At 43.5% G+C, this 469,332-nt stretch overlaps 2 protein-coding genes across 2 annotated transcripts; both read left to right on the forward strand.

Annotated features, from left to right (window-relative positions):
- Positions 1 to 18,500: 18,500 nt before the first annotated feature.
- LOC126249303 (Down syndrome cell adhesion molecule-like protein 1 homolog) lies at positions 18,501 to 132,547 on the forward strand. Its single transcript, XM_049950957.1, has 4 exons — positions 18,501 to 18,609; positions 23,091 to 23,328; positions 124,670 to 124,816; positions 132,348 to 132,547. The coding sequence occupies exons 1-4, from the start codon at positions 18,574 to 18,576 to the stop codon at positions 132,545 to 132,547; spliced, it is 621 nt and encodes a 206-aa protein (XP_049806914.1). The 5' UTR covers positions 18,501 to 18,573.
- Positions 132,548 to 136,744: 4,197 nt separating this feature from the next.
- Positions 136,745 to 289,548, forward strand: LOC126249639 (Down syndrome cell adhesion molecule-like protein Dscam2). The gene is made up of 9 exons (XM_049951316.1): positions 136,745 to 136,824; positions 158,018 to 158,286; positions 175,487 to 175,641; positions 195,485 to 195,583; positions 201,711 to 201,896; positions 235,069 to 235,362; positions 247,899 to 248,072; positions 250,173 to 250,438; positions 288,813 to 289,548. The coding sequence occupies exons 1-9, from the start codon at positions 136,798 to 136,800 to the stop codon at positions 288,924 to 288,926; spliced, it is 1,584 nt and encodes a 527-aa protein (XP_049807273.1). The 5' UTR covers positions 136,745 to 136,797; the 3' UTR covers positions 288,927 to 289,548.
- The last annotated feature ends 179,784 nt before the right edge of the window (positions 289,549 to 469,332 follow it).

Here is a 469,332-nt window from a genome sequence, read left to right on the forward strand (position 1 = left end):
AGGAAAAAGTAAACTGCAGAATTGTAGAGAAGAGTATGCTCTTGCTTCACAGATATAAACTGAAGAAAGTAATAAATACTAATTAAAGATATTCGCCAAAATTACTCATGATTACTCTCGTGTACAAATAGCTTTAGATGCCTAATGTGGCATAAAAAAGTTTGAGATATGGGTTCTACATAGTCGAGCTGAAAGGTGCATTCTTACTTGAATGCTAGTACACATTTTTCAGCATCTGAATGAAGCTCTTCCATAGGTCAAACAAAAATCCATTTGTAATGCCCTTCTTTCTACATGTTTAATACTCCTTTTTTAGTCCTATGTGGCATTGAGAAGTTTTCTAAGATGGAGTGCATGAGCATTTTGTAAGCAATCTCCCTTTTAGACTGATTACATTTTCCCAGTGTCCTGACATTAACCCAAAGCCTGCCACCTACTTTACATATGGCTAAATCCATGTCTGTATTTTTTACATAAGACAGAACAACAGTATAAAATTTTGAATCTCACAATGTGAATATAGCATTGGGCAACAGCCATCTTGTCCAAATGGATATAATGATCAGTACAGCTTCACTCATTGTTAGCTTGATGCTGTAATCAAAGGAATGTTTCAACATATTCAGTCCTGCACAATCAGCTTTGGATTGGATTGATGGCAGGCAGTTGAGACATTGTGTTTGCCATGACTGTTCACAAAGCCTCAAACCACAGCAAATATATGAAAGCAATTGCTGGCATGCTCAAAGGCTGTTTTTATACAAGTTAAATTTCAATCTGTCATGCTGATAATTTCAAATATGTCAGGCACTACCATGGTGAAAGCTTGGTGGGCCACATTGTAGGGCACACATGAAATGTGGTGTTTTGGTGTGCCATTCAATACAACAAGTTACATCAACTCATGTCTTGCAGCCTGTATTAGTAACATCTGATAGTTTGGATAATTTCAGAGCCTGAGGAACTGAAACTTTTTCTGGCATATTCCACTTACTGATGGCAGAGTATGTTTATTGTTTTCTTCACACAGTACTGAGTACTTCTGCTTCCATTGCCTGCATGTTAACTTTTCATGTTACCCATCAAACACATATCAGACACAGTTGGCCAGTAACTTATTTGACATGGTCATATAACAATTACTGTTGATGCTTTGAGGACTTGCATACAGCAAATATGGAGACACCCCCCCAAAAATATACACAAGCCACTTTAATTTCCGACTAGAATGTTTAGTGGCTGTGAGTGTAGCGTGTATGTGTGTCATATCATACAGCATTCTTAGACTTGGTGATTATGTAAAAGATGGAGGCAGACACCACAGAAATATACACAAATCTCTCTGAATCCAAACCAGGATATTAAGTGGCTTTGATTCCAGCCTGTGTGACCTCACAAAATATTTAATTCTCAAACTTGGTGAATATGAGCAGTTATATAATCATTATCAGTTGTGTATTTTTATGATGCTGATGTGTTACATAATTTTCATTTCAATCACACATATTTTCTTTGGTGTTGCAGTTGTCACAAATATTAGTGTATTATATAAGGTGAAATGCCTGTATTTTAAGGTTTTTCAGAACAATAATGTAATGAAAAAGTGTGTCAGTATTATTTTTCCCCATTAAAATAATCTCACATATACTTTGGAACATGAATGATTCATGCCCTGACTGTATTCATTGTATATACCAAGTTCTAAATTCATTTCTCACTATAATAACTCAGAAAAATCAATAAATGAGTTAATAGTTCTATGGAAATGATCATATGTCATAAGCTACTGTTAAATGTAGTACAAATTATGTTGGCTGTTTTGCATCTGAGTGATGTGGTTCATCCATACATTTTACTTTTGAGTGTTTTCTACAGCAAAGCTTCTTATTAAATGATATTAGTGTACATGAAATGTACAGACCATTTGTGACACCACTCTATCACATTGACATTCATTGTGATCCACCCTGCAGACATTTTGCTTCATTTCTGTGTATGAGCTCTGTTTTATAGATTTACGTATGTTATTGTCCTTAAATTCCATCATACTGTGCTGTACTGAGCTCTTCATCACAGGAGTAGTGAACATTAATTAGCTATAGTATGTACACTACATAAAAAATGCAACAATAACACTGTTTTCATCATCCTGTTAAGTAGCTCATCAAAGGGTTTCTTAAGTAATTTCTTGTGCACCAAAGATAAATGAATGTCTATAACTGAGTTCACCATTTGCACTACATTGCCTTATTCTGATAATTTCTGGAGAACTGGCTGTAATGCTTCAATTTTCATACTTTTACACAACTTACGAAATAAATTCTGTGGATTCCAAAACATCCAACCTTTCCTTTCTGTCTGTTAGGATAATAATTTTTTCATAGACAATTTTTGAAGTTTTAGCATCTGCAGAAGGTGTGACAGTGCTGCTACTCAACACGGTTGGTGAGTAAGTAACAATCAGAGAACAGAACCCTGTAAGTGGATCTAACTCACTCTCTGAATGGAAAAGACAGAAGTAGAGTGACCATACCCATGGAAATATGTGCATGGCAATAACTCAGCGTGCAGGTGGCTAACAGTGAAGCACAAAATAACATGTGGCATGAGCTCTAGGCTAGGTGCTCAGTGATCTAACTCCACAGGAAAACTGCCATGCTCTGCTTACTGCCCTTTGTAGGTAAACACTAACATCAGTGTGTCTGCCCATTTTATGCAACGTGTGTGCCCTACATCACAGGTTCCTGAGTGACTCTGCTGTTCTACCCATGCCAGCCCATCTGCCTCCATTTTAATGTCCGCTGGTGGGGATACTAAATCCCTCTCACCTGAACAGATCATGTAGGGCCAAAAATGGCACAGGACCAGAGAGAGTACTGGAGAATCTAGCACTGGACCAACCACTGGAGAAGGCACCACCAGTGCTGCCGGCAGGATGGAAGGTCACGAAGGCTGCAGCAATGATGGGTCCCGTGGTGGCAATGGGGTTGATGACACCTCCATCAACAAAGGGAGAGAGGAGGCAGTAGTGGTGGGGGGCGGGTAGAAATTCATGGGCTACACCACAGCAGATGAAGGCATGAACCACACTGGGTCCCGTGGCTGCAGGTGATGGGGGGAAGAGGGAGCATGCAGAGGAGGTGGCAATGGTAAGGAATGCTGCTGCATGTGGGAGCCCACTCCAGGAACAATATCACAGGCATCCTTGTTTAGCTGACTGGAAGGCCACAGTGACAATGCTCCGATAGGTTGCGGGCACATCTGACTAGCATGATAGTCATCAAGGGAAGAGGCAGAAATGGATTTCCTCATCTGAGTCTTGAATATATGCGCAAAGTGCTCCACCTCCACATTAGAAGCTGGATGAACTGGGGTGGTAGTCAGATGTTGCATACAAATGTGGATGCAAAAATCTTCTAAGTCCCTTGACATTAATTGCCTACCATTATCAGACACAAAGGTCATACCAAATTCCCAATTGCAAAAACAACAAGCAACATGTGAACGATGATGGTCAATGATGTGTAGGACGGCTTGGCTATGTATGGGAAATTTGACAATGCATTGACAACAAACAACCACGTGCTTCCCAAAAATGGACACTTGAAATTGATGTGCACACTTTCCAAGGTTACTCCAGGACTTTCCAAGGAAACAACTGGTGCAGCAGAGCAGCTTGGTTCTGAACACAAGCCCCACAAGCGAATACCAGATGTTTGATGTCATGATTGACCATTGACCAGTAGACATGATGTTGAGCCAACACTTTCAATCAGGTTCAAAAAATGGCTCTGAGCACTATGGGACTTAACTTCTGAGGTCATCTGTCCCCTAGAACTTAGAACTACTTAAACCTAACTAACCTAAGGACACCACACACGTCCATGCCCGAGGCAGGATTTGAACCTGCGACCGCAGCAGTCCTGCGGTTCCAGACTGTAGCGCCTAGAACCGCACGGCCACCCCGGCCAGCTTTCAATCAGGTCATACCCCAGAGTGACGCATGCAACAACTGGAGACTGTGAGAACACAAAGCTGAAGGGGAGGGGGGGACAGCCACTTGATACCATTGCTCTTCTGTAGGAAGCATCAGGATTCTCTGGACAACATGAGTCAATGAGTTGAAGACAGAGGGGAAAAAACTTATGTCACACTGGATATGCACCTCATGAGACATGCTCTGTCTGACCCATCGGGATTGCTGAAACAATGTTCCAGAAAAGCAGGTCAGCAATTGTGGTGGTCATGATATCTTGTGTTGTCAGCGGAATATCCAATAGGATTTGCTGCAAAGTGTCATCCAACGCAAATATGAGAGCCTGTTTCTGGTAGCCATGAAAGCATTGGTATGCTGGGTGGTGAAATGGTAGTGCATGTCATAAGACCAGTCTCTGAGAAAGAGGGCCCACTGCTGCAACCAGTGGGCGGTCTTATCCACCAGCTTGGAATAAGGGCAAATATGGAAACCAACGGCTTGTGATCAGTGATAAGAAGGAATCTCTCTGCATTCAAGAAGACATGAAACTTTTTGATGCTGAAAAATAATAGATTGTGTCTCCTTTTCCACCTGTGAATAGTTCAGTTGTGCAGTGGAAAGTGTCTTTGAAGTGTAACTGAAGACCTGTTTGGTGCCATCCAGGTTCCAATGGCACAGGACAGCACCAATGTCATAATGGGATGCATCAGAGGCCAGGATCAAAGGTTTACCTTGTGTAAAAGAAACCAGACATGGCACAGAGCACAAATGCTGCTTAAGGGACTGTAAAGCCTATTGGTAATCCAAAGACCAGATGAACTTAACTCTCTACTGGCTAAGGCAATTAAGAGGCTGATGCAACCTGTCAAGTTATTTCTATCTGAAATCAGATATTGAAAGCATTCCTTTATGTTTTGTCCATATAAGCAAAATAAATTATATCAATACCAAAAATGGCAGGGGTTTATGTCAGTGGATTTAGGCTAAAGAGTAGCAGTGAATGAAATAATAAACCATATAAAACTAAAAAAACTTTATAGTGAAATAAAAACGGAACAGTAACCATAATTAAGGCAGTCTGTTCAAAATCCTGTGCATATCTTTGCACATATTTGAAATTAAAATTGGGTGCTGGATACATTCAACATCATTTTGCTCCACCCTGTGCATTGTAATATGCTTGGATCCTTCTCCGCATGAGATGGTTGAGACACTACTGCTCAAGCCTATTCCACTCTTCGATGCTGATCCACCTGAGTTCCTCCATTGGTTGAAGAGGGTTCCTAAAATGATGCATGCCAAAGTTTTGCATAATCCCAACCACTGGGATCATGTCAGTAGGTACTGCAGGCAATTCTATTTGAATGCTTTATGCCTTCTGTAGGGATGTTTTCATCAGGTGTGCATCAGTAGTCTTGAAGGACAAACCTGTCATCAAATTGTTTACCGTAGAGATGCACAATTTATTGGAGTACCTTATTCTGCCTCTGTGGTACTTCAAATACTACTGATAGTGATGAGAGTCATCTGATATCCATATATAAATACTGGCCCAAAACGTGGCTGACTTTGTTCCCTGCTGAACTCATGGGACTACATGCCTGAGAAATGTGATGGTACATGTCCACCTCCACACTCTTCTGCAATGTTAATCATGCAACTCACAAATCATAAACTCATCAACAAAGAGAGTTTGAATTAATTGATCCAAGATCTAGTCACTGTATTCACTTTACTGCCTTCTTTATGAGGGGGAGGGGGACTGTAGTACTGTTTACAGTGGTTTTCTAGGGGCCAAATTAACTATGTGGAGACTGTTGCTTTTTGCTGGGTTTTCATGGCCCTCCCAGTTCTCTCCAAAATGGCAGCATTCAGTTTCATTGCATTCTCCTTGGGGTACCTAGGACACATAATTTGTAGGTAGCAGTCACAACTTGGTGTTGTTTCCCAGAAGTGACTACTAAAATGCATTTCTCTGTTGTTTTGCATTTCATGAATGTTGAAATGACATGACTGTTGTTTACAGTTTGTTGGGTGGCATTGTGTGGTGACAACTGTTCTTTCCATAATGTGACATTGTGTGCATTGTCTAAGTGTGAAAAGTCCTAGAGACATGTTAATCTACTGAACATTGTACACAAACTACAATGTCCCATTCATGATTGAATACATGGTGTGTTCTACTGAAATGCACCAAAAAAGGGTTTCCAATAAAAAAACACTACACACACACACACACACACACACACACACACACACAAGCGAACGAACAAGGCAAGTCAACTGTGGGGTGAAAAACTTTTTTTTGACAGTTTATTAATATGCAAAGAACGTTCGAAATCAAAAATTCTTAGTGGCTAAGTACTATTTACATGCACTATATGTGCTTTCGATTTTGCTGTTCTTAGAGGCTTCTGTCTTGTATTGACGGAGTTGGAAGCCCATTTGCATTTAGTTGTTGTTTCATAATAAGTTTTGTTTTGGTAATTAATTATTATGTCATCTTTGTTGTACAGTTAATGAAGGTTAGTAAGTTTTTTACGTAGTAAGCGATGAAACAGGGCACAACACATTTTCGTATGTAGCATATTTTGAATCCAAAACTGGTTTCTTGCCACACTTTCTTTTTAAAGCAAACCATGCATCTATGCATTAGCACACTACACTTGGAGTGTTTCCTTTTAAAAGTGTTCCATACTGTAACACATAATTTTTTTACATAATTTTGCAAATAATTTATTTTAGATCTAATAGTTGCCCGAACTTGTCATCAGTTTTATTTATTTATTTATTTTTAATATATTTTTGAGTTCCATGGATCCTCAATGTGAGTGTCTCACTAGGATGTTGAGTATGTCAAGTTATCACAGTAATAATTGTATGCAGACAGTCATGAGGCTTACAATCTAAATCATATGTAAACAGATACATGAGGTTCAAATATTCAAATAACAACACAGATTATAGTAGTAATGATTGTTACACAAACAAATTATAAGGCTTACATTCTAATTCATATAAAAAGCATTCTGTCAGCAATTGATATGTCAGTGCTGCATAGTCATTTCTTATACAATTACTTAAAATTAAACACATTTCATTAAGTATTACACACTGTCAAAAAATTCCTGTAAAGAATAGAAAGAACAATTCAAAAAATAAAGTTGTAGTTATTTTTTGAGTTTAGTCTTATCTTCAATGACTGATTGAACATGAACTGGAAGTTTATTGTATACTACTTTTATGCTGCACCATGCTGAAAATTTTTTATATCTTTGTGGAGATCATGGAATGCACAAACCAGTGGCAGGAGGGTAATATCATGGCATGTGTAAGTTGGTGTGGTTCCAACCAGAGCGTGAAAGTTCACAGCCTATTGCTAGAGGGCACTCGTGCCCGTCACATGACTATACAGAGGTAGCAATCATCCAATGTTGCCAGTTGCATTGAAAACGGTGACATGGAGGCATCAAAAGATGAGCAAAGTGGTGTTGTTCATTCTCTGACAGTGGAAGGAATAGGAGGAATGGACATTCATCAATGAATGTCACAAGTGTACGGCGAATACTGCATGTCCCTTGCAAGGGTCAAGGCGTGGCACAAGCACTTCAGGGAAGGATGGGTGTTGTTAGCCGATGATGCATGGTCTGGAGCACCACACTGCATTACCGATGATATCATCCAGCTGGTGGATGCACTCATTACCCAGGACTGCCGAGTGACAGTGAAAACCATTGCCGCCATGGTCGGATTGGGCATCGGAAGTGTTCACACCATCATGAAGGAATGACTGCAATTGCACAAAGTTTGTACCCAGTGGGTGCCCACAGTCTTCAACCACACCAGGAAGCATGTCGAATAGCCTACTGTCTTCTGTCTTGCTCGTCTGCAGCACTATGCTCGAGAAGGGAATTTGTTCCTGGCACAAATGGTGGTTGGAGATGAATCATGGTGTCATCACTTTGAACCAGAATCAAAATGACAAAGTCTCCAGTGGTTGCATTCAGGGTCACCACCACCAAAAAAAGCCAAGGACATCCACATGAGTGCAGGAAAGGTTATGCTGACATTCTTCTTTGACCAAGATGGCCCCCTCGTAATTGACTTCCTGCACTATGGGACAACAGTGAATAACCAGCATTACTCACTAACCTTGACCACCCTTCGCCAAGCGATCAAATCAAAGCAACTATGCAATCACACCCATGGGGTCATTCTACTCTACGACAATGTGAAGCCTCATACGGCCAACACAGTCGTGACACTCCTGCAAGATTTCAAATGGGAGGTTCTTGGCCACGCTCCATACAGTCCAGGCCTCTCTTTTCTGTGATTATGCCATTTTTGGTCCCCTTAGAAGGGCTCTGAGGGGCAAATGATTCACCTCGGACGACAACGTCCAGCTGTACATGCGGAACTGGTTAACATCGCAGCCCCGGGAATTTTATGCAACAGCCATTCACCACCTTGTGTGAAAGTGGGACAAGTGTCTCAACAGCCAGGGTCTATACTTCTAACATACATGTACTGGTTTCTGTAATTATGCCTCTGGCTTGTTTCTTTTTGAACGCCCCTTATATATCCTCTCTACATTGGCAATCATCAGTTATTTTGCTGCCCAAATAGCAAAACTCATCTACTACTTTAAGTGTCTTGTTTCCTAATCTAATTCACTTAACATCACCTGATTTAATTCCACTAGTATTAAATATAAGCCTTAATTTAAAGAAGACATTTCTGAGGAAGTATATTTGCATCACAGCATGACAAGTATATGGTAACAAATCATGGACTATAGGAAAACCAGGAAAGAAGAGAACCAAATCATTCAAGATGTGGTGGTATAGAAGGATGTTATAGATTAGGGGGGCTGAACAGATAAGGAATGAAGAGGTTATCTGCAGAATCAGTGAAAAAAGGGACACATGGGAAACACTACCAAGAAGAAGGACAGGATGATAGGACTTATGTTAATACAACAGGGAATAACTTCTGTGGTACTACAGGGAGCTGCATAAGATAAAATCTGCAGGGAAAGACAGAAATGGAAATATATCCAACAAATGATTAGGGAAGTAGGGTCCAAGTGCTACTCTGAGATGAAGGAGTTGGCACAAGAGAGAAATTTGTGACAGGCTGCATCAAACTAGTCAGAAGACTGATTACTCAAAAACATTGTGATTTATTGAATGGTTTCATGAGGCCTTCTGCTGCCATTCTCTTTATTTCATGTACAGTTGTACAATTTTGGCTTTAGGCCACTTTCAAGAATTTTATGGATGATTATTCAGTAGTATATTGTGCCATGTATGTCCTTGCTCCTATGACTGCATATATTGCTCATAAAATAAATTAGAGAGATTTTTTGTTATTTTTGAGCAGTTCCTGCTCAAAAGTAATGTGCTTATAAAATATTGAAAAACTTCTCTAATTTACTTTATGAGCATTGCAAGCAGTCATAGAAGCAAGGACATACAGGACATAATATACTGCTAAAGAATCATCTGTAAAATATTTGTAAATAGTCTAAGGCTGAAATTGTACAATCATACATGAAATAAGAATGGCAGCTGAAGACATCATGATACTATTCAAAAAATTCATCACAGCTGCAGACCTTCTTGCACAGGACATTTGATTTATTTGAAAGAAGTTGCTGGTAGCTGTGTCCAGATATTTTGACCATTTACATTCATTGTGATACTTCAATTTCTTCGCAATGATTTTTGAAAATTCAGTTGAGCAGTGCTATCATACCAGACTTTGAGGAATTACTTCATGGAAGCTACATGTCACAAAACCTATTACCTCACTGCAAAAAAAGCAATGGTTCTGAATTCCAATAAATGTCAGTACTGCTGCAAATAATTTCTAAAAGGAAAACCAAATGTGAGAGTTTCAGTTGCATGAACAAAGCATGATAAAGTAATTATAAGTGAAAAGACTGATATGAAAAGAGACAGTTTGAAGTAATTTTAGTTTGTAGAAGAAGGTGTCTTCTATGTTACATCAGAATGAACTTTTATCATGGGAAAATTTAGGTTATGATGAAGAAAGAGCCTATTGTCTGAAACAAATGATTAGTTGTTGTTCAAGTGCTTGCATCCACTCTTTGATTTATGAAAACACCAGAGAATTCAGTACCATTACATCACATGTGTGTAATACTAAAGTCACAAGTTAGGATGGTCGTGATTCTAAAGTCATCCACAAGTGTGTTTGTTTTGTGCAGTGGTATTTAGATAGTTTAGCCACAGCCTGGGTAAGTGTTTCCAGAATGAATTTCCCACTTTGCAACAGTGTGTGCACTGATATGAAACTTCCTGACAGATTAAAGTCATGTGCTAGACTGGAACTCAAACCCAGGATCTCTTTGCCTTTTGAGAACTAGTGCTCTATCAACTGAGCTACCCAAGTATGACTCAACCCATCCCCACAGCTACACTTCCACCAATAACTCACCTCCTACCTTCTTAACTTCACAGAAATTCTCTTCTGTAACTTGCAAGACTAGCACTCTTGGAAGAAAGGATATTATAGAGTCATATGCACACATTAATGCCTAAATATCACTGGTCCTAGAGCCTTTGTGCAATTTTAGTGACTTCAAATTTTTCTCACTCCCACTGTGTCTGTATCACTCATCTTTGCAGTGGTGCAACTGTTAAAATGCTGCAGTTTTCCTACATTATCCTTTCTAAAGCAATGTTTAAATAGGTGTTCAGCATTCTATAGTACTGGCAGCATTTACATATGGCCAGAATATATTTGGGTTTTCTGGGAGGTACAGTAATTTGATAAGACATTGTGGCCTTTACATATGATCAGAATATATTTTGATTTTATGAGAGTTACAGCATATCAATAAGATCCTGTAGTCGTCATTGAAGGGTTCACACATTGCCCTTTGCCAGTCAAATTTGTCTCCTTTAGCATCTGTTTATAGCCCTATTCTGTCTTATGCCTATTGTGCAGTAGCCAATGTTTCTTTAGAAGCTCTTCTATAGATGGCGTGTTTTATCATGAGTCCCTCCCATCAACAACTGTTCTGTTAGGTAAATACATATCCAATAATTAGTGAATTATTCTCTTAAAATTGGGACTCATTTTTCTACATGCCCAGGTCTCACTGTTTCAATTTCATCCTTCAGAAATGACACTTTTGCCTATTTATGTAGTTTCCTGAACCTGTGACTCTTTCTTGTTGTTTTATTTGCTCTTTGTACTTTGGTAACTGCTGTTACTAAAGCCACCATGTACTCACTGATTAACATATACAGTTTCCAAGAGGCCATGCCTGTTTTTTGCCATTATATCTAATTTTCATCATGAGTACCCTTCTGAACTATTTGTTCTATGTAGTCTTTAGATGTCTACATCCACATCTACATGACTACTCTGCAACTCACAGTTTAGTGCATGGCAGTGGGTTAATCAAACGACCAAGGTGTTTGGGATAATGTAAGATGAAGTCTTGTCACAGATCACAATTATGTTATCCCAATCAGTTGTTGGATGGTTAAAGTCTCTTTCAGTTATGACAGTATGATTGGGAAACATAAGTACTAGAGTGATGAAATTTAACTGTAAGTTTCCAGTTACTTCTGGAGGTCCACAGAAGGATCCAGTTATTGCTTGATGCCCACCCTTGATATTTAATCTTGCCCAAAAAATCCCACCAAGAGCAAAGAAGGTTTGATAATGCTGTCAGGGGCAAAAACGGTGATGAGCATTATGTTCATTCAGATTTATCATCTGCACCTTCTTCAGTCTAGGTGAACTATCAGAGACCCATTCTGTACTTATTGTTTTGCACTAAGTTTGTATTTATAATGCCATGTCTTGCCTCCCATAAATTTGATTACAGCACATTACTTGTAACAACTGTTTTCTGTAGATGTCATTTTGATGGTTTGCTACAGGCTTGCCATCTATTGAAATTGTTTGAAACTTTGGACAGGTGTTGTTTCCAGTTGGTTCAAATGGTTCAAGTGGCTCTGAGCACTATGGGACTTAACTTCTGAAGTCATCAGTCCCCTATAACTTAGAACTACTTAAACCTAACTAACCTAAAGACATCACACACACGCATGCCCAAGGCAGGATTCGAACCTGTGACCATAGTGGTCACGCGGTTCTAGACTGTAGCACCTAGGACCGCTCGGAACCCCGCTGGCTCCAGTTGCTCCCTTAACTACTGCACAGACATTGCTTCTGTGCCAGGAATAAAATCAGTCTTGGAAATTCTTGGACAAACAGTTTAAACATGGCAGCCATTCATCCATCCTCAGTTCATATAAGGATACACACTGGAATTGCCAACACTTAATTCAGCATTTTTGTATGGAAAAATAAAACCCACCATGGCTAGCAGATTCTGCATTCAGCATTTCATGGTATAGCCATTGCACTACTTTCAGAAGAACACAGTCCTCCTAAATTGTATCAGAGAAAGAAAATATTTTCTTCACTAGAGGAGAGGGAGAAAATGTGAAATTTCAAGAAGGGAAAAATGAGATCAACATTACTGTGAAGTTCTCAAAAACTATGGGGGCAACACAGTGCAACATGCCTTCACAAAGCTAAGAATTTTGCATTCCATTTGGCATGCAGCACAATTTGAGAAGATGATGGTTTTGGGAGGTTTCTCACATTCATCTAGTCATATATCAGTCTTGAGCTACACTTTTCCTAATGAGCCACACTAAATGTAGCTCTCAAAATACACTTTGTTCAATTTCACTTAGTACTTCACTAAAAACTAGAACTCCTCAAAATAATCAAATAAATCCATTAACATGAACAGTTTTGAAGTTCTAAAAGCAATAAAGTGTTATAGATGGCTTCAAAGTTGAATAAGTCTTTTTTTTTTTAAGTTTATTCCCTGTGTCTCCACTTCAAGGAATATTAATGTGGCATATTTGTTGACATGCAACTAACTTTTCTCTGTCATTCTGACTTTTCCTATTTCAGGTTTTGAATTTTCAGTTTCAGTCTAACATTGTGAAAGTATTAGTAAATTATTTTTGTGAATATTTTCTAGCTTTATTTCACAACTCATTGGATACCCTGGATTTAATCATATGAGAATGTAATTCCAGATCATTAAATCAAGATGTTATCTATATTTGTATTAATGAAATAAAAAGATGTACTTTGCATATAATATTGAAATATGCTTATCATTTTGGTACCAAAGTAATCTATCAGTATCTTAAAAATACTAAGAAGATAACTATTAATCTTCTTACACCAGTACAAGAAGTTTTGTGTACGCCTGTCAAATTCACCACATTAAATAGGCAACATACAGACTGGCATCCCTTGAATCTTGCCCCTATGGAATACTTTTTACGGAAGCCTATGAACTGAATGGAGGATTTGGACCTGTTCATTGGCTTTTAAAAGCTAGAACTTCAAGGGATTTTTGGGTAGACATTCTACAAGGATCAGACTGAAAATTATTGTGGTCCTTATGCATGACCCATGTGTCGCCATTAGGTTTTCTCTACCAGTTTTCTTATATTCTCTCTCTGGAGTAAGAGTGTAAACAGTCTCTCTTTTCAAAACATTCTCCTTTTCCAAATGCTGATATTAAACTAAGGTGGATGTCCATTACCTTTTATTACCTTACTTGGTCCTTATTGGTTCACTGTGTAATCATTATACCTGTTACATTCTAGATTTTTTTCTCAGCTTTGAAATACAGTGTCTCGAGTTATCTTTCAAGTAGAATGTTGGTGACTTTATATCATATCTACCAAACTCTTCACTGTCATCTCATTCTTTATGAACTTATTGCCTTTTATAACCACTGTTACAATAACTTTATCAAGGTTCCTAATCCCTATCTTGTAAAGAACAGTCTCAGGAAGATGTGGTAATGATCAACACCTGAACTTAAGTTCTCAGGTTCAATCCCTGGTGAGTCCTAGGACTTTTACCTGTCACTTTTTACTTCCAGCACTGTTTGTTAGTGTAAAAAAAATTGAGTTGCACCATGTTTTGGAATACAAATTAAACTGTAGATTCCCATATAACTGGCAGGGTAAATTAGTTCAAAGGCTAGAGGAAGTTAATGGAATAACACATATAGTAGTGCCATGACAAGTAAACTACTGTGGTATTCAAACCAACTGTCAGAAAATTATTGAATAAAAAAGGAAATACTCCACAGATTATTTAAAATTTCTTAGTAAATCCTTACTAACAGATTTTTTTAATAATGCATCACATAATGGATAGTTAGGATACAAGTCTCCAACTGGTAAACAATATGGTGAAGTAGTTACTTAGAGCAGTGCCAGTGAGAAGGTACATTTATGTAGGTGTTAATTAAATCTAACTTGCTTTCTGGGCATCAAATTGAAGAAGGCAGATGGTACTCCTCTCTCCAGTAGGTGCCAAACCACATGACCTCCCACAGATAACAGTGTGATGAGGAAGTTAAAACTAAGGGACTGTAAACTCAGTTTGTTGTGATGTGCCACTGCACTGAGTTGCAGAAATTTCACTATCTACAGAACAAATCTGTGTTTAAACAGTTTATTTCCACTGAAAATAATTTGAAAATGAAAATTAGGTTTAAAAGTTACATTGACATATAAATTAAAACATATACAAAACACATCTTTCTGCTTCTGTTGCAGCAGTACTTCGTTTCTGTTACTGTGCAACTTGGGGATATCATGTTCAGTGAACAGTGCAATGGAGTATTTGAGACCAGTCTTTAAAAATAACTTCAGTAAAATGGAAATGACACTCAATTCTCTCAAAGAAGTAGTATCCATCATAAAATCCTTAAAACCTAAGTATTCTAGTGAGTGTTATAACATATCAATGAGGTCAATCAAAGAGTGCTCATGCAAGTTGAGTTCTTTCTTAAGTTATTTGTGTAATCAATCTCTTATCAGCAGAACATTTCCAGACTGGCTAAAATATGATGAAGTTAAGCCTCTTTACAAGAAGGGTGATAAAGAGATACCATCAAACTATTGGCCAATATCACATTTGCCAGCCTTTCCAAAAGTGTTTGAAAAGGTAGTGTTCAAGCATCTCCTTAAGTATCTGAGTGCAAATAATAAATTGTTCAAGTCACAATTTGGGTTTCTTAAGTTTTCTGATATAGAAAACGGTATTTACACATACAGTGAGAATGTATTTATTTCATTAGATAACAATTTAGAAGCTACTAACATTTTCTACCACCTGTCAAAAGGCTTTGGCTTGTGAATCAGAGCATCTCTAAGTAAATTAGAATATAATGGTGTCACCAACATCGCTGTGAAATGGTTTGAGTCTTATCTAATTAATAGGAAACAAAGTGTTTCATTGCAAAATACCTGTGCAGTAAGTAGTCAGCCTTTATCTGATTGGGAATTAACTACATGTAGTGTTCCTCAAGGTTCCATCTTTATCTTGTGTACATTAATGACCTTTCATCTGTTACATTGCCAGTTGCTAAGTTTGTTTTATTTGCAGATGATACAAACATTGCGATAAGTAGCAAGTCAAGCACAGATTTAGAAATGGCTGCTAATCAAATTTTCATTTACATTAATAAATGGTTTAAAGCTAGTTCACTGCCATCAAACTTTGGAAAGAACCTGTAAGAGATTTCCTTCCAGCATGTGTATAATACATGAAGACATGCAGATCAAAGAGGTTGACAGTGTTAAATTTCTGAGATTACAACTCAACAATAAATTAAGCTAGGAAGAGCATTACACAGAATTGCAGAAGCACCAAAGCAAGTCTGTATTTGCAGTGAGAATTATGTCAGATGTAGGAGCTATAAATATTTAAAAAATTGTGTGCTTTGGTTACTTTCATTCTATAATGTCATATGGGATCATATTCTGGGGCAACTTGTCAAACCGAATAAAAGTTTTTAGCGTGGAAAAGCATACAATAAAATCATTTGTTGTGTAAATTCAAGAACATCATGTAAAAAGCTGTTCAGGGAGCTTTATATTCCAACCACTGTGGTTCTTAGTCTATTTTTTCATTAATGATATTTGTTGCAAGTAATATATCTTTGTTTCCAACCAATACCTCAATACATAGTATCAATTCTAGGAGTAAGAACAATCTGCATAAAGACCTAAAATCACTTACCTTTGTCCAAAAAGGAGTCCAGTATTCAGGAACACACATTTTCAATGAATTGCCAGCAACTATTAAAAACTTGGTTTCAGATAAAGCACATTTGAAATACTTACTCTATAGATTATATCTTAACAGAGACTGTTAGATCAGATTAAGTAAAAATGTCTGTTTGATTTCAGTTTTGACAGCACTTGGTCTCAACAGACAAGATTAGGTATTCTGTGTATGATGAATTTATTGAAAGTGCATAACTAAGTTTCATTCTAACTGTGTATTAATTCTGTAAATATTAGCAGTTCCAGTTTACTGTAATGTATTCACCTGCTTTGGTAACCTCCTGACAAATGATGAGTGTTATATTCAGATGTTTTATGTTTTTTATGTTATACTTTCTGACATGTTCCACACCCACCAGAATCATCTCATTTTTGGGTCCATGGGATGAAAATTGAGACCAATCTAATCTAATGTAATCAGGACTAAACACAACTATAATAACTATGTGAATGGCATAAATCTCTTTGAGCTCTCTCAGAACATTATAGCACTGCAAAATTTTATACTGTTGTTTTTCTTTCTCTCTGGGCAATATTTTTCATGCTACACATTTTCAGAGAATGTACATCTCTCTACATATTTGTTCAATACGCTCAAGAAAGGTATCCTTCTTTTACTCTCTGCAGGAGCTGTCGGCTGCTGAATATATGGCCTGCAACATTGCAATTATCATAATTATGTCATCATTCTGTCCACATTGTAATAACTATTGTTGCAATTGCTACAGATTATTTATCTTTTTGATAAATTCATGCACTGTTTCATTATCAGCAGTGAACATTGTTTCTCTCTGAATAACTGTGTTATGTGAACAATTACCAGGATGGGTTTTCCTTGCCAGCAAAGGATTTCTCAATACAAAGATTTAAGTTTTACTTTATGTTCTTTTATGTGTTAGTGTTATTGAACTGGTACTTCCTTAGCTAATATTTTATACAGCTCTTTAATGGATGCACTATTTTGGCTACTGCCTATACGCTCCTATTTATATTATTTGATGTCAGAATATTCTACTACTGACTATTTTGTTATAAAAGGTTTACTGAGATAAAGTGGCAAATACGTAACAATCATGGCAGTCTGTTAAATACTTTGCAGTTCAGTGTGGTATATCCATGTGGAACTGAGCAGACTCCACTTAAACAGAAGTGTTACTAAGATATCACATGCTCAATCACTGCCAACAGATACAATATTTTAAGATTAATATTACTCAATAAAAACATTGTTGCTTTTCACTCTTTTGTAGTAACTATTTTGGACAGTATTTTTATGTGCACATTGCGAACCACTTAGGGAGATCACGATATGCAACAAGAATTTTTCATGAGAAGTTAATTTAACTGTTATATATTTTATCATTTGAGAGGGTTCTAACACAAACAGGGATCATGACCAGTACAAGCACCAACAACATTAGTGATGCATTAATTTTATAAGTACAAGGAACATTTGTTTCACAATTTAGCATTTATAATTCACATTATCTGATGTTAAGAGTAATGTATAACTTGAGACATCCGTTGCTACCGTGTATATGTATAAAGCTGATATTTGATGTGACCTGTTAAAAGAATATGGTTATTAAATGTTTGTACATAGTAAGGTCCACATAAGCCACTTATCATTCATGTCATTATTTATTCACCTAAGGCTACACTTGATACTCATTATGCCAGCAAACAACTATGCTTTCTTTCAGTGCCTGCAAAATTTTTGAAGCCATTTCAGAATGTGACAGCTATAAAAGGAAATTTTGTAACTATTGACTGCACTGTGGAAGGCGATACACCAATTTCTATAAAGTGGTATCGAGGAGATCTGCAGTTTAGTCCGGTAAATAATTCCAGAATGACTCTCTTAGAAAATGATACAGATAAAGGCATGTTCTCAACTTTGACTTTCAAGAATGTTGACAAAGGTGACACATCATTATTTGTTTGTGTTGCAAAAAATAAATATGGCACTGACCGTTCAGAGGTGTGGTTATATGTACAAGAACCTCCAGAAGCGCCATTACATGTGCATATCAGCAATTACTCAAGTCGTTCAGTGGATCTTATGTGGGAACAACCATACAATGGCAATAGTCCAATCAAGTCTTACATTATTCAGTACAAAAATTCATCAGGTAAGTTGTTTTATTTTTGTAATAAAATAAACACTTTATGACTTACCATACTGACTGAAAAGTACTGTTGCTAGAGCAGTAAATGTGTTTGTTGACAGTTGCTTGGCACAAGAATGTTGCTCAGGTTGTGGTGGATGGGGACACTTTGAATGGGTCTATCAATGACCTAATGCCTGCCCATACCTACAATATCAGAGTGCTTGCTGAAAATTCAGTTGGTATGTCTAATTCAAGTGAGATACTTACTGTCACTACTCTGGAGGAGGTTCCAGAGGCACCACCCAGAGACGTTAAGGTGAAAATGAAAGATTCAACATCTCTTGTTGTCACATGGAAGGTGAGTAAATAATTCATTAACATTTGCTATACTGGCACATATTTTGTGAAAGTATGTAAATAGTGCACGGAATACTGTTGGATAAAGGGAAGAGAAAATGTATAGCTTTTTGGTTTTATTTTCATTCTTATTTAGTCTCATGGTAGTTAAAACTATATTGTACCAGAAATACTTGATCCTCCCAAACAATGAATTGATAGTGGGCCATTATGAAACTGTAGTACACATATAGCAGTATCACAATGGATCTTCTGAAGCACCATCAGTATGAAAGTTTAATTACTACAAATTACTATAAAATCAGGGGACTGCAAGTTACAAAAAGTTTGAAAGTTTTTCATAAAATAGAAGCAAAGGTATCCTTCTTCCTTGTCATTACAGATGAAAACAGAGGAAAATTGATTTCAGGGGATGCAAAAATTAGCCACATAAGGAATAAGTAACTTGAAGTCTCATAAACTGATGTAATTCCTGACTTATCGTTACCTCTATTAGTCAACTGTATACATAAAGTCCTCTATTAGCTTCCCATTTTTCTGAATTTTGATTTGTACTTTTCCCTTGTTACTTCTTGAAGACAAGGGGACAAGACACTGTTTCCTACCCACAAATACAAGTTTTATATTTAAAAAACCTTTCCTGGCATCACCATATTACTGTTGCCAATATCTATTTCCTACTTTCCAAAAGTTACACAATTCCTCCTGCATACCTTGTGGGACAATCAATTCTGGAAGGAAGGATATTGCAGAGAAATGGCTTAAGTAAAGCCATGAGATTGTCTGCAGGAAGGAATCTTTCATTCTGGAAAGGAGTGTGCACTGTGTTGAAACTTCTAGCCACATTAAAACTGTGAGGCAGACAGGTACTCAAACTTGGATCTTGCCTTTGATGGGCAGTTCTATTGCCAGTTGAGTACTACTCATACAGCTCACAACCTACCTTCACATCTTTGCTCCTGCCAGTACCTCTCTCATATTTCCAAACTTCATGATGTTCTGTATACCTCATAAGGCTAGTAGCACTCCTGAAAGAAAGGACGCTGAGCATAAATGGTTTAGCCATAGCCAAGGAGATTGTTTCCTGAAAAAATCCTTCAATTTGCAGCAGAGTGTGCACTTTTTTGAAATCTTCTACCCAATTAAAACTATGTGCTAGAATGAGACTCAAACCTGGTTAGTAACTCTGCAGACTACATATGTGAACTTCAGTAAATGAATGCTGCTGCGATAGCTAACTTGAACTAATGGCACGAAGGCCTTATTTACCAATTGGCAATTGAAAGATGTGAGGCAGGTCAAATTCATATATAAGTGATCAGTGACTAAATGTTCTCGGTGCTGCAACAGCAGTCATTTACTACATCTACATATCTACTCTGAGAGCCACTGTGTAGCAGTTCAGTATCCAGACATTTCAGCAGATGTCAGACAAGGATTATAATATGCAGAATTTACCATTATTTTCTCTTATGCACTCAAAAAATAGAATTTAAATCCCATCTTCAATATGTTACCTGTTGCTGCAGCCATGACGTAGGCGATATCAAGAATACTGTGTGCGAAATGTTTCATGAAGGTGATGATTATGTGATTTTACCAACCATCCATGTACTCCTCCTTTTTTCTACAAGAGAGAACATTCACAATTGGATCAGTGTAATATGATTTCCTTCATGGCTGTGTCCAGTGTTAGTTTACAACATGACAGATAATTTATTTTGATTTAGTAAGAAGCCAGAACTTACCATCCATCAACCATTCACTGAAGAGATGACTTTAGGCAAGATACACAGTTTTCCATGCATTTACACATGGAACTGTGACTCTGCAAGTCAATCTATTGGATGCCATTGATGCTTTTATATGATCTTGTTCTGATTAAGCAAGTGGTGATTTAATCCTACAAATCAATGATACTTGAATAAACAGGACTAATACCACATAACAATATTTAAAACAGAATATATTTTAACAGGAGTAGTCTGCCTGATATCCTGACTTGAACCCCTAGGAGGCATGTTTCTGGTCACAGTCCCAAGCCAGACTGACACAAGTGTTCAAGATGAATTATTTTCAGTTTTTATGAAAGTCATACTTCCATTAACATCACTTATAACTGTATGTGCTCAAGGTACTATGTATTGGTGTTATTTGTGCTCTAAAAAACCTGTGTCGAAACGATCTTTCATGTGTTTTACTCTTCAGCAAAGTCATAACATCAGCACACATTTTTTGAGTTTATTTTTCTGGGTATGCAGTTCCTCTCTACAGTACTGAAATTTATTCCAAAAATTAGAAATTGATTTAATACTTTGTATGCCTTTCTCTTCAATCAATATTTTAATAATTTTAATAAAGTAAGGTTCTCCACTCATATCTCTTACTATCTTATAGGTGTAACTAGAATAGTACTGTGTTTTCCACAATTGTGAATTTTTATATCTACAACAAGTTTTTGATAGTCATCTCATTGGGTGTGTTTAATTTACTGGGAAAAGTGCATTCACTGATAGTGTGGATACAAGGCTTCAGCTTAAATGAAAACAGTGAAATAGTTTGACATTCAGTAACATTCTTGCATTTCTTAGTCATCGGAATCGTTCTATCTATATATTTTCTCCCACTGGCACTAATTTTGCATTTATCTGAGGAGTCTGGAAAAGGAGTACAAATGTTTTGGGGGATACAATTGTTTTACTTGAACCTGTGTAATCAGCTAAGTGACAGTGCTCTATTGGTGCCAGACGTTCACATTCTTCTGCAGTGTCAGAAAGGTTCATTTCTGTGAATATTATACTGAAAAATCAAATACTAATATTACTTCAGCTTTGGAAATAGATTCCTCCACTGCAAAAATTTAGTGCATTATATGCAGCACAGGCAAATAGTATGGCAGTGTTTTTCAATGACTTACATAAATACTAGATTTAATAAACTGTATTATCTGATTTTCAAATAACTCATGCCTGCTAAATTGTGCACCACATGCATAAATTGTAATTATAAATTATAGATAAATAATTTTGCCTTTTTGTCCCAATGATACTATCTTCAGCTTATAACATCCCCTACTTTTACCTATTGGCTGTTCAATTACCTGATTACATTGTTAGTGTTAAAACCAATTCTGTAGTCTGTAACAACCTGTTCAGAAATAACTACAGCTCTTCATGATCTCCAATGTAATGTTGCTTGTACTGAAATACTTTTTAACAATATGATTTACTGATAAGCTTACTATGGATGGTAATCCACATTTCACCACCAATTATTCTTTAGAATTTAGATGATAAGAGTAATCAAGGCTTATACAGAAGAAGACAGACAGTCATTTTTACCTCATTCCATTAGGAAATTGAACAAGAAAGGTAATAACTAGCAGTGGTACAAAGTACCCTACACCATGCACTATATTGTGGCTTGAAGGACATCATCCACCTGCTCAACAGTCTCTCTTTTGGTTATTGACCACTTAATGTCTCAACTATATAATGCATTGATACCTTTAGTCCTTCTGTTATTTATATTCCATCAAGAATTTTTCATTGCCATATTTATAAATTACTGTAAAGGATTTTTAAAACTAGTCTACATCAGTTAAAATCTGCTTTTCATCTAAACCTGTTTCACTCACTGCCATTCCCATTTCTTGCTCTTTGTACATTGATGAAGAAAACATTCACTAGAAACCACAATAAGCAGTTTCTGTCACTTCCTGTTTTTTTGTTTTTGTTGTTGTGAGGCATGAGGCAGTGTTTTGTGCAGCATTTGTAAATATTATGAGTTCTATGTATTTAAGTGCTGCATAATATTTTAAAGCTATTTGGATGATATTGTTCATTTTTCAATTAGACTGTTTTATGGTGAATAGTATTCTGTATAATTTAAAAACTAGTTACATAGCATATTGACAGTTCTGCACACTTCACTGATCATCCATGATCTTGTACCTTGGAACTGAAGAACGTCACCTACTACAGAATACATGATATTTGCAAATTAACAGAGTTTCTTAATGTTTTAAGATTTTGCCTGTCTGAAAAATGGAAATTTGTGTCTGCTGCCAGTAGCTTTTGTTTCAAAATTATTTAAATTTGACACTGTGTTCTGGTAATACTTCTTCTTAATTTCATTTCAGTTACTGATTGTTGGTGTGTAGCAGAATAATAATGTAACACACAGACTACAAAATACAGAATTGGCAAGATTTTCTGGATTGCATCATTTTTAAATTTGAATAGAAAATCTGTTCCTAGGTACATGGGCATAATGTACCTTGGAACAGTTTCTCAAATTTGGAAAAACTTTACTTTTCTGGAGTAGTTTTTGTAATTTCAGAAAAAGACTGCAGTACACATAAAGTGAACACTATCATTTCCAAAATTACAGGCAAAAGTCTGAAAATTGTTCGAAGGTATGACACTTTATCATACCGTATTGTTTTTAAGAGACAATAAAATTAAGATGTGTTTGTTACAGCCTCCTGATTTGTATCTTCAACATGGTGAAATAATAGGTTATTATATTGGATACAAAAAATCAAATTCAACGGAAGCATATCACTATAAAACTTACGATATGCCTCCTGACACGCCTTTGCAATATGTTTTGACAAATCTTCAGAAGTATACCCAGTACACAGTGTTGGTCCAGGCTTATAACAAAATTGGCGCTGGTCCACGAAGTCAAGAGGTTATTGCAGCAACAGATGAAGATGGTGAGTCAAAATATTGTCTTTGAACTGACTTACTAACTCAGTGTTCAGTATAATTTATGTTATTGTTATAAACTCCTTTCATAGTGACATAAATTTAATGGAAACAAGAGACTCTCGAGTCCGACATACTCATTTTGATAAGCATCTTATTGTTTCATTTTGCAAAGAAATTATGTCTAGAGTAGGCACTTATTTTAAGTAAGAGTGAAAAATAAGTTCCATGACGACTATACAAAGTATATTGACAAAACGAGAGATTATTTTTTTCACAGTCTATCATTTTCATTGTCAGTACATTACGCTGAACAAAAATGTCTGTGAATAAATGAATAAGCTCATAATGACAAAATTTTCTGTTGCTTTCATATGGGTGGCTGTATTGAAATTCCATGGTATTTTGGTGAGTTTCACTCTCACACATCTCCCTCCTAAGTCACCAGAAGATGATGAGACTGACTCATTGAAACACAATGGAATGACAGTCCAGTAACCTAGACGAAAGCCTGAGAACATTTCGTCAGCAGTATATGCCGGGAAAGTCAACATTCACATAGACTCATTATTATTCTTAAAAGTTGGTCAGTGTGTTTGGTACTTTAATATGGGCTCATGTTTATTGTAATTGTGCTCTGTCTGATCATCCTCTCCCTTCTATATGTGACAAACAGAGGGCACCTTCTAGACAAATCTAAGACAATTATGTACAGTTGCCATGTTGGTATCTGTGGAGTGGAGCTAGAGAGGGAGGAAGATAGGGGCTTGCATCTCCCCCCCCCCCCCCCCTGAATCTGGAGTACAAGCAGTCTACTGATTACCAGTACTGAATTCCTATACACTTCGGAAAATGATTGTTTATGAGTCCACCAAACCACAAATTTCAGCAATTCTACAATGATGCAGATGAACAGAATGGGAACTTCTACAGATATAACAACCACTGCGTAGGCCTGAGGTACATTTCTGGGATTGCCACATCGTTCAAGGAAACTGCGCCATTCCTTGCAGAGCAACTGCATTTGGACCAGGGTTTCCAACCATAGAACTTTTTTCCTTGCACATAAACAACTAAAACTCTCACACTTTGGTTTTCAAACCTCGTACATTTATCAAGCATTTGAAATTTTATAAAAACAAAAATAAGACATTAAATGAGTGTGCATTTAGAAGGCATTCGTAAATTTAAAATTTTTGAATTCAACAAACAAAATGTTACTGTGGCCATATTTTATAGACCCAAATTCTGGACACATTACTCGTCGCGGCTGTTTGGGCCGTGGGAGAGGGAGGGTGGGAGGAAGGGGCAGTGGCGGTGAGATGAGACGTACTGGAATGCGTGAATGCTTAATATCGATTAACACCTATTATATAATTTTATTTCACTCTCGGAAGTAACAAGCTTTCGCAAAAGCTGGTCGTAGGCTGTGTTCCAAAAATGAACAGCATAGAGACAGAAGTGATGAGACTTTCTGCAGGATCTGACCGTCATTTTGCAGGACAATGCTCAAGCACGCATAGTGCAAGCTGTTACTGATTTCTTTGACTGCTGGGGCTGCTAAGTGCTATACCACCTACTGCACTCCCATGACTTAAGCCCTCATGAGTTCAACTCAATTTCTAAACTGAAGGAAACACTTCGCTGCATTCGCTTCAGAACTGCTACAAATTTGTCGGGCAGTAGACCGCGCCGCTCGAACTGTCAACACAACTGGCACTGCTAAGAGTATCCTACGACCTCCACATCGCTGGCAATGGGCTATACACAATGCTGGTGACTACTTTGAAGATCAGTAAAACTTTGAAACACATATCTATTTTGTACAAGCTGTAAATAAATAGTTGCCACTATTAAAGTTCCAACCCTCGTACCATGTTGCCGTACAATTTTTCCCTAGTTATACGGCTATACATGTCTTTGTCGGTTCAAAATTGATGCAATTTCCAGTATGTGTTGGCACTTTTTACGCTCTCTGCAGCAAGAAATGTCCCTTTCACAATTCCCACAGTTAGCTGGTTTCTTATGTTTATTTCTTATGTCTATTTCAGTAAGGCCAGTGCCTTACTGAAAACTCGCTCGCAGTCAGCATTTGTATGAGGTAGGGACAGTGTGGTTAGAGCAGAAAGAACCAGCTCAGAAAAATGTTCAGTCTTCAGTAAAAGATCCTAAAACTTTTCTGGCTCACTAATTTACTTCAGTCCTTCAGGATATCGAGCTTGTGCATTCGGCAGCCGTCTCCATTGATCGTCTATTATTTGTTTCTTAGCGTGATCATCTGGTGTAATTATAAGCGGAACCACTTAAATAAGAGACATTAGTGTTGGGAAAAGGCTCCTAAAATTGTGAGAGAGTGCTGATTCTTGTTTGAAAACTTGTAACTTTGACAAGACAGGGTGCTCCATGTTGTATCGTTTTTTTTCTAATTTCTGTGGCAGCAACTTTGTGCAAATTTCTGCAACATGAAAATAATTGCTCAATATCTGCAGGATGTATGACCATATCTGTATGTTTTAAGAGCTCGTAAACTTTGACGCCAAGATAGAGTTCAGTGTTACGGAGATGATGTCGCTGACTTTCGGGGTCTATTTCACTTACATTAGGCCCCGTGACGTATTCGCGTTGTAAATAACGTAATAGAATTTTCTGTTAAGTTCACGTATTTTCTCGTGTAAATTGTGAAAAACGACTTTCTAGCTTTGAAATTCCAGACTGAATTTATTAAATAATGGGAGCGACCATTCAAGGAAACAAAAATAAAGTTTGTTTACTGAGCTTCTGAGTTTTTCAGAATTAAATACTGCTCGATTCGCACCTCGGCTTTGGATTTATGTGCACAATTTGTTGCGAAATCGATAAAAAATAGACGTAGGGCTTCCCACTGCTCTAATATTATTTCCGCCACTGCTGACAATGAAAGCCATCTTGTCTGAGATGGCTTACGAATTTTGTGGGGCTGCACTTCAACAAATGACTGGAAGTTACGAAAATCAAACTGGCGTTTATCAAGGTGTTTAAAAAAGTTCTAAATATCACGAGGTAGTTGCTTTACACTTTCAGGTAACTGTTTATATGCTTCGCTGGCACGAAAATGGGCTGAGTGACAAATGCATGTCACTATTGTGATTCCTTTAAAATCACGTTGTTATCTAGTTTTTACGGAGTAGTTTTCACCCATCATGACGTTACACCCACCTGAGCCAAAGCCTATATAACGTTTTTTAGTGGGACATTATAGTTGGTGAATGAATCGATAAGAGATCTGTATAAAATCACGGCACTGGCTGTGGGAATATCATCAGCATCGGTTCTTTTCTTAAAAACCTTGTGCAGCTCCCAAAATGTGCTACATATTTTTTGAGCTTCTGGTCAAAATAGCGTACCACAAGGCAAGCAGTTTGGCCGTAATGTCGGTTGTCTCGACCGTCATGACAGAAGATCTATTTTTTTGTAGTTTTTGGGCTAATTCTGCTTTATGACCTTCTGGAAGAACGTTCTTTACCACAGCTGTTACTTTAGTTCCTTTGAGCTCTATTTCCTTAATTAATTTAGTATCCAGCACAACTTCTTTTAATAAAGGTATCAAAAGGTCAGCAACCGAAAATACAATGTTATGTATGCTCTGCAAAAAAAAAAAAAAAAAAAAAAAAAAAAAAAGCAACAAGTTTAATTTCTGCACGTGCTTTTTCTTTATTTTGTGGAATTGCAGTTTTTTGGAATCCAAGCGATGTTAATGTTTGCGTTTGTACACTAGAACCTGGTTTGTTATTTATATGTTTTTGGTAGTGCCGTGAGTCTTCAAATTAGATATTTCAGCTTCCATCGATGTTCCCAGGCAAAATGCACACTAGGCTTTAGTTGAATTATTGGTGTCTGGCAAAAGCCAGTCCTTAAATGCCGGATCCTTTAACCAATGATGTCTAAAATTTTGTGAGCGATGCTGCAATAATGTGTTACCTTCCTTTTTTTTGTCCAGCCGCCTTTTTTGGGTATTTTCTTGGTCTGCCTTGGTCTTTCTTGGTCTGCCTTTGACACTGTTGGGATGCAGTGTGAACATACGAGGCAAAACATGCTACAGTGCATACATGCATGCAGGCAAATGAAAACCATTTTCAACAGATACTTAACTGTGGCTGCATGGTACAGCACGTGTTAGACTGCAGTCTGTGTAACAAAGCATGATTAAATAAATAGTCTCTGGCATGGAAACCATGCGTTTCCGGACTTAAGTTCACTAGATCTTTTTTTCCGTATCCTCACAGTGAAAATCCCTAGACTTTGGATGTGGTGGAAAAAATCACCCTGTATAGGCCCAGGGACCCGATTCAACATGTTTAAAGAGGCTGTTCCGGTAGCCATTGAGGCAACAAGGTACTATCAACTCTAGACATGTGACTACCCTTAAAAATAAGGTTTTTTTTTACTGAATTCCTTTCTGAGCCACAGACTGCTTTAGTAATTGGTAATGGAGGTCATTTTTCCTTCTAATGTTTTAGGTATTAAGATCACTGCTCTTTTAAAATTGTGATGGATTATGTATGACTTATTTCATTAACCAATATACACTCCTGGAAATTGAAAAAAGAACACATTGACACCGGTGTGTCAGACCCACCATACTTGCTCCGGACACTGCGAGAGGGCTGTACAAGCAATGATCACACGCACGGCACAGCGGACACACCAGGAACCGCGGTGTTGGCCGTCGAAAGGCGCTAGCTGCGCAGCATTTGTGCACCGCCGCCGTCAGTGTCAGCCAGTTTGCCGTGGCGTACGGAGCTCCATCGCAGTCTTTAACACTGGTAGCATGCCGCGACAGCGTGGACGTGAACCGTATGTGCAGTTGACGGACTTTGAGCGAGGGCGTATAGTGGGCATGCGGGAGGCCGGGTGGACGTACCGCCGAATTGCTCAACACGTGGGGCGTGAGGTCTCCACAGTACATCGATGTTGTCGCCAGTGGTCGGCGGAAGGTGCACGTGCCCGTCGACCTGGGACCGGACCGCAGCGACGCACGGATGCACGCCAAGACCGTAGGATCCTACGCAGTGCCGTAGGGGACCGCACCGCCACTTCCCAGCAAATTAGGGACACTGTTGCTCCTGGGGTATCGGCGAGGACCATTCGCAACCGTCTCCATGAAGCTGGGCTACGGTCCCGCACACCGTTAGGCCGTCTTCCGCTCACGCCCCAACATCGTGCAGCCCGCCTCCAGTGGTGTCGCGACAGGCGTGAATGGAGGGACGAATGGAGACGTGTCGTCTTCAGCGATGAGAGTCGCTTCTGCCTTGGTGCCAATGATGGTCGTATGCGTGTTTGGCGCCGTGCAGGTGAGCGCCACAATCAGGACTGCATACGACCGAGGCACACAGGGCCAACACCCGGCATCATGGTGTGGGGAGCGATCTCCTACACTGGCCGTACACCACTGGTGATCGTCGAGGGGACACTGAATAGTGCACGGTACATCCAAACCGTCATCGAACCCATCGTTCTACCATTCCTAGACCGGCAAGAGAACTTGCTGTTCCAACAGGACAATGCACGTCCGCATGTATCCCGTGCCACCCAACGTGCTCTAGAAGGTGTAAGTCAACTACCCTGGCCAGCAAGATCTCCGGATCTGTCCCCCATTGAGCATGTTTGGGACTGGATGAAGCGTCGTCTCACGCGGTCTGCACGTCCAGCACGAACGCTGGTCCAACTGAGGCGCCAGGTGGAAATGGCATGGCAAGCCGTTCCACAGGACTACATCCAGCATCTCTACGATCGTCTCCATGGGAGAATAGCAGCCTGCATTGCTGCGAAAGGTGGATATACACTGTACTAGTGCCGACATTGTGCATGCTCTGTTGCCTGTGTCTATGTGCCTGTGGTTCTGTCAGTGTGATCATGTGATGTATCTGACCCCAGGAATGTGTCAATAAAGTTTCCCCTTCCTGGGAAAATGAATTCACGGTGTTCTTATTTCAATTTCCAGGAGTGTATGTGCTGTGACAGTGTAGTTAAAATGCCTAGCTCCATGAAGACATACCTACGTGATGTCCTTGGGTGATCACCACATATTATTCTTACTACTCGCTTTTATGTAATCAATACATTCTTTCTAAGTGACGAGTTACCCCAGAAGATTGTTCCACAAGAAATTTTTGAGTAGAAATATGACAAATATGTCAGGAGGATAATTCGTTCATTTAGCAATTATACAAAGAGCAAATGTAGCTGAACGTAATTGTTTGAGAAGTTCAGTAATCTGTTGCTACCAGTTCAAGTTTTCCTCAACATCTACGCCCAAAAATTTGGAGCATTCAAAGCAATTTACTGACTCCTGCTCATGTGCTACATCGACTGTAGTGATGTCCATGGAAATGATTGTGCTCATTGGTTCTAAGACGAGTAGAAGATCTGTACCTGAGACTTCAAAGGTTCTATTAAAACTTAGACTGTGATTTTTTGGACTTACGCCATAGGTTTGAAAATTGTATTGTCCCTCTAAAAGGATCAGCGGAGCACTAACATCAGAGGCTGCTATCCTATCCAATTGGCTAACTGTGTGTGGAGTACACACAAGGATCTTTTCACTTAGCGGACCCCCATCTAATCCAGATTATTATAACTGTAGGATACCCCAGAGAGTTGGTGTAAGAGTCAAAGAAATGACCCCTGCAAACGAGAAAATTAAAATCCTTCTTGGCTTTTGTAAAGCATTTGACTCGGTACTACACCAATGTCGACATGTCAGAGAAGTGACACTTCAGCCTCAACAAAAAGGTCTAACATCTAATAGTATAGCGTGTAGGGCATATGAAAAAAGCGTGTGAAGTGCAGCTTGTTTTTTCGTGAGAAGTGCGTGAAACTCAACTTAAATTTTGTAGGTGGAGCGTTTCCTCGGTCATATCGTGTGTTTGAAGGTGACAAACTTGTAGTGTTGATAATGTTAGTGAACAGAGACACTGAAGCTCTTAAAGACGAAATAAAATCCTAGGAAGGAGAAAATGTGAACTAGAAATGTGATAAAAACAGTGAAAAACGTATTTGCAACATCAAGAATAATAACAAGTGATATTATCCATAGACGATCGGAGAACAACAAATATATAGGCAAAATAAACTGCCATGTCAAAGAACGGTGTAATATGCTAGGAACAATATTAGTAGAGCCTAATGAGTTTACACCCACAGATTATTAAATAAAGGATGGCCTGCCTTTGAACAGATTAGGGTCTACAATATTCAGCAGTATATTTATTGATGTGTGCAAAATTCTGAACAGTTAGGGATTGGGGTGACAAGAAATCCTTAAGTAAAGCTGTTCTTAAAACTATATGTAAAAGCAGTAAGCACATTTTTGATGCATTTTAACATAAATGGCATTCACACCAAACATATAAAATGCAGAGAGGAAAAAACTAACGATCAAATATTTTTCTATCAGAAAGAAGAAGTCTGTAAATAAACAGCAGACTGCGTCAATGTCCTTGGTAAGTTTCCTGATGCTTATTAAAAATTGTTTAACGTAGAAGGTGTTGTGGCCTCAACCTTAGGTAAGACAACTAGCCAAAGGGTGTTCAGGCCCAACACTTACGAAATTCTGCAGCTGGGTGCTAAAGTAATGCTGGTGTAATGCTCTGTGACACAGTAATCTCCTGTAGTTGTGAGCTGGGTTAGTACATGTGGTGGCACTACGCTCTGCTTCAGCAGCTGCTTATGTGGTGGGAAGTCGTTTCATGTCACAGAGCACCCAGCCAGAGCGAATATATATGCTCCCAGTCCAGGCATTAGCAGCACATGTTCTTGTCCCTACCAAGGGAGGTGATAGGGGAACACAAGGTGGGAATAGTAACTAGCCATGAAATGGCAATTGGGCAACCAGAGCTACTGCACTAACTGTGAATATTAACGCAGCCAAAATGTGTGCAGTAGTGGAATTTTGCTTAGGTGGCTTAGTGGATGGAAGGAAGGTCAAATTTTTGTTGGAGATGGGTCCGCAGGTGCCCATGGCAATCTTGGATATCATGTGGAAAAGGATGGATGCGACCATGACGATGTATGTTAAACAGAGTGGGTGGGAACCACATGCATTCGGTGTCCAGTGATATTGAGTTTTTGGATTGGGGCGAAAGTTTTCAGGGATTTTGTGGGAGGTTTTCCTCGTATATGTGACGGTTACTGTGCTGTCTTAGGATTAGATTTCTTGCTTAAATATCACACTAAAATTGGCCTTGATCACACATTGTAGAACTCGTCAGGATATTGTTCCACCTGTGGGAAAATGCTGACAGTGTCACACTGCTGTGAAGTTCATTCTCAGTGCAAGGGAAACCACTTAGACTGTGCACATGGCCACCAACGATCAACTTGTGCGATAATCAACCAGAAGGTATGGGAAAGCTATTTTGGGTGAGCATAGGAATTAATTTTCCGGGAAATGTGTTGTGTGTATTAGAATAAATAAAGGAAAACGAGGAGTTACGTAAAGCACAGTGTTTCATATGCAGGAGTGTTGTTTGTGTTCATGAATTAGATGGTGAGCAGGTGGTACCCATTGGGATAGATAAGTTTTTGGTACCATGTCCATGGAATTATCAAAGGGTTGGAGCTTTTATAGGAGGACATTTAGACAGAATGAAAACAGACCCTAAGCTTAAATAAGTCACCAGTTTAGCTGCATGACAGGATAAGGTTGTACACTTGTAAAGAATAGAAAGAATAGCAATGGAAGAGTTATTGTTAGAGTAAAAAGATCTGATTGATCCTCATGGGTCTTTACCAGTGACACAGCATAGAATCCAAACTGGTAATGAACTGCCTGTATATAATAAACCGTACATACTGGAGAGCACCAGTAGTGATAGTTCCAAAGAAAATTATGGACGGGACGAAGGTGAATAATTTTTGTTGTGATTATTGGTGCATTAACAACTGCACAGTTGCAGATGCTTATGCATCCCCAAATACAAAAGGAACTTCGGATAAACTGGGGCAACGTAGATATTTTTCTACCATGGATCTAACCATCAGTTAGAAGTAGCACCTGAGGATCGGTCAAAGACATTATTTACAGCCTCATTAGGACATTAACTGTATCGTTTATGCTGTTTGGATTTAAAAAAGTACCAGCTACTACCTGTCTCTTAGATGGGATTTTGTGGGGACTGAAACCTATATATTGGATAGCGTATTTAGATAACATAGTTGTTGTTGCAAAGGACACGGAAGAGCAGGTGTTACAACTAAGGTAATACTTCAAACAAATGCATACAGTACACACAATACTTCATACTAAGGAAGTACAGCACTTAGGGCATGTAATCAGTTGTGAAGGAGACTTGATAGATCCTAGATTAATAAAAACATTAATGATGTTTCAGTACTGTGTACTGAGGAGGGAATGCAATTTTCTTCGATTATCGTAAATTGGTACCGAAATTTACAGAGATAATAATACCACTCATTCATCTGTTGAAGAAAGAAGTGAATATTCACTCATACTGGCGTGCGAAGAAGCATTCAGTAAGTTCAAAGATTTGTTAACAACTGTACCAATAGGCTTGTTAAGAGTAATAATACCCTTGGCAGTCCGTTGCCTAATCATAACTACAACTGAATCAAGCAGAGAAGAACTATTCTACAATGGTAAATTGAGATGTTGAATCTTATGTCTCATATATGGCGAAATGTTTGAGTGGCAGTCATTAAGTAATGCCATACCCTTTTTTTTTCTAGACAATTTAGAAAAATGAAAAATTTGTTGTGGAACAGCGTGGACTATTCCTGCTTCAGCCCCTGTACTTTCATGAAGTTCTTATAGGGTGGCAGCTCCACAAGCAGTCTTCAAAATGGAGCCTGTAACAGAGGTGCATTCCAAACACAGAGCTGTCATTGAGTTTCTTTTGGCGGAAAACCAGAGCACTGCAGATATTCATAGGCACTTGCAGAGTGTCTAAGAGACCTACCAGTGAACAAAAGCAAGGTGTGTTGTTGGGAAAGGCATTTGTAATCACAACAAGGTTGTTGCAAACCAGTGTGATCTCCAGTGTGATGGCTGGCCACTCACAGCTGTGACTCCTGCAATATTGGAACTTGCAGACACCCTCATTCAGGTTCTGTATGTCTATCCTTTTAACTGTATGTCCTGGGTACCAGGGCCGTTAACTACTGTAAGAAAATGAAACGCCTACAGCCGTCCTTTTGGTCTTATTTATTGTGTCGCTACCAGTTTTGGTGCTTCAGTGCGCCACCTTCAGGCCATAGTTGATGCTGAAGGTATTATCGCGATCCATATATATATATATATATATATATATATATATATATATATATATATATATATATATATATATATATATATGGATTGTGATAATCCCTTCAGCGTCAATGGCCAACATAGCTGGCTTACGCAGATAAACTATGTGATCAAAAGTATGCAGACACCTGGCTGAAAATTACTTACAATTTCTTGGCACCCTCCATCGGTAACGCTGGAAGTCAGTATGGTGTTGGCTCACCCTTAGCCTTGATGACAGTTTCCACTCTCGCAGGCATATGTTCAATCAGCTGCTGGAAGGTTTCTTGGGGAATGGCAGCCCATTCTCCATAGAGTGTTGCACTGAGAAGAGGTATCGATGTCGGTCGGTGAGGCCTGGCACTAAGTCGGTGTTCCAAAACATCCAAAAGGTGTTCTATAGGATTCAGGTCAGGACTCATTGCAGTTCAGTCTATTACACGGATGCTACTGCAGTGTAACCACTATGCCACAGTCCGTAAATTATGAACAGGTGCTCAATCGTGTTGAAAGAAGCAATCACCATCCCTGAAATGCTCTTCAACAGTAGGAAGCAAGAAGGGGCTTAAAAATCAGTGTTGGCCTGTGCTGTGATAGTACCACACAAAACAACAAGAGGTGCAGGCCCCCTCCATGAAAAACATGACCACATCATAACACGACTGCCTCCAAATTTTACTGCTTGCACTACACATGCTGGCAGATGATGTTCACTAGGCATTCCCATACCCACACGCTGCCATCAGATCGCAGCATTGTGCACCATGATTCGTCACTCCACACAACACTTTTCCACTATTCAATCGTCCAATGTTTATGCTCCTTACACGAGGCGAGGCGTCATTTGACATTTACCAGTGTGATGTGTGCCTTATTAGCAGCCGCTCTTACAAGAAATCCAAGTTTTCTCACCTCCTGCCTAACTTTTATGGTACACACAGTGGATCCTGATGCAGTTTGGAATTGCCGTGTGATGATCTGAGTAGTACGACAAAGAGAGCACGGCCTCACATTGGTGGCCTGTAGACTTGGAAACAGCGCATGACATCATCCAAGATGATGGCCGTGACGTAATTCTAGATGGCAGATTTTGGCGAGAAGATAGGACAACTGGGCTACATCCACTAACCTAACAGGGCCCCCCACTCCTCCCTAAGAAAATGGTGGGAAGCTCAAATTCCAACAGGACAATGCGACACACCTCTACTAACCTAAGAAAATGCCAGGAAAATACGTCACTTGAGCTACCTCCACTAACCTAAGTCATCCGACAGCCACCTCATCCCAGGAACTGGTGGGAAGAGGACTCAGCCTCTGCTGGACATGAGACTTTATGTTGCATTCAGTCTTTATTTAAACAATTTGAGGCACTACCGCCATCAAAAGTGTTTGCCACAAGGTCAGGATTCCAACTGACCTAGTACACAATACTGCCACCAGAGGGCGCTGTCATCCATTCTGTGACGTAATCCAAGATGGTGGGTTAAATGGCAGGAAACAGTATGTTCACCAGTGTGTTCTGGCGTAATACACAGTACCACTACCAGAGGGCGCTGTCATCTGTTCCGTGACATAACCCAGGGTGGCTGTCTGGAGGGGAAAATGACTTATCCTGCACTGGGTTGCTGGAGAGAGGAAGGAGTGTACTTCATTTATTTTGGAACACTTTATTTATGGATGGATTTGAGACAGTATATTTATCACACTGATACAAAACACACGCTCTGACATGCTTGGGGTCACGCTACACAGCCTACAACCTGTAAACTACTCGTAAATTACCGAAATAGCGCTCTGCAGACACGCAAACAAATCAGTTACCGAAATAATTTCAGTACACAGCATAAAGACATGCAAACTCCTCCTAAATAATGCAATACACTGATGTGCGGACACAAAATCAACTCTTAAACTGTCCAAATAAAGGATAGCACAGCCTACAGACCTGCTCACAAAATATTGCAACAGACATGCAAACAACATGTGCAGGCACAACCCGTCGCCCCCTGTCCACTGGACTGCACAGGAGGCTACTGCACATGCTCCCAGAAATCAGGATGCACTAGCAGCCCCCGCAAAATGATGCTGCCAACAGCTGCCAAGCCATGCACAAGTGCCCATACGGATCCCTCAAGCATGAGGCAGTAGCATCCCTTTCACACTTGGCACCTGAGAAATTCCTCAAAAATACGTGATCACATAGGCACCATCGCTGACATCACTGGATGGGAGAGAAGACCTATTTGCAGAGTGCAGATGCTACAAGGGCACATGCACATCGATACTGCCACGAGCCACTGCTGGATGCAACCCAGCATGAACCATCTATCTCACACCACTGCCGACAGCATGTCCAAGTCACCCCTACAGGTAAAGTTCTTCGAGAGTTATACTGATGTCACATGTGTATCTAAATAAGCGCCAGGACATCCTCTGGGCAGCACACATGTTTTCACCACTGCTGGTGTGATCCCTCTCTCTACCTGTGGTCCAGCGATGACCTATTTGCCGAGCGACTCACCCTAGCAGATGCTGCAGAAATCCGTTCCAGAATAGCACAGGGTGCATTGTTCCTCGCGATCCTAACGGGACATGTGTGACGTGCATACTGGCATCACAGATTGTGCAATAGAAATGTATTTGACTGCTTGTGATTCTAACGAGACATGCATGATGTGTGGCTGATGCATCACTGCACGTAGCTACATACCACTGCAAGTGCATCTAGCAATGTTCTCAATGTTATACTGAAGTCACATGGCTATCTAAAATAAGAAATAAGTCGAACTCTCGGCCATGTGGGATTAGCTGAGCGGTCTAAGGTGCTGCATTCATGGACTGTGTGGCTGGTCCTGGCGGAGGTTCGAGTCCTCCCTTAGGCATGTGTGTGTGTGTTTGTCCTTAGGATAATTTAGGTTAAGTAGTGTGTAAGCTTAGGGACTGATGACCTTAGCAGTTAAGATTTCAGACACATTTGAACTTTTTTTTTCGAACTCTCAGAAATTGTGTCCCAGAAATACTTAATGTGCCATTTTGTTGGAGCTTTCGTGATGTCTCGGCTTATATGCATGGAAATTCTTCCCCTAACAGAACCTGTTTACGAAAATAGCGTGGGATAAGGCCGAATTCATTCCTCCTGATGGTCCTAACGTGGCATCCTGTCCATCATGTCCTGCCCTTCCTGCTTTAAACATGCACAAACATTCTCACCCCTATATAGAGACTCCTGTATCCCAGCACAAAGGTTGTCTAGTGAATGAATCGAGCACTATGTTTGGCTGTTATCAAATTTTACTGATGCCACCGGTGTAGAAGCACAATCCACTTTTTTTTCTTCTGCAGATGAGACTTTCAGCTGTAAAAAGCTATTTTATACAGATATCCATATTGCACTCACAATTAAACCTTGCAAAGTGCCCTACATATTGTCAAATACTGAGAGACTCTTACTCAATTACACTGCTATCTGACTGAGGACAGGAGCTTGAATATTAGAGCGTGAAACCAATCTCCAACTCTGCAATATATCACTGTGTACTGTGTCGATGTAGTAAACATACAATTTGTATACTGTGCCTTACAAAAATCGCCATGTTTACATCATTCGTATAGCTGCCAGACACTCCCATATATACCACAAACACAGACAGCACCGTATATGCTCCTCACAGCGCTAAATTTTTTCCTGCAGCCCACAGTCACAAGTCATCCACTCCTGACGGATGACCAGAGAGCCCTCAGTGGACCAAAGTCACTCTGAGCTGTTCTACAAATTCGGGCTCATTTCCCCTCGGCACAAACGTGTTACTGTTTCTGGTCCGGACCTGCTTGCTTTTCTACACCCATCTCCACACTCTGGGATTATAAGAACACATGTATTTTTGCATGGTTTCCTATAATATTATACCATTTTCGCGGTACTTCTCGATATCAGGCACACAGCAGTATCCTACCGATCGCCCGCACAATATAATTCCAAAGATATAGAATGGAAAATATTTCTCTACAAATCCCAAATTTTACTGATGTGGAGCGTGCTCTAGAGCACTGAGTAACTAGAAACTTATCCCATCTGTGAAGACCTTTACATGAGAACTCGAAACAAATAGAGGAGAATGACATCTCCACTCGCAAATACAGATGTCAGTGTTGTAACAGATTCCAAATTATCCCTATAATTTACCAAGCCAGCTGACGTTTTCCTCATGTCTAGAGATCCACCAAACATGTCTTCCATGTGCTAGATGCACACACTACAATCGATGTTCTCTCAATTAAATAAAGGCGCGAAATGGGCAGAAACAGTCAACCAAACAATTTACATGGGAGGGAATAATGGTCCAGTACAAACACACGCCCATATTGAATCTTCTCAAATTTCCACACGATCATGAAACCTATCCAACACATACTATTAGGGTCACTCCAAAAGAAATGCACACTATTTTTGTAAAAATACAGTTTTCATTCTACATGTGAGAAAGTTTTACAGTGTGTAGATACATCCTTGCCACTTGTTTTCAAACTTAGTTCAACCTGTTCCCGTGAGTGGCGCCGTCACAGCATGTCTTCAAGATGGCTGTTACACTTGACGTTCGTCAGAAGCAACATGCTGTCATAGAATTCCTGTGCTGTGAAAACGAGACAATGGGAAACATCCACAAGAGGTTGAAAAAGGTGTATGGAGATGCTGCTGCCGATCGCAGTACAGTTAGTCGGTAGGTAAGCAGGTTACGTGATGAAAGCAGGCACGTCAATATTGAGGATTGTCCTTGCAGCGGCAGGCCTCGTACTGCACACACTCCAGACAATGTGCAGAGAGTTCACGAATTTGTGACTGCTGACAGACACATCACAGTGAACGAATTGTCACGCTACGTTGGGATAGGGGAAGGAAGTGTTTGCAGAATACTGAAACTGTTGGCGGTAAAAAAGGTTTGTGCCAGGTGGGTGTCCAGGATGTTGACAGTGGCTCACAAAGAAACAAGAAAAACTGTATGCAGGGAATTTTTGGAACAGTACAAGAATGGTGGAGATGAATTTCTTGGAAGAATTGTGACAGGTGATGAAACATGGCTCCACCATTTTTCACCAGGGACGAAGAGGCAGTCAATAGAGTGGCATCATGCAAATTCACCCAAGGAAAAAAAAATTCAAAACCACACCTTCAGCTGGAAAAGTTAGGGCTACTGCGTTTTTCGATTCTGAAGGACTCTTGCTTGTGGACATCATGCCAAGTGGAGCCACCATAAATTCTGATGCATATGTGAAGACACTGAAGAAACGTCAAGCTCGACTGAGTCGTGTTCGACCACATCGGAAAAAGCAGGATGTTTTCCTGTTGCACGACAATCCACGGCCACATGTCAGTCAAAAAACCATGGAAGCGATCACAAAATTCGGATGGACAACACTGAAACACCCGCCTTACAGTCCTGACCTGGCTCCATGTGACTATCATCTTTTTGGGAAACTGAAAGATTCTCTTCGTGGAACAAAGTTTGAAGATGATGACTCCCTTGTGCGCGCTGCCAAACAGTGGCTCTAACAGGTTGGTCCAGAATTTTACCGAGTGAGTATACAGGCGCTGGTTCCAAGATGGCGTAAGGCAGTTGAGAGGGATGGAAATTATGTGGAGAAATGAAAATATTGTTCCTAAAGGATTAATCTACAGACAGTAAAACTTTCAAACATGTGGAATAAAAGATGAATTTAAAAAAAAATTGTGTGCATTTCTTTTGGAGTGACCCTCCTAAGTATTAGTTCGCTATTCGGCCGTCTAGAGGACAACACAGTTAAGTCAGCTACATTCCTACACTCAAACAGGACTCTCCATTGGATGTCTCTTACCGTTAATGGGAAACGTTAATAATTCCCGCCACAGGTCACCTGCGCTCCACGCTAAACACACATAGACAGAATAGTCCTAAGAAAAAATAACGGTCTCATATATTTTTATACCTGTACTTACAACTAAATGTTACGATTGCGATCTGTTGAATGACATTCAACAATGAGCGAAGTATCGTAAATACACCCTGCTGAAGGCTGTGGCTCTGGAAATAGAAATATCGGTACCATTCTTATGACTTGACATACTCTTCCCTTTGCTATCACAGTGCTCCACGTCAAATCCCTACCTTCCTTACGACTGGACATAATTTTTTCCTTTGCTCTTGTCGGAACACAAATACATACTCTAAAATCCTGATGCTCAAGACAAACCTGTCACGCACCCCCAAAAATCAACCATTGGTGGGCATGTCTCATAAGTTGTTCTTGCGAGTGCTACCACCATGTCTTAGACAGAGAGGCGTAATCCTCTTACAAAACGCTACATGTTTAAAAAAAAAAAAAAAACGCAACCATATTACCATCACAAACAGTCTTGGTACTACAGGTGCACACAAGTATCCATGTTGAAAGCTATACTGGCTTTATAAATCCACGTACAGCATTACCTACGAATGATGTGGTTTTTTTTTCAGACAAATTCCGAGACGGTTGTCGTAGGAGTGTATATTATAAGACCAGCAGTCCAGTTACACGTAACTGACGGTGCACCCTCGTAATAAAATTACCGAATTTCGAAAGTGATTCGACTAAGTAGCATGATATGAAACCGGTATTTGCAACTCCCTCACACTGCCACCACTAGATATTTCTCCAGTATTTGTAATGCATTCTGTCTCGATGCCATGTCAGAGGTTCTTTGATACACCCACTGAGTTATAGGCGATGGTTGGTTGAGAACGATCACAAACAGTAGTAGATGGTGTGATGATTGAGGTCGCAAAAAATGTACACTAGCTTTTCAGATCTGTAGTGCTACGCTTTCGGTAGAAATGATGTCTGCGATTTGGAATCCAGTCTTTCCATTCAACCACACACCTGTGTTGGATCCTATGGACATGTCCTTTAATCGTTACAGCCACTAGTGAATCAATTGTCTAACACTCTCATGTCTTGAAACGAGCCACCTTTCTCGAACCTATCTGCTACAATAAAATTCCAATGTAAGTCGGAACGTAGGAGAAATTGGAGAAAGCTGTATCCACCACCTTTTGCAACCCGTGTAGAAACAGGCATAGCTGAGTTCCTGCGACAGAACTCTGTTTTGACCATTCTAAGGAAACGGAGCCTGCTTCTCCAACATGAGAAAGTATAAAAGGCATAACAGGATATGGGGGAAGCCACCAGCGAATCATATTTCTGACACTCTCATGTGTCGAAACGTGCCAGCTTTCTCGAACCTATCTGCTACAGTAAAATTCCAACATGGTTTTAGGTGGCCCCTATGCATCTTGCAACTACCCCTCAGACTATGCGCTAGCGTCCCTGCAGCTTTTCGCTTGTGATTGTTCCAATGTAAATCTGAACTGAGCAGAAGGCGGAGAAAACTATATCTACCATCTTCTGCAACCTGTGTAGAAACAGGCGAAGCTGAGTTCGGGCAACAGAACTGTGTCTTGACCATTCGATGGAAATGAAGCCTGCTCCTGCAGCATGAGGTAGTGTAAAAGACAGTACGGGAACTGGTGAAAGGACGTGGATTTTCCTACTGCAATGTGGTGCTTATCCAAACTACAAGCAGGTACTACAGATCCAAATCCCTCAGGGCCCATTCATGTCTTTTACCCCAACATTCTATCATCGTTATTCTGTTCTATCCGCCGGAGAAAGATTACGAACTATAAAAGCTCCACTTACTTCATCCGATAGAGAACTCGCTAAGATTTTTATCTCATCCGTCTCCTCCCATATATCGAAAACAAATACCGCATTCGTGCCAGCTTAGAGCACATGTGACAATCCTATTAAGTACATAGGCACAGACCAGTTTAAAGTTTCATCACCTATAATGTAGGAGAATGACCATATCCCACGTACTATACTGTAAGTCGCGAGAGACGCTCCCTGTTACCCTGTGTCGATGTTTGAAACATTAGTTTTTCTGCTGTAACACACTTTGTACATTGCCCTACATTTTGTTTTTCTGTCACAACTTCGAGGTCTGTGTCAGGTCCTATACTGACATTATCACCTTCTGATCCATTGCCTCTCGCAGAAAACTAGACGTCACATGGTGTAACTCATGTTGTTACTGCTCCTACCGTAACACACCACATACGCTGGATGATTTTAAATAAAAGACAGTTACAACATAAGGAAACTGGAAGAGTTTAGCGGCGTTGTGGAGAGTTTCCAAACTGCTGTCCAAAAGTGATTGTCGACCTCTACATTTAAACTCATCTGTCACAGTGACGGAATAGCTGATGGCTCCGTGTTCTGTTTAAACTGATTCCTCATATTACAGTCATGTACCCGATCATTATTTCGATTATATCCGTCCCCAGAAGGTGTTGTCCCTCCACCAAAACTCTTTCTCCAACTCCAACAAGCGATATCAGTGAATCATTATGTGGTAACCAACAGCATAGGAGTGGAGGGATAGGATGGGAAACCCCTGATGTACTGAAATAATAAGCATTTCAGTAGATTATGTGAACAATTTTATCAATTTTACAGCAATTTCAACACCAACCAATAATTTGAGGGCATAATTCCCAATTTCAGTATCATAGCTACACCACCCCCTCACCACTTTGCACGTATCATTGTGAATGTTGTTAATTCTCGAACACATCCATCATCAAAGTATATCAGACTGTGCTCTATATATTTCTAACACTTCGAGCATAGTGCTTAATTTACGATCTACCTCTATGCTGACAGGAGTCATAGAGCATTCTCGCAGTCTTAGGGTATAATTAGGGACAGAAACACCCCCTCAAACCATCATTGACCAACCCTCTCTCCAGCACCGTTACCGATTTAATCTGCAATCCACCAGAAGCAGACCGCTACATTCCACATCTCGTGAATGAATGGAGCTTGTCGAATTCTCTCCCATCCAAGTGAACAAGATTTCTTGAGATCCACCCACGTCGAGGAGGTTGGCACTTCTTATTGATGTATAGTAGCAGATTTGATAGTGTTGTGATGTAACAGCAGACGGTGAAGAGGAACAAGAAACGGGTGATTTTTATGCGTGGTGGAGCTCCAGATGAATGGAGTTCGAAGCACTTTTATGTAAATCAAGTAAGCTATCAATTTTAAAGTAATATTCCAGAGTGTAGCATCAGTACGTGGAAGATATCGGTAAGAGAGAACATAAACACATGCACGCCTAAGGCACTTAAAACAGGCTATAATGTTAGATCGCTTGCGTTTCTTACCTATCAGTCGTATGGAATGTAGCGCTGTTAATACTCCAATGTAAGAAATATATTTCAAGTGCATGACATACATCCTTCTTCCCGGTTTCTCTACGATAAACTATGTTATCGAAACGTAAAACGAAAAAACTGCTTCCTTAAAACATTGTCTCTGTGTGATACGAGCACAATATAGCCTTCCAGAGACGTATAGCGTCCACTGTTCACATCTGATAACGCTTCAGAGATTATACTATGCCTGCATCAGCCCTATATAAAATTATGGTTAGTAACGGGGAATACCTCTTACAAGGCAACAGATAAATGCATAGCAGCAGCGTCCGATGTGTGAAAATTACAAGTCATTCCGCCACTAACTCTGTAAACAGCACATCTGTCATGCAAATGTATACACAGGGATTGCTGTGCCTCACAAGCACCTATTGCGAACTTAGTTATGAAGCTGAAGTCTTGATTTTATACCCTATATGCGACAGGGGGATGGAGTACATCGCATAAATCATAGTTCGTTTAGAGGAATGTGTCCCATTTCATCACACATGAGATGGAAGTCCTCTGACGACCGACAGGTCTACCGTTAAGGATCGCAAATAGACAGTGCTTTAAATCACATACAGAACACGTGGCTGTATAGGAGTAAATTCAGGCTATGTCACGTGACTGATGCATCGTGACAGAAGAGTGCAAAAATCGACCCACAGCAATTTATCCCCAGGTTTGTCTTGTGCATCAGGATTATAGAGTACGTATTTGTGTTCCGACAAGTGCAAAGGAAAAAATTATGTCCAGTCGTAAGGAAGGTAGAGATTTGACGTGGAGTACTGTGATAGCAAAGGGAAGACTATGTCAAGTCATGAGAACGGTACCGGTATTTCTATTTCCAGAGCCACAGCCGTCAGCAGGGTGTATTTACGATACTTCGCTCATTGTTGAATGTCATTCAACTGAGATTGCAATCGTAACATTTAGTTGTAAGTACAGGTATAAAAATATATGAGACCGTTATTTTTTCTTAGGACTATTCTGTCTATGTGTGTTTAGCGTGGAGCGCAGGTGACCTGTGGCGGGAATTATTAACGTTTCCCATTAACGGTAAGAGACGTCCAATGGAGAGTCCTGTTTCAGTGTAGGAATGTAGCTGACTTAACCATGTTATCCTCTAGACGACCGAATAGCGAACTAATACTTGAGCATGTGTTGGATAAGTTTCGTGCTCGTGTGGAAATTTGAGAAGTGTCTAGTAACCACAGTTTAGTCAGCTATCAGCCACCTTTAGTGAATTAGCAGTCTAGTTAAAAGTTGATTAAGTCTCTACAGTAAATTGATTTCATAGGATGGATAGGATGTGTGACTGCTGTGTACGGACGCAGGAGGAGCTGGCCAATGTTCGCGAACAGCTGAAAGTGTTGATGGCCGCGGTCAGCCGTCTTCAGGCTGCTGCCTCGGAGTGTAGCGGCAGTGGGGAGTCTGGTGCGTCGCATGGTACACCCCAGGTGTTACATGCTTCACCCACTGTCCCTGCTGTCGAGACATCGTCGCGGGTACCGGGCGCGGTTGGGCCATCCTCTCCCCAAGAGGAATGCCGGGTTCAGCGGTGTTCGCGGCGCACGAGGCGGAGGGTCGATGTGGAGGCTGGCCGTGTGGCATCGCCCGCTCTGCCTGTGAGTGAACATGTGGCAGCTCCTTCAGCAAGGTCCGAGCTGGCACATGGGGGGAGGGGTTTATTAGTGATTGGGAGCTCCAACGTTAGGCAGGTGATGGAGTCCCTTAGGGAAATAGCTGAAAGGTCGGGGAAGAAGGCCAGTATTCACTCTGTCTGCTTGCGGGGGGTCTCATCCGAGATGTGGAGGAGGCCCTGCTGGCGGCGATAGAGAGCACTGGGTGCACCCGACTGCAAATGTTGCTCATGTCCTGCCGTCTGGATTCAGAGATCATCCTCAGTTCATACAGGCGGTTGGCTGAGTTGGTGTAGGCGGAAAGCCTCGCTCGCGGGGTGGAATCTGAGCTAACTATTTGTAGTATCGTTCCCAGAACCGATCGCGGTCCTCTGGTTTGGAGCCGGGTGGAAGGCTTAAACCAGAGACTCAGACGATTCTGCGGATATCTGGGGTGCAAATTTCTCGACCTTCGCTATCGGGTGGAGAAATGTAGGGTGCCCCTGAATAGGTCAGGCGTGCACTACACGCAGGAAGCGGCTACAAGGGTAGCGGAGTACGTGTGGAGTGCACATGTGGATTTTTTAGGTTGGAGAATTCCCTCCCTAGGCCCGACAAGACGCCTCCTGACACGCGGCAAGGAAGGAGTAGGCAAAATGCAACAGGGAATAACAATATTAATGTGCTAATAGTAAACTGCAGGAGCGTCTATAGAAAGGTCCCAGAACTGCTCTCATTAATAAACGGTCACAATGCCCACATAGTACTAGGGACAGAAAGCTGGCTGAAACCAGATGTAAACAGTAATGAAATTCTAAACTCAGATTGGAATGTATACCGCAGAGACAGGCTGGACAGTGAAGGGGGAGGCGTGTTTATAGCGATAAGAAGTGCAATAGTATCGAAGGAAATTGAAGGAGATCCGAAATGTGAAATAATTTGGGTGAAGGTCACGGTTAAAGCAGGATCAGACATGGTAATTGGATGTCTCTATAGGCCCCCTGGCTCAGAAGCTGTTGTGGCTGAAGGATAATTTGGAAAATATTTCGAGTAGATTTCCTGACCATGTTGTAGTTCTGGGTGGAGATTTTAATATGCCAGATATAGACTGGGAGACTCAAACGTTCATAACGGGTGGCAGAGACAAAGAATCCAGTGAAATTTTTTGAAGTGCTTTATCTGAAAACTACCTTGAGCAGTTAAACACAGAACCGACTCGTGGCGATAACACACTAGACCTTTTGGTGACAAACAGACCCGAACTATTTGAAACAGTTAACGCAGAACAGGGAATCAGCGATCATAAAGCGGTTACTGCATCGATGATATCAGCCGTAAATAGAAATATTAAAAAAGGTAGGAAGATTTTTCGGTTTAGCAAAAGTGACAAAAAGCAGATTTCAGAGTACCTGACGGCTCAAAACAAAAGTTTCGTCTCAAGTACAGATAGTGTTGAGGATCAGTGTGTGGGGCGGCGGTGGAATTTATTTTGTTATTTAAAATGTTTGGTTTGTAATGTAGAAAAGATGCATTTCCCGGCCGATGCACCATTTGTTGGGCGGCGGTGGAATTTGTTGTTGTTGTTTAACGTGTAATGTTATTTATGCTGTCTTTTGCCATTCTCAACACTGGCTCTCTAACTACAATATTGGCAACCAGAAAGTGATTAGCAAAACGTGAAGCCTGTAATTACAATTCCTAGTGCCCACTTCATCTGAGAAACACACTTATAGCTGCAGCTTATAGCTCTGAGAAATTAGGAAATTGTCCGGGATTCATAATCAAAAAACGATTTTCTAAAAATTGTTCAGTATATTCTGAAAGTCACAGATAAAAAAAAAAAAAAAAGGAATCCACACAATCCAGCTGCCAGAGCAGTTCAGAGTCTAATGCGCTGATTGCGACTATAACTGTCCAAATTAAATATTTAAATGAATGCTCGCCATAATTTGATGATAATGTTCATCAAACGCCACGCTAAATAATGGTAGAATGTCTGTCCCGCGACGGCACGTGAAGATACGACATACGCAAACTGAAGATAGATAATTAAAGTCATCCCAGAATTAACACTTCTCTCGAAAATGATTTCATGGTTACGCGTATCCCGAGTAACTTAATACGGCATCCGAGGCTGTTTATAGCAATGTTACCGACGCGACGCGACTGCCGACACAGGTGGTGTGCTATTCAGCGTCTGGAGAGAACTGGGGCCTTTCTTCCTCGCGCAGCGTTCTTATATATAAAGCCGCGGTTCGGATGGCTAAGGGAACGCCTGATCAAATCGGCTCTCCCGACTAGCCGCTGGGCTAGTAATGCGCCACATTAAGTTATTGAATAAATCATAGCTTCTTTTGCTGATGGCCGATGAAGCTCTCAATTTAAATGTGCATTCAGCACACAGGTAAGTAATCACAATAAAAGTTTGACGTGGCTAAGTTAAATATTTTGGGCGAGAGAATTAATTTAATTACACTGCACGCAGTAGACCAGCTCTGAACTTGCCCTTTGAAGATACGCTATCGCTATAGTTTTATAGTTATTCAAATGAAACTTCTCACATCTTTATGGTTATAGCGGATCTCCATTCTACTTAAATATAAACATCCTAGCCTTATTTATTAGCCCACTTAATCTATCGTGCTTCCTTAATTTTTTAAGACAAAAAACAGAGTATCATGAATTTCCACTAAAATTTTAATTTGTGAGATCCAATGTACTGTTTCTATTAAATTATTATGAAAAAGGAATCTAAATATAAATTTTTAAGTCTCTAGCTCTTTTCTGTTGCGCCAATGATTTTTACAGAAAAATGTCCATATTTCGAAAATGGTTAAAGTTATCGAACTGATATTCAACACATATTAATTTAGTATTACTCCTGACATGCTAGAACCGTTTCAGGTTATTTACTTGATTTTTAAAGTATTGCGCAACATTTATGACGTCAGAGCTAGTTACAGCGGACTGGCTGGCACACACTGGAAAGACTGATGTGAATTTACTACGGCGTGAGTAGGCTGCTTCCCTACAAGTGGAAAAATTTCAAAACCATCGTACAGTATGCATCAGATGAGTATGTGCCAAGCAAGATCGTAAGAGATGGAAAAGAGCCACCGTGGTACAACAACCGAGTTAGAAAACTGCTGCAGAACCAAAGGGAACTTCACAGCAAACATAAACATAGCCAAAGCCTTGCAGACAAACAAAAATTACGCGAAGCGAAATGTAGTGTGAGGAGGGCTATGCGAGAGGCGTTCAATGTACTCGAAAGTAAAGTTCTATGTACCGACTTGGCAGAAAATCCAAAGAAATTTTGGTTTTATGTCAAAGCGGTAGGTGGATCAAAACAAAATGTCCAGACACTCTGTGACCAAAATGATACTGAAACGGAGGATGACAGACTAAAGCCGAAATACTAAATGTCTTTTTCCAAAGCTGTTTCACAGAGGAAGAAAAAATGGTTCAAATGGCTCTGAGTACTATGGGACTTAACATCTGTGGTCATCAGTCCCCTAGAACTTAGATCTACTTAAACCTAACTAACCTAAGGACACCACACACATCCATGCCCGAGGCAGGATTCGAACGTGCGACCGCAGCAGTCGCGCGGCTCCGGACTGAGCGCCTAGAACCGCTAGACCACCGCGGCCGGCACAGAGGAAGACTGCACTGTAGTTCCTTCTCTACATTGTCGCACAAATGACACAATGGTAGATATCGAAATAGACGACAGAGGGATAGAGAAACAATTAAAATCGCTCAAAAGAGGAAAGGCCGCTAGACCTGATGGGATACCAGTTCGATTTTACACAGAGTACGCGTAGGAACTTGCCCCCCTTCTTGCAGCGGTGTACCGTAGGTCTCTAGAAGAGCGCAGCGCTCCAAAGGATTGGAAAAGGGCACAGGTCATCCCCGTTTTCAAGAAGGGACGTCGAACAAATGTGTAGAACTATAGACCTATATGTCTAACGTCGATCAGTTGTAGAATTTTGGAACACGTATTATGTTCGAGTATAATGACTTTTCTGGAGACTAGATATCTACTGTGTAGGAATCAGCATGGGTTTCGAAAAAGACGATTGTGTGAAACCCAGCTCGCGCTATTCGTCCACGAGACTCAGAGGGCCATAAACACGGGTTCCCAGGCAGATGCCTTGTTTTTCGACTTCCGCAAGACGTTCGATAGTTCCCCACAGTCGTTTAACGAACAAAGTAAGAGCATATGGACTATCAGACCATTTATGTGATTGGATTGAAGAGTTCCTAGATAACAGAACGCAGCATGTCATTCTCAATGGAGAGAAGTCTTCCGAAGTAAGAGTGATTTCAGGTGTGCCGCAGGGGAGTGTCGTAGGACCGTTGCTATTCACAATATATATAAATGACCTTGTGGATGACATCGGAAGTTCACTGAGGCTTTTTGCGGATGATGCTGTGGTATATCGAGAGGTTGTAACAATGGAAAATTGTATTGAAATGCAGGAGCATCTGCAGCGAATTGACACATGGTGCAGCGAATGGCAATTGAATCTCAATGTAAACAAGTGTAATGTGCTGCGAATACATAGAAAGAAAGATCCCTTATCATTTAGCTACAATACAGCAAGTCAGCAACTGGAAGCAGTTAATTCCATAAATTATCTGGGATTACGCCTTAGGGGTGATTTAAAATGGAATGATCATATAAAGTTAATCGTCGGTAAAGCAGATGCCAGACTGAGATTCATTGGAAGACTCCTAAGGAAATGTAATCCGAAAACAAAGGAAGTAGGATACAGTACGCTTGTTCGCCCACTGCTTGAATACTGCTCACAAGGGAACCCCCCTCAGATTTACTTATAGGTTGGCACAGTGCATAGGCCTTGAAAAACTGAACACAGATCAATCGAGAAAACAGGAAGAAGTTGTGTGGAACTATGAAAAAATAAGCAAAATATACAAAATGAATAGTCCATGTGCATGATATACAACATTAAGGTGAATGTCAGCTCAGCAGTGCCGTGGTCCCGTGGTTAGCGTGAGCAGTTGTGGAGCGAGAGGTCCTTGGTTCAAGTCTTCCCTCTAGTGAAAAGTTTAATTTTTTATTTTCAATTTATGTCACAAACTCTTATGTTTTCATCACTTTTTTGGGAGTGATTATGACATCCAGAAGAAAACCTAAATAGGGCAAGGTAGAAGAATTATTTTACCCATTCGCCAAGTGTACAAGTTAGGTGGGTCGACAACATATTCCTGTCATGTGACGCACTTGCCGTCACCATTGTCGTGTAGAATATATCAGACGTGTTTTCCGGTGGAGGAATCGGTTGACCTATGACCTTGCGATCAAATGTTTTCGGTTCACATTGGAGAGGCACGTCCTTTCGTCTAGTAATCGCACGGTTTTGCGGTGCGGTCGCAAAACACAGACCCTAAACTTATTACAGTGAACAGCGACGTCAAAGAACGAACTGACAGATCATAACTTTGCGAAAATAAAGAAAATAAATTTCTCACTTGAGGGAAGACTTGAACCAAGGACCTCTCGCTCCGTAGCTGCTGAGCTTACACTATCCTTGTTGTTGCCTATCTTGCGCATGGACTACTCAGTTTGTATATTTTCTTTATTTTTCCATAGTTCCACACAACTTCTACCGGTTTTCTCGATTGATCTGTGTTCAGTTTTTCGAGCCCTATCCACTGTACCAACTTATAACTAAATCTGAGGGAGGTGGGATGGGGAGGTTCCCTTGTCAGCAGTGTGTGATCCGTACCAGATAGGGTTGATAGAAGAGATAGAGAAGATCCAACGGAGAGCAGCGCGCTTTGTTAAAGAATCATTTAGTAATCGCGAAAGCGTTACGGAGATGATAGATAAACTCCAGTGGAAGACTCTGCAAGAGACGCTCAGTAGATCGGTACGGGCTTTTGTTGAAGTTTCGAGAACATACCTTCACCGAGCAGTCAAGCAGTATATTGCTCCCTTCTACGTATATCTCGCGAAGAGACCATGAGGATAAAATCAGAGAGATTAGAGCCCACACAGACGCATACCGACAATCCTTATTTCCACGAACAATACGAGACTGGAATAGAAGGGAGAACCGATAGAGGTACTCAAGGTACCCTCCGCCACACACTGTCAGGTGGTTTGCGGAGTATGGATGTAGATGTAGATGTAGATATGGACGTGTGTTTGCACTGGACCGTTATTCCCTTCCATGTAAATTGTTCAGTTGACTGCTTCTTCACATTTCGCGCCTTTATTTAATTGAGGGAACATCGATTGTGGTGTGTGCATCTAGAAGGTGAAAGATACGTTTACTGGTTCTCTAAACATGAGACACACCTTAGTTGACTTTGTTAATTATAGGAATATTTTGGAATCTGTTACATCACCGACATCGGTATTCATGAGCGGAAATATCATTTTCTTCTATTTGTTTCGAGTTCTCACGTAAAGGTCTTCACAGACGGGATAAGTTTCTAGTTACACAGTGATCTAGAGCACGCTCAAACTTGCTAAAGTTTGCGGTTAGTAGAGAAATAATTTCCATTCTATATCTTCGGAATTATGTTGTGCAGGCGATCGGTAGGATACTGCTGTGTGGTTGATATCGAGAAGTACCGTAAAAATGATATAATATTACGGTAAACCATGCGAAAATACAAGCGTTCTTCTAATCCCAGAGTCTGGAGATGGGTGTAGAAAAGCAACCGAGCAGATCCGGACCAGAAACAGTAACGCGTTTGTGCCAAGGTGAAACGAGCCTGAATTTGTAGAACAGTTCTGAGAGTGACTTTGGTCCGCTGAGGGCGCTCTGGTCACCGACTGGGAGTGGATGACTTGGGACCATCGGCTATGGGAAGCTGTCTAGTGCTGCAAGTAGTATATACGGTGCTGTCTATCTTTGTGGTAAATGTATGAGTGTCTAGCGGTCGATAGCTATACGAATTATGTAAAGTAGCCATGTGACTTCAGTATAACATTGAGAACATTGCTAGATGCACTTGTGGTGGTATGTAGCTACGCGCAGCGTTGCGTCAGCCACACATCACGCATGTCTCGTTAGAATCACGAGCGGTCAAACAGGTTTCTATTGCATGATCTGTGACATAAGTATGCATCTAACACATGTCCCATTAGGATCACGAGGAACAATGCATCCTGTGCTATTCTGAAACGGATTTCTGCAGCATCTGCGAGGGTGAGTCGCTTGGCAATTAGATCCTTGCTGGACCCCAGGTAGAGAGAGGGATCATACCAGCAAAAGTGAACACACACGTGCGCAGATCAGACGATGACTTGACGCTTATTCACACATGTGACGTCACTATAACACTCGCAGAACTATAACCGTAAAGTTGACTTTGACATGTCGCCAGCAGTGGCGTGAGAGTGATGCCTCATGCTGGCTGGCATGCATCTGGCAGTGGTTTGCGTAGGTATAGGTACGCGTGAGCCCTTGTAGCATCTGCGCTCTGAAAATAGGTCATTCCTCCCTTCCAGTCATGTCAGCAATGGTGCCTAGGTGATCACGTATTTCGAGAAGAATTTCTCAGTTGTCAAGTATGAAAGGGATGTCACCGCCTCATGCTTGAGGGACCTGTATGGGTACTTGTGCATGGTTTGGCAGCTGACAGCAACATCACTTTGCAGGGCTCCCGGTGCATCCTGACTTCTGGGAGCATGTGCGGTAGCCTCCTGTGCAGTCCAGTGGGCAGAGGGTGGCGGGTGGTGCCTGCCCATGTTGTTTGCATGTCTGTTGCAATATTTTGTGAGCAGAACTGTAGGCTGTGCTATTCATTATTTGGACAGTTTACGAGTTCATTTCATGTTTGCACATCAGTTTACTGCATTATTTAGGAGGAGTTTCCATGTCTGTGTGCTGTATACTGAAATTATTCTGGTAACTGAGTTTCTTGCTTGTCTGCAGACTGTTATTTCGGTAATTTATGAGTAGTTTACGGGTCTGTAGGCTGTGCAGCGTGACCCCAATCATGTCAGAGCGTGTGTTTTGTATTTGTATAATAAATATACTATCCCAAATCCATACATAAATAAATTGTTCCAAAATAAATAAAGTACAGTTCCTCCTCTCTCCAGCAGCCCAGCTCAGGCTGAGTCATTTTCCCCTCCAGACAGCCATCTTGGGTTATGTCCTAGAATGAACGACAGCACCCTCTGGTGGCAGTACTGTGTACTAGGTCAGTTGGACTGCGGACCCCATGGCGACCACAATGGATGGTGGTAATGTCTCAAAGTGTGTAAATAGGGACTGAATGCAAAATAAAGCTTATGTCCAGCACCGGCTGAGTCCTCTTCCTGCCAGTTCCTAGGATGAGGTGGCGGTTGGATGACTTATGTCAGTGGAGGTAGCCCAAGTGACTTATTTTCATGCCATTTTCTTAGGTAAGTAGAAATGTGTTGCATTGTCATGTTGGAATTTGAACTTCCCACCATTTTCTGGGGATGGGGAGAGTAGGGGTGTGGTTAGGTTATTGGAGGTAGCCCAATTGACCATCTTGAATGATGTCACATCCGCCATCTTGGATGACGTCATGTGCTGTTGCCAAGTCTACAGGTCGAGATCTTGGATGACATTATTGCCACTATCTTGAATAAATTTGGCAACAATCAATGTGGCCATGCTCTCTTTGTCCTACTATTGGTCTGGATAGATGTCTGCCTATTACACATTATAACCCTCTTCAAATCTCGGCAGTCTCTGTCAGTCAACAGACAAGGTCGACCTGTATGCTTTTGTGCAGTACGTGGGCCTTCACGTTTCCACTTCACTATCAGATCGGAAACAGTGGACCTTGGGGATGTTTAGGAGTGTGGAAATCTTGCATACAGACTTACGACACAAGTGACGCCCAATCACCTTAGCACATTCGAAGTCCATGAGTTTTGCGGAGTGCCCTATTCTGCTCTCTCATGATGTCTAATGACTACTGAGGTCGCTGATATGGAGCACCTGCCTGTAGGTGGCAGCACAGTGCACCTAATATGAAAAACGTATGTTTTTTGGGGGTGTCCAGATAATTTTGATCATATAGTGTATCCGTAAATGTGGAGTCAGCATTCTAATCATCAACTGCCAACTAACTCTGATGCAGTGTATATATGGATCGTGATAACCCTTTCAGCATCAACTGCGGCCTGAAGATGGAGCATTGAAGTGCCGAAACTTGTTCCTACAAAATAAATATCACCTAAAGGATGACTGCAGGCGTTCCATTTTCTTACAGTTCTCATGCAAGGTGATTGATAGTTTCCAATCAAATACAGTGCTGGACAACTGGACGTCTCTGTTGCTGTTGCAGAAGACCATATTGAGCAACAAATGACCATCTGTGCGGTATTGCATGCTCATTAGGAGGCTGATCATGACAATTTTTTGTCAAATTTTGTCACAGGTGATGAAACATGGGTTCATCACTTTGCGCCAGAAACAAAACAGCAATCCATGGATAGGCACCACACCACCTCCCGTCTCAAGAAAAAGTTCAAGGCCACCCCCTCAGCCAGTAAAGCTTTGGCGACAGTCTTCTCGGACTCTGAAGTCCTGATATCCTCCTTCATGGTGCAATGATCAATTCTGAAATTGTGTACCCTAATTAAACTTACGAAACGACTTCAGCCAGTTCATCACCACAAAAATGTCGACGAACTTCTTCTCAATAAAAACACAAGGCCTCACACAAGTCTGCGTATCCGAGTGGCGCTCACAAAACTTCATTGGACTGTTCTTCCTCAGCCACCCTACTACCTGGATTGGCACCTTTAGTTTCCATCTGTTTGACCTAGTGAATTATGCACTCCACTGGAAGTAGGACATACCTGATAGGGAGGTTACTGATGCAGCAAGACGTTGGTTCTGACGTTGACCAGTAGAGTGGTACCATGCAGGCATATAGGTCGTCCCAGTAAGATGGCGTAAGCCCATAGCATTGAAAGGAGATTGTGTTGAAAAATAGGGTTTTGTAGCCAAAGACTGCTAAATAATATGGTATATTGAAATCGAGAACAAAAACAACCTGCTTCCAGGAAAAAAATGTGTTGCGTTTCTTACTGAACGCTCCTCGAAGTTTCAATGTCATTCATATGGGAGGAAATACAAAATCATATAAGATCATGTACTTTTGAAGTGGCTGTTAGGTTTAAAAGATCCATCAAGTAGCTTATACGCTGGGCAGTAAGAATTTGATCTTTGAGGTAATTCATGAACCAAGCAATATACAGGGAATGCAGATGAACTGAGTCAGAAAGTTAACTTGTTACAATGGGAAGGTTCCACTCCCGCAGAATTTCACACTGTGAAAGCAGCTGATCGCTTCTCACTTATAGCGATCAGCAGTGCTGTGGGGTAATTTATAGCCATCTCTTTTTCGCACATAATTATGTAAAACACACCATCCATTTTTTATGGCAATTGAAAATTCTTATCGAAAAACCAGTAGCTGATCAAAACTTCTACATGTATTTCCCACAGTTCCAAATGTGCATTCCTCCATAAGGACACATTAAATTTTCAGATGTAAAAAATGCCTCAACTCCCACAATAACGTACGACATCACTACCCTGTTATTTGATATTGGGCTTTCCTCTGGAATTCGTAAGTTTTTGTTCGTGAGATTTTCATACAAAACTGATTGCTTAAAAATAGATGAGTGACTACATTTTCTGTACGCTCCAGTATCTATGTAAGAGAACTTATAATCCACATCACTCTGAGGAAGTAAAACAACATAAAACTAATTTTTATAATTGTAGTAAAGTGAGCCTAAATGATGGGGTTTGTATAAATATAACATCATCCACATCCATCTCACGCGGCTGGTCGGTCACAAATGACCGCAGGCTGTTAAAGCTGGCTGCCACTACCTGGCTGCTCAACATTTCGGCGGTCTCTCCCAGCTGCTACAGCCTGGCTGTCCAGTATGTTACAGCCATAACACTGCTAAATAATGATTTGTGAGTCTTTTAGCATTTTTCTGGTTAGCAGGGTAAAAGCTGACTGAAAAAAATACACAAACTCTCAGCAAGGAAGAAGGAACGAAATTAAACCTCTTCTATTAGGTGTACATGTGATTTTATTTCAGAAACTGAAAATCAAGTGAAACGAAAAATGAAACTGGCAGTAAGAGCATACTGCTGGTGCCAGTATGATGTTGTACTACGTAGGGCCTGAACTGAAGCAGAGCCAGTTTAGGTCAGACAAATACACAAGTGAAAGCCATGGAACTATTAAATTCAGCAGTTTCAGCAATCCGTATGCATTCATTGCACACTTTATCACAAGTCAACTGCGGTACGAAAGAGCACTGCCAAACAGTCTTACATCAGAGTACTGAAACTGAATCTCATAGAATTAGAATTTCTGCTTGGTGAGTAAGTGTAACTACGCTGAGTCAGAAGTGAGTTTTGCATTTGTGATATTTTTTCTACATTGTTGAAGTGGATACTCAGTTTTGAACAATTCCCCAAAAGTATGAACTTCAACCACGTTAAATGCTATTGCAACGAAAACAGATGACTTCTGCAATATTTTCGTCCTTATACTACCTGCAGATGGGTAGATCACATAACTAATGAGGAGGTATTGAAATGAATTGGGGTGAAGAGGAGTTTGTGGCACAACTCGACAAAAAGAAGGGACCGGTTGGTAGGACATGTTCTGAGGCATCAAGGGATCACAAATTCAGTATTGGAGGGCAGCGTGGAGGGTAAAAATCGTAGACGGAGACCAAGATATGAATACACTAAGCAGATTCAGAAGGATGTAGGTTGCAGTAAGCACCGGGAGATGAAGACGCTTGCACAGGATAGAGTAGAATGGAGAGCTGCATCAAATCAGTCTCAGGGCTGAAGACCAGAACAACAACACTACCTGCAGTAGCTGACATGAAACATGTCATTTGTAAAGGGTGACCGTGAAATTTAACGGAAGGCGTTAACATCCTTTCGCTTTTGAATTGGCATTTACCGCTAGTTTTAGCATTTGACAAGAGTCTTTGCCAGTAGTACGATAACAAGGACATCAGCACATTTTGTTAGTGTGGGTTCCCTACAGCAGGGGCTGGTATGCATTCAGGGGCAAACCTGTTGTTCTCCTTTGATTGACAGGTCATTAACCTATTGTCCTTTGATTGAAAGGTCCTTAAACTATTGTTCTACTAAAAGGATCCTTCTTTTTAATTGACCAGTCCTTAACCTGGTAGGTCGTTAACCCCCTCCCTCTTCCTCTCCCCTCCCAGCCCTCAGGAAAGCACCAAATCACCCCATCCCCCTCGCTGCTACAGGTACACTTTCAGGTTTGGGTTACTGGAATAGCCTCTCTCACCCTTATCAGTTTGATTGACTACTTAATTAAATTGATCAATTAATTAACCTCTCCCTCTCTGGTAAACCCCCCTCCTGGAAATTGGTTGGAAAAAGACTCAGTTGGTCGGTCATTTGGAGGGAATTTGATTCCAGTTTATGGAATACTGTCTAATCAATTTAGACAATGTGTAGAATATTGCTTAGTTATTTATGGCAGTGTATGGAATATAGTTTATTTATTTAGTTAAAGCATTTCTCAGGAAATCGATTTCAGTGTATGGAATATTGTTTAAAGAATGTACACAACGTGTGCAATATTGTTTATTTAAGCAATTTATGGGATTCAATGTAGTGTATGGAATATATGGAAATTGGTGGCTCTGTGCTGGAGAGGAAGAATCTCATAACAAGAAATTCAAGGATATATTGTTTATTTTTTAAAAATTCCGTTTGCAGGGGTTGGACTTCTCTTTCTCATCGTTCTCTGCTGTTAGGAAAGACGTAAGTCTTGTAAGAAGTAATTACATGGGGCAAACATGTTGCATAACCTAAAGTTCAGCACTGTACTCTCGGTGTCTTCACGTAATGTTTGGCCTTTTGTTGGCACTTAACCTGTTGTTCTGTTAAGTGGTATTCCATGTCACCCCCATCCACTCAAACTACTGTACCGCCCTTGATACCAAATTAAGTAATTAGTTATGTCCTCCCACCATTTTCTGGTGCACTTTCCGATTTTCACACGCTTTTGAACGCCATTTCTGACGCACCCTTCTCTTTCACACACCCCCAACCCCTTAAACTATTGTACCGCATTTTACATAAGAATTATGCAAATTAATTATGCAGATTAACCTAGTGTTCTAAACTTAATCAGCTGTTCTGCTCCATGTCACCCTCCACCCACACCCTACCCTTAACTATTGTACCGCTAATACCACATTGATATAAAAACTTAATGCAAATTAATGAAATGGATATCCTTCACATGTATGGAATAGTTTTTTTTTTTTAATTCCCAGCATCCTATTGGTGAACGAAATCGATGGAATATTGTTTAAACAAAAGATCGATACTAAAAAACACGTCCCGAAGCCCAGTGCCAACGCTGCTGACTCTGCACATGCTGCCAGGAGTCCAGATGCACATGCGAAGTGACGACACGGCCGTCAGCCGCCGAATCACGCGCAGGTGTCAGTTCGGGTCCCACAAGGATGAGGGAGCGGCATGTCTTTCATACATAACGCCAGAAAAATGCCTGTCAAAAAACGTGTTCACCAAAGCACTGTTGCTGGCGCGATGACACACAGCTGCTGTCCAGCGCCGAGAGAGATGTTTGCATAGTGGCTCACCCTCCCAGACAAAACTAAAAAGTTCTCGAAGTTATGCTGACATCACATGCCTATCTAAATAACAGCCAGGTCCCCCTCAGGATGCACTAAAGACATCAGTTGCAATGATTCCCAGAATAACACAGGATACATTTTTTCCAGCGGTCCTCACAGGTCAGCCCCTCCGTCATGTGTAACGTCCTGCTTTCGACATACATCTCAAATTCAAATGGCTCTGAGCACTATGGGACTCAACTGCTGAGGTCATTAGTCCCCTAGAACTTAGAACTAGTTAAACCTAACTAACCTAAGGACATCACAAACATCCATGCCCGAGGCAGGATTCGAACCTGCGACCGTAGCGGTCTTGCGGTTCCAGACTGCAGCGCCTTTAACCGCACGGCCACTTCGGCCGGCACATACATCTCAGAAATAGTAGTTGTTCGCCCTTGTTCTCACCGCTAAAAGGCTTCGTCATGTCTAAGTGTGCTTGCGAAAACACTGTTAATCATAAAATCATTGTTGTTGTTTGGAAAGAGAGCACTGTATAAGCACAGAGGGGAAAATCAGAACAATTACACAAACAGAATTCGCAGGCTACTCTCAGAACTTTCTGTAGGTACCTTGCCCCCATCTTGTTGGAAATGGTCTGTAGAGGCTCCTATGATGCAGCACAAAAAATGTCTTGTGAATGAATGGGGCACTGTGATTGGCTCTTACTGAATTTACCCGCCAACTGCTGCTGCTGCCTGTATGGGAGCACCATCCGCTATTTTTTTTCTACAGACGGGACTTTCAGCAGCAAAACTATGTTGTACAGATCGCCATATTGCACTAGATTAGATTAGATTAGATTAGATTAATACTAGTTCCATGGATCATGAATACGATATTTCGTAATGATGTGGAACGAGTCGAATTTTCCAATACATGACATAATTAGGTTAATTTAACAACATACTTAAGTTAATATAACAACTTTATTTTTTTGTGTTTTTTGTTTTTCTTTATTTTTTATTTTTATTTTTTTAATATTTTTTTCTTTTTTTTCTTAATTTATATCTAAAAATTCCTCTATGGAGTAGAAGGAGTTGTCATTCAGAAATTCTTTTAATTTCTTCTTAAATACTTGTTGGTTATCTGTCAGACTTTTGATACTATTTGGTAAGTGACCAAAGACTTTAGTGCCAGTATAATTCACCCCTTTCTGTGCCAAAGTTAGATTTAATCTTGAATAGTGAAGATCATCCTTTCTCCTAGTATTGTAGTTATGCACACTGCTATTACTTTTGAATTGGGTTTGGTTGTTAATAACAAATTTCATAAGAGAGTATATATACTGAGAAGCTACTGTGAATATCCCTAGATCCTTAAATAAATGTCTGCAGGATGATCTTGGGTGGACTCCAGCTATTATTCTGATTACACGCTTTTGTGCAATAAATACTTTATTCCTCAGTGATGAATTACCCCAAAATATGATGCCATATGCAAGCAATGAGTGAAAATAGGCGTAGTAAGCTAATTTACTAAGATGTTTATCACCAAAATTTGCAATGACCCTTATTGCATAAGTAGCTGAACTCAAACGTTTCAGCAGATCATCAATGTGTTTCTTCCAATTTAATCTCTCATCAATGGACACACCTAAAAATTTGGAATATTCTACCTTAGCTATATGCTTCTGATTAAGGTCTATATTTATTAATGGCGTCATACCATTCACTGTACGGAACTGTATGTACTGTGTCTTATCAAAATTCAGTGAGAGTCCGTTTACAAGGAACCACTTAGTAATTTTCTGAAAGACAGTATTGACAATTTCATCAGTTAATTCTTGTTTGTCAGGTGTGATTACTATACTTGTATCATCAGCAAAGAGAACTAACTTTGCCTCTTCATGAATATAGAATGGCAAGTCATTAATATATAATAAGAACAACAAAGGACCCAAGACTGACCCTTGTGGAACCCCATTCTTGATAGTTCCCCAGTTTGAGGAATGTGCTGATCTTTGCATGTTACGACAACTTCTTATTTCAACTTTCTGCACTCTTCCAGTTAGGTACGAATTAAACCATTTGTGCACTGTCCCACTCATGCCACAATACTTGAGCTTGTCTAGCAGAATTTCATGATTTACACAATCAAAAGCCTTTGAGAGATCACAAAAAATCCCAATGGGTGGTGTTCGGTTATTCAGATCATTCAAAATTTTACTGGTGAAAGCATATATGGCATTTTCTGTTGAAAAACCTTTCTGAAAACCAAACTGACATTTTGTTAGTACTTCATTTTTACAGATATGTGAAGCTACTCTTGAATACATTACTTTCTCAAAAATTTTGGATAAAGCTGTTAGAAGGGAGATTGGACGGTAATTGTTGACATCAGATCTATCCCCCTTTTTATGCAAAGGTATAACAATAGCATATTTCAGTCTATCAGGGAAAATGCCCTGTTCCAGAGAGCTATTACACAGGTGGCTGAGAATCTTACTTATCTGTTGAGAACAAGCTTTTAGTATTTTGCTGGAAATGCCATCAATTCCATGTGAGTTTTTGCTTTTAAGCAAGTTTATTATTTTCCTAATTTCAAAGGGAGAAGTGGGTGAGATTTCAATTGTATCAAATTGCATAGGTATGGCCTCTTCCATTAACAGCCTAGCATCTTCTAATGAACACCTGGATCCTACTATATCCACAACATTTAGAAAATGATTATTAAAAATATTTTCAACTTCTGACTTTTTGTTCGTAAAGTTTTCATTCAATTTGATGGTAATACTGTCTTCCTCTGCTCTTGGTTGACCTGTTTCTCTTTTAATAATATTCCAAATTGTTTTAATTTTATTATCAGAGTTGCTGATTTCAGACATGATACACATACTCCTGGATTTTTTAATAACTTTTCTTAATATAACACAGTAGTTTTTATAATTTTTGATAGTTTCTGGGTCACTACTCTTTCTTGCTGTCAGATACATTTCCCTTTTGCGGTTACAAGATATTTTTATACCCTTAGTAAGCCATGGTTTCTTACAAGGTTTCTTACGAGTATATTTAACTATTTTCTTGGGGAAGCAGTTTTCAAATGCATTTACAAAAATGTCATGAAATAAATTATATTTTAAATTGGCATCAGGTTCACGGTACACCTCATCCCAGTCTAACTGCTGTAGGCTTTCCCTGAAATTTGCAATTGTTAAATCGTTGACTGAACGTACCACTTTGGAGGACTGTTTAGTATTGCTGAATGGAGCTATGTCATATATTGTAACTAGCTGTGCACCATGATCAGAAAGACCATTCTCAACAGGCTGAGCATTTATCTGGTTAAACTTATCTTGGTCTATAAAGAAGTTATCTATCAGTGAGCTGCTATCCTTTACCACCCGAGTAGGAAAATCAATAACGGGTGTCAAATTGAAAGAACCGAGTAATACTTCAAGGTCATTTTTCCTATTACCCTCTTTCAGAGAATCTACATTGAAGTCCCCACAAATAATAATTTGCTTCCCCCTGTCTGACAGATAGCACAACAAGGAGTCCAAATTTTTCAGAAATAGATGAAAATTTCCTGATGGGGACCTATATACAGTTACAACTATAAATGTGCCTTTATTTAATTTAAGCTCACAGGCACATGCTTCTATATGTTTCTCTACACAAAACTTTTTTGTTTCTATACTTTTTGCACAATGATAACTTTTGACATATATGGCAACTCCTCCTTTCTCCATATTTTCTCTCATTACATGTGCAGAGAGCTTATATCCACTTACATTTACCTTATCCATATCAGTAACAATGTGATGCTCAGACAGGCATAGTATATCTATTTCATTCTCAGTTTCTAAATCTTCTAAACAAACCAGAAGCTGATCTACTTTATTCTTTAAACTCCCAATATTTTGATGAAATATACTTACATTATTTTTAATTATACCTTTATGAGAACCTTTCCTTATTCTAACATTTGCAGTACTCTCCTGTCTGAGTTTCTCATTGTGCTTAGGCCTAGTTCCTATACCAGTGGTCACACGGTGTTCAGAGAGGCAGATTATGTCAACTGGGTTGGGTGACTTTAATTCATCAATGCAATTACCTAGGACTGAGCTACAACTTGGTGGAAATAAAATTTCTGGTGATTGGTGAAAATTTATAATTGATAGCTGTGATTGGTGATCCAATGTGCTAGAATTGTGCTGTTTAATTTCTTTCCTAAACTGAAGATTTGTTTCAATCCTGACCTCTCGTAGAACTTGACATCTTTCTGTCTTACCTATCCTAAAAAAGGTGCTGCTCCAACACCTGTAACCACTGGTATTTTACCATTCATGGCAGTGCCTCCCCCCCTTAAATTTCCTGCTATTACCCCAGCCAGTTTCCCCTTCCCTTTCCTGTTGAGATGTAGGCCGTGCCTGGTATAGTCCCACCTACTGAGATAATCAACAGGAACCACACCAATATGAGCCCCCGCACCCGACCCAAGCAGCCGTTCCAACTCCAAATTAACTCTCCCAACAGAAGAGTCCAAATGAGGCCGGTCATGACGTCTCAGGACAGATACAAATTCAACATTGGTGTGTCTCGATGCCGACGCAATCTTTACCAGGTCACACTCTATACTGTACCCAGGATCTCTGTCAATGCTGTTCCCTGGCCCTCCCACAATAACCACGGTGTCTTCCCTGGTAAATCCTTTACAGAGTGAACCTAAATCCTCTGTCACCTGATCCAGACTAGCACTTGGTTTGAAAAAATTTGTGACCTGGTATTCTGGTCCTAATTCCTCCTGCAGAAGTTGGCCTACACCTCTGGCATGAGAACTGCCTAACAACAAAACTTTCTTCCTTTTCGATAACTTTCCTACATTCTTTTTCAATTTCCTATTGAAAGTTTGTTGTGTCCTGTCTACACCTACCTCTGCTTGAGGCTCATCAGTTTCTAACTGAAGCAACAGGTCAAACTTATTTTTGACATTCACCACAAAACTGCCAGACTTAGTTCTAGGCCTGTTCCTTCTGCTACCTGTTGCCACTTCCCACCTCTCTTTGCCCTTCTCCCTCCTTAACCTGTCCAGATCTTCCCTAGCCTGATCTAGCTCAGCCTGAAGGGCAGCAATTTTCCCCTCCTGTTCCACTATCTTCCTATCTCTGCTGCAAATCCTACATAACCACTGATGAGCCTGATCCACTTTCCCAACACCCACGCCACTGCAGTCCCCCCAGTGAAAAAAACTACTACATCCATCACACCAAACCCCGGAACTAACAATTCTACGGCAAGTCAGGCACTTCTCACTCATGGCAAAAATAATACTTTAGCTAGAATAAATCAATTAAATTACCGAAAATCAAAAAAGACGTTACAAGAATTAAGCCTATTCACAAATGTATATAAGCAAGTTTCTGATTTAAAATTCCGCTGTTTTTCTGAGATCTGTATTAAAACAATGAAGGTATACGCTATTTATTATATATTTCACTCGATGGAATGAAAAAAAGGACAATTAAACGAGATACTTTAACTTTGATTCTCCAAAAACGTTACGAGAATTAGGCCTATAAACAAATGTATATAGGCAAGTTTCTGATATAAAGTTACGCTGTTTTTCTGAAATCTGTATTAAAACAATGAAGTTATACGCTATTTGCGGTAGTTTACTTATTTGTTACCGAGAAACTAGTTAAATTACCGTGAAACAAGAAACAAACACGTTTACAAAATTTAAGCCTAAGCGCGACTTCGCGAAGTTACGATCTTTTTGTGTTTTCTGAAAAAATACGCAAAGAAAAGTGAAACCTTTAATGGCAAGACTAAACGATACACTAATGCACGTATTTAATTTGTTGTCGGCGTTAAACTAAATTATATTAGTGTCTAAATCACTTATCTTTCTGGAAATGGTTTCTGGCGTCACTTACTCGGCGGCCATCTTGGAACCACACTAACAGTTAAACTCCACAAAAGTGGTCTACATGTCATCAAATACATCCCACGTACTCACCGTGCAATAGGGCAGCGCCTACGGAAGAAACTGCCTCAGTAAACGCAGCGCTTGACCGCAGCTGCGGAAGCATGTGTCAGCCAGAGAGAGACCAGCCGGCCTTGGACGACCTCCCAACCCAGGAGGACCTGAGTGGTAGGAGTTCGGACGCTACCAACACTCGTCGTATTGAATCTTCTCAAATTCCTGCAGATTATAAACACGACACACGGACCTGAAGGTGACTCACCGCAAACTGTGTATTAGTTCACTATTCATCCTCCAGGGGGAGCCAGGAGCCAAATCGTTACAAGCCAGAAGGTTTCTCGGATTCTCTGAAGTGGTGTACAAAGGCTGGGACGGTTCCCCACAGCAAAAAGGTGTTACTGTTTCTGGACTCTACCTGCTTGCTTGCTTGCTTTCTACGTCTATCTCTAGACTCTGAGATTACATAAACATATGTATTTTCACATGGTTTGCCACAATATCATGCCATTTTCGCTATACTTCTCGATATCAAGCACTTAACAGTATGCTACTGATCACTTACACGCTATAGTTCCGAAGATATAGACTGGAAATTATTTTTCTAGAAACCTGAAACTTCAGCGAGGTGGAGCATACTGTAAACCACTGAGTAACTACAGACTTATTTCGTCTGTGAAGACATTTACGTCAAAACTCGAAAAAAATACGGATGTCGGTGATATAACACATTCCAAATCATCTGTACAATTTACAAAGTCAACCAAGGTCTTCCTTATGTCTAGAGGACCAGCACCATCCGTCTTTCACCTACTAGATACACACAACACGCACCACAGTCGATGTTCTCTCAACTAAATAAAGTCAAGAAATTTGTAGAAGCAGTCAAGCGGTCAATTTACATGGGAGGGAATAATGGTCCAATGCAAACACACGTCCATATTGAAACTTCTCAGATTTCCATGGAGTACACACGCGATCACGAAAGCTGTCCAACACATACTGAGTATTAGTTCACTATTCAGCAGTCTAGAGGACGACACGGTTAGGTTAGCTACATTCCTGCACCCCAACAGGCCTTTTCATTCGACAGCACGTACCGTTACCCGGAAACGTGGATTATTCCCGCCACATGCTGCTGCCGCTGTGTGCCATGCGACCCCAGACGGAATCGTCCTAGAAAACCGGCTACATATGTATTTGGTTGCTATACTTACAATTAAATATTACGATTGTGGTCTTAACTGGACAACATTCGACAATGAGCGAAGTATCGGAAATACCCCCTGCTTATTGTTGTTGCTCTGGAAATAGAAATATCTGTACCATTCTTATGACTTGCCATACTTTGCAAGTAAAAAAAAATCTTCTATTCCCTTTGCTATCACAGTATTCCACGTCAAATCTGTACCTTCCTCACGACTGGACGTAGTCATTTTCTTTGCACATGTGGAAACACACACACATACTTTATAAGCCTGATGCTCAAGGCGAACCTATCACTCATCCCCTACTACTAAGTACAATACTTCGCCAATAACAAATTGCTGGCGATACGAAATAATGCTGACCAAAAATCAGCGATGGGCGAACTTGTGTCATAAGTTTCTCTTGCGAGTGGGACCACTGTGCTTTAGAAAGAGAAATGTAATCGCCTTACAAACCGTCAGATGCTAAAAACCACGATCGCAACTGCTATTGTATGTTACTGTCACAAGCGGTCTTGGTTCTATAGGTGCTCACAAGCATCCATGTTAAAAGCAATACTGGTTTTATACATCGAGGTTTTGCATTACCTCCGAATGAAGTGGTTTTTCTAGACAACTACCACAACACTGAATATAGCAGTGATCGCCAGAGTGTATATTATCAGACCAACAGTGTGGTTACACGTCACCAATGGTGCAACCTCATAAAAAAATTACCAAATTTAGAAAGTGATTCGCCTAAGGAACATAGTATGAAACCAGTATTTGCAACTTCCTCATGCCGCCACTAGATATTTCTGCAGTATTTGTAACGCATTCTGTCTTGATTCCACGTCAGAGGTTTGGTGATACATCCACTGGGTTATAGGTAATGGTTAATTGATAAGGATCACAAACAGTAGTTGGTGTGATGATTGAGGTCGTAAGAAATATGCACTAGCTTTTCAGATTTCTAGTGCTACGCATTCTGGTAGAAATTATGTCTCTGATTTGGAATCAAGTCTTTCCATTCAAACACATACCTGCATTGTATCTGATGGAGAAGTCTTTTAATGACTACAGCCACCAGCGAATCATATTTCTGGCACTCTCATATCTCGAAACGAGTCACCTGTTCCAAACCTATCTGCTCCAGTAAAATTTTAGATAGTCCCTATGCATCTTGCAACTGCTGCCATTTCTGCAGTTTTGTGCATGTGATCGTTCCGATTTAAGTGGGATCTAAGCAGAAGTCGGAGAGAGCTTATAACACTCCTGTCTGCTACTACTGTACCATAACCTCAACTCTAGAACAGGTTGTGACATAAAACTATTTCGTAAAAGCAACTATGGCACAAAGCAACAGAGCTGTGTTACCCTCTGAGAGGAATTTTGTTATGTTGACCGTGTTGTTCCTAACGCAAGTGGCTTATCGGAAATGACAGTCAGAATTACGTAAATATTTGAACAGTACCAAACAAAATTTTTCCTATCTGCACTGTTCAACGGATAAAGAAAACGGCCGCCAGCCTAACTAGGCAAGAGAATGATCAACATTCTCGTTTAAGAAAGTAGGTATAAGTAACTATAACGGACAAACACAACCTAGACTTGGCCACACGCGAGTGCAATGAACTCTGACACACATATGTTTTAAGATTGAAGCTAACAACTGGAGCAGCACAAACTATTTGCTAAATTATAAGAGATACCGAAACACCCTATTACTTTCAGGCTTACATAAAGTGAATGGTCTTTATAATATTACTATTAACATGCACTTCTAATACACAAGATACACAAACACTTAGCAAACATGAATATATAAAGTTTCACAACTGCAGCTTTCTCACTTTTACTACTGCGAAACACAATACTGACCAAATTGCAAGAAACTGACTCACCTTTTAGGATTTATTACAGACAATAATGTGATCATTTGCCTTATAAGTCTCAGTCTTAAGAGCTTTTAATATTGAAGTTAGCAACAGCACTTTAAATAGCAGTTTTAATAGGAAAGTTATTTTGAGCAAATAATATTTACATTAACTCACTCTATTGCCACATTAACTTTAACTTTCTTTTTACTAAGTTCAAGAGACATTAATTAGCAAAACTCTAGGCTTTAACTTCTTTTAGTAAAGGACACTCGGATATCACTTCAGCTCAAACGGAGAGGAACCTAAGAGGTGTTATGATGAGGAGAAAATCAAGGTTGGTACATAAATTTAGATATAAATTACCTTATATTTGAGCACAATAACACATCCATTAAGCTGATCCTTCACTGTACATCATTATCATATTGCTTTACAGTGATTGCGCAACGTGGTGGCAACTGCATGTTGGTAGGTGGAATTGCAGGCAGAATTGCTGGACTCTGTCATTTCTTGGTGGTGATGATAGATACAAATTCCAGGATAGTTTCAGCTATTTATCCATCCATCCGAGGCATTGGAAAATAACAGAAAAGCCTCTCTCGAAACCAGCACTATGCAACTTTTACACGGCAGTGCACGGGCTCATAGCTCATCTCTGGCTGCTGGCTCGTCCCCGACTAACTATCAGTTCCACCTTTTCCACCTAGGCCAACCACAATTTGCGCGCGCTACACAGTTCCGTTCCCGAGGGGAACCACTACACCGTTTACATACAGAATAACTAAGAGCCCTAAGTGGGGACCAGCAGTTTACATAACAGCAAACAAACACATTAAATAAAACAGAACATTTTCACATATTGACACTTCTACAAAAAATTATTCACACAGAATTACAATTATATACAGTAAGTTTTGTTCCCTCCAAATGGGACAAAGTATTTACAGTACAGATACACTACTTTGCATTGAAACAAACTACGACATCAAAGTTTTAACAAAGAAAAGAGTATACAATTTTGTGTTATCTATTCAATCAAAAACATTTACAGGTTCTTAACGATGTAATATTAAATGAAAAAAAAGCAAAATAGATGAGTAGAGCATTAGAGCTATGGTGTTACAGGCTATATCTAACAACTTCTGCAGCACGTGTAGAAACAGAGTGACCTCAGCTAGTGCGACAGGTCTGTGTTTTGATAATTTGGTGGAAATGGCAACATGTTGTGGTAGCTCCGCAAACAGTATACTATGTGTAAGGTCAGAACCAAACAAAGCCTGTTCCTGCAGCATGAGGTAGTATAAAAGACAGTATGAGAATTGGGAGAAAGACGGGGAATTTGCTACTGCATTGTGCTGCATCCCCTAACTACATACAGGTACTGCATTCCAAAGCAGATCCACGTCCCTCAGGTCCCATTTACGTCTATCACCCCAACATACTATCGTCGTTATTCTGTACCATCCAACAGAGAAATATTACGAACTATAAAAGCTCCACTAACATCATCCGACAGAGAACTTGATAAGATTTTTACTGTGTATCTCTCCTCCTATATATCGAAAACAAATACCATCTGCATGCCGACATCGAGCACATGTGACGATCCTATTAAATATGCAGGTATTGATCCATTGCACAGACCAGTGTAACGTTGCATCGCCTGTACTGTAGAAGAATGACTGTATCCCACAAACTACACTATAAGTCGCAAGAGACGCTCTCTGTGACCCTGTGTCGTTGTTTGAAAGATTGTTTTTTTCTGCTTTGTACACTTCCATACATTTTGCTTCTTCCGCCACGACTTCAAGGTCCGTGTCAAGTTCTAAACTGACATTAACACGTTTGGATCCATTGCTTCTCACAGAAAATTAGATGTCACATGGTGTAAATCATGTTGTTACTGCTGCCACCATAACATACCACACACACTGGATGATTTTAAATAAGAGACAGTTACAACATAAGGAAACTGGGAGAGTTTGATGGCGTTGTGGAGCGTTTCCAAACTGCTGTCCGAAGGTGATTGACGACCTCTCTATTTAAATTCACCTGTCACAGTGACAGAATAGCTGATGGCTGTGCGTTCCGTTTTAACCGATTCCTCATATTGCAGTTATGTATGCAATCACTGTTTCGGTGCCAGCCATCGCCAGAAGGTGTTTCCCTTCCACCAAAACTCTTCCTCTATCTCAAACAAGCGATGGCAGTCAAGCATTATGTGGTAACCAACAGTGTACCAGTGGACAGATGGGATGGAAAAGACACCAACGATGTACTGTAATAATAAGCATCACAGTTGATAGTGCGAACAATTTTAGCAATTTTACAGTAATTTCAACACCAACCAATGATGCAACAACATGTTTCCGAATTTCAGTATCGTCACTAAAACGTCCCTTCTCAACTTTGCGAGTATTGTTGCGAATGTAGATAGATGACTCTGCAGTACGCCCATTCATTGTTAATTCTCGAACATACACATCATCAAAGTATACCAGACAGCGATCTACATACTTCTAGCACCTCCAGCATATAGTGTGTAATTTATGATCTGTCTCTATGCAGATGGGAGTCACAGAGCATTGTCGCAGCCTTAGGATAAAATTAGAGACTGAAAGAGCCCCTGGCACTGTCTTTTACGAACCTGCCCTGCAGCACTGTTACTGATTTAATCTGCAGCTGACCGGAAGTAGACCGTTACATTCCGCATCTCGCGAATGAATCACAAGATTTCTCCAGATTCGCCCATGTCGAGGAGATTGGCACCCCTTATCGGTGTATAGTAGTAGATTTGAAAGTGTTGTAATAGCAGACAGTTAAGAAGAACAAGAAATGGGTGGTTTTTATGTATGATGTAGCTCCAGATGGATGCAGTTCGAAGCATTTTACATAAATCAACTACGCTATCAATTTTAAAGTATTGTCTAGTGTCTGGGATGGGTACCAGGAGGGTACTGGTAAGAGAGAACATAAACACATGCACTCCTAAGGCTACATGGTTCTTCACTTATAACAGGCTATAATATTATATCGCTTCAGCTTCTAACCTATTGGTTATGTGGAATGCAGCGCTGTTAATATTCCAATGTACGAAATTCACTACTGGCCATTAAAATTGCTACACCACGAAGATGACGTGCTACAGACGCGAAATTTAACCGACAGGAAGAATATGCTGTGATATGCAAATGATTAGCTTTTCAGAACATTCACACAAGGTTGGCGCCGGTGGCGACACCTACAACGTGCTGACATGACGAAAGTTTCCAACCGATTTCTCATACACAAACAGCAGTTGACCGCCGTTGCCTGGTGAAACGTTGTTGTGACACCTCGTGTAAGGAGGAGAAATGCGTACCATCACGTTTCCGACTTTGATAAAGGTCGGATTTTAGCCTATTGCGATTGCGGTTTATCGTATCGTGACATTGCTGCTCGCGTTGGTCGAGATCCACTGACTGTTAGCAGAATATGGAATCGGTGGGTTCAGGAGGGTAATACGGAACGTCGTGCTGGATCCCAACGGCCTCATATCACTAGCAGTAGAGATGACAGGCATCTTATCCGCATTGCTGTAACGGATCGCCGGCCGGGGTGGCCGAGCGGTTCTAAGCGCTACAGTCTGGAACCGCGCGACCGCTACGGTCGCAGGTTCGAATCCTTCCTCGGGCATGGATGTGTGTGATGTCCTTAGGTTAGTTAGGTTTAAGTAGTTCTAAGTTCTAGGGGGACTGATGACCTTAGAAGTTAAGTCCCATAGTGCTCAGAGCCATTTGAACCATTTGTAACGGATCGTGCAGCCACGTCTCGATCCCTGAGTCAACAGATGGGGACGTTTGCAAGACAACAACCATCTGCACGAACAGTTCGACGACGTATGCAGCAGCATGGACTATCAGCTCGGAGACCAAGGCTGCGGTTACCCTTGACGCTGCATCACAGACAGGAGCGCCTGCGATTGTGTACCCAACGATGAACCTGGGTGCACGAATGGCAAAACGTCATGTTTTCGGGTGAATTCAGGTTCTGTTTACAGCATCATGATGGTCACATCCGTGTTTGGCGACACTGCGGTGAACGCACATTTTAAGCGTGTATTCGTCATCACCATACTGGTGTATCACCCGACGTGATGGTATGGGGTGCCATTGGTTACACGTCTCGGTCACCTCTTGTTCGCATTGATGGCACTTTGAACAGTGGACGTTACATTTCAGAGGTGTTACGACCCATGGCTCTACCCTTCATTTGATCTCTGCAAAACCCTACATTTCAGCAGGATAATGCATGACCGCATGTTGCAGGTCCTGTACGGGCCTTTCTAGATACAGAAAATGTTCGACTGCTGCCCTGACCAGCATATTCTCCTGATCTCTCACCAACTGAAAACGTCTGGTCAATGGTGGCCAAGCAACTGGCTCGTCACAATACGCCAGTCACTACTCTTGATGAACTGTGGTATCGTGTTGAAGCTGCATGGGCAGCTGTTCCTGTACACGCCATCCAAGCTCTGTTTGACTCAATGCCCAGGCATATCAAGGCCGTTGTTACGGCGAGAGGTGGTTGTTCTGGGTACTGGTTTCTCAGAATCTATGCACCCAAATTACATGAAAATGTAATCACATGTCAGTTCTAGTATAATATATTTGTCCAATGAATACCCGCTTATCATCTGCATTTCTTCTTGGTGTAGCAATTTTAATGGCCAGTAGTGTATATTTCCAGCACATGGCATACATTCTTCTTGCAGGATTCTCTAGGATAAAATATGGTAACAAACTGTAAAATGAAAAAACTAGCTCCTTAAAATATCGATTGTGTGTCATACATGCACAATGTAGATTTCCAGAGATATATAGCGTCCACTGTCCACATCCGATCACGGTTCAGAAATTATACTATGCCCTCATCAGTCCTATGTTCAATTGTTCACACACTGCTTAACCTAAATCATCCTAAGGACAAACACACACACCCATGCCCGAGGGAGGACTCGAACCCCCGCCGGAACCAGCCGCTCAGTCCATGACTGCAGCACCTAAGACTTCTCGGCTAATCCCGCGCGGCTCAGTCCTATGTAAAATGATCGATTGTAACAGAGAATACCTCTGACAAGGAAACAGATAAAAGCAAAGAAACGGCGTCCGACATGTGATATTACAAGTCAAACCACACTAACTCTGTAAACAACACATCTATCCAGCAGATGTTTACACGGGGATTGCAGTGTCTCACAAACACCTATCGCTAACTAAGAATCATCTTTGTTGTGAAACTGAAGTCTCTACTTTTTTACCCAAGATGTGACAGGGGAATGAAGTAGATTACATAAATCTTCATTCGTTTAGAGGAATTTTCATCATACATGAGATGGAAGTCATCTGATGACCGAGAGGTTTGCTGTCAACGATCGCAAGTAGACAATGCTCTAAGTCACATACAGAACACGTGGTTCTATACGAGTCGAATGCCGGCTATGTCAGGTGACTGATGCATCCTGACAGAACAGTGGAAAAAATGGTCAAATGACCTGCAGCAACATCTCCCCAGTCTCTAGAATGCATCATCAGTCTGCCATTCAATCATACCTCGTTACAGCTCCATCTCAACTGATCACTCCGTCCATACTCTGTTATCCTTTATCACAGATGCATGTAAGTATAGAGACAGATTGTTCTCTTTTTTCTTGAAAAGCGTCAAATACAGTAGTCAATTCATGTGTATCACTGTTACCTCAATAGATACACAGTAGAATGCTGCCTCGATGGAAAAAAAGGGACCGTTTCGTTGTTTCCCTTCGCTTCCAGGTCGACATTTTCACTGACTCCTCTTGCTGTCGCATACTTGTTCAAATTTACAAATTGTTCTGCGCCAACCAGAAGACATGCAAATAATTCCCCAATTTCCCTGCATTACGGTGTATTTTCCCTCAATTTATACGTATTTTCAGTCATTTTTCACAATTCTATCGATTCTATGTCAGTTTTTTGTCTGTCCAAACCATAGACATCATTTCTACCAGAAAGTGTAGAGATCTGAAAAGCTAGTGCACATATCTTACGACCTCAATCAGCACACCATCTACTGTTTGTGATCCTTCTCAATCAACCATCACCTATAACCCAGCAGATATACCACCGAACCTGTGATGTGATATCAAGACAGAATGCATTACAAATACTGCAGAAATATCTAGTGGCAGCATGAGGGAGTTGCAAATACCATTTTCATACCACGTTCCTTACCCGAATAACGTACAAAAATCGGTAATTTTATTATGAGGTTACACCATCAGCAACGTGTAACCAAGCTGTTGCTCTGATCACCACTATATTCAGTGTCGCGGTATTTGTCTGGAAAAACCACTTCATTCAGAGGTAATGCAATACCTCAATGTATAAGGCCAGTATAGCTTTTAAGATGAATACTTCTGAGCACCTGTAGAACCAAGATCACTTGTGATAGTAACATACAGTAGTTGCGATCGTGTATTTTAGCATCTGGCGGTTTGTAAGATAATTACATTTCTTTTTCCAAGACACAGTGGTCCCACTCGCAAGAAAAACTTATGCGACATGTCACCCATCGCTGATTTTTGGTCAGTATTATTTTGCATCGCCAGTAATCAGTTATTGGCGAAGTATTATACTTAGTAGTAGGGGATGAGTGATAGGTTCGCCTTGAGCATCAGACTTATCAAGTATGTATGTGTGTTCCGACATGTGCAAAGAAAATGAGAATGTCCAGTCGTGAAGAAGGTATGGATTTGACGTGGAATACTGTGATAGCAAAGGGAATAGGAGATATTATTTTACTTAAAAAATATGTTAAGTCATATGAATGGTACAGATATTTCTATTACAGGGCCACAGCCATCAGCAGGGGGTATTTCCGATATTTCGCTCATTGTCGAATGTCGTCCAATTAAGACCATAATCATTATATTTAATTGTAAGTATAGCAGTCAAATACATGTGTAGCTACGTAGTTTCCTAGGACGATTCTGTTGGGGGTGCATGGCACGTGGCGGAAGTGGCATGTGGTGGGAATCATTCATGTTACCGGCTAACAGCAGGAGCTGTCTGAATGGAAACACCTGTTGGGGTGCAGGAATGTAGCTAACATAAGTGTGTCGTCCTCTAGACTGCTGAATAGTGAACTAATACTCAGTATGTGTTGGACAGCTTTCGTGATCGAGTGTGTTCCCCATGGAAATTTGAGAAGATTCAATATGGACATGTGTTTGCGTTGGACCACTATTACCCCCCCCCCCATGTAAAATGACCGGTTGACTGCTTATGCAAATTTTCGGCCTTTGTTTAGTCAAGAGATCATCGATTGTGGTGTGTGTTGTGTGCATCTAGCAGGTGAAAGACGGGTGGTGCTGGTTCTCTAGATACGAGAAACGCCTTAGTCAACTTTGTAAATTATAAGGATGATTATAAGTCCGGAACCGCGCAGGTTCGAATTCTGCCTCGGGCATGGATGTGTGTGATGTCCTTAGGATAATTAGCTTTAAGTAGTTCTAAGTTCTAGGGGACTGATGAGCTCAGATGTTAAGTCCCATAGTGCTCAGAGCCATTTTAACCATTCTGATTTTTTCGTGTTTTGACGTGAAGGTCTTCACAGACGAGATAAGTTTCTAGTTACTCATTGGTTTACAGTACGCTCCACCTCGCTAAAGTTTTGGGTTTCCAGAAAAATAATTTCCAGTCTATATCTTCGGAACTATGATGTGTAAGTAATCAGTAACAATCTGTTAAGTGGTTGATATCCAGAAGTATCGCGAAAATGGTATGATATTACGCAAAGCATGTGAAAATACATATGTTTTTGTAATCCCAGAGTCTATAGATAGATGTAGAAAGCAAGCAAACAAGTAATCAAGCATTCAGGGGCCTGGCTCGCTGCTCCCCATGGAGGGTAAATAGTGAACTAATACACAGTTTGCTGTGAGTCACGTTCGGGTCCCCGTGTTCCATGTGTATACTTTGCGGGAATTTGAGAAGATTCAGTACGATGAGTGTTTTCGATGGGGGCATTGATAGCGTTCGGACTCCTACCACTCAGGTCCTCCTGGATTTGGAGGTCATCCAGGCTGTCTGGCCTCTCTCTGGCTAACATGTGCTTCCATGGCTGTGGTCATGGGCTGCATTCTCGGAGGCAATTTTGTCCGTCGGCGCTGCACTATGGCACGGTGAGTACGTCGGATGTATTTGACGACATGTAGACCACTTTTACAAGTTTTAATTGTTAGTGCAATATGGCGATCTGTACAACATAGTTTTGCCGCTGAAAGTCCCGTCTGCAGAAAAAATGGCGGATGGTGCTCCCACACAGGCAGTAGCAGCAGCTTGGCCGATAAATTCACTAAGAGCCAGTCACAATGCTCCATTCATTCACAAGACATCCTTTATGCTGCAGCATAGGAGCCTCTAAAGCCCGTTTCGAACAAGATGGGGGTAAGGTATCTACAGAAAGTTGTGAGAGTAGCGTGCGAGTTCTGTTAGCATAATTGTTCTGATTTTCCCCTCTGTGCTTATACAGTGCTCTCTTTCCAAACAACAACAATGCTTTTATGATTAACAGTGTTTTCGCAAGCATCCATAGACATGATGAAGGCTTTTATCAGTGAAAACAAGGGCGAAGGATTACCGTTTCTGTGACGTATGTCAAAAGTAGGATGTTACACATGATGATTGGGCTGTCCCGTTAGAATCACTGGGAAGAATGCATCCTGTGTCACTCTGTTTGTAATAATTAAATCGTAGTATAATGCCTATTTCACAGTCTGTATTTTCTTACCTTTTAACCGACAGCTAATTTCTGTGCTACACAAGTGATGGTAAGCCTGCGCGGGCACTTCTTTGTGACAGCACTTGAAATGTAGAAGCATGGCACCATGGCAGTCTCGACACCATATTGGCCGTCTGTGACGTCACACTAGGCTCGCTTGGAACAAATCGGTAGATGCATGCTATAATCTAGGAAGTAATCTACAAAAAGTTGTGTCTTGCTAGGTTAGAGTAGATAATTTTGATGTCATCACATCTATAATAGCAAATAATAATCTTATTATGCATTTGAATATTGGAGGTTTATCAAGTAATCTGGTCAGTAAGCTTAATGACTTAGAAATATTTCTAGAGAGAACAAAATGGTCTTTAAAGGTTATTTGTTTAAGTGAACAAACTAACAGACTATGAAATAGCAGCTAGCTTTCTGTAGAGACAGTGGGTATGGTGGTTCATGTATTCGGTTCATTCATCAGTAAAATACCAAATTAAGCACAATTTCAATAATTTAAGTGAAAAACGCACATTTGAAGGCTCCTGCATAGACCTTTAGGGCTAGAACATGCTGATACTCAGCATACATCGTACCTCTGGTTACTGAATCTCCTGCAGTTTTCTAGTCGAACTTGAACATTTACACTACCAACTGAAAACTGGAGTGCGGTTCTGGCGCTGCAGTCCCGAACCGTGGGACTGCTACGGTCGCAGGTTCGAATCCTGCCTCGGGCATGGGTGTGTGTGATGTCCTTAGGTTAGTTAGGTTTAAGTAGTTCTAAGTTCTAGGGGACTTATGACCTAAGATGTTGAGTCCCATAGTGCTCAGAGCCATTTGAACCATTTTTTTTTTGAAAACTGGAAAGTTATGTACAAAAAATGTTGTTTGTGCTGATTTTAATATTGATGCGAGAAAAATGTCAAATTTGCCTTTAATATGAAGGAGGTGATGACCACCCGTGATTTTATTCTAAATTTTGTAGAAATGACAAGGGTAACTGCTTCATCGGCATCCTGCACAGTTAAAATTGCTAGTAGCTTAAACTACAGAGTAACAGACAAATGTATATTAAGCTTAGGGATGTCAGACTACAGTGCTCTATTAGTGCCATTACCCTGTGTTATCCGAAAACACACAAATAAGAAAATAAGAAATTTTAGACAAGAAAATATAGAAATGTTTGTCAATAAAATCAGCCTCATCTCATGGCCATTTACTACTAAGTCATCAGTAAATGAAAATTTCAATAACTTTCTGGAGGCCTTCTTGATGGTGTTTAATGAATGCTTTCCTTTTATAACTATAAAAACTGACACACCTAACAAGGGTTCATGGATAACAAGGGGTATTCAGATTTCAGCACAAGGAAAAGAGAACTTCATATGGAGGCGAAAGTCAATCAAGACCCAGAATTCTTAAATTATTTAAGGCAATATAAGAAAATCTTTGATAAAGTTGTCAGACAAGCCAAAAAATTGGTGAATAATAATTACATTTCAAACGCTAAAAGTAATTCTAAAGCAATATGGATCATAGTAAAGAATGAAATAGATATGAAAAAGGCAGACAACGGAAACTTGAAGTGGTGGTTGAAGCAGAGACTTCGGGACCCTACACAAACCCGTGAAGATTTTAATAGCCACTTAACAAATCGATGTAAAATTGATGAACTTTCACCGCCAAACGTGTTCCCAGTTTCCAGTTTATGTAACGCCATTAAATTTAAATTCACTCATACATCCTATTCTGAAGTAGCTGATATCGTAAAGTCCTTGAAAAACTTAAATTCTGTAGATTGGGATGATATTCCTACAAAAATAAAAGCAGTCACCCACAATATTGCGCATCCTCTGTCCCTTATAATGAATCAATCTTTCGAGGAAGGATGTTTTCCTGATAGACTGAAGGATGCTGAAATACAACTCATTTACAAAAAAGGCAGACACGATGAAGTGAGTAATTATCCACCAATCTCATTGTTATCAATATTTTCCAAAATATTTGGAAGAGCTGCATGTTACCAAATAGTTAACTATAATAATCTTCATAATATTGACCAGAACAATCAGCATGGTTTCCAAAGAGGACACTGCACTGTGCAAGCCATTAATGAAATTATTAGGAAAATTAGTAGTAGTCTAGATAAAAATATGAATGTATCGGGCATCTTTTGTGACCTAAGTAAAGCCTTCGACACAGTAGATCACAAACTACTACTTTGCAAGTTACACGCATATGATTTTAGTGACAATTCGCTGAGATGGTTGTCATCTTACATATTAAACAGGAAACAAAGAATAGTAATAGAAGAAACTGGTAAGAGATTCTTCTCAAGTTGAAAAAAGAGAGAACAATGTGTGCCACAAGGATCTATCCTTAGGCCAGTATTGTCCTTGGATTTTATAAATGACCTGTCGACTAAAATAAATTCAGACACTATTCTTTATGCGGATGACTCTACAGCAATAGTCTGTTTCGAGAAAAGTGAAAATTTAATTAGTCGTCTTCAGGAGTCTCTGGCTGAAATTGAGGCCTGGGTGAGAAATAATGGTCTGAAATTAAATCTAACAAAGACACAAATCATTCACTTTACCACAAAACAAGCTGTACAGGATATACTGGAAATACCATATGAGGACAATCATCTTGCCACCAAAAACGGTACCAAATTTCTATTTCTACGAGTAATGCTGAACAACAATTTATCCTGGACAGACTATGTAGATGCCATGTGTCACCACCTATATGGTATAATTTTTTGGGGATCAGAGAAAACAAACTTACAAAGAGTCTTTAGGCTACAGAAAAAAAATCATTAGACCCATGGGCAGGTGCAGAAAAAAGACAATCGTACAGAACCCTGTTCAAGGCCCTTGATCTTATGACTGTTCCTGGCCTTTATATCTATAGGACAATTAATTTTTCTAAACAAAACCCACAACTTCTTAAGGATAACCTGTCTAAGCATGATTATGAAACAAGAAACAAATATCAGTATAAGTTACCAACTCATAGGCTAAAACTGCTCGAGAAGACAACTTACTATATGGGTACTGAGGCTGGGAAATAAAGTCTGTGAAAAATTAAAAAATTATGTACCAGAAGAATTTGGACATCACTTAAAAAATACTTAGCAAGTAAATATTATTACAGTTTAGAAGAATTTATGACTGGCTGTCACAAATAACTGTGCCTGATGTTACATTTTATTCTGTTGTGCTAAGAAAGTACTTTAAGTAAATACTTATTCTTAATTTTACTTTATTTACTTTATTTTCAGCATGATTATTTTAAGTTATTTGGTGCTGCTTAAAATTACAAAATACCTGCAATTATTCTGTATACTTACAATTAGAAGTAGCTTTAAACTGACGAGTTGCCTAAGTTCCAATCATCTGATTGTATATGACATGTTGTGTGACAATCAAGTTTCTATTCTATTCTAGTCTCTTCTATGATAATTGTTTCTAATAAACTTTCCACTCACCATTATTCTGTGAAAATTTAGAACTTGTTTAACACAGTCGATCTACCTTCTGTCTTAGCAGTTTGAAGACAGAGGACAAATCTAGAAATTTCATATGGACATTTATATTTACGTGAAAAAGTGATGGGATACCTCCTAATATTGTGCGGACCTCCATTTGCCCGGCGTAGTGCAGCAACTGGGCATGGCGTTGACTCAACAAGTTGTTGGAAGTCTCTGCAAAAGTATTGAGCCATGTTGCCTCTACAGCCATCCACAATAACGAAAGTGTTGCCGCTAAAGGATTTTGCTCACAAACTGACCTCTCGATTATGTCCCTCCGATGGGATTCTGCAGCTTGTACCAACTGAAATCTGGATTCATGTGACCAGGCCACGGTTTTTCAGTCATCTAGGGACCAACCAATATGGTCACAAGCTCAGGAAACTCTGCAGGCGAAGTCGTGCTGTTAGCAAAGGCACTCGTGTCAGTCGTCTGCTGTCGTATCTGGTGGAAAAATTATTCACTCGAATTGTCCAGAATGTTATTCAAACCAACTGCAAACTATTGTGGCCCAGTGACATGGCACATTGTCATCCATAAAAATGCCATCTTTGTTTGGGAGCATGAAGTCTATGAATGGCTACAAATGGTCTCCAAGTAGCCGAACACAACCATTTTCAGTCAATGATTGGTCCTCTGGTCCCTAGTCCATTACACGTAACCACAGCCCACATCATTATGGAGCGATCACCAGCTTGCACAGTGATTGTTGCCAACTGGGTCCGTGGCTTTCCTGGGCCTGTGCTTCGCTGAAACCATACCATCAGCTTGTACCAACTGAAATCTGGATTCATGTGACCAGGCCACGGTTTTTCAGTCATCTAGGGACCAACCAATATGGTCACAAGCTCAGGAAACTCTGCAGGCGAAGTCGTGCTGTTAGCAAAGGCACTCGTGTCAGTCGTCTGCTGTCGTAGCCCATTAACGCCAAATTTCGCCGCACTGTCCTAACGGATATGTTCATCATACGTCCCACGTTGATTTGTGTGGTAATTTCACGCAGTGATGATTGTCTATTAGCACTGACTACGCAAACGCCGCTGCTCTTGGTCGTTAAGTGAAGACAGTTGGCCACTATGTTGTCCGTGGTTAGAGGTAACGACTCAAATTTGGTATTCTCGGCACACTCTTGACACTGGAGATCACGTCCAAAGTCTGTTACTTCGCCTCGTGCGACTATAACACGTCGAAAACTTTTTCACATAAATCACCTGACCACAAGTAACGGCCGCCTGTATATGTGCATATCGCTGTCCCATGACTTTTGTCACCTCAATGTTCTTATATTTGTAACCAAACAGTTTCGTTGTGTGGCAATGGAATATTGTGTAAACTCTTCTGTTGGCCATGCCCTTCTCTCGGAAACGACAAATTTCTTTGGAACAGTAAATATTGTGGTTATCAGATATTAGGGGAACTGTACCTTAGAGTGCGCAGTTAAGGAATAACCTTAAATATCTGGGTTATTAGCAACAGGAAAACAAAATCTTTTTAGGTTTATGTTTATTAACACAAAATCTACATGTTCAGAAAACTCCAGCAGCAGAGACGTAATACTTTTATTGAACTTTTCAAAATTACAAAAAAAAAAGGAAATGCGCATTCTTTCGTTCACCTGCGCTTAAGAGTACGCAAAATATGTCCAAAGAGTACGCATTTGGCAAATGCCACAAAAGAATGCTACATCACCCTCAGAGAAAGAGCACTGTTTGTGCCACCATCTATCAGACTTAATGCACTGGATCCAGTCCACTGGAAACGCCAAAATCGGTGTTCTCTACTCACGGCTTTCAGTCTTTTCCTTAACGCAGACTTAAAGTCCATTGTTCGTGTATTCTGTGTATAAATTACGCAACGGAGTACCAAAACTACATCCAAAAAGCTGAAAAGTGATTCTTACGTGTTTCACTTCGAAAACACAGGATTTCGTTACACAACTTCTACAACATGCTTCTGTTACCATCTACCGTATCTTCCTTCGCCGTCGGCGTTGTCGTTGTTACCGTGAGACACCGTTATACCAAGAGGAAAGGCGCGTCGATCTTAGAGCATGAGATATGATGACCTTAAGCCATTGACAACACACAACGGTCACGGTAGCACCTGATTCCAGAATAGCTGCAGTAGTTAAGATCTACGAACTATCCCCTGTTGACCAGGTCCCCAAAACTTAACTCGTAACGAGATCCCTTCAAAGCAAATTGTCATAACGAACGTCTATAAAGGCTTCGTACAACGAGAAGAAATGTTACGGTTTATGGAATAATAACAGATACGACCAAACTGTCTTGTCTCTTCTGCTTTATTTAACATAACTTCGTTCACAGTTTCATTTCGCATTCACCACTCATTCACCGAAACCCTTTGATGAACAGTTTTGGTTGCTTAACACCAACAGTCAATGATAATGATACAGCTTTTCTCCTTTTTATAAATTGAAGCCCGCTCTCCGTGATATAATAAAAAAAAATACCGGTCTCAATACCGCGTCTCTCGTGAGATGCGAATAGACGTATCCCGGAAATGACCGCCCTGTAGGTGTACTCAATTTAATGACCACACTTCGCTGTCCGCTATTTCGCGTAACTAAATGTCCATTTGTTAGTCTGATTATACACTGTAGCTATTTAAAATTCGCCCCTATATTTTTCACAACGCACAATTAGCTCCTCGTTACTTGTTTTTTTTTTTTTTTTTTTAAGAGTAAACGAAAAAAAGACGCCGTATCATCGGCTTAGTCGACATAAAGCAAAACACCTTAATATGCCCAATTTCACCTCTTCTTATAGGATCGGCTACCTTACTCATTAATTTACTACATATTATTTCCAATAACACTAAACAGGTATCGCCGCTATATTTTAATTGTATTCAAAAGCATATTACTACTATTATGACCAACCAAATCGTCATAATGATAACTTTACGCTATTCAATATCCGTTACAGCTATCTTGACTCGTAATGTTACACGGCCCCCCAGACTGTGATGTCTTGAAGAGGGTTCCAGACAGAACAGGCTTTTTTTTTTTTTTTTTTTTTTTTTTTTTTTTTTTTTTTTTTTTTTTACACACACACAAGTACAGGAGAGGGTATTTGTTTCGGCGAATACACTCACTCTCAGATTCACTCAACAAGTCAGTACATACATTCTACAATATTTAAGTTGAGTTAATGGGCCTAGACAAAATGCCCTTAACTAAATTCCACATTTGTTTATAGGTTGTCTTAGAAACACTTCGCACTAATCACTTCATATTCACACCACATTATTTTTTCCTTGGATGAAGCCCTCAGTTCTTCAACCGACTGTGCAAGGCAGGGATCACAGCCGGGTTCGACGATTGGCATTCTAGGCCAAAACCCTTATCAGGCCACTTGTTTAACCAGAGAGGATTTGGTCCTTTTCTTTTCCTCGTAATTCCACTTTTAAATCATCCATCCTCCCTGTTCGGCGAGAGGATAAATCGTATTTCAGCGTCGTCATTGTTGCTGATACCAAGAAGGTATCTCATGGAAATCGTCGGTACATTCTTTAATTTTCTTTGTAAGTTAGTATAAGTACGTATTTATCCATTGGTGCTTTTATTTAGTCCACTGAGTGTAGTCTTGGTATCATTCAGTGTTTCTTGAATCTATATTTTGCTCATTATTGATAATACTTCTTCAGGTCCATGTGAGGGAACAAGCTTTAATTACATCAGTATCACAATCTGCCAGGAGGTAGCTCCCTTCATGAGGTATTTTCATTATTTTATATGGACCTGTATATAAATATTGCCATTTCTTATTCAGTCTTTTCCTGGTTGATGCTTTTGGGTGATTTCTCAATAAAATTTCTTCCCCTACATCATATGTGACTACTTTCTTCACATTTTTATCAAAACGGGTTTTTCTCAATTGTGCTTGATGCTTCAGGTTTTCGTAGACCTTCTTCACCATATCTTCTTTCTTGGTAATCTTTTGTTCTATCGCAGGTAATTTCTTCATCCATTCTGGCACAATACTTTCACCAAATACTATTTGGTTAGGTGAATAACCTGTCGATAAGTGTGGTAAGTCATTATACACTTTCTCAAATTCATAAATCCAATCGATCCATTTATAATGTTGTTTGGGTATGTACGTCCGTAAAAATCGGTTCAACTCTCGGAAGATTCTTTCAACCGGATTTCCACAAGGGTAAAATCTTGAGATGTAAATGTGCTGGATTCCTTGTTCTTTCATAGTGTCTCTCCATACTTTGCTTGTATAATAAGCAGCGTTGTCTGTCAAGATCATTATAGGTTTGCCAAGCTCAGTTATATACTTGTTGATAAATTTGCGTAACATGGGTCGAACGTGGAGATTTTTCAAAGGATATAATTTCACATATTTTGAAAAGAGATCATAGAAAGCCAATATATATTTGAACCGTCCACGTGTCATGGGACATGGCCCACAGACATCACATGACACCAACATTAAAGGTTGTTGTGGGATGATAGGATGTAATTCTATCTTCCGACAATAGTTTATGGGTTTCGCCTTCTGACATATTTTGCACTTCTTAATAATATTTGTAGCTATACGTCCCAAATTTGGATGATAGCAGTATTGTGCTATTTTGGCTGTACATTTAGCGGAACCAAAATGACCCCAATTCAAGTGAGTGTACCATACTAGTGATTCTAAATATTTATTTGGTACCATACTAGTGATTCTAAATATTTATTTGGAACACAAACTTTCCAAACATCTTCTTCATCCTTCCTCCGATACAATATTCCGGATTTTAATTGATACTGTTCTTGAGAGTGACTTAGCGTTTTGCTTTCAACAGCATGCCTAATGGCTTTCCACAACTTATCATCTTCTTGCAGTTGTGGAAGACTTCGAGATAGCTGTGAAATCTGCCTCTCACAATATTGCCTTGATAAATTCATGACTTTAAAGTCAATAATCCGTTCATGACACTCGTCGTCATTCTTTCTTTTCGGTAGTCTTGAAAGAGCATCGGCTATGATGTTGTCTTTCCCTCTGATGTATTTGAGCGTAATATCACATTCTTGCAGTAGCAAGGCCCACCGGGTTAAACGTGAATGGAACATCCTTCCTGTTAAAATAAAAGATAAAGCTTTGTGGTCGCAGAATACAATGATCTTCTTTCCATATACAAAATAGCGAAACTTTCTAAGGGACCAGACCACGGCCAGTACTTCCAATTCAGTAGTACAATATGCACGTTCACAGCTAGAGAATGTTCTGCTGGCAAACCCAATTATCTTGATGGTACTGATATCTTCTGAATTGTCCATCTGGAAAAGAGTGGCACCCAATCCTGTTTCAGAAGCATCCGCAGCAATATAAAAATCTTGGTCAAGTCTCGGATGATGTAACAGTGGAGCATTAGTCAAAGCATTGCGGATGTTATCAAAAGCTTGCGTGCATTCGGAATTCCACTCCCACATGACATTTTTTCTTAACAGCCGTAACAAACACTCTTGGCTTCCTAACTGATTGGGTAAAAATCGTCGAAAAAATGAAACTAAACCAATAAATGACTTTAATTTCGTCCTATTTTTTGGATAAGCACATCTGTTAATCGCATCCATCTTTTTAGGTTTTGGTTTTATCCCTTCAGGAGTGATTATATGTCCAAGAAATTTCAATTGGTTATGAGCAAACTTGGATTTTCTCAAATTTACAGTAACTCCGTATTCCAAAAATTTCGCAAAAACTCTTCTTAATAAGTCCAAATGTTCCTCCCAAGTTTCAGAAGCAATTAGCAAATCATCCACATATAAAGTAACTTCATTCAAAAGGTCTCTGCCCAGTACGGTATCTAATGTCGATATGAAAACACCACCGCTTATTTTCAACCCAAATGGCATGACAGTAAACTGGTAACTTCGGCCCAGGAAAACGAATGCAGTATATTTTCCAGATTCTTTCGATATTCTAGTTTGCCAATATGAACTACGCATATCCAAAGAAGTTAAGAAGCGGGCACCATAAAACTTTTGTACTAACTCTTCTAGGTTCTCCGGTCGCGTTTGTACAGGTATAATGATCTTATTGATCTCTCTGGCATCCAACACCAATCTGATGTCACCATTGGGTTTAATTACCGCCACAAGAGGGTTACAATATTCAGAATCTGAGGGCTCAATAATACCCCATTCTAACATTTTATTGATTTCCTTTCTTATTACTTCTTTCTTTGTCCATGGGATAGAATAGGAAGTACGACAAAAGGGTTTATGTGCATACGTCTTTATATGGTATTCAAAGTCTTTTATTACACCCAGACGTTTACTAAAAATTGAGTGATATGCTTCCAACAAGTAGTACAGTTCATCCCTTTGGATAACAGATAAATATTCTGATTCTAACACCTTTTCCTGCAATGACATTTTATCCATCATTTCTTCAGAACATTCAATAAGGCATATATCATACACATTTTCATCATCAATACTGACATATTTTACCATTAGATTCATACACAACTGATTTGGAATTACTCGGCCCTTTCTCAGGGTGGCTGTCAAAACATTACCATTGGAATTAAATATACATTCACCTTTCTCTAAATCAATGATTGCACCGGTCTCACATAAAAAATCCAAACCCCAGATACATGGTACTGTCATTTTAGGAACAACCAGGAATGTACTTTCTATTTGAGCCCCCCGTATTGTAACGTCGACACGTACCTGTTTCACAACTTTTTGCATTTTTGCGCTGAACGCGCCAGACACGGTACATTCTGTGATAGGAAAAGTGGGCATTTTTACCCCTCGGCTTATCTGTTTTAAACAGTCCAGCGTCATGACACTAATAGTTGCTCCAGTATCAATTAATATTTTAACATCAACATTATTTATACTTGTTGGAATTATTGCCTGTGAAATTTGTCCACATTTATTAGAAACTTCAGGTTTTTCTTCAATTAATTCATTCCTTATATCCTGATCATTATTGTACCTTAATACTCTCAGTTCAAATTGATGCCTGCCTTCCTTCTCCTTTCCAGTCATCCTAGGAAGGCATTTGGTGACTGGTATTAGTTTAATCTATCTCGTTAAGTCATCGGTGAGGGTTCATGAACTTCCACAATCCGTACAGTATGATCCGAGTTATGGTATTCACCCCGTCGCACATTGGAGGCTCCTTCGCCCATTGGTATAACTCCTTGTGCGGGATGAGGACTCGAGGCATTTGTTCCATCCTGCCGATGAACATTATGCTTCGAATTATCTTCCCAAGGTCGAAAACAATTGGGTTCATCACTTGGGTATCTGTTACTCTTATTAATATCACTACTATGCACATTCGCGTCACCATATCGAGGTTTACCTCTAGCACAGTAAGTATCTCTTCTATATTTATTATAATCATTGTTTTTATTGCAACCATAGGATGAATATTGTCCACGCTCCTGTGATGCGGGTTTGACCTGGTTTTCGGTATTATTATTATCATATGTTAAATTATTATTATAATTATTCGTATTACTATGAGCGTGAGTCGACATTTGATTACTACTCATTTGTCTTGCGTCTTCCATAATCATATCTATAGAGTCAATCACCGACAAGAACTGTTCTACATCGTGGTCAGGAACATTTATTAACTTTTCACGTATATTTATGGGCAACTTTCCCTTCAAAATTCTGATTACTTCCTTGTGAGAAATTGGATCACTCCCATAACGTGTCTTATTTATGTACTTTTCAAAATATTGCCTTAAAGTACTCCTTTTACTGCTAAAATACTCAGGTTGGTAAACCTCTTTTCTTAATTTCTCTTGTTTACTCGACGACCAGTATTTAGCCAAAAAAGTTGTTCAAACTCAGCGCAAGTATGGCAACTTTCACTTACTTCGGCGGCCCATAATGCGGCTTCTCCGGTAATTTTGGATACTATAAATTGAAGTCGGTCGTGTTCTGACCAGCTACGTGGAAATATTATTTTGAAATTATTGATAAAGATTTTCGGATGCAGGTTGTTCTTTTCAGTGGAGAATGTTGGGAATTGTCTACTTTTAAAAATGCTGTTCTGCACCTTTAAAGAAGACAAATATCCTCGCTGACCAAAAGAATCATCATCTTTACCAACTGAATCATCAACTTCCCAATGCAAATTTTCACCACAATTGTACTTCGTATTATCACATGTTCGGTTGTTTTTCGACCTATTCTCCGAACGTTCGTCCTCGGTCAACAAATTTTGTGATGACTTTCGTTCTAACCCCGCCAATTTATGATTGGTTTCCTTTTGCCATGTAGGTAACTCATCAACTATTTTCTCTTTTATTTTCTGAATTTCGCTAGTGAAGAGCTTAATTAATTCATCATTTCTACTTAGGTGCTCATTGATATTTTCATTTGCCTGGGATCCAATTGTAGTCTTAACCTTGTCTACAATTTCATTTCCTTTTATTTCTATCCATTCAGATAGATCTTCGTCAAGTCTTTTAGTTTGATCTCCTAATACTTGTCAATCCCCTTACGAGCATCGGACTCAAACTCGACTATTTGTTTCGAAAGCTCTTCTATCTGTGCGCTAGCATTGAAACAGCTGCTTTCACACTTAACCATCCTATTGGACAGGCCATCATAACTCTTCGAAACTACCTCATATTTCTTTTCTACGTCATGAAGTTTTCCCATTAAATTATTATATTGCCTTTCTAGGGTGTTAGAAAACTCTACATCTAGTTCTCCAAATTTCGCATTTAATTGAGTCTCCCAGTCCGCCTGTAATTCTTTCTTTGTATTTTCCAGTTTATAATCAAGGTGTTCAGTTTGCTTTCCAAAGAATCCATTTTAACTTCTAATGAACCAAATTTGGCCTCAAATTTTTCATTTAACTTTTGATTGTCCTCTTTTAATTGCTTATTATCTTTTTCTAGTGAACCAAGTCTTCCATTCATTACACCCATTTGAGTATTTATTGATACCAGCATATCAAACATTTTTTGATTAATATTTCCATTTTGAGGATCAACTTGCTGATCTACTTCCGAAACCTCAAGATCTTTACGTTCTCCCACGCTGCTTACCTTACTTATCATTGTATTTCAATCTCCTAACGGCTCTAAATCAATAACTGTATTATTATCTGTACATGTCTCCTGTCCCACATTGAGCTCATGGGATGCATCATTCCTATCCTCTTCACTTTCCTCTCTCTCTCTACTTATTACTCTACTCAGCTGCACATTATCATGTATTCTTTTCGTTCGTTTTGACATGATTATTCACTACCAAGACATACACTTATTTTCACTATGTATTTATATATATTTATCTACCTAAATCACAAGTCTCAACTTCCTTTTTTTTATAATTATACAGTTATTTTAATCATACCTGGTAGTATCGCTCACTTTTAGCGATTATTGAAGAATACCTCTTTCATTGGACAGACTCACTGGCTGCTACAATATTTTCCAACTCTAGGGTTCGTGAATCCGGATGACACTCGACTCGATGCAGCAATCCTCCTCGATCGAGCCCCACGTTGGGCGCCACTTCTACCGTATCTTCCTTCGCCGTCGGCGTTGTCGTTGTTACCGTGAGACACCGTTATACCAAGAGGAAAGGCGCGTCGATCTTAGAGCATGAGATATGATGACCTTAAGCCATTGACAACACACAACGGTCACGGTAGCACCTGATTCCAGAATAGCTGCAGTAGTTAAGATCTACGAACTATCCCCTGTTGACCAGGTCCCCAAAACTTAACTCGTAACGAGATCCCTTCAAAGCAAATTGTCATAACGAACGTCTATAAAGGCTTCGTACAACGAGAAGAAATGTTACGGTTTATGGAATAATAACAGATACGACCAAACTGTCTTGTCTCTTCTGCTTTATTTAACATAACTTCGTTCACAGTTTCATTTCGCATTCACCACTCATTCACCGAAACCCTTTGATGAACAGTTTTGGTTGCTTAACACCAACAGTCAATGATAATGACACAGCTTTTCTCCTTTTTATAAATTGAAGCCCGCTCTCCGTGATATAATAAAAAAAATACCGGTCTCAATACCGCGTCTCTCGTGAGATGCGAATAGACGTATCCCGGAATTGACCGCCCTGTAGGTGTACTCAATTTAATGACCACACTTCGCTGTCCGCTATTTCGCGTAACTGAATGTGCATTTGTTAGTCTGATTATACACTGTAGCTATTTAAAATTCGCCCCTATATTTTTCACAACGCACAATTAGCACTTCGTTACTTGTTTTTTTTTTTTTTTTTTCAAGAGTAAACGAAAAAAAAGACGCCGTATCATCGGCTTAGTCGACATAAAGCAAAACACCTTAATATGCCCAATTTCACCTCTTCTTATAGGATCGGCTACCTTACTCATTAATTTACTACATATTATTTCCAATAACACTAAACAGGTATCGCCGTTATATTTTAATTGTATTCAAAAGCATATTACTACTATTATGACCAACCAAATCGTCATTTGCTCATTTTGCACACAAGAACTGGATCACCGTTTTTGGTGCTAGCAACCCCAGAAGTTGCGGTCCGTCAACAAAAATATGTTCCCCAACTCAAACAAGCATTGTCACTCAAGCACTATGTGGTACCCAAAGCACGGATGGGATGGAGAAGACCCCACTGACCTACTGTAATATTATCCATCACAGCTGATATCGCGAAAAATTTTACAGTAAGTCCAACACTGGCCAATCATGTGAGCAATCACCAGAAATGGAACGCAGAGTTATCAACTATTCGGTCTCTGTGACATATGAGTTTAAATGTAGGGGCCATCAATCACTTTTGGGGGGCAGTTTGGAAAGTTGTCACAACGCCGCCAGGCTCTTCTAGTTTCCTTGTGTTGTAGCTGTCCTGTATTTAAAATCATTCAGTATTATGCTGTCGACCATAAGAATATGATTTACAAGGTGCAATGTATAGTTTCCTGTGAGAGGCCGTGCATCAGTCCGTGTTAATGTCTGTTTAAAATCAGACACGGACTTCGAAGTCACGGCAGAAAGACGAAATGTTCGGCAGTGTGCAAAAGCGTGTTAGAAAGCAGTGTTTGAACAAGGGTCAGAGGTACCTTCTCATTCGCTTAGAGTATGGGTGATCAAACTTTAAAGTGGTCTCTGCAGCGTCTGTATATTTAATACGATCTTGTGCACATAGGCAGCTGCAGTTTGAGGTGTCGGACTTGGTGAACTGTTAGGAATTCTTGGATGGCCGCACTCTGAGTTATTTGGGGGGAGTATTGTGAATTCCATTTGTCCACGTTGGAGGTGGATCGCATTGTTGCTTTATCCAAAATTTTTGAGAAAGTAATGAATTCAAGAGTAGTTTCACATATCTGTAGAAATGAAGTACTAACAAAATGTCAGTTTGGTTTCCAGAAAGGTTTTTCAACAGAAAATGCCATATATGCTTTCACCAATCAAATTTTGAATGATCTGAATACCCATTGGGATTTTTTGTGGTCTCTCAAAGGCATTTGATTGTGTAAATCATGAAATTCTGCTAGACAAGCTCAAGTATTGTGGCATGAGTGGGACAGTGCATAAATGGTTTAATTCGTACCTAACTGGAAGAGTGCAGAAAGTTGAAATAAGCAGTTCTCATAATATGCAAAGATCAGCACATTCCTCAAACTGGGGAACTATCAAGAATGGGGTTCCACAAGGGTCGGTCTTAGGTCCTTTGTTGTTCTTAATATATATTAATGACTTGCCATTCTATATTCATGAAGAGGCAAAGTTAGTTCTCTTTGCTGATGATACAAGTATAGTATTCACACTTGACAAACAAGAATTAACTGATGAAATTGTCAATAATGTCTTTCAGAAAATTACTAAGTGGTTCCTTGTAAACGAACTCTCACTGAATTTTGATAAGACACAGTACATACAGTTCCGTACAGTAAATGGTATGACGCTATTAATAAATATAGACCTTAATCAGAAGCATATAGCTAAGGTAGAATATTCAAGATTTTTAGGTGTGTCCATTGATGAGAGATTAAACTGGAAGAAACACATTGATGATCTGCTGAAACGTTTGAGTTCAGCTACTTATGCAATAAGGGTCATTGCAAATTTTGGTGATAAACATCTTAGTAAATTAGCTTACTACGCCTATTTTCACTCATTGCTTGCATATGACATCATATTTTGGGGTAATTCATCACTGAGGAATAAATTATTTATTGCACAAAAGCGTGTAATCAGAATAATAGCTGGAGTCCATCCAAGATCATCCTGCAGACATTTATTTAAGGATCTAGGGATATTCACAGTAGCTTCCCAGTATATATACTCTCTTATGAAATTTGTTATTAACAACCAAACCGAATTCAAAAGTAATAGCGGTGTGCATAACTACAATACTAGGAGAAAGGATAATCTACACTATTCAAGATAAAATCTAACTTTGGCACAGAAAGGGTTGAATTAAACTGCCACTAAAATCTTTCGTCACTTACCAAATAGTATCAAAAGTATGACAGATAACCAACAAGTATTTAAGAAGAAATTGAAAGAATTTCTGAATGACAACTCCTTCTACTCCATAGAGGAATTTTTAGATATAAATTAAGAAAAAAAGAAAAAACCAAACAAAAAATTATATAAAAATTAAAAAAAAAACAAAAAATTGTTAAATTAACTTAATTATGTCATGTATTGGAAAATTTGACTCGTTCCACATCATTACGAAATATCGTATTCATGATCCATGGAACTAGTATTAATCTAATCTAATCTAATCTGACTTGTAAATAGGATTAGCTTTTATAGTTGGCCTTTTTTTTCACTGTTTGATGGAAGAGAATAAAGATGATAGGATGTTGAGGATCTGTTGTACTTGTATCTAGTTTGGGACGTACAACATTGAGCGCATTTCTGGCGAATGGTCAAAACAAGGTCCTGTAACTGACGTCGTTCTGTTTCTAGGCAGGCTGCAGAAGGTAATGGATATGTCTTTCTCCGACTTAAATTGCAGAGATCAGATGTGCAATGATCTGTAAATGGGATCAGCTGCACAATGTGTAGGGTGTGACTAAAGCCAATTTGAAATTGTACTGTAGCATGCAGGTTTGGGAACGGTGACACGTTTTGCACTGGATGCAGCCATCTTGAATAACGGCAATTGCGTAATCAACTAATGTGATGACAGAACGCTCTGGTGGCTGTGATAGGAGCAAAACACAGATGAATTTGGAGCCATTTTTGTTAGGTAAGCGAATTGTATGATCTTTCGCCAAAATTCAAACTCCGCACCAAAATCGGACATCTTGAATGTTGCCCTCTGCTGGTGGCGAGGTGTACTACCCCAGTAGGACTCCAGACCTCGTGACGAACACACGCGCATGATGTAAATAATAATAAATAATAAATTACAATAAGTAATAATAAATGATCATAAATGATAATAAATAACTGGAGCAGCTGTCCGAATGCAGAGACCTGTTGGAGTGTAGCGATCTGTAAGAGTTAACTTTGGTATCCTATAGACGACCAAATAGCAAAGTAAGAGTATGTGTTGGGTGGCTTTGGTGATCAAGTTAGAATTTGAGAAGATGATAGATTTGGGTTGGAGTGTTATTCGATGGGATGTAGATTGTTTGGTTGACTACTCAATTTTGTGGAACAGTTCTGAGAGTGTGTTCGGTCCCCTGATGTAAAAGGGGATATTATAGCTGAGTGTCGAGTGTGCAGAGAGAAAGGGCAGGTTGACGGTGCTTCCCTATGAATGGAGTGCATTGTGGCATACAAACGGTGTAGGAATAGGGTAATTTTTTTCGGGTGCTGTAGAGATATACACGATAAGTGCAATTTTTCCTGTCAAATGTGTATATCTTGTATTGTAAAGTTAATGTGGGTTACAATGTGTTGCCTTTGTATAGATTGCATTGTAAAGTTAATATTGCTTATGTTATGAGATAAGAGGAGATGATGACTGTGTGTGTCATATCTTGAGGGAAGTATAGATTGAGGGGACTGTGGGTGCAATTTAGCTATCTCTGTAAAATAACAACAGAAAGCGCCAGAAAGAAAAGAAAAAGCTGGATAGTACTTCGATACGGGAGTGATCACTAATTCAGTGCTTAAATCAGATACGAGAAAATAAGAATTCGTGATTGACTGTATGATGTGATATAGGAGGGGCCATCTGCATATGTTGAGAGCATGAAGGCTGAAACATTAGGGGCGTTTGAGATGAGGCGTTATGTTGGTAAAGAGATTATGTTATGGGGTGAATTTACATGCATGCAGAAGATGAGATATGTAGAAAGGAAGCGTTACCTATTTGTGGTAGACTACACAATTTCCAAGAGGTTGACTTCGCTGTTTTTTTAGTGAGCAGGTGAGTAGTAACTGTTTCTGAGGCGGCGTTAATTGTGTGTGTCAACGAGCTATGGGTTATTCTGAGAATAGATGTGAAGGCAGGTCCAGACCTGAGACGCCGGCGGTATACATGAGAAGGACAATGCAGCTTTCACATGTGTCAGAGGAGCTGCCCTTTCTGGTCGGCTGTCATGAGCGTGCGGAAGCTGAACTTGGATGGTGGCTCTGGACCCCCCTCCCGCTGACCGCACGCTCGTGCGGTCTCCCTAGGAGCGTAATCATCGGCGCATAGGTGATATGAATTTCTCCGGTGTTAAGCGCGAATGCGACTGTGACGAGGTCATGTTTGGGGGAGGCCGAACAGAGACTTTTGGTCGGTTTGGCAGCTGGGGGCAGGGTATTGAGTGAGGGTGTTTGGGCGTGTCTGTTGCACTATTTTGCGAGCAGGTCTGTGATCTGTGCTGTGCGTTATTTGGAGAGTGTAAGAGAACAGAGTTCGTCTGCGGATACTGTGTACTGTATTATTTAAGAGCAGTTTGTTGTTGTGTGGTGAAATTAGGAGTTGTTTACGTTTTGTGGGCTGTGTCACATGACCACAGGCAGACCAGTGCGGGTGTTTTGTGACTTTGACAAATATACTCCATGCCTAAATAAAAGGGCTCAAAATAAATAGAGTGCAGTCCTTCCTTACTTCCCTGAGCAGCACAGCGCAGTCTGCGTGGTGTTTGCACTATTTTAAAGCAGAGGATCTCGGTTTACATCAAGAAAAGGATGAAAGAGTAGTCTGGTCGTGGGACTGAGTGCTAGACCTAGTGGAGAACACGCTGTTTGCCGACATCATTGATATCTGTACTTGGGTAATGATCTGATGTCAGGGGGGTGTCCTGTGTCTATGGTTCTGTGTACTAAATCATTTGGACTGTGGACTGAGTGGCGAATACAGAGAGTGGTGGTGCTGTCTCTCCATAATTGTTTAAATAAAGACTGGTGTATGGTTCTGAAAAGTTGACGATTAGCAAGGAGGGTATTTTAGATGGATTATTATTTAGACAAATTAAGAGTTTTTCGGTTCTATGGGTGTAAATATTTTGAATTATTTAGATGTGCTTCACATGTCTGTAGGCTGTGCAGTGATTTTTTTGACGGTTTACAATTTGCAGGCTTGTGTGTAGGGCCTCATACATGAGTTATGTAGGAGTAGTTTGCAGGTCTGTATTCTGTGGGATGTCAGAGCGTATATTCTGTGATAAATGTAATTAATCAGTAAATAATGTCCTGGCAAATAAAATAAAGTCCTTCTTCTCTCGATCAGTCTAGTGCAGGCTGAGTCCTTTTACCACTAGTCCCTAGGAGGAGGTGGCGGTCGGGTGACAGGTTAGTGGAGGTGAGCTTTGTTTGCCACAATTTTCTTAAGTTGGTAGTGAAACACAAAGTGACTGCGAAAATTCAAAGTTCACTTATTTCTATAGAGAAAACGTCATATAAGTTAATGTACGTTAGTAAACGTTAATACAGCTCAGTGCATGAACATGGGTTGGTAAGGGGATGTGGCGGTCAGTTGAGGATCGTGGTAGAGTCTTTAACTATTTGATTCAAAGTCCAGGTGGATGTGGCGCTTTCCGCAGCAGCGAGGTTAATTAATTGATCAATTTAATTAAGTAGTGATGTGAACTTTGTGTTAAGTTAAATTGCGGAGGTATGTAGGTTGGGGTGAGCGATGGTTCACGCATATACGCATGTGTTTTCGGAACGAATTTGGATTAGGTAATAGCACTATGTCGATTCTATAATGAGACTCACGTGATCTGTTAACTTGGAGAAGGACTTCGTGGTGAACACATGTGCTGGACCGCCTGTTGTGACATAGGCATCGGGTGGTTCCAGTGTGTCCAGCGAAAACATGTTTACAGGGTCCAGTGGCTAGCGCGGCTCGGGCCTGCGGGCTGGGAAGCCGTGACGGGGACCAGGGGAGTGCGCGCTCGCCGGCAAACGAACAAGTCGACCCCAGCCGGCCAGGTGCAGCCTGCTCTGCTGGCGACGATTTAAACTCATTCAGTTGGAGTCTGGACCTAGTGGTGAGCGCACAGGGTGTGGCCAACTCGAAGATGTGTACTAAGTTTGTAGGAGAACAAGTGATGATGGTACTGCTTGAAATAAAGACTTCAGTCCTTTTTCCCTGCAAAATCATGGGATGTGAATTACGTTAGTACAAGTGCAGTTTATTATTAGACACGATTTTGATAGGTTAACAATGAAAAAAGATAAGTGAAAGTCAAAGTTCATAGGATGTTGACTGTTTCGTACGTGTGATCGATTATGGTGTTGGAATTTCATCTTGTGACATATCTTTGTTATGGATGTAAAATAATAGCTTTCTTTCCGCCGAAAAAGGACATCTTGAATAAATAATAAATGCTAATAATAATAAACAGAAGTACAGTTTTCGAGACATTATCGTGTTGGGATTTTAATTTGGCGCAATTTTCTAGTGGAGGTAGGCCAATAATAATAATAAAATAATAATAAATAATAAATGATAATGAATGTTAATAAATGATAATGAATAGTAATGAATAATAATAAAGACAAGTACGGTTTTGCAGGCATCATCCTGTTGGAAATTTGAATTTGGCGCTAATTTTTCTGTAAGCTTAGGTTAGTGGACATAGTCCAATTGGCCTAGTTTCCCGCCAAAATTCAAATTTCCCGCCATTTTTCTGGAGGGTTAGGTTAGTGGACATAGCACAATTGGCCTATTTTCCCGCCAAGATCCGCCATCTTGAATGGTGTCATGCACTGTTGCCAAGTCTACACGATGCTATCTTGGATGACATCATCGCCGCCATCTTGAATAAATTTGGCAACATTGGAATGTGGGGTGACATTGGCCTTGCCCTACTACTCACTGATATTAAACTTTTTCCATCGTTAGTTAACAGGGAGATAAACGTTTTGATAGGATCCCCTTTTCAGTCCTTACTTGCGATAACGGTACTGGGACTTGTATTCTGTTAATGTTTAGATATCCATAGAGCACTTGCACATGCTAATCGTGCCTTTATTTATTTATTTTTTAACTGGTTAGTTCAACAACCAATTTATGCAAAACCACTCTAGGAGTCCAGATATTGTCTCAAAATCACCAGTACATAAAATGTTTAATTTTACATTAAGATTACTGAATGATTTATAGGATAGAGTTAGATGTCTCAGATGCTAGTGAGTGTTTTACTCTTTTTGAAATATCACATATAGTAATGAAGTAAAGTTTACAACCATTAAGGACTGTCTCATCTCCAGTATGTTGTTTCCTAGTATTGGCAGTATCGTGGTGTTTATTTAAATCTAGATTGCATGCCATGAATATCAATGTTCTCCAGTGGTCTCTCATGGTATCCATTTTGTATAGTTAAATGACAGTACCACAGAGAGATTAGAAAGCCCACAAGGCACCTTTGTTATGTGGTCTCAATAAAAATCAGGCGGAATACAATCCAGTTTGTTTTGTTACTTTTGAGCATGAAAGCAGATAGTGAAGACTGTTCAAAACAATGGCTCTTCATCAGATGAAGGTAATTTCATCAGTCCCATATTCTGCCTAACACTCTAACATATGGCTCTGAAGCACCCACATCTTAGCTCTCCAAGGTACTGTACATGAATCTGATGGCTGGCTGACTTCGAATAGATACCCACACGGCATTCTAAACCACCAGAGCACGTCATTACGTGATGGCCAACTGTCTCTGCAAAGATTCATTGCTGATGCACTGACTCAACAAAGAGTTTGTGAAAGTATCTGAATCGATACGTATTGAAGCTGGTTAATGCAATATTTCAGAGAGAATAAAAATAAATATTACAAACCTTAAAAAAGTAAAATAATTGTGTAAATAAAAGAGCCAGATAACACGCTCCTTTCAACATTTTTGACTTTGTCACATGTTATGATGGCATAAGTTAAGAACAAGCTCGTTAAACCCACAAACAAATGGGAAAAATGGAAGGAGTTCATCTTAATGATGAATACACTGTCACTTTATGTTATTGTGGTTAACAGTTCGAAGAATCATGAGAGTATGGGCCTATCACCATATGAGTTTCTGTGGGGACAGATGAGGCCAACACTATTTGAGATGTTGAAACCTAGGGTGGAGGAAACTGGAGAAACAGTGCAGAATTTCACAAAGACAATATGGATGGTGTGGTAACAAGTGCAGAAAGTGAATACGAAGGCCCTGGAACAACAGGAATGAATGGGGCAACAGAATGCCCATTTACTTAATATTGTGTAGAGCGGTGTGTTATGTTGATGAGTCTATAAACTGCAAAGGGAAAGACTAAGAAGATTTATGCTCATTATTGGGGTCCGTACCAAGTGGTCAAGATGACCATGCCAGTAAATGCGAAACTGCAACTTCCTATTCAAATGATATCCATCCACATCTGGCTATTCGATATATTCAGGGTGTCCTGAGGACTTCATCAAAATTATTAATGTCAGTCTCAAAAAAAGGAGAAATGGGTAGATAAAGAAAAGTGTCACAACAAGATTTAAAGAATTTTGTCCCTAAGTAAGTGTTCTTTATTCCGTTCTCAAAGACGCGACGTCCCCAAAAATTGATAATCTAAATTTTTTCTCTCAAAAGAAATAAATAGTACAGTCGTTTGTATAAATAAACAGTGGCTAATAACAAATTGCATGAAAATTCTTGATGCATTAGAGAGCCATTTTCTAGCCAGTAGTGTTTGTAGAGTTACTGCATACTTATTAAAAGCTCGGAAAGGTGTAGGTTAGATACGATTTTACTTTTCTAAATAATAACATATTTGTAGGTTGTTCTATGGATTTAGAGGGACAAAATATACTAATAACTTTGGTATATACAATCTCAGGTAAACCAGTAACAAAAGGGTAGCTACTTAAACCAAAGAGCTGGTGTAGATCCAGGGTGCAGTTCTTGGGGCGGTTGGGGGTCACAGTTTTTCACTGTTCTGGCGAAACAAGGGCTGTATCATTGGAGAAATACAGAGGCGAGCGAATGTGCCGGGACTTACCCCATTTCACTGCTAGTAGCGCCACATCACCGCAATGCGTCTGTGCGTAGCCCAAGTATTGCACCATAATCTAAGAATGGAATTAAAAGTTGAAGTTGCTCTTCCAATTACTGTAGACTGTCAAATCTCAGAATGATCAGGTCAATATTTTTCCCTAAATACGGTACATCATTTTAAGAAAAAATAAGTGACGCTAAATAATAAAGCTAGAAACCCAAAAATTGGCCATAATGTGCAGATGTATGTCAAAATTAACTGGTACAAGTCTCAACGTGATTGAACAAATATTGTGGTCAGAATCCGCGTTTTTAAGAAAAATTGAAGGCGCTAAATATTATACTTACGAATATCACAATTAGTATGAACCTTAAAAATATTAATTATGTAACCCCACTGAGCTGCCTCTAATACACTCCTGGAAATAGAAATAAGAACACCGTGAATTCATTGTCCCAGGAAGGGGAAACTTTATTGACACATTCCTGGGGTCACATACATCACATGATCACACTGACAGAACCACAGGCACATAGACACAGGCAACAGAGCATGCACAATGTCGGCACTAGTACAGTGTATATCCACCTTTCGCAGCAATGCAGGCTGCTATTCTCCCATGGAGACGATCGTAGAGATGCTGGATGTAGTCCTGTGGAACGGCTTGCCATGCCATTTCCACCTGGCGCCTCAGTTGGACCAGCGTTCGTGCTGGACGTGCAGACCGCGTGAGACGACGCTTCATCCAGTCCCAAACATGCTCAATGGGGGACAGATCCGGAGATCTTGCTGGCCAGGGTAGTTGACTTACACCTTCTAGAGCACGTTGGGTGGCACGGGATACATGCGGACGTGCATTGTCCTGTTGGAACAGCACGTTCCCTTGCCGGTCTAGGAATGGTAGAACGATGGGTTCGATGACGGTTTGGATGTACCGTGCACTATTCAGTGTCCCCTCGACGATCACCAGTGGTGTACGGCCAGTGTAGGAGATCGCTCCCCACACCATGATGGCGGGTGTTGGCCCTGTGTGCCTCGGTCGTATGCCGTCCTGATTGTGGCGCTCACCTGCACGGCGCCAAACACGCATACGACCATCATTGGCACAAAGGCAGAAGCGACTCTCATCGCTGAAGACGACACGTCTCCATTCGTCCCTCCATTCACGCCTGTCGCGACACCACTGGAGGCGGGCTGCACGATGTTGGGGCGTGAGCGGAAGACGGCCTAACGGTGTGCGGGACCGTAGCCCAGCTTCATGGAGACGGTTGCGAATGGACCTCGCCGATACCCCAGGAGCAACAGTGTCCCTAATTTGCTGGGAAGTGGCGGTGCCGTCCCCTACGGCACTGCGTAGGATCCTACGGTCTTGGCGTGCATCCGTGCGTCGCTGCGGTCCGGTCCCAGGTCGACGGGCACGTGCACCTTCCGCCGACCACTGGCGACAACATCGATGTACTGTGGAGACCTCACGCCCCACGTGTTGAGCAATTCGGCGGTACGTCCACCCGGCCTCCCGCATGCCCACTATACGCCCTCGCTCAAAGTCCGTCAACTGCACATACGGTTCACGTCCACGCTGTCGCGGCATGCTACCAGTGTTAAAGACTGCGATGGAGCTCCGTATGCCACGGCAAACTGGCTGACACTGACGGCGGCGGTGCACAAATGCTGCGCAGCTAGCGCCATTCGACGGCCAACACCGCGGTTCCTGGTGTGTCCGCTGTGCCGTGCGTGTGATCATTGCTTGTACAGCCCTCTCGCAGTGTTCGGAGCAAGTATGGTGGGTCTGACAGACCGGTGTCAATGTGTTCTTTTTTCCATTTCCAGGAGTGTAGTTTTCGAGTAATTTGCAGAGATCTAAATTTGGAACCAAAATGTCCTTCTTTGCAGTAGATTAAGTATTTGTTATATTAATGGTACAAAGTTTTGGTTACAGCGTGTGATGAAACCTATTAAATAATAGAGCTTTAACAAGTTTCAAGGCCTGGGTGTAAGTAATAACAAAAACAAGGTCTCTTAACGTTGTTCAAACGGCTCTGAGCACTATGGGACTCAACTGCTGAGGTCATTAGTCCCCTAGAACTTAGAACTAGTTAAACCTAACTAACCTAAGGACATCACAAACATCCATGCCCGAGGCAGGATTCGAACCTGCGACCGTAGCGGTCTTGCGGTTCCAGACTGCAGCGCCTTTAACCGCACGGCCACTTCGGCCGGCTCTTAAAGTTGTACTTCAGAAGTCAGGTTCTACTGTCAGTTCCGCTCCGAATATTCGAGACGGTAAAGTTTAAATAAAGGCGAGCTGAAACTTTTTCTGTGATTTTAAGCAACTTAACTACATGCATACAAAAATTGCGAAGATCCTAAATTAATACACAACAGTGTTATGAAATATTATGCGTCGGCGTAAGCGGCCGTTTAGAGGCTGCTACCGTGGGCATAGGGCGGATGACAAAAGATGTTCCCTTGGCTGTCTGCTGTGCCACGTACATAAATACAGACCGAGAGGAAACGGTAGGCTCGACTTCGCACCCAGCCAGTTTACGATCCGCTTCAGTCAAACGCCGGAGTGAGCACTACCTCGGATGACGTCAAAGACAAGCTGTTACTAAACGCATATTTTCAGTAATAATAGAAAGTGAACTCGCGAGGACTGTACACCGTCCTGGATCGCTTAGTTTTCGCCAAAGTAACTGTTAGTGTGCCGCCCGTAATGTTACCAAAATCTGTGTGGCAAGTGGTGACAATTATTTTCCACTTTTGTGGCGAGCAATTCTTTTGATTATCATAAGTCAGGGCGAAAGACAATATAATACGAACTTACCATAGAGATCGCCTCTGAACTGCTCATAGTGCTGTTTAGGATAGATTTATTGTCATTATTAACATAATGAATATTACAATGATGAGCATGTAAAAGTTTACCAAATATATCTGTCATTTAGAACTCAGAATCATCATTTATAATCATAGTCCTGATCCCACTGAGAAAATAGAGAATAGAAACGTTTCTTTCTGTGGACTGGACAAGAATATGGACTGCCGTGCTGGTACTGCCAACTGCTGAAAGCAAGGGGGAACTACAGTTTTACTGTATGGTTAAATGATGATGACGTCCTCTTGAGTAAGATATTCTGGAGGGAAAATAGTCCCACATTCGCATCTTCCGGCAGGGACTACGCAGGAGGAATTTGTTATCAGGAGAAAGAAAACTTGCATTCTATGGATCAGAGTGTGGAGTATCAGATCCCTTAAATGGGCAGGTAGGTTAGAAAATTTAAAAAGGGAAATGGATAGGTTAAAGTTAGATATAGTGGGAATTAGTGAAGTTCGGTGGCAGGCGGAACAAGACTTCTGGCCAGGTGAATACAGGGTTATAAATACAAAATCAAATAGGGGTAATTCAGGACTAGCTTTAATAATGAATAGGAAAATAGGAATGTGGGTAAGCTACTACAAACAGCATAGTGAATGGATTATCATGGCCAAGATAGATAAGAAGCCCACACCTACCACAGTAGTACAAGTTTATATGCCAACTAGCTCCACAGATGACGAAGAGATTGGTTGGTTGGTTTTGGGGGAAGAGACCAAACAGCGAGGTCATCGGTCTCATCGGATTAGGGAAGGACAGGGAAGGGAGTCGGCCGTGCCCTTTCAGAGGAACCATCCCGGCATTTGCCTGGAGCGATTTAGGGAAATCACGGAAAACCTAAATCACGATGGCCGGACGCGGGATTGAACCGTCGTCCTCCCGAATGCGAGTCCAGTGTGCTAACCACTGCGCCACCTCGCTCGGTACGAAGAGATTGATGAAATGTATGATGAGATAAGAAATTATTCAGATAGTGAAGCAAGACGAAAATTTAATAGTCGTGTGTGGCTGGAACTCGATAGTAGGAAAAGGAAGAGACGGAAACGTAGTAGGTGAATATGGAATGGGAGTAAGAAATGAAAGAGGAAGCCACCTTGTAGAATTTTGCACAGAGTATAACTTAATCATAGCTAACACTTGGTTCAAGAATCATAAAAGAAGATTGTATACATGTAAGAAGCCTGAAGATACTGGAAGGTCTTAGATAGATCATATAATGGTAAGACAGAGATTCAGGAACCAGGTTTTAAATTGTAAAACATTTCCAGGGGCAGATGTGGACTCTGACCACACTCTATTGGTTGTGAACTGTACATTAAAACTGAAGGAAGGTGGGAATTTGAGAAGATGGGACCTGGATAAACTGAAAGAACCAGAGATTGTAGAGAACTTCAGGGAGAGCAATAGGGAATGATTGACAAGCATTGGAGAAAGAAATACAGTAGAAGAAGAATGGGTAGCTTAGAGGGATGAAATAGTGAAGGTAGCAGAGGATCAAGTAGGTAAAAAGACAAGGGCTAATAGGAATCCTTGGGTAACAGAAGAGATATTGAAAGGAGAAAATATAAAAATGCAGTAAATGAAGCAGGCAAAAAGGAATACAAACATCTCAAAAACAAGATTGACAGGAAGCGCAAAATGGCTAAGCAGGGATGGCTAGAGGACAAATGTTAGGATGTAGAGGCATATATCACTAGGGGTAAGATAGATACTGCCTACAGGAAAATTAAAGAGACCTTTGGAGAAAAGAGAACCACTTGTATGAATTTCAAGAGCTCAGATGGGAACCCAGTTCTAAGCAAAGAGGGGAAAGCAGAAAGGTGGAAGGAATATATAGAGGGTCAATACAAGGGTGATGTTCTTGAGAACAATATTATAGAAATGGAAGGGAATGTAGATGAAGATGAAATAGGAGATATGACACTGCGTGAAGAGTTTGACAGAGCACTGAAAGACCTCAGTTGAAACAAGGCCCCGGGAATAGACAACATTCCATTCGAACTACTGACAGTCTTGGGAGAGCCAGGCCTAACAAAACCCTACCATCTAGTGAGCAAGATGTATGAGACAGGCGAAATACCCTCAGACTTCAAGAAGAATATGATAATTCCAATCCCAAAGAAAGCAGGTGTTGACAGATGTGAAAATTACCGAACTATCAGTTTAATAAGCCACGGCTGCAAAATACTAACACGAATTCTTTACAGACAAATGGAAAAACTGGTAGAAGCCGACCTAGGGGAAGATCAGTTTGGATCCCATAGAAATGTTGGAACACGTGAAGCAATACTGACCCTATGACTTATCTTAGAAAATAGATTAAGGATAGGCAAACCTACGTTTCTAGCATTTGCAGACTTAGAGAAAGCTTTTGACAATGTTGACTGGAATACTCTCTTTCAAATTCTGCAGGTGGCAGGGGTAAAATACAGGGACGAAAGGCTATTTACAATTTGTACAGAAACCAGATCGCAGTTATAAGAGTCAAGGGGCATGAAAGGGAAGCAGTGGTTGGGAAGTGAGTGAGACAGGGTTGTAGCCTATCCCTGATGTTATTCAATCTGTATATTGAGCAAGCAGTAAAGGAAACACAAGAAAAATTTGGAGTAGGAATTAAAATCCATGGAGAAGAAATAAAAACTTTGAGGTTCGCCGATGACATTGTAATTCTTTCAGACACAGCTAAGGACCTGGAAGAGCAGCTGAACACAATGGACAGTGTCTTGAAAGGGGGATATAAGATAAACATCAACAAAAGCAAAACGAGGATAATGGAATGCAGTCGAATTAAATCGGGTGATGCTGCAGGAATTAGATTAGGAAATGAGATGCTTAATGTAGTAAATGAGCTTTGCTATTTGGGGAGCAAAATAACTGATGTTGGTCAAAGTAGAGAGGATATAAAATGTAAACTGGCAATGGCAAGGAAAGTGTTTCTGAAGAAGAGAAATTTGTTAACATCGAGTATGGATTTAATTGTCAGGAAGTCGTTTCTGGAAGTATTTGTATGGAGTGTAGCAATGTATGGAAGTGAAATGTGGACGATAAATAGTTTAGACAAGAAGAGAATAGAAGTTTTCGAAATGTGGTGCTACAGGAGAATGCTGAAGATTAGATGGGTAGATCACATAACTAATGAGGAGATACTGAATAGAATTGGAGATAAGAGAAATTTGTGGCACAACTTGACTAGAAGAAGGGATCGGTTGGTAGGGCATATTGTGAGGCATCAAGGGATCACCAATTTAGTATTGGAGGGCAGTGTGGAGTGTAAAAATCGTAGAGGGAGACCAAGAGATGAGTACACTTAACAGATTCAGAAGGATGTAGGTTGCAGTAGGTACTGGGAGATGAAGAAGGTTGCACAGGAGAGAGTAGCATGGAGAGCTGCATCAAACCAGTCTCTGGACTGAAGACCACAACAACAACAGTATCAGTCATCAAAGTTCTACTTTTTCTTAAAGTGGCATTCACTAATTTTGTCATCTATGGACTGGGCATGCTGAAAAGTAATGCCTCCATTTTTTATTCTGTGGTCAGTATTAGCTGAGGATTTACATTTCATGCATATTACTCAGTCGACTTTCCCACATGGCTGACAAATTTGCAACCCCTGCTGCTAAAGGGTTCCAAATTGTAGTGTGTAACATGCCTGTGTGTAACATAACTATCTTGAACTTAAAGAACACCTTTGAGGGCTTCACTTTGATAATGATGAAATGGTACAAGCAGAGATGAGGTTGTGGCTCCATCTAAAAAGTCAATCGTTCTACAGCAACAGTATCAACAAACTGGTCTCTCATTGGGTGAAATGTTTTTGTCACCAGAGTGTCTATATTGAGGAATAAATATGTATACATAAAAAATAAACATGTATAATGTTAATAAAGTTCATTTAATTTAGAATTTTCACATAAAAAATTTGAAAATTTGAATCCATTACTTTTCATCCCACCCTCATACTTTATCAACAATCTCACTCACTACTTGCATACACACTGTTTCATCATCATCAGCCTTATCAGGAACATCCTATTGTAACCTCATTCAGTGTGCCACTATTTACACCCTCATCTTTCTGATCTATTCCAAATTCTGAGCATCAATCTTATTTACATGTTTTGCATCAGAAACAATTTCAGTGTTATCACCATAAGAATAAATACATACTATGTCTGTTAATTCATTCTGACAAGAATCATCAATAGCAAATTTTGTTCCTTATTATGCAGTTTTTCAAGCTTTTCTCTACTAGGCCACACAGTCTGACTCCAAGCATCTAATGTCAATCACATATTATCTCCAAATTTGTCCATTCTACTTCCAATGCTTTTTTGCATCAAATCTAATTTATTACCTACATTACAGAAACCTGATTTCATGTCACATGCAATGCCACTATAGAAGTCAACTATGTTTTCTGTCAAACTATTAATTTCTGACCCCTACTGTGTCAGTAACCTCACTCATAAGTTAATGTTTTCAACTACACAATTTTTGTATATTTTATGCTCAAATGCCTTACCTTCTACCACTTGGTCACTCATTTCTCAGTATCTGTTGAACACTTTTAGAAACAAACACTTTAACCTCGAATTGTCTTGGTGCTGGTTACTGCTGTAGTCAATGTGCTCATAATTGTGCCCATTATTTCCACTTCAGTTTGATTTATTCACATCTGTCCACCTGCTTAGCTCTGTGGTAATGCGCTTGCCTCCCATGCAGCAGGCCTGGGATCGATTCCTATCTGGGTTGGAGATTTTATGCTGTTCTCATCTTCATCAATGTGCAAGTTGCCCATTGTGGCGTCACATGAAATAAGACCTGCAACATGGTGGCCAAACTTCCCCAGACAGGTACTCCTCGCCAACAGTGCCATACAGTCATTTCATTTTTTATTCACATCTGGACCAGCATCTGGCTGGTTCTTCACCAACTGCTGTCCACCAGAACTGTTGTCATCCTCCACATCCTGTCATTGGCTGAAGTGCTTCCAAAGACGGCCACTATTTCTGCCATTAATGCATCTACACGCCATTGATTTTAAACTGGTTTCTTCTGTTATTACACAGTGCACTGTCTCCACAATTATTTCCACTGTTCCTATCTTTCATCATTACTGTGCCATACAAAAGTTTATTTGTACACTGTCCCTCACAGTTCATATGTTTCAGATGTTGATTAAACTTAATGCTACTATTTACTTTTATGAGTTTCTACATTTTTACTTAATATTTTGTGAATCTTTTTGCTGTATTGTTCGTAACTGTCACCTCTGAAACCACAGGGCACCAAGTGGAACATGACCTACCTGCAAATCTTTATTTTCTCTTGGTGCTACATTGTAAAACGTTTTTCAAGTTGCTGTTAAACTGGTATTATGGGAAAACTTCTGGTAAGATGCACCACACAACTTATAATTAGTGTGATTTTTCCATCCTTTATTGTCACTATAAGCAGTACAACGACCAGTTCCAGTTTTCTCATGAAATGGATTTTTGTAGATAAACACTTCCACATTCCTGAAAACCATTTTGACATTGGTAAATACAGTGACAGTGCATTTTTGCATATGAAGTGTCACAGTTGAATAGGTTTCAAATAACACAGATGGTGGACACAGTAAGCTACACTACAGCTGATGATAATACACAGAAATTTATTTAGTTAACACTGAGCAGTTAACACAATACAAGCAGGCAGTAACAATGACGTACTGCATGAATGATGTTCAGGCATGAACTTAACTTTGACCAAAGAGGTTCACCAAGGTATGACATGCAAATTACAATATTTTAAGATTTTGATACTTATGTGTTATGTATATGCTAGATCGCACAGGACTTTCACAGAGATGTTGTGAAGTCTGATTACGGTTTTGATGGACTCAGGTACATATTACACATGTATAGACACTTGAATGAAAAGTTACAAATGAGTAAAAAAAAAATATTTACAAGGTGCAATGAGAGCAGATAGGAGTTTCCAGCTTGCTCTGTTTCATGAGGAGCTGCCATTTTCTGCCCAGTAGCAGCTCCATGTGATGTAAATCCAATAGAGATTTTCCTCTAATAGGCTGTTGCTTTTATTTTCATCTCTATCCATGTATCGAGCATTTATTATGTGACACTCAAACACTATGAAGACACTTTGGGATTCAAAGAGAACAACATCTGACAGGGATAATAAACATGAAGGTTTCATCTCAAAACTGTATTAGGTCTCTGTCCTAGTTATTTGGAAGCCTTACAAACACTTTCCTTGACCATGACATCAAAATTCATCTTCCAAATTAATCTGTTGTGCTTAGCACTGAATGTCATCCCACCCTGAAGGCATTGTAGCAGAAGAGCCATGGTTGAGGCAAAAATATTCTTCATGTGCTTCAATGTTTAAATACTGTGCAGTCCATATACAGTACCACTTTTATTCACCAGAGAGAAGTAACCAAATCATCCTGGACACCATTTACCATTTACCTTAGCAAGAAAAGAAGTGGCATTCTGATGGGTATTTAACAGTGTTGGAATAGAGGAATATGAAATAGCTGGTGAAGTGGTGAATAGTGCTTCTGGGATGCAAACTACAGCTTAGTGTGCCATCTCCTTGTACACAGTTAATTCACCGTTTGAGGCAAAAAGTGATATGACAACAAGAGAAGTCATTCAGATAATTAATGTCTGACTTTCATGCTTCTTCAAGAACTAGTTACCATAATGGAAAAATCAGAGAGATATTAGAATTTCTTTTTTCACTAAGAACTATGGGTTTGTATGCATTTTTCTACACGATTTTAAGTCTATGATAAAAGTGACATCCCACTTCATTGCAGTTGTCACTGTGCCTTCCTTGCTACATGATCCTAAAACCTGCAATTCTGCATGTATGCCTTACTGTTACAATTTGAGAAATGAACTCATTTGTTAATAAGTATATGGATTGTTATTTGTTCAGTCATCATGCCATCAAAGGCATCTGTCTGGATAATACATACCACAGTTTACTTTAGTTTGGTTGTTGTGCAAAGCATGCTAGTAAGTCATGCAGTGAACGAAATAGACAGACAATTTGTGATATTTATTTATTTAGCTATTTGACATATTTCAGTTGAGAACATTGTATCATTACATATAAGACTTGACATTTTGATTATACAATAACAATTACTTAGTGCATTCTAGAACTCAGTGCCTATGTAGCACAATTACAGTATAATATATTTATGATATTTTACAGTGTTTTCAGTTATTTTTCACAGTATGTGACTATTTCCCTTATGTTTCAATTTAGAAAGATACATTTATATTGTTTTTTCTTTTAATTGAATAATGGTTACTATTTCTTTTTTTCAGTCTCATTTTTAGGTTTTCTTTGCAATCATCAGTAAATTCATTTAAGGAATAAAGTGCATTTTTCTTCTGTATTTTTCTGACACTGCCTTTAAAGGTGTTGGAATTGTGTGAACAATATATTTCGTGTGTGACGGAGCAAAGTGCACTGTGTAAAATAGACCTCTTTGACCTCTTTGGCATTGCCTAACACTCTTTGTGTGTGCGGATTCTTGTGTTGTGATCGCTGTAATCTTATTTTGTTCTTGAATGTGCAAATATAGTTATTAGTAAGATGTCTCTTTTCTCCTTAATACTTATTCAGCTGTGCAAACCCCAATAGGTTATGGGCCCAGCGTGCATTTGGAATAAGTATATCAACAAAATAGTAAGGAGAAAATATTGGAAAAGTTCCAATTTACGTGAAAGTGCGAGTGATCCTTACAAGACGATCGCAATTTTTTTCCGCATTATTTTTCGGTGTTCTTTACAGCAATAAAAAGCAAATTACCGTTAAGAATGAGTGCGGCACAAATTCCACAGATTGAAAGACTTAGGTCGCGAAAACTATGCAACCTGGAAGTTCGCAGTAGAAGCGTATTTACGTTTAGACGGCCTATGGGACGTGGTAGATGGGACAATGAAATCCACAGATCAGAATTATTCAAGTAAGGATAGGAAAGCAAAATCAAAATTGATATTGCTGATTGATTCGGTGAATTATGTTCACGTTGAAAAAGCTGCTACAGCGAAAGAAGTCTGGGACAATTTACGAAGTGCATTCGAGGATGGTGGTCTTACGAGAAAAGTAGGTTTATTATGCAAGTTAATTACCACTCGTCTGGACAAATGTAAGAGTGTAGACGAATACGTTAACAAAATATTAACCACGTCGAACCGACTGAGAAACATCGGATTCGAGATCGCTGAAGAATGGATAGGAACATTGCTTTTGGCAGGACTGCCCGAAAGGTATGCACCTATGATTATGGGACTTGAAAGCTCGGGTATACCAATCACAGGCGACAGTGTTAAGGTGAAAATCCTGCAGGATGTAAAGAGTGCTCCAAGCTGTTGTACATTGGAGAAGGAAGGTGCGTCTGCTCTCTACTCAAAAAACAAAAAGAAGAAACCGGTGAGGTGCTATAAATGTCAGAAGATGGGACATATTGTGTCTCAGTGCAAAGAAAAAATAAGCCCAGGAACAGACACTCAGCGAAGGAGGTATGTTACTGATAGCCCAGAGAGAAGGACCAATAACAAAGGTAAAGCACTCTCATGTTTTTATTCTTTTGGTGGGATGAGCAACCGTGATATGGAATGGATGTTAGACTCAGGTGCATCTGTGCATATTGTTAAAGATAAATCACTTCTTTATGACATCAAAGATAAGACTCATATGGGAATATCTACTGTTGATGGCAACAAACTCCAGTGTCACCTGGCTGGGAAACTAGATCTACATGTAAGTGTAAATGGTGAATCAGATATGGTTACAGCACACAATGTTCATTATGTAAAAAATGTGGCAACTAACCTGCTGTCTGTAGGGGAAATCGTCAAGAAAGGAAATACAGTCACCTTTGACATGCAGGGTGCAAGAGTAATCAGTGAAAGTGGTGAAGTTATAGCTACAGCAAGTAACGAAAGGGGTATTTTTAAGTTGGATATCATTGACAGTAAACATAAAAATTTTAGTGATTCAGTATATTCAGCAGAAGGTTTTTTATGGCACCAGAGGCTTGGACATCTAAATAGAAAGAGTATGTCTATAATAAAGGATATGGTAAAGGGAATACAGAATTTTAGTGTGTCCAAGGATCCTTGTGAGACATGTATAAAGGGAAAACAAGCAAGGTTACCCTTCAAGACTAGTAAGAGTAAATCCACAGAAGTCTTACAGTTAATCCACACAGATGTATGTGGTCCGATGGAGTGTGAATCCATAGGTGGGAATAATTATTTTCTTACGTTTATTGATGATTACTCACGATATACTCATGTTTATTTTCTTAGTTCTAAAGACCAAGTGAGTGATATTTTTGAGGAATATTGCAATATGGTTGAAAGATGGACAGGAAAGAAGACCAAGATCATCAGGTCTGATAATGGGAGAGAATATATTAACCAGAAACTGAAGAAACTTCTGACAGAAAAGGGAATCAGGCATCAAACTACCATAAGGTACAGCCCATCTCAAAATGGGGTTGCTGAGAGGGCTAATAGGACCATTGTTGAGAAAGCAAGGAGCATGATGACTGACGCTGAATTATCCAAAGATTTTTGGGCAGAGGCAGTGTCAACAGCTGTATATTTGAATAATAGATCACCTACAAAAGCATTAAAGAGTAGAACCCCTTATGAAATATGGGTAGGAAAGAAACCTGATCTAAGCAATATAAGGGTTTTTGGGTGTGATGCAATGGCACATATTCCAAAACAGCTAAGAGGAAAGTGGGATCCGAAAGCTAAAAAGTATATTTTTGTAGGCTATTGTGAAAATTCAAAGGGCTACCGATTAATGGATCCATTGACTAAAAAGATTGTCACAAGTAGAGATGTAATATTCTTTGAAAATAGAAAGGACTCAGAAGAGAGCAAAACCACTGAGTCAACTGCACCTAGTTCAGAAGGTGAAACCTTGTGTGAGGAAATAGGAAGTGAAGAAGAGGAAGACGACAGCCAAGAACAAATGGAAGCAATTTATGATGACAATGAGTTAGAAGATGAAAAACATGAAGAAACCAATGTAAGGCGTTCTTCTCGTGTACCAAAACTGAAGGAATATCCCGATTTTGAGATGTATACAGCACAGTGTTTTAATGATGAGCCAAGAACAGCAGAAGAAGCAATGAGTGGCCCAAACTCTCAAGAATGGAAAGAAGCGATGAAGAGATAATTAGAATCTTTATATCAAAACGAAACCTTTGAATGGGTAGATATGCCAGGAGATAAGAAACCACTTCAGGCAAGATGGGTATTCAATCTGAAGAACTCTGAAAGCTCATCACCAAAATACAAAGCAAGACTTGTGGTAAAAGGATATTCACAAAAACAAGGGGTAGATTACGAAGAAACTTTTTCACCTGTAGTCAAGTATACATCATTGAGATATCTTTTAGCCTTGGCAGTAAAACGAAATTCAATAATTCATCATATGGATGTTAAAACGGCATATTTAAATGGGAAATTGGAGGAGGAGATATATGTCATTCCACCAAGGGAAGCCATAAAAACCAGGTCAGAAAGTAAAAAAGATTTGGCGTTTGAGAAAAAGTATTTATGGACTTAAACAAAGTGGACGCTGCTGGAATCGATATCTACATGAAACTCTAGTAAATATGAATATGAAGCAATCCAAGGCAGATCCCAGCATTTACTATAAAGGGAGTAAAGGGAGAAAAGAAGAAATAATAATAATGGCGATATGGGTGGACGATTTCTTTATCCTGACTGAAAGTGAAGGCCAAATGAGAATTTTCAAGAAACAGCTGCAAACCAAGTTTAAGGGGCATGATTTGGGAGAAGTTAAACGTTATTTAGGTATGCAAATTACTAAGGATGAAGAAAGACAAGAATTGAGCATAAGTCAATCATCATACACGGAAAAAATATTAAAGAAATTTGGCATGAGTGATTGCAAACCCATAAGTACTCCAATGGAAGTAGGAATGAAGTTAAGTGTAAATGAGACTGATGTGGAATGTGACAAGAATGTTCCTTATTTAGAAGCAGTAGGGAGTCTGTTATATTTGTCTCAAACATCACGACCCGACATTGCTTTTGCCACCAATGCAGTGAGCAGATATTGCAGAGACCCAAAGGAAAAGCACTGGAAAGCTGTAAAGAGGATATTCCGATACCTAAGAGGAACCTCAAACTATGAGCTAAAATACCATAGAGATGGTAACGCAAAACTAGAGGGATATAGCGATGCGGACTGGGGGAGTGAATTGGGAGACAGATACTCCACCACTGGCTGCTGTTTTAAATTAATGGGGGGCCTCACATCATGGTCCTGTCAAAAGCAAAAAACTGTTGCATTGAGCACCGTAGAGGCCGAGTATATGGCACTATCCTACACCACACAGGAAGCATTATAGCTACGAACATTAATAAGTGAAATAGAACCCAATTTAATTGAGGAACCTACAACCATCTTCTGCGACAATAAGGGAGCCATAAACCTAGCTAAAAATGATGTTACTAGTGCTAGGACAAAGCATATTGATATACGGCACCATTTCATTCGGGACCACGTAGAACGACAGAACATTGCCGTGGACTATCTACATACAGAAGACATGTTAGCTGACCTTCTGACCAAACCCTTGGAAAGGGAGAAGTTTGAGAAGATTGTGGGACTATTTGGTTTATCTTGTGGAAGCAACACACAAAATATAAGTTCAAGGAGGGGTGTTGGAATTGTGTGAACAATATATTTTGTGTGTGACGGAGCAAAGTGCACTGTGTAAAATAGACCTCTTTGACCTCTTTGGCATTGCCTAACACTCTTTGTGTGTGCGGATTCTTGTGTTGTGATCACTGTAATCTTGTTTTGTTCTTGAATGTGCAAATATAGTTATTAGTAAGATGTCTCTTTTCTCCTTAATACTTATTCAGCTGTGCAAACCCCAATAAAAGGTATTAATGTTCTTTACTATTTGGAAGGCAATTGAATGGGAACATTCCCAAGTATGCTACAAAACTCTTTTAGTAATTTGTCCTGTGTTGGATTGCTCTCAGGTTCCAATGGTTTCTTGTTTCATGTTGGTGAACCTCTTCATTTTTGCTAAAATTCCTAATGTTCTTCTTGGTGTGTATTAGGGTATTTTATGAGGGTTGGAACTTAAACAGTGGCAACTATTTTTTCACAACCAATACAAAAGAGTTACATGTTTGCACCTGTTACTGTCCTTCAAAGTAGTCACCAGCGTTGTGTAGAACCCGTTGCCAGCAATGTGGAAGGCATAGTATACCATTAGCAGAGCCTGTTCTGTTGATGGTGCAAATGTAGCAGTCTACTGCCTGCCGAATCTCTGGAACAGTTCTGAAGTGAATGCCATGAAGTGGTGCCCTCATCTTCAGAATCAAATCAAAGTCACAAGGACTTCTACATCTACATGACTACTCTGCAATTCACATTTAAGTGCTTGGCAAAGGGTTCATCGAACCACAATCATACTATCTCTCTACCATTCCACTCCCGAACAGCGTGCGGGAAAAACAAACACCTAAACCTTTTTGTTCGAGCTCTGATTTCTCTTATTTTATTTAGATGATCATTCCTACCTATGTAGGTTGGGCTCAACAAAATATTTTCGCATTCGGAAGAGAAAGTTGGTGACTGAAATTTCGTAAATAGATCTCGCCGCGACGAAAAACGTCTTTGCTGTAATGATTCCCATCCCAATTCGCATGTCATATCTGCCACACTCTCTCCCCTACTAGGTGATAAAACAAAATGAGCTGCTCTTTTTTGCACCCTTTCGATGTCCTCCGTCAATCTCACCTGGTAAGGATCCCACACCGTGCAGCAATATTCTAACAGAGGACGAACGAGTGTAGTGTAAGCTGTCTCTTTAGTGGACTTGTTGCATCTTCTAAGTGTCCTGCCAATGAAACGCAACCTTTGGCTCGCCTTCCCCACAATATTATCTATGTGGTCTTTCCAACTGAAGTTGTTCGTAATTTTAACACCCAGGTACTTAGTTGAATTGACAGCCTTGAGAATTGTACTGTTTATCGAGTAATCGAATTCCAACGGATTTCTTTTGGAACTCATGTGGATCACCTCACACTTTTCGTTATTTAGCGTCAACTGCCACCTGCAACACCATATAGCAATCTTTTCTAAATCGCTTTGCAACTGATACTGGTCTTCGGATGACCTTACTAGATGGTAAATTACAGCATCATCTGCGAACAACCTAAGAGAACTGCTCAGATTGTCACCCAGGTCATTTATATAGATCAGGAACAGCAGAGATCCCAGGACGCTTCCCTGGGGAACACCTGATATCACTTCAGTTTTACTCGATGATTTGCCGTCTATTACTATGAACTGCGACCTTCCTGACAGGAAATCACGAATCCAGTCGCACAACTGGGATGATACCCCATAGGCCCGCAGCTTGATTGGAAGTCTCTTGTGAGGAACGGTGTCAAAAGCTTTCCGGAAATCTAGAAATACGGAATCAACTTGAGAGCCCCTGTCGATAGCAGCCATTATTTTGTGCGGAGTTATTGAACGCAGTTTTCTGAAATTCCTTCACCAGGGAAGATGAATGGAATATTTCAGAATTTGAAACACGAACAGCTGCTAGCATGAGTTTCTTAGAAGTAGAAGTGCGTTGCACAAGAACGATGTTTTCTGAAACCATGCTGATTACGTATCAATAGATCGTTCCCTTCGAGGTGATTCGTAATGTTTGAATACAGTATATGCTCCAAAACCCTACTGCAAACAGACGTCAATGATATAGGTCTGTAGTTAGATGGATTACTCCTACTACCCTTCTTAAACACTGGTGCGACCTGCGCAATTTTCCAGTCTGTAGGTACAGATCTACCGGTGAGCGAGCGGTTGTATATGAGTGCTAAGTAGGGAGCTATTGTATCAGCGTAATCTGAAAGGAACCTAATCAGTATACAATCTGGACCTGAAGACTTGCCCGTATCAAGCGATTTGAGTTGCTTCGCAACCCCTAAGGAATCTACTTCTAAGAAACTCATGCTAGCAGCTGTTCGTGTTTCAAATTCTGAAATATTCCATTCATCTTCTCTGGTGAAGGAATTTCAGAAAACTGCGTTCAATAACTCCGCTTTAGCGGCACAGTCGTCGGTAATAGTACCATCGGCACTGCGCAGCTAAGGTATTGACTGCGTCTTGCTGCTTGTGTACTTTACATACGACAAGAATTTCTTTGGATTTTCTACCAAATTTCGAGACAATGTTTCGTTGTGGAACCTATTAAAGGCATCTCGCATTGAAGTCTGTGCCAAATTTTGCATGTCTGTAAATTTTAGCCAGTCTTCGGGATTTCGCGTTCTTCTGAACTTCGCATGCTTTCTCCATTGCCTCTGCAACAGAGTTTGGACCTGTTTTGTGTACCACGGGGGATCAGTTCCATCTATTACCAGTTTATGAGGTATGAATCTCTCAATTGCTGTTGCTACTATATCTTTGAATTTGAGCCACATCTCGTCTACATTTGCATAGTCAGTTCGGAAGGAATGGAGACCGTCTCTTAGGAAGGCTCCTAGTGACACTTTATCCACTTTTTTAAATAAAACTATTTTGCGTTTGTTTCTGGTGGATTTGGAAGAAACGGTATTGAGCCTAGCTACAACGACCTTGTGATCACTAATCCCTGTATCAGTCATGATGCTCTCTATCAGCTCTGGATTGTTTGTGGCTAAGAGGTCAAGTGTGTTTTCGCAACCATTTACAATTCGCGTGGGTTCGTGGACTAACTGCTCGAAATAATTTTCGGAGAAAGCATTTAGGACAATCTCGGAAGAGGTTTTCTGCCTACCACTGGTTTTGAACAAGTATTTTTGCCAACATATCGAGGGAAGGTTGAAGTCCCCACCAACTATAACCGTATGAGTGGGGTATTTATTTGTTACGAGACTCAAATTTTCTCTGAACTCTTCAGCAACTATATCATCGGAGTCTGGGGGTCGGTAGAAGGAGCCAATTATTAACTTAGTTCGGCTCTTAAGTATAACTTTCACCCATACCAATTCGCACGGAGTATCTACTTCGACTTCACTACAAGATAAGTCCGGGGAGTATGGTGGATGGTACAGTACTTCCCAGTCCCATCAACTGAACAGAGGAGCCACAGGTTGCACTGTATGCACCTGCACATTGTCATGCAAAACGATGGGTGGGTTGTGCAGAAAGTGTTTCCTTCTTTCATAAAGCTGGTCACAGGTGGTGCTCCAAAAATGAACAGTAACACTGTACATTGACAGTCTATTGTGGAGGAACGTAATGCATTAGGATAATACCATCACAGTCGTACACAAGAATCACTATTACTTTCACCATACTGGGACTCTGAAGCACTTTCAACTTTCGCGGTGACCCATAATGACACCATTCGTGGGATTGGCATTTCAGTTTTGGCTTGTAAGACATGGCCCACATCTCGTCCAGTGTTACGATATAGCATAAGAAAGCTTCTCCTTCTCATTCATAGTGCTCCAAGTGTGTCTGAGCAGTGTTGTAATGCATCCATTTTTGCATTTCCGTCAAGTCATGAGGAACCCATCGTGATGCAATTTTTTGCATGCCCAGGCGTTCCTTCAGGATGCAAAGCACAGTTGTATGCGCTAATCTGGTTTTGTGGGCGAGCTCACAAATCGTGTGATGTCGATCACTGTCCACTAATGGGGAAACAGCATGCACTTCTTCTTCAGAGATGCTAGGACAACCTGCCCAATGCATGTTTGTCACAGTTTGCCGATCTTCGTTGAGGCTTTTACCCAACGTGCCACTGTTCTGTAGGATAATGCCAATTCCCCGCATGCCTCTTGAAGATCTTGATGACACTGTCATGCTGTATGACCTCTGGTACATTCAATCTTGATCCAGCTCCATTGTTCCTGTTTCGAAAACATAGTAACACCGTTATGTAAGACCACTCACTCACAAGTGACTGTGTTTCCCTCATATGTGCACATGCCGGTGACGTGGGACAGGCGAGTCCATTTGCTCAGAGGTAAGGTAGGTATGTCAACAACGTGTGCTATCAGAGACAATAGTAGATTCCATTGCATAGTGTCTCCATAGCAGTGTTGCCACTATTTAAGTTCCAACCTATATACCGGGTGATCAAAAAGTCAGTATATATTTTAAAACTCAATAAACCACAGAATAATGTAGATAGAGAGGTAAAAACTGACACACATGCTTGGAATGACATGTGGTTTTATTAGAACAAAAAAATAAAAAATAAAAAAACAAAGTTCACAAAATGGACAGCAAAACGTCAGTGACTGCGCATAACAATCGTGTATAAAAGGAGCTGTAATGAGAGAGAGAATCAGATGCGCCAGCAGTCACAGCATGTTGATGTTACCTGAAAAGGCGCTTTTTGTGAAGCTGTATTATCAGAATGGGGAATGTGCTAGTTCAGCGTTACGATACTATCACCATAGGAAGGGGATTTGAACAGGTAAAGGTCTGTTGACAAATGCAGCTGTGGCAAGAATGATTTCAAAGTTCGAAGCCACACATTGTTTAGACGATATACCCTGTAGTGGCCGACCAAGCACAAGGCGTAATGCTGCTGAAACAGTTCAGGAAGAAATGGAGACTGTAGCGGGTTCATCTATGCATGGGGAAGTCAGCGCTCATGCAGTTGCATGTCACAACGGTATTCCATACACTACTGTTTGGTTGGCACTGAGGCGTATCATCCGATGTTATCCGTACAAAATCCATCGGCATCATGAGTTGTTACCTGGCAATTTAGTGAAGCAGAGGGCATTTGCGGTGTGGGCATTTCAAAAGATGGCGGAAGATGACGATTGGTTGAGTAATGTGTTGTGGACCAACGAAGCTCATTTCACACTCCAAGGGTCTGTCAAAACTCACAACTACAGAATTTGGGCTACCGGAAATTCTAGAACTGCCGTGGAAACTCCATTGCATGACGAGAAAGTCATGGTATGGGTTGGATTCACCACATCTACCATTATCGGGCCTATTTTCTTCAAGGAAATGCATGGTTCTGGTTTTGTAACTGCTACCGTGACGGGTGAGAGGTATGCTGATATGTTACGGAATCGCATCCTCCCCAGCCTGGCTGAGAAACACCTGATGGAACATACGATGCATATTTAGGATGGTGCTCCACCCCATATTGCTGGATGTGTGGAAGATCTATTGTGTGCATAGTTTGGTGATGACTGTGTGCTCAGCTGTCACTTTTGTCATGCCTGACCTCCCAGGTCCCCAGACCTCAGTCCGTGCGATTATTGGCTTTGGGGTTACCTGAAGTTGCAAGTGTATCGTGATCGACTGACATCTCTAGGGATGCTGAAAGACAACATCTGGCGCCAATGCCTCACCATAACTCCAAACATGCTTTACAGTGCTGTTCAAAACATTATTCCTCGACTACAGCTATTGTTAAGGAATGATGGTGGACATATTGAGCATTTCCTGTTAAGAACATCATCTTTGCTTTGTCTTACTTTGTTGTGCTGATTATTGCTATTCTGATCAGATGAAGCACCATCTGTCGGACATGTTTTGAACTTTTGTATTTTTTTGGTTCTAATAAAACCCTATGTCATTCCAAGCATGTGTGTCAATTTGTACCTCTCTATCTACATTATTCCGTGATTTATTCAGTTTTCAAATTTAGACTGACCTTTTATATATATTGCTGTTAAGATGTTTAACAGTTTAAATTTCAATCTGCAGCTTGTTCATTGTTTCACATTGGTTATTATGCACATACCCCTTTTATTTATGATGATTACCCTCTTGTATGTACTGAGCTTCCCCATAGTTCTATTTCAAATTACATGGATTCAAAGTGCACAAAGTAAAAAAAAAATTGTGGATTTAAATACTTACAATTTTTGGCTAACTTCCATAGTGCATAGCATCCTGAATTTAATTTACTATTTATACTATTGATTTTTTCTGCCCATGTTAATTTATCATCAAAGTGGAGACTGAGACATTTTACACATGGTACTTGTTCAAGTTTGTTTTCCTTGATTGTTTTTAAGGCTCATGATTTTTTTAATCAGTTTATTATTTCTGAACCAATTTCTTAGTGTGCATAATACACTTTCAGCTCCATGTGTAGCTTCTTATAGATCCATTCTCATGTTTATATCATCTGCAAATATTATTGATTTTTGTTGAATTTCATCCAGTAGGTCCCTAATACATATTAAGAATAGCAGTTGCACTAGGACACTTCCCTGGGGCACACCATTCTGGATCATTACCATGTCTCAGTAGTATTTATTTATCTACTCACCTGTTATTTCTGCTTTTTGATATCTGTTTATTAAGTTGGATTTTCTAAGATTGAATTCATTGCCTCTTGCACATGTGAATTTTAGTTTTTCAATAAGAATGTTGTGATTATCTAGGTCAAAAGCTTTGCATAGATCACAAAATTCACCAGTTATTGATTCCTCCATGTTAACTGTTTGCAGTATATGTTCCACAAGTTCTTGTGTTGCTGAGGTAGTAGATTTATCTTTTTGGAATCTGTGTTGCCTTCTGGCTATGATGTTCTATGATGTGAAGAAGCTTATTAAGCCATTATACAGAATGTGGTCAAAGATATGAGATATTACCAGTATAATACTAACTGGTCTGTAGTTACCAGGTTCTGTACTGTCATCTTCTTCTATAGTGGTAGCATTCTAGCAATTTTTAAACTATCTGGATACAGTCCTTCTGTGATGGGTTCATTAGCCATGTTGGTCAAGGGTTTAACAATGAATTTGGCTGAAAATTTAACAATTTGATTTGAGATACCATAGATGTCCAAGGTCTTTGGGTTTTTCAACTTGTTTATGATTCTCGTTACTTCTTCTTCACATGCTGGGTACATGTATATAGAATTTCATTGTGAATGTCCTCACCCTCAATCCATGGCCTGACCACATTCCTCCAGAACCTGAACAATTTCTCCCCCATTTGCTTCACCTGGTCCTACTCAACCCAACAAGCCACCTTCCTAGATGTTGACCTCTACCTTAAAGATGGCTGTATCACTACCTCTGTCCATATCAAACCTACTAACTACAAGCAATACCTCAATTCCAATAGCTGCCACCTGTTCCATACCAAGAGGTCCCTTTTGTATAAACTAGCCACCCACAGTCGTTGCATCTGCAGTGATGAGCGGTCCCTCTCGATATACCGAAGGTCTCGCTGAAGCCTTCACAGGCTGTAATTATCCTCCCAACCTTGTACAAAAACAAATCTGCAGTGCCTTATCTTTCCAGTCTCCCACCACCTCCCAAAGTCCCACCATCCCTCTCGTAACTCAGTACCACCCAGGACTGGAGCAACTAAGTTACATTCTCTGCCAGGGTTTCAACTACCTTTCATCATGCCCTGAAATGAGAAATGTCCTGCCCGCTATCCTTCCCACCCCTCCCACAGCAGTATTCTGCCATCCACCAAACCTACATAATATAATCAATACTTGTCCATTCTTACACGACTCCTGCTCCCAACCCTGTATCTCATGGCTGATACCTCTGTAATGGACCTAGATGCCAGACCTTTCCCATACGTCCTCACACCACCACTTACTCCAGTCCGGTCGTGAACATCACCTATCCCATCAAAGGCAGGGCTATCTGTGAAACCAGTCATGTGATCTACAAGCTAAGCCACAACCACTGTGCTGCATTCTATGTGGGCCTCACAACCAACAAAAAACAAGTGGACCACCCTGTTGCTGATCACACTGCCAAACATGACATCCTTCATTTCAATGACTCCTTCACAGCCTGTGCCATATGGATCCTTCCCACCAACATCACCTTTTGTGAATTGCTCAGGTAGGAACTTTCCCTGCAGTACCTCCTACATTCCTGTAACCCTCCTGACCTCAACCTTCATTAGTAACTGTCCTCACTCATCCAGTCCCTTCCATGTTCCCATTCCAGCACTATACAGCCATCATTCCACCATCACACTCAGAAATTTTACTTCTCTCATTTTCCACTACCCCCCCCCCCTCCCCACCACTCTCCTGCCCACTGTTAACTCACAGTACTTCAGTATCTACTACGCCCACCACATACTATTCTTCCCCCTCCATGCCCCAGCCTCCTCCTTGCTCCCACCCCATCGTCACTCCCATCATGCACTGGTGCTGCTACTCGCAGTGTGGTTTCACCTGTCTGAGACTGCAGTCATGTGTGTGAGTTGCAGTTGTGTGTGTGTGTGTGTGTGTGTGTGTGTGTGTGTGTGTGTGTGTGTGTGTCTGTTGCTGACGAAGGCCTTAATGGCCAAAAGCCTTATTTGTGACAGACTTTTCATTGTGCCTATCTGCGACGCAGCGTCTCCACTATATGGTGAGTAGCAACTTTCCTTTTCATAATATTGTTAAACATCAAAATACTTTTTTGTGCAATCAATGTATTTCCCACATTTATTTTTGTTAGAGGCTTTTTAAAAGGCACTGGTAAAGTTAGATGCTTATCACTCATGCCATAATTCCTGTACAGTTTATATTGCTTTGTTACTTTTATTTGTGTTGATAAGTCATATCATGGTACTCAAGATAAGAGTAGGTTTCATGAATTTTATTTGTGTCTGTTTTCTTTCAAAGTTTTTTTTTTTTTTCTGTCAACTGCACAAGAAGAGAGAGGAGGAGATTAGTGTTTAACATTTTAACATCTCAACAGCAACAAAGTCATTAGAGACGGTGCAGAAGCTCAGATTATGGAAGGATGGGGAAGGAAATCAGCCATGCCCCTTCAATGGAAACATCCCAGCATTTGCCTGAAGTGATCTAGGGAAATCACGGAAATCTAAATCAGGATGGCTGGACACGGATTTGAACAATCATCCTCCCGAATGCCAGTCCTGTGTTAACTGCACACATACACATTATTACACTTTTATTAGATTATTTCCTTGCTATAACAATTGTAAAATGGATCTCAGGAAGTATAGAAGATTTTTGTAGTTACAATTTATTCCTATATCAGCTTTTCACCAATCCATTGTATATGTTTCTAGACGTTCTTTGACCAGAGAGGCTGATTAAAATCCATTATTGATATATCTTGCACAGTTAACACCCAATGGAAATCACAAGACATTAAAACATATAGGTTCACACTAAAAAAACTGCACCATACTTCAGTTTTGATCAAGGAATTGCAGTGTCTTTTACTTGCCCCACTCACTGAGCATCTTGTCAGCCTGTTCCATCTCAAGCATTTTTATGGCACTGAAGGTGGCCACAATTCATTCTTCTTCTTTTTCGTACAGATTAATTGTCAATAAGAAATATGTCAATTGACATAAAGTGCATTTCTCCTCAGATCAGTTCCTCCTGCAACTTTGATGTGGTTTATCCATTACTACAAACAAAAGCAGATGCTAATATTTTTTTTTTAATTTTAAAGCCAGATAAACATATCTGAACTTGAATAACAGTCTGAATGAACAGTGTTCATTCTTCCCAGATACTGCCAGGGTTATTGGTGAAGTCCAGCACTGTCAAAAACATAAATTTTATTGAAATATAACTTCATTGGAAACTAAAGTTTTCAGCTGTACTGCAATGGGCCAAAGATTACTAATATTTCACCTGAATTCTGAAAGGTGAGATTACAATGAAGCAGTCCTATATCTTGTTACATTGGATTAAAAACAAAAATGATTATTTCATATTGTTTTCAGTAAATGAATTAAATAAATTTTTTCATTTACCACTAATATCACAAGGTATTGTATTAGAATTATCATGAATGATGGAAGATTAGAATCAAGTGTTCTGTCAAAGATAGGTCATCAGAGATAGAAAACACAGTCAGATTTAGGAAGTAAATCAGCTGTGCCATGTAAAATGAACCATCTTGATACTCACCTTAAGCAGTTTAAGGAAATCATGACAAGGTTTTTCATAATTTCCTTTCTGGTCATCCATATTTACCTAAATATGGATGGCCAGAAAGGAATTCAAACCACTGTTTTTCCTAATACAAGTGTGATGTCTTACTATTGTGCCAGCTCACTCAGTCTGAAATATCATTTCAAGATGACCATCTACTAGTCAGCACTTATACTCTGAAGTACAATCCTCAAACACATGTGAAAAGTGATGAAAAAGCCTCTTTTTCTCAACCAGTTAGCCAGAAATGTAAAGAGAAGTTGAAAAAATTACCAGGAAATTGGAACAGAAAATGCCTACACATATTCCAACCAACAACTTGAACTATGAATGGATACTGCATGAATAGGATAGAAATTCAATTGTGCATGTAAAGATGTCCACAGCACACAGGTACATTAGTGCACATAATCAACAGGCATTCACAGCTCTCAGAGGCCAAGCAAATAACACATGTTATCACACCTACAGTGCAGTGGAAAAGGCAAATTGATGCTTGTTAAAATGCCACTGCATCTAGTGAAATGTATCTTGCTGCACCTTAACGCAGTCACAAAAGTCAGAGAGTTAACTGTGGACTAGCAAACCATTTTAAGTAATGGAAGGATAAGTGTACTGCATATTTATATATGCATATTCTGTGTGTTGCAAAATGTAATCCCTGAAACAATTAGCAGAAAATATTAATTTACTATAACCTGGCTGTTTTTCACGTATGTTGCATAATAAATCACTCACCTAAATCTACATATTAAATTTTAACCTTGTGTGGGATGTTTTTTTATCTCAGATGTTTTAAAAAAACTGCTCAACTAAAATTGTAGGTATCCTTGAGTCATTAAATTAGTTGTCAGCTAGTCACATTTATATTAGAAACAGTTAAAGATACTTTTATATAATTATTCATATTATTATTTATATAATTATTATTCATTCAGTTCCAGGTGCACCACCAAATGATGTACAGTGCACATCTCTTACATCACAAAGCATCCTGGTGCTTTGGTCTCCACCACCTGATTCAGAATTCAATGGAATACTAAGAGGCTACAAAGTGCTTTACAAACCTTTATGCTATGGAGAAGGTAATAATGTCCTTTTGTCCTAGAAACAGTTGGAGTTTCGCTTGTTTGATTTTATGGTGACTGTAGAACTGAAATTTTTTCATTAAGAGGAACAGACAAAGCAATAAAGTTTACAGCAGATGATAAGTAGCTTTCTCAGAAAACAGTAAGCCATGGATAAAAGTAGAGCAGTTAGTCATTCCAAGGAAATTTTCTGTATGTAATGAGAGTGGTAAAAAAGGAAATTTTGTAGAAAATATGTCCCAGTAGTAGGCAACTTCAATTATGAATGTATAATGAAACTTACTATAATAATAAATAATAACTAATGAACATTTTATGTTGCTTGGAATAGACTGTCATAATTCTGTATTTCTTTTAGGTCCAGTTGTATGTGCTTCAACTCTGTTCTTTTTGTTTCACTTTTGGAACCACACAGAAGACAATTTTTATACTGACAGTGATCTACTTTTTCTCAGATCACATGTCTTTTTCTAGCATTTTGCAAGCTATATGTTCCACTCTGAGTCATAGCAAATGATGAACAGCTCAGGAAACTCAGCTGGTCTTAGCTGGTTACAGATTTGGAAAAGTCAAAGCTTTAGAGTTGTGAGCAGACCAGTGTTGCCATTTCTCACTCACTCATTCATTCATTCACACACTGTATTTCATAACTCTGGTTTGCAAAGAAAATATTTTGAGAATGTAGAATGGATCACAAAGTAATCTCTGACGTTCTTGTGTGACCACCATATGGTATGACAGAGGAATGTTGTGTGATACAGAAAACATGGCTTTTTCCTTAATTACCCACATCATGGGGTGGTGAAATCCCTAGCCTCAAGGTACATTACATGTCAAAGGGGTGGATGACTGTTGGGTTAAAATAGTCATTAGTGGCAGCCTCAGGGACACCTGCTACACCAAAGATTCATGGATGTGGGGCTCTGCCTGAGGCAGCTTGTAATTTCCTGGTAGGGAATTCAGTTCAAAAGCCTTAATCACTCCATATGTCAGAAAAAATACTTCAGTGACAAAGAGGGCTATTGATAGCACAATGAGATCATCAGCTTTTAAGAAATTTACTACATGTAAAAGGACTTTGCATCCTCTTCATACTATCTTATTCACTATAAAAAAGGAGGAGAGAGATCATTTTAGGAGCTTTATTTATTATCTGCTTGTAACCTTTATTTTGTATGCATGTCATTGTTAACAACATATAATGTTTTTGCAACCACAAATTACAAATATTTTGCTATATGGTATGATTGCTATACTTTTTTAATGGCATTATTTTCCAGTGAAACTTCTCATGTAAATGTTTCATGAGAGAATGCATAACCATTTAATACAAAGGCTTATAATATGTTGGAATACACAAATGTCTCAAGTGGCTCAGAAGTGGAATGCTTTTGGAGGAAATAACTGTTCCCTATCAAACTAAACAGATCTGTCATGCTAAGTAGTTTGAAGAACTCTCAGTATCAATAGAACTGCACAAAATCCTCACTTTCAACAAAGATGTTTTGTCTAGTTGAGGTTTACTGAATACTGGACAGCAGGGAGTGAAAGATGAGTGGAAATTTAAGGAAACAATGTACGTCAAAAACATGATGAAGAGTATAATGCTGAACTCAACAAGATATCTATATTTCTCCATCATTGCCTGAACGTATATTGGAAGGGTTTATTTGCCTTATGTTGGTGCATATGTCTTTAACCTGATGCACTGTTTCAATTGCCAGTACTATAGGCACACCCCCATTGGCTGAAAAGTAGTCTGCTTTCTGATTGAGTGAGGAGTGCTGCTCTGAAATCAGGGACAGGGGTATGGTTCTGCAGACATTTAAGTTCTGATAATGTGAATCATGGGATGATATGGCTTCTGAAATTGGTTTTCAGGAGTATCTTCAACGATGTGAGTAGTATAAAATCCTCATCCATATTGGGGGTTTTGATAGTGACTGTTCTGTGTCTACCACTGCAAGTGGTTCAGCTTCTTCATATTTAAAAATGGATGAAAAACCAGGATGGAAAAATACTTGGTGGGCTGCATATCACTTGGGGACATTTCCCTGATTGAAATCCTGTTGCTGTTTGATTTTACAGGTGCTGGCAGCACTTCCTGAGTCATGCATAAGTGTCAGTACATCATTTGATATTGGTGACAGGTTGGTGTTTGGATGCCCACCATTCTTGCTGTCAACAATGTTATGATAATATTGTGACAGTTCCTTATGGCCATGTCTTTGGTTATCAAAAAGTTCACATCCTGGCTGTGTCCAAAGGTTTAAAGTTGAATTTTTACTGAAGTGTCCAGCCGTTTTTTTGGGAATGAACTTCCTGAAATAAGCCATGATGCTATTGTCCATATTAAATATCATATGGGCTTCTCCCATTTAACAGAGTAGGCATATAAATACCTGATAAATGGTTCAACACTTCTTCCTTTGATCTGGCCAGCATGTGATGTCTAAATACCTTTCCAACCATCCATTCATATCAAAAATATTGAGGTGATATTGGGAAAGCCTGAGAGAGCATTCACAATGACTGTACAAAATAGTCACTGAAATCCACATGATTTTTTAACATGGCCTTGATAGGGTAGGCTACAACGTAAGACTTATGTAGGTGGTGCTTGGTTCTCTGCTTAAATTTCACAGCCCTATGCCAGATACTCAGTTAATTGTTTCATGTGATTGACACCATAATGGTGTAACCAATAAACTTTCATTATTAATGAAGGAGATAGTACTACCCAACACTCACAAAAGATCAATTGCAGTAGGATATTTCTAGTTGCATCACATTGATGACATTGTGACGTGAAGTACTGACTGATGGGTGGATCATTCACATACCTTTTGGTGATGGCTACACCTAACTCATAAACTGTATGATTTCCACAGGACTGGCTCCTGATCTATCTGTGAAGCAATATGAGATACATCCATTGGAAAATCTTACATATTTTATATCAAAGGATGTGTCAGGTCCCACTGACAGAAGGTACAATGTTTCTGCATTTGCATACCATGCTGTAGTGCAATAAAGATGGTTGAAGATGGTGAGCCATCCACTCTGGTGTGTCTCCTAATAGGCAGAAAATGGCAAGCTCAAGTTTGTAATCTATGATGAGGTGTAACTTTATAGCATACAAATGTTGGCGGAAATTTTGTAGGGAAATTAATATAAGTAATGACTCCTTTTTAGCTTAGGAATAACTAAACTATACTTTGTATAACACTTCTGAGGCACTATAAAGTCAGATAGCACACCTGTGTAGTGGCTGTGAGCAGTATCCCTACTATAATATGTACTAAGAATGGACCTGACAGCAGTAATGGCTAAAGTTTTCACGTATAATTTTCACAATCTGCATACCAAATCTACAGAACATCTTCCTGGCAGAGCTCCTCTGATGGATGTGATACTATTTTGCATGTGGGTTAAATTTAATATAATGATTCATCTGGAGATGTTTTAAGTTTTGAGTTGATGGTATCTTGGTTATTTCTTCCATATATGTAGAAGCCAACTGGGTGACCATGCTGTCTAGGATGCTTATCAGGAAGCAATCAGTTTTCCAGTTTGTTCTGTGTACATATAAATGATGTGACAGACAGGACAAGTAGCAATCTGCAAATGCTTGATGACTATATTATAGTATACAGAAGAGTAATGTCATTGAGTAGAAGGATACAGGAGGACTTAGACAGATTTTCTATTTGTTGTGATGAATGACATCTTGTCCTACATGCAGAAAAATGTAAGTTAATGTATACGAGTGGGAAAAACAATCCTGTAATGTTCAAATATAGTATTAGTGGTGGTGTGCTGCTTGACACAATCGTGTTGATTAAATATCTTGTCCTAACACTGCAAATTGCTATGAAATGGAGCACATACATAGGGACTGTAGTATAGAAGATGAATGGTTGACTCGAGTTTATCGGTAAAGTTTTAGGAAGCTGTAACTCATCTAAAAAGGAAATAATATAGAGAAAACTTGTTTGACTTATTCTTAGGATACTCACCAGGTTGGATTAAAGAAAGGCACCAAAGTGATGATGAGGGATGCTGCTTGATTTTTTATTGGTAGGTTTCATCAACACAGAAGTGTCTTGTGAACTGAAATGTGAATCTCTGGAGGGAAAATAATGTTCTTTTCATGACACACAATTTAGATAACAGGAACTCACAGCTGTCTGAAGAACAGTTCTGCTGTCACCAATGTACATTTCACATAAGAACCACAAAGATAATATAAAAAAAAATCAGGGCTCATGCAGAGGCATCTAGTAACTCATCCTTCCCTCACACCATTTGTAAGTGGAATAGGAAAGAAATGGTACCCCCACCATACATAGTATGGTGCCTTGTGGGTTATGTATGTAGATGTAGTTGGACATTTCTGTATCTTCTTCCTTAATGGGCCATATGACACAGGTGCCATTCAGTTAACTCATGCAGGAAGGAACGAAATGGTTTAGCTGTTCAAAGAACCTCTGAAAGGTTGCTGGGGCACTGGATATTCCATATTGATGCTGGTGATATTGATATAAGGTGAACAATTTATTTGCACCATGTACTGCTTGGAAATGTCATCTAATGGTACCTGAAGATAATCATCTGGTAGATCCACTTTTGAAACACAAGAAATCTTGGTTAACAGTTCCTTTGGTCATGGAAACTACATAGGTTTCAATTTCACTTTGAGTATTGATTGTGGTCTTAAAATCATAAAAATTGTGATCGTTTGGTTCTTGAAAGTGTAATCATAATAACACACTAACTCCTTTGATTTGATGAGATATTTCCTAGGACTTCAACTTGTTTTTAACTCTGCCATTTATATCTTGGCATGTGATGCTCTGAGACCCAAGTATTGACCAAGCCATATAATGTAAATCCCAATCCTGTGAAAGCATCTGTTACATATCTGTTGTGTTGTTTCTCTTTGAAATCATTAACTTGCTGAGTCTGCACTTTTGACCTATGATAATTCTGTCCCAAACTGGAATCCTGTTCTTACCAATACCCAAGAAGTTGTATAGCTACCAAGCTGCAGATTTGTAAAGACAGATTTTTGAAAAGTATTATAATTTTTGGTAATCAGTGCATTCACAGAGAATATTCTTAACCAAAAGGACTGCAGTTACATATAACTGCTGTATCAGTGCAAAAACATTGTGCAGGTCATTGTTTAAGCATCCCAAAATTCTGAATTCTGCTATCCACGTACATTTATTTCTGTATGGAATTTGCAGTTAATAATTAGCAAGTCAAGAGGAACTGCTACAGAAAATAGGAGTAGTCCACATCATGGATAGCTATTCACAGTAGGATTTTATAACATATGCTGTGTTCAAGCATCATGAATTACATTAAAGAAGACAGTCTATAAACACATAGTCAGCATGGATTCAGAAAATATCATTCTTGTGAAACACAATTAACTGTCTATTCACATGAATTAATGACTGCTATTGACTGGGGATCTCAAATTGATTTCGTATGTCTAGATTTCCAGACGGCCTTTGACACCATTCATCAAATGAGATTTCTAATGAAATTGTGTGTCTATTGAGTATCATTTCAGTTGTGTGACTGTAGTCATGATTCTGCCAGAAAGGTATGAGTATGCAGTAATAGATGAAAAATCATTAAGTAAAAGAAAAGTGATTCTTATGTTTCCCAAGGAAGTGTTACAAGTTCCCTGCTATTCTTACCTATATAAATGGTTTAGGAGACAATCTGAGCAGCCCTCTTAGATTTTCCGCACATGATGCTGTCATCTAACAACTAGTCAATTGAAGATAAAAACCATTTGCAAAATGACATAGACACAGTATCTGTTTGGTGCAAAGTGTGGCAGTTGACTCTGAATAAGAATATGTGTGAGGTCATCCACATGAGTACTAAAGGAAATCCATTACATTTTGATTACATGATAATTCACACAAACCTAAGGGCTGATAATTCAAATAAATGCATTGGAATTACAATTACAAGCAATACAAATTGAAACTATCATGTAGAAAATGTTGTAGGGAAGACAAACAAAATGACTTTGTTTTATTGGCAGAACAGTAAGAAGATGCAACAGGTTTACTAAAGAGATTGCCTACACACTATGTTTGCTAATCCTCCGCTAGAGTTTTGTTGTACAGTGGTGGATCCTTACTCAGTAGGACTGGAGGTGGACACAAAAAAATTCCAGAGAAGGACGCTTCATTTTGTATTTCCTTGAATCAGGGGAGAGAGTGTCATGGGCATGATAAATGAGTTGGGGTGGAAGTGATTAAAACAAAGGCATTCTTCATTGCCTTGAGACCTCTTCACAAAATTTCAAACACAAACCTTGATTAATGTTTAGTTTGGGTTGAGATACATCAGGTACCTCCACTTTTGCTGAAGTCACATTCCAATTTTTTGTTTAATACATTGCACATGGGATTTATATTGTGCTGTTTTCAAACTTTCAGTACTTTATAGCTATTCACAAGAAAATAAAACTAGTAATAACTCAGCCATGACACATTCATAAAAATAAATCTGATAATATCAGAGTTTATCCCTCAAACACCATCAGCAAGTAACAAAATTCTTAGCAACAAAATGCAACAGGACCTATTTCATGCACTTATTTCACATAGTCATTCATGAAAATCTAGCTAGGTGGTGCCTCTTATGCAAGCATATTCCACTGTGCCCTAGCAAGACATTTGGAAACTTAATATGCCTTTTCTGCAGCAGATAGAATGGCAAAGCCCATGAACAAAAATCTGTCTTCAGTACTATTTGAACATTAATATTTACTATTGATCAATGACATATCAAACCATAATACAAATATACAGAGATAGGGATTTGACAGAGAAGGTTCATCCACTCTGCTGATTGCCTTTTGTTGTAAGCAACAAAATATAGAAAATCATGTGAAGAACACTCTTAGCCTGAAATTCTGAGTCTTCAGGAGACCCACAAGAGCTGTACTCCATAGAAGGCATACCCCTAAAGGACTGCTGTGTGATGCTAACCAGCATTTTAAGGTCCATCCACAATAATAGCCACTACCTGTTCAAAAAACATGAATTGATATCAGCAGTTTCAACAAAGGTGACAAGAGTTTGTTGAGCATTTTAGAGGGACCGTTAGGCAATGATTGATTGAAACTAGGGAAATAAAGACAGCAGAAAATCAGTGGTTAGCTTATAGAGTTGAAACAGTGCAGGTAGCAGAGGCTCAAATAGGATAAAGACAAGGCCTAGTAGATATCCTTGGATATCATAGGATACATTCAGTTTAATTGATGAAAAGACAAAATATAAAATGCAGTAATTAAAGCAAATGAAAGGGAAAAAACACATCTAAAAAAATGAGGATCACAGGAAGTGCCTAACTATGCATGTAGCTTCTATTAATTTAATAAATTGTTACAAATGTACAATAACTGCATAATATATGAAGTTTTTACATCTCAATACATTTAAATTATAAAATTATTATATCCTGCATCTAACTCAATAATAACCTTTTTTAGGGGTGTCCGCTCCTTCAGAACTCATTACAATTGACCAAAAAGTGGAGCTGAAGAAACTTGAGCATTTTTGCAACTACAGTGTACAAGTTCAAGCATTTACAAGTAAAGGTGATGGTGTGAGCAGCCAACCTACCTTCTGCAGGACTCAAGAGGATGGTATGACACATGTTAGTTTCATTCAATTAATTATGGCACTCTGAACAAAAATGGACGAGACTAAGAAATTCAACAAGTATTAATTCAATTCCATGTGTTATTCACACATGTAGACACTGAATATCATCTGAAAGGATTTTAGCTTTAACATAGTACAAAGCTTAATATTTTTGAAAGCTTGACTTAATATCAAGTGAAGATAAATCTGTAAGAACTGAATATTTATTCAGATAATTTCAGTTCCATGTGTTACTCACACATGTGGACAGTGAATATCATCTGAAATGATTTTAGCTTTAACACAGTAAAAATCTTAATATTCTTGAAAGCTAGACATGATGTCAAGTGAAAATACAGACATCAAAAAAAAGTCTTGCATCACCCCAGTTCCCAGAACTCCTGAAGATAGATGTTGACTGTGGATATTGTATCACAGACACAGTCCCTTTGACTGTTCAGAGATGTCACTAAACCCAACCTAAGCCGGCCGGGGTGGCCGAGCGGTTCTAGGCGCTACAGTCTGGAACCGTGCGACCGCTACGGTCGCAGGTTCAACTCCTGCCTCGGGCATGGATGTGTGTGATGTCCTTAGGTTAGTTAGGTTTAAGTAGTTCTAAGTTCTAGGGGACTGATAACCACAGCAGTTAAGTCCCATAGTGCTCAGAGCAATTTGAACCAATTTGAAAGCCACCCAAAGATGTAAACAACCATGCAGGACCAGTGTCTATTAGACGGAGGGGGCCCGACAGCCGATCAGTTCCAGTCATTCCACCAGGAAGGAGGTACATGGCTCATGTTCTCTGTAGTTCAACCGTGCCTAGATGGTCAATACTGCAGTCCGATTGCGTCCGCATTGGTACTCTGTGCCAGGAAGGGCTCTCAACAAGCAAAGTGTCCAGGCATCTCGGAGTGAACCAAAGCGATGTTGTTTGGACATAGAGGAGATACAGAGAGACAGGAACTGTCAATGACATGCCTCACTCAGGCCACCCAAGGGCTACTACTGCAGTGTATGACTGCTACCTATGGATTATAGCTCAGAGGAACCCTGACAGCAATGCCACAATGTTGAATAATGCTTTTTGTGCAGCCACAGGACTGCATGTTACAACTCAAACTGTGTGCAATAGTCTGCATGATGCACAACTTCACCCCCAACGTCCATTGCCAGGTCCATCTTTGCAACCATGACACCATGCAGGGTGGTACAGATGGGCCCAACAACATGCCGAATGAACTGCTCAGGATTGGCATCACGTTCTCTTCACCGATGAGTGTTGCATATGCCTTCAACCAGACAATTGTCACAGATGTGTTTGGAGGCAACCCAGTCAGGCTGAATGCCTTAGACACATTGTCCACTAGTTCAGCAAAGTGGAGGTTCCGTACTGTTTTGGGGTGGCATGTGGGGCAGACGTACGCTGCTGGTGGTCACAGAAGGCACTGTAACGGCTGTACGATACATGAATGACGTCCTCCGACCGATAGTGCAACCATATCGGCAGCATTTTTGCAAGGCATTCGTCTCCATGGACAACAATTCATGCCCCCATCATGCACATCTTGTGAATGATTTCCTTAACAATAATGACATCACTCAGCTAGAGTGTCCAGTATGTTCTGCAGACATGAACCCTATCGAATATGCCTGGGATGGATTGAAAAGGGCTATTTATGGATGACATGACCCACCAACCACTCTGAGGGATCTGCTCCGAATCGCCATTGAGGAGTGGGACAATCTGGACCAACAGTGCCTTGATGAACTTGTGGATAGTATGCCATGATGAATAAAGGGATGCATCAATGCAAGAGGACACGCTACTGAGTATTAGAGATACCAGTGTGTACAGTAATCTGGAGCACCACCTCTGAAGGTCTCACAGTATGGTGGCACAACATGCAATGTGTGGTTTTCATGAGCAATAAAAAGGGCAGAAATTATGTTTATGTTGATCTCTATTCCAATTTTCTGTAAAGGTTCTGGAGCTCTCAGAACGGAGGTGATGAAAAACTTTTTTTGATATACACTCCTGGAAATTGAAATAAGAAGACCATGAATTCATTGTCCCAGGAAGGGGAAACTTTATTGACACATTCCTGGGGTCAGATACATCACATGATCACACTGACAGAACCACAGGCACATAGACACAGGCAACAGAGCATGCACAATGTCGGCACTAGTACAGTGTATATCCACCTTTCGCAGCAATGCAGGCTGCTATTCTCCCATGGAGACGATCGTAGAGATGCTGGATGTAGTCCTGTGGAACGGCTTGCCATGCCATTTCCACCTGGCGCCTCAGTTGGACCAGCGTTCGTGCTGGACGTGCAGACCACGTGAGACGACGCTTCATCCAGTCCCAAACATGCTCAATGGGGGACAGATCCGGAGATCTTGCTGGCCAGGGTAGTTGACTTACACCTTCTAGAGCACGTTGGGCGGCACGAGATACATGCGGACGTGCATTGTCCTGTTGGAACAGCAAGTTCCCTTGCCGGTCTAGGAATGGTAGAACGATGGGTTCGATGACGGTTTGGATGTACCGTGCACTATTCAGTGTCCCCTCGACGATCACCAGTGGTGTATGGCCAGTGTAGGAGATCGCTCCCCACACCATGATGCCGGGTGTTGGCCCTGTGTGCCTCGGTCGTATGCAGTCCTGATTGTGGCGCTCACCTGCATGGCGCCAAACACGCATACGACCATCATTGGCATCAAGGCAGAAGCGACTCTCATCGCTGAAGACGACACGTCTCCATTCGTCCCTCCATTCACGCCTGTCGCGACACCACTGGAGGCGGGCTGCACGATGTTGGGGCGTGAGCGGAAGACGGCCTAACGGTGTGCGGGACCGTAGCCCAGCTTCATGGAGACGGTTGCGAATGGTCCTCGCCGATACCCCAGGAGCAACAGTGTCTCTAATTTGCTGGGAAGTGGCGGTGCGGTCCCCTACGGCACTGCGTAGGATCCTACGGTCTTGGCGTGCATCCGTGCGTCGCTGCGGTCCGGTCCCAGGTCGACGGGCACGTGCACCTTCCGCCGACCACTGGCGACAACATCGATGTACTGTGGAGACCTCACGCCCCACGTGTTGAGCAATTCGGCGGTACGTCCACCCGGCCTCCCACATGCCCACTATACGCCCTCGCTCAAAGTCCGTCAACTGCACATACGGTTCACGTCCACGCTGTCGCGGCATGCTACCAGTGTTAAAGACTGCGATAGAGCTCCGTATGCCACGGCAAACTGGCTGACACTGACGGCGGCGGTGCACAAATGCTGCGCAGCTAGCGCCATTCGACGGCCAACACCGTGGTTCCTGGTGTGTCCGCTGTGCCGTGCGTGTGATCATTGCTTGTACAGCCCTCTCGCAGTGTCCGGAGCAAGTATGGTGGGTCTGACACACCGGTGTCAATGTGTTCTTTTTTCCATTTCGAGGAGTGTATATCAATCTCTGAGAACTGAATTACTAATAATTTTTATTACAGTCTTTACAATGATAACCAATTTCATTCATATTCTGACCATCTTCAGAGTCATTGTCACTACAGAGGAACCTGTGAATCTCACTTACTTTGTAAGTCATAAGTGACTTTTGGAGGCTGCATACAGAACTTAAAACTAATGGGTTACTATGCAACTGCAGGGGATCTGAAGATGTTGAAGATATGAATCAAACTGGTTTTCATTGTAAAAACAAAGACAGCTTTAAACTGTAAGAAAAATTTTTGAATTAACATAGCTTAACATTTATGTGAAATCCAAATGCCTTTAAGTTCTTTACATAATATAAACAATTAAACATTGGACTATTTGTATGGAAAGTTTTTAGATAATTGTGCTTCCATTGACTTCATTAATATAGTTCAGAAATGCTTATCTTTAATCTGATGTTATGTATGATTGTTTAAACCATGGTAATGTTCTTTCCTAACAGAGTTTCTACACATATAATTTATAAAATTATTATGGACCTTTTGTCATTTGTTATAACTGTTTATTTGCCTCTGTATTTACTACAAACAAATCTGAATTTTCATGTCCCAGATCTGGTGAATTTCACTCAGTGATTCATGTTGTGAAATGAGTATATTTTAATTGGTCATATTACTGAATCTACATTTTCTCTATACATGTATCATCGTTTCCTTAAGGTTCCATTATTTAATTACAGTACCTAATGAACCAGAAAATATAAAAGCTGCAGTGACTGACTCAAGAACAATATTACTCTCATGGTTACCACCACTATACCCTAATGGAATAATCAGAAGTTATAGAGTTTATATGAGGTCACTAGAGGGGATGGCCATGGTAAGAGCAGAATTTTTCACTATTTTTAAAAATAAAATTAAAAGTTATGTTTGTTGAGAATAATGATACATATCTGTCATGGCATTATGTAATGATGAATTAGTCCTTAAGTAAGTTATCCCATTTTGTTCTAAAATTACAGTCCACTATGATACCTATCAGAGGTCACAAGAGAATTTCTTAGCAACTAATGTGTTTATTGTTACTTATTGCCTAAAATCAGGTAGTTGGAACAGTTAATTATTTTCTAATTACAAAGAAGAGATTACTTATGAACTGTTCTTCAGCTATGTAACCTTCAGCCAGCTCACCTTGTGTTATTAATGTTTCAGTGTCACTGGTGATATTCATTATTAGCTGTAATATATATTTGCCATTTTGTTTTTCAGTGTGCAGATGGGCAAACATACAGACCCCACTGCCCATCATGTTTTCCATATGACAAACAGTGTCAGCGTAAAACTACAGTTTGTTTCTCACTGCACATAAACACTGTTTTTAAAGTGTAAATTTATGTGCCCATTGCATAGAATCATCAATTATTCCTGTGTAGTATTTCATTTAATCGTATAAATCAACATGGACAGTGAAATGTGGAGAATGGATAGACAGTGCAATGCAGGTTAACACACAAGACAGAGCCATTCAGGCAAGAAGAACTGCTGTCCCTTTTGACACACACATTTAGAAAGTCATTGCTATAAATTTTTCCCAACAGAGTGCAGTGTGTCAGCTGGGGTGTTGTCATTTTGCTCTTCAACCTGTATATTGAGTTGAAATAACATTCTTTGTCCAGTTTGGTACATGACACCCTTCACATTTTCCCATAAAAAAATCACAGAGTGAAAGGTCTGGAGAGTAGGGTGGTCAAACGATGCGAGCATTCTTTGAAATTACATAATCCCAGGACAAACATTTTGCTGCTACTTCAGAATGTCTGATAGTGTGTAAGGTGTCTCCATCCTCATAAAGTCAGGTGTGCTGTATGACTAGATTTGGAACTGTATAGAGTAGAGCCAAAGAGCTCTAAGAACCGAAGTGTCTCTCACATGTTTACATAATGTTAACACCTCACAGTGATAGAACTGCCTCTTTCATCCTAAAAAAAAGTGAGGGTCTGTCACCCCATGACACAGCACGGTAACTTTGGTACTGTCTGGAAGATGCTGGTCAAACTGAGCATGATTTTCTTGAGCCATGCACATCTCAGTGGTTTCCAGAATATAGATGCAAAGTAGTGCCCAGAAACTGTGCATCCTTGCAGGATTTACCAAGTAGTTATTCACAAATTTGCAGATACAGGAGTCAGTTATTGAGATGCAGATAATATGCACACTAAAGTTTGCATGTGTGAAACTGAAGCTGATGAAGTATCCTTTAACATCAAAGCCACAATGATGAAGGAACTTTTTGAAGTAATGTGCACACACTGTGAACTTCCAATAGAGCACACCATGAGTGAGTGCCCATTGAAAACCTGCCATGCTATGCTCACACTCAGTTATCATGTTATTACTGCTTGTATACATTTGCCTTAAGTTATTGTGTTCAGTGGATGTTATGGTCATTGGCATACATGCCACAGTCTAATAAAGTGTACTAACATCCTTCGTTGTGTTGGTTGTCCCAGCTGCAACACAAGTGGCAACAGGGATGAGATAGTTCTCCACGTGGTTTTCAGTCTCTGGTTGGTCCTCCATTGCATCTACAATGTGTGATGGTCCTACTGATGAGTCTTTATGCCAGCTGGTAGATGAGCAAGGGGATTTTACTACACTGTTGCAGCATCTCAGTCAACAGCAGGAGGCATTTGCCACATTGCAACACAATCAAATCCTAGTATTGCAAACAATTACCTCTGTTCTGGACAGTTCTGGGCCATCCCAGAGTATGCCACCTGCCATGTCGCCCCTTGAACCTACTGTTTTGCCTCTCGCTACCCCAGTCATTTCTCCCCCACTGTTTTTGGCTCATGATGAGTCTGTTGTAGAATGAGAGGCCTACAGAAAATCATTGTGGCAGCATTTTCAGCTGTTTGGATTGACTGATATTACCTTATGCTGTGCATTTTTTTGTCTTGTTTATCAACTCCTCTGCCATCTGGCCCCTGCAGGATTTGTCTTCACTCTCTTTTGATGACATGTGTGACCTTCTTTGTAAATACTACTGTAAGTGGATGCATGTAATTGCTGCATCAGTTGAGTTCTATCAGCGCTGCAAGAAACCAGAACATTGCTATAAGACTTAGTAGGAAGCTGGGTTTCAATTTGTCATTGATGTACATAAGGAGCCATATGCTGACCAAATACACTCCTGGAAATTGAAATAAGAACACCCTGAATTCATTGTCCCAGGAAGGGGAAACTTTATTGACACATTCCTGGGGTCAGATACATCACATGATCACACTGATAGAACCACAGGCACATAGACACAGGCAACAGAGCATGCACAATGTCGGCACTAGTACAGTGTATATCCACCTTTCGCAGCAATGCAGGCTGCTATTCTCCCATGGAGACGATCGTAGAGATGCTGGATGTAGTCCTGTGGAATGGCTTGCCATGCCATTTCCACCTGGCGCCTCAGCTGGACCAGCGTTCGTGCTGGACGTGCAGACCACGTGAGACGACGCTTCATCCAGTCCCAAACATGCTCAATGGGGGACAGATCCGGAGATCTTGCTGGCCAGGGTAGTTGACTTACACCTTCTAGAGCACGTTGGGTGGCACGGGACACATGCGGACGTGCATTGTCCTGTTGGAACAGCAAGTTCCCTTGCCGGTCTAGGAATGGTAGAACGATGGGTTCGATGACGGTTTGGATGTACCGTGCACTATTCAGTGTCCCCTCGATGATCACCAGTGGTGTACGGCCAGTGTAGGAGATCGCTCCCCACACCATGATGCCGGGTGTTGGCCCTGTGTGCCTCAGTCGTATGCAGTCCTGATTGTGGCGCTCACCTGCACGGCGCCAAACACGCATACGACCATCATTGGCACCAAGGCAGAAGCGACTCTCATCGCTGAAGACGACACGTCTCCATTCGTCCCTCCATTCACGCCTGTCGCGACACCACTGGAGGCGGGCTGCACGATGTTGGGGCGTGAGCGGAAGACGGCCTAACGGTGTGCGGGACCGTAGCCCAGCTTCATGGAGACGGTTGCGAATGGTCCTCGCCGATACCCCAGGAGCAACAGTGTCTCTAATTTGCTGGGAAGTGGCGGTGCGGTCCCCTACGGCACTGCGTAGGATCCTACGGTCTTGGCGTGCATCCGTGCGTCGCTGCGGTCCGGTCCCAGGTCGACGGGCACGTGCACCTTCCGCCGACCACTGGCGACAACATTGATGTACTGTGGAGACCTCACGCCCCACGTGTTGAGCAATTCGGCGGTACGTCCACCCGGCCTACCGCATGCCCACTATACGCCCTCGCTCAAAGTCCGTCAACTGCACATACGGTTCACGTCCACGCTGTCGCGGCATGCTACCAGTGTTAAAGACTGCGATGGAGCTCCGTATGCCACGGCAAACTGGCTGACACTGACGGCGGCGGTGCACAAATGCTGCGCAGCTAGCGCCATTCGACGGCCAACACCGTGGTTCCTGGTGTGTCCGCTGTGCCGTGTGTGTGAACATTGCTTGTACAGCCCTCTCGCAGTGTCCGGAGCAAGTATGGTGGGTCTGACACACCGGTGTCAATGTGTTCTTTTTTCCATTTCCAGGAGTGTAGTTCGTGATGCAATCAATCAGTTTGTCCCTGATAGTCATGTATGTCAGCAGATTCTTCAATGTGAAAACCCCTCTGTAGTAACACTGTTCACGTTACGTCGCACTTCACTTAGCGTAGACCGGGACTGTGTCCTAGGCATGCCCGATGTTAACTCACTGGGCACGGCCCGTGCTGCCGGAGTTGTTGTTGTTGTTCTTGTTTTTACGCCGGCAGAGGTCGCGTCCGAATTCTCGCGTGCCCTCTGGTGGACGGGACTCTACTTGCGGCAACTACCGCCTGTGACGCGCCGTGCCAATGTGCACCTCCCGCGATCTTTCTGGTGGCTACTACACTCCTCCTCCTTCGGGGGGTGAAGCCACTGTGATCCACTGCGTCGGAAGGTGGAGCGTCGGGCAGGAGCGATGACCTCCACATCCATTGGATGGCCGGAGTCGAGGGGATCTGCCAACCCTCGAGCCAGAACCTTCGAATACGGCTGGAAGTGACCCACACGAAGAGGCCCCCGTCGTCCCACAACCGGAGCCCAGGACAGAACGGGTGACAAGCTGTCGAACTCCAGATCCTGGTCCACCTCAGGAGGGGCAAGGCCCAGTGACGGGGACGAAGGGGAAGGGACGACCACAGGTGAACTAGCCCCTTGAGAAACCGGGCCTGCTAGGTGGGCAAGCTCTCGCTGGGGCATCTCGAACGATGTCGATGCCGGTGTTGGAGCTACTGGAGGCTGCCAAGGCTGAGAACCATCACAGGGCGGCAGAGTCACAGCAGGGAGAGGAGGTAACTTCCCCTGTGAAACCAATACAGGTGCCGGCAATGGGGAAGCCGGTGTCCGAGAGGTCGGAGGGTGGGTGCCCGAACGTGGACGTAGCTGATTTTGGTGACGATGTACCACCCGATCCCCCGCCTGCAAGGTACAGAGCCGGCGGCCATTTCGGCGCAGGACCACCGCCGATATCCAACGTGGATTGCGACCAAATCCACGGGCCCAGACCGACATACCCAGTGCAAAGACAGGTACTCTGTTTTCTGAAGACTGGCGAGGACCAGGCCGGAGGAGGTGCAGCAGAGTCCTAGGTTGACGCCCATGGAGGAGCTCTGCGGGGCTGCGTTCGCCCATAGGTGTGGTCCGGTATGCCATCAAGAAAAACGTCAAGGCTTCCTCTGCAGGAAATTCGTGCACATACTTTTTAATCTGTGTCTTAAATGTGCGCACCATGCGCTCGGCTTCCACATTCGATTGTGGATGGAAGGGGGGAGAGCAAACGTACCGAATACCGAAGCGCCTACAAAAATCCTGGAAGGTCTACGAAATAAACTGCGGTCCATTGTCTGAGACCAGGGTGATTGGCAGACCTTCCACAGAAAAGATTTTTGCTAGTGCCTGGATTGCAACTTCTGAAGTGGTTGAGGAGCAGCGAACCACATATGGGAATCGGGAATAAGCATCAATGAAAATGAGCCAAAAGCCTTTGAGAAACGGGCCCACAAAATCAATGTGAACACGTTCCCGTGGTTGGGTTGCCGGCGGCCATGAAGAGAACGCTGCCCTGGGAGATGCTTGTTGGCTCGCACACTGGGAACAGGCGGCCACTAAGTGCTCGATTTCTCTGTCAATACCGGGCCAGTACACATGTCTGCGAGCCAAGGTTTTAGTACGGGAAACACCCCAGCGCCCCGCATGTAATAACGTGAGGACCTCCCTTCGTAAACCTGCAGGAACAACCACGCGAGGAGCTGTATCATCGGTAGTCAGAAGGAGAACTCCTTCCAAGACTGAAAGGCGGTCTCGTAGAAGAAAATAATTACGAAGAGGGTCCGAGGCCTGGCCCGGAGGTCAGGAGGACCACCCCTGCTGAATGAGGCGAACTACTTGCCGGAGAACCGGGTCAGCCGCCGTTTCCCTGGCGACTCGAGAACTAGTGATCGGGAAGCCATCAACTGCTTGGCGGGACGCCACATCCAAATGAAAATACATAATCTCCTCTCGATCGAACGTAGGATACGGGCCCGCCGGAAGACGGGAAAGAGCATCGGCGTTGGCATGCTGTCCTGTAGGGCGAAATTGAATGTCATAATGGTACTTAGAATGGAACAAGGCCCAGCGCTGTAGTCTGTGGGCCGCCCTATCCGGAATCTGAGAGGCGGGGCCATATAACGATATTAACGGCTTATGGTCAGTGATTAACTGAAACTTCGTGCCATACAAGAAAGGGTGAGACTTGGTAACAGCGTAGACAATGGCCAAAGCCTCATTTTCCACCTGGGAGTAATGGGCCTGCGCGGGACTAAGCGTTTTAGACGCAAACACCAGTGGTTGCTCGGAACCATCTGCGTTGCGATCGGCCAGGACCGCCCCCACCCCATACTGCGAAGCATCTGTAGCCAGGACCAACGGCTTATGGGGATCAAAAGTAGCCAAACAAGGGGCTGAAGCGAGGAGGCCCTTCAACGAGGTGAACACTCGCTCGCATGCAAGCGACCAATCAAAAGGAACACCCTTGTGCAGAAGGCAGTACAGGCAGTGGGCTATAGTGGAAGCCCTGGGAGTGAACCGGTGGTAATAGGCTATCTTGCCTAAAAAAGCTTGTAACTCTTTCAGCGAAGTCGGCTGAGGAAGGTTGACGATACCTTGGACCAAACTTCCTAGTGGCTGGATGCTATGCCGAGATATGGTGTAGCCCACATACTCAATGGACGGTTGGAAGAAGGTTGACTTATGCAGGTTGCAACGCAAGCCCACAGACCTGAATTTGAGAAAGAGGGTGCGAAGGTTGTGCAAGTGTTCCTTCGTGCTGTGGCCTGTGTCAATTATGTCATCCAGGTAATTAATACAATGAGGGATTGTCGACATGACATGCTCAAGATAACGCCGGAATATCGCCGGGGCACTGGATATTCCAAAAGCCAACCGCTGGTATTGGTAAAGGCCAAACGGGGTGTTGACGACCGCCAGCCATTTGTAGTCCTCATCAAGTGGTATCTGATGATAAGCCTCCGACAGATCGATTTTAGAAAAATATTGGCCTCCCGCCACGGCGGAGAACAATTCATCAGCACGAGGCAAAGGATAGGTGTCCACCACCAATTGGGAATTAATGGTGGCCTTGAAATCGCCACAAAGACGTAATTTTCCCGAGGGCTTCTCGACAATAATGAGGGGCGAAGCCCACTCACTGGAAGAAACGGGAAGAACGACCCCTAGGGCTGTCAGCCGGTCTAGCTCTTCCTTTACCTGAGGGCGGAGAGCCAAGGGGATCTGTCTCGCGCGTAGAAAACGCGGGCGAGCCGACGCCTTCAACGTTAAGTGAGCTTCAAATTCGGAAACACGCCCCAGGCCCTCCTCAAAAATATCTGGAAAGTCTGAGATCAAAGATTCCAATGAGTGATAGGGAACGTCTTCGGAGACCAACTGTATGGTGTCAGCGATAGAAAAACCGAAAGCTTGAAAGGCATCCAGACCAAAAAGGTTAGCGGAGCTCGCATCACTGACAACAATAAAAGTAATAGGCCGAGTGACTGGTTGGTAAGTCACGTCGGTAGTGAATTGACCCAGTAGGGGAATGAACTGTTTACCATAACCGCATAGACGCCGGTAAACTGGCGCCAACGGGGGCGATCCAAGGTCGGAATAAGTTTGTGCATTCAACAACGAAACTGCCGCGCCCGTATCTACTTGCAGTTGTAACCGGCGCGACCGAACCGACACCTCGATAAAGAGTTTGCGTGCCGAGGCGTCGGGAGCCTGGCCCGATGAAACTTCCTGAATGTCAACGTCCATGTCCTCTGTACTTGCTTCCTTCGATTCTTTGGAGGTTGAGCGGCAAACTTTAGCAATGTGACCTTTTTTATTACATTTGCGACAAACGGCCCAACGCTGGGGGCACTCTGACCGATCATGATGTATATAGCACGACGCACAGGACGGCAACAGGGGCCGGCGGCCGGAATTCTGTTTACGCGCCGTGCGGGAGCGGCTGTAACGGCCGGATTGTACCGCTCGCACGTCGTCCACCCCGGACACAGTGGACGCGGCCGCGCCGCCCTGAACCTCCGCGACGTCGCACCACGCTTCCAGCTGTTGACCTGCTGCGTGAGAGACTTCATACGATTGAGCAATGGACAGGACTTCCTCGAGGGAAGGGTCTTCTAACTGCAGGGCCTGTTGCCGGACCTCCCTATCAGGGGCCGAACGAACAATGACGTCGCGTACCATAACGTGGGCATACGACTCTCGCGACTGCTTCGTGACAAAATGACACTTGCGTCTAAGACCGTGCAGGGTAGCGGCCCACGCCCGGTAAGACTGATGGGGCTGTTTCTTGCATTGATAGAACTCGACCCTAGCCGCCACAACATGGGTGCGGCGGCGATAATAGGAAGACAGCAATCAACACAATGCGTCAAAAGACAAGGACGAGGGTTCCTGCAACGGCGCTAGCTGCCGCAAAACTTGATACAGCGAGGGAGATATCCAAGACAAGAAGAGAGCACGACATACCTCCGCATCGGCAACATGAAACGCCTGGAAATGCTGCCGAAGGCGATGTTCATATGCGTCCCAATCCTCCGCCGTCTCGTCATACGGGGGAATGGGAGGGGGGACTGCGCCGGAGCAGACGGCGTGGAGAGCAACGCCGGAAGCACTTGTTTCGTGGTGGCCATGAGCTCCGTCTGCTGCGCCACCAAAACCCGCACCAAATCCTCCATGCCGTGGAGAAGCTGCGAAACCGGAACAACGACGCAACACGAGAAAGAACGACCCTACTCGTCGCCAGTTGTGTAGTAACACTGTTCACGTTACGTCGCACTTCACTTAGCGTAGACCGAGACTGTGTCCTAGGCATGCCCGATGTTAACTCACTGGGCACGGCCCGTGCTGCCGGAGTTGTTGTTGTTCTTGTTGTTACGCCGGCAGTGGTCGCGTCCGAATTCTCGCGTGCCCTCTGGTGGACGGGACTCTACTTGCGGCAACTACCATCCGTGACGCGCCGTGCCAATGTGCGCCTCCCGCGATCTTTCTGGTGGCTACTACACCCTCCCTTTCCAACATTCTGACTACTGCACAGTTGTCTGAGGTATCAAAGGCTGCAGGTACTCAAATTGAATTGTGGTGTGACTTTGCAGAAGTTTAAAGTGCCTCCCCCGTTGATTGTCTGACAGTTCACATGGGTACAATATAAGTAGCAGCAGTGCATGTGCGAGCAACCATGGTCACAGCAACAGCAGCATAGCAATCCTGGCAATGAACAACAACACAAGTGCTCTGTACTTCCCTCCAGATTCTCTTAAGCTGTGCACTGTTTGTCACCAGTGCAACAAAATGGGCCACATTGTTCCTGTTTGTGATGCAAAATTCCAGCAACCTATTGCAAATGCTGACATGGATGTCAACTGTGTACAGGCAATCTCCATTGCACCCTCTAAGCTTTTTATTGACGTCAAGGTTTATCAGAATGTTTTCCACATGCAAGTTGACGTGCTGTATGTCATTACTCAACATGCAAACATACATGGACATATAGAGCCAGCATCACACACATTAGTCACTTAAAATAAACACAGTACTTCTGATTTTAGGTGGTTTCTCAACCCCAGTCAGTCACACATAAATCTGTGGTTTATCTTCTGACTTTTCTAGTGGTGAACAATGCACACATGACAGATTTATTTGGTTTGGACACCTTTTCGGGTTTACTATTTCCAATGAAGTTAATGTTGTCTCTGACCAAGTGTGTTACACACAACCCGACACCTTATGCACTGAATTTTCTGCCCTGTTTTCTTTGGGTTTGGGTTGTGCCAGTAAAAGCCCGAATCACCATGAAACTGTCTGCCAGACCTTGTGTCTTTCAGGATTCCCTGGTACTGATGGTATTCCATGACCAAGTGGAGGTGTAACTCAACCTCCTCACAGCCTCTTGGGTCATCCAACTGATCATATCCAGAGAATGGCCTATCCACTTGGTCATTGTCAAGAAGATACCCTTGGGACAGTTATCCCTTTGTGGTGGTTTCAAAGTTTCTGTCAATGCTCAATCTATCATTGACACATATTCCTTGCTCCACAATGATGAAGTTTTTGTTAAGCTCACTGGTAATCAGTTATTTTTCCAAGATTCACCTCTCTGATGCATATTTTCAGTTTCCCGTTGATACTGACTCTCACGGCTCTCGGTCGTTAACATGCCTTTTGTCTTTTATCAATACTTGTGGTTACCATTTGGTGTGGCCAGCACCCTGGTGATTTTTTGACAGTTTCTCAAACAGCTCATGAGGTCTGTGCCTGGCTGTGCCAATTATACTGATGATGTCGTAGTCTCCAGCCTATCCACTGCTGAACATTCAACAACATATGTTTGCTCTTTTCAGTGTTACAGGCCATCGGGTTAAAATGCAATTTGGAAAATGCCACTTCTTTCACCCTTCTATTGTTTATCTTTTGTTCAAGGTCTCTGGTGCTGTTATCAGATCCCTTCATCAGAATGTCTCTGCCATTGTTGTTCTTCTACACCCTATGTCAGTCAAGCAACTCCAGATTGTTTTAATGTAAGATTGATTATCATCATCAGGGGCAGCAGTGGTTGCACAACCATTAAATGCCTTGCTGCTAAGGGATGTCTTTCCACTGGTTACAGGCATGTAAAATGGTGTTTTCCAAAATAAAGTCTATGTTACAGTCTGCACATTGCCTCATAACCTACCAACCGAATTAGCATTTAGTGTTAGTGGCAAATGTGTCCCAGCATGGGCTGGACATAGTGTTAACTCATAAATATTCTGATGATGGCTCTCAGCAGCCTATGGCATATGCATTGAAGACTACATATTCACAAATAAAGAAATAAACCCAGTGTTTATACCTTAAAGAAGTTTCATGTTTTCCTGTATGTTGTAAAATTCCATCTCATCATGGATCAAAATCTGTTATTTTTGCTGTTTAACCCCTCAGTGTCAGTGCCAGATGAAGCAGCACATTTCCTTCAGTGTTCATCTCTCGGTACAATGATGAGATTCACTTCCACCCCATTGTTAAACATGCAAATGCTGAATGCTCTCCGATCTCTTGCCCAGTCTGGATCCCAATTTTGATCAGGAGGAGTTACCCTGTTTCCACATTGATGAATGCACTCCTCAAACAGTTGGTGATTTTCCAATCACTAACACTCGGGTGGTGCATCTTAGTGCTACCGATCCAATTTTATGGAAAGTGATACACTGTCTACGACATGGCTGGCCTGAGATGCCTCCATCAATGGCATCATTTCTCTGTTATTGATGGTTTTATGCTACTTGATATGGACTATTCAGCTCCTCATGTAATGATTCCCTCGGCTCTCCATTTGGAAATTCTGCAATAGCTGCACGCTGACCACTGGGGATGTCACACATCAAGGCATAAGCCTGCTGTCATGGTTTTTAGCCTGGTTTGGACAGTGTCATCTGTTGATTGATTACAGTGTGTTCTAAATGTGCATCACGGCATGTTGCCCCACAAGCTATGTTGTCTCGGTGGCAACAGCCTTTGCATGCTTGGGACCATCTCCATATAAATTTCACCAGGCTTTTCCTTTATGCATACTTGCTAATAATAATTGATGCATTCCCTCGGTTCCCATACGTTGTTCATTGTCCATCAATTTTGCCTCCGCCACCATGACAGCCCTGTTGACAATTTTTTCCATCAAAGGACTTCCAGCAATGTTGGTCTCTGATAATGGCCCTCAGTTTGTCTCACAGGAGTTCGCCTCCTTCTGCAATGCCTGTAGGATTTGTGAGGCCAAAAATATTGGCTATAACATTCAAAATACAAATGAAAAAGTACATGACTCATTCCCTGTCTGACTTTGCCTTGGATCAATTTCTGTCTTCCTATCAGTTCACACTGTTCGTTGACAACAGCCCCACTGAAGTGCTCCTCATGTGTCAACTGCGGATGCTCCTGCATCTCCTGCAGCCCAGCCAGAGTAGGCATCCCATTTCTGGTCCAGGGTGGCTGTCTGGACATGTGGGTTTAGTGATCACCCAAAGTACATTCCCGCCATCATCTCCTGATGCTGCGGTCACTGCCTCTGTGATGTCCATACAGAGGAGGGCCCCTGTGCTTGTCAATATGACCAGTTGCACCTATACATAGATAACTGGACAACCCCGGCTAGGACACTGATGTCACCACACCAGTCAGCATCACTCGATGGATCACCTGATGTGACTGGGTTCCCGCCACAGCATCAAAGTGTCTACCATCACTGGTGAATGAACCTAGTGCAGCTTATCCAATACTGCCACTAGACCTGATGCAGCCACAATCCACAGTGGAGCTGTCTCCTACATCTCAGTCACCAACTGTGGGGGCACAACCACCACAAGGCCCTCGACCTAATTGGGGTTGGAGCTCAAGCCATCGTCACCCATCCTACCCTATGAGTTGACATGAGAAGGCATTCTGTTATGCTGCCTGTGTCCCAAGTACTTCCGGCCATACATTCCAGTATCAACATGTCATCTCAGTCAGAACCTCATGGGGGAAAATGCCATGAATATCTCTTGAATCCATTCTGTTTGCCAAGGGAAGAGGAATGAAGTAATGTATGCACACTTAAAAGCCTCACGCATTAGCAGTGTGTTGTCATCCACAAAAATGCACTGTGAAATAGTAATAATGTGAACTTTTGGTACAGCCCACCATAGGGAAGTGCCTATTGAAACCCTGCCACAATATGCTTGCACTTGGTTATCATGTTATTTCTCCTTCATATATTTGCCTTACCTTATTTTTCAGTGTATGTTATGGTGATTGACATACATGCCACAGTCTAATTAAGTGTACTAACACTCTTGGTTGTGTTGTGTGTCCATGTTACAACACTTATGAGTATTATTTTGATAACAGAATAGGTCAGAATAAGTTTTGGGCTCCAGAAATCTGTTGTCGCAAATTTATAACAGTATTAACTGGTTTGTTATAAGGGTTATGTCATATGCCTTTTTCATTTTCTATGACATGATGGGAACCTAAAGATCATGAAATAGACTCCCACTTCTGCTTGAGAAATATATCTGTTATAACAGAATTTTGACCACTGCCTTGTGGACCATGCACTCTTGTACGAACTCCACCAGATGACAAAAATGTGACTGAAGATTTTGAATGTGTTGATGTCATTAGTGAATTACAACAACAGAATTTCCCAGATTTTGTGGAAGGAGCTACTACAAATGAACCCCACTTCCTAACACAGGAGGGTCTAAATGAGGTGGTTTGTAATATCAGGTTAACTAAAGTTAAAGCAGAGTTACTTGCTCCAAGATTGAATGGCTGGCACCTGCTGCAGGATGTCAACAGAGTTAAGTTTTTTTCCATCAAGGCCAAAAGGAATTTGAGCATTCATTTTCTACATAGGAGGACCTAATTTTCTGTAGTAATGTTGACCATTTGATGGAATGACTAGGTGTTGAACATAAAACTGAAGAGTGGTGATTGTTCATTGATTCCTCAAAAGCCAGCTTGATATGGGTCATGCTACATAAAGGAAATAAGTTTCCATCCATGTCTATAGCTCACACACTTGGTACGAGGAAAAGTTACATGAGCATGCATCGCTTGCTATTCAGTATCTGATATGATGACTATTTGTGGCAGATATGTGCAGATTTTAAGGTGATAGCTATTCTACTTGGCAGTCATTATATTAATAAAAGCTAGCCAAAGAGATAGTCGTTCAATCCAGGACAGGCAGATATTGTTCATCAACCACTAATAAGTGTTGAGAAAATCCTGTTGCTCCCATTACATATGAAATTAGAACTGATTACAAATTTTTTGAAATGAATGAAAGGAAGAAAGAAGTAAGTTTAGGGTTTAATGACCCACTGACAATGTAGACAATGGTTAAATCAGTGGATCATGATTGGAGTGCATTTCTCTTCCTAAAAATCAAATTCCCAAATATCAGTGAAGCGAAGCTAAAAGAGGATGTATTTGTTAGCTTTCAAATTAGTGAACTTATGAAAGATTGATGGTTTGAAAGCCAGTTAAATATGTGAGAACGAGCTGCATGGTTCTCTTTCAAACACATTGTCATACATCTTCTATAAATCCACAAGACTGAACATTACAGAGAACTAATTAGTGAATTGCCTGGGACCTACAAGATAATGAGATGTATGTAATGTTATTGAAAATGTACGTTTTGAAGACCATCTTTATCTCCTCCTTTAGAACCTTAAAGCTGTCAGCAATGAATACGGTGAGTGTTTACACCAGGACGTCAATGAAATGGAAGAAGGCTACCAGGCAAAATGGACTTCAACTATGTTGGCAGACTACTGTTCAACACTCAAGAGATATTCCTCAAACAAAGTATAGTCAAAAAACTCTTCACATACATTTTAGGTAGATAAAATATATTTTAGCAGATGTTTTACATTAACTCAGCTGTACAATTGCCAAAAATGTTAGTAATGTGATTACTCACAAACTGTGGGTGATGGAAAAGTTCTATAAAAAGATTTGAATTTAGCACAAAACAACCCAGCTATAATCACCTGTTACACTTTTTTTAACATTAAAACACATAAATTTTGTTGCCCAGTGTTATTTCTGCCTGGCCAAAAAAGTGAAGCAATGAGAAGACATCGTCCAGTGTCAATGTAACCTTGTATACATACACACTCTCAGCAGGTATGTAAATGATTAGAGTTGCAACTCCATGTGACAGGTAGAACAGCCATCAGAGTGTGTTAGTGTTATTATGAGGTGTAGTAATGTATATAAGTTGCATGAACATGAGAGTAACATGCTGTTGGACAACACGGAAACATGACAATAGGCATACTCACTATCAAGTCTCCAGACAAACACATCTGGCTACTGCAAAAGTGGATCATCTTATTATGCACCAAGTGTAGTAGCCACCAGAAAGATCGCGGGAGGCGCACATTGGCACGGCGCGTCACGAACGGTAGTTGCCGCAAGTAGAGTCCCGTCCACCAGAGGGCACGCGAGAATTCGGACGCGACCTCTGCCGGCGTAACAACAAGAACAACAACAACAACTCCGGCAGCACGGGCCGTGCCCAGTCAGTCAACATCGGGCATGCCTAGGACACAGTCCCGGTCTACGCTAAGTGAAGTGCGACGAAACGAGAACAGTGTTACTTCACAATTGGCGACGGGTAGGGTCGTTCTTTCTCGTGTTGCGTCGTTGTTCCGATTTCGCAGCTTCTCCACGGCATGGAGGATTTGGTACGGGTTTTGGTGGCGCAGCAGACGGAGCTCATGGCCACCATGAAACAAGTGCTTCCGGCGTTGCTCTCCACGCCGTCTGCTCCGGCGCAGTTCCCTCCTCCTTTTCCCCCTTATGACGAGACGGCGGAGGATTGGGACGCATATGAACATCGCCTTCGGCAGCATTTCCAGGCGTTTCATGTTGCCGATGCGGAGGTATGTTGTGCTCTCTTCTTGTCTTGGATATCTCCCTCGCTGTATCAAGTTTTGCGGCAGCTAGCGCCGTTGCAGGAACCCTCGTCCTTGTCTTTTGACGCATTGTGTTGATTGCTGTCTTCCTATTATCGCCGCCGCACGCATGTTGTGGCGGCTAGGGTCGAGTTCTATCAATGCAAGAAACAGCCCCATCAGTCTTACCGGGCGTGGGCCGCTACCCTGCACGGTCTTAGACGCAAGTGTCATTTTGTCACGAAGCAGTCGCGAGAGTCGTATGCCCACGTTATGGTACGCGACGTCATTGTTCGTTCGGCCCCTGATAGGGAGGTCAGGCAACGGGCCCTGCAGTTAGAAGACCCTTCCCTCGAGGAAGTCCTGTCCATTGCTCAATCGTATGAAGTCTCTCACGCAGCAGGTCAACAGCTGGAAGCGTGGTGCGACGTCGCGGAGGTTCAGGGCGGCGCGGCCGCGTCCACTGTGTCCGGGGTGGACGACGTGCGAGCGGTACAATCCGGCCGTTACGGCCGCTCCCGCACGGCGCGTAAACAGAATTCCGGCCGCCGGCCCCTGTTGCCGTCCTGTGCGTCGTGCTATATACATCATGATCGGTCAGAGTGCCCCCAGCGTTGGGCCGTTTGTCGCAAATGTAATAAAAAAGGTCACATTGCTAAAGTTTGCCGCTCAACCTCCAAAGAATCGAAGGAAGCAAGTACAGAGGACATGGACGTTGACATTCAGGAAGTTTCATCGGGCCAGGCTCCCGACGCCTCGGCACGCAAACTCTTTATCGAGGTGTCGGTTCGGTCGCGCCGGTTACAACTGCAAGTAGATACGGGCGCGGCAGTTTCGTTGTTGAATGCACAAACTTATTCCGACCTTGGATCGCCCCCGTTGGCGCCAGTTTACCGACGTCTATGCGGTTATGGTAAACAGTTCATTCCCCTACTGGGTCAATTCACTACCGACGTGACTTACAAATCAGTCACTCAGCCTATTACTTTTATTGTTGTCAGTGATGCGAGCTCCGCTAACCTTTTTGGCCTGGATGCCTTTCAAGCTTTCGGTTTTTCTATCGCTGACACCATACAGTTGGTCTCCGAAGACGTTCCCTATCACTCATTGGAATCTTTGATCTCAGACTTTCTAGATATTTTTGAGGAGGGCCTGGGGCGTGTTTCCGAATTTGAAGCTCACTTAACGTCGAAGGCGTCGGCTCGCCCGCGTTTTCTACGCGCGAGGCAGATCCCCTTGGCTCTCTGCCCTCAGGTAAAGGAAGAGCTAGACCGGCTGACAGCCCTAGGGGTCGTTCTTCCCGTTTCTTCCAGTGAGTGGGCTTCGCCCCTCGTTATTGTCAAGAAGCCCTCGGGAAAATTACGTCTTTGTGGCGATTTCAAGGCCACCATTAATTCCAAATTGGTGGTGGACACCTATCCTTTGCCTCGTGCTGATGAATTGTTCTCCGCCGTGGCGGGAGGCCAATATTTTTCTAAAATCGATTTTTCGGAGGCTTATCATCAGATACCACTTGATGAGGACTACAAACGGCTGGCGGTCGTCAACACCCCGTTTGGCCTTTACCAATACCAGCGGTTGGCTTTTGGAATATCCAGTGCCCCGGCGATATTCCGGCGTTATCTTGAGCATGTCACGTCGATAATCCCTCATTGTATTAATTACCTGGATGACATAATTGTCACAGGCCGCAGCACGAAGGAACACTTGCACAACCTTCGCACCCTCTTTCTCAAATTCAGGTCTGTGGGCTTGCGTTGCAACCTGCATAAGTCAATCTTCTTCCAACTGTCCATTGAGTATGTGGGCTACACCATATCTCGGCATGGCATCCAGCCACTAGGAAGTTTGGTCCAAGGTATCGTCAACCTTCCTTGGCCCACTTCGCTGAAGGAGTTACAAGCTTTTTTGGGCAAGATAGCCTATTACCACCAGTTCATTCCCAGGGCTTCCTCTATAGCCCACTGCCTGTATGGCCTTCTGCACAAGGGTGTTCCTTTTGATTGGTCGCCTGCATGCGAGCGAGCGTTCACCTCGTTGAAGGGCCTCCTCACGTCAGCCCCTTGTTTGGCTACTTTTGATCCCCATAAGCCGTTGGTCCTGGCTACAGATGCTTCGCAGTATGGGGTTGGGGCGGTCCTGGCCCATCGCAATGCCGATGGTTCCGAGCAACCACTGGTGTTTGCGTCGAAAACGCTTAGTCCCGCGCAGGCCCATTACGCCCAGGTGGAAAATGAGGCTTTGGCCATTGTCTACGCTGTTACCAAGTTTCACCCTTTCTTGTATGGCACGAAGTTTCAGTTAATCACTGACCATAAGCCGTTAATATCGTTATATGGCCCCGCCTCTCAGATTCCGGATAGGGCGGCCCACAGACTACAGCGCTGGGCCTTGTTCCTCTCTAAGTACCATTATGACATTCATTTTCGCCCTACAGGACAGCATGCCAACGCCGACGCTCTTTCCCGTCTTCCAGTGGGCCCAGATCCTACGTTCGATCGAGAGGAGATTATGTGTTTTCAATTGGATGTGGTGTCCCGCCAAGCGGTTGATGGCTTCCCGATCACTAGTTCTCGAGTCGCCAGGGAAACGGCGGCTGACCCAGTTCTCCGGCAAGTAGTTCGCCTCATTCAGCAGGGGTGGTCCTCCCGCCCTGCGGGCCGGGCCTCGGACCCTCTTCATAATTATTTTCTTCTACGAGGCCGCCTCTCGGTCTTGGAATTAGTTCTCCTTCTGACTACCGATGATACAGCTCCTCGCGTGGTTGTTCCTGCAAGTTTACGCAGGGAGGTCCTCACGTTATTACATGCGGGGCGCTGGGGTGTTTCCTGTACTAAAACCTTGGCTCGCAGACATGTGTACTGGCCCGGTATTGACAGAGAAATTGAGCACTTGGTGGCCGCCTGTTCCCAGTGTGCGAGCCAACAAGCATCTCCCAGGGCAGCGTTCTCTTCATGGCCGCCGGCAACCCAACCACGGGAACGTGTTCACATCGATTTTGCTGGCCCGTTTCTCAATGGCTTTTGGCTCATTGTCATTGATGCTTATTCCCGATTCCCATATGTGGTTCGCTGCTCCTCAACCACTTCAGACGTTGCAATCCAGGCACTAGCAAAAATCTTTTCTGTGGAAGGTCTGCCAATCACCCTGGTCTCGGACAATGGACCGCAGTTTATTTCGCAGACCTTCCAGGATTTTTGTAGGCGCTTCGGTATTCGGCACGTTTGCTCTCCCCCCTTCCATCCACAATCGAATGTGGAAGCCGAGCGCATGGTGCGCACATTTAAGACACAGATTAAAAAGTATGTCCACGAATTTCCTGCAGAGGAAGCCTTGACGTTTTTCTTGACGGCATACCGGACCACACCAATGGGAGAACGCAGCCCCGCAGAGCTCCTCCATGGGCGTCAACCTAGGACTCTGCTGCACCTCCTCCGGCCTGGTCCTCGCCATTCTTCCCAAAACGGAGTACCTGTCTTTCCACTGGGTATGTCGGTCTGGGCCCGTGGACTTGGTCGCAATCCACATTGGATATCGGCGGTGGTCCTGCGCCGAAATGGCTGCCAGCTCTATACCTTGCAGGCGGGGGATCGGGTGGTACGTCGTCACCAAAATCAGCTACGTCCACGTTCGGGCACCCACCCTCCGACCTCTCGGACACCGGCTTCCCCATTGCCGGCGCCTGTATTGCTTTCCCAGGGGACGTTACCTCCTCTCGCCGCTGTGACTCTGCCGCCCTGCGATGGTTCTCAGCCTTGGCAGCCTCTAGTAGCTCCAGCACCGGCATCGCCATCTTTTGAGATGCCCCAGCGAGAGCCAGCCCCCCTAGCAGGCCCGGTTTCTCAGGGGGCTAGTTCACCTGTGGTCGTCCCTTCCCCTTCGTCCCCGCCACTGGGTCTTGCCCCTCCCGAGGTGGACCAGGATCCGGAGTTCGACAGCTTGTCGCCAGTTCTGTCCCGGGCTCCGGTTGTGGGACGACGGGGGCCTCTTCGTGTGGGTCACTTCCAGCCGTATTCGAAGGTTCCGGCTCGAGGGTTGGCAGATCCCCTCGACTCCGGCCATCCAATGGATGTGGAGGTCATTGCTCCTGCCCGACGCTCCACCTTCCGACGCAGTGGATCACAGTGGCTTCACCCCCCGAAGGAGGAGGAGTGTAGTAGCAACCAGAAAGATCGTGGGAAGCGCACATTGGCACGGCGCGTCACGGACGGTAGTTGCCGCAAGTAGAGTCCCGTCCACCAGACGTCACGCGAGAATTCGGATGCGACCTCTGCTGGCGTAACAACAAGAACAACAACAACAACTCCGGCAGCACGGGCCGTGCCCAGTGAGTTAACATCGGGCATGCCTAGGACACAGTCCCGGTCTACGCTAAGTGAAGTGCGACATAATGAGAACAGTGTTACTTCACCAAGCATCCCATAATCACTTAACATTTTCACCTGTCATCCATGAACTAGTAATGGATACCCTGCAATATTCTATGTCATTCAGCACCATTGGTCAGATGCTTAAATGCAACTGGACTAGGAAATTTCTGTCCCATGAACAGGCTGCTCTTAACACTACAACACAGATGGCTGCATTTGAAGTGGTCCCAGTGGGCTGCTGATGATTGGAATAGTACTGTGTTCAGTGATGAATCACTGTTCTTGATACCCTCAGCTCTTGTCCTGTTGCAAAATAGCATTCAGCATTGGTGTGGACTTGAAAGATGTAGTCCAACCTATGAGGTCCTACAATCATTTAATAACATGAAGTTTATTTGGGTCTGGAGGACTACTTAAGGTGATGACGTTCACATAGTTTTCTTCAAATTCCCTTTTTTGGGAATTTGTATTGTCATAAAATTCCCTTTTTTGGGAATGTGAAGTGTCATATTAAAAAAGCAAATTATGATTTGGGAATTACTTTGACACTGTCAAATGAACGCAGTCTATGAGAAAATCACAGACTGGAAACCACTCACATGTTCCTCTGCAGGCTCCAGAGCTCAAGATTTAGCCCTGCAGTTGGTCCCCTGACTTTACAAACACTACTTCCAGTTTCTGTAATGACTACTATGTGCAGTGGATCAGCTGACACCAAACATAGACATACTTCTGCATGATGGAGTCGAAATGGTAGCCTCAAGTCAAAAACCGTTGTTATAATAGTTATCCATACAATAGGAGTGATTATTGCAGCTGGTAAGACATTTTCTTCAATGAATTGTCCTGAGAAGCAGGTAATCAATTAGGTATCTATGAAAATGCGCAATTCATGTGACCGTGTGATACATAGTCATCAGGAATATATTATGAATTAACAACTGTTATAAGAGATGCTGTATCTTAATGATGAAGCACCTGTTAACACAAATTAATCAAAAAACCTAACTTAAGACATCAACATTTGGCTGTCTTCCACAATTTTAGTAACATTTTGCTGTTTTCTTGTGATACAATCATTCCTGTAACCTAAGCAAAATAGCTCAAAAATGTGTTACAAGAGTGCATGTATGATGGACTCAGACACTTACATCACATGATCTGTTTTGTATTGACACTAGTATAAATTCATTAACATGCTTCATTTGTCAGCACTACCGACTGACTACTTAAGTGACTGTGTACCACTGAATTATATGATGGGACATGACTTTGTTATTGTTGTAAACATGACATCCCCATAGAGTCAAATTTAGTAGTTAATAATGTGGCCCTAATACAGTAATAACTAAGTAAGTAATCTAGTAAGTATGGAAAACTCATCAAATGGGATTATTGCTACAGAAAATTTCCTCTGGTAATGGGCAGTATGTCCATCATCAGTATTTGTTTCTCACTTTAATGTAACTCTCATCACAAGAAGCAAACTTGAACATACCCACTTTTTCAGGATAAAGATAAATTTGACATTCCTGCTGGGATACTGGTAATGGGCAGTATGTCCATCATCTGTATTTGTTTCTCACTTTAATGTAACTCTCTTCACAAGAAGCAAACTTGAACATACCCACTTTTTCAGGATAAAGATAAGTTTGACATTCCTGCTGAACGAACTCACCACATAGTTTCACCTTTAAAAACAGACAATCAGTATGAGTTCTGGGTAACAGCAGTTACAACAGTTGGAGAGGGATCAGAATCAAGGCATATAGTGCAAGCACCAACTGATAATGCTCCAGCAAAGATAGCCTCATTTGGTCAATTTATCACTACAGCTCTTCATGAAACTCTAAGACTATCATGCCGTGCTGTAGGCCAACCTGATCCACATCAGTACTGGAGGAAGAAGTAAGTAAATATGTATATTATAATAATGCAATATTAATTGCCCCTAAAAAGTGCATATTATTTGAAGAACTTATTTATTAGTTTATTAATATAGATCCAGAGGTGTGAGCTAGTCACTTGGATGTAGAATGAGTCAAATACACAAATGTAATATAAGTATGGAGAATAAAAGACAACATAAATATATTCTGAAACATCATGGCAGATTAAAACTGTATACTGAACTGTGACTCATACCTGGGACCTTTCCCTTCTGTGAGAAAGTGCTTTACCACCTAATCTATCCAAGCATGACTCATGACCCACCCTTATAGCTTTACTTCCACCATTACCTCATCTCCTGCCTTCCAGACTTCACAGAAGTTCTCTTGAATACCTTGTGGGACTAGCACTCCTGGGATATTGTTTCCAGAATGAATTTTCACTCTACAGCAGTGTGTGCATTGATTTGAAACTTCCTGGCAGATTAAGCCTGTGTGCCAGACCAGAACTCGAAGTCAGGACCTTTGCCTAATTCATTCTGTATATACATAGGTATCAATACATGGAACATACACATATACAGCATATAAATAGTAATGATACAACAGTGCAGTAGTAGTTTTAAGAGAATATTACAAAAAGTGGTATATTCACAACAATTTTTCCATTAAATCATACTACAATATAGACAGATGTAAAAGGTTGGTAGTACAGGTCCTAATTTTTATATTTTTCTTCAGACCATTCCATCTTTCATCAGAGCCATGTTGAACATCATACCTAACAGATCTGCTCAAAGGTTTCATCAGTTTCAATATTGATTTTGTTTTAAGGCTTATTTGATACCTGAAAATGATGGATCAGAATAGTGGGACTTAACAAAGAAAGATCTGAGTAGAATACAAGCAACAGAGATGCACTTTCTATGAGGGATCCTGGGTAAGATGAGAAAGGATAGGATAAGAAATAAAAAAAATATGATACATGCTTCAGATCAGTCCTCTGAAGGAAATTGTGGAAAAAATTGGCGGAATTGGATTGGTCATATTAAAAGAATCAGAAAAGAAAGTCTACCAAGAAGAGCTCTGGAATGGGCAGAACCTAGAAGAAGAGTGATTGGAAGATCACTAACAAGATGGAGAGAGCAGGTGAAGGATGATGTGAATCAAAGAGAACTACATTGGGAGGAAATGCTGAACGACAGACTTTGGGAGAAAAAAAAAAAAGATTGTAGGAAGTTTTGTGAACAACCTGCATCAGCAGAAACATTTCAGGAAGAAGAAGAAGAAGAAGAAGAAGAATTATAGGTTATGCAACATTAGCTTAAAATGTTTGTAAGATAGAGAAATAATTAAGTGGAGTTTTCATATTTTAATATCAACTTAATAAACTTTTCTCTTTAATTCTGTCAGCACATGAGGGACACACTTAACAGATTTCATTTATTTCTGCAGAGGAATTCTTTGATTGAGTAAAGTGGGTTGTCATTAGGTACTTTTTTAAATTGTTTGTAAACAAAAACATATTACATCTTGAGCATGTAATATTACTAAGCAGTGCACTGAAGATTTTTAGTACCAGTGTACTTTACACCCTTTTGTACAAGTACCAAATGCTTCAGTTCAAGATGTAGATCATCCTTTCTTCTAGTGCTGAGGCAATCATTTAGGCAGTTTATTTTATACTGAGCTGGATTATTAATGACAAAAATCATCGGAGATAATATATGCTGAGATGATATTGTCATTCACCCAAGCTGTTGGAAGACATTATGACATAGTGTTTGGGGATGTATCCTACACATGAATCTAACTGCTATTTTTTGTTCCTAGAAGATATTCATTGATTATGATATGTTGCCCCAAAAGACTATGTCACGTAAAGTTAAATATATTGCAGTCTATAAGATGGGATATCACCATTAAAGCAAATGTTGTTGATGGCAACCAATTTCATGATTGGAGAACGTAGTGTTCCCAAATCATCCTGCTACCTATTTGAATACGAAGAAATTTTGAAGAGTACACTTTTGTTACGGTCTGGTCATTATGTGCAATAACTATTTATTTTGGGTTCTAGTGCTTATTGTGAAAGTGGAAGAGATTAGTATTCCTTAAATTTGTTGGTAGGCAGTTGATTGTGAACCAGGCCAGAACTGCCTCGAGTATGTCATTGACATCAGACTCTAATTTAACAGCTGAGATGTTATCCATAACAATGCCCATGTCATCAACAAACATTGTGAACTTACAATTTTTGTGACTGTATAGAGGCAGATTGTTTGCGTATATCACAAATGGCAAGAGCCCAAGCATTGAACCATGCTATATTGGACCTCACTCAGAGGTGAACACATCTTGTGATATGCCATTTGAGACACCTATGACTATCTTCTACCTCTTCTTTAAGATAAGATTCAAGAACATCACGTATAGGACCTGAGAGTACATAGTGATTGCCTTCTCTAGAAGTATCTTGTAGCATTTAAGAGATTGCCCAAGACATAGATTGACAACCTATTACTGTTAAGGGGTTCCATCACGTTACTGGTAAATGGAAAGCTTGCTCGAATTGTCGAAGCTGCTTTTTGAAGGCCATAGTCATTACTGTTAATGATGTTCAGGTTTCCAAGGTGTGACAGCAACCTGTTACACACTGGTGTGCAGAACTCAATGACAAAAGTGGCTACCACATGATGTGTCACTGCCAAGTAACAGCTTGATGAAACTTGGAACATACATAAAAAGAACTGCTACAGTATAGTATAGAAAGTAGCTGGAAGAAATATAGACTGATATGAAAAGAAATTACACTTTTATTCATGGACAATAATTACACCAATTTCGCAGCAATTAATGTTACTCCCCTGGACATGGTTTGTAATAAGATGCTGAACTCCACAGACAGCATTGCATGCTCTGTCACATGATCCCAAGCTGGTCACAAGGTTGGTAAGGAGTTCTTGTGGTAGAGCATTCATTTTATTCCTCCACCTGGACAGTTGACAACTGATGGATGATCATTTTTTTTGGTGCATGTGGTGTAAGTCAAGGGAATGGGTACACTAATCCATTAACTGAATATCATGTCATTCCAAGAGCTCCTCCACCTGCACTATTTGAATCAATTGTGCACTGCCATCGATAAAAAAGGAAGTTGGGGCCAAGAGCACCCCGAAAAGTCACACATGAAATAAGGAGTACAATTCACAATAACACTGACTGATGAGTGTACTGTGTTCAAAGATTTGGATGTCAGTACACCCATGCAACATTAGCCACCTTATACTTTAACAACTGGATCACCAAAATGATCATGTTCAACTATGCTCCTCCATTATGTGTTCCCATCTCTCACCATACGAGGGTACACCCAAAATCACTACCCAGACTGAATCTGCCCTCATCCAAGAAGAACACACAACACCATTCCTCATTAGTCCACTCCTTATCCTCTTTCCACCATACCAAATGGTACCACCAATGTGCGGTTGTCAGTGGAACACAACAAACTTGTTGTTGGGCAAAGAGATCATCCCATGCAATTACCAAGCAACTGTGGAGCATTATATTTGTGCCTTGCAGTCATGTGAAATGAAGTTGCAGTTGCACATGGTGTTTGATGTGTGTCCTCCTTGCTTGTTGCGCACTGTAACAGTCATCTGCTTTTGTAATTGACCATAGTCCACCACCTCCTTGCCTTCAGGCAGCAATACCTGTGATTCCAAAAGCTGCCCATGCATGTGAAGCAATGCTGTGAGCAATTCCGAACTCCTGAGCTACACTCGTCACACTTCATCCTTCTTCATGTTTCTCGATGGTTCTTCTCCATGTGAAGTCATCCAGATGTTGCCTCCAGTCCATTTTGTAATGAAGAACATCAGCACATTGCACTATAACTGCTTCTGATTGACACACACACACACACACACACACACACACACACACACACACACACACACACACACACTCTCTCTCTCTCTCTCTCTCTCTCTCTCTCTGCCTTTTCCAGTTCATTCAACTGTGTCATATTTGGGGGCTGGCCCCATTTTGCACTATTGTGACATTGATCTCATGCCATATGATGTCCAACTTTCTGTGTATGTCTGAGACACCTCTAGCAATATTTTCCCACACTTCATTCATTTCCACTGAGTAATTAATATGGTGTGTTACTTTACCTAAACAGTCTTTAAGTTTCGCAGAGCAGTCTACCTAACTTTTTCACCAACTTTATAAAATGCTTAGACTAAGAAGATTTTATGATAGTCTGAGATACTTGTGGCATCCTCACTTTTGTAAAGGTGTCTAAAAATGCATACTTCAATCTTTCTGGAACCCCATCTTGCCTAAGGGAGATGTTGCAGATATGATCCAAAACTTTGCATATTTCATCACAGCAAGCCTTCAACAGCTTTCTTGAAATATGACCTACATGACAGGAGGTTTTTCTTTCCATTGATTGTACGATTCTTCTATACATTCTACCAATAGTTAGAGGCCATACTTGTTTGGCTGTATTGTTCAGAGAAATTATGTTTCAATATATCTGCAGGTTTGTCAATAAACCATTGTGGCCTGATTGTGCTGTAACAAGGTATCTGGCATACATTGCAAAGTCACTCAACAGAAGTGGTAATGATCATTCTGGTGAGAGCAGGTTGCCTAAAAAGACAATCTTCAGGTTCCCAAAAATCACACTTGGCAGTGTTTAATACAGCCCCATATTTATCCAGATGCCTAAAGATTTTGACTAAGTGCTGCTGGTGTTCCTCTGCCATGTCTGAAAAAATGGAGACGTCATCTAGATATGTGAAACAATACAACAAACCTTGTAGCTCTGTAACTATACACCTCTGCCAACTCTGTGCAGCATTTGATAAGCCAAATGTCATTAGGGAAAATGGTGTAACAATAGTTGCCTTCAGTATGTCCTCTTCAGCCACAGGAATTTGTGTGTAGACCTCCGCACAGCCTGGCACTCTAAATATAGTTGCTCCCAGATAATGCATAATTGTAGTCTCTTAATAGGCACATACTATAATGGTATGGCATTGTTGTACCATTAGGGGCATGGGCACAACATGCCACACTTTTTTGGCACCAAGTGTAGAGCCAACAACCAGAGACTACTAGAAGGATGTATGATGCCTTCTTTCAACATTCCATGGAACTCTGTTTTGGCACTAGCATAACAGCCTGGAGTAACCCGTCTTGGCCTACATGAAATTGATGGGCCTGTGTTAGTATTATTTTAGAGCACAATGGTGTGACATACCTTTTGCAGAGCACCTGGAGGTCACGTGATACCTTGGAATTGCTCCAGTAGCTTGGCATATCTGCTCCCTGGATAAGTTTGGTGTCATGCACCACTGCGCTGTGTCAAAACCCAGCAGGTGATAGGCCCATGATATTGTTTGAGGTGTGCATTGCCAATGTCTGGCACCAGATGATAATGTGCCCAGATGGTGTGTTTACATATTAATAAGTTCTAGAATATTCACAAATATCTGCTGTAGTTTGCTAAAACTTATTTCAAGTAACTTCTGTGGAGAACTATTAAAGGGTTCTCAATGTTCTTCAATTGTTTGTTAAGTATTAGGGCCATAAAATAGTTGAAAAATTGTTGTGATTGATTTTTCCCCAACTTTGTCTTCATGTAGACATGAGAATGGTAACTGACACAGTCCTAAACAGTGTGCTGGGAACAAACAGTTGTGTGTCTTATTCAGATACCTTCTAGGGATTACCACTAGTTTCAATTTGGAGCCATCTCAAATTTAACTAATATTTTCGTAGAGTTCACACACATTTTGCAGCATCCTGATGAAAGCTATATAAAACCTTGAATTTTTTGTATCTTTATTTGAAACTTTACAAAGCTAAATGTTTTTCTGTAAGGAATGTATGTGTAAAATTTCATTCAAATAAGAGGTCAGCTAGCAACCACTGGTTCACTTAGGTTGGAATGATCCACATATGTCTCAGGAGCATGGTGCATCTTACTAGTGGTGTAATCCACAATTCTAGACATTGTCTTTACACAGCCAGTAACCATACTGTATATGGTTTGCTTTGCTAAGCATATTGATGGATGGCTTTCACTCAGGTACTGCTCTTTATCACAGTCATACCTGTATCAAGACGTGGTGCCTGAAGAGAAAGTTGTCAGCTCCTTCACACTGAATACTGTGTGCAAGGCTAAGACAGCAAATAACAAGATCAATGGCAGAGAATGATCCTGTTGAAAAGCAAATATTCAGTCTCTGTCCCATCATTAGAATACATAAGTAATAAACCAAGAAGAGGCTCACAACTCCTCAACGCTGGGAGCAGATGGTAACTGAGTCCCACAGATCACTGTGTGCATTAAAATCCCCACAGGTGCAGAACATGAGTGAAAGCTGTGTGATGAGATCATTGAGGGCCTCTTTCACAATTATAGACTATGATAAAAGTAAATAGCACATCTGTCCCCATGGCCACTGTGAGCTTCACCCTTCATTCCCACTCATACAGAAATTTAATTTCAAGCTCCATTTTATATCTTTTGTTCAGTCCTTTGCATATTCTGTTTTATTGTATCCTGTGTTATGTCTTTTATTTTTGTGGAGTCACATCTGTTTAATCATGGATAAGTACTTAGGTATTTTGGCTTTATCAAGATGAGTCAAAAGTAAAGTTCTATGTACAGACTTGGCAGAAAATCCTAAGAAATTTTGGTCTTATGTCAAAGTGGTAGGTGGATCAAAACAAAATGTCCAGACACTCTGTGACCAAAATGGCACTGAAACAGAGGATGACAGACTAAAGGCCGAAATACTAAATGTCTTTTTGCAAAGCTGTTTCACAGAGGAAGACTGCACTGTAGTTCCTTCTCTAGATTGTCGCACAGATGACAAAATGGTAGATATCGAAATAGACGACAGAGGGATAGAGAAACAATTAACCAGTGACTGTTGTGAGATGATTGGCAGCTGTGTGTTGTGTTTTGGAAGCGCTCCTGAGAGGTATCTATTGGTGATATTGGTACCAAAGGTACTTCAAATACTATCCTCTCCTGTGGATCCTGTTCCTCTGCAGGAAATATGGGATCTGTCATTATCATCCACTTGACCACAAGTGGCTTTTCAGTGGTAGATCTAAGCATCCTGTACAGGGTAGATGGGTACCAGGGAGGACTCAGGGTGGTATATATAACCCCCTAACCAACAAGTTCAAGGTTCTGTATTTCACTGGAACTGAGCCACTGGAAATCATTTCTCCTACTTGGGATACCTGTTTTGAAGAGGCAAATGCAAAATGTTAGGGGTCTATTACCATTGTTGGCAGCTTAAACAATTGGTGAATGATGGTACCCCCTAGGAATATGGCAGCAAGGGATGGGAAGGGTCACCAGGTGCAATCAGTGTGAATGCCTGTGGGGTATCATTCAACATGATGAAGAGGCTATTCTGGCAGCTGTTAAGGGAACAGAGCACAACCAACTGCAGATTGTTCTGCACATTGGAACAAATGATACCTGTCACCTGGTCACTGAGGTCGTACTCAGATTATTCCAGTGACTAGCAGAGAAGTTTGAGAAGACCAGCCCTGCACAAGCAGTTTCAACGAAGCTCACAATTTGCAGCATTGTCCCCAGAAATGACCATGGTACCTGGGTTCTGAGATGAATGGTTCTGTGACAATTTAGGCTGCAGATTCCTAGACTTGCACTATAGGGTTGAGTAATGTAGAACATCCCTAATGGATCAGGTGTGCACTATACATCAGAAGCTGCAACCTTTTTTTTATTGTTTAGATTAGGAAGCTCTCCATCCAATCCAGATAATGATAGCTGTAGGGAACACAGGAGTATTAGTGTAAGATTGAAAGCACTGCCTCCCAAAAGTGAGACTATTAAAATCCTAATGGTTAACTGCCAAAGCATTCACAACAAAGTGCCAGAGTTTGAAGGGCTCCTGAAAAACAGTGAAGCTCACATAATCCTAGGTAAAAAAAAGCTGGTTGAAACTTCAGATTGATGGCATTGAGGTTTCTGGGGGAAATTTAAGTGTATGTCAAAACAACAGGCTAATGGGAAATGGAGGTGGTGTATTTGTTACATTAAACAAGAAACTCAAATGCACTGAGATAGAAACTGAAGCTGCAAGTGAGATTGTTTGCGCAAGACTCAGTATCGGGGATTAGCATAGAATGGTAATTGTGTTCTTCTGTTGACCGTGAGACTCTTCTCCAGATGTAATAGAAAACTTCAGAGAAAACCTCGGTTCAATTTTATGTAAGTCCCCCAAGCATACTGTAATCATCAGTGGAGACTTTAACCACCCAACAATCAATTGGGAAAATTAAAGTTTTGTTAGTAGTAGGCATGATAAGACATCCTGTGACCCATTACTAAATGCCTTCTGTGAAAACTACCTACAACAGATAATTCTGAACCCCACTCATGAAGGACATATATCAGACCTAATGGCTACAGATAGATCGACTTCTCTGAGGATGTCTACATCAAAACAAATATTAGTACCCATGATGTGGTTGTGGCAACAATAATTACCAAAGTACAAAGGACAGCTATAACAAGCAGATAGATATATATGTTCAGTGACCTAAACAAAAAATGAGTAGTGTCTTATCTCAATGAGAAACTTGGAACTTTCAGCACAGGGCACGAGCATGTAGAGGAGCTATGGCTCAAATTTAAAAGAATAGTTGATCATACACTGAACAGATTTGTACCCAGTAGAGCAGTTCATAATGGGTGGGAATTTCCTAGGTATACATTCACTGTAAACAAACTTCTAAACAAGTAGGGACTGATGCATAACAAGTGTAAAACAAAGCATAGGACTGTAGATAGAGAGACACTGAATGTAACACATTTAGCTGTTAAGGAAGCAATGCAGGAAGCCTTCAATGACTACTGTAGCAGCATACTGTCAGATGATCTTTCTCAAAACCCAAATAAATTCTGGTCAAATGTAAAGGCTGTTAGTGGCACCAAAGTTAGTGTCCAGTCCCTAGCAAATGACTCAGAAACTGAAATTGGTGATAGCAAAGCTAAAGCTGAAACTCTTAAATCTGTTTTCAAATGTTCCTTTATGAAGGATAACACAGGAGAATTGTCCCAATTTAATCCTCGTATGACTGAAAAGTTTAGTGACATAAGTATTAGATCAGTGTGTTCAGAAACAATTGAAACTGATAAAATTAAACTAAGCTCCAAGGTCAAATAAAATCCCTCTGAGATTCTATACTGAATTTGCAGCTGAGTTAGCCCTCCTTGTAACTATAGTATATTTGGAGCCCTTGAACAAGAACTTGTGTCCAGTAGTTGGAAGAAAGCACAAGACACACCCACCCATAAGAAGGGCAGAAGAAGTGATCTACAGAACTACCATCCAATTCCCTTGACAGTAACTTGTTTTAGAATTCTAGAAGATATTCTGAGCTCAAACGGAATGAGGTATCTCAAACAGAATGATCTCCATGCCAGCCAGCATGGATTCCAAAAACATCAATCATGTGAAACCCAACTTACACTTTTCTCACATGACATACTGAAACAAATTGGATCAAGGCAGTCAGGTAGATGCAGTATTTCTTGATTTCTGAAAAGCATTTGAGTCAGTGCCACGCTTATGCTTACTATCAAAATTATGGTCATATGAGGCATCAAGTGAAATTTGTGACTGGATTAAGGACTTTTTGGTAGAGAGGATGCAGCATCTTGGATGGAGATTAAGTTCTATTGGTATCACAAGAAACCAGAACATTCTATAAGACTTGGGTAGCTGGCTTTCACAGTTTAAGCCATCATTGTCACTGATGTCCATTAAGAGTCATATTCTGACCAAATGATTTCAGTTGGCCCCCAATCGTGATTTTAGTGAGTGGTCCACTCAATGTGAAAACCCCTCGCTCTCTAATGTTCTGGCTAGTACACAATAGTTTGAGGTTTTGAGGGCTTTGGGTACTCAAATTGAATCATGGTGTGATGTTGCAGAAGTTCAGCCCACTTCCCCCCATTGTTTATTGGATGGTTCATACAGGTATGATATGGTGGTAGTGGTCCAAATGTGAGCAAAACATCACAGCGGCCAGTCCAACTCATTACAGCAGCCACAGCCACAGCCACAGCTGCAGCTGCAGCTGCAGCTGCACAGCAAGCCTTGTACTGAACAACAACACAAGCACTCCGTGCTTCCCTCTTGTCCACCATGTCTTGTCGCTCTTGATAGGCCGGATTGTCCTAAGCAGTGGGCCATTGCTGCCAGTGCAACAAAATGGGCCATATTGCTCTTGTTTGTAATCCAAAATCCCAACAGCTGACATGGATGTCAATTGTGTATCAGCAATGTCCTTTCCTCCTGTTAAGCTTTTTTTTTATGTCAAGGTTTATCAGAAGGTTTTGCATATGCAATCGACACTGGTGCTGTCGTGTCATAACTCAATTTGCAGACGTGCATGGACTTAGTTTCTCCCCCTTTAGCGCGAGTGTCACATACATTAGTCACTTATAATAAACGTAGCATTCAGATTTTATATAGTTTCTCAGCCCCAGTCACTATAAATCTATGGTACATCACTGACTTTTCTGGTGGTGAACGCTGCACAGACTGGAAATTTGTTTGGTTTGTACGCCTTTAACCATTTTGGGTTTACTGTTTCCGATGAAGTTAATCTTGTCTCTGATCAAGTGCCCTATACATAACTCAGCTCTTTGTGCTCTGAATCTTCCACCATGTTTTCTGTGGGTTTGGATTGTGCCAATAATTTCAAAGCCCACATCACCATGAAACCTTCAGCCAGACCCCATTTCTTTTGGGCTCGCACAGTGGGAATAGTGCTCCATGACCGAGTGAACATGGAGGTCAACAGGCTCATGGCCTCCAGCATCACCCAATATTGTCAAGAAGCCAGTGGGGTGGTTATGCCTTTGTGGTGATTTCAGAGTTTCTGTCAATGCTCAGTCTATCACAATCACAGACATGTATCCATTGCCACGCCCAGACGAACTTTTTGCTAAGCTCAGTAGTGGTCAGTATTTTTCCTAGGTTGACCTCTCTGATGTATATTTGTAGCTTCCTGTTGGTGTTGATTCTCAACGCCTCTTGTTCATTAACATGCATTTTGGCATGTATCAATACCTGCAGTTACCATTTGGCAAGGCCAGGGCCTCAATTATTTTTCAACATTTTCTCGAAGAACTCATGAGGTCTGTGCCTGTCTGTGCCAACTATCTTGATGATATTGTGGTCTCCAGCTGCTCCACTGACGAACATCTCAACAACTTACATATGCTCTTTTCGATATTGCAGTACGTTAAAGTGTAATTTGGAAAAGTGCCAGTTTTTTCACCCTTCTGTTGTTTATTTTTGGTTCAAGGTCTCTAGTGCTGGTATCAAACGCCTTCATCTGAATGTCTCTGCCATTGTTCCTCTTATGTGTCCTGTGCTGGTGAAGGAACTCCAGGTTTTTTTAGTTAAGGTTGTTTATCATCAACATTGGTCGCACAACCATTACTGACTTGCTGCATAGGGAGATGTCTTTCCAGTGGTCGCAAGCATGTGAAATGGCGTTTCCCAAACTGAAGTCTATGTTACTATCTGCACTACCAACTGTGTCAGCATCTAGTGTTAGCAATAGATTCATCCCATCATGTGCTGGGGGCAGAGTTAGCTCATAAATATTCTGATGGCTCTGAGTAGCCTATTCCATACATGTCAAAGACCCTTAGTTTGGTTGACACGAGATATTCACAAATAGTGAAAGAAGCACTTGCCAATGGTTTATGCCTTAAAGTATTTTCATGTTTTCCACTATGGTGTAAAATTCCACCTCATCATAAGCCGGTAGATTCATGGTTTAACCCCTCAGCGGCATTACCACACAAACTAGCATATTGCCTTCAATGTTAGGCACTGTTCCTCTCTCAGTACAGCTACAGGATTCACTTCCACCCCAGGGCTAAACATGCAAATGTTGATGTGCTCTCCTATCTTCCAGTCCATCTGAACCCAGTTTTTGATTGGGAGGTGTTACTCTGTTTCCGCATTGATGAATGTGCTGAACAAACTGTCGGTGGTTTTCCAATCACTAGTGTTCAGGTCATGCTGATACAATTTTATGAAAAGCGGTACATTTCATAGAATATGGCTGGCCTGAGGTGCCTCCATGGCAGGCATCTGACCCCCTCCATAGCTGCTGTGTGTTTCAGAATTGTTTCTCTATCATGGATGGTGTTCTGCTCCTTGATATGGACTATTTAGCTCCTCACGTAGTGGTTCCCTCGGCTCTCCATTCGAAAATCCTGCAATTGCTGCACACTGATCACTGGGGTGTGTCACATACCAAGGCATTAGCCTTCCACTGTGTTTCTTGGCCTGGTTTGGATGGTGACATCATTTGTTTGGTTAGAGCATGTTCTCAATCCATATCACAGTAAGCTGCTCCATGGGCAGTGCTGTCTCTGTAGCTGCAACCTTTGCAGGCCAGGGAGTGTCACCACATTGATTTTTCTAGCCCTTTCCTTAATGCATACTGGCTAATAGTAATTGGAGCTTTCTGTTGGTTTCCATATGTTGTTTGTGGCCCATCAACCTCAGCCTATGCCACCGTGGCAGCCCTGTCGAAAAAATTTTCCATTGAAGGACTTCCAGCAATGCTGGTCTCTGATAATGGCCCTCAATTTGTTTTGCAGGAGTTTGCCCCCATCTGATGGGGTAATAGAAGATGGGAAAAGTAAAGCCAAAATTTTAAATTTCACATTTAAGAAATTGTTCACACAAGAGAACCATGCAAACATACCATTGTTTGACCATTGCACAGACACTCATATGGAGCACTTAGTAATAAGCATCTCCAGTGCAGAGGAACAACTGAAGGAATTGAAAGCAAATAAGGCACCAGGTCTGGATGGAATCCAAATTCGATTTTGCAAAGAGCACCCAACAGCATTGACAACTTACTTAGCTTGCATTTACTGTGAATCGCTCACCCAGTGCAGAGTCCTGGTGACTGGAAAAAAGTGAAGGTGACTTGTGTATACAAGAAGAGTAAACCAATGGACCCACAAAATTACAGATGAATGTCCTTAACATTGGTTTGCTGCAGAATCCTTGAACATCTTCTGAGTTCAAATGTAATAAATTTCCTTGAGAGGAAAAAGCTTCTGTCCATGAATCACCATGATTTTAGGAAGAATCACTCATGTGAAACTCAAGTTGCACTTTTCTGACAATATATCCTATGGAGTTTGGATGAAGGGCAACAGAAAGATTCCATATTCCTAGATTTCCATAAATCATTTGGTGTGGTGTTATCCAGTCAGCTGGTGACAAAGGTTCAAGCATATGGATTAAGTTCAAAGAATTGTGTCTCAATGACTTCTTAAGTAACAGAACTTAGTATACTGTGCTTGATGGCAAGTGTTCATCAGAGCAAGTGTTATCATCAGGAGGGCCCAGGAAGTGCGATAAGAGTGCTGTTATTTACCGTATACATAAATGATCTGACTCATATGGTAAGCAACAGTCTGCACCTGTTTGCTGATGATACTGTGGTGTATGGAAAGGTGTCATCATTGAGTGTGTGTAGGAGGATACAAGATGGCTTAGAAAAAATTTTTAGTTGATGTGATGAATGACAGCTAGCTCTAAATCTAGAAACATGTAAGTTAATGCATATTAGTAGGAAAAACAAACCTATAATGTTTGAATACAGAATTAATAGTTTGCTGCTTGACAGTCACATTGATTAAATACCTAGGCATAATATTATAAAGCAATATGAAGTGTAATGAGGACATAAGGATCATAGTAGGGAATGCAAATGTTTGACTGCAGTATATTGGGGAAACTTTAGGAAAGTGTGGTTGATCTGTAAAGGAGACCACGTACAGAACACTAGTGCAACCCATTGTTGAGTACCATTTGAGTGTTTGTGATTGACACCAGGAAAACATCAAAACAATTCAGAGTTGGGCTAATAGTTTTCTTACCATTAGGTTCAAACAACAACAAGTGTCACAGAGATGCTTCAGGAACTCACTGCAGGTAAGGTGACATTCTTTTTAAGGAACACTGTTGAGAGAATTTAGAGAACTGGCATTTGAGGCTGACTGCAAAATGATTTTATACCTACCAACACACATTTCATGTAATGACCATGATAATAGGAGACAACAGGCTTTTATGGAGACATAAAGTAAGTTTTTTTAGCCCTTGTTCTATTTGGAAGTGGAACAGGAAAGGAAATGACTAGTGGTGGAACAGGGTACCCCTCTGCCATGAACCAAATGATGGATTGGTAGTTAGCTACATGTTCCATTGATCAATCTCACGGTAACTGTTATGATGTGAAATGTGTCAAGTGCATAAGAAATACACTCATGAATGAAGGTTTTCTTTTCTTTTTTTTTTTTTTTTTTTTTTTTTTTTTTTTTTTTTTTTTTTTTTAAATGGGGGGAGCTTAAAATTTTTGTTACCTATCCCAAGCCCTTAAATGGCACATAATGCATATATTATACCTATAGATTTATTTATTCCTATTCAAAAATTTATCTATGGTATAGAAGGAGTTGTCAAGGAGATATGATTTCAATTTATTTTTGAAACTGTTACTACTGTCTGTCAGAAATTTTATTTCATCTGGTAATTTAGCGAGAAGTTTTACAGCAGCATATTTTTAACCCTTTCTGTGCCAAAGATAGGTTAAGTAGAGGATAGTGTAAGTCTTTCTTTCTTCTGGTATTATAATCATGAATGTCACTGTTGTTTTTAAACTGGTCCATGTTGTTGAGAACAAATTTCATTACTCAGTAAATGTACTGTGAGGCTGTTGTAAGAATTCCCAACCTTTTAAACAGGTGCCTAAAAGATGTGTGACTGAGAGCCCCACATATTATTCTAACCACTTTCTTTTGAGTAGTGAATACTTTCTGCCTAAGTGTTGAGTTACACCATTACACTATTCCACTTAACATCAAAGAGTGAAAGTATGCAAAGTATGTTAGCTTGCTAATTTCTATATCCTCAAAATTAGCAATGACTCTGATTGCAAAAGTTGCTGAACCTAGTCACTTTAGGAGATCCAAAATATGAATTTTCCATTTATGATTCTCATCTATATGTACACCCAAAAACTTAGTATGCTCTACACTGGTTACTGACTTCTGTTGACGTGTTATATTTATTGAAGGAACTGTACTCCTTGCAGTAGAAAATTGTATGTGCTGTGTTTTCAAAGTTCAGAGCAAGCCCACTGGCAGAAAGCCAATTAGTAACTTTTCCAAAGAGATTATTTGTATCATTTTCTGTTGTAGTTTCATTCGCTGGATTAATAATTATGCTTGTATCATCAGCAGTGTCAGTTTAGCTTCTTGTTTCAGATAAGAAGGGAGGTCATTCACATATATCGAGAACAGAAGGAGACCCATGATCAAACTATGTGGAACACCTAATGTAATTTCATCCCAGTTGGATGAAGTGGGAAACTTCCTTAAATCACTTAAACCATATACAGAAACTTTTTGCTTCCTGTCCTGTAGATATGACTTAAACCACTCATATGCTATTCCATTTATACCATAGAATTGTAATTTCTGCACATTATGTCACGGTCCACACAATCAAAAGGCTTGAATAAGTCACATAAAATTCCTATTGGTGACATTTTACTATTTAAAGACTCTATTATGTGGGCAGTGAAATTGTATATTTCTGTCTCGGTAGAACACCTTTTTTTGAATACAAACTGTGATTTACTAAGTATCCCATTACTGCTGAGATGGCTAACCACTCTTGAGTACATTACTTTCTAAACAAATTTGGAAAATGCTGTGAGCAAGGATACGGGCTGGTAATTATTGGCATCTGTGGTGTCTCCTTTTCTGTAGAGAGGCTTGACAATGGCATATTTTAACCTGTCTGGGAAAATGCCTTGAGTTAGTGATGCATTACAGATGTAACTCAGAACATCAGCTGTAACTGCTCCACATTGTTTTAATATCTTGCAAAGTATATATGTAGATGTAGGCTCCATCTGTGTACCCCATGCAAACTACAATCAGCAGTTGTACGTATGAGCTGGAATTTATCAGATTTTATTATAACAATCATTTCATGAGACATGTGTGTAAGCAGCAATAAGTTTCTAGACTTCTTAGAATAAGTAGTCCTGTAATTTAAACAGTAAACCAAACCTAGTTTCACAATGCTTTTCCTGTAGCATGTACCACTGGATTTAGATGATCTTACAGCTGTGCTAATGAAATCATTACAAAATGAGATACATTTCACCATTTATATATATTTTTGTACTAATATTTTAAGATATTGCTATCTACCAGTATGTTTTCACTTGTAGATATAACAAAAACTCTTATGTGATAATTATTGCCAGGAAGATAGGATCATGGCATGCCCAGTAGGACTAATTATTTACTTTTTATTTTAACATGCCTTAAAATGTTCTATGGATTTCCAGCATGCTGGATTAATTCCATGACAGTAATTCCTGTTAATAGTGTGATATAGAAACAGCAGCCAAAGTTGCAAGAATCACTTTTTGTTAATAGATGACCAGTTTCAAGCTACCTGAAACCATTTTCAAATCATCATGACAGACAAAGCAATATTTTCCAAAACAACAATAAACCATGCCAAGATTATACATAAGCATATAACAAAATCAAGGTTAGTATTTTTTTACACATAAAAATAATCTTGACATGGTTTATATGCTATTTCAGAAAATATTGCTTTATTGATCAGGATGATCTGAAAATGGGTTCAGGTAACCCAAAACTAGCCAGCAATTAAATAACAAAGTGAATCTTACAACTTTGGCTGTTTCTGTATCAAACTTACACTATTTCATTGAAAAAATTATGAAAGGAAACAGTTACTTTTTATCTATTTTTGTTTTTATGTACAGGAACACATTTTGAAAGCTGATATCTTGTGAGTACGTTTCATAAAATGTTTGGCACAAATTCGTATTGATGGAAATGCCTTGATGGAAGCTAACTAATTTTCCACTTATTCTACATGTCTGTCTGCTGCTCATAGCCTCCTCTGTTTGATGAAAAGTGATATACCCTGATATACATATTACATCATAATTCAAGATAAACATATATGGTCCATTTCTTGCAAAATTTCAATTTTTTATCTTCACTTGCTTCAATATTATAATTGATACCTTGCTTCTAGTGGAAACCCAATTGAAGAGGATAGTCGTACACAAATAATTGATGCTTGGTTACTGCAGATTAGTCCAGTACAGAGCACTGATGCTGGAAATTATTCATGTTCAGCAGAAAATATGTATGGGAAAGATAAAATCACCTACTATGTTGCAGTACAAGGTAAGTTTCATATTTAGCAGGAACCTAAAAAAATGTGTAAAGTTTAGCTCATCTGTATCATAAAAGACTCTTATATTTTAAAGATATCAAGTAAAAGATCTAAATTAAATGGAGCTGTTAAGTAAGTATAAGGTATTAAAATTTCTGGCATAGAACATCTGGCAGCAGGCCAGATATTAACACATAAATATTGACCAATCCTTTCTCCTCTAAAGGTAATGGGATAGATAAAAAATGCTGACAAATGAAATTTGGAGAGGCTAAACACAGATCTACAATTTATCTTGAATTACAAAGGACTTAATGTATAGTTAAGTAAGATGATGAAACATGCTATTACACTTATGTATACTCCAGCCCAGACACTAGTTGTCACTCATTTGTTGGGATTATGAATAACTTGTGTTTATGTGGATCTCAATATCTTGTGTCTCTTTCCTTTTCCTTATTATCTATGGAAATATTAATTTGCATTACTGAGAGCTCAAGGAACTGTGAAGTTTTTGTAGATCACAGCCTCCTGTATTGTCACACAAACAATTTCATTTCATAACAGAGGGCAATCTTCTTTGTTTTGGTGCTACTTTCGGACTCCTAATACATCCAGCAAAATTTTAAACAAGTTATATGTCAGTAATACCAAAGCTATGCTATCTATATGACAACTTCATGTTTGCAATATGAACACCTTGAGAAAAATGTACATTGCTTCAGAACAGTAACCTAAGGCATCAGGCTGACAGTTTGTTTTACTCCCAACAGGATGTGATAGTCTGAAACTCACACAAAGAAATTTCATTTTAAATCTTCCAATTGTTTCATTGGAAATTGACTGGACATACATATGTTAAATCTGATGAAACAGACACTTTTTAAATACTTCATTGCTTATTTGCATGAATTCACAACAATTTTAAAGTTATATGTTATATGAATGGTGTAGGCATGGTAATGAATAATAGTGTGACATTATATAATTTACTTATCAAGCATATTTTAATAAGTTGTAAACTAATATTCGATTTAATAAGTTGTAAACAAATATTCAATTTAATAAGTTGTAAACTAATATTCAATTAATTGTCCAGTGATATTTTTGTAAATGACAAATGAGGTTACTCATACAAGGGGTATTCCTTCTCTTCTTTCTTTTTGTATAATACTCTGTGTGTGATTTAGAAACTGAAGTCACTTGCTGGAGGAACGAACTACAAACTGCAGGTAGAACAAACATTTTTTTTTTTTGTTTGATTTGATTTCTGTTAATTGTCTGGGACAAATACTGAGATGATTTTATCACAAAAATCGTGAATAATTGATGAGTGGAAATGGGAATAGTTCTAAATGCCAGATTTCACATTTGTCAGAAGACTAGGGAAACAATGTATCTCTTTTTGTGTGTAACTTATTTGTATCCAAAGCTTGTGTAGGTATTGTGAAACAACAGAACTTTACTGCCTACATCTTCACTGCAAAAAGTAATGAGACAAATTAGAAAATAAATAATCAGTTGAAAACATTCAAAGTTTCATACTTGGAAGCTGACTGGTTATAAGTGCCAGTGAGAAAGTTCTTGTTTCAAGTACCATTAATACATAGACAGAACATTTTCTTTGTAATAATACAGGTGTAGAAATATAACAGTAATGTAGTAGTAGTAGTAGTAGTAGTAGTAGTAGTAGCTTTATTCTTCTGCAGATCACTTTTTACAAGGATATAGGACATGTCAAAGTATTTACAAGTTTAGACCAATTTAAAATGAGCTAACTCATACACACATATACTTACAAACTTCTACTTAGAGACAATCATTAGATTTACTCAATGCCACACTGTTGACTCATATCTCACAATCAGTCACTACACAAACTAAACACACATTGTTTCATAACACTTCACTCACTACACTTCAGTTTGAAAACTGTGTTCATATTTTGTGCATTTGTTCCCCAAAAAATGATGCCATAACTAAGAACTGAGTGTACATATGAATAGTATGTAACTAACAGACACTGCACGTTACATACTGTTGATAGCATTCTAAGGGCATAACATGCTGATGACATTCTGTTTGCAAGTACCTTTGTGTGTTCACACCACTTCAACTGAGAATCAATATTCATTAGTTGAAATTTTGCATTTGTTACACAGTCAATACAAGTGCCATCTACATTTAATTTAACATTGTCATTTTGCCTCTTCAAACTGAAATTCATGGCATTAGTTTTCTTCATGTTCAATGTCAGTTTATTGCTTACTGACCAATCGTAAACTTCCTTGAGAGCTTCATTTTCTTCCTCTGCAAGGAGTTCTCTTGTTTTCTCTGTGACTGTATTATTGCTGTTGTCAGCAAAGAGAATTTTTTCACCATGATTAGTACTGCAGGGAAAGTCATTGATGTATATCAGGAATAGTATTGGTCCTAATATGCCACCTTGCAGAACCCCTATATTGACGTATTCTGGTTCTGATAAGTATTTTACTAAATGTTTAGATCTATTCAAAGTATGTGTTATCTCTACTCTTTGCATGCTATCTGCTAGGTATGATCCAAACCAGTCATTTGCTACCCCTCTTATTTATTCTTAATGCTTCTAATTTATTTAATACAATCTTGTGGTCAACTGTATCAAAGGCCTTAGAAAGATCCAAAAATATGCCTGCAACACACTCATCTTTGTCAAGAGCATCGAGTACAACCTTTGTCAATTCTACTATGGCTGACTCCATATTTTTACCACTTCAGAAACCAAACTGTGGTTTGCTTAAAAGATTGTATTTATTTAGGTAATTCATTAATCTGTCTTTCATAATTGCTTCTATTATTTTTGAGAATAGGGACAGTGGGGAAATAGGCTGGTAATTTTCTACGTCTTTTGCATTACCTTTCTTAAGCAAAGTTACAACTCTTGCCTGTTTTAACTGCTCTGGAAATGTCCCTGATGTGAAGGATTCATTATTATATTTGTTAAGGAACCTTGTATAATCTCTTGCATTGTTTCTGTACACACATTGGTACTTCATCTAAGCCTACCTACTTTTTATTTTTTAGTTTTTGAACAGTTTTATTGACTTCATTCTCTGTGGTTGGAAGTAACATCATTGTATTTAGTGCAACATTATTTACCAGTGTTATATTTGTTTTGGGGAAATTTTGCTGTAATGTCTTTACAATACTTGAAAAATGCTCATTTACATACGAGGGTAATCCCAAAAGTAAGGTCTCCTATTTTTTTGTAAGTACATAGACCTGTTTATTTCAACAATGGTTTACATCAGTTTACAGCTTGTACATTTAGGTATTCTTTGACATAATCACCATTTCTGTCAATGCATTTTTGCAGGTGCCATGGCAGTTTTTGTATGCCCATGTCAACTTTGTAAATAGCATGGTGGCGAGCTGGTATGACATGGGCATACAAAAACTGCCACAGTGTCTACAAAAATGCATCAACAGAAATGATGATTATATCGAAAAATAGCTAAATGTTCAAGCTGTAAACTGATGTAAACCATAGTAGAAAAAACAGGTCTATGTACTTATATAAAATAGGAGATCTTACTTTTGGGATTACCGTCGTAGTTTACTAAGTGTTGTGGATCATTTATCACCTTATCTCCCTCCCTAAGCAGTATGTTATTCTGCATTTCTTTGTCCCTCCCTGTTTCCTTTTTTATAACATCCCAGACTGCTTTGCTTTTATTCTCTGCATTATATGTTATTTTGTCATTAAATGACTTTTTGCAGCAATCTTTCCTATAGATCTTTTTGTATCTATGGTAGAAATTTAAGAATTCTGTATCATTATAACTCTTTTTCATGGTACTGAGGTATTTAAGTCTTTGGGATGACTTCTTAATACCTGCTGCTATCCATTTGTTTTTGTGAGATGTTGATACAGACATATATACTTTTGGAAATGCCTTTTCAAAGTTCAGTTTAAATCATGTGGAGAATTTCATACTCACATTGGTTTCCTTACACACTTCATCCCATCTTTGTTTTGCTAGTTCCTTTGAAAAATCTTTTATTTTGATTTCTTCTGATAGATGTAGTTTGTAGGCTTGTGATTCAGGGAATGATTTGACACATGATTTTACTGTTATTTGACAGAGATGGTCTGATAGTCCGAGCTCTTTCACAGCTACATCACTCCGGTCGCAGAAATTGTTAGTGCTGTTGAACAGGTTGCAGCTCGACTTCCGCCTGAATCAGCTGACGAAATCCAAGTCGATGAAGTCAAATATCACCAGTAATGGCCATTCGTGATCTGAGGGAGTGCTCTGAAATTGTTGTCTTACCGGCTGACAAAGGCAATGCTACAGTTGTTGTCTCCCTTAAGGACTACACTGATAAGATGCAGAGCCTGCTAAATGACGATTCCTACCGGAAGATCAGCGTTGACCCTACAAAGAAGGTGAAGAACAAGATGAGGTTGCTTCTCAAGGATGCAGATTTACCGGAGGGTGACGCTAAGAAATTGTTACCCCAAGGTCCGGTACCGCCTAGAGCCCTAGACTATATGGACTCCTGAAGGTTCACAAAGAGGGGGTACCATTACACCCCATTGTCAGCAACATCAGGGCACCTACATATATGTTGGCCAAATACCTGACGGGAAAATTAAGTCCTTATGTGGGTAAATGCCCTCATCAAATCCGTAATTCGATGGATTTTGTTAAACGCCTTGATAGCTTCAGGTTGGATGAGTCAGATATCATGGTGAGTTTTGACGTCGTTTCCTTTTTTACGAGGGTACCCCTGCGAGAGTCATTAGAATTGATTAGTCAGAAGTTTGACGAGAAGACCACTGAACTTTTTCCTTTTTGACTTCCACGTATTTTCTTTTTAATGGAGAATACTACAAACAAACAGAGGGAGTCGTCATGGGTAGCCCACTCTCATCGGTGGTAGCGAATTTGTACATGGAGAACTTCGAGGAGGAAGCCCTGTCGTCATCCGAATGGAAACCTACTTGCTTTTTCCATTACGTGGACAACATGTCCGTCATCTGGCCACATTGTATGGATAAACTCCTTGACTTCCTTACACATCTAAACTCCATACACCCCAACATCAAATTCACTATGGAGACTGAAACGGAGGGTAAATTACCTTTCCTTGATGTCTTGGTCAAGAGAAGGGCTGACGGCACCCTAGGTCATGGGGTGTATCGGAAGACAACGCACACTGATATGTATTTGCACGCAGACAGCTGCCACCACCCTTCACAGAGGAATGGGGTGCTCAAAACTCTAGTAAATAGGGCACGCACTATCTCTGACGCAGAGAGTCTACCGCAGGAATTGGAACATCTGAGAACTGTATTTCGAAAAAATGGGTACTCAGAGTGGCAGATTCAACGTGCTCTCCACCCAACCACTACAGCAAAACCCGTGGAGATGGATGAAATCACGAGGGAGGAGGTAGGCACTGCGTTTATTCCATATACAGGCGCACTCTCGGGGAAAATTGCCCGCATTTTGAAGAAACACCGGGTCGGAACTGTGTTTTGCCCTCCGAATAAAACTTGTGCACTGGTGGGGAGTGCCAAAGATGACCTCGGTTTGAGGAAGGCCAGCGTGTACCAGATTCCGTGTCAATGTGGCAAGTCGTATATTGGTCAGACGATGCGTACCATCGAGGATCGATGCTGTGAAAACCAGAGGCACACTCGACTGATGTACCCGAGCAAGTCGGCAGTCGCTGAACATTGTTTGTCAGAAAATCACGCTCGATTGGGTTAATCAAGAGTAAATCGAGCAAATGTATAGTTGTGATGACCACGGCGGACAGAGCCATCCCTCCGACGTCATCTCAGACGCCATCGCAGTCTGTTCCACCGCGCGACTGTGGCGCGGGGTGCGGACAGCGGAGGGAGCGCGCCGCGGGCGGGGGGTATTTAAATTGGCCGCCGCCGCGACCAAACCCAGTTCCCTCTGAGCAGCCATAGCATACGGATCTCCATGCCGGCACGTTCACAGGAGCTCAGTCCTTCAGTTCACCTGATGATGGCGACATCTATGATCACCGAAATATTGTGCCCGTTGGACACTGTAGACCGGCAGTAGACCCGTGGATATTAAGAAATATCACCATCATCAAAAGGTTTTCCAGTTTTGCAACTGATAAATATGGCTGGTCCTTCAGGTGAAGAATGGCATGGCATACGTTTTCCATGATATTTTTCTTATATACCGGTATACATTAAAATTTTGTCATTTTTCTGTTTCAGAGTCAGAATTTTTAATAGCTATTTGAGATGTATGCTTATGAGACTGTGGCAATGCACTACTACATGTTTGTGTCAGCCAGCCAACTGCTCCAGTGGATGATCTCTCACTGTGGCAGATAACACAGCACCCAGAAAAAAACACATCTCAAACTGTATGCATCCAAAGACAAGAGTTTTTTCCTAAAGCATGTCCCCAACTCCTGGCACTTTCTGCACCAATGCTGAACTCCCCTGGCAATTCCTGTACTGATGCTGAACTATCCACATGAGTGCAGTGATTTAATGTTCCTTTGGTGCTAAGTTTATGTCTCAAGTTATTTCATTATCAAATCTTAACAGCTTGCTGTATTCAGATCAAATCGAATCAAATTTTATTGTCGTTAAACAACTTAGTGTTGTAATAGACAGCGTCAAAAAATACAAAGTACCAAAACACAATACAATACATACATACAGGTTTTTTTAGAGGTACCAATTAGTTTTTAAAAAATATACAGAAAAGAAAAGTATTTATAGTTATACATCTCCTTGGATCAAATTTATCACAGAATATGATACCGCCTATATTTTTACTACCTGCTATAATCATCATTCATTCTGGAGGCGTTTCAAGTTTTCTCCGAATTCCAGAATGTTGTAGGTTGTATTCAGAATCAGCCAATTTTTTAGTTTCTTCCCTAGTTGCTGTACTGGCAATTCCCTCAGTGTTATAGACAGTTTGTTGAATAGCTTAATCCCCATGTAGTTATGGCAGTTTTGGGTTTTCTTTAGCCTTACCTGGGATGTGTCAATGTAATGTTTATTTCTTGTGTTGTGTGAATGTACCTCCCCCCTTACTGTGAAGTTACTCTTGTTTTCTTTGATGTCTGTCAGACACTGGTATATGAATACTGCAGAGAGAGTCATTATTTTCAGCTCCCTGAATACTGGTCTGCATGATTCATTGTCGGGTAAGCCCTTTCTACCACTAACTGCCCTCTTCTGCCACTTAAAAACTTCCAGAGCCCCTGAAGAGTTCCCCCAAAGTATTATGCCACAGACCAGGTGCGAGTAGAAAAAGGCATAGTATGCCTCTAACATTTGGCTCTTACTGACACAAGTCCTAAGTTTGCGCAATAAAAAAATTACTCAAGACAGTTTCTTGCATAGTTGTTGTGTATGTTGGCCCCAGTTCAAATTCGGGTCTAAATAAATTCCTAGCAGTTTGACAGATGTGTTTACTGTCCCTTCTGGTTTCAGCTTACTCAAATGAAAATATATTGTCTCTGTTTTATTACCATTTAAGACCAATTTATTACTTTGCAACCATGTGGTGGAGTTTTCTACCATGTCTGTATTTTTGTCCTGTAAAGTTTCCACATTTCCGTCTGATGTTATTAAGGTGGTGTCGTCAGCATATAGAATTGATTTGTCGGGCAAGTTATGTGGGAGGTCGTTGATATACACTAGAAAGAGAAATGGGCAAATTACTGATCCTTGAATAACTCCGGTTTCAATTTTAAGTATGTCTGATAGTTGGTTCTTAATTATGACCATTTGTTGTCTGTTATCAAGGTACGATTCTATTAGCGATAACTGTGAGCCCTTTGTTCTGTATAGTTTTAACTTAGAAAATAAGATCTTATGGGAAATAGTGTCAAAAGCCTTACTGAGGTCTAAGAGTGTAATACAAGTAATTAAATGTAGCTCAAAATTGGTAACAATGTCATTGATGATATTGTCTATGGCTTTAATGGTTGATTTACCTGTCCTAAATCCAAACTGAGCATTGTTAAATAATTCGTTCGTTTCAAAGTACTTCAATAGTTGTGTTTTCATGCAATATTCAATGACTTTTGATAAAATAGGGACAATCGAAACTGGTCTGTAATTATTTGGACAGTCTCTGTCCCCTTTCTTGTGGATTGGAACTGTGATAGTCATTTCTAAACAATCTGGAAAGATTCCCTCCTCAAGGATGCAATTTATGAGAAGTTAACGTTAATAATATTGTGTCTGAGATTTGTTTCAATATTGCATTAGAGAAATCCTAATAATTCTCGGTTTTGGAGTTACTCAATTTTGCAATTAGTTTAGACACTTCCCTAGGTTTGACTTGTTTCCAACTAAAATGTAATCCCCTAGTTCTATCTGCGGTATAGTTGCTCACTCTATGTTCATATGTTAACTCGAGATTGTCAGTGGGAGTAATATTTTTAACACTATTTACAAAGAACTCATTAAGTATGTTAGGTGCAATAGGCACTGATTCCTTTCTTACTTTTCTTCGTAATTCTTTATTTATAACTGCCCAGGCAGCTTTACACTTATTTTTAGAATTATTGATAAAATTTTCAATGACTCTTCTACATCTACATCTGCATCTACATGATTACTCTGCAATTCACATTTAAGTGCTTGGCAAAGGGTTCATCTAACCACAATCATACTGTCTCTCTACCATTCCACTCCGGAACAACACGCGGGAAAACGAACACCTAAACCTTTCTGTTCATGCTCTGATTTCTCTTATTTTATTTTGATGATCATTCCTACCTAAGTAGGTTCAGCTCAACAAAATATTTTCGCATTCGGAAGAGAATGTTGGTGACTGAAATTTCGTAAATAGATCTCGCCGCGACGAAAAACGTCTTTGCTTTAATGACTTCCATCCCAACTTGTGTATCATATCTGCCACACTCTCTCCCCTATTATGTGATAATACAAAATGAGCTGCCCTTTTTTGCACCCTTTCGATGTCCTCCGTCAATCCCACCTGGTAAGGATCCCACACCGTGCAGCAATATTCTAACAGAGGACAAATGAGTGTAGTGTAAGCTGTCTCTTTAGTGGACTTTTTGCATCTTCTAAGTGTCCTGCCAATGAAACGCTACCTTTGGCTCGCCTCCCCACAATATTATCCACGTGGTCTTTCCAACTGAAGTTGTTCATAATTTTAACACCCAGGTACTTAGTTGAATTGGCAGCCTTGAGAATTGTACTATTTATCGAGTAATCGAATTCCAATGGATTTCTTTTGGAACTCATGTGGATCACCTCACACTTTTCGTTATTTAGCGTCAACTGCCACCTCCCACACCATATAGCAATCTTTTCTAAATCGCTTTGCAACTGATATTGGTCTTCAGATGACCTTACTAGACAGTAAATTACAGCATCATCTGCGAACAACAGCTCTTATCTTGGCTGCTTTTATTTCCCTTCTATAGACTTGTTTTGCCCTGGTATACCTATCTTTATCTGCCTGGTTTCCTATTTGGCTTTTTTTTATGAAGGATGATTATAACATTCCTAAGGGCTGCAAGTTCTAGAGTGAACCATTTGCAGCTCTGTTTCCTTTTCAAGTTATTTTGGTTATTTAGTACCTTTGTTATCTTTATACAGTATTTATTAATATAAAAGCTAAGTGTTGACAAAAAGTTTGTTCAAATGGCTCTGAGCACTATGGGACTCAACTGCTGTGGTTATCAGTCCCCTAGAACTTAGAACTACTTAAACCTAACTAACCTAAGGACATCACACACATCCATGCCCGAGGCAGGATTCGAACCTGCGACCGTAGCAGTCCCACAGTTCTGGACTGCGCGCCTAGAACCGCGAGACCACCGTGGCCGGCAAAAGTTTGTTAAGGCCTCATTTACATTCTTACAGTTTAAAACTTTAGTCTCCCAGTCCATCTCCCTTAAAATGAATCTCAGTTTTTCTATGTTTCTTTCCCATAGCATTCTGAACATTTTCTGTTCCCTTTTATAATGCTCGGTTCTTGTGATTGGAAATTTAATCCAGATCCCACTGTGGTCTGAGATGAGTGGATCTTCAACTCCGTATGAAAATGAATTTCTACCCATGTTGGCGAGAATATTATCTAGGCAAGACTTCTTTTTGTTTGTTGGTCATTAATCAGATAGAAGTTGTATGATTTTAAAATATTACATAATTGGATCTTAGCATTTGACTGGGTTAAGACATCAATATTAATATCCCCTAGATAAATTATAATGAAATGCTTGTATTTCTGTAGAAGCTGTGTCAGTTGTTCCCAGTAAGTTATAAATATATTTATGTTTGCGTCCTGGGTTTGGTAGAGTGAGATCAGAATCAGCTTAATTCCTGAGAAAAGGACACCTGCTACTTCAAATGACTGTTCTAAGCAGAAAGTTCCTAGATTCAATTGCTACCAGACAGACATGTTACCTGTGAAAACATCAGTGGTGAGTTGATTTTGTGTGTGTATAAAGCGAACAGCATTGCAGGCTGTGATGATGCCTATGAAAAACTGGTAGGCGAGGTCTGTATCCTACTTAATGGAAACATTATTCAGCAACTACCTAATGGTCTCATATCCTGTGCATATCTACTTGACAGATCCCATTCAATTATGATGAATGCAGCGAGATCTAATCTCTTTTTGTGAACTGTATGCAAACCACTGCACCTCCATGGATATGGCTGTTACTGACTAAAATCCCCACAATATTAGATCAGCTTCACCTATGGTACTTTAAGTTTGTTTGTTTGCATTTTGCATTTTCTCTAATCACAGTGCTAGATTAGCTTCACTTATGGTAACTCAAGTTTGATCATTTGTTACTGTGTTTTGCTTCGATCACTGTATTTAATCAAATACACATATTATATCTCTACGTTCATTTACTTGCATTTACTTATTTCCTTGACTACTGTTAGATAAGCTGCAATTATTTATCATACTTCAAGAACATTAACAATGTTTCTCATGTTGTCTTAAGAAAACCTGTGTAAATGAATTCCTCACATATGGACCATGGGTACTGCTCATTTGTACTCATAAAAGCTTCATGAGCGCTGGGGATTACCAAACCAAAATGATTGACACTTTTTGTTCATGGAAACATATGTGGAAACTTACCTTTGTAAATGAATTCTGCAAGTAATTGTGTCTCTTTCCAATAAAGGAACTGTTGAGTATCTGTACATCTTTCATTACATTGTTCCCATTCTTCACCCATCCATTCTATCCCCCATACATAGCAAACATGTAGTAGTGCATTGTCACAGTCTCATAGGCATACATCTCAAATAGCTATTAAAAATTCTGACTCTGAAACAGAAAAATGACAAAATTTTAATGTATACCGGTATATAAGAAAAATATCATGGTATCTGCCCCTTGTATTCAGTGAGGAATACAGTTACCACACTGATGACCAACTGAAACCCACCCCTACCCCTATGCCCCCAGGCCATTGTGCTACTGTGCCTGAGTGCACTGAGTGACTACTGACATAATGTCACGCCTCCCCCCCCCCCCCCAACCGCATCCCAGGTGACTTCAATGAGCCACATCCCCTGCCGGTCACCTCCTGCAACGTGGCCTATTAACAGCAGCTGCATGACAGCACATTGCACCTGCACCTGGTACTGCCACAACACAAAGGTGAACCCAAGTCCTTTGTACACTGGGACCTCCACACATGTAGCTGTGTAATGCTCTGGGTGGACAGTAGTCAGCTCCAACTTCACCCTCATACTCAGGTCCACAACTTGTGCTCAGGCTTGAGGAGAATTCCTTTTCTGTATGTCTCCACAGTGCTGCCACCATGGTATACATTTATTGACTGAAGCCAGCATATATACTCGACCTCCCCTACTCTTGCAAACCACCATTCATTGAAATCTAGGTGGCACTGAGAGATGAAAAGGGTACTCCAGATGGCAGAGCATATGGACCTGTGATAAATCGTTCAGTAAATATCATTAAATTACCATCAGTAAATTGTCTACTATGTGAAAAAGCGTGATAAAAGGTGTCATAACATATGTAGCGACACATAAATGGTAACATTCATGTTGCTTCACGGAAGCAAATCTTAATAAAAATTCGTGTGATTGCAGAACTGAGTGCAACGGTCCTGAAGCTGCCTTAGAAATGTGTTATGCAAGACTTGAAATAAGTGTGAGGGAAGAACTACAAAACGACTTAACTAAAGCTAGACAATATGCTGAAATGCTGAAAAGTTTGATTCAGTATGTGGACATAGTGACAGAGAGACAAAGCTGTGAACAGGAGTGTGTGTTTATTAGGCCTAAGAAATGTTCCCTCCCAGTTTTAAATACAAACGTTTATCATGTTACAGTAATGAACAGGTATGAGGAATTAAATTCAGACAGTCAAAAGACACAAAAAAAAATGTCAGTGTGGCAGGAAACTTCTCATACACGTCTATCGACCAAAAAAGTGCCTGTGGCAACTTGTTACCATTACGTCCTGTTAAACATAAACAGGGTGTTAACACAATGTGTGAGAACAGGGAATGGAAGACATAAAAAAAACAGTGAAGGAAAAAGAAGAAATTTATGTTCTATCAACGAGTCATGGTAAGGGACTATCTACAATCATGTCCGATATCCAGTCAGACTATAAAGTCACTGGAATTACAAAACCTGTAGCTCCTTTATGAGAAGTGCTAAAAAACTGTGAAACTGCAGTAAAAGATGGTATGAACTACATCATAATTGGAGGAAATAATGATATGTATAAAAATGAGAGTAGCCTTGCTGTAAAAGCATTGAAAGAATCACTAGGAAAAATGTCACAAGCGAAAGTATTTGTTGTAAGCATTCCTCACCGACACGACTTAACTGAAAACTCATGTATAAATAGTGAAATCATTGCAACAAACCAAAAACTCAGAAAGATCTGCAGCAGTTTTGTGCACCACACTCTTCATTGAGGCAACCAGCTCTGTCAGAGAGCATTTTACAAGACATGGACTGCATAGAAATCTTCTAGGCAAGAAAGTGCTGACTAAAGAAATTCTCCAAGCAATAAAAGCTGTAGGGGTAGACAGGCACAAAAAACTAGTGCTATCTGCAATAGATTCATTGCTGATGACAAAACAAATGGAGAATCCACCAGCAGCACATGAGAAAGAAAAATCTCTGGCTACATCTCTAGAAGAAATTAGGCCTACATCAGCATAAGAATGGGAACCATCATTGTTACCATTGGCATCATCAGAAGCAGTAGTAGGAAATGTATCAGCTATAGAAGCACCTCCACAAACCGCAGCAGAAGTTACACCAGCAAAAATAACTACAACCCCACCAAAAGGAGGAAAGAGAACTACAGCAGAAGATTCAGTATCAAGTGTTGTGGGTAAGCAGAAAACAGTGCCCCCTCTCCATTTACATGATTTTTTAGTGGAACACAGCAATACGATGAAACCCATAAAATATATACTGTAAAAGATATTATAGCTCCTAACCAAACTGTTCATTCTAAAGACAATAACAATTCTGATTTTAAAATTTGTTACCTGAATATTCAAGAAGCAAAAGACAAAGAATTTAATTTGGACAAGAGAACAAATTTGATATTTTTTGTCTGAGTGAACACTGAGCAACAGAGAGTGAACTTACAGCTATCAAATTTGATAACTATAAAATAGCAAATGGTTACGGTAGAAAAATGCATAAAAGGGGTGGCGTGGCATTGTATAATAACCAGTCACTCGGCCACTCCATTAATATGTTGGATCTAGACTATTTGTGTGATGAACAGAATTTTGAAGCCACTGGTATTGTTAGTGACAATTTTAAGTTAGTGATAATAGCCTTATACAGGTCACCTAAGGGTAACATTAGTGTATTTTTAGAAAAACTGGGAATGCTGTTAGATGTACACTCCTGGAAATTGAAATAAGAACACCGTGAATTCATTGTCCCAGGAAGGGGAAACTTTATTGGCACATTCCTGGGGTCAGATACATCACATGATCACACTGACAGAACCACAGGCACATAGACACAGGCAACAGAGCATGCACAATGTAGGCACTAGTACAGTGTATATCCACCTTTCGCAGCAATGCAGGCTGCTATTCTCCCATGGAGACGATCGTAGAGATGCTGGATGTAGTCCTGTGGAACGGCTTGCCATGCCATTTCCACCTGGCACCTCAGTTGGACCAGCGTTCGTGCTGGACGTGCAGACCACGTGAGACGACGCTTCATCCAGTCCCAAACATGCTCAATGGGGGACAGATCCGGAGATCGTGCTGGCCAGGGTAGTTGACTTACACCTTCTAGAGCACGTTGGGTGGCACGGGATACATGCGGACGTGCCTTGTCCTGTTGGAACAGCAAGTTCCCTTGCCGGTCTAGGAATGGTAGAACGATGGGTTCGATGACGGTTTGGATGTACCGTGCACTATTCAGTGTCCCCTCGACGATCACCAGTGGTGTACGGCCAGTGTAGGAGATCGCTCCCCACACCATGATGCCGGGTGTTGGCCCTGTGTGCCTCGGTCGTATGCAGTCCTGATTGTGGCACTCACCTGCACAGCGCCAAACACGCATACGACCATCATTGGCACCAAGGCAGAAGCGACTCTCATCGCTGAAGACGACACGTCTCCATTCGTCCCTCCATTCACGCCTGTCGCGACACCACTGGAGGCGGGCTGCACGACGTTGGGGCGTGAGCGGAAGATGGCCTAACGGTGTGCGGGACTGTAGCCCAGCTTCATGGAGACGGTTGCAAATGGTCCTCGCCGATACCCCAGGAGCAACAGTGTCCCTAATTTGCTGGGAAGTGGCGGTGCGGTCTCCTACATCACTGCGTAGGATCCTACGGTCTTGGCGTGCATCCGTGCGTCGCTGCAGTCCAGTCCCAGGTCGACGGGCACGTGCACCTTCCGCCGACCACTGGCGACAACATCGATGTACTGCGGAGACCTCACGCCCCACGTGTTGAGCAATTCAGCGGTACGTCCACCCGGCCTCCCGCATGCCCACTATACGCCCTCGTTCAAAGTCCGTCAACTGCACATACGGTTCACGTCCACGCTGTCGCGGCATGCTACCAGTGTTAAAGACTGCGATGGAGCTCCGTATGCCACAGCAAACTGGCTGACACTGACGGCGGCGGTGCACAAATGCTGCGCAGCTAGCGCCATTCGACGGCCAACACCGCGGTTCCTGGTGTGTCCGCTGTGCCGTGCGTGTGATCATTGCTTGTACAGCCCTCTCGCAGTGTCCGGAGCAAGTATGGTGGGTCTGACACACCGGTGTCAATGTGTTCTTTTTTTCCATTTCCAGGAGTGTATTTAGAAAGACAAAAGGTTACATTATTACATTGTAATAGGTGGAGGTTTGAATGCAGATTTTGATGTAACAACTGCCAAACATAGTGTCACTGAGCTCAAAAATCTTCTAAGACAGTACAATCTGCACTTTATCAATAATAGACCAAGAGATGAAACATGTCTTGACAGTTCTTTGTCAGTTTCAACACTACAGAAGAATCATGTGATGTGACAGTATTCCCATTCTCAGATCACGATTCTGTATCATTAAATTACATAAGTAGGTTCTGTGCTGATAAGAGTAACATTGATAAGTCTGTCTCAAAAATGGTAATCACTAACTCAGTCACAAATGATAAAATTGACAGGTTTTGTAAGTCCCTTACTGACAGAGACTGGTTTGGCCGATGGTCCAGTGACACAAATTAGAGTCTATGTAAAGATCTGTCAGCAAAACTAACATTTGAAAGGTTTTTCAAAGCATTTTTGGCACAATTTAATGACTGCATTCTGATAAAGAAATGCAAAATAGTCTACAAAGGCTCCAAAGGCAAGGGTACAAACAAACAAACCCCATGGTATACTGCACAACTAACAAATCTGAAAAACCAAGTTATGTTGTTGTACAGTATACATAAAAATCTGAAGAATGACCATGCCAGATCAGGGTATGTTCAATGTAGGAATAAGTACAAAAAAGCCATTGTGGAAGCCAAAAAGAGCACACAAATTAAGCAGTATTGGGAATTCATGAATAAATGCAAAGCTGCATGGAAACCAATAAATAATGTTACTAAAGATGAAAGAAATAAGAATATATGACATTTCTTGTAACATTCTAAAAAATGTAGTAGATTGTATTGTGTATCCTTTAACATACTGCATAAATAAGAGTATATATGAGGGATATTTTCCTGATGAGCTAAAAGTGTCTAGGTTAGTCCCAATAAATGCCCTCAGAAATTCAATGATTTCTTTATTAAATCATTACAAGAAGTAGGAAATGCTATCACCAAACCTGTCATTAGCTCATCTGAGATTCTTTCAAAAATGTCTGTAAACTGCAAGTAAATACAAAGTATGTTTACCTTCTCTGAGGTCCCACCTAGTCTCATCCTAAAAATATTTAAACATCTGAAATCATCTGAGAGTGTAGATATATATGACATTTCTTGTAACATTCTAAAAAATGTAGTAGATTGTATTGTGTATCCTTTAATGTACTACATAAATAAGAGTATATATGAGGGATATTTTCCTGATGAGCTAAATGTGTCTAGGGTAGTCCCAATATATAAAAAAGGAGATATTGACTCACCTTCAAGTTACAGACCAACTTCCATAGTCCCAGCTCTCTCTAAAGTGTTTGAGTGTGTAATATACCAACAGTTATTCATGTAATTTGAAAATGCAGGAATAATTAGTGAATCACTGTATGGTTTTAGGAAAACTTATCAACTGTTGATGCTATAGACTCAGTAGTCAAACACATACATCAAGTGTTTGAGGATAAAGGATTTGCTCAAGTCATCTTTTGTGATCTAAGTAAGGCTTTTGACTGTGTAGAGCATAAAATACTCCTAGAAAAAATTGAGTGCTACAGCATTTGAGCTAACAGCCTTAAACTATTAAAATCGTACCTACAGGATCGCAAGCAAGCTGTTTGTGTAGGTAAAGAAACATTCCAGTATTGAATTAGTTAAAATAGGTATATCACAGGGATCTGTACTGGGGAATTTTATGTTCCTAATAATGATTAATGTTCTGCCCTCATTCATCAACTCCATGACTGTACTATATGCAGATGATACAACTTTCCTTTGTTGTAGAATGATTTCAGTAGCCTCAAAGCTTGTGTTGCAGAGACAATGGCTCAAGCATTCTATTAGCTTAAAGAAAATGGCTTCCTACTGAATGATAACAAAATGCAGCAGATGGTTTTTAGTCCTTCTACTGCAAGTTCTTTGCTTTCTGTATTTTGGGAACTGGTAGTATGGACCAAAACAAGAAAAAAAAAGTCCAGTAAACATGTGCTCTAAAATGCATTCCTTAAGAGCTATGAGCACTTGTTCATCTTTGATATTTTGAAACATAACTCTTCTAACAATCAAGTGCTTGTAACTTTTAAGGTATGCATTTTAGAGCACATGTTTGCTGGACATTTTTTTCAATAGTATTCAACATCTTTTGTTCAATTGTTTCCGTGCTTTACCTATCCATTTTACCCTCCATCCCTAACAAACCCACAGTATCAACCTGTCATATTCAATGAGGAACAAAATTCTCACAATTCAGTTTGATAACACTGCATTTGGATATCTTACACACCAGCATTGACCACACTTCCAGCATTGACCACACTGTTTTGGCAGTGTGTTTAAAATCAAAGACTTCAGCTGTAGGCATTGGAATTACATGGAATGGGTTCACTGCTAGAGCTCACTCAACAGCCTAATGTAAACTTTGTGCAACTTAGGCCTTGCTTATCGTTCTTCATTTCTCTACAGGGTGTTACAAAAAGGTACGGCCAAACTTTCAGGAAACATTCCTCAGTACGTAGCATCAACAGGTTAGTGTTCATCACGAACGTGGTTTTGCTGTCATTGCAATGTTTACAAATGCGGAGTTGGCAGATGCCCATTTGATGTATGGATTAGCACTGGGCAATAGCCGTGGCGTGGTACGTTTGTATCGAGACAGATTTCCAGAATGAAGGTGTCCCGACAGGAAGACATTCGAAGCAATTGATCGGCGTCTTAGGGATAACGGAACATTCTAGCCTATGACTTGCGACTGGGGAAGACCTAGAATGACGAGGACACCTGCAATGGATGAGGCAATTCTTCATGCAGTTGACGATAACCCTAATGTCAGCGTCAGAGATGTTGCTGCTGTACAAGGTAACGTTGACCACGTCACTGTATGGAGAGTGCTACGGGAGAACCAGTTGTTTCTGTACCATGTACAGCATGTGCAGGCACTATCAGCAGCTGATTGGCCTCCACGGGTACACTTCTGCGAATGGTTCATCCAGCAATGTGTCAATCCTCATTTCAGTGCAAATGTTCTCTTTACGGATGAGGCTTCATTTCAACGGGATAAAATTGTAAATTTTCACAATCAACATGTGTGGGCTGACGAGAATCCGCACGCAATTGTGCAATCACTTCATCAACACAGATTTTCTGTGAACGTTTGGGCAGGCATTGTTGGTGATGTCTTGATTGGGCCCCAAGTTCTTCCAGCTATGCTCAATGGAGCACGTTATCATGATTTCATACAGGATATTCTACCTGTGCTGCTAGAACATGTGCCTTTACGAGTATGACACAACATGTGGTTCATGCACGATGGAGCTCCTGCACATTTCAGTCGATGTGTTCGTACACTTCTCAACAACATATTCGGTTACGGATGGATTGGTAGAGGTGGACCAAGTCCATGGCCTCCATGCTCTCCTGACCTCAACCCTCTTGACTTCCATTCATGGGGGCATTTGAAAGCTCTTGTCTATGCAACCCCGGTACCAAATGTAGAGACTCTTCGTGCTCGTATTGTCGATGGCTGTGATACAATACGCCATTCTCCAGGGCTGTATCAGTGCATCAGGGATTCCATTCAATGGAGGGTGGATGCATGTATCCTTGCTAACGGAGGACATTTTGAACATTTCCTGTAACAAAGTGTTTGAAGTCACGCTGGTACGTTCTGTTGCTGTGTGTTTCCATTCCATGATTAATGTGATTTGAAGAGAAGTAATAAAATGAGCTCTAACATGGAAAGTAAGTGTTTCCGGACACATGTCCACATAACATATTTTCTTTCTTTGTGTGTGAGGAATGTTTCCTGAAAGTTTGGCCATACCTTTTTGTAACACCCTGTATAATTCTAAGATATCTGTCACAGCTAAAAATGCTGTGTCCACCCACCAAAAACTTGTGTCTTATCTCTTGAAACCATCTCAGGCTACAAGGAGGGGATCTTGACACATGGCACATGGAACTTCAGATGGAAGTATTACTTTTGATTAAGACCATACACAGTCTATTAATAAATGTTTGCAAACTTTTCTACATGATTTGACTCTTGGAGAAAATCTAGGGAAATGCAACAGAATAGCACTGAAAATATGTTTAATACCATTAAGAACATTTTCTGTTTCCACTCTTCAGCTATTTCCTTCAGATTTCTCAAGCTCAATCAAAGAAAAAAAATATACTTGATTAGCTTTTCATGTTTAGAGAGAGCTGTTGCTCCACACTCGTATAATGATTTAAGAATTTCCAGACCAGTTGATAATATGTCCTTTATTTTAGTCTAGAGCTGGTTTAGGGTTTATATTTAAGTCATTTTCTGTTGGATCTGCAACTGACTTTGTAAATGAATAATATAATAGATACATAATCAACATAGCAACAGGAGTGGCTATTCATTAATAAATATAATTTGGTGACTGATGAGTAGATACACTAGCTGTGAAAGAGGCATTAATAGATAGCTGACAATGTTTAATTAAATCATTTCCTCTCTTTTTTTCAGTTCCACTAGCACCAACTAATTTGCATGCTTCATCGGCAACTGTTTCAAGCATCACACTAAATTGGCTGCTTCCATCAGATACTGATCATAAGATTCAAGGTGAATACAGCTCCTTGAAAGTAGACTAACAAAATAACTTTATCAGATCTCTATTTCCAGTCTATTTGGTTGGAACTGGAAATTCTCATAGTTGTTATTGCTGAATAATCATGCTATTTTTAACATTTTTTGTTAATGCAGATGCATATTTTTATAGTTCTCATAATTTCAGCTGTCTGACACTTACTCTTTTTGCCTCAATACCAGACTTGAAAGAGTGAAAGTGTCAGTTCCAAATTGCATGTGGACCAGTGCATCGCATTATACAGTACTACTGGACAGATATAAAAAATCTACTCATCAAGTGATGGCAGGACAAAACATGTAAAAGCTATGGAAATGTGCAAGCTTTCAGGGATAGTGGCTACTTTTTCTGACAGATGAGCTGAAGGGGTAGGGAGATGGATAAAGGAAAAGGACTAGTAGGTTTAGGAAATGAGGAGAGTCATGAAAAAGTCACCCAGCACCCCAGGTCAGCACGCACTTACAGGTTGGGATGAGAAGGAAAGACTGATTGATTGTTGGGGATTGCACAGGATGACATTTGGCAACATGAGAGCTTACAGGTGGAAGATAGGCTAATGAGGAAGATAGAGGTTACTGACAAAACATCATAAAAAAGTTTTAAGCATGGGAAGCTAAGTACATTATGTGTGGTTGATAGGTGAGGTGGAGGGGATAAGGAAAAGTAGACAGGTCAGAAAATAGGAAATGTAGAAGATTAAAATGAAATGAAGAAAAAGAATAATTACTGAAAAGAAATGATGAGACCAAAGAAATTAATGTGTAGTGAGGCAAGGTGGGTGATGAGAACCAAGAAAATTTTGTAATGTCTGTTCTCACATGTGGAGTGCTGAGAATCTGGTGTCAGGGGGAAGAATCCAGATGGCACATTGAGGACACAGGCACCAAGGTCATGGCTATTATGTTGTAGAGCATGCTCTGCAATTGTATATTGTGTGATACCAGTGTCCACCCTGTTTCTATTCATGTTCATCCTAACTAATAACTTGGTGGCAATCCTGCTGATGTAGAAGGCCTAACAGTGTTTACATTAATAACTGGTGTATGACGTTTCATTTCACAGATGACACTCACTTTGATAGCATATGTTTTGCCAGTTACAGCACTGGTATAGCTGGTGGTAGGAAGTGCATAGGCCAAGTCTGATAGTGGGGAAGGTTGCAGAAGTAGTAACCATAGTGTAGGGAAATGGGTGCAGAAGGAGCTTAGGGGCTGACCAGGATATTGTGGAGATTTGGGGGGGGGGGGGGGGGGTCTGGTGATGGAAAGTTATTCTAGGAGTGGTGGGCAAAATGTCAAACAGAATGGACCTAATTTCAGGGCATGATTTTAGGAAGACATAGCCTTGTCAAATTAGATGATTGATACCTTCAAGAACAGAGTAGTACTGAGCGACAAGAGGTGTACTCCTGAGTTGCTTTTATGGAGGGATCAGCAGTACCAGTATTGCATGAAATGGCCCGGGAAATCTGCTTTTGCTACTGATCCCTCCGAAAGAAATCTTATGACTCCTGGTCAGACCCTATGTTCCTTCTGCACCCATTTCCCTACGCTATGGCTCCTACTTCTGTGGCTGCCTCTACTGTAAGACTTGCCCTATAGACACTCCTATTACCACCTATACCAGCTCCATAACTGATAAACATAACTATTAAAGTGAGAGCTACCAGTGAAGTGACATGTCATGTAATAGTTGTTATGGAAGCACTGTTTGGCCTTCTCCATTGGTATGACTACCACCAAATTATCAGTTAGAAACAATGGGTATCAAGAGAGGGTGTACACTGGCAACTCCCAATATACGGTGCAGGTGGGAACTGGCATTACAACATGTCCTTGGCTCCCATCAGCCACCTGGCCTAAATTTTTGTTTGATCTGGACATTTCTTTTCAGTAGCTATTCTTTTTCTTCAGTCCCTCTTAGTTTTCTATATCTTTTATTTTCTGACCTAGCCACCATAACTAAAGCACTTTGCCTTCTATGCTTAAAACTCTTGCTTGATGTTTTGTCAGTAATACCTGTCTTGCCTATTATCCTATCTTCCACCTTTAGGCCCTCAGGTTTTCAACCACTATACACTACAGTCCCCAACAATCAATTTTTCCTTCACATCCAATATAGTAAGTCTCTCATGACTTGGGTTTCTGGGTGACTTTTCCGTAACTTTGATCATTTTCTAAACCTTGCCAGTCCTTTGCCTTCATCTGTCTTGCTTGTCCTTCAAACCTTCTGATGGAATAAGTAGCAACTGGTTCCGAAAGCTTGCACATTTCCATAAATTTTATATCTGTTTTTTCAAGCTGTCACTTGGTGGTTAGATTTTTTTATCTATCCAGTTATATTATATTTTCAAAAATTTGTAATGTTTGGTGATAATTAACACACTGATGGGATATGCATGTGATTTTAATGCATTTGTAAGTTACAAAATGTATTCTCTTCATCCATAATATGGGTGACAAACATTATTTAAATGATTTCCCTGGATATATTAACATAGTTAAATTTCATTTGCAAAACAGCTGATTTCACACTTTGTAATCCACATTTTATCATGTGTTTACAGAATATGTATCATGCTGTTCTAACTGGAAATAAATGATGAAAATCTATCTGGGTAACCTCCTAACTACATTGTATTTGTAAAACATTTTGTATGGTGCCATTTCACAGGTCAAAATTGTATATATCTCAAGTTCCCAGTTCCAGGTGCTACACCAACCGTACTTGAATACCATTATCCCTTTCAAGAGATCTCATTTGTTGAGTCATCCTAATTCTTTTAACAACTTGCATTTTTTGAATGCTTGCTGTATATAATTAGCATGGATTATTGAATCTGGATCAAATAGGGAATGAAGTTGGTAATTTGACTGATATGGTCCTCCTCAAGTCTGGATTTATTGTTAATTAGGAGTGGGAGTGGGAGAGCTAGGCCAAGTTCTGGGGGATCAAGCAATACAGGCTCCAACAAAGATTGTGAGTGGAGCACCTCAGAATAGGCAACTCTCCCAACCAAATACGCACCCAAGATACAGAATCACGGTTGGGTGTGGAACATCAGAAACCAATGTCGGCCCTGCAATGATCATAAATACAGATGTTTCTTGTCTTCCCAAACCTTAAGTCGTAAGAATGTATTTAAAAGGATTTACCAAAATTAGGGTTGCTACGCAATCAAACCAACAACCGGGGCACAATTCTCAATAATGATAGGTTACCAAGCAACAAGCCCAGAATACTACAGCTGATGGCTGTAAGCTACCAGGTAAACCTGTTGTGGGTAGGACTATTAAATGCCCAGAATTATTTTATCTTTTAAATATTAACAGACATAGAAAGGACTACAACAAGATAACTGTTGAAGCAACAAGTACCAGGTGTTACTGACAACAGTAATACTTAGTCGCCAGACCTGCTGTGTACCCAGTACATGCATACATTAAAAATAATGAAGTTTATATATATATATATATATATATATATATATATATATATATATATATATATATATATATATATATATAGAACTATGTTATCTAAATGATTAATGGAAAACCTCATATAAAGATGTGAAACAAATACTAACAAAGAGATAGAGGGGCTAGCCAGTACATACCTCAGCTCAGTATAGCCGATAGTTACACAAAACAGAACAGAAAATTTACGTTCCTAGCTTTCGGAACTTCGTTCCTTCATCAGGGAGGAGAGATGGGAAAGAAAGGGAAGGAGGGAAAGTGGATTCAGTTACTCACAACCCAGGTTATGAAGCAACAGGGAAAGGTAAACAGGGAGGGTAGCAAGGATGCAAGGATGGAGGCATGGTTGTCAGAGGGAAGCCAAAGAGAAGCCAAAGATATTCTACTGTAGGTACTGTGCCAGCTTCAAACCAAAGAGGATGCATATAGAAGTAAAGAGGTATACAGTATAAAGATAAACACAACTATGTAGGATGAAAATATGCGTGAATGGCTAAAGAGTAAAGGGAAAGAGGAGAAGACTGAAGAGTAAATGGGAGTGAGGTTGGTTAACATAGGTTCAGTCCAGGGGATTGGCGGGATGAAAGGATGTGTTGGAGTGCAAGTTCCCATCTCTGCAGTTCCAAGGGACCGGTGTTGGGTGGGAGAAGCCAAATGGCACATACGGTGTAGCAGGTTCCTAGGTCCATAGAATTATACTGGAGGGCATGCTCTGCTACTGGGTATTGGACATTTCCTAGGCGGACAGTCCGTCTGTGTCCGTTCATGTGCTCAGCCAGTTCAGTTGTTGTCATACGGATGTAAAAGGCTGTGCAGTGCAGGCATGTCAGCTGATAAATGACATGTGTTGTTTCACATGTGGCCCTGCCTTGAATTGTGAATGTTTTACCAGTAGTGGGGCTGGAGTAGGTGGTTGTGGGGGGATGCATGGTGCAGGTTTTGCAGCAGGGTCGGTTACAGGGGTAGGAACCGCTGGATAGAGAAGGTAGTCTGGGAATATTGTAGGGTTTATACTGTATACCTCTTTACTTCTATATGCATCCTCTTTGGTTTGAAGCTGGCACAGTACCTACAGTAGAACATCTTTGGCTTCTCTTTGGCTTCCCTCTGACAACCATGCCTCCATCCTTGCATCCTTGCTACCCTCCCTGTTTACCTTTCCCTGTTGCTTCATAGCCTGGGTTGTGAGTAACTGAATCCACTTTCCCTCCTTCCCTTTCTTTCCCATCTCTCCTCCCTGATGAAGGAACAAAGTTCCGAAAGCTAGGAACGTAAATTTTCTGTTCTGTTTTGTGTAACTATCGGCTGTACTGAGCTGAGGTAAGTACTGGCCAGCCCCTCTATCTGTTTGTTAGAACTATGTTATCTGGCTAACAACACTAATAATCAGTCACCAGACCTGCTACAACCCAACATACACAGACATAAAAGGGGCTTAAACAGAAACATATATATCTATTTAAAAATCTAAAACTATGTAATCAATGAAGTCGCAAGCCCAGAGTACAACTGCTAGTGGCTGTAAAACATTTGGTATCATCAGTATTTTCAACTGTACACTGATTGAGCATTCAACGGTGCTCTGTCAATAGGTTCTTCTTGTGGCTTGGCATTAAACAAGATGTCATTCAACGGTGCCGTTAATAACAACAGGAATATCAATGGCACTGTGTCAAAAAGTAGTAATCTTGCCAACAGTATTTAATAATCTCAGAGCAATGACATATTTGTTTATAACAGTAATTTCAACTATATGCTGATCGAGCACTCAACGACGCTCTGTCAAGAGGCTCCTCTTTTTGCTTGCTGTTAAGCAAATTGTCATTCAACAACAGGAAAATTTGAGGAACACTACAAGAAAGCCATCACATGAATCCGTAAGATGCAAACTTGCTGATCAAGTTGATAATCTACCAGTTAACAGTGAACACACACACGCGACCACAGGCAGATTCGAACTGTCAAACAGTGAGCGTCGCTCTACCAGGAGGCAATCTCGCTGGTACAACCTTGTGGGCAGCAAATTAATTAGCAAACAACCGGCACATACTAGCAACCAAGAGGCTAGTCTGTGTGAGACAGCTTTGAATACCAACGGCCACAGTTTCACACAACAACAGCCACAGTTTAAACCACCACAACCTCTTTAAGAGTGTGTGTGTGTGTGGGGGGGGGGGGGGGGGGGGAGGAGGTGCAATGTATAAGGAAAGAGCAATCATATCACAAGAAGCCAGGAAATTGATAATACAAATGGCAGAACATCATGCCTCCAGGCACATCGCCTCACTGCCCCTCTGAATGAGTCGCAACACAAACCGCAACAAGGCGTGTCTTCCCACCTCAAAACAGCTCACCATACAACACAATCCCGCTCACAAAACGCGGCCATCCATGCAGGCCACCTACCACAAATTGCCCGTATGCTATTACATCCTTTCTCTCACTGAAAGCCACCAGCGATCACACACTAAGCACCGTGACCCCCTTTGGCGATGCACCAGAGGAAGGAGAGCATGGCTCATTGACCTTTCTGCATTTATTTAGTACAGACGTGTAAGTAATGTTAAAAATAATTTTTTATTGTGAACAGTAAACTGTGTATTTTTTGTGTAATGTTTTCCAGGCCATTATTTATATTACAAGAGGGAATTTGGAGAATGGGAAAAAATCAAATTAAAGGCAGAGGAGACTGGTTTTACACTTAACCATCTGCAATGTGGCACAAAGTATTACTTTTATCTTGAGGCATTCAGTCAGCTTCGGCACAGTGAGCCAACATCTACAATCACTGCATTTACTCAGGGTTCAGGTAAATGATGCTATAATCGCACATCAATATACAAAAATCATTGCACACAAGTTTTAAACTGTAGTTAAAGTATTACAATAGTTGAATTAAATTAAAATGTGAAAGAAATATTATGAAATACAAGGGGCACTCAAATGAAACCAATACAGATGGAAAAAAGTAAGTAAATTCTTTATTATTTGAAATGTAATTGCCGTATGTGTTCATAAATTTATTATGCTAATTACTTGTTTTCAATGTGTCTCATTTTCAATTGACTGCCCCTTATCTTTCGCTTTATCAATGAGACTACTGCAGCTTCAGTTTGTACAACATTTCCCATGCAAGATTACAGATTTCTTTCCTTAAACAAATATACAAGATGATGAAAATATGCTGCACTTGGAGGTCAGCATGCAATTCTTCATCCAAATTCAAGACAAAAGTTTATTTAGCAAAATCAGATCAGATGCATTTTAAAAACACATGCATGAAAACGAGGAGATGGCAACACTGTCACATAGTGCAGCACATTGGAGTGTACAGAGGAACATGTATCACTGCCACTACCATACCAACTGTCATAGCTGCTGGGACATCAAACCCCCATCCACCATGGAGCTATGGTTCAAATTCTCACCAGGTTCTTTTTTTTTATTTTTTAGATGTCCATTCCCTAGTTCTTGCTATTTATAAGCAGGTCATCATTTTGCCACTTGACAATAGCCACCACATGACAATCAAATCTATTAAACTGCATGCATGTGTCTACCAACTGGACAGTGCACAGTCATAATTGGCCCTGTCAAGTTCGAGTAGGGCAGCATCCCAATGGAGTGCACAAATGATGAAAACATTAATATGCTTTTGGTGCTGCATGCATCCATTAACCAGACTGCTGATGCTGATGCTTCTGCTCATGCATATACTGCACTGTACTCTTAAAGGAACCATCCCAATAAGAATATTTTTCAGTGCCTGGAACAATGGCTTCTGGAAACCAATAATCTTCATCCACAAGTAATGGACAGAGATTGTCCAAGGACTAGATGTACTCCACACACAGAGAACATGATTTTTGAAACTATTCACCAATCATCTATGTGAAGTACCCGTTATATTGTAGGGCAGTTCCAGATATATCAGACTGGTTGTTGATGTGTTGCACGATGAAGAATTGCATACATATCATTACGCATTAACTCAACACCAGTGGACAAAAGACCACATTTCATGAATACAGTTTGTGAATGGCTTTTTTGCCAAGTGGAAGATAATGAACATTTTATAAATATTGTGGTTAGGCAACAGCTGTCATTTCAGAATGCTGGTGCAACACCACACTTTAGAATGAATGTGGGTAACTATTTAAATGAATTGTTTCCAGGGAAATGGATTGGTCATGGAGGTCAAATGTTCTGATCTCTAAATTCCATGGACCTTAATCCACTAGATTTTTATTTATGGGTGTACATGACCTAAAATATCACATGCTTGCTGCTTTTTTGGCACTGGTTGATGCAGGTGTATTGCATAGGACCCAGTAAATTATGATCCAGTGAGTGGTCAGGTTTTTACAAATGCAAGGCAGTTGCTCTGAACATGTTCTCTAAAACAGGCTGGTCCAAACGGTGCCCCTGGGGCACAAGCACCAGCGATCGCCCGCGGCCAGCGCCCCGGGCGAATTCGTATGTTGGCGCAGTGGCCGAGCCATGTCGCTTAGCTGGCCATGCAGACCGCCCGACTGCCTGCGACGCCTCTCGACCTTATACCATTATAAGACACAACCACGGGTTTGGATATTTCTCTAGCCATGAAAACGGGTTAGAGTCAATGGGTTTAAAATGGGAACGCCTGACCAGCATAGCAATGGATGGAGCCCCTGCGCTACGAGGGATACGAACTGAATTCCTGGGTTACGTCAGGTCAAAAAGGGCTGAAGTCGGCTGTTCCTTATTCATGGCAGTCCATTGTCTGATATACCAGGAGGCACTTTGTGTGAAGATTGTCAACATAAAAAATGTCACGGATACAGTTCTTCGAACGGTTAATTATCTTTGATCGCATGGACTCACACATCTCCAATTTAAAGAATTTCTGGCTGATATCGAAGCGGAATACCCAGACAACCCCTACCACACCGAAGTGTGATGGCTGAGCAGAGGAAAGGTGCTTCAATGGTTTTTCTCCTTGAGGGGTGAAATAAATACCTTTTTGAAATGAAAGGACCGTTTGAAAACAGATTTTTGGAGATAAGTGAGCTTCAACCGGCCTTATATATATATTTTTTGCCCGTTTTCCCTTCAGGCAGAGGACGTCTCACATGTATTTCAACTAGAGCTGATTGACCTGCAGTGCGATATCCGCCTGAAGAACCACTTTCTTATGTGTAAAACTTTGGATGACTTTTACAGATGTCTTCCACGAGAGAAATATCCTCTTTTGCACAAGCATGCGGCAAAATTTCTCTCATTGTTTGGTTCTACATATATTTGTGAGCGCTTTTTCTCTCTTTTAAAGCTTGCTAAAACTAAGAACCGTTCATTACTTGGAAATAAAAATTTGACTAATTCTTTGAGGTTAGCAATCTCACGGAATATTGTACCAAACCTAGACAAAATTGTTTCCTCGAAAAAGAAAAACATGTAAAATGTTAATTGTCTTCTTTGACAATGTTGACTGTTAGAATTAAAGAGCTGTATAACCTTATTTCAATTTTAATAAGTTTTCTAACTTGGTCAGTTAAAATTATTACGTACAAAACAGCAGACCAAGGATCCGATTTCTTAACTCTGAAAAGGGATACAAAAAGCTGTAGCATGAAGTATAACAAAAAATATTTATTTGTAACTACTAACAGTAAGAATGAGACACTATATCCCTTACATGAAACTATTTCTAAAATAGAATATTTTGTTAACGTTGGATCAGACTGTGGGACAGTCCAGCTCAGAGCAGTGCAGTGTGGTCTCACTCACTCTGCAGCTATCTCTCTCTCTCTCTCTCTCTCTCTCTCTCTCTCTCTCTCTCTCTCTCTCTCTCTCTCTCTCTCACTCCTATGCTGACACTAGCAACAGACGGTCGTGGACGGGGCGCTAAACTACACTGCCTTGCGCCTGCGGAGCTCAGGCGCGCCCGCCGGGCGCAATTCTTGGATGAGCCTGCTCTAAAATGAACTTTGCTCATATGTGAACATATCAGTTCTGTGAAGAGAAGCCTGGATTTCAAATATACAGTATGGAATTATTGTGGATAGCATAATGTATGTTCTAGTGCAGCCTACCTATTGTGTTTTTTGTACCTCAGTGGATATGGATGATGTTACTGTATGCACTACTATTTTCTTTTGGCTTTATTTGTGTCGTGGATGAAACAAAGTGGTCGTTTCTGTCTGTCAGAAGTTCATGTTATGTTTCAATGTTTAAATAATGGTAACAATAACAGAAAAAAATGCATAAGACACTGCACCGTGAAGATGTAAATTGAATACTATTTGAAGCTTTAACTAAAAAAATAAAAAATAAAATAAAAAATAAAATAAAATAAAATAAAATAAAATAAATAAAATCATGTGAACGCAACTCAAACATTGACAAGTCTGTGTATCCATTCCCCACAGCATTGCCTCATCTTGCTGAGCTAATGGGACAGCTACAGCACAGGGCAGACTTCATTCTACCTGTTCTTGGCCATGCTATATGCAATTACAGCATTGTCAGAACTTCATTTTTTAAACCACATTTCTATTAAACCTATTAGCAGAAATATGTATTACTAGATACACTTTTGTCTTGAACTGGGATGATGATTTGCGTGCTGACCACTGAGAGCAGCATTTTCTCTTCACATTATGTGTCTGTGGCCCCTTAGCTTCATGATAATGCACAATTAATTATTCTAACTGTGTTATGGTAACTACTTAGTTTCTCCTCTTTTTAACTTTTATTTTGAAAATTAGAGTTTATTTAATAGATTCTGTTTTAAGTTTGAAGGTGTGAAAATGTTTGTCACTGAAATCCTCTGATCTTATTCAAATCAAGTTCTTGTTGGGTATTCAGCTAGATCAAACTGTCATCTGCACACAATATTTCCATGGTCCACTTGGCTACCAGATGAGAAAAGCTAATCTGCTCTCGCTGATAACTGATTCAAACCATGAACGACAGAATCCTTAAATGCAGCAAAAACACAAAAGCATATGTGCTAAGGTAATGCACAAGTGCTTAATCATTGCTGCTGCCTCATGGCACAAGCAAAGCAAAATGTAATGTGAGGAGGGCTATGTGAGAGGCATTCAATGAATTCAAAAGTAAAGTTCTATGTACAGACTTGGCAGAAAATCCTAAGAAATTTTGGTCTTATGTCAAAGAGGTAGGTGGATAAAAACAAGATGTCCAGACACTCTGTGACCAAAATGGTACTGAAACAGAGGATGACAGACTAAAGGCCAAAATACTAAATGTCTTTTTCCAAAGCTGTTTCACAGAGGAAGACTGCACTGTAGTTCCTTCTCTAGATTGTAGATTGTTGCACAGATGACAAAATGGTAGATATCGAAATAGATGACAGAGGGATATAAAAACAATTAAAATCGCTCAAAAGAGGAAAGGCTGCTGGACCTGATGGGATACCAGTTCAATTTTACACAGAGTATGTGAAGAAACTTGCCCCCCTTCTTGCAGTGGTGTACCGTAGGTGTCTAGAAGAGCATAGCGTTCCAAAGGATTGGAAAGGGGCACAGGTCATCCCCATTTTCAAGAAGGGACGTCTAAGAGATGTGCAGAGCTATAGACCTATATCTCTAACGTTGATCAGTTGTAGAATTTTGGAACATTTATTATGTTCCAGTACAATGACTTTTCTGGAGACTAGAAATCTACTTTGTAGGAATCAGCATGGGTTTCGAAAAAGACGATCGTGTGAAACCCAGCTTGCATTATCTATCAGAGGGCCATAGATATGGGTTCCTAGGTAGATGCCGTGTTTCTTGACATCCGCAAGGCATTCAATACAGTTCCCCACAGTTGTTTAATGAACAAAGTAAGAGCATATGGACTATCAGACTAGTTGTGTGACTGGGTTGAAGAGTTCTTAGATAACAGATCGCAGCATGTCATTCTCAATGGAGAGAAGTCTTCCAAAGTACGAGTGATTTCAGGTATGCCACAGGGGCATGTTGTAGGACCGTTGCTATTCACAATATATATAAATGACCTTGTGGGTAACATCAGAAGTTCACTGAGGATTTTTGCAGATGATGCTGTAGTATATCGAGAGGTTGTAACAATGGAAAATTGTACTGAAATGCAGGAGGATCTGCAATGAATTGATGCATGGTGCATGGAATGGCAATTGAATCAATGTGAACAAGTGTAATGTGCTGTGAATACATAGAAAGAAAGATCGTTTATCATTTAGCTACAATATAGCAGGTTAGCAACTGGAAGCAGTTAATTCCATAAATTATCTGGGAGTAGGCATTAGGAGTGATTTAAAATGGAATGATCATATAAAGTTGATCATCAGCAAAACAGATGCCAGACTGAGATTCATTGGAAGAATCCTAAGGAAATGCAATCTGAAAACAAAGGAAGTAAGTTACAGTACACTTGTTCGCCCATTGCATGAATATTGCTCACCAGTGTAGGATCCATACCCTAGAGCAGCACGCTTCATTATAGGATCATTTTGTAATCGCGAAAGTGTTACGGAGATGACCGATAAACTCCAGTGGAAGACTCTGCAGGAGAGATGCTCATTAGCTCGGCACGGGCTTTTGTTGAAGTTTTGCAAACATACCTTCATCGAGGAGTCAAGCAGTATATTGCTCCCTCCTACATATATTTCGCGAAGAGACCAAGAGGATAAAATCAGAGAGATTAGAGCCCACACAGAGGCACACCGACAATCTTTCTTTCCACGAACAATACGAGACTGGAATAGAAGGGAGAACCGATACAGGTACTCAAAGTACCCTACGCCACACACCATCAGGTGGCTTGTGGAGCATGGATGTAAATGTAGATGTAGATGTAGATGTAGAAGAAGAGTTACAGCACATTCAGTGGTGAATACTATCAAAGAAAGATATAATGTTAAAAATTTTCCACTCATAGCTGGCCAATTCAGATGCTGTTGTTTCTCCATATCTGATAAAACAGGATTCCAAATTTTACTTAGCCGGTGTCCATTATCATAGTTAACTGTTAGTCTGATTTCGACAGATTCTCTTAAAACACAATCCCAGTAATGCAAGGCTTTTGCAACCACTTGTGTCTCACTGTATAGCATCCTACGTCCCTCTGTAAAAGAGTGTTCAGCCACCACTGATTTGTCGGTTGCAATAATTACATATGGTGATGGTGTTCAACACTTCTGCCACTGATGGCATGAATAATTTGGTAAATCTGTATTTTACCATGTAAGTGTGGTAAAATATACATTGACCAAATTGTTTGTACCATCAGTGACAGATGTGTTGAACATCATTGCCATATGTGATTATTAGAACCTGACAAATCTGCAGTGGGGAGCACTGTCTTACAGAGGGGTGAAGGATTCTATACATGAGACACAAGTGGTTGCAAATGCCTTACTTTACTGGAATTGTGTTTTAAAAGAATCTGTCAAAATCAGACTAACAGATAATATTAACTGTGGTAAAGGATACAACTAAGTAAAGCCTGGAATCCTATTTTATCAAATATGAAGAAACAACAATATCTGACTTGGCTAGTTATGAGTAACAACTTTTAAAGATATATCTTTTTTGACAGTATTCACCATTTGAGAGGCTGCAACTCTTCTTGTTCCAGGGGGCAGCAGTAAAAATTAAGCACTTGTGCATTACCTTAGCACATATGCTTTCATAGATTCACTGCATTTAAAAGTTCTGTCATTCACAGTTTGAATCAGTTATCGGCAAAAGTGACTTAACTTTTCTCATCTGATGATGGCAGCCAGGTGGACCATGGAAATATTGTACACAGATGACAGATTGATCCGGCTGAAGACCCAACAAGAATTTCATCTATTAATAAACCAGGAAAGTCTGCATAGTCACTCTAATCATTTAGCTTAATGTATCAGATGTCAATAACTGTATTGATAACCTGTAAGTTATAATGATGGATATATGTTTTTAATAGTGTGTTGCATAGATCGTATTCAGTGTAAACATCACAGTCTCAGAAAAAGTGAATATGAAATGTGCTAAAAACTTAAAGATTCCTCCACTTGAAGAATGCTATGCTGCCATCAGGTTTAATATTTGTTTCCAATGGGAAGCGGTGAATTAGCAGTGTCCATTTCCCACAGATTCTTGTGGAGTGGTTTCTAATTTCATCAAAGATAGAGCATTTTCTTCATCACAGTTCTCCCTCTTCCAGGCACCTTCCACTGAAGAAAATTTCTACTTTCACCAGAATTTGAACTGTTAACTCAGTTACTTGTGAATCCAAGATTATCATACTATGTATATTGATGATGAGGATGATGACTGCAATCATCCCCTCCCCTCTCCCTATCTCTTTTCGCTACATGTTTGTGATCTTATTTTTCATTTGCATCTTTAACAGAACTGGAAAAAACTCGTTTTTAGATGCTTTGAAGAGGGTAATACTCCCCCCCCCCCCCCAAAAAAAAAAAAAAACACACACACACATGTTTAGTTTAATCAGCATTGAGTCTGTGATTAGACTAGTCATCTAGTAGTACTGCTTCTTTTGATAGCATTCCTGCCAGTCCTCCAGAACTGTGTAATTATCTTCATCACTGGGTATAACAGCTGTGTCATGGTCTTATTTAATAGAAAGGAGAAGTAAACCCTTCAGGACTGATAATATTTCTCTTGACAAGATGTGTCTTGTTCAGTACCTGCTTTGATCACCTTTTAACTTCCTCTGCAGCATCCCAAGGTAATTTAAAAATTACCTGTTAGATTGGACTAAAAAAAGGAAAAACACATGAGAGTCACATTAAAATTTTCCCCTGACATGTATAAAGCTTTGTTATCTTGGTTTCACTGAGACATTAACCACTAAACATTGATATGTTGTTGTTCAGTGTATCCAATCATATAAAAATTCAAATTTCAATGATTGTTGAACAGTTACACAATAAAATTCACTATCAAATTGGTCAAAGGTGAGACTATCTAACCAATCTCAAAATAAATACCAAGATGGTTGAAGCAATCTTTAAATTAAGTGATCAAAATTTCCTGATAGTAAAAATAATCCAGTGGGTGGAACAATGAAATCTCACAGACAAGAGCTATGCCAGTTCTTTGCTTAATATGGTTGGTGACCTGAGAATTAAAACGATTAACATGTTTAGTAATCAATGCCATGCTCTGAAAGGTTGGCAATAATGCATTCAAAAGTACATCACACTGAAAATGAAAGAGCATTTAGTAATCTGAGTATTCTATTGCAGAACTTATCTAGTTATTGCATACACAAATATGTTTTTTCCCTCACAGAGGTAAGCAATGTTAACACTAAGTCCTTTTTTCCCACAACATAGAAATTTTGAGTAGCTCGTAAGAATTTGGCCAAGTAAAACCATAAAACAACACCAACCTTTCAACAGATAATCTCCCTGTCTTTTTGATGATTCAAAAAAGAACATGTCCTGCTTGTGATCCTTAATATAAATTTGTGAATCATTGAATTTGTTACATATTTAAGTAGACAGTTGTTGAATTATCATGTTACACTGTAAAGGAATTACACAGGATAACATGCCAAGTTCTGAGCATGACACATCCAACCAATAGCAATATCTTAGTGGCAGAGATATCAGTTCTGCATTCTCTTGAAAAGGACCCTACCACAGCTGTGCTGGCCACTGGCAAGGGCAATGCAACAGTTATGCTGGATCAACAAGGCTATATTTAAAATATGCAGGGAACCCAACTTACTGCAGACTCAGTACTAATCCACCTAAATGGTAACAAAGAAAAGAAAACAATATCCATGATAACATCTACTTGAAAAAAAATGTGTAAAGAGACTTACTTCTAACCCTACATTTCTTCCTGAGATAAATGCAAAATCCATAATGAGTGTGTAACTTTCTGATGCACTTTTAGCAATGCAGGTGCTCCGATAGATCTTGTTGATTAGCATTTGCTACGCTACTGATGGTTCTAGTTGGTAACTGTGAACAACAAATGATTCATTTGGTTAATTTTTTTTACATCATTTGCAGGAACTGGGTCTTAATAGTTCTGATGTATCAGTAAGTTGCCATGTTGTGCTGACTAATTCATTGTGGCTAACCACATTTTCAGAAATGAACTGACTAAGTCATTGCATTCTATATTACATTCTACATGTTTCTCATTTATTGACCCATTCTTTGAATAGACTGACACTGTGACTGTGAGAAATCCCGTCATCTGATTTCTCTAATATTTTTATATCTTTTTGTCAACAATTTTCAAGAAAGAGACTTGAGTATGTGAAGTTGATGCTATTTTTGTACATGTTAGGTATGTTGATGATATCTTGGTTATGTGACCTCACAGAAGTGAAAACATGCAAATGTTTTTGCAGCATCTCAACTCCAGTCACCCAATCCATCACTTTACTATGGAAATGAAAAAGGACTAGGGAGGGTGAAGGTATACTAGGGCATGCTGCTTGTAGGAAGGCAACTTACCTTCAGCCCAGCAGTTGTGGCAGTTTGTCTAATTATGCAGGGGTACTTCACACCAAGGTGCAAAGGATCCGTCAGTATTGGATGTTGAATATCTGCAAGTTGATTTAACACAGATCAGCTATACTTTCTGCTGGGAAATGAAGCCAATCATCTATAGTCTGTCGATGTGTGGAGTGCAGAAACAAGTAACAGAAAAAAAAACATTTACAGAAGCTTTTGAACACTAGCTCCTTTTCTAGCAAAAGTAAACACATTCACACACATAACTGTACAAACACACACACAAACACACACTCCCGTGGCCATGACAAGACTGCCTATTGATACTTGATTCTTGAAAGCAAGTGGCTGAGCTGACTGGAGGTGTGGAGGAGGTATGGAAGGACACAAGGAGTGTAGATGTGAAAAGAGGTACAACGACTGCTGCTGCACAACAAAATGAAAAAAATACAGAGGGTACAGCAAAAACAGATGTAGGATGACTGAGAGGGGGAAGAGTGAGGGAGGAAAAATGAATGCAGAAAAGGAGAGATAAGTGAAGATGAAGAGGGAGAATAGAAGGGGAGAGCAGTTGGAGCAGGGGGGGGGGGGGAGGGAAGAGATAGGGAAAGAGAAAGAGAAAAAGAGGGAGGGGGAGAGAGAGAGAGAGAGAGAGAGAGAGAGAGAGAGAGAGAGAGAGAGAGAGAGAGAGAGAGACAGACCACAATAGGGTAATGGGGGGAAGAGTGTTGGAGAAAGGCAGTGCTTGGTCTGAATGGAGGACTGGTTTAGACAGAAGGGAGAAGCTAAGGTGATACATTGATAACAGGTTAATGAAGGCTTAGCCAGGGTGATTGTAAGACTGGAGGATATGTTGGAGAGACAATTCCCATTTTTGTAGATGAGGGAAACTTGTGCTGGCAGGGAGTATTCAAATGGCCCACATAGTGAAGCAGCTATTGAAGTCAATTTATTGTGGTTTGTAGCACACTACATGTTCAGCAACGGGATTGATAAGTCTGCAGTTTGACACAGTTTGATGATAGCTGTTCATGCAAGTAGACAGTTGGTTACTTGTCATGCCCACACAGAATTGTGAATTGTGATTTATTAGTCTCATAACATACACTTACAAATCATGTGATTATGGTACATGAGACACGTCAAAAATTACAAACTAGAATCTAATATTAATTTTTAAAACTATATTTAGTCTATGTAGCAGTATCTATACTTTCTTATTTTCCAGCATAGGTAAATATCTTTCTTGATAATGGACAATTTTTTTTCACAATATAATGCTGATTTGCAGTTGGATTCTGCTCAAATTATCAATTCATCTTCCATGAACTCTTCTAATGAGTAATAACATTTGAGTATAAGAATTTCATGTAACTTCTTTTTTTAGTATCCCTAGTTCCATGTTTAGAATGTTTTTGCCTTTAAGTTTGTTGTAGACTTTCATGCCCATATATTATGGGGTCTGAGCATATAATTTCAATCTATGGGCAGGAAGCATAAAATTATCTTTATTCCTTGTACTGTGTGGATGATCAAATTGGTTTTTAATTAACAATTCTGGTTTGTTGTGTAAAAATATCATTAGCTCGTATATGTATAGGAAGGGGACAGTCAAAATTTTTAGTTTCTGTAACAATGGATGACATGATTCTCTTTGCTGTGCAGTGCACATATTTCTGATAATTTTCTTCTGGAGCTTCAGTACACAAGATATATTATTGGAGCTGCCCCAGAAAATGATGCCGTATCTTATCACTGATTCAAAGTAACTTAGATATGCTACTTTGCGAGTCGACATGTTAATAGTACTTGATAATATATCCATGCCATATGCAAAGCTACGCAGTTTGCTGTACAGATACTCAATATGTGTGTTCCAGTTTAAATTCTTATCAAGGTGCAGACCTAGAAATTTGGCAGAATGCACTTCTGTTCATTCTTCACTTTTATGATTTATACTAATTTCCTGGTCTTTTGGCTGTTTGGTTCTGAATTGAATCAAGTTTGTTTTTGATATGTTAAGCTTCAGACCATTTAACTGGAACCATGACTCTAGCCTGTCTAACATACCAATGACTCTCATTTCTTCGCTCATATCAAGACAGATGTGTCATCAGCTAACAGAACGGATGGTGAATTTATGTTTAATGGTAAGTGATTGACATACAATAGAAAGAGAATTGGACCGACGACCGAACCTTGTGGGACACCCTGTGTTATTGTCTTCCAGTGTGAATGGTAGTTTGTACCATTTGAAGAGATGTTTGTTCTTTGTTTTCTATTAGATAAGTAAGAAGTAAGCCATTGAAGTACTGCACCCTTAATCCCATATTTTTCTAGTTTTTGGATTAGCAAGGAATGATTTACAGAATCAAAAACCTTTGTCAGAGCGCAGAAAATTCCGGCTACTTTATTGTTTTTGTCTAGAGCTGTGCAAATTTTTTCTGTGAAATTATTTATGGCATCTGTTGTATTTTTCCCTTGCTGGAAGCCAAACTGATTGCACAAAATAATCCCCTGTGGTACAATAAAGTTTTGGATTTGGATAGCAGCTACTTTCTCAAAAATTTTTGACAGCACTGGAAGGAGGGAGATAGGACAATAATTCCTCATATCTTCTCTTGACCCTTTCTTAAAAAGTGGTTTTATTTCTGTGTATTTTAATTATTCTGGAAAACAACCTTCTTCAAATGATTTGTTGATTAATTCAGCTAGTGGAGTACTTACTATTTTGTACACTGATTTAATCACTTTCATAGGTATCCCATCCCAACCCACCGAATTTTTAATTTTTAGTAATAATATAATGTCTTCTGTTTCTTTCATTCTAATATTTCTAAATTTCATGGGAGATATATTTTTTCGATCAAGACCATATGAACATACATTTTAATTTGACATCTCCCCCATGAACCATGGACCTTGCCGTTGGTGGGAAGGCATGCGTGCCTCAATGATACAGGTAGCCATACCGTAGGTGCAACCACATCGGAGGAGTATCTGTTGAGAGGCCAGACAAATGTGTGGTTCCTGAAGAGGGGCAGCAGCCTTTTCAGTAGTTGCAGGGGCAACAGTCTGGATGATTGACTGATCTGGCCTTGCAACACTAACCAAAACGGCCTTGCTGTTGTGGTACTGCGAACGGCTGAAAGCAAGGGGAAACTACAGCCGTAATTTTTCCCGAGGGCATGCAGCTTTACTGTATGATTAAATGATGATGGTGGCCTCTTGGGTAAAATATTCTGGAGGTAAAATAGTCCCCCATTCGGATCTCCAGGTGGGGACTACTCAAGAGGACGTCGTTATCAGGAGAAAGAAAACTGACATTCTACGGATCGGAGCGTGGAATGTCAGATCCCTTAATCGGGCAGGTAGGTTAGAAAATTTAAAAAGGGAAATGGATAGGTTAAAGTTATATATAGTGGGAATTGTGAAGTTCGGTGGCAGGAGGAACAAGACTTTTGGTCAGGTGAATACAGGATTATAAATACAAAATCAAATAGGGGTAATGCAGGAGTAGTTTTAATAATGAATAAAAAAAATAGGAGTGTAGGTAAGCTACTACAAACAGCATAGTGAACGCATTATTGTGGCCAAGATAGACATGAAGCCCATGCCTGCTACAATAGTACAAGTTTATATACCAACTAGCTCTGCAGATGACGAATAAATTTATGAAATGTGTGATGACATAAAAGAAATTATTCAGGTAGTGAAGGGAGACGAAAATTTAATATTCATGGGTGACTGGAATTCGACTGTAGGAAAAGGAAGAGAAGGAAACGTAGTAGGTGAATATGGATTGGGGCTAAGAAATGAAAGAGGAAGCCGCCTGGTAGAATTTTGCACAGAGCATAACTTAATCATAGCTAACACTTGGTTCAAGAGTCATGAAAGAAGAACCCTGGAGATATTAGGAGGTTTCAGATAGATTATATAATGGTAAGACAGAGATTTAGGAACCAGATTTTAAATTGTAAGACATTTCCAGGGGTAGATGTGGACTCTGACCGCAATCTATTGGTTATGAACTGTAGATTAAAACTGAAGAAATTGCAAAAAGGTGGGAATTTAAGGAGATGGAACCTGGATAAACTGACTAAACCAGAGGTTGTACAGAGTTTCAGGGAGAGCATAAGGGAACAAATGGCAGGAATGGGGGAAATAAATACAGTGGAAGAAGAATGGGTAGCTCTGAGGGATGAAGTAGTGAAGGCAGCAGAGGATCAAGTAGGTAAAAAGATGAGGGCTAGTATAAATCCTTGGGTAACAGAAGAAATATTGAATTTAATTGATGAAAGAAGAAAATATAAAAATGCAGTAAATGAAGCAGGCAAAAAGGAATACAAACGTCTCAAAAATGAGATCGATAGGAAGTGCAAAATGGCTAAGCAGGGATGGCTAGAGGACAAGTGTAAGGATGTAGAGGCTTATATCACTAGGGGCAAGATAGATACTGCCTACAGGAAAATTAAAGAGACCTTTGGAGAAAAGAGAGCCACTTGCATGAATATCAAGAGCTCAGATGGAAATCCAGTTCTAACAAGGGAACCTCCCCATCGCACACCCCTCAGATTTAGTTATAAGTTGCCACAGTGGATAGACCTTGAAAAACTGAACACAGATCAATCGAGAAAACAGGAAGAACTTGTGTGGTTCCCATTGGAGAGGCACGTCCTTTCGTCTACTAATCGCACGGTTTTGCGGTGCAGTCGCAAAACACAGACAGTAAACTTATTACAGTGAACAGAGACGTCGATGAACAAATGGACAGATCATAACTTCGCGAAAATAAAGAGAAATTTTTCACTCGAGGGGAGACTTGAACCAAGGACCTCTCGTTCCGCAGCTGCTCACGCTAACAACGGGACCACGGCGCTCCTGAGCTCAAATTATCCATGATGTTGCCTATGTTCGCATGGACTACTCAGTTTTTATATTTTGCTTATTTTTTTATAGTTCCACACAACTTCTTCCTGTTTTCTCAATTGATCTGTGTTCAGTTTTTCAAGGCCTATCCACTGTGCCAACTTATAACTAAATCTGAGGGGGGTGCGATGGGGAGGTTCCCTTGTAAGCAAAGAAGGGAAAGCAGAAAGTTGAAGGGAGTACATAGAGGGTCTATACAAGAGCGATGTACTTGAGGACAATATTATGGAAATGGAAGAGATGTAGATGAAGATGAAATGGAAGATACGATACTGTGTGAAGAGTTTGACAGAGCACTGAAAGACCTGAGTCGAAACAAGGCCCCGGGAGTAGGCAATATTCCATTAGAACTACTGACGGCCTTGGGAGAGCCAGTGCTGACAAAATTCTACCATCTGGTGAGCAAGATGTATGAGACAGGTGAAATACCCTCAGACTTCAAGAAGAATATAATAATTCCAATCCCAAAGAAAGCAGGTGTTGACAGATGTGAAAATTACCGAACTATCAGTTTAATAAGTCACAGCTGCAAAATACTAACGCGACTTCTTTACAGATGAATGGAAAAACTGGTAGAAGCTGACCTCGGGGAAGATCAGTTTGGATTCCGTAGAAGTATCGGAACACGTGAGGCAATAATGACCCTACAACTTATCTTAGAAGACAGATTAAGGAAAGGCAAACCTATGTTTCTAGCATTTGTAGACTTAGAGAAAGCTTTTGACAATGTTGACTGGAATACTCTCTTTCAAATTCTGAAGGTGGCGGGGGTAAAATACAGGGGAGTGAAAGGCTATTTACAATTCGTACAGAAAGCAGATGGCAGTTGTAAGAGTTGGGGGTCATGGAAGGGATGCAGTGGTTGGGAAGGGAGTGAGACAGGGTTGTAGCCTCTCCCCGATGCTATTCAATTTGTATATTGAGCAAGCAGTAAGGGAAACAAAAGAAAGGTTCAGAGTAGGTATTAAAATCCATGGGGAAGAAATAGAAACTTTAAGGTTCGCCGATGACATTGTAATTCTGTCAGAGACAGCAAGGGACTTGGAAGAGCAGTTGAACGGAATGGACAGTGACTTGAAAGGAGGGTATAAGATGAACATCAACAAAAGCAAAATGAGGATAATGGGATGTAGTCGAATTAGGTCGGGTGATGCTGAGGGAATTAGATTAGGAAATGAGACACTTAAAGTAGTAAAGGAGTTTTGCTATTTAGGGAGTAAAATAACTGATGATGGTCGAAGTAGAGAGGATATAAATTGTAGACTGGCAATGGCAAGGAAAGCGTTTCTGAAGAAGAGAAACTTGTTAACATTGAGTATTGATTTAAGTGTCAGGATGTCGTTTCTGAAAGTATTTGTATGGAGTGTAGCCATGTATGGAAGTGAAACATGGATAAATAGTTTAGACAAGAAGAGAATAGAAGCTTTCAAAATGTGGTGCTACAGAAGAATGCTCAAGATTAGATGGGTAGATCACATAACTAATGAGGAGGTATTGAATAGCATTGGGGAGAAGAGGAGTTTGTGGCACAACTTGACTAGAAGAAGGGACCAGTTGGTAGGACATGTTCGGAGGCATCAAGGGATCACAAATTTAGCATTGGAGGGCAGCATGGAGGGTAAATATCGTAGAGGGAGACCAAGAGATGAATACACTAAGCAGATTCAGAAGGATGTAAGCTGCAGTAGGTACTGGGAGATGAAGAAGCTTGCACAGGATAGAGTAGCATGGAGAGCTGTCTCAGGACTGAAGACCACATCAACAACAACAACAACATTGACATTTGATTTTGTCACATTGATAAATAATTCGTTGAAGTGTTCCAATATTTGAGCAGGATTTAGAATGGTAGTGTTTTCTTCCTTTATTTTACACATTTCATGGCTGCCGACTTTAACGCCCAATTGTGATTTAACAACAGACCACATTGCTTTTGATTTATTCTTATGATTTGAGATTAGTTCGCTGTTAAACATTTGTTTTGCTGCATTTACAATATTTTTGAATACATTTTTATAATGCTTCACATATTCAATAAAAGCTAGATCTTTGTTATATTTCAGCTCTTTGTGCAGCTGCCATTTCCTAGCACTAGAAATTTTTATTCCTTCTGTTATCCAAGTTAGTTTACTTGTCACTTTGCTGTTGGCAGACTTAGGTGGAAAGGTTTCATTGAGTATAAGAAGAAAGCTGTTTAGGAGTTTTTGAAAGTTTTCATTAATTGACTTGTTATTGTTACATTGCCATTCTGTCTCTTTTAATCTGTCCTGGAATACAGTCAAATTTTCTGAGTTGAAATTTCTTTTAAAGTATTTAGGATGATTTTTAGGTGAGGTTTCTGTGTTTGTTTTTGCCAGTTCAATAAACAGTGCTTTATGGTCAGACATTCCTATATCTAAGCAAAATTTATGAATGTCTTCAAACACGTAATTTGTCAGAATGTTATCAATGCTGGTTGCTGACTGGGCATTTTCTCTGGCGTATTCTAAGAAGTTTAGTTTGAAGCTGGATTTTTTTATTAGATCAGTGAATTTGTCAACTTCATGGCATTCACTTAAGACATTGATGTTGAATTTAGCTGCTATTACTACTTTTTTCTTTTTTTCTTTAGTTAGGATTTCGAGCATATTTTCTAATTTGTGTAGGAAGTGGTTCGTTATTTGATTTCCCGGGATTCTGTAAATTGAAATTAAAATAATACCTAGATTTACAATTTCTACACAGCAACTTTCAAAGCTACGTTCCTCATTCAAATGATCAAACTCATTCCTTATTTTAAACGTTATCTTAGAATGAACGACTATACATCAGCCTTCATGTGATTTATTTTGTCTGCAGTAGCTAGCAGCTACGGTGAAGTTTTGGATTTTATTTAAAAATTTTAGAGTGTCTTTCATCAACCAATGTTCATTCAGACATACATTTTTTTACAAATTTGCATTCAGGCAGATATATTTGCAATTCATCTATTTTACATGTCCTATTCGAGGATTTAGAGTTTAGACCATTTATATTGTAATGCATAATATACATGGTTCCTGATTTATTTATTACTGCGGGTAGATTTTCGTTTGATTTTGCATCCCCCTCTCTGCTTATTTGTTTCTCTTTTTAGTACTTTTTAAGATGTGGCATACATCAGTAAACATTTTACTAAGCAATTTGGAGCCTAGCCTGTTTAGATGAAGGCCATCTAACCCCAGGCATTTGTTACACAAGAACCCGTTTGGGTCTAGAAATATTGCTCCAAGATCATTACAATGCTCCCTGATATTACTATTTATCCTGTTTACGTATATTAATAACTTACTGACCTGCTGTATATTATACCACTGATAACAATTTTTGAGGTCCTGTATAAGATTCTTGCCACTCGAATTAAGTTTTGTGTTTCATTGATGAGGTCTTCTTCACTGGAGCTGTGAAGTAAATTCGTTCCTACATGAATAAACATGCCCTTGCAGTTTTATGGAGATTCTTCTTTTGAGTTTTGAATGTTATTTAAATGTTTGTTTAGTTGCTGTGTCCTGATTTCTGGACGTACATTGATCTTTGCATTCGGCACGATGATGTTTTTCAGTATAGAATCGCCAATAATAAGAAATTCATTATTTTCGTTTTTGACTCCGCCAACACGATGACTTTCCTTGTTTTTCTTGTAAGCTTACTTCCTTGCTTAAGTGACAATATTTTGCATTTTAGAGTGTCAATTTCTGTTTGCATCGCTTTTATGATTTCGTCTTTCGTCTTAACAGCTGATGCTAGACGTACGTTTTCTTCATGTAAGCAATCAAAACAAGGCCATTTAAAGTATTCACTTATGAATTTAAGGCACGTTTATGCGCATTTGTCATGCATCCAAAAGTTGCACTTGACACATAGTATTCCTTTAACTACACGTTTTTGACATTTCTTGCGTGATGAACTGTTTAATTTGTTTTCTTCTGAGCGCACTGTGTCACTGCACTTTTCACTGGGTGCCATCTTAAATTAATCCTGTACAGTAATTGCAGCATAGCTGATATCTAACATGACTGCTTCCACAAGTGGCCCTGCCTTTTAATGGGTAGGAGATGCCAGTGACCACACTGCAGTAGGAGGTGGTGGGTAGTTGTATGGGAGAGGTCTTGCACCTATTACGACCACAAGGCAATGATCCGTAGGGTGCAGGATTGGGGGTAGGATTGGAATAGGGATGGACAAAACACTGTGTGGCATATGTGTAGGACTTTTGGTAGGACATCCCTCATCTCAGGGCATGATAAGAAGAAGTCAAAGCGCTGGTGGAGGATGTGGTTGTGGGTTTCAAGGCCAGCATATTACCAGGTGATCAGAGGAGTGCTGGTCAGTGGCTAGGCAACAGGTTTACTGGTGTCAGAAGAGCAGATGACACAGGAAATTTTGGTGTACAAGGTCGGCACAGCCATAGTGACCAACAAGGAAACTGGTGGTAATGGGATAGGAACTGTGGTGAGGCAGCGAAGGAAATTAGCAGTGTCTTGAATGTAGGATGAGAGGTTATGGACAATAATTTGGAGTCACTGGTCAACAAACATGAGGTTTTGTCTGTAGGAGTATTTTACCCACCATAATGCGACAACCAGTAGGGAGACCTGTGGAGTTGGGTTTGTTGGGTTTGGGGAGCAGATAAAAGTTAGTAGTGCAGGGGGCTGCTGGTGTGAGGAGAGTGATGGATTCATGCATCAGGTTTTTGGATGGAACTATGATCTTGAAGAGCTGCTTGGGGTCATGTTGGACTTCTGGGATGGGATCGTAGTTGTGAGGTTTGTATGCAGAAGTGTTGGAAAGCTGGCATACACCCTCTATGGTACTGCCAAGGGTGCTCACATGGCATCATCCTATGCCAACATATTTATTGACCATATGGAGGAACCCTTCCTATACAGAAAACATCTAGAATCTCTTTTCTGATTCAGATTCACTGATGATGCTTTTATGATCTGCACTCACAGCAATACCACCTTTGCTCTTTTCTTCATAACATCAACACCTTTTCCCAAATCTGCCTCACTTGAACTTTCTAAACTCATCGAGCCACCTTCTATTGTTTTGATTGCACCTGTCAGATGGATCCATAAATTACTCTGCAATTTATAATTAAGTGCCTGGCAGAGGGTTCTTTGAACCACCTTCTCTACCATAACACTCTCTAACAGCACATAGGAAAAGTGAACACTTAATCCTGTCTGTACGAGTTCTGATTCTCTTATTTTATTACAGTGATTATTCTTTTTTATGGAGGTTGGCAACAGTAAAATATTTTCTCATTGGTGATTGAAATTTCATGAAAATATCTTCCTGCAATGAAGAATGCCTCTGTTTTTATGATTGCCTACCCAACTCACTTATCATATCCATAACACTCTCTCACAAATTTTGTGGTAATACAAAATGAGCCGCATTTCTTTAGACTTTTTGGATGTCCTCCATCAATCATATCTTGTAAGGATCCTATACCATACAGCAATACTCTAGCAGGGTACAAGGGGATAAGTGTAGTGTAGGCATTCTCTTTAGTAGACCTGCTGGATCTTCTTAGTGTCCTGTCAATAAAAAATAGTCTTTTTGTGTGCCTTCCCTACAACATTATCAATGTGATTGTTCCAGTTTAAGATATTTGTAATTGTAATTCTTAGGTACTTAGTCAATTTGAAAGCATTTAGATTTGTGTGATTTATCAAGTAACAGAAATGTAATGGATTTATGGTAATACTCATGTGGATGACCTCACACTTTTCCTTATTCAGAGACAGTTGCTACTTTTCACGCCATACAGCCTTTGTATCCACATCATTTTGCAGTTGGTTTTGGTATTCTAGGCAGTAAATGGAAGCATCACCTGCAAACAATCTAACAGGACTGCTCAGATTGTCTCCTATATCATTTTTACTGAACAGGAACAGGAGAAGTCCTATTAACACTTCCTTGTGGAATGCGAGTATCACTTCTGTTTCACTAGACAATTTTCCTTCAATTACTAGGTACTGTGACCTTTCTGACAGGAAATCATGAATCCAGTTTTACAGCTGAAATGATACTCCCTAGCAGGTCTGGCAAAATGTGGCTCACAAATCATCCCCCTCCAACAAGTGCTTCCCCCTCCAAATTGACACATGTTCTTCCATCACAGGTTCGCTCCAGCCACAGCAACAACAGTCAGTTGCAGTGACAGTAGACAGTTCACCTGGATTGTTAGCCTTACCTACTCCCTGTAAGCGAAGATAAATTTAGATTATTCAATTGATATGTAACATATATTAGAAATGCTGATTGTGATCAAGGAAAATGAACCCTTCAGCTTCTTTTCAAATTTCAAACTATCTGATTTTACCTCTCTATTCAAAAACTTGAAATGTTCTAAGGGCAAAAAATAATGAAATAGATAAATAAATAAAAATATCAATATCCTTTCCCACACTCAACCAACAGTTTTCAGATTGAAACATTCTAATTCCATATACCATGTAAAATTCTACCAAAAATTGCTTGACTTTTGATGAAATAGTGATGGATTTCCTCAGTGTATTATATTCACAATTTTTGTTAAATTTTTCATTGCAGACAGCATTCTAACACTTTTCTCATGTAATGTTGCCTGATGAACAATGCATTGAAAAGTAAAATAATGTATTCCACTTTTTCATAATTGACCAACAAAGCTATTTATGCTACTAATTATAACTGGTGCACTATTAGTACAGAGTGCTGGTCATTTTTGAAAACCATCAATTTTGTCAACATACTTTTTAACAGAATTAAAAATGTCCAAACCTGCTGTTCTGTGCAACAGAAGTAAAGCTAGTAACTGTTCATGCACAGAAAAGTAGTGTCAAAAGTCTTCAGAAAATCTAGAAATATGAACTCAATTTCAAATCTCCTGTCAATAGTACTCATTATGTCTTGTGAATAAAGAGCTAGTTGTGTTTCACAAGAACAATATTTTCTAAATCTGTATTACCTTTCAGGCAATTCATTATGTTAAAACACAGTAGATGTTTCAAAGTCCTCCTGCAAATCACTGTCAGTGATATGTGTCTATAATTCATTGGATTACACCTATTTCCTTTCTTGAGTAATGGTGTGACTTATGCAACTTTCCAGTCTTTAGATCAGATCTTTCATAGAGTGGTCAGTTCTATATAATTGCCAAGTATGGGGCTATTGTATCATAATACTCTGAAATGAACGTAATTGGTATACTATCTGGACCAGAAGATGCATTTATTAAGTAATTTAAGTTGCTTTATTACACGGAGGATATCTACTTATAAGTTACTCATGTTGGCAGCTATTCTTGATTCAAATTCTAGAATCTTTTCTGCATCTTCTTTGATGAACAAATTTTGGAAAACTGTGTTTCGTAACTCTGCTTTAGCATTACTGTCATTTTTAATATTACCATTAGTATCGTGCGTGAAGATATTGATTGTGTCTTGTAACTAGTGTACTGTGCATACGACCAAAATCTCCATGCATTTTCTGTCAGATTTTGAGACAGAGTTTCATTGTGGAAGCTATTCATATTATCTTGCATTGATGTCAGTGCTAAATTGTGAGCTTCACTATAACACTACCAATCTTTAAGATTTTGTGTTATTTTAAATTTGGCATTTTTTAAATAGTGTTCTGACATTTTTATGTACCATGGGGATCAGCACCATCTTTCATTAATTTATTTGGTACAAATTTCCTAATTGCCTCAGATATTGTTTCATTGAATTTAAGCCATATATCATCTACACTTAGCCAATTTGGAAGATGTGGAGACTGTCTCTTAGGAAGGCACTAAGAGAATTTTTATTTGCTTTTTTAAATAGATTTATTTTGTGTTTACTTTGGGGGATTTGGATGTTGTGGTGGATGTTCCCTTTACAAATATCTTGTGGTCACTAATACATGTATCCATCATGTTGCTTCCTATTTGCTCAGGATTATTTATTGATAAGATGTCAAATATGTTTTCACAACCATTTACACTCTGAGTGGGCTCCTGAACTAATTCCTAAAAATAAATTTCACAGAAAGCATTTAGCACAAATTCTGGAAATGTTTAAATCTTCCACCTTGATGACGTTTGCAGTCTGGTCCCTTCAGACCCACAAACCAACCAACCATCTTCCACCTCCTTTGCATTTTTACCACTATATCGAGGGTAGATTATTAGTCACCTCCAACTATAATGGTGTGTGTGGAGTACCTATTTGATATGGTATTCAAGTTTTCTCAAACTGCTTAGCAACTTCATCATCTGAGTGTGAGAGGAGAATTTATTCCAGTTGTCAAGTATAACCTCTACCCATGCAACTGTGCAGGAACTATCTTATTCAATTTCACTACAAGATACACTAGTTCTAAAAGAAACAAACGTGCTATCACCAGCTGTATTTTCTGTCCTTTCTGACAATGTTAGGCCATTTGTAGAAATTTCAACTGAAATTATCTCTGGTTTTAGCCAGTTTTTGAAACCTACAAGATTTGAGCTTCAGTGCTTTGCATTAGAGCTTGGAGCTATGGTTTTTTCCCAACACAGCTAAAACAATATACAACTACAATCCTGGTAGCTGTTATGTCTACTCTCATCGTGTGATTGTCTTGCACGCTTTGAGAAACAAGCCCTTTCTGTACCTATCTCTAACCTACAACCAACACTATCTACACTTTGAGAGCTGTCACATGTTTCAACTAAAAATGTTTCTTTCTTACAGCCTCACCATCCGTACATGCCACATTTGCAGTGAAAACTGAGAGCTGTCAGAACACTCCACTAATCTTACCAGTACCTTTACTCACAGATGAAATCCTATCCAGTTCATCCATAAACAAATCTCCCATGTCATCTACTCGAATCCTACTCCAAATCCGGCTCCCTATGAGTCGTTACCTTGTGGTCGTCACAGGTGCAAGGCTTGTCCCATACGTCCACCTACCACCTCCTACTACAGTCCAGTCACTGTTATTTCCTACCGATTAAAAGGCAGGGGCACATGTGAAAGCAGTCTCGTTATATATCAGCTGTGCTGCAATTACTGTACAGCATTCTGTGTGGGCATGACAAGTAACCAACTGTCTACTCACATGAATGGTCACTGTCAAACTGTGTCAAACTGCAGACTTGATTATCCATTTGCTGAACATGCTAATGTGCTACACACCACAATGCAAATGACTTCAGCAGCTACTTCACTATGTGGGCCATTTGAATACCCCCTTGCAGCACAAGTTACTCTGAAGTGCACAGATGGGAATTGTCTTTCAAACATATCCTCTGGTCCCAAAATCCCCCTGGCCTAAACCTCCATTAACCTGCTACCACTGCCTCACTTTACCTTTTCCCTTCTGTTCACAACACTCCTTCTCCATAGAGATCATCATCCACTGCCTTTTCCCACTGCTCTTTCTCTCCCCTGCTCCCAACATAGTCTCTCTCTCTCTCTCTCTCTCTCTCTCTCTCTCTCTCTCTCTCTCTCTCTGTCTGTCTGTCTTCCCCCCCCCCCTCCCCCCTCCTCCCTGCCCACTCTACTTTCCCCTTCTTTTCAGCCCCTCTCCACTCCCCTTTTCTCTCCTTTCCATCCCCTCCATTTTCCCCATCACTGTCTTCCTACATCTCTTTTTTGTTGTACCTTCTGTACTCTTGTCATCTTATTGTGCAGCTGTGGAGTCATTAGTTCAATGGCCTGCCTCTTTCTTGCATCCCCCATCCTTGTGTCCTTCCCTACTCTCTCCCCACCTCAATCAGTTCAGGCAACTGTTTTCTGTATAGAGTATCAATAGGCAGCCTTGCTGCAGCCAAAATGTGTGTGCAATTGTGTGTCTGTCTGGTTATGTGTCTGAATGTGTTTACTTTTTCTAGTCAAGGAGCTAATGCACAAAAGCTAGTGTGAATGCTGTTTTCTATTACCGGTTTCCACTCTCCACACTTTGATTTGATATTTGTGAGTGGTTGCCTTTCATCTTTTTTATGTATTGCTCCATCCAGGAATTTCTGTTATTGTTATACTTTCTGCTGTTTAAAGTGAGTCACACATTTGATGTGTTCATTTCTACCAATCAGCTGCAGTTTCAGAGTGTGAAGCACTGGGGAGATGGGTCCAAAGTCAGCAGTTTTCTTACCTTTGCAGTAAGTATTTAACCCTTAATTCACAAGGTGTGTTCACTCATTCCATGCAAAAATATTCTAAATCGCTTTCTCAGTCCAGTTACAGCAGAATGCTTCTATATCCCTCCTACCCAACTTATTTCACCAACTATAAAATGTTTTATTGTTGGTAGGATTATTGCCCTTTTTTTGTTTGTTGTTGACTCTTGTTATTGAAATGTATTGAGGTCTCATAGACCACAACTTGTGAACTATGTACCTGCTTTCTTCACAATAGTACAAAATGTGTTTGTAGGAACGTGTCAGTTTTAATTATCTTAAGTTTGATGAAATTGTTAGTCAGTGGATTGAGGAAGATGTCAGTGATATAGATCAAGAAATAGACAAAAAAGATAACAGTTTTGTAATAGATTGTGATCACATTTCTGCAAAAGGAGGATCATTCAGAAGAAGAATTTCAGAACAGTTTTGATGGGGACCTTTTTGTTTCTATTAGTTAAATTCAAATTTATTCTGAGTGGTGACATAGAGAAACATAGAACCCAACTCTGAATGTCAGTTTTGGAGACTTTCTTCTTGTATTTATAGAGGACAGTTTTTATGTGCAAGTTTAAACCCTGGAATTTAGTTTTATGTGAAAAGTTATTTGCTACAAGGATACCACATTTTTTCAGAATGTAAAATTCAGTTCTCAAACAGTTTGTTTGTGGGTACTACAGTATAAGTTTCTTTAATGGGCTCTTCCCAAAAGTGAAGTCCTGTCAAGAGTGGACATTTGAAAATTCTCCTGCCAAATAACATTAGCCCTTATGGTAAAACCCTTACAAATAGTGGAAATTCCCAATAACAAATGTGGACACTGAAATGTCTCTCCCAACAACAATTAAAACTTACAGATAATGGGCAACATGAAAACAACAACTGTTTTAAGTTAATTGGCAACAATCATAATCATGCATGCCTTCAAATGGCAAGGCACAGCATGCCGCCACTGAGCACAGTGGCAGTTGTTGCTGTTAGTACCTTTGATGCTGCCGTGAACAGCTTTGATGATATCGCTACTGCTACATTGACTTCAAGTGCCAACTTTTCATATGTGCCGACACACTGCTTGGCTGGTCAATCCACAGCACCAGAGGTGAGTCTGCTACCAAGCACTGCAGAAGGCATGTATGAAAGCGCCAATTTAAACCGTTGCTTGGCCAGCAGAAGTGCCACCGAGCAATGCTTCTCAGTGGCTCTGTGTGAAAAGGCCTAAAGTGCAAACTGTCACTAACTTCAAGTGAGAGAGTTTATGCACTGCAGAGCTAAGATGACACAAAAATGGAAGCTTTAATGCTGAATGAAAAGGTTGAGATAATCAATGTCTACAAAAAGGAAAAGCTTAGTGTTAGAGATGTGGCCATGAGGTTTCCTGTTAGAAAAATACAATTCAGTGACATTTTAAGAAATGAAAATGACAATCTGAAATCATGGACTGAAAATGATAATTTTACCAGTAAATGCACTTTTCCCAACACAGCAGGATTAAAAGTTGACAAGTTTGAATGGTTCTGCCATACTCGCTGCAATAAGGTGCCAATTAGTGGAGCCTTGATCTGCAAGAAAGCACTCGCAATCACCAAGGAGTTAGGGCTTAATGATTTTAAACCATCTGTATGGTGGCTTAACAAATTTAGGAGTAGACATAACGTCACTTTTCTAACTGTGTGTGGTGATTCCAGTTCAATGGACAAAAATATCGTGTCAGACTGGCAAAAATGGATAACAGGAGTTTGTGAGGGTTATGAAGGAAGAAACACTTTTTAACTGTGATTAGACTGGTCTTTTCTTCAGAACTCTTCACAATAAAACAATGGCGCTGAGAGGTTAAAACTGTTCAGGAGGCAAAATTTCAAAAAAATGACTCACTGTTATGCTGTGTGTTAATTTAATTGGTGAATTTGAAAAGCCTTTAATTATTGATAAGGCAGCAAAGCCTAGATGATTTAAGAGTATTGAATTGAGTAAATTGAATGTGGAATAGTATGCTAATAAACAATCTTGAATGATGAGAGCAATAATGACTGAATGGTTGCTGGCATTTGATAGAAGAATGGAAAGACAAAGGAGGAAAGTGATTTTGTTCATGGATAATGCCACCTCCCATTGTGATACTGCACAAAAAAATGTGAAAATAATGATTTTGCTGCCAAATTCAACTACACATTGCCAACCACTGGATCAGAGGATTATTCAAAATTTCAAAGTGTTTTACCAGCAGAAAGACATATTTTGTCTCGCATGGACAGTGTTTACTCTGCATATGAAGTTGGGAAATCTATTAGTGTATTGGATGCAAATTCCATGGATTTCTTCAGCCTTAAAACAAGTAACATCCACTACAATCAGCAACTGTTTCAAGAAGGCAGGGTTCATTTTTTAATGACTGTGCTTCAGTGATTGACATTGGTGTTGAAGAAAACAACCTCATGGAACATGAGCATGAACTTCTCACTTTAGTAGAGAAATTTGGTGGATCTGAGGGATTTGCCAATACTGATTATGCGCAGTGCACAGAAATTATGTCAACTAGCATAAGTGAACTTATACAAGGGCTTAATCAAGAACAGTGTGGTGACAATGTCAATAACGGACAACAAAATGAAGATGAAGATGACATAACTGAACTGGACTTTGCTCAACTTTCAGGTAAGCAGGAAGTGGAAGAGATAAGAAAATTGAAACACTACTTTTTAGTGAGAAGTGATGAAGAGGGTTTCAGTTTAATATTAGCAGTTGAAACACAAATTGAGAAGACAATTATAAATGAATTTCTGATTCAGAAAAAAAATACATGATTATTTCAAACCAACCTTCCAGATTGCATGAAAAAAATTTTAATACTGTATTGTACTAATGTATGGGGATTTATTGTGTAGTACTGTGCTAATAAATTTTCACTGCTTTACTTATACAGTAGTACAGCACTTTTCTGTCTATGGTACATTGAATGCACTGTATTGTATACTGTATTTTTATCCTTTTTGGAATAGCAGACACTTCTTAAAAGTGGACATTTTTATTTTCCCCCAAAATGTCCATTATTCAAAAGTTTTACTGAAAAAAGTGTACAGAAGTATGTGATTTTATGTAAAAGAAGTAAAACACTGCTGGCTGTATCTATTGCAATAAAATCAGCAAGAAGTATATAAACAAAACTTAAATAATTGTAAAAATAAATGTTCTGTAAATTAAAAATTTTGAATGATTTGTGCCTTAAATCTCAGTTTAAATATAGGAGACCCAGAGATCCCACCTAAAAGTGTACATTATAGAAAAGTCACCTTTTGAGTTGAGGGTTACATTAAAAATTGACATCTTTTGAGAAAACATGATGTTTAGTATGTTACCGGGCCCACAGAGAATGACTTAGGTCTGCATGAGGCAGGTGTCTTACCACATGACTTCAATTGTGGCTTGTCTGTTATGTCAGATAACTGGAACCATTGAAGGACATTGTATTGAACTTGATGTGATCTACCTGTGATTTTTTTCTTAATCAAATTCCTGACTAGAAAGCAATTTGTGATTTTCCTAGAGACGGTATTTGGGTATTAACACATGTGGCTAGATACAGTCATACATTTGAGCTGTACACATCTGCTTTTGTGCCGATCAGTAGATTTCACTGCAATATGGTGATTTTCTTCTGACCCTGCAGTCAAATTACCAAAGTATTAGTATTTAATGCGTATTATTAAGCAATACAATTTGAAACATAATAATAATAAATGAATTAGGATTGAATTCCAGTCTATAATTTATGTTGTATGTTCCAGTTTATTCAGTCAGACAACACATCAGAACTGTTAAAATGGCAGTCCTACAGAGGTTCATTTAAATATGTAGCAAAATTAATAGTGTCTGCTTGTGTCTGTGTATGTGCAGATGGATATGTGTGTGTGTGCGAGTGTATACCTGTCCTTTTTCCCCCCCAAGGTAAGTCTTTCTGCTCCCGGGACTGGAATGACTCCTTACCCTCTCCCTTAAAAACCACATCCTTTCATCTTTCCCTCTCCTTCCCTCTTTCCTGATGAAGCAACCGTTGGTTGCGAAAGCTAGAATTTTGTGTGTATGTTTGTGTTTGTTTGTGTGTCTGTCGACCTGCCAGCACTTTCATTTGGTAAGTCACATCATCTTTGTTTTTAGATATATTTTTCCTATGTGGAATGTTTCCCTCTATTATAATCATATCGCAAAATTAATAATGATTTTTTAGTGCCGTAACACTTGTGGAAATGCATAAACTGAGTCGTAGCAGTACGCTAAGCACCACTGGCATGTGGAACAGAGTCTGTGAGACTAAGTCCCACATCACTCAAAAATTTATAAATATCATCAAAATGAAAAGCATTTGTGACTACCTGCCACTCTGAACTAAACACTTTCCCTCATCTGAATCATCCACACAGACTTCAATTTCCTTTACAAAATCCATTCCACACCAACTCTCATCACCCAGATCTGTACTGTGTCACCCCTCCAGAGTCCCCACACAGAGTGTCTTTCAGAACTGCTTGATGAATCCTTCCTAACCCCCCAAGAACAAATCATAATGCTTTAGCGCCAAACTGACCATGCCAATGAAGACGTTTTCCCCCACTACTGCTGCACAGTTTTACGTAAAATGTAATATAGGGATCACCACTTGATTATTAACACAAGCATACAAATGAGACATATTTTTTAGGTGACAACGCATTATCTTATAATTCTATTGATACCAAATGCTATATACTATTAATAAAAGTTAACAAATAAATAATTTATCAAATAACTAGAGCACTCTTATTGTGTTAATGGATTCAGTATTGTATTACTTATGGCTCCTGTACATTTTTTAGGAGCATGGCATTTTGCTGTATGCGCTTTATTGTCAACACCTGCAAATAATGTGATAGGTATAATCTTCTGAAGAAGGTCACTAAGTGCCTGAAACTGGTAAAGAAATTAAATTTCTTTTATACAACTGGTTGCTTATTATTTCATTATAAATGACTACAGTGGTGCTAGGATCTAGCATTTGTTTTTTGTGTACGTGCACAATGTCTTATACTGTCCTCATGGACATAGCTCTGCACAGAGTTTAAATTGTGGTGCATATGTAGATTGCGATACTATTTGCCTTTTGAGAGTGGTGGGGATCTCATCTGTCAAAGTATCAGCAGTGTATTTCATAGAAGGATTCATTCAGTGTATTTGATGGAGTGGGCACATACAATTTTCCTCTTTAATTAGGCATACCACCAATATTAAGACTTCCATATGAGTTATCAAAGTGATGTACATAAGGAACTTGAATGGTTTCAAATTTCAGCGAGAACTGAAAAAATTAAATGAATATTTTTAGCAAATATGGTATTATAAGAGTTTAGAATGTGTTAAGTTCTAAACATGTCTTAAGAAATGTTGCTAGGAAAACACTGACCTCTATTAAGAAGCATTTATTATGCTTCCTTAAAAATTACTTTAATCAAAATAGCTTCTGTTACTAATTTACAACATTTACTTGACCATTTTTCACTATTTTAATTTTCCCGTTGCAAAACTGTAAAATTCACATCCAATAATAAACAATATTCATTATTTGTGCAATTGGTCTCTGGAAATAGAATATGTCCTCATTTGCTATAACTGTGATGCTTATAACTGTTTCCAAACATCGTACTCTGCTTTGGATGCATATTTCTTGAAGTTTGACAGCATATTTAATTTGTAAATGTGAAAATAATAATAGAAAGGGATTTAATCCACTTCCCAATAATATTGATTATATTACACTGGTGTGCAAAACCTAAGAAAAAAATTTTTTGCATGGTGTGTCACTGCCCCGTAACATAAGCTCAATGAAACTTGCACCATACATAGAAAGAAATTTTACAGTGTAGTACAGAAGGTAACTGAAAGAAATACACAATGAGACAAATGGAAATGACACTTTTATTCAAAGAGAATAATTACATTAAAGTTGTCATGAATCATGATGGTCCCCTGGGGGCACCAATACATCATACTTGTGATCGATGGGATTTAAGTTGGGGGAATGGGGAGGTCAGTCCATTCTCCAAATATCCTCTCATTCCAAGAGCCCCTCCACCTGTGCTGTCTGATGCTGTCACACATTGTCGTTTATAAAAATGTAGTCAGGGCCAAATGCAGGCTTGAAAAATTGCACGTGGGGAAGGAGTACAGTGTCATAATAACACTGACTGATGAGTGTACCAGGCTCGAAGATTTGGAGTACAGTATGCCCATTCAACATTATGCCTCCCGACACCATAACATCTGCAACACCAAAATGATAAAGTTCAGCAATGTCCCTTGATGTATTACATGTTTGCACCTCTTGCTATATGAAGGTATATCCTGTTTTGTAGAACATTATGATTTTGGTGGTCCAGATGTTATGGTGGGAGGAGGCATAATGTCGCATTGGTGTACTGACCTCAAAATTTGTAAACACAGTATACTCACCAGCCAGTGTTACAGTGACATCCCCATGTGCATCTTTACTAGGGTACATTGGGCCCCAACTTCATTCTTATGGATGAGAATGCAAGACAGCATCGAACAGCACAGGTGGAGGAGCTCTTGGAATGAAGGAATGTTTGGCAGAAGGATTGGCCTGCCCATTTGCCCAACTTAAATCTCATTGAGCACATGTGAGGTGACTTGGGGAGACATATTGTAGCATGTCCTTATGCACCAATGACCATGTGGCAGTTTTCAACTGTGCAGGTGGAGGAATGGAATACCCTACCACAAGAACTACTTACCAACCCTCTGGCCAGTGTGGGAGCATGTTGTGGAGTATGCATTGCTGTCCATGGTTATCACACACCCTGTTAACTCTAGAAAAACCATACCAGTCAATCTGACCATTGAGCATTGTTTAAAATTTAGTGTGTAGCATGCATTTTAATTTAGGGGACTTGTATTTCATTACCTTAAATGAACTCTGGTGGTTTATAATTTCTGTAAAAGACAGACATCTATTACAAGAAGTGATCAAATTATTAACATGTTTACCTTGAAGGTACACAGCTGATCATTATGATAGGTGTGATTTTTTTACATTTTGTGTCTCTAAGGTGCAATAATGGATTTTTACATTTTCTTAATTTATTTTATTTCATTGTTGTGATCTCTTTCCCTCTTTTTCTCCCCATTTTATTTCATTCAGTGGAAACATGAACATACTGTAGTTGCTGTTCTATCAGTGTGTTGTATTGCTCTGGAGAAGCTTAGCATTTATTATTATGGTGCATCAGTGGTTTTATTCAGGTGAGCTTCTACAGTTCCACAATATTGGGAGTTGATAGATGTGTGTCTACAATTCCACAAAATCCGGAATTGATATTCTGGACCAGATGCCTCATCTGTACACTGTTGAGTTTGGTTGCCACAGGCAGCCTATGCGTGTTTATTCAATGTGCTAGACCTTCCTGGAGTCAATGTATGGATCCTTTACAGAGAGATGACAGTAAGAAAGAAACATTACCTCACAAATGTTTCTTTTCAGAATAGCAGACTCTTCTCTGTGTTTGTACAGTCAAGGAAAGGGCCTTTTCACACATTCATTGCAGCCACTGAAAAATGAAAGATACTGATACAGAAGACCTGGCAGATAGGAGGATGCATAAGTTCAAATAAAACTAAGAATCTGTGTGTAGGCTGCAACAAATTCATATGTGGTCCATATGCTGCAAGTGTTCAGTGTGTGTGTGCAAAGTATTTCTATAAAGATGGTGGCTTTTATTAAAAACATGTCATAGAGCAAAGCAATGTTATTTTCTCATAATTTTCACAGCAGTTTATGTCCATTTTTCCTTTTATTTTGTAATAAATGTATGTTTGTAGCTTTCTTGGGGCTTTGATTAAAAACAAGTCATAGCAATAAAATTGCTATTTTATAATTGTATATTTATTTGCATTTGAAAGTTTAGTGTCAGAGTTTAGTTTCAAGTGTTAAGAAGGACATTCCACTTTTTTAATGTCCAGGAGCCATCATGAATAGTCATAACATCAGCGTAATTATTGTATTTGACTAAAAATGTCATTTCCGTTGTCCTCATTGTGTGTTTCTCTCAAGTGCTTTCTGTACTACACTGTAGCAGTTCTTTCTATGTATGATCCACATTTCATTGAGTTGTGTTACTTAGCAGTGATACATCAAATGAAAATTACTTAAAGAGGTAGTGTTCAACTCAGTGATAATCTTTTTTCCTATATTTGAATATGTTATGGAATTTACGTGTTATTCTAATAACATTGTAACTGTCTGTTTACTTGTGTCAGAGCTGGTTTTTCATAATATAAAAAATTGCTGTTCTTGGTGGACTGAAAATGATTTATATGTAGAAGTTGTAAATTAAATGAATCATTGTGATTATGGTAATATTTCCTTACTTACAAATTAACATGTGCGTTTTATTCCAGCACCATTTGCACCCAGCATATCTGATTTAATACAAGTAAATTCCAGTTTCATTTTGTTAAACCTGACATCATGGGATGATGGCGATTGTCCTATTACATCTATTGTAATTGAGTATAGACAAAAGAATGATAATTCCTGGACACTTGTTTCAAATAACATCAAGAAAGAGCAGAGTGAATTTCTCATTTTAGATCTAAATCCAGGCACTTGGTATACCTTACGTGTTACTGCTCATAACAGTGCTGGTTCAACCGTGGAGCATTACAATTTTGTTACTCTCACGCATTTTGGAGGTAAGATATTTGCTGGTGTCTGTGATAAAAAGCTTTATCATGAAAGTTACTGAAAATTTTTTTAATAAAATGTGTATGATGAATAGCCTTCATGTAATGTAAAATTTGCATTTGGAAATGAATACAGATGCCTCATGAAATCAAATTAATCCATATGTAATTGTTACACAAAATTTGCTTCAAAGTACTGCGTTTAAAAGAATGGTGTATAGGCTTTTAAATCCCATCAGATAAGTATCTTTCTCAGACTGAGTTGTATTCCACTGCACCATATTTTCCAACTCCATTTTATTATTATTATTATTTTTTTTTTCATTACGTTTATAGCAGCAGTTAATTGCCGGAGTATGATATTTAGTTATACTTATCTTTACCTCTTTTAGTTCTCAGTGAATGGTATTAAGTCACAGAACTAATGTGAAAGTCCCATACTTTTTCAGCCCTGTGTGTGCTATCTAAAAGATACTGTTTAGCTGCTGTCTCAGATATCTTCCTCATTCTTGAGTTTGCATGTTAGACTGTGCATAAAAATCATATTCAGATTGTTACTAGCTTTTATAGTTTTTGTTCCCTTCACTTAAATATTTATAGTACATCCATATTTTTTATGATACTTACTCACCAACAAAACTGAGTTCAAATTTTGGTGTACCAAATTTTTTGTTATATGAGGTGTTATAAAAAAGTAATGAGAATTCTTTAATTTCATGGGCTTTATACACCCAATTTTCAAAACTTTTTTATTTTGTTGGTACACATGTTCCTGATGTATGTTTGTATTTTCAGCTGTTTTGAATATTTAGTTTATTGTTTATAGTTGAAAAAGTTATATGTGTTTTTGAGTGTTCAGAAAATTTTCACTTTCGATAAAGATGAATCAAAGAATCTGCATTAAATTTTACTTGAAAAATGGAGTAAAGTGGAGCACCACATTCAAAATGTTGATTGAAAAATCTACTATGAACAAGACAAGAGTTTACGAGTCATATAAACAGTTCCAAAGAAGGATGAGACCATGAAGATGACGACCGCCTGGGATGCTCTGGCACATCAATTACTGATGACAATGTGGAACAATGTGGAAGAAGTACAGAAAATGGCTCTGGAAAAATCACTGAATCACCATCAGAGAGGTTTCTGATGATGTCTGCATATCCCTTGGCTCATGTCAAGCAATGTTTTGGGATGTTTTCGGCATGAAACATGTAGCAACAAAGTTTGTTCCAAAATTGTTGAATTTTGACCAAAAATGATATCACATAGCCATTGCCCAGGAATTGCTGAATGAAGATAATAATGATCCAGAACTTATAAAGAAGACTATAACACATGAAAACACATGGGTATAAGGGTGTGACACTGATAAAGACCCAGTTTTCCCAATGGAAACAGCCCATAGAGGGGGAAAAAAAAGTTTGATCATATACTTTCTTTGATTACAATGGGAGGAAGAAAGGGAAATTGAGATTAATGTCCCATCAACATCAAGGTGATTCAAGACATAGCACAAGCTTGGATTGTGTTAAGGATGGGGAAGGAAATCGGGCATGCCCTTTCAAAGGAACTATCCCAGCATTTTCCTAGAGTGATTTAAGGAAATCACAGAAAACCTTAATCTAGGTGGCTGGAAGCAGGTTTGAACCATCGTCCTGCCGAATGTGAGTCCAATATGCTAACCATTGTGCCACCTCGCTCGGTGATTATGGGAAAGTGCATCATTAGTTCCTGCCTTATAGTCATACTGTCAGTAAGGAATACTACCTGGAAGTTATACGCCATTTGTATGAAGCAGTTCAAAGAAATTGACCAGAATTGTAGGAATACCACTTGTGGAAATTGCATCGCAATAATGCTACCACTCACATCTCAGTGCTTGTTCATGATTTTTTGGCAAAAGACAAAACCATCATCTAGTCTCATCCATTGTATGCACCTGGAATGGCTCCCTGCAACTTCATTCTTTTCAAGGCTGAAGAGAACTATGGAAGGATGTCATTTTGTCACCAATGATGAGATAAAAAACAGAATTACTGAAGGAGTTGAACACTGTAATGAAATGTAAGTTTCAGAGGCACTTCCAACATTGGAAAAAGTGCAGTCACAAGTGTATTATAAACAAGGGGGATTACTCATCAGGGGGTATAATGTGTTGACGTAACATCAGAAACTGTTACTCCCACCTCCCTCTAAGCATCATATGTTTGCCTTTGCATTGCCTTGGTTTCCAATGCCCACCCTAATGCTCTATGGACCTTAATTAAAATAAGTACACCTTAATGTAGCCTCAGCTGAGGAATTTCTTAACATCAGCCTGCTATAATTGTTCTATGATTAAACATATGTGAAACTGTGGAGGCTAGGAAAAAACATGAAAAAGCTGTTAACATTTGGAACTTAAATATTTAAAAACATCTTAGGACCATACCAGATATGGAGGATTAGAAACATAAAGAACTGTAGGAGTTATACAAATGTCATAACATTGTCACAGTGTTCAAGAGGAGAAGGGTGAACTAGTCTGGCTATTTAGCAAGAATGTCATAGGATATACTACATAATATAGTATTTTTGAATGTGGCAGGACAACATCCAGGATGAGGTAGGGAGGATGAATATCAGTGTCAAACAGATATATAATGTGCTAAAGAGAAAGACATGAAGGAGGCTTGGGAAGCAGGTATATGGTCAATAATGTCCATACCATACAATAGAAAAAGAGGAGTTCAGTTACAGAGCTGATAGATTTGTTTAGGAAGTCATGACTAAGAAACTTTGTTACAGAAATGAAATTTAGTTAAGACAGTTCCAAAAATGGCAAATGTAGTCCAGAGATAGAGGGAAACTAATGTAACTGCCTTAATAAACTGTAGCATCAGGATTGATAGTAGGGAAATGAGGAACAGGAGGAGGAAAATAAGGAAGAGAGGGAAAGAACAAGAACAGAAATGAAACAAAAGAAGAAACAGTGGAGGAATAATGATAATACAGTCTGCCTAATGATGAGGTGTCTAAAATTCACTGATGATCTGAAACATTGACCATTACTCACCATGAGATAAAATGCACCTAGTGGGATTGCAGGCATGTGATGCACTAAAGGAGAGTATATAAGTGGAGCAGAGAAGAATGAGGAATCATTCTAACAATGATACAGGATGCAAATGGCGAAGTACACTGCATAACTGGCTTTGGCAAAGGACAGATTTTTATGGCCTTATCCCTGAGAATGAGTATCTCAGGAATGGTGAAGTTAGTCATCTGTTCAATGCTACTGTCATGAGCATCTCTGGAAAGTGATTCAAGGACAGAGAAATCACAAATAGGCAACAAGGTGTTGGACATCCACACCTCAGCACAGTATATGCAGGTTGGAGGCTAACCCACTCTGTAAAGCAGGATCAGTAGTACTTTGTGGCTTATTTGACAGTGGAACGCAATGCTGGAGCAGGCACAAGTGTTCAAAAGCACAGAGCTCAGTGCACATTGTTGAACACGTGGCTCCATGGCAGGCTACCCCTACATCATCCATGTTAACCCAACAGCATTGTCGCTTATGATTTCAGTGAGCACAGGAGCATCAAGTTTGGACCTTGATTCAATGGAAACAAATTGCCTGGTCATTTCTTGTAACACTAGCTCAGCAGTCATTTCTGAATATGATGTTATCCAAGCAAACAACCACCCAAATATGCACAGCACCATGGACACAGGCTATTGGAGGCTATTTTATATGATCATTCACTTGGGCTTCCACAGGACATGTGGTAGTAATCAAAGGTACAAAACCAGCTGTGGACTATGTGAACATTATTGTGGACTACCTGCATCCCTTCACACTTAATGTCTTCCACAGCAGTGACAGCTTCTTCCAACAAGGTAATTGTCAAACAAAAAGACCATAGTCATGCTACAGAGGGTTGAGGAACATGATAATGAACACATTCTGATGCCTTGGCCCCAATATTTGCCTGATCTGAACCTGATGGAAAATGTCTGAAATGCTGTGTGACCTCTGCTTAGACATCTTGTTTCACATACCTCCATAAAGCAACCAAGGACTTGTCAGATCCATGTCATGTAGAATTGCTGCTGTATTGCATTTAAAAGGTGGACCAACATGCTATTAAAGAGGTGATTATATTGTTTTAGTTAAATAATGTTAGTCAAAATATTGCTGGGTAATAAGAAGTACTTTGAGGGGTGCATCCGTCAGAAGTGGATCTAACACAATATATTTATATTGCAAATCTATAAATTCTTTTGTTTCCAATGAATACTAGTTCAAGTGATTGTGAGGGCGTATACACTGCCAGGAGAAAAAAAAATAGTACACTTAGAAAAACAGTATTGAGTTTGATCCGACGATGGCATATGGCACATGGGGGATATTAGATGTACTGATAATGGTTTCAACATTGTCCACCAACAGATAGTGCAGTGGCACTGCTAACAGAGCGCCATCTGTGACTACCCTTTAGTAGGGAATACTCAAAGCCAGAAATCTCACTGTAGTGCAAACATGTGAAGCAAGGAGGCAATCATGCCATGGAGATACACTAGTGCTACCTACAGCAAACTGAGTGAATTTGGAAGGGGTAAAATTGTGGCCTCCTGAGTTGCAGAATGTTCCTTTCAGAGAAGTGCCACCTAATTTTGACATGCTGCATCAGTGGACATTCTCACATCCGTAAATGAGGTTCTGGATGACCATACAGCCCTGACAAGTGCCACATTTTTTGTATTGTAAGGGCAGCAGTAGCAGATTTTACAGCTACCAGAGCACAGATAAGAGAGCTTGTGAGCCCAGACATGACAACACAAACTGTTGCAAACTGGTTATTAGCTATGGGGCTATGGGCACACACACTTCTAGCTCATCTTCCACTAACACCACAGCATCGATGTGCGTGGCTCAATTGGTGCCATCGGAGGATCACTTGGAAGATGGAATGGTGTGATGTGGTCTTCAGTGAATGATCACAGGTGGTGGTAGTTTGCTTGTATGATGTAGACCTGCTGCACACCGTCTCATAGAGTACATTCATCCAAGACGCACTGGTCCCACACCTGGACTTATGGTTTGAGGTGTGATAAGCTACAACTCTCATTCACCTTTGGTGTTTGTGGAGGGGGTGCTAGCCAGTACTCGGTACATGCAGAATCTACATCTACATCTACATTTATACTCCGCAAGCCACCCAACGGTGTGTGGCGGAGGGCACTTTACGTGCCAATGTCATTACCTCCCTTTCCTGTTCCAGTCGTGTATGGTTCGCAGGAAGAACGACTGTCTGAAAGCCTCCGTGCGCGCTCTAATCTCTCTAATTTTACATTCGTGATCTCCTCTGGAGGTATAAGTAGGGGGAAGCAATATATTCGATACCTCATCCAGAAACGCACCCTCTCGAAACCTGGCGAGCAAGCTACACCGCGATGCAGAGCGCCTCTCTTGCAGAGTCTGCCACTTGAGTTTATTAAACATCTCCGTAATGCTATCATGGTTACCAAATAACCCTGTGACGAAACGCGCCGCTCTTCTTTGGATCTTCTCTATCTCCTCTGTCAACCCGATCTGGTACGGATCCCACACTGATGAGCAATACTCAAGTATAGGTCGAACGAGTGTTTTGAAAGCCACCTCCTTTGTTGATGGACTACATTTTCTAAGCACTCTCCCAATGAATCTCAACCTGGTACCCGCCTTACCAACAATTAATTTTATATGATCATTCCACTTCAAATCGTTCCGCACGCATACTCCCAGATATTTTACAGAAGTAACTGCTACCAGTGTTTGTTCCACTATCATATAATCATACAATAAAGGATCCTTCTTTCTATGTATTCGCAATACATTACATTTGTCTATGTTAAGGGACAGTTGCCACTCCCTGCACCAAGTGCCTATCCGCTGCAGATCTTCCTGCATTTCGCTACAATTTTCTAATGCTGCAACTTCTCTGTATTCTACAGCATCATCCGCGAAAAGCCACATGGAACTTCCGACACTACCTTTATTCCTCATGGCTGTCTTATTTAGCCACTGCAGCTACAAAAGGCGGGTGACCTTGAACGGGACTTAGCCACTGCACGAGGCGCCGCGGGGATCGCGCTATAGTTCTAACTAAGCGCGATCCGCAGAATCGCTCCCCTTCCGGTGCCGCCATTGTGGTTTATCAGGGCGCTACTTCCTGCCGCGCCTTTCTTATCAGTAGTTACGTCACTCTTACTGAGGCAGCTGCACACTCATTCCATTCGAGGCAGCCGCACAGTACAGACAGCCATGCCGTTCCGGAGGAGAAGATATGGAAGAAGAAGCAGATTACCTGTCTACAAGAATGTTGATACATTCAATTTAACTCCTAAGAATACTGCCCAACAGCAGTTATTGGGAGGGCCTATTGTTTTTGTAGGTTGCAAGATTAATTTTTCTTGTACTACTACAGAAGTCTATCTCACGTGATAGAAGGACAGGATCAGTGTTTATTAAGCATGATAATATACAATCACATCTCCTTGTACATCTATTACACCTTCTAGGACACCACTCACTTTGCACCAAACATTTAGCCTTTCATTAGCATTAACCTTCCTCCTGTTCTTAGTTGTTGGATCCATTCTTTTGCCATTCTTGCAATAGGAAGGTGATGTATTGTTCCCACAGGATAATGCTCTCCCACACACTGCCCGTGAAACTCAAAGTTCTGCTAGAAATGCAGCAATTTTGTGTGGCCAGCATGTCTGCAGACTTGTCTCCAGTCAAGCATGTGTGGAATATATGGGAGAAGAAGTGACTTATACAACTCGTTACCAACAATTAATACACAGAACTATGTGAGCAAGTCAAGCAAGTGTGGCATAACATATCCCAGGACAGTATTCGACATCTGTATGACTGTATGGTAGAATCTGCACCTACATTTCTGCCTGTCAAGGCTGCAACGCACACTAATATGGGAATTTCAGCATGGGTCGATACCTGGTACCTCAAAACTGCTTGTGCTATAGATCTGTAAATGTAATGATTTCATGAACTCTATATACACTGATGCAACAATAAATCTTGAGTGAATTTTAAACTTTGAAAAAGGAGTAACAATTCTTTCTCTGGTGATGTATTTGCCATAATGTCTACACATGGCTATACTCAGGATCCAACTGTCCAGTGTATACAGAGATGTTGTTCACTGTATATTATAGTTTTGGCTTCAGTGACAACCAAACATCTGTTCCCACTACAGAATGAAGTTGCATCACTGACAATACAAAATAAAGAGAAGGATCATATATAAAAGCACCAAACGGTGCTACCAGGAAGAAATATTATGTTGATACCCCTGTATGTTCACCAAAAGTTTGAATGCATGCTGAAAAGTAATGCCTCTGAATTTTTTATCTGAAAACTCGTAAAGCTTTTTGAATAAAACAAATCTCATTACCATTCTACATCTTTATTCCTCATGTATGTATATTTCTTTTTCAACATAGTCACCCGGGTGACAAAAACATTTCATGCAATGAGGGACCAGTTTGTTGATACTGTAATGCTCGTAATTCTGCTTATGATTATTTGTGCAATGAGCAAACCCTATAATTGTGGCCACACACTCTGCTCAAAGGAGGCCAAGGTGACTGAATACAAATGAAATGCCCGCATGAGGCAACCACATTTATTACAATAATTGAGATGCATACAGTCGAGCTTGATATAGTCCATTGCTGACTGCATGACCGCAGTTGACGGCTTGAGGTGGAGCAGTGCGTGATCCGGAGGGTGTACACTCCACAAGATGTCGCGTAGCCACGTGCTCATGGGCAAGTCTCAGTATGGCCAGTTCCTGGCACTATCTGTGGAGTGCAGAGCTTTTCGTGGGTGAGATGGAAGTGGCTGCATAAACGGACCGGCTTCTGCATGTGTACGTGTGGGGAGTCCACGATCGCTTGACCTATGTGCTTCGCGGCTAGGCAGGACAGCTCTTTGCGTGATGTGTCTGGTGCGTTCTGATGCCTGACTCGCACTGTTTCTCACTTTATCTTCACATGTCTGGTGCACACCACACTGTTGCCGGGCTTCCGGCTAACAGTAAATCTGCGTGCGTGCGCTCCGAATGCTGTGTCAGCCGCGATAGTAGTTCTCACAATTGCAACACTGTTCAGTGGGCCGCCACACAGATCCCCCCTTGGAATGTGGAGCTCGGGAGCTGCATGACAGTGCAGCCATCAGTCTACAACACCATCCTGTTGTAATTTGCGCACTGTGTGGTGACATCAGCAATAGCATGGTGGCTATAGTCTGGTGAAGCAGCGATTGTGTGGTGACTGGTGACGTCAGCGCATGGTGCTGGCTGGCATGCAGTGGCGAGTCCTCTCGCGGCAGCTAGTGGCAGCAGTGGCAGGCAGTACTGCTGGGCACGTGGGGGGCATGTTTCTTGTGCAGCGGTTATGACAGGAGCAGCTGCTGGCGCTGGCTCTGAACTGTCTGAAGCATCAAATGGCACATGGCTCTGTAACATCGTGACTAGTGCATGAGTCCCAGAATTGTGACAGGCACATCAGCGGCTTGGGGGTGGCGTACGGAATTCTATCTCAGTGACTCCAAACACGCACTTTGCCGGATTGATGACAATTCTGGCCTCGCTGAGACGCTGTAAAATGGTTGTCAGGTGTTGGCGTGGAGCTCGGGTGACCTTGAAAACACCAGAATGTCTTCGAGGTACACAAAGTACCATGGTAGGCCTCGTAGCACACTGTCGGAAACGCTGCCAAGTCTGGGGCGCATTTCGGAATCCGAAAGTCATAAAGAGGCTCTCAAATAATCCTAAGGGTGTCCCTATTGCCATTTTTGGAATGTCCTCAGGTGCCACGGGGATCTGTATGAATGCCTTGGCACAGTCAATCTTGCTGTATAGTACCGACCCCAACAGAGCATGGCTGAAGTCCTACAGGTGTGGTACCGGGTAGCGATCTGGCGCCGTTCGCCCATTTAGCTCACGGTAGCCGCCAAGAATTGTCCTTTTTTCGAGTGAGATGCAAGGCGGAAGACCAGGGACTGCTTGATGGGCAGATGATGCCTTGTTGCAGCATAGCCTCAAATTCGGACTTAGCTATGGTGAGCCGATCGGGGGCAAGGCAACGTGGTCGGCTTGAGGTGGGTGGATTGATTGTGGTTAATATGTGGTGTACTGTGGAATGTTTGACTTCTTTTGGTGCACCAGGTGGTCATGTTAGTTCCAGAAATTGGTCTAGTATGTGGGCATAGGGACCAGAGCACTGAACTGGTTTCACATTGAAGAAGGCAGCATGTCACCGCTGTCCTTCTATCTTCAACCCAGTCGCAGAGTCGATCAGCTGGGCGTTTGCTGTGTCAGCTAGCATATTGAAGTGAGCTAGAAAGTCCACGCCCAGGGTTGGCTCAATGACATCTGCCACAGTAAATGTCCACGCGAGTATGCGGCGCAGTCTGAAGTTCAATTCTTGGTAGTGTGAGCCATACGATTTATCGCGGAACTGTTAGCCGCGGTCAGTGACAGTTCCTTGGCCGATATTTTGTTCCTGAGCATAGATCGTGGGTATATAGATAGGTCAGAGCCCATGTCTGCTAGGTAGCTGACACTGTCATCCCACTCTGCTATGTAGAGACACCGTGATATGGCACCACAGCTGGACGCGTCTAATTACAGCTGCGGTTGATGTTTGGGTGGAAGCAAAGTGGCCAGCAGTTTGTCGTGGCATTGCCAAAGCGGGCGAGGTACCGAGAGTAAGCATCGGGCATTAGCTTGAACATCAGTGACATACCGCCAGGCTAGCTACTGCAGTTTGGGTTGCATCGTCTGAAGCCGGAATGGCTGTTGCTGCGGTTCCTGCTGAGCTCTGGCAGTGAATGCACCAAGTGCTCAACCTGTATGGTTAGTTGGTTAGTGATGCCACCTAGGCAGCCAAGTCGCAAACTTCAGTGTGGAGCTCAGCATCCATTGCGGCATGGCCAGGGCAGTGTTTTGACGTGGGGTGAGTGTTGGTGCTAGTTCTACGGCGGTACAGGCAGCAGAGGCGGCGGTGTTTGGCACCATTGCGAGCACATCGAGGACTCTGTCGGCGAGGTCCACTACACTGTCCAACTCCATCTGAAGTTGGGCCACAATCACTGCTTGTACTTGTGTTGGCAGGCTGCACACCCAGATGGTGTAATAGCGAATCCGGGACCATATCAGGCTATGTCAGGCCCCAGAGATGGCACACGAACTGCGAGGGCCTCCTGTGGCCACATTCTTGATGCCGCAACAGTTGATGCAACTGTTGCTCCTGCAATACTGAAATATGGCGGATTAGTCCATCCTTCAGCTGCTTATGTGAGGACTGTGTTGGTGGGGTAGTGATAATGTCTCACACTTTGACAGCGACGTTCTAGTCGACATGGCCTACGACGTGGCCAAATTTCGCGAACTTGCACATCATGTTGTAGCTATAGAACACTGCCTCCACCTGAATAAGCCACAGGAACTGATCACGTGGCCAGAATGGTGGCAGCCTAACTAACATGCGTCCTGTGCTTGCAGCGGCATGCAGGTGTGAATTTTTGGAGGCTAACTTCTCATGGGCTGTTCTTGCCCATAGCTCAGCCTCCAGTGCCTGGTTGTGCCCTAGCAGGTCCTGGACTGTCCTTTCCAGTTCCTCTGTGGTTGCCATCTTACATTATACTAGACAAATTCACACAAAATTTTAACACAAAACTCGATGTTTAGTTCAGGTTCACACACGACTGTGGTTTACAAACAAAATCGGCACTGCACGAGGTCGTAAGCATAGATAAGCGGTTTGTGGCATGGCGAGTGGTAAAAAGAAAAGTTTGTCACCACAAATTGATCTACACATCATGTCGGGGTCACCAGTGTAGCAGGATTGCTCATAATTCTGCTTACGATTATTTGTGCGATGAGCCAACCCTATAGTCACGCCCACACACTCTGCTCAGATGAGGCCAAGGTGACTGAATACAAATGAAACGCCGGCGAGAGGCAATCACATTTATTACAAGGATTGAGATGTGTTCACTCGAGTGTGACATAGTCCATTGCTGACTGCGTGACCATGGTTGACGGCTTGAGGTGGAGCAGTGCGTGATCCAGAGGGTGTACACTCCACAAGACGTTGCATAGGTGTGTGCTCATGGTCAAGTCTCTGTACGGCTGGCTCCCAGCACTATTCGTGGAGTGTGGTGTTTTTCATGGGTGAGGCAGAAGCGGCTGCATAAATGGACAGGCCGGCTTCTGCGTGTGTACATGTTGGTAGTATGTGAACACTCAACTCATGTGCTTCGCGGCTAGGCAGGACAGCTCTTGATGTGATGCGTCCAGTGCGTTCCAATGCATGGCTTGCACTGGTTCTCGCTTTGTCTTCATACGTCTGGTGTGCACCTCGCTGTTGTCGTGCTTTTAGCTAATGGTAAATCTGTGCACACGCACTGCAAATGCTGTGTCAGCCACGATAGTATTTCTAGTGTTCGCACGGCTGTGTAGCGGGCCGCCACAATACTGTCACTTGAGAGTGTCTGACTTTGCTGATGGAACCACAGCCTCAGCTCTGCTTGCACTACTTCATTGCTATCAAAGTGAAGCCCTTGATGGTGTAATTTAAGTTGTAGAAACAGATGAAGAATGGATGGGGCCAAGTTAGAACTGAAGGAAGCATAATTAATTATGGTGAACCTGAGGTGTAGGGATGTTGCAGATGTCACAGCACTCATGTGTGATGTGGCATTTTCAAGCTGAAGGAGATAATGCTTCATGTGTGGATGAATTCTTCAAATTTGACACTTGATTACATTTCTCATGCACCAACAGGGTTACATTACACACCACAATGTTACTTGCTACTATTTGGAACCCTCTAGAGGCAGAGTACTGCAAATACATAAACGTGATGAATAGAGATGTAGAATGCTAAAAATGTTTTAAGATTTTTCATACAAAAATTCAGAGGCATTACTTTTCAGCATGCCCTCATATTACTTCACTCACTTTTTTATGCAGATATTTTGCTGCCATTTCCATTCTCTATTATATCATATGATAATGAATTATTTAACTATGTTTGTTGCCTTTTTTATTCTCTATTCTCTCTAACAACATTAAATTCTTTAGTTCAGGGTGGAAAGATCTTCAGATTTCTATGTTCTCCTAACATTCCTTAGTTTTTGACATATACTGTGTGAAATGTACATTGTCGTATATGTGGGACTGTGGCTTAGTATGATAGCATCAGACAACAAACTCGGACAGATGAAAAGCTTGATCCCTGATGGTTTTATGCACTTAGTAGCATTTCATGTGACTTTCACTATTGTGAATGAATAGTGTGTGTATGATGGACCAATGTCCAGATTTCACATTAGACTGTATTACCCCTATCATTCACTGGGTGAACTGGTTCTCAGGCTTCAGGAAAGCAAAGGTGTACTACCTCAAATAGTATCATGCCTAGCTAAGCACTGTGATTATTAATGTCTTCATTCTGATGCTTTTTGTTTAATATGCTTTCAGCTACAGTTGCTCCAGAATTAAGAACACCTTCTGGATCTGGAAGAAAACCATTTTATAATGATGCAGGAACAGTAGCAGCTATTATCATTGGTTTAACACTTGCTGTTATTGCAGCTGCTGTTTTGTTTTTCTGTTTGAGAAGACACAATATGATATCATGTAACAAATACAGAGGTAATGATTTTTTACATTTGATATTTTGGAGAGGCTTTTTAATTTTTCATTCTTTGTTTCTATCAAATATGGTCATGAATATTAAAATATTGATAGTTTCTTTTATTTATATAATTTTAATCTATGTAGTAAATTATCTGACATTACAACTATGCACTGGCAAGATCAATTTAAAACATGATTTTGCTGAAATAACAACAATAAATTACAAATCAAAACAGAAACAAAGCTTTAGAATATCAGATAATAAAAAACTTTATTTTTTGAGATATTTTTGTTACAAAATTTAATAAATCCAAAGTAGCTGCTTGTTTAGGTAAGGATAAAGAGAGGAATCAGTTATGGCTTGCTGGTGGAGAATGGATTAATGAAATGAGGTGTTACACAAACAGATTAATCTAGCTGTTCTTCAGTAAAAACCTAATGTCAAGAGTGTACCCAGAATCCAAGACAATAGGGATGGGAGATGGGGTGCAACTCACATTAATTTTGCAGTACCTGACAAAATGCTTTTGAAATTTCACAACAAATGGTTCTGGGTATACTTGCTACTAGTCAACATCCATAACATGTTCTGGCTTTCTTGAAACTGATAATGAATTTATAATTCTGCCTAAGTGGTTTGTCAGTTGTTGTAATTCCATAATAACTGAAGTTTTGTGTAAACCATATTTTTTCAGGGATTGCAAATAAAACAAAGACAGCAGTACAAAATAACACAGTAGATGCAACAGCTTTCAATTCAGTATTTGATTTAAAAGCAAAGGTGTCACATACACCTTTGATTTTTAAGTAAGGAGCAGCTACTGGCTGTGTAGGCTATGTCCCTGAATGATGATTTCCACTAGCAATAAATATGCAAACATTTGTCTGCTAGAGAAGTGAGATGTGTAGATTAGTGTGAACTTCCTCTGTCCTAGTGAGTGCTTCCTTATAACTGCACTTAGAAGAAATATGTGCTGGAAACTTGTAGTATGTGACATAGTTAACTTTCCCAACTGGAAATCCCTCATTAACAACTGTATATGAGTTCCCCCTGCTCTAAGGATGTTGGATATGTTTGGAATGAGCTGCAGGTCCTTTGAGGACTGCTGGGCAGTATTATCACTGTCCTGCTGCAGCTGCTACTATTAAGTCTCTGGAGCCTGGTTGTAGCTCACCTTCAAAAGAAGAGGTGATATAACATTCACAGAAGGTGCACATAAATTAGACACTTGGATAAGTGGTTGCTGCTCCACTAGGGAAAGAAAGTGGACTGCCATTTATAGATTGTGGCCCATGTATTATTTGGGCTGGGGTCATCTTGTTGATGGGGGTTTTGTAGACAGTGCTGCCAAACAAAGTCTTGAGTACCACACTGCTGTTCATTTCTTGAGGTGACTTGAAAGTCAGGATAATTCATTATGCTATGTGAAGAGCCATGAGATGGAGCTGTGGGGTAGATGACAAATACTATTCAGTATGTGTAAGAAGGTGAATATGGAAGCCTTGACTTGGGACTCAGTGTCAACATCTCTCGCTTGTGATAACTTTCTATGGCAAGTATAACACTATTTTTGTTGGATTTTTAAAAGATAATGAATGGAAACATGTTCTTGAGGCTCAGATGCCACACATGGAAACTACAGGGCCAGCCATCTGTTGTAATGTTGTGATGGACCATGGTGTTCAGTCCATTGTTGGTGTATCCTTTATGTGTTGAACAACATTCAAAATTAATGCTACAGTTATAGTCACTCAAGAGCCATGTCCAGTTCTTCAGTCATTATTCTATACATTCCAGAATATATTGTTCTAACCTAAAATTATCAGAAGCAGCTTATGGTTCATAATTTGAGCTGGTCATAATCAGTTTGTTAGGACTCTGTAGAGGTAACAATGGAACTTATGAGAGTGAAAGCAGGTGGCTAAAGCTTCTTTATTTATTTGGGAATAGTTAATTTGAGCTGAATATGTTAACATGTTAGGTTCTAATAACATGCAGATACTAGTTTTCATTTTCTGTTGTTTTTCAAAGTAAAATCTATTAAAACTTTTGTTCAGCATTCAGAATTCCAATTAATGAATAAATCTTGGATTTTTCTTTTTCTGTATTTGCAGAGAAACCTCAAGATACAGGACAGTTAGCCATTGCAGACAAAAGAGTGGCACAGAATACATATGTTAACAGCGATAGTGGTAAAGACTCCTCAAACATCCCAGAACCAACATATCTGCCAAATCCCATGTGCATGACTCTTGGTCACAGGCAAAACATAAGTCCATATGCAACTTTCCAAGTGCCAGTTTCTGGTGGCCCTAACTGCTCTGATGGTGAAGTGGAATCAGAGACACAGGACATCGGTCACAAACAACACATAAGCAAGGTACATTTACTATTTAAGACAGTAACATGTTTATTTGATATAAATCTGTTATGTGTTTAATGGATTTTTTATTTATTTCTATGGACTTATGTAACTAGCTGCATAATATAATCAATATATCCTTGGCAGGTTTTGTGATACAGGCATTAAACCATGGTATAATACCAACACAATTACAGCAATTTACTTGTATTTTAAACTGTCAGACTTAGATCAGATCAAGTTACTGTTGACTAAATAAAGGCAATTTTAAGTTATATTCAGTTGACAGTCACACTTGATTAACAGAATAAAATTTAATGAGTGGAATCTCTCCTTTCTTTTTTAAAAACGTGACAATGCATGTGTACTCATTTGCAGAAAATAAAGTGACTAGTGTTTGTAGTAACTTGAAGTTTTTATTTAATGAAAAGAAGGATATCTAGAGTCAATGATAAAAATTGTGTGTTATTGTGGAAAAAAGTCAGGGAGCAAAATAATGGAAAACAACAAAAGTATCAGTTGACTTACAGGGTGACAATTATTGAACTATATGAAAAAAACCTAAATTAGCTACAAACTGCACACACTTTATTCAACATGTAAATGTCACTACAGATATTCGTATGTAGGTTATGACATGTTTGATTGCCTGCCATTATTGGCAATGATGTGGCACAGACAAATAGTAGAATTCTGCATGAGCCCCTGAAGCGTCGTTAACATCGACGCTGTCGATGACCTAAATGGCTGTTTTCACCTCAACAATGGTTTTGGGGTTATTGCTGTACACCTTGTCTTTAATATAGCCCCACAAAAAGGAGTTGCATGTGTTCAGATCCAGAGAATATGGCAGACAATCGAGGCCCATGCCAGTGGCCTCTGGGTACCCCAGAGCTGAATGCAGTCCCCAAAGTGCTCCTCCAGGACATCAAACACTCCCCTGCTTTGATAGGGTCTAGTTTCATCTTGCAAGAACCACATCTTGTCAAAATCAGGGTCACTTTGGATAATGGGGATGAAATCATCTTCCAAAACCACATACCATATGGTAGTCACTGTGTCATCAAGGAATATCCCTCCGATTATTCCATGACTGGACACTCCACATCACAGTCACCCATTGAGAGTGAAGAGACTTCTTTATCACAAAATGTGGATTCTCAGTCCCCTAAATGCACCAGTTTTGCTTATTGACAAACCCTTCCAAATCAAAGTGGGCTTCATCGCTAAGCCAAACAACAAAGTGCATCCTACTTCCTATCATGCCCCGCAGCCAAGCATGCAGTTTGAACATCCTAATGCATACTGTTCAGAAGTTATGATAGTTTTATTTCATCTAGTTCAATAACTGTCACCCTGTACTTTTATTGTCTATCATATTATTCAAATTTTATGATAATTTTATTTCATCTAGTTCAATAATTATCACCCTGTGCTTTTATTCTCTCTCATATTATTCAAATCAATGAGCACAGTCTCATTTTTCCTCCATATTCATTGTATACACCATTCCCATTCTCTCTCTGTTTCCATCTAAAATTATGTCTTCTCTAGGTGCATAATAATTTAATTTTCTCCTACAAGATTATAACTGTAATGTGTTAAATTACTCAGACTATAAATGAAATCTAATTTCAAACTCTTCCTTTTGTAATGTCTTTATACATTACTATTGCTGGCTGATGGGATATTATGTAACACTCCCTTAACATATCATATTGTTGAAGCAAGTGGTAGGCAACACAACACAACAGAAAGTTTGAACTTTATTTTATTTTTATTCCCCCCCAGAATAAAACTTCCTAATGAGATATGTTACAGTATTAAAAATATCTACATTTATTTTCACCAATTCATTTCAAAATTATTATGTGGCCAGTTTCTTTGAGATATATTTTGATTTCTGTAGGGCTTTTTATGGCAAAAGCTTACTGCACAATCTCTTTATGAATGTTCTTGAAATACAGAGTGATGCTTGAGGTGCTGGACTGACCATTACAATTTTTATGTAAGTAAGTATGTACATGATTTACAGTGCGTTTCAAAAAGAAAGAAGTTTCACTTCTTTATAGCAGGCAAATATGTGTACTTCACAAACAGACCTCATTACATGTAATACATTCCATCATTTTATTACACTACTTACAGGATTACCAGCCATTTGTTTATCTTTGTTACATAGTACCATTGTTATGGCACCTCTACAACAGAAATACTTAAGTTTGGTTTAGTTTACAAAAAATGAGATTATCATTTAAGTGCAATGTGAGCTTAGTCACTAATTAAATAAAGATCCTATACATTACATAAAACTGATGAGCAATCCAGTTTTGGCAGATGGTTCCATTTGTAAATGCACAAGCTTAAATATATAATCATTTGCTGTTTGGAGATGTCAGATGAAAATGTAACACAAATATGCTAACGATTTGCTAAATCCTGATAGATCTCATTTTTGTGCAAAATTTATATGTGGATTACTGAAGAAATGAATCCACCTCAGTATCTGAGTGGTCAGCATGACTGACTGCCATACAGGGGGCCAGGCTTGATTAGGGGATGGTACAGGATGTACTCAGCCTCATGAGGCTAACCAAGGAGCTACTTGACTGGTAAGTAGTAGAAACCCAACAACGATCAGGAGAGTAGTATACTAACAACTGGCCCCTCTGTACCGCATGCAGTCATGCCTTTGGCAGAGGATGACATGGTGGGTGGTCAAGAATGATGCATAATTTTACATTTTTTGTATTGTATCTTTGTTGATCCATTAAATCATTCAGTGTTCAGAAGTGTACAATGCAATATGGGACATGTCATGCAGATGATGAAAAAAACATATACATACAACATTGTTAAACATAGTATACATCACACAGAATACATATTACATATGTATTCCTACCCAATCATTCATTGTGCACAACATAATAGGGAACATATATATATACATACCTCTGGTTCACTTAGTATACATCACATTGGTTTATAGATCACACTGAAGGAAGTATTGTATACTGTAGAAGCAATGATTTGTTAACAGTGCTCTTAAAGTTTTTTTAAGTTTAGTTGGTTCTTGAATAGTTCCTATTCTTTCCAGAAGATGGTTATAAAGTTTGATTTCCATTACTGTAGAGTTTAGTTGAATGGGGAACCAACATTAACAATCTCTTCAGCCTTGTCATGGTGGTGATTATCCAGGTTCCACTCCAGTCTACTGATGTTTTGTTTAATAAAGCAGAGCATTAAAAATGTATTGACTAGGGAGAGGCAGTATGTTTAGTTTTTAAAGAGTGGTTTACAGGTTTGTCTTTGATGCTTGTGTAGGATTGTTCAAACTGATCTCTCTCTTTTTTTTTTAATTTGAATAAATTCACTGATTTGGTACTATGACCCCAAAAAATGATTCCATAACTTAGTAGTGAATGGAAAAGAGCATGATACATACAAGTCAATGTGCTGGTATTTAGCTCATCCCTTATTGAGTGGAGCATATAATAGACTTTGTTGGTTTTTGCATGTATGTGTGTCCATGATGTGGATCCCTAAGAATTTTGCCTCATTGGTAAATTTGATTTACTTTAATTATATGAAAATACTAGGCTTAGTCTTTAATAAGCTACTAATTCAGCCACAGGCAGTTCTCCTTATCCCATACCAACCCAACTTTTGCAAAATTATGTTGTGGTTCACCATGTCAAGATCAAGAAAAACTCCAATAGCTGGAAATTTCTTGGCAACCAGGTGTAGGGTAGAATCAAGGAATTCATATATTGCATCAGTAGTTGTTTTATTCTCTTGAAAACCATACTGAGCAGAGGAAAGAATGTTATTTTTTCTGGGAAATGAGTTAAGTCTGGCAGCCACTTCATACTCAAATATTTTACTGAATAGTGAAAGCACTGCAACTGGACAGTAGTTGCTAGGATCTTCTTTGGATACCTTTTTATGTATGGGTATGATTTTTGCCATTTTAAGTTTTCTTGGAAATATTGTATCAAAAAATGAAGCACTTATTATGTGAGACAGTGGCTTACTAATAATTTTACTGCATCTATGGAGAAAGAAGCAGGGGATAATGTCTTCTACTGCTGATGATTTGTTTGTTTATTTTACTACTGATTAATTTTTCTATCTCTGCTCCCCATGTAGGTGATGAAAAATTGTCTTAATGGAGGTACTGAGGACTGACTGAGGGAGGCCACTACTTTTTAGATGCTCTGTTAGTGTTACTATAGTTTCAATAAAGTATGAATTAAATTCCTGAGCTACTTCCTCTTGGTCAGTAATTAAAGTTGAATTTACTTTAAGTTTAATGTTACTTACATTCTTCCTATTTCTACCTGTTTTTGTGTTGATTATTTGCCCTGAGTATTTTCTTTTGTTGTATGAAGACTTCAGAAGGATGTCATTTTGTAGTTTTTTAGCAGCACTCACATTTACAAATATTCTTTTGTATGCAGTAAAGTTTTTTGTAAATTGTTTACTGTTGCAAAGTTTAGTCTCCCTGAGGGAGAACAGCTCACTCCTTCTCTTTGCTGATGTTATGATATTATGCATACAGTATATCATGGCAGTCAGCCATGACCATAAACAAATGAGAACTTAGACTGCCTGAGAGAAGAGGCCCTCCGCTTGGAGGGCTGCCACCCTATGTCCGCATTCTGTGCTTCCACGAAAGCAAGACTGACATAACGGTCATAGGGATCACGGATTCCTTTTGTTTTGGTGAGGGTTGCATTTAAAAAAAAGGAAGAAGAAGAAGAAGAAGAAGAAGAAGCAATCCACAACAGAAAGAAAAATGGAATACACAAAGCATTTGGAAGTGGCTACAGCACAAATGTTTGCTGCAGTTGGTAGTGGTAGTTCAGGCCTGACCTCTACTGCTATAGTACACAACTACAGTTCAAAACACTCCCCACCTAAAACTGCCATGACATAGTGTCCGCATAATACCTGCTGTGATCCAATTGGAGGATGCTCCGTTGTTACATGCGGTTTTTGTTTTTAAAAGGAATTGATAGTTGAAATAGCAGCAGAAAATGTTTAGAAAATTCTTCATTTGTGTGGTCATAGTGTCCGTAGTTGCTTTACAATTCTTGAGAGTATTTTTGTTCTGTCACTACAACTACAAAAATGCATGATTTTTTTCACCAGGTGCGTTTCGCTTTATTGAGGTAAAGCATCATCAGTGAGTGGTCTGCAATTAAGTTTTTACATTTTGATTTGATTTTAGTGATTGGATTTAAATACAAATCCGCATATTCTTAACAAACTGTTTTTTGATCTAAAATCAAATCAAAATGTAAAAACTTAATTACAGATGCTGATGATGCTTTACCTCAATAAAGTCAAACACATCTGGTGAAAAAAATCATGCATTTGCATAGTTGCAATGACAGAACAAAAATACCTTCAATGTTTAGAAAAGTTTCAAATTTTCCATCTACTGTTTGAGAGTGGTATACAGTCTCCCAGTATTTTCTCATATGGGACAGAAATTTGAGTACATTGCTTTGGCAGAAACTTCTACATTGTATAGTCATTTTTTTGAGTTGATGTTTATATTTAAGAAAGACTGTCTGTAAAATCAGTGCATTATGGTCAAAAATCCCAAATTTATAATCTAACAGAACAATCCTTGTTCCTAACCATTTGGTCAAGAATGCTTACATTTTGGCTAGTTACCCCAGTTTGGGATATACCCTTCATATTAAGGTTGTAACATTTCATAAAATTTTTAAAGTCAGACTGATCATTGCCTTCAGTGAGGAAATTGATATTAAAGTCATCATAAATTATGACCATTGATAGTTTTCTTTTCATCACTTTTTCTAATGCTGGTGTGAAATTTCTATAAAAGAAGTGCAAGTTGCCCAAGGGAGATCTATAAACTGATATTACATGATAATCAGTATCTTTGGTTTCAATACCAGACAATTCCATGTGTTTTTCAATAGAGTAGGAATTGAATATGAATTGGAGCAGCTGAAACAGTGTCTTTTACAAATATGCAGCTTCATTCACCTCTGAAGTTTTTTCTTGAAAAGGGATGCACTAGCCTAAATTGTGCTAATTCAACTAATTCTGTTTTGAGAGACCTCATACAGTGTTCAGTAATACACAGTACTTGGGTGTCTGATAGTTCACTGTTGATATTGTTAACAGTTCTAACTCATTTAGTTTATTCTTAAGTTCCTGCACATTACGAAAATAGTTTTTTGTGACAGACTAATGATTTATACTCGTCAATACATTTCTGTGAGAAGATTCTGGCATTGTTTTATTAATTACAATTGAATGTCTAGATTTATCAGTAGCATTGTTGTGAGACTGTACCTTAAGTAATGTCGTCACATTTGATCTTTTTTGGGGGATGGGAGACAAAAAATCCTTTTTCATTTCAGGCCATCTTGGCCTTAAGTTGACACTTACTGTGGCTGGTGTTCTTGGTGCCACTGCTGTTTCTAGTACCTCTTCATTGATGCTGATGGTATTGCTGCTGTTTCCACTGCTGTTGCTGGCAATTCTACTGGTGGTGAAACTGTTGAAGTCGTTGATGGAACTGTTGGAGTCACTGCTGCTGGCGATGTTGCTGCAGTAATTACAGAAAGCTGCACTTTTGCCTTCCTTTCTGGTTTCTTTCATGGTAGTGTTTCTTTTACTGCTCTTGATGGTGCCTCTTCAACAAGAGGTTTCTGTGCAGAAAGCACTTCTGCATAGAGGGGGTTCAATGAAGAAGCAGTCCTGTTTGGTTTGTTTGATTCTGTGGTTGCTTCCTATGCTTTCCTGATGATTCTCTGTCTATTTTCAGTGTTGCTGCTGTGGACTCATCTGTTCTTGTCAGATATTCCTCTATGGAGGGTTGACTGTTATTAATGCTGGTCTACTGGACACTGCCCGTAATGCATACTCTAAATTTTTGCAAAGTTTTTCGTTTCCCTTAAACACTAAGTGAAGCCAATGTTTTGTGTAGTCACTTCATTAGAGGAAGACATTTATATCCACTACGCCTTCACCTACTGAAGGAAGGAGCATGACCTGTGTCTGGGTTAGAATACGTATGGCTGGTTTAAAGTTTCAGGTGCTACAAGCTCTGCTCCCTAGAACAAATAATTGCATTTAGAATAAAATATGGCTCAGATCTGGAGGATGATTGCTTTTAATGTCAATTTCTTTTTCTTTCAATTTTCAAAATAAGAATGTTCTCATCTCCCATGTACAGTATATAATGGAACCTAACCCCAGCTCAATCAAACTGTCCAAAACACCCACTATCACTTTTATGCCACAGAGCATAATAGGGGAAGAAATTAAATTTTTATTAAGTTCATGCTAGGCTAGCGACAGGTGACACCTGGCAGAGGTGATGACATAGCTGTGCAGCAGACAGAAACAATCAACCCTGTAAGTTGGTCTGTACATGAGCACACTCTGCTACATCAGCACCAATTGCCAAGCACAAGTTACACATTTAGCATATTGTCAACCAAGAGAGAGAAAGAGATGGAGGTATATTTGTTAGCTCTTGTTACACGAAGCAACAAGTATTACCCCAGATGCAATAACAAATTTCAGAGACTTGACAGTGGAGTTAAGAGACTGTAACAAATTGTTAAGCAAACACAGCATAACAAGGACTACTGACCACCAGTAAAGAAGTGAGCCACATTCAGTCATTATCAACAGTGCCTCATGTCAGTATCTCCAGCTCATCTCCATAAATACTGTTGTTCTCTAGCTCTGAATTCAGCTGGTCATTAGGATCGATACTGTTTGTACCAGAGCACTCAATTCAGTGATTATTATGGTGTTGTGACATCCCTGTATTAGTTTTTCCAGCACTTCTCATGAACATACTGCTTGCCATTCCCGAGATGACAATATCTGAGTGACTGTGATCTGCCACTCATGGAGCTTAGAACTGGTCACCATCTACCATGTTGCTGAAGGGGGTACTGATGCTCTTACAACACTAGTACCTATTGTGGTGCTGATCATACTAACATTGTCATCATTGCTGGGTGAGAAGGCCATCTAGTGCTTCTTTTTCTGATCATCGCTGCAGGCGCTTCAGTGGCCAAGGGCCTCCCTGTCCATTGGGATCAGGATCAGCTGACTACATGATTTGTCACAGTGTGGTACTTCCCTGTGGGTCATCATGGATCATTGTCATCTTCCATTGGCAGGTTGATGATTTAACAGTGTGGGGCATACTCTCTCACTATGGATTTGCTTCCTCAAGACTTAATCTGAACTGTTAGAATAATAGCCTTGGTAACCAGCCAGTCCAAGCCGACAACAGGAGTCAGAATAATGCCACAATCACCAGCATGTGGCATCAGCTTAGGCTGATGAGATGACACTGACCTGTAAATTGGAATCAATAAATGTTAACTTGTTGGTCATGTTTTATTAGTGCTGAAAGATGCTCAACAGAACCTGACAATGTAGCGGTGACTCTGTGCACCACCACAACCACCACCATCCCCCCATGTAATTTGGTGCCTGAAGCGGTCTTTGGTGACATCGGTATGACACTGATGTCTAGGAGTGATTGATGAAACAGGTGAGGATGTCACAGCATCAGCAATAACTATCTGACATCTCAAATGGTGTCCACGTGTCTCAGCTATGACCACAATGTGGTGAGTTGCAACAGCATTTTCTACTGGCCTTTCTATTATGTTGTTTTATATTGGCAGGGTTGACATAGAGATTGGCATGCAGAGTGGAAAGTGACTTTTGTCAATGCTCAAGAACCTGTAGATCTGTCACAATTTAGAGGAAAATGTTGGGAAACTTATTTGGTACCTGTAAAATGTGAGAGCTGTAATTTAACTGGTCATAATATCCCATGCATTGGAACAGTATCAGTAACTTGCACCACTTATTATGCACTACGCGATTGTATTGAGTTGCTGGGCAGTGATCAGACATAAGGAATTGTTAGGACTACGTGCGTGAATTCTGGGTATCTATGTCTGTGGAGTTCTTCTGTTTCTTTTAAAAGATGATGTGTTTCCTTTATATTAGACTTGTGAGTGTAAAAGTAGTAATAAATTACACAAAGATGCTAGAAATACAATCAGCTAATATGAGTAATACTGTAGCTGCTCTGATGGTGCAGATATCGACATTGGTAGAGGATGGTACTAAGCAAAAGTTGTGTAATGACAAATTACGTAAGCACCTAAAAGCTTTGCAAGCTATGCAACAGTTACAGCTGGGTTCAGATATGGTTAAGGCAGTAGTGAGTGTACACTATTCATGTGTACATCTTTCAGCAGTGTAGCAGCACCACAATTTAGTATAGGGAAAAATGTTTTGTGCAATATTCTGAGCACAAGTTACAGCCAGGTGCAGGCCGGATTGCAGTGAGTTGCGCATACCAACAGTTACAAAGTAGAACAGAGGCCACAGGGCCATCAAATTGCCGAAAGAGTATACATAGCAGTTTTGTATGGTGCAAATCACAGGCAGAAGGGGCCCACTGGCCAACCTAGCATGTTATGAGTACGTGACACAAAGCAGTGCATATGGCAAAACAGAAGCGCACAGCCACGTATAAATAGGTGCAGGTTTCTAACAAGATTCTTTCAAATGTAGAAGCTCTCCTGGATGGCGAGGCATGTCACACCACCAGCTACACGCAGCAGCAGATGGAGCACCAACATTCTAGTCAACGGCGGGTCACTGGTTCGACCCTTTGAGGCCAAAGCAGGGCCTGTAGCCAGCCAGCAGCGGGCCACTCCATGGCTCGCTACTGCGGGCAGTCGTCCTGGCTTCCAACATATGCCAAAGGCATCCCAACATGAGGGCCACAGATTTGGACTCCAGATCGCGGGCAATTGTTGTCACCACAATCTTAGGCACGCTGGCGAGAAGTACGAAGCTGGCTGCCCTCAGCTCACACTGAACGGCACTGAGATAGCAGGGTCGCAGACCACTGAGTCAACTGCTGGCATCCTGATGACAACGTAACTCCGCTGCCGTAAAAGGCCGACTCACAGCAGTCTGTGCACGGATCGCTGAGGCAGCAATTCTGCACCAAGCCATTTCACAGACAGTGAAGTGGTGTCCTTAGCATTGTGGGACCCACTGTAAATGAGCGTTTGTTGTCATTGGCCGGGAGGCTCTTTACGAGGCATGTCCAGCCGCCTTGGTGCAGGTCTTATTACATTCGATGCCAATTTGGGTGGCCTGCACGCCAGATGGGGACGACGTTTGAGCCAACCATCCACATTACATTCACAAGATGTGGTGAGTTTTGACCAGTTTTCTTTTGAGTATTGGACGTTTTCTTGCCAGGCCATTTCAGATGTTTTGTATAGGCATATTATTATTTTTTGTCAGAATAAGTGTTAGTGTATTTGGGGCAGTAAGATTTTTTTTGTGGCATTTAATTTCTTTTGTATTGGTTTGATTATGATGTTACTGAGTATGATGATACTGAGGTGTACAGAGTTGGGTTATTCTTGTGCTTAAATATTTTGTTTCGGGGCTAACTGGCAACAAAAGCAACACAATGGCAGAGTCAGGAATGTGAGGTGTGTCAGAACCAGAAGCAGTACAGATTTTGTTGAAAAAAGTATCACAATTGACACCAGACAATATGCAGTTGAGAAATGAATTAACATCTAGAAGCGAGTGAGAAACCGCATCTGATCAGTCGTTGTTGCCTAGGGTGCAAGAGATTGATCCAGCTGCCTTGAGTTTGATTATTCCATTTTCTGGCAAGGCATCTGAGGTTGTGTGTTTGTTTGTGGAGGACTTCAAGACTTCAGCGGTGATGAATTGTTGGTCCGATGAGCAGTTGTTACAGATAACCAAGATTAGATTAACAGGTGAAGCAAAAACCTACGTAAGGTGTTCTGAGGCCTTAAGGAAGGCAGGACAGTTTAAGCAGTTAAAGGAAGGGCTTTTACAAAGGTATAAAAACAGAATAGTGCTTGTTACTTTAGAGAGAGGTTAAATACAATGTCAAAGAGACAGAGGGAGGTGATGGAGAAATTTGCGGACAGGATAAGGGAAATTAATGAGTATACTTACGAGTTGGGTCAGAGCGATGAAGCGAATAGTATTCTTTTGCAGGAGGCCGAGCAATGGGCACTTTATGTATTTTTGAGAGGGTTACTGGCACATATGTCATGGGGAGTGTGTGAAGGGACTCAGAAAGATTTGTATTCAGCCATTCAGCTGGAAATTCAATGTGAGGAAATAGATGTGGCAACAGGGGTATGTGATAGGCAAACAGTGTTGACAGCGGATGTGAAATGTTATAAGTGTGGTCGTACAGGACATGTACAGAGGCAATGTACCCAGTCACCGTGGAATAAAGGAAGGGGTGTAAATCCGCAGCAGGGAGGATGGAGAAGTGGAGATAGGAGAGCTGGACAAGCGTTACATGGCAGAGGGGGACCAAGATCCACCTAAGGGAGCTCCTGTTTAATTTCAATGGTACAAAAATGTATGCATAGGTGGAATGTTCAGTGATAGGATCCATAGGAACTAAAAAGTTTAAGATGTTGTTGGACACAGGGGCACAAGTGTCAGTGGCTACTAAAAATATAATGGAATGAAGGAAGCTAGACCCACCACGTTATAGGTTGCGTGGAGTGGGGGGTAGCGAGGTCACGCCTTTGGCGTCAGTGACAGTTGACTTTCAAATACAGAAAGTCTGATTTAATGCATGCATGGAGGTAGTACAATGGGTAAGCAAGGGCTACGAGATGATCCTAGGAGTAGATTTCTTGCATCAACATCATGCCAAAATTGACCTTGGACAACAAACTGTGGAACTTGGTGGAATGTTATTTCAGCTAGGGGAAACTGTTGTCAATGCAGAGCTGTTGCGAGAGGCATTCAGTGTAATGAACAAACAAATTGAACCACGTACATTAGCAGTAGGGCTTAATTCGCATGAGTGTGTGTCTAGTGGCACCGGGAAGTTGCTTTGGGTAAGTGTGGAGTCAAATCTACCTGTGGAGGATAATGAAGTTTTGGGTCCATTGGGTTGTTTTGTGAAATGCAGTGTTGTACGCATACAGGAGGGGAATGACGGGCAAGTAGTTCCTGTGAACGTGGATAATTTTAGTGCTGTAGATGCGAATGTGAGGAAAGGAGTTTTATTAGCAAATTTGGATGTGCCAGATGATGAAGACTGGTGTTTGAGAGGTATGTGAAGTGATAAACCACTGACTGCTCATAGAACTGCATTGTGTAACAAAATAAAGCATTTGAAAGGAGCAGAAAGAGAGCATATGGCAGAATTATTGTAGGAACTTAAGGATTTGTTTTTTCCACGAGGGCCGTTACCAGCAACTCCATTATTCAACATAGGATACCAACATGGAATGGAGCACCTGTTTACCATAAACCATACAGAATACCATGGTATTTGCAGCCGATTGTGGAGGATTACATTGATCAGCAGCTTGCGGACAGTGTTATAGAGCATAGTAATAGATTCTGGGGAGCGGGCATTGTCATTGTGCCTAAAAAATCTATGGATGGAACTAAGAAATACAGGTTCTGTTGTGTCTACCAATACATCAATAATAAGACAGTAATGGACGCATACCCCATTCCCAATATATCAGAGACTTTGGATCACTTAGGACAGTGGCAGTACTTTTCTACGGTGGATTTGACAAGTGGTTATCATCAGTTGGAGGTGGCCACAGAGGATCATCCAAAAACTGCTTTCTCTACTACTGGAGGCCATTACCAGTACATTAGAATGCCATTTGGTTTGAAAAATGCTCCGGCAACATTTCAGAGGTTGCTAGACATGGTCTTGAGGGGTTTGAAGCCACGGTAGTGTCTGTGTTTTCAAGTAGTGTGGAGCAACATAGACAGTGGTTAATGGCAGTCTTTATGGGGTTAAGAGCAGCTTGTTTGACGTTGAGCCTGGAGCAGTGTCATTTTGCATTACAGGAAGTAAAATATTTGGGTCATATTATCAGTAAGGACAGAGTGTGAACAGATCTGAGGTTGGTACAGGCTGTAAGGGATTTTCGGGAACCGAAAAGAGTTAAGGAAGTGCTGTCATTCATCAGAATTTGCTTTTTCTATCGAAAGTTCATGAAGGGTTTTGCAGATTTAGCACAGCCGTTGACGTGATTATTATGGAGGGGTGTGAAATTTGAGTGGACAGAAGAGAGTCAGAAAGCGTTTGATGAACTGAAAGAAGTGTTAACATCAAGTCCAGTTCTTGTGTTTCCAGATTTTGAAAAGGAGTTTATACTAGCATATGATGCATTGAATCAAGCATTAGATGTGTTCTTAGTCAGGAAATTGATGGAAAAGAACATCCTGTAGCCTGTGCATCTAGGCTGTCAAATGCAGCAGAGAGGAATTACTCAACAACTGAGAAGGAGATGCTTAGCTTAATCTATGGAATCGCATATTTTAAATGTTATTTATATGGGAGAAGATTTCGGGTAGTGATAGATCATACTGCATTGAAGTGGTTGTTGGGGTTGAAGGATCCGTCCACTAGACTCTCCAGATGGGCTGTGAGGCTCAGTGAATTCGACTACGAGGTGGTGCACAAGCCCGGGAAGAAGCATGGTAATGCGGATGCACTAAGTAAGAAGGTGGCGAAAGTAGAAGTCATAGGTCATGACCTAGCAGTATGGCAAGAATTACAGGACACAGACAATGATTGTAAATTGTATCGGACACATCTACAATTTAATGTGTATGATGGTCTTCTGTGCATGGAAATGAAGTTAGGGCCAAGGGTAGTAGTGCCAGGGAAATTGAGGGATGAGGTTTTAAAGGAAGCACATGATCACGTGTTATCTGGTCATGGACGGTGTTGAGCGATCAATAGGAGAGTAGCAGAAAGGTATTGGTGGAGAGGTAGGAAAGCAGATGTGGATCAGTATGTCAAGAATTGTATACCATGTGCGCAGAGAGCAGATTTGAGCCAGAAACAGATACAGCTACAATGATTGCCGGAAGCGACATGTCCATTCTCTATGCTGGGGATCAATGTCTTAGGACATTTCAGGTGAACACCATTGTGGAACAGATTTGTTCTGACAATAATAGACTATTTTTTGAGGTATGTGGAGATGGTGGCTATGCCAAATCAACAGGCAGAAATGGCTCCGCAAGCGTTAGTAAACAACTGTATTTTGAAGTTTGGTGTACTGGAGACAATAATTACTGACCAAGGGACCAACTTCATGTCGGATTTAATAAAGGAACTGTGTAAATTGTTGAACGTAAAGAAGTTGAGGATGAGCACATTTGCATCCACAGACCAACGGAATGACAGAACGGGTACACAGAACAATCGAGAAGATGCTGAGTTTTTATGTGGATTCTCATCACCAACAGTGGGACGAGTATTTGAAGCATATTGTGTGCATGTACAATGCAAAAGTCCATACAAATACCGGTTTGTCTCCATATGAGGTAGTGTACGGTCAAAAAATGCCATCACCGTTTGATTTGGTGAGGCTACAGAAAGGAAGGACCGGTGAATCTGTACATCAGTTCACAAGGCCATTTCGGGATGTTTGGAAACAGGTACAAAAGGCGAATACAAAGGCTTTGGAAAGGCAGGAAGACACAGTAAAGCAGAAAGGAAGTTTATCGCAGTATAGAGTGGGGCAATGGGTAGTGCTGTCTAGCACCTATATGCAAAAAGGGAAAACAAAGAAGTTCCTTACGAGGTATCAAGGGCCATACCAAGTTGTTGCAAGTTAAGCTTCAGCTGCCAACTAGAACAACGATAGCACACATTGGGCGGTTACAGCCATTTATGGGTTGCCCAGATGTGATTCCACGAATGACACAGGAAGGAAAGAGGAAGAAAGAGAGAGTGAAGAGAGGTGCTAAGCATAGAGAAAACCAGGAAGGTAGAGTACAGCATGAAGTACCGTATGCTTTGTGACCCAGAAACTAGTAGAGTATTTGTAGTTTTTTTTTTTTTTTTTTTTTTTTTTTTTTTTTTTTTTGTCTCATTGGGTTTGCATAGAGTAATTAGGCATTGTATTTTCATATATAGTATGTATTTTTGAATATAGCCTGCTGTGGACAGCACTAGACCAGATTTAAGTTTTCTAATAGTAAGGAATATGCCATAGGTCCTGACCCAAACAAGTTAAGAGCTAGTTAAGGGTCGATCTGAGGACTGGATCTTTCCGAAGAGGGGAATAATGTAGCAGCACCACCGTTTAAGATAGGGAAAGTTAGTTTAGTGCAATATTCTGAGCACAAGTTACAGCCAGGTGTGGGCTGGATTGCAGTGAGTTATGCATACCAACAGTTGTGAAGTAGAACAGAGGCCACAGGGCCGTCAAATTGCCAAAAGAGTATACGTAGCAGTTTTGCATGGTGCAAATCACAGGCAGAAGGGGCCTACTCGCCAACCTAGCATGTTATGAGTATGTGACGCGAAGCGGCACGTATGGCAAAACAGAGGCACACAGCCACATATAAACAAGATTCTTTCAAGTGTGGCAGCTCTCCTGTATGGTGGGGCATGCCACACCACCAGCTACACGCAGCAGCAGATGGGGCACCAGCACGGTGGGTCGCTGGTTTCACCCTCTGAGGCCAATGTGGGGTCGGTAGCCAGCCAGTGGTGGGCCACTTCATGGCTCGCTACCGCAGGCAGTTGTTCTGGCTTCCAACACATGCCGGAGGCATCCTGAGGGGAGGGCCGCAGATTCAGACTCCGGATCGTGGGCACTTGTTTTCGCCGCAATCTTAGGCATGCCGGCGAGAAGCACGCAGCTGGCCACCTGGAGCTCACACCGAGCGGCGCTGAGTCAGTTGGGTCATAGATCGCTGAGTCAACTGCCGGCTTCCTGACCACGACGCAACTCCGCTGCCGTACATGGCTGACTCACAGCAGTGTGTGCACGGGTTGCTGAGACAGCCATTCCACGCCAAGGTGTTTCGCAGACAGCGAAGTGGTGTCCTCAGCATTGCGGGGTCCAGTGACACAGATCTAGAGGAATGGGGCCACTGTAGTTGGAAACAGTAAATCACTTGGAAAGCTCAGACGAGTCTTAATACGGTGCCTTCTACCTCTTCCCGCTGCATTTGGTGTGCTGTTACATTCGGTGGCAGAAGCTGCCACTACAGCAGCTAACATAGAAAACCCTTCTGAAGCAAAACAATTGAGGATGTGACAGTACTCATAAATGATGTTTCAGCTACAGCTGTAATGAATAATTGTTCAGATGTAACTACTTTGTAGATGGCCATTAGATATCTAACAGGTGACTAAAATATAAGTGATGCATCATAAGACACTTAGCAAACCTGGCACATTTGAGTAATTATCAGAGGATTTATGGCAGAGATACTGCAAACAGCAAATTCCAGTGTTTTAGAGAGAAGCTGAGTGGATTAGTACAGAAAGCCAGTGATTCTGTCAATGCCTTTTCTGATAGAATTCAAAAAATTAATGCACAGATGTATAAGTCATCACAAAATCCAGAAGCAGATTGAGTCATGCTTAGAAAAGTGGTAAATAGGACTGTAGACATCTTTCTATGGGGGATTCCTACAGATTTTAACATTGAGTCTGTATAAACAGTCTGAATGATTTTGCTGCAGCATTTGCTTTTCCATGCACTTGCAGGAAATCAACTTTGCTACACAAGTACACAATGATCAATGAATCTTTGCTTCTGAAAAATATTGTTGTCGGTGTGAGAAGAAAGGACATCTGAAGGTGCAGTGCCACCAGCCACAATATTATAGTTGTGAATGCTTTGGCCACAAGGCACATGAATGTAGAAGCAAGAAACAGGTTAAACAAAGTAAACAGAAGCAGGCATTACATATAAATGGGAATGTTTAGAGCATCAGTAAACATACCTAGTAGACCATAATACTGCAAACACATGAGCAGAGATGGACTGTGCTTTGATGTACTTAGTACAGGGCAGGGAACATACAGTAGACACTGGTGCGTATGTATTGGACGTTAGTCTGGATCTCGTGGACAGGAGGAGACTTAAGCACTACAAGTTACTGATAACGTGGAGCAGGTCACTTGGGACAACACATGTAAGCTTTAAGATAGGAACAAAGAGTTTTGTGAGCACGTGGAAGTGTTGCCAACTGTGGGACAGGGATATTTCATGATTCCTGGGCTTGACTTCCTGGATAGGCATCGTGCCAAAGTTAATGTTTGGAAGCATACAGTTGAACTTACCATTAATTCATTTCCAATGGATGTATCAGCTGCAAACATTTCAATGTCAGAAGGTACATTGACTGTTAAGATGTCACCAACTGAACTGTGAACAAGTGCATTAAAGATTGTTTCACACAACAAAGTACTGGCAGTTACAGGGAAGCTGATTAGGGTAACCATGAATGTCAACATACTAAAAGGAGTACTATGCGTGGTTGAGCCACTGTCAAACAATGAAGCATTGGATGAAATACATTGATTTATATTTTATATGCAGGAGCATAGTGTGCATAAGCAACATAAATGGAAAATGGTAAGCCTGGATAATTTTGGGATGGACATAATAGTAGCTACTTTAGAGATTCTCAGTGAGGATATCAATAGATCAACAGATGATTCAGCCTCAAGCAAACCATCAGTGCATCTGCACTACACTAAAGTTCATTACTTGAAAAACAGTCAATAGGAAGCCATGGAAACATTGTTACTTGAATACTCAGACATGTTTAACTCAGATGGCCATTACCAGCAACTCCCATAACACAACTTCGCATTTCAACAGATGATAACACACCAGTCTACAGGAAGACATATAGTACACCAAGACAATTACAACTGCCGATAGATGAATTTATAGACCAACAGCTAACTGAGGGCATTATCAAACATGGCGATACTGTCATTGTACCAAAAAAGTCATGGAACCAAGAAGTGTAAAATGTGTTGTGACAACCGTTACCTAACACACACACACACACACACACACACACACACACACACACACACACACACACACTATAACAGATGTGTATCCAATCCTGCACTAGACAACTTGGGACAATGTAAGAATTTTCTGACAATGGCTCTTAGAAGTATTTCAAGTTGAGATGATGATGTTTGGTTTGTGGGGCACTCAACTGCGCGGTCATCAGCGCCCGTACAAAGTCTCAATTTTTTTACACAGTCCATTTTTTTTTATATGGGCCAATCTAGCCAATGTCACAAATGATGATGATGAGGATGAAATGATGAGGACGACACAAACAGCCAGTCCCTGGGTGAAGAAACTCCCCAACCCGGCCAGGAATCGAACCCAGGACCCCGTGATCCAGAGATAGCAATGCTAGCCACTAGACCATGAGCTGCGGACATCTTTCAAGTTGTTGATAACCACTTCTATCAGACAGGCCTAAAACAGCGTTCACAGCATCCTCAGGTAATTATCAATACTGCAGAATGACATTTGGATTAAAAAATGCTCCTTCTATGTTCCAGTGCTTGCTAGACTGAGTACTTTGTGGGCTGAAACCAAAGATATGTATGGTGTATCTTGATGATATAATAATTTTTCAAGAAATGTAACTATAGTGAAGAATCATTTTGCTCAAACAAAAGTTCATTACCCAAGGCATATTATCAGTCAGGAGGGAGTGAGGATGGATTGTTGTCTCATGTCAGCCATGTGTGATTTTGCTAAACCACAGATAACATAACAGTTGCAGTTATTTCTTGACTTGCGTAACTATTACAGTCAGTTTTTAAAGGGATTTGCTGAAATGACACAGCCATTAACTTAGTTGCTCCAGAAGGGAGTTAAGTTTCAATGGACAGCAGAATGTTAGGAAGCATTTGAGAAATTGTAGGAAATACTGACCACAGATTCCATGTTGCTATTGCCTGATTTTGAGAAGGAATTCATACTTTATTGTGATGCTAGTAACAATGCATTGAGTTGTTTTCTGAGTCATAATTACAATTTAAAGGAACACATGGTGGCTTACACATCTAAACAGTTGAACGAGACTGAGCAAAATTACTCAACAACAAAAACAGAGGTGTTGGCAATAATGTATGAAATTTCTTGTTTTTGTTGCTGTTTGTATGATCATAAATTCAAAGTGATAACAGATCATGCATCCTTGTCTGTTAGCTCTATATGTCCATTCAACTCAGTTAACATGGTACATACTCATATTGAATGAGTATGATTATGAAGAGCTTCAAAAGCCAGTAGTAAAGCATACAAACATAGACACTAAGTCAAACAGTAGCTGTATTGTAGGCATTAAGTAAGAGAGAAGCAGATTGGAAAAAAGGCTCAAGCAGATGACAGTGAATGTTAACTGTTTAAAATGCAACCTCTGGAATTCAATATGGTGTTGGACCACCCTTAGCCTTGATGACAGCTTCCACTCTTGCATGCATACATTCAATCAGGTGCTGGAAGGTTTTTTGGGGAATGCCAGCCCATTCTTCATAGATTTCTGCACTGAGGAGAGGTATTGATGTCAGTCAGTGAGGCCTGGGATGAAATCAGCATTCCAAAACATCCCAAATGTGTTCTATAGGATTCAGGACAGGCCTCTGTGCAGGGCAATCCATTACAGGGATGTTATTTTCACGTAACCACTCAATCACAGACCATGCATTATGAACAGTTGCTCGATCATGTTGAAAGGTGCAATCACCATCCCCGAATTGCTCTTCAACAGCGGGATGCAAGAAGGTGCCTAAGACACCTACATCTACATCCACATTTATACTCCGCAAGCCACCCAACGGTGTGTGGCGGAGGGCACTTTACGTGCGACTGTCATTACCTCCCTTTCCTGTTCCAGTCGTGTATGGTTCGTGGGAAGAACGACTGTCTGAAAGCCTCCGTGCATGCTCAAATCTCTCTAATTTTACATTCGTGATCTCCTTGGGAGGTATAAGTAGGGGGAAGCAATATATTCGATACCTCATCCAGAAACGCACCCTCTCGAAACCTGGCGAGCAAGCTACACCGCGATGCAGAGCGCCTCTCTTGCAGAGTCTGCCACTTGAGTTTGCTAAATATCTCCGTAACACTATCACGGTTACTCTCCGTAATGCTATCACGGTTACCAAATAACCCTGTGACGAAACACGCCACTCTTCTTTGGATCTTCTCTATCTCCTCCGTCAACCCGATCTGGTACGGATCCCACACTGATGAGCAATACTCAAGTATAGGTCGAACGAGTGTTTTGTAAGCCACCTCCTTTGTTGATGGACTACATTTTCTAAGGACTCTCCCAATGAATCTCAACCTGGGACCCGCCTTACCAACAATTAATTTTATATGATCATTCCACTTCAAATCGTTCCGCACGCATACTCCCAGATATTTGACAGAAGTAACTGCTACAAGTGTTTGTTCCGCAATCATATAATCATACAATAAAGGATCCTTCTTTCTATGTATTCGCAATACATTACATTTGTCTATGTTAAGGGTCAGTTGCCACTCCCTGCACCAAGTGCCTATCCGCTGCAGATCTTCCTGCATTTCGCTACAATTTTCTAATGCTGCAACTTCTCTGTATAGTACAGCATAATCCGTGAAAAGCCGCATGGAACTTCCATCACTATCTACTAGGTCATTTATATATATTGTGAAAAGCAATGGTCCCATAACACTCCCCTGTGGCACGCCAGAGGTTACTTTAACGTCTGTAGACGTCTCTCCATTGATAACAACATGCTGTGTTCTGTTTGCTAAATTCTTCAATCCAGCCACACAGCTGGTCTGATATTCCGTAGGCTCTTACTTTGTTTATCATTCGACAGTGCGGAACTGTATCGAACCCCTTCCGGAAGTCAAGGAAAATAGCATCTACTTGGGAGACTGTATCTAATATTTTCTGGGTCTCATGAACAAATAAAGCGAGTTGGGTCTCACACTATCACTATTTCCAAAACCCATGTTGATTTCTACAGAGTAGATTCTGGGTTTCCAAAAACGACATGATACTTGAGCAAAAAACATGTTCTAAAATTCTACAACAGATTGACATCAGAGATATAGGTCTATAGTTTTGCGCATCTGCTCGACGACCCTTCTTGAAGACTGGGACTACCTGTGCTCTTTTCCAATCATTTAGAACCTTCCGTTCCTCTAGAGACTTGTGGTACATGGCTGTTAAAAGGGGGGCAAGTTTTTTCGCGTACTCTGTGTAGAATCGAATTGGTATCCTGTCAGGTCCAGTGGACTTTCCTCTGTTGAGTGATTCCAGTTGCTTTTCTATTCCTTGGACACTTATTTCGATGTCAGCCATTTTTTCGTTTCTGCGAGGATTTAGAGAATGAACTGCATGCAGTCTTCCTCTGTGAAACCGCTTTGGAAAAAGGTGTTTAGTATTTCAGCTTTACGCGTGTAATCCTCTGTTTCAATGCCATCATCATCCCGGAGTGCCTGGATATGCAGTTTCGAGCCGCTTACTGATTTAACATAAGACCAGAACTTCCTAGGATTTTCTGTCAAGTCGGTACATAGAATTTTACTTTCGAATTCACTGAACGCTTCACGCATAGCCCTCCTTACGCTAACTTTGACATCGTTTAGCTTCTGTTTGTCTGAGAGGTTTTGGCTGCGTTTAAACTTGGAGTGAAGCTCTCTTTGCTTTCACAGTAGTTTCCTAGCTTTGTTGTTGAACCACGGTGGGTTTTTCCCGTCCCTCACAGTTTTATTCAGTACGTACCTGTCTAAAACGCATTTTACGATTGCCTTGAACTTTTTCCATAAACACTCATCATTGTCAGTGTCGGAACAGAAAGTTTCGTTTTGATCTGTTAGGTAGTATGAAATCTGCCTTCTATTACTCTTGCTAAACAGATAAACCTTCCTCCCTTTTTTTATATTCCTATTAACTTCCATATTCAGGGATGCTGCAATGGCCTTATGATCACTGATTCCCTGTTCTGCACTTACAGAGTCGAAAAGTTCGGATCTGTTTGTTATCAGTAGGTCCAAGATGTTATCTCCATGAGTCGGTTCTCTGTTTAATTGCTCGAGGTAATTTTTGGATAGTGCACTCGGTATAATGTCACTCGATGCTCTGTCCCTACCACCTGTCCTAAACATCTGAGTGTCCCAGTCTATATCTGGTAAATTGAAATCTCCACCTAAGACTATAACATGCTGAGAAAATTTATGTGAAATGTATTCCAAATTTTCTCTCAGTTGTTCTGCCACTAATGCTGCTGAGTCAGGAGGTCGGTAAAAGGAGCCAATTATTAACCTAGCTTGGTTGTTGAGTGTAACCTCCACCCATAATAATTCACAGAAACTATCCACTTCTACTTCAATGTAGACCTGTGCTGTGATAGTGCTCCACAAAACAATAAGGGGTGCAAGCCCTCTCCTTGAAAAACACGACCACACCAGAACACCACCACCTCTGAATTTTACTGTTGGCACTACACACACTGTCAGATGACGTTCACCAGGTATTCGCCATACCCACACCCTGCCATCAGATTGCCACATTGTGTACCATTATTCATCACTCCACACAACATTTTTCCACTGTTCAATCATCCAATGTTTATGCTCATTACACCAAGCGAGACATCGTTTGGCATTTACCGGCGTGATGTGTGGCTTATGAGCAGCCTCTCAACCATTAAATCCAAGTTTTCTCACCTCCCACCTAACTGTCATAGTGCTTGAAGTGGATCCTGATGCAGTTTGGAATTCCTGTGTAATGGTCTGGATAGATGTCTGCCTATTACACATTATGACCCTCTTCAGCTGTTGGCGGTCTCTGTCAGTCAACAGGTGAGGTTGGCCTGTACGCTTTTGTGCTGTATGTGTCCCTTCATATTTCCAATTCACTATCACATCAGAAACAGTGGACCTAAGGATTTTTGGGAGTGTGGAAATCTCACATACAGATGTATGACACAAGTGACACCCAGCCACCTGATCACGTTCAAAGTCCGTGAGTTCCGTGGAGCACCCCAATCTGCTCTCTCACGATGTCTAATGAGTACTGAAGTCACTGATATGGAGTACTTGGCAGTAGGTGTTAGCACAAGGCACCTAATATGAAAAACGTATGTTTGTGGGGGTGTCTGGATACTTTTGATCACATAGTGTACATAAGAGCTTACTGTGCAGAATCACAAAGTGTGGTTGACACATCCTGGTTCGTGCAATCCTCAGAACCAAAGTCTTACAACAGGCATATGACCATGTATTGTCAGGTCTTGGGGTAGGAGGACAACTGATAGGTGAGCTCCATAAAGGTTTTGATGGAAAACATGGTGTAGTGATGTAGAACAGTATGTCAAATACTGCATCCCATGTGCACTTAAAGGTGATTTAAGCCATCAAAAAATACAGTTACAGAGATTACCAGAAGCTGAAAAACTGTTTCAAATGGTAGGACTCAATATGTTAGGACCTTTCAACAAAACTCCAGTGGGTAAAAAATACTGTGACTACTTACTAAGATATCTGTAGTCCATGTCAGCAGAGTGAAGCCTTTTAAAGAGGAATTGATGTGTTACAGCAGGTTCTTTCACTGTTACCAGATAAGGAGACATTGCCATAGGAAGGAGAAGATAGACGTAATGTCCCATATGTTGGGATATACTTAACGCTAACTGGATTAACATTATTATTCATTTGCTTGTCTTTTGATCCCATAGATATACACTGATCCAGAGGAGGGAGGGGATTCCTTTTCTCCTAGGTGGTGAACCAATCATGGTATCCAGAAGTATTACCATGGGCGTAATACTAATACACTTTTGCAGAGGAGGTACGATTCAGGACCAGCCTCTGAACATGGAGATTCTTCTCTCAAGATAACCAGATGTGCTACTCACAAATCACGTGTGAAGAACTAAATTGACATTCAACAATTGGGATATGAGAAAGGAAGTCAGAAGACTACAGAACGTGTTCATAGAGTTGCACAAAGAGGTGATGAAAGGAGGGATATTAGCAGAAGCTCAAAAAGAGTTAAGGGCTCAAAAGGAGTTAAGGGCTCAATTGCAACAATTGATGGAAGTAGTTCCATGATCATTAGTATGGAAGCCATTAAAATGTTGTTTGGAACAGCAAACAATGTGGACATAGCAAGCTCGAATGACATTATAGGAATCATACAGGGTGTGACAGAAGAGGCAAAAGCAATAGTGGGTTGGCACACAGTACAACTAATTAACACAGAACCAGCGATATTAAATATTACCAAACCAGTGCAGAAATTAACAGAGAATTAGAGCAGTATACATGGAGCACTATGGATACCCTGAATAGTAATTTACAGGAGGTGCAAAGTACCTAAGTGCACTTGATGAATGGATGGTAGTAGCCAAGTGATTGTATCCACTAGCAGAGAGTTTGGTGGATATGAGGTTTGAAATTGAATTGTTGCAAGAAGCAGTTCATCATATCACCCGTGGATAGTTAAGTGTGATGCTGCTAACCCCACATCAATTTCTGATAGGGTTACAACATGCATAGAGGGACATTTACACAGGGTTAAAAACATTTTTCACCCATGTAGCAGAAAAATGTATACCCATCTTTCATCTCATATCTGTCGTTAAATTTAGCACTGACTGAGTGATTCATCCATCACCATACAATTTCTGGTAGTAGGCATAAATGCACCATATCACTGTTTTACCTTCCATCTATATATGATTAAGTGAGACACCACCAATAAATGGGTACAAGTAAAGACTCGCGAAGTGTTATTAGTCTCAGAACAAAAAGATGCTATCCAAAATTTTCGGAACTGGTGCTGCCAACTGTAAAGTAGGAGTAGTAGATCTTTGCACTGCTAGGTGGTGAGAGCTGCATATCTGATGAGTCAGTGTGCAGAGTGGCATTCAGCTGGGAGGACATGTTGCGTGTCCACAGTGATTTCCATAATACTCTGTGTTTGGTGTGTGGTGATTTTATGATGGATCCATGAACAGAAAAGTGCGTGTGTACCAAATTCTGTGCAAATCTTGGGAAAAATTCTACGGAGACAGGATTCATCCCACCCAACCAGACAGTGAATTCCCCTTATTACTGTGACGTTTTGCGATGGCTCTGTGAAAACGTGCGGTGACAAGAGCCCGAACTTTGGCATCAAGGGAATTGGCTGCTGCATCACGACAATGCACCTGTCACACGTCCTTGCTCACCTGGACCCTTTGGGCCAAAAACAACATGGCGCTTGTACCCCACCCACCATACTCACCAGATTTGGCACCTTGCGACTTCGCACTATTCCCAAAACTGAAACTCAAGTAGAAAGGCCATCGGTTCGACACTCTAGAGAGCATTCAAGAAGCATCACTGCCGGTGATAAACACACTCAAAGAACAGGACTTCCAGGAAATGTTTAACCAGTGGCATAAGCACTGGGACCAGTGTGTACATGCAGATGGGACCTACTTCGAGGGTGATGGTGACCATTAGTCCAAAGGTAAGGTTTTCAACAGATGGCAGCACCAGTCCCGAAAATTTTGGATAGCACCTCGTATTACCATTTGTCCAGCTAGAGTAGTTCAGACTGATGAACAGGCATGTGAAATGCAACTATTTCAGCTGGCCTGGGGGCCGAGCGGTTCTAGGCGCTACAGTCTGGAACCGCGCAACAGCTACGGTCGCAGGTTCGAATCCTGCCTCGGGCATGGATGTGTGTGATATCCTTAGGTTAGTTAGGTTTAAGTAGTTCTAAGTTCTAGTGGACTGATGACCTCAGAAGTTAAGTCCCATGGTGCTCAGAGCTATTTGAACCATTTTGCAACTATTTCTTGGAAAAATGGAAGCTGTGTAAAAGGGGAGTACTATCCCCATGGCCATATTTCCAAAAAATTGGAGACCACTGAAATCTACCCCATATTTTCACTACGTACAGTGATTGTCAACTGTTACAGAAACAGAAAATCAATATGGATGACAAATTTAGAATTGTGGAATAGTGGATTAGTAATCAACGGAATCAAATGTGACATAGCCAGAGCACAGTTTCATCTTCCAACTAAGATCAAAGGAACAACAATAATTACCTAGATCAGTGTTGTATTGGCTGGAAGAACTATTATGAATATTATCAGACGCTACAACATGTAAAGAATATCATGAGAAAAGCAAGAAAACATACTAGATGTTGGTGTATCCACGAGTGTTATCCTGACTATAGTACTCATTTGTGCAATTTACTTCTGCTTAAAATGCAAAATATCTTGCTTAAATGGATCACCAATCCATCAAATATCCATGTAATAGATATGTGCTAGTGATAAGAATCAGGGATAGGATCTTTAAATTGTATTAGTAGTAGGAAACAGACCAGAAAGTCAATGTAAGTTGGATAATTATGTTAACACAGACTAAGATTAGGAGCCTTACAGCTCAGCTCAAGAAGCAACCAAGGGACTGAACTTTGAGTAATATTAAATTGTAAGTACATGTACACACTAGTTTAGTAACAGATAGAGAATGTAAATTCAGGACAGATTTTGTGAAGAAGAGGGGAATGTTATACCACAGAGCAGAAAAGGGAAAGAAATTAAATTTTTTTCTTAAATTCACACTAGCACAGCCACATGTGACACCTTGCAGATGTGGTGGCATAGCTATGCAGTATAAAGAGGTGGTGGTGGTGGTTAGTGTTTAACGTCCCGTCGACAACGAGGTCATTAGAGACGGAGCGCAAGCTCGGGTTAGGGAAGGATTGGCAAGGAAATCGGCCGTGCCCTTTCAAAGGAACCATCCCGGCATTTGCCTGAAACGATTTAGGGAAATCACGGAAAACCTAAATCAGGATGGCCGGAGACGGGATTGAACCGTCGTCCTCCCGAATGCGAGTCCAGTGTGCTAACCACTGCGCCACCTCGCTCGGTGCAGTATAAAGAAACAATCAACACTGTACGTTGGTCACATACATGAGCACATTGCTAAATCAGCACCATTTGCCAAGCACAAGGTACACATTCAGCATATTCCTATTAAAAACAAAGATTCCATGACTTACCAAACGGGAAAGTTTGCCCAAACTCTTTGCCTTTAAATATGTCTGCTTATGTCTGTATATGTGTGGATGGATATGTGTGTGTGTGCGAGTGTATACCTGTCCTTTTTTCCCCCTAAGGTAAGTCTTTCCGCTCCCGGGATTGGAATGACTCCTTACTCTCTCCCTTAAAACCCACATCCTTTCGTCTTTCCCTCTCCTTCCCTCTTTCCTGACGAAGCAACCGTTGGTTGCGAAAGCTTGAAATTTTGTGTGTGTGTTTGTGTGTTTTTTATTGTGTCTATCTACCAGCACTTTCCCGTTTGGTAAGTCATGGAATCCCAGATGCAATAACATATTTCAGAGACTTGACAGTGCAGTTAAGAGCCTATAACAAATTGTTAAGCAAACACAGTAGAATGAGAACCACTGACCACTAGTGAAGAAGTGGGCAACATTTTGTCATTACAAACAGGGCCCCACGCCATTACCTTCTGCCAGCTCCATTAATATTGTGTTTCTCTAGATCTGAAGTCAGTTGGTCATTAGGATCGATAATGTTTATACTGGGGCACTCAATTCAGTGATAATTATCATGTAGTGACATCCATGTCTTACATGTTCCAGAATTTCTCGTGATACACTGCTTACCATTCCTGAAATGACAACATCCAAGTAACCACAACCTGCCACTTCTGGGACTTCACATTGGTTGCTACCTACCACATCATGATAGTGAAACCGAAGGTCTTCCAACAACAGTACATGTCGTGGTGATTAGTGCACTCACATCATTGTCAATGTGGGGTGGGAGGGCCAACCAGTTCCTCTGTTCCTGATCATTGCTGTACATACTTCAGGATGCTTATGGCCTACCTGTCTGGTGGGGATAGGATTAGCCAACTACACAACTTACAACAATGAGGTTAATTCTGATGGGTCATCACAGGTCACTGTCATCTTTCAGAGCTGTTCAAGGATGCTCTAACAGTGTGGGGCATACTCTCATGCTGGGGCTTCACCAACAGACTTGGCAACCAGCTGAACTGAGCCAGCAACAAGAGTCAGCAGCATTCCACTGTCACTGCATGAGGCATCAGCTAAGGCTGATGTGAAGACATTGAACTGTGAATCAGAAACGATAAATATTAACTTGTTAATCATATTTCATTAGAGCCAAAAGATGCTCAACATATCTACAACACTATCCTGACAATTTAGAGGTGTCTTCACTTGGCACCCCTACACTACTTACAGCAATAAGGAACATTAGTACCAAATGCAATTAAATAGCAGGTTTGTGGGGAGCTGACCATAATACTGTAAGCCATCACCCTGCACATATTTTTTACACTGTATACACAAAAAGCAGTGTGACAATGAGAGACCACATGGCTGGGCATGTGGCTAAGCTCAGAAATATGAAGTCCACAACATGACTCTGATCTGCCTCTATACAATCACAAAAAGAGGAGACTTCTTTACACGACTGAATACTCATTAAGGGAAACATGTCTTCTGCAGAGCAAAGAACCATTTTTAAAACGTCTGACTAACTCAGTTCTGTGTAACATATTTTAACTGATTGTATTTTATATGTTAACAGTTGGTCAGCCCTTGCCTTAAATTTGGTACTTCTCTCTCTCTCTCTCTCTCTCTCTCTCTCTCTCTCTCTCTCTCTCTCTCTCTCTCTCTCTCCCCCTCTCCCTCTGTGTGTGTGTGTGTGTGTGTGTGTGTGTGTGTGTGTGTGTGTGTGTGTGTGTGTGCGAGCGTGTGCATACCAACAGCAGCCAGCAGCAAGTCACACTCTTAGCTCACTTATTTGTTTTATAGTTTAATTCTTAATTTTTTGTGTGTTTTTGGGTACTTGCATATTTTAATTCACAAATTTCTGGCACATTATAGTATTCGAGAGTTGTAGCATTGCGTTTTAGTACCCGTATAGTGTAAATTCACATAGTTGTCAGTCATCTGTTTGTTTTTAAAGGCTTGTGAGATAAAAGAGAGGAAAAAAATTGTTATGGATGGATAGGGACTGTGCCTGTTGTGTACAGATTCAGAGGAATTGGCCACCGTCCGTAAACAGCTGGAAGCTTTGTTGGCCATGGTTGACAGGCTCCAGGCTGTTGCCCTGGGCCGCAGTGACATTGGGACACCCGAGGCCAGTGCTTTGTTGCCTCTGGAACCTGTAGCATCACCTGGGATCTCTGCTGCCACTGTGCCCTCGGATTCAGACATCCCTGCCAGTCAACACTTGCCTGACAGCGATCGGCGAACCATGGCGGGGTCACAAATCCCTGGGCGGAAGGCGAAAGTTGATGCTGGCCGCAAGTCTGTACCCTTACACCTCCGTAACAGGTTTGAGGTACTGCCCACTGCAAAAAGTACTTCTGAGCCAGCAAGGGCGGCCTCACCTGTTGCTGCAGGGGCCGGTCTTCTTGAGGTCCGGACAAGCGCAGAGGGTGGGATTGCTTGTCATTGGGAGCTCCAATGTTAGGTGGGTGATGGAGCCCCTTAAGGATATGGCAGCTAAGGACAGGAATAAAGCCAATGTGCACTCCGTGTGCATACCAGGGGGAGTCATCAAAGATGTGGAAAGGGTCCTTCCAGATGCCATGAAGGGTACAGGGTGCAGCCAACTGCAGGTGGTGGCTCATGTCGGAACTAGTGATGTGTGTCACTATGGATCAGAAAAGATTCTCTCTGGTTTCCGGCAGCTATCTGAGTTAGTGAAGACTGCCAGTCTTGGCAGTGAGATGAAGGCAGAGCTCACCATCTGCAGCATCATTGGCAGGACCGATTGTGGACCTTTGGTACAGAGCTGAGTGGACGGTCTGAATCAGAGGCTCATGCGGTTCTGTGACCATGTAGGCTGCAGATTCCTCTACTTGCGCCATTTGGTGGTGGGGTTTCAGGTTCTGCTAAATTTATCAAGTGTCCACTACACACAGGAGGCAGCTACATGGGTAGCAGGGACTGTGTGGCGTGGACTGGACGGTTTTTTAGGTTAGACAGTCTTGGGAAAGATCAAAAAGGGCTCCAGTCTCAAAGGGTACAGGGCAAAGAAATGACGAGAATTGACCAAGCAACAGTCAGTATTGTAGTTGTAAATTGTCATAGCTGTGTTGGAAAAGTACCAGAGCTTCAAGCCCTGATAGGAAGCACTGAAGCTGAAATCATTATAGGAACAGAAAGCTGGCTAAACCCGGAGATAAATTCTGCCAAAAGTTTTACAAAGGCACAAATCGTGTTCAGGAAGGATAGATTAAATAAAGTAGGTGATGGTGTGTTTGTGTCTGTTGGTAGCAGTTTATCTTGTAGTGAAGTTGAAATAGATACTTCCTGCAAATTACTATAGGTAGAGGTTATACTCAACAGCCGTACCAAGATAATAATTGGCTCCTACTACCAACCCCCCGACTCAGATGATATAATAGCTGAATGGTTCAAACAGTTATAATTAGTGGAGACTTCAATCTACCCTCGATTTGTTGGCAAAAATACATGTTCAATGCTGGAGGTAGACAGAAAACATCTTCTAAAATTGTGCTAAATGCTTTGCGAAAACACACTTGGCCTCTTAGCCACAAATAATCCTGATCTAATAGAGAGCATAATGACAGATACAGGGATTAGTGAGGCTCAAACCATATCAACCAAAACCAATAAAAATAAATGCAAAATATATCTATTTAAAACATCAGATAAAAATTTGCTTGCTGCCTTCCTAAGAGAGAGTCTCCATTCCTTCCAAGCTAAGTATGTAAGTGTAGACCAGATATGGCACAAATTCAAAGATACAGTATCAACAGCAATAGATAGATTCATACCGCATAACTTAATAAGAGATGGGACTGATCCACTATGGTACACAAAACACGTCAGAACACTGTTGCAGAAACAATGAAAAAAGCATGCCAAATTCAGAAGAATGCAAAATCCCCAAGACTGGCTAAGTTTCATGGAAGCTCGAAATTTAGTGCGGATGTCAATGCGAAATTCTTTTAATAGTTCCCACAATGAAATATTGTCTCAAAATATGGTAGAAAATCCAAAGAGATTCTGGTCATATAAAGTACACCAGTGGCAAAAAACAGTCAATACCATCACTGCGCGGTGGCGAAGGAAATGTTACCGATGATGGTTCCACTAAAGTGAAGTTACCAAATACAGTTTTCCATAATAAGACAAAGTAAATATTCCATAACTCGAAACCATAAACCAGAACAGCTGTTAGCATGAGTGACATAAAAGTAGATATCTTAGGTGTTGCTAAACAACTCAAATCACTTAAGAAAGGCAAGTCTTCCAGTCCAGATGGTACACCAGTCAGGTTCCTTTCAGAGTATTCAGACACAATAGTGCCTTTCTTAGCAATCATATACAACCACTCACTTGACAAAAGGTTTGTTCCTACAGACTGGAAAGTAGCACAGGTCACACCAATATTCAAGAAAGGAAATAGGAGTAACCCATTGAATTACAGACCCATATCACTGACCTCAATTTGCAGTAGGATTTTGGAGCACATACTGTACTCAAACATTATGAATCACCTTGAAGAAAATGACTTATTGATACATAACCAACACGGATTCAGAAAATATCATTCTTGTGCAACACAGCTAGCTCTTTATTCCCATGAAGTAATGAGTGCTGTCGACAAGGGATCTCAGATCGATTCCATATTCCTAGATTTACAGAAGGCTTTTGATACCATTCCTCACAAGTGACTATTAATCAAATTGCATGCATATGAAGTATTGTCTCAGTTATGTGACTGGATTCGTGATTTCCTCTCAGAGAGGTCACAGTTCATAGTGAGAGATGATAAATCATTGGGTAGAACAGAAGTGATATCTGGCATTCTGCAAGGTAGTGTCATGGGCCCTCTGCTGTTCCTGATTTACGTAAATGATCTAGGTAATGATCTGAGCAGCCCCCTTAGATTGTTTGCAGATGACATTGTAATTTAGCATCTAGTAAAATCATCAGATGATCAATTCCAATTACAAAATGATCTAGAGAAAATTTCTATATGGCGCGAAAAGTGGCAATTGGCACTAAACAAAGAAACGAGCGAGGTCATCCACACTGGTATGAAAAGAAATCCGATAAATTTTGGGTATACGATACACCGCACAAATCTAAGGGCTGTCAATTGACTAAATACCTAGGAATTACAATCACGAGCAACTTAAATTGGAAAGACCACATAGGTAATATTGCGGGGATAGCGAAACAAAGACTGCGCTTTGTTGGCAGAACACTTAGAAGATGAGACAAACCCACTAAGGAGACAGCCTACATTACACTTTTCCATCCTCTGCTTGAATATTGCTGTGCAGTGTGGGATCTTTACCATGTAGGATTGACAGAGTACATCAAAAAAGTGCAAAGATGGGCAGCTCATTTCGTGTTATCACGTAATAGGGGTGAGAGTGCCACTGATACGATACGTGAGTTGGGGTGGCAGTCACTGAAACAAAGGCAGTTTTCTTTGCGGCGAGATCTATTTACAATATTTCAATCTCCAACTTTCTCTTCCAAATGTGAAAATATTTTGTTGACACCCACCTACATAGGGAGAAATGATCATCATAATAAAATAAAAGAAATCAGAGCTTGAACGGAAAGATTTAGGTGTTCCTTTTTCCCACACGCCATTTGAGAGTGGAATGGTAGAGAAGTAGTATGACAATGGTTCGATGAACCCTCTGCCAGGCACTTACGTGTGAATTGCAGAGTAACCAAGTAGATGTAGATGTAGGTGTAGATGTAGATGCATGCATGTAGGCAGACAAGTGCATGTGTTCACACAAGCACACACATATTTGAAGGGTAATGGTGGCTAACTATTCCTTTCTAACGTCAGTGATAAACCAGCCACCTGCATCCAATGAACATTGATAAATAACTGTTTATTATTATTGGACAGACAAGTGGTGTTCATTTTTTCTCCAAACTATTACATCTACATCTACATACTCGGCAAGCCACTGCATGGTGCATGGTAGAGGGTATATTGTACCACTACTATTCATTTCCTTTCCTGTTTCACTCACAAATGGAGTGAGGGAAAAATGACTGTTTACATGCTTCCGTACAAGACCTAATATCTCTTATCTTATCTTTTTGGGTCTTATGTGAAATAGACAATGGTGGAGTAAAATCATTCTGCTGCCAGTTTCAAATGCAGAAGACTGTTATCATCTGACAAAATATAGGCAGCACGTGATTGTGGGCTTCGAAGCCTGAGTATTTATTGCTGTCCATGTGAAGCAATGGCATTATGTTTTGGGATGGATGACCACATGTATCCTCATTTTCTAGGCTCTGGCTTTTCAGCAGTCTTTGCCGCACCTCGGTGTCACTATAGTGGCTTTCAGTACTTCAGCTTGTTGCTTTTCTGCGATCTCAGAAGGCTGAAAGGTGTTGTTGTGGAACATTTAGCCATTTTCGCAGCATAATGCTGAGCTGTCAGGATGACATTTTGATCCCTTCTCAGTGAGGTCATGTTACAGAATTAACAATTCAGACTTCTCGCTTGAGCAAAATGAAGCAATAACTTCTGGGATTTGACATATTATTTACAGTATTTGCAGTATGACACATTATTTGTAATATTTGCAGTATTGGTCCTCAACCTGTTCGACATACTGATTGCTACATGGCACACTGGCCTGGTTTGATATGGCTTGGTGCTGGCTGGAAAGAACTTTAAAAATTTCTTTCCATTCGTACATGATATCTTTCTGTGGCAGAGATGTCTGTCAGCACATTCTACTGTTGTGTGCTTCATCTATTGCCCTTGCTACAGATGCATAGAAGACCATTCAATTGTAATACTTAAAACTGAATAAATATTTGTCTTGCTAATGCTATTTGGACAATGGTCTTGCCACAGTGGTAACACCAGTTCCTGTTATATCACCGAAGTTAAGCACTGTCGGGCTGGGCTAGCACTTGGATGGGTGACTGTCCTGTCTGCAAGCGCTGTTGGCAAGCGGGGTGCACTCAGCCCTTATGAGGCAAACTGAGGAGCTACTTGATTGAAAAGTAGCCGCTCTGGTCTCGTAAAGTGACATACAGCCAGGAGAGCAATGTGCTGGCCACATGCCCCTCCATATCCGCTTCCAATGATGCCTGTGGGCTGAGGATCACACAGCAGCCGGTCAGTACCATTGGGCCTTCCAAGGCCTGTTTGGACAGAGTTTAGTTGTTTAATGCTGTTTGATTCATGCACAGAGTGCCAACTGGCTTTCATTTATATTTAGAGAGAATAAGAGTGGTCCTATTACACCTCCCTGGGGCACTCCTGATGACACCATTGTCTCCAATTAACACTCACCATTGAGGACAATGTACTGGGTTCTACTACTTAAGAGGTCTTCAAGCCTTCATATATCTGGGAGCATGATCCATATGCTTGGACTTTCGTTAACACTGTGCAGTGGGCTGCTGTGTCAAATGCTTTCTGGAAATCTAGGAATATGAAATACCCCATCGCCATCCATCCATGGATTGCAGGATATCACATGAGCAAAGGGCAAGCTGAGTTTAATACAAATGATTTTCTGTCTGTAAGTAATTTATTACACTCAAACTCAGAATAAGTTATGTATAAGAATTCTGCAACAAACCAATGTTAAGGATTTTTTTTCTTTTTCATTTTGAGCCACAGTCACTTCACTGTGTCTAAACATCAGTTGATGTTTAGATACAGTGATATAGAAATTAAGCTTATGCCTTTGTTTTGGAAGTCTTATTTACATCACAGCTTCACTACATTTGCCACACATACTAGTTTACAGCCTTTTTGTATATTGAAGATATGTTCTCACAGCTACTTTTCAGACAATTGGCTTATAAGTACAACCTGATTTACATTTTTTGGCGATAACTTGTGCTTCACACAAGCTGAATGATTTTTGACATCATAACACTTGAAAATGGCCTAAGGCTTAAACTTATATAGTGAAATAAATGCATTAATAGTGTCAGACAGCAGAAATACCATAAGGATATCGATCTGTAATCATGTGAATTTCATTCTTTTACCCTTCTTACATATAGGAGTCACCAGTGCTTTTTTACAGTCACTTGGGACTTTGTGCGGGGCGAGAGATTCATGATAAATGCAAGCTAAGTAAGGGGCCAGTGCCCTAGAGTACTCTGTAAAACTGAAATAGGGTTGTGTCTGGACCTGGTGACTGATTTGTTTACAACTCTTTTAGGTGCTTCTCTATGCCAGAAGTTCCTATTACTGTCCTCCATGTGGGAGCCTGTGTGACAGTCAAACAACAGTATGTTTGTATGACCTTCCTGCATGAACTATTTCTTAAATGCGAGATTTAAAACTGCAGCTTTCCTTTTGCTATCTTCTATTGCTGCACCAGACTAGTTGAAGAATGAAAGGACATAAGCCTTCAACCCACTTATTGATTTTATGTAGGACCAGAATTTTCTCTGGTGCTTCACTAAATCTTTCGCTAAGGTGTGATGGTGAAAATTGTTACACACTTCATGCATCAATCTTCTTACCGACACATGAACATCTACTAACTTGTATCTGTTGACACTTGAGTGTTCCTTATTGATCCAAGAGTGCAACAATCTCTGCTTCCTCAGTATTTTCCAAATTTTATTGTTAAGTGATGGTGGATCTTTTCCATCCTTAATCCATTTATTCAGCTTGTTCTTATCCATGGTGTGATTTACAGTCAGTTTAAACTATGCTCGTAATTCATCTATGGCCATCATATTGGAACTAAATGTTGTTCATTCAGTGTCTAATTGGGATGCTAACAACAGCTTATCTGCTCTTTCCAGCATAATTTATCTCCTAGCCTTCTTGATGGATTTCTTAACTTAAGTAACCATCATTGCTATGATATATTGAGTGCTAATCTCTCTCTCTATACTGACATTGTCAGTAAGAGTAGGCCTGTCTGTAGCTACAATGTCTTAAGTACTTTCACTGCATTTGGAATGTTGAACTAGCTGCTCAAAACAGTTTTTGGAAAATATATTCAATAAGACTTCCTGTCCATACCACCTGCAATGAATCCATAGATGTCCAAGTCCACACGCAGTAGATTAAAGTTGCCTCCAACTATTATCGTATAATCTCAGTTTTTCTGTGCTACTGAGTGTAGACTTCCTTTGAATGATTCTACATCTGTTAAGGCTAAATTAAGTGACTCATAAAAACATCCTATAATTGACATTAGTTTGCCTAGGGCAACTACTCCTGTCCAGATAACTTCACAGTCAGGTTCAATTTTGACCTTGATAGACACTATATTTTGGTCAACTGAATTGAACACTCTCTCTACTGTGGCATCTGATATGTTGGTCAATATATATTCCATGCTTCACTAAATTTATCAATGCTTTCTGCTTCAGGTTACTAGCAGTTCTTAGTTCAGAGAGTAATTTGAAGGTGACAACTTTCCTGGAGGGCATGAAGGTCAGGAACTTTGTTGCAAATACTTTGACAGTTCACTGTTAAAATAGTGACAGTGGAAGTTTCTTTATTTTGTATACCATCTGATTGTTCTCTCTGCATATAGGCTGGTGAGCATTCATCATAAAACCTCAGACTACCACCTAGTCTATACAACCCGCATGTGCACTCCACAAGTAGTCTACTATTACAGTAGCTGCTTCCTTTGTGTAGTGCACAACTTACCTATCATGTGCAGTCCTACAATTCTTCACCTCATAATGCAGGTCCACAAATCTGCAGCTAAGACCATCACAGAATCAATGGAGTCCTTGGCTGAGGCCCTTCAGTCAGTTCCAAACCAGAGAGTCCTGATCAGCTCTCCTTGCACCCTGCAAACTTGGTCAGCAGCCTTCACCAATTCCACCAGCCACCCATGCAAACTGAGGATGGCCTCGGAGCGCAAGCACAGGCATCATTGATGCCACCATGAACAACAGGTTGCAAATGACTGCACCCGACACCCTTGATAGCTGCAGGCAGGGTCTCCTCTACATCTCGGATGAGGCCCTCCATCAAACAAGCACATGTTGGACTTCTTTCTGGCCCTGGACTCTGTCTCCCTAAGGGGTTTCATAATGCACCTAACATTGGACCTCCCGATTACTCCCCCCCCCCCCCCCCCCCCCACCTCCAGTGTACCAGCTCAGACTGTGGCATTGTCCACTCACAGGGTGGATGGGTGAAGACAGATAGCCAGCCTCCACATTTCCACATTGACTCTCTGCCTCAAGTGACATGACTGCGTAACATGCTGCCACTCACTCTGCAGTGAGTGTGGCTGCCCTGTGTTGGGTGTACTGGAAGGTGCCTCGGCAGCAGAGCCCATGGACGAAACATGCGACACGTGTGGTGTATCATTCAATGCACCAGCTCCACCACCACTACACCCTGAGGCCAGCCTGCAAACAGCTGATCACAGCCATTGGTGGCTTCAGCTGCTCATGAATTGCAGCCAGATCCTCATGCATTTGCTCACAACATGGATACCCCCTATCTATGCTACTATTACTACTGACTTAAGATCTAAACTATAAAAGCAAATAAAAGATGCTAAATGTGTGATTTGTTGCTCTCCTGGTGCATCAGCAATGGAGGCTGGTGGGTGACTTCTGTGATGAACAATGACTGGCCATCCAAAACAAATAACAACTGCACTACAGAGTGCACAAATGTACACAATACAGTTACTAAAAGACAAGACTACCCTCTCAAATGCAAAAACATGGAATGAATTTAAGAATTTCTCTATGCAATCACAAAAAAACATGCAAGTAATATAAGAATTAAACTGTGAAAACCAACAGGAATAGCTAAATATGTGACTTACTACTCTCCTGGTGCATCACCAACAGAGACTGGCACCTGAATGTTGTTTTAACACATTAAAAGCAAATATTTCTGTTAAGTATGAGACTCAACTACTCAAAAGAATTTTATGTAGAGACTGATGACATCAGTATTGAATGCTGTAAATTCAAATAGCAAACTGTTAAAAACTAAAGCAAGATTCATTCAAGAATATAATGTCATATTGCCAACTTAAAATTATGGTATTTGTTGTATTAGTCACACTGTTGTACATGATGCCGAGGACTGAAGAGTAAACATTTAATGGAATAAATGAAAGCAATGATAACATACACCCTAATGACCCACAAATGAATAGTGTATCTGATATTACTGCTAGCAGACATAGACAGTGTATTGCAGGAGTGCATGCATTTTCTACTGTATTATGTAATGAGTTGACAATTTTTTTTAACTCATTACTCCAGTTTGTTTCAGCCTTTCACACTCTGCAGTTAAGAAGAAAAAGATAGATAGTTACCTTTTTATTATTTCAAATAATGTGATCTAATGTTATCCCACTGGGTAAAAGGCAAATTCTGTTTAATTTAATTTGATTATGTGTTTGCCAATCTATTTTTTATATTTTTACAGTGTGGTAGCAGCACTGAGTCAACATACTCCAGAATTCATAAAGGATTTCAGCATGGAAATGAAACTCCTGAATGGATTCCTTTGCATAATTTATATCAAGCACACAGATACTAACATCCATCCTTCACAGTTTGCAATATGACTAAGTCACTGAAGAATGCAGTAAAGAGAAGCAAGTTAACTCCTAAGTGCCTTCTAACTGAAGAAATAAAACACTATTTATAAAGCTTTATGAGGCAGGTGATTTTTTTTTTAAATATACGTATATATTTGATGTTGATCTCAGGTTGATGTTTTGTACAAAATCATTCTACTATTAGTGATTGTGACAATAATGTTTCTCTCCACACATAAAAAAATATTTGCATGCAAAATTTATTTTATGCCACTCAGTAAGCCAAAATATTTTATCTTGTGACACTTCATCTACTGTATTAAAATGATGTCAGTCACCTCTAAATAAAAGAATGATGATAAATCTATCAGTATTTCAGAACTTTTAGTGGAGGTAATGAAACCTATACATTTTATTACTTAAACTCCAACATTGGAATATTACATACAACTAACTGTTACTCTCTGACTTGACATAACAACTCATGATACTTATAAGTATTAAATAATGATTAATAATGTATGTTAAATGTTTTATATTACTGACAACTTTGTACAAATTTAAAAATATTTATAAATTATTTAATAAGATGTCATTAAATTGTTTCAGCAGAAAATATAAATGTTGTATAAATGTGAAATGGTGTCTATAAATCTGTTTATATAACATAGTATAAATTCTTTAACAAGATGTCATTAAATAGTCTCACCAGAAAAATAAATGTTGTATAAATGTGAAGTGGTGTCTATATATCTATTTATATAACATAATGTAAATTATTTAATAAGATGTAATTAAATTGTCTCACCAGAAAAAATAAATGTTTTATAAATGTGAAATTGTGTCTATAAATCTATTTATGTAAGATAATGCACTAAATAATTATTGTTTTCAACAAAAGGAAGCGAGACAGCTTCAAAGTGAATATGCACACTGCATTTACAGTAATTAGCCCAGCAGATCAGTCAGAGTCCAAAATGCTTAAACAAACTGTATACCGTATATGTACTGAGGTGAAAATTTCCAAATGTGCAACCACAGCCAAGAATATGTTAGAAAAACAAAGAATCGTCAGAACCATGCCATGTACATACACTGGTATTGATTGGGACAGGATAATGTCAACAGGATGAGTTTAAGAACATGTGCAAACCAAAACTTATGAAACAAAATGCCTACATTTTTCATTAATGACAAAGATGACATTGTGGTAATGTGGACTTCTGGTTTATGATATTCAGTTAGTATTATTATTATTTTCCAATGACAAACATAGATGACAAATTGTGGTAACTCCTTATGTTACTTTCACACTGAGGGATTTGTCACAGAGATTTGTGCCCAGAACATCTAGCCAATGAAGTGTGGCACAATTTGCAAGTTCCTGCAACATAAACTTCCAAAATTGATGCTAGAATTCTGAGAAATACTTTGTTCTGGCACATGTTCCTTTATTTGTTCACTCATTGAAAACACGGTACAAATCCCAGATACATTCTTTACTGTGCACGCACAGTCACAGCCAGACTTGTGATGTTGCATCTTGGGTACACATGTACATGGAGGTTATAGCTGTGTATGTTCCATAGCAGTCAGTGTAGCATTGTTTTCCATTTGTTTGCAAAGATGGAGTGCCCAAAAAATAATGTGGCAAAACTTACTGAAGAATTTCACGAAATGCACTCATTGTGGGATCCTACATCTGCAGTTTATAAAAACCATGACAACAAACGTGATGAAATATACCAGCTAGCATCTTTATTTGGCATGTCTGATAAGTAGATGGACAGCAAACTTGATACACCCAGATCACAATTCCTCCAAGAACATAATAAACCTTCATCTTCGAAGATGCTGGGATCGAGAAGAGAAGATGTGTACATATCCAATTCTCTTCTCTTCCTGAAGAATGTAAACAAACCAAGAATGAGTTTATCCACATTTGAGTTAAGTTAGAGCATATTTATTTTACATGATTTTTATCATAGATATTTATTTGCATAACAATGAAAAATGCAAATGTGTTATTTACAGTAATGCATTAAAAGGAAAGCATTTTCAGTGAACTTGATAACTATCACTGAACTGTCATTGACACTAAGCAAACAAATATTGCCACTCCATTTATCCTTCAGTGTGCTGCAAACTCATTTCTCACTTGCTTAGTGCCTTTGAGAACATTTCTATCTATTCATTATAATGATTTAACTGGGGTGGTCTCTCCATCTCCCAGATTCTATGGTCTCTGTTTCTTGAATTTCAGAATCGAAACTGCCTGGTGGTGAATAAAGTGGGTGAGCTTCCCGATTTCTTCTTAGGAAGTTACAAAGATAAAGGCAGAACAAAGTCACAATAGTTGTTTTATGGGGTTCAAGCTGAATAGGTTTTTGTACAAATGAAAAAAAAGAGGATAGTATTCCAAAGACATTTTCAAGAACTCTTCAGGTTCTACTGAGCCTGTACTTAAGATATTCTTTCTTTGCTGCCTTTGTTATGATTACCTGGAAAGTGTTTTATTACATGTTTGTGTACTGCAAAGGCATCATCAGCAACAATTACATAGAGTGTAGACAGGACACTGCGCTACCAGACAGAGAGTCCAGCCCCGGTATGTGCAGCTCACCTTCTTGAAGAGCTTTATTAAAGGTTGTAAGGTCAAATACACCTCCCATCTAAGACACATTCTTGCATTCACACATCTGCATAAAGAAATTGGTAAATTGGGAGAGTTCCAGCAAATCTCAAATTCTTGTGCAATTTCCTTCCATTGCAATTCAGTATTCAGTACCTGAAAATATAAACAAAAAATCTGAAGAATGTGTTTTTCCTTTCTGTAGGGTACATGTGAAGTGTCGAAGAGAAAACACAATTGGAAGAGGAAAAAAGTACCAGTACTTCGATTACTGATTTGGAGCCACCTCAAAATCCACCACACAAGAAGGACAAACTTGTGCAACAAAATTCGACAGATCATGCATTGAAAATTCTGAGGAAGTCAAGTGAATATACCCTAATGAAAAAGGTGGACAAGTTTATGTCATTTGCAAAATATTTGGAATGTGAACTTTGAGAATTTTGAAACAAAAGATGTCTTACAACCCTGCAGAAGAGGGCACAGGACATAATTTTTTAGGCAAAACTTGAAGAACTATATGAATTTCAGAATGAATCAAGTGCAGTAATGGAAATAAACTTTGTACCAATTGGCACAAATGAGGGGCAGCCAGATTTTGTTACATTTTAAGTGAGGACAACTAAATGTTTTACTATCCAAATCAATTTGTTTTCAAACTGCAGTTAATGGCTTTTAGTTTTAAATAAAAATCAATAAACATAACAAGTTCCTACTTCAGTTTCTCCCTGAAGTACCTTTTTTATAGCCTGACACACTTTTGGTATTATGTCACTGATTTTTGATATGGAAATCCTATGCATGTACATTAAGGAGCTGTATGAATCTCCAGTAGCTAAAAAACACTTAATGTAATGACAAGTTGTTCAGCAGCAGTTACCGTTTCTCAAAAATTTGCATCCCTCAGTGCATAGTATTGCAACTGTCATATTTAGTAATACTTCAAAGTTTGTCGTAGACATACAAACAAAATGTTTGAAATCTTTCATGTCTTGAACTTTCAGGTCACTCATCACTGAACAGTAAGCTCCTACACTGTTTACTGAGGAAGTTAGCACCCACCATCTACATTCCTTTCTCCAATTATTCTCCCTTTTTATAATTATAGTCACTGTGCTAGTGCATAAAAATAGAAGTTCTGCACTGACGCCATGTTTCCTGAAACTGAGTGGCTTCGTGTCACTAGTGACAAATCTCATTGGCTGCTTGTGCCAGGCACGTGTTTCTGAACTACGTCGCAACATACACATGTCAAGATACGTTTCTCCATGGATTGTGCCAGGCACTAATCTCTATGACAAATCCCTCAGTGTGAATATAGCTTTAGGTGATTAAGTACTTTAAGTTATTTATGAAATTTAAAGAGTTAATACTACAGATTTACCACTATTTACTGGAAATTTATTAAGATGAAAATCTGTCAGAGGCATAATAAATTATCCAAATGCACAGGCTGTGTATAAGATGACAGCCAACCTTGCCAACTACCACAAAATCAAATAAAACGTTACAGATATTGAAGACTCAATATAGAAATACCCAGTGCTGTTTTCCTAACAAAAATAGCTGTAGCTGGGAATAATAAAACACTTGAAGATCACAGCCGAGTTTTAATACAGCACATACTGACAGTTTCCATCCACATCCAACATTCCTCCACCGCACGCCAACATCTACATTTGGCAGTGACAGCTAGAAGACCTTAAAACAGCAAAGTAATATGTAGAACTGAAGGAGTCAACAGAACTGCCTATCACTTCACTGAAAAGAAAACTGAACAACATTAAACATGCCAGTCATGCAGTGGCTACTGATTAATGCTGTTAACAATTGGACTATATAAATGCACAATCGAAAGGCACAGCAATGACTCAAAATAATAAACAGGTCTACTGGAATAATATCATACCACAGGGTGAAATCCAGAGCCGGCATTCAATATTGTGGTTTATCATTGAAGATTGCAATATCAGCATAAGGAAGTGGGAAATGTTTTTATTTTATTGATATCTTAACTTACAGATTAGAATTCAGACAGGAGTTAGGTTTGTTGAATTATTAATCTTCAGGCACTTGTGCAATTAGTGCTAATGCGGAGGCATTTACACTGCATTTGTTTTCATTTTCGAATGTGCATACATTATTATATTGGGCTATAGAGTCAAATCAGTCAGTGTCAAGGCCACATGCCATAAGCGAAGCCGACAGACAACAGGCAATTATCTGAGAATCAAGCGTGTAAATAGTTACATGTTCAAGAGCTGATGTAACTGCCGCCCATGTGAATGCCCGAGGTTAAAGAATACAACATAAGTGTGCCAAAGAAGTGAATTAAGTGTTTCCAGATCATCATGTCACTTGATTTCAGCATCTAAAGGCCATCGACATCAGATATGCAATGCTGCGCAGCACTGACCAGGCCAGTGCAGAATGACACAGAGCAGCACAGAACTGTCAAGAATGGAGCAGAGTGTTTGTAGGTGCCCAGCAATGCTCTGTTGTGTGCACATGTGTGCGTCAATAATAATGGAAAATGAGAAATAGTGTCCAAACAGAGTGTGCATTTCCTTTTATGTTCCAACACTGCATGGAACTTTTCATTGTTTTGCAGAGCAGTGCGATTTGATGTTTCACACCTGCCACACTGTGCCAAACCTTCTTCTTGATTTTGCACAGATGCCTGACCCCACGTGCCTGATGTTCATAGTTCTTTTATATTGCACTATTTGTCTGAATCTATTATCAAAGTTCAGTTGGCTCCAAAGCTAAAATGTTCTATGAGTTATAACTCAGAATTGACAATAATTTAATTTAGAGAGACGATGAAAGAATTACTGTAATAAGAAACTATTCTCCACATAAAATAGTAAGAGGATGGTGTACCACTAGGAAAAAAAGAAGGGGAACAGTGCCCACCCAAGTTAGCCCTCCAATACAGCCCTGGAAATATTTAAATATGAGTGTTCATGACTTTGCTGAAAAAGGAATAAAATAGGATGAAAGCGTATGTATGAGAACACACTGAAAAGTATTAACTCCATATTTTTCATGTGAAAATAACAAACTTTATTAACATTTAACAACCTTATTCTTCATTGCCACATATTTGTTTCTCAACATAATTACCCTGACGGCAAACACATTTTTCCCAATGAGAGAGCATTTTGTTGATACTACCTCTGTAAAATGTTTTACTTTGTTGATGGAGTCACAGCCTCACTTCTGTTGGCACTGCTTCACCACTATCAAAGTGAAGTCCTCAAAGCTGTTCTTTAAGATTTGGAAACAGATGAAAATCAGATGGGTCCAAGTCAGGACTGTATGGGGATGATTAGTGACACTGAACCCAAGTCATCAGATTGTTGCAGATATTGTAGTGCTCATGCGTGGTCTGGTATTGTCACACTGAATGAGAGGGTGTTCTGTGTGTGAACAAACTCTTTGAATTCAAAATTCAATTACAGTATGCTGTTCTTCTTGCACCAACATAGTTATTTTATGCTGAAAATATGTGAACATGAAGATTAAAGCTGCAGTATGTTAATATTGTTCATTTTATTTAAAAAGTTTTGAGTTTTCACACACAAAAAATTCAGAGGCATTACTTTCCAGCACACCCTCATAAAAATCTGTGCTGAAAATCTGATTTGCTTCACAGATGGGGAATACAAATTTAATTTAATCTTCCTGAGTAACCTAAAAAAAAAAAATTGTTCTTGTTAAGATGTGGAGTTTTACATATGATCTGGAATCTGAGCAGCAGTCTCTGCACTATAAATCAAGGTAATGTGTATTTGTTTCTTGTGTTCATAGGGCGTCATTATGATACAATGAGTACCCAGTAGTGAAATGTTTAACAAAAGTATTTTAAAAAAGACTTGGAAATATTTAATGAAGATGTGAGAAAAAAGCTCCCTCAGTTTCAAAGGCATGGGTTGATACTGTATCAGGAAAACATGCCTATACACAAAGCTTACTTCCATGAAGCAGTTTTTTGTAGTAAAAACATCACTGTCACTGAAAATCCACTTTACTCACAATGTTTTTTCTTTTCTGTTTCCGAGAAACAAATCTGCTCTAGGACAGAGACTTTTTCAGTTAAGAAAGAGGTAAATGCAAAAATGGTGGAGCTTCTCTGCAGCTTCACAGAAAATGAAATGTATAAATATTTTGAGCAGTAGAAAGAAAGCGTGAATGCATGTGTATAGACTCAAGTAGGTAGTACTTGAAAGTGACAGCTATGGTAAGTAAACAGATTTGCAGTATCAGTGTCATTCCTCTTGTGTCACATCCCATTCTGAAGGACCACTGAATTATGATCTAGTCATCCTGAATTTCACGTGTTCTTCACACACCAATGGAGATATAAATTGTCAGGTGATACCCCAAATTCTCCTTCAACATCTCACTTTACAGATAACAATACCATCACAAAGTATTAACACTGTTTCCCGTTTTCAAATGCAGGAGTCAAAATTGACTTTTCAAAATTAATTTTTGGATTTTTGTTATTTATATCAAAGTTGTTTCATTTGTAAAATGGGATGTAATAAAAGGAATCATTTTCCCAAGGTACACACTATGGGTGAATCTTGCTCAGAACGTGACAAACATTTTTCCCAAATTAATGTTTTCTGCTATAAGAATTTTGAAGACACATGCCCTCACTGAAGCTCCCTCTACATCAACTTCTTTTTCCAGTACTTGCTGCAGGTTTGATTGTTGTTTATCCATGACTTGACAGTTGGGAGATTTCAGCAGCATCTTTCCTACTATTTTCTTCCGCTCAATGAAATAGTACCATCAATTCACTTACTTAGTTTTTCTCCTTATGAATCACATGGGCTTCAGTTTTTTTCCCCATAAGTACCCTTCCTCCAACATACTGCAAAACTGGAAGCATATTGAGCAACCTAAGCAACATAATTGTAATCAATTGTAATCATGTATAACTGTTGATTGTTTCTCATATAGGAATATCATCCAGTCCAAATATAGCACTAATTCTTGTCCTGAATGAATTAACAGAATGAATGAATGTTTTAAGAAGTTGGACCACATATTACAGTGAACACGACCTAATTTACAGATCGTGTGTTAATAAATAAATTAGGAAAACTAACATCAAAATTAAGAAATTGTGTGGAGAATACCCAAAGTGCGATGTACTGGACGTAAGTAAACTACATCGAAACCTACACACCAAACACGGAATGCACCTTAATTATGACGGAAAAAGTACTATGTGCGATCACATCAGTGAAATAATTAAAAAAAGACTATTACGAAATAGATCAGTCTATCAGCTTCCTGAAAGACTTACAAGCAAAAATGAGGAAAGCTAATTCGACAAGAACGAAGAAAGCAGGAAAGAGGAGACATCAGAAGATCCACAAAGGATTGCAGCAGCTACACCTGTAAGAGTAAATTTAAGATCAAGGCGGAATGTACCCAAGAAGGAGGATTTTTTCTATCCCCCTCTGAGGAAAGAAAAAACTTAGCATCATCAAACAAGTTAAAGATACACAATAAAACTGGCAAAGGACTCCATCAGCAAATTGTAGTAAATAAGGTAAAGTCTGAACCTCCTCACCAATGTGTAAAAAAATTAAACAAAAAAATTCTTGATCTAAAAGTATACATCCATAATGTACAAGGGCTCAAAACCAAACTTAATGAATTAGAAATTTTGTTATCAAGTGCAAGTGAACTGTCAGATACACAGATATTATGTATTAATGAACATTTCATGAGGTCTTTTGAAATAGAAAGCGTTGTGATACCAAATTTTAAACTCGTGGGTCACTTCTCAAGAACATCTTACAAAGGTGGAGGCAGTTGCATATTTGTAAAAGACAACATTACTGCTACACCTCTTGATATTTGCAATTCGTATAGTATTGAAAAAGATATAGAACTGTCAGGTGTAGAGCTTACAGATCTAAATGTTTATATAATAGCACTTTACAGGTCACCCTCTGGTAACATAGGGACTTTCTACAAAAATCTAGCACCAGTAATAGAAAATCTAAGTAAAAGAAAATCATATAGTGTTCTAATATGTGGTGACTATAATATAGATTTTCTCTCAGAAAACTCTAGCCATCTAAGCATTAAAAATGTTATGAACAGCTACAACCTAGACCTAATGGTTAACACTCCAACCAGGATAACAAATCACAGTACCACTTGTCTGGATCAAGTAGCAAGCAATATAAATTGTACTGTATCCTCCGTCAAACTAGGATTTTCAGACCACAATGCATTAATTATGCAGGTCTGGTTGCAAAATAACAGCCACGAACTCAATAAAATCACTGTACAGAGGAGAAACTTCAATAAAACCCACATGCATACTTTCCTCTTTGATATACAAAATGAAAACTGGCAAAATGTATACGAGGCTCAAACAGTAGACAGCAAATATGAAGCATTCTTGGATATTTTCTGTTATTATTTTAATTGCCACTTTCCCTTACAAACAAAACGTATCACCAAAGATATAAAACTCTCCAGCTGGATCACCCCAGGAATCATTAGATCATCACAAAGAAAAAGAGAACTTTTTTACATGAGCAAATCCAAACTAGGCAGTAGTGAAGCATTTAAATCATACTTTTCTCTATATAAAAAGATATTAAAGAATGTAGTAAATGCAGCCAAAAAGCTACAGAATGATAACTACCTCAAATTGTCATCAAATAAGAGCAAAAGCACGTGGCAACTTATTAATATGAATACTAATAGAGGAAAACAGCTACAAAGTGATATTAGCTTAAAAATAAATGGAAAATTAGTCTCCAGTGGGAAAGAAACAGCAGAGGAATTCAATAACTACTTTACAGAAACAGTAGAAAACCTAGCTAACCATCTTAAAAATAGCTGTCCCTTACAACTAGAACCAAACTTATGCTCTGAGACTCTATTTTTAAGGCCTACATCTGAAATTGAAATTGAAAAGACACTTCATAGCAAAATTAAAAAAAAATCATCTGCTGGGCAAGATCAAATCCCATGCTTCCTCCTTCATAATTGCAGTAACTTTATCAGTAAACCCCCAGCTCACATAATAAACTTCTCATTCCTGAATGGTACATTTCCTGGTATGCTCAAAATTGCAAAAATTATACCTGTCCACAAAAAAGGAAGCAAAGAGGATCCCAGTAATTATCGACCCATTGCACTGCTTTCAACTTTTAGTAAAGTATTTGAATATATAATGGCCACCAGAATCATGTCCTTTCTAGACAAAGAAAATATCCTGTCACCTGCTCAGTTCAGCTTCCAAAGTAAGAAAGCTACAACAGATGCAATACAAGAATTTCTAGATCATGCACTGGAGCTTGTGGACAAAAAACTCCCAGCCATAGGTATCTTCCTAGATCTAACAATGGCATTCAACATGGTTAATCATAGTATACTTCTGCAAAAGATGCATTCCTATGGAATAAGAGGAAATGCCTATGACTGGTTTAAAAGCTATCTGGAAGATCGACAGCAGTATGTCGAATTAAATGAAACTAAGCTCTCAGGTACAGCTAGCGCTGTACATTCCTCCATACATACCATAAAGCAAGGCATTCCCCAAGGCTCCGTCCTGGGTCCTTTGCTGTTCTTACTTTACATAAATGACCTTCCTCACAGCCTACCAAACACAAAAACCCTTTTATTTGCTGACAACACCTCTATACTCATATCTGCGCCCGAACAAATTCTCCAATCTAATATAGATAGAACCACAGATAAAATAAGTCGATGGCTTCAAAGTAACAGGCTGCTGATTAATGCAAAAAAGACAATTGGAATAACCTTTCACACTGCCCAAAACAGAAATCCATTACTACCAACTATATCACTGGAAAAAAATAATGTTAAACTTGAAAATGAAATAAAATTTTTGGGGGTCACTATTACTGATACGCTCACATGGAAAAGGCACATTGACGTTACCAGCACAAAACTTAGTAAAGTATGCTTCATGATTAGATCAATAAGGAATGTCACTAACACAAGTACCCTAACCACAATGTACCATGCACTCTTTCACTCTGTACTTAACTACGGAATCATCTTCTGGGGCCAAAATTCTGAATCAATTAAGATATTCAAACTGCAAAAGAAGATAGTCAGAACAATTATGTTCAAAAAACAGAGAGACACTAGTAAACCATTATTTAAGAAACTAAATATTTTGCCCCTCCCATGCCAATACATACTAGGATTATTATTCTTTACCAAAAAAAGTATCAACAAAATTAGCAAAAATATGGACTACCACGATTATGACACAAGATCAAAAACCTCTCTAAGAATACTTCCCCACTCAACAAAACTGTACAGTGATGGTGTCAAGTGCATGGGAATAAAATTATATAATCATCTTCCAACTTTTATACAAGAAATCCAAGAAATAAATAAATTCAAACAGACAGTGAAATCTCTTTTAATAAAGGAATGCTTTTATACCATCCAGGAATATTTGGAATCAAAATTGTCTTAGTGCATGATAATGTATCAAAGCTGAATGTTGTTAAGTCAGTTTTGTCACATCATGTAACAATTCTCTGTAAAGCTGTAACTTTAAGTAACATAATTTTGTAGGTAATGTAAAATAAACTTTCTTCTGTATTCTTGTTTACTATTTTAGACTCCTGTAAACTGTATATTTGTATTGACTTATCCCACATCAGTTGTACAAGCCATTGTACTGATTTGATCTACGGGACAAATAATAAATAAATAAATAAATAAATAAATAAAAACAATGAAGAAGAAGTATAACAATAGCTCTGCATAAATGCATACAAGAATCGGCATCCACAAGATGGAGAAAGAGGTGCTACTTGACACCATTTTCACTCTTGAATCTGGGATACTGAATTTTTATTTACGCACTTAGAGGATAACTATTGGTTCTATGGGATATCTAAGATTTTTGTGTTAATTATAAAATTTAGTTCCCATGGCATGACAGGTCTCGATACTAACCAACTTGTTCGTATGAAAAGTGGAAATTACACAGTCCTGTCTCCTTCCCCCTCCACTGGAAAAATTTTTTTGCTTCCTCTTGCATACCAGTTTATGCTGTATATGCACTGACAATAATATAATACACATTTTAAGATAATTTGGACAATTTCAGTGGACATAGTAGCAAACTAGTTAATCGAAATTAAAAGTAATGTTTCCTGAGTGGAATGAACAGGTGAATGGTCAAGATGTGTCCTGAAAAGCTGTTTTATTCTCATTATGGAACTTGACTTTTCTCTTTATTTATGGCACATAACTTAATAGATTGACTTCGTCAGTAAAACACTGAATTTTTTCTAATATTTTATACGTGATAACAAATGAGAATTGTGAACTGTAATTTATTTTATCATAAAAAACACAAGCTAAATCATTTGCTTTACATGCAGGAGGCAGGCCAAACATCTGTAGTAAAATTTAACCATAAACAGAGAACTGATGCTTAAAATAATATTCCAATATTAATACCTTTTCCATAAACAAATATTACTCTGCAGGAGAATGTGCAGATATGAAACTCCCTAAAGTTTCTTATCACCACACACTCCATGCAGAGTGAAAATGCATTCAGGAAACAATCCTCCAGGCTGTGACTAGGCTCTGTCTCTGCAATATCCTTTCTTCTAAGAGTGCTAGTCCTTCAAGTTTTGCAGAAACTTCTGTGAAGTTTGGGAGGTAGATGACACATTGGCAGAAGTAAAGTTGTGAGTGCAAGTTGTGAGATGTACTTGGGTAGCTCAGATGGACTGTCTGTCTTCAGCAGTGTAGTGGCACGGACATCTCATGTATGTCCTCACCATGGAGCTCACACTTGGAGTTGTTGTGGTGATTCAGCTGTCTTACCATGCTACATTTTCTTAGAAGGAGAATGGTTTATTCTAACTGCAAACTGACACAAAATCAGCTTTTCAACTGAATACACACGACCAAAGACACTTGAAATTGAACTGTTTGTCAGAGATGAAGTAAATATTGATTGTAACGATCTTGTTGGCATCCACCTGTCTATAGTGAGCAGTGTGATGTATGTGAAACTGATCAATGATGAAGTATATGATAGAATTCTAAGTGGAACTAGAAGTGGTCTCAAATTCTGTCACATCAGTGATGTAACTGTGGAACACTGTGAATTTGGACTGTGGACAATCCATGTGTTTGAACTCCCTTTTGAAGTCCTTTTGGTGATGGTGGTATCTGCATTCTGCCTGTATGGGAAGAAGATAGCCATGCAGCTGAGAAATTGGCTCAATTTAACACATATCCAGTTCTCAACAGAGTATGACAGATCCACATCAAGCTGACCAAACATGTGCCGTCGTACTTATATACTGGCAGGTGCCATGCCATTATAATTTATGACGGCCAGCTGAAGACATGCTCAGGATGTAGCCAAGAAGGACATGTCTGCTTCAGCTGTATGCAATGTAGGATCACAAAGTTACCACCTAGGGATGAGCATGTCATGACCACCCTGGCGTCACTCCTGCCGATTCCTCCTGCCGATGTTTGTCAAGATTCTCAAAAGCAATCTCCAGCTGTGGTCTGTACTGAATCCTACTGCTGAACCATCACCAACTCCAGTAATACCTCAGGGACAATGCCTTCCCCTTGCCCCCTCCTGTACTGCCTGTCTTGTGCAGCAGTAAGCAAATTCCAGCAGAGGGGATTGACCTCAACTTTATGGTCACACCTACTGATGCCATTGTGCATGACTGTCAAGTCCTATAGGAATCTTTAGACATTGAAGACCATGTGCATAAGCAATGGTTGCTGAAGAGAAATCAGAAATGTCAGATCACCCTATCGGAAACCTGCCAGACAAAACTGAAGATGATGAGGTTCTGCCAAGGTTGTCTCCCAGTGGATAATTCTGTGGTGGAAAGAACAAGCCCACCCCTAATTGGAGGTGAAACCATCATTGTACACACCCGGTGCTGCATCTATGGAAGTTTCAACAACAGTTAGATCTGTGCCACTCTTACACCATTGACACAACACCACTTTTGAACTCAAAAGGGGCTCCATTTGACTCACTGCATCCCTGCAATTTTGCGTGTTTTGATGATGTACAAGGTGCTACCAAAAATATCCAGGAATTTCATTGTATGATGTTCTGCCACTAGATGTCTGAAGGTAAATGTCTTAGCTACTGTGGCACAAGGTTGCTGTTGCTTCATCTTTGGTGCCGGCTGTTGTGAGTTGTAGTGGTGGGTGTCAAGGACATGTTTCAGTGTTTCTGTGAATTGTGAAATAGAGAATGTGAAGGAGGAGCAAGGGATTTGTAGCAAGCTACATTTCAAGTTGAAGAAAACTGAAGCTGAAACCATTGCATGTTGACAGAGGTACTTGGTAAGAGTAAACTGTGTCAAGCAAGAACATTTGAGTGGTTCAAGCACTTCAAGGAAAGCCAAGGATGTGTAGAAGATGACAAACATTCTGGTCAACCATTAACATGAACAACACCAGAAATGATCGTGAAGTGTGTGACGTAATTCACAAACACCGAAGGCTGACAATTCATGACGTTTGCAACAGACTTGGGCTGTGGTACATCAACAAATTGTAGCTGATGAACTGAACATGAGACAAATTTTAGTGAAGTTTATCTCTCACCTTCTCAGGATTGACCAACGAAACCTCAGGTTTCAGTTGGGCACTAAGCTGCAACAAAAGTTTGAAAGTGTCCAATATTCTTATTCAGTCATAACAGTTGATGAATCTTGGGTCTACAGTTATGAGCCAGAAACAAAGCAGCACTCATCACAACAGAAAACATCATCTTCTCCAAGACCAAGAAAAGCTTGATATGTTTGTACCAACATGAAGTCAATGGTGCTCATTTTTATCAACATTCAATGAATAGTGCATATTGAGTTTGGCCCATGTGGTCAGACTGTCAATGGGCAGTTTTACTGTGAGGTTTCAAGGTGACTTTGTGCACCGGGACAACACATCATTGCGTCTTACTCATTATGAAGGAATTCCTGGCCAAAAACAATATGGCAATTATCCCCCATCCTCCCTACTCACCAGACCTAGCCCCATGGGACTTCTGCTTGCTCCCAAATACAAAAAGTCCATTGAAAGGGTGACATTTTGACTCGATTGAAACATCCAAGTAGAATCACAATGGGTCCTGAAAATCCTTCACCCAGTGGGCATCCAGGAGTACTTCCAAAAACTTGAACAAGACTGGGATGTTTACACACGTGCCTGAGGTGGCAGAGGACATTAGGATGTAACTATAGTTTTCTGGTTTTTACAATGAATTTCTCAGATATTTTGGGTAGCACCTCATCTAAGATAAAACACCAGACATTGTGATGGTAGGGACTGCCACAGCTCCAGCCTACTTGGGGATGTGCCACCTGCTCGGGCAACACTTCCATATCTTGCTTCTCTTCCTGTTTCAATGAGCATCCCAGTAGTCACAATTCCATGAAAAGCTTACAGCTGACAGTTCAGTCACTGTCAGCACCAATGACATGCCTGTACAACCACCATTGCTCCATGAAATGTGGGCATCAGACCTTAATGTTGTACTGCTGCAGAAAGTTGAACTTGAGACATTTCTTATTATCTATGGCTATGCTGCTTATTTAACACCATGTGCTGACAGTGGTAGTGGGACAGCTATATCTATAAAAGAAGGTATTGTATATCTAAAAACAAAGATGATGTCTGCTTGTGTCTGTGTACGTGCGGATGGATATGTGTGTGTGTGCGAGTGTATACCTGTCCTTTTTTCCCCCTAAGGTAAGTCTTTCCGCTCCCAGGATTGGAATGACTCCTTACCCTCTCTCTTAAAACCCACATCCTTTCATCTTTCCCTCTCCTTCCCTCTTTCCTGATGAAGCAACCATTGGTTGCAAAAGCTTGAATTTTGTGTGTATGTTTGTGTTTGTTTGTGTGTCTATCAACATGCCACTGCTTTCGTTTGGTAAGTTACATCATCTTTGTTTTTAGATATATTTTTCCCACGTGGAATGTTTCCCTCTATCATATTCATATCAAAGGAGGTATTGTGTTTGACAAAGTGGCTTACCTAACATCAGCTAGGGGTTTTGCTGTGATCTTCCAAGGTGTCTGAATCATCAATGTTAACACTGCCTTGGTCATGGTCAAGTGGCCAGAATAGTTACGATTCTATTCAGAAGAGGTCACCCCTTTTTTGTGGGCTGTTACAACCATATTATTCTTGGTGGCCACTTCAATTGCGTGTTAACCCAGAAGGATCAACATCCCTGTTTTACCACATGCTATGAACCCAAGATGACAGTGCACAATCTGAATCTTGCTGATACTTGGTACCACATGTATGGTGATTGGCCTGGCTATACATATGTCACCAACCATTCAGCAAGATGTCTTGATCATATTTATATGTATCCCAAGCACTCACAGCAGCCACACTTAATGGAGAGTTATTGCCTACAGCCTCCTCTGACCATATTGCCTACATTTGCACTGTTCTCTGTAGCAGCAGAGGATGTGGTGGCACATGGAAGCTGAGTATCACACATCTCCAGGATCTGGAATGCAGGCAGCTCATAGAGACGACTGGGCACATCTATGAGAGATGCCTTCCATCATAACCTTCAATGCACTGGTTGTGGCTTGACTGAGCCAAGCCCGCTTTACATCAATTGACAATAAATTATGGTTGTGACAAAATGCAGTGGTATTGGGGAGGTATGGAATATTATTGCACATTACTCTGCAAACTCTCAGGCCAGGTTGAAATTCGATACATTAAGGTGAAGGTAAGTTTGCTTACACATTACTGCATTAAGGCAACAATGGTACATGCGAGATGTAAGATTGGGTATGAGGAGAACCCCTGTCCACGCATTGTATTATCCAAGAGAAGCAGTGGTGCCAGAGAGTGTTGGTCCATGCCCACAGCATGCCGGATGATCACCAATCGATGTCCCTGAATGTTATTGCTTGTCCTTTGTGTACCACTACAAACAGTTTTTTGTGGCAATGGACCAGGACACCAAAACAATGGGTAATGTCCACTATTCATTGATGGAAAACCTCGATGGAGTGACTGTGGAGATGCTTATGGTCACGATTACCACTGATAATTTTTCTGACACTCTCCATAAGGGAGCAGCAAACAAATCCCTAGGCCAAGACAGCTTTCTGTTGGAGTTTTACCATGCATTCCACAACATCATGGCTTGACATTGGACTGAGATGTATCGAGAACTGATGACCCCTGACTTTCTCCTCTTGCCTGTATTTGTAGAAGATCTCTTATCCCAGTCCCAAAGCCATCCAGGGGTTAGGGAGTTAGACATTATCGACAGGAGATAATGTTAAAATGTAGCTTCAAGTTTTTTACCCTGAGTCTTGCCATCCACCTTCACTGCACGCTACCTTAAATCATCTCTATGAATAAAATAAGCTTTGGTGGCGAAAGCAATACTCAGACAGCACTCAGTGATTACCATGATATCATAGACATGGCAGCAACCTGTCACATTTGCAGTGCCTTAGTGATGGCAAACTTCAACCATGTCTTTGATAGAGTGAGTCATGACTTTCTGGAGACAGTGTTGCAACAGATGGACTCTACCCGCACATTTATGCACATTGTCTTGTGACTCCTTGAAGATGCCATGTTGTGGGTGCTGGTCAATGGCTGTGTGACAGGCCTTGTTATTGTCATGCAGTCCGTCTGCCAGGTATGACTACTGACAATGCTTCTTTATGCTATCACCCTTGAGCCCCTGTTACACGGTTTTGTGGAGTCAGCTGACTAGGATCCCAATGAGGGGTCATGCTTCTATCTTCCATGCATAAGCAGGTGACTTGATGTTCTTGGTTCCACTGGGAAATGAAGAGCAAGGACGCTGGAATGGATTACCCAATATGAGGCTGCTGCGATCAGCCATGTAAAGTCTGGTGCTATGATCTTTAGTAAGGTCTTGTAGCAAGGAGTGTGGCCCCACTGCCATTACTGGAAAAGCTCAAATGTTGGGGTATCAGCTTCACATGCAACATACAGTGAACACCTCCTTCATGAGATCTGCACAAATGTTCATGGCAATGTCTTAGGAGCATTAGACATGCTTCAATGTGTTGAATTTGTCAGAACTCATCTGGCATTGTGACTCTCCTGTTAGCACAGATTTTACTGATTCCTAAGGCCACAGCACACAGACTGTTGGTTGTGTTTGTCTATTTTGTGAGCATGGATATCATCACCAAAGTCCACTACGACATGCTAACTCTTCCTCCTTGAGATGGCTGCCTTGGAGTTGTCAGTATCCATGCAAGAGTGGCTGCCCTCCATGTAAATATGATGATTAAATCATGGATAGTGCCACCTGTTGCAGTGGCACACATTTCTACCTTCCTCTCAAACATCAGGACCTTCTTCATCAAATACATTTATTTCCATGCAGACTTGACTCATATCAAGAACCTACGGCATGTGATGTGTATCACCTGATGATGGGAGATCACACCTGGAATGAGATGGGCACCCTATGTTCACATGGCCCATGGTCTGGCATTCTGTGCACCATGTCCTCCTCCAGTTCTTGTGTGATTTGATATCTGGTTGTTAATGACAAATACATGACACAACTTCACCTATATGCCATTAACATTACAGATTCACCTCATTGCCCCAGTACTTGACACAGATGGACATTGACTGGAGTGTGGATTGTTCTGGCATAACGACAAGCACCAGCATGAGGATGAAGAATGGAAGAGCAGAGGGGGCTGTGGGGTGACATCAGCCAATAGTATGCTGACTAGGACAACACCAAGACAGAAGCGGCATCTCAGGCAAGAGAATATAAGCCCCAGTCGACCTAGCCGCAGGCAGTAGAAGACTAGCCACCATACAAACGCTACAGCAGTGACTTATGAGCTGTTTTGTTTTGCTTGCATTGAAATTGTACACACTGAAGGACAGTGATTATTTGCCTGTCAGCAGTTGCTTGCGACACGTTTTTGTTAATATGCGAAGTTAAGAATTGTCAATTTAACTTAGGGTAACAAACTCCATTAATACGATTTCCTTGAATTATTGTGCTGTGGTCTGAGAAAACAGCTTCCTAGGCACCCTATATTAGATGAGTGGGGAGGATACTACATTGGCAATGAGTTATAAGAAGAACCCAGTGCCTCATGGCCACAGAATTTTCTTTTGTTGTTTTTCTGACGCCTTAGTTCTCTCTTGTCTTTTCTTTGCAGAGTGTTTACATGCTTTAACAGTCTCTTATCATATTTTTGCTAGTCAGTTGCAGACATTTTATTTGCTTTTGTACTTATTTTGCCTGCTTGACTTGCCTGTCTATTACATTTGTCTCTTCCAACATGCCCACCCCATCTATTCCACCCTCTGCTCAGGCATCACAGCTGCCAGCGCTAAATACAAAGCAACTAATGCAGATGTTTCAGTTTCAGGACAAGCAACTATCCTCACTGCTAAATGTGGCATGGCAGCGCCTGGTAAACCAAACCACTAATGCAGAAAAAGCAATATCTACTCCCAGTGCTATATCGCCTTTTCGCCAGTTTCATGAACAAAAAGAGGAATGGCTCAAGTGGTTGCAACAGTTTGAAGCCCACGTAGTCACAATGTACCAGGTACTGTGAAAATCCATTACTTTCTCTCGACAGTAGGAGGTGCAGTGTTTAGGCTCCTACAAAAACTGTACCTCAACGCCACTTAGAGTGAACTTTAATATGATCAGGTTGTAGATTCGCTAACTAACTAATATGACTGACAAGTGAATGTGGTAGCAGCTAGATATCAATTCTTTTATTGCAAATAATGGCCAGGACAAACTTATCACAAGTGGGTAACAGATTTGCAGGATATGACGAGAAAATGCAAATTCAAATGTGCTTGTGATGCTTTATTTTCAGAAGTTATGTTGCATGATGCAATCGTGTACAATGTAACTGATGTCAAACTCAGAGAACAAATTTTGAAACAGTCCCATCCATCATTTCAGCAATTAGTGCAAATACTAGATCAGTACAATTCAGGTGCCCTGTTCACTGATAAATTTGAGCAGCCAGCAATTTGTCAGATTGAGTTCCTTGTTTGCCACTGCCCATTTGGCAGCAACAGCTTGCACTTACCACACTGTGTAAATGACTCTCCATGCTGCATAAGCACCTCAGCAAACAGGTGACTACACCACTGAGGGGAATTAAGTCTTGACCTTGGTGTTATTCATGGCACAAACACCAAGACTGCCCCTACAGACAAGCAAGGTGTTACACTTGTGGCAAGAAAGGACATGTACAATCCATACATTTGCCATGGATTACTCAAGGAATAGGGGTATCTTGTAAAACAAAAAGAAAACTGTATCTGTCACTCCGAAACATTTCCAATGTTGATGCTATAGCACATTATAAGAAATACTGCAAAATATTAAAGACTGTAATACGGATGTCAAAGCAAATATATTACAAGGAAAAGATAGTCATATCAGATAACAAAATAAAGACAATATGGGATATAGTGAAGGAGGAGACCGGTAGAACCAGGCATGAAGAGGAACAAATAGCATTAAGAGTAAATGATACATTGGTGACAGATGTGTATAGTGTTGCAGAACTTTTTAACAAACATTTTATAACTGTTACTGACAAGATGGGGTTGTCAGGTTCGGTAGATGCTGCTATGGATTACCTTAGACCAGACATTTCAAGTAACTTCCTTAATATGAATTTGACCCTCACTACCCCAACAGAAATAATGTCCATCATAAAATCTTTAAAATCAAAAACATCTAGTGGGTATGATGAAATATCAACAAAGTTAATTAAAGAATGTGATTCTGAGCTAAGTAACATATTAAGCTATCTGTGTAACCAGTCGTTTATTAGTGGAATATTTCCTGAATGGCTGAAATATGCTGAAGTTAAGCCACTGTTTAAGAAGGGAGATAAAGAAATAGCATCAAATTTCCGTCCAATTTCACTGTTGCCAGCATTCTCAAAAATTTTCGAAAAAGTAATGTACAGTCGTCTTTATAACCATCTTATCTCAAATAACATACTGTCAAAGTCACAGTTTGGATTTCTAAAAGGTTCTGATATTGAGAAGGCTATCTACACTTACAGTGAAAATGTGCTTAATTCATTAGACAAAAAATTGCAGGCAACTGGTATATTTTGTGATCTGTCAAAGGCATTTGACTGTGTAAATCACAATATCCTTTTAAGTAAACTAGAATATTATAGTATAACAGGAAATGCTGCAAAATGGTTCAAATCTTATATCTCTGGCAGGAAACAAAGGGTGTTATTAGGAAAGAGACATGTATCAAGCTATCAGGCCTCATCCAACTGGGAACTAATTACATGTGGGGTCCCACAAGGTTCCATTTTGGGGCCCTTACTATTTCTTGTGTATATCAATGACCTTTCATCAGTAACATTACCAGATGCCAAGTTTGTTTTGTTTGCCGATGACACAAACATTGCAATAAATAGCAAGTCAAATGTAGTCCTAGAAAGATCAGCCAATAAAATATTTGTGGACATTAATCACTGGTTCCTAGCCAATTCTTTGTCACTAAACTTTGAAAAAACACACTACATGCAGTTCAGAACTTGTAAGGGGTGTCCCAAGAATATATGTCTAACATACGATGACAAGAAGATAGAAGAAGTGGGCAGTGTTAAATTCTTGGGATTACAGCTTGATAATAAATTCAACTGGGAGGAGCACACCACAGAACTGCTGAAGCGTCTTAACAAATCTCTGTTTGCAATGCGAATTTTGTCAGACATAGGGGATATAAAAATGAAAAAGCTGGCATACTATGCTTACTTTCATTCCATAATGTCATATGGGATTATTTTTTGGGGTAATTCATCAAGCCAAGCTAAAGTTTTCCGGGCACAAAAACGTGCAGTGAGAGTTATATGTGGTGTGAACTCAAGAACATCCTGCAGAAGCCTGTTTAGGGAACTAGGGATACTAACTACTGCTTCCCAATATATTTATTCCTTAATGAAATTTGTCATTAAAAATATATCACTTTTTCAAACCAACAGCTCAATTCATGGAATCAATACTAAAAATAAGAATAATCTTCACAAGGATTTAAAGTCACTTAGTCTTGTACAAAAAGGTGTGCATTATTCAGGAACACACATTTTCAATAACTTGCCAGCAGCCATAAAAATCTTAACAACCAATGAAATTCAGTTTAAGAGAAGCCTAAAGGATTTATTGGTGGCCAACTCCTTCTACTCCATTGATGAATTTCTTAGTAAAACCAACTGATTTGTATATAAGTACAACATAACTTCTGCACAATTTCAGTGCAGTAATGTGTTCATTGAAAATTTGTGTGTGTGTGTGTGTGTGCGTGTGTGCGTGTGTGTGTGTGTGTGTTAGTATAATCTAACTTCTGCACCATTTCAGTGCAGTAATGTGTTCATTGTAAATAAGTATTACAGTAGTTGTATTACCTTATAAATAAATAAAAAACTTTTTTATTTTAAATTCAGTGCATTAGTATTTGTAAAATTACTCTTAGTGTTCATTAAAAAATGACGATCATTCCACTTGGGACCTGTGGAATGGTACATTAGCTTATTTGTTTTAATTTTAAATATTTGTCATGTATTGTTGTTTTTCTGACATGTTCCACATCCTGGAGGACCTCCTCACTACGGATCAATTGGAATCAAAGTAAATCTAATCTAATCTAATCTAATGGAACAAACATTGGAATTCAGACCACTCACAAAAATATAGTCACAAGACCCATGTCATTAATGCAGTATATTCAAAGTTTGCAAAAGGCATTAGCAAAACCAGCAAGTGAGCAGTTTCTTCAGTGCTACGCCTGTCCAACAAAAATTTCAATTGGACACGGGTATCTCTGTTACACTGCTGTATCATCACACATATGAAATGTTAGGCTCCCCATGCCTGTCTAAAATTAGCATGCACCTGCTGGCTTATAATGGACAAGATGTCCCCATTCTCAGAATATGTACTCTGCCTGCCATGTATCGCTCGACTACAGGAACAATGACTTTTATGTTGCTACAAGCACACAATTGTGGGAACATCTTTGGTCTTGATTCATTTGATTTGTTTGACTTTAACATTCAGGACAATGTGTTGTCAGTGTCTGCATTCCAAGCAAAAGATAGTGTAGCGAGCTTGCTGAAAGAATTCCCAGAACTGTTTTTAAAGGTTTAGGCAAGGCTAACAATTTTGTTGCTCATATCACTCTGAAAGACAATGCTTAGCCAAAATTTTGCTGGGCCAGAACTGTTCCCATTGCATTACAGGACAAGGTCGCTGCTGAACTTAGAGAATTGCAAGATAGAGGAGCTGTTGTGCCCATACAAGATAGTCAGTGGGCAAGTCCATTGGTTTTGCTCCCCAAACCTTCAGGTCACGTTCGCCTCTGTGTTGACTTTAAATCTACAGTCAACCCACACACTCTGATACATATCCATTGCTATGCCCAGAAGATCTCATGCACAGATTAGGTGCTGGTCACTATTTTTCAAAAATTGATTTGCATTGTGCATATCTTCAAATACCACATGAGAAGAATCTCAAACCATGTGTGTTGTGAACTCTCTTTTGGGCTTGTTCAAATATTAGCATTTGCCTTTTTGCACTGCTTCCGCTCCTGCCATTTTGCAACAGTATTTGGAACAGTTGACTGCACAAGTACCAAACTGTTCAAACTATTTGGGCGATATTGTCGTAGCAGGTCGTACACTTGAAGAACACATTGCAAATTTGCGTGCTTTGTTTCATGCATTATCTGATGCAAGACTAAAGAGTAGACTGGACAAGTGTGATTTTTTCAAACCTGAGTTGCAGTATGTTGATCATGTTATAAACAGTCAACGTATACATCCTCTTCAGTCGCATTTGTTAGCCATATGAGATTTGTCAGTTCCTTGCAATGTCCCAGAATAGCAGTCAGTCTTAGGGAAAATGAACCATTATGTTCGGTTCATGCGAAATGCTGCACAAATCACAGCTCCATTGCATCTCTTGCATCACAAGAGTGTTCCCTTTGTTTGGACAGATGGGCATCAAGTAGCTTTTCAAAAACTTAAAGATGCAATGCTTAGTGATCAATGGTTAGTTCACTTTGATACTGACAAACCAGTTGTACTGAAAGCTGACACTTCCTCTTACAGAATCGGTGCAGTGCTTTCACACAGAATTGGTGATAAAGACAAGTCTATCACTTTCGCATCAAAAGTGCTGTCCAACACTCAGTGTAACTATTGACAAATTGAGAAAGAGGCATTGGCTATTGTGTATGGTGTCACCAAATTCCACCACTATTTGTATGGCACGAAATTCTACTTAGTAACAGCTCACAAGCCATTGCTGTCCTTGTTTCATCCAATGAAACCTGTTCCTGTACAAACTGCCCAAAAATTGCCAAGATGGGCTTTGTTGTTGTCTCAATACCAGTACGAGATTTTGAGTCATCTGACAGCTCAACATGGTAATGTGGACACACTTTCACATCTTCCAATTGGCCCTGATACAAACTTTGATGCTTCTGCTGCATCTTGTTGTAACATCAATGCTCAGGATTCTGAATTGCTTCAATCTTTTCCACTGAACTATAGGAAAATTGCACAGGCCATGAAAGCTGATTCAGATTTGAACATTTTGCTAAGATACATTTGCACATCTCAGCCTCTTTCCTTGCACAGTATAAAGAATCTTTGTATGCTTATACTTTGCATGTTGGCATAGCCTCATTATACAGAAAGGTGTGATTCTTGTTCAAAATGACAATGGACAGTCATGTGTGTTGATCCCTACAGCTTTGCAAAAGGAAGTGTTGCAGTTACTTCACCAAGGCTGCTGGGGGATTGTATGTACAAACCAGTTAACGCGTTGATACTGTACTTGGCAGGGTGCGGATATCCAAATAGAAAATATGATGTCACAGTGTCACGCATGTGTGGAAAATCAGTCCGCTCCACAACAAAAATTCTCTGCTTGGCCTAAGTCACAATCACCATGGAAATGCGTGCACATAGACTTTACAGGAGCTTTCTGGAACACTCATTGGTTGATTGTCGTAGACTCATATAGCAAGTTTCCTTTTGCTGTGGCAATGAACTCAACGATGTCATGTAGCACCATTCAGGTGTTGTCTTCTATTTTTTGCCCCAAAGGTTTACCTGAAGTCATAGAGTCAGACAAAGGCTCTCAGTTCACGTCAAATGAATATGAAACATTCTGTGAATGTAATGGCATGCAGCATATAACTAGTGCACCATCCCATCCACAGTCAAATGGTGAAGTGGAACAGTTTGTCAGAACCTCCAAGCAGCAGATGGCCAGACTTTGCTCCACACACGTGAGAGATCAAGTATTGCAACTATTTCTCACCTCCTATCGTTGGAACCTACAAGATGGACCATCGCCCGAGGAATTGCTTCACGGCTGCCGCCATCAGACACTGCTCCACCTGCTCCATCCTCCTCAATATCCTGCCCCAAAGGAAGGGAAAGTATCGCTTCACACTGCATGATATTGTGTTTACAGGGTTTTTAGTGGCAGCAGATGGTGGGTGCGAGGCAAGACCATCCTTCGACTTTGTCCCTGCATGTATCCCATTTCAGCTCCAGACAATATGCAGCGCAAACATCACAATAAACTTTGTCACTCTCATTTGTATGGTGATCCTTCTGTGTCTCTTCCCCTGGATTCACAGACCCTGAAGACACTGTGGCCACAGCAGCGGCCACAGGGTGTCATCATGACACTACGGGATGACCTCATGGAGACAGAGCCTTCACCTCCTCCACCTCCTCTCGTCCTACCGATGGAGCTGAGCCTGCCCACACCACAGCAACTGACGCCTTCTCCATCTGGTTCTTATCATCAGGAAGTGGACGCTTACCCATCTGGTCGTTTTCCAGGGGCGTTTCCACCAGAGCAAAGGCCGGATGATTGGGTACGACCGGAACCGTGGCGCCCCCTGCAGCCACAACTTCCAGTCCAGCGAAGTGTCCACCCTCCTGTCTCCCCTGCCATTGTTGTGCTGCCTAAAGTCTGTGTCACTTTAGTGGAGGGGGGGGGGGGGAGGAATGTTCTGGATTAACGACAAGTGCCAGCACAACGATGAATAAAGAACAGAAGAGGAGAGAGGGCTGTGCTTGAGATGACGTCAGCCAATAGCATACTGACTACGACGACACCTAGACAGGAGCGGCATCTAGGTCAAGAGAATATAAGCACCGCCCCACCAGAAAAATGCAATGGAGTGATGAAATAGTATTTATATAGATGACTGAGGATACAAGAACAAAGAATAGTGAGGTGTGTGATGTTTTTAGTGTTTAGCCAGTCTGGTTTTATAAGCCTTTGCAAGTAGACACTCACATGTATGTTGGTTCGATTTAAGAGGAATAAAACATTATTCACAGTTTATATCAGCTAACACTTCACTCTGCACAGGTCGTGCAATGGATTACCTATGGTGGCGACCCCATCCCTGTGCAGCAGCTTGTTTGTTCACTCTGGATTTGTGTGACATTCAAGTGCTGCTTCAACAATTGACACACTTCAGCAGCATCCATTTTTTCAGCAACTCATGTGGAATAGTGCTTCAATTGACCATTATCAGATGCAACTAAAACACAGACATGCATTACGATGCAATGTACAGACAATGCTGTTAATGGTGACCATGCATGGAAACAATAAATGTATCAACAATTCACTAATTTAGGTGTTATGTTATAGACCATCTGTGTTTTACTCTGATCACATACCTTGATCCATGCAACAGGCACATGAGTATACCAATCATTAAGTCTCTTTCAGTTAATATTTAAAAAACTAATTTTATTCAGTTCCACACTAAAAATAAAAATCCAGAAAACATAGTCATTGCACACGACAGCCAGGTACTAGAACAGATGCATTCCATTAAATTCCTAGGGGTTCATATTGACAGTAGGCTGAACTGGAAACATCATGTGTCCCTGACTCACAAAAGGCTGTCATCTGCAACTTCTGTTATAAGAATCATCACTCATCTTGGGGACATCACCATTTTAAAATCAGCATATTTTGGGTACTTTCACCCATTAATGAGTTATGGCATAATCTTCTGGGGTAATTCACCAGTCTCAAAAAAATCCTAACAGCTCAGAAGAGAGCAGTCAGAATCATGCATAGGGTTTCTCCACGGACCTCGTGTAGAAAACTCTTCACACAGTTAGGAATACTTCAGTAGATATTCTTATAATAGAGGGAAACATTCCACGTGGGAAAAATATATGTAAAAACAAAGATGATGTGACTTACCGAACGAAAGCGCTGGCAGGTCGATAGACACACAAACAAGTAAGTCTTTCCGCTCCCGGGATTGGTAAGTCTTTCCGCTCCCGGGATTGGTAAGTCATTCCGCTCCCGGGATTGGAATGACTCCTTACCCTCTCCCTTAAAACCCACATCCTTTCGTCTTTCCCTCTCCTTCCCCTCTTTCTTGATGAGGCAACAGTTTGTTGCGAAAGCTTGAATTTTGTGTGTGTGTTTGTGTTTGTTTGTGTGTCTATCGACCTGCCAGTGCTTTCGTTTGGTAAGTCACATCATCTTTGTTTTTACATATATTTTTCCTCAGTAGATATTCTCTTTGATGAATTTTGTCATTAAAAACTATGCTCTGTATGAAACAAATAGTTCATACCACAACTATAACACTAGAGGTAAAGACAATCTCCATTGTAAACTTTATAAAAATTTGTCACTTGTACAGAAGGGAGTAAAGTATGCTGCTCTTAAGACTTTTACTGCACTAATGTGCAAGAGAAAATGAAAAGCTATTCAGATGTATGTTAAAGAAATACCTCCTTGAACATCCACAGAAGCCCTTAGATGAATTCTTTTTCAGAAATAATTAAAAGTTCCCATCTATACTTTTAATGGACTTTTTGAATAAAAAGATATAGCTTGTTATTCAGTTATTAGATGAAAGATACAATACTATGTTAATGTTAGACAGCGAATTACAATAATAGATAAATGTGCAATAGTAAATCAGAAAAATAGATACTTACTATTATTTATATTATTGTACTATGTCATTATTATTCTGTAATATTAATTGTATTTGTATAACTGTATTGACACTTTTCACATCCAAGCAAATCACTTGCATGTATGGATCCATGAAATACGTATATCAAATAACAGGAAATAAAATAAAATAAATGCCTCCATGCTTGTGTCATTCCAGACAAACTGATTCGTGCCACAAAAGTTGTCCTCAATCAATTGAACCCTGTGACATGTGCCCTGGGCTTCCTTCTGGGCCATGCTGATGAAATGAGTTGTCTACCACTATTCCAGGACAGACTTTACATACACACCATGGGCAGAGTTTTAGTGACAAACTGTTTCATCTGTGTCATATGATCAAACTACCTGCTTTTCAGTCTAATCTCCATTTTTGGTTTCAGATGACTGATCTCACTTTGCAGTGTTACTATATTGAGGATGACATGTGGAAATTTGTAACCCTTCTGTGCAGCCTCTCCAGTCATGCTCACATCATCAGTGACATTCTACAAGTACACCCCCCCCTCTCCCCCCCCCCCCCCCCACCAGCCTACTGGGAAATTTGAATCAGAAAAGATGGTGCTACTACAGTGTCTGATGAAGACAACTTCAACAACTCACATGTGAAGAGAGAATTTGTAACACCACACACTCACAATTTTGGATACTATTGTGGAAATCTGTCCTGCAGGACAGTATGTGATTCAGAACTTTGAGGGCAGTTTTGATGCTTAAACTCCTACCACTCATTCACTCAGTGTTAATTGTGACAGACATGACACTTCAGAGAACTGGTAATGTTTGGCCAATAGGTTGCATAGTCCCCCACAACCACGCAGGGTACTGCAGTCACTTCCCACAAAGCTCAGCACTTGCTACCCTCAGACATGATGGGGCCACAACAGCTCTGCACTGATTCTGCCGACTGAGCAGCCACAAGCACTTTCAATGGTGCACAAAGAGGGTCCACTGACCTTCAGCCTAATTCTGCTCCATCCTCAGCTGACTCCTGCAGTTGATGTGCTGTGGCTTTGATACACTAGTACATTTCCCGGTACCATGCACGCTTTGAAAACAATGTATGAATTGCTCAGTTCCATGTAATTACACAAACTTTGGGGGAAGTTTGTGATAGGTGCACAGGGCCACACTCAACCGAGAAGTCACCTACCCAGCCGGATTAAAAGCTAAACACGTATAACACAGCTTCAAGGAACGTTTAAGAGACTATATGTTGTTTCCTTATTGACTCAGGGTCAGCATACCTTGCCAGGTACTTCAGGACCTCCTCAAGATGGCAAAGGGGAAGTACTACTACATGTAGCAAATGACACTCCATTAAATATCAAGGAATTGTAGGATGAACCTTATACATTGGCCTTAGTTAAAAGTGTATGTGGCATTTTATATTGCAGAAGTGAGTGAACTGATGTTGGGGAAGTTTTTCAACCTGGCACCTGACTTGGCAGCAGGATTATTCCACCAAACACAGAGTCAAGAGACTCTCATCATGAGAGGATGTGAGACCACAGCAGGCTATAACAGAAGAATTAGCCATATGTCAAAGAAATTTTAGGATGCTACACAGGAGCACCTAACAGTTGTGTGCATCCAGAGCAGATCAGAAAAAGAGACTCCTTATATTACAAAAGGGATTGAGTAGTGCTTGTGACCATGTTGCACTCTTACAATAACAATGACAATGGTGTCAGTGACAACAGCAACATCTATAACAACAATCACTACAGCAACAGTCTACTCAGCACATGCATCATGAGACATTGTTGCCTACATAGGTTTCTGATGCAAAGTGATAGATCAAGGTTAGTCCACTATCCGATATTTTAAGAGTGCATGCCACCCCCACATGTATGATGAGTGACACAACCGAGCATTGTAAATAAAGGGCCAGGCACAGTGTGAATATGAGACAGTACACCGCATGATTGTGACACCATGACTGCCAGTTCATTATAAGACTCAACGTCTGGCGCTGGACTGATTTCATATAGCAAACATAATATGAACGAACAACTCAACACTGAGATTGTGATACCACTGCCCATATATTTGGTCCCTAAGAAGCATAGGTCTCATAGAATGTGTAGGGTCTATCGTTTGTTAAATGCATGAACAGTACTAGGCAAGTACCCGCTTCTGAACATCCAGGATTTTTCTCATGGTTCGGTACGGGCTTCTGTCTTCAGTGTAATCGATAGCAAGAAGGCATATCTCCAGATCACTGTGCCTCCAGATGACATGCCAAAGACAACTGTTATTAGACTGTTTGCATTGTATGAGTATCTTTTCGTGCCTTACCGCCTAAAAAATGCCATGCACAAATGGCAGTGTTTTACTGACAAAATTTTAAGATTTTTCCTTTCTTTATACTTACCTTGATGACATTTTGAATTTTTCATCAAATGTAGCTGATCATGAGGTACACTTTCACTCTGTGTTTAATACCCTTGATCATCATGGTGGTGAGATCAACACAAAGAAATGCCAGTTACACCTAGAGCAAGTCACATTTCCAGGGAACAGGATTAATGCAGCAGGGGTCCACCCGACCACAGAAACAACAGCACTGCCTCAAGCTCTACGTTGGATGCAAACTTATGAAGAATTAAGGTGAGTTCTGGGAATCATCAACTTCTATAGGCAAAATATACTGCAGGTTGAAGCTACTCAAGTCCCATTAACGGATGCACTGGCAGTAAAAAATAAACATGGAAAGATTAGATATGATTAGATTAGATTTTCTTTCATTCCAATTGATCAGTAGTGAGGAGATATTCCAGGATGTAGAACATGTCAGAAAAAACAAAAATACGTGACAAATATTTACAACTCAAACCAATAAGCTAATGTACCATTCGACTGGTCCCAACTGAAATGATCATCATTTTTTAATGAACACTATATGAAAGAATCATTTTACAAATACTAATGCGCTGAATTTAAAATAAAAAAGTATTTTTATTTATTTATAAGGTAATAAACATGTAATACAACTACTATAATACTTCCAGAATGAGATTTTCACTCTGCAGCAGAGTGTGCGCCGATATGAAACTTCCTGGCAGATTAAAACTGTGTGCCCGACCGAGACTCGAACTCGGGACCTTTGCCTTTCGCGGGCAAGTGCTCTACCATCTGAGCTACCGGAGAACGACTCACGCCCGGTCCTCACAGCTTTACTTCTGCCAGTATCTCCTCTCCTACCTTCCAAACTTTACAGAAGCTCTCCTGCGAACCATGCAGAACTAGCACTCCAGAAAGAAAGGATATTGCGGAGACATGGCTTAGCGACAGACTGGGGGGTTGTTTCCAGAATGAGATTTTCACTCTGCAGCGGAGTGTGCGCTGATGTGAAACTTCCTGGCAGATTAAAACTGTGTGCCCGAACGAGACTCGAACTCGGGACATTTGCCTTTCGCGGGCAAGTGCTCTACCACCTGAGCTACCGAAGCACGACTCACTCCCGGTCCTCACAGCTTTACTTCTGCCAGTATCTCGTCTCCTACCTTCCAAACTTTACGGAAGCTCTCCCACGAAACATGCAAAACTAGCACTCCTGAAAGAAAGGATATTGCGGAGACATGGCTTAGCCACAGCCTGGGGGATGTTTCCAGAATGTGAATTTCACTCTGCAGCGGAGTGTGCGCTGATATGAAGCTTCCTGGCAGATTAAAACTGTGTGCCCGACCGAGACTTGAACTCGGGACCTTTGCCTTTCGCGGGCAAGTGCTCTACCATCTGAGCTACCGAAGCACCACTCACGCCCGGTCCTCACAGCTTTACTTCTGCCAGTATCTCGTCTCCTACCTTCCAAACTTTACAGAAGCTCTCCTGCGAACCATGCAGAACTAGCACTCCTGAAGGAAAGGATACTGCGGAGACATGGCTTAGCCACAGACTGGGGGATGTTTACAGAATGAGATTTTCACTCTGCAGCGGAGTGTGCGCTGATATGAAACTTCCTGGCAGATTAAAACTGTGTGCCCGACCGAGACTCGAACTCGGGACATTTGCCTTTCGCGGGCAAGTGCTCTACCATCTGAGCTACCGAAGCACCACTCACGCCCGGTCCTCACAGCTTTACTTCTGCCAGTATCTGGTCTCCTACCTTGCAAAATTTACAGAAGCTCGCCCGCGAACCATGCAGAACTAGCACTCCTGAAAGAAAGGATATTGCGGAGACATGGCTTAGCCACAGCCTGGGGGATGTTTCCAGAATGAGATTTTCACTCTGCAGCGGAGTGTGGGCGGTTATGAAACTTCCTGGCAGATTAAACCTGTGTGCCCGACCGAAACTCGAACTCGGGACCTTTGCCTTTCGCGGTCAAGTGCTCCCCATCTGAGCTACCGAAGCACGACTCACGCCCGGTCCTCACAGCTTTACTTCTGCCAGTATCTCGTTTCCTACCTTCCAAACTTTACAGAAGCTCTCCTGCGAACCTTGCAGAATTAGCACTCCTGAAAGAAAGGATATTGCGGAGACATGGCTTAGCCACAGCCTGGGGGATGTTTCCAGAATGTGAATTTCACTCTGCAGCGGAGTGTGCGCTGATATGAAACTTCCTGGCAGATTAAACCTGTGTGCCCGACCGAAACTCGAACTCGGGACCTTTGCCTTTCGCGGTCAAGTGCTCCCCATCTGAGCTACCGAAACACCGCTCACGCCCGATACTCACAGCTTTACTTCTGCCAGTATCTCGTCTCCTACCTTCCAAACTTTACAGAAGCTCTCCTGGAAACCATGCTCAACTAGCACTCCTGAAAGAAAGGATACTGCGGAGACATGGCTTCGCCACACCCTGGGGCATGTTTCCAGAATAAGATTTTCACTCTGCAGCGGAGTGTGCGCTGATATGAAACTTCCTGGCAGATTAAAACTGTGTGCCCGACCGAGACTCGAACTGGGGAACTTTGCATTTCGCGGGAAAGTGCTCTATCATCTGAGCTACCGAAGCACGACCCACTCCCGTTCCTCACAGCGTTACTTCTGCCACTATCTCGTCTCCTACCTTCCAAACTTTACAGAAGCTCTCCTGCGAACCATGCAGAACTAGCACTCCTGAAAGAAAGGATATTGTGGAGACATGGCTTAGCCACAGCCTGGTGGATGTTTCCAGAATGAGATTATCACTCTGCAGCGGAGTGTGCGCTGATATGAAACTTCGTGGCAGATTAAAAATGTGTGCTCGACCGAAACTCGAACTCGGGACCTTTGCCTTTCGCGGGCAAGTGCTCTACCATCTGAGCTACCGAAGCACAACTCACTCCCGTTCCTCACAGCCTTACTTCTGCCATTATCTCGTCTCCTACCTTCCAAACGTTACAGAATCTCTCCTGCGAAACATGCACAATTAGCACTCCTAAAAGAAAGGTAATTCTGGTGACATGGCGTAGCCAAAGACTGGGGGATGTTTCCAGAATGAGATTTTCACTCTGCAGCGGAGTGTGCGCTGATATGAAACTTCCTGGCAGATTAAAACTGTGTGCCCGACCGAGACTCGAACTCGGGACATTTGCCTTTCGCGGGCAAGTGCTCTACCATCTGAGCTACCGAAGCACCACTCACGCCCGGTCCTCACAGCTTTACTTCTGCCAGTATCTCGTCTCCTACCTTCCAAACTTTACAGAAGCTCTCCTGCGAACCATGCAGAACTAGCACTCCTGAAGGAAAGGATACTGCGGAGACATGGCTTCGCCACACCCTGGGGCATGTTTCCAGAATAAGATTTTCACTCTGCAGCGGAGTGTGCGCTGATATGAAACTTCCTGGCAGATTAAAACTGTGTGCCCGACCGAGACTCGAACTGGGGAACTTTGCATTTCGCGGGAAAGTGCTCTATCATCTGAGCTACCGAAGCACGACTCACTCCCGTTCCTCACAGCGTTACTTCTGCCACTATCTCGTCTCCTACCTTCCAAACTTTACAGAAGCTCTCCTGCGAACCATGCAGAACTAGCACTCCTGAAAGAAAGGATATTGTGGAGACATGGCTTAGCCACAGCCTGGTGGATGTTTCCAGAATGAGATTATCACTCTGCAGCGGAGTGTGCGCTGATATGAAACTTCGTGGCAGATTAAAAATGTGTGCTCGACCGAAACTCGAACTCGGGACCTTTGCCTTTCGCGGGCAAGTGCTCTACCATCTGAGCTACCGAAGCACAACTCACCCCCGTTCCTCACAGCCTTACTTCTGCCATTATCTCGTCTCCTACCTTCCAAACGTTACAGAATCTCTCCTGCGAAACATGCACAACTAGCACTCCTGAAAGAAAGGTAATTGTGGTGACATGGCGTAGCCAAAGACTGGGGGATGTTTCCAGAATGAGATTTTCACTCTGCAGCGGAGTGTGCGCTGATATGAAACTTCCTGGCAGATTAAAACTGTGTGCCCGACCGAGACTCGAACTCGGGACATTTGCCTTTCGCGGGCAAGTGCTCTACAATCTGAGCTACCGAAACACGACTCACGCCCGGTCCTCACAGCTTTACTTCTGCCAGTATCTCGTCTCCTACCTTCCAAACTTTACAGAAGCTCTCCTGGGAACCATGCAGAACTAGCACTCCTGAAAGAAAGGATATTGTGGTGACATGGCGTAGCCACAGCCTGGGGGATCTTTGCAGAATGAGATTTTTCGCTCTGCAGCGGAGTGTGCGCTGATATGAAACTTCCAAGCAGATTAAAACTGTGTGCCTGACCGAGACTCGAACTCGGGACCTTTGCCTTTCGCGGGCAAGTGCTCTACCATCTGAGCCACCGAAGCACGACTCACGCCCGGTCCTCACAGCTTTACTTCTCCCAGTATCTCGTCTCCTACCTTCCAAACTTTACAGAAGCTCTACTGCGAACCATGCAGAACTAGCACTCCTGAAAGAAAGGATATTGCGTAGCCAAGGCTTAGCCACAGCCTGGGGGCTTTTTCCAGAATGAGATTTTCACTCTGCAGCGGAGTGTGCGCTGATATGAAACTTCGTGGCAGATTAAAACTGTGTACCCGACCGAGACTCGAACTGGGGACCTTTGCCATTCCCGGGCAAGTGCTCTACCATCTGAGCTACCGAAGCACAACTCACTCCCGTTCCTCACAGCCTTACTTCTGCCATTATCTCGTCTCCTACCTTCCAAACGTTACAGAAGCTCTCTCGCGAAACATGCAGAACTAAAACTTCTGAAAGAAAGGATATTGCGGAAACAAGGCTTAGCCACAGCCTGGGGGACGTTTCCAGAATGAGATTTTTCGCTCTGCAGCTGAGTGGGGGCTGATATGAAACTTCCTGGCATATTAAAACTGTGTGCCCGACCGAGACTCGAACTCGGGACCTTTGCCTTTCGCGGTCAAGTGCTCCCCATCTGAGCTACCGAAGCACGGCTCACACCCGGTCCTCACAGTTTTACTTCTGCCAGTATCTCGTCTCCCACCTTCCAAACTTTACAGAAGCTCTCCTGCGAACCATGCTGAAGTAGCACTCCTGAAAGAAAGGATATTGCGGAGACATGACTTCGCCACAGCCTGGGGCATGTTTCCAGAATAAGATTTTCACTCTGCAGCGGAGTGTGGGCTGATATGAAACTTCCTGGCAGATTAAAACTGTGTGCCCGACAGAAACTCGAACTCGGGACCTTTGCCTTTCGCTGGCAAGTGCTCTACCATCTGAGCTACCGAAGCACGGCTCACACCCGGTCCTCACAGTTTTACTTCTGCCAATATCTCGTCTCCCACCTTCCAAACTTTACAGAAGCTCTCCTGCGAACCATGCTGAAGTAGCACTCCTGAAAGAAAGGATATTGCGGAGACATGGCTTAGCCACAGCCTGGGGGATGTTTCCAGAATGAGATTTTTCGCTCTGCAGCGGAGTGTGCGCTGATACGAAACTTCCTGAAAAATTGAAACTGTGTGGCCGACCGACACTCGAATTCGGGACTTTTGCTTTTCAGGGCAAGTGCTCTACCATCTGAGCCACCGAAGCACGACTCACGCCCAGTCCTCACAGCTTTACTTCTGCCAGTATCTCGTCTCCTACCTTCCAAACTTTACAGAAGCTCTCCTGCGAACCATGCTGAACTAGCACTCCTGAAAGAAAGGATATTGCGGAGACATGGCTTAGCCACAGCCTGGGGGATGTTTCCAGAATGAGATTTTCACTCTGCAGCGGAGTGTGCGCTGATATGAAACTTCCTGAAAGATTGAAACTGTGTGCCCGACCGACACTCGAATTAGGTACCTTTGCCTTTCGCGGGCAAGTGCTCTACCATCTGAGCTACCGAAGCACCACTCACGCCCGATACTCACAGCTTTACTTCTGCCAGTATCTCGTCTCCTACCTTCCAAACTTTACAGAAGCTCTCCTGCGAACCATGCTGAACTAGCACTCCTGAAAGAAAGGATATTGCGGAGACATGGCTTAGCCACAGCCTGGGGGATGTTTCCAGAATGAGATTTTCACTCTGCAGCGGAGTGTGGGCTCATATGCAACTTCCTGGCAGATTAAAACTGTGTGCCCGACCGAGACTCGAACTCGGGACATTTGCCTTTCGCGGGCAAGTGCTCTACCATCTGAGCTACCGAAGCACCACTCACGCCCGGTCCTCACAGCTTTACTTCTGCCAGTATCTCGTCTCCTACCTTCCAAACTTTACAGAAGCTCTCCTGCGAACCATGCAGAACTAGCACTCCTGAAGGAAAGGATACTGCGGAGACATGGCTTCTCCACACCCTGGGGCATGTTTCCAGAATAAGATTTTCACTCTGCAGCGGAGTGTGCGCTGATATTAAACTTCCTGGCAGATTAAAACTGTGTGCCCGACCGAGACTCGAACTGGGGAACTTTGCATTTCGCGGGAAAGTGCTCTATCATCTGAGCTACCGAAGCACGACTCACTCCCGTTCCTCACAGCGTTACTTCTGCCACTATCTCGTCTCCTACCTTCCAAACTTTACAGAAGCTCTCCTGCGAAACATGCAGAACTAGCACTCCTGAAAGAAAGGATATTGTGGAGACATGGCTTAGCCACAGCCTGGTGGATGTTTCCAGAATGAGATTATCACTCTGCAGCGGAGTGTGCGCTGATATGAAACTTCGTGGCAGATTAAAAATGTGTGCTCGACCGAAACTCGAACTCGGGACCTTTGCCTTTCGCGGGCAAGTGCTCTACCATCTGAGCTACCGAAGCACAACTCACTCCCGTTCCTCACAGCCTTACTTCTGCCATTATCTCGTCTCCTACCTTCCAAACGTTACAGAATCTCTCCTGCGAAACATGCACAACTAGCACTCCTGAAAGAAAGGTAATTGTGGTGACATGGCGTAGCCAAAGACTGGGGGATGTTTCCAGAATGAGATTTTCACTCTGCAGCGGAGTGTGCGCTGATATGAAACTTCCTGGCAGATTAAAACTGTGTGCCCGACCGAGACTCGAACTCGGGACATTTGCCTTTCGCGGGCAAGTGCTCTACAATCTGAGCTACCGAAACACGACTCACGCCCGGTCCTCACAGCTTTACTTCTGCCAGTATCTCGTCTCCTACCTTCCAAACTTTACAGAAGCTCTCCTGGGAACCATGCAGAACTAGCACTCCTGAAAGAAAGGATATTGTGGTGACATGGCGTAGCCACAGCCTGGGGGATCTTTGCAGAATGAGATTTTCACTCTGCAGCGGAGTGTGCGCTGATATGAAACTTCCAAGCAGATTAAAACTGTGTGCCTGACCGAGACTCGAACTCGGGACCTTTGCCTTTCGCGGGCAAGTGCTCTACCATCTGAGCTACCGAAGCACGACTCACGCCCGGTCCTCACAGCTTTACTTCTCCCAGTATCTCGTCTCCTACCTTCCAAACTTTACAGAAGCTCTACTGCGAACCATGCAGAACTAGCACTCCTGAAAGAAAGGATATTGCGTAGCCAAGGCTTAGCCACAGCCTGGGGGCTTTTTCCAGAATGAGATTTTCACTCTGCAGCGGAGTGTGCGCTGATATGAAACTTCGTGGCAGATTAAAACTGTGTACCCGACCGAGACTCGAACTGGGGACCTTTGCCATTCCCGGGCAAGTGCTCTACCATCTGAGCTACCGAAGCAAAACTCACTCCCGTTCCTCACAGCCTTACTTCTGCCATTATCTCGTCTCCTACCTTCCAAACGTTACAGAAGCTCTCTCGCGAAACATGCAGAACTAAAACTTCTGAAAGAAAGGATATTGCGGAAACAAGGCTTAGCCACAGCCTGGGGGACGTTTCCAGAATGAGATTTTTCGCTCTGCAGCTGAGTGGGGGCTGATATGAAACTTCCTGGCATATTAAAACTGTGTGCCCGACCGAGACTCGAACTCGGGACCTTTGCCTTTCGCGGTCAAGTGCTCCCCATCTGAGCTACCGAAGCACGGCTCACACCCGGTCCTCACAGTTTTACTTCTGCCAGTATCTCGTCTCCCACCTTCCAAACTTTACAGAAGCTCTCCTGCGAACCATGCTGAAGTAGCACTCCTGAAAGAAAGGATATTGCGGAGACATGACTTCGCCACAGCCTGGGGCATGTTTCCAGAATAAGATTTTCACTCTGCAGCGGAGTGTGGGCTGATATGAAACTTCCTGGCAGATTAAAACTGTGTGCCCGACAGAAACTCGAACTCGGGACCTTTGCCTTTCGCTGGCAAGTGCTCTACCATCTGAGCTACCGAAGCACGGCTCACACCCGGTCCTCACAGTTTTACTTCTGCCAATATCTCGTCTCCCACCTTCCAAACTTTACAGAAGCTCTCCTGCGAACCATGCTGAAGTAGCACTCCTGAAAGAAAGGATATTGCGGAGACATGGCTTAGCCACAGCCTGGGGGATGTTTCCAGAATGAGATTTTTCGCTCTGCAGCGGAGTGTGCGCTGATACGAAACTTCCTGAAAAATTGAAACTGTGTGGCCGACCGACACTCGAATTCGGGACTTTTGCTTTTCAGGGCAAGTGCTCTACCATCTGAGCCACCGAAGCACGACTCACGCCCAGTCCTCACAGCTTTACTTCTGCCAATATCTCGTCTCCCACCTTCCAAACTTTACAGAAGCTCTCCTGCGAACCATGCTGAACTAGCACTCCTGAAAGAAAGGATATTGCGGAGACATGGCTTAGCCACAGCCTGGGGGATGTTTCCAGAATGAGATTTTCACTCTGCAGCGGAGTGTGGGCTCATATGCAACTTCCTGGCAGATTAAAACTGTGTGCCCGACCGACACTCGAACTCGGGATCTTTGCCTTTCGCGGGCAAGTGCTCTACCATCTGAGCTACCGAAGCACGACTCACGCCCGGTCCTCACAGCTTTACTTCTGCCAGTATCTCGTCTCCTACCTTCCAAACTTTACAGAAGCTCTCCTGCGAACCATGCAGAACTAGCACTCCTGAAAGAAAGGATATTGCGGAGACATGGCTTAGCCACAGCCTGGGGGATGTTTCCAGAATGAGATTTTCACTCTGCAGCGGAGTGTGGGCTGTTATGAAACTTCCTGGCAGATTAAACCTGTGTGCCCGACCGAAACTCGAACTCGGGACCTTTGCCTTTCGCGGTCAAGTGCTCCCCATCTGAGCTACCGAAGCACGACTCACGCCCGGTCCTCACAGCTTTACTTCTGCCAGTATCTCGTTTCCTACCTTCCAAACTCTACAGAAGCTCTCCTGCGAACCATGCAGAACTAGCACTCCTGAAAGAAAGGATATTGCGGAGACATGGCTTAGCCACAGCCTGGGGGGTGTTTCCAGAATGAGATTTTACGCTCTGCAGCTGAGTGGGCGCTGATATGAAACTTCCTGAATGATTGAAACTGTGTGCCCGACCAAGACTCGAACTCGGGACCTTGCCTTTCGCGGGGAAGTGCTCCGCATCTGAGCCACCGAAGCACGACACACGCCTGGTCCTCACAGCTTTACTTCTGCCAGTATCTCGTCTCCTACCTACCAAACTTTACAGAAGCTCTCCTACGAACCATGCAGAACTAGCACTCCTGAAAGAAAGGATATTGCGGAGACATGGCTTAGCCACAGCCTGGGGGATGTTTCCAGAATGAGATTTTCACTCTGCAGCGGAGTGTGCGCTGATATGAATTTTCCTGGCAGATTGAAACTGTGTGGCCGACCGAGACTCGAACTCGGGACATTTGCCTTTCGCGGGCAAGTGCTCTACCATCTGAGCCACCGAAGCACGACTCACGCCCGGTCCTCACAGCTTTACTTCTGCCGTTATCTCGTCTCCTACCTTCCAAACTTTACAGCTCTCCTGCGAACCATGCTCAATTAGCACTCCTAAAAGAAAGGATATTGCTGAGACATGGCTTAGCCACAGCCTGGGGGATGTTTCCAGAATGAGATTTTTCGCTCTGCAGCTGAGTGGGGGCTGATATGAAACTTCCTGGCATATTAAAACTTTGTGCCCGACCGAGACTCGAACTCGGGACCTTTGCCTTTCGCGGTCAAGTGCTCCCCATCTGAGCCACCGAGGCACGACTCACGCCTGGTCATCACAGCTTTACTTCTGGCAGTATCTCGTCTCCTACCTACCAAACTTTACAGAAGCTCTCCTACGAACCATGCAGAACTAGCACTCCTGAAAGAAAGGATATTGCGGAGACATGGCTTAGCCAGAGCCTGGGGGATGTTTCCAGAATGAGATTTTCACTCTGCAGCGGAGTGTGCGCTGATACGAAACTTCCTGAAAGATTGAAACTGTGTGCGCGACCGACACTCGAATTAGGTACCTTTGCCTTTCGCGGGCAAGTTCTCTACAATCTGAGCTACCGAAACAAGGCTCACGCCCGATACTCACAGCTTTACTTCTGCCAGTATATCGTCTCCTACCTTCCAAACTTTACAGAAGCTCTCCTGCGAACCATGCTGAACTAGCACTCCTGAAAGAAAGGATACTGCGGAGACATGGCTTCGCCACAGCCTGGGGCATGTTTCCAGAATAAGATTTTCACTCTGCAGCGGAGTGTGCGCTGATATGAAACTTCCAGGCAAATTAAAACTGTGTGCTGACCGAGACTCGAACTGGGGAACTTTGCCTTTCGCGGGCAAGTGCTCTATCATCTGAGCTACCGAAGCACGACTCACTCCCGTTCCTCACAGCCTTACTTCTGCCATTATCTCGTCTCCTACCTTCCAAACATTACAGAAGCTCTCCTGCGAACCATGCAACACTAGCACTCCTGAAAGAAAGGATATTGCGGAGACATGGCTTAGCCACAGCCTGGGGGATGTTTCCAGAATGAGATTTTCATTCTGCAGCGGAGTGTGCGCTGATATGAAACTTCCTGGCATATTAAAACTGTGTGCCTGACCGAGACTCGATCTCGGGACGTTTGCATTTCGCGGGCAAGTGTTCTACCACCTGAGCTACCGAAGCACGACTCACTCCCGGTCCTCACAGCTGTACTTCTGCCACTATCTCGTCTCCTACCTTCCAAACTTTACAGAAGCTCTCCTACGAAACATCAAAAACTAGCACTCCTGAAAGAAACGATATTGCGGAGACATGGCTTAGCCACAGCCTGGTGGATGTTTCCAGAATGAGATTATCACTCTGCAGCGGAGTGTGCGCTGATATGAAACTTCGTGACAGATTAAAACTGTGTGCCTGACCGAAACTCGATCTCGGGACCTTTGCCTTTCGCGGGCAAGTGCTCTACCATCTGAGCTACCGAAGCACGACTCACTCCCGTTCCTCACAGCCTTATTTCTGCCATTATCTCGTCTCCTACCTTCCAAACGTTACAGAAGCTCTCCTGCGAAACATGCAGAACTAGCACTTCTGAAAGAAAGGATATTCTGGTGACATGGCGTAGCCAAAGACTGGGGGATGGTTCCAGAATGAGATTTTCACTCTGCAGCGGAGTGTGCGCTGATATGAAACTTCCTGGCAGATTAAAACTGTGTGCCTGACCGAAACTCGAACTCGGGACCTTTGCCTTTCGTAGGCAAGTGCTCTGCCATCTGTGCTACCGAAGCACGACTCACGCCCGGTCCTCACAGCTTTACTTCTGCCAGTATCTCGTCTCCTACCTTCCAAACTTTACAGAAGTTCTACTGCGAACCATGCAGAACTAGCACTCCTGAAAGAAAGGATATTGCGCAGCCAAGGCTTAGCCACAGCCTGGGGGCTTTTTCCAGAATGAGATTTTCACTCTGCAGCGGAGTGTGCGCTGATATGAAACTTCGTGGCAGATTAAAACTGTGTGCCCGACCGAGACTCGAACTGGGGACCTTTGCCATTCCCGGGCAAGTGCTCTACCATCTGAGCTACCGAAGCACAACTCACTCCCGTTCCTCACAGCCTTACTTCTGCCATTATCTCGTCTCCTACCTTCCAAACGTTACAGAATCTCTCGTGCAAAACATGCAGAACTAGCACTCCTGAAAGAAAGGATATTGCGGAGTCATGGCTTAGCCACAGCCTGGGTGATGTTTCCAGAATGAGATTTTCACTCTGCAGCGGAGTGTGCGCTGATATGAAACTTCCAGGCAGATTAAAACTGTGTGCCCGACCGAAACTCAAACTCGGGAACTTTGCCTTTCGCGAGCAAGTGCTCTATCATCTGAGCTACCGAAGCACCACTCACGCCCGGTCCTCACAGCTTTACTTCTGCCAGTATCTCGTCTCCTACCTTCCAAACTTTACAGAAGCTCTCCTGCGAACCATGCTGAACTAGCACTCCTGAAAGAAGGGATATTGCGGAGACATGGCTTAGCCACAGCCTGCGGGAAGTTTCCAGAACGAGATTTTTACTCTGCAGCGGAATGTGCGCTGATATGAAACTTCCTGGAAGATTAAAACTGTGTGCCTGACCGAGACTCGAACTCGGGACCTTTGCCATTCGCAGGCAAGTGCTCTACCATCTGAGCTACCGAAGCACAACTCACTCCCGATCCTCACAGCCTTACTTCTGCCATTATCTCGTCTCCTACCTTCCAAACGTTACAGAAGCTCTCTTGCGAAACATGCAGAAGTAAAACTTCCGAAAGAAAGGATATTGCGGAGACATGGCGTAGCCACAGCCTGGGGGATGTTTCCAGAATGAGATTTTCATTCTGCAGCGGAGTGTGCGCTGATATGAAACTTCGTGGCAGATTAAAACTGTGTGCCTGACCGAAACTCGATCTCGGGACCTTTGCATTTCGCGGGCAAGTGCTCTACCACCTGAGCTACCGAAGCACGACTCACTCCCGGTCCTCACAGCTGTACTTCTGCCAGTATATCGTCTCCTACCTTCCAAACTTTACAGAAGCTCTCCTACGAAACATCAAAAACTAGCACTCCTGAAAGAAACGATATTGCGGAGACATGGCTTAGCCACAACCTGGTGGATGTTTCCAGAATGAGATTATCACTCTGCAGCGGAGTGTGCGCTGATATGAAACTTCGTGGCAGATTAAAACTGTGTGCCTGACCGAAACTCGATCTCGGGACCTTTGCCTTTCGCGGGCAAGTGCTCTACCATCTGAGCTACCGAAGCACGACTCACTCTCGTTCCTCACAGCCTTACTTCTGCCATTATCTCGTCTCCTACCTTCCAAACGTTACAGAAGCTCTCCTGCGAAACATGCAGAACTAGCACTCCTGAAAGAAAGGATATTGTGGTGACATGGCGTAGCCAAAGACTGGGGGATGTTTCCAGAATGAGATTTTCACTCTGCAGCGGAGTGTGCGCTGATATGAAATTTCCTGGCAGATTAAAACTGTGTACCCGACCGAGACTCGAACTCGGGACCTTTGCATTTCGCGGGCATGTGCTCTACCACCTGAGCTACCGAAACACGACTCACGCCCGGTCCTCACAGCTTTACTTCTGCCAGTATCTCGTCTCCTACCTTGCAAACTTTACAGAAGCTCTCCTGCGAACCATGCAGAACTAGCACTCCTGAAAGAAAGGATATTGCGGAGACATGGCTTAGCCACAGCCTGGGGGATGTTTCCAGAATGAGATTTTTCGCTCTGCAGCGGAGTGTGCGCTGATATGAAACTTCCAAGCAGATTAAAACTGTGTGCCTGACCGAGACTCGAACTCGGGACCTTTGCCTTTCGCGGGCAAGTGCTCTACCATCTGTGCTACCGAAGCACGACTCACGCCCGGTCCTCACAGCTTTACTTCTCCCAGTATCTCGTCTCCTACCTTCCAAACTTTACAGAAGTTCTACTGCGAACCATGCAGAACTAGCACTCCTGAAAGAAAGGATGTTGCGTAGCCAAGGCTTAGCCACAGCCTGGGGGATTTTTCCAGAATGAGATTTTCACTCTGCAGCGGAGTGTGCGCTGATATGAAACATCGTGGCGGATTAAAACTGTGTGCCCGACCGAGACTCGAACTGGGGACCTTTGCCATTCCCGGGCAAGTGCTCTACCATCTGAGCTACCGAAGCACAACTCACTCCCGTACCTCACAGCCTTACTTCTGCCATTATCTCGTCTCCTACCTTCCAAACGTTACAGAATCTCTCGTGCAAAACATGCAGAACTAGCACTCCTGAAAGAAAGGATATTGCGGAGTCATGGCTTAGCCACAGCCTGGGGGATGTTTCCAGAATGAGATTTTCACTCTGCAGCGGAGTGTGCGCTGATATGAAACTTCCAGGCAGATTAAAACTGTGTGCCCGACCGAAACTCGAACTCGGGAAATTTGCCTTTCGCGAGCAAGTGCTCTATCATCTGAGCTACCGAAGCACGACACACGCCCGGTCCTCACAGCTTTACTTCTGCCAGTATCTCGTCTCCTACTTTCCAAACTTTACAGAAGCTCTCCTGCGAACCATGCTGAACTAGCACTCCTGAAAGAAAGGATATTGCGGAGACATGGCTTAGCCACAGCCTGCGGGATGTTTCCAGAATGAGATTTTTACTCTGCAGCGGAATGTGCGCTGATATGAAACTTCCTGGCAGATTAAAACTGTGTGCCCGACCGAAACTCAAACTCGGGAACTTTGCCTTTCGCGAGCAAGTGCTCTATCATCTGAGCTACCGAAGCACGACTCACGCCCGGTCCTCACAGCTTTACTTCTGCCAGTATCTCGTCTCCTACCTTCCAAACTTTACAGAAGCTCTCCTGCGAACCATGCTGAACTAGCACTCCTGAAAGAAGGGATATTGCGGAGACATGGCTTAGCCACAGCCCGCGGGAAGTTTCCAGAACGAGATTTTTACTCTGCAGCGGAATGTGCGCTGATATGAAACTTCCTGGAAGATTAAAACTGTGTGCCTGACCGAGACTCGAACTCGGGACCTTTGCCATTCGCAGGCAAGTGCTCTACCATCTGAGCTACCGAAGCACAACTCACTCCCGTACCTCACAGCCTTACTTCTGCCATTATCTCGTCTCCTACCTTCCAAACGTTACAGAATCTCTCGTGCAAAACATGCAGAACTAGCACTCCTGAAAGAAAGGATATTGCGGAGTCATGTCTTAGCCACAGCCTGGGGGATGTTTCCAGAATGAGATTTTCACTCTGCAGCGGAGTGTGCGCTGATATGAAACTTCCAGGCAGATTAAAACTGTGTGCCCGACCGAAACTCGAACTCGGGAACTTTGCCTTTCGCGAGCAAGTGCTCTATCATCTGAGCTACCGAAGCACGACTCACGCCCGGTCCTCACAGCTTTACTTCTGCCAGTATCTCGTCTCCTACTTTCCAAACTTTACAGAAGCTCTCCTGCGAACCATGCAGAACTAGCACTCCTGAAAGAAAGGATATTGCGGAGACATGGCTTAGCCACAGCCTGGGGGATGTTTCCAGAATGAGATTTTCACTCTGCAGCGGAGTGTGGGCGGTTATGAAACTTCCTGGCAGATTAAACCTGTGTGCCCGACCGAAACTCGAACTCGGGACCTTTGCCTTTCGCGGTCAAGTGCTCCCCATCTGAGCTACCGAAGCACGACTCACGCCCGGTCCTCACAGCTTTACTTCTGCCAGTATCTCGTTTCCTACCTTCCAAACTTTACAGAAGCTCTCCTGCGGACCTTGCAGAATTAGCACTCCTGAAAGAAAGGATATTGCGGAGACATGGCTTAGCCACAGCCTGCGGGGTGTTTCCAGAATGAGATTTTACGCTCTGCAGCTGAGTGGGCGCTGATATGAAACTTCCTGAAAGATTGAAACTGTGTGCCCGACCAAGACTCGAACTCGGGACCTTGCCTTTCGCGGGGATGTGCTCCCCATCTGAGCCACCGAAGCACGACACACGCCTGGTCCTCACAGCTTTACTTCTGCCAGTATCTCGTCTCCTACCTTCCAAACTTTACAGAAGCTCTCCTACGAAACATGAAAAACTAGCACTCCTGAAAGAAAGGATATTGCGGAGACATGGCTTAGCCACAGCCTGGGGGATGTTTCCAGAATGAGATTTTTCGCTCTGCAGCGGAGTGTGCGCTGATATGAAACTTCCTGGCAGATTAAAACTGTGTGCCCGACCGAGACTCGAACTCGGGACCTTTGTATTTCGCGGGGAAGTGCTCTACCATCTGAGCTACCGAAGCACAACTCACTCCCGTTCCTCACAGCCTTACTTTTGCCATTATCTCGTCTCCTACCTTCCAAACTTTACAGAAGCTCTCCTGCGAAACCTGCAGAACTAGCACTTCTGAAAGAAAGGATATTGCGGAGTCATGGCTTAGCCACAGCCTGGGGGATGATTCCAGAATGAGATTTTCACTCTGCAGCGGAGTATGCACCGATACGAAACTTCCTGGCAGATTAAAACTGTGTGCCCGATCGAGACACGAACTCGGGTCATTTGCCTTTCACGGGCAAGTGCTCTACCATCTGAGCTACCGAAGCACAACTCAAGCCCCGTCCTCACAGCTTTACTTCTGCCAGTATCTCGTCTCCTACCTTCGAAACTTTACAGAAGCTCTCCTGCGAACCATGCAGAACTAGCACTCCTGAAAGAAAGGATATTGCGGAGACATGGCTTAGCCACAGCCTGCGAGATGTTTCCGGAATGAGATTTTCACTCTGCAGTGGAATGTGCGCTGATATGAATCTTCCTGGCAGATTAAAACTGTGTGCCGGACCGAGACTCGAACTCGCGACCTTTGCCTTTCGCGGGCTAGTGCTCTACCATCTGAGCTACCGAAGCACAACTCACTCCCGTTCCTCACAGCCTTACTTCTGCCATTATCTCGTCTCCTACCTTCCAAGCGTTACAGAAGCTCTCCTGCGAAACATGCAGAACTAGAACTCCTGAAAGAAAGGATATTGCGTAGACAAGGATTAGCCACAGCCTCGGGGATGTTTCCAGAATGAGATTTTCACTCTGCAGCGGAGTGTGGGCTTATATGAAACTTCCTGGCGGATTAACACTGTGTGCCCGACCGAAACTCGAACTCGGGACCTTTGTCTTTCGCGGTCAAGTACTCCCCATCTGAGCTACCGAAGCACGACTCACGCCCGGTCCTCACAGCTTTACTTCTGCCAGTATCTCGTCTCCTACCTTCCAAACTTTACAGAAGCTCTCCTGGGAACCATGCAGAACTAGCACCCCTGAAAGAAAGGATATTGTGGTGACATGGCGTAGCCACAGCCTGGGGGATCTTTCCAGAATGAGATTTTCACTCTGCAGCGGAGTGTGGGCTGATATGAAACTTCCAGGCAGATTAAAACTGTGTGCCCGACCGAAACTCGAACTTGGGACCTTTGCCTTTCGCGGTCAAGTGCTCCCCATCTGAGCTACCGAAGCACGACTCACGCCCGGTCCTCACAGCTTTACTTCTGCCAGTATCTCGTCTCCTACCTTCCAAACTTTACAGAAGCTCTCCTGCGAACCATGCAGAACTAGCACTCCTGAAAGAAAGGATATTGCGGAGACATGGCTTAGCCACAGCCTGGGGGATGTTTCCAGAATGAGATTTTCACTCTGCAGCGGAGTGTGCGCTGATATGAAACTTCCTGGCAGATAAAAACTGTGTGCCTGACCGAGACTCGATCTCGGGACCTTTGTCTTTCGCGGGCAAGTGCTCTACCACCTGAGCTACCGAAGCACGACTCACTCCCGGTCCTCACAGCTGTACTTCTGCCAGTATCTCGTCTCCTACCTTCCAAACTTTACAGAAGCTCTCCTACGAAACATGATAAACTAGCACTCCTGAAAGAAAGGATATTGCGGAGACATGGCTTAGCCACAGCCTGGGGGATGTTTCCAGAATGAGATTTTTCGCTCTGCAGAGGAGTGTGCGCTGATATGAAACTTCCTGGCAGATTAAAACTGTGTGCCCGACCGAGACTCGAACTCGGGACCTTTGTCTTTCGCGGGGAAGTGCTCTACCATCAGAGCTACCGACGCACGACTCACGCCCGTCCTCACAGCTTTACTTCTGCCAGTATCTCGTCTCCTACCTACCAAACTTTACAGAAGCTCTCCTGCGAACCATGCTCAACTAGCACTCCTGAAAGAAAGGATATTGCGGAGACACGTCTTCGCCACAGCCTGGGGCATGTTTCCAGAATAAGATTTTCACTCTGCAGCGGAGTGTGCGCTGATATGAAACTTCCTGGCAGATTAAAACTGTGTGCCCGACCGAGACTCGAACTGGGGAACTTTGCCTTTCGCGGGCAAGTGCTCTATCATCTGAGCTACCGAAGCACAACTCACTCCCGTTCCTCACAGCCTTACTTTTGCCATTATCTCGTCTCCTACCTTCCAAACGTTACAGAAGCTCTCCTGCGAACCATGCAGAACTAGCACTTCTGAAAGAAAGGATATTGCGGAGTCATGGCTTAGCCACAGCCTGGGGGATGTTTCCAGAATGAGATTTTCACTCTGCAGCGGAATGTGCGCTGATATGAATCTTCCTGGCAGATTAAAACTGTGTGCCCGACCGAGACTCGAACTCGGGACCTTTGCCTTTCGCGGTCAAGTGCTCCCCAACTGAGCTACCGAAGCACGACTCACGCCCGGTCCTCACAGCTTTACTTCTGCCAGTATCTCGTCTCCTACCTTCCAAACTTTACAGAAGCTCTCCTGCGAACCATGCAGAACTAGCACTCCTGAAAGGAAGGATACTGCGGAGACATGGCTTAGCCACAGCCTGGTGGATGTTTCCACAATGAGATTTTCACTCTGCAGCGGAGTGTGCGCTGATATGAAACTTCATGGCAGATTGAAACTTTGTGCCCGACCGAGACTCGAACTCGGGACCTTTGCCTTTCGCGGGCAAGTGCTCTTCCATCTGAGCTGCCGAAGCTCGACTCACGCCCGGTACTCACAGCTTTACTTCTGCCAGTATCTCGTCTCCTACCTTCCAAACTTTACAGAAGCTCTCCTGCGAACCATGAAGAACTAGTACTCCTGAAAGGAAGGATACTGCAGAGACTTGGCTTAGCCACAGCCTGGTGGATGTTTACACAATGAGGTTTTCACTCTGCAGCGGAGTGTGCGCTGATATGAAACTTCCTGGCAGATTAAAACTGTGTGCCCGACCGAGACTCGAACTCGGGAGCTTTGCCTATCGCGGGAAAGTGCTCTACCATCTGAGCTACCTAAGCACGACTCACGCACGGTCCTCACAGCTTTACTTCTGCCAGTATCTCGTCTCCTACCTTCCAATCTTCACAGAAGCTCTCCTGCGAACCATGCAGAACTAGCACTCCGGAAAGAAAGGATGTTGCGCAGAATATGGCTTAGCCACAGCCTGGGTGATGTTTCCAGAATGAGATTTTCACTCTGCAGCGGAGTATGCACCGATACGAAACTTCCTGGCAGATTAAAACTGTGTGCCCGATCGAGACTCGAACTCGGGTCATTTGCCTTTCACGGGCAAGTGCTCTACCATCTTTTTTTTTTTTTTTTTTTTTTTTTTTTTTTTTTTTTTTTTTTTGGGGGGGGGGGTCTCCTTCCTCCCCTTCAACCCATCCTTTACGCTCGCCAAGTGTTGCCTTCTCGGCCCGGCTTCTCCGCCTTTAAGAATGAATGTAACTTGATGATGTGGAAACGCGCTGCTTCTGAACGACGAACGAAGTATGCCCCTTCTGTTGCCTTTGTTTGCAACATGGCTTGAATAAAAATAAATGTAATTTCCATGGAGAAGGCAGTCTCATAATTGTTGTGGAAATGTAACTGCATCTGTAAATTTCGTTCTCCGTGCGTGGAAAAACGGAAAGAAGCAAACTCATTATTCCTGATAAGTATTATTTCCTTTTTCAGAAGGTAATGAAGTAAAATAGGCTTCTTCTGCTTGATTTTACACTTAATTAACATAAATGTGTCTTCTTGTGAAAAGAAAAGAAAGAAAGACAGAAACTAAATAAATGGTGTATACCAGTTTCATCACTGTTTCCCCGAAACCAAAGTAATAGATACACATAGGCTTAATTGGTCTATACTGATGATCTTCTCTGACTACATTCTGTTGGAAATCGTCCCCCTGCTACTTGAAGTACAAACTTTAACCAAAAATCATTCGTCTAATATACGAAATGCTTGGATGTGCAATGTAAATTACGCGTTTCTATTGGTTACAGGATTGTTTTAGTTAAAAAGTTTGCGTAATTTTCTTTGTATTTTTTAGTACACATCAACTTGTGGTGCTCAGTTGTAATGTATACCCAGAAGTCCTCCCTATTGCTTGATTCTTTTGTTAGGACGTAATGCATCGTTTGGCCTGTCAACCAGTTAATTGCATTTCGTTTTGTTTTAGGGTAAGGTATACCGTCAGGGGTTAAAAATTCAGCAGGTGTAACGGCGTTGGGCGTTGTTCTGCTGATGCTCGCTATCTTTTGTCTTATGTAGAGCCATATTTCTTTTACCCTGTCACACAGCAATCTATGCTCTTCGGTATCTGGTATTTTACATAATGGACACAGCGGTGACTCGGCCAATCGAATAGAGTGAAGTTTGGAGTTCGTCGTAATTTTTCTGTTTACAGCAAAGTACCAGGTCGATTTGACATACGTTGGCAAGTTCCGGCAGTGAATATTTTCCCATATTGTTTCCCAGTTATAACAAGGATACTTTTGTTCTATGTCGTTTCTGGGTTTGTCTTTCATCAAGTTATTATAAAGGTCTTTTACTTTCATGATGTCTTTCCCAGGAATCCTTGCCTGTATATAGCTGTATTCTACGAAAAAGTATTTCAAGTGGTATAGTCCGTTGGGTATGTGTTGGACATTTATAGGTGCACTGACGTCAGCAGGAGCTATTTCGTTTAACAAATGTGCAGCAAGGGTACCACTTGGCTCTTTCCAGTGTTTGTATGTGGTAGCAAGGTATAAGGCTTGCGCTTTTTTGCTGACATCGGTAAGATTTAACCCACCACATTTCGTAGGGAGCATCAGAATGTCATATTTTACTTTGAAAATACGTCCGCGGCTCACGAAGTGTCCTAGTGCAGATGCGATGCTGTTCAACAAAGTCGCAGGTGGTGGCAGAACTTGTGCTACATAATTAACTTTGGATGTGATGTATACATTGGCCACTGTTACTTTTTGAAGTTCATCGAGTTTCCTAATACTATGTGCTTGTACAGAGGCGCGTATGCTGTTAAGTAATTTTCGATAATTCGCAGCAATAGTGTGCTTGATATTTCTTTTAAAATCTATGCCGAGACATTTCATGGTTACAAGCTCGCGTAACAGATTCTGCGTTTGCGTCCCAATTCCACGGCCGATGTTGAAAATCCCCGACTTTGTTCTATTAAGTTTTGCACCAGATGCCTGTTCATATTTTGTTACTATTCGTAGTGCGCTCTGTACTTCAGCGCCATTCACGACTAGGAAGCCAACATCATCAGCGTATGCCTTGCACACGATCTTTTCTCCATGTATTTGTAGTCCTTGTAGATGTTTCATAAGGGAGGCAAGCAGGGGCTCGATGGCGATGGCGAAGAGTGCCATTGACATTGGACACCCTTGCCTAATGGAGCTGGTGACGTCAATCGGACGGCTAATGTGTCCATTGATGACAAATCTAGCTGAATTGTTTGTTAATGTATTTCTTATTACCGCAATGAATCGAGGTGGGAAGCCCATTGCGCCCATGGTGCGAAGGAGAAAACTATGGTTAACTCTATCGAAGGCTTTGTCAAAGTCGAGTGAGATGAGTGCACATTTTATTTTGCAGACGTCGGCCGTTGAGATTAGGTCCCTGTAATCACAGAGGGTCTGGAGAATTCTTCTGTCTTTGCCCACACTTGTTTGATAAGGGCCAGTGACGCTGGTCATTGTGGTGTTCAGCCTGCGAGCGAGGATGCGGCCAAAGATTTTGTAATCGCTGTTTAAAAGCGTAATTGGCCTCAGAGCGCTTACAGATTTCGTATTCGTAGTTTTTGGCACTAGCACTACGAGTCCCTCACGAAATTCTTTCGGGATGTCATTCGCAGGGTTTAGCAGTTCGTTGCAGATGAGAGTGAACTTGCCTTTTACGAGGCCACTGAATCTGCGATAAAATTCTGCTGGAATTCCATCTGCCCCTGGAGCCTTATTTTTCGTGCTTCCATATATAGCTTCTTCGACATCTTCTTCAGTCACTTCCGAGAGGAGAGTCTGTGCTTCCGCGTGGCATACTTTGCCCTGGAGGTTGATCATTAACTCGTCTTGAAGCTGTTCGTCAACCGGCTGACTAGACATTAAGGATTCAAAATGCTGTACGATTGCCTCTTTAATCTCTCTTTGCTTCGTCAGCTTCCTTCCATCATCAGTTGTTATTTCAGATAATATCTTGCGAGACGCCCTTTTGCTTTCACGAATGACATGATAAATGGAAGTAACCTCGTGCTGGGCTATGTTCTGGGCACGCGACCTTATTTGGTAGCCTTCCAGTTGTTTACGCCGTAGTGCTAAAATTTTTGCTTTAATTTTGTTAATTCTTTCGTGGTTGTCCACAACTGTTGCATCGCACTTGTACAAATCCCTTAGACACTGAAAGTAAAATTCTATAGTTGATTTGTACCAAAAGTTTTTGTCTTTGGAGTAGTTTATGAAAAACCTCCGTATTTTGGGTTTGGCATGTTTCAGCCACCAGTCAGTGCCAGAGTTGTACGAGCTAAATTTGCTTTCACACTCTCTCCATACCTTGTGAAATGCCTCCTGACAAGCATGGTCTTCCAGATGTGACACATTGAGCTTCCATGTGCCTCTACCTCTGAATGTCCCTTGTTTTATCAGATTGATTGTGCATATGTATGCAGCATGATCTGAAAAAACGGTAGGCCATACTTCGGACTGCAAAATGAGGTGTTTCAAATTGTGCGTTACATATATCCTGTCGAGACGGCTCGCCGAGTGACTTGTGGCGTGGGTGAAGCCAGGGGCTGCACCGTGCATATGTTCCCATGAGTCTATTAGTCGTAAGTCATTAACTATACGTTCCAGTTCAGTACACTTGTTGAAATTGGGAGTTTGGTCTTTGGCATGCAAAACACAATTAAAATCCCCTCCTAGGATAAGGTGTTCATATCGAGTTCCAAATAGTGGGACAATTTCTTCTTTATAGAACTCCGTTCTGCGGTGCCTGTTACTGGATCCTGAAGGGGCATACACGTTAAGGAGTCGTATTTTGTTTATTGTGGCCGCTATGCCTTTACTGTTTGGTAGTTTTACTACATCTTGGACTACTATGCCCTCCTTTGTGAGCAGAGCCGTGCCCATTTCCGCTCCATGCCCTGGGTTTGTAATGGCGTTGAAGCCAGGTATGTTATCAAGCTCAATGTCTGTCACTTCTTGTAAAAGTATAATGTCACTGTCAGAAGCGTATATAAAATCTTTTAAGTTCTGTAGTTTAAAGGAACTATGAATCTTACTAAGGTTTACTGTCGCGATTTTGTATGCTTGTAGGTCAGACATTCTTCGTTCTACTTGATCTAACTTTAAAAAACATTCTTCCGTTTTGTCTCGCAAACGTCAGCTTTAAAACGCGTCTTAATAATATTCACCGGTAGCAAATGTTTCAGCGGTGTGTCCTTGTTCTTTAGAATGTTCGTTCGCGGAGACGTCGTCGTTGAAGAAATCAGCCACCTGTGGGGCTAGCTTACAGTCTGTCTTAGTTTCTGAAATTTCTGTCATTTCAGCGTCGGGATTGTTATGGTCGCTTTCGTCTGCCCAGCTGGTTGAGGTTGTCGTCGTGGGTGGGACGAGTGAAGCTTCATGAGAGTGACTCGTTTCTTGAGGGTGGTTGGATGCTTTCTTTGTTGGTTTTCCTTGGACGTCTCGTTTTTCCAGCGCAGAAGGGGAACGCTCCACAGAAACTAGTGTCGCTTCCGTGTTGCTACAGATCTGTTGGCTTAAGGTACTACCTATTTCCTTCGCTTTTTGTCGGAGTGTGGGAGCTGTCTCCTCTGCACCTTTGCGCGCCAGCCGGCGTTTCTTATTTTTCTTCGGAGAATTGCCTCTCGACGGACTTTCTTTAGCATCCAAGTTAGTGTCGCTTTCCTGCAAGGTGTGTCGGTCTTCAGCTTCCGGCGGATCTGCTGCCTTTACAATTGCAGGCGCCTGTGTCGGTGGAACTTCAACTGTTTCCGTAGATTGGCGGGACTCTTGTAAGTCGTCTGCTATGACGGCACTGACGTCCATCGGAATTCCAGTGTTTGGAGAATTTGTATTTGCACACGATTCAGGGGCTGAGGAAGCAGTCGGCCGTTCGCGTGCCACGGCGGCGTAGGTTCCTGGCAGTGTTGTCATGGCCGGTGGCCTGGCGGCCTCGCCGGCCGGCAGCTGTGCAACGCGCCGCTGTATACATTCTGCGCGAACGTGCCCAGGCTTGTTACAGGCGGCACAGGTTCGCGGTTGGTCGTCATAAATTACAATCCCTCTATAGCCGCAGACATTGATGTACGACGGGATGTGCTTTTGTAACTCTACACGAAGCTGCCGTACGCCATTTAGTACTGGGAATTTATGCGCGCTTGACCATTTCTCGGCAAAGTTGCTGAGCACTTTCCCAAAGGGCGAAATTACAGCATTAATTTGGTCTGTTGTAATCTCAAAGGGTAACTCGAAGATTCGAATCGTGCGAATGCCGAAACCAGCATGTGCAACGGTGACTTCACCAACGTTTCCATCTGAGTGATTAAATGTCATGACACCTCCGGAAGACTCAACTATTTTCTCGCACAACTCGGAACTACGCATTTTAACAAACACGACACAAGCTACAATCGACAGGTGGATCCCAATTACATCATTAAAGGAAAGCTTCACATCTTCTTCTAACCAATTTTCTACTTCAAACGACTTGGGTCTGGCATATCGAGGATCAAAAGTAAGTTTCAACGTATCTTTTCGACTTGGTTGAGCCATCACTGCATGCTACTCAGTACTTCCCGAAGCGTCCTATAACAGAGTTTTAAGCCGCGGCAAGCGCAAGACTTACCACGCGGAAGCACAGACGGCGCAGCGCACACCACACTACGTCCTACCTCCACGCCGTCCGCCGGCGAACTACCATCTGAGCTACCGAAGCACAACTCAAGCCCGGTCCTCACAGCTTTACTTCTGCCAGTATCTCGTCTCCTACCTTCCAAACTTTACAGAAGCTCTCCTGCGAACCATGCAGAAATAGCACTCCTGAAAGAAAGGATATTGCGGAGACATGGCTTAGCCACAGCCAGGCTAATGTCTCCAGAATGAGATTTCCACTCTGCAGCGCAGTGTGCACCGATATGAAACTTCCTGGGAGATTAAAACTGTGTGCCCGACCGAGACTCGAATACGGGACCTTGCCTTTCGCGGGCAAGTGCTCTACCATCTGAGATACCTAAGCACGACTCACGCACGGTCCTCACAGCCTTACTTCTGCCAGTATCTCGTCTCGTACCTTCCAAACTTTACAGAAGCTCTCCTGCGAACCATGCAGAACTAGCACTCCTGAAAGGAAGGATACTGCGGAGACATGGCTTAGCCACAGCCTGGTGGATGTTTCCACAATGAGGTTTTCACCCTGCAGCGGAGTGTGCGCTGATATGAAACTTCCTGGCAGATTAAAACTTTGTGCCCGACCGAGACTCGAACTCGAGACCTTTGCCTTTCGCGAGCAAGTGCTCTACCATCTGAGCTACCGAAGCACGACTCACGCCCGGTCCTCACAGCGTTACTTCTGCCAGTATCTCGTCTCCTACCTTCCAAACTTTACAGAAGCTCTCCTGCGAACCATGCAGAACTAGCACTCCTGAAAGAAAGGATATTGCGGAGACATGGCTTAGCCACAGCCTGGGGGATGTTTACACAATGAGGTTTTCACTCTGCAGCGGAGTGTGCGCTGATATGAAACTTCCTGGCAGATAAAAACTGTGTGCCCGATCGAGACTCGAAATCGGGACCTTTGCCTTTAGCGGGCAAGTGCTCTACCATCTGAGCTACCGAAGCACGACTAACGCACGGTCCTCAGAGTTTTACTTCTGCCAGTATCTCGTCTCCTACCTTCCAAACTTTACAGAAGCTCTCCTGCGAACCATGCAGAACTAGCACTCCTGAAAGAAAGGATATTGCGGAGACATGGCTTAGCCACAGCCTGGCTGATGTTTCCAGAATGAGATTTCCACTCTGCAGCGCAGTGTGCACCAATATGAAACTTCCTGGGAGATTAAAACTGTGTGCCCGACCGAGACTCGAACTCGGGACCTTTGCCTTTCGCGGGCAAGTGCTCTACCATCTGAGCTACCGAAGCACGACTCACGCCCGGTCCTCACAGCTTTACTTCTGCCAGTATCTCGTCTCCTACCTTCCAAACTTTACAGAAGCTCTCCTGCGAACCATGCAGAACTAGCACTCCTGAAAGGAAGGATACTGCGGAGACATGGCTTACCCACAGCCTGGGGGGTGTTTCCACAATGAGATTTTCACTCTGCAGCGGAGTGTGCGCTGATATGAAACTTCATGGCAGATTGAAACTTTGTGCCCGACCGAGACTCGAACTCGGGACCTTTGCCTTTCGCGGGCAAGTGCTCTTCCATCTGAGCTGCCGAAGCTCGACTCACGCCCGGTACTCACAGCTTTACTTCTGCCAGTATCTCGTCTCCTACCTTCCAAACTTTACAGAAGCTCTCCTGCGAACCATGAAGAACTAGTACTCCTGAAAGGAAGGATACTGCGGAGACTTGGCTTAGCCACAGCCTGGGGGATGTTTACACAATGAGGTTTTCACTCTGCAGCGGAGCGTGCGCTGATATGAAACTTCCTGGCAGATTAAAACTGTGTGCCCGACCGAGACTCGAACTCGGGAGCTTTGCCTATCGCGGGCAAGTGCTCTACCATCTGAGCTACCTAAGCACGACTCACGCACGGTCCTCACAGCTTTACTTCTGCCAGTATCTCGTCTCCTACCTTCCAATCTTCACAGAAGCTCTCCTGCGAACCATGCAGAACTAGCACTCCGGAAAGAAAGGATGTTGCGCAGAATATGGCTTAGCCACAGCCTGGGTGATGTTTCCAGAATGAGATTTCCACTCTCCAGCGCAGTGTGCACCGATATGAAACTTCCTGGGAGATTAAAACTGTGTGCCCGACCGAGACTCGAATACGGGACCTTGCCTTTCGCGGGCAAGTGCTCTACCATCTGAGCTACCGAAGCACGACTCACGCCCGGTCCTCACAGCTTTACTTCTGCCAGTATCTCGTCTCGTACCTTCCAAACTTTACAGAAGCTCTCCTGCGAACCATGCAGAACTAGCACTCCTGAAAGGAAGGATATTGCGGAGACATGGCTTAGCCACAGCCTGGGGGATGTTTACACAATGAGGTTTTCACTCTGCAGCGGAGTGTGCGCTGATATGAAACTTCCTGGCAGATAAAAACTGTGTGCCCGATCGAGACTCGAACTCGGGACCTTTGCCTTTCGCGGGCAAGTGCTCTACCATCTGAGCTACCGAAGCACGACTCACGCCCGGTCCTCACAGCTTTACTTCTGCCAGTATCTCGTCTCCTACCTTCCAAACTTTACAGAAGCTCTCCTGCGAACCATGCAGAACTAGCACTCCTGAAAGGAAGGATACTGCGGAGACATGGCTTAGCCACAGCCTGGTGGATGTTTCCACAATGAGATTTTCACTCTGCAGCGGAGTGTGCGCTGATATGAAACTTCATGGCAGATTGAAACATTGTGCCCGACCGAGACTGGAACTCGGGACCTTTGCCTTTCGCGGGCAAGTGCTCTTCCATCTGAGCTGCCGAAGCTCGACTCACGCCCGGTACTCACAGCTTTACTTCTGCCAGTATCTCGTCTCCTACCTTCCAAACTTTACAGAAGCTCTCCTGCGAACCATGAAGAACTAGTACTCCTGAAAGGAAGGATACTGCGGAGACTTGGCTTAGCCACAGCCTGGGGGATGTTTACACAATGAGGTTTTCACTCTGCAGCGGAGTGTGCGCTGATATGAAACTTCCTGGCAGATTAAAACTGTGTGCCCGACCGAGACTCGAACTCGGGAGCTTTGCCTATCGCGGGCAAGTGCTCTACCATCTGAGCTACCTAAGCACGACTCACGCACGGTCCTCACAGCTTTACTTCTGCCAGTATCTCGTCTCCTACCTTCCAATCTTCACAGAAGCTCTCCTGCGAACCATGCAGAACTAGCACTCCGGAAAGAAAGGATGTTGCGCAGAATATGGCTTAGCCACAGCCTGGGTGATGTTTCCAGAATGAGATTTTCACTCTGCAGCGGAGTATGCACCGATACGAAACTTCCTGGCAGATTAAAACTGTGTGCCCGATCCAGACTCGAACTCGGGTCATTTGCCTTTCACGGGCAAGTGCTCTACCATCTGAGCTACCGAAGCACAACTCAAGCCCGGTCCTCACAGCTTTACTTCTGCCAGTATCTCTTCTCCTACCTTCCAAACTTTACAGAAGCTCTCCTGCGAACCATGCAGAACTAGCACTCCTGAAAGAAAGGATATTGCGGAGACATGGCTTAGCCACAGCCTGGGGGATGTTTACACAATGAGGTTTTCACTCTGCAGCGGAGTGTGCGCTGATATGTAACTTCCTGAAAGATTGAAACTGTGTGCCCGACCGACACTCGAATTAGATACCTTTGCCTTTCGCGGGCAAGTGCTCTACCATCTGAGCTACCGAAGCACGGCTCACGCCCGATACTCACAGATTTACTTCTGCCAGTATCTCGTCTCCTACCTTCCAAACTTTACAGAAGCTCTCCTGCGAACCATGCAGAACTAGCACTCCTGAAAGAAAGGATACTGCGGAGACATGGCTTCGCCACAGCCTGCGGCATGTTTCCAGAATAAGATTTTCACTCTGCAGCGGAGTGTGCGCTGATATGAAACTTCCAGGCAGATTAAAACTGTGTGCCTGACCGAGACTCGAACTCGGGACCTTTGCCTTTCGCGGGCAAGTGCTCTACCATCTGAGCTACCGAAGCACAACTCACTCCCGTTCCTCACAGCCTTACTTCTGCCATTATCTCGTCTCCTACCTTCCAAACGTTACAGAATCTCTCGTGCAAAACATGAAGAACTAGCACTCCTGAAAGAAAGGATATTGCGGAGTCATGGCTTACCCACAGCCTGGGGGATGTTTCCAGAATGAGATTTTCACTCTGCAGCGGAGTGTGCGCTGATATGAAACTTCCTGGCAGATTAAAACTGTGTGCCCGACCGAAACTCGAACTCGGGACCTTTGCCTTTCGCGAGCACGTGCTCTATCATCTGAGCTACCGAAGGACGACTCACGCCCGGTCCTCACAGCTTTAATTCTGCCAGTATCTCGTCTCCTACCTTCCAAACTTTACAGAAGCTCTCCTGCGAACCATGCAGAACTAGCACTCCTGAAAGAAAGGATATTGCGGAGACATGGCTTAGCCACAGCCTGGGGGATGTTTCCAGAATGAGATTTTCACTCTGCAGCGGAATGTGCGCTGATATGAAACTTCCTGGCAGATTAAAACTATGTGCCTGACCGAGACTCGAACTCGGGAACTTTGCCTTTCGCAGGCAAGTGCTCTACCATCTGAGCTACCGAAGCACAACTCACTCCCGTTCCTCACAGCCTTACTTCTGCCATTATCTCGTCTCCTACCTTCCAAACTTTACAGAAGCTCTCCTGCGAACCATGCAGAACTAGCACTCCTGAAAGAAAGGATACTGCGGAGACATGGCTTCGCCACAGCCTGCGGCATGTTTCCAGAATAAGATTTTCACTCTGCAGCGGAGTGTGCGCTGATATGAAACTTCCAGGCAGATTAAAACTGTGTGCCCGACCGAGACTCGAACTCGGGAACTTTGCCTTTCGCGGGCAAGAGCTCTATCATCGGAGCTACCGAAGCACGACTCACTCCCGTTCCTCACAGCCTTACTTCTGCCATTATCTCGTCTCCTACCTTCCAAACTTTACAGAAGCTCTCCTGCGAACCATGCAACACTAGCACTCCTGAAAGAAAGGATATTGCGGAGACATGGCTTAGCCACAGCCTGCGGGATGTTTCCAGAATGAGATTATCACTCTGCAGCGGAGTGTGGGCTGATATGCAACTTCCTGACAGATTAAAACTGTGTGCCCGACCGAGACTCGAACTCGGGACCTTTGCCTTTAGCGGGCAAGTGCTCTACCACCTGAGCTACCGAAGCACGACACACGCCCGGTCCTCGCAGCTTTACTTCTGCCAGTATCTCGTCTCCTACCTTCCAAACTTTACAGAAGCTCTCCTGCGAACCATGCAGAATTAGCACTCCTGAAAGAAAGGATATTGCGGAGACATGGCTTAGCCACAGCCTGGGGGATGTTTCCAGAATGAGATTTTCACTCTGCAGCGGAGTGTGCGCTGATATGAAACTTCCTGGCAGATTAAAACTGTGTACCCGACCGACACTCGATCTCGGGACCTTTGCCTTTCGCGGGCAAGTGCTCTACCACCTGAGCTACCGAAGCACGACTCACTCCCGGTCCTCACAGCTGTACTTCTGCCAGGATCTCGTCTCCTACCTACCAAACTTTACAGAAGCTCTCCAGCGAACCATGCTCAACTAGCACTCCTGAAAGAAAGGATATTGCGGAGACATGGCTTCGCCACAGCCTGGGGCATGTTTCCAGAATAAGATTTTCACTCTGCAGCGGAGTGTGCGCTGATATGAAACTTCCTGGCAAATTAAAACTTTGTGCCCGACCGAGACTCGAGCTGGGGAACTTTGCCTTTCGCGGGCAAGTGCTCTATCATCTGAGCTACCGAAGCACGAGTCACTCCCGTTCCTCACAGCTTTACTTCTGCCATTATCTCGTCTCTTACCTTCCAAACTTTACAGAAGCTCTCCTACGAACCATGCAGAACTTGCACTCCTGAGAGAAAGGATATTGCGGAGACATGGCTTAGCCACAGCCTGGTGGATGTTTCCAGAATGAGATTATCACTCTGCAGCGGAGTGTGGGCTGATATGAAACTTCCTGACAGATTAAAACTGTGTGCCTGACCGAGACTCGAACTCGGGACCTTTGCCTTTCGCGGGCAAGTGCTCTACCATCTGAGCTACCGAAGCACGACTCACGCCCGGTCCTCACAGCTTTACTTCTCCCAGTATCTCGTCTCCTACCTTCCAAACTTTACAGAAGCTCTACTGCGAACCATGCAGAACTAGCACTCCTGAAAGAAAGGATATTGCGTAGACAAGGCTTAGCCACAGCCTGGGGGCTTTTTCCAGAATGAGATTTTCACTCTGCAGCGGAGTGTGCGCTGATATGAAACTTCGTGGCAGATTAAAACTGTGTGCCCGACCGAGACTCGACTGGGGACCTTTGCCATTCCCGGGCAAGTGCTCTACCATCTGAGCTACCGAAGCACAACTCACTCCCGTTCCTCACAGCCTTACTTCTGCCATTATCTCGTCTCCTACCTTCCAAACGTTACAGAATCTCTCGTGCAAAACATGAAGAACTAGCACTCCTGAAAGAAAGGATATTGCGGAGTCATGGCTTACCCACAGCCTGGGGGATGTTTCCAGAATGAGATTTTCACTCTGCAGCGGAGTGTGCGCTGATATGAAACTTCCTGGCAGATTAAAACTGTGTGCCCGACCGAAACTCGAACTCGGGACCTTTGCCTTTCGCGAGCACGTGCTCTATCATCTGAGCTACCGAAGGACGACTCACGCCCGGTCCTCACAGCTTTACTTCTGCCAGTATCTCGTCTCCTACCTTCCGAACTTTACAGAAGCTCTCCTGCGAACCATGCAGAACTAGCACTCCTGAAAGAAAGGATATTGCGGAGACATGGCTTAGCCACAGCCTGGGGGATGTTTCCAGAATGAGATTTTCACTCTGCAGCGGAATGTGCGCTGATATGAAACTTCCTGGCAGATTAAAACTATGTGCCTGACCGAGACTCGAACTCGGGAACTTTGCCTTTCGCAGGCAAGTGCTCTACCATCTGAGCTACCGAAGCACAACTCACTCCCGTTCCTCACAGCCTTACTTCTGCCATTATCTCGTCTCCTACCTTCAAAACGTTACAGAAGCCCTCTTGCGAAACATGCAGAACTAAAACGTCTGACAGAAAGGATATTGCGGAGACAAGGCTTAGCCACAGCCTGGGGGACGTTTCCAGAATGAGATTTTTCGCTCTGCTGCTGAGTGGGCGCTGATATGAAACTTCCTGGCATATTAAAACTGTGTGCCCGACCGAGACTCGAACTCGGGACCTTTGCCTTTCGCTGGCAAGTGCTCTACCATCTGAGCTACCGAAGCACGGCTCACACCCGGTCCTCACAGTTTTATTTCTGCCAGTATCTCGTCTCCTACCTTCCAACCTTTACAGAAGATCTCCTGCGAACCATGCAGAACTAGCACTCCTGAAAGAAAGGATATTGCGGAGACATGGCTTCGCCACAGCCTGGTGGATGTTTCCACAGTGAGATTTTCACTCTTCAGCGGAGTGTGGGCTGATATGAATCTTCCTGGCAGATTAAAACTGTGTGCCCGACAGAAACTCGAACTCGGGACCTTTGCCTTTCGCGGGGAAGTGCTCCCCATCTGAGCTACCGAAGCACGACGCACGCCTGGTCCTCACAGCTTTACTTCTGCCAGTATCTCGTCTCCTACCTACCAAACTTTACAGAAGCTCTCCTACGAACCATGCAGAACTAGCACTCCTGAAAGAAAGGATATTGCGGAGACATGGCTTAGCCACAGCCTGGGGGATGCTTCCAGAATGAGCTTTTCACTCTGCAGCGGAGTGTGCGCTGATATGAAACTTCCTGGCAGATTAAAACTGTGTGCCTGACCGAGACTCGAACTCGGGACCTTTGCCTTTCGCGGGCAAGTGCTCTACCATCTGAGCTACCGAAGCACGACTCACGCCCGGTTCTCACAGCTTTACTTCTGCCAGTATCTCGTCTCCTACCTTCCAAACTTTACAGAAGCTCTCCTGCGAACCATGCAGAACAAGCACTCCTGAATCAAAGGATATTGCGGAGACATGGCTTAGCCACAGCCTGCGGGATGTTTCCAGAATGAGATTTTCGCTCTGCAGCGGAGTGTGCGCTGATATGAAACTTCCTGGCAGATTAAAACTGTGTGGCCGACCGAGACTCGAACTCGGGACATTTGCCTTTCGCGGGCAAGTGCTGTACCATCTGAGCCACCGAAGCACGACTCACGCCCGGTCCTCACAACTTTACTTCTGCCAGTATCTCGTCTCCTACCTTCCAAACTTTACAGAAGCTCTCCTGGGAACCATGCAGAACTAGTACTCCTGAAAGAAAGGATATTGCGGAGACATGGCTTAGCCACAGCCTGGAGGATGTTTCCAGAATGAGATTTTTCGCTCTGCAGCGGAGTGTGCCCTGATATGAAACTTCCTGAAAGATTGAAACTGTGTGCCCGACCGACACTCGAATTAGGTACCTTTGCCTTTCGCGGGCAAGTGCTCTACCATCTGAGCTACCGGAGCACGGCTCACGCCCGATACTCACAGCTTTACTTCTGCCAGTATCTCGTCTCCAACCTTCCAAACTTTACAGAAGCTCTCTTGCGAACCATGCTGAACTAGCACTCCTGAAAGAAAGGATATTGCGGAGACATGGCTTAGCCACAGCCTGGGGGATGTTTCCAGAATGAGATTTTCACTCTGCAGCGGAGTGTGCGCTGATATGAAACTTCCTGGCAGATTAAAACTGTGTGCCCGACCGAGACTCGTACTGGGGAACTTTGCCTTTCGAGGGCAAGTGCTCTATCATCTGAGCTACCGAAGCACAACTCACTCGCGTTCCTCACAGCCTTACTTCTGCCATTATCTTGTCTCCTACCTTCCAACCTTTACAGAAGCTATACTGCGAACCATGCAACACTAGCACTCCTGAAAGAAAGGATATTGCGGAGACATGGCTTAGCCACAGCCTGGTGGATGTTTCCAGAATGAGCAGCGGAGTGTGGGCTGATATGCATCTTCCTGGCAGATTAAAACTGTGTGCCGGACCGAGACTCGAACTCGGGACCTTTGCCTTTCGCGGGCAAGTGCTCTACCATCTGAGCTACAGAAGCACGACTCACGCCCGGTCCTCACAGCTTTACTTCTGCCAGTATCTCGTCTCCTACCTTCCAAACTTTACAGAAGCTCTCCTGCGAACCATGCAGAACTAGCACTCCTGAAAGAAAGGATATTGCGGAGACATGGCTTAGCCACAGCCTGGGGGATGTTTCCAGAATGAGATTTTCACTCTGCAGCGGAGTGTGGGCTGATATGAAACTTCCTGGCAGATTAAAACTGTGTGCCCGACCGACACTCGAACTCGGCACCTTTGCCTTTCGCGGTCAAGTGTCCCCCTCCTGAGCTAGCGAAGCACGACTCACGCCCGGTCCTCACAGCTTTACTTCTGCCAGTATCTCGTCTCTTACCTTCCAAACTTTACAGAAGCTCTCCTGCGAACCATGCTCAACTAGCACTCCTGAAAGAAAGGATATTGCGGAGACATGGCTTAGCCACAGCCTGGGGGATGTTTCCAGAATGAGATTTTACGCTCTGCAGCTGAGTGGGCGCTGATATGAAACTTCCTGAAAGATTGAAACTGTGTGGCCGACCGAGACTCGAACTCGGGACATTTGCCTTTCGCGGGGAAGTGCTCCCCATCTGAGCCACCGAAGCACGACACACGCCTGGTCCTCACAGCTTTACTTCTGCCAGTATCTCGTCTCCTACCTACCAAACTTTACAGAAGCTCTCCTACGAAACATGCAGAACTAGCACTCCTGAAAGAAAGGATATTGCGGAGACATGGCTTAGCCACAGCCTGGGGGATGTTTCCAGAATGAGATTTTCACTCTGCAGCGGAGTGTGCGCTGATATGAAACTTCGTGGCAGATTAAAACTGTGTGCCTGAGCGAGACTCGAACTCGGGACCTTTGTCTTTCGCGGGGAAGTGCTCTACCATCAGAGCTACCGACGCACGACTCACGACCGGTCCTCACAGCTTTACTTCTGCCAGTATCTCGTCTCCTACCTACCAAACTTTACAGAAGCTCTCCTGGGAACCATGCAGAACTAGCACTCCTGAAAGAAAGGATATTGCGGAGACACGTCTTCGCCACAGCCTGGGGCATGTTTCCAGAATAAGATTTTCACTCTGCAGCGGAGTGTGCGCTGATATGAAACTTCCTGGCAGATTAAAACTGTGTGCCCGACCGAGACTCGAACTGGGGAACTTTGCCTTTCGCGGGGTAGTGCTCTATCATCTGAGTTACCGAAGCACAACTCACTCGCGTTCCTCACAGCCTTACTTTTGCCATTATCTCGTCTCCTACCTTCCAAACGTTATAGAAGCTCTCCTGCGAAACATGCAAAACTAGCACTTCTGAAAGAAAGGATATTGCGGAGTCATGGCTTAGCCACAGCCTGGGGGATGTTTCCAGAATGAGATTTTCACTCTGCAGCCGAGTGTGCGCTGATATGAAACTTCCAGGCAGATTAAAACTGTGTGCCCGACCGAAACTCGAACTCGGGACCTTTGCCATTCGCGGTCAAGTGCTCTACGATCTGAGCTACCGAAGCACGACTCACGCCCGGTCCTCACAGCCTTACTTCTGCCAGTATCTCGTCTCCTACCTTCCAAACTTTACAGAAGTTCTCCTGCGAACCATGCGGAACTAGCACTCCTGAAAGAAAGGATATTGCGGAGACATCGCTTAGCCACAGCCTGCGAGATGTTTTCGGAATGAGATATTCACTCTGCAGCGTAATGTGCGCTGATATGAATCTTCCTGGCAGATTAAAACTGTGTGCCGGACCGAGACTCGAACTCGGGACCTTAGCCTTTCGCGGGCATGTGCTCTACCATCTCAGCTACCGAAGCACAACTCACTCCCGTTCCTCACAGCCTTACTTCTGCCATTATCTCGTCTCCTACCTTCCAAGCGTTACAGAAGCTCTCCTGCGAAACATGCAGAACTAGAACTCCTGAAAGAAAGGATATTGCGTAGACAAGGATTAGCCACAGCCTTGGGGATGTTTCCAGAATGAGATTTTCACTCTGCAGCGGAGTGTGGGCTTATATGAAACTTCCTGGCAGATTAAAACTGTGTGCCCGACCGAAACTCGAACTCGGGACCTTTGCCTTTCGCGGGCAAGTGCTCCCCATCTGAGCTACCGAAGCACGACTCACTCCCGGTCCTCACAGCTTTACTTCTGCCAGTATCTCGTCTCCTACCTTCCAAACTTTACAGAAGCTCTCCTGCGAACCATGCAGAACTAGCACTCCTGAAAGAAAGGATATTGCGGAGACATGGCTTAGCCACAGCCTGCGAGATGTTTCCAGAATGAGATTTTCTCTCTGCAGCGGAGTGTGCACTGATATGAAACTTCCTGGCAGATTAAAACTGTGTGCCCGACCGAGACTCGCACTCGGGACCTTTGCCTTTCGCGGTCAAGTGCTCCCCATCTGAGCTACCGAAGCACGACTCACGCCCGGTCCTCACAGCTTTACTTCTGCCAGTATCTCGTCTCCTACCTTCCAAACTTTACAGAAGCTCTCCTGCGAACCATGCAGAACTAGCACTCCTGAAAGAAAGGATATTGCCGAGACATGGCTTAGCCACAGCCTGGGGGATGTTTCCAGAATGAGATTTTCACTCTGCAGCGGAGTGTGGGCTTATATGAAACTTCCTGGCAGATTAAAACTGTGTGCCCGACCGAAACTCGAACTCGGGACCTTTGCCTTTCGCGGGCAAGTGCTCTACCACCTGAGCCACCGAAGCACGACTCACTCCCGGTCCTCACAGCTGTACTTCTGCCAGTATCTCGTCTCCTACCTTCCAAACTTTACAGAAGCTCTCCTACGAAACATGAAAAACTAGCACTCCTGAAAGAAAGGATATTGCGGAGACATGGCTTAGCCACAGCCTGGGGGATGTTTCCAGAATGAGATTTTTCGCTCTGCAGCAGAGTGTGCGCTGATATGAAACTTCCTGGCAGATTAAAAATGTGTGCCCGACCGAGTCTCGAACTCGGGACCTTTGTCTTTCGCGGGGAAGTGCTTTATCATCTGAGCTACCGAAGCACAACTCACTCCCGTTCCTCACAGCCCTACTTTTGCCATTATCTCGTCTCCTACCTTCCAAACGTTACAGAAGCTCTCCTGCGAAACATGCAGAACTAGCACTTCTGAAAGAATGGATATTGCGGAGTCATGGCTTAGCCACAGCCTGGGGGATGTTTCCAGAATGAGATTTTCACTCTGCAGCCGAGTGTGCGCTGATATGAAACTTCCTGGCAGATTAAAACTGTGTGCCCGACCGAAACTCGAACTCGGGACCTTTGCCATTCGCGGTCAAGTGCTCCCCATCTGAGCTACCGAAGCACGACTCACGCCCGGTCCTCACAGCTTTACTTCTGCCAGTATCTCGTCTCCTACCTTCCAAACTTTACAGAAGCTCTCCTGCGAACCATGCAGGACTAGCACTCCTGAAAGAAAGGATATTGCGGAGACATGGCTTAGCCACCGCCTGGGGGATGTTTCCAGAATGAGATTTTCACTCTGCAGCGGAATGTGCGCTGATATGAAACTTCCTGGCAGATTAAAACTATGTGCCTGACCGAGACTCGAACTCGGGAACTTTGCCTTTCGCAGGCAAGTGCTCTACCATCTGAGCTACCGAAGCACAACTCACTCCCGTTCCTCACAGCCTTACTTCTGCCATTATCTCGTCTCCTACCTTCAAAACGTTACAGAAGCTGTCTTGCGAAACATGCAGAACTAAAACGTCTGAAAGAAAGGATATTGCGGAGACAAGGCTTAGCCACAGCCTGGGGGATGTTTCCAGAATGAGATTTTCACTCTGCAGCCGAGTGTGCGCTGATATGAAACTTCCAGGCAGATTAAAACTGTGTGCCCGACCGAAACTCGAACTCGGGACCTTTGCCATTCGCGGTCAAGTGCTCTACGATCTGAGCTACCGAAGCACGACTCACGCCCGGTCCTCACAGCCTTACTTCTGCCAGTATCTCGTCTCCTACCTTCCAAACTTTACAGAAGTTCTCCTGCGAACCATGCGGAACTAGCACTCCTGAAAGAAAGGATATTGCGGAGACATCGCTTAGCCACAGCCTGCGAGATGTTTTCGGAATGAGATATTCACTCTGCAGCGGAATGTGCGCTGATATGAATCTTCCTGGCAGATTACAACTGTGTGCCGGACCGAGACTCGAACTCGGGACCTTTGCCTTTCGCGGGCAAGTGCTCTACCATCTGAGCTACCGAAGCACAACTCACTCCCGTTCCTCACAGCCTTACTTCTGCCATTATCTCGTCTCCTACCTTCCAAGCGTTACAGAAGCTCTCCTGCGAAACATGCAGAACTAGAACTCCTGAAAGAAAGGAAATTGCGTAGACAAGGTTTAGCCACAGCCTCGGGGATGTTTCCAGAATGAGATTTTCACTCTGCAGCGGAGTGTGGGCTTATATGAAACTTCCTGGCAGATTAAAACTGTGTGCCCGACCGAAACTCGAACTCGGGACCTTTGCCTTTCGCGGGCAAGTGCTCTACCACCTGAGCCACCGAAGCACGACTCACTCCCGGTCCTCACAGCTGTACTTCTGCCAGTATCTCGTCTCCTACCTTCCAAACTTTACAGAAGCTCTCCTACGAAACATGAAAAACTAGCACTCCTGAAAGAAAGGATATTGCGGAGACATGGCTTAGCCACAGCCTGGGGGATGTTTCCAGAATGAGATTTTTCGCTCTGCAGCGGAGTGTGCGCTGATATGAAACTTCCTGGCAGATTAAAAATGTGCGCCCGACCGAGTCTCGAACTCGGGACCGTTGTCTTTCGCGGGGAAGTGCTTTATCATCTGAGCTACCGAAGCACAACTCACTCCCGTTCCTCACAGCCCTACTTTTGCCATTATCTCGTCTCCTACCTTCCAAACGTTACAGAAGCTCTCCTGCGAAACATGCAGAACTAGCACTTCTGAAAGAATGGATATTGCGGAGTCATGGCTTAGCCACAGCCTGGGGGATGTTTCCAGAATGAGATTTTCACTCTGCAGCCGAGTGTGCGCTGATATGAAACTTCCTGGCAGATTAAAACTGTGTGCCCGACCGAAACTCGAACTCGGGACCTTTGCCATTCGCGGTCAAGTGCTCCCCATCTGAGCTACCGAAGCACGACTCACGCCCGGTCCTCACAGCTTTACTTCTGCCAGTATCTCGTCTCCTACCTTCCAAACTTTACAGAAGCTCTCCTGCGAACCATGCAGGACTAGCACTCCTGAAAGAAAGGATATTGCGGAGACATGGCTTAGCCACAGCCTGCGAGATGTTTCCAGAATGAGATTTTCACTCTGCAGCGGAATGTGCGCTGATATGAATCTTCCTGGCAGATTAAAACTGTGTGCCGGACCGAGACTCGAACTCCGGACCTTTGCCTTTCGCGGGCAAGTGCTCTACCATCTGAGCTACCGAAGCACAACTCAATCTCGTTCCTCACAGCCTTACTTCTGCCATTATCTCGTCTCCTACGTTCCAAGCGTTACAGAAGCTCTCCTGCGAAACATGCAGAACTAGAACTCCTGAAAGAAAGGATATTGCGTAGACAAGGATTAGCCACAGTCTCGGGGATGTTTCCAGAATGAGATTTTCACTCTGCAGCGGAGTGTGGGCTGATATGAAAATTCCTGGCAGATTAAAACTGTGTGCCCGACCGAAACTCGAACTCGGGACCTTTGCCTTTCGCGGTCAAGTGCTCCCCATCTGAGCTACCGAAGCACGACTCACGCCCGGTCTTCACAGCTTTACTTCAGCCAGTATCTCGTCTCCTACCTTCCAAACTTTACAGAAGCTCTCCTGGGAATCATGCAGAACTAGCACTCCTGAATGAAAGGATATTGTGGTGACATGGCGTAGCCACAGCCTGGGGGATCTCTCCAGAATGAGATTTTCACTCTGCAGCGGAGTGTCGGCTGATATGAAACTTCCAGGCAGATTAAAACTGTGTGCCCGACCGAAACTCGAACTTGGGACCTTTGCCTTTCGCGGGCAAGAGCTCCCCATCTGAGCTACCGAAGCACGACTCACGCCCGGTCCTCACAGCTTTACTTCTGCGAGTATCTCGTCTCCTACCTTCCAAACTTTACAGAAGCTCTCCTGCGAACCATGCAGAACTAGCACTCCTGAAAGAAAGGATATTGCGGAGACATGGCTTAGACAAAGCCTAGGGGATGTTTCCAGAATAAGATTTTCACTCTGCAGCCGAGTGTGCGCTGATATGAAACTTCCTGGCAGATTAAAATTGTGTGCCCGACCGAGACTCGAACTCGGGACATTTGCCTTTCGCGGGCAAGTGCTCTACCATCTGAGCCACCGAAGCACGACTCACGCCCGGTTCTCACAGCTTTACTTCTGCCAGTATCTCGTCTCCTACGTTCCAAACTTTACAGAAGCTCTCCTGGGAACCATGCAGAACTATCACTCCTGAAAGAAAGGATATTGCGGAGACATGGCTTAGCCACAGCCTGGGGGATGTTTCCAGAATGAGATTTATCGCTCTGCAGCGGAGTGTGCGCTGATATGAAACTCCCTGAAAGATTGAAACTGTGTGCCCGACCGACACTCGAATTCGGTACCTTTGCATTTCGCGGGCAAGTGCTCTACCATCTGAGCTACCGAAGCACAACTCACTCCCGTTCCTCACAGCCTTACTTCTGCCATTATCTCGTCTCCTACCTTCCAAGCGTTACAGAAGCTCTCCTGCGAAACATGCAGAACTAGAACTCCTGAAAGAAAGGATATTGCGTAGACAAGGTTTAGCCACAGCCTCGGGGATGTTTCCAGAATGAGATTTTCACTCTGCAGCGGAGTGTGGGCTTATATGAAACTTCCTGGGAGATTAAAACTGTGTGCCCGACCGAGACTCGAATACGGGACCTTTGCCTTTCGCGGGCAAGTGCTCTACCATCTGAGCTACCGAAGCACGACTCACGCCCGGTCCTCACAGCTTTACTTCTGCCAGTATCTCGTCTCGTACCTTCCAAACTTTACAGAAGCTCTCCTGCGAACCATGCAGAACTAGCACTCCTGAAAGGAAGGATACTGCGGAGACATGGCTTAGCCACAGCGTGGTGGATGTTTCCACAATGAGGTTTTCACCCTGCAGCGGAGTGTGCGCTGATATGAAACTTCCTGGCAGATTAAAACTGTGTGCCCGACGGAGACTCGAACTCGGGACCTTTGCCTTTCGCGAGCAAGTGCTCTACCATCTGAGCTACCGAAGCACGACTCACGCCCGGTCCTCACAGTTTTACTTCTGCCAGTATCTCGTCTCCTACCTTCCAAACTTTACAGAAGCTCTCCTGCGAACCATGCAGAACTAGCACTCCTGAAAGAAAGGATATTGCGGAGACATGGCTTAGCCACAGCCTGGGGGATGTTTACACAATGAGGTTTTCACTCTGCAGCGGAGTGTGCGCGGATATGAAACTTCCTGGCAGATAAAAACTGTGTGCCCGATCGAGACTCGAAATCGGGACCTTTGCCTTTAGCGGGCAAGTGCTCTACCATCTGAGCTACCGAAGCACGACTAACGCACGGTTCTCACAGTTTTACTTCTGCCAGTATCTCGTCTCCTACCTTCCAAACTTTACAGAAGCTCTCCTGCGAACCATGCAGAACTAGCACTCCTGAAAGTAAGGATATTGCGGAGACATGGCTTAGTCACAGCCTGGGGGATGTTTCCAGAATGAGATTTTCACTCTGCAGCGGAATGAGCGCTGATATGAAACTTCCTGGCAGATTAAAACTGAGTGCCCGACCGAGAGTCGAACTGGGGACCTTTGCCTTTCGCGGGGAAGTGTTCTACTATCTGAGCTACCGAAGCACGATTCACGCCCGGTCCTCACAGCTTTACTTCTTCCAGTATCTCCTCTCGTACTTTCCACACTATACAGAAGCTCTCCTGCGAACCATGCAGAACTAGCACTCCTGAAAGAAAGGATATTGCGGAGACATGGTTTAGCCACAGCTTGGGGGATGTTTTCAGAATGAGATTTTCGCTCTGCAGCGGAGTGTGCGCTGATATGGAACTTCCTGGCCGATTAAAACCGTGTGCCCGATCAAGAATCGAACTCGGGACCTTTGCCTATCGCGGGCAAGTGCTCTGCCATCTGAGCTACCGAAGCACGACTCGGGCCCGGTCCTCACAGCTTTACTTCTGCCAGTATCTCGTCTCCTACATCCCAAACTTTACAGAAGCTCTCCTGCGAAACATGCTGAACTAGCACTCCTGAAAAAAAGGCTATTGCGGAGACATGGCTTAGCCACAGCCTGGGGGATGTTTCCAGAATGAGGTTTTCATACTGCAGCGGAGTGTGCACCGATATGAAAATTCCTGGCGGATTAAAACTGTGTGCCCGACCGAGACTGGAAATGGGAACCTTTGCCTTTCGCGGGCAAGTGCTCTACCATTTGAGCTACCGAAGCACGACTCACGCACAGTCCTCACAGCTTTACTTCTGCCAGTATCTCGTCTCCTACCTTCCAAACCATACAGAAGCTCTCCTGCGAAACTGTGCAGAACTAGCACTCCTGAAAGAAAGGATATTGCGGAGACATGGCTTAACCACAGCCTGGGGGATGTTTCCAGAATGAGGTTTTCATTCTGCAGCGGAGTGTGCGCTGATATGAAACTTCCTGGCAGATTAAAACTGTGTGCCTGACCGAGACTCGAACTTGGGACCTTTGCTTTTCGCGGGCAAGTGCTGTACCATCTGAGCGACCTAATCACGACTCACGCACGGTCCTCACAGCTTTACTTCTGCCAGTATCTCGTCTCCTATCCTCCAAAGTTTACAGAAGCTCTCCTGCGAACCATGCAGAACTAGCACTCCTGAAAGGAGGGATACTGCGGAGACATGGCTTAGCCACAGCCTGGTGGATGTTTCCACAATGAGGTTTTCACTCTGCAGCGGAGTGTGCGCTGATATGAAACTTCCTGGCAGATTAAAACTGTGTGCCCGACCGAGACTCAAACTCGGGACCTTTGCCTTTCGCGGGCAAGTGCTCTACCATCTGAGCTACCGAAGCACGAGTCACGCACGGTCCTCACAGCTTTACTTCTGCCAGTATCTCGTCTCCTACCTTCCAAACTTTACAGAAGCTCTCCTCCGAACCACGCACAACTAGCACTCCTGAAAGAAAGGATATTGCGGAGACATGGCTTAGCCACAGCTTGGTGGATGTTTCCAGAATGATATTTTCACTCTGCAGCGGAGTGTGCGCTGATATGAAACTTCCTGGCAGATTAAAACTGTGTGCCCGACCGAGAATCGACTCGGGACCTTTGCCTTTCGCGGGCAAGTGCTCTACCATCTGAGCTAGCGAAGTACGACTCACGCCCGGTACTCACAGCTTTACTTCTGCCAGTATCTCGTCTCCTACCTTCCAAACTTTACAGAAGCTCTCCTGCGAACCATGCAGAAATAGCACTCCTGAAAGGAAGGATATTGCGGAGACATGGCTTAGCCACAGCCTGGTGGATGTTTCCAGAATGAGATTTTCACTCTGCAGCGGAGTGTGCGCTGATATGGAACTTCCTGGCAGATTAAAACTGTGTGTCCGACATAGACTCGAACTCGGGACCTTTGCCTATCGCGGGCAAGTGCTCCACCATCTGAGCTACCTAAGCACGACTCACGCACGGTCCTCACAGCTTTACTTCTGCCAGTATCTCGTCTCCTATCCTCCAAAGTTTACAGAAGCTCTCCTGCGAACCATGCAGAACTAGCACTCCTGAAAGAATGGATATTGCGGAGACATGGCTTAGCCACAACCGGGGCGATATTTCAGGAATGAGATTTTCACTCTGCAGCGGGAAATGCACCGATATGAAACTTCCTGGCAGATTAAAACTGTGTGCCCGACCGAGACTCGAACTCGGGTCCTTTGCCCTTCGCGGGCAAGTGCTCTACCATCTGAGCTACCGAAACACGAGTCACGCCCGGTCCTCACAGCTTTACTTCTGCCAGTATCTCGTCTCGTACCTTCCAAACTTTACAGAAGCTCTCCTGCGAACCATGCAGAACTAGCACTCCTGAAAGGAGGGATACTGCGGAGACATGGCTTAGCCACAGCCTGGTGGATGTTTCCGCAATGAGGTTTTCACTCTGCAGCGGAGTGTGCGCTGATATGAAACTTCCTGGCAGATTAAAACTGTGTGCCCGACCGAGAATCGACTCGGGACCTTTGCCTTTCGCGGGCAAGTGCTCTACCATCTGAGCTAGCGAAGCACGACTCACGCCCGGTACTCACAGCTTTACTTCTGCCAGTATCTCGTCTCCTACCTTCCAAACTTTACAGAAGCTCTCCTGCGAACCATGCAGTACTAGCACTCCTGAAAGAAAGGATATTGCGGAGACATGGTTTAGTCACAGCTTGGGTGATGTTTTCAGAATGAGATTTTCGCTCTGCAGCGGAGTGTGCGCTGATATGAAACTTCCTGGCAGATTAAAACTGTGTGCCCGACCGAGACTCGAACTCGGGACCTTTTCCTATCGCGGGCAAGTGCTCTACGATCTGAGCTACCGAAGCACGGCTCACGCCCGGTCCTCCCAGCTTTACTTCCGCCAGTATCTCGTCTCCTACCTTCCAAACTTTACAGAAGCTCTCCTGCGAACCATGCAATACTAGCACTCCGGAAAGAAATGATGTTGCGGAGAATATGGCTTAGCCACAGCCTGGGTGATGTTTCCAGAATGAGATTTTCACTCTGCAGCGGAGAATGCACCGATATGAAACTTCCTGGCAGATAAAAACTGTGTGCCCGGCCGAGACTCGAACTCGGGACCTTTGCCTATCGCGGGCAAGTGCTCTACCATCTGAGCTATCGAAGCACGAGTCACGCCCGGTCCTCACAGCTTTACTTCTGCCAGTATCTCGTCTCCTACCTACCAAACTTTACAGAAGCTCTCCTGCGAACCATGCAGAACTAGCACTCCTGAAAGAAAGGATATTACGGAGACATGGCTTAGCCACAGCCTGGGGGATGTTTACACAATGAGGTTTTCACTCTGCAGCGGAGTGTGCGCTGATATGAAACTTCCTGGCAGATTAAAACTGTGTGTCCGACCGAGACTCGAACTCGGGACCTATGCCTTTCGCGGGCAAGTGCTCTACCATCTGAGCTACCTAAGCACGACTCACGCACGGTCCTCACAGCTTTACTTCTGCCAGTATCTCGTCTCCTACCTTCCAATCTTCACAGAAGCTCTCCTGCGAACCATGCAGAAGTAGCACTCCGGAAAGAAAGGATGTTGCGGAGAATATGGCTTAGCCACAGCCTGGTTGATGTTTCCAGAATGATATTTTCACTCTGCAGCGGAGTGTGCGCTGATATGAAACATTATGGCAGATTAAAACTGTGTGCCCGATCGAGACTCGAACTCGGGACCTTTGCCTTTAGCGGGCAAGTGCTCTACCATCTGAGCTAGCGAAGCACGACTAACGCACGGTCCTCACAGTTTTACTTCTGCCAGTATCTCGCCTCCTACCTTCCAAACTTTACAGAAGCTCTCCTGCGAACCATGCAGTACTAGCACTCCTGAAAGAAAATATATTGCGGAGACATGGCTTAGCCACAGCCTGGGGGATGTTTCCAGAATGAGATTTTCACTCTGCAGCGGAATGAGCGCTGATATGAAACTTCCTGGCAGATTAAAACTGTGTGCCCGACCGAGACTCGAACTGGGGACCTTTGCCTTTCGCGGGCAAGTGTTCTACAATCTGAGCTACCGAAGCACGACTCACGCCCTGTTCCCATAGCTACACTTCTGCCAGTATCTCGTCTCCTACCTTCCAAACTTTACACAAGCTCTCCTGCGAACTATGCGGGACTAGCACTCCTGAAAGAAAATATATTGCGGAGACAGGGCTTAGCCACAGCCTGGGGGATGTTTCCAGAATGAGATTTTCACTCTGCAGCGGAGTGTGCACCGATATTAAACTTCCTGGCAGATTAAAACTGTGTACCCGACCGAGACTCGAACTCGAGAACTTTGCCTTTCGCGGGCAAGTGCTCTACCATCTGAGATACCGAAGCACGACTCACGCCCAGTCCTCACAGCTTTACTTCTGCCAGTATCTCGTCTCCTACCTTCCAAACATTACAGAAGCTCTCCTGCGAACCATGCAGAACTAGCACTCCTGAAAGAAAGGATATTGCGGAGACATGGCTTAGCCACAGCCTGGGGGATGTTTCCAGAATGAGAATTCCACTCTGCAGCGGAGTGTGCGCTGATATGAAACTTCCTGGCAGATTAAAACTGTGTGCCCCACCGAGACTCGAACTCTGGAACTTTGCGTCTCGCAGGCAAGTGCTCTACCATTTTTTTTTCTTTAGTTTTTTTTTTTTTTTTTTTTTTTTTTTTTTTTTTTTTTTTTTTTTTTTTTGGGGCAAATACTGCTACAGAGTGTGAGGGTTCACAACGAAACTCTCCATCTGCTGTATCATCCAGGTATGACTTCTCGTAATGATGAAAGTAGATCCCACGTTGTACCGTGTAGTGTTCTATCATCGTATTGTAATTTTAGCTTCTCTTACCCGTGATGTTCCAGCTACGTGGAGGGTCGTGGAACGCACTCCACAAAAAGTTGGAAAAATATTGTCGATACTTAGGGTTACGGAGGATCTTGCAATGTCGTTCCTGCAAATAGTTCCAAAAGTCTAAAGTGTCCTTAGTGCCGTCTTGAAACAAATAATGCACTGCATGTCCACGAAGCCACGTCATTGCATTAGTTTTAGTGCGTGGGTAATACGTTTCATCCGGGAATAAGATAGTCTTGGGGTCGATATGATTCGGCGTTACCCGAAGGAAGTATGCTGACATTTGCCTCACTAAGTGCCACACTGCCGTAGACTCGCCACAGCTAAAACGGTGTTCATCGTCGTCTTGAACGCCACAGTTCGTGCACGTGGGTGAGTCTACCATGTGGATCGCATGTAGCCTTGATCTGGTCACCTGCTTACCGTTGACAGTGATATACCACATCGCCGTGACGTCAGTGTCCAGTGTTACGTGGTGAATTGTCCTCCACACTACTCGCCAGTTGACGTTCGGGTGCTTCCTCTCCACGACGTTATCGGGTCGTCCACGTTGCAGGACCCTATAAACCGTCTTTGCCGTCACCAGTTGAGTCGCTGGTAAGGCAAGTCGAACGTAACTGAGTTCGAGGTAAAAGACACCGATGTAAAAGAGCGAAGAGGGGACGTGGTGTATCGGCACAGGTGGCAACAGGGAGGGAGGTGCTAGTTCTTCTATTAACAAACTGGTCAGACTGTCCGGACGGCGGTGCAATAGTTTGACTAATGTGCTCACAAATAGGGCGACCGCTCTGTCATAAACGTGAAAAAGGCCAAGCCCTCCCCGATCCGGGGGAAGGGTGAGAGTCTCATATTTGATCTTGAAAAGCATTCCTGAACTCACGAAGGACCCAAAAGCCGCAAGTATACGGCGAGCTAACATCACCGGTATAGGTAATATCTGGGCGATGTGCGGAATGCGTGACGCTAAATGTGTGTTAACATACTGGGTCCGTTGGACGATGTCCAGGGCTCGTAGGCGGTTGTTGGCAATGCCAGTCCGAACATTCCGTAAAAGCCGTCGAAAGTTGTGAGCAGCGGTCCGTCGTACATCGTCTGTAAAGTCAATGCCGAGACATTTCAAACTATCTCTGAGCTGTAAGGGGGTGACACTGTTCTCAGACAATCCGACCCCGATGTTCATCGCCACCGATTTTGCGACGTTGATACGACTACCAGTGGCCATGCCATATTTCGTTATCCAATTGAGTGCGCTAGCGGCGTCGTCACCGTTGCGGATGACAATCACCAGGTCGTCAGCGTACGCTTTACACCGGAAAGTGTGGCCTCGTAACGTCATACCCGTTAGTCGTTGGCGCAGGCCGCAGAGGAGAGGTTCCATGGCCACAGCGTAAAGTAAAGTGGACAGAGGGCACCCTTGGCGTATCGATCGAGAAATGGTGAGGGGCTGCGAAGGTCGGCCGTTGACGATCACCTTGGACGTCGCGCCACGGAGTAGTCGCATGACGACAGTGACGAATGGCTGTGGGTACCGCATATGTTGGAGGACCGCTTCCAAATAGTTGTGGTCCACTCGGTCGAAAGCTTGACTAAAATCGATTGCCGCCAGTGCACCCTTCAGATGACATGCCCTCGCCAGTGAAATCAAGTCACGATATTCACTGAGTGCTGTCTGAATATTATTGTCGCCTCCTAATGACGTTTGATCGGGTGAGATAACATTTCGTAGGGTCTGGCGTATCCGCGCCGCCAACAGTCGAGAAAAGATCTTAAAGTCGCAGTTCAATAGCGTCAACGGGCGGTAGTCCTGCAGTCGTGAGCCACCGGACGGTTTGTGAATAGGAATAATCATCCCTTCCACAAGGGCCGCAGGGAGCGGCACGTCCGGGGATAGGAGTTCGCAACAGATGTCCGTCCATCGGGAGGCTAATAAATATTGAAAAGTCCGGTAAAATTCCGAGGGGAGGCCATCAGGACCCGGAGACTTGTTGACAGCTCCTTTTCTAATGGCGTCGATCACTTCTTCTTCTGTAATTTCTTGCATCAAGGCCGCTTCCATTGCCGGGGTGACGGTGCCGCAAATCGTCTGAGAGACGTCCTCCAGTGCTGTCGGATCAGGGGTCTGAGCGGAATAGAGTTGGGAATAATGATTGTAGAACGCGTAGAACGCTGTGTTTATGTCTTGTTGCGTGGTGAGGCGATGACCGTCCTCCGTGTCGATGAAGCGTATCAGCGCTCGTTGGCGTCGTTTACGTTCACGAAGGACGTGGAACATTGACGGGCGTTCGCTCGGTATTCGATCCTGCGTCCTCGAGCGGATGACTACCCCCTCTAGGTGGCGTCGCACATGTGCGAGGATCTGAGCCTTAGCACGGTGGACCGCCGTTTGTCGTTCCGGAGACGGCGCCATAGCATCGCAGTCGCGCAGGACCCGGAAATAAAAGTCGAGTGTATGTCGTCGCCAAGTAGCGTGGTCACGACCGTAGGTTATCAACGTTCGCCTCAGTTCCGGTTTGGCGCAGTCCAACCACCAGCGGATCGTTGTGGGATATGTACGGAGGCGATTTTCGCACGAATGCCACGTATCCTCAACGGCTTGGCGGCAATCCGGGTACGACAGGTGAGCGATGTTTAATTTCCACGGGCTGCGGCTTCTCCACACTTGTTGCCGCCGCAGGGTGACGGCACAAATGTAAGCTGAGTGGTCCGAGAATGCTGCAGGCCACAGTTCCGCATCCTGTGTTCCAGCGGCGAGAGAGCGTGAGACATAAATCCGATCGATACGACTGGAAGAGTGACTTGTGAAGTGCGTGAATCCTGGTCGGTGGCCGTGAAGATGTTCCCAAGTGTCCACCATCTGCAGGTCTCGAATTAGCGTCCCGAGTTCCGGGCACGGATTATGTCGTGGGAGTTGATCTCTGGGCGCCAGTACGCAATTGTAGTCACCTCCAAACACCAGATGGTCGTGGCGGCCTTGGAAGAGCGGGGCGACGTCTTCCGCAAAGACTCGTGAACGTTCGCGACGTTTGTCCGTCCCGGAAGGTGCGTAGATACTGATAAGGCGGACACCCAGTACTGTGAGTGCCATTCCTCTTGCCCCAGGCAGAAACAGGATATCGTCCGCTACTATCCCTTCCCGAAGAAGTACAGCGACACCGCTGCCTGTTGGAGAAGCTGGAGAGACGCAAGCATCGTAACCGTACATGCCTGGGAAGTCGTCAACGTACACTTCCTGGAGAAGGGCTATGTCGATGGAAGCAGAGTTCAACATATCCTGAAGCAAGGATAACTTAGCGCACGTCCGTATAGTGTTGATGTTTACAGTTGCAACGCGATAAGTTTGAGGTCTATCCACAGCATCCGTGTTGGCCATCAATACCCTGGTAAGGCTGTCTCGTCACTGTAACTGACGGTGGGAAAGGATCAACACTGGTGGGGTAAATTTCCCCCCGTGTCGTCCGACACGATGGGCAAGGAGTGTTCCTCACAGTCGTCCGCCCAGTCGCCATGAAACACCATCGGCTGTTGGTGGCTGTTAGTGGCTGCTGCGGCACTCGGCGCTGACTCCATCGGCGCTGCTGGCTGGGAATCGGCAGCGGTTGTCTGCTTGTGATCCTGCTGTGCTGTGGGGTCTGAGGGGCTGAAGCCGTCACCACGGCGATCTGTTGAGTTTGAAGTTACAGCGGCCTCTGTATCGCCGGTACCGTCGTCGGAATTTCCACAGTCCATGTCAGACGATCGCTGCAAACACTCGTCCGATGGAGCACGCCGCCGTCTCTTGTGTTTTCGCGGGGAACGCTGTTTACGGACGTGTGTTTCAGTATCTGAATGTGGGTGGATTTCGTCAGCTGCTCCGGTTTCTGGAAGAAAAGCCGCTGTCGGCACAACCCGTGGGTCAATGCCCATCCTGGCATCCACGCCTTCTTGCAAGGTCGGTCGGTGATTATCTTCAGGTGGGGGCGCCGTTGTAGAGGCCGGATCCTGTACTGCAGAAGCCATTTTGGTCTCTCCATCGGGGGCGGCTATCGGACTAATGTCGTCAGCATCCGAAAAGGTTGCTGTCCGTGCAACTTCGGCGTAATTGAGAGGAAGGGTCGTCACCGTAGAAGGAGTCATAGATTCACCTGTCGGGATTTGAGTAAGCCGTCGTCGGAGACAATCCGACCGGACGTGCCCTACTTGGCCTCAACCAGAGCAAGTGCGTGGCTGACCGTCATACATAATGATCGCCCTACATCCGCCGATGACAAGATATGACGGAACATGTTTGGTCAGTTCAATTTTAATCTGTCGTACCCCGTTAAGAACGGGGTACGTTGTAAAGGTGGACCATTTTTCGGCCATATGGCTGATGACTTTGCCGTAGGGCTGGAAAGCCGCGGTGACTACGTCCGGTGGTACTTCGAAAGGGAGTTCGAAGACGCGTATCGTACGGAGGCCAAGCCCCGCGTGATCGATAGAGACCGCCCCAATATGGCCATCAGAATGTTTGAATTTAAGATCGTTCGCATGTGCGCTCACGATTCTGTTGCACACCTCGTCACTTACTAGCTTGACGTAGACAACACTGCTCGTGATAGAGAGATGGATACCAATTATGTCCCGCGGGTCAATTTTAACGTCGTCACGTAGAAAACGTTCCACTTCAAAAGCTCGCGCTCGTGCATGATCGGTTTGAAAACTGATCTTCATTGTGGTTTGTCTGTATGAATGTGCCATGTTGCGTTGGTAGTGAAGGACTCTAAACTAGCGACAACGCAGTAGTAAACAACTACGGGCACTCGCGACCGTGCGGACGGGACGTAAACAAGACGTCCTCGCCGCAGCGCTGCGGAAAGCAGACTCACACCATCAGAGCTACCGAAGCACGACTCACGCCCAGTCCTCACAGTTTTACTTCTGCCAGTATCTCGTCTCCTACCTTCCAAACTTTACAGAAGCTCTCCTGCGAAACATGCAAAACTCGCACTCCTGAAAGAAAGGATATTGCGGAGACATGACTTAGCCACAGCCTGGGGGATGTTTCCACAATGGGATTTTTACTCTGCAGCGGAGTGTGCGCTGATACGAAACTTCCTGGCAGATTTAAACTGTGTGCCCGACCGAGAGTCGTACTCGGGACCTTTGCCTTTCGCGGGCAAGTGCTCTACCATATGAGCTACCGAAGGACGACTCACGCCCGGTCCTCACAGCTTTACTTCTGCCAGTATCTCGTCTCCTATCCTCCAAAGTTTACAGAAGCTCTCCTGCGAACCATGCAGAACTAGCACTCCTGAAAGAAAGGATATTGCGGAGACATGGCTTACCCACAACCGGGGGGATATTTCAGGAATGAGATTTTCACTCTGCAGCGGAGTGTGCGCTGATATGAAACTTCCTGGCAGATTAAAACTGTGTGCCCGACCGAGAGTCGAACTCGGGACCTTTGCCTTTCGCGGGCAAGTGCTCTACCAGCAGAGCTACCGACGCACGACTCACGCCCGGTCCTCACAGCTTTACCTCTGCCAGTACCTCGTCTCCTACCTACCAAACTTTACAAATGCTCTCCTGCGAACCATGCAGAACTAGCACTCCTGAAAGAAAGGATATTGCGGAGACATGGCTTAGCCACAGCCTGGAGGATGTTTCCAGAATGAGATTTTTCGCTCTGCAGCGGAGTGTGTGCTGATACGAAACTTCCTGGCAGATTAAATCTGTGTGCCCGACCGAGACTCGAACTCGGGACCTTTGTCTTTCGTGGGCAAGTGCTCTACCATCTGAGCTACCTAAGCATGACTCAGTGCCGTTCCTCACAGCTTTACTTCTGCCAGTACCTCGTCTCCTACCTTCATAACTTTACAGAAGCTCTCCTGCGAACCATGCAGAACTAGCACTCCTGAAAGAAAGGATATTGCGGAGACATGGCTTAGCCACAGCCTGGGGGATGTTTCCGGAATGAGATTTTCAATCAGCAGCGGAGTGTGCGCTGATATGAAACTTCCTGGCAGATAAAAACTTTGGGCCCGACCGAGACTCGAACTCCGGACCTTTGCCTTTCGCGGGCAAGTGCTCTACCATCTGAGATACCGAAGCACGACTCACGTCCGGTCCTCACAGCTTTACTTCTGCCAGTATCTCGTCTCCTACCTTCCAAACTTTACAGAAGCTCTCCTGCGAACCATGCAGAACTAGCACTCCTGAAAGAAAGGATATTGCGGAGACATGGCTTAGCCACAGCCTGCGAGATGTTTCCAGAATGAGATTTTCTCTCTGCAGCGGAGTGTGCACTAATATGAAACTTCCTGGCAGATTAAAACTGTGTGCCCGACCGAGAGCCGAACTCGGGACCTTTGCCTTTCGCGGGCAAGTGCTCTACCATCTGAGCTACCGAAGGACGACTCACGCCCGGTCCTCACATCTTTACTTCTGCCAGTATCTCGTCTCCTATCCTCCAAAGTTTACAGAAGCTCTCCTGCGAACCATGCAGAACTAGCACTCCTGAAAGAATGGATATTGCGGAGACATGGCTTAGCCACAACCGGGGGGATATTTCAGGAATGAGATTTTCACTCTGCAGCGGAGTGTGCGCTGATATGAAACTTCCTGGCAGATTAAAACTGTGTGCCCGACCGAGAGTCGAACTCGGGACCTTTGCCTTTCGCGGGCAAGTGCTCTACCATCTGAGCTACCTAAGCATGACTCACTGCCGTTCCTCACAGCTTTACTTCTGCCAGTATCTCGTCTCCTACCTTCCAAACTTTACAAAGGCTCTCCTGCGAACCATGCAGAACAAGCACTCCTGAAAGAAACGATATTGCGGAGACATGGCTTAGCTACAGCCTCGGGGATGGTTTCAGAATGAGATTTTCATTCTGCAGCGGAGTGTGCGCTGATATGAAACTTCCTGGCAGATTAAAACTGTGTGCCCGACCGAGACTCGAATTCGGGATCTTTGCCTTTCGCGGGCAAGTGCTCTACCATCTGAGCTACCTAAGCATGACTCAGTGCCGTTCCACACAGCTTTACTTCTGCCAGTACCTCGTCTTCTACCTTCATAACTTTACAGAAGCTCTCCTGCGAACCATGCAGAACTAGCACTCCTGAAAGAAAGGATATTGCGGAGACATGGCTTAACCACAGCCTGGGGGATGTTTCCGGAATGACATTTTTACTCAGCAGCGGAGTGTGCGCTGATATGAAACTTCCTGGCAGATAAAAACTTTGGGCCCGACCGAGACTCGAATTCCGGACCTTTGCCTTTCGCGGGCAAGTGCTCTACCATCTGAGATACCGAAGCACGACTCACGTCCGGTCCTCACAGCTTTACTTCTGCCAGTATCTCGTCTCCTACCTTCCAAACTTCACAGAAGCTCTCCTGCGAACCATGCAGAACTAGCACTCCTGAAAGAAAGGATATTGCGAAGACAGGGCTTAGCCACAGCCTGCGTGATGTTTTCAGAATGAGATTTTCTCTCTGCAGCGGAGTGTGCACTGATATGAAACTTCCTGGCAGATTAAAACTGTGTGCCCGACCGAGAGTCGAACTCGGGACCTTTGCCTTTCGCGTGCAAGTGCTCTACCATCTGAGCTACCGAAGGACGAATCACGCCCGGTCCTGACAGCTTTACTTCTGCCAGTATCTCGTCTCCTATCCTCCAAAGTTTACAGAAGCTCTCCTGCGAACCATGCAGAACTAGCACTCCTGAAAGAATGGATATTGCGGAATCATGGCTTAGCCACAACCGGGGGGATATTTCAGGAATGAGATTTTCACTCTGCAGCGGAGTGTGCGCTGATATGAAACTTCCTGGCAGATTAAAACTGTGTGCCCGACCGAGACTCGAAATCGGTACCTTTGCCTTTCGCGGGCTAGTGCTCTACCAACAGAGCTACCGACGCACGACTCACGCCCGGTCCTCACAGCTTTACCTCAGCCAGTATCTCGTCTCCTACCTTCCAAACTTTACAAATGCTCTCCTGCGAACCATGCAGAACAAGCACTCCTGAAAGAAAGGATATTGCGGAGACATGGCTTAGCCACAGCCTCGGGGATGTTTACAGAATGAGATTTTCACTCTGCAGCGGAGTGTGCGCTGATATGAAACTTCCTGGCAGATTAAAACTGTGTGCCCGACAGAGACTCGGACTCGGGACCTTTGTCTTTCGTGGGCAAGTGCTCTACCATCTGAGCTACCTAAGCATGACTCACTGCCGTTCCTCACAGCTTTACTTCCGCCAGTATCTCGTCTCCTACCTTCCAAACTTTACAGAAGCTCTCCTGCGAACCATGCAGAACTAGCACTCCTGAAAGAAAGGATATTGCGGAGACATGGCTTAGCCACAGCCTGGGGGATGTTTCCGGAATGAGATTTTCACTCTGCAGCGGAGTGTGCGCTGATATGAAACTTCCTGGCAGATTAAAACTGTGTGCCCGACTGAGACCTGGACTCGGGACCTTTGTCTTTCGTGGGCAAGTGCTCTACCATCTGAGCTACCTAAGCATGACTCACTGCCGTTCCTCACAGCTTTACTTCTGCCAGTATCTCGTCTCCTACCTTCCAAACTTTACAGAAGTTCTCCTGCGAACCATGCAGAACTAGCACTCCTGAAAGAAAGGATATTGCGGAGACATGGCTTAGCCACAGCCTGGGGGATGTTTCCGGAATGAGATTTTCACTCTGCAGCGGAGTGTGCGCTGATATGAAACTTCCTGGCAGATTAAAACTGTGTGCCCGACTGAGACCTGGACTCGGGACCTTTGTCTTTCGTGGGCAAGTGCTCTACCATCTGAGCTACCTAAGCATGACTCACTGCCGTTCCTCACAGCTTTACTTCTGCCAGTATCTCGTCTCCTACCTTCCAAACTTTACAGAAGTTCTCCTGCGAACCATGCAGAACTAGCACTCCTGAAAGAAAGGATATTGCGGAGACATGGCTTAGCCACAGCCTGCGAGATGTTTCCAGAATGAGATTTTCTATCTGCAGCGGAGTGTGCACTGATGTGAAACTTCCTGGCAGATTAAAACTGTGTGCCCGACCGAGAGTCGAACTCGGGACCTTTGCCTTTCGCGGGCAAGTGCTCTACCATCTGAGCTACCTAAGCACGACCCACGCCCGGTCCTCACAGCTTTACTTCTGCCAGTATCTCGTCTCCCACCTTCCAAACTTTACAGAAGCTCTCCTGCGAAACATGCAAAACTCGCACTCCTGAAAGAAAGGATATTGCGGAGACATGACTTAGCCACAGCCTGGGGGATGTTTCCAGAATGAGATTTCCAATCTGCAGCGGAGTGTGCGCAGATATGACACTTCCTGGCAGATTAAAATTGTGTGCCCCACCGAGACTCGAACTCTGGAACTTTGCCTTTCGCGGGCGAGTGCTCTACCATCTGAGCTACCGAAGCACGACTCACGCCCGGTCCTCACAGTTTTACTTCTGCCAGTATCTCGTCTCCTACCTTCCAAACTTTACAGAAGCTCTCCTGCGAACCATGCAGGACTAGCACTCTTGAAAGAAAGGTTATTGCGGAGACATGGCTTAGGCACAGCCTGCGAGATGTTTCCAGAATGAGATTTTTACTCTGCAGCGGAGTGTGCGCTGATATGAAACTTCCTGGCAGATTTAAACTGTGTGCCCGACCGAGATTCGAACTCGGGACCTTAGCCTTTCGCGGGCAAGTGCTCTACAATCTGAGCTACCGAAGGACGACTCACGCCCGGTCCTCACAGCTTTACTTCTGCAAGTATCTCGTCTCCTATCCTCCAAAAATTACAGAAGCTCTCCTGCGAACCATGCAGGACTAGCACACCTGAAAGAAAGGATATTGCGGAGACATGGCTTAGCCACAGCCTGGGGGATGTTTCCAGAATGAAATTTTCACTCTGCAGCGGAGTGTGTGCTGATATGAAACTTCCTGGCAGATTAAAACTGTGTGCCCGACCGAGACACGAATTCGGGATCTTTGCCTTTCGCGGGCAAGTGCTCTACCATCTGAGCTACCTAAGCATGACTCAGTGCCGTTCCACACAGCTTTACTTCTGCCAGTACCTCGTCTCCTACCTTCATAACTTTACAGAAGCTCTCCTGCGAACCATGCAGAACTAGCACTCCTGAAAGAAAGGATATTGCGGAGACATGGCTTAACCACAGCCTGGGGGATGTTTCCGGAATGACATTTTTACTCAGCAGCGGAGTGTGCGCTGATATGAAACTTCCTGGCAGATAAAAACTTTGGGCCCGACCGAGACTCGAATTCCGGACCTTTGCCTTTCGCGGGCAAGTGCTCTACCATCTGAGATACCGAAGCACGACTCACGTCCGGTCCTCACAGCTTTACTTCTGCCAGTATCTCGTCTCCTACCTTCCAAACTTTACAGAAGCTCTCCTGCGAACCATGCAGAACTAGCACTCCTGAAAGAAAGGATATTGCGGAGACAGGGCTTAGCCACAGCCTGCGAGATGTTTCCAGAATGAGATTTTCTCTCTGCAGCGGAGTGTGCACTGATATGAAACTTCCTGGCAGATTAAAACTGTGTGCCAGACCGAGAGTCGAACTCGGGACCTTTGCCTTTCGCGTGCAAGTGCTCTACCATCTGAGCTACCGAAGGACGAATCACGCCCGGTCCTGACAGCTTTACTTCTGCCAGTATCTCGTCTCCTATCCTCCAAAGTTTACAGAAGCTCTCCTGCGAACCATGCAGAACTAGCACTCCTGAAAGAATGGATATTGCGGAATCATGGCTTAGCCACAACCGGGGGGATATTTCAGGAATGAGATTTTCACTCTGCAGCGGAGTGTGCGCTGATATGAAACTTCCTGGCAGATTAAAACTGTGTGCCCGACCGAGACTCGAACTCGGTACCTTTGCCTTTCGCGGGCTAGTGCTCTACCAACAGAGCTACCGACGCACGACTCACGCCCGGTCCTCACAGCTTTACCTCAGCCAGTATCTCGTCTCCTACCTTCCAAACTTTACAAATGCTCTCCTGCGAACAATGCAGAACAAGCACTCCTGAAAGAAAGGATATTGCGGAGACATGGCTTAGCCACAGCCTCGGGGATGTTTACAGAATGAGATTTTCACTCTGCAGCGGAGTGTGCGCTGATATGAAACTTCCTGGCAGATTAAAACTGTGTGCCCGACAGAGACTCGGACTCGGGACCTTTGTCTTTCTTGGGCAAGTGCTCTACCATCTGAGCTACCTAAGCATGACTCAGTGCCGTTCCTCACAGCTTTACTTCTGCCAGTATCTCGTCTCCTACCTTCCAAACTTTACAGAAGCTCTCCTGCGAACCATGCAGAACTAGCACTCCTGAAAGAAAGGATATTGCGGAGACATGGCTTAGCCACAGCCTGGGGGATGTTTCCGGAATGAGATTTTCACTCTGCAGCGGAGTGTGCGCTGATATGAAACTTCCTGGCAGATTAAAACTGTGTGCCCGACCGAGAGTCGAACTCGGTACCTTTGCCTTTCGCGGGCAAGTGCTCTACCATCAGAGCGACCTAAGCACGACTCACGCCCGGTCCTCACAGCTTTACCTCTCCCAGTATCTCGTCTCTTACCTTCCAAACTTTACAAATGCTCTCCTGCGAACCATGCAGAACTAGCACTCCTGAAAGAAAGGATATTGCGGAGACATGGCTTAGCCACAGCCTGGCTGATGTTTCCAGAATGAGATTTTCACTCTGCAGCGGAGTGTGCGCTGATATGAAACTTCCTGGCAGATTAAAACTGTGTGCCCGACTGAGACCTGGACTCGGGACCTTTGTCTTTCGTGGGCAAGTGCTCTACCATCTGAGCTACCTAAGCATGACTCACTGCCGTTCCTCACAGCTTTACTTCTGCCAGTATCTCGTCTCCTACCTTCCAAACTTTACAGAAGTTCTCCTGCGAACCATGCAGAACTAGCACTCCTGAAAGAAAGGATATTGCGGAGACATGGCTTAGCCACAGCCTGGGGGATGTTTCCAGAATGAAATTATCACTCTGCAGCGGAGTGTGTGCTGATATGAAACTTCCTGGCAGATTAAAACTGTGTGCCCGACCGAGACTCGAACACGGGATCTTTGTTTTTCGTGGGCAAGTGCTCTACCATCTGAACTACCTAAGCATGACTCAGTGCCGTTCCTCACAGCTTTACTTCTGCCAGTACCTTCTCTCCTACCTTCATAACTTTACAGAAGCTCTCCTGCGAACCATGCAGAACTAGCACTCCTGAAAGAAAGGATATTGCGGAGACATGGCTTAGCCACAGCCAGGGGGATGTTTCCAGAATGAGATTTTCACTCAGCAGCGGAGTGTGCGCTGATATGAAACTTCCTGGCAGATAAAAACTTTGCGCCCGACCGAGACTCGAACTCGGGACCTTTGCCTTTCGCGGGCAAGTGCTCTACCATCTGAGATACCGAAGCACGACTTACGTCCGGTCCTCACACTTATACTTCTGCCAGTATCTCGTCTCCTACCTTCCAAACTTTACAGAAGCTCTCCTGCGAACCATGCAGAACTAGCACTCCTGAAAGAAAGAATATTGCGGAGACATGGCTTAGCCACAGCCTGCGAGATGTTTCCAGAATGAGATTTTCTATCTGCAGCGGAGTGTGCACTGATATGAAACTTCCTGGCAGATTAAAACTGTGTGCCCGACCGAGAGTCGAACTCGGGACCTTTGCCTTTCGCGGGCAAGTGCTCTACCATCTGAGCTACCTAAGCACGACCCACGCCCGGTCCTCACAGCTTTACTTCTGCCAGTATCTCGTCTCCCACCTTCCAAACTTTACAGAAGCTCTCCTGCGAAACATGCAAAACTCGCACTCCTGAAAGAAAGGATATTGCGGAGACATGACTTAGCCACAGCCTGGGGGATGTTTCCAGAATGAGATTTCCAATCTGCAGCGGAGTGTGCGCAGATATGACACTTCCTGGCAGATTAAAATTGTGTGCCCCACCGAGACTCGAACTCTGGAACTTTGCCTTTCGCGGGCGAATGCTCTACCATCTGAGCTACCGAAGCACGACTCACGCCCGTTCCTCACAGTTTTACTTCTGCCAGTATCTCGTCTCCTACCTTCCAAACTTTACAGAAGCTCTCCTGCGAACCATGCAGGACTAGCACTCTTGAAAGAAAGGTTATTGCGGAGACATGGCTTAGGCACAGCCTGCGAGATGTTTCCAGAATGAGATTTTTACTCTGCAGCGGAGTGTGCGCTGATATGAAACTTCCTGGCAGATTTAAACTGTGTGCCCGACCGAGATTCGAACTCGGGACCTTAGCCTTTCGCGGGCAAGTGCTCTACCATCTGAGCTACCGAAGGACGACTCACGCCCGGTCCTCACAGCTTTACTTCTGCCAGTATCTCGTCTCCTATCCTCCAAAAATTACAGAAGCTCTCCTGCGAACCATGTAGAACTAGCACTCCTGAAAGAAAGGATATTGCGGAGACATGGCTCAGCCCCAGCCTCGGGGATGTTTTCAGAATGAGATTTTCACTCTGCAGCGGAGTGTGCGCTGATATGAAACTTCCTGGCAGATTAAATCTGTGTGCCCGCCCGAGACTCGAACTCGGGACTTTTGTCTTTCGTGGGCAAGTGCTCTACCATCTGAGCTACCTAAGCATGACTCAGTGCCGTTCCTCACAGCTTTACTTCTGCCAGTACCTCGTCTCCTACCTTCATAACTTTACAGAAGCTCTCCTGCGAACCATGCAGAACTAGCACTCCTGAAAAAAAGGATATTGCGGAGACATGGCTTAGCCACAGCCTGGGGGATGTTTCCGGAATGAGATTTTTACTCAGCAGCGGAGTGTGCGCTGATATGAAACTTCCTGGCAGATAAAAACTTTGGGCCCGATCGAGACTCGAATTCCGGACATTTGCCATTCGCGGGCAAGTGCTCTACCATCTGAGATACCGAAGCACGACTCACGTCCGGTCCTCACAGCTTTACTTCTGCCAGTATCTCGTCTCCTACCTTCCAAACTTTACAGAAGCTCTCCTGCGAACCATGCAGAACTAGCACTCCTGAAAGAAAGGATATTGCGGGGACAGGGCTTAGCCACAGCCTGCGAGATGTTTCCAGAATGAGATTTTCTCTCTGCAGCGGAGTGTGCACTGATATGAAACTTCCTGGCAGATTAAAACTGTGTGCCCGACCGAGAGTCGAAATCGGGACCTTTGCCTTTCGCGGGCAAGTGCTCTACCATCTGAGCTACCGAAGGACGAATCACGCCCGGTCCTGACAGCTTTACTTCTGCCAGTATCTCGTCTCCTATCCTCCAAAGTTTACAGAAGCTCTCCTGCGAACCATGCAGAACTAGCACTCCTGAAAGAATGGATATTGCGGAATCATGGCTTAGCCACAACCGGGGGGATCTTTCAGGAATGAGATTTTCACTCTGCAGCGGAGTGTGCGCTGATATGAAACTTCCTGGCAGATTAAAACTGTGTGCCCGACCGAGACTCGAACTCGGTACCTTTGCCTTTCGCGGGCTAGTGCTCTACCAACAGAGCTACCGACGCACGACTCACGCCCGGTCCTCACAGCTTTACCTCTGCCAGTATCTCGTCTCCTACCTTCCAAACTTTACAAATGCTCTCCTGCGAACCATGCAGAACAAGCACTCCTGAAAGAAAGGATATTGCGGAGACATGGCTTAGCCACAGCCTCGGGGATGTTTTCAGAATGAGATTTTCACTCTGCAGCGGAGTGTGCGCTGATATGAAACTTCCTGGCAGATTAAAACTGTGTGCCCGACCGAGACTCGGACTCGGGACCTTTGTCTTTCGTGGGCAAGTGCTCTACCATCTGAGCTACCTAAGCATGACTCAGTGCCGTTCCTCACAGCTTTACTTCTGCCAGTATCTCGTCTCCTACCTTCCAAACTTTACAGAAGCTCTCCTGCGAACCATGCAGAACTAGCACTCCTGAAAGAAAGGATATTGCGGAGACATGGCTTAGCCACAGCCTGGGGGATGTTTCCAGAATGAGATTTTTACTCTTCAGCGGAGTGTGCGCTGATATGAAACTTCCTGGCAGATTTAAACTGTGTGCCCGACCGAGAGTCGAACTCGGGACCTTTGCCTTTCGCGGGCAAGTGCTCTACCATCTGAGCTACCGAAGGACGACTCACGCCCGGTCCTCACAGCTTTACTTCTGCCAGTATCTCGTCTCCTATCCTCCAAAGTTTACAGAAGCTCTCCTGCGAACCATGCAGAACTAGCACTCCGGAAAGAAAGGATATTGCGGAGACATGGCTTAGCCACAACTGGGGGGATATTTCAGGAATGAGATTTTCACTCTGCAGCGGAGTGTGCGCTGATATGAAACTTCCTGGCAGATTAAAACTGTGTGCCCGACCGAGAGTCGAACTCGGTACCTTTGCCTTTCGCGGGCAAGTGCTCTACCATCAGAGCGACCTAAGCACGACTCACGCCCGGTCCTCACAGCTTTACCTCTCCCAGTATCTCGTCTCTTACCTTCCAAACTTTACAAATGCTCTCCTGCGAACCATGCAGAACTAGCACTCCTGAAAGAAAGGATATTGCGGAGACATGGCTTAGCCACAGCCTGGCTGATGTTTCCAGAATGAGATTTTCACTCTCCAGCGGAGTGTGCGCTGATACGAAACTTCCTGGCAGATTAAAACTGTGTGCCCGACTGAGACCTGGACTCGGGACCTTTGTCTTTCGTGGGCAAGTGCTCTACCATCTGAGCTACCTAAGCATGACTCACTGCCGTTCCTCACAGCTTTACTTCTGCCAGTATCTCGTCTCCTACCTTCCAAACTTTACAGAAGTTCTCCTGCGAACCATGCAGAACTAGCACTCCTGAAAGAAAGGATATTGCGGAGACATGGCTTAGCCACAGCCTGGGGGATGTTTCCAGAATGAGATTTTCTCTCTGCAGCGGAGTGTGCACTGATATGAAACTTCCTGGCAGGTTAAAACTGTGTGCCCGACCGAGAGTCGAACTCGGGACCTTTGCCTTTCGCGGGCAAGTGCTCTACCATCTGAGCTACCGAAGGACGAATCACGCCCGGTCCTGACAGCTTTACTTCTGCCAGTATCTCGTCTCCTATCCTCCAAAGTTTACAGAAGCTCTCCTGCGAACCATGCAGAACTAGCACTCCTGAAAGAATGGATATTGCGGAATCATGGCTTAGCCACAACCGGGGGGATCTTTCAGGAATGAGATTTTCACTCTGCAGCGGAGTGTGCGCTGATATGAAACTTCCTGGCAGATTAAAACTGTGTGCCCGACCGAGACTCGAACTCGGTACCTTTGCCTTTCGCGGGCTAGTGCTCTACCAACAGAGCTACCGACGCACGACTCACGCCCGGTCCTCACAGCTTTACCTCTGCCAGTATCTCGTCTCCTACCTTCCAAACTTTACAAATGCTCTCCTGCGAACCATGCAGAACAAGCACTCCTGAAAGAAAGGATATTGCGGAGACATGGCTTAGCCACAGCCTCGGGGATGTTTTCAGAATGAGATTTTCACTCTGCAGCGGAGTGTGCGCTGATATGAAACTTCCTGGCAGATTAAAACTGTGTGCCCGACCGAGACTCGGACTCGGGACCTTTGTCTTTCGTGGGCAAGTGCTCTACCATCTGAGCTACCTAAGCATGACTCAGTGCCGTTCCTCACAGCTTTACTTCTGCCAGTATCTCGTCTCCTACCTTCCAAACTTTACAGAAGCTCTCCTGCGAACCATGCAGAACTAGCACTCCTGAAAGAAAGGATATTGCGGAGACATGGCTTAGCCACAGCCTGGGGGATGTTTCCAGAATGAGATTTTTACTCTTCAGCGGAGTGTGCGCTGATATGAAACTTCCTGGCAGATTTAAACTGTGTGCCCGACCGAGAGTCGAACTCGGGACCTTTGCCTTTCGCGGGCAAGTGCTCTACCATCTGAGCTACCGAAGGACGACTCACGCCCGGTCCTCACAGCTTTACTTCTGCCAGTATCTCGTCTCCTATCCTCCAAAGTTTACAGAAGCTCTCCTGCGAACCATGCAGAACTAGCACTCCGGAAAGAAAGGATATTGCGGAGACATGGCTTAGCCACAACTGGGGGGATATTTCAGGAATGAGATTTTCACTCTGCAGCGGAGTGTGCGCTGATATGAAACTTCCTGGCAGATTAAAACTGTGTGCCCGACCGAGAGTCGAACTCGGTACCTTTGCCTTTCGCGGGCAAGTGCTCTACCATCAGAGCGACCTAAGCACGACTCACGCCCGGTCCTCACAGCTTTACCTCTCCCAGTATCTCGTCTCTTACCTTCCAAACTTTACAAATGCTCTCCTGCGAACCATGCAGAACTAGCACTCCTGAAAGAAAGGATATTGCGGAGACATGGCTTAGCCACAGCCTGGCTGATGTTTCCAGAATGAGATTTTCACTCTCCAGCGGAGTGTGCGCTGATACGAAACTTCCTGGCAGATTAAAACTGTGTGCCCGACTGAGACCTGGACTCGGGACCTTTGTCTTTCGTGGGCAAGTGCTCTACCATCTGAGCTACCTAAGCATGACTCACTGCCGTTCCTCACAGCTTTACTTCTGCCAGTATCTCGTCTCCTACCTTCCAAACTTTACAGAAGTTCTCCTGCGAACCATGCAGAACTAGCACTCCTGAAAGAAAGGATATTGCGGAGACATGGCTTAGCCACAGCCTGGGGGATGTTTCCAGAATGAGATTTTCTCTCTGCAGCGGAGTGTGCACTGATATGAAACTTCCTGGCAGATTAAAACTGTGTGCCCGACCGAGAGTCGAACTCGGGACCTTTGCCTTTCGCGGGCAAGTGCTCTACCATCTGAGCTACCGAAGGACGAATCACGCCCGGTCCTGACAGCTTTACTTCTGCCAGTATCTCGTCTCCTATCCTCCAAAGTTTACAGAAGCTCTCCTGCGAACCATGCAGAACTAGCACTCCTGAAAGAAAGGATATTGCGGAGACATGGCTTAGCCACAGCCTGGGGGATGTTTCCAGAATGAAATTTTCACTCTGCAGCGGAGTGTGTGCTGATATGAAAATTCCTGGCAGATTAAAACTGTGTGCCCGACCGAGACTCGAACTCGGGACCTTTGTCTTTCGTGGGCAAGTGCTCTACCATCTGAGCTACCTAAGCATGACTCAGTGCCGTTGCACACAGCTTTACTTCTGCCAATACCTCGTCTCCTACCTTCATAACTTTACAGAAGCTCTCCTGCGAACCTTGCAGAACTAGCACTCCTGAAAGAAAGGATATTGCGGAGACATGGCTTAGCCACAGCCTGGGGGATGTTTCCGGAATGAGATTTTCACTCAGCAGCGGAGTGTGCGCTGATATGAAACTTCCTGGCAGATAAAAACTTTGCGCTCGACCGAGACTCGAACTCGGGACCTTTGCCTTTCGCGGGCAAGTGCTCTACCATCTGAGCTACCGAAGGACGACTCACGCCCGGTCCTCACAGCTTTACTTCTGCCAGTATCTCGTCTCCTATCCTCCAAAGTTTACAGAAGCTCTCCTGCGAACCATGCAGAACTAGCACTCCGGAAAGAAAGGATATTGCGGAGACATGGCTTAGCCACAACTGGGGGGATATTTCAGGAATGAGATTTTCACTCTGCAGCGGAGTGTGCGCTGATATGAAACTTCCTGGCAGATTAAAACTGTGTGCCCGACCGAGAGTCGAACTCGGTACCTTTGCCTTTCGCGGGCAAGTGCTCTACCATCAGAGCGACCTAAGCACGACTCACGCCCGGTCCTCACAGCTTTACCTCTCCCAGTATCTCGTCTCTTACCTTCCAAACTTTACAAATGCTCTCCTGCGTACCATGCAGAACTAGCACTCCTGAAAGAAAGGATATTGCGGAGACATGGCTTAGCCACAGCCTGGCTGATGTTTCCAGAATGAGATTTTCACTCTGCAGCGGAGTGTGCGCTGATATGAAACTTCCTGGCAGATTAAAACTGTGTGCCCGACTGAGACCTGGACTCGGGACCTTTGTCTTTCGTGGGCAAGTGCTCTACCATCTGAGCTACCTAAGCATGACTCACTGCCGTTCCTCACAGCTTTACTTCTGCCAGTATCTCGTCTCCTACCTTCCAAACTTTACAGAAGTTCTCCTGCGAACCATGCAGAACTAGCACTCCTGAAAGAAAGGATATTGCGGAGACATGGCTTAGCCACAGCCTGGGGGATGTTTCCAGAATGAAATTTTCACTCTGCAGCGGAGTGTGTGCTGATATGAAACTTCCTGGCAGATTAAAACTGTGTGCCCGACCGAGACTCGAACACGGGATCTTTGTTTTTCGTGGGCAAGTGCTCTACCATCTGAACTACCTAAGCATGACTCAGTGCCGTTCCTCACAGCTTTACTTCTGCCAGTACCTCGTCTCCTACCTTCATAACTTTACAGAAGCTCTCCTGCGAACCATGCAGAACTAGCACTCCTGAAAGAAAGGATATTGCGGAGACATGGCTTAGCCACAGCCAGGGGGATGTTTCCAGAATGAGATTTTCACTCAGCAGCGGAGTGTGCGCTGATATGAAACTTCCTGGCAGATAAAAACTTTGCGCCCGACCGAGACTCGAACTCGGGACCTTTGCCTTTCGCGGGCAAGTGCTCTACCATCTGAGATACCGAAGCACGACTTACGTCCGGTCCTCACACCTATACTTCTGCCAGTATCTCGTCTCCTACCTTCCAAACTTTACAGAAGCTCTCCTGCGAACCATGCAGAACTAGCACTCCTGAAAGAAAGGATATTGCGGAGACATGGCTTAGCCACAGCCTGGGGGATGTTTCCAGAATGAAATTTTCACTCTGCAGCGGAGTGTGTGCTGATATGAAACTTCCTGGCAGATTAAAACTGTGTGCCCGACCGAGACTCGAACACGGGATCTTTGTTTTTCGTGGGCAAGTGCTCTACCATCTGAACTACCTAAGCATGACTCAGTGCCGTTCCTCACAGCTTTACTTCTGCCAGTACCTCGTCTCCTACCTTCATAACTTTACAGAAGCTCTCCTGCGAACCATGCAGAACTAGCACTCCTGAAAGAAAGGATATTGCGGAGACATGGCTTAGCCACAGCCAGGGGGATGTTTCCAGAATGAGATTTTCACTCAGCAGCGGAGTGTGCGCTGATATGAAACTTCCTGGCAGATAAAAACTTTGCGCCCGACCGAGACTCGAACTCGGGACCTTTGCCTTTCGCGGGCAAGTGCTCTACCATCTGAGCTACCTAAGCATGACTCACTGCCGTTCCTCACAGCTTTACTTCTGCCAGTATCTCGTCTCCTACCTTCCAAACTTTACAGAAGTTCTCCTGCGAACCATGCAGAACTAGCACTCCTGAAAGAAAGGATATTGCGGAGACATGGCTTAGCCACAGCCTGGGGGATGTTTCCAGAATGAAATTTTCACTCTGCAGCGGAGTGTGTGCTGATATGAAACTTCCTGGCAGATTAAAACTGTGTGCCCGACCGAGACTCGAACACGGGATCTTTGTTTTTCGTGGGCAAGTGCTCTACCATCTGAACTACCTAAGCATGACTCAGTGCCGTTCCTCACAGCTTTACTTCTGCCAGTACCTCGTCTCCTACCTTCATAACTTTACAGAAGCTCTCCTGCGAACCATGCAGAACTAGCACTCCTGAAAGAAAGGATATTGCGGAGACATGGCTTAGCCACAGCCAGGGGGATGTTTCCAGAATGAGATTTTCACTCAGCAGCGGAGTGTGCGCTGATATGAAACTTCCTGGCAGATAAAAACTTTGCGCCCGACCGAGACTCGAACTCGGGACCTTTGCCTTTCGCGGGCAAGTGCTCTACCATCTGAGATACCGAAGCACGACTTACGTCCGGTCCTCACACCTATACTTCTGCCAGTATCTCGTCTCCTACCTTCCAAACTTTACAGAAGCTCTCCTGCGAACCATGCAGAACTAGCACTCCTGAAAGAAAGGATATTGCGGAGACATGGCTTAGCCACAGCCTGGCTGATGTTTCCAGAATGAGATTTTCACTCTGCAGCGGAGTGTGCGCTGATATGAAACTTCCTGGCAGATTAAAACTGTGTGCCCGACTGAGACCTGGACTCGGGACCTTTGTCTTTCGTGGGCAAGTGCTCTACCATCTGAGCTACCTAAGCATGACTCACTGCCGTTCCTCACAGCTTTACTTCTGCCAGTATCTCGTCTCCTACCTTCCAAACTTTACAGAAGTTCTCCTGCGAACCATGCAGAACTAGCACTCCTGAAAGAAAGGATATTGCGGAGACATGGCTTAGCCACAGCCTGGGGGATGTTTCCGGAATGAGATTTTCACTCAGCAGCGGAGTGTGCGCTGATATGAAACTTCCTGGCAGATAAAAACTTTGCGCTCGACCGAGACTCGAACTCGGGACCTTTGCCTTTCGCGGGCAAGTGCTCTACCATCTGAGCTACCGAAGGACGACTCACGCCCGGTCCTCACAGCTTTACTTCTGCCAGTATCTCGTCTCCTATCCTCCAAAGTTTACAGAAGCTCTCCTGCGAACCATGCAGAACTAGCACTCCGGAAAGAAAGGATATTGCGGAGACATGGCTTAGCCACAACTGGGGGGATATTTCAGGAATGAGATTTTCACTCTGCAGCGGAGTGTGCGCTGATATGAAACTTCCTGGCAGATTAAAACTGTGTGCCCGACCGAGAGTCGAACTCGGTACCTTTGCCTTTCGCGGGCAAGTGCTCTACCATCAGAGCGACCTAAGCACGACTCACGCCCGGTCCTCACAGCTTTACCTCTCCCAGTATCTCGTCTCTTACCTTCCAAACTTTACAAATGCTCTCCTGCGAACCATGCAGAACTAGCACTCCTGAAAGAAAGGATATTGCGGAGACATGGCTTAGCCACAGCCTGGCTGATGTTTCCAGAATGAGATTTTCACTCTGCAGCGGAGTGTGCGCTGATATGAAACTTCCTGGCAGATTAAAACTGTGTGCCCGACTGAGACCTGGACTCGGGACCTTTGTCTTTCGTGGGCAAGTGCTCTACCATCTGAGCTACCTAAGCATGACTCACTGCCGTTCCTCACAGCTTTACTTCTGCCAGTATCTCGTCTCCTACCTTCCAAACTTTACAGAAGTTCTCCTGCGAACCATGCAGAACTAGCACTCCTGAAAGAAAGGATATTGCGGAGACATGGCTTAGCCACAGCCTGGGGGATGTTTCCAGAATGAAATTTTCACTCTGCAGCGGAGTGTGTGCTGATATGAAACTTCCTGGCAGATTAAAACTGTGTGCCCGACCGAGACTCGAACACGGGACCTTTGTTTTTCGTGGGCAAGTGCTCTACCATCTGAACTACCTAAGCATGACTCAGTGCCGTTCCTCACAGTTTTACTTCTGCCAGTACCTCGTCTCCTACCTTCATAACTTTACAGAAGCTCTCCTGCGAACCATGCAGAACTAGCACTCCTGAAAGAAAGGATATTGCGGAGACATGGCTTAGCCACAGCCAGGGGGATGTTTCCAGAATGAGATTTTCACTCAGCAGCGGAGTGTGCGCTGATATGAAACTTCCTGGCAGATAAAAACTTTGCGCCCGACCGAGACTCGAACTCGGGACCTTTGCCTTTCGCGGGCAAGTGCTCTACCATCTGAGATACCGAAGCACGACTTACGTCCGGTCCTCACACCTATACTTCTGCCAGTATCTCGTCTCCTACCTTCCAAACTTTACAGAAGCTCTCCTGCGAACCATGCAGAACTAGCACTCCTGAAAGAAAGGATATTGCGGAGACATGGCTTAGCCACAGCCTGCGAGATGTTTCCAGAATGAGATTTTCTATCTGCAGCGGAGTGTGCACTGATATGAAACTTCCTGGCAGATTAAAACTGTGTGCCCGACCGAGAGTCGAACTCGGGACCTTTGCCTTTCGCGGGCAAGTGCTCTACCATCTGAGCTACCTAAGCACGACCCACGCCCGGTCCTCACAGCTTTACTTCTGTCAGTATCTCGTCTCCCACCTTCCAAACTTTACAGAAGCTCTCCTGCGAAACATGCAAAACTCGCACTCCTGAAAGAAAGGATATTGCGGAGACATGACTTAGCCACAGCCTGGGGGATGTTTCCAGAATGAGATTTCCAATCTGCAGCGGAGTGTGCGCAGATATGAAACTTCCTGGCAGATTAAAATTGTGTGCCCCACCGAGACTCGAACTCTGGAACTTTGCCTTTCGCCGGCGAGTGCTCTACCATCTGAGCTACCGAAGCACGACTCACGCCCGGTCCTCACAGTTTTACTTCTGCCAGTATCTCGTCTCCTACCTTCCAAACTTTACAGAAGCTCTCCTGCGAACCATGCAGGACTAGCACTCCTGAAAGAAAGGATATTGCGGAGACATGGCTTAGCCACAGCCTGCGAGATGTTTCCAGAATGAGATTTTTACTCTGCAGCGGAGTGTGCGCTGATATGAAACTTCCTGGCAGATTTAAACTGTGTGCCCGACAGAGATTCGAACTCGGGACCTTAGCCTTTCGCGGGCAAGTGCTCTACCATCTGAGCTACCGAAGGAGGACTCACGCCCGGTCCTCACAGCTTTACGTCTGCCAGTATCTCGTCTCCTATCCTCCAAAAATTACAGAAGCTCTCCTGCGAACCATGCAGAACTAGCACTCCTGAAAGAAAGGATATTGCGGAGACATGGCTTACCCACTACCGGGGGGATATTTCAGGAATGAGATTTTCACTCTGCAGCGGAGTGTGCGCTGATATCAAACTTCCTGGCCGAATAAAACTGTGTGCCCGACCGAGACTCGAACTCGGGACCTTTGCCTTTCGCGGGCAAGAGCTCTACCATCAGAGCTACCGACGCACGACTCACGCCCGGTCCTCACAGCTTTACCTCTGCCAGTATCTCGTCTCCTACCTTCCAAACTTTACAAATGCTCTCCTGCGAACCATGCAGAACTAGCACTCCTGAAAGAAAGGATATTGCGGAGACATGGCTCAGCCACAGCCTCGGGGATGTTTTCAGAATGAGATTTTCACTCTGCAGCGGAGTGTGCGCTGATATGAAACTTCCTGGCAGACTAAAACTGTGTGCCCGACCGTGACTCAGACTCGGGAACTTTGTCTTTCGTGGGCAAGTGCTCTACCATCTGAGCGACCTAAGCATGACTCACTGCCGTTCCTCACAGCTTTACTTCTGCCAGTATCTCGTCTCCTACCTTCCAAACTTTACAGAAGCTCTCCTGCGAACCATGCAGAACTAGCACTCCTGAAAGAAAGGATATTGCGGAGACATGGCTTAGCCACAGCCTGGGGGATGTTCCAGAATGAGATTTTCACTCTGCAGCGGAGTGTGCGCTGATATGAAACTTCCTGGCAGATTAAATCTGTGTGCCCGACCGAGACTCGAACTCGGGACCTTTGTCTTTCGCTGGCAAGTGCTCTACCATCTGAGCTACCTAAGAATGACTCAGTGCCGTTCCTCACAGCTTTACTTCTGCCAGTACCTCGTCTCCTACCTTCATATCTTTACAGAAGCTCTCCTGCGAACCATGCAGAACTAGCACTCCTGAAAGAAAGGATATTGCGGAGATATGGCTTAGCCACAGCCTGGGGGATGTTCCGGAATGAGATTTTCACTCAGCAGCGGAGTGTGCGCTGATATGAAACTTCCTGGCAGATAAAAACTTTGCGCCCGACCGAGACTCGAACTCGGGACCTTTGCCTTTCGCGGGCAAGTGCTCTATCATCTGAGATACCGAAGCACGACTCACGTCCGGTCCTCACACCTATACTTCTGCCAGTATCTCGTCTCCTACCTTCCAAACTTTACAGAAGCTCTCCTGCGAACCATGCAGAACTAGAACTCCTGAAAGAAAGGATATTGCGGAGACATGGCTTAGCCACAGCCTGCGAGATGATTCCAGATTGAGATTTTCTCTCTGCAGCGGAGTGTGCACTAATATGAAACTTCCTGGCAGATTAAAACTGTGTGCCCGACCGAGAGTCGAACTCCGGACCTTTGCCTTTCGCGGGCAAGTGCTCTACCATCTGAGCTACCTAAGCACGACCCACGCCCGGTCCTCACAGCTTTACTTCTGCCAGTATCTCGTCTCCTATCCTCCAAAGTTTACAGATGCTCTCCTGCGAACCATGCAGAACTAGCACTCCGGAAAGAAAGGATATTGCGGAGACATGGCTTAACCACAACCGGGGGGATATTTCAGGAATGAGATTTTCACTCTGCAGCGGAGTGTGCGCTGATATGAAACTTCCTGGCAGATTAAAACTGTGTGCCTGACCGAGACTCGAACTCGGGATCTTTGTCTTTCGTGGGCAAGTGTTCTACCATCTGAGCTACCTAAGCATGACTCAGTGCCGTTCCTCACAGCTTTACTTCTGCCAGTACCTCGTCTCCTACCTTCATAACTTTACAGAAGCTCTCCTGCGAACCATGCAGAACTAGCACTCCTGAAAGAAAGGATATTGCGGAGACATGGCTTAGCTACAGCCATGGGGATGTTTCCAGAATGAGATTTTCACTCAGCAGCGGAGTGTGCGCTGATATGAAACTTCCTCGCAGATTAAAACTGTGTGCCCGACCGAGACTCGGACTCGGGACCTTTGTCTTTCGTGGGCAAGTGCTCTACCATCTGAGCTACCTAAGCATGCCTCACTGCCGTTCCTCACAGCTTTACTTCTGCCAGTATCTCGTCTCCTACCTTCCAAACTTTACAGAAGCTCTCCTGCGAACCATGCAGAACTAGCACTCCTGAAAGAAAGGATATTGCGGAGACATGACTTAGCCACAGCCTGGGGGATGTTTCCAGAATGAGATTTCCACTCTGCAGCGGAGTGTGCGCAGATATGAAACTTCCTGGCAGATTAAAACTGTGTGCCCGACCGAGACTCGGACTCGGGACCTTTGTCTTTCGTGGGCAAGTGCTCTACCATCTGAGCTACCGAAGGACGACTCACGCCCGGTCCTCACAGCATTACTTCTGCCAGTATCTCGTCTCCTATCCTCCAAAGTTTACAGAAGCTCTCCTGCGAACCATGCAGAACTAGCACTCCTGAAAGAATGGATATTGCGGAGACATGACTTAGCCACAACCGGGGGGATATTTCAGGAATGAGATTTTCACTCTGCAGCGGAGTGTGCGCTGATATGAAACTTCCTGGCAGATTAAAACTGTGTGCCCGACCGAGACTCGAACACGGGATCTTTGCTTTTCGTGGGCAAGTGCTCTACCATCTGAACTACCTAAGCATGACTCAGTGCCGTTCCTCACAGCTTTACTTCTGCCAGTACCTCGTCTCCTACCTTCATAACTTTACAGAAGCTCTCCTGCGAACCATGCAGAACTAGCACTCCTGAAAGAAAGGATATTGCGGAGACATGGCTTAGCCACAGCCAGGGGGATGTTTCCAGAATGAGATTTTCACTCAGCAGCGGAGTGTGCGCTGATATGAAACTTCCTGGCAGATAAAAACTTTGCGCCCGACCGAGACTCGAACTCGGGACCTTTGCCTTTCGCGGGCAAGTGCTCTACCATCTGAGATACCGAAGCACGACTTACGTCCGGTCCTCACACCTATACTTCTGCCAGTATCTCGTCTCCTACCTTCCAAACTTTACAGAAGCTCTCCTGCGAACCATGCAGAACTAGCACTCCTGAAAGAAAGGATATTGCGGAGACATGGCTTAGCCACAGCCTGCGAGATGTTTCCAGAATGAGATTTTCTATCTGCAGCGGAGTGTGCACTGATATGAAACTTCCTGGCAGATTAAAACTGTGTGCCCGACCGAGAGTCGAACTCGGGACCTTTGCCTTTCGCGGGCAAGTGCTCTACCATCTGAGCTACCTAAGCACGACCCACGCCCGGTCCTCACAGCTTTACTTCTGTCAGTATCTCGTCTCCCACCTTCCAAACTTTACAGAAGCTCTCCTGCGAAACATGCAAAACTCGCACTCCTGAAAGAAAGGATATTGCGGAGACATGACTTAGCCACAGCCTGGGGGATGTTTCCAGAATGAGATTTCCAATCTGCAGCGGAGTGTGCGCAGATATGAAACTTCCTGGCAGATTAAAATTGTGTGCCCCACCGAGACTCGAACTCTGGAACTTTGCCTTTCGCCGGCGAGTGCTCTACCATCTGAGCTACCGAAGCACGACTCACGCCCGGTCCTCACAGTTTTACTTCTGCCAGTATCTCGTCTCCTACCTTCCAAACTTTACAGAAGCTCTCCTGCGAACCATGCAGGACTAGCACTCCTGAAAGAAAGGATATTGCGGAGACATGGCTTAGCCACAGCCTGCGAGATGTTTCCAGAATGAGATTTTTACTCTGCAGCGGAGTGTGCGCTGATATGAAACTTCCTGGCAGATTTAAACTGTGTGCCCGACAGAGATTCGAACTCGGGACCTTAGCCTTTCGCGGGCAAGTGCTCTACCATCTGAGCTACCGAAGGAGGACTCACGCCCGGTCCTCACAGCTTTACGTCTGCCAGTATCTCGTCTCCTATCCTCCAAAAATTACAGAAGCTCTCCTGCGAACCATGCAGAACTAGCACTCCTGAAAGAAAGGATATTGCGGAGACATGGCTTACCCACTACCGGGGGGATATTTCAGGAATGAGATTTTCACTCTGCAGCGGAGTGTGCGCTGATATCAAACTTCCTGGCCGAATAAAACTGTGTGCCCGACCGAGACTCGAACTCGGGACCTTTGCCTTTCGCGGGCAAGAGCTCTACCATCAGAGCTACCGACGCACGACTCACGCCCGGTCCTCACAGCTTTACCTCTGCCAGTATCTCGTCTCCTACCTTCCAAACTTTACAAATGCTCTCCTGCGAACCATGCAGAACTAGCACTCCTGAAAGAAAGGATATTGCGGAGACATGGCTCAGCCACAGCCTCGGGGATGTTTTCAGAATGAGATTTTCACTCTGCAGCGGAGTGTGCGCTGATATGAAACTTCCTGGCAGACTAAAACTGTGTGCCCGACCGTGACTCGGACTCGGGAACTTTGTCTTTCGTGGGCAAGTGCTCTACCATCTGAGCGACCTAAGCATGACTCACTGCCGTTCCTCACAGCTTTACTTCTGCCAGTATCTCGTCTCCTACCTTCCAAACTTTACAGAAGCTCTCCTGCGAACCATGCAGAACTAGCACTCCTGAAAGAAAGGATATTGCGGAGACATGGCTTAGCCACAGCCTGGGGGATGTTCCAGAATGAGATTTTCACTCTGCAGCGGAGTGTGCGCTGATATGAAACTTCCTGGCAGATTAAATCTGTGTGCCCGACCGAGACTCGAACTCGGGACCTTTGTCTTTCGGTGGCAAGTGCTCTACCATCTGAGCTACCTAAGAATGACTCAGTGCCGTTCCTCACAGCTTTACTTCTGCCAGTACCTCGTCTCCTACCTTCATATCTTTACAGAAGCTCTCCTGCGAACCATGCAGAACTAGCACTCCTGAAAGAAAGGATATTGCGGAGATATGGCTTAGCCACAGCCTGGGGGATGTTCCGGAATGAGATTTTCACTCAGCAGCGGAGTGTGCGCTGATATGAAACTTCCTGGCAGATAAAAACTTTGCGCCCGACCGAGACTCGAACTCGGGACCTTTGCCTTTCGCGGGCAAGTGCTCTATCATCTGAGATACCGAAGCACGACTCACGTCCGGTCCTCACACCTATACTTCTGCCAGTATCTCGTCTCCTACCTTCCAAACTTTACAGAAGCTCTCCTGCGAACCATGCAGAACTAGAACTCCTGAAAGAAAGGATATTGCGGAGACATGGCTTAGCCACAGCCTGCGAGATGATTCCAGATTGAGATTTTCTCTCTGCAGCGGAGTGTGCACTAATATGAAACTTCCTGGCAGATTAAAACTGTGTGCCCGACCGAGAGTCGAACTCCGGACCTTTGCCTTTCGCGGGCAAGTGCTCTACCATCTGAGCTACCTAAGCACGACCCACGCCCGGTCCTCACAGCTTTACTTCTGCCAGTATCTCGTCTCCTATCCTCCAAAGTTTACAGATGCTCTCCTGCGAACCATGCAGAACTAGCACTCCGGAAAGAAAGGATATTGCGGAGACATGGCTTAACCACAACCGGGGGGATATTTCAGGAATGAGATTTTCACTCTGCAGCGGAGTGTGCGCTGATATGAAACTTCCTGGCAGATTAAAACTGTGTGCCTGACCGAGACTCGAACTCGGGATCTTTGTCTTTCGTGGGCAAGTGTTCTACCATCTGAGCTACCTAAGCATGACTCAGTGCCGTTCCTCACAGCTTTACTTCTGCCAGTACCTCGTCTCCTACCTTCATAACTTTACAGAAGCTCTCCTGCGAACCATGCAGAACTAGCACTCCTGAAAGAAAGGATATTGCGGAGACATGGCTTAGCTACAGCCATGGGGATGTTTCCAGAATGAGATTTTCACTCAGCAGCGGAGTGTGCGCTGATATGAAACTTCCTCGCAGATTAAAACTGTGTGCCCGACCGAGACTCGGACTCGGGACCTTTGTCTTTCGTGGGCAAGTGCTCTACCATCTGAGCTACCTAAGCATGCCTCACTGCCGTTCCTCACAGCTTTACTTCTGCCAGTATCTCGTCTCCTACCTTCCAAACTTTACAGAAGCTCTCCTGCGAACCATGCAGAACTAGCACTCCTGAAAGAAAGGATATTGCGGAGACATGACTTAGCCACAGCCTGGGGGATGTTTCCAGAATGAGATTTCCACTCTGCAGCGGAGTGTGCGCAGATATGAAACTTCCTGGCAGATTAAAACTGTGTGCCCGACCGAGACTCGGACTCGGGACCTTTGTCTTTCGTGGGCAAGTGCTCTACCATCTGAGCTACCGAAGGACGACTCACGCCCGGTCCTCACAGCATTACTTCTGCCAGTATCTCGTCTCCTATCCTCCAAAGTTTACAGAAGCTCTCCTGCGAACCATGCAGAACTAGCACTCCTGAAAGAATGGATATTGCGGAGACATGACTTAGCCACAACCGGGGGGATATTTCAGGAATGAGATTTTCACTCTGCAGCGGAGTGTGCGCTGATATGAAACTTCCTGGCAGATTAAAACTGTGTGCCCGACCGAGACTCGAACACGGGATCTTTGCTTTTCGTGGGCAAGTGCTCTACCATCTGAACTACCTAAGCATGACTCAGTGCCGTTCCTCACAGCTTTACTTCTGCCAGTACCTCGTCTCCTACCTTCATAACTTTACAGAAGCTCTCCTGCGAACCATGCAGAACTAGCACTCCTGAAAGAAAGGATATTGCGGAGACATGGCTTAGCCACAGCCAGGGGGATGTTTCCAGAATGAGATTTTCACTCAGCAGCGGAGTGTGCGCTGATATGAAACTTCCTGGCAGATAAAAACTTTGCGCCCGACCGAGACTCGAACTCGGGACCTTTGCCTTTCGCGGGCAAGTGCTCTACCATCTGAGATACCGAAGCACGACTTACGTCCGGTCCTCACACCTATACTTCTGCCAGTATCTCGTCTCCTACCTTCCAAACTTTACAGAAGCTCTCCTGCGAACCATGCAGAACTAGCACTCCTGAAAGAAAGGATATTGCGGAGGCATGGCTTAGCCACAGCCTGCGAGATGTTTCCAGAATGAGAATTTCTATCTGCAGCGGAGTGTGCACTGATATGAAACTTCCTGGCAGATTAAAACTGTGTGCCCGACCGAGAGTCGAACTCGGGACCTTTGCCTTTCGCGGGCAAGTGCTCTACCATCTGAGCTACCTAAGCACGACCCACGCCCGGTCCTCACAGCTTTACTTCTGTCAGTATCTCGTCTCCCACCTTCCAAACTTTACAGAAGCTCTCCTGCGAAACATGCAAAACTCGCACTCCTGAAAGAAAGGATATTGCGGAGACATGACTTAGCCACAGCCTGGGGGATGTTTCCAGAATGAGATTTCCAATCTGCAGCGGAGTGTGCGCAGATATGAAACTTCCTGGCAGATTAAAATTGTGTGCCCCACCGAGACTCGAACTCGGGACCTTTGCCTTTCGCGGGCAAGAGCTCTACCATCAGAGCTACCGACGCACGACTCACGCCCGGTCCTCACAGCTTTACCTCTGCCAGTATATCGTCTCCTATCCTCCAAAAATTACAGAAGCTCTCCTGCGAACCATGCAGAACTAGCACTCCTGAAAGAAAGGATATTGCGGAGACATGGCTTACCCACTACCGGGGGGATATTTCAGGAATGAGATTTTCACTCTGCAGCGGAGTGTGCGCTGATATCAAACTTCCTGGCCGAATAAAACTGTGTGCCCGACCGAGACTCGAACTCGGGACCTTTGCCTTTCGCGGGCAAGAGCTCTACCATCAGAGCTACCGACGCACGACTCACGCCCGGTCCTCACAGCTTTACCTCTGCCAGTATATCGTCTCCTACCTTCCAAACTTTACAAATGCTCTCCTGCGAACCATGCAGAACTAGCACTCCTGAAAGAAAGGATATTGCGGAGACATGGCTCAGCCACAGCCTCGGGGATGTTTTCAGAATGAGATTTTCACTCTGCAGCGGAGTGTGCGCTGATATGAAACTTCCTGGCAGACTAAAACTGTGTGCCCGACCGTGACTCGGACTCGGGAACTTTGTCTTTCGTGGGCAAGTGCTCTACCATCTGAGCGACCTAAGCATGACTCACTGCCGTTCCTCACAGCTTTACTTCTGCCAGTATCTCGTCTCCTACCTTCATAACTTTACAGAAGCTCTCCTGCGAACCATGCAGAACTAGCACTCCTGAAAGAAAGGATATTGCGGAGATATGGCTTAGCCACAGCCTGGGGGATGTTCCGGAATGAGATTTTCACTCAGCAGCGGAGTGTGCGCTGATATGAAACTTCCTGGCAGATAAAAACTTTGCGCCCGACCGAGACTCGAACTCGGGACCTTTGCCTTTCGCGGGCAAGTGCTCTATCATCTGAGATACCGAAGCACGACTCACGTCCGGTCCTCACACCTATACTTCTGCCAGTATCTCGTCTCCTACCTTCCAAACTTTACAGAAGCTCTCCTGCGAACCATGCAGAACTAGAACTCCTGAAAGAAAGGATATTGCGGACACATGGCTTAGCCACAGCCTGCGAGATGATTCCAGATTGAGATTTTCTCTCTGCAGCGGAGTGTGCACTAATATGAAACTTCCTGGCAGATTAAAACTGTGTGCCCGACCGAGAGTCGAACTCCGGACCTTTGCCTTTCGCGGGCAAGTGCTCTACCATCTGAGCTACCTAAGCACGACCCACGCCCGGTCCTCACAGCTTTACTTCTGCCAGTATCTCGTCTCCTATCCTCCAAAGTTTACAGATGCTCTCCTGCGAACCATGCAGAACTAGCACTCCGGAAAGAAAGGATATTGCGGAGACATGGCTTAACCACAACCGGGGGGATATTTCAGGAATGAGATTTTCACTCTGCAGCGGAGTGTGCGCTGATGTGAAACTTCCTGGCAGATTAAAACTGTGTGCCTGAGCGAGACTCGAAATCGGGATCTTTGTCTTTCGTGGGCAAGTGTTCTACCATCTGAGCTACCTAAGCATGACTCAGTGCCGTTCCTCACAGCTTTACTTCTGCCAGTACCTCGTCTCCTACCTTCATAACTTTACAGAAGCTCTCCTGCGAACCATGCAGAACTAGCACTCCTGAAAGAAAGGATATTGCGGAGACATGGCTTAGCTACAGCCATGGGGATGTTTCCAGAATGAGATTTTCACTCAGCAGCGGAGTGTGCGCTGATATGAAACTTCCTCGCAGATTAAAACTGTGTGCCCGACCGAGACTCGGACTCGGGACCTTTGTCTTTCGTGGGCAAGTGCTCTAGCATCTGAGCTACCTAAGCATGCCTCACTGCCGTTCCTCACAGCTTTACTTCTGCCAGTATCTCGTCTCCTACCTTCCAAACTTTACAGAAGCTCTCCTGCGAACCATGCAGAACTAGCACTCCTGAAAGAAAGGATATTGCGGAGACATGACTTAGCCACAGCCTGGGGGATGTTTCCAGAATGAGATTTCCACTCTGCAGCGGAGTGTGCGCAGATATGAAACTTCCTGGCAGATTAAAACTGTGTGCCCGACCGAGACTCGGACTCGGGACCTTTGTCTTTCGTGGGCAAGTGCTCTACCATCTGAGCTACCGAAGGACGACTCACGCCCGGTCCTCACAGCATTACTTCTGCCAGTATCTCGTCTCCTATCCTCCAAAGTTTACAGAAGCTCTCCTGCGAACCATGCAGAACTAGCACTCCTGAAAGAATGGATATTGCGGAGACATGACTTAGCCACAACCGGGGGGATATTTCAGGAATGAGATTTTCACTCTGCAGCGGAGTGTGCGCTGATATGAAACTTCCTGGCAGATTAAAACTGTGTGCCCGACCGAGACTCGAACTCGGGACCTTTGTCTTTCGTGGGCAAGTGCTCTACCATCTGAGCGACCTAAGCATGACTCACTGATGTTCCTCACAGCTTTACTTCTGCCAGTACCTCGTCTCCTACCTTCATAACTTTACAGAAGCTCTCCTGCGAACCATGCAGAACTAGCACTCCTGAAAGAAAGGATATTGCGGAGACATGGCTTAGCCACAGCCTGGGGGATGTTTCCAGAATGAGATTTTCACTCTGCAGCGGAGTGTGTGCTGATATGAAACTTCCTGGCAGATTAAATCTGTGTGCCCGACCGAGACTCGAACTCGGGACCTTTGTCTTTCGCGGGCAAGTGCTCTACCATCTGAGCTACCTAAGCATGACTCAGTGCCGTTCCTCACAGCTTTACTTCTGCCAGTACCTCGTCTCCTACCTTCATAACTTTACAGAAGCTCTCCTGCGAACCATGCAGAACTAGCACTCCTGAAAGAAAGGATATTGCGGAGACATGGCTTAGCCACAGCCTGGGGGATATTTCCGGAATGAGATTTTCACTCAGCAGCGGAGTGTGCGCTGATATGAAAATTCCTGGCAGATAAAAACAATGCGCCCGACCGAGACTCGAACTCGGGACCTTTGCCTTTCGCGGGCAAGTGCTCTACCATCTGAGATACCGAAGCACGACTCACGTCCGGTCCTCACACCTATACTTCTGCCAGTATCTCGTCTCCTACCTTCCAAACTTTACAGAAGCTCTCCTGCGAACCATGCAGAACTAGAACTCCTGAAAGAAAGGATATTGCGGAGACATGGCTTAGCCACAGCCTGCGAGATGATTCCAGATTGAGATTTTCTCTCTGCAGCGGAGTGTGCACTGATATGAAACTTCCTGGCAGATTAAAACTGTGTGCCCGACCGAGAGTCGAACTCGGGACCTTTGTCTTTCGCGGGCAAGTGCTCTACCATCTGAGCTACCTAAGCACGACCCACGCGCGGTCCTCACAGCTTTACTTCTGCCAGTATCTCGTCTCCTACCTTCCAAACTTTACAGAAGCTCTCCTGCGAACCATGCAGAACTAGCACTCCCGAAAGAAAGGATATTGCGGAGACATGGCTTAGCCACAGCCTGGGGGATGTTCCAGAATGAGATTTTCACTCTGCAGCGGAGTGTGCGCTGATATGAAACTTCCTGGCAGATTAAATCTGTGTGCCCGACCGAGACTCGAACTCGGGACCTTTGTCTTTCGCTGGCAAGTGCTCTACCATCTGAGCTACCTAAGAATGACTCAGTGCCGTTCCTCACAGCTTTACTTCTGCCAGTACCTCGTCTCCTACCTTCATAACTTTACAGAAGCTCTCCTGCGAACCATGCAGAACTAGCACTCCTGAAAGAAAGGATATTGCGGAGACATGACTTAGCCACAGCCTGGGGGATGTTCCGGAATGAGATTTTCACTCAGCAGCGGAGTGTGCGCTGATATGAAACTTCCTGGCAGATAAAAACTTTGCGCCCGACCGAGACTCGAACTCGGGACCTTTGCCTTTCGCGGGCAAGTGCTCTATCATCTGAGATACCGAAGCACGACTCACGTCCGGTCCTCACACCTATACTTCTGCCAGTATCTCGTCTCCTACCTTCCAAACTTTACAGAAGCTCTCCTGCGAACCATGCAGAACTAGAACTCCTGAAAGAAAGGATATTGCGGAGACATGGCTTAGCCACAGCCTGCGAGATGGTTCCAGATTGAGATTTTCTCTCTGCAGCGGAGTGTGCACTAATATGAAACTTCCTGGCAGATTAAAACTGTGTGCCCGACCGAGAGTCGAACTCCGGACCTTTGCCTTTCGCGGGCAAGTGCTCTACCATCTGAGCTACCTAAGCACGACCCACGCCCGGTCCTCACAGCTTTACTTCTGCCAGTATCTCGTCTCCTATCCTCCAAAGTTTACAGATGCTCTCCTGCGAACCATGCAGAACTAGCACTCCGGAAAGAAAGGATATTGCGGAGACATGGCTTAACCACAACCGGGGGGATATTTCAGGAATGAGATTTTCACTCTGCAGCGGAGTGTGCGCTGATATGAAACTTCCTGGCAGATTAAAACTGTGTGCCTGACCGAGACTCGAACTCGGGATCTTTGTCTTTCGTGGGCAAGTGTTCTACCATCTGAGCTACCTAAGCACGACTCAGTGCCGTTCCTCACAGCTTTACTTCTGCCAGTACCTCGTCTCCTACCTTCATAACTTTACAGAAGCTCTCCTGCGAACCATGCAGAACTAGCACTCCTGAAAGAAAGGATATTGCGGAGACATGGCTTAGCTACAGCCATGGGGATGTTTCCAGAATGAGATTTTCACTCAGCAGCGGAGTGTGCGCTGATATGAAACTTCCTCGCAGATTAAAACTGTGTGCCCGACCGAGACTCGGACTCGGGACCTTTGTCTTTCGTGGGCAAGTGCTCTACCATCTGAGCTACCTAAGCATGCCTCGCTGCCGTTCCTCACAGCTTTACTTCTGCCAGTATCTCGTCTCCTACCTTCCAAACTTTACAGAAGCTCTCCTGCGAACCATGCAGAACTAGCACTCCTGAAAGAAAGGATATTGCGGAGACATGACTTAGCCACAGCCTGGGGGATGTTTCCAGAATGAGATTTCCACTCTGCAGCGGAGTGTGCGCAGATATGAAACTTCCTGGCAGATTAAAACTGTGTGCCCGACCGAGACTCGGACTCGGGACCTTTGTCTTTCGTGGGCAAGTGCTCTACCATCTGAGCTACCGAAGGACGACTCACGCCCGGTCCTCACAGCATTACTTCTGCCAGTATCTCGTCTCCTATCCTCCAAAGTTTACAGAAGTTCTCCTGCGAACCATGCAGAACTAGCACTCCTGAAAGAATGGATATTGCGGAGACATGACTTAGCCACAACCGGGGGGATATTTCAGGAATGAGAGTTTCACTCTGCAGCGGAGTGTGCGCTGATATGAAACTTCCTGGCAGATTAAAACTGTGTGCCCGACCGAGACTCGAACACGGGATCTTTGCTTTTCGTGGGCAAGTGCTCTACCATCTGAACTACCTAAGCATGACTCAGTGCCGTTCCTCACAGCTTTACTTCTGCCAGTACCTCGTCTCCTACCTTCATAACTTTACAGAAGCTCTCCTGCGAACCATGCAGAACTAGCACTCCTGAAAGAAAGGATATTGCGGAGACATGGCTTAGCCACAGCCAGGGGGATGTTTCCAGAATGAGATTTTCACTCAGCAGCGGAGTGTGCGCTGATATGAAACTTCCTGGCAGATAAAAACTTTGCGCCCGACCGAGACTCGAACTCGGGACCTTTGCCTTTCGCGGGCAAGTGCTCTACCATCTGAGCTACCTAAGCACGACCCACGCCCGGTCCTCACAGCTTTACTTCTGTCAGTATCTCGTCTCCTACCTTCCAAACTTTACAGAAGCTCTCCTGCGAAACATGCAAAACTCGCACTCCTGAAAGAAAGGATATTGCGGAGACATGACTTAGCCACAGCCTGGGGGATGTTTCCAGAATGAGATTTCCAATCTGCAGCGGAGTGTGCGCAGATATGAAACTTCCTGGCAGATTAAAATTGTGTGCCCCACCGAGACTCGAACTCTGGAACTTTGCCTTTCGCCGGCGAGTGCTCTACCATCTGAGCTACCGAAGCACGACTCACGCCCGGTCCTCACAGTTTTACTTCTGCCAGTATCTCGTCTCCTACCTTCCAAACTTTACAGAAGCTCTCCTGCGAACCATGCAGGACTAGCACTCCTGAAAGAAAGGATATTGCGGAGACATGGCTTAGCCACAGCCTGCGAGATGTTTCCAGAATGAGATTTTTACTCTGCAGCGGAGTGTGCGCTGATATGAAACTTCCTGGCAGATGTAAACTGTGTGCCCGACAGAGATTCGAACTCGGGACCTTAGCCTTTCGCGGGCAAGTGCTCTACCATCTGAGCTACCGAAGGAGGACTCACGCCCGGTCCTCACAGCTTTACTTCTGCCAGTATCTCGTCTCCTATCCTCCAAAAATTACAGAAGCTCTCCTGCGAACCATGCAGAACTAGCACTCCTGAAAGAAAGGATATTGCGGAGACATGGCTTACCCACTACCGGGGGGATATTTCAGGAATGAGATTTTCACTCTGCAGCGGAGTGTGCGCTGATATCAAACTTCCTGGCCGAATAAAACTGTGTGCCCGACCGAGACTCGAACTCGGGACCTTTGCCTTTCGCGGGCAAGAGCTCTACCATAAGAGCTACCGACGCACGACTCACGCCCGGTCCTCACAGCTTTACCTCTGCCAGTATCTCGTCTCCTACCTTCCAAACTTTACAAATGCTCTCCTGCGAACCATGCAGAACTAGCACTCCTGAAAGAAAGGATATTGCGGAGACATGGCTCAGCCACAGCCTCGGGGATGTTTTCAGAATGAGATTTTCACTCTGCAGCGGAGTGTGCGCTGATATGAAACTTCCTGGCAGACTAAAACTGTGTGCCCGACCGTGACTCGGACTCGGGAACTTTGTCTTTCGTGGGCAAGTGCTCTACCATCTGAGCTACCGAAGGACGACTCACGCCCGGTCCTCACACCTATACTTCTGCCAGTATCTCGTCTCCTACCTTCCAAACTTTACAGAAGCTCTCCTGCGAACCATGCAGAACTAGAACTCCTGAAAGAAAGGATATTGCGGAGACATGGCTTAGCCACAGCCTGCGAGATGATTCCAGATTGAGATTTTCTCTCTGCAGCGGAGTGTGCACTGATATGAAACTTCCTGGCAGATTAAAACTGTGTGCCCGACCGAGAGTCGAACTCGGGACCTTTGTCTTTCGCGGGCAAGTGCTCTACCATCTGAGCTACCTAAGCACGACCCACGCGCGGTCCTCACAGCTTTACTTCTGCCAGTATCTCGTCTCCTACCTTCCAAACTTTACAGAAGCTCTCCTGCGAACCATGCAGAACTAGCACTCCTGAAAGAAAGGATATTGCGGAGACATGGCTTAGCCACAGCCTGGGGGATGTTCCAGAATGAGATTTTCACTCTGCAGCGGAGTGTGCGCTGATATGAAACTTCCTGGCAGATTAAATCTGTGTGCCCGACCGAGACTCGAACTCGGGACCTTTGTCTTTCGCTGGCAAGTGCTCTACCATCTGAGCTACCTAAGAATGACTCAGTGCCGTTCCTCACAGCTTTACTTCTGCCAGTACCTCGTCTCCTACCTTCATAACTTTACAGAAGCTCTCCTGCGAACCATGCAGAACTAGCACTCCTGAAAGAAAGGATATTGCGGAGACATGACTTAGCCACAGCCTGGGGGATGTTCCGGAATGAGATTTTCACTCAGCAGCGGAGTGTGCGCTGATATGAAACTTCCTGGCAGATAAAAACTTTGCGCCCGACCGAGACTCGAACTCGGGACCTTTGCCTTTCGCGGGCAAGTGCTCTATCATCTGAGCTACCTAAGCACGACCCACGCCCGGTCCTCACAGCTTTACTTCTGCCAGTATCTCGTCTCCTATCCTCCAAAGTTTACAGATGCTCTCCTGCGAACCATGCAGAACTAGCACTCCGGAAAGAAAGGATATTGCGGAGACATGGCTTAACCACAACCGGGGGGATATTTCAGGAATGAGATTTTCACTCTGCAGCGGAGTGTGCGCTGATATGAAACTTCCTGGCAGATTAAAACTGTGTGCCTGACCGAGACTCGAACTCGGGATCTTTGTCTTTCGTGGGCAAGTGTTCTACCATCTGAGCTACCTAAGCACGACTCAGTGCCGTTCCTCACAGCTTTACTTCTGCCAGTACCTCGTCTCCTACCTTCATAACTTTACAGAAGCTCTCCTGCGAACCATGCAGAACTAGCACTCCTGAAAGAAAGGATATTGCGGAGACATGGCTTAGCTACAGCCATGGGGATGTTTCCAGAATGAGATTTTCACTCAGCAGCGGAGTGTGCGCTGATATGAAACTTCCTCGCAGATTAAAACTGTGTGCCCGACCGAGACTCGGACTCGGGACCTTTGTCTTTCGTGGGCAAGTGCTCTACCATCTGAGCTACCTAAGCATGCCTCACTGCCGTTCCTCACAGCTTTACTTCTGCCAGTATCTCGTCTCCTACCTTCCAAACTTTACAGAAGCTCTCCTGCGAACCATGCAGAACTAGCACTCCTGAAAGAAAGGATATTGCGGAGACATGACTTAGCCACAGCCTGGGGGATGTTTCCAGAATGAGATTTCCACTCTGCAGCGGAGTGTGCGCAGATATGAAACTTCCTGGCAGATTAAAACTGTGTGCCCGACCGAGACTCGGACTCGGGACCTTTGTCTTTCGTGGGCAAGTGCTCTACCATCTGAGCTACCGAAGGACGACTCACGCCCGGTCCTCACAGCATTACTTCTGCCAGTATCTCGTCTCCTATCCTCCAAAGTTTACAGAAGCTCTCCTGCGAACCATGCAGAACTAGCACTCCTGAAAGAATGGATATTGCGGAGACATGACTTAGCCACAACCGGGGGGATATTTCAGGAATGAGATTTTCACTCTGCAGCGGAGTGTGCGCTGATATGAAACTTCCTGGCAGATTAAAACTGTGTGCCCGACCGAGACTCGAACTCGGGACCTTTGTCTTTCGTGGGCAAGTGCTCTACCATCTGAGCGACCTAAGCATGACTCACTGATGTTCCTCACAGCTTTACTTCTGCCAGTATCTCGTCTCCTACCTTCCAAACTTTACAGAAGCTCTCCTGCGAACCATGCAGAACTAGCACTCCTGAAAGAAAGGATATTGCGGAGACATGGCTTAGCCACAGCCTGGGGGATGTTTCCAGAATGAGATTTTCACTCTGCAGCGGAGTGTGTGCTGATATGAAACTTCCTGGCAGATTAAATCTGTGTGCCCGACCGAGACTCGAACTCGGGACCTTTGTCTTTCGCGGGCAAGTGCTCTACCATCTGAGCTACCTAAGCATGACTCAGTGCCGTTCCTCACAGCTTTACTTCTGCCAGTACCTCGTCTCCTACCTTCATAACTTTACAGAAGCTCTCCTGCGAACCATGCAGAACTAGCACTCCTGAAAGAAAGGATATTGCGGAGACATGGCTTAGCCACAGCCTGGGGGATATTTCCGGAATGAGATTTTCACTCAGCAGCGGAGTGTGCGCTGATATGAAAATTCCTGGCAGATAAAAACAATGCGCCCGACCGAGACTCGAACTCGGGACCTTTGCCTTTCGCGGGCAAGTACTCTACCATCTGAGATACCGAAGCACGACTCACGTCCGGTCCTCACACCTATACTTCTGCCAGTATCTCGTCTCCTACCTTCCAAACTTTACAGAAGCTCTCCTGCGAACCATGCAGAACTAGAACTCCTGAAAGAAAGGATATTGCGGAGACATGGCTTAGCCACAGCCTGCGAGATGATTCCAGATTGAGATTTTCTCTCTGCAGCGGAGTGTGCACTGATATGAAACTTCCTGGCAGATTAAAACTGTGTGCCCGACCGAGAGTTGAACTCGGGAACTATGTCTTTCGCGGGCAAGTGCTCTACCATCTGAGCTACCTAAGCACGACCCACGCGCGGTCCTCACAGCTTTACTTCTGCCAGTATCTCGTCTCCTACCTTCCAAACTTTACAGAAGCTCTCCTGCGAACCATGCAGAACTAGCACTCCTGAAAGAAAGGATATTGCGGAGACATGGCTTAGCCACAGCCTGGGGGATGTTTCCAGAATGAAATTTTCACTCTGCAGCGGAGTGTGCGCTGATATGAAACTTCCTGGCAGATTAAAACTGTGTACCCGACCGAGAGTCGAACTCGTTACCTTTGCATTTCGCGGGCAAGTGCTCTACCATCTGAGCTACCGAAGGACGACTCACGGCCGGTCCTCACAGCTTTACTTCTGCCAGTATCTCGTCTCCTATCCTCCAAAGCTTACAGAAGGTCTCCTGCGAACCATGCAGAACTAGCACTCCGAAAGAAAGGATATTGCGGAGACATGGCTTACCCACAACCGGGGGGATATTTCAGGAATGAGATTTTCACTCTGCAGCGGAGTGTGCGCTGATATGAAACTTCCTGGCAGATTAAAACTGTGTGCCCGACCGAGACTCGAACTCGGGACCTTTGTCTTTCGCTGGCAAGTGCTCTACCATCTGAGCTCCTAAGAATGACTCAGTGCCGTTCCTCACAGCTTTACTTCTGCCAGTACCTCGTCTCCTACCTTCATAACTTTACAGAAGCTCTCCTGCGAACCATGCAGAACTAGCACTCCTGAAAGAAAGGATATTGCGGAGATATGGCTTAGCCACAGCCTGGGGGATGTTTCCGGAATGAGATTTTCACTCAGCAGCGGAGTGTGCGCTGATATGAATCTTCCTGGCAGGTAAAAACTTTGCGCCCGACCGAGACTCGAACTCGGGACCTTTGCCTTTCGCGGGCAAGTGCTCTACCATCTGAGATACCGAAGCACGACTCACGTCCGGTCCTCACACCTATACTTCAGCCAGTATCTCGTCTCCTACCTTCCAAACTTTACAGAAGCTCTCCTGCGAACCATGCAGAACTAGCACTCCTGAAAGAAAGGATATTGCGGAGACATGGCTTACCCACAACCGTGGGGATATTTCAGGAATGAGATTTTCACTCTGCAGCGGAGTGTGCGCTGATATGAAACTTCCTGGCCGAATAAAACTGTGTGCCCGACCGAGACTCGAACTCGGGACCTTTTCCTTTCGCGGGCAAGTGCTCTACCATCAGAGCTACCGACGCACGACTCACGCCCGGTCCTCACAGCTTTACCTCTGCCAGTATCTCGTCTCCTACCTTCCAAACTTTACAAATGCTCTCCTGCGAACCATGCAGAACTAGCACTCCTGAAAGAAAGGATATTGCGGAGACATGGCTCAGCCACTGCCTCGGGGATGTTTTCAGAATGAGATTTTCACTCTGCAGCGGAGTGTGCGCTGATATGAAACTTCCTGGCAGATAAAAACTTTGCGCCCGACCGAGACTCGAACTCGGGATCTTTGCCTTTCGCGGGCAAGTGCTCTACCATCTGAGATACCGAAGCACGACTCACGTCCGGTCCTCACACCTATACTTCTGCCAGTATCTCGTCTCCTACCTTCCAAACTTTACAGAAGCTCTCCTGCGAACCATGCAGAACTAGAACTCCTGAAAGAAAGGATACTGCGGAGACATGGCTTAGCCACAGCCTGCGAGATGATTCCAGATTGAGATTTTCTCTCTGCAGCGGAGTGTGCACTAATATGAAACTTCCTGGCAGATTAAAACTGTGTGCCCGACCGAGAGTCGAACTCCGGACCTTTGCCTTTCGCGGGCAAGTGCTCTACCATCTGAGCTACCTAAGCACGACCCACGCCCGGTCCTCACAGCTGTACTTCTGCCAGTATCTCGTCTCCTATCCTCCAAAGTTTACAGATGCTCTCCTGCGAACCATGCAGAACTAGCACTCCGGAAAGAAAGGATATTGCGGAGACATGGCTTAGCCACAACCGGGGGGATATTTCAGGAATGAGATTTTCACTCTGCAGCGGAGTGTGCGCTGATATGAAACTTCCTGGCAGATTAAAACTGTGTGCCCGACCGAGAGTCGAACTCGGGACCTTTGCCTTTCGCGGGCAAGTGCTCTAGCATCAGAGCTACCGACGCACGACTCACGCCCGGTCCTCACAGCTTTACCTCTGCCAGTATCTCGTCTCCTACCTTCCAAACTTTACAAATGCTTTCCTGCAAACCATGCAGAACTAGCACTCCTGAAAGAAAGGATATTGCGGAGACATGGCTTAGCCACAGCCTGGGGGATGTTTCCAGAAAGAAATTTTCACTCTGCAGCGGAGTGTGTGCTGATCTGAAACTTCCTGGCAGATTAAAGCTGTGTGCCCGACCGAGAGTCGAACTCGGGATCTTTGTCTTTCGTGGGCAAGTGTTCTACCATCTGAGCTACCTAAGCATGACTCAGTGCCGTTCCTCACAGCTTTACTTCTGCCAGTACCTCGTCTCCTACCTTCATAACTTTACAGAAGCTCTCCTGCGAACCATGCAGAACTAGCACTCCAGAAAGAAAGGATATTGCGGAGACATGACTTAGCCACAGCCTGGGGGATGTTTCCAGAATGAGATTTCCACTCTGCAGCGGAGTGTGCGCAGATATGAAACTTCCTGGCAGATTAAAACTGTGTGCCCGACCGAGCCTCGGACTCGGGACCTTTGTCTTTCGTGGGCAAGTGCTCTACCATCTGAGCTACCGAAGGACGACTCACGCCCGGTCCTCACAGCTTTACTTCTGCCAGTATCTCGTTTCCTATCCTCCAAAGTTTACAGAAGCTCTCCTGCGAACCATGCAGAACTAGCACTCCTGAAAGAATGGATATTGCGGAGACATGGCTTAGCCACAGCCTGGGGGATGTTTCCAGAATGAAATTTTCACTCTGCAGCGGAGTGTGCGCTGATATGAAACTTCCTGGCAGATTAAAACTGTGTGCCCGACCGAGACTCGAACTCGGGACCTTTGCCTTTCGCGGGCAAGTGCTCTACCATCTGAGATACCGAGGCACGACTCACGTCCGGTCCTCACACCTATACTTCCGCCAGTATCTCGTCTCCTACCTTGCAAACTTTACAGAAGCTCTCCTGCGAAACATGCAAAACTCGCACTCCTGAAAGAAAGGATATTGCGGAGACATGGCTTAGCCACAGCCTGGGGGATGTTTCCAGAATGAAATTTTCACTCTGCAGCGGAGTGTGCGCTGATATGAAACTTCCTGGCAGATTAAAACTGTGTGCCCGACCGAGACTCGAACTCGGGAACTTTGCCTTTCGTGGGCAAGTGCTCTACCATCTGAGCTACCTAAGCATGACTCAGTGCCGTTCCACACAGCTTTACTTCTGCCAGTACCTCGTCTCCTACCTTCATAACTTTACAGCAGCTCTCCTGCGAACCATGCAGAACTAGCACTCCTGAAAGAAAGGATATCGCGCAGACATGGCTTAGCCACAGTCTGGGGGATGTTTGCAGAATGAGATTTTCACTCAGCAGCGGAGTGTGCGCTGATATGAAACTTACTGGCAGATAAAAACTTTGCGCCCGACCGAGACTCGAACTCGGGACCTTTGCCTTTCGCGGGCAAGTGCTCTACCATCTGAGATACCGAAGCACGACTCACGCCCGATCCTCACAGTTTTACTACTGCCAGTATCTCGTCTCCTACCTTCCAAAATTTACAGAAGCTCTCCTGCGAACCATGCAGGACTAGCACTCTTGAAAGAAAGGATATTGCGGATACATGGCTTAGCCACAGCCTGCGGGATGTTTCCAGAATGAGATTTTTACTCTGCAGCGGAGTGTGCCCTGATATGAAACTTCCTGGCGGATTTAAACTGTGTGCCCGACCGAGAGTCGAACTCGTTACCTTTGCCTTTCGCGGGCAAGTGCTCTACCATCTGAGCTACCGAAGGACGACTCACGCCCGGTCCTCACAGCTTTACTTCTGCCAGTATCTCGTCTCCTATCCTCCAAAGCTTACAGAAGGTCTCCTGCGAACCATGCAGAACTAGCACTCCGGAAAGAAAGGATATTGCGCAGACATGGCTTACCCACAACCGGGGGGATATTTCAGAAATGAGATTTTCACTCTGCAGCGGAGTGTGTGCTGATATGAAACTTCCTGGCAGATTAAATCTGTGTGCCCGACCGAGACTCGAACTCGGGACCTTTGCCTTTCGCGGTCAAGTGCTCTACCATCTGAGCTACCTAAGCATGACTCAGTGCCGTTCCTCACAGCTTTACTTCTGCCAGTACCTCGTCTCCTACCTTCATAACTTTACAGAAGCTCTCCTGCGAACCATGCAGAACTAGCACTCCTGAAAGAAAGGATATTGCGGAGACATGGCTTAGCCACAGCCTGGGGGATGATTCCGGAATGAGATCTTCACTCAGCAGCGGAGTGTGCGCTGATATGAAACTTCCTGGCAGATAAAAACTTTGCGCCCGACCGAGACTCGAACACGGGACCTTTGCCTTTCGCGGGCAAGTGCTCTACCATCTGAGATACCGAAGCACGACACACGTCCGGTCCTCACACCTATACTTCTGCCAGTATCTCGTCTCCTACCTTCATAACTTTACAGAAGCTCTCCTGCGAACCATGCAGAACTAGCACTCCTGAAAGAAAGGATATTGCGGAGACATGGGTTAGCCACAGCCTTCGAGATGTTTCCAGAATGAGATTTTCTCTCTGCAGCGGAGTGGGCACTGATATGAAACTTCCTGGCAGATTAAAACTGTGTGCCCGACCGAGAGTCGAACTCGGGACCTTTGCCTTTCGCGGGCAAGTGCTCTACCATCTTAGCTACCTAAGCACGACCCACGCCCGGTCCTCACAGCTTTACTTCTGCCAGTATCTCGTCTCCTACCTTCCAAACTTTACAGAAGCTCTCCTGCGAACCATGCTGAACTAGCACTCCTGGAAGAAAGGATACTGCGGAGACATGGCTTAGCCACAGCCCGGGGGATGTTTCCAGAATGAGATTTTCACTCTGCAGCGGAGTGTGTGCTGATATCAAACTTCCTGGCAGATTAAAACTGTGTGCCCGACCGAGAGTCGAACTCGGGACCTTTGCCTTTCGCGGGCTAAGTGCTCTACCATCTGAGCTACCGAAGGACGACTCGCGCCCGGTCCTCACAGCTTTACTTCTGCCAGTATCTCGTCCCTATCCTCCAAAGTTTACAGAAGCTCTCCTGCGAACCATTCAGAACTAGCACTCCTGAAAGAATGGATATTGCGGAGACATGGCTTAGCCACAACCAGGGGGATATTTCAGGAATGAGATTTTCACTCTGCAGCGGAGTGTGCGCTAATATGAAACTTCCTCGCAGATTAAAACTGTGTGCCCGACCGAGACTCGGACTCGGGACCTTTGTCTTTCGTGGACAAGTGCTCTACCATCTGAGCTACCTAAGAATGACTCAGTGCCGTTCCACACAGCTTTACTTCTGCCAGTACCTCGTCTCCTACCTTCATAACTTTACAGAAGCTCTCCTGCGAACCATGCAGAACTAGCACTCCAGAAAGAAAGGATATTGCGGAGACATGGCTTAGCCACAACCGGAGGGATATTTCAGGAATGAGATTTTCACTCTGCAGCGGAGTGTGCGCTGATATGAAACTTCCTGGCAGATTAAAACTGTGTGCCCGACCGAGACTCGGACTCGGGACTTTTGTCTTTCGTGGGCAAGTGCTCTACCATCTGAGCTACCTAAGCATGACTCACTGCCGTTCCTCACAGCTTTACTTCTGCCAGTATCTCGTCTCCTATCCTCCAAAGCTTACAGAAGGTCTCCTGCGAACCATGCAGAACTAGCACTCCGGAAAGAAAGGATATTGCGCAGACATGGCTTACCCACAACCGGGGGGATATTTCAGAAATGAGATTTTCACTCTGCAGCGGAGTGTGTGCTGATATGAAACTTCCTGGCAGATTAAATCTGTGTGCCCGACCGAGACTCGAACTCGGGACCTTTGCCTTTCGCGGTCAAGTGCTCTACCATCTGAGCTACCTAAGCATGACTCAGTGCCGTTCCTCACAGCTTTACTTCTGCCAGTACCTCGTCTCCTACCTTCATAACTTTACAGAAGCTCTCCTGCGAACCATGCAGAACTAGCACTCCTGAAAGAAAGGATATTGCGGAGACATGGCTTAGCCACAGCCTGGGGGATGTTTCCGGAATGAGATCTTCACTCAGCAGCGGAGTGTGCGCTGATATGAAACTTCCTGGCAGATAAAAACTTTGCGCCCGACCGAGACTCGAACACGGGACCTTTGCCTTTCGCGGGCAAGTGCTCTACCATCTGAGATACCGAAGCACGACACACGTCCGGTCCTCACACCTATACTTCTGCCAGTATCTCGTCTCCTACCTTCATAACTTTACAGAAGCTCTCCTGCGAACCATGCAGAACTAGCACTCCTGAAAGAAAGGATATTGCGGAGACATGGGTTAGCCACAGCCTTCGAGATGTTTCCAGAATGAGATTTTCTCTCTGCAGCGGAGTGGGCACTGATATGAAACTTCCTGGCAGATTAAAACTGTGTGCCCGACCGAGAGTCGAACTCGGGACCTTTGCCTTTCGCGGGCAAGTGCTCTACCATCTTAGCTACCTAAGCACGACCCACGCCCGGTCCTCACAGCTTTACTTCTGCCAGTATCTCGTCTCCTACCTTCCAAACTTTACAGAAGCTCTCCTGCGAACCATGCTGAACTAGCACTCCTGGAAGAAAGGATACTGCGGAGACATGGCTTAGCCACAGCCCGGGGGATGTTTCCAGAATGAGATTTTCACTCTGCAGCGGAGTGTGTGCTGATATCAAACTTCCTGGCAGATTAAAACTGTGTGCCCGACCGAGAGTCGAACTCGGGACCTTTGCCTTTCGCGGGCTAAGTGCTCTACCATCTGAGCTACCGAAGGACGACTCGCGCCCGGTCCTCACAGCTTTACTTCTGCCAGTATCTCGTCCCTATCCTCCAAAGTTTACAGAAGCTCTCCTGCGAACCATTCAGAACTAGCACTCCTGAAAGAATGGATATTGCGGAGACATGGCTTAGCCACAACCAGGGGGATATTTCAGGAATGAGATTTTCACTCTGCAGCGGAGTGTGCGCTAATATGAAACTTCCTCGCAGATTAAAACTGTGTGCCCGACCGAGACTCGGACTCGGGACCTTTGTCTTTCGTGGACAAGTGCTCTACCATCTGAGCTACCTAAGCATGACTCACTGCCGTTCCTCACAGCTTTACTTCTGCCAGTATCTCGTCTCCTACCTTCCAAACTTTACAGAAGCTCTCCTGCGAACCATGCAGAACTAGCACTCCTGAAAGAAAGGATATTGCGGAGACATGGCTTAGCCACAGCCTGCGAGATGTTTCCAGAATGAGATTTTCTCTTTGCAGCGGTGTGTGCACTGATATGAAACTTCCTGGCAGATTAAAACTGTGTGCCCGACCGAGAGTCGAACTCGGGACCTTTGCCTTTTGCGGGCAAGTGCTCTACCATCTGAGCTACCTAAGCACGACCCACGCCCGGTCCTCACAGCTTTACTTCTGCCAGTATCTCGTCTCCTACCTTTCAAACTTTACAGAAGCTCTCCTGCGAACCATGGTGAACTAGCACTCCTGAAAGAAAGGATACTGCGGAGACATGGCTTAGCCACAGCCCGGGGGATGTTTCGAGAATGAGATTTTCACTCTGCAGTGGAGTGTGTGCTGATATCAAACTTACTGGCAGATTAAAACTGTGTGCCCGACCGAGAGTCGAACTCGGGACCTTTGCCTTTCGCGGGCAAGTGCTCTACCATCTGAGCTACCGAAGGACGCCTCACGCCCGGTCCTCACAGCTTTACTTCTGCCAGTATCTCGTCTCCTATCCTCCAAAGTTTACAGAAGCTCTCCTGTGAACCATTCAGAACTAGCACTCCTGAAAGAATGGATATTGCGGAGACATGGCTTAGCCACAACCAGGGGGATAATTCAGGAATGAGATTTTAACTCTGCAGCGGAGTGTGCGCTGATATGAAACTTCCTGGCTTATTAAAACTGTGTGCCCGACCGAGAGTCGATCTCGGGACCTTTGTCTTTCGTGGGCAAGTGCTCTACCATCTGAGCTACCTAAGAATGACTCAGTGCCGTTCCACACAGCTTTACTTCTGCCAGTACCTCGTCTCCTACCTTCATAACTTTACAGAAGCTCTCCTGCGAACCATGCAGAACTAGCACTCCGGAAAGAAAGGATATTTCGGAGACATGGCTTAGCCACAACCGGGGGGATATTTCAGGAATGAGATTTTCACTCTGCAGTGGAGTGTGCGCTGATATGATACTTCCTGGCAGATTAAAACTGTGTGCCCGACCGAGAGTCGAACTCGGTACCTTTGCCTTTCGCGGGCAAGTGCTCTACCATCAGAGCTACCGACGCACGACTCACGCCCAGTCCTCACAGCTTTACCTCTGCCAGTATCTCGTCTCCTACCTTCCAAACTTTACAAATGCTCTCCTGCGAACCATGCAGAACTAGCACTCCTGAAAGAAAGGATATTGCGGAGACATGGCTTAGCCACAGCCGCGGGGATGTTTTCAGAATGAGATTTTCACTCTGCAGCGGAGTGTGCGCTGATATGAAACTTCCTGGCTTATTAAAACTGTGTGCCCGACCGAGAGTCGATCTCGGGACCTCTGCCTTTCGCGGGCAAGTGCTCTACCATCTGAGATACCTAAGCACGACCCACGCCCGGTCCTCACAGCTTTACTTCTGCCAGTATCTCGTCTCCTATCCTCCAAAGTTTACAGAAGCTCTCCTGCGAACCATGGAGAACTAGCACTCCGGAAAGAAAGGATATTGCGGAGACATGGCTTAGCCACAACCGGGGGGATATTTCAGGAATGAGATTTTCACTCTGCAGCGGAGTGTGCGCTGATATGAAACTTCCTGGCAGATTAAAACTGTGTGCCCGACCGAGAGTCGAACTCGGGACCTTTGCCTTTCGCGGGCAAGTGCTCTACCATCAGAGCTACCGACGCACGACTCACGCCCGGTCCTCACAGCTTTACCTCTGCCAGTATGTCGTCTCCTACCTTCCAAACTTTACAAATGCTCTCCTGCGAACCATGCAGAACGAGCACTCGTGAAAGAAAGGATATTTCGGAGACATGGCTTAGCCACAGCCTCGGGGATGTTTTCAGAATGAGATTTTCACTCTGAAGCGGAGTGTGCACTGATATGAAACTTCCTGGCAGATTAAAACTGTGTGCCCGACCGAGACTCGGACTCGGGACCTTTGTCTTTCGTGGGCAAGTGCTCTACCATCTGAGCTACCTAAGCATGACTCACTGCCGTTCCTCACAGCTTTACTTCTGTCAGTATCTCGTCTCCTACCTTCCAAACTTTACAGAAGCTCTCCTGCGAACCATGCAGAACTAGCACTCCTGAAAGAAAGGATATTGCAGAGACATGGCTTATCCACAGCCTGGGGGATGTTTCCAGAATGAGATTTTCACTCTGCAGCGGAGTGTGTGCTGATATGAAACTTCCTGGCAGATTAAAACTGTGTGCCCGACCGAGACTCGAACTCGGGACCTTTGTCTTTTGTGGGCAAGTGCACTACCATCTGAGCTACCTAAGCATGACTCAGTGCCGTTCCTCACAGCTTTACTTCTGCCAGTACCTCGTCTCCTACCTTCATAACTTTACAGAAGCTCTCCTGCGAACCATGCAGAAATAGCACTCCTGAAAGAAAGGATATTGCGGAGACATGGCTTAGCCACAGCCATGGGGATGCTTCCAGAATGAGATTTTCACTCAGCAGCGGAGTGTGCGCTGATATGAAACTTCCTGGCAGATTAAAACTGTGTGCCCGAACGAGAGTCGAAATCGGGACCTTTGCCTTTCGCGGGCAAGTGCTCTACCATCAGTGCTACCGACGCAGGACTCACGCCCGGTCCTCACAGCTTTACTTCTGCCAGTATCTCGTCTCCTACCTTCCAAACTTTACAAATGCTCTCCTGCGAACCATGCAGAACTAGCACTCCTGAAAGAAAGGATATTGCGGAGACATGGTTTAGCCACAGCCTGGGGGATGTTTCCAGAATGAGATTTTCACTCTGCAGCGGAGTGTGTGCTGATATGAAACTTCCTGGAAGATTAAAACTGTGTGCACGACCGAGGCTCGAACTCGGGACCTTTGCCTTTCGCGGGCAAGTGCTCTACCATATGAGCTACCGAAGCACGACTCACGCCCGGTCCTCACAGCTTTGCTCATGCCAGTATCTCGTCTCCTACCTTCCAAACTTTACAGAAGCTCTCCTGCGAACCATGCTGAACTAGAACTCCTGATAGAAAGGATACTGCGGAGACATGGCTTAGCCACAGCCTGGGGGATGTTTCCAGAATGAGATTTCCACTCTGCAGCGGAGTGTGTGCTGATATGAAACTTCCTGGCAGATTAAAACTGTGTGCCCGACCGAGACTCGAACTCGGGACCTTTGTCTTTCGTGGGCAAGTGCTCTACCATCTGAGCTACCTAAGAATGACTCAGTGCCGTTCCACACAGCTTTACTTCTGCCTGTACCTCGTCTCCTACCTTCATAACTTTACAGACGCTCTCCTGCGAAACATGCAGAACTAGCACTCCTGAAAGAAAGGATACTGCGGAGACATGGCTTAGCCACAGCCTGGGGGATGTTTGCAGAATGATATTTTCACTCAGCAGCGGAGTGTGCGCTGATATGAAACTTCCTGGCAGATAAAAACTTTGCGCCCGACCGAGACTCGAACTCGGGACCTTTGCCTTTCGCGGGCAAGTGCTCTACCATCTGAGATACCGAAGCACGACTCACGCCCGGTCCTCACAGCTTTACTTCTGCCAGTATCTCGTCTCCTACCTTCCAAACTTTACAGAAGCTCTCCTGCGAACCATGCAGGACTAGCACTCTTGAAAGAAAGGATATTGCGGATACATGGCTTAGCCACAGCCTGCGGGATGTTTCCAGAATGAGATTTTTACTCTGCAGCGGAGTGTGCGCTGATATGAAACTTCCTGGCAGATTTAAACTGTGTGCCCGACCGAGAGTCGAAATCGTTACCTTTGCCTTTCACGGGCAAGTGCTCTACCATCTGAGCGACCGAAGGACGACTCACGCCCGGTCCTCACAGCTTTACTTCTGCCAGTATCTCGTCTCCTATCCTCCAAAGTTTACAGAAGCTCTCCTGCGAACCATGCAGAACTAGCACTCCGGAAAGAAAGGATATTGCGGAGACATGGCTTAGCCACAACCGGGGGGATATTTCAGGAATGAGATTTTCACTCTGCAGCGGAGTGTGCGCTGATATGAAACTTCCTGGCAGATTAAAACTGTGTGCCCGACCGAGAGTCGAACTCGGTACCTTTGCCTTTCGCGGGCAAGTGCTCTACCATCAGAGCTACCGACGCACGACTCACGCCCGGTCCTCAGTGCTTTACCTCTGCCAGTATCTCGTCTCCTACCTTCCAAACTTTACAAATGCTCTCCTGCGAACCATGCAGAACTAGCACTCCTGAAAGAAAGGATATTGCGGAGACATGGCTTAGCCACAGCCGCGGGGATGTTTTCAGAATGAGATTTACACTCTGCAGCGGAGTGTGCGCTGATATGAAACTTCCTGGCAGATTAAAACTGTGTGCCCGACCGAGACTCGGACTCGGGACCTTTGTCTTTCGTGGGCAAGTGCTCTACCATCTGAGCTACCTAAGCATGACTCAGTGCCGTTCCTCACAGCTTTACTTCTGCCAGTACTTCGTCTCCTACCTTCATAACTTTACAGAAGCTCTCCTGCGAACCATGCAGAACTAGCACTCCTGAAAGAAAGGATATTGCGCAGACATGGCTTAGCCACAGCCTGGGGGATGTTTCCAGAATGAGATCTTCACTCTGCAGCGGAGTGTGTGCTGATATGAAACTTCCTGGCAGATTAAAACTGTATGCCCGACCGAGAGTCGAACTCGGGACCTTTGCCTTTCGCGGGCAAGTGCTCTACCATCTGAGCTACCGAAGGACGACTCACGCCCGATCCTCACAGCTTTACTTCTGCAAGTATCTCGACTCCTATCCTCCAAAGTTTACAGAAGCTCTCCTGCGAACCATGCAGAACTAGCACTTATGAAAGAAAGGATATTGCTGAGACATGGCTTAGCCACAACCGGGGGGATATTTCAGGAATGAGATTTTCACTCTGCAGCGGAGTGTGCGCTGATATGAAACTTCCTGGCAGATTAAAACTGTGTGCCCGACCGAGAGTCGAAATCGGGACCTTTGCCGTTCGCGGGCAAGTGCTCTACCATCAGAGCTACCGACGCACGACTCACGCCCGGTCCTCACAGCTTTACCTCTGCCAGTATCTCGTCTCCTACCTTCCAAACTTTACAGAAGCACTCCTGCGAACCATGCAAAACTAGCACTCCTGAAAGAAAGGATATTGCGGAGACATGGCTTAGCCACAACTGGGGGGATATTTCAGGAATGAGATTTTCACTCTGCAGCGGAGTGTGCGCTGATATGAAACTTCCTGGCAGATTAAAACTGTGTGCCCGACCGAGAGTCGAAATCGGGACCTTTGCCGTTCGCGGGCAAGTGCTCTACGATCTGAGCTACCAAAGCAAGACTCACGCCCGGTCCTCACACCTATACTTCTGCCAGTATCTCGTCTCCTACCTTCCAAACTTTACAGAAGCTCTCCTGCGAACCATGCAGAAGTAGCACTCCTGAAAGAAAGGATATTGCGGATACATGGCTTAGCCACAGTCTGGGGGATGTTTCCAGAATGAGATTTTCACTTTGCAGCGGAGTGTGCGCTGATATGAAACTTCCTGGCACATTAAAACTGTGTGCCCGACCGAGACTCAAACTCGAGAACGTTGCCTTTCGCGGGCAAGTGCTCTACCATCTGAGCTACCGAAGCACGACTCACGCCCAGTCCTCACAGCTTTACTTCTGCCAGTATCTCGTCTTCTACCTTCCAAACTTTACAGAAGCTCTCCTGCGAACCATGCAGAACTAGCACTGCTGAAAGAAAGGGTATTGCGGAGACATGGCTTAGCCACAACCCGGGGGATGTTTCCAGAATGAGATTTTCACTCTGCAGCGGAGTGTGTGCTGATATCAAACTTCCTGGCAGATTAAAACTGTATGCCCGAGCGAGAGTCGAACTCGGGACCTTTGCCTTTCGCGGGCAAGTGCTCTACCATCTGAGCTACCGAACGACGACTCACGCCCGGTCCTCACAGCTTTACTTCTGCAAGTATCTCGTCTCCTATCCTCCAAAGTTTACAGAAGCTCTCCTGCGAACCATGCAGAACTAGCACTCCTGAAAGAAAGGATATTGCGGAGACATGGCTTAGCCACAACCGGGGGGATATTTCAGAAATGAGATTTTCACTCTGCAGCGGAGTGTGCGCTGATATGAAACTTCCTGGCAGATTAAAACTGTGTGCCCCACCGAGACTCGAACTCTGGAACTTTGCCTTTCGCGGGCGAGTGCTCTACCATCTGAGCTACCGAAGCACGACCCACGCCCGGTCCTCACAGCTTTACTTCTGCCAGTATCTCGTCTCCTACCTTCCAAGCTTTACAGAAGCTCTCCTGCGAACCATGCAGGACTACCACTCTTGAAAGAAAGGATATTGCGGAGACATGGCTTAGCCACAGCCTGGGGGATGTTTCCACAATGAGATTTTTACTCTGCAGCGGAGTGTGCGCTGATATGAAACTTCCTGGCAGATTTAAACTGTGTGCCCGACCGAGAGTCGAACTCGGGACCTTTGCCTTTCGCGGGCAAGTGCTCTACCATCTGAGCTACCGAAGGACGACTCACGCCCGGTCCTCACAGCTTTACTTCTGCCAGTATCTCGTCTCCTATCCTCCAAAGTTTACAGAAGCTCTCCTGCGAACCATGCAGAACTAGCACTCCTGAAAGAAAGGATATTGCGGAGACATGGCTTAGCCACAACCGGGGGGATATTTCAGGAATGAGATTTTCACTCTGCAGCGGAGTGTGCGCTGATATGAAACTTCCTGGCAGATTAAAACTGTGTGCCCGACCGAGAGTCGAACTCGGTACCTTTGCCTTTCGCGGGCAAGTGCTCTACCATCAGAGCTACCGACGCACGACTCACGCCCGGTCCTCACAGCTTTACCTCTGCCAGTATCTCGTCTCCTACCTTCCAAACTTTACAAATGCTCTCCTGCGAACCATGCAGAACTAGCACTCCTGAAAGAAAGGATATTGCGGAGACATGGCTTAGCCACAGCCGCGGGGATGTTTTCAGAATGAGATTTACACTCTGCAGCGGAGTGTGCGCTGATATGAAACTTCCTGGCAGATTAAAACTGTGTGCCCGACCGAGACTCGGACTCGGGACCTTTGTCTTTCGTGGGCAAGTGCTCTACCATCTGAGCTACCTAAGCATGACTCAGTGCCGTTCCTCACAGCTTTACTTCTGCCAGTACCTCGTCTCCTACCTTCATAACTTTACAGAAGCTCTCCTGCGAACCATGCAGAACTAGCACTCCTGAAAGATAGGATATTGCGGAGACATGGCTTAGCCACAGCCTGGGGGATGTTTCCAGAATGAGATTTTCACTCTGCAGCGGAGTGTGTGCTGATATGAAACTTCCTGGCAGATTAAATCTGTGTGCCCGACCGAGACTCGAACTCGGGAACTTTGTCTTTCGCGGGCAAGTGCTCTACCATCTGAGCCACCTACGCATGACTCAGTGCCGTTCCTCACAGCTTTACTTCTGCCAGTACCTCGTCTCCTACCTTCATAACTTTATAGAAGCTCTCCTGCGAACCATGCAGAACTAGCACTCCTGAAAGAAAGGATATTGCGGAGACATGGCTTAGCCACAGCCTGGGGGATGTTTCCGGAATGAGATTTTCACTCAGCAGCGGAGTGTGCGCTGATATGAAACTTCCTGGCAGATAAAAACTTTGCGCCCGACCGAGACTCGAACACGGGACCTTTGCCTTTCGCGGGCAAGTGCTCTACCATCTGAGATACCAAAGCACGCCTCACGTCCGGTCCTCACACCTATACTTCTGCCAGTATCTCGTCTCCTACCTTCCAAACTTTACAGAAGCTCTCCTGCGAACCATGCAGAACTAGCACTCCTGAAAGAAAGGATATTGCGGAGACATGGCTTAGCCACAGCCTGTGGAATGTTTCCAGAATGAAATTTTCACTCTGCAGTGGAGTGTGTGCTGATATGAAACTTCCTGGCAGATTAAAGCTGTGTGCCCGACCGAGACTCGAACTCGGGACCTTTGTCTTTTGTGGGCAAGTGCTCTACCATCTGAGCTACCTAAGCATGACTCAGTGCCGTTCCTCACAGCTTTACTTCTGCCAGTACCTCGTCTCCTACCTTCATAACTTTACAGAAGCTCTCCTGCGAACCATGCAGAACTAGCACTCCTGAAAGAAAGGATATTGCGGAGACATGGCTTAGCCACAACCGGGGGGATATTTCAGGAATGAGATTTTCACTCTGCAGCGGAGTGTGCGCTGATATGAAACTTCCTGGCAGATTAAATCTGTGTGCCCGAACGAGACTCGAACTCGGGACCTTTGTCTTTCGCGGGCAAGTGCTCTACCATCTGAGCTACCTAAGCATGACTCAGTGCCGTTCCTCACAGCTTTACTTCTGCCAGTACCTCGTCTCCTACCTTCATAACTTTACAGAAGCTCTCCTGCGAACCATGCAGAACTACCACTCCTGAAAGAAAGGATATTGCGGAGACATGGCTTAGCCACAGCCTGGGGGATGTTTCTGGAATGAGATTTTCACTCAGCAGCGGAGTGTGCGCTGATATGAAACTTCCTGGCAGATAAAAATTTTGCGCCCGACCGAGACTCGAACACGGGACCCTTGCCTTTCGCGGGCAAGTGCTCTACCATCTGAGATACCGAAGCACGACTCACGTCCGGTTCTCACACCTATACTTCTGCCAGTATCTCGTCTCCTACCTTCCAAACTTTACAGAAGCTCTCCTGCGAACCATGCAGAACTAGCACTCCTGAAAGAGAGGATATTGCGGAGACATGGCTTAGCCACAGCCTGCGAGATGTTTCCAGAATGAGATTTTCTCTCTGCAGCGGAGTGTGCACTGATATGAAACTTCCTGGCACATTAAAACTGTGTGCCCGACCGAGAGTCGAACTCGGGACCTTTGCCTTTCGCGGGCAAGTGCTCTACCATCTGAGCTACCTAAGCACGACCCACGCCCGGTCCTCACAGCTTTTCTTCTGCAAGTATCTCGTCTCCTATCCTCCACAGTTTACAGACGCTCTCCTGCGAACCATGCAGAACTAGCACTCCGGAAAGAAAGGATATTGCGGAGACATGGCTTAGCCACAACCGGGGGGATATTTCAGGAATGAGATTTTCACTCTGCAGCGGAGTGTGCGCTGATATGAAACTTCCTGGCAGATTAAAACTGTGTGCCCGACCGAGAGTCGAACTCGGGACATTTGCCTTTCGCGGGCAAGTGCTCTACCATCAGAGCTACCGACGCACGACTCACGCCCGGTCCTCACAGCTTTACCTCTGCCAGTATCTCGTCTCCTACCTTCCAAATTTTACAAATGCTCTCCTGCGAACCATGCAGAACGAGCACTCCTGAAAGAAAGGATATTTCGGAGACATGGCTTAGAAACAGCCTCGGGGATGTTTTCAGAATGAGATTTTCACTCTGCAGCGGAGTGTGCACTGATATGAACCTTCCTGACGGATTAAAACTGTGTGCCCGACCGAGACTCGGACTCGGGACCTTTGTCTTTCGTGGGCAAGTGCTCTACCATCTGAGCTACCTAAGCATGACTCAGTGCCGTTCCTCACAGCTTTACTTCTGCCAGTACCTCGTCTCCTACCTTCCAAACTTTACAGAAGCTCTCCTGCGAACCATGCAGAACTAGCACTCCTGAAAGAAAGGATATTGCGGAGACATGGCTTAGCCACAGCCAGGGGGATGTTTCCAGAATGTGATTTTCACTCAGCAGCGGAGTGTGCGCTGATATGAAACATCCTGGCAGATAAAAACTTTGCGCCCGACCGAGACTCGAACTCGGGACCTTTGCCTTTCGCGGGCAAGTGCTCTACCATCTGAGATACCGAAGCACGACACACGTCCGGTCCTCATACCTATACTTCTGCCAGTATCTCGTCTCCTACCTTCCAAACTTTACAGAAGCTCTCCTGCGAACCATGCAGAACTAGCACTCCTGAAAGAAAGGATACTGCGGAGACATGGCTTAGCCACAGCCTAGGGGATGTTTCCAGAATGAGATTTTCACTCTGCAGCGGAGTGTGTGCTGATGTCAAACTTCCTGGCAGATTAAAACTGTATGCCCGACCGAGAGTCGAACTCGGGACCTTTGCCTTTCGCGGGCAAGTGCTCTACCATCTGAGCTACCGAAGGACGACTCACGCCCGGTCCTCACAGCTTTACTTCTGCAAGTATCTCGTCTCCTATCCTCCAAAGTTTACAGAAGCTCTCCTGCGAACCATGCAGAACTAGCACTCCTGAAAGAAAGGATATTGCGGAGACATGGCTTAGCCACAACCGGGGGGATATTTCAGGAATGAGATTTTCACTCTGCAGCGGAGTGTGCGCTGATATGAAACTTCCTGGCAGATTAAAACTGTGTGCCCGACCGAGAGTCGAAATCAGGACCTTTGCCGTTCGCGGGCAAGTGCTCTACCATCAGAGCTACCGACGCACGACTCACGCCCGGTCCTCACAGCTTTACCTCTGCCAGTATCTCGTCTCCTACCTTCCAAACTTTACAAATGCTCTACTGCGAACCATGCAGAACTAGCACTCCTGAAAGAAAGGACATTGCGGAGACATGGCTTAGCCACAGCTGCGGGGATGTTTTCAGAATGAGATTTTCACTCTGCAGCGGAGTGTGCGCTGATATGAAACTTCCTGGCAGATTAAAACTGTGTGCCCGACCGAGACTCGGACTCGGGACCTTTGTCTTTCGTCGGAAAGTGCTCTACCATCTGAGCTACCTAAGCATGACTCACTGCCGTTCCTCACAGCTTTACTTCTGCCAGTATCTCGTCTCCTACCTTCCAAACTTTACAGAAGCTCTCCTGCGAACCATGCAGAACTAGCACTCCTGAAAGAAAGGATATTGCGGAGACATGGTTTAGCCACAGCCTGGGGGATGTTTCCAGAATGAGATTTTCACTCTGCAGCGGAGTGTGTGCTGATATGAAACATCCTGGAAGATTAAAACTGTGTGCACGACCGAGGCTCGAACTCGGGACCTTTGCCTTTCGCGGGCAAGTGCTCTACCATATGAGCTACCGAAGCACGACTCACGCCTGGTCCTCACAGCTTTGCTCCTGCCAGTATCTCGTCTCCTACCTTCCAAACTTTACAGAAGCTCTCCTGCGAAACACGCAGAAGTAGCACTCCTGAAAGAAAGGATACTGCGGAGACATGGATTAGCCACAGCCTGGGGGATGTTTCCAGAATGAGATTTTCACTCTGCAGCGGAGTGTGCGCTGATATGAAACTTCCTGGCAGATTAAAACTGTGTGCCCGACCGAGACTCGAACTCGGGAGCTTTGCCATTCGCGGGCAAGTGCTCTACGATCTGAGCTTCCAAAGCAAGACTTACGCCCGGTCCTCACACCTATACTTCTGCCAGTATATCGTCTCCTACCTTCCAAACTTTACAGAAGCTCTCCTGCGAACCATGCAGAACTAGCACTCCTGAAAGAAAGGATATTGCGGAGACATGGCTTAGCCACAGCCTGGGGAATGTTTCCAGAATGAAATTTTCACTCTGCAGTGGAGTGTGTGCTGATATGAAACTTCCTGGCAGATTAAAGCTGTGTGCCCGACCGAGACTCGAACTCGGGACCTTTGTCTTTTGTGGGCAAGTGCTCTACCATCTGAGCTACCTAAGCATGACGCAGTGCCGTTCCTCACAGCTTTACTTCTGCCAGTACCTCGTCTCCTACCTTCATAACTTTACAGAAGCTCTCCTGCGAACCATGCAGAACTAGCACTCCTGAAAGAAAGGATATTGCGGAGACATGGCTTAGCCACAACCGGGGGGATATTTCAGGAATGAGATTTTCACTCTGCAGCGGAGTGTGCGCTGATATGAAACTTCCTGGCAGATTAAATCTGTGTGCCCGAACGAGACTCGAACTCGGGACCTTTGTCTTTCGCGGGCAAGTGCTCTACCATCTGAGCTACCTAAGCATGACTCAGTGCCGTTCCTCACAGCTTTACTTCTGCCAGTACCTCGTCTCCTACCTTCCAAACTTTACAGAAGCTCTCCTGCGAACCATGCAGAACTAGCACTCCTGAAAGAAAGGATATTGCGGAGACATGGCTTAGCCACAGCCAGGGGGATGTTTCCAGAATGTGATTTTCACTCAGCAGCGGAGTGTGCGCTGATATGAAACATCCTGGCAGATAAAAACTTTGCGCCCGACCGAGACTCGAACTCGGGACCTTTGCCTTTCGCGGGCAAGTGCTCTACCATCTGAGATACCGAAGCACGACACACGTCCGGTCCTCATACCTATACTTCTGCCAGTATCTCGTCTCCTACCTTCCAAACTTTACAGAAGCTCTCCTGCGAACCATGCAGAACTAGCACTCCTGAAAGAAAGGATACTGCGGAGACATGGCTTAGCCACAGCCTAGGGGATGTTTCCAGAATGAGATTTTCACTCTGCAGCGGAGTGTGTGCTGATGTCAAACTTCCTGGCAGATTAAAACTGTATGCCCGACCGAGAGTCGAACTCGGGACCTTTGCCTTTCGCGGGCAAGTGCTCTACCATCTGAGCTACCGAAGGACGACTCACGCCCGGTCCTCACAGCTTTACTTCTGCAAGTATCTCGTCTCCTATCCTCCAAAGTTTACAGAAGCTCTCCTGCGAACCATGCAGAACTAGCACTCCTGAAAGAAAGGATATTGCGGAGACATGGCTTAGCCACAACCGGGGGGATATTTCAGGAATGAGATTTTCACTCTGCAGCGGAGTGTGCGCTGATATGAAACTTCCTGGCAGATTAAAACTGTGTGCCCGACCGAGAGTCGAAATCAGGACCTTTGCCGTTCGCGGGCAAGTGCTCTACCATCAGAGCTACCGACGCACGACTCACGCCCGGTCCTCACAGCTTTACCTCTGCCAGTATCTCGTCTCCTACCTTCCAAACTTTACAAATGCTCTACTGCGAACCATGCAGGACTAGCACTCCTGAAAGAAAGGACGTTGCGGAGACATGGCTTAGCCACAGCTGCGGGGATGTTTTCAGAATGAGATTTTCACTCTGCAGCGGAGTGTGCGCTGATATGAAACTTCCTGGCAGATTAAAACTGTGTGCCCGACCGAGACTCGGACTCGGGACCTTTGTCTTTCGTCGGAAAGTGCTCTACCATCTGAGCTACCTAAGCATGACTCACTGCCGTTCCTCACAGCTTTACTTCTGCCAGTATCTCGTCTCCTAACTTCCAAACTTTACAGAAGCTCTCCTGCGAACCATGCAGAACTAGCACTCCTGAAAGAGAGGATATTGCGGACACATGACTTAGCCACAACTGGGGGGATGTTTCCAGAATGAGATATTCACTCTGCAGCGGAGTGTGCGCTGATATGAAACTTCCTGGCAGATTAAAACTGTGTGCCCGACCGAGAGTCGAGCACTGAACCTTTGCCTTTCGGAGGCAAGTGCTCTACCATCTGAGCTACCGAAGCACGACTCACGCCCGGTCCTCACACCTATACTTCTGCCAGTATCTCGTCTCCTACCTTCCAAACTTTACAGAAGCTCTCCTGCGAACCATGCAAAACTAGCACTCCTGAAAGAAAGGGTATTTCAGAGACATGGCTTAGCCACAGCCTGGGGGGTGTTTCCAGAATGAGATTTACACTCTGGAGCAGAGTGTGCGCTGATATGAAACTTCCTGGCAGATTAAAACTGTGTGCCCCACCGAGAGTCGAACTGGGGACCTTTGCCTTTCGCGGGGAAGTGCTCTACCATCTGAGCGACCGAAGCACGACTCACGCCCGGTCCTCACAGCTTTGCTTCTGCCGGTATCTCGTCTCCTACCTTCCGAACTTTTCAGAAGCTCTCCTGCGAACCATGCAGAAGTAGCACTCCTGAAAGAAAAGATATTACGGAGACATGGATTAGCCACAGCGGGGGGATGTTTCCAGAATGAGATTTTCACTCTGCAGCGGAGTGTGCGCTGATATGAAACTTCCTGGCAGATTAAAACTGTGTGCCCGACCGAGACTCGAACTCGGGGCCCTTGCCTTTCGCGGGCAATTGCTCTACCATCTGAGCTACCTAAGCACGACCCACGCCCGGTCCTCACAGCTTTACTTCTGCCAGTATCTCGTCTCCTAACTTCCAAACTTTGCAGAAGCTCTCCTGCGAACCATGTAGAACTAGCACTCCTGAAAGAGAGGACATTGCGGACACATGACTTAGCCACAACTGGGGGGATGTTTCAGGAATGAGATTTTCACTCTGCAGCGGAGTGTGCGCTAATATGAAACTTCCTGGCAGATTAAAACTGTGTGCCCGACCGAGACTCGAACTCGGGACCTTTGCCTTTCGCGGCAAGTGCTCTATCATCTGAGATACCGAAGCACGACTCACGCCCGGTCCTCACAGCTTTACTTCTGCCAGTATCTCGTCTCCTACCTTCCAAACTTTACAGAAGCTCTCCTGCGAACCATGCAGAACTAGCACTCCTGAAAGAAAGGATATTGCGGAGACAAGGCTTAGCCACAGCCTGTGGGATGTTTCCAGAATGAGATTTTCACCCTGCAGCGGATTGTGCACTGATATGAAACTTCCTGGCAGATTAAAACTGTGTGCCCGACCGAGACTCGAACTCTGAACCTTTGCCTTTCGCGGGCAAGTGCTCTACCATCTGAGCTACCTAAGCACGACCCACGCCCGGTCCTCACAGCTTTACTACTGCCAGTATCTCGTCTCCTACCTTCCAAACTTAACAGAAGCCCTCCTGTGAACCATGCAGAACTAGCACTCCTGAAAGAAAGGATACTGCGGAGTCATGGCTTAGCCACAGCCTGGGGGATGTTTCCAGAATGAGATATTCACTCTGCAGCGGAGTGTGCGCTGATATGAAACTTCCTGGCAGATTAAAACTGTGTGCCCGACCGAGAGTCGAGCACTGAACCTTTGCCTTTCGGAGGCAAGTGCTCTACCATCTGAGCTACCGAAGCACGACTCACGCCCGGTCCTCACACCTATACTTCTGCCAGTATCTCGTCTCCTACCTTCCAAACTTTACAGAAGCTCTCCTGCGAACCATGCAAAACTAGCACTCCTGAAAGAAAGGGTATTTCAGAGACATGGCTTAGCCACAGCCTGGGGGGTGTTTCCAGAATGAGATTTACACTCTGGAGCAGAGTGTGCGCTGATATGAAACTTCCTGGCAGATTAAAACTGTGTGCCCCACCGAGAGTCGAACTGGGGACCTTTGCCTTTCGCGGGGAAGTGCTCTACCATCTGAGCGACCGAAGCACGACTCACGCCCGGTCCTCACAGCTTTGCTTCTGCCGGTATCTCGTCTCCTACCTTCCGAACTTTTCAGAAGCTCTCCTGCGAACCATGCAGAAGTAGCACTCCTGAAAGAAAAGATATTACGGAGACATGGATTAGCCACAGCGGGGGGATGTTTCCAGAATGAGATTTTCACTCTGCAGCGGAGTGTGCGCTGATATGAAACTTCCTGGCAGATTAAAACTGTGTGCCCGACCGAGACTCGAACTCGGGGCCCTTGCCTTTCGCGGGCAATTGCTCTACCATCTGAGCTACCTAAGCACGACCCACGCCCGGTCCTCACAGCTTTACTTCTGCCAGTATCTCGTCTCCTAACTTCCAAACTTTGCAGAAGCTCTCCTGCGAACCATGTAGAACTAGCACTCCTGAAAGAGAGGACATTGCGGACACATGACTTAGCCACAACTGGGGGGATGTTTCAGGAATGAGATTTTCACTCTGCAGCGGAGTGTGCGCTAATATGAAACTTCCTGGCAGATTAAAACTGTGTGCCCGACCGAGACTCGAACTCGGGACCTTTGCCTTTCGCGGCAAGTGCTCTATCATCTGAGATACCGAAGCACGACTCACGCCCGGTCCTCACAGCTTTACTTCTGCCAGTATCTCGTCTCCTACCTTCCAAACTTTACAGAAGCTCTCCTGCGAACCATGCAGAACTAGCACTCCTGAAAGAAAGGATATTGCGGAGACAAGGCTTAGCCACAGCCTGTGGGATGTTTCCAGAATGAGATTTTCACCCTGCAGCGGATTGTGCACTGATATGAAACTTCCTGGCAGATTAAAACTGTGTGCCCGACCGAGACTCGAACTCTGAACCTTTGCCTTTCGCGGGCAAGTGCTCTACCATCTGAGCTACCTAAGCACGACCCACGCCCGGTCCTCACAGCTTTACTACTGCCAGTATCTCGTCTCCTACCTTCCAAACTTAACAGAAGCCCTCCTGTGAACCATGCAGAACTAGCACTCCTGAAAGAAAGGATACTGCGGAGTCATGGCTTAGCCACAGCCTGGGGGATGTTTCCAGAATGAGAATTCCACTCTGCAGCGGAGTGTGCGCTGATATGAAACTTCCTGGCAGATTAAAACTGTGTGCCCCACCGAGACTCGACCTCTGGAACTTTGCCTTTCGCAGGCAAGTGCTCTACCATTTGAGCTACCGAAGCACGACTCACGCCCGGTCCCCACAGCTATACTTCTGCCAGTATCTCGTCTCCTACCTTTCAAAGTTTACAGAAGCTCTCCTGCGAACCATGCAGGACTAGCACACCTGAAAGAAAGGATATTACGGAGACATGGCTTAGCCACAGCCTGGGGGATGTTCCAGAATGAGATTTTCACTCTGCAGCGGAGTGTGCACCGATATGAAACTTCCTGGCAGATTAACACTGTGTGCCCGACCAAGACTCGAACTCGAGAACTTTGCCTTTCGCGGGCAAGTGCTCTACCATCTGAGCTACCGAAGTACGACACACGCCCAGTCCTCACAGCTTTACTTCTGCAAGTATCTCGTCTCCTACCTTCCAAACTTTACAGAAGCTATCCCGCGAACCATGCAGAACTAGGACTCTTGAAAGAAAGGATATTGCGGAGAAATGGCTTAGCCACAGCCTGGGGGATGTTTCCAGAATGAGATATTCACTCTGCAGCGGAGTGTGCGCTGATATGAAACTTCCTGGCAGATTAAAACTGTGTGCCCGACCGAGAGTCGAACTCTGAAACTTTGCCTTTCGGAGGCAAGTGCTCTACCATCTGCGCTACCGAAGCACGACTCACGCCCGGTCCTCACACCTATACTTCTGCCAGTATCTCGTCTCCTACCTTCTAAACTTTACAGAAGCTCTCCTGCGAACCATGCAAAACTAGCACTCCTGAAAGAAAGGATATTGCAGAGACATGGCTTAGCCACAGCCTGGGGGATGTTTCCAGAATGAGATTTACACTCTGGAGCGGAGTGTGCGCTGATATGAAACTTCCTGGCAGATTAAAACTGTGTGCCCCACCGAGAGTCGAACTGGGGACCTTTGCCTTTCGCGGGGAAGTGCTCTACCACATGAGCGACCGAAGCACGACTCACGCCCGGTCCTCACAGCTTTGCTTCTGCCGGTATCTCGTCTCCTACCTTCCGAACTTTTCAGAAGCTCTCCTGCGGACCATGCAGAAGTAGCACTCCTGAAAGAAAAGATATTACGGAGACATGGATTAGCCACAGCGGGGGGATGTTTCCAGAATGAGATTTTCACTCTGCAGCGGAGTGTGCGCTGATAGGAAACTTCCTGGCAGATTAAAACTGTGTGCCCGACCGAGACTCGAACTCGGGGCCCTTGCCTTTCGCGGGCAAGTGCTCTACCATCTGAGCTACCGAAGCATGACACACGCCCGGTCCTCACACCTATACTTCTGCCAGTATCTCGTCTCCTACCTTCCAAACTTTACAGAAGCTCTCCTGCGAACCATGCAGAACTAGCACTCCTGAAAGAAAGGATATTGCGGAGACAAGGCTTAGCCACAGCCTGCGGGATGTTTCCAGAATGAGATTTTCACCCTGCAGCGGATTGTGCACTGATATGAAACTTCCTGGCAGATTAAAACTGTGTGCCCGACCGAGAGTCGAACTCTGAACCTTTGCCTTTCGCGGGCAATTGGTCTACCATCTGAGCTACCTAACCACGACCCACGCCCGGTCCTCACAGCTTTACTTCTGCCAGTATCTCGTCTCCTAACTTCCAAACTTTACAGAAGCTCTCCTGCGAACCATGTAGAACTAGCACTCCTGAAAGAGAGGATATTGCGGACACATGGCTTAGCCACAACTGGGGGGATGTTTCAGGAATTAGATTTTCACTCTGCAGCGGAGTGTGCGCTGATATGAAACTTCCTGGCAGATTAAAACTGTGTGCCCGACCGAGACTCGAACTCGGGACCTTTGCCTTTCGCGGCAAGTGCTCTATCATCTGAGATACCGAAGCACGACTCACGCCCGGTCCTCACAGCTTTACTTCTGCCAGTATCTCGTCTCCTACCTTCCAAACTTTACAGAAGCTCTCCTGCGAACCATGCAGAACTAGCACTCCTGAAAGAGAGGATATTGCGGAGACAAGGCTTAGCCACAGCCTGTGGGATGTTTCCAGAATGAGATTTTCACCCTGCAGCGGATTGTGCACTGATATGAAACTTCCTGGCAGATTAAAACTGTGTGCCCGACCGAGACTCGAACTCTGAACCTTTGCCTTTCGCGGGCAAGTGCTCTACCATCTGAGCTACCTAAGCACGACCCACGCCCGGTCCTCACAGCTTTACTACTGCCAGTATCTCGTCTCCTACCTTCCAAACTTAACAGAAGCCCTCCTGTGAACCATGCAGAACTAGCACTCCTGAAAGAAAGGATACTGCGGAGACATGGCTTAGCCAGAGACTGGGGGATGTTTCCAGAATGAGAATTCCACTCTGCAGCGGAGTGTGCGCTGATATGAAACTTCCTGGCAGATTAAAACTGTGTGCCCCACCGAGACTCGAACTCTGGAACTTTGCCTTTCGCAGGCAAGTGCTCTACCATCTGAGCTACCGAAGCACGACTCACGCCCGGTCCTCACAGCTTTACTTCTGCCAGTATCTCGTGTCCTACCTTCCAAACTTTACAGAAGCTCTCCTGCGAACCATGCAAAACTAGCACTCCTGAAAGAAAGGATATTGCGGAGACATGGCTTAGCCACAGCCTGGGGGATGTTTCCAGAATGAGATTTTCACTCTGGAGCGGAGTGTGCGCTGATATGAACCTGCCTGGCAGATTAAAACTGTATGCCCGAGCGAGACTCGATCTCGGGATCTTTGCCTTTCGCGGGCAAGTGCTCTACCATATGAGCCACCGAAGCACGACTCACTCCCGTTCCTCACAGCTTTACTTCTGCCATTATCTCGTCTCCTACCTTCCAAACTGTACAGAAGCTCTCCTGCGAACCATGCAGAACTAGCACTCCTGAAACAAAGGATATTACGGAGACATGGCTTAGCCACAGCCTGGGGGATGTTTCCAGAATGAGATTTTCACTCTGCAGCGGAGTGTGTGCTGATATGAAACATCCTGGCAAATTAAAACTGTGTGCACGACCGAGGCTCGAACTCGGGACCTTTGCCTTTCGCGGGCAAGTGCTCTACCATATGAGCTACCGAAGCGCGACTCACGCCCGGTCCTCACAGCTTTGCTTCTGCCAGTATCTCGTCTCCTACCTTCCAAACTTTACAGAAGCTCTCCTGCGAACCATGCAGAAGTAGCACTCCTGAAACAAAGGATATTGCGGATACATGGCTTAGCCACAGCCTGGGGGATGTTTCCAGATTGAGATTTTCACTCTGCAGCGGAGTGTGTGCTGATATGAAACTTCCTGGCTGATTAAAACTGTGTGCCCGACCGAGATTCGATCTCGGGACCTTTGCCATTCGCGGGCAAGTGCTCTACCATCAGAGCTACCGACGCACACTCACTCCCGGTCCTCACAGCTTTACCTCTGCCAGTATCTCGTCTCCTACCTTCCAAACTTTACAAATGCTCTCCTGCGAACCATGCAGAACTAGCACTCCTGAAAGAAAGGATATTGCGGAGACACAGCCTCGGGGATGTTTTCAGAATGAGATTTTCTCTCTGCAGCGGAGTGTGCGCTGATATGAAACTTCCTTGCAGATTAAAACTGTGTGCCCGACCGAGAGTCGAACTCTGAACCTTTGCCTTTCGCGGGCAATTGCTCTACCATCTGAGCTACCGAAGCGCGACTCACGCCCGGTCCTCACAGCTTTACTTCTGCCAGTACCTCGTCTCCTACCTTCCAAACTTTACGGAAGCTCTCCGGCAAACCATGCAGAACTAGCACCCTTGAAAGAAAAAATATTGCGGAGACATGGCTTAGCCACAGCCTGGGGGATGTTTCCAGAATGAGATTTTCACTCTGCAGCGGAGTGTGCACCGATATGAAACTTCCTAGCAGATTAAAACTGTGTGCCCGACCGAGACTCAGACTCGGGACCTTTTTCTTTAGTGGGCAAGTGCTCTACCATCTGAGCTACCTAAGCATGACTCACGCCCGGTCCTCACACCTATACTTCTGCCAATATCTCGTCTCCTACCTTCCAAACTTTACAGAAGGTCTCCTGCGAAACATGCAGGACTAGCACTCTTGAAAGAAAGGATATTGCGGAGACATGGCTTAGCCACAGCCTGGGAGATGTTTCAAGAATGAGATTTTCACTCTGCAGCGGAGTGTGCGCTGATATGAAACTTCCTTGCAGATTAAAAGTGTGTGCCCGACCGAGACTCGAAATCTGGAACTTTGCCATTCGCGGGCAAGTGCTCTACCATCTGAGATACCGAAGCACGACTCACGCCCGGTACTCACAGCTTTACTTCTGCCAATGTCTCGTCTCCTACCTTCCAAACTTTACAGAAGCTCTCCTGCGAACCATGCAGAACTAGCACTCCTGAAAGAAAGGATATTGCGGAGACAAGGCTTAGCAACAGCCTGCGGGATGTTTCCAGAATGAGATTTTCACCCTGCAGCGGATTGTGCACTGTTATGAAACTTCCTGGCAGATTAAAACTGTGTGCCCGACCGAGAGTCGAACTCTGAACCTTTGCCTTTCGCGGGCAAGTGCTCTACCATCAGAGCTACCTAAGCACGACCCACGCCCGGTCCACACAGCTTTACTTCTGCCAGTATCTCGTCTCCTAACTTCCAAACTTTACAGAAGCTCTCCTGCGAACCATGCAGAACTAGCACTCCTGAAAGAAAGGATATTGCGGAGACTTGGATTAGCCACAGCCTGGGGGCTGTTTCCAGAATGAGATTTTCACTCTGCAGCGGAGTGTGCGCTGATATGAAACTTCCTGGCAGATTAAAACTGTGTGCCCGACCGAGACTCGAACTCGGGACCTTTGCCTTCCTCGGGCAAGTGCTCTACCATCTGAGATACCGAAGCATGACTCACGCCCGGTCCTCACAGCTTTGCTTCTGCCATTATCTCGTCTCCTACCTTCCAAACTTTACAGAAGCTCTCCTGCGAACCATGCAGAACTAGCACTCCTGAAACAAAGGTTATTACGGAGACATGGCTTAGCCACAGCCTGGGGGATGTTTCCAGAATGAGATTTTCACTCTGCAGCGGAGTGTGTGCTGATATGAAACATCCTGGCAAATTAAAACTGTGTGCACGACCGAGGCTCGAACTCGGGACCTTTGCCTTTCGCGGGCAAAAGCTCTACCATATGAGCTACCGAAGCGCGACTCACGCCCGGTCCTCACAGCTTTGCTTCTGCCAGTATCTCGTCTCCTACCTTCCAAATTTTACAGAAGCTCTCCTGCGAACCATGCAGAAGTAGCACTCCTGAAACAAAGGATATTGCGGATACATGGCTTAGCCACAGCCTGGGGGATGTTTCCAGATTGAGATTTTCACCCTGCAGCGGAGTGTGTGCTGATATGAAACTTCCTGGCAGATTAAAACTGTGTGCCCGACCGAGATTCGATCTCGGGACCTTTGCCTTTCGCGGGCAAGTGCTCTACCATCTGAGCTACCGACGCACACTCACGCCCGGTCCTCACAGCTTTACCTCTGCCAGTATCTCGTCTCCTACCTTCCAAACTTTACAAATGCTCTCCTGCGAACCATGCAGAACTAGCACTCCTGAAAGAAAGGATATTGCGGAGACATGGCTTAGCCACAGCCTCGGGGATGTTTTCAGAATGAGATTTTCACTCTGCAGCGGAGTGTGCGCTGATATGAAACTTGCTGGCAGATTAAAACTGTGTGCCCGACCGAGACTCGGACTCGGGACCTTTGTCTTTCGTGGGCAAGTGCTCTACCATCTGAGCTACCTAAGCATGACTGACTGCCGTTCCTCACAGCTTTGCTTCTGCCAGTATCTCGCTTCCTACCTTCCACACTTTACAGAAGCTCTCCTGCGAACCATGCAGGACTAGCACTCCTGAAAGAAAGGATATTGCGGAGACATGGCTTAGCCACAGCCTGGGAGATGTTTCCAGATTGAGATTTTCACCCTGCAGCGGAGTGTGCGCTGATATGAAACTTCCTTGCAGATTAAAACTGTGTGCCCGACCGAGACTCGAAATCGGGACCTTTGCCTTTCGCGGGCAAGTGCTCTATCATCTGAGATACCGAAGCACGACTCACGCCCGGTCCTCACAGCTTTACTTCTGCCAGTATCTCGTCTCCTACCTTCCAAACTTTACAGAAGCTCTCCTGCGAACCATGCAGAACTAGCGCTCCTGAAAGAAAGGATATTGCGGAGACAAGGCTTAGCCACAGCCTGTGGGATGTTTCCAGAATGAGATTTTCACCCTGCAGCGGATTGTGCTTTGATATGAAACTTCCTGGCAGATTAAAACTGTGTGCCCGACCGAGACTCGAACTCTGAACCTTTGCCTTTCGCGGGCAAGTGCTCTACCATCTGAGCTACCTAAGCACGACCCACGCCCGGTCCTCACAGCTTTACTACTGCCAGTATCTCGTCTCCTACCTTCCAAACTTAACAGAAGCCCTCCTGTGAACCATGCAGAACTAGCACTCCTGAAAGAAAGGATACTGCGGAGACATGGCTTAGCCACAGCCTGGGGGATGTTTCCAGAATGAGAATTCCACTCTGCAGCGGAGTGTGCGCTGATATGAAACTTCCTGGCAGATTAAAACTGTGTGCCCTACCGAGACTCGAACTCTGGAACTTTGCCTTTCCCAGGCAAGTGCTCTACCATCTGAGCTACCGAAGCACGACTCACGCCCGGTCCTCACAGTTTTACTTCTACCAGTATCTCGTGTCCTACCTTCCAAACTTTACAGAAGCTCTCCTGCGAACCATGCAAAACTAGCACTCCTAAAGAAAGGATATTGCAGAGACATGGCTTAGCCACAGCCTGGGGGATGTTTCCAGAATGAGATTTACACTCTGGAGCGGAGTGTGCGCTGATATGAAACTTCCTGGCAAATTAAAACTGTGTGCGCCACCGAGAGTCGAACTGGGGACCTTTGCCTTTCGCGGGGAAGTGCTCTACCATCTGAGCTACCGAAGCATGACTCACGCCCGGTCCTCACACCTATACTTCTGCCAGTATCTCGTCTCCTACCTTCCAAACTTTACAGAAGCTCTCCTGCGAACCATGCAGAACTAGCACTCCTGAAAGAAAGGATATTGCGGAGACAAGGCTTAGCCACAGCCTGCGGGATGTTTCCAGAATGAGATTTTCACCCTGCAGCGGATTGTGCACTGATATGAAACTTCCAGGCAGATTAAAACTGTGTGCCCGACCGAGAGTCGAACTCTGAACCTTTGCCTTTCGCGGGCAATTGCTCTACCATCTGAGCTACCTAACCACGACCCACGCCCGGTCCTCACAGCTTTACTTCTGCCAGTATCTCGTCTCCTAACTTCCAAACTTTGCAGAAGCTCTCCTGCGAACCATGTAGAACTAGCACTCCTGAAAGAGAGGATATTGCGGACACATGACTTAGCCACAACTGGGGGGATGTTTCCAGAATGAGATATTCACTCTGCAGCGGAGTGTGCGCTGATATGAAACTTCCTGGCAGATTAAAACTGTGTGCCCGACCGAGAGTCGAGCACTGAACCTTTGCCTTTCGGAGGCAAGTGCTCTACCATCTGAGCTACCGAAGCACGACTCACGCCCGGTCCTCACACCTATACTTCTGCCAGTATCTCGTCTCCTACCTTCCAAACTTTACAGAAGCTCTCCTGCGAACCATGCAAAACTAGCACTCCTGAAAGAAAGGGTATTTCAGAGACATGGCTTAGCCACAGCCTGGGGGGTGTTTCCAGAATGAGATTTACACTCTGGAGCAGAGTGTGCGCTGATATGAAACTTCCTGGCAGATTAAAACTGTGTGCCCCACCGAGAGTCGAACTGGGGACCTTTGCCTTTCGCGGGGAAGTGCTCTACCATCTGAGCGACCGAAGCACGACTCACGCCCGGTCCTCACAGCTTTGCTTCTGCCGGTATCTCGTCTCCTACCTTCCGAACTTTTCAGAAGCTCTCCTGCGAACCATGCAGAAGTAGCACTCCTGAAAGAAAAGATATTACGGAGACATGGATTAGCCACAGCGGGGGGATGTTTCCAGAATGAGATTTTCACTCTGCAGCGGAGTGTGCGCTGATATGAAACTTCCTGGCAGATTAAAACTGTGTGCCCGACCGAGACTCGAACTCGGGGCCCTTGCCTTTCGCGGGCAATTGCTCTACCATCTGAGCTACCTAAGCACGACCCACGCCCGGTCCTCACAGCTTTACTTCTGCCAGTATCTCGTCTCCTAACTTCCAAACTTTGCAGAAGCTCTCCTGCGAACCATGTAGAACTAGCACTCCTGAAAGAGAGGACATTGCGGACACATGACTTAGCCACAACTGGGGGGATGTTTCAGGAATGAGATTTTCACTCTGCAGCGGAGTGTGCGCTAATATGAAACTTCCTGGCAGATTAAAACTGTGTGCCCGACCGAGACTCGAACTCGGGACCTTTGCCTTTCGCGGCAAGTGCTCTATCATCTGAGATACCGAAGCACGACTCACGCCCGGTCCTCACAGCTTTACTTCTGCCAGTATCTCGTCTCCTACCTTCCAAACTTTACAGAAGTTCTCCTGCGAACCATGCAGGACTAGCACACCTGAAAGAAAGGATATTACGGAGACATGGCTTAGCCACAGCCTGGGGGATGTTCCAGAATGAGATTTTCACTCTGCAGCGGAGTGTGCACCGATATGAAACTTCCTGGCAGATTAACACTGTGTGCCCGACCAAGACTCGAACTCGAGAACTTTGCCTTTCGCGGGCAAGTGCTCTACCATCTGAGCTACCGAAGTACGACACACGCCCAGTCCTCACAGCTTTACTTCTGCAAGTATCTCGTCTCCTACCTTCCAAACTTTACAGAAGCTATCCCGCGAACCATGCAGAACTAGGACTCTTGAAAGAAAGGATATTGCGGAGAAATGGCTTAGCCACAGCCTGGGGGATGTTTCCAGAATGAGATATTCACTCTGCAGCGGAGTGTGCGCTGATATGAAACTTCCTGGCAGATTAAAACTGTTTGCCCGACCGAGAGTCGAACTCTGAACCTTTGCCTTTCGGAGGCAAGTGCTCTACCATCTGCGCTACCGAAGCACGACTCACGCCCGGTCCTCACACCTATACTTCTGCCAGTATCTCGTCTCCTACCTTCCAAACTTTACAGAAGCTCTCCTGCGAACCATGCAAAACTAGCACTCCTGAAAGAAAGGATATTGCAGAGACATGGCTTAGCCACAGCCTGGGGGATGTTTCCAGAATGAGATTTACACTCTGGAGCGGAGTGTGCGCTGATATGAAACTTCCTGGCAGATTAAAACTGTGTGCCCCACCGAGAGTCGAACTGGGGACCTTTGCCTTTCGCGGGGAAGTGCTCTACCACATGAGCGACCGAAGCACGACTCACGCCCGGTCCTCACAGCTTTGCTTCTGCCGGTATCTCGTCTCCTACCTTCCGAACTTTTCAGAAGCTCTCCTGCGGACCATGCAGAAGTAGCACTCCTGAAAGAAAAGATATTACGGAGACATGGATTAGCCACAGCGGGGGGATGTTTCCAGAATGAGATTTTCACTCTGCAGCGGAGTGTGCGCTGATAGGAAACTTCCTGGCAGATTAAAACTGTGTGCCCGACCGAGACTCGAACTCGGGGCCCTTGCCTTTCGCGGGCAAGTGCTCTACCATCTGAGCTACCGAAGCATGACACACGCCCGGTCCTCACACCTATACTTCTGCCAGTATCTCGTCTCCTACCTTCCAAACTTTACAGAAGCTCTCCTGCGAACCATGCAGAACTAGCACTCCTGAAAGAAAGGATATTGCGGAGACAAGGCTTAGCCACAGCCTGCGGGATGTTTCCAGAATGAGATTTTCACCCTGCAGCGGATTGTGCACTGATATGAAACTTCCTGGCAGATTAAAACTGTGTGCCCGACCGAGAGTCGAACTCTGAACCTTTGCCTTTCGCGGGCAATTGCTCTACCATCTGAGCTACCTAACCACGACCCACGCCCGGTCCTCACAGCTTTACTTCTGCCAGTATCTCGTCTCCTAACTTCCAAACTTTGCAGAAGCTCTCCTGCGAACCATGTAGAACTAGCACTCCTGAAAGAGAGGATATTGCGGACACATGGCTTAGCCACAACTGGGGGGATGTTTCAGGAATTAGATTTTCACTCTGCAGCGGAGTGTGCGCTGATATGAAACTTCCTGGCAGATTAAAACTGTGTGCCCGACCGAGACTCGAACTCGGGACCTTTGCCTTTCGCGGCAAGTGCTCTATCATCTGAGATACCGAAGCACGACTCACGCCCGGTCCTCACAGCTTTACTTCTGCCAGTATCTCGTCTCCTACCTTCCAAACTTTACAGAAGCTCTCCTGCGAACCATGCAGAACTAGCACTCCTGAAAGAGAGGATATTGCGGAGACAAGGCTTAGCCACAGCCTGTGGGATGTTTCCAGAATGAGATTTTCACCCTGCAGCGGATTGTGCACTGATATGAAACTTCCTGGCAGATTAAAACTGTGTGCCCGACCGAGACTCGAACTCTGAACCTTTGCCTTTCGCGGGCAAGTGCTCTACCATCTGAGCTACCTAAGCACGACCCACGCCCGGTCCTCACAGCTTTACTACTGCCAGTATCTCGTCTCCTACCTTCCAAACTTAACAGAAGCCCTCCTGTGAACCATGCAGAACTAGCACTCCTGAAAGAAAGGATACTGCGGAGACATGGCTTAGCCAGAGACTGGGGGATGTTTCCAGAATGAGAATTCCACTCTGCAGCGGAGTGTGCGCTGATATGAAACTTCCTGGCAGATTAAAACTGTGTGCCCCACCGAGACTCGAACTCTGGAACTTTGCCTTTCGCAGGCAAGTGCTCTACCATCTGAGCTACCGAAGCACGACTCACGCCCGGTCCTCACAGCTTTACTTCTGCCAGTATCTCGTGTCCTACCTTCCAAACTTTAGAGAAGCTCTCCTGCGAACCATGCAAAACTAGCACTCCTGAAAGAAAGGATATTGCGGAGACATGGCTTAGCCACAGCCTGGGGGATGTTTCCAGAATGAGATTTTCACTCTGGAGCGGAGTGTGCGCTGATATGAACCTGCCTGGCAGATTAAAACTGTATGCCCGAGCGAGACTCGATCTCGGGATCTTTGCCTTTCGCGGGCAAGTGCTCTACCATATGAGCCACCGAAGCACGACTCACTCCCGTTCCTCACAGCTTTACTTCTGCCATTATCTCGTCTCCTACCTTCCAAACTGTACAGAAGCTCTCCTGCGAACCATGCAGAACTAGCACTCCTGAAACAAAGGATATTACGGAGACATGGCTTAGCCACAGCCTGGGGGATGTTTCCAGAATGAGATTTTCACTCTGCAGCGGAGTGTGTGCTGATATGAAACATCCTGGCAAATTAAAACTGTGTGCACGACCGAGGCTCGAACTCGGGACCTTTGCCTTTCGCGGGCAAGTGCTCTACCATATGAGCTACCGAAGCGCGACTCACGCCCGGTCCTCACAGCTTTGCTTCTGCCAGTATCTCGTCTCCTACCTTCCAAACTTTACAGAAGCTCTCCTGCGAACCATGCAGAAGTAGCACTCCTGAAACAAAGGATATTGCGGATACATGGCTTAGCCACAGCCTGGGGGATGTTTCCAGATTGAGATTTTCACTCTGCAGCGGAGTGTGTGCTGATATGAAACTTCCTGGCTGATTAAAACTGTGTGCCCGACCGAGATTCGATCTCGGGACCTTTGCCATTCGCGGGCAAGTGCTCTACCATCAGAGCTACCGACGCACACTCACTCCCGGTCCTCACAGCTTTACCTCTGCCAGTATCTCGTCTCCTACCTTCCAAACTTTACAAATGCTCTCCTGCGAACCATGCAGAACTAGCACTCCTGAAAGAAAGGATATTGCGGAGACACAGCCTCGGGGATGTTTTCAGAATGAGATTTTCTCTCTGCAGCGGAGTGTGCGCTGATATGAAACTTCCTTGCAGATTAAAACTGTGTGCCCGACCGAGACTCGAACTCGGGACCTTTGCCTTTCGCGGGCAAGTGCTCTATCATCTGAGATACCGAAGCACGACTCACGCCCGGTCCTCACAGCTTTACTTCTGCCAGTATCTCGTCTCCTACCTTCCAAACTTTTCAGAAGCTCTCCTGCGAACCATGCATAACTAGCACTCCTGAAAGAAAGGATATTGCGGAGACAAGGCTTAGCCACAGCCTGTGGGATGTTTCCAGAATGAGATTTTCACCCTGCAGCGGATTGTGCACTGATATGAAACTTCCTGGCAGATTAAAACTGTGTGCCCGACCGAGACTCGAACTCCGAACCTTTGCCTTTCGCGGGCAAGTGCTCTACCATCTGAGCTACCTAAGCACGACCCACGCCCGGTCCTCACAGCTTTACTACTGCCAGTATCTCGTCTCCTACCTTCCAAACTTAACAGAAGACCTCCTGTGAACCATGCAGAACTAGCACTCCTGAAAGAAAGGATACTGCGGAGACATGGCTTAGCCACAGCCGGGTGGATGTTTCCAGAATGAGAATTCCACTCTGCAGCGGAGTGTGCGCTGATATGAAACATCCTGGCAGATTAAAACTGTGAGCCCCACCGAGATTCGATCTCGGGACCTTTGCCTTTCGCGGGCCAGTGCTCTACCATCAGAGCCACCGACGCACACTCACGCCCGGTCCTCACAGCTTTACCTCTCCCAGTATCTCGTCTCCTACCTTCCAAACTTTACAAATGCTCTCCTGCGAACCATGCAGAACTAGCACTCCTGAAAGAAAGGATATTGCGGGCACATGGCTCAGCCACAACGGGGGGGATGTTTCAGGAATGAGATTTTCACTCTGCAGCGGAGTGTGCGCTGATATGAAACTTCCTGGCAGATTAAAACTGTGTGCCCGAGCGAGACTAGATCTCGGGATCTTTGCCTTTCGCGGGCAAGTGCTCTACCATATGAGCCACCGAAGCACGACTCACTCCCGTTCCTCACAGCTTTACTTCTGCCATTATCTCGTCTCCTACCTTCCAAACTTTACAGAAGCTCTCCTGCGAACCATGCAGAACTAGCACTCCTGAAACAAAGGATATTACGGAGACATGGCTTAGCCACAGCCTGGGGGATGTTTCCAGAATGAGATTTTCACTCTGCAGCGGAGTGTGTGCTGATATGAAACTTCCTGGCAGATTAAAACTGTGTGCCCGACCGAGATTCCATCTCGGGACCTTTGCCTTTCGCGGGCAAGTGCTCTACCATCAGAGCTACCGACGCACACTCACGCCCGGTCCTCACAGCTTTACCTCTGCCAGTATCTCGTCTCCTACCTTCCAAACTTTACAGAAGCTCTCCTGCGAACCATGCAGAACTAGCACTCCTGAAAGAAAGGACATTGCGGAGACATGGCTTAGCCACAGCCTCGGGGATGTTTTCAGAATTTGATTTTCTCTCTGCAGCGGAGTGTGTGCTGATATGAAACTTCCTGGCAGATTAAAACTGTGTGCCCGACCGAGACTCGGACTCGGGACCTTTGTCTTTAGTGGGCAAGTGCTCTACCATCTGAGCTACCTAAGCACGACTCACTGCCGTTCCTCACAGCTTTGCTTCTGCCAGTATCTCGTCTCCTACCTTCCAAACTTTACAGAAGCTCTCCTGCGAACCATGCAGGACTAGCACTCCTGAAAGAAAGAAATATTGCGGAGACATTGCTTAGCCACAGCCTGGGAGATGTTTCCAGAATAAGATTTTCACTCTGCAGCGGAGTGTGCGCTGATATGAAACTTCCTTGCAGATTAAAACTGTGTGCCCGACCGAGACTCGAATTCGGGACCTTTGCCTTTCGCGGGCAAGTGCTCTATCATCTGAGATACCGAAGCACGACTCACGCCCGGTCCTCACAGCTTTACTTCTGCCAGTATCTCGTCTCCTACCTTCCAAACTTTACAGAAGCTCTCCTGCGAACCATGCAGAACTAGCATTCCTGAAAGAAAGGATATTGCGGAGACAAGGCTTAGCCACAGCCTGTGGGATGTTTCCAGAATGAGATTTTGACCCTGCAGCGGATTGTGCACTGATATGAAACTTCCTGGCAGATTAAAACTGTGTGCCCGACCGAGACTCGAATTCCTAACCTTTGCCTTTCGCGGGCAAGTGCTCTACCATCTGAGCTACCTAAGCACGACCCACGCCCGGTCCTCACAGCTTTACTACTGCCAGTATCTCGTCTCCTACCTTCCAAACTTAACAGAAGCCCTCCTGTGAACCATGCAGAACTAGCACTCCTGAAAGAAAGGATACTGCGGAGACATGGCTTAGCCACAGCCTGGGGGATGTTTCCAGAATGAGAATTCCACTCTGCAGCGGAGTGTGCGCTGATATGAAACTTCCTGGCAGATTAAAACTGTGTGCCCGACCGAGACTCGAACTCTGGAACTTTGCCTTTCGCAGGCAAGTGCTCTGCCATCTGAGCTACCGAAGCACGACTCACGCCCGGTCCTCACAGTTTTACTTCTGCCAGTATCTCGTGTCCTACCTTCCAAACTTTAGAGAAGCTCTCCTGCGAACCATGCAAAACTAGCACTCCTGAAAGAAAGGATATTGCGGAGACATGGCTTAGCCACAGCCTGGGGGATGTTTCCAGAATGAGATTTCCACTCTGGAGCGGAGTGTGCGCTGATATGAAACTTCCTGGCAGATTAAAACTGTGTGCCCCACCGAGAGTCGAACTGGGGACCTTTGCCTTTCGCGGGGAAGTGCTCTACCATCTGAGCTACCGAAGCACGACTCACGCCCGGTCCCCACAGCTATACTTCTGCCAGTATCTCGTCTCCTACCTTCCAAACTTTACAGAAGCTCTCCTGCGAACCATGCAGGACTAGCACTCCTGAAAGAAAGGATATTGCGGAGACATGGCTTAGCCACAGCCTGGGGGTTGTTTCCAGAATGAGATTTTCACTCTGCAGCGCAGAGTGCACCGATATGAAACTTCCTGGCAGATTAAAACTGTGTGCCCGACCGACAGCCTGGGGGATGTATCCAGAATGAGATTTTCACTCTGCAGCGAAGTGTGCACCGATATGAAACTTCCTGGCAGATTAAAACTGTGCTCCCTGCCGCCGTTGGATAAGCAGCTGCAGCAGCAAGTCGTATACTCCTAGCTCACTCATTTCTTACATAGTTTAATTCTTAATTTCTTTGAGTGTTTTTGGTACTTGCATTGTTTGATACATAAATTTCGGGCGTATTATAGTATTTGAGAGTTGTAGCATCGCGTTTTAGTACCTGAATAGTGTAAATTCGCGTAGTCGTTTGTCTTTTGTTTTTGTTTTGAACGGCCAGTGTCGGTTGGTCACAGTCAGTGTGCTCCCTGCCGCCGTTGGATAAGCAGCTGCAGCAGCAAGTCGTATACTCCTAGCTCACTCATTTCTTACATAGTTTAATTCTTAATTTCTTTGAGTGTTTTTGGTACTTGCATTGTTTGATACATAAATTTCGGGCGTATTATAGTATTTGAGAGTTGTAGCATCGCGTTTTAGTACCTGAATAGTGTAAAATCGCGTAGTCTCCTTCCGCTGCCGAGCAGTGTGTCAGCAGTGCGTTAGTAGCAGCGTTACTGCATTTACTAGGCAATCTTGTATTTTAATAACCGTTTAAATTTTGTCGATTTGTTTGCGCTCTCTGTAGATTAGTTCAGACGTTCTTTGCAAAACAGTTTTTAGCATGGATAGGGACTGCAACTGCTGTGTTCGGATGCAGGCTGAGTTGGCATCCCTTCGCTCCCAGCTTCAGGCAGTGTTGGCTTCGGTCACACAGCTTGAGGCTGTTGCCAATGGGCATCACTGTGGGGGTCCGGATGGGGGTTTGTCGGGGACGGCCAGCTCGTCCCACGCATCCCCCGATCGGACTAAGACTGTGGTTGCCCGGGATACTGCCCGCATTGAGGCTGATCCCTCACCTGTGGTAGAGTGGGAGGTAGTCTCAAGGTGTGGCAGGGGGCAAAAGACATTCCGGAGGGCTGAACGGAAGGCCTCTCCAGTTTGTCTGACGAACCGGTTTCAGGTTCTGTCTCAGGCTGATACTGATCTTCGGCCTGACATAGCTGCTTGTCCTGTTCCAGAGGTTGCCCCTCAGTCTGCAAGATCCGGGCGGTCGCAGAGGGTGGGCTTACTGGTAGTTGGGAGCTCCAACGTCAGGCGCGTAATGGGGCCCCTTAGAGAAATGGCAGCAAGAGAGGGGAAGAAAACCAATGTGCACTCCGTGTGCATACCGGGGGGAGTCATTCCAGATGTGGAAAGGGTCCTTCCGGATGCCATGAAGGGTACAGGGTGCACCCATCTGCAGGTGGTCGCTCATGTCGGCACCAATGATGTGTGTCGCTATGGATCGGAGGAAATCCTCTCTGGCTTCCGACGGCTATCTGATTTGGTGAAGACTGCCAGTCTCGCTAGCGGGATGAAAGCAGAGCCCACCATCTGCAGCATCGTCGACAGGACTGACTGCGGACCTTTGGTACAGAGCCGAGTGGAGGGTCTGAATCAGAGGTTGAGACGGTTCTGCGACAGTGTGGGCTGCAGATTCCTCGACTTGCGCCATAGGGTGGTGGGGTTTCGGGTTCCGCTGGATAGGTCAGGAGTCCACTACACGCAGCAAGCGGCTACACGGGTAGCAGGGGTTGTGTGGCGTGGACTGGGCGGTTTTTTAGGTTAGATGGCCTCGGGCAAGTACAGAAAGGGCAACAGCCTCAAAGGGTGCGGAGCAAAGTCAGGACATGCGGGGACCAAGCAGCAATCGGTATTGTAATTGTAAACTGTCGAAGCTGCGTTGGTAAAGTACCGGAACTTCAAGCGCTGATAGAAAGCACCGAAGCTGAAATCGTTATAGGTACAGAGAGCTGGCTTAAGCCAGAGATAAATTCTGCCGAAATTTTTACAGAGGTACAGACGGTGTTTAGGAAGGATAGATTGCATGCAACCGGTGGTGGAGTGTTTATCGCTGTTAGTAGTAGTTTATCCTGTAGTGAAGTAGAAGTGGATAGTTCCTGTGAATTATTATGGGTGGAGGTTACACTCAACAACCGAGCTGGGTTAATAATTGGCTCCTTTTACCGACCTCCCGACTCAGCAGCGTTAGTGGCAGAACAACTGAGAGAAAATTTGGAATACATTTCGCATAAATTTCCTCAGCATGTTATAGTCTTAGGTGGAGATTTCAATTTACCAGATATAGACTGGGACACTCAGATGTTTAGGACGGGTGGTAGGGACAGAGCATCGAGTGACATTATACTGAGTGCACTATCCGAAAATTACCTCGAGCAATTAAACAGAGAACCGACTCGTGGAGATAACATCTTGGACCTACTGATAACAAACAGACCCGAACTTCTCGACTCTGTAAGTGCAGAACAGGGAATCAGTGATCATAAGGCCGTTGTAGCATCCCTGAATATGGAAGTTAATAGGAATATAAAAAAAGGGAGGAAGGTTTATCTGTTTAGCAAGAGTAATAGAAGGCAGATTTCAGACCACCTAACAGATCAAAACGAAAATTTCTGTTCCGACACTGATAATGTTGAGTGTTTATGGAAAAAGTTCAAGGCAATCGTAAAATGCGTTTTAGACAGGTACGTGCCGAGTAAAACTGTGAGGGACGGGAAAAACCCACCGTGGTACAACAACAAAGTTAGGAAACTACTGCGAAAGCAAAGAGAGCTTCACTCCAAGTTTAAACGCAGCCAAAACATCTCAGACAAACAGAAGCTAAGCGATGTCAAAGTTAGCGTAAGGAGGGCTATGCGAGAAGCGTTCAGTGAATTCGAAAGTAAAATTCTATGTACAGACTTGACAGAAAATCCTAGGAAGTTCTGGTCTTACGTTAAATCAGTAAGTGGCTCGAAACAGCATATCCAGACACTCCGGGATGATGATGGCATTGAAACAGAGGATGACACGCGTAAAGCTGAAATACTAAACACCTTTTTCCAAAGCTGTTTCACAGAGGAAGACCGCACTGCAGTTCCTTCTCTAAATCCTCGCACAAACGAAAAAATGGCTGACATCGAAATAAGTGTCCAAGGAATAGAAAAGCAACTGGAATCACTCAACAGAGGAAAGTCCACTGGACCTGACGGGATACCAATTCGATTCTACACAGAGTACGCGAAAGAACTTGCCCCCCTTCTAACAGCCGTGTACCGCAAGTCTCTAGAGGAACGGAGGGTTCCAAATGATTGGAAAAGAGCACAGGTAGTCCCAGTCTTCAAGAAGGGTCGTCGAGCAGATGCGCGAAACTATAGACCTATATCTCTGACGTCGATCTGTTGTAGAATTTTAGAACATGTTTTTTGCTCGAGTATCATGTCGTTTTTGGAAACCCAGAATCTACTATGTAGGAATCAACATGGATTCCGGAAACAGCGATCGTGTGAGACCCAACTCGCGTTATTTGTTCATGAGACCCAGAAAATATTAGATACAGGCTCCCAGGTAGATGCTATTTTTCTTGACTTCCGGAAGGCGTTCGATACAGTTCCGCACTGTCGCCTGATAAACAAAGTAAGAGCCTACGGAATATCAGACCAGCTGTGTGGCTGGATTGAAGATTTTTTAGCAAACAGAACACAGCATGTTGTTATCAATGGAGAGACGTCTACAGACGTTAAGGTAACCTCTGGCGTGCCACAGGGAAGTGTTATGGGACCATTGCTTTTCACAATATATATAAATGACCTAGTAGATAGTGTCGGAAGTTCCATGCGGCTTTTCGCGGATGATGCTGTAGTATACAGAGAAGTTGCAGCATTAGAAAATTGTAGCGAAATGCAGGAAGATCTGCAGCGGATAGGCACTTGGTACAGGGAGTGGCAACTGTCCCTTAACATAGACAAATGTAATGTATTGCGAATACATAGAAAGAAGGATCCTTTATTGTATGATTATATGATAGCGGAACAAACACTGGTAGCAGTTACTTCTGTAAAATATCTGGGAGTATGCGTGCGGAACGATTTGAAGTGGAATGATCATATAAAATTAATTGTTGGTAAGGCGGGTACCAGGTTGAGATTCATTGGGAGAGTGCTTAGAAAATGTAGTACAGCAACAAAGGAGGTGGCTTACAAAACACTCGTTCGACCTATACTTGAGTATTGCTCATCAGTGTGGGATCCGTACCAGATCGGGTTGACGGAGGAGATAGAGAAGATCCAAAGAAGAGCGGCGCGTTTCGTCACAGGGTTATTTGGTAACCGTGATAGCGTTACGGAGATGTTTAATAAACTCAAGTGGCAGACTCTGCAAGAGAGGCGCTCTGCATCGCGGTGTAGCTTGCTCGCCAGGTTTCGAGAGGGTGCGTTTCTGGATGAGGTATCGAGTATATTGCTTCCCCCTACTTATACCTCCCGAGGAGATCACGAATGTAAAATTAGAGAGATTACAGCGCGCACGGAGCCTTTCAGACAGTCGTTCTTCCCGCGAACCATACGCGACTGGAACAGGAAAGGGAGGTAATGACAGTGGCACGTAAAGTGCCCTCCGCCACACACCGTTGGGTGGCTTGCGGAGTATGTACGTAGATGTAGGTAGTAGACTCGAACTCGAGAACTTTGCCTTTCGCGGGCAAGTGCTCTACCATCTGAGCTACCGAAGCACGACTCACGCCCAGTCCTCACAGCTTTACTTCTACCAGTATCTCGTCTCCTACCTTCCAAACTTTACAGAAGCTCTCCTGCGAACCATGCAAAACTAACACTCCTGAAAGAAAGGATATTGCGGAGACATGGCTTAGCCACAGCCTGGGGGATGTATCCAGAATGAGATTTTCACTCTGCAGCGGAGTGTGCACCGATATGAAACTTCCTGGCAGATTAAAACTGTGTGCCCGATCGCGACCCGAACTCGGGACCTCTGCCTTTCGCGGGCAATTGCTCTACCATCTGAGCTACAGAAGCACAACTCCCTCCCGGTACTCACAGCTTTACTTCTGCCAGTATCTCGTCTCCTACCTTCCAAACTTTACAGAAGCTCAACTGCGAACCATGCAGAAATAGCACTCCTGAAAGAAAGGATATTGCGGTGACATGGCTTAGCCACAGCCTGGGGGATGTTTCCAGAATGAGATTTTCACTCTGCAGCGGAGTGTGCGCTGATATGAAACTTCCTGGCAGATTAAAACTGTATGCCCGACCGAGACTCGAACTCGGGATCTTTGCCTTTCGCGGGCAAGTGCTCTACCATCTGAGCTACCTACGCATGACTCACTGCCGTTCCTCACAGCTTTACGTCTGCCAGTATCTAGTCTCCTACCTTTCAAACTTTACAGAAGCTCTCCTGCGAACCATGCAAAACTAGCACTCCTGAAAGAAAGGATATTGCGGAGACATGGCTTAGCCACAGCCTGGGGGATGTTTCCAGAATGAGATTTTCACTCTGCACCGGAGTGTGCGCTGATATGAAACTTCCTGGCAGATTAAAACTGTGTGCCCCACCGAGACCCGAACTCTGGAACTTTGCCTTTCGCGGGCAAGTGCTCTACCATCTGAGCTACCGAAGCACGTCTCACGCCCGGTCCTCACAGCTTTACTTCTGCAGTACCTCGTCTCCTACCTTCCAAACGTTACAGGAGCTCTCCTGCGAACCATGCGGAAATAGCACTCCTGAAAGAAAGGATATTGCGGAGACATGGCTTAGCCACAGCCTGGGGGATGTTTCCAGAATGAGATTTTCACTCTGCAGCGGAGTGTGCACCAATATGAAACATCCCGGCAGATTAAAATTGTGTGCCCGACCGAGACTCGAACTCGGGACCTTTGCCTTTCCTGGACAAATGCTCTACCATCTGAGCTACCGAAGCACGACTCACGCCCGGTCCTCACAGTTTTACTTCTGCCATTATCTCGTCTCCTACCTTCCAAACTTTACAGAAGCTCTCCTGCGTAACATGCAGAACTAGCACTCCTGAAAGAAAGAATGTTGCGGAGACATGGCGTAGCAACAGCCTGGGGGATGTTTCAAGAATGAGATTTTCACTCTGCCGCGGAATGTGCGCTGATATGAAACTTCCTGGCAGATTAAAACTGTGTGCCCGACCGAGACTCGAGCTCGGGACCCTTGCCTTTCGCAGGCAAGTGCTCTACCATCTGAGCTACCGAAGCACGACTCACGCGCGATCCTCACAGCTTTACTTCTGATAGTACCTCGTCACCTACCTTCCAAACTTTACAGAAGCTCTCCTGCGAACCATGCAGAACTAGCACTCCTGAAAGAAAGGATATTGCGGAGACATTGCTTAGCCACAGCCTGGGTGATGTTTCCAGAATGAGATTTTCACTCTGCAGCGGAGTGTGCGCGGTTATGAAACTTCGTGGCAGATTAAAACTGTGTGCCCAACCGCGACTCGAACTCGTGACCTTCGTCTTTCGCGGGCAAGTGCTCTACCATCTGAGCTACTGAATCACTGCTCGCGCCCGGTCCTCACAGCTTTACTTCTACCAGTATCTCGTCTCCTACCTTCCAAACATTACAGAAGCACTCCTGCGAACCATGCAAAACTAACACTCCTGAATGAAAGGATATTGCGGAGACATGGCTTAGCCACAGCCTGGGGGATGCTTACAGAATGAGATTTCCACTCTGCAGCGGAGTGTGCGTTGATATGAAACTTCCTGGCAGATTAAAACTGTGTGCCCCACCGAGACTCGAACTCTGGAACTTTGCCTTTCGTGGGCAAGTGCTCTACCATCTGAGCTACCGAAGCACGACTCACGCCCGGTCCTCACAGCTATACTTCTGCCAGTATCTCGTCTCCTACCTTCCAAACTTTACAGACGCTCTCCTGCGAACCATGCAGGACCAGCACTCCTGAAAGAAAGGATATTGCGGAGACATGGCTTAGCCACCGCCTGGGAGATGTTTCCAGAATGAGATTTTCACTCTGCAGCGGAGTGTGCACCGATATGAAACTTCATGGCAGATAAAAACTGTGTGCCCAACCGAGACTCGAACTCGAGACCTTTGCCCTTCGCGGGCAAGTGCTCTACCATCTGAGCTACCGAAGCACGACTCACGCCCAGTCCTCACAGCTTTACTTCTGCCAGTATCTCGTCTCCTACCTTCCAAACTTTACAGAAGCTCTCCTGCGAACCATGTAAAACTAGCACTCCTGAAAGAAAGGATATTGCGGAGACATGGATTAGCCACAGTCCTGGGGATGTTCCAGAATGAGATTTTCACTCTGCAGCGGAGTGTGCGCTGATATGAAACTTCCTGGCAGATAAAAACTGTGTGCCCGACCGAGACTCGAAATCTGGACCTTTGCCTTTCGCGGGCAAGTGCTCTACCATCTTAGCTACCGAAGCACGAACCACGCAAGGTCCTCACATCGTTACTTCTGCCAGTATCTCGTCTCCTACCTTCTAAATTTTACAGAAGCTATCCCGCGAACCATGCAGAACTAGCACTCTTGAAAGAAAGGATATTGCGGAGACATGGCTTAGCCAAAGCCTGGGGGATGTTTCCAGAATGCGATATTCACTCTGCAGCGGAGTGTGCACTGATATGAAACTTCCTGGCAGTTTAAAACTGTGTGCAGGACCGAGACTCGAAATCGGGACCTATGCCTTTCGCGGGCAAGTGCTCTATCATCTGAGCTACCGAAGCACGACCCCCGCCCGGTCCTCACATCGTTACTTCTGCCAGTATCTCGTCTCCTACCTGCCACACGTTACAGAAGCTCTCCTGCGAACCATGCAAAACTAGCACTCTTGAAAGAAAGGATATTGCGGAGACATGGATTAGCCACAGCCTGGGGGATGTTTCCAGAATGAGATTTTTACTCTGCAGCGGAGGGTGCGCTGATATGAAACTTCCTGGCAGATTAAAACTGTGTGCCTGAACGAGACTCGAACTCGGGAACTTTGCCTTTCGCGGGCAAGTCCTCTATCATCTGAGCTACCGAAGCACGACTCACTCTCGTTCCAGACAGCTTTACTTCTGCCATTATCTCGTCTCCTACCTTCCAAACTTTACAGAAGCTCTCCTGCGAACCATGCTGAACTAGCACTCCTGAGCCGGCCGCGGTGGTCTCGCAGTTCTAGGCGCGCAGTTCGGAACCGTGGGACTGCTACGGTCGCAGGTTCGAATCCTGCCTCGGGCATGGATGTGTGTGATGTCCTTAGGTTAGTTAGGTTTAAGTAGTTCTAAGTTCTAGGGGACTGATAACCACAGCAGTTGATTCCCATAGTGCTCAGAGCCATTTGAACCATTTAGCACTCCTGAAAGAAAGGATATTGCGGAGACATGGCTTAGCCACAGCCTGGGGATATTTCCAGAATGAGATTTCCACTCTGCAGCGGAGTGTGTGCTGATATGAAACTTCCTGGCAAATTAAAACTATGTGCCCGACCGAGGCTCGAACTCGGGACCTTTGCCTTTCACGGGCAAGTGCTCTACCATATGAGCTACCGAAGCACGACTCACGCCCGGTCCTCACAGCTTTACTTCTGCCAGTATCTCGTCTCCTACCTTCCAAACTTTACAGAAGCTCTCCTGCGAACCATGCAGAAATAGCACTCCTGAAAGAAAGGATATTGCGGAGACATGGATTAGCCACAGCCTGGGGGATGTTTCCAGAAAGAGATTTTCACTCTGCAGCGGAGTGTGCGCTGATATGAAACTTCCTGGCAGATAAAAACTGTGTGCGCGACCAAGACTCGAACTCGGGACCTTTGCTTTTCGCGGGCAAGTGCTCTACCATCTGAGCTACCGAAGCACGACTCACGCCCGGTCCTCACACCTATACTTCTGCCAGTATCTCGTCTCCTACCTTCCAAACTTTACAGAAGATCTCCTGCGAACCATGCAGAACTAGCACTCCTGAAAGAAAGGATATTGCGGAGACATGGCTTAGCCACAGCCTGGGGGATGTTTCCAGAATGAGATTTTCACTCTGCAGCGGAGTGTGCGCTGATATGAAACTTCCTGGCAGATTAAAACTGTGTGCCCCACCGAGACTCGAACTCTGGAACTTTGCCTTTCGCGGGCAAGTGCTCTACCATCTGAGCTACCGAAGCACGACTCACGCCCGGTCCTCACAGCTTTACTTCTGCCAGTATCTCGTCTCCTACCTTCCAAACTTTACAGAAGCTCTCCTGCGAACCATGCAGAAATAGCACTCCTGAAAGAAAGAATATTGCGGAGACATGGCGTAGCCACAGCCTGGGGGATGTTTCCAGAATGAGATTTTCACTCTGCAGCGGAGTGTGCGCTGATATTAAACATCCTGGCAGATTAAAACTGTGTGCCCGACCGAGACTCGGACTCGGGACCTTTGCCATTCGCGGGCAAGTGCTCTATCATCTGGGCTACCGAAGCACGACTCACGCCCGGTCCTCACAGCTTTACTTCTGCCAGTATCTAGTCCCCTACCTTCCAAACTTTACAGAAGCTCTCCTGCCAACCATACAGAAATAGCACTCCTGAAAGAATGGATATTGCGGAGACATGGCTTAGCTACAGCCTGGGGGTTGTTTCCAGATTGAGATTTTCGCTCTGCAGCCAAGTGTGCGCTGATATGAAACTTCCTGGCTGATTAAAACTGTGTGCCCGACCGAGACTCGAACTCGGGACCTTTGCCTTTCGCGGGCAAGTGCTCTACCATCTGAGCTACCGAAACACGGCTCACGCCCGGTCCTCACAGCTTTACTTCTGCCAGTATCTCGTCTCCTACCTGCCACACGTTACAGAAGCTCTCCTGCGAACCATGCAAAACTAGCACTCTTGAAAGAAAGGATATTGCGATGACATGGATTAGCCACAGCCTAGGGGATGATTCCAGAATGAGATTTTCACTCTGCAGCGGAGTGTGCACCGATATGAAACTTCCTGGCAGATTAAAACTGTGTGCCCGTCCGAGACTCCAACTCGACAACTTTGCCTTTCGCGGGCAAGTGCTCTAGCATCTGAGCTACCCGATCACGACTCACGCCCAGTCCTCACAGCTTTACTTCTGCCAGTATCTCGTCTCCTACCTTCCAAAGTTTACAGAAGCTCTCCTGCGAACCATGTAAAATTAGCACTCCTGAAAGAAAGGATATTGCGGACACAATGATTAGCCACAGCCTGGGGGATGTTTGCAGAATGAGATTTTCACTCTGCAGCGGAGTGTGCGCTGATATGAAACTTCCTGGCAAATTAAATCTGTGTGCCCGACCGAGACTCGAAATCTGGACCTTTGCCTTTCGCGGGCAAGTGCTCTACCATCTGAGCTACCGAAGCACGACCCACGCCCGGTCCTCACATCGTTACTTCTGCCAGTAGCTCGTCTCCTACCTTCCAAACTTTACAGAAGCTATCCCGCGAACCATGCAGAAGTACCACTCTTGAAAGAAAGGATATTGCGGAGACATGGATTAGCCACAGCCTGGGGGATGTTTCCAGATTGAGATTTTCACTCTGCAGCGGAGTGTGCACTGATATGAAACTTCCTGGCAGTTTAAAACTGTGTGCAGGACCGAGACTCGAAATCGGGACCTATGCCTTTCGCGGGCAAGTGCTCTACCATCTGAGCTACCGAAGCACGACCCACGCCCGGTCCTCACATCGTTACTTCTGCCAGTATCTCGTCTCCTACCTTCCAAACTTTACAGAAGCTCTCCTGCGAACCATGCAGAACTAGCACTCCTGAAGGAAAGGATATTGCGGAGTCATGGCTTAGCCACAGCCTCGGGGATGTATCCAGAATGAGATTTTCACTCTGCAGCGGAGTGTGCACCGATATGAAACTTCCTGGCAGATTAAAACTGTGTGCCCGATCGAGACTCGAACTCGGGACCTTTGCCTTTCGCGGTCAAGTGCTCTACCATCTGAGCTACTGACGCACGACTAACGCTCGGTCCGCACAGCTTTACTTCTGCCAGTATCTAGTCTCCTACCTTCTAAACTTTACAGAAGCTCTCCTGCGAACCATGCAGAAATAGCACTCCTGAAAGAAAGGATATTGCGGAGACATTGCTTAGCCACAGCCTGGGGGATGTTTCCAGAATGAGATTTTCACTCTGCAGCGGAGTGTGTGCTGATATGAAGTTTCGTGGCAGATAAAATCTGTGTGCCCGACCGAGACTCGAACTCGGGACCTTTGCCTTTCGCGGGTAAGTGCTCTACCATTTGAGCTACCGAAGCACGACTCACTCCCGGTCCTCACAGTTTTACTTCTGCTAGTATCTCGTCTCCTACCTTCCAAACTTTACAGAAGCTCTCCTGCGAACCATGCAGAACTAGCACTCCTGAAAGAATGGATATTGCGGAGACATGGCTTAGCCACAGCCTGGGGGATGTTTCCAGATTGACATTTTCACTCTGCAGCGGAGTGTGCGCTGATATGAAACTTCCTGGCAGATTTAAACTGTGTGCCCGACCGAGACTCGAACTCGGGACCTTTGCCTTTCGCAGGCAAGTGCTCTAGCATCTGAGCTACCGAAGCACGACTCACGCCCGGTCCTCACAGCCTTAATACTGCCATTATCTCGTCTCCTACCTTCCAAACTTTACAGACGCTCTCCTGCGAACCATGCAGAACTAGCACTCCTGAAAGAAAGGATATTGCGGAGACATTGCTTAGTCACAGCCTGGGGGATGTTCCCAGAATGAGATTTTCACTGTGCAGCAGAGTGTGCGCTGATATGAAACGTCCTGGCAGATTAAAACTGTGTGCCCGACCGAGACTCGAACTCGGGACCTTTGCCTTTCGCGGGCAAGTGCTCTACCATCTGAGCTACCGAAGCACGACTCACGCCCGGTCCTCACAGCTTTACTTCTGCCAGTATCTCGTCTCCTACCTTCCAAACTTTACAGAAGCTCTCCTGCGAACCATGCAGAACTAGCAGTCCTGAAAGAATGGATATTGCGGAGACATGGCTTAGCCACAGCCTGGGGGATGTTTCCAGATTGAGATTTTCACTCTGCAGCGGAGTGTGCGCTGATATGAAACTTCCTGGCAGATTAAAATTGTGTGCCCGACCGAGACTCGAAATCGGGACCTTTGCCTTTCACGGGCAACTGTTCTATCATCTGAGCTACCGAAGCACGACTCACGCCCGGTCCTCACAGCTTTACTTCTGCCAGTATCTCGTCTCCTACCTTCCAAACTTTACAGAAGCTCTCCTGCGAACCATGCAGAGCTAGCACTCCTGAAAGAATGGATATTGCGGAGACATGGCTTCGCCACAGCCTGGGGGATGTTTCCAGATTGAGATTTTCACTCTGCAGCGGAGTGTGCGCTGATATGAAACTTCCTGGCAGATTTAAACTGTGTGCCCGACCGAGACTCGAACTCGGGAACTTTGCCTTTCGCGGACAAGTGCTCTACCATCTGAGCTACCGAAGCACGACTCACGCCCGGTCCTCACAGCTTTACTTCTGCCATTATCTCGTCTCCTACCTTCCAAACTTTACAGAAGCTCTCCTGCGAACCATGCAGAACTAGCACTCCTGAAAGAAAGGATATTGTGGTGACATGGCGTAGCCACAGCCTGGGGGATGTTTCCAGAATGAGATTTTCACTCTGCAGCGGAGTGTGCGCTGATATGAAACTTCCTGGCAGATTAAAACTGTGTGCCCGACCGAGAATCAGCACAGCCCCACAACATACTACTCTAAGCTCACCGGGGAACACGCCGCACTGTACGTGGCGAACAAGGCAGACTACACAAATCTACTGGACTTTCTCAAAGAAAGGAAGGTAGAACACTTCACGTACAGGACAGTCCTGGTAAAAACACAGCAGTACGTGATAAAGGGGATAGACTCACGAACCCCGACGTACACGGTACACAATGAACTCTCTGCTCTCGGGTGGGAGTGCATTCGTGTAAACCGAATGTCAGAGTTCGGCACAGCGAGACCGTCTCACAACTACATGGCGGAATTGGCCGACACGGCCAAATCCCGCGACCTGCTGAAGTTAAAGCTATTTCTTCACATGGTCGTCAATGTAGAGGTGTACAACACGCCACGCACCCCCCAACAATGCCACAACTGCCAGCGCTTTGCGCACGCGGGTATCAGATGCGGTCTCGCACCCCGCTGCCGCATTTGCGCTGGCGGTCACACAACCCAACGCTGCAAACTCCCCCATACAGCACCTCGCAAGTGCGCCAACTGTGGTGCTGCCCATCCGGCAAACTACAGAGGGTGCATTGCTTACAAAGCAGCTCTGAGGCGCAAAATCGCGAAACATGCGAAACCTACCGCCATCACAGTTCCATAACCGCCCCCGCGCCCAGTAATAAGTGGAATATCCTTCGCTGGAGTGGTCGCTGGCAGCCCCAGCAGCGCGGGACGGTCAGAGGAGCCCCAGAGCTCAGAACACGCTCAGCAAACACCCCCAGCAACAGACACATAACAAACAAGCACAACACCTGACACCACACCCGCACCGGGCACATCACACGAATCAAGCAACAACACCACCCTACCCCCTGAGATCGCGAACTGCAGCCCACCACAGGCTACAGAAAACGCACCTACACAGGGACAACCACAGCGCCAGAGGAGGAGGAGAAGGAGAAACAGCCGCAGCACGAGGAACACGACCACACCACAACAAGTACACAGGCAACAGAACACCAACACCCACGAATACATCCCGGACACCAACTCAACAACCCACATAACACACCCACTCACCACAGAGAGTACACAGGTGCCCACAACTGCCACACGAACAACCGACTCGCAGGCCAGCCCTCACCAAACGCCAACACTGGAACAAGCGGCCGTTAACACGACCAATAACTCGCAGGCCGACATGACCAACATTACGACAACATTCCAGAGAATAATGGAAACATTATTCCCCGGACGCACGACCACCGAAATAGTCACGAAGGTTATGGGGTGTGTCTCACAACTCTTCATGCAGTTCATGTCGGGTACGCTCAACTGGACTAGCTTCCAAGCCACTATCACACCGCTTTTTACACTACTACATGGATAATACACCACACCAGCCCCGAAACGCAGACTCAAACACAATCACACAGATCCTGTTTTGGAATGCCAACGGGATCGCAAGCAAAAAAGCCGAGATGGCCGCGTTCATGGAGCGAAAGGGTATCCGAATCGCTCTTGTGAACGAAACACTGCTTACGCCTCGCAAAAAACTAAACTTCCCAGGTTATTGCGTCTATCGTACCGACCGAGCGGATGGCAGGAGGGGAGGCGGCACGGCAATCATCATACACAGAGACATCGACCACAAGAACATCGAGCTCCCAGCACTTGAAAGACTAGAGGCTACGGCCGTCAGGGTCAAGTTCAACGGAGCCAACACCACACTGGTATCACTATACAATCCTCCTAAAAACATAGTAACACGCGATATCAGCACAGTACTCAACATAGCACCCCGGGTAATAGCCGCTGGAGACCTCAACGCAAAACACCCTGATTGGAACTCACGAATACGAACCTCCAACGGCAAGAAACTGTACGAACACGCACTAGGCCGAAACTACATTATACTTGGACCGGACGTTCCCACGTTCGTGCCTACACAGGCCCGACATAGGCCAGACGTGTTAGACATAGCCCTCATAAAGGGCATCACATGCACACTCAACCTAACGGTTGAAAACGATCTGGACTCAGACCACATGCCTGTAATACTGCACATGGAAGAGACACTGCAGGACATCGAACCACGCAGGATGCGTAACTACAAGCGTGCGAATTGGACACTGTTCAAGGAAACGCTTGATAGTCGCATTCCTGACACCCACGAAATTAACAACACACAGCAAATCGATGAGGCTGTGGAGGCTCTCACAATTGCCGTCCAAGACGCAATGACTGACGCCATTCCATTTACAACACCAAGACAACACTCGACGGCCCTGCCCCAGGAAATCCTGGGCCTTATCTCAATGAGGAACCGCCTCAGGAGATACTGGCAGCGTACCAGGCGCCCGTTCTATAAACTGCACGTCAACAGACTCCAGGGCATAATACGGAATAAAATTCAAACATTCAGAAACGAACAATGGGGACAGAAACTCGCTGGGCTGGATACCACACGTCCTGGCGTGTGGCGGCTGGCCAGACACTTCACCAGGGAGAAACATTACATTCCCACGTTACAAGGACCAGACGGCCCAGCCTACTCCGCGACGGAGAAGGCAGAGCTTATGGCCACAACACTTGCAGCGTCCTTCATGCCGAATCTGGTTCCTTCAGACCCAGCATTCACACTTGAAACGGACCAGGAGGTTACACGACTTGTAGCCCAGCCCTCGCGCAACGAAATAAGACGTACTAGCACAAATGAAGTCACATGGGCTATCAAGCACACCAACGCTAGAAAAGCCCCTGGGCCTGATGGCACTCAAAACCGTGTCCTCCAGGAGTTCACGGATAAAGCCGTAGAATACCTCACACACTTAACGAATGCTATCCTGACACACCAACACTTCCCTGACTTTTGGAAGGCGGCCCAGGTCCTGATGTTCAGGAAGCCAGGGAAAGACCACTCCCTCCCACAAAATTACCGACCCATTAGTCTGCTGTGCTCGCTCAGCAAGATTGTTGAGAAGGTAATACTAAAACGTATCACTAGGCATTGCATCGCCAACGACACCCTAAGACGGGAGCAATTCGGCTTTAGGGATCACCACTCGACAACACAACAACTCCTCCGCGTAGTCGAACATATAACACACGGCTACAACATGAACAAAGCCACAGGGGCCGTGTTCCTAGACATCGAAAAGGCTTTCGATCGTCTCTGGCACAACGGACTCATACGCAAACTAAGCGAAGCTGGATTCCCGGACGGACTCGTACGTCTCATACACTCATATCTCACGAACAGATGTTTCAACACTAACGTGCAGGGTAAACAATCAACACAACACGGTATCCAAGCTGGAGTACCCCAAGGAAGCATCCTAGAGCCCATCTTGTTTAACCTGTACATTAATGACTTCCCAGCGACACGAAACACGACGTTAGCCGTCTACGCGGATGACACAGCCATCCTCGCGCAAGACTGGAAACCGTCGAACATCAACTCACGAATACAGACAGCACTCAGAACAGCTGAGCCTTGGCTGGAGCGATGGCGTATTAAAGTAAACGTCGACAAGTGCGAAGCAGTTCTGTTCACACGCAGACCGAAACTACTGCGCAAACACCAACACTGTAGACCGAATGGTTCAAATGGCTCTGAGCACTATGGGACTCAACATCTTAGGTCATAAGTCCCCTAGAACTTAGAACTACTTAAACCTAACTAACCTAAGGACGTCACACACACCCATGCCCGAGGCAGGATTCGAACCTGCGACCGTAGCAGTCCCGCGGTTCCGGACTGCAGCGCTAGAACCGCTAGACCACCGCGGCCGGCCTGTAGACCGATAACACTACATACACGCCCAATACGTTTCCGAGAGAAAGTCGGATACCTTGGTGTCTGGCTGGACCGGAAACTTACATGGGGGGACCACATCGAATACGTAGCCAACCGAGAGCACGCGAGGCTCAAACAGCTCTACCCAATGCTCAACAGGGAAAGCATACTGAATAGGAGGGTGTCGAGGTCCTTATACATAACACTGATTAGACCTCTGATGACGTACGCAGCTCCCGTCTGGGGATATGCAGCTCCCACACGACTGCGCCGCCTGCAGATCATACAGAACAAGGTGCTACGAATCATTAGCAATGCTCCACGCTACACACGCACCGTGGATCTTCACCATTAATACCGCCTTGATACCCTCAAGGAAGTATTCAAGAAACACGCCACACGACTATACAGGAACTCGAGACACTCGAACAATCCTTTCATCCTCACTCTGGGAAACTACGATCACAACCACAGGTGGAAACAAAAGCGGCCAAAGACACTGCTAGCTAGGGCATAACCACCTATGGTAAACTAACATACGCAAACAGCGACAAACGTCGGTAAGCCCCTGCATATCAGCAACACTGACTGGCAACTACCAGCTGCTATTAGAGCCGACCAACAGGCCACATCAGGGACACCGACGAGCTCGCTCGCCCACAGACGCACGAACAATCTGCCAACACTCCCTCACACTGTGCCTCCGGTATATGACCTATCGGACACAAGACCAATAACAAACCTAACTGTTGCAGGTTGCAGGACGCTGAACGAGGACTCTGTACCAGCACCCAGCGCCAGCCGCCGAGCAGCACAAACGCACAACGTCAAGGTATCGACATGCAAGATACCCACTACTAACAAAGCCTATCCTTGCACAACCTATCGCAGGCAGCAAGACAACCGCTACTGCTCTTGCCGCCCGACCTAACATTCGCAGAGGTTTTTTTCCCTTAGCTCTTGCATTGGCACTTTTTTTCCTCTGCTCTTCAAACCGCTACCCTTCGTCAGATTTCGACCAATCTATCTCCAGATAAGCGCGTATTAATGGTTAATCCTAACCAGACGTACGCAAACATCGCAGTACCCACATCCTACGACACCTCACTTAAGTGAATACTAACCCTTATGCAGAGATGGCAGTAGACCTTTTGTAATGGCCATCATGCCGCTGTGGGCGTGGAGGGGCTCCACCTCTTATTTTGAGACTCGAACTCGGGACCTTTCCCTTTCGCGGGCAAGTGCTCTACCATCTGAGCTACCGAAGCACGACTCACGCCCGGTCCTCACAGCTTTACTTCTGCCAGTATCTCGTCTCCTACCTTCCAAACTTTACAGAAGCTCTCCTGCGAACCATGCTGAACTAGCACTCCTGAAAGAAAGGATATTGCCGAGACATGGCTTAGCCACAGCCTGCGGGATGTTTCCAGAATGAGATTTTCACTCTGCAGCGGAGTGTGCGCTGATATCAAACTTCCTGGCAAATTAAAACTGTGTGTCCGATCTAGACTCGAACTCGGGACCTTTACCTTTTGCGGGCAAGTGCTCTACCATCCGAGCTACCGAAGCACGACTCACGCCCGATCCTCACAGCTTTACTTCTGCCAGTATCTCGTCTCCTACCTTCCAAACTTTACAGAAGCTCTCCTGCGAACCATGCAGAACTAGCACTCCTGAAAGAAAGGATATTGTGGAGACATGGCTTAGCCACAGCCTGGGGGATGTTTCCAGAATGAGATTTTCACTCTGCAGCGGAGTGTGCGCTGATATGAAACTTCCTGGCAGATTAAAACTGTGTGCCCCACCGAGACTCGAACTCTGGAACTTTGCCTTTCGGGGGCAAGTGCTCTACCATCTGAGCTACCGAAGCACGACTCACGCCCAGTCCCCACAGCTATACTTCTGCCAGTGTCTCGTCTCCTACCTTCAAAACTTTACAGAAGCTCTCCTGCGAACCATGCAGAACTAGCACTCCTGAAAGAATGGATATTGCGGAGACATGGCTTAGCCACAGCCTGGGGGATGTTTCCAGAATGAGATTTTCACTCTGCAGCGGAGTGTGCGCTGATATGAAACTTCGTGGCAGATTAAAACTGTGTGCCCGACCGAGACTCGAACTCGGCACCTTTGCCTTTCGCGGGCAAGTGCTCTACCATCTGAGCTACCGAAGCACGACTCACGCCCGGTCCTCACAGCTTTACTTCTGCCAGTATCTCGTCTCCTACCTTTCAAACTTTACAGAAGCTCTCCTGCGAACCATGCAAAACTAGCTCTCCTGAAAGAAAGGATATTGCGGAGACATGGCTTAGCCACAGCCTGGGGGATGTTTCCAGAATGAGATTTCCACTCTGCAGCGGAGTGTGCGCTGATATGAAACTTCCTGGCAGATTAAAACTGTGTGCCCGACCGAGACTCGAACTCGGGACCTTTGCCTTTCGCGGGCAAGTGCTCTACCGTCTGAGCTACCGAAGCACGACTCACGCCCGGTCCTCACAGCTTTACTTCTGCCAGTATCTCGTCTCCTACCTTCCAAACTTTACAGAAGCTCTCCTATGAACCATGCAGAACTAGCACTCCTGAAAGAAAGGATATTGCGGAGACATGGCTTAGCCACAGCTTGGGGGATGTTTCCAGAATGAGATTTTCACTCTGCAGCGGAGTGTGCGCTGATATGAAACTTCCTGGCAGATTAAAACTGTGTGCCCGACCGAGACTCGAACTCGAGACCTTTGCCTTTCGCGGGCAAGTGCTCTACCATCTGAGCTACCGAAGCACGACTCACGCCCGGTCCTCACAGCTTTACTTCTGCCAGTATCTCGTCTCCTACCTTCCAAACGTTACAGAAGCTCTCCTGCGAACCATGCAAAACTAGCTCTCCTGAAAGAAAGGATATTGCGGAGACATGGCTTAGCCACAGCCTGGGGGATGTTTCCAGAATGAGATTTCCACTCTGCAGCGGAGTGTGCGCTGATATGAAACTTCCTGGCAGATTAAAACTGTGTGCCCGAGCGAGACTCGAACTCGGGACCTTTGCCTTTCGCGGGCAAGTGCTCTACCGTCTGAGCTACCGAAGCACGACTCACGCCTGGTCCTCACAGCTTTCCTTCTGCCAGTATCTCGTCTCCTACCTTCCAAACTTTACAGAAGCTCTCCTGTGAACCATGCAAAACTAGCACTCCTGAAAGAAAGGATATTGCGGAGACATGGCTTAGCCACAGCCTGGGGGATGTTTCCACAATGAGATTTTCACTCTGCAGCGGAGTGTGCGCTGATATGAAACTTCCTGGCAGATTAAAACTGTGTGCCAGACCGAGACTCGAACTCGGGACCTTTGCCTTTCGTGGGCAAGTGCTCTACCATCTGAGCTACCGAAGCATGACTCACGCCCGGTCCTCACAGCTCGTCTCCTACCTTCCAAACTTTACAGAAGCTCTCCTGCGAACCATGCAGAACTAGCACTACTATAATACTTATTTACAATGAACACGTTACTGCACTGAAATGGTGCAGAAGTTAGATTGTACTTACACACACACACACACACACACACACACACACACACACACACACACACACACACACACACACACACACACACACACACTTATTATGTACAATGAACACATTACTGCACTGAAATTGTGAAGAAGTTATATTGTACTTATACATTTATGCACAAAAATCGGTTGGTTCTACTGCGAAATTCATCAATGGAGTAGAAGGAGTTGGACACCAATAAATCCTTTAGGCTTCTCTTAAACTGAATTTCATTGGTTGTTAAGTTTCTTATGGCTGCTGGCAAGTTACTGAAAATGTGTATTCCTCAATAATATGTAGAATTGTCGACAGTTGGGAATGTGAGTCTCACGGGAAGTGCGCAAGGGATAAGTCCCTTCAGTCGCGCTATTCATCTGTGTCTTCGTTGGCTCAGATGGATAGAGCATCTGCCATGTAAGCAGGAGATCCCGGGTTCGAGTCCCGGTCGGGGCACACGTTTTCAGCTGTCCACATCGAGGTATATCAACAACACCTGTCGGCAGCTGTGTGTTTCAGTTAGTTATCATTTAATGCACACCTTTTTGTACAAGACTAAGTGACTTTAAATCCTTCTGAAGATTATTTTTATTTCTAGTATTGATTCCATGAATTGAGCTGTTGGTTTGAAAATGCGATATATTTGTAATGACAAATTTCATTAAAGAATAAATATATTGGGAAGCAGAAGTTAGTGTCCCTAGTTCCCTAAACAGGCTTCTGCAGGATGTTCTTGATTTCACACCACATATATCTCTTACTGCACATTTTTGTGCTTGGAAAACTTTAGCTTGTCTTAATGAATTACCCCAAAAAATAATCCCATATGACATTATGGAATGAAAGTAAGCATAGTATGCCAGCTTTTTCATTTTTATATCCCCTATGTCTGAAACAATTCGCGTTGCAAACAGAGATTTGTTAAGACGCTTCAGCAGTTCTGTGGTGTGTTTTTCCCAGTTGAATTTATTATCAAACTGTAATGCCAAGAAATTAACACTGTCCACTTCTTCGATCTGCTTGTCATCATATGTTAGGCATATACTTGTGGGGCACCTCTTACAAGTTCTGAACTGCATGTAGTGTGTTTTTTCAATGTTTAGTGACAAAGAATTGGCTAGAAACCAGTGATTAATGTCCACAAATATTTTATTAGCTTATCTTTCTAAGACTACACTTGATCTACTATTTATTGCAATGTTTGTATCATCAGAAAATAAAACAAACTTGGCATCTGGTAATGTTACTGATAAAAGGTCATTGATATACACAAGGAAAAGTAAGGGCCCTAAAATGGAACCTTGTGGGACCCCACATGTGATTAGTTCCCAGTTGGATTATGCCTGATAGCTTGATACATGTCTCTTTCCTAATAACACCCTTTGTTTCCTGCCAGAGATATAAGATTTGAACCATTTTGCAGCATTTCCTGTTACACTATTTACTTAAAACGATATTGTGATTTACACAGTCAAATGCCTTTGACAGATCACAAAATATACCAGTTGCCTGCAATTTTTTATCTAATGAATTAAGCACAGTTTCACTGTAAGTGTAGATAGTCTTCTCAATATCAGAACCCTTTATAAATCCAAACTGTGACTTTGACGACAGTATGTTATTTGAGATAAGATTGTTATAAAGCCGATTGCACATTACTTTTTTGAGAATGATGGCAAAAGTGAAATTGGATGGATATTTGATACTATTTCTTTATCTCCCTTCTTAAACGGTGGCTTAACTTCAGCATATTTTAACCATTCAGGAAATATTCCATTGATAAACAACTGGTTACACATAGCTTAATATGTTACTTAACTCAGAATCACATTCTTTAATCAGCTTTGTTGATATTTCATCGTACCCACTAGATGTTTTTGATTTTAAAGATTTTATGATGGACATTATTTCTGCTGTGGTAGTGAGGGTCAAATTCATATTATGGAAGTTACTTGAAATGTCTGGTTTGAGGTATTCCATAGCAGCATCTACAGAACCTGACAACTCCATCTTTTCAGTAACAGCTATAAAATGTTTGTTAAAAAGTTCTGCAACACTATACACATCAGTCACCAATGTATCATTTACTCTTAATGCTATTTGTCCCTATTCATATCTGGTTCTACCGGTCTCCTCCTTCACTATATCCCATATTGTCTTTATTTTGTTATCTGATATGACTATCTTTTCCTTGTAATATATTTGCTTTGATGTCCATATTATAGTCTTTAATATTTTGCTGTATTTCTTGTAATGTGCTATAGCATCAACATCGGAACTGTTTTGGATTGACAGATACAGTTTTCTTTTTGTTTTACAAGATACCCCTATTCCTTGAGTAATCCATGGCTTCTTTGTAGACTTTGCTCTAACCTTGGTAAGTTTTTGGGGAAAACTGTGTTTGAATAAGGTAAGCACTTTATTAGCAAAAGTCTTATATTTTTCATTCATGCCATGTGCGCTATAAACATCAGTCCAGTGAATGTCTATGAGGAGTGCCCTAAAATAATCAATTTCTGGCTTATTGATTACCCTCTTGAGCTCAGATTTAACAGATTTTATATCCTGTTCAGTATTAACATTTAATAGAAGGAACTGCGTGTCATGACCTGAGAGGCTATTGACCATTGGTTTTGTAATATAATTTTGTTCATTGAACTTTTCTATAAAAATATGGCTGTTTGTGGGCAATTGGCTACCGTAGTGGGGAACTTTACAGTGGGAATGAAGTTGAATGATAGTGTTACTAACTCAAATTAGTTCTTATTGGGAGAGTCTTTAAGGAAATCTACATTGAAATCACCAGCAACCATTATTTCTTTCTTTTTGATTGTTAAATGGGCCAGTACAGCTTCAAGGTGGTTTCCGAACAGATTAAAGTTACCTGCAGGTGCTCAATATACAATTAATATTATGAAGGATTTTTTGTGAAATTCTACACTCCTGGAAATTGAAATAAGAACACCGTGAATTCATTGTCCCAGGAAGGGGAAACTTTATTGACACATTCCTGGGGTCAGATACATCACATGATCACACTGACAGAACCACAGGCACATTGACACAGGCAACAGAGAATGCACAATGTCGGCACTAGTACAGTGTATATCCACCTTTCGCAGCAATGCAGGCTGCTATTCTCCCATGGAGACGATCGTAGAGATGCTCGATGTAGTCCTGTGGAACGGCTTGCCATGCCATTTCCACCTGGCACCTCAGTTGGACCAGCGTTCGTGCTGGACGTGCAGACCGCGTGAGACGACGCTTCATCCAGTCCCAAACATGCTCAATGGGGGACAGATCCAGAGATCTTGCTGGCCAGGGTAGTTGACTTACACCTTCTAGAGCACGTTGGGTGGCACGGGATACATGCGGATGTGCATTGTCCTGTTGGAACAGCAAGTTCCCTTGCCGGTCTAGGAATGGTAGAACGATGGGTTCTATGACGGTTTGGATGTACCGTGCACTATTCAGTGTCCCCTCGACGATCACCAGTGGTGTACGGCCAGTGTAGGAGATCGCTCCCCACACCATGATGCCGGGTGTTGGCCCTGTGTGCCTCGGTCGTATGCAGTCCTGATTGTGGCGCTCACCTGCACGGCGCCAAACAGGCATACGACCATCACTGGCACCAAGGCAGAAGCGACTCTCATCGCTGAAGGCGACACGTCTCCATTCGTCCCTCCATTCACGCCTGTCGCGACACCACTGGAGGCGGGCTGCACGATGTTGGGGCGTGAGCGGAAGACGGCCTAACGGTGTGCGGGACCGTAGCCCAGCTTCATGGAGACGGTTGCGAATGGTCCTCGCCGATACCCCAGGAGCAACAGTGTCCCTAATTTGCTGGGAAGTGGCGGTGCGGTCCCCTACGGCACTGCGTAGGATCCTATGGTCCTGGCGTGCATCCGTGCGTCGCTGCGGTCCGGTCCCAGGTCGACGGGCACGTGCACCTTCCGCCGACCACTGGCGACAACATCGATGTACTGTGGAGACCTCACGCCCCACGTGTTGAGCAATTCGGCGGTACGTCCACCCGGCCTCCCGCATGCCCATTATACGCCCTCGC

The sequence above is a fragment of the Schistocerca nitens genome, chromosome 3, assembly GCF_023898315.1.
Source record: "Schistocerca nitens isolate TAMUIC-IGC-003100 chromosome 3, iqSchNite1.1, whole genome shotgun sequence".
Taxonomy (NCBI): domain Eukaryota; kingdom Metazoa; phylum Arthropoda; class Insecta; order Orthoptera; family Acrididae; genus Schistocerca; species Schistocerca nitens.

Coding starts and splice junctions, on each gene's coding strand:
- LOC126249303 (XM_049950957.1), top strand. CDS start 18,574: ATGAAAGATTCAACATCTCTTGTTGTCACATGGAAG. Junction 23,329..124,669: donor TGCAGCAACAGATGAAGATG/GTGAGTCAAAAT, acceptor TTATTCATTCAG/TTCCAGGTGCACCACCAAAT. Junction 124,817..132,347: donor ACCTTTATGCTATGGAGAAG/GTAATAATGTCC, acceptor AACCTTTTTTAG/GGGTGTCCGCTCCTTCAGAA.
- LOC126249639 (XM_049951316.1), top strand. CDS start 136,798: ATGAGGTCACTAGAGGGGATGGCCATG. Junction 136,825..158,017: donor CACTAGAGGGGATGGCCATG/GTAAGAGCAGAA, acceptor CCACTTTTTCAG/GATAAAGATAAGTTTGACAT. Junction 158,287..175,486: donor CATCAGTACTGGAGGAAGAA/GTAAGTAAATAT, acceptor CCTTGCTTCTAG/TGGAAACCCAATTGAAGAGG.